A 513,595-nucleotide genomic window follows, 5' to 3' on the forward strand; every position below is an offset into this window, starting at 1 on the left:
CAATCGGATCAGAGTTGCTTGTAAGCTGCTGCTTTGTGACTGCAGGTAGTCCTCATTTAGTGACTGTTTGGAACCATTTGTTTAGCGACCGTTTGAGGTTGCAATGGCACTGAAAAAAAAGACCAGGGATGGGCTGATGGGGTTCGCAGGAGTTCGGGAGAACCCCTAGCTAAGATTCTGTGCAGTTCAGACAACCCCCAAATCCCACTCCTGGCTGGCCCCGCCCACCCCGCCCCTCCCAGGAGTCCCCAGGCGGCCCGTTTTGGATGCAGGTAAGTGCAGGGCACGTGCGGAGGTTAGGGAAGGGCGAAAAATGGGCCTATCGGAAGTTTGGGAAGGCTGGAAGCGGGCCCATTTCTGGCTTCCAGAGGGCCTCTGGAGCCTGGGGAGGCTATTTTTGCCCTCCCGGAGGCTCAAAGAAAGCCTCCGGAGCCCAGGCAGGTCAAAAATGCTTCCCACCCACCGTGGAAATTTTGAGTAGTTCGGAGAACTGGTAAATACCACCTCTGACTGGCCCCACCCCCATCTATTCTCTGCCTCCCGGTTCCCAGCTGATCGGGAGGAAATGGAGATTTTGCAGTATCCTTCCCCTGGAGTGGGGAGGGAATGGAGATTTTACAGCATCCTTCCCCTGCCACACCCACCAAGCCATGCCCACAGAACCGGTAGTAAAAAATTTTTGAATCCCACCATTGGGATGCGTGCATGCGCGGGGGAGCTGAACCGGAGCGACGGCTCACGTGTCCTCAGAAACGGCTCTGCGTGCCATCTGTGGCACACGTACTATAAGTTCGCCATCATGGGTCTAAGTGCTATTGCTATCATGCTGTATCCTTAACCCAACCCAACCCAAAGTCCCACCAGTCTCTCTCTCCCCCCACACACACATCCTGTGGGCCGAAGCGTGAATATCCAGTGACAGGAAGTGGTTGCAATGCCCAGAGGGAACAGGACTGCTCCCATGGAAAGCCAAGGGAGGCACCTCTGTTCTGCAGGCTGTCGGGCATTCATTATGTCTACAAGTAATGGTGGGGGGGGGAGAGATTTGTGCCAGCACAGCAGAGGGCCTCAGCCAAGGTCTCATGAAAACCCATCTCCTGACTTAGTTGTTGCCTGAAAGCCTGCTTTGTTTTTGCTATAGGAAACTTGCGAGTCAAACTTTTCATATTCCCATTCAACTTTGTTCCCCCCACCCTGGCCACCTCCAAATTAGATCACACGAGTGAAAAGACTTGAGTCAGTATATTTGGTCCCTTCCTTCTTTTTTTAAATCCGGGCAAATCTTATTTGGAAACACCTCAGTTTTATGGAGGAAATCTTTCGGGGCAACCCCAATTTGCAGACATATTTTCCATCACTTCTTGGATTTGGAGTTTTATGAAGACTAGAAGCTGGAATCAAGGGGACCGAATAGAAATCATAAGCTGTTTCAGAGAACCAGCAAGACTGAGTTTTCACTAAGAATAGAGTGGAGTGGAGTAGAGTAGAGTAGACTAGAGTAGAGTAGAGTAGAGTAGAGTAGAGTAGAGTAGAGTAGAGTAGAGTAGAATAGAATAGAATAGAATAGAATAGAATAGAATAGAATAGAATAGAATAGAATAGAATAGAATAGAATAGAATTCTTTATTGGCCAAGTGTGATTGGAGACACAAGGAATTTGTCTTAGGTGTATACACTCTGGTTTAGAGTGTCATGTGAACCCGGTCATGGGGCCACATATAGCCCCCCTCAATCTTCAATACAACTTCCAATTGCTACCAAAATATATATTTTGAGCAATTCTATTACAGGTAGTTCTTGACTTACAACTATGACTTGGATGACTGAGAATCTCCATAGACATTTAACTTCTAGTGTAGGAACTTGATAGATGGATGCTTAGATGTCTCAAGTGATGTTCAAGTTTCAGTAGCAATCCTGAGGAGCTAAGTATCTCCAAGAGCATATAAATATAAGTCAAATTTCTTTTGAGTTCTTGTGCAACGAAATTCGCAACAGAACACAAAATGGCTTGAATTGCTCCACCCACTGGCCTTGGCTTCTTGCTGCTAAGTTTAGGTTTCATAACTTTTTCAGATGTTGTTTAACTGAAAGCAAGGATGAAGTAAAGGTGAGATAATTATGTGGCAATAGTTTCTGTCCAGTGCACAGGTCAATGATGAAATAGCCTTGGTTGTCTTCTCCTAAATGCAACCCTTTTGCTGGCATTCTTCAAGCAGCCTTGCCATTTGTCTTCTTGTTAGGTTCAAGAGAAGCAACAAAGGTGCTTTTAAAAGAAGTCCATAGTAAGTGGAAGAAGTAGGGCTAAACCCACTTTCCATTTCTGTCTTTGCTTCCTAGAACTAGCTCATCTGTTGTTGTCACTTTTATGATGTATTAAAAAGGATTACTTGAATTTATTTTTCCTACCTCCCTGATTCCTTTTTTCCCTCTTGGTGATGATCCTGTTCACAAAATCATGACCAAGTCATGACTTGTTCATATATGATTCACCAAATCGGCTGGCATTAGCAAGTTTTGATTAAAACCCTTTGCAAAAAAGGTTTGCAAACAGCAGTGACAGAATTCTTACAGAGGGCTGCTTGGTGTTCTCTGAGCTTTGTTGTTTTCTTGCAGACATTTTGTTACCCAACTAAGTAACATCAACAGTGCTAGAAGGGAATGAGATTTGCTCACTGTTTATATACAGTTGACTTGCCCTTTCATGTTCCTTGCTGGGAATGTTCCTTGATCGGATTGTTGGTTACAGTTTGATTATGTTGGTAATTCCTTGACTGAGTAGTTCACTGCTTGATTGTTGGTCTAATATTAATCTTGGTGTTAATCTTTGCTTACGTGGGTGTTGATTGCTGGTGAGGAGGTGTTTTGGTTTTTTTGTTTCATTTTTACCTTTTTGAATGGTATGTGGATGGTATTTATCTTGATATATCTGTTGATGGCTGATTTTTCTCAGTTCATACAGGATGTTAAATCAAATCCAAACCATGTCTTGTGTCTTTGTATGACGTGCGAACCTAGACCCACAGCTCAGTTCAGATAATATAGTACAGTTTGAAGCCAAGCAGGGGTGGTATTGACTTACTTTCCCTACTGGTTCGCAAATGTGTGCGTGGCCTTCCATGCATGTGCTTTACTAGCGTGCGTACCTTCCGTGCATGTGCCCGGCTTCAAAAACGTGCTAAATAGGATGGTACAGAGCCAGGACGAGGGGTGGGCCCACCCGCGATTTCCGCTACCAATTTGGGTGAATCGGTCCGAACTGACTGAAGCCAAGGGATGGGTTTGCAAAACAGAGTAAGACACAAAAACCTAACTGATGTGAAAATGAATCAAGCTTAGAAAATGCAGCCACAAAATCTATAAATGATCTGGATCAGTGGTCACGAACTGGTGGTCCGTGGACCACTGGTGGTCTGCGAGAAAATTTTGGTGGCCAGCAGAAAAATTATTTGCATTTTTTATATTGCAGTAAATTAGGGGTCCTCAAACTACGGCCCCTGGGCGGCATATGTGCAATGAACAGTTGTGTTCCTGCAGAGTGTCCCCCTTTGGGGACTTTTTGTGTGGGTTGGAGGAGGGCAGAAATTCTGACTTGGGGTCTGCTTCAGCCTCCTGGTGGGGGGCTTTGGGTGAAGGCTGGAGGGAAGCGCTGCTAGTGGCGAAGAGCCGGAGGGCCTTGTTCCAGTGGGACTGCATCATGGCCTGGAACTGGCTGACCATCTCAGCCCACTGAGCCTCCAGGCGCCGGTACCTGGCCGCAGGACTTCCCTCTATTTGGAGAGCATATGTTCCTAGTCCTCAGTGAGGTGCTTCTGCTGAGCCTCCTTCTCAGTTCGACCCAATTTGAACTGAGCTATTTTCTTTTTATAAAAAAGTTTTATTTTTACATTCATATCAAATAATTCATCCAATGTACAATTATATACAATTAGTCGGGCTTGCCCAGTCACCACCCCCCTTTTTAACTCTCTTCCCTCTTCTACCTTCTTCTGCCTTCTTTCCAAACCTTCCTCTCCTTCTCTTATCTACATCCTCTCCTCCCTCCACCCTATACCTTCCTTCTCCCTCTTCTACCCCTCTTCCTTCCTCTTCTCCTCTTTCCTACCTCCTACTCTCTCTTTTCTCCCTCCTCACCGTTCTAAAATGGTAACTGGGCAGACCCGACCCTACATTAATTATATTTATACATCTTCAATAATCCCTGTACATTCACCATCACTCCATCTCTAGCCTCAACCCCAATTCCCTCCCCATACCCCCGCTCCCCACCCCGACTTCCCAGAACAAAATGCAGGGTATCAAAACTAACAATCATAATCTAAAATAATTCCTAAATTATAACCTCTAGTCTCTCCACACTTAATCACACTCTCAATTCCCCTCTCCTTCAAAATATATCTAATACAAAATATTTCCTAAATTTACTCATATGCTATTCGATATTTTTTTATCTGATACTTATTCTGAATATAATCAATCCACATTTTCCATTCTAAAATATATTTTTCTTGTGTATAGTCTTTCAAATAAGCAGAGATTTTTGCCATTTCTGCCAGATTTGATACTTTAAGTGTCCATTCTTCAATTGTAGGTAATTCTTCTTTCTTCCAATATTGAGCAATCAAAAGTCTTGCGGCTGTTATTAAGTTCAAAATCAATTTAGTCTCTATAACTGTACAGTCCATAATTATTCCTAGAACTGCGGAGTAAACTTAATCTTCTTTTTCAAAATATTCTGCATGATCCACCATACTTTAATCCAAAATGCTTTAACTTTTTTACAAGTCCACCATATATGGTAATAAGTGGCATCTTCACAATCGCATCTCCAACATTTAGCCTGTACATTAGAATACATACATGACAACTTTTTGGGGTCTAAATGCCATCTATAAAACATCTTATAAAATTTTCTCTCATATTTTGCGCTTGTGTAAATTTCACATTCCTCACCCAAATTCTTTCCCAAGTTTCCAACATTATCGGTTGCTGAAAATTTTGTGCCCACTTAATCATACAATCCTTAACCAGTTCAGTCTCTGAGTCTATTTCTACTAATACACTATACAACCTCTTAATATGCTGTTGGCCTTGATCTCTCATTTGTTTTAACAAATTATCCTCAGTTTGCTTAACACCTATTTTTTGATCTAGTTTCCATCTAGCTTGTAATTGAACTGAGCTATTTTGCCAACTCGTTCTCATGGTGGCCGCTTAGCTCCAACAACTGCTTCCTGTTGGTGCCCTAAGCAGCCCAGGTGGGGAGACAAGTTGGCCATGCCCACCCAGTCATATGCCCATTTAGCCACGGCCACCCAGCCGGTCATTAGGCAGATCATATTAGTGGTTCGCAGGATTTAAAATTATGAACTTAGTGGTCCCTGAGGTCCGAAAGGTTGGGGACCCCTGATCTGGATAAACAAGTGGTTCTAACATAGACACATTGTCTTTAGATATAGTTGCCTTACATCAATTTAAGCATAGAGCCACGTAACTCAGTCCTGCCTGCATGACAAAAAATATTATTCAGTTCTTATTGTAAATTATTCATGGAAAGCCCGTGCAATAATTACCCTCCTCATCTAAGAGAGCCAGATACGATCCAAAATTTCCCCCTCTTCCCATTTGAGTATGTGTGAATATATTACACACAGAGTTTGGCTCTTTTTAAACGATGAAACACAGACACAATCGCTAATTCTAACTTGTTTCCAAGATCAACTGGAGAATTTCGGAAAGAAGAATAGCTCACCTTCTAGTAGCTTTAATACCGCTATTTCCTCTTCTCTGACTATGTGTTGATTTCAAAAGGTTGTTGTGGTCAGCAGCATCACTACTCTGTAGAAAAGCTGACTAAATTCTTCAGACCTTGCGTAAAGAGCTCATAGTTCTGTCCTATCTGTGCTCTGAGAGCAGCCAGTCTGGTATATATGGTGGTTAAGGCATCAGGCTAGAAACTGGGAAACTGTGAGTTCTATTCCCGCCTTAGGTACAAAGCCAGCTGGGTGACCTAGGGCCGGTCACTTTTCTCGGTTTTAGAAATGAGGAAATAGAAAACCACTTCCGAAAAACCTTTCCAAGAAAATTGTAGGGATTTGTCCAGGCAGTCTTTCTGAGAAGCACATTGAACAAAATGAATATATACACGCATAAACACGCATATGTTTACATAGATAGATGATAGATAGATAGATAGATAGATAGATAGATAGATAGATAGATAGAAAGATAGAGATAGATGGATAGATACAGATGATAGATGATAGATAGAAAGATAGAGCTAGATAGATAGATATAGATGATAGATAGAGATCGATCGATCGGATAGATAGATAGATAACAGATAGATATAGGTAGATCAGATAGATAGATAGATAAATAGATAGATGTGGGTGAGTGGATAGATGGATGGAGAGGGAGAGGGAGAGGCAGGGAGAGAGACATAGAGAGAGATATCTTTCGCGCACGATCTCTCTCTCTCTCTCTCTCTCACACACACACACACACACACATACACTCCCCATAAGTCTGTATTCAATATAGGTAGTCCTCAACTTACGACCACAACTGAGCCCAAAATTTCTGTTGCTAAGTCAGAAATTTATTAAGTGAGCTTTGCCCCATTTTACGACTTTCCTTGGCACATTTACTAAGTGAACCACTGCAGTTTTTAAATTAGTAACACAGTTGTTAAGTGAACCTGGTTTCCCCATTGACTTGGGTTGTCAGAAGGCCTGCAAAAGAGGATGACGTGACCCGAGGACACTGCAGCCGTCATATGAGTCAGCTGTCAAAGCATCCAAATGTAAATCGCACGACCATGGGGAATCCTGCAACGGTCGTTAAGTGTGAAAAACGGTCGTAAGTTACTTGTTTATCCATGCCGTTGGGCGTTGGTTCCAGGGCCACCCTGGAAACAGTGAAGGACCGGCCTGTGGTGCCTCTGCCAGCAAAAAGGGATCTCGGGAGGGCTGCATGCGCCACCTATCCCCTAGCACAATTTTCGCTGGCAAAGGACTGCAGGAGGCCTGTTGTGTCCCACTCCTCCTCTGACGGCCGGGTCGGGGAAGTCCGTATCAAGCGTGCCTCTGCGGCTCTGCCAAAGTCCTATCAGAGTCCTCAGGGCAGGCAGGAATCCAAGGTGTGACTTCAGCAATCCAGATTAGACTTTGCCTGACTCAAAGAATGCCAGAAAGCAGATCCTTTATATAGGCCATGGGGTGTGGCTCCATGACTCAGCACTTATCCAGGCCTGCCCCTCCCTTCCTTTTGCTGACGTCGCCTCTCCATTCTCCGGAAGCGTGGATCTATCCATTGCATCGTTTCGTCTCCAGCTGTTGGTAATCCCGGCTCGTGGCTGGCTTCAGGCGCACATGCTATCGGAGGGAGGTTTGTTTGCTCGGTTTGTCCGGGCATGGTGCCAGGGCTGGGGGGTGGAGGCATGCCAGGACATTCTTCTGTACTATCAGTCTCTGGCTGAGATAACAGGAGATGAGAGGGCCCAGCTGTGTGGGGGGGCGAGCGAGGCACAACAAGGCTGTCGCGGCTGAAAACGGAGATCAGGAGCCCATTTTCGCTGGCAGAGTGCTCGGGTACCACCACAGGCACCCCAACACAAGTGACGTCAAGCTGGCCACGCCCACCCTGGCTCCCCGAGGTCAAACACAACCCTGATGTGGCCCTCAATGAAATCAAGCTTGATACCTCTGGGCTAGAAGATTAGAGTAGCAGCTCCTGAAAACTTGTTTCTAGGTAGACATGTATTGCCACAGCTAACTTCCTTGAACAACTTCTTCCCCTCTGAGGCTGTCTCACAAGGTTTATCAGAATGAGAAACTAGACTGGGTGATTTAGCTGCTCTGTTCTTGGAAGAAAGGATCAAGTATTTATTTGTCTTTAATGCTACTAACATTCCTTCGCTAACATTTCCCTTTTTCACTACCTGTTAACACCTTGCTATCTCTACTCAGGTGGTGGCAATGCATTCCTTACTTCATGCATCAAGCCAAGTCATAATAAGGTTAGTTTAAACTTAGGGACACTGTGTAAATACAGCCATGGCGTTTTAGAAATCACCAAATAGGACTTAGCTCAGTAGCATGAATCCGATTTACTGCGGCTAAATCAATACATTTATTTTACTTTGTTATTAGATTTCTAACCTGGCTTTCTTGCTTTGTGGGGAAGTGGGGGCACGATGGCTCAGTGGTTAAAACTGCTCAACTTGTCAGCTGGAAAGATGACAGCCTGGGTTCGAGACCAGAGCAACGTGTGATGGGGTGAGCTCCCGTCCCATCCCTTGCTGCAGCTCCTGCCCACCTAGCAGTTTGAAAGCATGCAAATGCGAGTAGATAAATAGATACCATTTTGTTGGGAAAGTAACAGCGTTTCATCCACCTCGGTGTATATCCATGCTGGCTACATGTCCACATAAATGTCTTTGGACAATGCTGGCTCCCACGGCTAAGAAATGGACATGAGCATTGCCCCCCTAGAGTTGTTTCCCTGACTGGACAAGGGAAACCTGTATCTTTATCTTTCATTAGTTTATAAGTAACTGAGGGCAGTGAAAATACCTAATGCTGCTTCTTTCCTCTGTGAGATGGAGTGGACTGACAGAAAGTGACACGTTACCATCACATAGCTCCCAAAATTCAAATGATAGCTTATTATGTCTTGCCCACGGGGAAAAAGCATCTACCAGATGATGATGATTTAAGATTTTACAGTATAGTACACTTGTCTTCTGTCACAGAGAATTGGAACGGCAATTTGAACTATCTGTAACTAACATAACATAACATAATAACAGAGTTGGAAGGGACTTTGGAGGTCTTCTAGTCCAACCCCCTGCCCAGGCAAGAAACTCTACACCATTTCAGACAAATGGCTATCCAACATTTTCTTAAAAAATTCCAGTGTTCCACAACTTCTGCAGGCAAGTTGTTCCATTTATTAATTGTTCTAACTGTCAGGAAATTTCTCCTTAGTTCTAAGTTGCTTCTCTCCTTGATTAGTTTCCACCCATTGCTTCTTGTTCTACCCTCAGGTGTTTTGGAGAATAGTTTGACTCCCTCTTCTTTGTGCAACCCCTGAGATATTAGAACACTGCTATCATGTCTCCCCTAGTCCTTCTTTTCATTAAACTAGACATATCCAGTTCCTGCCACCATTCTTCATGTTTTAGCCTCTAGTCCCCTAATCATCTTTATTGCTCTTCTTTGCACTCTTTCTAGAGTCTCAACATGTTTTTTACATCGTGGCGACCAAAATTGAATGCAATATTCCAAGTGTGGCCTTACCAAGCCATTATAAAGTGGCACTAACACTTCACGTGATCTTGATTCTATCCCTCTGTTTATGCAGCCCAGAACCGTGTTAGCTTTTTTGGCAGCTGCTGCACACTGCTGGCTCATATCTAAATGGTTGTCCGCTAGGACTTTGACAATTACAAATACAGGACAATTCTCCTTGCCAAATGAAGGGGCTAAAGATGGCTTCTATAGTTTTATTTCCAAAATGCAGGAGCTGAATACAGTTGTTGTTTTTTTTTAAAAAATCTACATAAAGGTAAACAAAGCAAGGCATTTTACACTTGGCAGCTTCCAAGAAAATGCTTTTAGCAACAGGTCAGACCTTCAACTTTGCCTGCTATTGAAATACTTGTGGTAACAATCTCTTACACAACCAGCTGAAAAATAAAAAACCTAGGCTCAGATGAACTCGTCTACTGCCCCGTGTTCTTTGTTGTAACAACCGCTGGGGCCCGGGGCTCTCTCTACTGTGTTCACTGGCTCTGTTTATTCCAAACGTCAATCATCCTTTTGAGGACTTCATCGAGTACCAGGTCTCCTTTCCTGACTTCCTTGTTGTTGCAGCCAACTTGGGGGCATCTGTAAAGAAGGGGAAACGGTCTGAGTTAAAATCACATCCAAATTAGCAGAACAGAACAGAATAGAATAGAATTTTTTATTGGCCAAGTGTAATTGGACACACAAGGAATTTGTATTGGCCAAGTGTGATTGGACACACACGGAATTTGGGAGGAATTCACAAAAGTGAGGAAGCTCTCCTTAAATACAATGGGGCGGTTCCGATTAGCTCCTTCAGTGGGAAAACCACCTTCAGAAGAAGTGTTATTTTATCCATCTTTCAAACCTAGAAACAATGGACATTCGATGGAAATTCTCAGTCATCCAGGCCACGGTTGTCTCAAAGGTGCTTTTTTCAAGAGGCAACCGGACTTGTTGCTTCTTGAAAAAGCACCTTTGGGACTAGAAACAAGACCTTGGCTTCCACATTAGCTCTGTTTCAGTTGATGTCTGCCTGTCAGTGGAAATGCCTGACACTAGCAATGGTCACCAGGCTAATACAAAGGGCTGCTTTCATTCATCTTACCCACATGCTGAGATCTGGTCTGGATATTGTAGCGGTTTATTAATTGAGCAGGGAGCACCCAATAATTGGTGGCTTCTCAGTCTGGAAGAGCCTTTTAATGGAGTTGCATCTTTCCTCCATTATTTATTTGACTCTTCAAAACCTCTCTTTGAAGCTTGCCTTGGATTTGACTGCAAAGGACTCATAAGCAAGGGTGGGATTCAGCCAGATCGGACCAGTTCGGGCGAACCGGATGTTCATTTTAATCTGGTTCGCCGAACCGGTTGTTCCAAGGACTGGATAACCCTGCCTGCCCCTCCCCTCCCCGGAGTCTCCATGCAAGCCGTTTTGGATGCCAGGTAAGTGCAGGTTGTGCACGGAGGTTCTGGGAGGGCGAAAACGGGCCTACTGGAAGTACCAGAAGTCCAGAAACGGGCCCATTTCCGGCCTCTGGAGGGCCTCCAGTGCCTGGGGGAGGCCGTTCTCTCCCTCCTGGAGGCACCAGGAGCCTGGAGAAGGTGAAAAGCCCCCCCCCGCCCCCCCGCCGTGGTGCAGGAGGCTGAGTAGGCCACCCCCCCACCCCACCCTGCAACTGGGCAGCGAACCGGTTGTTCAAGGACTGGATAACCCTGCCTGCCCCTCCCTCCCGGAGTCTCCATGCAAGCCGTTTTGGATGCCAGGTAAGTGCAGGTTGTGCACGGAGGTTCTGGGAGGCGGCAGGCCTACTGGAAGTACCAGAAGTCCAGAAACGGGCCCATTTCCGGCCTCTGGAGGGCCTCCAGTGCCTGGGGGAGGCCGTTCTCTCCCTCCTGGAGGCACCAGGAGCCTGGAGAAGGTGAAAAGCCCCCCCCCGCCCCCCCGCCGTGGTGCAGGAGGCTGAGTAGCCACCCCCCCACCCCACCCTGCAACTGGGCAGCGAACCGGTTGCTGAAATTTTTCAATCCCACCCCTGCTCATACTCTCCCCCAGACGTTTGAACTGTGACTGCCCATTAATCCCATGCTTCATGGTCAAATGTCTGCCCTGCCCAGGGATTAATGGGAGTTGTAGTCTGGCAAATTATTACAACATTATTAGACTGTGGAAAGTTGACCTGTATGTCGTGTCTCTTCCTTCCTTGCTACATTGCCTAAGTTAATCTCAGGTGAGCAGAAAGCAAGAATTTCTGATTTCCAGTTGTCTAAAAATCGTAACAGCTAAAAAAATACCACCCTCTAGTTAATGGTACTAATGAAAAAACAAGCTGGAAGGTGGATGGATCTTGGATGGAACCCATATCTCTGAGAATCTGTGAGGAGTCGGAAGTCAGGGTCTTTTCTTTCTTTTTCCCCGTTTTCCTTTAATTTTCCCTTACTCTTTCCCCTTCCCTATTTTTCCTATTATTTGGTAATAAAATTTCCTATTATTTAGTAAAAGTTCCCCTCGCACATAGGGTGCTCATCTCCGTTTCAAAGCCGAAGAGCCAGAGCTGTCAGAAGATGTCTCCGTGGGCATGTGGCTGGCATGACTAAATGCCAAAGGCACATGGAACACTGTTATCTTCCCACCAAAGGTGTTCCCTATTTTTCTACTTGCATTTTTTACGTGCTTTCGAACTGCTAGGCTGGCAGGAGCTGGGACAAGTAACAGGAGCTCATCCTGTTACACGGCACTAGGGATTCGAACCGCTGAACTGCTAACCTTTCGATCGGCAAGCTCAGCGTCTTAGCCACTGAGCCACCAAGTCCCTCTCCTATTATTTACTTTTGTATTTTCTTTGTATGCTACATTATAAACTAATAAAAACATATATAAACCAATTCCCCTAGCCTAGAATCGGAGTGCCTCTATTTGTATACTGTTGCTTGGTATCCTATTTTCAGGAAAGTTACGTTTGTAAAAGTAGTTTATAAATATAGGCAACTAGGTAATGAATCATCCAGTCTGCAGCAGAATGCACATTGGTCATAGTGCTTTGAAATTACAGTGAGAATAATCTGAATTTTGTAAAATTCAAGAGTTCTAGAAGGCAAAACTGAATCTGCCTGCAGGTTATGATTTGAGATCTGTGCTCAGAATTGGTGCATTCTTTGGGCACATATTATATATAGAATTTTTTTTATTGGCCAAGTGTGATTGGACACACAAGGAATTTGTCTTGGTGCATATGCTCTCAGTGTACATAAAAGAAAAGATACCTTCATCAAGGTACAACATTTACAACACAATTGATGATCAATATATCAATGTAAATCATAAGGATTGCCAGCAACAAGTTATAGTCATACAGTCATAAGTGGAAAGAGATGGGTGATGGGAACTATGAAACGATTAATAGTAGTGCAGATTCAGTAAATAGTCTGACAGTGTTGCTGGGGAGAATTGCTGCTATTAAAATGAATGTTTTACCTAGATTTTTATTCCTCTTTCAAATGATACCAATAATTAAGAAAGATAAGAATCTTGAGGAATGGCAGAAGGGAATTAATAAATTTATATGGGAAGGTAAAAAAGCTAGGGTTAAAATGAAAATAATTCAAGATTCTTGGGAAAGGGGAGGTTTAAAAATGCCCAATTTTAAATTATACTATGAAGCAGCTGCTCTCTCTGCAATAAGTGATTGGTTTAATTTAACAGAGGAAAGAATTTTGAATATAGAAGGTTATGATTTGTTATATGGATGGCATGCATATCTAATTTATGACAAAAAAGTGGATAAGGCCTTTAAAAATCATGTGCTAAGAACTGCTCTTCTGCGTGTTTGGAAAAAATACTCTTATAAACTAAATTATAAGGTTCCTATATGGGCAAGTCCTAGACATACAATAGAGAATATAAATATAGAACAGAATCAGGAAATGATTACATATAAAGATCTTTTGTATACTGAAAGAGGTAATTTGCAATTAAAATCTCTGCACGTATTAAAGAGGAAGGAAAAATTATACTTGGTTTCAATATGAGCAACTACGTGCTAGATGGAAGGAAGATCTGAAAATTGGTTTAGAGCCGAACGAGGGAAATTTGGTAAAGCAAATTAGAAATCAGTCTCAGGAGCATACTTGAAATAGATTCTGAAAGGGACTTGGTAAAGGACTGTATGATAAAGTGGGCACAAAAGTTTCAGGAGCCAATATTATTGGAAACTTGGGGAAAAAATTGGGTTAGAAATGTTAAATTTATGCAGGCACAGAATTTGAGGGAAAATTTTTATAAAATGTTTTATAGATGGCATTTAGATCCTAAAAAATTATCGTGTATGTATCCAGATATGCAAGCAAAATGTTGGAGATGTAATTGTGATGACGCTACATATTTTCACATTTGGTGGACTTGTAAGGACATAAAGGCCTTTTGGATAAAAATTTGGTGGATTTTACAAAATGTTTTGAAAAAGAAGATAAAGTTCCTGCCGCAATTTTTTTTGTTGGGAATTATTATGGATTGTACAGTAATTGAGACTAAATTGATTTTAAACCTAATAACAGCAGCAAGATTACTAATAGGACAATACTGGAAGAAAAAAGAAGTACCTACAATAGAAGAATGGATATTGAAGGTTGCCAATTTGGCTGAGATGGCGAAGATATCAGCCTTTTTGAAAGACAATACGCAAGAAAGATACTTAAAGGAATGGAAAAAATGGATTGACTATATTCAACGTAGATATCAGACTAAGAGTTATCAGACTGTTTTTGAATGATTATGATGTATTATTCTTGATTGTTTTTGGGGGAAGTTAGGAATTGATGATTGTAGGGGTATAATTAGGTTGGGATGAAAATTTTTTAGCATATGTTTGTTTTATTTTTAACTATACCTTGTGCCCGTTCCGGGAAGTCGGGGGGGGAGGGGGGTTGTGAAGGGAGGGGAGAGGAGGGGGGAAAGGGGAAAAAAAATTTTGTAAAACTTTTTGAATAAAAAAAAAAATAGTCTGACAGTGTTGAGGGAATTATTTGTTTAGCAGAGTGATGGCCTTCGGGAAAAAACTGTTCTTGTGTCTAGTTGTTCTGGTGTGCAGTGCTCTATAGCGTCGTTTTGAGGGTAGGAGTTGAAACAGTTTATGTCCAGGATGCGAGGGATCTGCAAATATTTTCACGGCCCTCTTCTTGATTCGTGCAGTATACAGGTCCTCAATGGAAGGCAAGTTGGTAGCAATTATTTTTTCTGCAGTTCTAATTATCCTCTGAAGTCTGTGTTTTTCTTGTTGGGTTGCAGAACCGAACCAGACAGTTATAGAGGTGCAAATGACAGACTCAATAATTCCTCTGTAGAATTGGATCAGCAGCTCCTTGGGCAGTTTGAGCTTACTGAGTTGGCGCAGAAAGAACATTCTTTGTTGTCCTGTTTTAATGATGTTTGTGATGTTAGCTGTCCATTTGAGATCTTGCGATATGATAGAACCCAGAAATTTGAAGGTTTCTACTGTTGATACTGTGTTGTCAAGTATTGTGAGAGGTGGAAGTATGGAAGGGTTTTTCCTAAAGTCTACCACCATTTCTACGGTTTTGAGTGTGTTCAGTTCCAGATTGTTTTGGTTGCACCACAAGGCTAATCGTTCGACCTCTCGTCTATATGCGGATTCGTCATTGTCTCGAATGAGACCAATCACTGTTGTGTCATCTGCGAACTTCAGTAGCTTAACAGATGGATCATTGGAGATGCAGTCATTGGTATACAGAGAGAAGAGAAGTGGGGAGAGCACACAGCCTTGGGGGGGCCCTGTGCTAATTGTACAGATATTTGATGTGATCTTGCTTAGCTTCACCTGCTGCTTCCTGTTTGTTATATACAACAAACCCACACAAATTAAGATTATTTGTCGGCTGACATCCTTCCCTATTTTATCCAAATGTAGTTCAGTTTGAAGAGGCATTTAAAAAAAAAGCCAGGAACAATGAATAAATGCAAAGAAAATAACAGGCCATATGTTGGATTTTGGAGAGATTTTCTGAGATTTAATGCTAACTTTCCTTTTGCTAGGTAGATCAGCTTTGTTAGGGGAGATAGACTGCAGAAGGTAATTATATAAACAGGTGAGAATGGATAGCCTTGGGAGGAATGAGTTGGTGAGATTTAAGAACATTGCTCCTTGTAGATCAATCTGAAGCGAGACACAATTTGCCTGTGGTGGTAGTAATAATGAGTAATAGCATTAGAGACTGTAGAGTCTGCATATCGTTTGATACCTTCAAAGAACTGTGCGGATGAGAACTTCTAGATTCTCAGAGGATACTCCGAGAGGTTTGAAGAGACAGGGGAGAAGACAGCTTCCTTGGCTGACACGGAAACACTACAGAAGACCAAATAGCATGAAAAATAGAAGAAGGTTCCACGCCGATTTGCATTATTCAGGTGACACTGACGGCACAGATAAACCTCCAAGGGGCCCCAATGACCAGATGACTGCAAGGAATATAAATCTTTCCATCCTCCACCATTCAGTCAGAACCGAAGAAGCTTTTTGGATGAGAAGGTACATGATTTCATAGAAAAACAAAGTCTAGTTGCCATGACCTGGATGACTGGGAATCTCCAGATACATAAAAAATAGAGGGTTGCTTCCTCCAAAATAATAATAATAATAATAATAATAATAATAATAATAATAATAATAATAATAATAATAATAATAATAATAATAATAATGGCAGCACTTGGTACCATGTCCAAGAATTTTATAAGATACGTCAACAAATTGCAGCTTCCTGCAATAACACCAGCAGAACTGCAAAAAACTGCGCTACTTGGAACAGGGGCCGGGATAGCTCAGGCAATAGAGAAGCCTGTTATTAAAAACACAGAGCCTGCAATTACTGCAGGTTCGAGCCCGGCCCAAGGTTGACTCAGCCTTCCACCCTTTATAAGGTAGGTAAAATGAGGACCCAGATTGTTGGGGGGGCAATAAGTTGACTTTGTAAAAAATGTACAAATAGAATGAGACTATTGCCTTATACATTGTAAGCCGCCCTGAGTCTTCGGAGAAGGGCGGGGTATAAATGTAAACAAAAACAAACAAAAAAAAAAACATCGTACATCTTAAGAAGGTCCTTGGTTGATACCTAGGACGCTGGCAGCAACCCGTAACAACCATCAGCACCAGTTAATGGTATTTGTGATGCCTTTTTGAATGTTCAGGTGACTGAGTTTCATGTTTAATGAATAAAGATAAATAATAATAATAATAAAGAATATACCCACTCTGATCACTGAATACAGATAAGCCCAAACAACCATTTCCTCCCCAGTTTTGTAACCATCTCTGGTCTGCTATAATGCAACAAATTGCAACATGTGGCATTGGAAAGCTTAAATTGGTTTTTAAAAGATGAAGTAATGCTTCCAGCTCTTAAGATAATACCTGGGATAGCAAAAAGAGTGTTATGGTAAGTTTTCCTAGCTTGATTCCGATAGCCATGGCTGACTCTTCCTTCTCATTCCTAAAATGTTCCCAAACCTCTCAGCTTCATGATTCTTAGCCTCCGTTATCCTGCTCCTGCCTTTAAAAAGTTTGAAAGATATACCCAAATAACCACAGTATATTGCAGTTGTATGCTCTAGGCCAGAGGCCTAAAAACTTGGCAGCTTTAAGACTTGTGGACTTCAACTCCCAGAATTCTCCAGCCAGAACTTCAATTCTGGGAGTTGAAGTCCACAAGTCTTAAAGCTGCCAAGTTTGAAGACTTCTCTCTAGGCCAAAGTTTCTCAACTTTGGCAACTTTAAGGTGTGTGGATGTCAAATATGGCTGGCTGGGAAATTCTGGGACTTGACGTCCACACCTCTTAGAGCTGCCAGGGTTGAAAAACGCTGTTTCTAGTCTGAGGAACATGGTGCTTTTAACCTCCTGACTTCCATTCGAAACTCAATGTATGCAGTAGACTCTCTGAAGGGAAGAAGTCCTAGTTTTGGCCAGACTGATTTTTTTCCACACATTTTTCCTCATTCTGGAAATAAAAATCTGTATCTGTACAACGCATGCATATTATTCACCGAGGTTAGATTTAAAGACAACAACTCCAATGTGCAAGCTATTGAGTTGGCATGCTGACTTCTTTTCAGCCACGTCATAACAAAGATTGGCTGACCCGTTTTGTAGGCACCCAAAACAATGGCCGCCATTTTGCATGTGCACTGACAAGGCAACCTTTCGGTTTAACATTCCTTGTAGAACGTGGAATCATAGCTTGTGTATTTTTAGGCCCACCTATGGATGGCTTCTATCTTGTCGCCAGTGAAGCAAATTGTCTTCCCATATCACGTATGTAAGCTTCAGCTATAAAGAACTTTGGTGTTTTTGGGTACTCTCTGAGCTTGGTTTGCTTTCTTGAAGACCCAAAGGTGCTTTTTCCAAAAGGCAACTAGATGTTCTTGCTGTTTTCTTTGAAAATGTTTCGCTTCTCATGCAAGAAGTTTCTTCGTTTTTGAAGAACTGAAGAACTTCAGTGTTGAGAAGCAAAATGTTTTCAAAGACAAAAAAACCTAAGAAAGTCCAGTTGTCTTTTGGAAAAAGCATCTTTGGGACAACCATGATCTGGATGAGCGGTCACCAACCGATGGTCCGTGGACCACTGGTGGTCCGCAAGAAAATTTTGGTGGTCCGCAGAAAAATTATTTGCATTTTTAATATTGCCGGATATGTGCAATGAACATTTGTGTTGCTTCAGAGTCTCCCCCTTCAGGATCTTTTTGTGCGGGTCGGAGGGTGGCAGAAATTCTGACTTGGGGTCTGCTTCAGCCACCTGGTGCAGGGCTTTGGGCAAAGGCTGGGGAGAAGTGCTGCTGGTGGCGATGAGCCAGAGAGCCTCATTCCAGTGGGACTGCCTCATAGTCTGGAACTGGCTGACTAGCTCAGCCTGCTGGGCCTCCAGGCACCAGTATCTGGCCTTGCACTCCCGCAGGTCTTCCCTCTGCTTGGAAAGCCTATGCTCATAGTCCTCAGTGAGGTGCTTCTACTGAGCGTCCTTCTCAGTCAGATCCAATTTGTTTTGCCAACTCTTTCTCATGGTGGCTGCTTAGCTCCATCAACTACTTCCTGTTGGGGCTCTAAGGAGCCCAGGCGGGCAGGCAAGGAGTTGCTGGGAGGGGAGGGGCGAGTAGAGGCTGGAGAGGCACCCCTCAACGTGAGTGAGAGTAAGTTGGCCACAGCCACCCAGTCACATGGCCACCTAGACACACCCACCCAGCTGGTCATTAGGCAGATCGTATTTGTGGTCCGTGGGATTTAAAATTATGAATTTAGTGGTCCCTGAGGTCCGAAAGGTTTGGGACCTCTGATCTGGATGATTGAGAATTCTCCAGAGACTTTCTTGTGGATATTTCATCCTGACTAGGTGACACCATCAGCACGTCTTTGCCACATCACCTGAGCACATTCCACCTTGTCAGGCTTGGAGGGTGTGCTGGGGACCAAGTCAGATAAAGAATTTCAACTGTTGGGATCCAGGAAGGGAGCTTCCCCTGACGCCCTTTGGAACGTTCTGCCTACGGAGGTTGAGGTGGGCCTCCACTCTTCTGTCCTTTTCCAAATGCTTGAAGAGCTGGCTCCACTGACCGGCTTGGAGCCCACGGAGGAGCACAGAGTCAGCCATGGGATTGGTTAGCTCTTTGAAAGCCTCTCTCCCGTCTTTTTAACTTTCAACTGCATTGCCTCCTCACATAAGCTGCATAGCTAGATGATAGATTGACAGATTGATAGATGATGGATGGATGGATGGATAGATAGATGACAGACTGACAGATAGATAGATGATGAATAAATAGGTAGATAGATAGATAGATGATAGACAGATTGATGATGAATAGATGATAGATGGATAGATAGAGGACAGACTGAAAGATAGATAGATGATGAATAAATAGGTAGACAGATAGATAGATGATAGATTGATGATGAATAGATGATAGATGGATAGATAGATGACAGACTGACAGATAGATAGATGATGAATAAATAGGTAGATAGATAGATAGATGATAGACAGATTGATGATGAATAGATAGAAGATAGATAGACAGAGATAGATAGATAGATAGATAGATAGATAGATAGATAGATAGATAGATAGATAGATAGATGATAGGAAGGTAGAAGATGGATGGATGGATGGATGGATGGATGGATAGATAGATAGATAGATAGATAGATAGATAGATAGATAGATGGATGACAGGTAGGTAAGTAGGTAGGTAGGTAGACAGAGACAGATAGATAGACAGACAGATAAATGATAGATAGATAGATAGATAGATAGATAGATAGATAGATAGATAGATAGATAGATAGATAGATTGATTATAAGTAGGTAGGTAGGTAGATAGACAGAGACAGATAGATAGACAGATAAATGATAGATAGATAGATAGATAGATAGATAGATAGATAGATAGATAGATAGATAGATAGATAGATAGATAGATAGATAGATAAGAGAGAAAAAAGAAAAAGAAAGAAAAAGAAGGAGGGAGGGAGGGAGAAAGGAAGGAAGATGTTATAGATCAGTGTTGGGGAACCTTTTCGGCACTGAGTGCTGAAACGTGAACACGTGCACACACGCGGGGAGCACTGAAAACTGGAAGAGCAGTTCCCCAGTGCGCATGCGTAGATAGATAGATAGATCAGACACAGAGCATGATGTCACATGATTGCATCACTTACCAATGGCAATCTTGGTTGCCAACATGATTTCAGAACTGCACAGGCTGTTAAATGGGAAAAGGTAAGAGTCCCAGGTAAGGTGAGAGAGCTGAGGGCAGACAGCAGGTGGGCAGAAGGGTACTGTGAGCAGGCATACACTAGAGCAGGGGTCTCCAACCTTGACAACTTTAAGACTTGTGGACTTCAACCCCCAGACTTCAAGAGTTTTGAAGCAAAGCTGGCTGAGGAACTCTGGGAGTTGAAGTCCACAAGTCTTAAAAGTTGCCAAGGTTGGAGACCCCTGCACTAGAGCGCAGACAGGCAAGTGGAAGAGGTACTACGAAGTACAAAATCCCTGGGGTCTGGTAGTCCGTGGGGCTCCTAAGGAGAGCAAGAGGAGTATCTTACAAGAGCAACGTGTGAATTTCCTTTCCAGCTTTCCCCATTGACTCTGCTTGTGAAAAGCTGGCATGGAAGCTTGCAAATGGCGATCACATGACTGTAGCTTGCTGCAATCACAAGCTGGGTGCTTAGATCACAATCACATGACTGGGAGGATGCTGCGATGGCTGCCACTTTGTGTACCATTTGAATGGTTACTGAACAAGTGGTGGTAACTCAAGGATTACCTGTATTTTGCTTTCTCCCCATTTCTCAACGAAGGGGCAGAACAGTGATGGGCTGGAAGTTGCATTTCAAATAAGATCTGTCTTGAAATGGTGGAAGGACATGTCCAAGGGAAGGGGGAAGAAATGATGATGACAATCATAACGATTTATTAAACTTGTATATAGCCTGCTCAAGCAGCTCACACTTGGAATACTGAATACAGCTTTGATCGCCACGATATTAAAAAAAAAGGTATTAAGACTCTAGAAAGAGTGCAAGGAAGAGCAACAAAGATGATTAGGGGACTGGAGGCTAAAACATATGAAGAACGGTTGCAGGAACTGGGTATGTCTAGTTTAATGAAAAGAAGGACTAGAGGTGACGTGATAGCATTCTTCCAATATTTGAGGGGCTGCCACAAAGAAGAGGGGGGTCAACCTAATCTCCAAAGCACCTGAAGGCAGGACAAGAAAGAATGGATGGAAACTAACCAAGGAGAAAACCAACCTAGAACTACGGAGAAACTTCTTAACAGTGAGAACAATTAATCCAGTAGAATGACTTGCCACCAGAAATTGTGTATGCTCTATCACTGGGGTTTTTTAAGAAGAGACTGGAGTGGACAACCATTTGTCTGAAACGGTGTAGCATTTCCCGCTTAAGCAGGGGGTTGGACTAGAAGACCTCCAAGGTCCCTTCCAACCGCATTATTCTGTTAAATCAATTGCTGAGGCTCTTCCTCGCCTTCCCCATAAAATGTGGATAGTAATGCTCTCTGCCACATGTTCCCGGCCCATTTTCAAACTGCTTGCGCTGCAGATATGACTACCGCAAGGCCTTTTGATAAAACCTGTTCTCCGGCCCCGATTCGCAGCCTCTGCAGCACAGGGGCCCAGGAGCGGAGAGACGGACTCCGCCGCAGCCACTCCGAGGCCCTTCACTCCGCAGGCAGCCCCAGATCCCGTCTGGGAAGGCGTTTGCCCCAGACCGACAAAGGCAGTTCTCTGGTGCTGTGTCTCCAGCGTGGTGCATTTGCCTTCGGCAAACCACAAAGTCTCACAGTTTGGGGTTTGTTTCTCCCAATCTACAAAGAGGTGAAGATAATTATTATTTATCTGGCACATGTTTTTACCCAGATTAATTAATTCTGTTAAATTGCCTAGAAAGCCTCCAGTCAAAAAGGAGCTGTATGACACAGGCAAGGCTGGTACTTTTGCTGCTCAGCAATTATTCCCGGCTCCTGAAACAGCAACGGGTAGGTGGGTGGGGTGTCTTATTTTTTTTATTTTATTTATCACATTTTTATAGCACCCATCATGCACATAGTGAGCCTGGGCAGCAGACAACAATTTGGACCTGAAAGAGGATCTGAAAGGAACCCCTGGTTTAAACACAAGGATTTAACCATAGAAAATGTATTACTGCCAACATTTAATACTGAATATGTCCATGAGCATGTGTTTAAACTTTGCTGAGAGTTACCTCGGAAACCAGCTTCATAATGTTTGAAGGACGCTTGGCCGATTCTTTATCTCGAGCAGTGTTTCACAAATTTGGCAACTTTTAAGATCTGTGGACTTCAATTCCCAGAATTCTCCAGGCAGCAGGGCTGGCTGGGGAATTCTGGGAATTGAAGTCCACTCTTCTTAAGGTTCAGAAGTCTATGGTAAGAAAGAAATTCGGAAGATTCTCCATTCCAGAGTGTAGTCTGCTTAGTGAGCTGTCTAAAACTGGAATCCGTTTATCCCAAACACAGAATAGCGCCAAGTGTTGAGGTGACACTGCTTTAAGACTTTAATTCCAGTCTAAATCCACAATCCAAGTTGAAATCCACACATCATAAAGTTACCAAGTTTGAGAAACACTGAGAGCGTGCAGGTTGCCCAAGGCTGGTGCAGCAGAACATCCATAATCATGGATTCACCTGCATTAAAACATTATTTTCTATGTTGCTGGAAATCTGGAAAAAAAAAACCTATTTCCTTCCTGATACACCACCAGTAGATCTCAAACAGCAAAATGATACAATATATTTGCAAGATATTAAAAAGTACTGGCCACTCTTGATTGGGCGAAGATCAGGGGTGAAATGCTCCCGGTTTGGACCGGATCACTTGATCTGGTAGCGATGGCGGCGGGTGGTTCGGAGAACCGGTAGCCAAAATCCCTGCTCCCCCAATGCCCAGCTGAGCCACGCGATCATCAGAGGTTTTTTTTTTTTTACTTTTAAAAGCATTTTTTCTTTGGCCGAAAAAATGCTTTTAAAAGTAAAAAAAAAGGCTCTGACGATCACGCAGCTCAGCTGGGATCATCAGAGCCTTTTAAAAGCATTTTTTCTACAACCTCTTCGGCCAAAGAGGTTGTAAAAAATGCTCTGATGATCCCAGCTGAGTTGCCTGATCGTCAAGAGGCTTTTTTTTTCTTTTAAAGGCAAAAAAAATGCTTTTAAAAGAAAAGAAAAGCCTCTGATGATCAGGCAATTCAGTTGGGATTGTCAGAGCCTTTTAAAAGCATTTTTTTACAACCTCTTCAGCCAAAGAGGTTGTAGAAAAAATGCTTTTAAAAGTAAAAAAAAAAAGTTGGCCATGCCCGCCCAGTCACATTACATCCCACCACCACCAAGCCATGCCCACAGAACCAGTAGTAACAAATTTTACATTTCACCACTGGCTGAGATGACATGTTGCATTAGATCAGGGCTGTCAAACTCCTGGCCCGCGGGCCGGATGTGTCACATGCCGGCCATGCCCATGCCTGGTTTAGCAAAGGGGGGGGGGCGGCGGAGAAAAGCCCCGATAGGTCACGTGACACCACCGTGATAAGGTAAGTTTCATACCCCTGCATTAGAACATCATCTAGCTTTGATTGATCATCTGAGGTGAATCTTGCTGTGTATTTTGTAGACTCTGGTTATGACACCAAGCAATGTATGAACCCAACCGACTACGGACTTAAGCAACCAGACAATGTCATCTGAGAATTCAGACAAGAGCTCAAATGCTTTTGAAATTAAGAACTGAGAAAGGAATCATTGGAAGGAGATAAAGGATGTTCCTGTACAGTGTGGGATAAAGTCTGCAGTCTGTTGAGAAGAAATTAAAAACAAGGTCAGAGCTTAGATGATAAGTTTTCCAGCTGCCCACAGATCTAAATATTTAGCTTGGATATGGTTAAATGGTATTTTTCTTCCTCGAAATTTAGATACAAGCAGAAGCCAGCACAGCAAGAACTGTTCCTTCTGATATTTCAGCTTTTTATTGCCATTTACTAGACTGGCCATTAATTCAAATAACGTAAAAAAAAAAAGGGACAATACAAATTCATAGACAATCAAAATGATGGCTGTTTGCTACTTTTGGAACATGGGGCGGCGTAGCTTAGAAACCAATTGCTGGGGGAACCACAAGGGGGGAAGGGTCTCACTTCATATCTTCTCGGAAGCTTCTGGTTAACCTGTAAGCTGACATCAGAAAGCTGGACAAGGCAGGCCCATGATTTGATCCCGGAGAGTTCCTTTCATGCGCTTAAGTTGCCAAAGGCAATCCAGCAAACCAGTCGGAACAGAGCCTGTTATAAGTCTCCAGTGTAGCTATTTCATCTGGATCCTTGCTTGACTCATCTTAATATTGTACTTGGTGTTAATTATACCTTGAGAGAGAAATTACAGGCTGCAGCACCTGCCACGGACAGGCAGGTGGGTGAAGGCATGAATGAATGAATGGTGACAATCAGAAGCTTCCCAGGTACCAAATAAAGTTGCCAACTTGCCTTCGCTGCTGTTTAAGATGACAGCATGCCATACTTTGGGATGGAGAGCAAAATTAGGGGAAAGGGTGGCATGCTTCTGTATTAAATCCCTTGTTCCCTGTACCAAATTGCTTTGTTTTATGGCTAACGCTATATCCTCAGGACTAACACTTCAAAGAGCTGTTTCTTTCTTCAACTGACATACAGTAATTAGCATCTGATTATTTATACTACTGTTATCAGACATCCAGGACTGGTAAGCGCAGAAAAAAAAGCTGCTTTCCCCATTTTAGTTCCTCTAGATGTGTCAGATAACAGTTCCTATTAGCAACTCTGATAGCTGGGGATAATTAAAAGACGCAATCCAGAGTTCTCGTTGAAGGCCCAAACAGCCAAGCTCAAATTAGGCTATTTAGATACGATATATTAAGACAGCTTTCTGGAAAAGAAGAAAGAGAAGAGGACAAATCTATACACTGTAAACGACACACTATAAAAAAGATGTGGAGGCTCTAGAAAGAGTGCAGAGAAGAGCAACCAAGATGATTAGGGGACTGGAGGCTAAAGCATACAGTGAACGGATAAAGAAACTGGGCATGGCTAGTCTAGTGAAGAGAAGGACCAGGGGAGACATGATAGCCATGTTCCAATATTTGAGGGGCTGCCACACAGAGGAAGGGGTCAAGCTATTTTCCAAAGCACCTAAGGGCCAGACAAGAAATAATGGATGGAAACTGAACAAGGAGCGATTCAACCTGGAAATAAGGAGAAATTTTCTGACAGTGAGAACAATCAACCAATAGAACAGAAGTTGCCTTCAGAAATTTTGGGAGCTTCATCACTGGAAGCTTTCAAGAAGAGAGTGGACTGCCATCTGTCAGAAATGGTGTAGGGTCTCTTGCTTGGGAGGGGGGTTGGACTAGATGACCTACAAGGTCCCTTCCAACTTCGTTAATCTGTTATCTGTTATAAAATAGCAGGAGGCAGGATGAATTCAATTACAGTAGTGATGGGCACAGCGTTGGAAGACTTGAAAGCTAAGATGGAGACAGATTACCCTGAAGAAGTCTAATCTGTGTGGTTGCTAGGAGGCAATGTGATGGCACCTTATTATCAATCCAACACATCTGACAGGGCTGGAGTAGGGCCTATTAAAAGAACTAGGAGACACAGGAACTCTCGATAGGTAGTCCTCGACTTACAAGCATAATGAGACCAAAATTAAGAGCCGTGGTGGCGCAGTGGTTAGAATGCAGTATTGCAGGCTGACTTTGCTCACAATGGTCGTAAATGTGAAAAACAGTCATACATCCCTTTTTTCAGAGCCGTTGTAACTTTGGACCATCACTAAACAAACTTTTGTAAGTTGAGGACTATCTGTACTCCAATTTCCGTAACAGTAGCCTACATGTTACGGATGGGTTATCAAATTGCGTCCTTCAATTGTCACTCTGCACAATATTTTTGATGAGAAAATGTAACGGTGAAAACTACCCATATCTTCTTATGAGATAGTAAGATACACATCTGGTCTTGGGTTTGCTTCCAGGCCAGAATTTTGTAAACTCACACAATCTCCATTTTATTTCTGCAAGTTGAATAAGGCTGTCCCTCTCTCTCTCCCTCTCTCTCTGCCTGTTTCTCTCTCTCTTTCCCTCCCCCCCTCCTCTCTTTCTCTCTCTTTCTCTGCCTGTTTCTCTCTCTCTTTCCTTCCACTCTTTCTCTCCTCTCTCTCTGCCTGTTTCTCTCTCTTTCCTCCCCCTCCTCTCTCTCTCCTCTTTCTTTCTCTCTCTTCTCTCTCTGCCTGTTTCTCTCTCTCTCTCTCCTCTCTCTCTCTTTGCCTATTTCTCTCTCTCTCTTTCCCTCCACACTCTCCTCCCTCTCTCTCCCTCTCTCTCTTTCCCCCCCACCCTCCACTTTCCATCAACACTCAGGACTGCTTACTTGACTTTCTTCTTTTGTTGTTGTCGGCGCCGGATGTGTTCCAAGATGGCTTCTTCCTCATAGGTGTGGCCGCAGATTTTATTCCTAACTGGTTTCTTCATTTCTTCCTGCAATAAAGTTATTGGGCCGCATAACCGATTGTTCAAATCAACAACTCAGTAGTGTCTGCCAGTGGCTTCTGTATTATTCTTGCAACTCCACAAATTAAAACCCATTAAATGACAACTACGACTACTGTTGTTTATGATTATTACTGTGATGTAAGGCTGCCAGCGAATGAAGTAATTTGGAATAGATTTTCTAGCATACATAGAGATATAGGCAGGTATTTGCTCAAAGGGAGGGTAGGACAAATAAAAGGATTGCTGAATCAAAGGTTAAAAGAAGAGAAGGAAGAGAGGGGAAAATAAAAAGTAAATACTTAAAAAAGAATAGGATTCCTGCAAGGGTGGTAGAACCTGAGTCCCAATTAACAAGGCATCTTTTTCACATTCTTAAAAAATAGCATATGTTCAAGTTTGCATAAGACAAGAAGGCTCACTTTTGTCTTGCAAAATATTAGTGGGCCACCAGAAATATATTTATTAGATAAATAAGGTAGAAAGCAAGCAAAGAGAGTGGACCACAACAGACTACCATCTTCTCTGTTCAAGTGTCCATTAGGCATTGTATCCCTTTATTTTCAACCACCTCCGTTTTTGTGTCCAAATTATATTGCACAAACTGGTGGGACTTTTGCAGAAGAAAATCAGCCTGCAGCCATTTCACAGGTTTTCAGCACAGAAAAAGTAACACTCCTCTTTAACAATTTCATTGCAGGCTTGAGCCAAAAACTATGGGTAAACTTCAAATAAAGCAAGAGACGCACTATATATGCATGTAACCTCCAGCATATGATTTCATATTGCGGAATGTCAGCAGAATGCAATTGTGAACCTACTATGTCTTCTCTAGCTATCACTGTGGGGGTCCTTGGTGCTTGGTTTGTTTTCTTGTAGATATTTCGGTACCCAATTAGGTACGACGATCAAAGCTAGAAGAGAGTGAGGTTTAGCCTCCCCGTTCTCTTCTAGCACTGATGATGTTACCTAGTTGGGTGATGAAACATCTGTAGGAAAACCACCAAGCTCAAAGAGCAGCAACGACCCCGCAATTCAACCCCGAGCTACAAATATTCTCTTCTGTTGGTAGCTATCATTCTTCCCTCTCTGCTACCTAGATGCAGGACCTACCTGTGTGATGGGGCAAATAAATTTCCTCTGACTTTGAGTCACTGCAATATCGTCATCAACTTGCTCAAGGACTGGTCCTTCTTCTGTATCCGACTGGATCCCAACTGCAGCATGAGAGAAGGGAGAGATGACATTTAGTCCCGCTTGTTTGCTTTCTGGATGGATCTGTTTTGGTCACGATTTATTTATTTGATTTCTATAGCCGTCCATCTCGACAAGTGACGCTTGGGCGGCGTGCATGGGAACGACGCATTTAATTGGGGATGCAAATCTCCCTCTTTGAGGGAGATGTGCAGTTCAGAAATGTGAATACATACATAAATAAGAAATAAATAGGGTTGGTTTTTTTAAAAAAAATTATCATTGCTGGGATGTAGGACAAGGTTAGGTCTGATTAGTAGTACTTGGACTGGAGACTACAAGGAGTTCTCAAATCAATAGGCTGAATCAGGGGTCTCAAATTCATGGCTCGGGGACTGGATCCGGCTCGTGGGGCTGCCCTGGAAACAGAGAAGGACCAGCCCGGGTGCCTCTACCAGTGAAAATGGAGCTTGGGAGGGCTGAGGGTGGCCCTCCCGAGTTCTGGTTTCATTGGCTGAGGGTTGCAGGAGGCCGTCGCAGCTGAAAACGGAGCTTGGGAGCCATTTTCACTGGCAGAGCGCTTGGGCCACCACAAACACCCCTGACACGAGTGATGTCGAGCTGGCCACACACCCCGCCCAAACTTCCCTCCCCCCCACTGTCAAACAGAACCCTGATGTGGCCTTCAATGAAATTGAGTTTCACACCCCTGGGCTAGATCATCTCCCTGCCCTCTCCAATCACCTTAAAGAAGAGTTTAAAGTACAGTATTGTAGGGTAACTCTGTCCACTGCCAGGAGTTCGATCCTGACTGCCTCAAGGTTGATTCAACCTTCCATCCTTTCGGAGGTTGGTAAAATGGGGGCCCATATTGTTGGGGATGATATGCTGACTCTGTAAACTGCTTTGTTGCTGTTGTTAGTTGTGAAATTGTGTCTGACCCATTACGACTCCATGGACAACGTTCCTCCAGGCCTTCCTGTCCTCTACTCTAAACTGCTTAGAGAGTGTTATACAAGCACCATGACATGGTGTGTAAGTCTAAGTCAGTGGCAGTCAACCTGGTCCCTACCGCCCATTAGTGGGTGTTCCAGCTTTCATGGTGGGCGGTAGGGGTTTTCTCCAATGCTGAAGCACTTTCCTTTTTTTAAATTTAATTGACTTTAAAAAAAAAAATCATAGCATTATTTAAAAACATTTTCATTAGGTTTTCATAAAATTCCTTGTGACAATTTAAATTTCTGAAAATACACTATTTGTATCACCCGTGCATAAGTTTAGTTCATGTTACGTGAACTAAATGGCGCTATAGTGCGACCATGAAGAGCCTCATCCCAGAATAGCTCACGCATCTCCCTCACACACCACCCAGCTGTAACAGACAAGCAGAGCTGGTAGCTGGCACCTCCCCCAAACCCAATCCACAATGTGCGAAAGGCATGCGCAGACGACGATACACATCGCATTACCGTGGAACCGGTGGGCGGTTAGAAAAATTTACTACTAACAGAGATACAAAAGTGGGCGGTAGGTATAAAAAGGTTGACTACCCCTGGCCTAAGTTCTATTGATAATTATTTGTAGCTCCTCTTGCCTATAGACACCAAACTTGGGACAATGCAACTGGTCTTCTATTTTCATATTTGTCTTGTTAAAGCTGGACCACATGTTTCGAAAAAGAGCAGAGATCGTCCAGAGCCACTTCTCAAGCTTTCTTACTCAGCAACGTCAACTTCCAGTTTGCAAGAACATTAAAATAGATTTACACATTCATCTGCACAAATACGATGGCTTATTAAATTCAAAAGCTTGTCTGCATTAGTTGGGCAATCAATTAGCAAGCATTGTTTTCAATTTCAGTTGCGAAGGCATTCCCCCTTAAAACTCTCTTGAACAAGTGATTCTATCCCACTGGTATTCAGAAGTGCTAATTTGCAGATTGTTGGAGGCAATATGCTGACTGTGTAAACTGCTTAGAAAATGCAGTAAAGCCCTATGAAGCAGTTTATAAGTCTAAGTGCTATTGCTATTGGTTAAAGCCCTCCAGTACTGTTGCTGTGAATATTAGGTGGGCTTATCCATAACCTCTACGAATTCAACTAGACTTAAACATGACTTTAAGTTCCATTCTTGGCAGCAATAGACAAATAGAAGAGTCTTCTTCTGCACTGTCTATGTGTAACTATCAAGGCTGCATATCTCAAGTTATATCTCAAATACGTAGCCCTTGAATTACAACCATTTGTTTAGTGACCGTTCAAAGTTACAAAGGCACTGAAAATATTGATTTATGACTGTTTTTCAAGCTTACAGCCATCACAGCCATCCCCATGATCATGTGATCAAAATTTGGATGCTTGGCAACTGAGATATATATATTTATGGCAGATGCATTGCCCAGGATCATGTGATCACCATTTGAAACCTCTGACAAGCAAAATCGGGGGGGGGGGAGCCAGTTTGAAGAGAGAGAGAGGAGAGGGAGGGAGGGAGGGAGAGAGAGAGGGGGAGGGAGGGAGGGAGAGAAAGAGAGACACTGAGGGAGAGTGGGAGAATGTCCATTAGCTGGCTGGTATTATCATGTTATTTTTCTGGCCTGCCTTTCAAAAGTACAACATATTCCTATCCAACTTTATTGCCGCTGCTAATAAGGGTAGGTGGACAAATATCCCACATGTATATCATGGCTGTGGAATGTCAACAGAGCGTTTCCCATATAAGCTGATGTTTCATGCACCTTGCCCTGAAGTTTCAGCTTATTAATACACCGTTAACAATACGGTATATATGATCTTTGTTTCTATTTGTATTTCACACTATAGCAAAGTTCAATTAAAAAAACCTGTATTGAGCGTAGGCTAGTGATCTAGAATATATTACATATCTCTATGTACAGCAATCCAGTAGAAATGTTTTTGTGAAGAGGGAGAGAGAGAGGAGAGAGAGGAGAGTGAGAGAGTGAGAGGAGAGCGAGAGGGGAGAGAGTGGAGAGTGAGAGAGAGGAGAGAGAGAGTGAGAGAGAGAGGAGAGGGAGAGAGCGAGAGAGAGAGTGAGAGTGAGAGAGAGGAGAGAGAGAGTGAAAGTGAGAGAGAGGAGAGAGAGAGAGAGAGGAGAGAGAGCAGAGTGAGAGAGTGAGAGGAGAGCGAGAGAGAGAGAGAGAGCAGAGTGAGAGAGAGAGAGGAGGAGGGAGAGAAAGAGAGACACTGAGGGAGAGTGGGAGAATGTCCATTAGCTGGCTGGTATTATCATGTTATTTTTCTGGCCTGCCTTTCAAAAGTACAACATATTCCTATCCAACTTTATTGCCGCTGCTAATAAGGGTAGGTGGACAAATATCCCACATGTATATCATGGCTGTGGAATGTCAACAGAGCGTTTCCCATATAAGCTGATGTTTCATGCACCTTGCCCTGAAGTTTCAGCTTATTAATACACCGTTAATAATACGGTATATATGATCTTTGTTTCTATTTGTATTTCACACTATAACAAAGTTCAATTAAAAAAACCTGTATTGAGCGTAGGCTAGTGATCTAGAATATATTACATATCTCTATGTACAGCAATCCAGTAGAAATGTTTTTGTGAAGAGGGAGGGAGAGAGAGGGGAGAGAGAGGAGAGTAAGAGAGTGAGAGGAGAGCGAGAGGGGAGAGGGAGAGAGCGGAGAGTGAGAGAGAGGAGAGAGAGAGTGAAAGAGAGAGAGAGGGGAGAGAGCGAGAGAGAGAGTGAGAGTGAGAGAGAGGAGAGGGAGAGAGAGAGGAGAGAGAGCAGAGTGAGAGAGTGAGAGGAGAGCGAGAGGAGAGTGAGAGAGAGAGAGAGAGAGAGAGAGAGAGAGAGAGAGCAGAGTGAGAGAGAGAGAGGAGGGAGGGAGAGAAAGAGAGACACTGAGGGAGAGTGGGAGAATGTCCATTAGCTGGCTGGTATTATCATGTTATTTTTCTGGCCTGCCTTTCAAAAGTACAACATATTCCTATCCAACTTTATTGCCGCTGCTAATAAGGGTAGGTGGACAAATATCCCACATGTATATCATGGCTGTGGAATGTCAACAGAGCGTTTCCCATATAAGCTGATGTTTCATGCACCTTGCCCTGAAGTTTCAGCTTATTAATACACCGTTAATAATACGGTATATATGATCTTTGTTTCTATTTGTATTTCACACTATAACAAAGTTCAATTAAAAAAACCTGTATTGAGCGTAGGCTAGTGATCTAGAATATATTACATATCTCTATGTACAGCAATCCAGTAGAAATGTTTTTGTGAAGAGGGAGAGAGAGAGGAGAGAGAGCAGAGTGAGAGAGTGAGAGGAGAGCGAGAGGAGAGAGTGAGAGAGCGGAGACTGAGAGGAGAGAGAGAGTGAGAGAGAGAGAGGAGAGCGAGAGAGAGAGAGTGAGAGAGAGTGAGAGAAGAGAGAGAGAGAGAGAGAGAGGAGAGAGTGAGAGAGAGGAGAGAGAGAGAGAGAGAGAGAGAGGGAGAGAGAGGGGAGAGAGCAAGAGAGAGCGAGAGAGGAGGAGGGAGGGAGGGAGGGAGGGAGAGAGAGAGAGAGAGAGAGAGAGAGAGAGAGACTTTTTACATCCTTAATGTATCCCCAAAACTCAGGATAAACGTACTTGAAAAATGGGGACTTGTAAGAAAAATGGTAAATGTCCCTCTGTGAGTGTAGTTTCTTCTGTGTATTCAGTTGCAAGGCTGGACAATGCCAGAGGGAGGGTGTATATGTGAGACAGCTTTGAATGACGGCTGGCAAAACCCAACTCCAGTGTTTACCTCCGTGGCTACCAAGATTGTAGTTTCACTGCCAGCCTTTCCCGATTGATTTTTGTTTTATAATGGGGGTTGAAAACTCGGGATGATTCATGCCGCGGATGAATCAAGCTATTTCTACGTAGTGCCATGCTTTGTTGTGGCAGCTTAACTCCTTCCATCTGTCAAGGCAGAAAAACAAACAAAAATTGGATCTGCAGAACACAACTTTGTTTCTTTGCGGGGAGTGGTGGGATGCATGTATGTGGGAAGACGGATGTAGCTGGTGGAATAGAATGGAAGAGCATCCTGGCTCTTGCGTAATACCGTTCATCCTTGGGTACCAAATGACATCTGTTTCTCTCCTTTTTTTTTTTAAGCCACCAGACCAAAATATTTCAAAAACAGACAGCTGAAGGCTGGCTAAGCGACCTAAGTTTGCACAAAGATTGCGTTCAAACAGCCAATACATGGTCGTCCTTGACTTACGACCATAATTGAGGTCACAATTGAGACAGTTGTTAAGGGCATTTTGCCCCATTTTAAGACCTTTTTTGGGGGGGGGCACCATTTTTAAGTGAATCCCTGCAGTTATTAAGTTAGTAACATGGTTGTTATGCGAACCCGGTTTCCACACTGACTTCGCTCGTCAGAAGGTCGCAAAAAGGGGATCATATTAACTCCGGAACAATCGCAACCATCATAAATATGAACCAGTTGCCAAGCATCTGAGTTTTGATCATGTGATCATGGGGACTCTGTAAAGGTCATAAGTGTGCAAATAAGTCACTTTTTTTCAGTGCCGTTGCAACTTCGAATGGTCACTAAACAAACTGTTGTAAAGTCGAGGACAAACCTGTAATGCTGAAAGAGAATGCAAGATCCGCTCAGGGTGCCAACATCTGCGGGATTCTACTTCTTCTCAAATGAACACAAAAAGGAGGAGAATTTGAGTTCACGTGTCCTGAACCTTCTTCACAGATCGTGTTGGACTATCGTATGCGTTATTTGGTTTCGGCTTAGTCTGTCATGTGAATCCATCTGGGCATGACGATTGAAAAGTGGTGGTTTATGACTAAGCTCAATAATGGGAAGATAGCCAACTGTGGCTTAATCAACAGAAGCTTAGCTCTAGAGCAGTGATGGCTAACCTTTTTGCCATTGTGTGCCAAAAGTAGGGGGAGCGCAGGGAGGTCACACACGTGTGTGCCCACACCCATAATTCAATGCCCCTCCACAGCTTCCCCCACCAGTGCGACCCTCCTGCGCTCCCCCCCACACTTGGCATGTGACGGCAAAAAGGTTATCTGTAGGCCTGTTTTTTGCCCTTTCCAGGCTCCAGAGACTTTCTTGGAGCCTAGGGAGGGCAAAACCAGCTTCCCCCACCCCCGAGGCCCTCCGGAGGCCAGAAACGGCCTGTTTCCCGACTTCCAGTGGCCTTGGAAGGCCCGAAAATCAGATAACCAGCGCATGCATGTGCGATGGAGCTGAGCTAGGGCAACGCTCGCATGCCTACAGATATGGCTCCGCGTGCCACCTGTGGCATGCGTGCCATAGATTCGCCATCTTTCCAGAGTCTCGACATCTTTTTTATATCGTGGTGACCAAAACTGGATGCCATATTCTAAGTGTCATCTTACCAAGGCATTATAAAATGATACTAACACTACACGTGATCTTGATTGTATCCCTCTGTTACATATCATTTAGCAATTATAATTCAGTTTGTATGGACAATGGACATCTCTTCTGCTGATGTCCATTGTTTCTCCTCCTCCTCCACTTTGGAGTAGCAAAGGCTGTCCAACTTCTCAGTCATACCTGGTAGTTTCTGAAAAGCTAAAGCCATTGTTTCTGTGTTTCAGAATCCAATAGGATTATTTTTGTCATGGCTGTTGGAGTGCAACCTCATTTACTGAAAAATTTGATGTCCATTCTGATTCCACTACTCATAAAACACTGCTTAATTGTGAGGAAAGTGGCACCCTCCACTCTAAATGGCCCTGACTCATGATGTGCCATCAAGTTCAGTTTCAAGATAGTCAGACCTTCTCCAGATGATTTGTTCCTAATCTGACCCTTGAGATCTCCCCACAAAGCCCCACTGTTTCTGAAATTAAGTCCATCTACCTTGCTGTTTAATAGTCCTCTTCTCTTCCATTACATTATGTATTTAGGGAGCTGGATTATCACACAATGTGTCCAAAATATGAAAATTTGAGCCTGGCCACTGGTGCTTTGAGTAAAAGCCTAGACTGGATTGTTATAGGATCCATTTGTGTTCTTGGCTGTCCACTGCATTCTCAAGATTCCTCTTCAGCCGAAAAGTTCAAAAGCTTCCGTCTTGCTTCTTCAAAGCCCAATTTTTGCTTCCATAGAGGGTCACAGAGAAAGCTGATGCCAGCACTGTTCTTATTTGTGCAAGTTTATCTTTTCCAAAGTCTTCACTGCTAACCTACTAAACATTAGCATGTTTCTTGACTGCACTTTTGACAATCAATTCTAAAAGGCAAAAGCTGCCCATCACTTCAGTATCTTCGTTTTGAGGCTGATTGTACCCGTTGTCATTACTCTTTTTATATTTTATCATAGTTCCATTTTTCTCTATAATTTCATTATCAGAGTTTCCCAGATCCTTTTCCATTTTTACTTATCAGAACCGTGACATCAGCCCCATCATAAATGTTCATTTTTCAATCTAGCCTCCCTCAATATATAATCAGTACATATAAATGGCTCTAGCTACTTTAAAATATCATATTGGTTATGTAAGAGAAATAAGCATCCTCACTTATATTTATAGTATCTTCTAATGAGTAAAAGAATCTTTAATTTTTTTAATTCTTTTTTTGCTTAGGAGCTTATTCTTTATTGCCATTGCTTTCTGATTTTCTGCTTACGTAAATAAGCCTACAAAGTGTAGGACAGATATAAACATAAAAAAGCTACAGGTTAAAACAGTTCTCTTCACATTCACTGCAGTTGGCTTAGACTAGATAAAACAACAATTCACTTATAGAGCACACAGAGAGGATAAAATCTAAGTCAGTGTCACCCCAAAGAATGTGTCATATGACCAATTGTTAGAGTTGCTGGAAACTCTATTGTTTATTCCTGTATTCAAGAGACCTTTTTTTTAATTTGTAGCTTCTATGGAAGTATATGTACTGTATTACAGCCTCGTGCTATTTCCTATATTTCTATATCTCTTCTCAAATTAATTATGGTGCTTGAACAATGCCGTTCACCTGGGTCAAACTGACTTGGAGATTGCACAGAAATGATTTACAGCACAGATCCTCCCTTGTGATGCATTGATGCACACACCACACTAAGCTTCTAATCTCTAGGATTGTGAACAGCCAAATTCCTGCTTGCCTGAATGATTAAGGATCACCTAAAAGCGATAAAGTATATTCGCTTTCTTGCCCCATGGACAACTAACTCTGGTATTGTTAAGGAACAGGTGAATTTACTTATTTGTTTGGGTGAGCGTATAACTTTGGTAAATTTGCTAGACTTCACTTTAAGAAGCCAATTTACAGAAGCAGATCCTTCAATTGGAACGTTAATTTTTGACTGCACTGTCAGAAAACACGGCAACAGCCAATAACTTAGATATTCTTAATATAGTATCGTGTTCATAGCATAGGGGATGTCATCTATAAGTGGTGGTCTGTCAAAGCATCTAAAACCAACTTTGCTGGCTGGGGAATTCTGGCATTTGAAGTTTGCCAGGCTTAAAATTGCCAAGGTTGGAGACCCCTGATCTAAACTGACCTTCTATATTTAGTGGTATTTATATGTGTGGAATTTTAACAAGAGGCAGTGAGTGGGGCTGGGAAAACAAACAGGTAGGCAGGTGTGCTTGCTTGATATTAAAAGGTATCATCGCAGGATTCTTTCTTTTATTACTATTATTAAATGTGCAAGATAAGCAGATAATACATTTTTGTTGTTAGTTGCGAAGTCGTGTCCGACCCATCGTGACCCCATAGACAACATTCTTCCAGGCCTTCCTGTCCTCTACCATCCTCTGGAGTCCATTTAAGCTCATGCCGACTGTTTCAGTGATTCCATCCAGCCACCTCATTCTCTGTCGTCCCATTCTTCTTTTGCTCTCAATCTTTCCTAGCATTAGGCTCTTCTCCACGGAGTCCTTCCTTCTCATTAGGTGGCCAAAGGATTTGAGTTTCATCTTCAGGATCTGGCCTTCTAAAGAGCAGTCAGGGTTGATCTCCTCTAGGACTGACCGGTTGGATCGCCTTGCAGTCCAAGGGACTTGCAGGAGTCTTTTCCAACACCATAGTCCAGCATCTTAGTTTTTTTAATGTTGAGTTTCAAGCCAACTTTTGCACTCTCTTTCTTCACCCGCATCAAGAGGCTCTTTAGTTCCTCTTCACTTTCTGCCATTAGAGTGGTATCATCCGCATATCTGAGTTTGTTGATATTTCTCCCGGTAATCTTAATTCCAACTTTGATTCATCTAGCCCCGCCTTTCTCATGATGTGCTCTGCATATAAATTAAATAGGCAGGACGATAGTATACAGCCTTGCTGGACTCCTTTCTCAATTTTGAACCAATCAGTGGTTCTGTGTCCAGTTCTCAGTGTTGCTTCTTGACCCGCATATAGGTTTCTCATGAGACAAATAAGATGGTCTGGTACTCCCATCTCTTTAAGAACTTGCCACAATTTGTTGTGGTCCACACAATCCAAGGCTTTAGCATAGTCAGATAATACATACATAGGTACAAGCCACCAGCCCTACATTCTCTGATGCAACTAGCATATCCTCCCCATTTTTTATTTTTATGGTGTCAAGGCATCTGGCACATGGAACACATAAGCTGATAGGAATCAAGCTTTTTGAAGCTGTTTTTCTGTGGGCATTTGGTATGCAAAACCTTGTACCTGCTTGTGTTTTTTTCTTCTTCTCTAATGTTCTTCTGAAAAAAAAACAGGGGCCACCACCCACTGGCATTCAATGAAAGGGGCCAGATTGTACTTCCTTTCATCTAGAAAGAACACACCGTGTCTACTTCATTCGGCTTGAACTGCCTCTGCACAAACTTTTCAAAACTCATCTCTAATAATGATGAGTCTTATATTTAGCTTAATTTCTATTTTGGGCTTTCCAAAGGACGTGTGAAGTTCAAATAGTACCAGTACTGTTACTTTGGGGGCGGCTGTGTGTGTGTGTGTGTGTGTAGAAGTTATATATGTGCATTTACACAGAGGCATTTTTGTTTGTTCCAAGGTTGAACTTGAAACAGGACCAGTGAGTTCTATTTCTCAGCTAATTGCCTTTCCAAAAGGAACAATTTTTCTCAGGCTGCAAGGAGCAGACAGAAGGAATTTTATGACACTGTGTCCCCCCCCCTTCCGTCAACAGCCAGGGGCATTGCAAAAGAGACTGAACTTCCATTATAATATCGGGCTCACAATCTTGTAGATTTAAATCCCACTACTTTCTTTCTATTTACAGACCCTCCTGTTAACAGCATAAACAATTGAGACCATTGGGCAGTTGTCTATGGCAGGGGTCTCCAACCTTAGCAACTTTAAGACTTGTGGATTTCAAAGCTGGCTGAGGAATTCTGGGAGTTGAAGTCCACAAGTCTTAAAGTTGCCAAGGTTGGAGACCCCTGGTCTATGGTGATTCTCAGTCTCCAAGAGAAAAAAAACCCCACAGAAAAGTACGGTTGCCTTTTCAAAAAGCAGTTTTGGGACTTTCATTGGGCAGAAAATACATCTTGTGAAGGATACTCTCATCTGCAAAAGCTTGTGTCATAATAAATCTGTTTATCCGTATAATGATTTGGGCCGGAATCTGATCATTCTTCAACATGGCTTCTTGAATAACTTAAATCATACAACACATAGTAAGCCATGAATCATGGTCTATCACCCACAACATGATCAACTAGACTCACTCAACCTTCCTTATGCTGGTCTTGGACCAGAATAAAGATTTGATCTGATAAACCAGAGAAGACCAAACAAAAAAAAAATCGAACACATACAAATGTAATAAGTGAAACAACCCATTAATTGTTTATATATATAAGACTGAGGAAAGCTGTACAATGCAATATTACCACTCCCCCCTCTTTTCTTAGATACAGGGGTGAGCAAAGCACCCCTGTTTAAAATTTTGAGTACTAGATATCTTCTTTGCCAAGCAGTGGTGGGATTCCAATTTTTTTTACTACTGGTTCTGTGGACGTGGCTTGATGGGCATGGCAGGGGAAGGATATTGTAAAATCTCCATTCCCACCCCACTCCAAGGGAAGGATACTGTAAAAGCTCCATTCCCTCCCCACTCCAAGGGAAGGATACTGCAAAAGCTCCATTCCCACCCACTCCAGGGGAAGGATACTGCAAAATCCCCATTCCCTCCCCACTCCAAGAGAAGGATACTGTAAAATCTCCATTCCCACCCCATTCTAAGGGAAGGATATTGTAAAATCTCCATTCCCTCCCCACTCCAGGGGAAGGTTACTGCAAAATCACCATTTCCTCCTGATCTGCTGGGACTCAGGAGGCAGAGAATGGATGGGGGCGGGGCCAGTCAGAGGTGGTATTTACCGGTTCTCCGAAATACTCAAAATGTCCGCTACTGGTTCTCTAGAACTGGTCAGAACCTCTGTTGCCAAGGTTTACTGAGGGAGATGGAGAGACTGTTGTTCTTAAATCCATCTGAAGAGAACAGAAGCTATTTGGAGCAGTGCCCCAATATTTGGGCTTGCAGAAGTGAGTCACTTATCTGGACGACACGCCGATAAAAGAGTGAAACCCGAGCATATACAGAGGCCACACCCCTCCACGAAGGAAGGTTTCACAAGGCAGGCGAACTCTAAGGAAAGATGGATTTATCAGCACCCCTCCCAAAGTAGTAAGCTGCTCGTCAGAGCGAATGGCCTCAGAGGTGATTATTCAGAGTAGTTCAGTCAGAGGTCAGTGTCCCAAGGATGGAAGAGATTCGGCTCTTTCAACATCTGCGTTCAAGCAGTGGCAGCTGGGTGTAAGCAATTTGACTGAAGCAAATGGCCTTCGCAAGACTGTGGGTTTGGAAAGCTACACAGCACTAGAGTTATTGGGAAACTGGATGCCAGGTCTTTCCTATGATCGATGCTCAAGTCCAGCCTTGGCAGGATTTTTTATTTATTTATTTATTTTGTCAATCATATATAAGATAACAGGTAAAAGTATAAGCATAATTTGGATACATGAAAAGAATAAGTTAAAAAAAGGAATATTAGGACGCAGGTGCTCTTATGCACGCTCCTTACAGACCTCTTAGGTATGGGGTGAGGTCAACAGTAGACAGTTTAAGCTTAAAGTTTTGGGGGTTTGGGGAAGAAACTACAGAGTCAGGTAGTGCATTCCAGGCACTGACCATTCTGTTGCTGAAGTCATATTTTCTGCAATCGAGATTGGAGCGGTTTACCTTGAGTTTGTATCTATTATTTGCTCGTGTATTGTTGCGGCTAAAGCTGAATAGTCATTGACTGGTAGGACATTGTGGTAGATAATATTATGTACTATGCTTAAGTCAGATTGAAGTCGGCGTAATTCTAAATTGTCTAAGCCCAAAATTTGAAATCTGGTGGCATAAGGTATTTTATTGCGAGCAGAGGAGTGGAGGGCTCTGCTTGTGAAATATCTCTGGACACTCTCAATTGTATTTATGTCTGATGTGCAGTGCGGGTTCCAGACAGATGAGCTGTATTCAAGAATTGGTCTAGCAAATGTTTCGTATGCTCTAGTTAGTAGTACAATATTACCAGAGAAGAAGCTACGCAAGATTAAGTTAACAACTCTTAGTGCCTTTTTGGCAATGTTGTTACAGTGGGCTCTGGCACTTAGATCATTAGAGATGAGTACTCCAAGGTCCTTGATAGAGTGAGGATCAGCTATAAGGTCATGTCCATCTAATTTGTATTTTATGTTTTGATTTTTTTTGCCAATGTGCAAGACAGAGCATTTGTTGGCTGAGATTTGAAGTTGCCACTTGTTCAAGGGATCTTCTGAACTGAAATCAATTTTCCAAGTGGTTGCTAGACACATGGCATTCTAGGTGTTCCCCTTGTATTTCTTAACACATGAAGGGCTTTGATTTGGACCTAAGGCTAGATGATACAGTAGTCCTCAACTTACAGCAGTCCTTTTATACTGACTGTTCAAAGTTACAACAGCACTGTGACTTATGATCTTTTCACACTTTTTCACACTTATGACCACTGCAACATCCCAAGGTCACAGGATCCAAATTTCAGACACTTGGGAACTGACTCATATTTATGGCGGTTGCAGTTTCCTGATGTCATGTGATCGCCTTTTGCAACCTTCTGACAAACTAAGTCAATAGGGAAGTTAGATTCACTTAACAACTGTGTTACTAATTTAATAACTGCAGCAATTCACTTAACTGTGGCGAGAAAGGTAGAAAAATGGGGCAAAATAAATGCCTCACTTTAGCAACAGAAATGTTGGGCTCAATTGTGTTCATAAATCAAGGACTACCTGCAGTTCAGAACAGAAATTGGAAATATGGCCCCCTGTATATCTAGGGTGTCTTTTTCCTTTGGCCATGCTTGAAAATCTCAAAACTGATTTTCTAAACAATAAATGGCCCCAATATTTGAGATTCTATGCAAAATCTCCTGTGTGGGACAAAATCTTAACAGATTTCATGCATGCTCAAACTTTTAGGAGGTATTTTATTTATTAGCAACCGGATCATAGCACACAATCACACAATGGGACGTGGGACCTAAAAAGCTTACCAGGTTCTATCATGGATTTTTCTTCTACCAGCATGGCTACAAAAGGTCTATAGATGTTTTGTTCAAATTAACTGTGTTTATTTTTCAATCCAAACTCCTCAAACCTATGTATGATTGTTCCATGAAACTAAGTAGACCAGGATAAACTTGATTTATTTTTCCTACATAATTGTTCAGATTACCATAGATCAGGGGTGAGCAATTTATTTTCCCAAGAGGCCACATGAGAAACTGTGGCTGCTGTGAAGGGCTGAACCAATAGGTGCACATGTACATAATGTATGTACATTGAAAAAATAGTCACCTTCAAAATAAAGCAACACAATTGTATTGTAGATATGGCACACTTACTTACATTTGATTTCTAATTTCTGATTGACCTCACGTGGGCCAGACAGAGACAGCCAAAGGGCTGGATATCTCCTGGGGGCTGTAAAATGCCCAGCTCTCTCTGCAGCTCACTGCCCCCAACCCTCAGAATGTACATCTCAATCCCCATGCCTTCTCCTAATCTAATAATTTCTCCATAAATTCTATAGCAATATTTATCTCCTTCAATCTGCGTAGATTGCACCATTCAGACATAAAGATGGTCCTTGAATAGATGTTCTAATATTTTTATGACTGTCCTAAAGGGATGGCTGACCTCATCATTAAGCACTGCAAAGTGAAATGGAACTCCAACAGCCTTTAAGATTAAATTTAGGTGTGTACCTGTTCATGTGTGAACTAGCGCTTCGCAATATCCTTCACCGTTCAGTTTGCAGCTTCTTAGCCTTACCATTCCAATAAGCATCTTGAATTACTTTTTTTAAAAAATAATATGTAATAACAGGCATTCATTCAAATTCATATCTCAGGTGCAAGAAACCAGGGTTGCTCAAATGTGTACATGTTTATACCATGTTCGCCCTCTACAAGAATCTGAACTACGAATAGTCAAGGCAAATTGGTGGTAGATAAGAATCAACAGAATTTAAAGAGGGCTAGACATAGATCCATATGGGTGTGACTCTAAACTGATAATGCACTTGACCCCTTCCTCAGGCTCAACCTAGTCATCTCCTACATCATCCTTGCTCATAAATTAACCAAGAGCTGGGGTATGGAGAGACCACATATACCTTTTGAATTTGTCCCACCAAGGTCTGTAGGAGACCCATGAGCTATGGCAGTAACAAAAACAGCTTTCGTCACATATGAAATAGGTTCATCTTTGCTTCATACATTGCAGTACAAAGAGGCAAAATAAGACATGTGTCATGCATACTTCTCTTTTTTCAGTGTACAGATTCTTGCTTAAGGACATCATTTACAACCAAATCAGATTCCAAAAACAGAGAGAGATGTTCTCTGATACGGACTCTGGAATCATCTTTCATTAGAGATTCACCACAAAGAATCTCCAATTATAGATCTTCCAGAAATGGAAGGAGCTATTTTTATTCTAACTAGCAGATGTTAGATGTGGGTTGCAAAAATCTGGAGAACCACCAGATGACGACCAAGAGATACAGGAAACTCTCTGCTACTTTTAATGAGTGCTTGGAATTCTGCAGCCTACATCTGGGAGTCCTCGAAATAGCGTATTTAGTATTTAGGATAAAGTTATTTTCCCTGTGTCTTGGACTGAGGAAGGTTATAAACCGAACAAATACAATGAGAATGAAAACCAGACTTTCTGCATTACATTTAAATAGATGCATTTGTGGTTTTTTTTTCAATGCCTGTAGCAATTTTCCTTCCCAAGCCTTAATTTTCAGACAAACTGATTAGAATAAACTGGTGGAACACACACTTTTCAGTAAATATTGCCAGAACAGATGTTCTGGGATAAAAATGGAAATAGATAGCAATAAAAGAATATTCAAGCAGTTGAAAGGCGTGTTGCATAACGCAACCTGAAACAACATCTTTGGAACTGAGTTATTTTAGTATAATTACAAGATACACAACAGTGCCAAAACTAAACCAAAGCTACTATTCTATTCATTTTTAAGTGAGATGGGTGAGTGTTGTTATTTCCTAGACAGAAAACAATTGTTGGGGAGGGAGGGAGGGAGTTTACTTCTGGATGGGATAAGGAGTAATTTATCTTATTTCTAATATAAACTTTATATTTATATTATTTATATTTATTATGGTTTGTTGCACAGTCATCCAGGTGTTCAGACTGGATTTGGTATTTTTATCTGCCTATGTAGTCCTTCCCAAAGACCTGGGATAGGCAGATGTGTATATTTGATGTCTGTCTGTCTGTCTGTCTATCATCTATCTATCTATCTATCTATCTATCTATCTATCTATCTATCTATCTATCTATCTATCTATCTATCTATCTATCTATCATCTATCTATCTATCTCATACACATAACTGATATATCAATCTAAAAAAACCCACAGATGTACCTAACATTGTGGTCTTGATATTTGATGTCAAATTGCTGAAAATTAGCAAACTCATTTTCTAGTGGAAAATTGGGGTGGGGGAAGGAATCCATACTCTCTTCAAAAACAAAATCGGAAGCTTCCCAAAGCTCCCTGCAAAATCTAGAAAAAGTAACAATATCCATTTGCTACTTCAGGAGCATCCTTAATATTACTGTGTTTTCCTGCAATCGCTGTGCAAAACCAGAGAATACTAAGTAGTAGTGTTGACATGGGCCACTTAAAACTGCCAAGCATACTGCTGTTCTCTCAGGAGGAGTCTAAAACTAACACCTGGCTGCTAAAAAAAGAAAAGCAGGGAAAAAGGAAAAACTCTCTATTCTCCCTTTCCTTCTGGGTGGATATAAATGGAAGCAAATCTTTTTGTTTTGAATTTTAAACCCGTCTTATTTTCCTGTTAAATTTAAATGAAGGGAAAGGAGCCTTGTTCAAACCGTGGGGCATTTATAGCAAATAAAAGGAGTGCAGATCTCCACGCAGGTAGGACATCTCCCCAGGCTTTCTTCCACTGTGAGGTGAGGATATACATAGTGGCGGGATTCAGCCGGTTCGGGTCGGGCGAACCAGTTGTTAAATTGCTGGCTGGCTCCTCCCCTCTCCTTCCAGGAGTCCCCATGCACCTCGTTTTGGCTCCCAGGTAAGTGCAGGGAGGCCTACTAGGCCCAAAACAGGGTGCAGGGGCATGGCACCCCCCCGCAGCCTGTTTTTGCTCCCAGGGGGGTACAGGAGGCCAAGTGCTGCCTGTCACACCCCCTGGCCACGCCCACCCAGCCGGTCATTAGGGCAGAGAACCGGTTGTTAAATTATTTGAATCCCACCACTGGATATACTCCTTCATGGATAGTGTCTACTCAGCAAGCATCCATCCTGTCAGCAACAGAGAAACCCAATGGACAAATAGCAACTCCATCTCATTGTGGTTCAGTTTCAGCCTGTTGCCTCCTATCCAAACCCTTACAGCCTCCAAGTATTGGGAAAGACATCAACAGCATCTCCCTTACAGCCTGAAGAAGTGACAAACAACTGAATATCATCACTCTTACTGATGACGCTGTACCCTAAACTACACAGCAGCTTCATATAGATGTGAAAAAGCAGAAGAGGGAAGCTGACCCCTCCGGCATCTTGAATATCAGGGGGCCCCAGGCTAATCTTGCCTAACTCCACTGTCACAGGTTGAAATCACCCTGTCAACCCTGAAGCGAGCCTGGCTGAGGCCATCTTTGGGCTTCATGGTTGCCACAAAGCGAAGGGGCAGAAAGGGAAGGGGGAATTTTACATAACTCGGCATGGCCGTCAAAATAAAAAGTTTTCCTGTAGGAACCAAGATCATTCCCACAGGTGGCTGAGGAGGAGTGGAGTAACCAGGCAACCTGCCAGCACCACTATTGGACAATGTGACCGATGACCTGGGGGGGAAGGGGGAACGTTTACTTTTTAATTAGGTGAAAATCGCAGGAAACTTCAGAGTTGGTTTTCATCAGTTGTGCCAATATGATCCAATAAATTTGAGGAATATGCTTGCCTTGGAGTTCTGCTTTCAATGGGTGCAATACTTGAAGCGCTGACACACCCACTGAAGAAGGAATGGAACCACTTCAGCCTTTGTATCCATCAGGTAATATGGGGCAGATGAACGAAAGAGGTTCCTCTACCCAGCAGAGGCATGGATGGATGACTACCAAGGCAAAACTGGATCAGAAGACAATCTGAACCTGAACAAAGGAGCATGAAAATCCTTGCCATCTCCAGTTCTCCCAACATCTGCTCAGAGACAAACACAAGATCTAAAGCAGGGCTCTCCAACCATGGCAACTGTAAGACTTGTAGACTTTAACACCCAGAATTCTCCAGCCAGCCATGGATTTGAACATTTGTGGACTTCTGGGAGTTGAAGTCCACAAGTCTTAAAGTTGCCAAGGCTGGAGTCCCCTGATCTGTATGTATGTGTCAGGCCTGACATTACTTAGGACAGCTGTGTCAAACGGCGTTTTGACGAATCGCGACTTTCCCCCCCTTTGCTAAACCGGGCGTGGGTGTAGCTAGTGCATGATGCATCCGGCCTAAGGGACGCAAGTTTGACACCCCTGTTCCAGTGGTGAAATGTAAAATTTGTTACTACCGGTTCTGTGGGTGGGGAGGTAATGTGACTGGGTGGGCGTGGCCAACTTTTTTTTTACTTTTAAAAGCATTTTTTCTACAATTTCTTTGGCTGAAGAGATTGTAAAAACTGCTTTTAAAAGGTTCTGACGATCCCAGCTGAGCCGCGCGATCATCAGAGGCTTTTTTTTTTTACTTTTAAAAGCATTTTTTCGGCTGAAGAAAAAAATGCTTTTAGAAGTAAAAAAAAAATACTCTGATGATTGCGCAGCTCAGCTGGGCATGGGAGGGAGAAGGGATTTTTGCTACCGGTTCTCCGAACAACCTGCTATCACTACCAGATCAGGCAATCCGGTCTGAAACGGGAACATTTCACCCCTGCCCTGATCTAAGATAAGCAGATGGATGCTCTGAAGGTCATGAACTCCCAAGCTTTATTGAAGACAATCTCATGACAAATTAAAGTTCCACCACATCAAATCTACTATACTGATTGCAAACTGAAAACTATTGGGATGCAAAACTTTACAAACCAATCATTTGTCAAATATTTGACTATGTCTTTGATTCTAATGTTTTAGTCAGCTACAGTTAAATTCATTTCAGATATTTCCCAACTCATGTAAAGGCACTGGGAAGGTTATGTTTATGACTGTGGCCAGTTTGGGGAAAAAACCAAAGAGAGGTTAAACAAACTTAGAAGCATGTAGGGATTCCTTCCTGAATTTAAAAGGCATTGTTACATTATTTGATTTTGACATTTATGTTATAGGTCAAGGTTTTACTTCAAAAACAAATATTTAACTTCAGCAGAAATGGGATATTGCAGCATTTTAGCATCATCTCTTGCAAGGTGGTTTATTACTATATTGGCCTATTTCACAAGACCTTATCTTAGACAACAAATGGGCAAATTCGTGGAAAAGTGGCTACTTTTTATGGTGTTTTCGAACAGCATTCCTTCTGATCTTTTCAGCGAGACCCTCTTATATTCTAAGATACGTCATTACAACAACAAAAAAAAATGTCTTCATAACCAAATAATTTTTTTTTCTGCTTTTCTCTCACTCACTCATATGCACAACACTGTTTTTACAAATTTTTAGAGCTATAAAAGGTGGGAATCCTTAAAATGTTTTTAACCGTACCTCACCAGCTTTGATATACTGTTATGGAGGCTGGTATTGCTGAGAATAAACTACAGCAGAGTAACCCAACCTTTTTGGCTTTGCTGACCGGTGGTGGGAAGCAGAGGGGATGGTTCCATGTGTGCATCAGGCAAGCGCGCACACGCAGCTCCATTTGCGCAAGTAACGGGCATGTGTGCCCGCTACTCGTGCAGATGGAGCATGCAAACAAGAGCTCGCCCACTGCTTGCGCGAGAGAGGATGCGTGCACATGCATGCTCACCTACCATTTCCGTGGACTGGTTTCGAAAGGTTCAACACCCGATAGGCGGTTGCGGCCTGGGGATTGGAGACCCCTGAACTATAGTAATAGGGTGCTTGTGAGTGACAACATTGATGCTAATATTAGGCATATAATTGTTGGGCATTCTAAAATAGTATTTCTCAACCATGCTAATTAAGACATGTGGACTTCAACTCACAGAATGGCTGGCTGGGGAATGCCGGCCCTTGAAGTCCGTACATCTTAAAGTTGCCAAGATTGAGAATCACGCTACTAGTCAAAACCCTAAGAGGATCATGGGAAGTTAGTCAAGCCTACAAAGACCCCTAAGTCAGGGGTGAAATGCTCCTGGTTCGGACCAGATCACCTGATCTGGTAGCGATGGCGGCGGGTGGTTCGGAGAACCGGTAGCAAAAATCTCTTCCCCCCTCCCATGCCCAGCTGAACCGCGCGATCATGGGAGGTTTTTTTATTTTACTTTTAAAAGTATTTTTTCTACAACCTCCTCGGCCGAAGAGGTTGTAGAAAAAATGCTTTTAAAAGTAAAAAGTTGGCCACGCCCACCCAGTCACATTACCCCCACCACCAAGCCACGCCCACAGAACCGAGAGTAACAAATTTTACATTTCACCACTGAACTGGAGGTAGATAAGAGTCAATGGAATTCAAGGAGAGCCGGACTTAGGTCTCTTGTGGGGGCAAAGGGACTCAAGAACAATGACACACTTGATTCCTTCTGCATCCTCAGCCTGGTCATCTCCTACATTCGATACATTCTTTTTTGGTTTGGCTATCAGGGACGCCAGCTGGGAGGAAAAATGGTGTGTGTACGGGGGGGGGTTGTTTTTGAGAGAGAGAGAGAGAGAGAGAAAGGAGGCAGGGAAGGAAGGAAGGAAGGAAGGAAGGAAGGAAGGAAGGAAGGAAGGAAGGAAGGAAGGAAGGAAGGAAGGAGTACAAACCTGGCACTAGAGGCAGCTTCAGAGGATAATCCTGGGCTGGAAGGGACCTGGAAGTCATCTAGTCCAACCCTGCCCCAGCAGGACATTGTTAGTGAGTTTCTGTCTTTTGATCCCGTCACATAGCCACGCCCACCCAGTCACATGACCCCTGCCACCAAGCCACACCCATCAAGCCACGCCCACAAAACCGGTAGCAAAAAAAATTAATTTTACCCCTGCCCTAAGGTATGGTATAAAGACAATCATGCTCAATTTTATCCATGATACGTATTCTTCAGTGTATTCCTTTCTTGAACATGGAAAGTCGACTTAAGAGTTGTGTAAGGAATTTCAACAGGCACTTTTCTTATCCCTTTCAGCTACGTGTATCATATTTCCATCTAAAAAGTGCTCTTGATAACTTGTTATCTGATGGAGGAACTGAACACACTCAAAACCGTAGAAATGGTGGTAGACTTTAGGAAAAACCCTTCCATACTTCCACCTCTCACAATACTTGACAACACAGTATCAACAGTAGAAACCTTCAAATTTCTGGGTTCTATCATATCGCAAGATCTCAAATGGACAGCTAACATCAAAAACATCATTAAAAAAGGACAACAAAGAATGTTCTTTCTGCGCCAACTCAGTAAGCTCAAACTGCCCAAGGAGCTGCTGATCCAATTCTACAGAGGAATTATTGAGTCTGTCATTTGCACCTCTATAACTGTCTGGTTCGGTTCTGCAACCCAACAAGAAAAACACAGACTTCAGAGGATAATTAGAACTGCAGAAAAATAATTGCTACCAACTTGCCTTCCATTGAGGACCTGTATACTGCACGAATCAAGAAGAGGGCCGTGAAAATATTTACAGACCCTCGCATCCTGGACATAAACTGTTTCAACTCCTACCCTCAAAAGCGCTATAGAGCACTGCACACCAGAACAACTAGACACAAGAACAGTTTTTCCCAAGGCCATCACTCTGCTAAACAAATAATTCCCTCAACACTGTCAGACTATTTACTGAATCTGCACTACTATTAATCGTTTCATAGTTCCCATCACCAATCTCTTTCCACTTATGACTGTATGACTATAGCTTGTTGCTGGCAATCCTTATGATTTATATTGATATATTGATCATCAATTGTGTTGTAAATGTTGTACCTTGATGAAGGTATCTTTTCTTTTATGTACACTGAGAGCATATGCACCAAGACAAATTCCTTGTGTGTCCAATCACACTTGGCCAATAAAAAAAAAAAAATTCTATTCTATTCTATAAAAGATACCATCATAAGAGCCAGAATACTATCATGCAAACCAGCTGCAATTGATTCAGAAACCTGCTTTACACATAATGCAAAACGCAATACAGGTAATCCTTGACTTACAACCATTTATTTAGAGACTGTCTGAAGTTACAGTGGAAAAAGGGAACACTAAAAAAAAGTTATTTGCAACCATTCCTCGCACTTATGACCACTGCAGCATCCCACAGGGTCATGAGGCCAAAATTCAAGTGGTCGACAATCAGCGTGTATTTATTAATGACTGCAGGGTCCCATGATCACGTGATCGCCATTGGGGATCCTCCCACAAGCAAAAGCAATGGGGAAGTCAGGTTCACTTAACAACTGTGTGATTTGTTTAGCAATTGCCGTGATTCACTTAACAACTGTAGCAACAACAAAAAAAAGGATGTAAAATTGGACACAACTTACTTGAAAACCCATTTTTGGTCGTAAGTCAAGGACTACATTATGATTTGCTGATTTTGGCTTAGTGTTATATGTGAAGCTACCCATTTCTACTGAGCATTATGTGTGGATCAGGTGATAGTGACCACAGCACCCCATAGCTGAGCAACAAATACATTTTCCATCCTACAAATACATTCTGTGTTCTAAGCCGCCCTGAGTCTTCGGAGAAGGACGGGATATATAAATGCAAATAAAATAAATAAATAACTGGTCTGTAAACTAGGTTTCTCTGTCATGTGAACCTGCCATGAAGACTACTCCTGGTTGGAAAAAAAATAGATAAAGATTCCCTACTTTCTCATAGGTTTGTTTATGGATTTTCTCTTCCTGGGTTTTTCCAGATGGGCAGACAATAGACATAATAATCTAAGTGGCTTCGCTTGAAATGACCCCTACAGCATAATGGATGGCCGTCTGGCCATTCAAGAGAGAAGCAATTTTTGCTAGAAAATCATGGAAAGGTAAATCCATAGATAAACAAGTCTACGCTGCAATAAATTTGGACAGGCAAATTTGTATCCCGAGAGCTCCACAGGTAGATAATGCTTCTCCGTAGAGCAGTAGTATCTAGCATAACAGTTGGTTGCATTTGACAATTATGACAGAACTCTGCTCTGCCAATTTCTTGGTCCATCGCACCAGTCAACACAAACCAGCTGCATCTTTTCTACATCTTAGCTAAATTGTTCACAAATGCAACCATATTGTAAAGCCAAAACAGGAGCTAACTGCACGGAACGGTATAAATGTATCCCCCTGTGCCTTCAAATAGCTTTGCCTTTCAGCTGCTGAGCCTGGAATTGGGAGAAATGATGCAAATTAAATGGGCCCAAGGTGCTAGAGGTGTTTGCCATGCGGTATATTTTTTTTAAAATAAATAAATAAAAAGATCTCGCCAGTTGGCTTTTTGCTGAATTAATGGCTTGGAAAAGACACTTTCATCTACCGAGATCTACCACTCCACCGTGCAGAAAAGGAGGTTGAGGACCTGGTGAAAGATTCTCGGAGCAAAACTGCACAGTTTTGAGAAAGAAGAGAAATCTTTTTTTTTTGTTTTGTTTTTTGAAAAAAAGAAAAGATGGAAAGGGTGGACCTGCTTTGATGCTTTGTGGAAGCTTTGAGTCATGATGACACGACTTTGTAAACACACAGGCCTTTTTTTTTTCAGTGAAAAACTTCCTCCTGGCAAGGTGCTGTGTTACCCACATGTGTGCTCACTCTTTCCCATTCCTCCACACCCATCAGGTGAAGAAACAGAAATCAGAGTCATCTGCAAGTCAGTGGCATTCCCTTGAGAGGTGTTATTAGCTGGGATTACGCATTCCTGGATTACCAAATTCGGGCCATGGTTTATGTAGTGCAGACAGTTTTTAAAATAAGAGAAGCTGGCTTGCCCACATTGATCAGGGATGAAGGCAAAAGGCTTTGCTTGCTCCAAGGAGACCACTTTTCCCCGCCCTCCTCTGTTTCAACATCAGCAAAAGCGGGTGGAGGAAACATCTGGAGAAGTGCTCAAGAGTTATGACACGGAAATGCAGCCATCAGTTCATGCTATTCGGGTACAAGGAGGAGGATTTCGATGCTGGCCGGCTCAAGGTTGACTCAGACTTCCATCCTTCCAAGGTCGGTAAAATGAGGAGCCAGATTATTGGGGGCAATAGGCTGACTCTGTAAACTGCTTAGAGAGGACTGTAAAAGCACTGTGAAATGAAATGTGAATATATGAATATATGAAATGCTATTGCTATAGTCAGTGGTGAGATTCAAGTAATTTAACAACCTGTCTCTCCCTAATGATTTCTTCCAACAACCAGTTCACCAAACTGCTCAGAAAGTTAACAACCGGTTCTCCCGAAGTGGTGCGAACTGGCTGACTCCCACCACTGGCTATAGTACACATCCTTCTTTCAAAGACTGGCCTTCACAGAAAACACACCAGTTGTGGCTTTCTATGCCAACTCTCCAATCTACCGTGCAGCGCTGTTATACTGAGCAATATAAACAGAATGAGAAAAGCTGGGTGTTGCTCAGAATCATCTCTATCCTTAAATCAGGAATGTCCAAACTTGGCAACTTTAAGACTTGTGGACTTCAACTCCCAGAATTCCTCAGCCAGCAAAGCTTTGCTGGCTGAGGAATTCTGGAAGTTGAAGTCCACAAGTCTTAAAGTTGCCAAGTTTGGACACCCTGCCTTAAATGAAACAGAAACCTTGATAGGTAGAAAACAGAGCTAGATGGAAACTATTTCCAGCTTTTAAAAATGGCACTAAGAAATCAGTGTGTTTCTCTTGGATTTCATAGTTTCAGAAATGTATTACAATTGGATTATCTATTTTTCAAAATTGTAGAATCAACTACTTTTTTGGGATGTGTGTGTGTTCTTGTTGTTGTTTTTAAAAAGAAAAGATGGAAAGGGTGGATCTGCAGTAAAAGCTTTGAGTCATGATGACACGACTTTGTAAACACACAGGCCTTTTTTTTTTTTTTTCAGCGAAAAACTTCCTCCTGGCAAGGTGCTGTGTTACCCACATGTGTGCTCACTCTTTCCCATTCCTCCACACCCATCAGGTGAAGAAACAGAAATCGGAGTCATCTGCAAGTCAGTGGCATTCCCTTGAGAGGTGTTATTAGCTGGGATTACGCATTCCTGGATTACCAAATTTGGGCCATGGTTTATGTAGTGCAAACAGTTTTTAAAATAAGAGAAGCTGGCTTGCCCACATTGATCAGGGATGAAGGCAAAAGGCTTTGCTTGCTCCAAGGAGACCACTTTTCCCCGCCCTCCTCTGTTTCAACATCAGCAAAAGCGGGTGGAGGAAACATCTGGAGAAGTGCTCAAGAGTTATGACACGGAAATGCAGCCATCAGTTCATGCTATTCGGGTACAAGGAGGAGGATTTCGATGCTGGCCGGCTCAAGGTTGACTCAGACTTCCATCCTTCCAAGGTCGGTAAAATGAGGAGCCAGATTATTGGGGGCAATAGGCTGACTCTGTAAACTGCTTAGAGAGGACTGTAAAAGCACTGTGAAGCGGTATATATGAAATGCTATTGCTATAGTCAGTGGTGAGATTCAAGTAATTTAACAACCTGTCTCTCCCTAATGATTTCTTCCAACAACCAGTTCACCAAACTGCTCAGAAAGTTAACAACCGGTTCTCCCGAAGTGGTGCGAACTGGCTGACTCCCACCACTGGCTATAGTACACATCCCTCTTTCAAAGACTGGCCTTCACAGAAAACACACCAGTTGTGGCTTTCTATGCCAACTCTCCAATCTACCATGCAGCGCTGTTATACTGAGCAATATAAACAGAATGAGAAAAGCTGGGTGTTGCTCAGAATCATCTCTATCCTTAAATCAGGGATGTCCAAACTTGGCAACTTTAAGACTTGTGGACTTCAACTCCCAGAATTCTTCAGCCAGCAAAGCTTTGCTGGCTGAGGAATTCTGGGAGTTGAAGTCCACAAGTCTTAAAGTTGCCAAGTTTGGACACCCCTGCCTTAAATGAAACAGAAACCTTGATAGGTAGAAAACAGAGCTAGATGGAAACTATTTCCAGCTTTTAAAAATGGCACTAAGAAATCAGTGTGTTTCTCTTGGATTTCATAGTTTCAGAAATGTATTACAATTGGATTATCTATTTTTCAAAAATTGTAGAATCAACTACTTTTTTTGGGATGTGTGTGTGTTCTTGTTGTTGTTTTTCCATCCAAGCTGCTCTTCTGAGGATTCTCGGCCCCACGCGAAGCCATCACAGCCCTTGTTATGATCTGATTTAAAATGCCTGATGTTTTTGCCTATATACCTGTTTAAGACTACATGTATATGCAGAACCACATTGTCCATCAATAATTGTTTTTTTCTCTCTCCAAATTTTGGTCTGTTTATCCTCCTGTCTGATGAAAAGCTCTGAAAAAAAAGGAAAGCTTGTCTAATGCTTCGTGATCTTGAACCAATTTATGAAAGTTCTACCATTAGGTAAAGGTAAAGGTTCCCCTCGCACATATGTGCTAGTCGTTCCCAACTCTAGTCATTCATAATGGTAATCGTTCTACCATTATGTGGATTTAAAAACAGTTATTTAATTTAATTGTGCGTTACTGAATATATTACAATTGGCTGAGTTTGTATTACGTTGAAAACCATAGATGAACAAATTGCAGTAACCCCCCAAAAAGAACATAATGAATTCAATATCAGTCTGGACAATGTGCTCACAGCACACTTATATAGCCATAACCATAATAATAGAGTTGGAAGGGACCTTGGAGGTCTTCTGCTCAACCAGGAGACCTACACCATTTCAGACAAATGGCTGTCCAATCTTTTCTAGAAACCCTCAAGCGATGGAGCACCCACAACGTCTGCAGGCAAACTGTTCCACTGATTAATTGTTCTGTCAGGAAATTTCTCCTTGGTTCTAGGTTGAGTCTCTCCTTGATTAGTTTCCACCCATTGCTTCTTGCCCGCCTTCAGGTGCTTTGAAGAATAGGTTGACCATTCTTTTTTGTGACAGCCCCTCAAATATAGGAAGACTGCTATCCTGTCACCCTTAGTCCTCTAGTTTTTCTTGAATGCCTTTTGATTTAAAAGACAGTGTCAGCCTAGAGTGGAAAGTTCAGTCTGAGGAATGAAGTTCTTCACTGCCTATGTAAATATTCTGATTGATTGCAATTATACGCACCACATGAGGCAGTCATGCAAAGATTCCACCTGAAGTCTTATCAGCTTTCAACATCCTGTCAACCAGAACTTTGCACAATTAATTATTTTATTGTGTTATATAAATAGACAGTGTATTGATACTCTGACCAGGCCTTGATCACGTTGGATTGATAGCATTCCAGCTTTACAAAAGAGGCGGGCGGAATTCCCAACAGTAGCTAGAAAGCCAAACAAATAAGTGCAGCCTGCTAAATATTGCCCCTTCCAGGATAACTGTTGGGTAGCTCATCACACAAGGAACCAGGATGTAAACAGAAAGATTTCTAGATGACTCTTGTAAAAGATATATAAAACAAAGGTGGGATACAAACAAATAAATGGGCAAAGGGGCTGATTTTTTAAAAAAATTACTACTGTACTTACTCTTAGCTAGATGGAGCAACGTTACATTGGTGGAAGATTGGACAATGGATTCCAAGTAGGTGATGAAACTCACAGAGTCGAGGACTATCTTAAACATGAAAAGGTCCTACATTTTTTCCCCATCTGTGCTGAGGAATAAAAATTGGAGTCTCAGCCAATTTTAGACTTGCGCTACATGTTTCATGTTTCACATCTGAAAATAATGAGAATAATGAGTTGCTGTATTCAAAGAGGGTTCCACAGAACTCATTTGCCCATTCTAGTATGAGATAATGCTTCTTACAGCTGCAAGTTGCCTGACTAAGCAATGCAGGGGCATTATGTAAGAAGCAACTCATAGTAAATAATTGGAAGGAGGAAGTGGGTTGTTTGTCACTTATAATATCCATACCGCATTGGATAGGACGGAAAGAAGTCTCATAAGGCCCCTTGTTTGTCAGCCTAGCACCACTTAATGTGTCAGATGTGCCTCTTTCCAAATTCTTAGCCAGCCTGGGTCTTGACAGTCCCAACACCTCAAGAGCATCATGTTAAGGAGCTAAGTTGAAATGATGCTAGCGATCAAAGTAGCATCTGTGGAAGAGAGAAGGACGACTGAAAAGGCAGTACTATAACAGCTAACGCAAGGGATGCGGTGGCTCAGTGTCTTGTTTCTCTATCGGTAGTCTCTACCCCCTCTTTTTTCTTTTATCACATTGGTCCTACAATCTGGTTGTGTTCTTAGTTATCTTAGTCCTTTAGGGCAAAGAGTTGCTCCAGTTCTACTTCAAGGTGTTAGGGACACATTTTTTTAGGACACAATATAAATCATACATAAATTTACATTTTGAATAAATGGGGAAAGTCTCCACACTCCCTCCAGTGAGCAACATTCTTCATCAATCAATAAATAAGCATATAAATAGCTAGCTGAAACAAGAGTATTTTAAAAAGAGTGCTTAACACTTGGAGTGGTGATGAAAAGATGGATTCAGAATGGGTAAGCAAAAAATTGCCGTGATAAGGAAATTAGTGCAAAACTGTGCCTCTGCCTAAAATCTTATCAAAGAAATCATCAACAATAAAGGAAGGAACCTTAGGCCAAGATCTCACTAAATCACATTTCTTCTGAGAACCTTTGCAATCAGCAGCCTTCTTCCGTCTTGAAAGATGGTCACAAAAGTCACTGAGTTCACATGCCTCCTGTTTGATCTGCTATTCCCAGGATGAAGGCTCCTGAGAATTCCCAGATAGCATGGCCATGGTGCCTTCCAGATGTGAGGTGCCTTTCAGAGAATTGTGGGACCTGCTGACAATCTTGAGAGTCATCTAATACACCTGGAAAGTTCAAGGTGGGAAAAGCTAATGTATTGAATGTTAGGTGACCAGGCTGAGGATGCAGAAGGAGTCAAGTGTGTCATTGGTCTTGAATCCCTTTGCTCCCACAAGAGACCTAAGTCCGGTTCCCCTTGAATTCCATTGAGTCTTATCTACCTCCAATTTGCTTCGTCCATTCAGATTCTTGTACGGAGCTAGCATGGAATAAATTTGCACTCATTTGAACAGCCTTGGTTCTTGATTTCGTTCACCTGACACAGAAAGTGCTTTGAACTCTGAAATACAGTACGGTGCAATTTACAATCGGTTGTAACGACTGTTCACAGTTACAATGGATCCTCCAAAAGGTACGTACAACCTGCTTCCAAAGTTCTGATGGCTACCCCTCTGCAGTCACATAACCGCATTTTGAGCACATAGCAATTGGCCCATATTTATGGCTGTTTGTAGCATCCCACAATCATGTAACCACAAATTCCAGCATATTTTGACCCCAAAAAAATCAATGTTTACTTCCAGTTTTTGACAAATTTGTTTAATAACTGTTGCAAAAAAAGGTTATAAAATTGGATCCGGTCGCATGAAGACCTGCTTTACAATTGTGACGACTTATGACCAGAATGAGCAGACTGCATTGTGGTTATAAATTCAGGACTCCCTGTATATATTCTCAAGAACTGCAGTCACATCCGCTCTCAAAGCGTGCGTTATCTTTAATTCTAAAACACCACTTTGCTCCTTAATTTTATGAGCATGGCTGAAGCATCACATAGAATCTGGAACTTGGAATTCTACTAAAAATGTATATAGTTATAGAATCTCTAATCTTTAAATTACTCCCCCACCCCCCAAAATCTGCAGAGAAATACTGACAAAGGAGGGGAGGGGGGTTGCAGATCTTCCTGCCCCCTTTTACCCTGGGAAAGAAAGTACGGTTTGAGTAAGCAAGAAAATGCCGCCACACCCATCCCTTGTCCCTTCTGATAATTAACACCGATGGGGCCATCTCTAATCTATATGACGCAACCCTTCCACTTCCCTGGGAATCTTCCTACAAAGGCATTGTAAGACGTTGCTGTCTCTCCCAGTCCTTGGCTCATTTTCCACTTCGGTCGGAGGCCGAGAGGGAGAGTGAAGGGAGGGGGGAGAGAGAGAGAGAGAGAGAGAGAAGGATGCTATGTTGAGATTAAAACTGGCAATTCCGCAATTGGGCTTAGCGCTGAATCAAGATGAACGGCAGGAACCTTTTTGGTTGTAAGGATAAGGTTGCAACTTCCAACCAGGCAGGCCTGTAGGGTGCTATTATACCCAAATCTCTCCAGAGAGACAATTCGCCAAGAATTGCGGCACCTTAAAAATGAATTTCTGATGGCTTTTGTGGCTGGCTGTCCATTTTGTCCGATGCACCACCGTTTTAAGTCACCACACAAATTCCAAAGGTGCTTCTTCAAAAGGCAACTGGACTTTTGTTTTTTTCTTTGGAGACATTTTGCTTCTAATCCCAGAAGGTTCTTCGGTTCACTTCAAGAAAAAACAAAGTCCAGTTGCCTTCGGTGGGGCGGCGGGGAAACCTTTGGGACAACCATGACCTGCAAGAACTGAGAATCTTCATAGACATTTGCCACCAGCTTCAATGTATTCATTTTTCTGCTCTTATTGCCTCTGCAGATTTCTACCTGGTAACCTGTTTAGGATGATCCTGTCTTCTCTTAAGAAAAGAGGGTTGGGGGAAAAAAAATTAGGGCTGCCATGAAGATTATTCCAGGCCTATGACTGATAAAAATATTCAGATCTGCTCTGTGTTGGGACTGCAGCTTTGCATGGCCTATTGAGGGTAACTAAAGCATTGGTCTGGCTTGGTCATCATCTGGGAGAAGTTTGAGCCTATCTCAAGAAACTGGCCTCTCTCCTTGAAGGTATCAGATCATTCCATCAGATAGGATGAAGTGGGACCTAGGACACATGCCATTTCCATAGCAGCCCCTGCCCTGTAAAACACCTTTCCCCATGAAATCTGGCAGGCCCCTTCCCCTTCCAGAAGGCCATAAAGAGCTGGCACTTCCTAGATCGGGTTCTGAAGATGATCTTGCCAGCGTCAAGAGAATGGCTAAGTGCCAGGTTTTTCCTAAAAGCTCTTCAGAGCAGGGGTCTCCAACCTTGGCAACTTTAAGACTTGTGGACTTCAACTCCCAGAATTCCTCAGCCAGCAAAGCTTTGCTGGCTGAGGAACTCTGGGAGTTGAAGTCCACAAGTCTTAAAAGTTGCCAAGGTTGGAGACCCTTGCTTCAGAGGACTTTCTAACTAAGATTCTGATTGGTATGAGCACCATAAGTAGCACAGGATATCCTCGACTCAAACCATTGGTTAGTGACAGTTCAAAGTTACATCAACACTGAAAAAAGTGACTCAGGACCGTTTTTCACACTTACGACCATCGCAGCATCGCCATGGCCACGTGATCAAAATTTAGATGCTTGGCGACGGACTCATATTTATGACAGCTGCAGTGTCCTGGAGTCCTGTGATCTTGTCGTGTCCCACTCCTCCGCTGATGGCGGGTCAGGGAAATCCGAATCAGGTGTGCCTCTGCAGCTCTGCCAAAGTCCTAGCAAAGTCCTCAGGGCAGGCAGGAGACCAGAAAGTGACTTCAGCAAGATATGTTTAGACTTTGCCTGACTCAGAGAATGCCAGAAAGCAGGTCCTTTATATAGGCCATGGGGTGTGGCTCCATGACTCAGCACTTATCCAGGCCTGCCCCTCCCTTCCTTCTGTTGCCTCCGTCTATCAAGTCTTCTGACGCGAGGGTCACTCCAGTCTGCAGCTGTTGGCAATTGACCTCCCTCAGGCTCACATGCTGTGGAGGAGGGGGAGGGGTCTAGTTGCTCTGTTTGCCTGGGCATGGAGCCAGAGCTGGGGGCTGGAGATACTTCCTCCTCTTCAGCCTGTCTGGGCATGGAGCCAGGGCTGGGGCCGGGAGGCATACTAGGACATTCCTCCGTGTTCGGAAGCAGATAAGAAGGCCCCGGCTGTGGTGAGATCGGACGAGACACAACAGATCTCCTTTTGCGACCGTTCGACTAAGCAAAGTCAATGGGGAGGAGAGATTCACTTAACAACCCATATTACTAACTTAGCAACTTGCAGCGGTTCCCTTAACCACAGTAGCAAGAAAAGTTACAAAATGGGGCATGACTCATTTAACACCTGTCTTGCTTTGCAACAGAAGTTTTGGGCTCAATTGTGGTTGTAAGTCATGGACTACCACCCCTATTGCACTGAACTTTTATTTCTCTGTCCAATATATTATTGATTAACAGACACTGACTGCCTGGAATCGGTGCATCGCCATCATTCTTTGATTTTATGAAGCAGAATATACACTAAAGCCATGTAAAAATAAACTGTAAGTACAACGGAAACTTCCTAGTGAATGAATCACGCGGGACCGTAATTGGTATGCACAGACCTAGACAAATAGCTCAAAAAGACAGTAGAATCCTGAAGGGAATGTTATACCAACCACAACGTCTTTTAAAATAAACTCTACTGATAAAAGTATGCTGTAGAAATCCCTGGCTAGCCTTGCTAGCAAGGTTCTTTGCTGGGAAGAAGAAAGTAGAAAACATTCAGCTATCCTTGACGCTATAAGTCAATAAGGAACGTTTAACTGATAAAATTGAAGAAGCCAGAATGTTGGAGGAAATTGAGTAGCGGTATTTATAGTGGAAGTTCTAGACCACTGATGGCCAAACTTTTTGCCATCACGTGCCAAAAGCAAGGGGAGCACCCATAATTCTAGGCGCCCCGCCCCCCATGCAGGTGTGCATGACTCCTCTTGCTCCCTCCGCTTTTGGCACGTGATGGCCCGGTGGGCCCCGTAGGCCCTTTTTTTGCTCTCCCTAGGCTCCAGAGCCTCTCTAGGAGCCTGGGGAGGACAAAAACAGCCTCCCCCCCACAGAGGCCCTTTGGAGGCCAGAAATGCCGTTTTCACCCTCCCCGGGCTCCTAGAAAGACTCTGGGGCCTGGGAAGAGTGAAAAACAGCCCTTCCCCACCCCACCCCCTGGCCCTCCAGAGGAAGGAAACAGCCTGCTTACCTCCTTCCGGTGGGCCCAGAAGGCCTGAAAATCAGCTGGCTGGCGAGCGCATGCTCACGTGCCCACTGATATGGCTCCTCGTGCCACCTGTGGCACGCGTGCCATAGGTTCGCCATTATGGTTCTAGACAGTACTTAAGTTCCCCTTCTTTGGATATTTTTCAGGACAGATGGAAGCTGTCAGACAATATTATTCATTATTCAATATTGATATATTGACCATCATTTGTGTTGTAAATGTTGTACCTTGATGAACGTATCTTTTCTTTTATGTACACTGAGAGCATATCCACCAAGACAAATTCCTTGTGTGTCCAATCACACTTGGCCAATAAAAAAATTCTATTCTATTCTATTCTATTCTATTCTATTCTATTCTATTCTATTCTATTCTATTTTGCATGTTTACCCTAAAGAGTTGGATCTGAAAATCCCTTGACACTAAGCCACTCAACTGTTTTGCCGGGGAGCTCTGACAAAGTGAATGCTATGGAGGCAGCACTCAAAGGAGCAACAGGTTGGGAGGAGGTCTAAATCAAGACAAGGGCATTGCTAGTCAGAAACATTATGTTTCCTTCAAATCTTGTGGGTGCTCCATCACTGGAAGTTTATAAGAAGAGATTGGACAGTCATTTGTCTGGAGTGGCATAGATTTCCCGCTTGGAATGGTATAAGAGTTCCTGCTTGATCTCCAGGGTCCCTTCCCAACTCTGTTATTCTGCATTCTGTAGTCAGATCTGGGCTACTCTGGATGACCACTAGTTGGTAGCAAAAAGATTTTCAAAACCCCATTGCTGTTTGCTGCCATCTAATGGTTGTCTCTATTTTTGCAGTCCAAATCTGGTAGCCTGGAATAGTACCTGCAATTTTCTTGGCAAAATTTTCCGAAGTGGTTTACTATTGCCTTCTTCCTAGGAGTGAGAGGGAAAGGATGGTCCAAAGTCACCCAACTAGCTTCTCTCCTAAGGCAGAACTAGAACTCAATTGTCACCTGATCTCTAATCTGGTACTTTAGTCACTATGCCAAACTAGTTCTCAACCAATTCTATTGCCTATAAAAATGAGGTCTAATTCAGATCACCTCTGACGACATGCTCCAAACTTTTCCAACTTGGTTTGTCCTTAGCTTCTCTGACCACTGCAGAGATTAATCCATGGGGCTAACTGGAATTACAGTGCTGCCCATCTGGAGGGCCCCAATCAAGAGCGGACTGATATCAACTGGTTCACCGAAGACTCAAAGAACTCAGACCCACTTCTGAGAAAAAAACAACAACAGAAAAAAAGAGCCTAACGATTCATCAATAGTCAATTGCTAAAGCAGGCCAACTTTAAAGTTTTACAGAAATTAGTTTGATTTATCTGCAGCCAAGAAGAGACAGAGTTGCGCAACAAGAGGGGAATTTCACAAGAAGATTGGGGAAAATTGCTGAGAGTCATTAGTACTTTGGAAATTGCCTTTCAGGTGGGCGAAACCTTATAATCAAAACATTATTTTACAACTTGGATTGAAAAGTTACAAGTGGCCCATGTTCAGACAGGCGTCAGGAGTTTCCCCTTTCTTAGAAATTGTAAAGTGGGGTGGGGGACGACACTATAAAGACGACAAAATCTCTGTGCCGGAATGAGCGGGTAGGTTGCCTTGAGAGATGAATCAGACTTTTCATTCAGTTTTATAAGTTGCCTTCCTTTGAGCAGGGCCTATAATTATTCTCCTGTTGCAAATCGGATGTGCAGTAATTATAGAGCGGTTAGAATCCAATACAATTTATGGAACTCACCTAATGATGTGGTGATTGTGTTAGCCTTCTCTTCTGTTTATCCAGGTCAAAATCTAGAATTCCTTCTCCCTTGCTTTGTTAGTGCATATTCATTTTTATTTTATTTTTTATTTTTAGATTTTATTTGCAAAGTTAAAATACAAAGCAAAAGGGGAAAAAAGAGAAAATAAACCGGGGTGAAATCTAGCAGTTTCTAACAGGTTCTAGAGAACTGGTAGCAGAAATTTTGAGTAGTTCAGAGAACCGGCAAATACCATCTCTGTGAATTCAAGAATTTTCTTAATTACTATTTTGTCGGATGGTACATTGTTTTGTTTCCAATTTTTTGCAAATGTGATTCTCGCTGCGGTGAGCATGTGTAGTATAATGTATTGGAGGTTTTGGTTCATTTTCGGGTCCAGTACTGCTAATAAAACAGTTCAAGTTTCAAATCTATTTTTTGCTTTGTAATTTCTTCCAACCATTTTTGAATTTTACACAAATACTTTCTTGTGCTGGGGCATGTCCACCACATATGATAGAATGTTCTGGATTTATGGTTGCATCTCCAACAATTGGGTGATAAATTTGGGTGCATCTTGGTTAATCTCGCTGGTGGCAAATGCCGTCTATAAAACAAGTGTAATGAATTTTAAATCACACAAAGTCCAGCCAACATGGTCAAAAGCCATGCTTGGTGTGAACTGAGGGTATTACTGTAGATCTTTGGAGGATAACTAGCTTAGATGAACCCTAAAAATAGGGTGGTAAGAGTCACTTACCACCGCAGTTGGGACTGGAATTGCATTCACAAATCAACGCACCCATGGAGACTGGACCTGATTTTACAACTGTTTTATGGCAGTCATTAAATGAATCATGCAGTTGTAAGTGCAAACCCGTTCTCCCAAGTGGGCATTTTTTGTCAGCAAAAAACATTGCAAATGACGGTCATATGGCCACAGGACACTACAACCAGTCATAAATGTAAGTCAGTTGCCAAGCAGCTGAAGTGGGGTCACATGACTTTGGGGTGGGAGGAGGAACTATCGGAAGTGCTCTATGGCCCATAAAAGCACCCTTTCCCAGTCCATTATAACTCCACATCAGTGTTCAACGACTGTCGGTCAGTCAAGGACTATCTGTACCAGCTGTGCACAAATCTCCACAGGAGCTTTAAAAAATTCCCTAGAATTTTTAAAAATGCTCTTTTCTTCACATCAATCCATCCAAAATAGTGTTTAAAAAATAGACATAGAAAACATAATTGGAATCTTTAATTAATATACTATACCAGAACCCCAATTAAAAAAGAAATCCAAAGAAGCAGGTATTATATCAATCACATTTGTCTGTCTCTACCTCACAAATTAAGGGATGCGGTGGCTCAGTGGCTAAGATGCTAAGCTTGTCGATCGAAAGGTCAGCAGTTCAGCTGTTCGAATCCCTAGTGCCATGTAATGGGGTGAGCTCCCGTTACTTGTCCCAGCTTCTGCCAACCTAGCAGTTCGAAAGCACGTTAAAAAAAATGCAAGTAGAAAAACAGGGACCACCTTTGTTGGGAAGGTAACAACGTTCTGTGCACCTTTGGCGTTTAGTCATGCAGGACATATGACCACGGAGACGTCTTTGGACAGTTCTGGCTCTTCGGCTTTGAAACAGAAATGAGCACCGCCCCGCTAGAGTTGGGAACGACTAGCTAGCACATATGTGTGAAGGGAACCTTTACTTTTACCTTTTACCTCACAAATTATCCCAGCTCCAGAGAGAAGATTAATCATTTATGAAGCACGACAGGGAAAGGACTTTTTTTTTTTAAAGCAGACGTAAGTATGAGGCACTTCACAGATTACAGACTTTTTTTCTAATACAGGAATCAGTATCTCTGTTCTGACTGGCCCACCCCTTGCAATTGTCTCAAAAGGCAGTGCAGCTATCTTTTTCCTGCATCACTAAGACGATTCTGCTTTTGGCTTCCTGACCCATGTACTCATGAATAAAGGAACACCTAGTTCACTTTTAAGAATAATGCAAAGTATTTACATTGACAATGACTTCCTTGACAATGAAATCATCTGAGTAATGAAAAGTGGGAACTAATATTATTCTCAAATAACTAAGCAATCAGAATATGATGAAAAATAGGAGGGGGTGGTTTTCAAGATCCAATGGTGGCAAGTTGGAAGTTGTCTCAGAGTAATTTATGCCCAATCGTTCTGCCAATTTAAGGTACGCTTTGAAGCATCTGCAATTGGCAGCAACCAGTCTTTGTTTGAAAACATAAAAGCAAGGAAAATACATCGTCTTTCATGCCTATCTTTCCATGGTCAGAATTTATCATTCCTATGGACTCGTTCCACCATACTAGCTCCCTCTTATAAATGGGTATTAATTGAACCCATACCAATAGGGAATTCTGGAAGATGTAGTCCCAAGATGCTCACATTTTAGAATAACAGAATAACAGAGTTGGAAGGGACCTTGGAGGTCTTCTAGTCCAACTCCTTGCTCAAGCAGGAGAGACCCTCTATCATTCTAGACAAATGGCTGTCCAGTCTCTCCTTAAAAGCCTCCAATGATGGAGCACCCACAATTTCTGAAGGCAAGCCACTCCACTGTTTAATTGTTGTCACTGTTAGGAAATGTCTCCTTAGTTCTAAGTTGCTTCTTTCCTTGATTAGTTTCCATCCATTGTTCATTGTCTTGCTCTGGTGCTTTGGAAAATAGGTTGACCCCCTCATTTTTGAAGAAGCCCCTCAAATATTCGAAAGCTGCTACCGTATCTAATCCTGGTCCTTCTTTTCACTAGACCAGACCGGACATACCCATTTCCTACAACCATTCTTCATGCTTTAGCCTCCATCTTTATGGCTCTTTTCTGCACTCTTGCCAGAGTCTCAACATCTTTTTTATAATATAGTGACCCAAACTGGATGCAGGATTCTAAGTGTGGTCTCACTAAGGCTTTATAAAGCAGTATTCCTACTTCACAAGATCTTGATTCTATCCCTCTGTTAATGCAACCTGGACGCCTGGAGAAGAAGTTGAGAAAGGCTGCAGAAAAGCTTTTAGACACCATTAACTATCCTAAAAAATTCAGGCCACTTTTTAATCAACAGCAGTAGATACATAGTGGGTGACTGGTGTGGGATGAGGGAGAGGAATTAAGTATTTGCAATTATTGTATTTACTTGGAAACTCCAATTCCCTATAACAGAGCAATTTTCCTTTTTCTTAAAAGACGTATTATAGCTTGTGTCTGTGCTGGGTATGTGGGAGGGTGGGTGAGGGGTAGGTGGGGGCAGCAATTTCATTACTTGTGTTCTTTCAGCAATTTTGAAAGAGTGCCTGTCTGGCATAACCAGTGATTCATATTCTGACATTAGCAAGAAGCAAGACCTTAGAAAATGATCTGGATCTGCTTACAATTTTGACAAAATTTGGATAATCATGGACTCTGGATTATTTCCAGTCCTAAAAGATTAGATTCAGCTTGGAGGGGGCTGTTCAATTTATTTCCCAATTTACTTTTTATTTGTCTCCTCTCATTTCTTTCTCCCTTGAAGATCACCACACCCAAGACTCCCAGTCTTGGGTAACTTATCTTCTCTCTTTTCAAATTCAGAATGCTGAGCTCTGCCTCTTCGGTCTCAACTTCAGCTCAAGAACAGGATCTCATGCCCTTGTCACCTTGCACTAGGATTGTGGCAACTCATTCTATGTGGTGTTGCCCTTGAAGGCAAGTCCAAAATTCTAACTCTTCAGGATGCAGTCACCATATTGTGCTGTCTAGTCAATACTGGTACAGTAAAGTATCCTTAATCCCAGCAGAGCTGCATTGAGTACCAGTAGACTTCCAGGTTTAAGTCAAGATCAATCAAGGGGCCTTGCAGGTCTTCTAGTCCACGGTTGTCAAACTTGAGATGCCATGTTGTCATCAAGTGACATATCACTACTTTTTTCCCCTTCGCTAAACTGGGGGTAGGCATGGCCAATGCTTGACGCATCCAGCCCATACGCCGTGAGTTTGACACCCCTGTGCTAGCTCAACCCTCTGCTAAAGCAGGAGACTGTATACAATTTGAGACAAGTGGCTGTTTAGACTCTTCTTAAAAGCCTCCAGTAATGCAGCACCCACAACTTCTGAAGGCAACCTGTTCCACTGGTTAATTGTTCTCATTGGAGAAGTTTCTCCTTAATCCAGGTTGCGTCTCTCCTTGATTAGTTTTCATCCATTGTTTCTTGTCCTGCCCTCTGGTGCTTTGAAAAATAAGTTGACCCCCTATTCTCTCTTACAAAATATTTTATGTCTCAGATCCTCATGACTTTTGGAGCCACTTGGCCCTGGTAGAATCCATCCACTCAATTCACACAGGCTGAAAACTGTAAGAGGTCATAATGGGAGGCAGGAAATGGGATATCCTAATAGCCCCCCACCCCAACTTCCATCCCTTTGAATCAGCATCCACCCAAGGGGAAATGCTTCGTTTGTTGTTCTCCTTTCAACATGCTTTTCAAATGAAGTAGAAGATATAACTGAGTTTGAAGTAGCCAACTCAGGAAGGAAGTTGAGGTAGTCCTCGACTTACAACCGGTCACTTAGAGATCATTTGAAGTTACGACTTACTTTGGGACTTAGGAACCTGATCCAAAGTTCCAATATTATGCATTTAGAGGCCACATAATGGGTTCTACTTCGTTGACTTTAAACATTTAATATATTGTTTTAATGGTTGTGTATATATTTTTAATCCTCTGAGCTTCCTACAGTTTTGAAAAATGCTCTGGGCCAACTGCAGACTCCAGTTGTGTTCCTCCAAATGACAAAAGCAGGGTTGCACTATCAGACCCCAGGCTCCACTTCTTTCGGGTGTGCATGTGTTGTCTTGGGCATGGCTCGTGGCTTGTTGGCACAGTGCTCCTTTTGTCATTCTGCCTCCCATACACACTGCTGGGACATAAAATTGTCCCAGAAGCAGCCAAGTAAATAAATAAGATGTCTCATACAATTTGGCATACTGATGTGACAATTTACAATACAACAATCAAGAAGATAATCTGAGTCAAGTCTATATTGAGTAGAACTGAAAATCAGTCATCAAAATATCAGCCTTAACAAATTCTCTAAAACTAGGGATATTAATTGCTCAAAATTTCTGCTACCAGTTCTCCAGAACCTGCTGAAAGCCACCTCTGATCTGTACAGATAAAGACCATTATTTAAACATTCCTTCAAAACCATATTTTTTTCGAGTCCAAGATTTCCTGCAGAGGAAAAAATCCATACCAAATTAAATCAGTTTTATAAGTAGCTTTTTAAAGTTAGGAAACAGATCAGAATGTGAAAATAAATCTGTACTTCCTAAAGTCACTACCTTGTTTTAAAGGGTTATTTTTAAATAACCCTTTTTAAATATGGCATTTTAAATATTAAATATTTTTAAATATGGCATTTAACAAAGCTATCAGTATCATCATTATACCGATAGCTTTGTTAAATACCATATTTTAAAATATTTCCTTTCTGAATAGCTGCGAACACTCTGTTGCTTCCTGCTTCTTTCATCCTTGTTGAGTAAAACTTCAACCGATTTTCAACAGCCTGTTTCAGACAATGATTTCTACCAGAAGGTCTTCATTTTCTGGGCGAAATAACAAAGCTTTGTATTTATAGTATCTGCTATATAACTTCCAGAAAACATGGGTGTGGGGGATGGGAATCCTGAACGTTTCTGTTCAACACTCAGAGGTTGCCTGTAAATGTTCTGATTTGCAGGAATAAAAATGGGAAACCCCACTGTAGAAGTATTGCATCACTCCCTTATATAGCACAGATCTGAGCAAGCAAGCACAATATGAGATTTTCAGAAATTTCAGCTGGGGTTTTCCATCATGCCGATAAGGAGTTTGATCGACAAAATGTGGGCAATCGCAAATGCTTTTATAGGATTAAAAACGCTGCATTTTCAGCATGTACAAATACTCCTCGAATTATGACCACAAAGGAGCCCAAAATTTATGTTGCTAATTGAGACAGTTGTTAAGTGTCCCATTTTACAACCTTTCTGGCCACAGTTGTTAAGTGAATCGCTGCAGTTGCTGAGCTAGTAACATGGTTGTTAAGAGAATCTGGCTTCCCCATTGACAACACAGTTCTGGGCTGCATAAACAGAGGGATAGAATCAAGATCATGTGAAGTGTTAGTGCCACTTTATAATGCCTTGGTAAGGCCACACTTGGAATATTGCATCCAGTTTTGGTCGCCACGATGTAAAAAAGATGTTGAGACTCTAGAAAGAGTGCAGAGAAGAGCAACAAAGATGATTAGGGGACTGGAGGCTAAAACATATGAAGAACGGTTGCAGGAACTGGGTATATCTAGTTTAACAAAAAGAAGGACTAGGGGAGACATGATAGCTGTGTTCCAATATCTTAGGGGCTGCTACAAAGAAGAGGGAGTCAGGCTGTTCACCAAAGCACCTGAGGGTAGAACAAGAAGCAATGGGTGGAAACTGGTCAAAGAAAGAAGCAACTTAGAACTAAGGAGAAATTTCCTGACAGTTAGAACAATTAATAAGTGGAACAACTTGCCTTCAGAAGTTGTGAATGCTCCAACACTGGAAATTTTTAAGAAAATGTTGGATAACCATCTGACTGAGATGGTGTAGGGTTTCCTGCCTGGGCAGGGGGTTGGACTAGAAGGCCTCCAAGGTCCCTTCCAACTCTGATGTTATGTTATGTTATGTAAGGTTGCAAACGAGGATCACGTGACTCTGGGACACTGTAACCATCATAAATATGAGTCAGTTGCCAAGTGTCTGAATTTTTTTTTTTAATTTGAATTTATATCCCGCCCTTCTCCGAAGACTCAGGGCGGCTTACACTATGTCAAGCAATAGTCTTCATCCATTTGTATATTATATACAAAGTCAACTTTTATTGCCCCCAACAATCTGGGTCCTCATTTTACCTACCTTATAAAGGCTGGAAGGCTGAGTCAACCTTGGATTTTGATCACATGATCATGGGGATGCTGCAACAGTTGTAAGTGTGAAAAACGGTCATAAGATACTTTTTCCAGTGCCGTTGTAATTTTGAACGGTCACTAAAATTCACTGTTGTTAAGTCAAGGACTATCTGTACCAGTGGTGGGTTTCAAATTTTTTTACTACCAGTTCTGTGGGTGTGGCCTGGTGGGCTTGGCATGGTTTGGTGGGCGTGGCTTGGTGGGCGTGGCAGGGGAAGGATACTGTAAAATCTCCATTCCTACCCCACTCCCAGGGAAGGTTACTGCAAAATCCCCATTTCCTCCCGGTCAGCTGGGACTTAGGAGGCAGAGAATAGATGGGGGCGGGGCCAGTCAGAATTTTAACTACCGGTTCTCCGACCTACTCAAAATTTCTGCTACCGGTTCTCCAGAACCTGCTGAAAGCCACCTCTGATCCGTACAGATTAAGACCATTATTTAAAACATTCCTTCAAAACCATAAACATTTATAATACAGGTAGTCTTCGACTTACAACAGTTCATTTAGTGGCTGTTTGAAGTTACCATGGGACGGAAAAAAGTGACATTTTTGGTCATTTTTCACACTTGTGACCACTGCAGCATCCCCATGCTCATATGATTTACATTCAGATGCTTGATAACTGGTGGCTCAGGCCTCTGGTGGCTCAGACTGCTAAGACAGTCTGTTATTAACACAGCTGCTTGCAATTACTGCAAGTTCAAGTCCCACCAGGCCCAAGGTTGACTCAGCCTTCCATCCTTTATAAGGTAGGTAAAATGAGGACCCAGATTGTTGGGGGCAATAAGTTGACTTTGTATATAATATACAAATGGATGAAGACTATTGCTTAACACAATGTAAGGCGCCCTGAGTCTTCGGAGAAGGGCGGGATATAAATGCAAATTAAAAAACAAAAAACAAAAAACTGACTAGTGTTTATGACAGTTGCAGTGTCCCGGGGTTACGCGATCCCCTTTTGCAGACTTCTGACAAGCAAAGTCCATGGGGAAGCCAGATTCACTTAACAACCATGTAACTAATTTAACAGCTGCAGGGATTCCCTTAACAAACGGGGCAAGCAAAGTCGTAAAGTGGGATAAAACCCACTTAACAAATTTCTCACTTAGCAACATAAATGCTGGCTTCAATTGTGGTTGTAAGTCGAGGACTACCTGTAATAGATCCCAGTCCTACTTAAAATGTTTCAATAAACCCTCAAAGGGGCCGGGATAGCTCAGGCAGTAGAGAAGCCTGTTATTAGAACACAGCAGCCTGCAATTACTGCAGGTTCGAGCCCGGCCCAAGGTTGACTCAGCCTTCCATCCTTTATAAGGTAGGTAAAATGAGGACCCAGATTGTTGGGGGGGCAATAAGTTGACTTTGTAAAAAAATATACAAATAGAATGAGACTATTGCCTTATACATTGTAAGCCGCCCTGAGTCTTCGGAGAAGGGCGGGGTATAAATGTAAACAACAACAAAAAAAAAACGACGCTACAGAGCACTGCTCACCAGAACAACTAGACACAAGAACAGTTTTTTCCCGAAGGCCATCACTCTGCTAAACAAATAATTCCCTCAACACTGTCAGACTATTTACTGAATCTGCACTACTATTAATCGTTTCATAGTTCCCATCACCAATCTCTTTCCACTTATGACTGTATGACTGTAACTTGTTGCTGGCAATCCTTATGATTTATATTGATATATTGACCATCAATTGTGTTGTAAATGTTGTACCTTGATGAACGTATCTTTTCTTTTATGTACACTGAGAGCATATGCACCAAGACAAATTCCTTGTGTGTCCAATCACACTTGGCCAATAAATTCTATTCTATTCTATCCTAAATAAATATGGATCAGGGTTTGTTTTCAACAGGTGATTGATTCACAGTATATAGGCATTCCTCGACATACAACCACCCATACAGTGACTGTTTGAAGTCACAATGGACCGCCTCCAGGTCAAAGTTATGACAGTTGTCCCCCTCTGCCCAGGGTGACTGCACTTCAGCCACTTGGCAACCAGGCCACATTTAGGCCTGTTTGTAGCAAACATGGTTATGTAATCGCATTTTACAATGGCTTTGCCAAAACGCAGCATTTTCTGGTTTGGAGCAAAACCAGCCCATTAGAATAGAACAGAATAACAGAGTTGGAAGGGACCTTGGAAGTCTTCTAATCCAACCCCCTGCTTAGGCAGGAAACCCTACACCACGTCAGACAAATGGTTATCCAACATCCAACATCTCCTTAAAAATTTCCAGTGTTGGAGCATTCACAACTTCTGGAGGCAAATTGTTCCACTTATTAATTGTTCTGTCAGGAAATTTCTCCTTAGTTCTAAGTTGCTTCTCTCATTGATTTGTTTCTACCCATTGCGTCCTGTTCTGCCTTCAGACTCCCTCTTCTTTGTAGCAGCCCCTGAGATATTAGAACACAACTAACTCCTAGTCCTTCTTTTCATTAAACTACACACACCCAATTCTTGCAACCGTTCTTTGTATGTTTTAGCTTCTAGTCCCCCAATCATCTTTGTTGCTCTTCTCTGCACTCTGCCCTCTTTCTAGTGTCTCAACATCTTTTTTAAATCATGGCGACCAAAACTGGATGCAGGACCTTACCAAGTCATTATAAATTGGTATTAACACTTCATGTGATTTTGATTCAATCCCTTCTGTTAATGAACCAATTGTTCGCTTAACAGCTGCAGCATTCACTTAATGAACACTGTAAAAAAAAGGCTATAAAATCAGGCCAGTCACCTGGATGGCTGAATTCATGCCCGTCATGAGTGACGGCCATGATGAGCAGACTCCATTAGAGTCATAACCAGAGGTGGTATTTAGCCAGTTCATACCAGCTTGAGTGAACCAGCAATGGCGACTGCGGGTGGACCCTGCCCTGCCCTGCCGTGCCCACCCACCCGGAGTAATACCATCCTATTTAAGCACATTTTCAAGACTGGGCGCATGCGCGGAAGATGTGCGTGTGAGCAAAGCACATGTGCAGAAGGCTGGGCGCTTGTGCGGAAGGTGCGCATAAACTGATAGTGAGCATATGTGGAACCCACCAATGGTCATAACTGGAGAACTACCTGCATTGACTTTTTTATACATACAATTGGAGTTACAAGGTGAAGGGTTCAGCTTTGACTTAGCTGAGCCAGTCTTTCAGATGACTTTTCCCTGCTGCATTGATATTCACTAGTGGCACTCATGAATAAAACTGTAAACCTTTCCATTTTTAAAAGACATGCAATATGTATGATATCCTGATACCCTGGTTTTCAATTAAAGTTCACCTCCATTCCCCAATACATCCATCATGGTATTTACATCCTTTAACTGCAGCTGTCCCTGAAGATGCATTACAGTGCAACCTCTACTCATGGTAACCACTAACTGACTGGCCAAGGATTATGTACTTCAAATCCAACCCGTCCGAAGGGCACCAAGTTTTGGAAAGTTATTTTACTGCAATTGAGAATAATAGTCACATTTTTTTTAGTAAGTCATTTTTCTACAGGAAAAACAAGTAATCTGTAAGTTCTTTCTACAGGAAGAACAAGTAATCTCTATATTGAAAGAACCTTTTATATTAACTCACATGAAGTGCTAGTACCACTTTATAATGCCTTGGTAAGGCCACACTTGGAATATTGCATCCAGTTTTGGTCGCCACGATGTAAAAAAGATGTTGAGACTCTAGAAAGAGTGCAGAGAAGAGCAACAAAGATGATTAGGGGACTGGAGGATAAAACATATGAAGAACGGTTGCAGGAACTGGGTATGTCTAGTTTAACAAAAAGAAGGACCAGGGGAGACATGATAGCAGTGTTCCAATATCTCAGGGGCTGCCACAGAGAAGTGGGAGTCGGGCTGTTCTCCAGAGCACCTGAGGGTAGAACAAGAAGCAATGGGTGGAAACTGATCAAGGAAAGAAGCAACTTAGAACTAAGGAGAAATTTCCTGACAGTTAGAACAATTAATAAGTGGAACAACTTGCCTTCAGAAGTTGTGAATGCTCCAACACTGGAAATTTTTAAGAAAATGTTGGATAACCATCTGACTGAGATGGTGTAGGGTTTCCTGCCTGGGCAGGGGGTTGGACTAGAAGGCCTCCAAGGTCCCTTCCAACTCTGATGTTATGTTATGTTATGTTATGTTATGTTATGTTATGTTAACTTGCTGCCTACTCAAAAGCTTATTTTTGTTACCAATACAGGGAACTGAATAAGCAGGTGCTCACGGCCCAAGTAGACCGTAACCTGTGTGTCCATAAATCTTTACTCTTTCATACTAATATAAGATGAGGAGAAAACAAAATAAGCCTTTTTCTGAATTCAGTCATCTGAATCCAGTGTCCTCTTTACAAAAAACACTGCAATATTGTGAAACCCATCGTAAATGAGTCAAATCCCTTAACCAGAGTGTTGCAAATTCCCATTGCAAATTCTTGTGAGCAGATGTTCGAAGTGTTTTCCACTGAACCTGGAATGAGGATCGGCTTCCAAGAATTAGTAAAAAATGGTCTGCTTACCTCAAGTGAAACCGAACAAGTAACACGTGGCACAAGGCCCGAGATGAAAAAAGTAGTTGCCGTTTTTGTAAGCTCTTTAGATCACAACACAGCCTTCAATTTGGACTGAGCCTTGTGGCAAAGAAATTCACAAGAGTAAACAGATGGGAAAAGCAGAATTGACACTTCAACGTCAATAACCTGTCACTACCACTTTACCCACCTGTCCGGTTCTGTCCATAGTACAGTACCTCTTCCAGCACAGGTAATGTTAACTGGGATTAGGAAACAGTCCTATGGGAACAGACCTGTCCTCTTTTACTTATCCTCTCTTTTCTGTTACAGAGCAACTGGTACCACATAACTTGAAAGTTTAAAACTTACATAGCATCTCTGATTTAAAGATAAATTCTCACAGAGTCATAGATTCAAAGGTTGAACGGAGCTTTGAACAGCCTTGTTGAATGAGGGGAGGCGATGCTGCCTAGGAAGCAATCAAACAAGTGAGGCAGGAGCCCCTTAACTGTTTAATTTATTTATTTATTTATTTATTTTATTAAATTTTTATACCGCCCTTCTCCCGAAGGACTCAGGGCGGTGTACAGCCGAAATAAAATACAGAGTATATACAATTAAAAGAAATTAAAATAAACTATTACTAAATGGCCGATAATTAAAAGATTTAAAAATTTAAAATATTATTAAAACCCCAATTTAAAAACCACTATTTATGCCAGTCCTGCTTGAATGAATAAATATGTTTTTAGCTCACGACGAAAGGTCCGAAGATCAGGCACTTGACGTAAGCCAGGGGGGAGTTCGTTCCAGAGCGTCGGTGCTCCCACAGAGAAGGCCCTACTCCTGGGGGCCGCCAGCCGACATTGTTTGGCGGACGGCACCCTGAGAAGGCCCTCTCTGTGGGAGCGTACGGGTCGATGGGAGGCATAAGGTAACAGCAGGCGGTCTCGTAAGTACCCGGGTCCTAAGCCATGGAGTGCTTTAAAGGTGGTAACCAGGATCTTGAAGCGCACCCGAAAGACTACAGGAAGCCAGCGCTAACAGATAACAGTAACAGAGTTGGAAGGGACCTTGTAGGTCATCTAGTCCAACCCCCTGCTCACGCAGGAGACCTGTACTAGGGATTCGAACCGCAGAATTGCCAACCTTAATTGATTGACAAGCTCCGTGTCTTAGCCACTCAGCCACCTAGAGACAGAAACTTAGGAAGGACCCATCCTATTGGAGCAAGTATTTAAAAGTAAAGATGGGAAGTTTGCACCTTCAGACTTGCAAGATTCTGTTAAAGTGGCCTTATAACAAAGTAGAATTGGTTCATCTTGTCATGTCTCCTGTCTGGTTTACCTGGGAGGGTGGACAGGTGGCCATCCAGCTTCTCTTTGGGTATTTCCAGCAAAGAAGGGCCCACCAGCTTCTGCAGAACACTGTTCCCTGGCTGAAGAGCTTTTACGGTTTAAACTCATCCTTGATACTTACTTGCCTGCCCATTCCATCTAATCACAATCTTATGAGTTTGATTTGGGGTTGTTATTTTTTAAAGAAATCAATGGGAACCCGACACATTATGAATGTGAATGGGGTAACTCCATTGTTTACAAAAGTGCCCTCGTGGTGGGAGGGGGTATCTGAGAGCTATCATCCTTCAAACTCTAACCCACTTGCTAGGACTGTTTCTATTCCAGCTTTGTTTCTACTAATTCAATAGTAATTAGTAAATTAGTAAATAAACCTACTAATGTCTACTTAGTATGTACTATCTACTATCTACCTAGTAGGGGAGATAGTAGATAGATAGTAGATAGAAGCTAGTAGATAGTAGATAGTAGGGGAGACATGATAGCAGGGTTCCAATATTTGAGGGGCTGCCACAAAGAAGAGGGGGTCAACTTATTTTCCAAAGCACCAGAGGGCAGGACAAGAAGCAATGGGTGGAAACTAATCAAGGAGAGAAGCAACTAAGGAGAAATTTCCAGATAGTTAGAACAATTAATCAGTGGAACAACTTGCATGCAGAAGTTGTGAATGCTCCAACCTGGAAATTTTTTTAAAAAGTTTTATTTTAATATTCTTATCCAATAACATATCCAATAACATATTTAATGTACCATCATATACAATTAATCGGATCTGCCCGGTCACCACCCCCTTCCTTTTACTCTCCTTCTCTACCTTCTTCTACTTTCCACAACCATCCTCCCCCTCTCTTATCTACGTCCTCTCCTCCTTCCTCCCTACTCCTTTCTTCTCCCTCTTCTATCCCTCTTCCTTCCTTTCCTCTTCCTCCTCTTCTCTTTCCTACCTCCTTCTCTCTTCTACTTCCTTCTTTCCCATCATTCTGAAGTGGTAGCCGGGCAGCTCCGATCTTGCATTAATTATACATCTTCAATCATCTTTGTACATTAACTATCAATCCCTTTTCTACCCCCTCCCCCTTTCTTCCCCTTCCTCCCCCCACCCCCCGGGACTTCCGAAAACCGAATACAGGGTATAAAACTAACAACAAAAATTAAAATATAATACAAATCATAATCCATAATCATAATCAACCTGGAAATTTTTAAGATGTTGGATAACCATTTGTCTGAAGTGGTGTAGAGTTTCCTGCCTAAGCAGGGGGTTGGACTAGAAGACCTCTAAGGTCCCTTCCAACTCTGTTATTCTATTCTATTCTATTCTATTCTATTCTATTCTATTCTATTCTATTCTATTCTATTCTATTCCAAATACCTACCAAAACATGAACATCGTAACTGTAGGTTCCAGAACAGAACATAATGCAAGGAGCTCCTATCTGCACTATACAGGTAGTCCTCGACTTACTATCACAATGGAGCCCAACGTTTCTGTGGCTAAGCGAGACTGTTGTTGAGTTTTGCCCCATTTTACCACCTTTCTTGCCACAGTTTTAAGTGACTCACTGCAGTTGTTAAATTAGTAATGTGGTTATTGAGTGAATCTGACTTTCCTATCCACGTTACTTGTCACTGCAATGGTCATAAATACGAACCGGATGCCAAACGCCTGAATTTTGATCACCTGACCATGGGGATGCTACAACAGGAGTAAGTGTGAAAAATGGACACAAGTCACCATTGTAACTTCGAACAGTCACTAAGCAAATGGTTGCAAGTCAAGGACTAGCTTTAACATATTCCATTATTCTCATCACCATCCTGGAGCAGCAGCTAAAGTTCACTCGTTTTGCTAGACCCCCTAACCTGTATCCTATTACTGGAAGCTGTTAACTGCAGGCAACTCAGCATGTAGGTGATTATCATAAAGCCACCGTCGACAAATCCAACACTATCAGTATTAAATGGCTGTTCTATTTCATGGCAAGCAGCATACATAATTTGCAGACTCTAGCATCAGCTGTTACCGTATGCCTCCCATCGACCCGTACGCTCTCACAGAGAGGGCCTTCTCAGGGTGCCGTCCGCCAAACAATGTCGGCTGGCGGCTCCCAGGGGTAGGGCCTTCTCTGTGGGAGCACCGACGCTCTGGAACGAACTCCCCCCTGGCTTACGTCAAGTGCCTGATCTTCGGACCTTTCGTCGTGAGCTAAAAACATACTTATTCACTCAAGCAGGACTGGCATAAATAGTTGATTTTAAATTGGGGTTTTAGAGATTTTAAATATTTGTAAATTTTTAAATTATCGGCCATTTATTAATAGTTTCTTTTAATTTCTTTTAATTGTATATACTCTGTATTTTATTTTGGCTGTACACCGCCCTGAGTCCTTCGGGAGAAGGGCGGTATAAAAATCTAATAAAATAAATAAATAAATAAATCTACAAGGTTGAGTTTTCTTCCTTTCAAACCGCAGATTGGCCTGGCTCATATGACATAATGGCTGATTCTGAGAAGAGTCCACAAATGCCAGCTAAAAGCTCCTTTGATTTCATGCTCACTTCCAAAACCAGCAAGAACCACGCGTGTAGTTTGATCTGACATTCATTTAAAGATTTCATTCCTTTATTTAAAAGGCCTTCTTATGGATTATATATATTTTTTAAAATGCCATTATTCCTGCTGACTCCCGGTAGTTTGCATCAAGGGAATGTTTAAAGGAAAAGTAATAACAATTATAAAAATTAATCAAAGTATGAATAAAATATATATACCGTATATACTCGAGTATAAGCCGAGTTTTTCAGCACATTTTTTGTGCTGAAAAACGTCCCCTCGGCTTATACTCGAGTATATACGGCTTATACTCGAGTTTTTTTTTTTCTTCTTTTTTTCACATTATACCGGATGGAGCAAACTTGGCGGGCTTTTGCATTAGCGCGGGGAAGCCCTGCCGGTGCAGTGAGAGGGCGGGGCGGGGGAGCCGCCAGCCTTCTCGGCTGAGGGAGGGGGGCTTTCCCTGACCGGTAGCTGCCTCATTTCCCTCCCTCGGCTTATACTCGAGTCCCCAGTTTACCCCAGTTTTTTGGGGTAAAATTGGGGACCTCGGCTTATACTCGGATCGGCTTATATTCGAGTATATACGGTACATTAGATAAGCAAAAGAACCCATTCTCCTTAGCATCCATTCTTTATTTTCTTTGAGTGCCTTTGAAAAGTTTTCAAACGTTACCAAAATCCTTAAGGAATGTTGTCTTATTTATGGAGAGGCAATTTATGGAGAGAAGTCACATCAAATAATGGGCACTACGATGTCTCTGATACTTTTTCTGTTAAATGCAATCATGCTAGATCAGATTAAAGGGCTGTCTGGTTCTACAGAAAACAACCTTCAGAAAACCAACAAAAATAGATGAAAGGCCATGGCTACACTTGAACTTTGCTAATTAAAATTGAAAGTTATGTTGTTCCAGAACACTTTGACATCTGTGTAACTAGTTATATCTGGACCAAACTAATTCTCTTCCATGAAAGATTGCCTAACCTTTCTAAAAAGTTCATCCAACCCACTGGCTATCACCATATTCTTTAGCAGTGATTAAACACTCTCACCTATTATTTCTTTAGACAGTTTTATTATCTTCTTCTTCACTCAATTTCTGTACACAAACAGTACCTTTTGTTCCAGAACATTGTGTTCCTCACACACACACACACACACATACACACACACACACACACACAGAGTCCTTGCTATAAACTAAATTTGTTCATCTTCCATTCTTACAATCACTGTCCAGATGGGCACAGATTATGAGATGTGAACTCCAATGCATCACATCTGGAGGAAAGGAATAGGATATTAGAATTGTAGAATTTAAAGGGTATTTACAGCTGCTAAAGTAACCAGATTGACTTTACACTATAAGGCTCACAGAATTAGAATGCAATCATTGCTAATCACGCTATTGTTTTTCTTCACTAAAATCAGATTGTCATATTGGAGATATGACAAATTTTTCACAGGCTTTCAAATGGAATCCCCCAGATTTAGCAGTGGCCTCTGAGTTATACAAAAAGTTGTCAGCAAGTACACACAGATACACAAACGAACACACAAATACACATGGCATACATAAATATAAATACATGAAGTCAGGTTCAATAGACAATCAGGCATTATACCCAATTTATTTATATATATTACATTAAATTTCCAATTGGTTAATATTTTCTTCTAAACACTTCCTTGTATGTTTGAAGCATGAGCTTTCAACGTTACTTAGTGCAGTAACATTTTCACTGGAAAAATAATAATAAATGTGATCTAATCATTAATGATTAGCATTTGTGGTCTGACTTTTGGTACACAGTGTGTTTCTATGTGTGTGTATATATAAAATACACATACATACAGAGACAGACATATTTTAATAATGTTTTTACATTGCTTTATGATGTTTGCAGTGTTACATTCTATTGTATATTGTTCAGGGATATTTTACCTTAGAAAATGGCCCTTAAACCCTTCTAAGAAACATAAACTATGGAAATTTTATTTATTGGAAGTTCTTCTGGTTTTCTTCACAACACGCCTAATAGCTATGTACAGATTTTGTGGAAGGCTTTTAGATTTTTTAGGCCACTTCCTTAACCATTTAATCTACCTCAAATCTCATCTGCATGTATTACTGGAGAATCCTTGAGTTTACACAAAGATTCTTGGTTATAAAGCAAGAGGACATCTGGCTAATACTATGAATGTATGACGTTTTTTTTTTGAAAAACACCAGCTGTTTTGTATTGCTCTGAAACAAAGCAAGCTTGGCGTCTCAAGCTTATTTTATATATCTTTATCTGGCAAACCCTACAATAATTCTTCCAGCTACTATTTAGAACCCCTTAACCTGAGCGTGACTCATTATCTGGTAAAGCAACAGTGAGCATAATGTCACTTATAAAGCTGAAAAGAAGAAGCCCTTTAAGAAAATCTGCTTGGTGTTTCCATTAACTGAATAATTCTTAAATCCCTTAAAGCTGAGAAACATTGATCTAAATGTAATAACGTGTTTGTGACCATGCAATACTCTGGATCTGAAAGCAAAACAGTTCACACCTCTGTACCATCTGGAGCGGTACAGAGGTGTGAACATAACAACTACCTGCAACCTCTTAAACCAAGCCTGATTTGTTTAGGAAAAAGGCAACAGACAGGAATTCCTGTGGGATTACCCTGAAACATTTCTAACTTCTCATCCAAAACATTGCGTATGCCAGAACTTTACCTAAACTTCCATGCAAGTGGCTTTTTGGAATACCTTGAATATAAGAAGTCCAAATATTATGGTTTACATGTCTACTAAACCTAAAGTTGGGTTTAAAAAGAGTAGACAAGAAGGGGAGAAAGGGAAAAAAACCCAATTATTAACCAGTTAATAACAATAACAGAGTTGGAAGGGACCTTAGAGGTCTTCTAGTCCAACCCCCCCTTCTCAAACAGGAGACTATATACAATTTTGGACAAATGGCTGTCCAATCTCTTCTTTAAAAAACTTCAGGGACGGGATGGAACATCCACAACTTCTGAAGGCAAGCCATTCCACAGATGAATTGTTCTAACTGTCAGGAAATTTCTCCTTAGTTCTAGATTGCTTCTCTCCTTGATTCGTTTCCATCCTTTGCTTCTTGTCCTGCCTTCAGGTGCTTTGGAAAATAGCCCCCTTTTCTTTGTGGCAGCCCCTGAAATATTGGAGCACTGCTATCATGTCAGCCCTAGTCCTTCTTTTCATTAAAATCTCTTGCTCCAGATGTGAAGCTTCTTCTCTGCTCTTTATAGACCATTGTTGCCAACTAGCGTTATGAAACAGCTTCCAAAGAGTCACCAGAGATGTCTGCTTTGGTGTCCCTAAACAAGGCAAGAGTTTGCCAAGTTGTGTGTTTAGTTCCCTCTGTAATGGAGACATTGGTAGGGCATTAAAACGAAGGCTTGCTAAGGAACTCTTACTGCTGCCATTACTACTGGAATAACTTGTCTGAAGGTGTTCTGCTAAGAGGCACTTTAAAATTGGGACAAGCCTACATTTCCTGGTAGCAAAATGCCATCAGACTATTTAGAATAGTTGGTTAATTATCCCTTTTTATAGGGATATTCTCATTTCCCTCACATCTCAACACTAATGAAAGGAACAACCACATTAGAAAATCACTGCTTTCTTTTGCTTGGGACTCGTTCCAGAGTAGTAGCAACAGACAACTTACAACTAATTAATTGGAGTAAGACACTACCCACACAATATGAAATTCAGGGCTCATTCCATTTTTATCTTAAGCATCAGCTCCACACCACAATGCTGACACATGCTAGCGTTTCCTTCATTTCCAAGAATCTTATAGCAAGCAGCGTGCTACTTTTACAACAAGAAATCCTCACAGAGTTATATTGGCAAGTGAAATTAAGCAATATATCTGCAAAGGGCCCAAATAAATCAATAAAAGATCCAGACTTGTGTTTCTGCGGTACGGAATGGGAAGAAGGGTTGCAGAGCAATCCACTTAAGTCTGTTGCAATGACTAAGCCTTGCATTTCGCTACACTCACAGGTAGGTAATGAAGCAACTGGAAAGCCTGAAATACATGTATATTGCATTAAGTCAGGGACTGACTTTATGTATTGTGCATTAGCGCAAGTCCAGTCCAAAGGTTGATGTGACTTTTTAAATAGATGCCTCCCAAGGGATTCATTCAGATATCTCACTGACTTTGCAGATGGCTAATAATACATTCATTCTGTGGTATTTAGCTGACATCACCCTTGCAAGGGTCTAACATGAGGCAATACTATGAATGAAATTTATGAGAGCATATGCATGACTTGGGTGGAGGGATTAGATAATGTTCTGCATATATGTCTGCGTATGAGAAGCCTTCTACAGGAAATGATCTTGAGCAACTCACAAGCGTGGGACAAAGGTAACAACTGTTCTCACTCTTTGTCCCCAACATCTACTATGCAAAATAAAGGATCCCTAAAATGAAGACATTTAGTGGCTATTACCCAGGAATCTGTCTAATATAATGAAAAGAATAGGGTTTCCTGCTTGAGCAGGGGGTTGGATAGAAGACCTCCAATGTCCCTTCTGTTAGCCTGTTAATTGCTTTTAAAATAATTTATGGTGCTAGCCATCCCCACATTTTGTTCAGTATCTGTTCAGTTTCAGAAAGTGTCCCAATTTCCAGCTTTATTATATAATTAATACCAAGGTGAACACTGCATGTTATAATCAAAATTTTATATTGGATAAACATTTCTATCTTTGCATATGTTGAACATTTTGCTGAAGAACCAAGATGAGAATCCAATAAAGAATATTTGTAGCTCATTGAAATGAGGGGTCCTTGATGCTTGTAGGTATCATCAGTGCATGAAAACAACCAAGCTCAGAGAGCACCAAGGATCCCCCCAAGATGAAAATAATGGATATGAAATTTGCTCAAATCAGCACCCAGCTGGATTGCTAAAATCCAAGACATTTAAGAGGAAGGAAAACTAGAAACAGTAGATGAAGAAAATTAAACTAATTAAGCTTTGCAATCCTGAGAGGTGCCTCACTGAGACAAACTTCACACCAAAGAGACTGCACAAACCTAATAACTGAAATGTTTCATAACACGCTAAATGCACGAAGTTTTCCGATGGGAATGGCATGGTTGAAAGATGCCTAAGTCTTAATTCTATTGCATTGCACCTCTGTACAAACACTTTGAAACAGAGAGACGAAGTTGCAAGCCAACTGCTTCATCTCACCTCAAGAGCATACTCAATTGAAGCACCTCAACTTTCTCATGGTTGGGAACAAGTCATCAATGTTACCTTATTGGCAATGCCCTCTGCGCATTTCTTCACATCAGTTAATGAATTTGCAGATTCTAATTGGGAAAGAATCATAAGATGCCTATCACCAGCATGTTAATGGGGCTTCCATTCTGTATATAGGATTAATCTTAACCAAGAAGTGGCAAACACGTTGAGCAATAAATAGGATAGGATATGGCCTCAAGGGCTGCTGCATTTCAAAATCCTTGTTGTCTACATGTGCAATTACTCTTTATCGCCACTAGAGAGTTTTCTTCGAGGTATTGACAAATCCATTAGAAGAAGAACTCAATAATAATAATAATAATAATTATTATCCGAAGCCAAACCCTCTTGAAGATGTTCGGATTGATAAAATTTGTTGGCAGATCTTTATCACTGGCAGTTGTTTTTGGCACCTGAGAGTAAATCCTCCAACCATTCCTACTGTTCTCATACTCAGGCTGCAACAGCTTCAAGGAAAAAAACCCAATCCCTGCCATCTTATAATCAGGATGGCCCGTTGCAGGAGAGTGATCCACAATTGCCAGCCTGCAAGATTTTGCTTTGGAAATCAGTCACAAGGCTACTCTAGTTGAATAATTTACTCACGGTTCCAACACCAGTTAACCCAACAGCTGAATATAAAAGAGGGGATTTCTTTTTCAACAGCATTCCAGGGCCCCTGATGCTGGCTAGCTATCACTTTCCTTGTTTTTCCCAGAAGGGGGGGGGAGGGGGAGAAACAAGGCCAAAGCAAATAAGTCGACAGAAGTAAAGCCTCTATTTCAGATATTTACTTTTCCAGATACAAGGAATGGGAGGGGGGGAAAACAAGAGGAAAAAATAGGGCACACTCATTTAGCACCCCCTTGGCTCCCATCTGCGTCTGAATATGGAAGGGAAAGAAATTTTCTTTTACAAGTACTGACCCAACCTATCAACATCTGTTATCTAGGATAGCTCATTGCCCCTACATATTGAGCTATCCTAGATAACAGGTGTTGATAGGTTGGGTCAGTACTTGTAAAAGAAAATTTCTTTCCCTTCCATATTCAGACGCAGATGGGAGCCAAGGGGTGATATATATATATATATATATGTATGTATGTATGTATGTATGTATGTATGTATGTATATGTATATGTATGTATGTATGTATGTATGTATGTATATGTGTGTGTGTGTTTATCTATCTATCTATCTATCTATCTATCTCAATATATCACAAGACCAGACATGGGAGATAAATAAGTAAGCCCTTTCCAAATCATGTGCCTTCCAGGTGTATTAGAACCACAATTTCCAGATTTTCCAGTCACCTTGCCAAATGTTGCTGCAACTGGATAGGAGATCCATGCTTGGGAGCTCAATATCTTGGGGTAGGAATAAGAAATAAGCAAGCCCTGGAAAACGGCATAACAACAGGGAATTGCCCCATCATGCCTAAAGCCACATCCAATCTGACTAACTGTAGCAATGCACAACTTCAGCTGGAGGGTTTTTCCCAGATGGGCTGCCTGAGAGCCTGTCAAGGGAAGATACCAGAGGCGGAATGAACAACCTTGTGCAGACAAAGCAAAAGGTTATTTTACCACACTACAATCTCACCTCGGTTTAAGGAGGGTATGCCTACACAAAGAATCCGGTCCCTCTTCCATGTGATTTCCTTTCTGTTTAGCTTTTTCTACTGCGGGCAGAGAGCAAGAGAGATAAATTTGTAAATCCCTCATTTTTGATGCTTCATGGGGCTCTAATTTGCCAGCTGCTCTAAGCAAGTGAGAAAACGCTTCAAGCTGTGTGAATATTTTACAATTCTCACTCCTGAGAAACACACTGTTAAGTCAAGAAAGGGCTTGTCCTCAGGGTAAAGAGATTCCAAGGATAGATTTGGCATCCAGAATTTGTTACCTGTTGAAGGAATCTCAAAAGAATTGCACCACTTCAAGAAAGTTTCCGATTTGGTCAGAACCTGGATCACAAGATTTGGAGAAATACTGTTAAGTGCTTCTTTGAATTAGAGAACACAACCAAGAAAGACACAGAGGACCCTTCATCAAATAAGATGGGGAAAACGTGAATACTGGCACCCTGCTACGCTATCTTGAGTTGGCTCATAAAGATATATGGTTAGATGCAGCAGATCCTGGTAATTAGCTGTTTGTCTTTCTTGGTTGTGTTGGCTGAAGAAAAAATGCTTTTAAAAGTAAAAAAAAAATCTTATGATCACATGTCTCAGCTGGGGATGAAGGGGGGGTGCGATTTTTGCTACTGGTTCTTTGAACCACCCGCTGCCATCATTACCGGATCGGGTGATCCAGTCCGAACTGGGAGCACTTCATTCCTGCCCTATACCATTCTGAACAAATGGCTGTCCATTTTTTTAAAAACCTCCTGGAGGTAAATAAATATGATTTATCATATTTAAGAACTACCGATCAAGGGACTCTGGGCGGTGTACAATAAAATCAACCTTGGGCACCAACAAACTTTCAGAATTTCTCCACCATATTTCTGGGTGGGCAAAAAAAATGGTTGTCAGTTTCTCTGATATTCATTCATTCACCCACTTTCTAAGGTTCTCTCCCTACCAAGTAACTCTAGGCATTTTACAGTAACCTCAAAAAGAGCAAAAAACACAGCAATAAAAAAAATACCGCACTGAAGACAGACAGACTCCGTCCAGGTCTATATGATTAATGAGTTTGCACCACATCCTGGCCTAATTCTGCAGGGAAGGAAGATGTGAGTAGGATGATGTGAAGATGTGGCTCTTCTACTTTTAAGCTATTTTCTCAGAGCTGCAGTCATGTCTCATGAACAATTAACATATAGGTAGGAGAGTTTCTAGAACAGTGTTTCTTGAATTTGGCCACTTTAAAGAAGCATGAGCTTTAACTCCCAGAATTCCTTGGCCAACCATGCTTAAAGTGGCCAAGTTTAAGAAACACTGTTCTAAAATAAGACACATACAAATGTATGAAAATAAGTAAATAAATATACCGCAATGCCATGATGAACCTCTTCCAAAAGTCACTGAAAGTTAATTTAACATAGCCTACCAAGACTCATTCAAACACCCCATTATCAAAGCAGGACAGAAGCATCTATCTATCTATCCAGCCAGCCAGCCAGCCAGCCAGCCAGCCAGCCAGCCAGCCAGCCAGCTAAACTCAGCCTTCCATCTTTCCGAGGTCAGTAAAATGAGGACCCAGATTGTTGGGGGTTAGAGTTAGGATATATTAGTAGTATATGTCTAAGTGCTATTGCTATTGCTATTGCTATTGCTATTGCTATCTATCTATCTATCTATCTATCTATCTATCTATCTATCTATCTATCTATCCATCCATCCATCCATCCATCCATCCAGCTATCTAGCTAAAAAGTGGGCTGTGAAAATATTTACAGACCCCTCGCATCCTGGACATAAACTGTTTCAACTCCTACCCTCAAAACGACGCTATAGAGCACTGCACACCAGAAAAACTACACACGAGAACAGTTTTTTCCTGAACACCATCACTCTGTTAAACAAATAATTTCTTCAACACTGTCAAACTATTTACTAAATCTGCACTACTATTAATCTTCTCATCGTTCCCATCACCCATCTCCTTCCACTTATGACTGTAACTTTGCTGTTTTTAGCCTTACGATTTATACTGATATTGTTTCCTGATTGCTTATTTGTAGCCTATGACTATCATTAAGTGTTGCATCATTAAGTGTTAAATTTGTACCCTATGACTATCATTAAGTGTTGTAAGTGTTGTACCTTGATGAACATAACTTTTCTTTTATGTACACTGAAAGCATATGCACCAAGACAAATTCCTTGTGTGTCCAATCGCACTTGGCCAATAAAAATTCTATTCTATTCTAGCTAGCTAGACTCAGTCTTTCATCTTTCCGAGGTCAGTAAAATGAGGACCCAGATTGTTGGGGGGTTAGGGTATGTAAGCAGTATATGTCTAAGTGCTATTGCTATCTAACTATCTGTCTGTCATCTATTCATATCTATCTCCTTTATTTTACTCAGTAAGTTACAGTTCATACAGTATCATAAGAATGTCTTCCCAGCTGCTCAGATGGAAGGCATTTAGTTTTTTACTCATCTGTTTATGCTGTAGCTATTTGATTAACAAATACAAGCTACAAGGATTAAACAGATATATTGAACAATCTATTTACCTTGACAAGAGCCAGATTTCAGACAATAGATCGGTTTCTTCCTTCTTTATTCCTCACTCATAGAAGCAAAACCATTTCACATAGGAATGTTTATGAGTTTAAACATTTTCCAAGAATAATTCAATGCATGGCGCAGGTAAACTTGTTAAATGATCTATACACAGGGATGGGGAAACCACGGTACACAGTTGCACAATGCAATAAAAAGGCACCATGATTGGGTTCACGCCTTATGCTATACACACAATTATGGTTTAATATGTGTTTCCTTTATGTAACATTCTAAGACAGTGACCATGTCACGAGCTGTGACATCCTGTTCTAGTTTTCTCTAGCACACTTTGCAAATCTATGGGAAACTTGCCTATCATCCCCGTGATTCAGCCTTTAACCACATAGCCACATAGAAGCTATTCAAAAGGTATTTAACTTCCTTGTGGCCAGGTCGCCAGGATAATATATAAAGGATCCCTTGGAAAAGTGAGAAAATGCTAATAACACTTCCAGTTGCTTTCTTCTGTGTTGCTTTGTTGGTAATATGTATATTTGGATTGGATCTGGGCACCCCTCAGAACTTTTGGGAGATTTTATACAAAACTATATTATAGGACAAGAGTATTTTTTTGGCAATTTTAAGACTTGTGGACTTCAACTCCTAAAATTCCCCAGGCGGCATGGCTGGCTGAGGAATTCTGGGAGTTGAAGTCCACAAGTCTTAAAGTCGGCAAGTTGGAAACCCTGTCACAGGATCTTATGCAGATCATGCAGAATATGAAATTTAAAAAATCTTCAATCCTTCTTTAAAGGAAATGTAGCTGAATTGACGGCATGTAAAGCACAGCTGGGACTCCAAAGCAATCTACATGCGACCCAGCACAGGGGTGGGCTGCTCGGGGTTTGCAGGGGTCCAGGAGAACCTCTAGCTAGGATTCTGTAGAGTTTGAAGAACCCCCAGATCCCACTCCTGGCTGTCCTGCCCACCCCTCCCAGGAGTCCCCATGCAGGGGCCATTTTGTATGCAGGTAAGTGCAGGGTCACACAGAGGCTCAGGGAGGGCGAAAAACGGGTCTACCGGAAATTTGGGAAGGCCAGAAACGAGCCGTTTCCGGCCTCCAGAGCCTGGGGAGGTCATTTTTGCCCTCCTGGAAACTCGAGGAAAGCCTCTAGAGCCTGGGGAGGGCAAAAATGCCCCCCCACCATGGTGCAGGAGGCCCACTAGGCCACACCCACCATGGGCACACCCACCCAGCAACCGGGCTGAGAACCCCTTGCTAAAAATTTTGAAGCCCATCCCTGACCCAGCATATGTAATTTAAAATTTACCATATACAGTAAGTATAGTTAAGAGAATGCCTGTAAGAATTTACAATATGTGCCCCTGTGAAAAAAAAGTGTCTTTAGTTCCTTCTAATAAAGAATAATTGAGGGTGAGACTTTTTTTTTTAGAGCTACTTCCCTAGTTCATCATCACTGACAGCAGGAAAATAATGCAGACAATGGAGCTTTAGCCTGGCTTGAATATGCTTCTTGAAAGCATCTGCCACTAAACTTACTTGCAGGCATTTTAAGGGGCAAATTTGATTTCTGATCCATGCACCCGAGAAGATCAGAGGCAGGCATTAGAAATGGATCAGTTGCAGGCATTGACTATGCCTAGTTTAATGAACAAGAAGTATGTCTAATTTAATGAAAAGAAGGACTAGGAATGACATGATAGCAGTGTTCCAATATTTGAGGGGCTGCCACGAAGAAGAGGGAGTCGAGCTGTTCTCCAAAGCACCAGAGGACAGGACAAGAAGCAATGGGTGGAAACTAAGGAGAGAAGCAACCTAGCACTAAGGAGAAATTTCCGGACAATTAGAACAATTTATCACTGGAACGACTTGCCTCCAGAATTGCTCCAACACTGGAGGTTTTTAAGAAGAGACTGGACTGAAATGGTATGGGGGGGTTTCCTGCTTGAGCAGAGGGTTGGACTGGAAGATCTCCAAGCTCCCTTCCAATTCTGTTATTTTGTAATCCACTCTTCTGTTGCTGGCACAGTCTGTCCCAACAGACTGAAAGCATATATCATCCCTAGTCATGGGCACCTGCTACTTTGAATAGCAAATATTGAATACTGCAGCGCTCTAAAAACCTTAGCCAAGGAAATGTCGTTCTGTATACCGAATGGATATTTGGATATCCAGTTTGCAAGGTCAAAGGCGAATGACAACAATGCGTGTGGAGTGTTTGCATACAGGGAAGGAGCCAGTAAACTGGAGCTTCTCTTTCTATTGAAAAGTTCTCTTTAAAGCATGCTTAAGACTTGTCCACTCTGTGTACTTTTCATGGGTCGTAGGATGAAATGTGAAGAAACATCAAGTTTGTACCAAGTAGTCCTTGGTGTACAATCAGTTGCTTAGTGACCAATTGACGTTCCAACAGACTTTCCAAATTACCACCTGGTTCTGGAATTCCAATGTCTCCCCCCCACCATTTCCATGGTCACATGACCATATTTTGGGTGCAACCATCCTTCATTTATGGCAGGGGGTCTCCAAACTTGGCAACTTTAAGCCTGGTGGACTTCAACTCCCAGAATTCCCCAGCCAGCTTTGCTGGCTGGGGGATTCTGGGAGTTGAAGTCCACCAGGCTTAAAGTTACCAAGGTTGGAAACCCCTGATTTATGGTGTCTCAAAGGTGCTATTCAAAAGGCCACTGGACTTTCTTGTTTTTTTTTTTTTCCTTGAAAAATGTTTTGCCTCTCATCCAAGAGGCTTCTTCAGTTCTGGCTGAATGGTGTGGAACGGAAGGATTTACAGGCAGTCCTCGACTTGCAACAGTTCATTTAGTGACCGTTCAAAGTTACAACGGCGCTGAAAAAAGTGACTCGGAAGCGACTTCCGCTGGCAACGCAAGTATTTTAATTTATGATTGTTAATTTTATACCCTGTACTTTGTTCTGGGAAGTCTCGGGGTGGGAGGGAGGGGAGGGAAGGGGAGGGGGAGAGGAAGGATTAATGTAAAGGAATGATTGAAGATATGTAATTAAGAAATAGAAATAATTTGAAATGAAAGCGGGGCTGCTCAGCTGCCATTTCAGAAGGGAATGGAAAGGGAGAGGAGTGAGTGAAGGAAGAAAGTAGGCAGGAAAGAGAGAGGTAGAAAAGGGGGAAAGGAGAGGAAGAAGAAAGGGGAAAGAGAGAGGGTTAGAAAGGGTGGAAGAGAAGAGTAGGGAAGGAGGAGAGGATGTAGAAAAGCGAAGGAGAGGAAGGATGAAGAAAGTAGAAGAAAGTAGAGAAGGGAGGAGGAAAGGTTTGTTAAGGAAGGAAGTGGTAGCTGGGCAGGTCCGAATAAGTAACAAATGAAAGTTAATGTTGAATAAGAGACTGTATATTGAATAGGTTGTTGGAAAATGGAAATAAAACTTTTTACACACACACAAAAAAAAAGTGACTCGGAAAAAGGTTTCACAGTCGCAACCTTTGCAGCATCCCCAGGATCGTGGGATCAAAATTCAGATGCTTGGCAACTGACTCGTACTTATGACCGTTGCAATGTCGTGTGATCCCCTTTTTGTGACCTTCTGACAACCAAAGTCAACGGGGAAGTCAGATTTGCTTGACAACCAGGTTACTTCACTTACCGACCGCAGTAATTCCCTTAACAACTGCGGGAAGAAATGTTGTAAAACGGGACAAAACACTGAACAAATCCTTCTCTTAACATAAATGTGGGGCTCTATTGTGGTCGTTAAGTCGAGGACTGCGTGTATAGTCTTTGCAGTCATGTGGTCTTTAGCTGTGTGACAGTCACTGAGACCACTTGGGGGTTTATCTGTACTCTCAGTGTCATCAGAATCAGTGTGCAAATGGGTGTGGAACTGCCTTGGGCCTGCTAAAAAGGACTGTGTTGTGACCTGTATTTACGGGACCGCCTACTGCTACCAAATACCTCTCACCGACCCGTGCGCTCTCACAGGGAGGGACTCCTCAGGGTGCCGTCAGCTAGGCAGTGCCGTCTGGCGACCCCCAGGGGAAGGGCCTTCTCTGTGGGGGCTCCCACCCTCTGGAACGAACTCCCTCCAGGACTTCGCCAACTTCCGGACCTCCGAACCTTTCATCGCGAGCTTAAAACACACTTATTTATCTGCGCGGGACTGGATTAGATTTTAAAGTTATGGGTTTTAAGGGGTTTTTATTATTTATACTATTTTAAATTTCGGGCAATAGAATAAGTTTTTTAATTGTTTTTTAATCTGTATTTATATGTATTTTAACTGCCTGTGAACCGCCCTGAGTCCTTAGGGAGATAGGGCGGTATATAAATTTGAAAAATAAATAAAATAAATAAATAAACAGGATCTATCCACCTATCTCCTGTCTACAACACCTGTACACCATCTATCTCCTGTCTACAACGTAGTCATTTCAGCAGGCCCAAGAAGACTCCACACCAGGGGTGAAATCTACTTACCTTCCTTGCCAGTTTAGAAGTGCACACGCCACTCGCACGCACGTCACTTGCGCGCGCAGACCTTTGTAAAAAAACAGGTTAAAACCAGGAAGTAATGACACCTGGGCAGGTGGGCGGAGCTTTGCTCCACCATTGCTAGCGGATCGCCGAACCACCATCCACGATCGCTACCAGATCGCCAGATCCGGTCAGAACTGGGAGCATTTCACTCCTTCTCCACACCCATTTGCACACTGATTCTGATGACACTGAGAGTACAGATAAACCCCCAAGTGGTCTCAGTGACTCTCAGAGAGCTAAAGACCACATGGCTGCAAAGACTATACACGCAGTCCGTGACTTACGACCACACTAGAGCCCCACATTTATGTTAAGTTTATTTGTTGATTCAGGTACAGATAAACCCCCCAAGTGGTCTCAACGATTCAGAGAGCTAACAACCAGATGACTGATAAGAATATAAATCCTTCCATTCCCCACCATTCAACCAGAACTGAAGAAGCTTCTTGGATGAGAAGTGAAATGTTTTCAAGGAAAAAAAAAAACCAAGAAAGTCCTTCCGGACAGCCCTTTTGGGACAACCATGACTTGGGTGGTCGCGAATTTCCATAGATATTCATTTACAGTGCTTTGCAATGTCCTACAGCAGTGTTGGTGAACCTTTATGGCACCGAGTGCCGAAACGAGAGCAGGCACGTGCGCACGGGAAAGCACCAGAAACTGGAAAACCAGTTCCCAGGCGTGCATGCACGCGCCACAAAGCTGGGCTTCCGGTTTCCAGCGTGCGCATGTGTGCCAGTCATCTGGTCTTCCGGTTTCTGGCACGCATGTGCATGCAAAGACCAGCTGGCCGGTGCACATGTGTGCGCCAGAACCCGGAAGAACAACGGGAGACGGCTGGCGTGCCTGAAGAGATGGCTCTGCGTGTCACTTCTGGCACACATGCCATAGGTTCGCCATCACTGTCCTACAGAGTCAGATTGATGACCCGTTTTGCAAAAAGAAAAAAGCCATTTACTTCCAGGTTTCGGGAAATCACCCCATAGTGAACCATGGGTATACTTAACCATCACGGTTTTGACTTAACAACTGCTACAAGAAAAGGTGGTAAAATCAGGTTGGTCACATGATGACGCACTTTGGGACTATTATGACTATAACTATTATGACTATTATGGATGCCGGCATCCCGGTACAGTCAGCTGAGTCCACGGCTGACTGTTGGGGGCGAGTCATTGGCCCCGATGGAGAGGGTGCGCAACTTGGGCGTCCTCCTGGATGAACGGCTGTCTTTTGAAGATCATTTGACGGCCGTCTCCAGGAGAGCTTTTTACCAGGTTTGCCTGGTTCGCCAGTTGTGCCCCTTTCTAGACCGGGATGCCCTATGCACGGTCACTCACGCCCTCGTGACGTCTCATCTGGATTACTGCAATGCTCTCTACATGGGGCTCCCCTTGAGGGGCATCCGGAGGCTTCAGTTAGTTCAGAATGCGGCTGCGCGGGTGATAGAGGGAGCCCCTCGTGGCTCCCATGTGACACCTCTCCTGCGCAGACTGCACTGGCTACCTGTGGCCTTCCGGGTGCGCTTCAAGGTCTTGGTGACGATCTTTAAAGCGCTCCATGGCATAGGGCCGGGCTATTTACGGGACCGCCTGCTGCTACCGAATACCTCTCACCGACCCGTGCGCTCTCACAGAGAGGGACTCCTCAGGGTGCCGTCAGCTAGGCAGTGCCGTCTGGCGACACCCAGGGAAAGGGCCTTCTCTGTGGGGGCTCCTACTCTCTGGAACGAACTCCCCCCAGGACTTCGTCAACTTCCGGACCTCCGAACCTTCCATCGCAAGCTTAAAACACATCTATTCATCTGCGCAGGACTGGATTAGATTTTAAATTTATATTGGTTTTAATGGGTTTTATTATTTATATTGTTCTTTTAAAAATTCGGCCATGTAGAATAAGTTTTTTAACTGTTATTTATTCTGTATTTATATGTACTCTTTACTTGCCTGTGAACCGCCCTGAGTCCCTAGGGAGATAGGGCAGTATACAAATGTGATAAATAAATAAATAAATAAATAAATAACTGGCAGACTCCATTATGGACGTAAGTCGATTATGCCATTTTTTTTTTAAAGCCAGCCCTGCCTTTGCCTCCAAGTGCCACAAGAACACAGCCTGCGATAGGTGGGGAACACCACAGAGACAAATGTTTTTCATAAAAAAACAGAGAGGGTTTGGAGAGGTTGCAGCTTCCTTTTTCACTGTATTAAAACGACCTTTAAAAGCCAGAAGTAAAAGGAGAGTGGGATCGGTGATTCTGCAAATGGCAAGAGAGATTTTCCTCTCTCCATCCCAAAGCGAAAACTTATCATGTCAATAAATCAGCAACTTCTTAACACAGGCTTGGCAGAGAGACGACTTGGGAGCTGCGAAAATTAAAGATGAAAAGATGGGGTCTGCCAAGGGTCCAGAGATTTAAGTTACTCTGATTTTAAAGAGTAGAGCTGAAGGGCATCTCCAATTTTCAAGGTGGTAGACGTAAAAATACAAAGAAGCTGGCAAGGCACTCCGCTCCCCTTAGGAGTTATTTGGTGAACAGACCAAAGCAAACAGCAGGTAACTGAGCCTCTTTCAGGGCTTCCAAATGGATCTTTTCTTCCACAACGAAGTCCAGCAGTTTTAGAGGGGAAAATGTATTCCTGGCAAGCTAAAGCCGTGGCAGAAAAAAGTGATGATGATCCCAAAAGATACTATTTCCTGGTGGTTTCACAAAAGACATTTGTGGTTGTCTGTTGGAAAGCTCAGCCCTCTTATAGACATACCATTTACTGCTCTGCCACCCGAGAGGAGAAAAGAGGCTAACGGAGAATAGAAGTTAGATTCTGAAGAACATCCAAGGTTCAAAAGCTGGAAAAATGATGACCAGAGCAACCCAAGAAGGCAGGAAAACAAAAGTGTGGGGTTTCCCCCCCCCACTACAATTACCATTGGTTTCTCTTGCACCCTTTGAAAAGATACCAATAGTTCCTCTTCCTTCCCTAGTTTTTCCTCCCCGAGAATCATAAATATATAGTCAGCCCCACTCTCATTCGATGGTGTTTACTTGAGCCTCAATAACAGTAAAAGGACATGCATGCCATAACAACATCATGTCATCAGATGTTGGAAGTTAGCCCTTGCATCACCATGCCTGATCCACTTGCGTCATACCTGGTCTATACACGCATGTCATGACCTCTTGCCCTTTGCCCTTTGCCCTTTGCCCCCTTCTTGGCTCCCTGCTGAAACCCATGCCCCTCATTTTATTTTCTTTTTTAAAATAGTTTTTATTAAACAGATTTTTTAAAAGAAGAAAGAAATATTAACATTTTCTTCTTTTCAACAGTTTCACGTCAGTGATCAATACATTTTCTCTCTCTTATCCTAATGTGTCTTTTATACATATATTTCTAATATATCAATATATATATATCACTATAGTACATTATATTATTCTAATTATATTTACATATATACTTTGATATACATGTGTACCCAATTTCCTTTCCACAATTTTTATTTCTTCTTCTATTTCTGCTCCTAATTTATCCGTTATTTAATCTTTCCTTGTCCTTGTTCTTTTATTTTTTCCCACTTTTCCTCCAACCATTTATACCATCTCTCCCATACTAGATAATATTCTGTTTCCTCTTTCTCCTGTAGCTCCTTTATAAGCTTATCCATTTCCACACATTCCATGATTTTTCTAATTACATTGTCTTCAGATGGTATATTGTTATTTTTCCAGTTCTGTGCGTAGACTATTCGTGCTGCTGTAACTATGTGGATCATTAAATACCGTATTCCTTTTTCATATGACCCTGGAATTATTCCCAGTAAAAATATTTCTGGCCTCATTTCTATATGTTGATTTATAATTTCTTCTATTTGTAATTTAATTTTTTGCCAATATTGTTTCGCTTTATGACAGGACCACCACATATGATAATAGGTTCCTTTTTGTTGTTTACATTTCCAACATAGTGGTGAAGTATTGGGGAACATCTTTGCCAATCTAGCTGGTGGCAGGTGACCATGCTCTCATTTTCATTCCAATGCAGCCCAGGTCATGTTCCTATTTTCTGTTCATTAAAGTGGGTATGAGAAACCCCCGACAGATAAATAATCTTCTACAGAAACTGACTCGTTCTTCTAGCTTGAATGAATAGCATTAATCCATCTGATCATCTAAATACAGGTAATCCTTTAGCAGTTTGTTTAGTGACCGTTTGAAGTTAACAATGGCACTGAAAGATCTGACTTATGGCCGTTTTTCATACCACGGTCACGAGATAAAAAATTTGGATCCTTGGCAACCGGCTCAATAATTATGACGGTTGCCATGTTCATGTGATTGACTTTCTGACAAGCAAAGTCAATGGGCAAATCAGATCTTCTTAACAACCAGGTTACTAATCGAACAACTGCTGTGATTCACTTAACAACTGTGGCAAGAAAGGTCGTTAAAATGAGGGAAAACTCAACCAACAACTGTCTTGCTTAGCAACAGGAATGTTGGGCTCAATTGTGGTTGTAAGTCAAAGACTATCTGTATTGAATCGTATTTTGAACTGAGCCGTCTCCATAACTGTGCTCAGGGCCTCTACTGTACCCTGTTTCTCATGCAAAGAGTCAGTGTCCTATAGTGGCTAAGTGTCGTGTCCCACTCCTCCACTGACGGCCGGGTCAGGGAAATCCAAATCAGGCTTGCCTCTGCAGCTCTGCCCAAAGTCCTAGCAAAGTCCTCAGAGCAGGCAGGAGACCAGAAACTGACTTCAGCAAGATAAGTTCGACTTTGCCTGACTCAGAGACTGCCAGAAAGCAGATCCTTTATATAGGCCATGGGGTGTGGCTCCATGACTCAGCACTCATTAAGGCCTGCCCCTCCCTTCCTTCTGTTGCCTACGCCTATCCAGTCTTCTGATGCGAGGGTCACTCCAATCAGCAGCTGTTGGAAATAAACTTTCCTCAGGCTCACATGCTGTGGAGGAGGGGGAGGGGTCTAGCTGCTCCGTTTGCCTGGGCATGGAGCCAGGGCTGGGGCCGGGGGGTGCTCCCTCCTCTGCAGCCTGCTTGGGCATGGAGCCAGGGCTGGGACCGGGAGGTGCCCCCTCCTCTTCAGCTTGTCTGGGCATGGAGCCAGGACTGGGGCCGGGAGGCATACATTCGACCGTGTTCGGGAGCAGATAAGAAGGCCCCGGCTGCTGTGAGAGCGGGCAAGACACAACACTAAGGCCCTAGACCAGGACTGTGATGGTTTAAGACAGGGGTGTCAAACTCAATTTCATGGAGGGCTGCATTGGTTGTGTTTGACCTTCTGAGGGTGGGGATGGCCAGCTCAACGTCACTCATATTGTGGCCACCTGTGGTGGCCAAGCGCTCTGCCAGTGAAAATGGAGCTCGGGAGGGAGCTCCCTTGTCACTGGGAGAGGGTTGCAGGATGCTGTCGCAGCCGAAAACAGAGCGCAGGAGGGCCATGTGTGGCCCTTCCGAGTTCCGTTTTTGCTGACAGAGGCACCGCGGGCCAGTCCTTTGCTGTTTCCACATTGGACCCGTGAGCCGGATCTAAGCACCCTCCAGGCTGGATCTAGCCCGCGGGCCTTGCATTTGACAGCCCTGATAAGAGACAAACCCATCCTCACACATCGTATCCCAACAGATGACTTTAGGTTGTGAATTCTCTCTCAGCACAACCAAAATGGTTGCTGTGATGGAACTTCCAACAGAATGCTTTGCATGCTACCCTTAACTCCTAAAGGGAAAGTGGGATATTAAGAGCAATAACAATGATAATGTTTTCACACACTCTTCTAATTTGGCATCTACTTTAAACATTTGGACGGTATAGCTGTTTCCACTCATATGTGATTCAGTGATAAACATTGGGGGTTGGGTGATGTTGGCTAAAAGCTAACTCAGTTGGAGGCTGCTTTGGATAATAAGATGTCCACTATTTTCCATATTGATCTGCCACTAAACTCCATGTTTTCTGATACTAATATACATGTGGACATAAACTATTAATATACAAAAAAGTCCATGCAACCAACACTAAATGAAGCCCAAAACCCAGCCAGCCAACACATTTCTTTTGGGCACCTGTTTTTCCGGAATCCCTTGAAAAAGTGATTTATAGTTGCTTTCACTTGCTCTCGATATCAGCACGATACCATCGGACAGACCCAATAAGTATCTGCAGCTTTATCTCCTGAGATTTATGAGTCGAGGGTTGGATTTGGGCGTCAATATCACTGGCTCTTGCCAAGATCCCTGCCCTGAAACAGTCTCTGGTGTCAGCTATTGCTATCTTCTGACCCTGCTCTTCCTGTGGGATGTCTGGCACATTGCTCCACTCCAGCCAATGAGAGAGGGAGAGAAGGAGAGAGAGAGAGAGAGAAGAAGGAAAGGAGGGAGAGAGAGGGGACAGAAGGAGGGAAGGAGGGGGGGAGAGAGGGAGGGAGGGAGAGAAGGAGGGAAGGAGAGGGGGGGAAGAAAGGAAGGAGAGAGGGAAGGAGGAAGAGAGAGAAGGAAAGAGAGAATAAGGGAGGGTGGGAGAGGGAGGGAGGCGACAGGAGGGAGGGAGAGAGGGAGAGAGGGAGAAGAAGGGAGGGAGGAGAGGGTTGGAGAGGGAGGGGAGAGAAGGAGGGAGGGAGAGGGGAGAGAGAGGGAGGGAAGGGGATGAGACAGGCAGAAAAAGGAAGGAGAGAGAGAAGGAGGAAGAGAGAGACAGGAGAGAGAGACCAGAGAGAGAAGAAAGGATGGTGGGAGAGGGAGGGAGAGAGAGAGGGAGGGAGGGAGAGACAGAGACAGAGACAGAGAAGAAAACAATGGCATTGTGTGTTCCAGGCCACACCTATATTTAATGGCAGCATTGGCCCAATCAACAAAGACAAGCCAAAAGTAGCCATAGAGGGGAAATACCGTTGCCATCTTGCCTATGAGAATCCCATCTCTTTCACCCGAGGCATTTCACCACATACCAACGAGTCAAACAGATTGTCTTCTTCGCAAAAGTTTGGTAGGGCTACAAAGGCCATTTCAGCTGAATTTCTGAGAAGTGCTTAGTGAAAGGACTGTTGAAAAGTAAGGAAACGCTGTGGTCAATTTGGGCAAAATAACTGTTATTTAATTGCCTCGATTATGAGATCCCTTTCACTGCATGGGCTGTTCTCTCTTTACATCAATGTCACGGTGAAGACAATGTGCTCCCTTGTCCGGAGCCGAGATATTCATGCCACCCTCCTCCCACAAAAGCTGCACAACACCTACTAAGATATCAGATAGGCATCCCAATTTGGGATTTGAAGTTGCAACTGAATGCTTCCATTGTTGCTAATCGTACACAAAAGTTTCAAGTGAAAGAAAATGTATTTCTCAGGGTCCTTCTGCAGAATAAGAGGAAATTATGAGCTTTTCCCAGAATTAGAATAATCCAAGCTTGTAGTTCATTTCGAGAAAGAGGAAGGAGAGAGGGAATTTTATATATAAATATTAGCACATATTTTAGTTGTTACAGCACCCAACTATGAGTTGGGATGGTGGGTCTTCGCTACATAAAAATGTGAACAGATACGTGTGTATCAGTTTCCCACCCGCTTCTTCTTACCACTTGGAAAAGGACAAAAAGATGCTTTCAGCACTCTTAATATAGTCTCAATTTTATTTTTATTTTTGTCATTCCTGTTGCAAGATCCATAGTTTGACATATCTGGAAGGTATCGGGTTATGGAAAATTAGATGTTGACTTCCTTTTTCTTTTCTGTCTCCTCTTCAAAGCGCTAGCAGTGATTTAATACATTCTTTGAATGGTTTAGAACAGGGGTCTCCAACCTTGGCAACTTTTAAGACTTGTGGACTTCAACTCCCAGAGTTGAAGGACTTGTGGACTTCAACTCTGGGAGTTGAAGTCCACAAGTCTTAAAGTTTAGAACCATATGAAAAAAATTGCTTTTATGTCCAGAGATGGCTTCATAAAATCCACCTCTGGGAGTCCTTTTGTGTGTCCCACCACTCCCTGTTACAGCATTTATGTAAAAGGAAGACAGCCCTCAATTTAAGATAAGTCTCCTAAAAGAAGATAAGAGAACCTCCAGATATGTCTTTCTGAACTTACTCGGCTTTTCTGTCTTGTCAACTAGGATTGTTGACTATAGGCAATCCTGGAAAAATTTTCAAATGTGTATACACAGACGGAGGGAGGGAGGGAGAAAGAGAGAGATAATGCAATGCCAGAAATTATATTTTGAAACAATGGAAAAATGCAGGACAAAGAGAAAAACTGACTGGAACTCATGACTAATTATTAGAATTCACCACATAAAAAAATTAGCTGCTTAGTTCAACCTTATTCCCTACGCTGAGATGGAAATTATAGATGAGATCTTGGGGGTATTTAACTGCTTTTTCGGTTCTGCCTGCAAAAATAAAAGATAATCCTTATTTACATAGAAAGCCTCCATGGTTAATTGAGGCTCACCGATGCAAAACTCACCCTGGACACATGAACAGTAGTAAGAGGTGAGCAAAGCTTCTATACTGGTCTTCATCCCTCTTGAAGCTACAACTTCTCTTTCTACTACTTAAAGCTTCTCTTTCTACTACCTCCCTTTCAACTGTTTGCTTTCATTACCCTATTTGTGGCTCCTTGCCAGCTTTAAACACTATGTTCCTAGAACTAAGGAGAAACTTCCTGACAGTGAGAACAATTAATCAGTAGAACAGATTGCATTCATAAGTTGCGGCTACTCCATCACTGGAGGTTTTAAGAAGAGACTGGACAGCCGTTTCTTTGAAATGGAATCAGGACTCCTGCATGAGCAGGGGGTTAGAATAGAACAGGGGTCTCCAACCTTGGTCACTTTAAGACTTGTGGACTTTGCTGGCTTTGCTGGCTAAGGAACTATGGGAGTTGAAGTCCACAAGTCTTAAAGTGACCAAGGTTGGAGACCCCTGGAATAGAAGTTCTGCAAAATCCCTTTCAATGCTGTAATTCTGTTTGTTGTTCTGTTATTCTTTCTATGATCACATGTATCCATCCCATCAAGCCCAAAGAAAGTCCGGAATGGTATAGGATCTCCAGGTATGGGCAGGGGGTTGGACTAGAAGACCTGCAAAGTCCATTCCCACCCTATTATTCCATGTTCTGTATTCTAATTATTTATATTCTTTGTGAATGATTGGACTGTGTTGTTTCTACTGGAAGCTAAGGAGAAATTCTCTTGTTCAACTTCCCTTGGCTCTGCAACTCACTTTCAGGAGAGCATCCCAACAACTGACCTCCTGAAGACCTTATGTTTTAAGGAAAACTTTTAAGATACAAATTTCTCTAGTTCTCTGTTTATCTTTTTATACCTGCTGCATTGTGTGGATTTGGTATTTTATGCTAAGCTCTAAACGGTTCCGGACGGAGCTTGGGCCGTTCCCTGAGGATCTTGCCCACGGCACGACTGAAGAACTCGTTGCGGCCTGGGAGCGGGCCGCGACGGGGGCTTTGGACTGTGTCGTGCCTTTGCGGCCTCTGACCCGGCGCAGATCTCACTTGGCTCCTTGGTTCTCTGAGGAGCTGAGGGAGATGAAACGCCGGAGAAGACGCCTAGAGAGTACCTGGAGGTCTAGCCGTTCCTAGGCTGATCGGACACTAGTGAGATCTTTTACTAAGACCTACCTAGTGGCAATGAGGGAGGCGGCGTTCCTCGTTTCCACCCTCATTGCATCGACGAATAACCGCCCGGCCGCCCTGTTCCGGGTGACTCGCTCCCTCCTTCATCAGGAGGCGGGATGACCCCTACAGGGGCGTGCTGAGGAGTTTAACGGTTATCTATACGATAAAATCGTTCAGCTTCGGGATAGTCTAGACCAAAATTGCGATGATCCAAATGGGATGGCAGGGGCACGTCTTGTTGAGGTTATTTGGGATGAGTTTGAGACTGTGGCTCTCGAGGGCGTGGACAGGTTACTGGGAGGCTACATGCGACCACATGTTTACTGGACCCGTGTCCTTCCTGGCTGGTGCTGGCTACTCAGGAAGTGACACGAGGCTGGCTCGGGAATTATAAATGCTTCATTGATGGAAGGGTTTTCCCGCTGTCTCTTTACATCAATGTCACGGTGAAGACAATGTGCTCCTTGTCCGGAGCCGAGATATTCATGCCACCCTCCTCCCACAAAAGCTGCACAACACCTACTAAGATATCAGATAGGCATCCCAATTTGGGATTTGAAGTTGCAACTGAATGCTTCCATTGTTGCTAATCGTACACAAAAGTTTCAAGTGAAAGAAAATGTATTTCTCAGGGTCCTTCTGCAGAATAAGAGGAAATTATGAGCTTTTCCCAGAATTAGAATAATCCAAGCTTGTAGTTCATTTCGAGAAAGAGGAAGGAGAGAGGGAATTTTATATATAAATATTAGCACATATTTTAGTTGTTACAGCACCCAACTATGAGTTGGGATGGTGGGTCTTCGCTACATAAAAATGTGAACAGATACGTATGTATCAGTTTCCCACCCGCTTCTTCTTACCACTTGGAAAAGGACAAAAAGATGCTTTCAGCACTCTTAATATAATCCTAGTCTCAATTTTATTTTTATTTTTGTCATTCCTGCTGCAAGATCCATAGTTTGACATATCTGGAAGGTATCGGGTTATGGAAAATTAGATGTTGACTTGCTTTTTCTTTTCTGTCTCCTCTTCAAAGCGCTAGCAGTGATTTAATACATTCTTTGAATGGTTTAGAACAGGGGTCTCCAACCTTGGCAACTTTTAAGACTTGTGGACTTCAACTCCCAGAGTTGAAGGACTTGTGGACTTGAACTCTGGGAGTTGAAGTCCACAAGTCTTAAAGTTTAGCACCATATGAAAAAAATTGCTTTTATGTCCAGAGATGGCTTCATAAAATCCACCTCTGGGAGTCCTTTTGTGTGTCCCACCACTCCCTGTTACAGCATTTATGTAAAAGGAAGACAGCCCTCAATTTAAGATAAGTCTCCTAAAGGAAGATAAGAGAACCTCCAGATATGTCTTTCTGAACTTACTCGGCTTTTCTGTCTTGTCAACTATAGGCAATCCTGGAAAAATTTTCAAATGTGTATACACAGACGGAGGGAGGGAGGGAGAAAGAGAGAGATAATGCAATGCCAGAGATTATATTTTGAAACAATGGAAAAATGCAGGACAGAGAGAAAAACTGACTGGAACTCATGACTAATTATTAGAATTCACCACATGAAAAAAAAATAGCTGCTTAGTTCAACCTTATTCCCTACGCTGAGATGGAAATTATAGATGAGATCTTGGGGGTATTTAACTGCTTTTTCAGTTTTGCCTGCAAAAATAAAAGATAATCCTTATTTACATAGAAAGCCTCCATGGTTAATTGAGGCTCACCGATGCAAAACTCGCCCTGGACACATGAACAGTAGTAAGAGGTGAGCAAAAGCTTCTATACTGGTCTTCATCCTCTTGAAGCTACAACTTCTCTTTCTACTACTTAAAGCTTCTCTTTCTACTACCTCCCTTTCAACTGTTTTCTTTCATTACCCTATTTGTGGTTCCTTGCCAGCTTTAAACACCATGTTCCTAGAACTAAGGAGAAACTTCCTGACAGTGAGAACAATTAATCAGTAGAACAGATTGCATTCATAAGTTGTGGCTACTCCATCACTGGAGGTTTTAAGAAGAGACTGGACAGCCGTTTCTCTGAAATAGAATCAGGACTCCTGCATGAGCAGGGGGTTAGAATAGAACAGGGGTCTCCAACCTTGGTCACTTTAAGACTTGTGGACTTTGCTGGCTAAGGAACTATGGGAGTTGAAGTCCACAAGTCTTAAAGTGACCAAGGTTGGAGACCCCTGGAATAGAAGTTCTGCAAAATCCCTTTCAATGCTGTAATTCTGTTTGTTGTTCTGTTATTCTTTCTATGATTACATGTATCCATCCCATCAAGCCCAAAGAAAGTCCGGAATGGTATAGGATCTCCAGGTATGGGCAGGGAGTTGGACTAGAAGACCTGCAAAGTCCATTCCCACCCTATTATTCCATGTTCTGTATTCTAATTATTAATATTCTTTGTGAATGATTGGACTGTGTTGTTTCTACTGGAAGCTAAGGAAAAATTCTCTTGTTCAACTTCCCTTGGCTCTGCAACTCACTTTCAGGAGAGCATCCCAACAACTGACCTCCTAAAGACCTTATGTTTTAAGGAAAGCTTTTAAGATACACATTTCTCTAGTTCTCTGTTTATCTTTTTATACCTGCTGCATTGTGTGGATTTGGTATTTTATGCTAAGCTCTAAACTGGGAAAATTTTTAAAGAGTTCAATTCCTGACTTGCTTGGAAACAACCATACTTCGCTAGGCTGTTGGAAGGGGAAATGGAAGAAAAAGACTACTAGATATGTCACTTTGGGTTCCTATTACAAAAGGTAAAGGTAAAGGTTCCCCTCGCACATATGTGTTAGCTAGTCGTTCCTGACTCTAGGGGCGGTGCTCATCTCCATTTCAAAGCCGAAGAGCCAGCGCTGTCCAAAGACGTCTCTGTGATCATGTGGCCAGCATGACTAAACGCCAAAGGCGCACGGAATGCTGTTACCTTCCCACCAAAGGTGGTCCCTATTTTTCTACTTGCATTTTTTTACGTGCTTTCAAACTGCTAGGTTGGCAGAAGCTGGGACAAGTAACGGGAGCTCACTCCGTTATGCAGCGCTAGGGATTCGAACCGCTGAACTGCCGACTTTTCGATCGACAAGCTCAGCGTCTTAGCCTCTGAGCCACCGCTCAAAAGGTAGGATGTATATTTAATAAACAAGCTCTTTGGAGAGAGGTAATTTAATGAAGAAGCTTAATGTTATACATGGAAAATTTAAATATCTGTGACTAAGCTCATGTGCTGGTTTTGTCATGTACTCCAGCAGAACAACTCACAGAACAACTCACAACATTGTTTGTGGAAAACTCACAACAATTTGTGGAAAATCAAAATGACTGCTTATCATTATTATAATTTTACTCAAATTTTCCAATTTTCTATGCATACTATTTTTTTTAACTCAAGGGATGTCATTGAATCATTTAGTTTCCTATCTATTCCAAAGTGGATAAGATAATAGTTCAAAAATAGTTTATCCTCTTAGCATTGTCAAACATGAGAAGATGTCATGAACCACTCTGTTACTGTTACCTGTTACCATTCTCCATCCAAAAAAAACCATGATTACAAACCTTGCTCATACAATTAACTTGGTTTCTATATGAGAATTAGAAATATAATGCCTGAGATCGTGGAGCACGTAGACCACAAATTAGCCAATGTGTTTTCATCAACTGTGTCAGCCTGTGACTTCAATATATTAGGTGAATTCAGAAAAATAAATATACCGTGATTCAGTTAATCATGTATTAAGGAAGCATTTTGAGTCAACACAGTTTTGAAAAATTCCCAATTTGTTTCAAGAACATCTACTGTTTTTACATTTCTGTTATTTTTATTAGTGTCATGAAAACTCTAAATATATATAAAAGACTGACAATATATCAGTGCTTGAAAGAAATAAATAGAAGAAAATGAAATGAGCTCTTCATAATCAAACAATGATTTTAAACAACTGGATTTTTTTAAGGCTCCTTGACCCCATCCCAAATATTAAGAGTCTAAATATTATCCATCATTAAACAAAAAAGGTAAATGTTACTATTACTGTTCTAGAATGTCATGCATTCAGTGCTGTTGTTTTACTTTTTAAAAATGCTTTACTTCTGATCTCTAACTCTTCCTTCCTCGAAGTTCCTCCCTTAAGGCTTTCCATGATCCTCTCTCATTTATGACATATAAAGCACAAAAGCACATCCTACTAATTAAACCTAGACAACATTCAGGATACAGTTACTTTATTTCTGAGGTTCTTAAAATAATTTTAGTTATAGCAACCGAAACCTGAGAAAGGATTTCTGAGGTAAATCCATGCTCCTGATGTAAAAAACAATATGGAAAAAGCAATATGATTATGTGCTGTTAAGGGATGTGATAAACAAAACCAAGATGGTAAACACGGAAAGTTGTGCAGGATTTGTCTACTTCCCACAGCAGCATTAAAACAATTGCGTGCAGGATTCTACATAAGCTCAAGGAATTTGGTGCATCCTCTCTTTCCACCTTGTGTTGGAGAAGACTTTTGAGAGTCCCTTGGACTGCAAGGAGATCAAATCAAACAATCCTAAAGGAAACAAACCTTGACTGTCCTTTGGAAGGACAGAGACTGAAGCTGAAGCTCAAATACTTTGGACATGAGAAGATAGGACTCATTGGGAAAGACCCTGATGATGGGAAAGACGGAAGGCAAATGGAGAAGGGGACAGCAATGAATGAGATTTGGACAAACAATGGGAGACAGTGGAGGACAGGGTGGGGGGTGTCTTTTGTGCTGTGGTCCTTGGGGTCATGGGCAATTGGACACGACTTAGTGACTGAACAAAAAAACAATAACCACCAACTCTTCAAGCCAAATGTGTCCAGCCTACAGTCCATGGGTTATACGCACTCCAGGAGAGCTAGTAATGTGGCCCCAGAAGATCAGAAACTTTTAATGTTATTATTTGATTGATATACATAAGCTCTATTATATACAGATAGTCCTCGACTTACAACAGTTCACTTAGTGACCGTTAGAAGTGACAACCGCACTGAAAAAAAGTGACTTAGTTTTCAGACTTTATGACCATTGCACAGTGGTGAAATCTTCCCCGTTTGCCACCGGTTCGCTGCCCGCGCATGCGCGGTGCGCGCCAAACACACGCTGTGCGCGCGCATGCAAAATGCACACCAAATATGCGTTGCAAACGCGTGCTTCACGTGGAAAAAGGAGGCTTAGGAAGATAAGTAGAACAGTGAGGGGGGAGAACAGCTGTGCTGCATGATTTACATTTTTTTTTAATCTGCATTTATATCCCACCCTTCTCCGAAGACTCAGGGCGGCTTACATTATGTCAAGCAATAGTCTTCATCCATTTGTATATTATATACAAAGTCAACTTATTGCCCCCAACAATCTGGGCCCTCATTTTACCTACCTTATAAAGGATGGAAGGCTGAGTCAACCTTGGGCCTGGTGGGACTTGAACCTGCAGTAATTGCAAGCAGCTGTGTTAATAACAGACAGACTTAGCAGTCTGAGCCATCAGAGGCCCTTTCATTCCCTAGAAAGCAGGATTTCCCGCTTTCTAGCTATTTTAAATCGCGCGGCACAGTTGATCGTCGAAAATACTGGCTCGGAGGAACCGGCAGCTTTTTTTTACTATCAGTTCGCCCAAACTGGTAGGTTTTTTTACTACCGATTCGCCTGAACCAGTAGTTTTTATCACTACCGGTTCGCCTGAACCAGTGCGAACCAGTAGCATTTCACCGCTGCCATTGCAGCATTCCCATGGTCACGTGACTTACATTCGGATGCTTGAGCAACTGACTGACATGTATGACATTGCAGTGTCCCTGGGTCATGTGATCCCCTTTTGTAACCTTCTGACTAACAAAGTCAATGGGGAAACCAGATTCACTTAACAACCGGGTTACTAATTTAACAACTACAATGATTCGCTATGGCAAGACAAGTTGTAAAATGGAGCAAAACTTGATTAATAAATTTCTCACTTAGCAACATCAATTTTGGGCTCAATTGCGGTCATAAGTTGAGGACTCTGTATTTTAAAGGCAGCCCAAGACAATCCCTCTTCCTCATTGAGACCTTGGCAAGCCACAAAGTTGGATACCCATGCTTTATACCCAGAGTATGAATGTCTGCACAAAACTAACCCAGGAATCTTCAACTATAGTGGCCAAGGAACAGATCTACTAGCTGGAGGTACTCAAAAGAAACCAAGGAAGGAATGGCTGCTTGCCCATTCACCTCTACCCTCTGCAGCAGGGGTCTCCAACCTTGGCAACTTTAAGAGTTGTGGACTTCAACTCCCAGAATTCCTCAGCCAGCAAAGCAAAGCAAAGCTGGCTGAGGAATTCTGGGAGTTGAAGTCCACAACTCTTAAAGTTGCCAAGGTTGGAGACCCCTTCTGCTCTGCAGCTTCCAGACTATTCATTATCAAATCCCAGCTTATCTTTGTCTTCTTCCTGGACAAATAAACACACTTACAAACAAAGCTGCATTTCTAATACCACCTCTGGTAGCCTACATGGAATCAAAGAATGTTCTTAAAAGGAAATTACACCGTAGGCTGGTGCTTTGTTTTATGATGTATACAGTAAAGTTCTTTTTGGTTTTAATTTTATAGAATTTAAAAAGCAGAGTAGGTTGGGAGGGAACATTCTGCACATATTGAGGGGATCTAGCAATATCCATGATTTCAGCTGCTCAAAACTGCTGGTGTTTTTTTTTGTTTTTGTTTAAACTTCTTTAAACACACCAAGAGTGAATCATGTGCCAGGCCAGGCTGGCATATTCCTTCACAGTTGATTGTGGGCAGTGTTGTATGTGAGATGTGTAAAATGTAAAAGGGAAAGGGAAAACAAGGACATTTTTGTATTAGCCGCCTCTCTCTCTGCAGAGGAGATCTGCTGAAAATATTCGGTGAAATTCTCAAGTGTTCTTACAGAAGCAAATTCAGTTTAGGCTGAATTTATGCCTGTCTGCTTCAGCAAACTCCAGGAAAATTGTGTGTGTGCATTTTGCTGTCTGAATATGACAACTAAGATACGGGCTGGGTATTGTGGTCCACCAGCAGCCTGCGGAGCTGCGTGCCAAAGAAGACAAAGGTTTATGATAAGGCCAAAGAATTAGTCTTCAGCAACGTCTATAGTCCTCTCTGGCATTCAGCTGGTTCTATACATTGAGTGATTTTGTTTCACACAATTAAATATGCAGAGCACATTACTCTTTGTTGACTGGTTGATTTTATTAGCTTTTTTTTTTTTTGGTGGAGGTCACTCTGAGTAATGCTAACACACTACGAGTAAGACAGAAAATATTTCAAATAAAAATGGGTAGGGCAATGGTCCCCAACCTTTCCGGCTTGGCGGTCTGGCCTGGCCCGGGGGGGGGAGGGGGAATGGTTTTGTGTGAGTGGCAGGCGCATGCGCAAGGGGGTACAGCTCTGTTTGCACAAACAGTGGGCACACACGCATGCCGCTCGCACAAATGGAACTGTGCTGCAAGCTGCCATGGGTTATTCTGGATTCAGTGTATAAACTTAAATAAACAAATAAAAGTTTAGTCCCCGAAGTGAGGAATGTAATAATTCCACTTTATTCTATGCTAATTAAACCCCATGCCTGTTCCTGATTCTCACCCCACACAAACTGGAACAGATTCAGAGAAGGCCAGTAGAGAAAAAGGATTGGAAACTTAAATTTTATTAGGAGAGGTTGGGAGAAGTAAACATGTTTAACATCAATGGAAAAGTCATGGAAAAGAAGTGATGGTTTCTTTTTCTATTGTTCCTGAATGCTGGATATGGAATAATAGTGACAGGAAAATCAAATTTTAAGTGATTGTTGGGGGAAAAAATTCTAACAAGAAGAAAAGTTTGGACCTAATTATTGATGGAGATATTCACCAGAAGAGAAGTTCTAGCTGAAGTTGGACAACCATCTTGAGGAATGACTTAATTAGATTCCTTAACTGGACCACCGGTTGGACTGATGGCCTAAATTGCCTCTTTCAATTCTGTGATTCTGTTACTGAGCAAAGTTAACAGGCAAATCTTTCCTTGTGGTTTTTCAGCATGCAAGGTTACAGTAAGCTCAAAGAAATAGGACTGTTTTTTTTAAAAATGGCATTCTTTGATTTATTAGACACTACTGCATATTAAAATATATTAAAGAGACAAAGGAAATGCAGTAATTTGCAGTTTCAACCTGGTATATCCACAGCTGTATATATTAAAACACATTCATAACATCCTCCACATGGAGCGGTTTGAGAAGAAACATCGGAAGTGGAAATAGAGGGTTTTTTTTTCCCCCAGCCCTTCTGAGAGGAAGCCAAGATTAGGACAACGTATGATGAAAGTTCAAGCCAAAGCTAATTTGGTTTAATGAACTAACCCGTAGAGGTATTGTGAAAGGATTGTGCAACCCATTGCTTAGCTAATTATTGTGAGATCAAATAACCGTTGCCATCGTTACTGCAGTGTGTTTTCCACAACCACCTTTATCTCCTCCATAAATCAGGATGACGCAACCCATATATGAAGCTGACTATAACATGGCTACTACATTGTGGAAGGCATTTGGCTAAAGCTGACCTGCGATTTATGATTAAGTTCTGATATTTGTTTAGAGGATCATGAAGAGTCCCAGATCTACTTGTCTTGACAATAGCGGAGTTAGGGCTTGATCTCCCAAACTGCTGATTGTTCATGAGAGATAGGTAGCTTGGGGCTTGGGAGTTTCCATACAGCCACCAGCATTAACCTTCAGCCAGGAGAAACCCCATTTGTTGTTATGCTTCTTAACCACATCCTTAAGACTGTTATGCAGCATCAGCAAACAACGTCTCCTCAATCGGCAGGGCCCTTGCTAGATCCCGGAGTGCCCCAGATGGATCTAGCAAGGCCCCAAGGCTCTCTTCTTATAGCCCCTTTGACCAACAGGCTTATTAGCAGAGGCTCTAATAGGGTTCATCTGCACTCACACACCTGCCAGTTTCAAAGATGATTCTGAATAGAGGCCAATGAGAGCATGCCATTTCCTGCCCCGCTGTTTATACTTACAGGAGAGAGGAAGGAGACTGACATGCTGTGTTTCAGTTTATGTGGAAATAAGTCATGGGTGAAGGCAATTTCTGAAGGCCCCTCAGGCCTTGTTCGGTTTGGCATCTGGTTGATTTTGTTTCCATTCCCCTGAAATGCTATTCCTTCGAGTCAACGTGTTGTGTATTATTTTTTTTTCAGAAAGGAATACAGATTCAATTACAGACAGACATTTAACACGTACAAAATAATTAAAACAATAAAAGGTAATTGCTTAAAGCATAAACACAAGTAAAATGTTCCACCGCAAGAGCTACAAAATCAGGAACGGGACAATAAACAAAGTAAATAAAAGATCAAAATGAGGAATTAATTAACATGCAGAGTGGGAAGCCAAGAAGAGAACCAGATCTACCTTCAAAACTGATCGTGACCGTAGCATCACAAAACTTAAAACAATGTTTTGTACTCAGGTCTTATTGTGTATTTTCTGAGTTGTAATGCTGATGGCTTAGAATGATAGGCACTATAAACGGAGTATGTCTAAGCAATGTAAATCTTAATTTCAGTGTATATTATTTTCTGCATAACATATTCTTCCCCTCCCACACAAAGATCATTTTCTAAATCAGGTTCAAATGTTAATTGGAGAAAAGATGTATTATTTGGATACATGAGAAGAATGAACTTGGTAGAGAAGGAACCAACTATTCTGAAACCAGAGATAACTGCTATGTCAATATAAGATCTGATGCTTGCCAAGGAATCAAAAAAATTGTCAAAAATCTGTTGACTTGGAAAGGCAGGGCGGAAAAAAGCTCAATATTTACACACAAACACACAAGCATTTCTATATACAGAACTAACTCGCTTTTTCCATATACAGAACTACTACGAGCCAATATTCTCTGAGTGTGTGACTTCATTGCAATACAGGTAGTCCTTGACTTACGCCCATTGAGCCCAACATTCCTGTTGCTATGCGAGACAGATGTTAAGTGAGTTTTGTCCCATTTTAGAGCTTTCTTGTCACAACTGTTAAGTGAATCACTGCAGTTGTTAAGTTAGTTACCGTGGTTGTTAAAAGAATCTGGCTTCCCCATTGACTTTTTCAGAAGGTCGCAAAAGAGGGATCACATGACCCCAGGACACGACAACTTCATGTCAAAAATATGGGCCAGTTTCCAAATTTTTGGAAACTGTAACGTTTGTAATTGTGAAAAACGGTTATAAGTCACTTTTTTCAACGCTGTTGTAACTTCAAACAGTCACTAAACAAATGTTCGTAAGTGAAGGACTACCTGTAAAGAGATTAGCACAGCCATATTACCTGCCTGTCAGCTATGCCATTTCCTGAATAAGGGGCTAAATGTCAGAAAGTGCCAAGATTTGTAACTGAGCCTGGTGGGATGCCCCAAAATAGGCAGATATATGTTTAGGCAGAAAAAAGAAGACAGATATTCCACAGATCATAATTTTCCTCTTCCAGATCTATTTGCAAATTTCTCTCCGGGTCTAGGACTTTTCGCCTCAAACTCTTGGCGCTGCCTGTTTCTCTACCACGGTTTTGCCTCCGTGTTATTAAGCCCTGGCACATTGGACCACGGCCCCTCCATCTCAGTCCCTTCGCCGCGGCCCATTTGTCGCAGTACAGTTCGTGTTGGGGTTTTGGCCGCACAGGACAGTTCGAAGCTCCAAACTGACAGAGCCTCCCTCTGAACTGCAGCCCCCGCTCTATTCCCAAAGCGCCTGAGCCCCTGCACCGATTGGCTGGTTTTGAACTGTCCTGTGTGCCCAAAATCCCGCTGCGAACTGTATTGGGATGAATGAGCCACGGTGTAGGGACTGCGACAGAAGGGCCGTGGCCCAAAGTGCCAAGGCGTAATAACGCATAGGCAAAACTGTGATGGAGAAACAGGCAGCGCCAAGAGTTTGAGGTGAAGAGTCCCATTCTGTTCTCTCCTTGGCCCCTACATCTGTTAATTTACATAAATCTATCACCGTGATAAATCAATGGTTATATTTTTCCTCTACTGGGATACAGTAAATGTCTAACAGTAAGCTCTTAAAACTTGCCATACTTGTACAGATCCAAATATCAGATATTGCAAATGATCTTAATGTATAAGCATTTCCTTTGCTGGGAAGTGTGGAAACCAAGCTAAAATACAGGTCTGGGTGCATGCCCTTATGTGGATAGTAGCCATATAAGAATCCTGCACAATATTTTCTTCAAATCAGCAGTTAAGAGTAAAGCTAATTATTAGTAAGGTCTTCTGGAAGGGCAGGAAACACCAGAAACACCAGAGTGAAGTTTATCAGGGACAATCTTATTTATCCTACGATTCGGAAGCATACAATGGACTCAGTGTAGGGACTGACTAATTTATGAAATTATTACATAAGAAATGAGTATACTGTATCTGATTCCTCAAACTTCCTACTAATGCCAGAGATGTTGTCCTCTTGCTTAATCTGCGGTTCAAACATCTTTGTTCAATCCAGCAGGTCTCTGAGAATCCTAAAGTTGGGAAGAAGTTTAATAGGCATTGAGGTTAAACCCCACTCAATGCAAGAATTAAAGAATTCATGGTTCTGTTTGGAGACATCTAATGAATGGAAGACCATCATATCTTTGGAATTTATTGTTGAACTGCTCCTGCTATTAAGATCTTTTTCTTAAAATGTTCTTGTTATTTACATCCATCAGTTCCTCAAGAATGAGAAGAAACAAATTTTAATCCTTTTCTATGTGACATTCTTTCAGATATTTAGATATACACTTCCTCTGTCTTCTTTTCTCAAAGCTAAACATGTTGTGATCCACTGGTGGCCTGCGGAGCTGGCAGCAGATCGGACAGTGGGGAGGTTGGGGAGGAAAATGGGCCAGTCCTGGAGACTGGGGAAGGCTTGGACAAGGGCTCTGCATCGGAGGCGGGGTGGTGGTGGTGGCAGGGCCATCTGGGAGTTATGTGTTGCCTCCAGAACCTCCAGAGTTGGACATCAGCGAGGCAGAGAAACAGGGGGAGCTTGTTCCCAGTGCGCGCATGCGCAGAGCTGCCAGAAAGCAAGAACAGTTAAAACAAAAGGGACGATTCGGGAGTACGGCTTGGAGATGATTGGCCCCTCCCATAAAACATAAAGGAGGAGCAAAGGCACATGAGCCTTTGCAGGACACAACTTTGTTCGTTCTGGTCGGTTTAAATTCTGAAGCTCAGTTTTGACTCTGTGCTCCGTGTGGCCTTGCAAAGCTAATTGCCAATTAGGTCTTTGGCAGCGTGTCAAGGGAGATAAAGGTGGGTGCTTATCAGCCTTATCCCGAAGGACTGTGGCAGACTTCTGTCGGATTCTTTACAAACTATTTGGGCAAACATTATGGGCTGTGAATGAACATAATTCACAGCCATTGAAATAAAAAGAGGGGTTCCTATTGAGTATCCTTTCAGAGAAAATCAGTAAAGAATATATATATTTGATTATACATGTAATAAATGCAGCAAAGATAGTATTTGCGCAAAGATGGAAAGCAGAGAAAATCCCTTCGGAAGGGGAAGTAATTAAAAAAATTCTAGATTGTGCAGAAATGAATAGATTAACTTTGATAATTAAAGAGAGGATTCAGAACATTTTAAGATATGGGGACAATTTTATCATTGGTTAGAAAAGAGATATAGAGAAATAAATTAATAGTTAAATAAGAGAATGCTATAATAAAAGTATTGTATTGTGGGAGTGATGTTGTAATAGATTAAGAAAAAATGACGATAGGAGGAGTAACAAGAAGAAGTCACTGAAGAAACACCAAGATGACACACAAAATGACTGATGTATTATGTGTTTGTGTATAAAATAAAATAAAAATTTTACAAAAAAAAAAGAAAAAGAAAGAAAAAGAGGGGTTTGGGGACTAATTGTGTGCTTTTTACTGTCTCAGGAAGCCTAGGTCAGGACAAAACATTCCCAGCACTTCAAAACTTTTTCTTGGCATTTAAGTTTTCTCATCATCTCCAAGTGTTCTTCTTGACACCTTTTTCAATTTATCTGTAGGACACAAGCAGGCTAAGTCCAAGGGGGGGTCAAACACATCATTAGTCTAGAGACACTGCATCCCTGAAAGAGACCCAAGTCCAGGCCTCCTTGAAGTCCACTGACTCTTACCTGGAATCAATTTGCATTGACCATTAGCAGATCAGATTCTTGTGTATAGGTAGCATGGAATAACCTTATAGTGCTTTTGAACTCTGTCTTGGCTCCTGGATTCTTGTTCCTGCCATATGTATTTTATTTATTGAATACCTTTATGTAGCTGCCCATCTCACAAAAAAAGTGACCCTGGGAGATTTACCAGCATAATAACAATTAAAACCCTATCACAAAATAAAAAACTTCAAATGTAAACAAAAACAATTTTTTTAAAAAAAGCAATGAAATAACCCCCAAAATAGCAGGTGTCAGGTGCAAGCAACCAGAACCACTCCTGAATAATCTCAAGCAGAAGGTTTATTATTAGTCATCAATGTTACAAGAATCTTGCCAGACTGACTACATTCCCTCGGGAAAGGTCAGATAAGGCTTCAGGGATGCTGGGGTTGGTTGGGCCTGTGCCATTTTCTGCAGTGCAAGGACTCTAAGCTTGGTCCCCTCTTAACACCTCCCTCCATCTAGCTGGAGATTCTGCCACACAGAGAAACCAAGTGTTCAAACCAGGTCTTTGAATCCTGCTTTTTAAGTACGGTGCTCTAAACTGGACATACGTTCTTGAAGTCAGCTTTGAGGTGTGACTGAAGTCCCACAGTTGCTTTCTGTGATTTTAACTATAAGGGAAGATGCTGTGGATTGGAGGAAAGGAGGATCTCAAAACCCATCTGTGGAGCAGTCAAACCTTTTAGCTGGTCCTCCAGAGATCTGGAGCCCAGCTGCGGCGCTGCTGCAGGAAACCTCATCTACTTGCCAGGGTCTAATGACTGCTTGGAGCGTGTCTGGAAGGAAGGAAAGAAGCCCTCTCATGAGCCAGCAATTTTTGGCTGCCAGAACTGCTTCAGGGAATGTTTCCACTGGCAGCTGCCTGCCTGGTGGTGAAGAAACTTGGCCAAGATTCTTCAAAACTCTGCTGGAAACTAGAGACAACAGAGGGAGAAGTTGGATAATAGGCTTGACTCCCTTCTCCCTTGAAACTTTGAGCCTTCCTCCATGGTATCAGAATTTTACTAATTCTTACAGAGAAGGAGATTTAAGAGCATCAGTATGAGATAACAGGAGTGCAGGCATCAGTTAGAACTGGACAGATAATGGTGGGTAGGCATCACAGAAATTCAATACAGGCAACCCAAGCAATCTTAACATAAAACTGGAAAAGGATCTATAGATAGTTACGACCATAATTGAGCCCAACACTTCCACTGCCAAAGAAGACAGTTATTAAGTGAGTTTTGCACCATGAGCCGCAGTGACGTAGTGGTTAGAGTGCAGTACTGCAGGCTACTTCTGCTGACTGCCGGCTGCCTGCAATTTGGCAGTTCAGATCTCACCAGGCTTAGTTGACTCGGCCTTCCATTCTTCCGAGGTGGGTAAAATGAGGACCCAACAGGCAATATGCTGACTCTATAAACCGCTTAGAGAGGGCAGTAAAGCACTGTAAAGCGATATATAAGTCTAAGTGTTGTTGCTATTTTATGAGCTTTCCTACCATAGTTGTTAAGTGCATCACTGCAGTTGTTCAGTCAATCACAGGGTTGTTAAGTGAATCTGTCTTCCCCATTGACTTTGCTTGTCAGGTTGCAAATGATGGTCACATGATCCCAGGACATTGCAACTGTCATAAATACGAGTCAGTTGCCAACTGCCTGAATTTTGATCATGTGACCATGGGGATGCTACAATGGTTGTAACTGTGAAAAACGGTCATAAGTCACTTTTTTCAGTGCCATTGTAACTTTGAATGGTCACTAAATGAATGATTGTAAATCAAGGACTATCTGTATTTCTCAACAGGTTCAAAATGAAAAATATATATCAGCAAAATAGAATAGAATAGAATAGAATTTTTATTGGCCAAGTGTGATTGGACACACAAGGAATTTTTCTTGGTGCATATGCTCTCAGTGTACATAAAAGAAAAGATACGTTCATCAAGGTACATTTACAACACAAATGATGGCCAATATATCAATATAAATCATAAGGATTGCCAGTAACAAGTTATAGTCATACAGTCATAAGTGGAAAGAGATTGGTGATGGGAACTATGAAACGATTAATAGTAGTGCAGATTCAGTAAATAGTTTGACAGTGTTGATGGAATTATTTGTTTAGCAGAGTGATGGCCTTCAGGAAAAAACTGTTCTTGTGTCTAGTTGTTCTGGTGTGCAGTGCTCTATAGCGTCGTTTTGAGGGTAGGAGTTGAAACAGTTTATGTCCAGGATGCGAGGGGTCTGCAAATATTTTCACGGCCCTCTTCTTGATTCGTGCAGTATACAGGTCCTCAATGGAAGGCAGGTTGGTAGCAATTATTTTTTCTGCAGTTCTAATTATCCTCTGAAGTCTGTGTTTTTCTTGTTGGGTTGCAGAACCGAACCAGACAGTTATAAATGATGGGGAAACAATCTACCCGTGGTCAAGTTGCTTGTTTGTTCAGAAACTATGTATAGGTAGTCCTCGACTTATGATCACAATTAAGCCCAACACTTCCATCGCTAAACAAGACAGTTATAGAATAGAATAGAATAGAATAGAATAGAAGAGAATTTTATTGGCCAAGTGTGATTGGACACACAAGGAATTTGTCTTGGTGCATATGCTCTCAGTGTACATAAAAGAAAAGATACGTTCATCAAGGTACAACATTTACAACACAATTGATGATCAATATATCAATATATCAATATAAATCATAAGGATTGCCAGCAACAAGTTATAGTCATACAGTCATAAGTGGAAAGAGATTGGTGATGGGAACTATGAAACGATTAATAGTAGTGCAGATTCAGTAAATAGTCTGACAGTGTTGAGGGAATTATTTGTTTAGCAGAGTGATGGCCTTCGGGAAAAAACTGTTCTTGTGTCTAGTTGTTCTGGTGTGCAGTGCTCTATAGTGTCGTTTTGAGGGTAGTAGTTGAAACAGTTTATGTCCAGGATGCGAGGGGTCTGCAAATATTTTCACGGCCCTCTTCTTGATTCGTGCAGTATACAGGTCCTCAATGGAAGGCAGGTTGGTAGCAATTATTTTTTCTGCAGTTCTAATTATCCTCTGAAGTCTGTGTTTTTCTTGTTGGGTTGCAGAACCGAACCAGACAGTTATAAATGATGGGGAAACAATCTACCCGTGGTCAAGTTGCTTGTTTGTTCAGAAACTATGTATAGGTAGTCCTCGACTTATGATCACAATTAAGCCCAACACTTCCATCGCTAAACAAGACAGTTATAGAATAGAATAGAATAGAATAGAATAGAATAGAATTTTATTGGCCAAGTGTGATTGGACACACAAGGAATTTGTCTTGGTGCATATGCTCTCAGTGTACATAAAAGAAAAGATACGTTCATCAAGGTACAACATTTACAACACAATTGATGATCAATATAGCAATATAAATCATAAGGATTGCCAGCAACAAGTTATAGTCATACAGTCATAAGTGGAAAGAGATTGGTGATGGGAACTATGAAACGATTAATAGTAGTGCAGATTCAGTAAATAGTCTGACAGTGTTGAGGGAATTATTTGTTTAGCAGAGTGATGGCCTTCGGGAAAAAACTGTTCTTGTGTCTAGTTGTTCTGGTGTGCAGTGCTCTATAGCGTCGTTTGAGGGTAGGAGTTGAAACAGTTTATGTCCAGGATGCGAGGGATCTGCAAATATTTTCACGGCCCTCTTCTTGATTCGTGCAGTATACAGGTCCTCAATGGAAGGCAGGTTGGTAGCAATTATTTTTTCTGCAGTTCTAATTATCCTCTGAAGTCTGTGTTTTTCTTGTTGGATTGCAGAACTGAACCAGACAGTTATAGAGGTGCAAATGACAGACTCAATAATTCCTCTGTAGAATTGGATCAGCAGCTCCTTGGGCAGTTTGAGCTTACTGAGTTGGCGCAGAAAGAACATTCTTTGTTGTCCTTTTTAATGATGTTTTGATGTTAGCTGTCCATTTGAGATCTTGCGATATGATAGAACCCAGAAATTTGAAGGTTTCTACTGTTGATACTGTGTTGTCAAGTATTGTGAGAGGTGGAAGTATGGAAGGGTTTTTCCTAAAGTCTACCACCATTTCTACGGTTTTGAGTGTGTTCAGTTCCAGATTGTTTTGGTTGCACCACAAGGCTAGTCGTTCGACCTCTCGTCTATATGCGGATTCGTCATTGTCTCGAATGAGACCAATCACTGTTGTGTCATCTGCGAACTTCAGTAGCTTAACAAATGGATCATTGGAGATGCAGTCATTGGTATACAGCAGGGGTGTCCAAACTACGGCCCGCGGGCCAACTGCGGCCCGTGGGTCAGTTTTTATTGGCCCGCAGCAAATTCTCGGTGGACAGTGGGGTGCGGCCCCTGTCCTGGCCCCCAAGGAAGCCGCCGCTCGCCCGGTTGCAGATGCGGGGAGGCTCCGCTGAGGCGGGCCGGCCATTCCGCCACTGGGCTGTAGGGGGCGCCCGGGATGCCCACGGCTCCAGCCCGGCCCACCAGACAGAGGAGGAGGCGGGCGGGCGGCAGAGCTTCCGGCGCTGCTCCGGGCGCCCTCGGCTCGCGCCGCCGCGCAGGTAGTCTCTCCGGGCAGGTTGCCAGAGCAGGGCTGGACAGGCGGGGGAGCGGAGCGGAGGAGGATGGGAGGGTTGAGCTGCTGAGTGGGCCCCGCTGCCGGGGCTGCCGAGGTCAGCGGGAGCAGGGCGCTTCTGCTCCCGGAGAACCTCTGGGTGGGGCGGCGGGTTGTCCCTCTCCAGCCACCGCCTCCCCCCCCTCCCCCGGCGATGCAGCTCAGTTGGTGGGAATGCCTGGTAAGGGGGGGCGCAGCTGAGTTGGGGGCTTGTCCGGGAAGCTGAGTGACCAAGGAGGCTCTGGGAGAGAGCCGAAGAGACCCACCCCACCCCACCCCACCCCTCGCGGTGTTGCCACAGCTGGGGAAGATGGCAACGCCGCCGCTCGCCCGGTTGCAGATGCGGGGAGGCTCCGCTGAGGCGACCCCCGCCCACCCGGGGCTGCGGGCCGGCCATTCCGCCACTGGGCTGTAGGGGGCGCCCGGGACGCCCACGGCTCCAGCCCGGCCCACCAGACAGAGGAGGCGGGCGGGCGGCAGAGCTTCCAGCGCTACTCCGGGCGCCCTCGGCTCACGGCGCCGCGCAGGTAGGCTCTCCGGGTGGGTCGGCAGAGCAGGGCTGGACGGGCGGGGGAGCGGAGCGGAGGAGGATGGGAGGGTTGAGCTGCTGAGTGGGCCCCGCTGCCGGGGCTGCCGAGGTCAGCGGGAGCAGGGCCTTCTGCTCCCGGAGAACCTCTGGGTGGGGGCGGCGGCGGGTTGTCCTCTCCAGCCACCGCCTCCCCTCCCAGCGATGCAGCTCAGTTGGTGGGAATCCTCGGCGCCTGGTGAGGCGCAGCTGAGTTGGGGCCTTGTCCGGGAAGCTGAGTGACCAAGGAGGCTCTGGGAGAGAGCCGAAGAGACCCACCCACCCACCCCGCAGTGTTGCCACAGCTGGGGAAGATGGCAACATCCTGGGATGCGGGATGCCCAAGGGGATGAAGCCCTTCCTCGCAAAGAGTCTTTTGGGCCCAAGGCAGCTTGGCGGCTGGTGGCCCTGTGCCCCATGGGGCATTGCCAGGGTCGTTCCTCCAAGGGGCCAAAGCCTCCTGGCTGACCCACAAGGCCCTCGGAGGGGAGAACAGCCGGCCTTCCTAGCACAGCGCTGCCTCTTCCCAAAGGAAGTTTTTGTTTGTTTGCCTTTGAAGGTGTCTCTCACCGCTTGGCTTGTTTCTGTTTCATTTGTCTGCCTCTGAGAAGGACTGGCTGGCTGCAAAACTCTTGTGGCTTGAGGCTATTTGTGCACTCTGTACATGGGCCCCAGCTGCCTCGGAGCAGCTTCAAAGCCCTTTGGGGCTCTGCTCCCAAACCTGTGCCCAAACCGAGGGACCCTTGGGGCTTCTTTGCATGCTGCAGGATCTCCCAGCGTGACAGTTTTGCACCCTGCAGACTGATAGAAAGCAGCTGGGACTCCTGGCGGAAAAGAAGAAGACCGGCATCGAGAAACAGGTGAGGCGGCGAGGGCCGAACAGCGTTGGTGGGGAAGTGTGCAGAATGTCTCCAGACAAAACTATATCGCACTTTTGACCAGTCCTCACACTTATGACCGGTCATCATTTATGCCTGTTGCAGCATTTTGTGCATAGGGACTACTCAGAGGGCTGAAAAAGTTATTTTTGACCTGTCCTCACACTTTTGACTGGTCCTCACACCTACAACTATCTTTACATTTTGCACCCTATCTTGTAACCGTGGTGAAGAGAAGCAGTTGTGAAATGAGTGATATGGTTGTTAAAAATGCTGCAATGGGCATAAATGTGAGGATGGTCATAAGTGTGAGGACTGATCAAGTGCACAACCCTCTGAGTAGTTTCTATGCCCATAGCCACATCCACTCAGTCACATGAGGAGTTAGCCACGCCCACCAGTCACATGACCACCAAGCCACACCCCAAAATAAGCCACGCCCACAGAACTGGTACAAAAAATTTAGCCCCCCCCCCTCCCCCCCGTGGCCCGGGCCTTTGCTTATTTTTCTGTATTTGGCCCTCACTCAAAAAACTTTGGACACCCCTGGTATACAGAGAGAAGAGAAGTGGGGAGAGCACACAGCCTTGGGGGGCCCCTGTGCTAATTGTACAGGTATTTGATGTGATCTTGCTTAGCTTCACCTGCTGCTTCCTGTTTGTTAGGAAGCTTGTGATCCACTTACAAGTCTGTTCCGGTACCTGTAGCTGGTTTAGCTTAGTTAGAAGAATGTCTATTATTAAGTGTTTTGCCCCATTTTATGACCTTTCAAGCCATCGTTGTTAAGTGAATCACTGTAGTTGTTAAATTAGTATCTCAGTTAAGTGAAACCGGCTTCTCCGCTGACTTTGCTTGGATCACAAAAGGTGATCACATGATCCCGGGAGGGAAACAGCAAAGGTCATAAAGATGAACCAATTGCCAAACATCTGAATTTTTGTCACATGATCATAGAGACACTGCAAAGGCTGTTAACTGTGAAAATTGATCATAAGTCACTTTTTCCACTACTACTGTACTTTTGAGAGGTCATTAAATGAACTGTTGCAAGTCAAGGACTACTTGACTGTGTGCCACTAGTGAGTTATATGACTTTCTAGTATCACCTAGCCATCACAGAGGCAATATAAAACCTATCCTCACTGCATTTGCATCAGCATAATAATGGTTAGAGGATTCTAGAAAATGCTATGAATCACTAGGAGTGAAATGGCCCTTGTGATTAAGCCACTGGAATTTATCCTGTCTACCATGTACAGTTTTCTCAGATTATTTTGGAAGCGGTTAATGTTTGGATCAAAGACAATATGAAGAAAAATCTTTAAGGTTTTTAAACTGTTGATCAGATGATCTTTTGTTGGGAACCAAAGTACTATCTGAATTCCTAACCCTACAGGAATGTTTGTGTGCCACTGTCCAATAAGAGCTAATACAGTTGTGTGATTCCTGATCAAACAGGATAAATGATCTGATATTCTTTCCACTGCTCTTCTCCTGGGGTTTGTTCAGAAACGATTAAGAAGCACATTCTCTTCCCCCCTCCCTTTTTTTCTTTTGCAGTTTTGCCTACTTGGGTCAACCCTTGGTATATAGTAAAAGCAATAAGAAAGACAGAACTTGCAAATTTTAAAAAAAGCAGTGCAGGCAAATGTATCATGATACAGTTAAGACAGCTTGTCTTTAGGGATTTGTAAGGGTAAACAGCTCTTCTAACCAAGTACTAACAACTGAAATTGGTAGTAAATTAACAAATAAGGAGAGGATGATGGAGAAGAGAAGGAAAAAGATTTGCAACTAAGTTCTTTCAAAAGAACTATCAAATTTATTTAGAACTTGCTTGGATGTATGCTCCGTACGCGCTCACATTCCTTCCGTTTGAAAAAGCAACTTCCACGTAGCATACAAGGACTGCTATTTGAGAAATACCAGACGATAAACCCTTTCTTCAAACTGGAGTGTGAAGGAAGCTATCCACTTAATTCCAGATACAGGGAAGTCCAGATCAGCCACAAGAAAACAGATTCGTAAGACATATTCATAGTCTCTTCTATTGATATTCGCAAGGGCTCCATTGGACCATGGCAATGGCCCAACCTACTTCAACTCTTCACTTCAAATTCTTTCGCAAAATTAAATTTAAATAGGGCAGCATGCATCTCTCACTACCTCTCCTGAGCATCATCAGCTCCTGTAGCTAGATCCCGTCATTTCGTTTGCTTTCAAGTACTTTCATTAAAAGGGCAGTTGCTCATTTGATATTTAAAATAATTACAGAAGTTTTGGGGCTGCTGCAGATGACAGCAATGCTTGCCTGTTTCCCTCTGCTCTCACACAATTATGGTACAAAAACCACCCCAGGCTGTTCTCATTGCCACACATGATATAAAATGGAAAGTATTCTTCCATGTGCTACATGAAAATTCACGCTGAAAGGACTGGTGTTGTTTGGCTTCACCTGATTAGCTTTTAACCAGATCCAGATATTTTGGCAAAATGTATTCTGCAAAGCTACCCAACCACCTAATCCGTAAATCCCTCAGTTATGTAACTTCTCAAAGGATAAAAGTTTTGTCGTGAGGAAGTCTGAAATTCTTTCATAAACATAAATGAAGTTCAATCGTTTAAATCAGATTCATTGATTAAATTACATTCATAGAGAAGTCTGGCTCATGTCACTTCTACAGAAGCTCATTCAGATGTGTGTGACCCTCAAAATCCTTGCCCTATGGTCTCTGCTGCAGTGCAGCTGGCACCTAGGGCTTTAAAATTGCCATAGAAGTACTACTGTGAAACATTTAGAGATTCTGATATGGCTGAACAACTTTTTAATATCAGATTTCATAGAAATGAATGGGTGTTGTTGGGTTTTGTGTTTTTTTTTTGGATGTACTAAACTATAAGGGGGGAGAACACAGAAGAAGCAGCAGCAAAATGCAAATTGTGGATTTTATACACACATCATCGATAAGAAAAAATTAAAGAAAATGCAACAAAATGTATGGAAATTTGTGATATAGGGAGACGAATGCAAGGTTACTTGATCCAATTGACTGAAACCTTACATGGGCTGCAAAATTCTAGATGACCATGAGATGGCAGCAACGAACAGCCTTTTTCTATATCTCTTTGCTACCATCTAGAGGTCATCCAGATTTCGTAGCATATTAAAACAGGGCAGATGTGGAATTAATCTTCCAATGTGCTACAACTATATGTTGTAAAAATGAATATTAAATCTCAGGAGCAGAAAAAAATTATGGACAAGCATTTTTTTTAAAATACATCCTAAGGTACAATTACTATTTATTGCCAGTTAGCCCTTAAAAACCACATCCAACAGGCCCATGCTAACTAGGCATTATGCAGCTGAAATCCAGCACATCATCTGTAAAGTATGAGTTGTAGAAGAAGAGGCCTTGGAGATCTATTTCGCTGGGCAAACTGACTTCTGAACAACTGCAAATGGAGAAGCACCATCTAGCAGTTGCATTCATTATTTTAGAATACGTGCCCTCAGATTTAGCCAGGACATTACTCCCAAACTGCAAAAAGGAGCTTTATTCCTCATCATGAAATGTTTTTTCTTAGCAGTACTGAGGAAAGGCAAGCTCACATGAAAACCAAATTTCACATTAAACTGAGGGTAGAAAGAAACGCCTCTGTTCAGCACCGGTTGCAAATAATGATTGGATTTGCTACCTTTTTAAATGACATTCAGAGATTGTATCAGCCTAGGATGCTGCTAGCTAGTCAGCCTCTCCTACCTCTCTTTCTCCACTTTTCATTGGTTTCTGGTAGGATCATAGAAAGGAATTTGCCTTTAATTTTCCCCCTGTGATAACCAGTAGTTCCTGCTTAATTTTAAAGCCACCACTGCTCTATAATGCAACAAAATGAGGATGACTCGATTGCTTTGAAGCTTGAAGAACTTTTATCTTGGCCTTATATATGAAACTGTACATACGCATTTTATCACATCTTCATTTGCTGACAAGAAAACTGCTGCAGGGGCCTGATTCAGACACCAAGTTGACTATCCCTGATGAAGATTACAGAGGTGGAATAGGGCAAATTAAACTAGGCCAGGATGAAGCAGGAAAACTCTGAGTAAGAAAGTAGCCAGAATCGCTTTTTTTTTCTCCCAGTCATTAGGGCATTTGTATCAGAACCCAGCATCTGCCTAGGACTGCAATTTCTTCTATAAGGGAAACAGCAGTGAACAGGAAGGTTTATGATGAGAAGAAAATATATGGAGGAAAGGTTTCAGATGGGTGTAGTTGTACCACTGTACCAGAGATGGGTTTCAGCAGGTTCTGACCAGTTCTGGAGAACCGGTAGTGGAAATTTTGAGTAGTTCGGAGAACCGGTAGTAAAAATTGTGACTGGCCCCGCCTCCAACTTTGCTCTGCCTCCCAATTCCCAGCTGAATGGGAGGAAATGGGGATTTTGCAGTATCCTTCCCCTGGAGTGGGGAGGGTATGGAGATTTTACAGTATTCTTTCCTGCCACGCCCAAGCCACGCCCATCAAGCCATGCCACACCCATCAAGCCACACCCACAGAACTGATAATAAAAAAAATTTGAAACCCACCACTGCATTGTACCACTTTTAGGAAAAGTTAGGACAGGCTCAGAGTGGATTATTTTTAAACCTGGGACCACTCAATGAAGTAATTTGAGGGCCGTGGCTTAGAAAAAGGAAATTTAAGATTACAATAATGCACACAAAGTATGAATATCCTGTGTTTGCCCAATATCCTTAGTTGGATCTCTGGGCTTAGCAGGCCATTCACACGCCACGCCACAATTAGTTTTGGCAGCTTGGGAGCTTGCTCGCAAACTTAAAATATTTGGTGAAAAGGATTAATTTAATGACCAGATTGAGAATAGTTTCACAGTTGCATTAGAGGTTGAGATAAAGCACTTGGAAAGGCTAATGGCAGCCCTTTCAGTCAAAGAGCATAAAGCAGCCAAAATCAAGCAGGTCCACCGATTACGGTGAAGAAAGAATTAGGCAGAGGTTTCTGCTTAAACCACAAGATTCGAATTGGACAACGGTTTGGCTGAGTGACTTTTTTGCCAAAGATATATATTTGCCTTTTAAAAGAATGGAACGCAGCAATTTAAAGAGCATTTTTCATAGGCAGTCTGGGTACTTCTAACAAATGAGAAGCCATATTAAGCTTAAAAAAATGTGTATATGAATGCCTTTATATTCTTCTTCCCCCTGTACATTCAGAATTGTTCTTTATTTGATATGTAGAGGGCACAGAATAACAGAGTTGGAAGGGACCTTGGAGGTCATCTAGTCCAGGGGTCAGCAACCTGCGGCTCTGGAGCCACAAGCGACTCTTTGGGTCCTCTGCCGCGGCTCCCTGTCCCATCACTGGTTTGCCCTGCCCCTCTTATTTCTTTTTCGGACTCCAAGTCTTAAAGTTGCCAAGGTTGGAGACCCCTGAACTAAAGTGTTCCAAAATATTTTAAATGAACCAAGAGACCCAGTAGTCGAAGAAGAAAAAACAGGAGTCATGTACAATATGCTGTGTAAGGACTATAACAACGATTTTGTAGGACAGACAGATAGAAGACTACCAGAACACAGCCATAAACACACAAACGTTTTCCCCCTAATTACTTGCATAGGGATTATTCTTTATACTATTTATGTTGTTTGTCTTTTTTGTCATGGATTGCACCAGTGAGGCTAAAACCAATTTCATTCTATACCTGATGTACAATGACAATAAAGGCAATAAAGGTTAATGACAATAAACACCGACTAGTAGCCAAAAAACACAGTGAAAACTCCCTAATCTCACACCACATGGATAAAGCTAATCATAAATTCAACTGGAAAACTGTAAGCATCCTAGACTAAGCTAAATTTAAAAATGTTAGGCAATCTTGGCATTCAGACATATAAATATAAACCATATTTACACAACATGAAAGAGACAATAAAAAAGCTAAAAAGGAAATAAAAAGACATCCTCCCAGCAGCAAACACCCGGATAAAAAAGGGATTAACACCAGGCAAATAATCAAGCATAAAACAATATCTTAATAAAAGAACTACCAAGGAGAAAACCATACCCCACCAAAATTGGCAGGACAAGCTACTGTATATAAACAGGGAGAAAACCCCACTCTCTTGTATAGATAATATTACCTAGTTGGGTAATGAAATGTCTGTAAGCAAGCAATGAAATTTAGAGAACATCGAGGATTTTAATTGATTGACTTTATCCAAATAACTGGTCTATTTCAAAGTCAATCTCTGTTTTCAAAATATTGTAATGATTTTTTCCCCCAATTCCAAACCTGAGAGAAGAAAGAAATGGGCTTCAGCGTGTTAGAAACCTAATGGACCTCTTACCCATGTTATGGATTACTACAAGAACTCTATAGTTTCAGTTTAGACCTTGTGCCCAAGTAAATTCAGAGCAGATGGATACTGAATGCTACTGAATTGTTATGTACTGAGACGACGGGAGTTGAAATTCAGTATGTCCACATGGCTCTAGCTTAGGAAAAACTGAGAGAAACATAGCAATCCCAGTCATAATCTCTGACGGCTTTCACCCTAATTCCCTTCGCGATGGTGATGCAGCAGGTGTAGAAGAATCTACAGTATTTGATGGTGCTGGTATCCTATTCACAGATTGCTCAATTATGGAACTTTTTTCCACTGTTTTTAATTATTTTATTTGTCTTACATTTGCTCTGCTTATGAGAAACCCAGAGGAATTCCTTTTGAAAAACAAACTTCAGCTTTTTAGCAAAACATTTTGCCTGCATTCATCACTTATTAAAGCCTAGTTCGTGCACATATCCCTCTTCCCTTGAGCCACAAATCAAATGGGCACAAACTTTGCCAATTCTTGACGCATCCCTACTCACAAGCGAGTCAGTTCAAATATTCAACTGTAAGCCATCAAAGGAGTAAACAAGTGAGAAATATGCCCAACAAATGGACCCAAGATGCACTGCTTCTTCACAACCACAGTAAAATTTAAGTCTCAAAGTCTAAAAAACAGAATACCAATGCAAATGTTTAGGGTCCATCACATTATTTCTAACCAATAACATTCTGAACAGGCAACATTCACAGTGACCCTCCAACTAATTTTAAATAAGGTGAAGATGGATGCCATGTAACATCCACTCAAAATGTTAAAATTACATCAGAAAAAAATGAATAGGAATCAACACTGAACACATTCACAAATATATTTATATGATTCATATGTTTGCACATGCATGTTTGTGGCACTCGCAATTCACATTTTTAGAGACCACTTCTATTTTTAGGTGTTGTATAAATAAGCCACTAACATCTCTTTTCTGGGTAGGAAAAAAATCAGTCCAGTTTAACAAATGGACGATGTGTAGTTTTTAAGGTATCACAAAACTGTTGTTTTTGTCACAACAAAGCAGAGAAACAGTTCCTGCTGCTGTGAACAAATTCATCAGCATTTTGGTGCTGAAGGCTTCAGAGATAAAATGTCCCTTTGGTTCACCTCTAATGTCACTTCAATTACTGCCATAATTGTGGAAGGAAATGTGTTCACTCCCTTAGAAGGACAAAGGAAAAAACACCAATGACTAACATTATCACGAAAGTGTAACTTCCTTCTTCAGTTAAATTGGTGCACTTTTATTGGCAGGGCAGAAAGTCACATTTTCACTTTCTGTTTCCTTGTTCAGTTCTAAATCCACAAAAAGCTTCTGAGAAGGAAGTTACCTTCCCTGTCAGAAATCACAGTTATTCCAAGCCTTGTACACAACATGAGGCAATCTTTGTATTCCAACAACTTGGTAGGAAATGCATAGACTTAGTTGAGAATGGCAGAGGTGGAAAATTGAAAATGTAGTTCAAGGCCCCAAAACCATCATTCCGGGCCAGGTTAAAAGATGGCCAGAAGTGGTGCTCAAGAATGGAAGCTCTTGTTCTGAAATCATCACATTCAGGATTTAAAAGGTGATCATTCACAGCATTCTCTGTAGGATGGGGAAGTTAAAATAGGTACGGTGGTGCAAATAACACTGTGATGCAAGATGACCCCAACTGCACAGTCACGGTGAAAACTTCATACAAGTTCTACATATTTCAAAACACCTTTCAAAGGATTTCTGTAAAAAAAAATAACAATCTGTATAGTTTCTTTTCAAAAGCGTGAGATGTTTTGGTTAAATTTTAGCGTGCACTCTTTTTGGTCTACTTTTTGGCCTACTAATCAAATACAGGTAGTCCTCAGTTTACGACAGGTCATTTAGTGACCGTTCAAAGTTACGACGGCACTGGAAAAAGTGACTTATGACCATTTTTCAGAGTTACAACCTTTGCAGCATCCCCATGATCACGTGATCAAAATTCAGATGCTTGGTTCATATGTATGACCGTTACTCAGTTCCAAGGTCACGTGATCACCTTTTATGACCTTCTGACAAGCAAAGTCAATGGAGAAGCCAGATTCACTTAACAACGGGGTTACCAACCTATCAACTCCAGTGATTTGCTTAACAACAGTGGCAAAAAAAGGTCGCAAAATGGGGCAAAACTCACTTAACAAATGTCTCACTTAACAACAGAAATTTTGGGCTCCATTGTGGTTGTAAGTTGAGGACTACCTGCAATCCTCTTTGCATGATTGCGCTAGTCCATCAATAGTAGAAAACATAATCAAGAAGGTTTTGAAATACATGTAGTCCTCTACTTATGACTGGTTGCTTACGACCATTCAAAGCTACAGCAGGTCTCCCCAGGGGTACTCAGTTCCAAAGTTCTGATGGCTGCCCCCACTCCAGTCATGTGAATGCATTTTGGGCGTCAAGCAACCGGCCCACGTTTATGGTCATTTGCAGCATCCTACAGTCATGTGATCGTGTTTTATGATGTTTTTGCAAAAAAAACAATTTCCATTCCCACCCACCCCAAACTAGCCCATAGAGAACATTTGGTTCGCTTAAGGACCACAGCATTAGCTTAACAACTCTAGTGGTCATTCAGGGGCATGGCATTTACTTGATACCTGCTTGGAAAAAAGGTAGTAAAATTGGCTCTGTCACTCTTTACGACTCTCACAATTTACAACCGTAGTAGTCAGGCTCCATTTCGATCATAAGTCAAGGACTACCTGTATTACAAAATAAAATGGCAATTATAACTCAGCAAAGGCAGAGTGGTTGCCTAGCCATCTATTTTCAGATGAATGTTCGCGTGTAAGCTATGGTCCTCTTGTAAACTACCATTGTCAGAGCAGTGTTGTAGCCATCATTGTTCTGCAATCAGAAGACTGTACAAGATTCTGACTGGATTCCCAAACTGTGTTTAAAACTACTGTGATCTGGCCTGGCTTCATTTGTTTTATAGACTCACCAATAGTGGTTTATTCAAAGCCATGGTTAAACCATCTTAGCTTACTGCAATCCAGAGAGAGATAAAATCCCAGCCTGCCTTGGCATTTCTACATCGGATGGCGTTATGCTGGAAATTAGCAACTCTTTAAAATTAAACATTTGTTGGAAAACCCCCAACCTGGAGTCCATGCAAATTGTTAAACAAGGAAGCAATAAATAGCCAGTTCCTTGAATTGTCTGTTCATTGTCAGCTTTTTAAAAGAAAGGGGGGAGAGGGACTTTTCAATGGAAGCAGGTGGAACTATTGAAGCAAAGGAGCTTTTAAGCAACCAACTCCTGACCGTTGTGTGGATCTAGCGCCAACCTGGCTTCATTGCTTCTGCCTGGCTCATCTGCATTTTTTCCACTTCTTTACATGCTCAAGAGGCTACTGTGATGTCAAACGATGTTTGGGGAGTTTACACTTGACCACATCAGTCTAAGTCTCTTCCAGTTCCATGCCTGGACTTGCCCGGTCTCTATGGAAGCACATTCAGTTCTCTGCTGCTCCATAACTATAAACTTTCCTTTTTGGTAACAGAGAGGAAAGCCTTCAAGTGAGGGCAGATGATAAATCTGGCTTTACATTTCAAATGCAAAATGGGTGAATCAACCTGAGGGTTCAAAACTGAACACAGGTAGTCCTCGACTTATAACCAGTCATTAGTGACTGTTCAAAGTTAGAGCGGCACTGAAAAAAAATTGATTTATGACACTTATTGCAGCATCCCCATGGTCACATGATCCAAATTTTAGAAGCTTGGCAACTGGCATGAATTTATGACAGTTGCAGTGTCCCGGGGTCATGTGATCACCTTCTGACAAGCAAAGTCGATGGGGAAGCCAGATTTACTTAGCAATCGTGTTAGAATAGAATAGAATAGAATAGAATAGAATAGAATAGAATAGAATAGAATAGAATAGAATTTTTTATTGGCTAAGTGTGATTGGACACACAAGGAATTTGTCCTAGTGTATATGCTCTCAGTGTACATAAAAGAAAAGATACCTTTGTCAAGAATCATAAGGTACAACACTTAATGATAGTCATAGGGTACAAATAAGCAATCAGGAAACAATCAATATCAATATAAATTGTAAGGATACAAGCAACAAAGTTACAGTCATACAGTCATAGGTGGGAGGAGATGGGTGATAGGAACGATGAGAAGATTAATAGAAATACAGACTTAGTGAATAGTTTGACAGTGTTGAGGGAATTATTTGTTTGGCAGAGTGATGGCGTTCGGGAAAAAATTGTTCTTGTGTCTAGTTGTTTTGCTTTGCAGTGATCTATAGTCGTTTCAAGGGTAGGAGTTGAAACAATTTTATGTCCAGGATATTTTCTTAATTTTTTTCCCCCTTAAGTTTTAAGAAATTCAAGAAAATTTAGTAACTTAATAACTTAAATTTTCTTAAGTTACTAACTTAACCTCAGTGATTCACTTAACAACAGTAGCAAGAAAGGTCATAAAATGGGCAAAACTCACTTCACAATTGTCTTGCTTAGCAATCGAAATCAATAATGGTCTTAAGCTGAGGACTACCTCCAAACTGAAAGCCAGTCTTTCTTCCAACATACCATTCCAATCATCATAGAACCTAAGTTTCATTATATTATCTCTAGAACATGGGTCTCCAACTTTGGCAACTTTAAGCCTGGCAGACCTCAACTCCCAGTTGAAGTCAGCCGAGGCTTAAAGTTGCCAAGGTTGGAGACTCCTGCTCTAGAAGATAGTCTAAACACCACTTTCAAACAAACTGATGAAAGCCACTGCTATTCCCCAAAAATAAGACCTCCCTGGATAATAAGCCCAATCGGGCTATTGAGCACATGTGCTAAAATAAGCCCTCCCCCGAAAATAAGCCCTCCCCGAAAATATTTAACCACATGCACAGCTGGTCCCCACCATTTCCTCTGGTTAGGATTAGGGAGATAGAGCTGGAAATCAGGTAAGACAAAGAGGAGCTCCGTCTTGCTCTACGCATCCCAAAATAATAAGACCTCCCCGAAAATAAGACCAAGCGCCTATTTCGGGGTCCAAAAAAATATAAGATTGGGTCTTATTTTTGGGAAAACATGGTATTAAATCAGCGTCATACAGAGCAGAAAATATAGGCCAGGAAATGTTTGGTTCATGTATTCCTTTGGGGGATCTGTGTGTGCATGTTATGTTAAATGACAAGCAGAGTCCAAGCAATTTCACAGAAGAGAAATAAAACAGAAAAAAAGTTATATAGACCAGCACCACATCTGTTGTGTCTTGCCCGCTCTCAGAGCAGCCGGGGCCTTCTTACCTGCTCCCGAACACTGAGGAATGTATGCCTCCCGGCCCAAGTCCTGGCTCCATGCCCAAACAAACTGCAGAAGAAGGAGAATCTCCCGGCCCCAGCCCTGACTCCATGTGCAGGCAAACGGAGCAGCTAGACCCCTCCCCCTCCTCCACAGCATGTGAGCCTGAGGAGGGTTTATTCCCAACAGCTGCTGATTGGTGTGACCCTCGCATCAGAAGATTGGATAGGTGGAGGCAACAGAAGGAAGGGAGGGGCAGGCCTTAATGAGTGCTGAGTCATGGAGCCGCACCCCATGGCCTATATAAAGGATCTGCTTTCTGGCAGTCTCTGAGTCAGGCAAAAGTCGAACTTATCTTGCTGAAGTCACTTACTGGTCTCCTGCCTGCTCTGAGGACTTTGCTAGGACTTTGGGCAGAGCTGCAGAGGCAAGCCTGATTCGGATTTCCCTGACCCGGCCGTCAGCGGAGGAGTGGGACACGACATCGCTTATATATACTGTGTGACAAAATAAATAAAATAAAAAAATAAATAAATGTCTGCAGTGGGATCAAGTGGTCCCAGCCCCAGCATACTTGCAGCACCCCTGACAGGTGGCCGCCCAACCTCCGATGAACGAGAACCGAGCATCTCCTTGGAAAGCTTGTAATCTTAGGAAATTCTTCCTGATCGCCTGCTCAAATGTGGTTCTTGTAGTTTCAGCCCATTGCTTCTGCCCCCTTGAATGACCCTACCCCATCTTCTGTGGCAGCCCCACAGTCACTGCAGTGCTCTCTTCCCCAGGTTAAATATCTCCAACCCTTCCTCATCGCCTTTCCTTCCAGGCCCCTTGTCACTTATCTGACCCCCTTTTCTAAAATTCAGTCCCTGGCGGAGTTCGCATTCAACAACTCCCAACACACCTCCACCCAGACCACCCCGTTCCTGGCCAACTTGGGGTACCATCCGCGGCTCTTCCCTCTGGTGCCCCCGGACTCCCCGGTTCCCGAGACACAGTCCTTTCTCTCCGAGTTGCACGCGGTCCAGCAGATGGTGCGTCGGCAGCTGAATCGGGCGAAGGAGGACTACAAGCGGGTCGCCGATCGTTCCCGACGGGCAACACCCCCGCTGGTGGTCGGAGACCGCGTGTGGCTCTCCACAAAGCATCTCCCGTCCGACCGGCCGGCGAAGAAACGGGACCACCGGTTCATCGGTCCGTTCCCCGTCGAGGCGGTCATCAATCCGGTGGCCTACCGATTGACCGTGCCGCGTTCCATGCGGATCCATCCCGTCTTCCATCGGTCCTTGCTGGTCCCTGAGGCCCCGCCGTCTCCCTCCGGCGCCCGGCGCCACCCGTCGCTGTCGGCGGGGCGGGGTGGAGGAGTACGAGGTGCACAGCATCGCGACTCCGCTGGCTGAAGGCGCTTCCAATACCTGGTTGCGTGGCAAGTGCGGGACCGAGTTCACCTGGGTCAACGCCTCCGGCGTCACGCCCGGACCTGGTGCGGGCCTTCCACGAGCAGAACCCGGCCCGACCGCATCCCGATCGTCAGCCCGGGGAAGGGCCCTGCGGTGAGGATAGTGTTGTGTCTTGCCGCCCTCAGAGCAGCCGGGCCTTCTTACCTGCTCCGAACACTGAGGAATGTATGCCTCCGGCCCAAGTCCTGGCTCCATGCCCACAAACTGCAGAAGAAGGAGAATCTCCGGCCCCAGCCCTGGCTCCATGCCCAGGCAAATGGAGCAGCTAGACCCCTCCCCCTCCTCCACAGCATGTGAGCCTGAGGAGGGTTTATTCCCAACAGCTGCTGATTGGTGTGACCCTCGCATCAGAAGATTGGATAGGTGGAGGCAACAGAAGGAAGGAGGGCAGGCCTTAATGAGTGCTGAGTCATGGAGCCACACCCCATGGCCTATATAAAGGATCTGCTTTCTGGCAGTCTCTGAGTCAGGCAAAGTCGAACTTATCTTGCCGAAGTCACTTACTGGTCTCCTGCCTGCTCTGAGGACTTTGCTAGGACTTTGGGCAGAGCTGCAGAGGCAAGCCTGATTCGGTTCCTGACCCGGCCGTCAGCGGAGGAGTGGGACACGACATCGCTTATATATACTGTGTGACAAAATAAATAAAATAAAAAATAAATAAATGTCTGCAGTGGGATCAAGTGGTCCCAGCCCCAGCATACTTGCAGCACCCCTGACAGGTGGCCGCCCAACCTCCGATGAGCGAGCATCTCCTTGGAAAGCTTGTAATCTTAGGAAATTCTTCCTGATCGCCTGCTCAAATGTGGTTCTTGTAGTTTCAGCCCATTGCTTCTGCCCCCTTGAATGACCCTACCCCATCTTCTGTGGCAGCCCCACAGTCACTGCAGTGCTCTCTTCCCCAGGTTAAATATCTCCAACCCTTCCTCATCGCCTTTCCTTCCAGGCCCCTTGTCACTTATCTGACCCCCTTTTCTAAAATTCAGTCCCTGGCGGAGTTCGCATTCAACAACTCCCAACACACCTCCACCCAGACCACCCCGTTCCTGGCCAACTTGGGGTACCATCTGCGGCTGTTCCCTCTGGCGCCCCCGGACTCCCCGGTTCCCGAGACACAGTCCTTTCTCTCCGAGTTGCATGCGGTCCAGCAGATGGTGCGTCGGCAGCTGAATCGGGCAAAGGAGGACTACAAGCGGGTCGCCGATCGTTCCCGACGGGCAACACCCCCGCTGGTGGTCGGAGACCGCGTGTGGCTCTCCACAAAGCATCTCCCGTCCGACCGGCCGGCGAAGAAACGGGACCACCGGTTCATCGGTCCGTTCCCCGTCGGCGGTCATCAATCCGGTGGCCTACCGACTGACCCTGCCACGTTCCATGCGGATCCATCCCGTCTTCCATCGGTCCTTGCTGGTCCCTGTGGCCCCGCCGTCTCCCCTCCGGCACCCGGCGCCACCCGTCGCTGTCGGCGAGGGCGGGGTGGGGGGGTACGAGGTGCACAGCATCGCGACTCCGCTGGCTGAAGGCGCTTCCAATACCTGGTTGCGTGGCAAGTGCGGGACCGAGTTCACCTGGGTCAACGCCTCCGGCGTCACGCCCGGACCTGGTGCGGGCCTTCCACGAGCAGAACCCGGCCCGACCGCATCCCGATCGTCAGCCCGGGGAAGGGCCCTGCGGTGAGGATAGTGTTGTGTCTTGCCGCCCTCAGAGCAGCGGGGCCTTCTTACCTGCTCCGAACACTGAGGAATGTATGCCTCCGGCCCAGTCCTGGCTCCATGCCCACACAAACTGCAGAAGAAGGAGAATCTCCGGCCCCAGCCCTGACTCCATGCCCAGGCAAGCGGGCAGCTAGACCCCTCCCCTCCTCCACAGCAGGTGAGCCTGAGGAGGTTTATTCTAACAGCTGCTGATTGGTGTGACCCTCGCATCAGAAGATTGGATAGGCGGAGGCAACAGAGGAAGGAGGGCAGGCCTTAATGAGTGCTGAGTCATGGAGCCACACCCCATGGCCTATATAAAGGATCTGCTTTCTGGCAGTCTCTGAGTCAGGCAAAAGTCGAACTTATCTTGCTGAAGTCACTTACTGGTCTCCTGCCTGCTCTGAGGACTTTGCTAGGACTTTGGGCAGAGCTGCAGAGGCAAGCCTGATTCGGATTTCCCTGACCCGGCCGTCAGCGGAGGAGTGGGACATGACAACATCCTTGAAGAAAAAGTAGGATAGAAATAGAGGAATATATTTTGATTTGGTGGAGGGCTATGAAAATATTTACAGACCCCTCACATCCTGGACATAAACGGTTTCAACTCCTACCCTCAAAACGACGCTATAGAGCACTGCACACCAGAACAACTAGACACAAGAACAGTTTTTTCCCGAAGGCCATCACTCTGCTAAACAAATAATTCCCTCAACACTGTCAGACTATTTACTGAATCTGCACTACTATTAATCGTTTCATAGTTCCCATCACCAATCTCTTTCCACTTATGACTGTATGACTATAACTTGTTGCTGGCAATCCTTATGATTTATATTGCTATATTGATCATCAATTGTGTTGTAAATGTTGTACCTTGATGAACGTATCTTTTCTTTTATGTACACTGAGAGCATATGCACCAAGACAAATTCCTTGTGTGTCCAATCACACTTGGCCAATAAAATTCTATTCTATTCTATTCTATTCTATTCTATTCTATTCTATTCTATTCTATTCTATTCTATTCTATTCTATGCATCTGTAGATATTTGTAATTGTGCATGTCTTATGACTGAACACAAATTTAAGTTAAAAGCTTTGGCAACAACATCAGGTCTGTTTCTCATATCCCACTAATTTTCAATTAGTTACAGACATACCCCTAATCAAACAGATTTAGTCAAAAGAAAGAAGAAACTTCCTTATATATGTCTATCTCAATCATCCAAATCATGCTTGCCCCAAAGGTATTTTTCCAAGAGGCAACTGGACTTTCTTGTTTTTTCTTTGAAAACATTTCATTTCTCATCCAAGAAGCTTCTTTAGTTCCTTATATATGTTTATCAGTGTGCACAGGGCTGATAATCAGATTTCCTCTTCTTTTACAAGCAGAATGAAGTGTTTCTTTTAAAAAGACAGTTCTACTACAAAGTGCTTGCATAAAAAGGAAGCCTAGAAGAAGGTTTTGGCTCCAAGATGGGGAAGAGATGAAATCATAATCTGTTTATTCACCATTTGCTAACACTGTTAACACTCCTCTGGCTTCTCACTTCCTCTGTCTTTTGAGGTCTATTTCCTGAGTCCCTCATCTACCTGATGAGTAAGTCAAAAGTTGACTATATTCCTTCAGGCCAAGACATGAGTAGGATATTGTTTTTTTAGATATCAATTGAAGTTCAAGCAATTTGCTGAGTAGAAATCTTAACGTTGCTTTAGAAGAAGAATAGAATTTTATTGGCCAAGTGTGATTGGACACACAAGGAATTTGTCTTGGTGCATATGCTCTCAGTGTACATAAAAGAAAAGATACCTTCATCAAGGTACAACATTTACAACACAAATGATGGTCAATATATCAATATAAATCATAAGGATTACCAGCAACAAAGTTACAGTCATACAGTCATAAGTGGAAAGAGATTGATGATGGGAACGATGAGAAGATTAATAGTAGTACAGATTTAGTAAATAGTTTGACAGTGTTGAGGGAATCATTTGTTTAGCAGAGTGATGGCTTTCCAGAAAAAACTGTTCTTGTGTCTAGTTGTTCTGGTGTGCAGTGCTCTGTAGCGTCGTTCTGAGAGTAGGAGTTGAAACAGTTTATGTCCAGGATGTGAGGGGTCTGTAAATATTTTCACAGCCCTCTTTTTGACTTGTGCAGTATACAGGTCCTCAATGGAAGGCAGATTGGTAGCAATTATTTTTTCTGCAGTTCTAATTATCCTCTGAAGTCTGTGTCTGCTTCCTCTCCCATGCTCAACCAAAAGATCTGGTCCAGCACTCCAAATACCCTGAGCAAAGCACTGCCATTCTTATTTCCTACAGTGCCTTAAGGTGACACAAAATCAGAGGGAAATGAGAGGGAAACCAACATGGCAGCTAGAGATAAGGATGCAGGTGCAGCCCTGCTGGATTGAACCAAAGCCACCTTAACCCAACACTTGGTCAACCAGATGCCTCTCTGGAGTTCTTGCTTGCCAGAAATGGAAACCTATCCCTCAAATATGGTTGCTTCCTGGCAACTGGTCTTTGACGCAACTTGTAAAGAAACACCCCCACCCCCAATAGCTCTTGATAGACTTGCCTTCTACAAACCTATCCAATTCCCTTTTCAAGCCATCCAAATAGGGGCCTCTGCCATGCCCTGTAATAAGAAATTCCATAATGTTCTATAATATTATATTATGTCAGATGAAGAAGTACTTTCTCTTGTCTGTTTTAAGACTCTTTTCAGTCAGCTCTGGTTGAAGGAAAGGGAAGGGAAGGGAATTGAAAGGAAGGAAAGGGAAAGGGAAATATAGGGAAGGAGGGGAAGGGAATGAAAGGAAAGTATGGAGAAGGAAGGAAGGAAAAGAAAGAAAAAGGAAGGGAAGGAAAAGGAAGGGAAGGGAAGGGAAGGGAAAGGAAAGGAAAGGAAAGGAAAGGAAAGGAAAGGAAAGGAAAGGAAAGGAAAGGAAAGGAAAGGAAAGGAAAGGAAAGGAAAGGGAGAGAGATAGGAATATTTTTCCCTGTTTAATTTCCCATGCCATGCAATCTTGTCTCTTCTTGGTTGTATCCCCCGCCCCCAAATTTCTAGCTATTTCTCATATGGAAGCTGTTTAAGCTTCTGAAACGTTTGAAATGACTGCCTGTTTGGCCATTTTTTTCTAGCTTAGCTCGATCCTTTTTGAAGCGTCAGTGAGAAATGTACACTGTATTCCAGGTAGAGACAAAGCACAGATTGATATAAGGGCATTACAGCGTCAGCATTTTCATTTTGAATACCTTTCCTAATGACTCCTAGCAAGGAATTGGCTTATTTTACAGCTGCTGCACATTAAGTCAACATCTCCATTCTGCTGCCCATTCTAGGACTCAAAGATCTTTTGCTTGGTTAGTTACAGTTCAGACCACATGAATGTGGTCTTTTGACCCGAGCATGCAATAACAGGTACTTAAACTGAATTGCATTTGTCATGTGGTTGACAAAGAGTTTAAGAGACCTTTCTGAGGTTTTTACAGGCACATTGGCTTTTTTTCATCCTAAATAATTTAATCTTGTCTGTTAATTTGGGCAGCAAACTTCTTACCAGCAAGTCAGTTTATGAAAAAGTTAAAAAAAAAAACCACTTATCCCAAGTGTTCCTGAGTGTTCATTCCCTACTTTCCAATAATGAGAAAATTGTCTATTTATTCTTAGTAACAGAATAACGGAGTTGGAAAGACCTTGGAGGTTTTCTAGTCCAACCTCTGCTTAAACAGGAGATCCTATACTAATCTTGAGATCAAGATTCTCAACCTTTTCTTCACCCTGGAGCCCCTTTAAATACCTTCTGTGGCCATGGACCCCCAAGATTTAACTCAAGATTTAAATAATAACATTTCTTCAAGTCATCATGGACACATTCTCCCCGAGACATTGCAGCCCCCCCCCCCGTGGTCCTGAGACCACAGGTTGACAATCACTGCCCGATACCATTTCAGACAAGTGGTTATCCTTCTTAAAAGCCTCCAGTGATGGAGCACCCACAACATCTGGAGGCAAGCCGTTCCACATATTAATTGTTCTGCCAGGAAATTTCTCTTTGTTTCTAGTTTATTCTTTACTTACTGTTTTTTCACCAATCAGCAATTCATAAAAGGCAAGTATCTTTTATCCTATAGCCACTAATATTACTCAAGAGACTTCTATGAAGAGGAATGTTTTGAAAATGCAAGCACACCATGTTAACAGGATCACCTCCATCCATGCTTCTCAAACTACTCTAACATTGGGGAAACAAAACAACCACTTATAAACGCATGGCACAATATAGGAGAACAAACCCATCAGGAGTAGTTTCAGCAGTCCATCTGCACTCTTTTGAAGATAGCAAAGTCCAAATTTTGTACAAAGAGGATGTCTGGTTTGAAAGAGAGGTCAAAGAAGCTATCTATTGAACAGCCCTCTCTCAACAGAGGAGGAAGGATACAACATCAGTATCTCGGGGGTCTCCAACCTTAGCAACTTTAAGACTTGTGTCCACGGTTGGAGAGCCCTGATCTTTCTCCAATCTACATCACATCCAGGTGGCCTTAACTGCTCGCTAAAAGAATGCAAATGACCAGCTGTCTGCAAGGAGTATAAATCCTTCCATTCCCCACCATCCAGTCAGAGCTGAAGAAGCTTCTTGGATGAGACGTGAAATATCTTCAAAGAAAAACAAGGAAGTCCAGTTACCTCTTTAAAAAACCACCTTTGGGACAACCCTGAATGACTGAAAATCTCCATAGATAAACACCTCTAAAGATACAGCAATATAACACTATTTTAAATACTATTGCTAAATATTAGTTTGGGTGCAAAATGCATAATGATACAAACCCACCAGCAAATACCTTGCTTAGGACCTCCATCTGGCACTATCTCTGCCTCAAAGTTCTGGACACTCATAGTGGTGTCACCATGTTTCTTTCATAGGTATTTCCATCTACACAGGTAGCCCTCGACTTACAACAGTTCATTTAGTGACCGTTCAAAGTTACAATGGCAGTGAAATAAGTGACTTATGATCATTTTCACACTTACAACCTTTGTGGCATCCCCATGATCATGTGATCAAAATTCAGATGCTCAGCAACTGATTCATACTTACGATGGTTGTTGTGTCCCCAGGTCATGGCATCCCCTTCTGCATACTTTCTGACAAGCAAAGTCAATGGGGGAAAGTGATTCACTTAACAACCATGTTACTAACATCAACTGCAGTGATTCACCTAATAGCTGTGGCAAGAAAAGTCATAAAATGGGGAAAAAATTCACTTAACAAGTCTCTCACTTAACAACAGAAATGTTGGGCTCAATGTGTGGTTGTAAGTCGAGGACTACCTGTATTTGGTATTTCTTCTTCAATTCCCACCCCTGTCATGGATCCTCTTTTCAAATCTAGATCCTCCGTAGAACTAGTTAGCTCTTCAACTCCCACAGTGTATGCATGTCACACAGTGTTGCTTCCTGAAGAATGAATCAAAATCCATACAATTAAGTGAATTAATGTCATCTTTCATTAGGTGTCAAACATAACACAACCATATGCAAAATGCCAGGACTTGTTTTCCTTTATCACATTGGTAGCTCTTGTTTTCCAAGTGTTTCATAATTTGAGTTGATGGTCAACTCTTGAAAAAAACTGGCAGTTAAGAACAAAGTGGGTGTTTGAATAGTTTTAAGAGGAAATTACATACTCGGGCTCGGCATCTAAAATAACAGCTTCACTGAACCGTACCTTATACCGGTATATGGAAAGCATATAGTGAACTGGTTGGACTCAACGTCAATTGATTTTTTTAATTTTTTTTTTTTTTTTTTTGAGAATGGTAGACGTTAGAAGAGAGAAGGAATGAGCAAATAATTTCATCAGCTATGGCAGACAGACTTCTGCAATTCCCATTGCACAACTCTGGGAGAAGCTAAGAATCTGTGCTTACCTTGTATTAGATTTACCCTGGAATAATTGAGGAGATAAGGACAAAAAAAAAATATATCACAACCTGTAAACTGAAAAGGGCAGACAAGATCAAAGGATGTTTCACATCCTTGCCAATCGGTGCTCTTGAGTTCTTAAAAAAATGTGTCTATGGAGATTCTCAGTCATCCAGGTCATGATTGTCTCAAAGGTGCTTTTTTTTCAAGAGGCAACTGGACTTGGAACCATTCCCCACCGTTCAGTCAGAGCTGAAGAAGCTTCTTTTTTAAAAAAAATTTTTTTTATTTGGATTTATATCCCGCCCTTCTCCGAAGACTCAGGGCAGCTTACAATGTGTTAAGCAATAGTCTTCATCCATTTGTATATTATATTATATACAAAGTCAACTTTTTATTGCCCCCAACAATCTGGGTCCTCATTTTACCTACCTTATAAAGGATGGAAGGTTGAGTCAACCTTGGGCCTGGTGGGACTTGAACTTGCAGTAATTGCAAGCAACTGTGTTAATAACAGACAGACTTAGTCTGCTGAGCCACCAGAGGCCCTTCTTGGATGAGAAGCGAAACGTCTTCAAAGAAAAACAAGGAAGTCCAGTTGCCTCTTGAAAAAGCAACTTTGGGATAAAGACCAAAGTGGTCTCAGTAGTGGTAGGAGCACTCACGGTTATGACTCCTAAGCTGGGAGAGTGACTCCAACTGATGCCTGGAATAAATCAAGAGTGCTCTCTCCAGAAGACTGCAGTGCTGGGAACAGCTAAGATACTGCACAGAATTCTCAAATTCCCAGGCCAAAAAGACCCGAGATTGAGGAAGGCACATATCATCCACAGGGGTGAGAAGCGATTTTTTAAAAAATAAATAAATATTTCACACACAATGGTAGCGAACTGTCTTTTTACAATTATGAATATTTGTTCGGCAGCAGGTTCTAAATATTATAAAGTCCTGCTTGGAGCATGTGAAAAGACACATAATGGCTCCTTGGAACTTGTTCCTGGTAATCCTCCTCTGACACCTCTGCTTCCTCTTCAACATTAAGTGGAAAATTTGGGTATTTAGCCACTATTTGTAGAACCAATGGCTCTGACATCCAATTGCCTTTCCAACAGCTTTATTAATAAATGGACTTTTAAAAAGTTTCAGTACTGTTAATTCTTTTTTAGACTATTGGTATTATTGCTGATGATTTTATTTAAGGGCCTCTGGTGGCTCAACAGACTAATGCAGTCTGTTATTAACACAGCTGCTTGCAATTACTGCAAGTTCAAGTCCCACCAGGCCCAAGGTTGACTCAGCCTTCATCCTTTATAAGGTAGGTAAAATGAGGACCCAGATTGTTGGGGGCAATAAAAGTTGATTTTGTATATAATATACAAATGGATGAAGACTATTGCTTAACACAATGTAAGCCGCCCTGAATCTTCGGAGAAGGGCAAGATATAAATTCAAATAAAATTAAAAAAAAAACAATTTTTATCAATTAGTTCTCTGACCATATCAAAAACATTTTAAGATTTCTTTTGTGAGCTTTCTCGTAGAGTAAGAGCAGTACATAAACAAGATCAATAAATGAATGTATTCAATGAATGTATTTTTTTAACACATATGAGTAAATGGCAGCTCAACTCTCCCTAATTGGGGAGAAATTAGAAAGCACACCCCATTATAAGTCAAAATCTACAGTGCCAAGGAACACTGGAAAAGAAAACAGAAACCAGGAACCTAATGGCAATTGTGATTATTACCTATTTTTGACCTCCTGTAAAATTATTAGCCATTGAAAAATGGTAGTGAGAAGAAACATAAGTGATTTTTTTTTTTTGGAATGAATTGGACCCCAGTTTTCACAATTCCATCCAGAAAACAACAGAGATTATGCTAGACAAAATCTTGCAATATCTTGCCTTTTTGCATAGCTGCTTTGAGATCTTCTTCTTTGATGGAGCCCTAAAATCTCCTTCTGTGTCTATTGTTAAGCTCTTCAAGCCCTAATCAAACCATCTTTTCCCTCAAGTCTGGGTGCAGTAGAAACCACATTTCATCATGTCATCCTACCTAACGTTCTCACCCCCAGAAAAGTGAGAAATCAGCACTAAAAATGCAGCTTGGCCCAATGTTTAAAACTTGCTTTGAGAGAGATCCTGTACTGTATATTACACGGTGAATTGAGAGATCCTGGAGTGAATATCCAGCATTTCTCATAGAAATTGATTTTATCTATCAGGATGGTCAAACAATTGGCAACTCCAAATCTCAACCAACAAATGCTCTGTCTTACACATTGACAAAACAAAATCAAAACACAAAATACAAACTGGGTGGATTCGACCTAGCAGACAACCCTTACTCTGTCAAGGACGTTGGAATACTCATCTCAAACCATCTAAGTGCCAGAGCTCACTGTAACAATATTGCCAAAGTTGTTAACCTAATCTTGCATAGCTTCTTTTCCAGTAATATTGAACTAGGACAGTGGTAGTCAACCTGGTCCCTACCGCCCACTAGTGGGTGTTCCAGCTTTCATGGTGGGTAGTAGGGGTTTTGTCCGATACTGAAGCACTTTCCTTTTTTTAAATTTAATTGACTTTTTAAAAAAAAATTCATAGCATTATTTAAAAACATTTTCATTAGATTTTCATAAAATTCCCCGTGACAATTTAAATTTCTGAAAATATACTATTTGTATCACCCGCGCATAGGTTTAGTTCACGTTACGTAAGTGAAACTAAATGGTGCTACAGTGCGACCGCAAACAAAAGAACCTCGTCCCTAATTAGCTCGTGCATCTCCCCCCACACCACCCAGCTGTAACAGATGAGCAGAGCTGGTAGCCGGTGCCCCTCCCCAAACCCAATCCACGATGCACGAGAGGCATGCGCAGACGACGATACACGGCGCATTACTGTGGAACTGGTGGGCGATTAGAAAATTTTGCTACTAACAGAGATACAAAAGTGGGCGGTAGGTATGAAAAGGTTGACTACCCCTGAACTAGGGCATACAAATTTTTTGCTAGACCAATTCTTGAATACAGCTCACCTGCCTGGACCTCGCACTACTTATCGGACATTAATACAATCAAACGAGTCCAGAGATATTTCACGAGAATAGTCCTCCACTCCTCTGCTCGTAACAAAATATCTTATGCCACCAGACTTGAAATTTTGGGCTTAGACAACTTAGAACTTCGCCGTCTTCGGTCCAATCTAAGTGTAGTACATAAAATTATCTGCTACAATGTCCTACCTATCAATGAATATTTCAGCTTCAACCACAACAATACACAATCACATAATATATACAAACTATGGTAAACCGCTCCAAACTCGATTGCAGAAAATATGACTTCAGTAACAGAGTGGTCAATGCCTGGAATGCACTGCCTGACTCTGGTTTTTTCCCCAAACCCCCCCAACGTTACCCTTAGACTGTCTACTGTTGACCTCACCCCATTCCTAAGAGGTCTGTAAGGGGCGTGTATAAGCGCACCAGCGTGCCTACCATCCCTGTCCTAATGTTCCCTTTTATTCGTATCCATTTTATGTATTCATAGTTATGTTTATACTTGTATATCTGTTATCTAATACATGCTTGACAAAAATAAATGTATTCATAGTTATGTTTATACTTGTATATCTGTTATCTAATACATGCTTGACAAAAATAAATAAATAAATAAATAAAATAAATGTCTACATATGATCACCATCCACTCTAAACTGATGTTTATCCTATGTATAGAGATATATTTCCATTGCTCTTTTGAGGACATTCAGTGACTATGAAGCATTACACTCACCGGATCAAGGTTGACTCAGCCTTCCGTCCTTCAGAGGTTGGTAAAATGAGGATCCAGATTGTTGGGGGTATTATGCTATGTAAACCGCTTAGAGAGGGCTATAAATACTGAAGTGAACCTGGCTGAGGCCATCTTGGAGGCTTCAGGGTTGCCACAAAGCAGAAGAAAGGGCAGGGAGAGGAAAAATTGCTGGATGGGGTTGTGTAGCCAAAAAAAGAGTTTTCCTGTGGGAACCAAGGACACACCGACAGGTGGCTGGCCAGGGGAGGAGTGAAGTAACCAAGCAACTGGACAGCACCTTGACTGGACAGTGTGACCAGTGACTTGGGGGAAAGGGGAAACTTTTACTTTTTAATTAGGTAAAAGCCGGGGGGAACTTTCAGAGTCGGCTTTCACCAATTGTGCCAATATGATGTATCCAATAAATTATTCTTTGAGGAACTTGCCTGCCTCAGAGTTCTGCTTTCTACAGATACATTACTTGGAACGCTGACACTGTGAAGCGGTATATAAGTCTAAGTGCTATTGCTATTATGTCAAGCAGAGAAGAGTTTATATTGAGAAGATAATTGACATGATATACAACGAATTGAGCAGGGCTATTTTCCCCTCAATTCTGCTGCTGGATACTAGCAATATTAGTAATTCATGAGTTTCTGGAAGGATTATTAAAAACAACAGGGAACAACACTCTGAGGGCCATAGAGCTATTAATTAAACTGTCAAGATAATTGATCAGAGTTCTGACACAATGGGGCATTTGGCCCTAAACATTAAGACTAAATAAAGGGGAGCTTCAGCACTGAACTTGTGTCATGTCCCACTCCTCCGCTGATGGCCGGGTCAGGGAAATCCGAATCAGGTGTGCCTCTGCAGCTCTGCCAAAGTCCTAGCAAATTCCTCAGGGCAGGCAGGAGACCAGAAAGTGACTTCAGCAAGATATGTTTAGACTTTCCCTGACTCAGAGAATGCCAGAAAGCAGGTCCTTTATATAGGCCATGGGGTGTGGCTCCATGACTCAGCACTTATCCAGGCCTGCCCCTCCCTTCCTTCTGTTGCCTCCGTCTATCAAGTCTTCTGACGTGAGGGTCACTCCAGTCTGCAGCTGTTGGCAATTGACCTCCCTCAGGCTCACATGCTGTGGAGGAGGGGGAGGGGTCTAGTTGCTCCATTTGCCTGGGCATGGAGCCAGAGCTGGGGGCTGGAGATACTTCCTCCTCTTCAGCCTGTCTGGGCATGGAGCCAGGGCTGGGGCCGGGAGGCATACTAGGACATTCCTCCGTGTTCGGAAGCAGATAAGAAGGCCCCGGCTGTGGTGAGATCGGACGAGACACAACAACTTGCATATTGATCTATTCATTCCTGGAGTGGAAAAATCTGCCTTATAAGCATATGAAAGCAATGCAAGTAACACTGACTTGGATTTGAAACATAAATCAACTTTTATCAAGACTTTTCCATAAAACAGAAATTTGTTTTTAATAATCCTCCCCCCCAGAGACTTATGGATTGCTAACATTGCTAGTATCCATTACAACGTCCGATATAGCACATTGATTTATAAATACACGAATACGAAAATTTCACACAAGTCAGCCAATCCCTGAGTTCAGCTGATTAAAAACAGGGGGATGTCAGTATTTAGCCTACACAGCTGAAGTCAAACAGAGTTTTTAGGAGAAGGAGAACAGCGTCCCTTCCCTTAGCAAGGTCATTGTACTACGATGTGACACAGTAAGCAATTGTGCAATTAAGTCCTCCAAAACCTGATTGCAACTTTGGAATATGACTGTTCTTGTGCAATGGAGTTTGTCACCATCATATGAGAAAAAAAAGTTATTGGGAAATAAATCACTTGTTTACCTGCTAATTGATTATGATAACCAACTGATTCCCCTACTGTGTTAAGATTTATATTATTATAAACTGAAAGAATGAGGCTCAAATTGCTGACAATCCACGAGGCTCCCCTCAAAATAATGCTATCGAAGAGTTCTGGATTACTCCTGTGAGTCCAACTTTTTGCACTGGGATGTCATCAAAGAGGTGGAAGTATGCCATGATCCAGTTGAAACTAGATGGGTATCCAATTAGATACAGTAGATCCTATCTTGCTGGAATAAGATCTCAGTAAAAATTTCTCTCCCTCCTTCAATCTCTAGGGCACCTGTGATATCATTTCAAGAGAGCGAAAAATTATAGCAGATAAGGGTGGAAGAATTTTTAGAATATCCCCAAGACTTAGATTCCCAAGACCTGATTAAGGCAAAGTTTTTTTATTTATTGTGCTATCCGTATTTATTTATTATGTTATTTGCACAATTAAGAATACCATCAGGATAGGCTAGACCAGTGGTTCTTAAATTTGGAACTGGGTAGGTCTAGTTTAAGGACTAGGGGTGATATGATAGCAGTGTTCCAATATCTCAGGGGCTGCCACAAAGAAGAGTCAAGCTATTCTCCAAAGCAGCTGAAGGCAGGACAAGAAATGATGGATGGAAACTAATCAAGGAGAGAAGCTAGAACTAAAGAGAAATTTCTTGACAGTTAGAAGAATTAATCAGTGGAACAACTTGCCTGCAGAAGTTGTGAATACTCCAACACTGGAAATTTTTAAGAAGATGTTGGATAAACATTTGTCTGAAGTGGTGTAGGGTTTCCTGCCTAAGCAGCAGATTGGACTAGAAGACCTCCAAGGTCTCTTCCAACTCTGTTATTCTGTTCTGTTCTGTTCTGTTCTGCTCTGCTCTATTCTATTTTTTTCTACTCTACTCTACTCTACTCTACTCTACTCTACTCTACTCTACTCTACTCTACCCTACCCTACACATGGAGAGTCTGATAAAAATTAGGGTCTCCTCAGAAAAACATAAATGCGAAAAGGCAAATTCACAAATATAGCTTAAATTACAATGGAAACCAATTATCCTCAACTAGCAAAATATTACAAAATTTAAAAATGCAATATACTAATACAGTATATGTTCTGAGTTAATGATTAACATTTAAATTTGTATCTTATCTTATAACCTAATAATTTAAAAAAAAAATATTAAAAAAACAGGGGCATGAAATACTTTGTTGCTTACGTGAATTATTGAATTAAAAAATGAAATAAAGTAAAAGAAGATAAAGTTCTATATTTTTTCTCATCCAAGTTCATGGAGCCCAAGTTAAAGAACCCAATTCCTGCAACCATTCTTCATATGTTTTAGTCTCCAGTATGTCTCGAAACTCCTGTAATGGAGGACCCACAACTTCTGAAGGCAAGCCATTCCATTCATTATTTGATGTGTCAGGAAATTTCTCCTTAGTTTTAGGTTGGTTCTCTCTTTGACTAGTTTCCATCCATTGTTTCTTGTCTTGCCTTCTGGTGCTTTGGAAAATACGTTGACCCCTTAGTCTTTGTGTCAGCCCTTTAAATCATGCCCCCCCCATGTCCTTCTTTTCTCTAGACTAGCCATATCCAAATACTGCAACCGTTCTTCATATGTTTTACTCTCCAGGCCCTTAATCATCTTAATTGGTCTTCTCTGTACTTTTTCCATAGTCCTTGACTTATGACCACAATTGGAACCAGATGTTCCATTGGTAAGTAAGGTGGTTGTTAAGTGAATCATGGCTGATTTTACGACCTTTTTGCCATAGTTGTTAAGTGAATCACTCCAACTGTTAACCCTTCTTGTTTGTGGCAGCCTCTTAGATATTAGAACAATGCTGTCCTGTCACCCCTAGTCCTTCTTTTCACTAGACTAGACGCACACAATTCCTGCAACTGTTCTTCATATGTTTTACCTTCCAGTCCCCTATGTACAAAACCCAACTGTGCCCAACAGACCAACCATGAAAGCCTATATTGTACCTGTATATTATTTCAGCAAAAACCGAACAGACTCAGGAATCATGGGATAAAATAGGTATCTATGCAGATGCCAGTTTTCATTGACATTCAGAATAAATGAAAGTATTGTAACAAGAGTTTTTTTTCCCCTCTGATCACATGATCACATGGAGCAGGGGTCTCCAACCTTGGTCCCTTTAAGACTTGTGGACTTCAACTCCCAAAGTCCCTCAGCCAGCAAAGCAAATTAGAATATGTTTTGATTTAACTGAGTAAGATGGTGCTATTGAAGAATGTACCCTAACGTTAAACAGGAATTAGCTACTTCCAGTAAGCCAATCTTTTGCCTTAATCTCATACATATTTTCTGTGACTATAACAAGCAGATAACTAATAGCACTTTCTGGTCTTTGATGCTTCACCGAGCTTGGTTATTTTCTTACATAAGTTTCATTACCCAACTAGGTAACATCATCAGTGCTAGAAGGAAGTGGAGTTCTAGCACTGATGTTGTTATTAGTTGAATAATGAAAACGTCTGCAAAAAAAAAACCAGCCAAGCTCAGAGAACATTAAGGATCTCACAGTTCAACCCTGATCTACAAATATTGTCTTGGAACAATATTGTCTATTGGAAACATCACTTCTATTGGAAACATCTTGTTTTTCTGGCTATTTTATTGATTCTTCTGAATACTACTGCTCACTCTGTCATCTTTATTCCTATATCCAATTATCTTGCTACTCAGGGTTAGAATGGGTAACCCTTCAAGGAAATGATGGTGAAATAAAAACTGGCATTTAAAGGAGAAGGGAGTTTGTTCTTTTTCTGCAACAAGCAAGGAAGAGTCTTCAGGCCTAAAACCAAATAGAGAAATGGAAGATTTTTTAAACGAAGAGATCTTAAACCATGGATTTCTGCCTAGTTTGCAAAATGCTGTGTGATTCAATGATTAAGTAATAACTATAAAGTGATCCATTTGCAGGTTAAAAAAAATATTGACATGGAGAGTGATAGGATCTGACCTAGAATTAATAACCAGGAAAGGTTATTGTGGATGATCTGATTCACCCTATACAGTATGCAGCCTGCTGAGAAAAAAAAAACCCTACCTGTATGTAATGCCCTATATGAATTGATGATGTGTCTGTATTTGTAATTAGGGTACAGTTCCGATTGCCACATCCCAAAATGGTTACTGTACCATAAAATATACCACTTGCATGTTGAGTGGAATGGAGCAACTCCTGAGTGGAAAAAAAACACAATTGCACTTGGGGGGGGGAGTAATAAAGGAGGGTGGCATTTATGATGCAGATTTATTATATGATTATATGTAGAATGGGCGATGTGGTGGCTCAGCGGTTAAGATGCTAGGCTTGTCGACTGGAAAGCTGGTAGTCCAGGTTCAAGACCTGAGCACCATGTGATGGGATGAGCTCCCGTCCTCACCCCAGCTCCCGCCAACCTAGTAGTTCTAAAGCATGCAAATATGAATAGATAAATAGGTATCACTTTGGTGGGAAGGTAAAAGTGCTCCGTGACATCATGCTGGCCACACGACTGTGGAAATGCCTTCGGACAACGCTGGTACAATGGCCTTAGAATGGAGATGATAACTGCCCCCTAGAATCAACAATGACTAGTGGATTATAAACCGCAGGGACTCCTTTTACCTTTGTACGTGGAATACAGGATATGAACAGGCCTTTTATTTCTCCTTCTCATAAAATAAGACCCCAGGATCCTAAAATGAAACTGTGGTGGGAAAACCCTAGCAGGTTAAATGGTGTACTTCTTTGCAAATTGCATAATTAAATTATGGAAATTTCTTGTTGTGCTATATAGAGACAGTTAGGAGAATATCTGTGGTGACCAGTTGCAAAAGAAGATGAGAATAATTCAAAGAAATTAGGGTTATTAATCAGGGAGGTGCATCTCATTTTCCCGGATTCTGGAGCATGCACATTCAGAACGGGATTTTCATGTTTCATGTCAGAGTGGATTAACTCTGTGGGATTCAAAAAACCAGTCAAGTTTAGGTCCCCTCTTTTTTTCTCTGTAACTTCAAGGCAGGGGTAAAATGCTTCCGGTTCAGACCGGATCTCCCGATCTGGTAGCGATGGCGGCGGGTGGTTCAGAGAACCGGTAGAAAAAATCCCTGCCCCCCCCATGCCCAGCTGAGCTGCGCGATCATCAGAGGTTGTTTTTTTATTTTTAAAAGCATTTTTTCTTTGGCCAAAAAAATGCTTTTAAAAGTTTTTTTAAAAAGCCTCTGATGATCGCGCGACTCAGCTGGGATTGTCAGAGCCTTTTAAAAGCATTTTTTCTACAACCTCTTCAGCCAAAGAAGTTGTAGAAAAAATGCTTTTAAAAGGCTCTGACGATTCCAGCTGAGTTGCCTGATCATCAAAGGCTTTTTTTTTCTTTTAAAGGCAAAAAAAAATGGTTTTAAAAGAAAACAAAAGCCTCTGACGATCAGGCAACTCAGCTGGGATCGCCAGACCCTTTTAAAAGCCTTTTTTTACAACCTCTTCGGCCGAAGAGGTTGTAGAAAAAATGCTTTTAAAAGTTAAAAAAAAAGTTGGCCACTCCCACCCAGTCACATTACCCCCACCACCAAGCCACGCCCACAGAACCAGTAGTAACAAATTTTACATTTCACCGCTGCTTCAAGGTACTATAAAGAACAGCGTTAAATCTGTGAACTTTCATTATTTGTGTAAAATGTCAAGGTGAGGAAGAAGTATATTGGATTTCAGGAAGAAATCACCATCACTCACAGACACACATGGGGATCACCATTTGCTTCATATATGACTTCATTTTTCACCTAAGGCAGGCGTGTGTCATTGATTAATTAATCAATTATCCTATCTACGCTGGGTTCTGACTAATTCTGAAATTCTTGCCTTCTCTAGGCACAGTGGTGTAGCCAACGCTTGTTGACAAAGGCTTTTTTTGCCCCAGCTTTTGATTCATGTGACAGGAAATTTAAATGTCATAGCAGAAACTAGTAAGAAACAGCCATGTAATTACTGGGAGTCTGGAAATTGCAAATTAGACTTTCATGCATTCTATCTAAAATGATGAATGCTTTGGATCAGGTGGCACCAGATAACATCAACCTGAATTAACAAGCCTCAAGTTTCTAATTGGTGCTCGACTTCTGTCACCAAAGCCTTCTTTGCAACCACAAAACAGGTTTTGGCAATTCATTCTTCTCAACTAAGAAACCATTATTTGGCTCTAATACTTTATAGGCATTTACAGAAAGAAATGTAAACTGTACCCAATATTTTCTAATAGAATGATGGAACATTCCTTAACGGCCCATCTTCCGAGTCTAATTGATGTTGGACTGAAATTACATCTTCTCCAATCAATAGTATTAATAAATAGTTCAGACCTTCATAGGCAATTAAAAAACAGGTCTGACAGGGTAATGTTTTCAGTGGGTTTATTCTAACCCAGTCTGGATCCCAAGGTTTGTCACTATAACACATACAATGGAATAGCATTTGGAGGAAAAAGTGGCTGCTGAATCTCACCTGTGTCTCCTGATTGTAGCTACTCTATTCATGAGATGTCTTGGTTTCAATTCTGGAATTATTGAGGACTATTATGAGTTAGTTCTTTCTTTTTTTTTACTTTGATAATTATGGCAGAGTCTTCACTCTTGGTTGGGACACTAATCTTACACTGTTGAGAAAGAACTCCCACTAATTAGATAAATATACCATCAGCAAGAAACATTCTAGGCCACAGCCTCTCATGCATAAAGACCGCCAGCGTGAAGCGGATGGGTTGGCCATTTTTGGTGTGACTTAATGTTGGTCAAAAGTCACTTCGGTTGTCTCCCTTGCCACAGTGGCAGGAAGCTACTTCACCTCCTACACAGGGTGGTGTCTATGAAACCACAATATATCTTCCATATATGAATAAACACACGCTAGCATTCAGAATATCTAATCTGAAAGAGTGGATGACTTAATAAGGTTGTACAATAAATTTAGAAAAGATTGCTAAAGACATGCATTATGGAATAACTGCCTAACAAACATTTTTAAGAAATAATGATGCTTGACCTAACATTGGCCAGTCACAGAAACTACTTTAATTAGCACTGCTACCAAGGTGAAATTTCACAATACAATATGGAGATTCTCCGTGATGAAATATCCTAGGAATTGGACGAAGGGGAAGATGCATTTTGATGGGGCAAATGAAACATTTCCAAGAATGAATGTAAGTAAACTCAGGATTTGAGTTGAAGCAAAACCTCAAAGGCAAATTCAGAAGTTTTGGTTTGGGGAAAATATCTAAGGAAATGAAACAATACCAAGACAATAGGAATAACAGTTCAGGAATGCTCTGTATTATAATCCAAACTCTATCAACAGTGAATAAAGCTGTCTTATTTTTAAAGTCCAAGGAAATCACATTCTCCTTTAGTAAAGGCACAACACAGATTTTGCTCTGACTTACTGGATAGACCAGGGGTCTGCAACCTTAAACACTCAAAGAGCCATTTGGACCCGTTTCCCACAGAAAAGAAAACATGGGGAGCCACAAAACCCTTCCCATGCCTATTTCCTGAGCAGCCACAAAACTAGCATATGTAGTTGAATTAAACGTTCTGTTTTCTTCTGAAACTTTTCTTTTCTTGGATTTATCCATGTTCGGCCTACCGGGAATCAAAAAACTCAATAAATCGCGTGCCAGTGAGTGTCGCACATTGGCAGTAGTGATGCATATTTTGAGTGACAGGGAACCGCAGTAGAGGGGTGAAAGAGCCACATGGGGCTCCAGAGCTGCAGGTTGCTGACCCCTGGGGTAGACTGATGGAAAATAATGTATGGTATTTTAAGCAGCTTCAATTTAAAGGACCTAATGTGATTGTGATAAAATCATTGTTCCTAATAAAATAAGCTGGGGGTTTGTTTCTCCCACCCCACTTTTAAAAAAAAAAAATTAAAAAGGCAAAATGGAAGTTATGCTTCTCAGTAGGAAGAAATACGCTCCTATTAGAAAAATGGATTCAACAATGTTCAAAACAACAAGAAGCTTTTTTTGATGATGCAGATTATAGCATTCAATACATTTTATTCCAGTTATTTTCCATATTACATTTGGGTTTTAAAAAAAATCTGTCTGAACTGTCATCCTCTTATTAGGTGTTAGGGTCATTATGAAAATATAAATACTTCAGATTTTTAAAAAATATCTTCATCGCACTTGCTTCCCAAGTGCAGTCATTTGCTAATGATTTTCAAGGAATTCCTACTCTGTTTCATGCCTTGCAAAATGGCATTTAATCACAATCTAGAGCTAAGGCTCCTCTGGTGACAATTATTTTCCATTCCTCCAATACTAGGCTCCAACACTACTCAATATTAGTTGCTATTTAGAAAAGAAAAAGGTTTTAAAAGAGACAATGTTATAGCCTAGGAAGGAAACAAAAAGATTAGAAGGTGTCGCTTCTAGCAGCCAAAACTCAGATAAACAGGGATCAACACCGGATAATCAGGCAGAAAACAATACTCTTAATCACAAAACCACCAAGAAGGAAACCACACCTCTATCAAAACTAGAAGAGCAAGCTACTGTATATAAACAGGCAGTAATTCCACAAACACCCATACTGATGATGTTACCTAGTTGGGTAAGGTAATGTCTGCAAGCAAGCAACCAAGCTCAGAGAGCACCAAGGTCTTCACAGTTCAACAATGAGTTCCGGACGTTCTCTTCTATTCCAACCTTCAAGACATGGCTCTTCTCTCAGGACATAGACTGAGATGAGAGTCCCTTGTTGAATGCAAGAGCAGCCTAAAAAAATGGGGGACAGGTTGTGCCCTCTATTAAGTGAAGGATTTTCCACTTCAGCATGAATGGATTCCTTCACTCCTCTCTCAAGCCATCTATGAGTAGGCAGAGTCTCGTTAAGGTTGTTGCTTCTAAATCCATCCCTGTCCAAAATGTGAACATTGTGGTCCTCAAAAGTGTGTCTTTTTTCTTTTAAGTGGAGGGACACTGCTGATTCTGGTAGTATCGCTTCTCCTGTGCTGGGCCATCCTCTTGTGTAAAGGCTGCTTGAGTTCTCCAATGTAGAGCTCTGAACATTCCTCACTGCACGGGACTGCAACGCTACATTACTCCTCTTACGTTTTGGTGTACCTCAGTAGAGGTGGGGGACTCAGACACAACCTGTCCCTTATTTTTAATGCTGCTCTTGCATCAGTTCCCCAGGAAGATCAAGACCACTTCACAGGTTCAACAGGGAGGTCACACTTAATGACACACCTAAGAGAAGGATTTAGAAGCAGCGACCCTTAACAACTCTCTGCCTACTCTCCTAACAAACCTATTCACATTAGGTGAGAAATGAAACCACCATAAGGGGTCCCCCTAACCAACTTGCTCAAACTAAGCCGCAAAACTTTTCAAACTAAAAAGAAGTCCATTTGCCATGACCCACTTCTAGACTATTCAAAGTTATGATTGACCACTCAAAAGATACAACTTGGTTCTAAATTTCTAATGGTCAAATCCTACAGTCACAAAACCACATTTTGAGCACTTGGTAACCCCACTTTTATGGCTGTTTGCAGTGTCCCATGGTCACATGACCATGATTACATTTTTGCTGAAAACCAGTGGATACTTTTGGTTTTCTGCAAAAATAACCCATCGTGAACAAAGGTTTAATAGCCATTGCAAAAAGGTCATAAAATCAGGCCCAGTCACATGATAGCTTGCTTTATGACCATCATGACTTACAACTATAATGGGCAGGCTCCACTATGGCCATAAGACAAGGATTTCCTATATGCTCTTCAAAGCATCCTATTAAATAAATGACCTTTGCGATCATATTATAAGCAACTGCTTTCTCTTCACCGATGATGTAAAAGTATTTAACACCACAGACAATGCTCCTACCCTTCAAAAAGACCTTGGCTTTATGTCGGAATGGTCAAACAATTGGCAACTCCAAATCTCAACCAACAAATGCTCTGTCTTACACATTGGCAAAAAGAACCAGAACACAAAATACAAGCTGAGTGGACACGACCTTGTAGATGATCCTCACTCTGTCAAGGACCTTGGAGTACTCATATCTAATGATCTAAGTTCCAAAGCCTACTGTAACAGCATCACCAAAAAGGCATTAAGAGTTGTAAACCTAATCTTGGGTAGCTTCTTCTCCAGTAATATCACACTACTAAAAACAGCATACAAAACATTTGCTTAACCAATTCTTGAATACAGCTCATCTGTCTGGAACTCGCACTACATATTGGACATTAATACAATTGAATATGTCCAGAAATATTTCACAAGAAGAGTCCTCCACTCCTCTGCTCGCAACAAAATACCTTATGCCACCAGACTTGAAATTCTGGGCTTAGAAAACTTAGAACTATGCCGCTTTCGGTATGACCTAAGCTTAGCTCATAAAATTATCTGCTACAATGTCCTACCTGTCAATGACTACTTCAGCTTCAACCACAACAATACACGAGCACACAATAGATACAAACTTAAAGTGAACCACTCCAAACTCGATTGCAGAAAATATGACTTCAGCAACAGAGTGGTCAATGCCTGGAATGCACTACCTGATTCTGTAGTTTCAAGACCCCCAAACCCCCAAAATTTTAACCTAAGACTTTCTACTGTTGACCTCACCCTATTCCTAAGAGGTCTGTAAGAGGTGTGCATAAGAGCAGCAGCGTGCCTACCATCCCTGACCTAACGTTTCCTCTATTTGTATCTATTTTATGTATCCAATCTATGCTTATACTTATTACCTAATACGTTCTTGACAAATAAAATTTAAAAAAATAAAAAATCTTAAGTGTGTATTTGCTCAGGTTGCTTATTTCAGATGCTCCAAATTTGGTCATGAAATTATCTAGGAGCAGATCAATAGCGGATCTTCCATCATTAGCTATAGAGCATCACTATGTAGCTTGCTTCTCAACCACCTGCTATTCTTCAAAGCCAAAAGCAACACTGGATTTCAGAACTGATCACCTATACAAAAATATCAGCTTGCAAGCGTCAGAATTTTGCAGATTTCTGTGTTAAGTGTTTCAGAGCTGCAGAAAGGAACCATAGATAATCAAATCCAGTCCTACTGTAGGAGAAGGAGAGGAAGAACCTGGTGGGGGAGTTAAAAGAGGGATCGGTCTAGCATCCCTCCATAGCCACAAGCAAGCAAGCAATAAATCAGTTTAATTAGACCCTCACATGTTGATGTAGTCTTTCACGCCTGACACGAACAGACACACATAATCAGCAATATGGACAGCAAAAACGGATATCCTTCATGTGTGGCATGTGTTGGATGAATTTCTTCCTCTTTCTCTATGAATTCCAAAAAGCCTCTTTATTGCTTTTTCCCTTTTTTGGCCTGCTTAAGAGACAATTGAACTCTCCCCCTCCCAAGTCATAGGAAGGTTCAAAGTTCAACAAGAAAATAAAGCTTTTCTTGAAAAACACCTTCCAAGCGATTTGAACATTTCTAAAAGCAACGGGTTACATAATAGGGAGAAAGGGTCATAAAGTTTAATATTGGAATGCTGTTTCTTGATGGCTGAAGCCAAAAGCTAAATTCAGAGAAGCTGCATTTTCTAGAACTGTGGAAATATTTTTTTTTTTAAAAAGTAGAAAAATTTCTTATGGGTACGTCTTTCACCATCCTCTGATTCATCTGACTTGGAAAGCAAAACAAACACATTGCTGCATTCAAAGTATTGCACAAGATAATTCGCAAGAATGAGCTGTGTCCACAGTTCCTAGAAAAGGAGAGAGAGAGAGAAAAAAAAAATCCGCAGCAATGCAGGCAGCCAGCTCGTTCAGTGTCAACTCTAGGCACCGTCCCAGGCCTAGCAGTAAAATGAGTCACTGTGAGTCACACCAAAGCTATTTTTGCTTTGAAAGTATTGCCAGGCACTGTGTTAATATTCAACCCGTGGTAAATTTAGCAATGGCAGGAAAAACAAGAGTTTCCATGGTTGCTCCCCAACAACATTTATGATGTTTGTGTGCAACTAATAAACTTGGAAGGTTAAGCCAAATTCATTAGAGACAAAAAAAAACACCCCTCTTTTATTTTTAATTAGCAAACCCAAAGCTTGGGACCTTGGTTTATGACTCACGCCATTGCTACTTTTTATGGCAAATAAATTGAAATAAAAAGCAATCATTCATTCGCAATCCATCAAGGGCTAAATGTTAAACCCGTGTTAGGAACATGTTTCTCCTTGTTCTTTGGGATTCTGCCTCTTCCTTTTGGCTTTCCGCTCTCTCATTATTGAAGGAAAGAGGTTATCCATTAATTACTCAGCCAGAGTTGGAATTAGAAGCAATTAAGAGAACTACGTTTATCCACCGATCATTTTGGCTATCAGATATCAACTGGCTACCATAAAACTGCTGTTACAGATGTGTGGTTGCGATGTAAACTTTTAGTATTATGTGAAGATAGTGTCTGTGAATGAAAACTTATCGCTTCTCTCATGTGAATTCAGTGCCAGCCATTCCGTAAATGAGGCCAGCAACAGGAGAAAGAGGATTCTGAATGCCAGAAGGTTAGATTTTATAAACAGAAGCGGTGGAAACGAGACACAGAGATGGAGGAATTCCAGCGAGCAAAAAACGGAAGCAGCAACACATAAGTGAGCCTGCAAGCTCTAATCGCCATTCTATTTAGATCAGCTATGCTGAGTAAGAATTTTGGGAGCTGAAGCCACAATACATCAGAAGGGACTAGATTGGAGAAAGCTAATCCACAGGCAGTAGATCAACTGACAAGTTAAGAGGAGGAGAGACATCAGGAGAATGATCCAGCAGCTGGATATGCAATGTTGTAGGATAATGGGTTCCATTCTACTGAAGACTGAAAGATAGACAGTGAAATTGCCATGGCTTTAGAACCGAATTTTGAATCGATGGTAATAGAATAGAATCAAATTTATTGGCCAAGTGTGATTGGACACACAAGGAATTTGTTTTGGTGCATATGCTCTCAGTGCGCTCTCATAGAGAGGGTCTCCTCAGGGTGCCGTCAGCGAGGCAATGTCGTCTGGCGACGCCCAGGGGAAGGGCCTTCTCTGTGGGGGCTCCCACCCTCTGGAACGAACTACCCCCCGGACTTCGTCAGCTTCCGGACCTTCGGACCTTCCGCCGCGGGCTTAAAACATACTTATTTAATTGTGCAGGACTGAGCTAGATTTTAAATTTATGGGTTTTAATTGGCTTTTATTCTTATATTTTAATTAACGGGCTTATAGAATAAGTTTTTTAATTGTTTTATATTGTATTTATGTGTTTTGTGTTTTTTAAGTGCCTGTGAACCGCCCTGAGTCCTTCGGGAGATAGGGCGGTATATAAATACGATTAAATAAATAAATAAATAAATAAATAAATAAGTGTACATAAAAGAAAAGATATGTTCATCAAAGGTACAACATTTACAACACAAATGATGGTCATAGGTTGCAATTTAACCCTTAATGATAGCAACAAAAAGTTACAGCCATATAGTCATAAGTGGAAAGAGCTTGGTGATGAAAATGATGAGAAGATTAATAGTAGTGTAGATTTAGTAAATAGTTTGACAGTGTTGAGGGAATTGTTTGTTTAGCAGAGTGATGGCCTTCGGGGAAAAAACTGTTCTTGTGTCATTCATACATACATACATACATACATATATAGTCATAGATAGATAGATAGATAGATAGATAGATAGATAGATAGATAGATAGATAGATAGATAGATAGATAGATAGATAGATAGATAGATACACATACACACACACACACATATATAATAACCCTGCCTATTGCAATTACTTGGATGAGTAATCCCTGAAGTGGAGAGGGGAGACAGTAAACCCTTCAAAGGCTGCACCTCACCTCTTCCCATCTGAGCATCATGGTAATGCAGTTTTGGGTACCACAATATATATTTTAGTCTGCCTGAATTGGAAGCTCTTTCTCAAGCACGATAATTGATTGCATTTGTGCAACATGCTTCACCAGGTTGCTGAATTAACCTACCTTCTGGGATTGCATAACACACTGAAATATGAACTAATAAAATAGGCTGGGCAGATAAGCCAGTTCAAATCAGAATAGAGCTGGAAGGGACCTTGGGGGTCTTCTAGTTCAACCCCCTGCTCAAGCAGAAGACACTATACCATTTCAGACAAGCGGCTGTCCAGTTTCTTTAAAACCTCCAGTGATGGAACACCCAGAACTTCTGAAGGCAAGCCGTTCCACTGGTTAATTGTTCTCACTGTTAGGAAATTTCTCCTTAGTTCTAGGTTGCTTCTCTTCTTGATTAGTTTCCATCCATTGCTTCTTGTCCTACCTTCTGGTGCTTTGGAGAATAATTTGACCCCTTATTCTTTGTGGCAGCCCCTCAAATACTGGAATGCTGCTATCATGTCCCTCCATGTCCTTCTTTTCTCTAGACTAGCCATATCCAAATACTGCAACCGTTCTTCATATGTTTTAGTCTCCAGGCCCTTAATCATCTTAGTTGCTCTTCTCTGTACTTTTTCCATAGTCCTCAATTTATGATCACAATTGGGACCAGAAGTTCTGTTGGTAAGTAAGGTGGTTGTTAAGTGAATCATGGTTGATTTTATGACCTTTTTGCCATAGTTAAGTGAATCTCTGCAACTGTTAATCCTGTAGTCATTAAGCAAACCCAGCTTCTCCAATTGACTTTGGTTGTTGGAAGCCAGCTGGGAAGATCACAAATGGTAATCGCATAACTCTGGGATGCCGCAACCATCATAAATATTGCCGATTGTCAATCACCCACATTTTGAATGTGGGGATGCTGCAATGGTGGTGAGGATTGTTGTAAGATACTTTTTTCAGTGCCACTGTAATTTTGAACCATCACTAAATGAATGGCTATAAGTCGAAGACGACCAGTACAATAAAGTAAAACACATATACTCACAATATGCACACATCTGATTAAATCTAACCAATCTTAGCATCTTATACAAAGGCACTTGTTGGGCTTTTATTTAACACAAATAAGTAAGTTTATTTTTATAACACTGCTATATGGACACACTTGCAGTTCTGGGTTTGGATATGAAGTTCCTTTTCAGCTTTATTTGTTTTTAGCCACTTGATGAAAAGAAGACTAAAGGCTGGCTCAGATAGTATCCATATTTGCTGGTAGGCAGATCATAAGAAAACTCTGCAATGTTTGTGATCAACCCAGATTTCTTCAGAAAGATAGTTCAAGATCAGATCTGGAAATGCTGCAATTCCAGCACAGTTTGGCCTTGATTTTTTATGTGGGAAATTATTTTTTCACATTCCCAGTTCTACAAAATCAGACATCCTGGCCAGCTGTTCAGATTGGAATGCAAATATCATTGGGATTTCACATTCCTTCATATTTTGCAATGTAGCTTTTGGCTTTTAAAAAGGTACACTTTTTGGATAAAATATATTGAGAAATAAATATTATTTTGTGGAAAATACAATGAAGAATACATATTTACCAGTAGTTCTGCAGATTTTTTTTAAAAAAACTTTCAGAATTAGGCAACAAATTGGGTTTATAAAACTGATCTTCTCCAAACTGGTGTTCTTCAATGCCATCATTGGCTAAGATTTCTGAAACTCAAAATTCAACGTATCTGAACGGCATTCAGTTTGCATAAAACAATATAGACTCATCTACACATAAGATCCATCCTGTAGAAAATCTTAGTGTAGCCTTCAGTTCCCATAGCCTTCTTTTGCATTAATACTTGCATTAAAATAAATACGTTTTTCCTAGGGCTTTAATCCCCTCCCCTACATCACCCTCACTTTCTTTTCTTGTCTCTTGTAAGTTCTTCAAACAAGAGATTTCTACTTCTAAGCTGTACTGAGTGGGGCAGCATGGTGGCTTAGTGGTTAAGACGCTGGACTTGTCGGTTAGAAAGCCAGCAGCCCAGGTTTGAGACCCGAGCACCAGTGATGGGGTGAGCTCCTGTCCTTGCCTAGGCTCCTGCTCACCTAGCAGTTCGAAAACTGACTACCTGTATAGAAGCAAACAACATTCTCTCAGCCATCTGCTACTTTCACAATGGCCAACAGAACAACATGTCTGAGCTGCTCCAAATTCAAAGGGGCTCTCTGCCAATAAGATATAGGATTCAGTCCCAAAAGCACCTAGCTAATTTGGGTGGATTGCTCAAGAAATGAGAGTCAATACTTCTTCATGTTTGCCTATCCATGTTTTGAAACACACTGTGCTTGGCAGCTGCCAAAAACTAATGGTGCATTACCGATGTAGGTCTGAGGATCTTGAAACATAGATGGGAACAAGCTACCAGAGTCCCTTGATTTCTGCTTGTTCAAAGGAAACATTTCAAATAAGTTTGCTTCAGTAATATCCCACAGGTATAGGGGTGGATATTAGAGAAAGAAAGAAAGAAAAAAAAAACCCGAAAGGTAATTATGTAGATAGATTACCAGAGCCACATTAGATTGCCAAACAATTACACATGATTATGACTGCCTGTTAAAGAAATGCTTTCTTCCTTTGCATTTTAATGCACGGCTTTTATTCATCAGACTTAAGTTGCTGTAATTATTATTTGCAGCCTAGAGTGAGATAAAGTAATCAAGCTGCTATTACTTACTGCTCTTCTGACTGTGGGAAGAGGATTCCTACACAACCTCTGTTTACGAGTCCAGACACAACTTGTAAAAAGTCAAAGACCGTTTTTCTCTCCCATGGCTTTTCATCACCATGCAGATTTAAGGTAAATGACGGTGCTCATTCCCAGGAGATTCAGCTAAGGTTGACCGTCCTCATTTCTGTCCCCAGCGGACAAAAATACTTAATTAGGAGTTTCTTTGTTTGTTTTTTTCTTTTGAAAGCCTGTGGTTAAATGAGCAACAGTCCCCTCTCCAAGGACAAGAGAAAAGGGAAAGTCACTGGCTGAATTCACACAGCACAGTAGACGAAGTTAAAATCAAGTTTGGCGGTTCCTAGTTAAAATGTTTTGGAATGCAATCTTTGTGGTAAGATGTTAGATGGATCACACACACATATTAAAATTATTCCATAATTTATTCGCTTGGACATCAGCATTGAAATTTTGAAATGTTTCGAAAAATCATAAGGTGGCCTCATTCTCTCTTTCCCTCTAACGGGAATTGTCCTTTCTCTGGTAAAACCTGTCTCTAAAATATTTTTAACATTTATTTCCTGGCACTTTAAAAAGTCTCAATATTTAGGCCCTTCTTTAGACTTTATCTCTCTTAAGCTTCCAAGAGAAAGAACTACTAACTATTTTATATATTTCCTCTCTGGCATGGGTAGAAGTGTAACCCTGCCCTGATTAAAGTAGTGTACATCTATTTCCCCCAAACGCAGCAAAGTACACAGAATAATAGAGTTGGAAGGGACCTTGGAGGTCTTCTAAGTCCAGCCCCTGGCTCAAGCAGGAGACCCTATACCATTTCAGACAAGTGGCTGTCCAGTCTCTTCTAAAAACCCTCCAGTGATGGAGCACCCACAACTTCTGGAAATAACTTATTAATTGTTCTGTTAGGAAATTTCTCTTTAATTCTAGGTTGGTTCCTTGATTAGTGCCCATTCATTGTTTCTTGTCCTGCTTTCAGGAGTTTTAGAGAATAGATCTCCTCTTCTTTGTGGCAATCTCTTAATACTGGAAGACTGCTTCATGTTACCCCTAGTCCTTCTTTTCATTCTAGACATAGACACACCCAATTCCTGCAACCATTTTTCATATGTTTTCGTCTCCAGGCCTTTAATCATCTTAGTTGTTCTTCTCTGCACTCTTTCCAAAGTCTCAACATCTTTTTTATGATGAGGTGACCAAAACTGCATGCAATATTCCAGATGTGGTCTTATTAAGTTTTTATAAAGCGGTACTAATACTTCCCATGATTGCGACTCTATCTCTCTGTTTATGCAACCAAGGATTGCATTGGCTTTTTTTGGGCTGCCACCACATAGTATTTAAGTGATTGCCCACTAGGACTCCAAGGTCCCCCCTCACAGTGACTGCTTTTTAGCCAGGTTTCTCCTAATCTGTATTTGCACATTACAGCATCTTGTAGACATACTGAGATTCCAGCTCCCATCAAACTTACTCAGCCCTTGGTTGTCTAATAGGCATGTAGAAAGGAGATTACTTAAGGAGGGTTGCTTTATAACCCAAGTTGCATTTTATAATTGACTGTAATATTATTAACAATCACATACAATGCAGTGGATCTTGGCTATGCATAGCAGTGTTAAGAATATCATGCAACCTGTTAATACTTAAAACATAAACTGCTGCCACAAATAGAAATCTATAACTCTTAACAACAACTGAAGCCTTATCATCAGTCAAATCCGAGAGAAATGATTCTTAAAAGGAGCATGGAGTGTATAAACAATCTCCTCATATGCACATTACTAATCCAAAAGATGGACAAAATTTCTGATGAGTGCAAGCAAGCCTTGGTCACAAGATGCAATGATTTTGTAATACAACTCAATTGCATAAATGAATTACTTATACAATCAAGAATTATGAGAACAGAATGCTCTGATGAAGAGGGGAAAAATGTTGCTGAACATCACCAAAATCAGCTACAGTTGCTTAATTGCTAAGCCCAGGCAACTGAAAGCTGAAAGGATGGAAAAATTTTCTTCTCTGCAAAGATAATAATGTCACTAATTCGCAACACTGCTAGGCAGAGGGTTGGCACCCCTGCCCCCCACAAGTAGTAAGTTCTAACTTCGGGGGTAGGGGCAGGGGGAAGAGAAAAAATATTGTTGGGTTTACTGTCTGGGGAAGAGTGAGAGCAGTGAAGCAAGCCTGAATATTAGTCAGTTGACCGGTCAAGGCAATTTTGTATTGCAAAACATTCCCTGAAGTGCTGAATAAATTCTTAGGTGAGAAAGAGCTCTGAGAAGTGCACAGCAGAATTTATAAAAAGTAATAGAATAACAGAGTTGGAGGGACCTTGGGGGACTTCTAGTCCAACCTTCTGCTCGGGCAGGGAGCCCTGTACCATTTCAGACAAATGGCTGTCCAATCTCTTCTTAGAAACTTCCAGCGTTGGAGCATTCACAACTTCTGGAGGCAGGTTGTTCCACTGATTAATTGTTCTCACTGTCAGGAAATTTCTCCTTAGTTCTAGGTTGCTTCTCTCCTTGATTAGTTTCCATCCTTTGCTTCTTTTGTCTTGCCTTCTGGTGCTTTGGAGCATAGCTTGACTCCGTCTTCTTTGTGGCAGCCCCTGAGATACCAGAATACGGCTATCATGTCACCTCTAGTTCTTCTTTTCATTGAACTAGAGATTCCCAATCCCTGCAATCGTTCTTTATATGTTTTAGCCTCCAGTGCCAAATGTGTGTTGTCTACTTATGTTTCCTTGCTGTAAGGAGGGGCAGGATGAGATAGACAGATAATCACCTCCGATGCTCTGAATACTGGCTGGCTGTTTTGCCCCATTTCTGACATGCTATCTGCTATTTCTGGTAAGATGGTATCTGGCCTGGTACAAGGATTTGCAGGAGTATCTTTCCACAGCCACTTCCTGCAAATGATTAGCAGTATCTCCACTCAAATCAAATCTATCTTCAACACAGCCAGAGATCAGCATAAACACGAGCGCAGGTAGTCCTCGACTTACAACGGTGCATTTGGTAACCGTACAAAGTTACAAGGGCACTGGAAAAAATGTGATTTATGACAGTTTTCACACTTACGGCCGTGACGGCATCCCCGTGATCACGTGATCAAAATTCAGACGCTTGACAAGTGGCTCATATTGATGATGGTCACGATGTCCTGGGGTCATGTGATCCCGTTTTGCCACCTTCTGGCAATCAAAGTCCATGGGAAAGCCAGTTTCATTTAACAACCGTGTTACTAATGTAACAACTCCAACGATTTGTTTAACAACTGTGGCGGGAAAGGTCTTAAAATGGGGCAAAACTCACTTAAATGTCTCACTTAGCAACAAAAGGGTTGGGCTCAATTGGGGTCCTAGGTCGAGGACTACCTGTAGTCCTTAATTTATTACCATAATTGATCCCGGAATAACTGTACAGGTGGCTCTGGGGCTGCATTGAATCTTGGAGATTCAGAGAGAATCAACGAAGTTTTCTAATGATGAGAAAGTAACATTTAACATAATGGGGCTGAGTTCTACCTCTCTTGTCATCTGGCGAATGGTGTGGGGGCCTCAAAGCCCTTGGTAGAGGATAAATAGAAATAGAATCAAGGAAGCCATAAATTTTGTCTCATCAGGGGTTGCCAGAAAGAAGAGGGAGTCAGGCTATTCTCCAAAGCACCTGAGGGTAGAACAAGAAGCAATGGGTGGAAACTGATCAAGGAAAGAAACAACTTAGAACTAAGGAGAAATTTCCTGACAGTTAGAACAATTAATAAGTGGAACGACTTACCTGCAGAAGTTGTAAATGCTCCAACATTGGAAATTTTTAAGAAAATGTTGGATAACCATCTGTCTGAGATGGTGTAGGGTTTCCTGCCTGGGCAGGGGGTTGGACTAGAAGGCCTCCAAGGTCCCTTCCAACTCTGTTGTTATATTATATATTATAAAAGTGGTCCACTGGTCCCAAATGCCAATCTTAATGTATTTATTTTAATTTTTTTTAAAAAAAATATTTAGTAAAATTTAAAAAGAACAATAAACTATAAAGGAGAGGAGAAATTTGGTCCTTAGTGCTCTCTGAATTTGATTGTTTTCACCTGGGAAATTGTGACCATCCTAGACCAAACAACACTAGAGAATTCCTGGAAGCCTGGCACTCTCATGAGTTAGCCATCAACAGACACATAGACATAAACAATATCTACATACTGTGCAAGAGAGGCAATCAACAAGACAAAAAGGAAACAAAAAGACCAAAACACCTCCCCACCAGCAATCAACACCCAGATGAGTAGAGATATATATTTTTTTTTTTTTTACATTTATATCCCGCCCTTCTCCGAAGACTCAGGGCGGCTTACAGTGTATAAGGCAATAGTCTCATTCTATTTGTATATTTTTACAAAGTCAACTTATTGCCCCCCCAACAATCTGGGTCCTCATTTTACCTACCTTATAAAGGATGGAAGGCTGAGTCAACCTTGGGCCGGGCTTGAACCTGCAGTAATTGCAGGCTTTGTGTTCTTAATAACAGGCTTTACCAGCCTGAGCTATCATGTACATTAACATGAAGATTAACATTAAACCAGCAATCAAAAATTAAACAATACCCCAATCAAGGAACTGCCAAAAGAGCTAACAGTCAACAACTATACAGGTAGTTCTTGGTTTACAACAGTTCACTTAGTGACCGTAAAGTTACAACGGCACTGACAAAAGTGACATGATCATTTTTTACTGACTCACACTTATGACCATTGCAGCATCCCTATGGTCATTTGATTTACATTCGGATGCTTGACAACTGACTCACATTTATGACGATTGCAGTGTCCCAGGGTCCTTTTACAACTTCCTGATAGGCAAAGTCAATGGGGAAGCCAGATTCACTTAACAACTGTGTTACTAACTTAACAACTGCAGTGATTCGCTTAACAAATGTGGCAAGAAAAGTCGTAAGATGGGGAAAAACTCACTTAACAAATTTCTCACTTTGCAAAATAAATTTTGGGCTCAGTTGTGGTCATAGGTTGAGGACTACCTACCTGTACCAAGAAACCATCAAGAGCATCCCCACCAACACAGATGGAGCAACTAGAATATAAACTATGAGCAAACCCCATTCCTTACTAGCACTGATGGTATTACCTAGTTTGGTAATGAAACATAGGCAAGAAAACAGCCAAACTCAGAGAGCTCCAAGGACCATTCACAAACTATCATAAAAGGAAAAAACCAGAAAGAAGTAAAATGCTAAAGTTAAAAAGTGACAAAAAGGTACATAAAACAAATTATTAAAAAAAGATGACCTTTGACTTTTTCCAGTCCAGAAACAATAGTAAAATACAACAACCTCTTGGTTTAAACGAATAATAGCAATTACATTAATAACCTTTAGAGTGCTAATTATTGTATATTATTTAATATTAAAAACAATTCATATACAGTATTCTTAATTTAAGTTTAATCTCCTATAATAACCTACTAACCATAAACAATTCATAATCATATATTTAACAATGAACAGTATTTCTCTAATGAAATCAAGTGTAATCCTCAGATCCCAAAGTCAAAGATATGTGCATTTTATAAGACTTTGGCTGGCTGACAAGCACAGGTGCTTTCTAAAAACATTGTGTGGGCTTCTCCCTTCGAATCTATTGTTTTAGTTATTTGCAGATCGATGCAGGTGCAATCAATCAGTTAATAATTAAAAGATTAAGCTCTGTTTGATTTATAGATTAAGGCTTCTTAAAATGAATGACAATTTTATTTGTTATCATCATGATCACCAGTCTCGCTGGCCTATTTAGATGACTCAATAGCAAATTTAAATACTCTTTTCTAATACCCATCTCAGCAGCTGACAGCAGCAAATTGATCTGTTCTGGGTGATGGAGGGAGCTAAGCAAAGTCATGCCTTGGACAGGAGATCACTAAGAAATATGGAGGCTCTATACTAGAATGGGAAGTTTTTAAAAAGTCCTTAAAGTAGGTGGTGCCTAGCCATTTTTGCATGGCTTTCAAGAGCTCTTCAACAATAGGTCCATGAAGTCATCAAAGTCCACTTGAAGAAAACTCTCACTTTCCGATTTTCCCACCCTACCTCTTCCTCCATGAGAATTTAACAGCAGCTGTTGCCATAAGTTGGATCTTTTGAGCAAATATTTGACAGTTTTAAGAGTTAGACGTGTATGTATGTGTGTGTGTTAATTACCTATATGCATGTTGGTATGTGTTCCCCCTGAAGCTAAGGCAGAAACATTCCATAACAATTGCATGGTTATCGTTTTGCATACCTTAGCAGCATAACCTTTGTGGCTGTGAGAAAATGAAGACTGCCAAACCAATATAGTATCAGTAAATGATCTATTTCTTAGCCAACACCAACTTCTTTTTCAAAAGATAAACTTGGTTTAGGCTTAGAATTCCCATTTTACTATAGATTAAGTTCATTACATCAGAACTGTTGCAGAAGGCTGCAGTAAACAAGAATGAAATTATTCCTAAACTATCTTACATTCCCAATATTGCACCAGGATTAATGTCTAAAAGGAGACATTAAAAAAAAATCAAACTGCCTAGGTAGAATTTGAATTTCAGGGCCCTGAGTTTCAGGGCAGCCTACACAGTGGTGGGATTCAGCCAGTTCACACCTATTCGGGAGAACGGGTTGTTAACTTTCTTAGCAGTTTGGAGAACCGGTTGTTGGAAGAAATCTTATTTTGTTTTTTCCCCACTTTTACAGGACTAATCCTGTAAGGAAGGCAGGAAGGAATCTTTATTGCCCTGCTTACAGAAACTGCCTCTCTGGTTAATCCTTGTTACATTATAACAAGAGAAGCACCCATCGATGTGAATGACGTTGAGTTGGCCACGCCCACATGGTCACATGACCACCAAGCCACACCTACCCAGCTGGTCATTAGGGCAGAGAACCGGTTGTTAAATTATCTGAATCTCACCACTGAGCCTACATAACTCCTAAAATACTCACCAGGGTTATTTATGCATTTCACTGAAGTTCAAGTTCAAATTATTCCTCAATAAGGGATTGATGGAGGTCTTGCAATGGAGGTCTAGTTAAGGACCAAGGTTGTGTAGAAACCCCAAATTAATTGAGAACTTAACTTGAAAATAGTGCTAGGAGTTCTGTGGCCCTCCCCATCAAAGAACTACATTTCCCAGGATTCTCTAGGAATGCTTTTTACAGATCGGGGCACTGAAATTTCAAATGTTCTGCCCACCTCTTCATTGCAAAGCAAATATTATGTCCCTCAACCAGTCTTCTCTAACTCACAGTGGCTCACTCTCGGATGTTATGCATGTCGCAATATCCTAATTGTTATGTATCTTTAAATATTTAGGCGGGAAACAAGCACGTTGCTGATTGGTTGAAGCCGCCGGTTAAACAGTATATAAAGGGTTGTTTTTCCCCAGCCAGGTTGCTGGGTTCACCATATATTAAAGAGCTGTTGTCACTACCCTGGTCTCCAGCCTCGTTACTTCCCGAACTTAACACTGGCGACGAAGGTGGGATTTCGAGGCTAAGGAGCACCAGAACCGAGCTGAAGCACGAAAGAACCGAACCCAGCAAACACAGGGCAGAAAAGCGGAGATGGCCAGTTACACTCCGCCCGCACCGTTTGACCCGGCTAAAGAGAAATGGGGAACGTATATGACCCGTTTCGAAAGCTTTCTAGAAGCCAACGAACTGCAAGGAGTTCCAGACAACCGCAAAGGGCATACTTCTTGAGCCACTGCGGTCCGAGGTCATCGACATCGCGGAAGCCCTGGCAGAGCCAACGCCGATACAATCGGTATCGTGGCAAACTCTGCAAACCCTGCTAAAAACCATTTCGCGCCAACGCCGTCCAAATCGTGCGGCGTTTTGAATTTGGAGGCGCCGACAGCTGAAGGCGAATCCATCGGCGACTACATGGCCGCCCTGCGGAAAGCCTCCAAAGACTGTGGGTACCGAGACCTGGGCGAGGTGCTGCTGGAGCAACTCATCAGGGGTCCGAGACATGCGTTTGCGGGCGGCTGCTATCAAAAGCAATCTGACGCTGGCAAACGCCTGGACGAAGCCAGAGCGCATGAAATGTCCACCCAAGCGGCGGAGACACTGCAAAAGCCTCTCACACCAAAGGCGAGCACAAAGTCAACCCCGTGCACCAAGAAGAGATCCAGACCGAATCCGACGGTGAGGATGAGGAAGGGTCTGCCGAACCGAGAAACGCGGCAAAGAGGACCGGGACGAATGCGGAAGTTGCGGAGGTCAACACCAGCGCCAACGCTGCAAGTTTAAAGACGCAACATGTCGGTGCGAGAAGAAAGGGCACCTAGCTCAAGTCTGTCGAGCTCCCCAACCTTCCGCCGAAAATTCAAATCGGCCAATCAGGCGCGGGATCGGCAAGGCGACCCGCGATTGGCTCAAACAAAAAGGCGCGGATTCAACCAAACGACTGTGGTCATAGGCGCGCCTCAACCAGAGTGGAGAAGAAGATCTTCACCAAACCCAAAATAGAAGGAGTACGGTGCCGACTCGAAGTGGACACGGGTCAGCGATCACCATCATGTCCTGGGACACTTTGGCGAAGTCACTGCCGTCAGTCGCGAAGCGCCACCTGCAAACACAACGGCTACGAGTCCACGACTACCAAGGGAATCGCATCCCTGTTCGAGGGACCACCTCCGTCCGAGTCGAGTACGGACCACACAAGAAGACCCTGCCCATCACGATCGTCGAAGGGACCCTGCCCAGTCTGTTGGGACTAGACTGGTTTCGTGCCCTGGGCATGGGAGTGACTGGCATCTACAGAAGTGACTGTAACCTGAAAGACATGCTCATGAAAGAGTTCGAAGATGTCTTCAAGGACTGCCTGGGCAAGTACAAGGGGACCCCTATTTCCTTCAACTTAGACCCCCAGGTAGCTCCCATTAGGTTAAAGGCAAGGAGAGTCCCTTTTGCCCTAAAACCTAAAATTGACAAGGAGCTAGATAAGCTCATAAATCAGGGGATTTTGGTGCCAGTCGACCACGCAAAGTGGGAGACGCCAATCGTCACCCCAGTAAAACCAGATGGGTCAATTAGAATCTGCGCTGACTACAAGGCGACGCTAAACAAAGCCTTACAGAAAAGCGCTTACCCAGTTCCCGTGGTGCAACACTTGCTGCACTCTTTGGGGCAAGGGCAAGTCTTTGCAAAGTTAGACTTGGCTCAAGCCTACCAACAACTGCCCGTAGACGCCAACACAGCGAAGCCCAAACGATTGTAACTCACAGGGGGCCTTCAAGTGTACCCGATTACAATTTGGGGTGAGTGTGGCACCAGGGCTGTTCCAAAATTTGATGGAACGACTTCTGCAAGGGCTCCCAGGGTAGTTCCTACTGATGATGTATTGATATCAGCGAAAACGAGAGGAATTGGGGAGCGTTTGAGAAAAGTTCTGGGCATTTTCCGTCAGCCGGACTAAAGGTTAAAGTGAACAAATGCCAGATAGGGGTAGAATCCGTCGAATTCTTGGGCTACCGAATAGACAAGAAAGGAATTCACCCCACTGAGAGCAAGGTCAAGGCAATCAGAAAGGCTCCAGCGCCCAAAAACAAAACAGAGCTACAGGCATTCCTGGGGCTAGTGAATTTTACGCGGTCTTTTAAAAACAAAGCGACCGTTGCTGAACCGCTGCATAAGCTTCTAGGAAAAATACTGCTTGGTCTTGGGGAAGTCGGAAAGTAGGGCTTTGAAGCAGTAAAAACCTGCTCTCGGCGACAGCCTGCTCATCCAGTATCATAGCTCATTGCCACTAGTGCTGGTTTGCGATGCCTCCCTTACGGGGTGGGGCTGTACTCAGCCACAGACTTCCAAACGGCACAGAAGCCCCTATAGCCTTCTACTCCAGAACGATGTCCTCCCAGAGAGGAACTATAGCCAGTTAGATAAGGAAGCGCTAGCAATTGTGTCAGGGTGAAAAATTTCACGAATATGTTTTTGGGCGAGACTTTGAAATTGTGACTGACCACAGGCCGCTGTTAGGAATACTGGCTGGCGACCGCCCAACGCCTGTGGCACTTTCGCCACGTTTGACTCGATGGACTATTTTCTTAGCCGCTTATTCTTACAAGCTGCAGCATCGACCAGGAAAAGAAGTGGGGCATGCGGACGCGTTAAGCAGATGCCCACTACCAGGGGCGATCGAAGACCCCACTCCGGGGATGCCCATCCTGCTTATTGACTCTTTGGACTCTGGCCCAGTCACATCAAAGGAAGTGGCTCGGGCATCATACCGGGACATTGTGTTAAGGACTGTACTCGGTTGGGTACAAAGAGGGTGGCCCGCTGCGCCGGGCGAACGGTTTAAGGAATTTGTAAAAAAACGTGATGAGCTCTCGGCTCAAGGGGGGTGCCTGTTATGGGGTGATCGTGTGGTAATCCCGGATAAATTAAGGGGGAAGGTATTGGATCTCCTCCACGAGGGTCACCCAGGGATCGTAAGGATGAAGGGGCTAGCAAGAAGCTATGTGTGGTGGCCACTCATGGACTCAGAGATTGCTGAGAGGGTAGGGAAATGCCAGGCTTGCCAAGAGTCCAGACCTCTACCCCCAACGGCCCCAGTCAGGGAATGGGAAAAACCCCAAGGGCCCTGGTCAAGAATCCACATTGATTTTGCTGGCCCTTTCCACGGCCAAACCTTCCTAGTGGTTGTCGACGCATTCTCTAAATGGTTGGAGATCATACTCATGAAATCCACTACGGCCGAGGCAGTAATCGCAGCCCTGCGCCACCTATTCGCAACCCACGGGTTGCCTGACACTCTGGTGTCCGACAACGGCCCGCAATTCACGGCAGCCCAGTTTGAGGAATACTTGGCAGAGGAGGGCATCCGACATGCCCTCTCTGCGCCTTTCCACCCTGCGTCGAATGGCCTTGCAGGCGTTCCGTCCGGGCGCTAAGGAGGCATTGTCCAGGCTCAAGCCAGGTGACTGGCAAACAAAGATAGATTTCTTTCTGGCCGTACAGCACAGAACCCCAAGCACTGCTACAGGCAGAAGCCCAGCCGAGTTATTGATGGGACGGAAACTCCGGTGCCCACTTGACCGTTTGAATCCCCATTACACACCAGAGGGTTACAAGGGGGAACTAGAAAAAACAAGGGAAATGGGCATAGGCGACCGAGTGTGGGCCCGCAACTATGGGGACGGTCCAAGTTGGCTCGCAGGGCAAATCATAAAAGCAACCGGTCCAAAGTCATACTTAGTTGAGTTACAAGACAACCGAGTATGGAGGCGCCACATAGATCAGATAAGGAAACGAATAACTGAACAACCCGAGTTCAATGAGACAGATTATGACCACTCCTTATTTGACCCCACAGCTGACCATAACCCGGGGGAGGCGCAAGACTTAGCTGGGGTCCCGGAGGTCCAGCGACGCCATCAGGTTCCCGATGGAAACAGCAGGGAAAACTCCAAAAGTAATCCAAGGCCGGAGGGCCATGAAAAAGAGACTGCCAGTAATCCAGGGCCCGATGGCCTAGAGAAAGAGCTGGGAGGAGAAAAAAGCCCCTCCGACCAGCTCAAAACACCACCCAGGACTGAACCGCGCAGGTCCGAAAGAATTAGGAGACGCCCAGGTTATTTGCGTGACTACGTCGAAAAATAACATGTAAATAATATGTAAATAGTGGCAAAGTGTTTTCTGGGAGGGGAGGAGTGTTATGTATCTTTAAATATTTAGGCGGGAAACAAGCACGTTGCTGATTGGTTGAAGCCGCCGGTTAAACAGTATATAAAGGGTTGTTTTTCCCCAGCCAGGTTGCTGGGTTCACCATATATTAAAGAGCTGTTGTCACTACCCTGGTCTCCAGCCTCGTTACTTCCCGAACTTAACACTAATAATATATTCTTCAGGGGAAAAAAGTTTTGAGAGCAGGTGAGTTCTCCTTTGCTGAAGGTACATTAGGGCAGCAGTCCCAACTTTTCCAGATTGGCGGTCTGATGGAGGAGGAAAGGGGATGATTCTGTGTGAGTGGCAGGCACATGCACAGCTCCATTTGCACAATGAAGCTTCATGGGCAAGCGTGCGCACCCGTGGAAATGGAGCTTCACGCCCAAGCACATATGCCCACTGCTCGTGCAAGGGGATCTGAGCGCTCGCCTGCCCCTTGAGCAGCCCAGTTTTAAATGGGCCATGGCCCGATAGTGGGCCATGGGCTGTGGATTGAGGACCTCTGCATTATCACATTATATCAGCATTCTTACCTGCAGACTTTGCACAGGCTTCTCTTGCTAAGGAAGTATATTGTTAAGAGCTCTTTCTTTTCTTTGCCGAGAACAGAAATCTAGTCTGTAATTCATAATTGCTCATTTCCTCTCCCAACAAAGTATTTTAATACAATTATTATACCAAGCTGGAGGCAGCTGTGTCTTGGCTGATCTCAGAATGCTAAGCAGGATCAGGCATTAATGTTGAGAAGGGGGCAACTAGTAAATAGACAGAGAATAGAATAGAATAGAATAGAATAGAATAGAATAGAATAGAATAGAATAGAATAGAATAGAATAACAGAGTTGGAAGGGATCTTGGAGGTCTTCTAGTCCAACCCCCAGCTTAGACAGGAAACCCTACACAACTTCAGACAAATGGTTTTCAACATCTTAAAACTTCTAGTATTGGAGCATTTACAACTTCTAGAGCCAAGTTGTTCCACTGATTAATTGTTCTAACTGTCAGGAAATTTCTCCTTAGTTCTAAGTTGCTTCTCCCCTTGATTAGTTTCCACCCATTGCTTCTTGTCCTACCCTCAGGTGCTTTGGAGAATAGCTTGACTTGATCTTTGTGGCAGCCCCTGAGATAAAAGGGGCTTTTGTACTGAGAATCTCAACATTTGAAAATCAGCAATAGTAAACACTTCCGTATTCTTAGCAAGATAATCCAATGTATTTGTCTATGTCATCAAAAGGATTTGACTCAAGAGAAACTTTTCCTTTGATTTCCTTTGAAATCCACAGTATCCCAGTGCCTGAAGAACTTAGATGCCTTACTCCAAAATTTTTCAAAAGGGTTTCTGTATCAGCCTACCTAAGGTTACCAATGGACAGCTAACATCAAAAACATCATTAAAAAAGGACAACAAAGAATGTTCTTTCTGCGCCAACTCAGTAAACTCAAACTGCCCAAGGAGCTGCTGATCCAATTCTACAGAGGAATTATTGAGTCTGTCATTTGCACCTCTATAACTGTCTGGTTCGGTTCTGCAACCCAACAAGAAAAACACAGACTTCAGAGGATAATTAGAACTGCAGAAAAAATAATTGCTACCAACTTGCCTTCCATTGAGGACCTGTATACTGCACGAATCAAGAAGAGGGCCGTAAAAATATTTGCAGATCCCTCGCATCCTGGACATAAACTGTTTCAACTCCTACCCCAGCTTAGACAGGAAACCCTACACAACTTCAGACAAATGGTTTTCAACATCTTAAAACTTCTAATATTGGAGCATTTACAACTTCTAGAGCCAAGTTGTTCCACTGATTAATTGTTCTAACTGTCAGGAAATTTCTCCTTAGTTCTAAGTTGCTTCTCCCTTGATTAGTTTCACCCATTGCTTCTTGTCCTACCCTCAGGTGCTTTGGAGAATAGCTTGACTTGATCTTTGTGGCAGCCCCTGAGATAAAAGGGGCTTTTGTACTGAGAATCTCAACATTTGAAAATCAGCAATAGTAAACACTTCCGTATTCTTAGCAAGATAATCCAATGTATTTGTCTATGTCATCAAAAGGATTTGACTCAAGAGAAACTTGTCCTTTGATTTCCTTTGAAATCCACAGTATCCCAGTGCCTGAAGAACTTAGATGCCTTACTCCAAAATTTTTCAAAAGGGTTTCTGTATCAGCCTACCTAAGGTTACCAATGGACAGCTAACATCAAAAACATCATTAAAAAAGGACAACAAAGAATGTTCTTTCTGCGCCAACTCAGTAAACTCAAACTGCCCAAGGAGCTGCTGATCCAATTCTACAGAGGAATTATTGAGTCTGTCATTTGCACCTCTATAACTGTCTGGTTCGGTTCTGCAACCCAACAAGAAAAACACAGACTTCAGAGGATAATTAGAACTGCAGAAAAAATAATTGCTACCAACTTGCCTTCCATTGAGGACCTGTATACTGCACGAATCAAGAAGAGGGCCGTAAAAATATTTGCAGATCCCTCGCATCCTGGACATAAACTGTTTCAACTCCTACCCTCAAAACGACGCTATAGAGCACTGCACATCAGAACAACTAGACACAAGAACAGTTTTTTCCCGAAGGCCATCACTCTGCTAAACAAATAATTCCCTCAACACTGTCAGACTATTTACTGAATCTGCACTACTATTAATCGTTTCATAGTTCCCATCACCAATCTCTTTCCACTTATGACTGTATGACTATAACTTGTTGCTGGCAATCCTTATGATTTATATTGATATATTGACCATCAATTGTGTTGTAAATGTTGTACCTTGATGAACGTATCTTTTCTTTTATGTACACTGAGAGCATATGCACCAAGACAAATTCCTTGTGTGTCCAATCACACTTGGCCAATAAAATTCTATTCTATTCTATTCTATTCAATCCACAATTATCTATCTACTTGATGAAAACATGCTCTAGAGAAGCAGTTTCCAGACACTTCCTTCATGCAAACTATTGCCTCATCATCTCAAGCTTTGGTAGGTCACAATAAGCCTTAAGAGTCTGAAAGAATGTGACTCCCACACATTTATAAAGTGCTTGTGGAACACCAAAATTAAATGCATATTATTTTGTTCAAAATCAATTGGCTATGAACTAGTTCCATAGATAGGCCCTCTAGTTTCTTCCTCGCATTCTGCAAACTGGAAATGCAACCTGTGTTATTCCCAATAGCACTGTGGCTGCGGATGCCTGGAAGAAATTTGGAAAACAAGCTGTCCCACGGGAGCCCCAAAATGACTGAATTGGGCCATAGGGATTTTAATATGCTGCGGTGTTGCAGGGCTTATATACACAAGCTGTAAACCTGGGAACAGACACCGTAAGCATTTTCTAACAATACAGTTCCATGATTATAGCAAAGGTCTCTTTTGAGTTGCAACATAGCCGGGATTGTGAAATTGGAGCAATTTTGTTAAGAGTGACAAAACAAAAACAGCTTACCTAATCAGTTTAGAAAGATCATATCAAAAAGAGAATGTAACATACGTATTTTTTTTAAAAAAAAACTCACCTTCAAATATTAAAAAAGGTTATGAAGCAAGATTTTCTTTACATACCAGTAATTATACAAATAAAACCAGCACCAAGAGCCTAAAGAAAAATCATTTTTTTACTACTGGGACACCTTCCTTGGAGCCTAATAAAAGGAATGAAAACCATGACTTCATCGTCCCGTTGTCCTCTTTTGTGTTTTAAAAACAATTTGCTAGTAAATTAAAAGGAAAAGGTTGAATCTGTTTTAAATGTACATATTAATTAAAAACAGAGTATAACAGGAATCATTCTGGCTTCCATTCAGTTTGACAATACAGAATTTGCTCTCAAAATTCTTTCCAAAGAGAAGAGAATGTTGGTGAAAATCTCATGAAGTGTTATGTGCTCACACTCATTTACTAACGAGAAGGCTTTGTGTGTCTTTGGGCATGAAGTCCTTTTGGATGCTATACAAAGCTTTTTGCAAATTCCCGGAGCTTTAAATTTAATTTAATGCTTCAATTCAATCCCAAAGAGAGATTAACTCAATCCCATTCAATGCATCAGGAGGAAACTCCTTCCGAGGGGTTCTTTTTGAGTTGGTCACTGATATGGAGGAATCCTGTCCTTGAGAAATTATTAGATTTTTTTTCCCCCTTCCCAAGAAAGAATCCAGAGAAATCATCCCTTGCGCATTTGATGGAGAAATTCAAAAAGGCCGGTTGTTAAAATGGATGGGAACAGAAAGACCACACACACAAAAAAAGACTCTATGCACTTTTTCATCACAACATTCTAGCTAGGCCTACTGTTTTGCCTTTCTTCTTCTTCGAAAAGCCAAGAGGTAATTTGGGGTGCGAGGGCTGAGCGAAGATTTATGTGCTACTTGTTTTAGATGCAGAGCAGGGATTTCTCTCCCTCTTGATTACTGCAAAGTAATCATGGACTGCCCTTTGAAAAGTACCCAGAAACTTTAATTAGCTCAAAATGTGATGCCCTGCATGGTTTTGTGCAAGTCTAGATTTGCACATTTGTCACTTCTCTTGCAGATTTGCATCCGGCTCAAATTTGTGGTGCTGGTTTCATTTTTTTAAAAAAACCTTATCTGACTTGGGACCAGGTTATTTTAAGGGCCATCTTTTTTTCTCATTTACATCTACCCAACCCACCAGAGCAGGGAGGCAGGGCCTCCTCTCTTATGGGGGTTCATCTAGTGCAAAACAAGAAGAAAGACCTTCTCCATGGTGGCTCTCTCCCTGTGGAACATCAACCCTGTGGGAATCAGATTGGTCCTCACTTTGATACTTTCAAAAGACCCTTAAGACATGGTTCTGTTAGTGCACCTAGGGACCAGAGGTGGGTTTCAGCAGGTTCTGACTATTTCTGGAGAACCGGTAGCGGAAATTTTGAGTAGTTTGGAGAACCAGTAGTAAAAATTCTGACTGGTCCCGCCCCCATCTATTCTCTACCTCCCGAGTCCCAGCTGATGGAGAGGAAATGGGGATTTTGGAGCAACCTTCCCCTGGATTGAAGAGGGAATGGAGATTTCTTTCCCCTGCTACGCCCACCAAGCTATGCCATGCCCACCAAGCCACATCCACAGAACCTGTAGTAAAAAAAATTGAAACCCACCACTGCTAGGGACCCAAGGGTGATACAAAGCCCATCAAGTGGCTTGTCTGATTGTTGTTGCTAGGGAGTTGCTAGGTTTTGTATTTGGGGTCTTATTTCTCGCAAGCTACCTGGAGTCACTTTAAAGTTGGGCGGCTGTATAAATTTTCTTAATACATGAATAAATATCACAGGTTTGTAGTAAGAGACAAAGGTAACAGAGGCACTGAGACCATATACAACATGATGAACTTAGAGATAAAGCCACACTTACACTGAGCCTTCATTCGCTTTATCTGCTCCTTAAATAGGACAACTTTCTCATTTCTTTGTAAATCAGCATTACAGTTCTTGCTTTCCAGGTTTCTGAATCTCTCCATGACTAGATGTTTTAAATCTGGGACAATTTCTGGTTTATCTTGTTTTATCTGGGAAAGAAAAACACATAAAATAAAAGAAGACATAGATTTAACCCAGTTGTTCCCAAGCAAATATCAGTTCTCTCAGTTCATCAGGAAAAAAAAGCAGTGATTGTCTAAAATTCCCAGATTATTTACTTTGCTCCAATGACATTAAATTCCGGAACTGCAAGAATATGGAAATTATTACACCAACTTTACAGTCCACGCCACAATTCTCATTAAAATTGGATTAATGCACTTAATTAATGACTTGCTTTGAGTCAAATGGGGAATTTTGAAATGAACGTGCTAAAAAAAATCCGCCACAAAATACTATCATAACATTGCACCTTGTACACATTTTTAAAGCTTCCAGAGCAGTAGAAGAGAATGGAAGAAATGCCATCAGAAATGAAGCATTCTCAGAAATTGTGATATTGAAATTAGATATGCTAATTCAATAGAAGGGTTGAATATTTTTTTTAAAAGATTAAACAAATGCTGAATTCACTGTGTGGCAGCATGGAAGCTTCCAGCCTAATATGGCTTCCAAAGAAAAGGGAGAGACAAAGCAACATTGATTTATATTTACCATTTTTTCCCACCAATTCATTGATAGAGACTTAATGGAGGAGGGAATGCAACCATGTCTAGTAGCAAGCATCCTCTATCTCTGTAAAGCCTCAACCAAATGCATCAACATCTCCTTAGGATTTGCCAGCTCACTACTTCACTCTGTTCTTAGATGTTATGAAATTTTGAATTCTGCACAAAATTAAAATTTGTCCAGCCTGCTTTTAGGTAAAGGTAAAGGTTCTGTCGTGTCCCACTCCTCCGCTGACGGCCGGGTCAGGGAAATCCGAATCAGGCGTGCCTCTGCAGCTCTGCCAAAGTCCTAGCAAAGTTCTCAAGGCAGGCAGGAGACCAGAAAGTGACTTCAGCAAGATATGTTAGACTTTGCCTGACTCAGAGAATGCCAGAAAGCAGATCCTTTATATAGCCGTGGAGTGTGGCTCCATGACTCAGCACTTATCCCGGCCTGCCCCTCCCTTCCTTCTGTTGCCGCCACTTATCTAATCTCCTGAAGCGAGGGTCACTCCAGTCTGCAGCTGTTGGTAATTGACCTTCCTCAGGCTCACATGCTGTGGGGGAGGGGGAGGGGTCTAGTTGCTCTGTTTGCCTGGGCATGGAGCCAGGGCTAGGGGCTGGAGGTGCTTCTTCTTCCTCAGCCTGTCTGGGCATGGAGCCAGGGCTGGGGCCGGGAGGCATGCTAGGACATTCCTCAGTGTTCGGAAGCAGATAAGAAGGCCCCAGCTGCGGGGAAAGTGGGCGAGGCACAACAGGTTCCCCCGCACATGCATGCTAGTCGTTTCCAGCTCTAGGAGGCAGTGCTCATCTCCATTTCTAAGCCGAAGAGTCAGCGCTGTCCGAAGACATCTCTGTGGTCATGTAACCAGCATGATTAAACGCCGAAGGCCCATTGAGCGCTGTTACCTTCCCACCAAAGTGGTCCCTATTTTTCTACTTGCATTTTTACGTGCTTTCGAACTGCTAGGTTGGCAGAAGCCGGGACAAGTAACGGGAGCTCACGCCGCTACACGGTGCTAGAGATTCGGACCGCTGAACTGCCGACCTTCTGATTGACAAGCTCAGCGTCTTAGCCACTGAGCCACCGCGTCCCCATAAAAGTCTTCTTTTAAAGCTGCCTAAAATAATAGCCGTAGCCAAGACTGAAGACAACCAATTCCTCAGCCCTCAAGTTACAACAGTTCATTTAGTAACTGTTCAAAGTTACAACAGCACTGAAAAAAGTGGCTTGTGACCATTTTTCACACTTACGATCATTACAGCATCCCCATGGTCACATGATTTATATTCGGATGCTTGATAACTTGATTCACATTTATGGTGGTTGCAGTGTCCCAGGGTCATGTGATGGCCTTTTGCGAACTTTTGACAAGCAAAGTCAATGGGGAAACCAGATTCACCTAACAACTGTGTTACTAATTTAACAACTGCAGGGATTCAGTTAACAAACGTGGCATATTTGATTATTCACATAACAGCGGCAAGAATTGTATTTGCACAAAAGTGGAAGACAGAAAAAATCCCATCAGAACAAGAGGTAATAAAGATTTTAGAATGTGCAGAAATGAATAGGTTAACACTGAGAATAAAAGACAAAGAGGAATCAATGTATTTCAAGACATGGGGACGATTTTATGTATGGTTAGGAAAAAAATATGAATAAAAGATTACAGAGAAATAAATTAGATAAGGTATGAGTAAAAGAGAGAGAAGGTAAAATAGAAATAGAAACCCAGAAGACACCTGTGTAAATGGAAAAGAGGAAGGGGGAGGAAGAAAGAAAATTATATAAATATATATTTATGATGATAAATGTGAATTTAGTAAAATTAAAAAGTAATTGAAAAGTTAGTAAAAATCGGGATTACTCAAATATCACTTTGGAAAATACTAAACTGAAAATGAATACAACAATAGAGAGAGAATGGAGAGGGAGAGAGGAGAGGAGAGAGGAAGGAGAGAGTGGGAAAGAAGAAAGGGAAAAGGAGAGGAAGAAAGAAAAGGGAAACAAGAGTAGGAGAGAAGGGAAGAAGGGAAGAAAAAGGGAGGTGTGAGGGAAAGGCAGGGGAAGGAGAGAAGACGAATGAGAGGAGGAAAGAAGAAAGTAGAAGAATAGATGGAAGAAGGGAGGGAAAGGAAAGAGAGGAGAGGAAGAAGGAGGATTGTTGTAAAACAAGGGAGATGAAATGATAGAAGAGCAACCCCGAATATACTTAAAGTTTTTAGGATGAAGATTGTATTAATATGAAAGCTAAAAGAAAATATGTATGTTAGATAAGAAACTGTACAGTTATGTCTATGAGAAAAAATAAAAAATAAAAAACTTAAAAAAAAACAAATGTGGCAAGACAAGTCGTAAAATGGGGCAAAACCCACTTAACAAATTTTTCACTTAGCAACATAAATTTTGGGCTCAGTTGTGGTCATAAGTCGAGGACTACCTGTATAACTGGACCAGTAGTTCCCAGTCCTACTTTTTGAATTTAGACTCCCAGGATTCTCATTAATAGATAGAATAGCTAAGCAATTTTGGGAATTGACCTATACACTATATACAGGATAGTGTTTCTCAGCCATGGCTGTTTGAAGATGTGAGAACTTCAGCTCCCAACTCCTATGTTCACTGCAGAATTCTGGGAGTTGAAGTCTACACCTTTCAAGTAGACAAAACTGAGAAACAATGTTTTAAGAAGATACCTAGCTTGAGGGACACTTAACTATACTTTCTTCTTTTGACCAGTTCTGAATCTCCCTTGTAGTTCCAAGGGATGAACTGAGTTCTAATACCAAATATTGATATGAAAAAAAATTTCACCATCCACCTTCAGTTTTTATATGCTTCTAGTCTATTATATTTCCTCTTACTTGCTTTCGTTCCACAATCGCTACAGTCTTTTCTTCTCAGTTCCAGCCTACTCATTATTATAATTGCCCACACTTTTTTTTCAGTTCAACAATATCTCCTTTGAGGTTTGATGAGCAATCTATGGACTGAAACCAGTAGTTCTCATACTAGAGACAAGCATTTTGTCAGTAAAACCTGATGTCTTTCAAGTCATTAAAGGAACAACCATAGGAAAAATTATGGACTAAATCTATAAAACATATGCCAAGTTGTAACTTAAAGGAAAATTGGTACAAAATGTTCTACAGTTGGTACACAATGCCATCAGTAATAGAATAACAGAGTTGGAAGGGACCTTTGAGGTCTTCTAGTCCAACCCCCTGCTTAGGCAGGAAATCCTACACCACTTCAGTCAAATGGTTATCCAACATCTTCTTAAAAATTTCGAGTGTTGGAGCATTCACAACTTCTGAAGGCAAGTTGTTCCACTGATTAATTGTTCTAACTGTCAGGAAATTCCTCCTTAGTTCTAAGTTGTTTCTCTCCTTGATTAGTTTCCGCCCATTGCTTCTTCTTCTACCCTCAGGTGCTTTGGAGAATAGTTTGACTCCCTCTTCTTTATGGCAACCGCTGAGATATTGGAACACTGCTATCATGTCTCCCCTAGTCCTTCTTGTCATTAAACTAGACATACCCAGTTCCTGTATGTTCCTGTAATATTACATACCCAGTAATATTTACCACAGACAAATCATATAATAATAAACGTTGGAAATGTCGTGAATAAGAAAAAACGTTTTATCACATATGGTGGACATGTAAAAAATCAATTTAAATTTGAAATGAAACTACAAATCTTTTTAACAGGCATAATAATCTCAGAAAAAAATTATCAGAAGCATCATAATTTAATGAGATATACGTTTACAACAGAAGAATAAATTTTGCTGAACATTGGAAGAAAGATACAATTCCAATAATATCTTATTGGGAACTTAAACTTGGGAATTATGTAGCAATGGCAAAACTAATATATATCTAATAGAAGTTTAATCAAATTTAAGCAAGAATGGGCTCCATACATATAATATGACAAATGAACAGATGTACAAAAAGGGAAACATCAGAAGCCATAATCCTTTATTCTTCAAAATTATTGTTGGGTATTTTAATTCTTTTTTTTTTATTAAAAATTTTTATAGACAATTTCCACAAATGCCTCCCCTCTCCCTCCCCACCCCTTCCCCTCCCCTCCACCCAATCCCCCACCCCACCCCGGACTTCCCAGAGCAAAATACAGGGTATAACATCTAACAATCACAAACTAGAATATGTTAACTATCCATAAACTCCCATCCCTCCCCTAGAGCCTTAACTCCCCGGGTATTTTAATTCTTGTTAAATTAATTCCGCTTATATTTTTTTCCCTTTTATCAGGCGTATATATCAACTTCAATACCAAGTAGCTATGGTAGCTCCAGACCAAATTCTTTATTGTACAACAAATACTTTGATATAATCTTATGTTACCTTATGCCTCCCACCGACCCGTACGCTCACACAGAGAGGGTCTTCTCAGGGTGCTGTCCGCCAAACAATGTTGGCTGGCGGCCCCCAGGGGCAGGGCCTTCTCGGTTGGAGCTCCTACGCTCTGGAACGAGCTTCCCCCTGGCCTACGCCAAGTGCCTGATCTTCGGACCTTTCGCCGTGAGCTAAAAACATACTTATTTATTCAAGCGGGACTGGCTTAATAGTTTTTATTAATTTTAATTGGGGTTTTATTGTGTCAGGGTTTTTAAATTTTTAAATTTTTAAAATTTTTAAATTTTTAAATTTTTAAAATTTTTAAATTTTTAATGTCGGCCTTTTTTTCTAATATGCTTTGATTTAAATTTTTGTTTGAATTGTATATATACTAAGTTTTTTTTTTTTGGCTGTACACCGCCCTGAGTCCTTTGGGAGAAGGGCGGTATAAAAATTTAATAAATAATAATAATAATAATAACAATCTACATCTACTCAATTTCAAAAACTAAAATTATTTAATTTTATGCTTGTGATAAATTGATATCATAAATTGTTTTAAATATTTAATACCAACTATGTACAAACAAGTAGTCCTTGAGGTAGTCCTTGAGATATGGCCGCAATACAGCCTAGCCATACCAGAAGAGGCTACCATACCATCATTATAAATGATGGAGGAAAATTCTTCTTACGGTTTCTAGGGGTTTGACAATTTTATTTATTATATTTTTATCCTGCCTTTATTACTTTATAATAGTTAATTCAAAACAGTAAACATATATAATATAGCCGCCTAGAGTAGCCCTACAGTGAAATAGGCAGCAAATTAATTGAACCAAAAAAATTATGCTTCTTCCTCTCCTATTTTCCATACAACTGTGGGGTGGGGTGGGTTGAGTGAGAACGAATGCCCAAAAGATACCCACCCAGCTTTCATGCCTAAATTATACTAGAACTCACGATCTCCTGGTGATTGGCCCAAAGTCATCCAGCTGGCTTTCATGCTTAAGGTGGGACTAGAATCACAGTCTCTTGATGATTGGCCAAAGGTCACCCAGCCAGCGTTCATGCCTAGGGAGGAACTAGAACTCACAGTCTCCTGGTTTCCCAGTTTTCAATAGTAAAGACCAGCACCTTTAATAATAGGCCAAAATGGCTCTCAATATAGAACAATATATAATATAGCTAGAATAATATAGCTAGAACTCCAAGTGCATTTTAACCATAGATTTATATAAGGGATATATGCTATATATATATATATATATATATATGCTATATTCAGGAGTGAAAACTGCTTACTTTCCTTACTGACTCTGAAGTGCACGCGCCACGCGTGTGTGTGTTACATGTGTGCGCAGACCCTCTGCGCATGCACAAAACCAGGAAGTAAAAGAAACATTACTTCCTAGTTAAAACCAGGAAGTAATGACACCTGGACGAGTGGGCAGAGCTTTGCTCCAGCATCACTACCGGATCGCCGAACTACCGGCCACAATTGCTACCGGATCATGCGAGCCGGCCTGATCCGGGAACCTTTCACCCCGGCTATATTATTTTACTTTCTCTTTCCCCTTCATGATTACAAGACTGGAATTTATTTTTTTCTTTTCCAGGGTTACATATTGGATCAAAATTTTCACGAAGCTATCCAGCACAGCTTCAAAATAGTTTTCCTAATCAGTCCTGGCTAGTTCAGATCCTATTACTGGTAATTAACAGGGTTATCCTGCAACCTGAAAAAATGTTATTATTTGGGGAACTATTTAAAAATGTGCAAATATCTGTGAAGGCTAATATATGTTCCATGGAGATTGTATGGGAGAGAGTACTGCCCAATTTTCACCCAGAGCATCGTTTTTCAAACTTGGTAACTTTATGATGGGTGGACTTTAACTCCCAGAATTCCCCAGCCAGCATTGAGCTAGAAAGATCAGGGAACATAATCTAAAATGATTTTGGATGTACCCTGCAAAATTAAAATGAGCAGCAATATACATATTTTTTCTGCAATACGTGTCCTTCTTTAGCCCTAAACTCTCCAAACTGGTTGTGACTGTTACTCCCCCAATTTCCCAGTCAACATGTAGGATGAGTAGTTTGGGAGTTGCAACAACAGGTCCCAACATACAGTAAACCAAAAGGGAGACTAGGTGCTCATTCACTATTACTAAGCTCCTGAATCAGACATATTAAATCCTAGAGTATTGTTCATAAACCAGAAAATATGATTTCATCATAGGGGTTACCCAGAGACTCAAGAGATTCTCTGCATCTCTGTCCCCCTACTCTGTCCCATTTCTATGAGTTATTATTCTTATTCATATTATCCACATTTGAATGAAGGCAGGATGGAAACTAATCAAGGAGAAAAGCAACCTAGAACTAAGAAGAAATTTCCTGATGGTGAGAACAATTAATCAGTGGAACGGGTGCCTCCAGAAGTTGCAGGTGCTCCAACACTGGAAGTTTTTAAGAAGAATTTAGATGGCCATTTGTCTGAAATGGTATAAGGCCGTGATGGCGGACCTATTGCACACGTGCCACAGGTGGCACACGAGCATTGCCCTAGCTCAGCTCCAGCACGCATGCACACACTGGCCAACTGATTCTTGGGCCTTCCAGGCCCACTGGAAGTTGGGAAATGGGCTGTTTTCGGTCTCCGGAGGGCCTCAGCAGGGATGGGGGAAGCCCTTTTCGCCCTCCCCAGGCTCCAAGAAAGTCTCTGGCGCCTGGGGAGGGCTAAAATAGACCTTCCGGGCCCACCAGAAGTTGGGAAATGGGCCTTTTCCAGCCTTGGAAGGGTCTCGGGGGGTGGGGGAGACAGTTTTCAACCTACCCAGGCTCCAAGAAAGCCTCTGGAGCCTGGGGAGGGCGAAAACCGGCCTTTTTGCCATCACATGCCAAAAGCAGGGGGGAGTGCAAGGGGGTCACATGTGCATGTGTGTGGGGGGAGGGTGCATGGGGTCATTGAATTATGGGTGTGGGCACGTACGCATGATCCTCTCGCTCTGCCCCCACTTTTGGCACACAACGGCAAAAAGGTTAGCCATCAGTGGTATAGGGTTTCCTGCCTGAGTTGGGATGTAGGACTAGAAGACCTCCAACATCCCTTCCAACTCTGTCATTCTATTCTAGATACACGTTCCCTCCAATTAGTCAGTTGAGATTTCTTTAACCAAGCAATCACTCTTAACTAACATCAACAGGATGTCATTTCTTACAATTTAATCCAGGAGAAATTGGGAAAGTTCACCTGCCCATACCTGAATGCTTTCACTTCACAGTGCCAATTTGAGATAGACATAGTTTTAGGTATGACTATGTACACACACACTCTTGCACACACCCCTTAAATAATATCCTGGTAGCAGCCAATAATTCCTGAACTAATGACAAACACTTTCGCTAAATCTCTTATATGACAAGGAATGTTCCCAAGCAGTCGTCTCAAACATTGCTCCAATCCTACTTCATTTGAAATATGAAGGGGATGTTGGTGCTTTTGAATTTCCACACGTCACAGCAACATATTCTTTGGAGTATATAAGACACCAAAATCAAATATAGTTACTTTCAAACAAACATTCTCCTGTCTGCTTGCACAAGCACGCTTTCAACTGGAGCCAAAGACGAGCACAGAGATACAAAGTTTGGGAGCAAGGCTGGCAAAATTACAGATATCTAAACTTCTTTCACAAGCTGAGCTGCAAATGTGTTAATAGTTGTGTAGAAATACAACACAGCAATGAAATTCTGAGGAACGGAAGCAATGATAATCTTACTGTGTCTCAGTAGGTGGTGGACAAATGTTTCATCTTTGAATTTTATTTATACCAGTCATTTTGAGAATTGACCCCCCCCTCTCCACCCTCGTCCTTAAAAAAAGAATTACTTTCAAGCTGAACTCACATTGTGGTGAATTTGTGGACCCATTTATATCGCCAGGGTTCTTAACCTTAGCAACTTTAAGAGGTGTGGACTTCTGACTCACAGAATTCCCTAGCCAGCCATGGGAATTCTGGGAGTTGAAATCCATACATTAAAGTTGCTAAGACTGAAAAACACTCCATGTTCCTTAGACGCGAAAGAAGAAGTTCTTTTGCAGTGTTCAAATTTCACTTCTGGATATTCTTCTATGCTATTTTGTCAAGGGTGTGCATGGCTTTGGATGGATGGATGGATGGATGGATGGATGGATGGATGGATGGATGGATGGATGGATGGATGGATAGATAGATAGATAGATAGATAGACAGACAGACAGACAGACAGACAGACAGACAGACAGACAGACAGACAGACAGATAGCTTTCTTTAATGCTCAAAGTTCTGCTATATCAACCTCTCCAATATTAAACTTTGATAGTCGAGTGGATAAGTGCTTTGTGGTAGACACATTCCTTACTTTCTGTCACAAGCCAAGAGTGCCTAGCTTATATAGATGTAAGGCAAGCAAATCCATTCCTTCTTTCCAAATTGCAAGATTTACGCCTTTTGCTTTCCAAATTGCAAGATTTATAAACAGCATTCAAAATAAATATGCTTGCAAATTTCCTAGAATACATAGGATTGCTTTGGAAATGTTTTTAATTATGGTAGTCTTATTAAAAATACTTTTTCAATTAGTAATTGAATTGAAAAGTATTTTTTTTATTGAGAACAAATTTCCAATAAGGCTAACCTGCAAAAATTGCTACAGGGTATTCTCAGCTCCGTTCTGACTTCTGCTTTTTGAAATATGCCCTTTCAAAGTGCCTCCAGCAAGGCAGGATCGTCCGCCCCTCACATAGATAGGTTTCTGGTTGCTTTTCCAACAACAGTTTACATTCCATAATTCCTAAAGAGACTCAGTCCTGGGTTACCGAGATGATGATTTTCTCCACTACTTATGAGTTTAGTGCGGAAATAGAAATAGAAATAGAATAACAGAGTTGGAAGGGACTTTGGAGGTCTTCTAGTCCAACCCCCTGCTTAGGCAGGAAACCCTACATCACTTCAGTCAAATGGTTATCCAATATCTTCTTAAAAACTTCCAGTGTTGGAGCATCCACAACTTCTGGAGGCAAGTTGTTCCACTGATTAATTGTTCTCACTGTCAGGAAATTTCTCCTTAGTATCTAGGCTGCTTCTCTTCTTGGTTAGTTTCCACCCATTGCTTCTTGTTCTGCCCTCAGGTGCTTTGGTGTTCTCTTATTATACTGATATTTCTCCAATGTTTTTGAGAAGGTCTGCTTGTTCGGTATAATCCACATAGAACTGCAGAAAAAATAATTGCTACCAACTTGCCTTCCATTGAGGACCTGTATACTGCACGAATCAAGAAGAGGGCCGTGAAAATATTTGCAGACCCCTCGCATCCTGGACATAAACTGTTTCAACTCCTACCCTCAAAACGACGCTATAGAGCACTGCACACCAGAACAACTAGACACAAGAACAGTTTTTTCCCGAAGGCCATCACTCTGCTAAACAAATAATTCCCTCAACACTGTCAGACTATTTACTGAATCTGCACTACTATTAATCGTTTCATAGTTCCCATCACCAATCTCTTTCCACTTATGACTGTATGACTATAACTTGTTGCTGGCAATCCTTATGATTTATATTGATATATTGATCATCAATTGTGTTGTAAATGTTGTACCTTGATGAACGTATCTTTTCTTTTATGTACACTGAGAGCATATGCACCAAGACAAATTCCTTGTGTGTCCAATCACACTTGGCCAATAAAATTCTATTCTATTCTATTCTATTCTATTCTATTCTATTCTAGACATATAGTCCTCAACTTACAACCATTCATTTAGTGTCTGTTGCAAAAATAAAAGTGACTGTTACTTTTAGTGTACAGCACTGAAAAAAAGTGACTCATGGCCACTTTTCACACTTACATCATTGTAGCATCCCTGTGGTCACGTGACCAGAATTTGGATGCTTGGCAACCAGCTCGTATTCATGATGGTTGCTGGTGTCCTGGGGTCATGTGATCCCTCTTTCGAAACCTTCTGAAAAAGTCAATGGGGAAGCCAGATTCGTTTAATAACCATGTTGCTAACTTAACAACTGCAGTGATTCACTTAACAGTTGTGACAAGAAAGCTCAAAAAGGGGACAAAACTCACTTAAGAGCTGTCTTGCTTAGCAACAGGAATGTTGGGCTCAATGGTCATAAGTCAAGGACTACCAGTATCGCAATGAAGTCACACGCTCAGCGAATATTGGGTCATTGTAGTTCTGTATATGGAGTTAGTTCTGTATACAGAAATGCTTGTGTGTTTGTGTGTAAATATTGGGCTTTTTTCCTCCTTGCCTTTCCAAGTCAACAGATTTTTGACTATTCTTTTGATTCCTTTGCAAGCATCAGATCTTATATTGACATAGCAGTTATCTCTGGTTTGAGAACAGTTGGTTCCTCCTCTATCAAGTTCATTCTTCACCTGTATCCAAATAATACATCTTTTCTCCAATTAATATTTGAACCTGATTTAGAAAATGATCTTTGTGTGGGAGGGGAGGAATATGTTATGTAGAAAATTATATACACTGAAATTAAGATTCAGGTTGCTTAGTCGGACTCCATTCATAGTGCCTATCATTCTAAGCCATCAGCATTACGACTCGGAAAACAGACACTAAGACATGAGCAGAAAACATGGTTTAAGTTTTGTGGTGCTACAGTCACCATCAGTTTTGAAGGCTAACTCTAACTTAACAATTGCAGTAATTCACTTACGTGGCAAGGAAAGTTTCAAAAAGAGGCAAGATTCACTTAACAACTGTCTCGCTGAGCAATAGAAATTCTGGGCTCAATTGTGAGTAGCAAGGATTGCCTGTACCAAGAATCTGAGTTGGCTAATACAGGGGAAAAAACACTGTCATAACTGAAATATAAAGGACTCGTGTGAAGAACTAAGATGCCTCTGCCTTGCCCACCAACATGTGGTCTTTGAATATATTAAATTAGGAAGGTGTCCCTGGTATAAACAAAGACTCAGCTATAGCTGGACTCTCTTCTAAAGAGCTACCGTAATTTAGAGTCTAAATAAATTAACAGGTTTCATTCCAACAAAGCTGAGAAGCGTTGTGGGGAGATCCATAATTAACATTTCATGTTTTTCCCCCCCTCTTCTCAGTAGTACTATGGAAAGGATTCCCCCAACTTCAAAAAAAAAAAAAAAACCAGCCAAACCGGTACCATACCTAAGCTAATCTGTTGAATCTTTTAGTGACGGTGCCTATTGCACCGAATTGTGATGAAAAGAAAACTGACAAGTACCATCAAAGCAGGAATGAAAGCTTTGAAAGTCTGAAGTGGGGAAGGGGTGGGGAGGGGGTGGAATCTGCGGCTGCATCTTAAGAAGAATGTTTGAAAGACAAAAATCTAGAGAGGAATGAATGAAGTATTGTACTGCAATATCTTTATCGATATTAAGAGATTGAAGCCAGGGAGTTAAAAAGACTGACAGATGCAGGTAATCCTTGATTTACAACCAAAAATTCTGTGCCTGATTTGATGACCTCTTTTGCCACGGTTGCTCAGGAGATCGGTGCAGTTGTTAAGTGAATCACACAGTCGTTATGTGTGATTCCACCTAAGATGGCGCCGACGAAGGCTGCCTCGGTGAAATGCTCTCTAATTGTTTCTTTATTTCTAATTGTTCTCTGTGACTCACTACGGATTTCCTACTCACGAGACCATCTGCTAAAAATTAAGGAACATTTCTTTAAGGAGCAGCTTTCTTTAATCTCACCCCCGCCTGTCTTTACAAACACAGAGGAGATTCTAACACAGGAGGAGGCAATTCCCACGGAGCCATGGATTACTAAAAAAAACAAACGACGGAAACGAAGGAAACGAGGTAAAAGATCTGGGATCTTAATCAAGCTAAGAACTCGCACTAAAACTCCTCTGCCTTCAATTTTCCTAACAAATATACGCTCACTTGCAAATAAGATGGATGAAATACTCCTCTTAAACAAATACTATTCTGATTTTCGCAATTCAGCAGTCCTATGCTTCTCTGAAACCTGGTTAAATGAATCCATTGAAAATAGCAGCCTGAACATTCCAGGATTTCAAATTGAACGATCAGACAGGGTTCCAGAAACATCTGGTAAAAAGAAAGGAGGAGGCTTATGCCTATATATTAATTCAACCTGGTGTCAAGATTTTAACATAATTTACAAATTCTGTGACAACAATTTAGAGACTCTAATTATCAATTGCAAACCTTACTATTAAGCCTCGTGAATTTTCCTCATTTCTTCTAATTGCTGTTTATGTCCCACCACAAGCCTGTGTAAGCGAGGCATTACGAACTCTAGCTGACCAAATCATGGAGGCTGAAGCCAAACACCCTGATTCACTGGCCATTGTTTTGGGAGATCTAAACAAGGCAAACTTAAGGAAAGAACTACCAAAATACTTTCAGCATGTCAATTGTCCCACCAGAGGCAAGAATACTCTAGACCACTGCTACACAACACTAAAAGATGCCTATCGGTCTTTACCACGTGCAGCTGTAGGACACTCTGATCATTGCATGATTCACCTTGTACCTGCTTACAGGCAAAGACTTAAAGCCATAAAACCAATAATTAAATCAGTGAAAACCTGGACGGAGGAATCAGAATTAAAGCTACAGGCATGTTTTGACTGCACTGATTGGAATATTTTAAAGATACCTCTGCAGACCTGGATGAACTCACAGATACTGTAACATCATATGTCAGCTTCTGTGAAGACCTATGTGTACCTACAAGGAACTTGCGAATACACAGTAATAACAAACCTTGGTTTACACCTAAACTTAAGCAGCTCGACATTCCAAAGAGGAAGCCTACAGAAAAGGTGATAAAATGCTGTACAATCAGGCCAGAAATGCACTAACAAGGGAGATCAGAGCAGCAAAAAGAAGCTACTCTGAAAAGCTAAAGAATCAATTTTCAGCAAATGAACCAGCAAACATGTGGAAAACTCTTAAAAATATCACCGGCTATGGCAAACCTCCTTCCCAGGCTGAAGGTAATCAACAACTGGCAGATGACCTGAATGAGTTTTACTGCAGGTTTGAAAGGAAACTACAGCCACCTATCTCCACAACCCCCATCTCAGACACAGCAACAACAGCCAAGCCTCCTACAACTGACCCCATTTCATTGGGTTCACAACCCCTAGTGATCACAGAAAAGGAAGTGCAGGACCTATTTCACAGACAAAAGCCAGGAAAAGCTCCAGGCCCAGACAAGATAACTCCTTCCTGCTTAAAAGTCTGTGCTGACCAATTGGCCCCCATCTTCACCCATATTTTCAATAAATCACTAGAGATGTGCTATGTTCCTTCTTGCTTCAAACGCTCTACCATCATCCCAGTGCTGAAGAAGCCCACCATCAAGGAACTGAATGACTACAGACCAGTTGCTCTAACATCTGTAGTCATGAAAACCTTTGAAAGGCTAGTGCTTTCCTACCTGAAAACCATCACGAATCCGCTTTTAGACCCCTTGCAATTTGCATACCGAGCAAATAGATCAACAGATGATGCTGTTAATATGGCTCTGCACTACATCCTACAACATCTTGAGTCTCCAAAGACCTATGCAAGGGTCCTTTTGTAGACTTTAGTTCAGCATTCAATACCATCATTCCAGACATTCTTCTAACTAAGCTAAACCAGCTACAGGTACCGGAACAGACTTGTAAGTGGATCACAAGCTTCCTAACAAACAGGAAGCAGCAGGTGAAGCTAAGCAAGATCACATCAAATACCTGTACAATTAGCACAGGCCCCCCAAGGCTGTGTGCTCTCCCCACTTCCCTTCTCTCTGTATACCAATGACTGCATCTCCAATGATCCATTTGTTAAGCTACTGAAGTTCGCAGATGACACAACAGTGATTGGTCTCATTCGAGACAATGACGAATCCGCATATAGACGAGAGGTCGAGCGACTAGCCTTGTGGTGCAACCAAAACAATCTGGAACTGAACACACTCAAAACCGTAGAAATGGTGGTAGACTTTAGGAAAAACCCTTCCATACTTCCACCTCTCACAATACTTGACAACACAGTATCAACAGTAGAAACCTTCAAATTTCTGGGTTCTATCATATCGCAAGATCTCAAATGGACAGCTAACATCAAAACATCATTAAAAAGGACAACAAAGAATGTTCTTTCTGCGCCAACTCAGTAAGCTCAAACTGCCCAAGGAGCTGCTGATCCAATTCTACAGAGGAATTATTGAGTCTGTCATTTGCACCTCTATAACTGTCTGGTTCGGTTCTGCAACCCAACAAGAAAAACACAGACTTCAGAGGATAATTAGAACTGCAGAAAAAATAATTGCTATCAACTTGCCTTCCATTGAGGACCTGTATACTGCACGAATCAAGAAGAGGGCCGTGAAAATATTTGCAGATCCCTCGCATCCTGGACATAAACTGTTTCAACTCCTACCCTCAAAGCAGCTATAGAGCACTGCACACCAGAACAACTAGACACAAGAACAGTTTTTCCCGAAGGCCATCACTCTGCTAAACAAATAATTCCCTCAACACTGTCAGACTATTTACTGAATCTGCACTACTATTAATCGTTTCATAGTTCCCATCACCAATCTCTTTCCACTTATGACTGTATGACTATAACTTGTTGCTGGCAATCCTTATGATTTATATTGATATATTGATCATCAATTGTGTTGTAAATGTTGTACCTTGATGAACGTATCTTTTCTTTTATGTACACTGAGAGCATATGCACCAAGACAAATTCCTTGTGTGTCCAATCACACTTGGCCAATAAAATTCTATTCTATTCTATTCTATTAAGTGAGCCCAGCTTCCCATTGATTTTGCTCATTGGAAACCAGTTGGGAAGGTCACACATGGTGATCACATGAACCTTGGATACTGCAACTAACAAAAATGCAGGGCAGGCGCCTGGCGCCCGGCACCCAAATTCTGATCACAGGAACACAGGGGTAATGCGATAGTCGTAAGTTTGAGGATCAACTGTAAGTCATTTTGTTTTTCAGTGCTATTGTAATGTTGAGTGGTTGCTAAACAAATGGTTATAAGTCAAGGATTACCTATAGACAAGGAGTTCAGTAAATAAAGAAAATTGCTTTAACTTTCAAGGAGATCAGTTGTCTTCTGTTCAGGAGTATCACACAATCCCTATTATTTATTTATAGTTCTGCTCTTTCAAAAAAGAGATGGCAGAAATCGTATGAGTGACAGTCTCCGAACAGAGATAATCCTCGACTTACGGGCACAGTTGATCCCAAAATTTCTGTTGTTAAGTCAGACATTCGTTAAGGGAATTTTGCCCCATTTTATAACTTTTCTTTCCTCAGTTGCTAAGTGAATCACTGCAGTTGACAAGTTAGTAACCCGGTTGTAAAATGGATCTGGCTTCCTCATTAACTGGTTGTCAGAAGGTCGCAAATGGAGATCACAGGACCTTAGGACACTGCAACTGTCATAAATATGAACTAGTTGCCAAGCATCTGAATTTTGATCACATGATCCTGGGGATGCTGGAAAGGTCGTAACTATGAAAAATGATCATAAGTCACATTTTTTTAGTGTTGTGATAACGTTGAATGGTCACTAAATAAACTGTTGTAAGTTGAGGACTACCTGTAGTTCAAAAATGTTATTCTTTAGATGTTATCAAGGAGAAGGCTCCAAATCAAGGTTGCTTCCTAAAGAGTTGATCATGGAGTGACTGTGTTTATGCGGAGGGCTGACGGGGCCATCTTCATTCCGTTCACTGTTAATCAGATAATCTCAACTCATCAATCCCGCAACCTCTCCTAGTGAACATGGAGCACCATCTTTGGTGGGCTGCTGTTTTCCAGATGTCAGATTGAAGGAAATACTTGAAGCCAACCAAACACCCTGATAGCAAATACTGGCGTGTTGCTTCAAATGTACTAGCGTGAGGTAAAGGACAATGTTCATGGCACTTCTGTCAATAAAGAAACAATCATACGCTTCAATCAACAGTTCCCTGGGATTGGCCAATGTACTGAAAATTCACATGCTGTTTTGTCATGGGGGTGGAGGAACAGAGAGTATCTAAAATATTTGGCCAGTGACACAACCAGTGCAAGCAGGGAGTGGCCATAGCACATAAGTATTAATGGGCTAATCCCCTCAAAATTGTTTATAGCAATTGCAGCAATGATAACAACAGCAGCCTTTCTCTAATACCTATTGGAAAAACATATCTGTAGCAATCCGGTTTATCAATACTCTCTATCACTGACTCAGAGCTTTCAAATGCATTAACATACTTTCTAATGTTTAGCTTCTGTGATCTATCAGCTCACTATAATTTCCACTCCTGAAATGTTCTCTCTCCGCAAACAGGAACTGTTTTCCACCCATGAGTTTCTCTGATGTAAAGTCCTCCACTTCTGACTACTCCAAACAGCAAACTGAAGACAGACTAAACAAAGCTGGCAAGAAGGCAATTGCCAGTTCTTTCTTTATTGTATTTAATGCAAATGTGGAAATACGTCATCTACCATATGGTTTATAAGGTATCATTCATTTGTTCTTTCGTTTAACCATTCATTCATTCATTCCAATTTGTGATAGTCTCTCATCTTCAGTGGACTCTGAGCGGTATACAAAATCAAAACATCCAAGAAGCTTCATTCAGTTCACTGAACATTGAACTTCAGTTCAGTGAACTGAATGACGCTCCTTGGATGAGAAGCGAAACATTTTCAAAGAAAAACCAGAAAGTCCAGTTGCTTCTTGAAAAAAAGCCCTTTGGGACAACCATGTCCTGGATGACTGAGAATCTCCATAAATATTAAGCTTATCTGCCACATGTAGTCATTCCAATTTAATGATTTTTCCAATTTAATGATTTTGGAGAACAGCAATTTGCTGTTCTCCAAAGCACCTGAGGGTAGAACAAGAAGCAATGGGTGGAAACTGATCAAGGAAAGAAGCAACTTAGAACTGAGGAGAAATTTCCTGACAGCTAGAACAATTAATAAGTGGAACGACTTGCCTGCAGAAGTTGTGAATGCTCCAACACTGGAAATTTTTAAAAAAATGTTGGATAACCATCTGACTGAGATGGTGTAGGGTTTCCTGCCTGGGCAGGGGGTTGGACTAGAAGGCCTCCAAGGTCCCTTCCAACTCTGTTGTTATATTATTATATTATATATTAAGAATCTCTTGTAAGGGACAAGGTAATATGGCCTCCGATGAATCCATAGCTGAGAAGTCATTTGCACAGGATGACTTTCTAACATCAGCCTATCATGAGCAATAGCTATCCACACTAGTCATTCCAGGGTTTACTAGCATAACTTGTTCCGCCCAAGCTCTCCAAAATTAAAAAGAAGAAAAAAAATCAAAGGGAGAACAAGGTGAAAAAAGGCATTCTAAATCTTGAGGATACCCTTAAGGAAATTCCTCTTCATAGTCTACTTTTCATCAGGTGTTTTTTTTTTCCCCTTCTTGGTGGATAAAATATTTCAGACAAGCCAGCCAGCTCTTCTACAAGATGGAAAAGGGTAGGAAGCCACCTTGCCAGCTGACACGCACAAGTGATAAATGAGCAGCAACATGAAGCTGCAATATGGAAAACACCCTGTGGGAACAGAGGGGAAAACGTACAACCACACTCTGGCTTTTTAGAAAGTTTCTGCAAGACTTTCAAAGAAGAAGCTGCATTTCAAAACAGAAATGGCCCTGTCCTCCGGGACACCTAAAAGAGAACATTTGCTATGTCCAACCTTCCTGGTACAATGATATTATTTCTGTTTGCACTAAGAAAAACGGAGTAGCACTGTTTTCAAATACTGAATTGTAAGCTGTAATTAAATATTTCTTTATTATCAGGCACATGCATGCAGACCCACACACCCCTAATCCTCTAAACATTTTCTTCAGTTTAAAAAATGGTAAAGGGGGGGGCATGTATTAAAAATGACAGATATTAAAAACGCTCAGTTTCCCTCCTCTTTTTAAATGAAGGTTGGGGAGGAGGAGCTAATAGCTTATGTTGCTAAAACAACATTTAACCATTGCACAAATGCAAAATTTTGCAAAAATCCCTGCGTGTTGAGCATCTGTGTGACTCTCTGTGCCTTCTTTGAATTGGGAACAAATCAAGGTAGCACTTCAAACAGAAATGTATTATTATTATTATTATTATTATTTATTATATTTGTATACTGCCCATCTCCCGAAGGACTCAGGGCGGTTCACAGCCAATAAAACAACAGAAAACATATAATACATATAAAACAGCAAAAAGAATAGACAATTAAATTAAGTTGATGCCTTAAAACTTTTAAATACAAATTTAAAACCCCATTTAAACCCCTGATTTAAAAACCCCAATTTAAAACTACGTTCAAGCTAGTCCTGCTCTTCGAAACAGCAACGTCTTCAGCTCGCGGCGGAAGGACCTGAGATCGGGGAGTTGACGAAGCCCCAGAGGAAGCTCGTTCCAGAGGGTAGGGGCCCCACAGAAGGCCCTCCCCTGGAGGGCGCCACCCGACATTGTTTAGCTGACGGTATCCGGAGGAGGCCCTCTCTGTGAGAGCGCACTGTTCGGTGAGAGGCTAATGGTGGCAGTAGGCAGTCCCGTAAATATCCCGGCCCTAGACCATGGAGCGTTTTAAAGGTGATAACAAGTACCTTGAAGTGAACCCGGAAGACCACCGGGAGCCAGTGCAGATTACGCAGGAGGGGTGTTACACGGGAGCCACAAGGTGCTCCCTCTATCACCCGCGCAGCCGCATTCTGGACCAGTTGGAGTCTCTGGGTACCCTTCAAGGGGAGCCCCATGTAGAGAGCATTACAGTAGTCCAGGCGGGATGTAACAAGGGCATGAGCGACCATGCATAAGGAAGCCCGATCCAGAAAGGGGCGTAACTTATAAAACAGAGTCTGCTAAAATTGCATAATTTTGTTTTTGTGCTCAATATTCTAAATGCAGGTGGTCCTCGACTTACGACCACAACTGAGATCAGAATTTCCATTCTAGGCAAGGTGGTTAAGTAACTCACACCTGATTTTCTGGTCTTTTTTGCCATGATTGTTAAGTGAATCATTGAAATCATTAAATGAATCACATGGTCATTAAGCAAAGGTATCTTGGTTTGTCAGAAGCTAGCTGGGAATGTGGCAAATAGGGATCACATGAGCCTGGGACACTGCAACTACTGTACATGCCGATTGTTACGTGTTAACCCTGAAGCCATTTTGGAACGTAATTAGAACTGCAGAAAAAACAATTACTATCAACCTGCCTTCCATTGAGGACCTGTATACTGCACGAGTCAAAAAGAGGGCTATGAAAATATTTACAGACCCATCACATCCTGGACATAAATTGTTTCAACTCCTACCTTCAAAATGACATTACAGAGAACTGCACACCAGAACAACTAGACACAAGAACAGTTTTTTCCCGAAGGCCATCACTCTGCTAAACAATTAATTCCCTCAATACTGTCAAACTATTTACTAAATCTTCTCATTGTTCCCATCACCCATCTCCTTCCACATATGACTGTAACTTTGTTGCTTGCATCCTTACGATTTATTTTGATATTGATCGTTTCCTGATTGCTTATTTGTACCCTATGACTATCATTAAGTGTTGTACCTTATGATTTTTGATGAACGTATCTTTTCTTTTATGTATGTGAGAGTACACGCACCAAGACAAATACCTTGTGTGTCCAATCACACTTGGCCAATAAAGAATTCTATTCTATTCTATTCTAGTCATGGCTGCCACAACAAGACTGGTTGAAGCTGTGGGAATGGGAGGGGGGCAGTAAAGATAGCTGAGGACTTGTAGACAAAATAAAATTCTTTCTCCTGGGAATCAAGGACATTCCTACCAGGTGCTGGGGAGGAGTGGACTGAAACCAGCTGAGGTAGGGACTGTGGCCTGGAGGACCATGTGATGGACATGTGGACTGGGGGAAGGAACTTTGAATTTAATTTGGGTGGGGAAAACCTCAGGACCTTCAGAGTCGGGTTTTCACCAGATGTGCCGATATGACATGCCTAATAAATTTGGATTTTGAGGAGCCCCTTGGCCTCTGAGTTTTGATTGTGTTGGGTCTGTTACTTGGAACTTTGACACCCAAATTTTGATCATGTGATCCTCTTGATGCGGCAATGGTATTAAGTGTGAGGATCAGTTGTAAGTAATTTTTTTCAATTCCATCATAGCTTCAGATAGCAGTTAAATATATGATTGTAAATCGAGGACTACCTGTATCAATTTTTACAGGTATAAATATGCAGTTGGCCTCAAACTGAAAGCAAAGAACAAAGAGGGCCTCTGGTGGCTCAGCAGACTAAGTCTGTCTGTTATTAACACAGCTGCTTGCAATTACTGCAAGTTCAAGTCCCACCAGGCCCAAGGTTGACTCAGCCTTCCATTCTTTATAAGGTAAGTAAAATGAGGACCCAGATTGTTGGGGGCAATAAAGTTGACTTTGTATATAATATACAAATGGATGAAGACTATTGCTTAACACAGTGTAAGCCGCCCTGAGTCTTCAGAGAAGGGCGGGATATAAATTCAAAAAAAAAAAAAAAGAATGTCTCAGCTTTTCACAATCCAGAAAACGTGTCTGCTTTCCGTGGACATATGAGCTTTTAAACAATTTAAAACGTTTAATCTATATAAATGTTAGCATGCACTGCAATAGAACCATCATGAGTACAACGAAAGGGGAAAGGAGAAACTGTGGTATCCAGAAAGCTGAATCATTAGTACAATTCTCAGAATATATTTGATGCTGTTGCCACATGTCTGAAACTTCAGTTTAATGTCTTTGAATCTGCTGCTAATTTGGGCACTGGGAAACACCAACAATCTTTTAGATCAAACAGGAGACCAAAAAGTTTCCAGGTGAATGTGGTAAACTCTCTGTTGAGTGTGCGCATGTGTGCTGCTTTATGAAGATGTGCAAAAATTTGGGAGCCAAAATGTTGACTGTATCTAAGAAACCTTCTGTTGCAAGGTATGCGTGCAGAATTGTGACAGTTTGCCATTTCAATAATTCCCACACAACTGCAAGAATTGCAACACAACTGGAAGGCAGAAGGCTGGGGAAGAAGGGGACTAAGTGATGAAAAATTAAGCAGGAAAAAAAGCAGTTGTGATCTGTCACATTTTATAAGGCTAAAAACGAAGGCAAGCAGGAAGGATGTTTCTGGTGGCTAAGGTAGGTTAGTATATATATGACTGATTCACATTTTACAGACATATCTACAATCGGAGTTAAGATTTGTGATCAAACTTCAGTACTGCACCTACTGCTAAATTGCTGCTTACTGCTTTAAATGCAATGATTCATCACTTGGTTACACATAACAATTTACAACTTCATTACGGGGTGGAAATATAAGCTGTCTCTGCTATCCTGAATTATTCTTTGAACAAAGCACAACCACTGTTCTCTTTCTCTTTTTGAAAAAAAAACAACCCCCGCCTCAGAATCACTTTCTCAGAAAGACCCCATTTACAGAGGCCTATATTGGCACTGGATTTATACATACTTTTTTCAAAATGGAACTCTTGTAGCATAGTAGCAACTATTTCTAGAATTAGCTACATCTGGAGTAAACAACGAGTGTAAAAATTAAAAATGACAGATATTAGAAAAAGACAAGGATATACAGCTAAAATTAATTTTCACTGTTTATTTTACTATTCCATATCTTTCTCTTCTTGACAATCATCTTTCTTTCCACTATGTCCATATACATATTTATCTATCATTTGATAAATGTATATAGCTGCCCATTAGAATATGTGACTCTTGGCAGTGAACAAAGTTTAAAACAGGACAGTAAAATAAATAAATCAAAAAGCATAAGAACAACAACAAAAAAACATTAAAAGCAGTAAAACTAATAAAACCATGAAACATAATTTGTTTCTGTAAGTACAGATAATTAATCCTTGAGATGCATCAATTAATTTAACTGTTTGAAATTATGACCGCCCTTTAAAATGTGATTTTTGACTGTTGCAGTGTCGGGAGAGGGAGGGGGCTCACGTGATCCCCATTCGTGCCCTTCTCAGGGGCTTCCAACAAGCAAAGTCTGGATGGTCATGTACAAGTTGCTTAACAATCATGTGATTCACTGTGCCAAAAAAGGTCATAAAACCAGATGAGACTCCCTTGCTCTATTGCTTAGAGAGAGAAATTTCAGTCCCAATTGTGGCGTTAAGTCGAGGACTACATATATGTAATCAGCTTATAGGTTTCATGCCAACATCATCTCCAGATTAGATGGTACCTTTCGTTTTTTAAACAAACAAAAAAATACTTCTTTTTGAGGAACTCATCAACTTCAACCATTATCTTTTCATTCTTCTTAATCTCATTTCTCCTCCATCTTATACTTGCTTTGCAACCCTTGTACAAACAATCATGGTTGTATTCTGACCACATTCATTTAACCACCATATATTCTTGATTTCATCTCTTCTTGTTTCACCACAGAAACTTCTTAGGTACTCCACTCCCATTTGCAATTAATTTTTAAAAAAAAAAAAATCTTCTGACATAATCAAATCTCACTTCCATATAACAAGGGAAGCAAAAACCATAAATTTATGGCTGAAATAGGCATTTCTTACATATTTATGCATAAGTACACTAAACAATCAAGTGGACAACTCAAATTATTTCCTTAATCCGAGATAAATCATTTGTTAAGCATTCTATGTCTTCTTCTTCTTCTCATTCTTCCTTGGAAGTTGAGGAATTCTATTTATTCACACTCATTAATTTTCACTTATTGTCATGTACTACATTCTATTATATATTGATGGCTTTTTTAGGTAGTCCTTGATTTACAACAGGATTTGTAACAGTTACAACAGCCTTGGAAAGGAAACTTTATGGTCCATAAAATACTTTTGGTCATCATAAACTACTGCCCCCCTGCGATTGCATGTCTGCATTTCAAGTGTTTGGCAACTGGGTCACATTTGTGACTGGCTGCAGTGTCCTCAGTCATACGACTGTTCGTTTGCAATGTTTTTTGTGGGTTTCTGGAAAAATTGCCGTTATGGAAGAATGGATTTGGACATATAATGGCATGATTTGTTTAGCAACTGTTTGATTCAGACTTATGACCATGTGATTTACTTAACAACTGCTGTAAAATTGAGTTTGGTTACGAAACTCTTTCAATTTACAACCATTATAAGATACAATTAAAAGTTTATCTCAGTTGCAGTCGTAAGTCAAAGACTACCTTCCAACAACTAACCTTCCACTATAAAAGATAACAAAATAAGAGTTGGAAGTACCTTGGAAGTCTTCTTGTCCAACCCCTGCACAAGCAGGAGATCCTATACTCCAATTTCTTCTTATAAACCTCCACTGATGGATCACCTACAACTTCTACAGGCAAGTTGTTCCCCTGATTAATTGTTCTCACTGTCAGGAAATTTCTTCTTAGTGCTAGGTTGGTTCTCTCCAAGGGTGAAATCCAGCAGGTTCTGGAGAACCAGTAGTGGAAATTTTGAATTTGGAGAAACGTCAAATGCCACCTCTGGCTGGCCCCAGAGTGGGGTGGGAATGGAGATCTTGCAATATCCTTCCCCCAGGAGTGGTGAGGAAATGGGGATTTTGCAGTATCCTTCCCCTGCCACACCCACCAAGCCACACCACGCCCACTAACCACGCCCACAGAACCAGTAGTAAAAAAAATTGAATTTCACCACTGGTTCTCTCCTTCATTAGCTTCCATCCATTGCTTCTTGTCCTGCCTTCTGATGCTTTGGAAAATAGTTTGATCCCCTCTTCTTTGTGGCAGCCCCTCAAATATTGGAAAACTGCTATCATGTCAAAGCTAATCCTTCTTTTTACTAAACTAGACATACTGTCAGGTACCCCCAACTCCATGTTTGTAGAGAAAGGTACTTTTATTGAGTATGAACTGAATGCAACGAAAGAAAAGCAAAGTCTGAGGCAATAGGCGTGAAAATTGCATATCGAAAGCATCCTCAAATCCCTCCCCCCAAGGACCCAAGTTGAGTGTCCAATCCACATCTCTCCAAGGTGTCGTGAGATGCTTCTTCAGACGGTACCATCTATCTGGTATGCCGGAATAGTTGACCTTGACAGTTATTAGCTCTAACTGCAGCTGCTATGAAGACAGTGAGAAGTTTCCTCCCTTTTTCAAGACATCTTCACCAGCTCACTTCCCCACCTCCCAAATACCTACAATACCTCCCCCCGCCCGTTACAATGGCAGCCGAAAGCATGCAAGCATCAGAGAGGCTGACACATATCCAATTCCTGCAAACATTCCTCATAAATTTTAGCCTCCAACCCCCTAATCATCTTTGTTCCTCTTCGCTGCACTTTTTCTTTCTAGAGTCTAGGTTCTTTATATTGTGGCGAGCAAAGCTGGATGCAGCATTCTAGGTGTGGTCTTACCACAGCATTATAAAGCGCTACTAACACTTCACATGATCTTGACTGTTTCTCTGTTAATGTAGCCTAGGATTGCATTGGCTTTTTTTGATGGCGGCCAGGACACCGCTAGCTTATATTTAAGTGGTTGTCTATTAGGACTCCTAGATCCCTTTTGCTGTTGTTGTTATTGGGCCAGGTTCCACCAATTCTGTACTTGTATATTTGTTTTTTTCTTGCCTAAGTGTAAAAACCTTACTTTTCTCACTGTTGAATTTCATTTTGTTAGAGAGAGCCCAGTGTTCAAGTCTTTCAAGATCCTTCTGGATCTTGAGCCTATCTTCTAGGCTAGGGTGTTGGCTATTCCTGGCAGCTTGGTGTCATCTGCAAATTTAATGAGTTCTGCTTCTATTCCCTCATCTAAAACATTTATGAAGATATTGAAGAGTACTGGGCCTAAGAAGAAGCTTCTTGGATGAGAAGTGAAATGTTTTCAAGAAAAAAACCAAGAAAGTCCAGCCTTTTGAAAAGCACCTTTGAGACAACCATGACCTGGATGACTGAGAATCTCCATAGACAACATCCTGGTCCTCTTACTTTTCCTATAAAAGATCAGCCAAATTCAAATACGCTATTGCCTAAGAATAGAATAGAAAACTTCAATTTCTCTCAAGGTCAGGATATTAGCTGCTTTTTCAAGATTTTGCAGAAGGGCAATTTGACTGGTGTTAACTTTCTGTTCTTTATGTCCAGCTTCTGGAGCTGGCTCTTGAAAAAATAAACTCATTGTTTGCAGAATCCTCATTCAAGAGCAAAGTTTTTCAAATTCAAGATGCTTGAGAAACTCAGTTTGTAAATTCTATTGAGAACCAAACTGATCTTGAATTTCTAAGCAAATGTCAAGATCGAGAGCTCTGCAATGGATTTTGCGGCAGCCAGAGCACCACAAAGCAGTTTCTTTTCCCTGTGGGTATGTGCAAATGTGTAGAACATACACAATTTTAAGTCATGTTTTGACATTAAATGGTAGGTTTTGAGATAAATGTGTACTTAAGCATGAATTCACGCTGACATTTTGAAAATAATTTTTTAATTAACGTGGATACAGGACAAAACAGCTTTATACATTGGCTCATACAAAAGGCCTTTTAGATTTTTTTTAGATTTTTTTTTGCTTAGTGAAAACATGTGCCATTTATCATATCTTATTGCCGCTATGCAGAAAGTGTTTTAATTGCGTTCATTGTTTCTCTCATTACATTTTGCTATTTTTAGGTTGCCATGCTTAGCCACCTCCACCCCCTCTAAGAAAATTTGTTTTCAAGAGTGCTGTAGTGTTTTAAACATAAGTTAAAGCGGCGAGGGCAAGAAAGAGACCAATCCAAGCATTCTCTGCCTCTACTGATTCTTCTGGGTGGCTTTTTCATCCCAGCTTTGTGGCTTCAGCCAAGAAGTGCAGCGGTGCCCTCAACCCCCTATGATATTTCCATGAATGAATTCCTTCATTTTTCCTGTTTTTGCGGGGTTGCAAGAGAGTCGTTTTGGCCTTCAGTAGGCAGATTCCTTTCAGAAAGGCAGCCCACATTCGATACATACCAAAAGCAGTTTTCTCAAACAAAGTTTACCGTTGACTCTCAAACAGATGGTTTGCTGTACTGTTAACGGTGACCACCTCCCATGATACAATTCCTATGATTCACATGTTTTCCTTCGTAATGTGGAAAATGACGGCACACAGCAGTACTATTTCTTACCTTAAGAGGCTGCAACTGAAATCTGGCAGCTTCCCTCGAAAGCTACTTGCTCCCTTGTGATTATCCCAACTTCTAAGCTATTTCTCAGGTCATAGTGTTCCCATGCAACTCTCTTTTTGTATGATGCCTATATTGTAGGGTAAGAGCCCCCTTGTTGTGTCCCAGGCCCAAGTAGGTAGTAGCAAACTCAGTCAGTGTAAAAACAAACAACTTTATTTGAACAGCGGAGAATTACTTCATTCCCAGCATAGTCCAAACTTTAATTCCTCCCAACATAAATTCCTCAGTCCTATCACCAACCTTGGTCCAATTAGGCAAACTGCCAAAGGCCTTTCTTGGCAAAAGGTCAGAAGACACCAATACAAAATTAAATGCAACAAGACGAAGCTATCAACGTTGTTTTCCAGCAAAGAGCCCAAACGCCGTTGCTGGTTTTTTAAGCCTTATGGGAGGGGCTAATCATCTCTTGGCCCTACTCCTAAGTCGTCCTCTTTGCTTGAGCTGCTCTTGCCTTCTGGCAGCTCTTCTCATGTGTGCCTTAGGAACAGGCTCCTCCTGTTCCCTTGGCTCACTACTGTCAGTCTCTGGAGGCTCTGGAGTCCACACCTCACTCCCCGATGGCGCTGGCCCCACCTCAGCCTCCGATGCAGAGCCCTCATGCAGGTCTTCCCCAGTCTCCAGGACTGGCCCACGCTCTTCCTTAGCCTGCCAGCTCCTCAGGCTGCTGGCGGACCACAACACCCCTGTAGTACCCAGCAAGCTAAACAACTGGAGAGTAGGTACCTAAGTGAACTATTCAGGCAGAGCAGATACCCACAAGCATTTATTACAAGATGTCTGTGCAACATGGTGGGGAGAAAAAGGAAAAAACAAGGTACAAAACCAACTACAAGACACACCCTGCCATACCTCAATGACATTTCGGAAGCAGTAGAACGCAGCTTTCAAGATCTGCAATTCAGCATCACACACTAGCCAGAGGCTTGCATGCGAGGGCAAATTATGCATTGTAAAGATCTCTCGGAGGTGGGAGATACTTGCAATGTAATCTACTAGCTCCCCTGCATGGATTGCCCCTGGGACTATGTAGGACAGACGGGAAGAAAGCTAACCATCAGATGGCAAGAACACATGCAAGTGGTCAGATGAGAAGACCTGAACAAGGACATACATTCAATTTTGCAGCTATTAAGATTGTTGGACGAGCAGGTACAAAAACAGCCAGGGAAGTGATTGAGGCCTGGGAAATGGACCCCTTGTCAGTCAACAAGAATGTTGATTTATCACCAGTTTACTTAGGAGGTGAGGGCTTGGGAGCACAAGGAAACAACAGTCAACAAATTATTAACTGGGGTCATCAGCACTCCCAATCAACAACTAAAAAGCCACACACAATCAGGCACCACATAAATACCACACAGAGAATAGCCCAAAGCACACACTCCGCTAGAGAGAAGTTCCCTGAGGATGGGCTCCAGCATGAATCTGAAAGCTTGGAAGACTAAACCTCTGGTCCCGGTGACCAACCCAGATTCGATCCTACAAAATTTGTTCCACATCTGGACATAGCATAGCCCTAGAGGCAGACAACATGACTGAAACTGTTGGTATTGTGACTAATTTGTGGTCTTCAATAGCTTAAAAGTAGTTAATAATCAAATTCCAAAAGTATTAGCAAGTGAGATTAGCAAATTAAGTGTGTTTTAAAAAATGACTTTGGTTGCAGAGAAGATGGCAATTCCCATCGTCTCCCAGGACTTACACCTGCAGGAGCCCACTGTCTTGTAGTTTCCTCATGAGGTGCAGTCGTTCAGTTGATCTCCTGATCTCTCCTTATCTAAAAAAGTTCCAAGAAACCAGTCTACTCACTCACTCAAGGAACTATGGTGGTGCAGGGATTAGAATGCAATATTGCAGGCTAACTCTACACATAGCCAGGAGTTCTGACTGACTCAAGGTTGACTCAGTCTTCCATCCTGCCGAGGTCAGTAAAATGAAAACCCAGATTGTTGGGGGCAATATGCTGACTCTGAAAACTGCTTAAAGTGTGCTATAAAGCATTGTGAAGCAGTATATAAGTCTAAGTGCTATTGTTATTGGTTCCTTGGTCTTTGCCAGGATCATCAATTCCACTTTCAGAGAGATTTCTTCAACCCACCAGTCCTCCTTCGAAAGCCAGAAATAACAAGGTGTTTGCATAACAAATAAAAGAGGTATTAATATACCAAATATTATTAGTAATGCATTTAGGTATCTGGGATCCTGGTAACAAAAGAGCAAACTTTTCTTTGCCCCTTCATTTGAAGAGTGAATGAATATTCAACTTTTGCACAGTTCAAAAGTACATAAACAATTACGCATTCATATATTTCTAGAGAAACGTGGGATGAGCATTTATCTGGAACAATGCTGACTCTCTTTCGTGGACCACTTCTGTAATTCACCTCAACTCCTGCTGTGTTTTAATACTTCAGTTATTTCCAAATAGTAAAGGAAGTGAGCTTAGACTCAGGAGTGTCCACAGGATCTGATTCTCTCTTCATTTTGGCAAAGGCAACATTGCATCGAGAGGCAAGCTCCTTCCCTTTCTTGTAGTCTCGTGGTATCAGAGCACACAACCGAAAGGGGCAGAGTAGACAGTACATTGCGATGCTGCTTCCATCCTTTGACACACAAACACACACATGTGCACACTTTTGTGCAGTCCTCAAAATGTCCTTCTTTCCATTATCCAGAGGCCCAAGATATATTGGTCTCATTATGACCTCATCCCCAACCTATAAAGAAGGTGCCGGTCTGACAAGACTACTCAAGAACAAAAAGAGCACTATCCAAGATTAAGCTGACATAGGGGTAGTCCTATTTGTTTAGTGACCATTCAAAGTTACAACAGCACTGGGGGAAAAAACTGACTTATGACCATTTTTCATGCTTGCTACCATTGCAGCATCTCCATGGTGATCAAAATTCAGACACTTGGCAACTGGCACATACATATGACGGTTGCAGTATCCTGGTGTCATGGGATCACCTTTTGCAACCTTCTGACAAGCAAAGTCAATGGGGAAGCCAGATTCGCTTAACAACCATGTTATTTAACAACCGTAGTGATTCACTTAACAACTGTGGCAAGAAAGGTCATAAAATGGGGCAAAACTCACATAACTGTCTTACTTACCAACAAAAACGTTGAGCTCAATTGTGGTCATAAGGTGAGAGCTAACTGCATTCAAATTAATGTAGAGCTGGGCACTCTAACATCCACCCCAAAACAGGAAAAATGGATGTGATGCCCCATCAATTGAAATAATGTTCTTGGACGACGCACTGACACATAGGGGGAAAATAAGGTGGGCTTTGACCTAATCCCTTCACACTGCCAGGATTTGAATAAAATGTGGAAGATCAAGCAAATGACTCAGTATGATGGTTTATGAAAAATGAAGGAAAGTGAGAAGTTATCCCATGAAAGAGAACATATCAGTGCATTACATGCGTAACCTTGTGCAATCAGCTCAGTAATTAGAAGACTGTTGCCTTTTTCCAAAAGGTAGAAATAGTTGGTCGTATAGTTTGCAAATGACCCTATAGATTCTCTACAGGACAAAGACAATTATAATATTAATAGTAAAGAACACTATTTGCTTTTAAATAAGTACCATAATCCCTTTTCTTTAGATCAGCAAATAATTTGCTATTCCATCAATCCTCTCTGATTTTCACATGCTATTAAGTGGCTTGATCTCTTTAGAAAGGATGTCCATCAAACTGTAGTCCTGAGGTAAAAACGTGGCTGGTGGGCAATTCTGGGAGTTTGAAGTCCACACATCTTCAAGTCGTCAAGGTTGAGAAAAACTGGACTATAGGAAAAGGAAGTCTGCACCCGAATTGAATTATTTATTCAGATTATGGCATCTAATACACCCAGCTCTTGGGACTGTATGATGCTTTTAAATCAGAAGGTTGCAAAACAACAGAGGGTATTAGAATACAACAACAAAATGAAATAGGTTTGTGTTGCTGTTGGACTGGGAAGTAGATGATGTTCTTCTCTTGGCCTTCTATTTCTCCAGCATGCCTTGAGAAAAATTATGAATGCATTTGCTTTCATGCCCGAGGCAAAATAAAAAATTTTCTCCCTCCATCATTAATTTATTTATATTTGGACAACTATTATTCACTGGGAGGGGAGAAAGAAATCATGAGAGCAGAGCAAATTTGCAAGTTGAGTCACATGTGGCCTTTCTGAATCATCTGAGAAGCAAATCTTTGAAGTGACTCATTTTCTATTAACTGAAAGCAGGCTGAAAGGTTTCTGCTTTCTCCACTGCCACCACCCCCAATTAAAAAAAAAAAGGAAAAATAAAGAAATGACCCACCACTAATATATTTATTTATTTATTTTATACGCCTTCTCCTTTTCTCAAGCATAGGATTACAATGCTAAATCTTGCCTTCAAAAAGAAGAAGACACTCATATCTTCTGCTGATAGAATTAAAAGTTGGCTTCTCCGTGTACCAAATTAAATAAGGGATTAGACCATGTGAAATGTAAAACGGTAATAAATCAGTAAAAGGATTGGGCTTCCAACTACAAAGAAGTCCCAATTTTCCAAAAGCTTCAGATCATGACTTAAGGGACGGTTAAGTAACAGATTCCCAGACAACTGGAAAATGCCAAATAACACCAACACTGACAAGACAAGCCTCTCAGTGTTTGTGTCGTTTGAGAACAATGAGAGCAAACTACACTCCCTTACTAGCACTGATGATATTATCTAGTTTGGTAGAATAGAATAGAATAGAATAGAATAGAATAGAATAGAATAGAATAGAATAGAATAGAATAGAATAGAATAGAATAGAATTTTTTATTGGCCAAGTGTGATTGGACACACAAGGTATTTGTCTTGGTGCATATGCTCTCAGTGTACATAAAAGAAAAGATATGTTCATCAAGAATCATAAGGTACAACACTTAATGATAGTCATTATTATTATTATTATTATTATTTATTATATTTGTATACCGCCCTTCTCCCGAAGGACTCAGGGCGGTTCACAGACAAAAAACAACAACAACAGAAAACATATAATAGATTAAAAACAGCTAAAGAATAGATAGTTGAATTCAATTGATGCTCTGACTTTTGAATACAAATTTAAAACCTCATTTAAACCCCTTTTTTAAAAATCCCAATTTAAAACTACATTCAGGCTAGTCCTGCTCTTGAAACAACAACGTCTTCAGCTCATGGCGGAAGGACTTGAGATCGGGAGTTGACGAAGCCCCAGAGGAGCTCGTTCCAGAGGGTAGGGGCCCCACAGAAGGCCCTCCCCTAGAGGTCGCCAGCCGACATTGTTTAGCTGGCGGTATCCGGAGGAGTCCCTCTCTGTGAGGCGCACTGGTCGGTGAGAGGCTAATGGTGGCAGTAGGCGGTCCCGTAAATATCCGGCCCTAGGCCATGGGCGTTTAAAGGTGATGACAAGTACCTTAAAGTGAACCCGGAAGACCACTGGGAGCCAGTGCAGGTTACGCAGGAGGGTGTTACATGGGAGCCAAAGGTGCTCCTCTATCACCAGCGCAGCCGCATTCTGGACCAGTTGGAGTCTCGGGCACACTTCAAGGGAGCCCCATGTAGAGAGCATTACAGTAGTCCAGGCGGGATGTAACAAGGGCATGGCGACCGTGCATAAGGAAGCCCGATCCAGAAAGGCGTAACTGGCGTATCAGGCGAACCTGATGAAAGGCTCCCTGGTGACGGCTATCATATGATCTTCTAAAGACAGCCGTGCATCCAGGAGGGCGCCCAGATTACGAGCCCTTTCCGTGGGGGCCAATAGTTCGCCCCCAATGGTCAGTGATGGAATTAGCTGACTGTACCGGGCCGCCGGCATCCACAGCCACTCGGTCTTGGTGGGATTGAGTCTGAGTCTGTTCCTCCCCATCCAGACCCGTACGGCCTCCAGGCACTGGGACATCACTTCAACAGCCTCGTTGGGGTGGTTAGGGGTGGAAATATAGAGCTGAGTATCATCAGCGTATAGATGACAACTCACCCCAAGACCACGGATGATCTCACCCAGCGGCTTCATATAGATGTTGAACAGAAGGCGAGAGAACCGACCCTTGCGGCACCCCACATAAGAGGCGCCTTGGGGTCGATCTCTGTCCCCCCGTCAACACCGTCTGCGACCGGTCGGAGAGGTAGGAGGAGAACCACCGATGAACAGTGCCACTCACTCCAAGTCCCTCGAGTCGGCGCAGCAGGATACCATGATCGATGGTATCAAAAGCCGCTGAGAGATCTAATAGGACCAAGACAGAGGAACAACCTCTGTCCCGAGCCCTCAAGAGATCATCAACCAGCGCGACCAAGGCTGTTTCCGTGCTGTGACCAGGCCGGAAACCGGACTGGAATGGATCAAGATAGACAGTTTCATCCAGGTACTGGGGCAACTGTCGTGCAACCACTCTCGACAACCTTTGCCAAAAGCGAAGGTTGGAGACGAACGATAATTTGCTAAACTAGCTGGGTCAAGGGAAGGCTCCTTGAGGAGGGGCCTCACCACCGCCTCTTTCAAGGCGGCAGGGAAAACACCCTCCATCAAAGAAGCGTTCACGATTTTCTGGAGCCAGCCTCGTGTCACCTCCCGGGTGGCCAATACCAACCAGGAGGGACACGGGTCCAATAAACATGTGGTCGCATTCAATCTCCCCATTAACCTGTCCATGTCCTCAGGGATCACAGGATCAAACTCATCCCAGATAATAACATCAAGACCTGCCTCCCTCACCCCGTCCGGATCCACCCAGTCTGTGTCCAACCCTTCCCGAATCTGAGCAATTTTATCAAACAGATATTGTCCAAATTCCTCAGCTCGACCCTTTAAGGGATCTTCTACCGCTCCCTGATGGAGGAGCGAGCGGGTCACCCTAAACAGGGCGGCTGGGCGATTATCTGCTGATGCAATGAGGTTGGAAAAATACTCCCGTTTTGCCAGCCTCATCGCCACAAGATAGGTCTGAATTTGAGACCTAACTAGTGTCCGGTCAGATTCGGATCGGCTGGCCCTCCAGATACTCTCTAGGCGTCTTTTCCGGCGCTTCATCATACGGTACAAATAAGCAAACAGGAAACAATCAATATCAATATAAATCTCAAGGATACAAGCAACAAAGTTACAGTCATACAGTCATAAGTGGAAGGAGATGGGTGATGGGAACGATGAGAAGATTAATAATAGTGCAGATTTAGTAAATAGTTTGAGGGTGTTGAGGGAATTATTTGTTTAGCAGAGTGATGGCCTTCGGGGAAAAACTGTTCCTGTGCCTAGTTGTTCTGGTGTGCAGTGCTCTATAGCGTCGCTTTGAGGGTAGGAGTTGAAACAGTTTATGTCCAGAATGTGAGGGGTCTGTAAATATTTTCACGGCCCCCTTCTTGATTCATGCAGAATACAGGTCCTCAATGGAAGGCAGGTTTGTAGCCATTGTTTTTTCTGCAGTTCTAATTATCCTCTGAAATCTGTGTCTGTCTTGTTGGGGTGCAGAATTAAACCAGACAGTTATAGAGGTGCAGATGACAGACTCAATGGTAATGAAATGTCTCCCCAAAAACTAAGCAAGCTCAGTGAGCATTAAGGACCCACAATGCCAAATGAGGCATATTTGAGAGAGTTGACCCACACGTATGGTACATGGCTTGTGCAAACTAAGCCTGCATTATTGGAGGGGTGGGGAGAGGGTCTTCAAGATGGCAGAAAGCTTGCAGGGTTTCCATCAGAAAATCCATAAATAAATATAGCCTTGATGGCTAAGTAAGCAAGATTTGGTTGACAGAATGCATTCATTCATTCATTCATTCATTCATTCATTCATTCATAGTCAGGCAGGCAGGCAGTTAGCTTATATGCCGCCCATCCCAATATCCAAAGTGACTCTACAGTTGCAGAGTATATAATATATAATTCAATTTATATTTACTTCTTGCACTTCTGCACTCAGAAAACTATTATCAGATAAAACCAATTTGGGATGGATGGAATCTCTCAAGGAAACTAGGATGACTCCAAAGAGGTCAGGAGCACTACAACAAGGTGTATGGCATTCCTTAAAGGGGCAAATGTTGGTTTTTTTAAAAAAAGCCTTAATGCCTCCAAAACTGAAATGAAAATGGAATTTGTGTCAGTAGATCAACATCTAGTTATCAAAGGCTGAAACTGAATCAGAAGTTCAGTTTTTGTTTTTCTTTTGTATTTATGCTTTCTCTGAAAAATACTTAGTTTGATGTACTGTATTTTTAAATAAATGCAAATAATTCAATATATTGCAGCATTTCCACCAATTTTTTTTTTCATTAAAGGCGAGCTGAAAACTAAAATACAAATCTGGAGAATTATCTTCTCCAGATATGGTTTTCATCCTATTAAATTTCAAATTCTTAAAGGTAGGTTTTAGGAGAACAGCAAAACCGAAAAGAAACAAATATCAGCATGGCTTGAAAGTTTGTTTGGTTTGGCAATCCTGTTGCAGCTCAGCTTACATCTGAATCTGCTCAGAAGTTCGCTGGATTGAGTTGGACATGAACCAACAGTTCTCAATGTCTTTCTAATGGCTCTCGAGGACGTGGACAGATTACTGGGGAGGTTACATGCAACTACATGTTTATTGGACCCGTGTCCCTCCTGGTTGGTGCTGGCTACACAGGAAGTGACACAAGGCTGGCTCCAGGGAATTATAAATGCTTCATTGTTGGAAGGGGTTTTCCCCGCCGCCTTGAAAGAGGCGGTGGTGAGACCCCTCCTCAAGAAGCCTTCCCTGGATCCAGCTATTTTGGGAAAATATCGTCCAGTCTCCAACCTTCGCTTTGTGGCGAAGGTTGTAGAGAGTGTGGTTGCATGGCAGCTTCCCCAGTACCTGGATGAAGCTGTCTATCTAGACCCGTTCCAGTCGGGCTTCCGGCCCGGACATAGTACAGAGACAGCTTTGGTCGCGTTGGTGGATGACCTCTGGAGGGCCAGGGATAGGGGTTGTTCCTCTGCCCTGGCCCTATTAGATCTCTCAGCGGCTTTTGATACCATCAACCATGGTATCTTGCTGCACCGGTTGGAGGGATTGGGAGTGGGAGGGACCGTTTATCGGTGGTTCTCCTCCTATCTCTCTGACCGGTCGCAGACGGTGTTGACAGGGGGGCAGAGATTGACCGCGAGGCGCATTACTTGTGGGGTGCCTCAGGGGTCGATTCTCTCGCCTCTCCTGTTCAACATCTATATGAAGCCGCTGGGCGAGGTCATCAGTGGCTTTGGGGTGAGTTACAATCTGTACACTGATGATACTCAGCTGTACTTTTCCACCCCGGACCACCCCAACTAAGCGGTCGAAGTGCTTTCCCGGTGCCTGGAAGCCGTACGGGTCTGGATGGGGAGAAACAGACTCAAGCTCAATCCCTCCAAGACGGAGTGGCTGTGGATGCCGGCACCCCGGTACAGTCAGCTGCAACCGCAGCTGACTGTTGGGGGCGAGTAATTGGCCCCAATGGAAAGGGTGCGCAACCTGGGTGTCCTCCTGGATGGACAGCTGTCGTTTGAAGATCATTTGGCGGCCGTCTCCAGGAGGGCTTTTTACCAAGTATGCTTGGTCCGCCAGTTGCGTCCCTTCCTTGACCGGGATGCCTTATGCATGGTCACTCACGCTCTTGTCACTTCTCGTTTGGATTATTGCAATGCTCTCTACATGGGGCTGCCCTTGAAGTGCACTCGGAGGCTTCAGCTAGTTCAGAATGCAGCTGCGCAGGTAATAGAGGGAGCCACACATTGCTCCCACCACTCCTGCGCAGTCTGCACTGGCTTCCTGTGGTCTTTCGGGTGCGCTTTAAGATTTTGGTTACCACCTTTAAAGCGCTCCATGGCTTAGGGCACAGGTACTTACGGGACCGCCTGCTGTTACCTTACGCCTCCCACCGACCCGTACGCTCAGACAGAGAGGGGCTTCTCAGGGTGCCATCCGCCAAACAATGTCGTCTGGCGGCCCCCAGGGGTAGGGCCTTCTCTGTTGGAGCTCCTACTCTTTGGAACGAACTTCCCCCTGGTTTACGCCAATTGCCTGATCTTCGGACCTTTCGCCGTGAGCTGAAAACGCATTTATTTATTCAAGCGGGACTGGCTTAAAAGTTTTATTAAATTTTAATTGGGGTTATTTATGAATTTTAGGGTTTTAAATTGATTGTTTTAATTTTTGGCCACTTATGTAATATGCTTGGTTTTAAGTTTCTGTTTTAATGTGTATATTGTGTGGTTTTATTATTTGGCTGTACAGCACCCTGAGTCCTTCGGGAGAAGGGCAGTATAAAAATCTAATAAAATAAATAAATAAATAATGGATTCAAGCTCCTGCTAATGCCAACCTGTCATTTACTAATTAGTGGGCACACTACTTCTGGGTCTGCCATGGCAATGCCATGCAAGTTTGGGGCTATGTAGTAGACTTAAGATCTATATTCAACAATGCTGCCTAATGAATTAGCCCTTTAGGGTGTGTATATATTAGCATAGAGTTGGCATAATTACAAGATGGTGCTAAATAATGGCGGTGTTACTAAGTTAATGGCAAATGTCCACAGAAACGCCATTTGGCAGCACTGTTGGGCTGCCCCCACCCAGCTTTCTCCCTCTCTGTTGGCACCCAAACTCATATTCATTGAAAGCACCAAGAATTATGCCCGGCCTTGCTGGCATTGCCATCTTAACCACACCAATCCTGGGGTGTAATTAACCTGACAACACCAGCAAGTCCTGGCAGGCTAAGTAGGTTTAGAATTTCACTTACTGCCATTGATGGATAAACTGGGATATGAACTCCAGAATTGACCGCAATCCTAGCAATGGGTTTTCTAGAAAGGAACTCTGGAAAGCTTTAATTTAATTGGCAAAGGAGCGAATTAATGTGTTGAGAGAAATCTAGGATCAGTCGTACAGTAACACTAGTTTAACTCACTGAGAACCCTGTGTCATCCTTCCTCCGACCGCCCTACACACTTTCAAAGGCCTTCCTAATCAAAACAATATAACTAATAAATTTATTTTCTACTTATATTCCTTATATTTGTGCCAGACTTCATGTAACTTGAGTGTCACTTACATCTGGTACCAAACATCACTGTAAACATCCCTTTTCCAAGGAAGGTGCTTGTTTGTTTTGGCTTGATTATTTCACCTGAAAAGTACAATCTAAATCAGTGATGCTATCGTATTATAGACAGAAGGAGCTAAGATCAAAAATAAAGGAAGGAAGACAGACAGTCTTTCAAGTCTACAGGTGGTCACTGACATGCAACCATTCATTAAATGATCATTTGAAATTACAACAGCACTAAAAAAAGTGACTTATGACCTGTCCTCACATGTATGACCAACTGCAACATCATCACATGATCAAAATGTATGTGACAACCAACAGGTATTTATGCCATTTGCAGCATCTTGGAGTCATGAAACTCCCATCTGTGACCTTCCCAGCCAGCTCCTGACAAGCAAAGTCAATGGGGAAGCCAGTTTTTCTCGGTTCATCAGTTACAGGGATAGAAACTGAAAAATGGGTTGCTTTACCTAGAGCCAGCCATGGAGTCCATGATATAGACTTAAAATTTAAATTGAGAAACTTTAGCTCACAAATGTTTTAAAGCTCAAAACTCTACAAAATCAATATGGCAGAGAAACAAAAATCTATCCCAAATTCAGTAGGGAAGTTCTGCTGTTGGTTGGAAATATTACGTAAGTTACATAATATGGTAAGTATTTCTATGAGTATGCAAACTTCCATGTCTCTCTCAAGCAAAAGAGAAAAGGGAAGCAAAGGAAAAGATAAGGAAACAGACTTAAGGTAAATTCACACAATAAACATGAATCCTCACCAATGCACATCTGCTAAAAACTGCATTCTGCAATTGAAGTGAGTCCCACTGAAAACTCAAGCATAGACAGGTTTTCACTAAGGGTAGGGTATGGGATTAGATCCTGCTATAAGCTTCCTACACTAATAAATGTATTTGCAAGAGATTTGTTTAGTTGAAGCAATCAAATTAAAGTTGAATTTGGTAGCTATTTTAGGAATAAGCCATTGCAAACAGGGCATTCAGCAGGAAAGTGATATGCAAGGAAAAATTCAGCTCCACACTGAAGCATCTCACATTGTTGTGCTCGGCTGTTCAGTTCTTCTATCTGGCAGCCTCCAGCAACTTCTCCTCCACACTTAAACTGACTTTTTTTAAAAAATCCCTTTTTGCACATCAACATCAACTTTTGATAGATTAGACTGTGGTTAACATCACCTCTCCACTGGTAGAGTCAATAAATTAATTAATCACTTTCCTTTCAACATGAAGGTCTTAAAAGGTCTAGATCAGGGGTCGGCAACCTTAAACACTCAGCTACAAAGCTACTAACCAGAAGCCCCCGTTCAATTCTGGAGCCGACCGGAAGTCCGGTTCCCCCATCATTGTCTCCTCCTCGCGCAGAGTCCGGTTCCCCCACATAGAGTCTCCTCCTTTTTCCTCTACTTGTCCTAATCAAAAGCCCTATCAATTGTGGAGCCGACCAGCAACAGCAGAGGGATGAAAGAGCCACATGCGGCTCTGGAGCCACAGGTTGCTGACCCCTGGTCTCGATCTTTGGGGAGGATGGGGCGTGGGATATGCTATTTACAAAGTTAAAGCATCAAAACACATACATTTGCACAGATTGTGACCAGCCTTAATAATCTTCATTTTCGCAAGTTTGTATTCCTAAATTCTACAGCCATAATTGCTGTAGTAATGTTCCAGAATTTTAGTGATCACGTTTGCCTCAGATGTCAAAAGGAGACAGAAAAAATGCATTTTTAAATTATCATTTCTGTTTACCTGAAATACTTTTCTGCAGGTTTTTTTTAAAGTATTTTACCAGTGGATCATTTTCTCATTCTTGTCTTGAAGTAAAAGAAGAAACTGGCAAACTCTTGCCAATTTCACCCTGATCCTCAATTTATAAGGTCTGAAAATGACTTTTGTTTATTTCTCACAGGGGCCAAATTAAAAAGAAAAAAAAGTTCAAGCACTTCAACAGTTTATTGATGGATTATTATTTTTTTAAAGGATGTCTATGAAGATTCTCCTCTGGTTCTTTTGAAAAAAAAAAAGAATCAGAGGAAAGTGAATGGTTGTTCATTTTCAAGCAAGATTTTGCTTATCCTTGAATTCTGGTATGAAAACAATTATTTTGTTTCAGAAGCTGCAGAAATATATTGATCAGAAAACGTATTGATCAACTTTTTAATTTTTAAATTATCGGCCATTTATTAATAGTTTCTTTTAATTTCTTTTAATGGTGCCTGGAAGCCATGCGGGGCTGGATGGGGAGAAACAGACTCAGGCCCAATCCCTCCAAGAGGGAGTGGCTGTGGATGCTGGCACCCCGGTACAGTCAGCTGCAACCGCAGCTGACTGTTGGGGGCGAGTTATTGGCCCCAATGGAAAGGGTGCGCAACCTGGGTGTCCTCCTGGATGGACAGCTGTCGTTTGAAGATCATTTGGCGGCCGTCTCCAGGAGGGCTTTTTACCAAGTATGGTTGGTCCGCCAGTTGCGCCCTTCCTTGACCGGGATGCCTTATGCACGGTCACTCACGCTCTGGTTACGTCTCGGCTGGATTATTGCAATGCTCTCTACATGGGGCTGCCCTTGAAGTGCACTCGGAGGCTTCAGCTAGTTCAGAATGCAGCTGCGCAGGTAATAGAGGGAGCCACACATTGCTCCCAAGTAACACCACTCCTGCGCAGTCTGCACTGGCTTCCTGTGGTCTTTCGGGTGCGCTTTAAGATTTTGGTTACCACCTTTAAAGCGCTCCATGGCTTAGGGCCCGGGTACTTACGGGACCGCCTGCTGTTACCTTACGCCTCCCACCGACCCGTACGCTCAGACAGAGAGGGTCTTCTCAGGGTGCCGTCCGCCAAACAATGTCGGCTGGCGGCCTCCAGGGGTAGGGCCTTCTCTGTTGGAGCTCCTACTCTTTGGAACGAACTTCCCCCTGGTTTACGCCAATTGCCTGATCTTCGGACCTTTCGCCGTGAGCTGAAAACGCATTTATTTATTCAAGCGGGACTGGCTTAAAAGTTTTATTAAATTTTAATTGGGGTTATTTATGAATTTTAGGGTTTTAAATTGATTGTTTTAATTTTCGGCCACTTATGTAATATGCTTGGTTTTAAGTTTCTGTTTTAATGTGTATATTGTGTGGTTTTATTATTTGGCTGTACAGCACCCTGAGTCCTTCGGGAGAAGGGCGGTATAAAAATCTAATAAAATAAATAAATAAATAAATAAATAATGGATTCAAGCTCCTGCTAATGCCAACCTGTCATTTACTAATTAGTGGGCACACTACTTCTGGGTCTGCCATGGCAATGCCATGCAAGTTTGGGGCTATGTAGTAGACTTAAGAGCTATATTCAACAATGCTGCCTAATGAATTAGCCCTTTAGGGTGTGTATATATTAGCATAGAGTTGGCATAATTACAAGATGGTGCTAAATAATGGTGGTGTTACTAAGTTAATGGCAAATGTCCACAGAAACGCCATTTGGCAGCACTGTTGGGCTGCCCCCACCCAGCTTTCTCCCTCTCTGTTGGCACCCAAACTCATATTCATTGAAAGCACCAAGAATTATGCCCGGCCTTGCTGGCATTGCCATCTTAACCACACCAATCCTGGGGTGTAATTAACCTGACAACACCAGCAAGTCCTGGCAGGCTAAGTAGGTTTAGAATTTCACTTACTGCCATTGATGGATAAACTGGGATATGAACTCCAGAATTGACCGCAACCCTAGCAATGGGTTTTCTAGAAAGGAACTCTGGAAAGCTTTAATTTAATTGGCAAAGGAGTGAATTAATGTGTTGAGAGAAATCTAGGATCAGTCGTACAGTAACACTAGTTTAACTCACTGAGAACCCTGTGTCATCCTTCCTCCGACCGCCCTACACACTTTCAAAGGCCTTCCTAATCAAAACAATATAACTAATAAATTTATTTTCTACTTATATTCCTTATATTTGTGCCAGACTTCATGTAACTTGAGTGTCACTTACATCTGGTACCAAACATCACTGTAAACATCCCTTTTCCAAGGAAGGTGCTTGTTTGTTTTGGCTTGATTATTTCACCTGAAAAGTACAATCTAAATCAGTGATGCTATCGTATTATAGACAGAAGGAGCTAAGATCAAAAATAAAGGAAGGAAGACAGACAGTCTTTCAAGTCTACAGGTGGTCACTGACATGCAACCATTCATTAAATGATCATTTGAAATTACAACAGCACTAAAAAAAGTGACTTATGACCTGTCCTCACATGTATGACCAACTGCAACATCATCACATGATCAAAATGTGAGTATGTGACAACCAACAGGTATTTATGCCATTTGCAGCATCTTGGAGTCATGAAACTCCCATCTGTGACCTTCCCAGCCAGCTCCTGACAAGCAAAGTCAATGGGGAAGCCAGTTTTTCTCGGTTCATCAGTTACAGGGATAGAAACTGAAAAATGGGTTGCTTTACCTAGAGCCAGCCATGGAGTCCATGATATAGACTTAAAATTTAAATTGAGAAGCTTTAGCTCACAAATGTTTTAAAGCTCAAAACTCTACAAAATCAATATGGCAGAGAAACAAAAATCTGTCCCAAATTCAGTAGGGAAGTTCTGCTGTTGGTTGGAAATATTACGTAAGTTACATAATATGGTAAGTATTTCTATGAGTATGCAAACTTCCATGTCTCTCTCAAGCAAAAGAGAAAAGGGAAGCAAAGGAAAAGATAAGGAAACAGACTTAAGGTAAATTCACACAATAAACATGAATCCTCACCAATGCACATCTGCTAAAAACTGCATTCTGCAATTGAAGTGAGTCCCACTGAAAACTCAAGCATAGACAGGTTTTCACTAAGGGTAGAGTATGGGATTAGATCCTGCTATAAGCTTCCTACACTAATAAATGTATTTGCAAGAGATTTGTTTAGTTGAAGCAATCAAATTAAAGTTGAATTTGGTAGCTATTTTAGGAATAAGCCATTGCAAACAGGGCATTCAGCAGGAAAGTGATATGCAAGGAAAAATTCAGCTCCACACTGAAGCATCTCACATTGTTGTGCTCGGCTGTTCAGTTCTTCTATCTGGCAGCCTTCAGCAACTTCTCCTCCACACTTAAACTGACTTTTTTTTAAAAATCCCTTTTTGCACATCAACATCAACTTTTGATAGATTAGACTGTGGTTAACATCACCTCTCCACTGGTAGAGTCAATAAATTAATTAATCACTTTCCTTTCAACATGAAGGTTTTAAAAGGTCTAGATCAGGGGTCGGCAACCTTAAACACTCAGCTAGAAAGCTACTAACCAGAAGCCCCTGTTCAATTCTGGAGCCGACCGGAAGTCCGGTTCCCCCATCATTGTCTCCTCCTCGCGCAGAGTCCGGTTCCCCCACATAGAGTTTCCTCCTTTTTCCTCTACTTGTCCTAATCAAAAGCCCTATCAATTGTGGAGCCGACCAGCAACAGCAGAGGGATGAAAGAGCCACATGCGGCTCTGGAGCCACAGGTTGCTGACCCCTGGTCTCGATCTTTGGGGAGGATGGGGCGTGGGATATGCTATTTACAAAGTTAAAGCATCAAAACACATACATTTGCACAGATTGTGACCAGCCTTAATAATCTTCATTTTCGCAAGTTTGTATTCCTAAATTCTACAGCCATAATTGCTGTAGTAATGTTCCAGAATTTTAGTGATCACGTTTGCCTCAGATGTCAAAAGGAGACAGAAAAAATGCATTTTTAAATTATCATTTCTGTTTACCTGAAATACTTTTCTGCAGTTTTTTTTTAAAGTATTTTACCAGTGGATCATTTTCTCATTCTTGTCTTGAAGTAAAAGAAGAAACTGGCAAACTCTTGCCAATTTCACCCTGATCCTCAATTTATAAGGTCTGAAAATGACTTTTGTTTATTTCTCACAGGGGCCACATTAAAAAGAAAAAAAAGTTCAAGCACTTCAACAGTTTATTGATGGATTATTATTTTTTTAAAGGATGTCTATGAAGATTCTCCTCTGGTTCTTTTGAAAAAAAAAAAGAATCAGAGGAAAGTGAATGGTTGTTCATTTTCAAGCAAGATTTTGCTTATCCTTGAATTCTGGTATGAAAACAATTATTTTGTTTCATAAGCTGCAGAAATATATTGATCAGAAAACCTATTGATCAACTTTTTTAATGTTTCTAAGTGACATAATAGTAGTGAATGAAAAATTACAAAAGGTTTTTTTTAATGTAACTGTTAAGTTTGGGCAATAACGAGGCAGGAGACCAGGGTAGTGACAACAGCTCTTTAATATACATGAACCCAGCAACCAGTACTGGGGCAAACCTCTCTTTATATACAGTTCGGCCGGTGGCCTCAACCAATCAGCAACGTGCTAATTCCCGCCAAAACTTTTAAAGATACATTACACTCCTTCCCTCCCAGAAAACACTTTACTCATATTTGCATACATTTAGCATATTATTTTCTCGTATCACATGCGCTGGGCGTTTCTAACTCTCCGGACCTCGCAGTTCATTTTCTGGGAGTGAGTCGAGCTGACGGGAGGGACTGTTCTCTCAGCTCCTCCTCCAGGCCATCCGGCCTTGGATTACTGCGAGTCGTGCCTGCTGTCCTCAGGAAGGACCGGATGGTGTCGCTGGACCTCGTCTGAGCCAGATAAGTCCCCGTTTTTCTCGGCTTGAGTCAGCTGTGGGTTCAATCAATGAGTAGTCAGGGCCGTCCATCTATCTCTGGTCTAGTGTTAATTCTATTTCTTAGCTGATCTATGTCGTCTCCACACCGGCCGTCCTCTATCTCACAGTGACTTGGGGCCCGTGGTGTCTATGATTGTTCCTTTAGCCAGTTTGGGCCATCACCGTAATTGTGTGCCCATACATAGCTTCCTATGGCCAGTTCTCTTGTTTTGCCTGGTGTTGTTTTGTACCCGTCTGGCGTGTAATTCGGGTTTAACGGTCTAATGGGCATCTTAGTTTTCGTCCCATCAGTAGTTCTGCTGGGCTGCGCCAGTGGCCACAAGGGTTCTGTGTTGTACCGTTAGGAATGCATCAATTTGTGATTGCCAATCGCCTGGGCCACTTCTGGACAATGCCTCTTTCGCTCCGGACGAAACGTTCAGCAAGGCCGTTCAAGGGTGGAAAGGCGCCGAGAGGGCATGTCGGATGCCCTCTTCTGCCAAGTACCCTCAAAAGTGTCGCGGTGAACTGTGGCCCATTGTCTGACACTAGAGTGTCCGGCAACCCGTGCGTTGAAAAGGTGCCTTAGTGCTGAAATGACAGCTTCAGCGGTTGTGGATTTCATTAGGATGATCTCCAACCATTTGGAGAATGCATCCACCACTATTAGAAAGGTTTGGCCGTGGAAGGGCGGCAAGTCTATATGTATACGGGACCATGGGCCTTGGGGTTTCTCCCACTCCCGGATTGGGGCCGTTGGTGGTAGTGGTCTGGACTCCTGGCACACTTGGCATCTGCCAACCTTGTCGCTAATCTCTTGTCCATTAGGGGCCACCACACATAGCTCCTAGCTAAACCCTTCATTCTCACGATCCCAGGGTGACCTTCGTGCAGAAGTTCCAGAACTTTTCCTCAATTTCTCTGGAACAACCACCCTATCCCCCAGAGCAGGCACCCCTTGCACTGATAATTCCCCACTTTTCTTTACAAATTCTTTGAAAGCAGCTTGGCGCACCACCCTCTGAACCCAATTACAGTTCTCAAAGTAATGTCCTGCATGAAGCCCGAGCCACCTCCTTAGGCGTGACTGGGCCAGAGTCCAGAGAGTCAATTAACAGTATGGGTGTCCCGGAGTGGGGTCCTCGATCGCCCCTGGCAGTGGGCATCTGCTTAATCGTCCGCATGCCCCAACTCCTTTCCTGGCCGATGCCGCAGTTTATAGGAGTAGGCAGCTAGAAAGATAGTCCATCGGGTCAATCGGGCGAGTGCCACAGGCGTTGGCGGTCGCCAGCCAGTAACCCTAACAGTGGTCTATGGTCTGTAACAATTTCAAAGTCTCTACCAAAAGCGTATTCAGAAATTTTTCACTCCTGAAACTATAGCTAGAGCTTCCTATCCAACTGACTATAGTTCCTCTCTGCGAGGACATCGTTCTGGAGTAGAAGGCTATTGGGGCTTCTGTGCCATTTGGAAGTCTGTGGCTGAGCACAGCCCCACCCCATAGGGGATGCATCGCAAACTAATACCAATGGCATTGTGCTATGATACTGGATCAGTAAACTATCGCTCGATAGTAGGTTTTTACTGCCTTGAATGCTCTAGCTTCTGCCTTTCCCCAAGACCAAACAGCATTCTTTCCCAGTAACTTATGTAGCGGCTCGGCAACAGTTGCCTTATTTTTAAAAAGACGCGTAAAAGTTCACTAGACCCAGGAATGCCTGTAGCTCTGTTTTGTTTCTGGGGCTGGGGCCTTTTTATTGCCTTGACCTTGCTCTCTGTGGGGTGAATTCCTTCCTTGTCTATTCGGTAGCCCAAGAAATCTACGGATTCTACCCCTATTTGGCATTTGTTCACTTTAACTTTTAGACCGGCTGACGGAAAATGCCCAAAACTTTCTCAACGCTCCCCAATTCTTCTAAATTCTCGGCTGATACCAATACATCATCAAAATATGGTACCACCCCGGGAGCCCTTGCAGAAGTCGCTCCATTAAATTTTGAAATAGACCAGGTGCCACACTCACCCCAAACTGTAATCTGGTACATTTAAAGCACCTCTGTGTGTTACAATTGTCTGGGCTTCGGCTGTGTTGGCATCTCACGGGCAGTTGTTGATAGGCTTGGGCCAAATCTAATTTGGCAACTGCCTTGCCCCAGCGAGTGCAGCAAGTGTTGCACCACTGGAACCGGGTAGCGCTTTTTGCAAGGCTTTGTTTAAGGTGCCTTGTAGTCAGCGCAATTCTAACTGACCCATCTGGTTTCACTGGGGTGACGATTGGCGTCTCCCATTTGCATGATCGACTGGCACTAGTATCCCTGACTGACTAGTTTGTCTATTTCCGGTCAATCTTGGGTTTAAGGGCAAAAGGACCCTCCTTGCTTTTAACCGTATGGGGCTACCTGAGGATCTAAGTTGAAAGAAATAGGGGTCCCTTGTACTTGCCCAGGCAGTCTTTGAAAACATCTTGAATTCTTCCATGAGTGTGTCCTTTAGGTTAAAGTCGTTTCTGTAGATGCCAGTCACTCCCATGCCCAATGCTCGAAACCAGTCTAGTCCCAACAAGCTTGGCAGGGTCCCTCGACTATCGTGATGGGCAGGGTTTTCTTGTGTGGTCCGTGACTCGGCGGACGGATGTTGTCCCTCGAACAGGGATGCGATTCCCTTGGTAGTCTTGAACTTTAGCCGCTGTGTTTGCAGTTTGCGCTTGGCGATGTTCGGCAAAGCTTTGCAAAAGTGTCCCAGGACATGATTGTGATCGCTGACCCTGTGTCCACCTCCAGTCGGCACGGCACTCCTTGATTTTCGGTTTTGTGAAGATTTTCTTCTCTACGGGTCGCTGCACGACCCACTATCACGGTCGTTCGATTTGACTTCGCGCCTTTTGTTTTGACCAATCACGGGTCGCCTTGCCGATCCAGCGCTCTGATTGGTTGGTTTGAATTTTCGGCGGGAAGGTTGGGGTGCTCGACAGACTTGAGCCAGGTGCCCTTCTTCGCTTTGCCGACGTAGCGTCCTTGAACTTGCATTGTTGGCGCTGGTGTTGCCCTCCGCAACTTCCGCATTCATCGGTCTTCTTTTCTCGGTCTCGGTGTGGAAAACTCCTTCCTCATCCTCGCCGTCTGATTCGGTCTGGATTTCTTCGTTGTGGACGGAGTTGATTCGCGCTCGCCATTGGTGTGAGCGGCTTTTAGGGTTTCCGCTGCTTGGGTGGACATCTCATGAGCTCTGGCTTCGTCCAGGCGTTTGCCAGCGATAGGTTGCTCTTGGATAGCAGCCGCCTCCATAACGAATGTCCCTGACCCCACGGATGAGTTGCTCCAACAGTTCCTCATCCAAATCTCGGTACCCACAATATTTAGAGGCTTTCCTTAGGGCGGCCATGTATTCGCTGATGGACTCGCCCTCTTGCTGTCTCGCTCTCCAAATTCAAAGCGTTGCACGTATTTGGACGGTGTTGGCGAAATGGTTCTTCAATAGGTTCTGCAGAGTTTGCCACGATACCGATTGTACGGCGTTGGCTCTGCCAGAGCTTCTGCGATGTCGATGACCTCGGGACCGCAGTGGCTCAGGAAATATGCCCTTTTTCTGTTGTCTGGAACTCCTTGCAGTTCGTTCGCCTCGAGGAAGCTCTCGAAGCAGGTCATGTCGTTCCCATTTCTCCTTGGATGGGTCAAACGGCGCGGGCGGTGTGTAGCTGGCCATCGCTGCGTTTCCGCCCTGAATTTGCTGAGTTCGGTCCTTGTCGTGCGTTCAGCTCTTTCCTGGTGCTTTTAGCCTCGGTATCCCACCTTCGTCGCCAGTGTTAAGTTTGGGCAATAACGAGGCAGGAGACCAGGGTAGTGACAACAGCTCTTTAATATACAGTGAACCCAGCAACCAGTACTGGGGCAAACCTCTCTTTATATACAGTTCGGCCGGTGGCCTCAACCAATTAGCAACGTGCTAATTCCCGCCAAAACTTTTAAAGATACATTACAGTAACACTTTTGAAGTTTGAACATAGCTGTTTTATCTAGCTGTACCAATTTTTACAAGTATTCTAGATAGAGCATAAGGGAAGAATCTGACACTTCAATAATTATAAATATTCTAGATGAGAACATACTGATAACAACATAATAATTGTAAATAATCATATTGCCCAATGATGGGAGCAAAAGATACTTTTTATAAGCTTTAACGTACCTAAAAAAGTCATGTGATTGTGAGTTCCAACTTCCCGCTGGCTTCCCCGTTGATTTTCACAATCATATGACTGGGATGCTGAGATTGGCAGAATTCAGAGGATTGGTCGTAAGTGTTAGTTGTTCAGTACCATCAAATTTTGAATGGTTGCTGAGTAATTGTAACCCAAGGACTACCTGTATAATTTATTTGGGACATATAAAAAGGATACAAAATAAGTAGCTACGGCACTATGTACTTTGTTAAATCCTTTGAACCCACAATTTCTGTAAATGAGATTTGCTTTATCATTTTCTTTCTTATTAAAACAATACTGTCAACTCCCCAGCTGGGAAGGAGCCAATGACTGGATTCACATGAAATAAAATGAGCTTGAGGGATCTCACCATATTGAAGGAACCTATAATCTTGAGCTGCTGTGCAAATCTGGCCCTTAATATTAAGCTTAGGTGTATCTTATGAGAATAAAGCAACTGTAATTTGTAATCTGGGCTTTGACTTTATTGCTGTTGTGTTAGTGTGTGAAAGGAAGTAATGAAGAGTTGCAACTTGAGTATTAGCAGGACTTCCTGCCTGGCATGGCAATAAAGCACACACTCTTTCCTCTCCCTAATTTCTACATTCCCAAGCAGAAGTAATTGTGTTGCTCTTTTGCGGAGAATTAGGACACCATTCATACAAAGAAATGTGCCACAGGAAAATGCAAGAAACCCACTTCCACTTTCTTGGCTTTAAATGTTAAGTTACCAGCAGGGGTGGGCTCCTGGGGGTTCAGCAGGATTCAGGCAATCTTCTAGCCAAGGATCGCCGGGGTTGGGTGAACCCCCAAATGCCACCCCTGGCTGGCCATGCCCCCCCCCGCTCCCAGGAATCTCCATGCAGCCCATTCATCATTCCAGGTAAGTGCAGGGGCCATGCGGAGGGTCTGGGAGGGCAAAAAATGGGCCTACTGGAGGTTCTGGAATTCCAGAAATGGGCCTGTTTCCAGCCTCCGAAGGGCCTCTGGGGGAAGCAGTTTTCGCCCTCCCGGAGGCTCAAGGAAAGGCTCTGGAGCCTGGGGAGGGTGAAAAGTGCACCTCCCCCCCACCGTGGTGGAGGCGGCCAACTAGGCCACACCCACCATGGCCACACCCACCCAGCAACGGGGCAGTGAACCCATTGCTAAAGGATCTGAAGCCCACCCCTGGTTATCGGTATTTTGTCCTCTCCTTCTGAGCCAATGGGCTTCGGGCTATTCTTTTCCAAGCCTTAAAGCCCCTTGTCACCAGTCCCCTACTTACCAAACACCTATCTCTGACATGGGAATGAGTACTCCTTGAGAACAGGTAGTTCTTGATTTAGGATAACAACTGAGTCAAAAAATTTATTGCCAAGCAAGAGAGTTGTTAAGGGCCCCATTTTACGATCTTCCTTGCCACAGTTGTTAAGCGTGTTAATAACACAGCCATTAAGTGAATCTGGCTTCCCCAATGACTTTGCTTGCAGACGGTCACACAAGGTGATCACATGATCCATGCCAGTTGCCAAGTGTCTGAATTTTGATCACATGATCATGGGAATGTCGAAATGATCCTAAGTGTGAAATGCTAAGGAGGGGAAAACAGGGAAGGGCCTATGGCATATGTGGGAAAGAAAGAATCAGTTAAGAGGTGATCTTGAATGAAGGATGAGAAAATATTCTCTAGGGAATTTGGAGTGAGAATGACTGGAAAATTTCTGTTTTGCAAACTCATTTCTGCTTTTCCTCTTCTACATTTTTGCTTGCTGGTTTATACATTGGGTGGCTTTGGGCTAGTCACTCTCTCTCAGCCCAACCAACCTCACAGGGTTGTTGTGTGGTAAATAGGAGGAAGGAATATTATGAATGTTCACTACCTTAAGTTCCTTATAAAAGTGGAATAGGAAGGAAGGAAGGAAGGAAGGAAGGAAGGAAGGAAGGAAGGAAGGAAGGAAGGAAGGAAGGAAGGAAGGAAGGATAAAAAAGATGTCTGTCTCCTATGCCACACACCTCAATCATGAAGAAATGTCCTCTTTCAGCATTTGGCTACACACACACACACACACACACACACACACACACGCAAATACCCAGCAACGTCCAATAAAAAAATATCTTTTTTTCATCTGTAAGACAATACCAAAGTGAAGACTTCCTCCCATCATACTTCCCTTTGCTGGCTTCATTATTATTTCATTCACCCACTGAGATTCTTGTTCTCAGACAGCTTTTTTTTTCTCTCCATGCTTTGCAAACTGGCTGGATGACTCATATCGTCCTCTCTTGTTCAGGCTAAATGTAATCTTCAGAGCAAACAGCATAGGAAGTTACAAAGTGGGTAGTAGCAGTTCAGCGTACGCTCTGTCAGAAGTGGCATTCATTCAAAGAGACACCGCCTTGAATAGTTCTTCTCAAAACCTGCAGAATGTTCAGAGCTATGATAGATTCTATGTAGTATGCTTTTGTTGTTAATTGCGAAGTCGTGTCCAAGCCATCACGACCCCATGGACAATGTTACTCCAGGCCTTCCTGTCCTCTACCATCCTCTGGAGTCCATTTAAGCTCACACCTACTGCTTCAGTGACTCCATCCAGCCACTTCATTCTCTGCCGTCCCCTTCTTCTTTTGCCCTCAATCTTTCCCAGCATTAGGCTCTTCTCCAGTGAGTCCTTCCTTCCCATTAGGTGGCCAAAGGATTTGAGTTTCATCTTCAGGATCTGGCCTTCTAAAAAGCAGTCAGGGTTGATCTCCTCTAGGACTGACCCGTTTGATCGCCTTACAGTCCAAGGGACTCACAGGAGTCTTCTCCAGCACCAGAGTTCAAAGGCCTCAATTCTTTGGCGCTCAGCCTTTCTTATGGTCCAACTTTCACAGCCATACATAGCCTTGATTATTCACACTTTTGTTGGCAGGCTGATGTCTCTGCTTTTTAGGATGCTGTCTAGATTTGCCATAGCTTTCCTCCCCAGGAGCAAACATCTTTTAATTTCTTGGCTGCAGTCCCCATCTGTGGTGATCTTGGAGCCCAGGAAAATAAAATCTGTCATTACCTCCATTTCTTCCCCACCTATCTGCAATAAATCCAAAAGTCTTTATAAAACTATAGGAAGGATTACCCAGAGAGTAAGAAGGCTGATCAGCTGAACCAGCCTACTAGCACTGATGATGTTATCTGATTGGGTAATAAAATGTCTGCCAGAGAACAACCAAGCTCAGAGGGCACCAAGGACCCCTCACTTCAACCCTGAGCTATAAATATTCTCCTTTACGTTTTTGAGAAAAACCACCCAACTAGGACATGATGGCAAAGGGATTCCTCTGGTCACATTTTACAACTGGAATTCAGAAAAGTGCGGCTTCTGTTCTTGTACAGCCATATTGATTAGGGCAGGTTGTATTTCAGTTTCAGTCTGGAAGAGGTTCTTCAAAACACATGGACCGCAAACACAGCATTGAGCTGCAATTCATTAAACAGCAACCCAATTTCTCAGGTTCGCAAACTGCAAAACGAAGGCTCCTGCCAGGGACCCACATTCCTAGAAACAGATTTTAATGAGTCCCCAACAGGCGCACTGTGTCCCACACATTTTCGTGCATCTTTTTTTTTTTTGTTGTTTACATTTATACCCCGCCCTTCTCCGAAGACTCAGGGCGGCTTACAATGTATATGCATCTATTTTCAGTCGAAGTTAAAGCCTTAGTTAACAACCACAGACCATCTTCATACCTTTCCACACTCCAAAGAATCTTGATCACCATCTCCTCTTCCATATTTTCTATCTAACCAATACAGCCACATCTAACCAGAAGCAGACTAAGGTGATGATATCATTGGAACATTCTGAAATTTCTGAATGGCTGGACTGGCAATGGGAAGTTTCTCAAGAAAATCACGCTTGGGGCTTCTTGCCAGTTTCCTTGTTTTCATAAAGCAGATGTCAATATTTATGGTTAGACCATAAATATGATGTCTGTTTGGTGGTACTTGCCTCACGGAGTCCTGATTAACAAGAGCTACATATTTTTTTCTTGCATAGATTTTATTTGGCATTCTAGCAAGGAAGCGCTTCTTAGAAGCACAGATGAAAGTCAGGATGTACATTGCTGTTTTATGGAAACCATAAATGAAGAAATTCAGCTATGAATCTAAGAGTCTTCACCCTGTAATAGATCCAAGTGCAGAAGAAACTAATTTTGTATTATATTTCTGACCTGGAGTTATAATTATGCAAGCAGTAAGAAATAGGAGCAAAACTGATGTCTCTATTACCTACAGATAAGCTTAGCAAATTCAATGCTACATTATCTGATTCTTGACCCAGGAAAAGATTTATGCAAGTTTAAAGTTAATTGGGGGGAAAACTGCTTTTCAATTAAACATAATTAAATAATTGCTCTAAAATTTACTGGAGTTTTTTTAAAAAACAAAATAAAACTTCCTTTTATCCCTCAAGGGGAGGCGTAGTGTTTTACTATTAGCTTATTAACTCTCAAGGAGGATAAAATGACAAACCAAGTTTAACTTTATGCTGTAAAAAGATTGTGTCAAAACTAAGTATTTTACACACCCCAAAATAAGAGCTACTATGGTGGTATTCTAAAAAGCAGAAACCTTATACTTCATTAAAAAATTAACCTAATATCAGAGATGTCATAGCCCTTAACAATAAACCACACATTACAGATAGACCACAACAAATGACCGTCATGGAGTTTGCCGATTATAATGTAGGAAGTTAGCAACCACCCCCCTCCTAGAAGAATGAAATATTTTAGAAAATATTTTAAAAGGCAGACTATATTTCCCTGGATGAGAAATGGAGTAATATGTTTTAAAGACAAAGCAGCTTCCTGACTCCCCCCCACCTTTGTCAATGGGTCAGGGGTAGAAACTCATTCTTCCCACCTTTGTCAATGGGCAATTAAGGCTTCAGCCAAGCTCACTCAATCCCCCCACCTTTGTCAATGGACCATCATTTGCAACACAATAGGACTCATCTAGCAACAGAAACTCACCACATGGCAAGGCTCAAGCAAGCTTGAGAGAAAACCTACAACGTTAGCTAAGACCCCTAGACCACCTGGGAGTTTGACAACCAATCAGGATACTCTTCCTGTGCCCCAGAAAGTCCAAAGCTCAGAAAAAGCATAAAGCCAGGGAGTACACAGGATCTCATCCCTTTTCTGTTCAGGAACTCAAGCCATGTGATCCTGACCACCATTAAACCATCTTTCCAAGCCGTCTCCATGTTTCCAGTGTCTTTGTCCCCACTTGGAACTGAACCCAGATGGATATTTCTTCCAACAATAGTCATAAGTTGTAAGATGCCAGTTACCAAAATAATAATAATAATAATAATAATAATCTTTTTTGTGGTGGTCACTAAAAGAATGCCAGTCATAAAGCAGACACCACGGACATTAAGCAAACGAGGCAATCGTTAAACGAATTGATGGTTCACTATGGACACGGTTTTGCTGAAAACTGGAAATGCCAATTTTTGGCAAAACTGAAAGCGACATGACTACGGGATGCTGCCACAGCCATAAATGCAGCCCAAAGTTCAGTCACATAAGCATGGATGGGACCCGACCATCAGAATTTCAAATCCAGGTTGTAAGTAGCTCCAAGGTAGGTCTGTCATAACTTGAACCAGTTGCTAAGAGACAATCGTAAGTCCCCACATCTATCTGCACAGAACAGGACTCCCTGATTCCTTCCAGTTGGGTTGGATTATAAATTCTATCATACAACACACCCACCCCAATCAGGCTAGCCACTGAAACGTACACACTAGTTGGAAGAGAAACACAATTGCTTTGCCCAAGGTACTTTTGCTTGCGTATTATGCTTACAATGGGAATCTTTAAGAGCTTTTCTCTCTAGTTATCTTAATTACTTTGCTACTATTTCCAGCAATTATCTGATGAGATTCAACAAAGGCTGCAACAAGAGAAACCACCATAAGGAACATATGCGTGTTATTATGCCAAGGCAGTCTTAAAGATCTAATGATAACTCCTTATTACAAGTTGCTACTGTTAAGAGTGTCTTAAGATATGAGCAGGCATATTTTCTCCATGAAAAATTTCTTCTTGGAGTAGCCAAGTCTCTTCACGCGTCTAAATGGCATATTACTTTCCAGAAATCTCGCTTGCCATTCTCAAAACCGACCTTTAATGGGCAATTAAAAAATTCACAAATTGCAGATGGAATAGGAACAGATGTGCTAATTATAATTAAATTTGGTCCAGCTCAGGAGAGTTTGAAAATCTAAGTTGGAGGGGGAAAAATGGCTTACATAAGTAAGCAGAGCTAAACAACCCCATCTTTTCAATATATGTAGGTAATGAGTTTTGATTTTTTTCCAGAATTATTTTTTCAACTTTCCAGTGGTGCCAGACTAGAATTCCCAAGTTCTTTCTCCACCCAAGCTAAACAGGGTGCATTCTACTTATTGCAGCTTGCAAGCCCAGACAAGGCTGGCCATGTAACCTAAATAGGATAATGTAGTCTTAATTTACAGAAAAGCAGATACTAATAGAATATTTGGCAAAACTAATCTACCGTATTTTTCGGTGTATAAGACGCACTGGAGTATAAGATGCACCTTAATTTGGGGGGAGGAAAACAAGAAAAAAAGAATTTGACCTCTGCCCATTGGCCCGATGCAATTCGCAGAGCCGCGTTTCAGGCGGTGGCCAGTTTCCCTCCAATATGCTTTGGTGAACCAGTGAGGAAAGTATTTTCAGGTGGCAGCGCCAGCCGCACTTTTTGTATTCAGGGAGGAAAGCGCTTTGCATAGCGTAGCAGGGAATGGGGGTGGGGGGGTTGATCGGTCGTTTGCAGGAGAGGGGGAAGATGCATGCTCTTAACTGCACGCGCTTTGGTCGGTGTTGGAGGAGGAGAGGTGGAGGAGCTGGGGGTGCTGATGCTTTGGCCCTCTGCCCCCCCTCTCAGGCTGCCCCGGATAAAATCTCCCCCATCAAGCTGTTTTGAGGAGGTTGCAGACAGCTTTATAGTACTTGCTAAGCTGGCTCTTCAGCCACAGCATCCAGCACCTCTCCACCATGCAGTCCTTGCAGAGGGCTTTCACTGAGGAAAGAGTCAAAGCCAGCATCGGGGCTTTGAATTGGGGTTCAATCGGGGTTTTAAATTGGGGTTTTAAATGGGGTTTTTAATTGGGGTTTTAAATGGGGTTTTTAATTGTATTTAAAATTTTTAGGCCATTTATCGAATTAGTTTTTTATACTGTTTTTAACCTGTATTATATGTATTTTGGTTTTTATTAGCTGTGAACCGCCCTGAGTCCTTCGGGAGAAGGGCGGTATACAAATATAATTAATTAATTAATTAATTAATTAATCATCCAGGAAGGTGCCCCCCCACCTTTCAGCCTAGGTCCTCCCCTGTTTCTCTTGTAGAAGTAGCCAGCCACGCCCTCCGAGACCCGCTTGATGGTGGAAATTTTATCCAGGTGCAGCTTCCCCCTCCCCTTCAAATGACCGATCAACCCCTCACCCCCATTCCCTGCTACGCTATGCAAAACGCTTTCCTCCCTGAATACAAAAAATGCGGCTGGGGCTGCCACCTGAAAATGCGTTCCTCCCTGGTTCACCAAAGCATATTGGAGGGAAACTGGCCGCTGCCTGAAACGCGGCTCTGAGAATTGCATTGGGCCAAGAGACAGCAGTGCTGGAAAGGAGGGACGTTTTGCTTTAGGGGCTCCCAGGTGCGGAGAGGGCTTAGGCGGTGGCAGCGGCGGCTCCTCATATTGCTGGGGAGTGAAGTCATTGGGGCCACTGTCTGCCCTGAGCTGCCCACTGGGTGGCCAGAGGGGAAACCAGCTACGAACCCTGAGGCCCGCTTTGTTCGCCGATGCCGCCAGGCAGATTCCTCTGCCCCCAGACCATCCCGAAGAGGCTCATTTCTCAGGCTGTGCCCCGACCCAGATCCCCTCCGCCTGGAACCGCCCAAAAATGCAATACGCAGAGGTCGAAAATGTCCAAAGGGTGGGGGCTGGTGAGTGGGCGGGGCTACATTCAGTTATAAGATGCACCCAGATTTTCACCCTCTTTTTGGGGGTAAAAAGGTGCGTCTTATATATGGTATTTTCTATGTTTGCACAATACAGGTAGTCCTTGATGTATGATAATTGAGCCCAAAATTTATGTTGCTAAGCAAGACCGCTGTTAAGTGATTTTTGCCCCATCTTATGACCTTTCTTGACAATGTCGTCAAGTGAATTACTGTAGTTTTTAAATTAATAACATGGCTATTAAGCGAATCCAGCTTCCCCATTGATTTTGCTTACCAGAAGGTTGCAAAAGGGGAACACATGATGCCCGGGACACTGCAACCGTCATAAATATGAGTCAATTGCCAAGCATCTGAATTTCAATCATGTGACCATGGGGATGCTGCAATGGTTCTAACTGTGAAAAACAGAGTCACTTTTTTCAGTGCTGTTATAAGTTTTAATGGTCACTAAATGAACTGCTGTAAATCGAGGATTACCTGTACCATGAACAATAAGTTTGGTTTGCAAGAAACTGCTAAGCTTCCATAAATTTTTATTTATTTATTTATAATTACATTTCTATACCGCACCATCTCCCGAAGGACTCAGGGCGGTTTACAGCCAATATTAAAATACACACACCAATACAATATAAATATAATAAATAACAATATTTAAAAACAATTAAAAGCAAATGTTTACTGGCCAAATCACTAAAACGGTCAAAGACCGATTAAAACCCATTAAAATTTCGCTAAAATATGCCTTAGGCTAGTCCCGCTCGGTGAAATAATAAGGACTTCAGTTCACGTTTGAAGGCCCGGAGGTCGGTGAGTTGGCGTAACCCCGGAGGTAGCTGGTTCCATAGGGCTGGTGCCGCCACAGAGAAGACCCTCCTCCTGGGGGCCGCCAACCTACATTATTTGGTCGACGGCACCCTGAGGAGGCCCACTCTGTGGGAGTGCACAGGTCGTTGGGAGGCAATCGGTGGCAGAAGGCAGTCTCGCAAATACCCCGGTCCTAAGCCATGGAGCACTTTAAAGGTGGTAACCAGCACCTTGAATTGCACCCGGAAGGCTACCGGCAGCCAGTGCAGGCCGCGCAGGATGGGTGTTATATGGGAGCAACGCGGTGCCCCCTCTATCACCCCGCGGCCGCATTCTGGACTAGCTGGAGCCTCCTGGTGCTCTTCAAGGGGAGCCCCATGTAGAGAGCATTGCAATAAATCAACAAATCAATAAATAGCCATCACAGTCATCTGTTTCAATGCAGCCATTAGCCCTTTGAACAGCCTAGGCTTCTATGCAGCTTGGCTTTTCACAGTCAGTGTTCAGGTAATCCTTGACTTATGATCACAATTGACTCAAAGTTTATGTCCTAAGTGAGATATTTGTTAAGTGAATTTTGCACCATTTTACGACCTTTCTTTCCACTGTTGTTAAGTGAACCCCTGCAGTTGTTAAGTTAGCAACACGGTTGTTAAGTGAATCTGGCTTCCCAATTAACTTTGCTTGTCAGAAGGTCGCAAAGAGTGATCACATAACCCTGCGACCAGAGGTGAAATGCTCGATTCGGTAGTGATGGCGGCGGGTGGCTCGGAGAACCGGTAGCAAAAATCCCTGCCCCTCCCCCATGCCAGCTGAGCTGCGCAATCATCAGAGGGATTTTTTTTTTTACTTTTAAAAGCATTTTTTCTTCGGCCAAAAAAATGCTTTTAAAAGTAAAAAAAAAAAGCTTCTGATGAATGTGCGAAGAGGTTGTAGAAAAAATGCTTTTAAAAAGCTCCTCAGATGATCCCAGCTGAGTTGCCTGATCATCAGAGGCTTTTTTTTTAAGGCAAAAAAACCTGCTTTTAAAAGAAAAGAAAATTTTAAAAATAAAAAAATAAAAAAAAGTTGGCTAGGCCTACCCAGTCACATTACCGCCCCACCACCACAGAACCGGTAGTAACAAATTTTACATTTCACCCCTGCCTGTGACATTTCAAACCTCATAAATATGAGTCAATTGCCAAGCATCATGTGACCGCAGGCATGCTGCAACTGTCATAAGTGTGAAAAACGGTCATTAGACACTTTTTTCAGTGCTGTTTTAACTTTTAATGGTCACTAAATGAACTGTTGTAATTGAGGACTAACTGTATATATCTTAGATTTTGTGGGGCATCTCCCCATTCTTTCCCCCTCTTTTACAGCCCCTCTTCTTAGATGGAAAGCAACAAATACTAGAGTTCTTTTTTCACAAAATATCCAACTCAGGCTTTACTTTGTTGGTAGAGAGAAGAGGCAGGTTGATTACAAAAAGACTTAGCTTCTCCAGCTTGATGTTTACCAAGTGCACTTCATTCCAACACCTGCAAAACGAATCCGGAATGGGTTTAGGGATTTTTCAGAAAACTCAAAATTCAAACTCAGGGATTCTTCAGAAAACATCTGTTTTTAACAAGGCAGGGTTATTTTTCACCTCTTTGATCTCTGCTTTCAAACAGGCATTCTCATATCTGACTAGCAGCTTATGGAGAGGTTGCCACAACTTCCAATTCACAATTTATCGGTAGAATGAGTTGCCTCCAGAAGTTGTGGGTGTTCTAACACTGGAGGAGTTTAAGAAGAAGCTTGTCTGAAGTGGTATATAGGGTCCCCTGCTTGAACTAGAACAGCGGTTCTCAACCTGAGGGTCGGGATCCCATTGGGGGTCGAATGACAATTTGCCAGGGGTCACCTAAGACCATCGGAAATATGGGAAGTATACTTGCGAGTCGAAGAATCGCGCTCCAATGGTTGACTCCACAAGCCAGCTGCAGGCTCTTCAAATCACTAGCCGAATTCGGCTTCAGGCGCGATGAATTAAAAAGGAGAGAAATCTTTGCTCTGATGTCTCCCTCTCAAGCCAGCTGCAATCACTCCCAATCGCTAGCCTAATCTGGCTTCAGGTGCGATAAGCTTAATTGGGGAGGAGTTTCCGCTTTAATGCTTCCGTCCTCAAGGCAATCGCAAGCAGTTCAGATCGCTAGCCAATACGGCTTCAGGCGCGATAAATTCAAAACTAAAATAATTTTATGGTTGGGGTCGCCACATTGTGGGGAATTGTATTAAAGGGGTCGCCACATCGTGGGGAATTGTATTAAAATTATAAAGGCAGCACTATAAAGGTTGAGAACCACTGAACTAGAAGATCTCCAAGGTCCCTCCCAACCGTTTTATTCTGTCTTGTTCTGTTAAGTTGATAAGCATCCTTATATCTAATTATGAAAGTAGCAATATTTGCAGAGGCAGTTAAGAACAAATGGGTTTAGCAATACAACAGGTTGACATTTTTAGTTCAAAGGTGGGTTTTTTTTGTTTCTTTAAAGAAGACACCTGATCCCCTATTTGCAAGTCTGTCTCCTTTCTCATCCCACACAAAAAAATTGACTCATCTCACCCTGATCCTATACCTCAAGGTAGCACCGTGCAGATCAACCTGATTTTCCAAGAGATTTCTTTACTTCAGTATCTCCTCTTCCTCCTCGCCTTGATATATGTAATAGGCCTTTCTTATCTTTTCTTCAAAAGAAAAGAAGGCTAGCACTGCACTTTGCAACTCATTCACTTGCTGCGTAGTCAGAACACACAGGCACACACTACCCACATGGGCATTTTCTGTGCTGTTGCAGGCTAACCATAATTCCAGGTTTTAGTATACTTGAGACCAACAATCAGCTTTATGTGAAAGCTGTATACCTGTACAATAAATGGAAAGACGACTCCCTAAGCCTTTGTAAAGTTGACCTCTTCCAGATATACCGACCCATTTCACCCTCAGGCAGGAATTATGGGACATGTACTCCTGCATTAGAGGGAGGCCTCAACTTACAACAGTTCACGCAGTGACTGTTCAAAGTTACAGATTTGCTCCAGACTTAATTATGTTTAGTATCCTAGAAAGATCAATAAAAAGTAATGCAGGTAGTCCTTGACTGACAACAGTTCATTTAGTCACCATTCGAAGTTGTAACGCCACTGAAAAAAATGACTTATGACCGTTTTTCACACTTACGACTCTTGCAGCGTCCCTGCGGTCATGTAATAAAAATTTAGATGCTTTGCAACTGATTCATATTTATGATGGTTGCAGTGTCCCGGAGTCATGAGATCCCCTTTTGTGACCCTTCTGACAAGCAAAGTCAATGGGGAAGCCAGATTCACTTAACAACTGTATTATTCACTTAACACTTGCAGTGATTCGCTTAACAAATGCGGCAAGAAAGTGGTGAAATCCAAAAATTATTACTGGTTCTGTGGGTGTGGCTTTGGTGGGTGTGGTGTGGCTTGGGGGGCATGGCAGGGGAAGGATACTGCAAAATCCCCATTCCCTCCCCACTCCTGGGGGAAGGATATTGTAAAATCTCCACTCCCACCCCACTCTGGGGCCAGCCAGAGGTGGTATTTGCCGGTTCTCCAAACTACTCAAAATTTCCACTACTGAATCTCCAGAACCTGTCAGAACCTGCTGGATTTCACCCCTGCTCCCTCATCTGTGAGGCACCCCACACTTCTAACAGGGATTCTGTTCCACTTAGCAACACATGAAATCACTTAACAACCACAACCAGGAGTGCCATGATTGTGGTCATTGAGCAAAGCAATCACATGACATCTTGCTTAATGACTGTTTCTTTCCACAATTGAAGTTACAGTCCCAATCGTAGTTGTAAATCGAGGGAACTCATAGATCATAGATGAGTCTTCTTCTGCATTCCCAAGCCCTTCAAGTAGATCAGATCATGGAACATATACAGGCAAGCGTTAATGGAACTCCTATTGTTCTAGGGTTTTACAAACCTGACAAGTTTAAGATACGTGGGCTTCAACTCCCAGAATCCCCCAGCCAGAAGTCTAGGAGATGAAGTCCACATTTCTTAAACTTGCCAAGTTTGAAAAACAATGTTCTAAAATAATCGAGGCAAAATTATTTTGACTCTCTTTTTTCCACAGGGCTGATTATAGCCACTCAGTAAAATTAGCTCATGAAGTCTTAAAAATCATAAGTATCGGGGTTAGAAAAGTAATCTGAAATCAGAAAAACTTAAAGAAATGATGGAAAAACTTAAAGAAATGATGGAGTATGTGAAATGTCCCTCTATCATAAAGGTTCTTCTACTTATCTCTGGATATACAGACAAAGACAAAGAGATCTAGAAAATGATATATAGGTATATATAACGATATACATGTCTCCTCTGCATTGCCGCATGTTTAACTTAACCCAACAAATTCCCATGAAATAATCGCAGGTAATATATAGGGTTGTCCAGGCAATATTCTACCATCTACTGGGCTGCAGCAAAAACTGCAACAAGATGCAAGGAGCAAAACAGCAGGAGGAATTGCAATCTCACAGTTTGTGATAATAGCAAACCCAAACAAAATAAGACACTCAAATATACATAGTGCTGTCCTTCCCCATATTGATACTTTCTAGAGCAGGGCTGGGCAACTGTGGCAACTTTGCAACCTGTAGAAAGGACATGGCTGGCTTAGGAATTATGGAAATTAAAAGTCCACAGGTCATAAAATTGCCATAGTTGACCATCTGTGTTCCAGAGCATATGAGACACGAGTCCTACCAAGGATGAAGAACCAGTATCAGGTACGGTAGGGAAGCAACACTTCTCAATGGAGTTCTGCATGAGAAGACCAGAATTTTATCTATTATTTCATTTTATACGGCCAATCAAATCAAGTTCATGAATATGGATGACTAACAATAATTTAATAAAAACCCAGAATAAAATTCTAACAAGAAACAACCCCACAGATGTCATCTCTATCCAGGCTGAAAAACTCATCAGTGCAAAGTCAACCCAACTATTGTATCACTCACACTTCCTGATCTGAGAGAATCATGGTCAGGACTGGTCTCATCTCTGTTATGTTGTGATGTTGCGAGAGTGGATACAATTGAATTTGCAGATTCCTTTTTCCGCCGTTTGGAGGTGTAGGATTATATGTCTACTTTCTAATAACGTCTTTTGATTATATATTTCCTAGACTTTTAGCCTGATTTTCTTCCAGAGCAGCATCAAAACATTATCAACAAGCTGGGATGTTAGAACTGTGGTGGCGCAGTGGTTAGAATGCAGTATTACAGGCTAATTCTGCCGATTGCCAGAAGTTCGATTCTGATCAGCCCAAAGTTGATTCAGCTTTCCATCCTTCTGAGGTTGGTAAAATGAGGATCCAGATTGTTGGGGGAAAGATGCTGACTCAATAAACTGTTTAGGGCTATTAACTACTGTGGAGCTAGTCTAAGTGCTATTGCTATGTAGAGGTTGAGCTGCAAGAGAATGATTGGCCCAAAGTCACTCAAGGCCTTGGCATGGGCTCACATGACTTTAATAGGATTGCTTTTCTCCAATTAGTTTTGCTTAACCCACTAGATCTGACACCTATTAAGCAGGGCCATTTGGCAGAATCCAGGAAATGGGTCTTTTCTGTCAATATCCCCTGATTTGCTTGGCTTGACCCTGCTGGCATTTTCTAAGTCCTTGTCATGATCTGGGTGTCGGCCCAGATATGGGGCCAGATTGCAATATGCCATCTTTTTTAACTTGCCTCCAAAAATTGATCACAACCCCCTACCTACAGGTAGTCCTCACTTAACAAGTAGTCGTTTTACTACCATCCAAAGCTATGATGGCCATGGAACAGGTGCTTTACAGTTCATAAAGCACCTCTGATGGTCATAAAATGGTTGTTACCCCTCGCAGGTCACATGACATGTAAGATGGGTCAACTTTATGACCTGTTGCAGCATTCCATGGTAACATGACTTCAATTCATGATGTTTTTATACTTCCAGTCACAGGGATGCCTTGACTTATGACCGTAAGGACTTATGACTGTAACTTCAGGCTTAATTACAGTCATAAGTCAAGGACTACCTGTAATGCCAGCTCAGTTCAGCTGCATTGGACTTATGTTCTTTTATGTATACTGAGAGCGTATGCACCAAGACAAATTCCTTGTGTGTCCAAACACACTTGGCCAATGAAGAATTCTGTTCTGTTCTGTTCTGTTCTGTTCTGTTCTGTTCTATTCTATTCTATTCTATTCTATTCTATTCTATTCTATTCTATTCTATGGACTCAATAAAGCTTACCTCCATTTGTGTTTTTCTACGGGATATATTGCTGCAGGTGCAGAAAATTTTAAAGAGTTGGTTCTGTATCACTCTATTGAGCTTGACTGATACTCCTTTTTCTTTCCTTTTTATTCATTATATCTTCAATAATTCTGTTCTTTTTGTCACTTGAACTCTTTACTTGCATCTGTCTGACTATATCACTATATCGCACCCTTCACCCTACCTGCCAGTATAATTTAAGGTGGGGGAAAGGAAACATCACATTGTCCTACAACAGGGAATGATAAATTTTTGCTGATCTACCATGAATCACTCAAAGAGCTACTAGTAGATCCTAATCGCATTTTCCTGTTTTAATTAATTTGTCTCTTAATTCCTGCTGGTACACAAAAACGGGAAGGGAATGAACAGAATCAAATGGAGATAAGAAAAAGTGTATAGCTTTCAATTCTGCTTGCTGATTGGCATCAACAAACGATTTAATGACTCTTCTATAATTATCTACAAGTCAGATATGCAGAGGGTGAGTAGTAACACTGCTTGGTATGAAACTGGAGTCATGTATATGTGTTGATATGTACTTTTGAATTAGCACCAGATAGCCAGGAGCTTTTTAAAATGCAAGTGCCATTACTCAATTACTGCAGATATCCCTCCCATAAAACCTATATACATATATGAGATTATGTTAAATTACTGTAATTCAAGATTTCCATCTTTTCAACTCAGAGGTTCCGTGAGATTTTGACATTTCTCATCTTCAAGATTCTTACCCAAACCCTGGAGGAAGATGTTCAAACAAGACAAACTTCAAGATTAAAAAAGCCAAAACTAATTACAGATGTAGCTTCTTGCCAAAAGGCAAAATATATACTCTGGTTTGGGAATATCGGCATTTACATACAGTATTACTAAAAGACTATAAGATTTAAGACTGGCATCTGGACCCCTAAATTTCTGTGGGTTCTCACTGCCTTTTCCGACCCCAGCTGGAGAAAAATATAACACAAGATCTTAACTAGACTTTTAAAAAAAGAAAATGAAGAGAGGGAAATGAAATTCCGCCCCAAGGAAAATCTGAACATTCAATATATATATGCATGAGATTATTCTGGTCAATTTTCACTGTGGTTCTCCATGCACCCCCTCAGCTCCCAACCAGGAAAGATAGCTCCATATTATAAAAAACCTATTACTGTATATAATCCATCCATCCATCCTTCCTTCTTTCCTTCCCTCCCTCCCTCCCTTCTGTGCATATCTGTTTCTTCATATTTACATGTTTTTTCCCATTAAAATGTATCAGTCTATAAATGTATTCCACTGTTTTCTTTCCGTGCTATAATATTGTACTGTAATATTGTATATTTTCAAGTGGAGAAGAAAAAGAAGAAAAAACTAAATTAAAAGTGCCAGCTGGAGAGATGAGAAGAAGAAAATTTAAAAGCTCCAGGACTTGTAACTTTCTTGCAAATGTCAAAAAGTCAATAAATAGCAACTGAGAATTATTGGCTTAAGTGGTTTAAAGCGATTAAGTCAAGTACAAGGCACCGTAACAACATGCACTTCCTATTCTTGGAGGCAGAGAAATACTCTATAGACCTGTAATTCCCGACTGACACAATGAACTCACAGGGGCACTGGAGGGTCATAATACGGACTAGTGGAAAAAAATTACTGAGACTCTAAAGGTTCTGTGAACCCAAAACACTTTGGGATCATCTGTTATAGTTAGTAGCTACCTTTATGCTGTTTGCACAAATTGTAGAAACATCTGGTTCCCAGAAATATCCACGATGGATCCAGAAAACAGGATGCTGAGCTAGAAAAGTCTTTGACTTGACTTATTAATGCTCTTTTCGTATCTATTTCCTTACATTTCATTGCAATCACCTATCTCTTTGTGGTTCAGGTGTATTTATATTCCAATAATACAAATTTTTGGGCTGTTTGTGTTCAATCAATACAAAAATGCACATGCATTTTGAGAAACCACAATCACACCCAAACAAACACTCAAACACACATATGCGGGAGACCCCAAGTCAATAGAAGAGAATAACTGTTGCTATGGGTTGAACTGTGGAAACATTTGCTTGCAGATGTTTCATTACCAAGTAACGTCATCAGTATATGTCCTGGAATTGATCTGACAACCAGGTAACAATATCTGGCACTGATGTTATCTAGCTGAGTTATAAAATCTTCGCAAGCAAGTTCAGGGAGCATCAAGGATTCCATAGAAGTCAAGACTATTCATTCTTTTCCTGCATTCTGCTGTGTTGAGCAAGTGTCTCTTAGTTTCTCCAGCTTTTCCTTTCCTTTCCTTTCCTTTCCTTTCCTTCTTTCCCTTCTTTTTGTTTCGTCAATTGCTTTATTATTATTCATCCTCTTATTTATCTTCTCCAGAAAATATTTTCTCCACATAAATATAATCCCTGCTACACTTTAAGCAATGAATTCTTGCAAAACAGTTGAAATCTATGATGGCTCCAGATAGCATTATATCAGTCTTTCCTGAATTTCTCAATGTATGTGGTAAATCTAGCATTGTGAAAATCCAGATTAAAAAATTATTCCCAGGGAATAAGGGAAAAGAAAGGAAAAATGAGCAAAAGCCAAAAATATTGGCCCCAAACATATCCATTTAGAGAGCATCTTCAATTTCTTCAGTGTGGTTTATTAGTTTCTATAATTTTTGGATGTGCAATATTTGTCTACATAGATGTAGGATAGGACTACATGTGTCTTCTTCTAAATAATAATAATAATAATAATAATAATAATAATAATAATAATAATAATAATAATAATAATAATAATAATAATAATAATATGTTAATTTGTATACTGCCCTTCTCCCGAAGGACTCAGGGCGGTGAACAACCAAGTAAAATACAACCACAGTCAAATACAATATTAAAAATAGCCCTTAAAAAACTTATTCAATTTGTCGAAAAATTTAAAATACAAATTACACCCATAAAATTACAAAAATTTAAAACCCAATTAAATAAATTTAAAATTTAAAATCAAGCCAGTCCAGCCATACGAAATAAATAGGTTTTAAGTTCGCGGCGAAAGGTCCTAAGGTCAGGCAATTGTCGGAGTACAGGGGGAAGCTCGTTCCATAGGGTAGGAGCCCCCACAGAGAAGGCCCTCCCCCTGGGGGCTGCCAGTCGACATTGTTTGGCTGACGGCACCCTAAGGAGTCCCTCTCTATGGGAACGCACTGGGCACTGGACATGACACCAAAATTTCTTAAAAAATTTCGAACAAAATGTACTTTTTAGGATGGCATAAAGAGAAAATCATTAAATCCACATGGAATAATCATGTGTTTAATCAGATGAGTGCAGACCTGTTTGACAATGAGATGAGTAAGCATATAAATTCAATACATAAATTAAAAATAAACTTATTTTAATATTAAATTTCAATCTTAAAATTCAGTTCAATTAGTATTTGTTGAATGTGAGCACTCTTTGCAGAAGGCTCTTGAATCCTCAAGGCCTTCAAAATACTTTATACATAGTCCTGGTAGTCTTCAACTTACAATCGGTCAGTTAGAGACCGTTCAAAGTTATGACAGACCTCTCCAGGGGTACTTACAAACTGGTTCAGCACTTCCAATAGCCACTCTCATCTATGGTCACGTGACCGCATTTAAGTGCTCAGCAACCAGCCCACACTTACAGCCATTTGCACCATCCTGCAATCAGGTGACTATATTTTACAACCGTTGGTTTTTTAAAAAGGCATTTATTTCTGTGTTTTGGCAAAAGCATTCCATAGTGAACAGTTTGTTCACTTAATGACTGTGTCAGGGTACTAAGTGAATTGCTCAAAGGCAAGACAACCATGACCCATGCAGGTCAAACCTTAAGGAAAACAATATCAAGGTTAAATATCAGGCCCAAGTATTTTTTTTGTTTAAAAATATAGTACTTACAGTTTTCTATATCATACCAAGACAATGGGAAAAATAACATGGGAATGTCTCTAATCTATTACTACCCATCATGACACCAGAATGATATAAAATGTGCACTGAAATGTCATGATATACATCTACCATTTTGTACTCGGGCCATGGTGTTTGCACGCAATTAACTTAAGATTTTGCACTGCAGTGTCCTTGTCCCCCGGCCCTCTGCCTCAAGAATGACTATGACTATAGATAAGGCTGAATTTGGTCTACAAGGGCAATAGGGACCTAGCATAAAGTTCAATGGGTAAGTAATAATTACTTAATTGACCATGTCTGCGTGCGCACATATGCCTTCAAATCAGTGTTGACTATTGGCAACTCTCTGGACTTGCAGTTGTTTTGGCAAGATTTTCAGAAGTGGTTTGCCCTTGCCTTCTTCCTAGGGTTGAGAGAGGGAGTGAGAGAGGGAGATTGGCCCCAAATCACCCAGTTTGCTACAGCAGGACTAGAACTCAAGTCTCCCAGTTTCTAGACTGATGCCTTAACCACTACAACCAAACTGACTCTCTGGCTCAACTGACTACATCATCAAATTCTCTCTCTAGCTCACAGCCAACTAGATGGTAGATCTAACCAACTCAGTCTGATCTCAAAAGGCTAAGCATGCTCTCATCTGGTTAATTTTTAGATTGAAGGCCTTCAGAAAATTTCAAACACATCCACTTCTCAGCCATTTCTAACAAAACTGCATGGATGTGACTATGAAATTTTATTCAGATTATACCTCTAACATACCTCACAACCAATGTTACAATGTATAATTCCAAGGGACAACATTTGGCTATAGAAAATGAATGAATGAATGAAGCACTTTTGAAAAAGAACTAAATTAACTAATATTTAACTGGATTAAAAATTTAAAAAATTATAAGAGTTTACCCCATTCCTCATTATTGTTTTGAATTACCAAATACATTTCAATGGACAACTTGCTTTTTATCATGAAACACAACACATTTGACATATTACATATTTACCCAACTTTGTCCTGGATAGGAATTTTTTTTTTAAATGGAACCCAGAGACTTGCTTGCTATGTTTTTAAAGACTTTGAATGGTATTTTTAAGAGGCTGTTTTCCTAATATAGCCAGAGAAAAGCAGACCACCTGTTGATTGAGAAAAGCTATGCTTCTAAGACGCAAAGTCAATTTGTAAGTGTGCTAAATGTGCTATGTGTTTTCTGGATCCTAGTTTGAAACTTAATTATCAGAAACAGGCTATATTCCAGGGCGAGTGCTAACGAAAAAACAAATATGTCTTCCACAATGGTTAAGCCATATGGTTTGGCTCATCTTTTTCTATTAAAAAATAGAAGTAAACTTACAAAAATGTTCTATTGTGTGTTTTTTTTTCACCAGCTAAAATGCTTGTCCCACAACAGAAGAATTGTTGACACAGAACCACTATGTCAAAATACATCCCTGGAACAAAAGGTTAAAGTCCTCTACAATATTTCATTTCTATAGGGATTTCAGGCACAATAAAACAAAGTGGTGACTCAGAACTGAACACAAATCCACTAATAAGCTTTAGTCATTCAACAAAACAACCCGCTAAAGGTTTACAGAAAATATGTTTGAAGAGGGAAAGGAAAATAAAAGACAGTAGCCTAGCCCATGAGCTGTACAGAAGATAATGTAAGATTCTATCCTTGCAACTTATCAGAACTGTCCCCTTTTTATCAAACTTTTATAAATATATAAAATACTCCTAGACCCGTGTTGGCGAACCTATGGAATACATGCCAGAAGCAGCACACAGAACCATCTTGCATGATACACATGGCCTTGCTGGCTACTCTTCCACGTTCCAGTACACACATGTGCGCTGGTCAGCTGGCCTTTGTGCGTGCAGGAGCACCGAAACCTGGAAGAGCAGCGTTCCATCGTGCATGCCGGCACCCGAATTTCCGGGTTTCCATGTCGGATGCGCCTCCACGCCTCCAACCTTAAGCTTGGGTGCCAGCTGCTCTTCCGGGTTTCAGCGCTCTTGCGTGTGTGAAGGCCAGTGAGGCGCGCGGTCCAGGCAGGATGGTTTTGCGTGTCATTTGCAACGCACAGGTCGGCACGTAGTGACGTTAAAGGTTAGCCTTCACTGTCCTAGACCAATACCTCAAACAGTGCTGAGAAGCTTGTCAAGGGTAGTCAGTTTTGGCAAGCCTACCTAACTGAAAGAAAGCTGGCTCCACTCATCTGTCAAATATATACAGATAGTACTTGACTTATAACCACAACTGAGCCCAAAATTTCTGTGGCTAAGCAAGACAGTAGTTAAATAGGCTTTGACCCATTTTACGATCTTTTTTGCCCAAGTTGTTAAGTGAATCACTGCAGTTGTTAAGTTAGTAACATAGATATTAAATGAATTTGCTCGTCAGAAGATCGTAAAAGGTGATCACCTGTCATAAATATGAATCAGTTTCCAAGCATCCAAATTTTGATCACATGACCACAGGGATGCTGTCTGAAAAACAGGCACAAGACACTTTTTTTCAATGCCATTGTAACTTCAAATGGTCACAAAACAAATGGTTGTAAGTCAAGGACTAACTGTAATCTACTGGGACATTCTTGTTGCTTTCTTAATCATTTTTCTTTTGCTGATGAGGGAGTTGGGATTTTGGGGCACCCGATAAGGAGCTTCGGAGAGCTGTTGCTAACTCTAAGAGCATCCCTATGGATTTCCTAAGAATATCTCTGCAATTACACAGGGTAGATGTCTATGGAGATCCTCAATCATCCAGGTCATGGTTGTCCCAAAGGTGCTTTTTCAAAAGGCAACTGGACTTTTTGGTTTTCCTTGGAAGATGTTTCACTTCTCATCCAAGTGAGCTCAGAGCTCAACAAGCTTCTTGGATGAGAAGCCAAAAGTCTTCCAAGAAAAATCAGAAAGTCGAGTTGCCTCTTGAAAAAGCCCCTTTGGGATACATAGGGTAGGTTATTCAGTTGCCACCTCTTCTTTAATATCAGCTGGATTTTCTCAGAAGGGCTTCTCCTGGCATTAAACCATTTCTAGTTCCATTTTCAAAAATGAGAGTAAAGATGCAAAGCAAAATTATTACTAAATGTTAAAGCAGAAAAAATTCTGGGGGGAAATGCATTTTAAAATAAAGTCATCCCTAAGTCTTTACAACATTACTAAGGATTGGGAAAGCTGGTGTACATGGGCTACTACAACACATTAAACCAACTGTAAAAATATCAGATCAAAATTTGAGATAGTTACATCTCAGGAAAGTATTCAAAATCTTCTGCATCACCTTTCCACTTACTGCAACTATTTAATTTAATGGAAAATCTGAGCTCTCCAACATTGTATCGGTGATATTTATGTATTTGTTTGTTTTTACATTTCTAAACCCCCTGTGCTCATAAAAGTTTCTCTTTATGTCTCTGTCTATCCCTTCCCATTCTTTTTAAGGTTGATTAATTTTCAACCAAAATTTAAATGCCAAGCAAAACAAGAGTTTCTGATACAATTTTCCTTCCAAAGATTACCGCTGGATTTTCACAGAAGGGCTTCTCCTGGCATTAAACCATTTCTAGTTCCATTTTCAAAATGAAGATGGCAAATGCTAAAACATTCAGAACGCAAGACTCCATTTGCATAACTTCCTCATCAACATCCACATCAAAATAAATTAATAAGTAAGATCAGCTACTCATAGACTGCAAAGGAACAGAAGGGATTTTACCTCTTTCAGAGCTTTAGCAATTCAGAAATGTAAGCAAACTGGATTTGGAAAACGAAGCTTGCAGGGGCTTTAAGTTTACTAAAGGATTCAAACTGTTTTGAAAGCAGCTTAATGCCTCAGAGCTGGAAGGATTTTTTAGCACGGCACAATTACTGAAATTGAAGGCTTTCTTTTAAAAGCTGTAATGCTGCCTGACATAAAAAGGAAAACAATAATAGAAAGTAATATCCCTCTCCATTTTCAAAATGAAGATGGCAAATGCTAAAACATTCAGAATGCAAGACTCCATTTGCATAACTTCCTCATCAACATCCACATCAAAATAAATTAATAAGTAAGATCAGCTACTCGATCCCCCATAGCAGGCACCCCTTGAGCCGAGAGTTCCCCACGTTTTTTACAAACTCTTTAAACGCCGCCCGCAGCTGGCCAACCTCTTTGTACCCAACCAATTACAGTTCTTATTGTAATGTCCTTATACGAAGCCCGAGCCACCTCTTGGATGTGACTGGGCCAGAGTCCAAAGAGTCAATTAGCAGAACTGGTATCCCGGAGTGGGGTCTTGATAGTCTCTGGTAACGGGCATCTGCTCAGGCGTCTGCATGCCTAATTCCTTTCCTGGCCGGTGTAGTAATTTGTAAGAATACGCTGCCAGGAAGATAGTCCATCGGGTCAGTCTTGGCGAAAGTGCCACGGGCGTTGGGCGGTCGCCTGCCAGCAGACCTAGCAAAGGTCTATGGTCCGTGATGATTTCAAAATCACGACCAAATACATACTCATGGAATTTCTTTACTCCTGAGACTATAGCCAAGGCTTCCTTATCAAGCTGGCTATAATTCCTTTCAGTTGATGACATGGTTCGGGAGTAGTATGCAATAGGGGCTTCTGTGCCATTTGGTAACCTGTGGCTGAGCACAGCCCCCACCCATAGGGAGATGCATCGCAGCTTAACACTAATGGCAGCGTGCCATTGTATTGGATAAGGAGGCTATCACTCGTTAGGAGATTCTTTACCCCTTCGAATGCCCTAGCTTCCGCCTTTCCCCAAGACCATGCAGCCGTCTTTGCTAATAATTTATGCAGCGGCTCGGCTACTGTTGCCTTATTCCTTAAGAATACTGCGTAGAAGTTGACCAGACCTAAGAATGCCTGTAACTCCGTTTTGTTCTTTGGAACCGGGGCCTTCCTGATGGCCCGTACCTTGCTCTCCTTGGGGTGAATCCCTTCTCTGTCTATTCGGTAGCCCAGGAATTCCACAGACTCAACCCTGATCTGGCATTTGCTTAGTTTAACCATGAGACCGGCAGATTGGAAAATGCCCAAAACTTTTCGCAGCCTCCCTCCTAAGTCCTCTAGGTTTTCAGCGGATACCAGTACATCGTCAAAATATGGTACCACCCCTGGTAGGCCCTGCAATAGCCGCTCCATCAGGTTCTGAAATAGCCCTGGAGCCACGCTAACCCCAAACTGTAATCGGGTACACTTAAAAGCCCCTCTGTGAGTCACAATTGTCTGTGCTTCGGCTGTGCTGCTATCTACGGGTAGCTGTTGATAGGCTTGGGCCAAATCTAGCTTGGCAAAAACTTGCCCTTGCCCCATTGAGTGCAGTAAGTGCTGTACCACTGGGACGGGGTAAGCACTCTTTTGCAATGCTTTGTTAAGCGTTGCCTTGTAGTCAGCGCAAATCCGGACCGACACGTCCGGTTTGACTGGGGTGACTATAGGGGTCTCCCACTTAGCATAGTCAACTGGCACTAGAATTCCTTGGTTTACGTCAAGTGCCTGATCTTGGACTTTTCGCCGTGAGCTGAAAACGCACCTATTTATTCAAGCGGGACTGGCCTAAAATTTTATTGGGGTTATTTATTTTAAAACTGTTTTAAATTTGGCCACTTATAATATGTTTGTTTTTACATTTCTAAACCCCCTGTGCTCATAAAAGTTTCTCTTTATGTCTCTGTCTATCCCTTCCCATTCTTTTTAAGGTTGATTAATTTTCAACCAAAATTTAAATGCCAAGCAAAACAAGAGTTTCTGATACAATTTTCCTTCCAAAGATTACCGCTGGATTTTCCTTGTATTCCAAAGAAGCAACAAAACTTGATGAAGTATATCCCACGTGCCTTTTGATAAACCAGTGTTTTTCAAACTTGGCAACTGGAAAATGTGTGGACTTCAACTCCCAGAATTTCCCCAGTCACCATTCAGTTGGGAAATTCGAGGCGTTGAAGTCCACGCACCTTTCAGTAGCCAAGCTTGAAAATCACGTGGATAAAGCAAGGTTTAGAGATGCAAGCAATCATTTCTTTAATGTGGAAGACCATCCACAAACCAAAATACGAGTCCAGATCCGTACGGGTCTGGATGGGGAGAAACAGACTCAAGCTCAATCCCTCCAAGACGGAGTGGCTGTGGATGCCGGCATCCCGGTACAGTCAGCTACAGCCGCAGCTGGCTGTGGGGGGCGACGGATAGGGTGCGCAACTTGGGTGTCCTCTTGGATGGGCGGCTGTCGTTTGACGATCATTTGGAGGCCGTCTCCAAGAGGGCCTTCCACCAAGTATGCTTGGTGCGCCAGTTGCGCCCCTTCCTTTCGCATCGCCGACAAGTTGCCTCTTTAAATCTGCATTGTTGTCGTTGGTGTTGCCCTCCGCAACTCGCGCGCCCGGTCGTCTTTCTCCGGCCTCCCGGTGTGGAAGACTCCTTCCTCCTCCTCACCGTCCGATTCGGCCTGGACCTCTTCATTGTGGACGGGGTTGATTTCGCACCAGCCGTTGGTGCGACCTGCTTTTGTAGGGTTTCCGCCGCTTGGGTAGACATCTCGTGAGCCCTGGCTTCGTCCAGGCGTTTGCCAGCGTTAGGTTGCTTTTAGACAGCAGCCGCCTCGCAAACGGATGTCCCTGACCCCGCGGATGAGTTGCTCCAGCACCATCGCCCAAGTCTCGGTACTGCAATGTTTTGAGGCTTTCCTCAGGGCGCCATGTATGCGCTGATGGACTCGCCTTCTTGCTGTCTCTGCGCTCCCCGAATTCGAACCGTTGCACATACTTGGATGGCATTGGTGCAAAATGGGCTTTTAGTAAAGTCTGCAGAGTTTGCCACGGTACCGACTGTACCGGCGTTGGCTCAGCCAGGGATTCTGCGGTGTCGAAAACTTCTGGACCGCAGTGGCTCAGGAAATAGGCTCGTTTCCTGTTGTCTGAGACTCCTTGAAGTTCGCTCACGAGGAAACACTCGAAGCGAGCCATGTATGACCCCCATTTTTCCTTAGCTGGGTCGAATGGCGCTGGCGGTGTGTAGCCGGACATCGCTGCTTTCCGCCCTTGTTTTGCTGGGTTCGCGTCTTCCTGGTGAGTTCAGCTCTTTTCCTGGCGCTCTTAGCCTCGAGATCCCACCTTCGTCGCCAGTGTTAGATTCGGGCAATAACGAGGCAGGAGACCAGGATAGTGACAACAGCTCTTTACTATATGGTGAACCCAGCAACCAGTGCCCGGGAAAACCTCTCCTTATATACAGTTTAGCCGGTGGCTTCAACCAATCAGCAACGTGCTTTTTTCCCGCCAAAACTTTTAAAGATACATTACACTATACATCTACCATTTTGTACTCGGGCCATGGTGTTTGCACGCAATTAACTTAAGATTTTGCACTGCAGTGTCCTTGTCCCCCGGCCCTCTGCCTCAAGAATGACTATGACTATAGATAAGGCTGAATTTGGTCTACAAGGGCAATAGGGACCTAGCATAAAGTTCAATGGGTAAGTAATAATTACTTAATTGACCATGTCTGCGTGCACACATATGCCTTCAAATCAGTGTTGACTATTGGCAACTCTCTGGACTTGCAGTTGTTTTGGCAAGATTTTCAGAAGTGGTTCGCCCTTGCCTTCTTCCTAGGGTTGAGAGAGGGAGTGAGAGAGGGAGATTGGCCCCAAATCACCCAGTTTGCTACAGCAGGACTAGAACTCAAGTCTCCCAGTTTCTAGACTGATGCCTTAACCACTACAACCAAACTGACTCTCTGGCTCAACTGACTACATCATCAAATTGTCTCTCTAGCTCACAGCCAACTAGATGGTAGATCTAATCAACTCAGTCTGATCTCAAAAGGCTAAGCATGCTCTCATCTGGTTAATTTTTAGATTGAAGGCCTTCAGAAAATTTCAAACACATCCACTTCTCAGCCATTTCTAACAAAACTGCATGGATGTGACTATGAAATTTTATTCAGATTATACCTCTAACATACCTCACAACCAATGTTACAATGTATAATTCCAAGGGACAACATTTGGCTATAGAAAATGAATGAATGAATGAAGCACTTTTGAAAAAGAACTAAATTAACTAATATTTAACTGGATTAAAAATTTAAAAAATTATAAGAGTTTACCCCATTCCTCATTATTGTTTTGAATTACCAAATACATTTCAATGGACAACTTGCTTTTTATCATGAAACACAACACATTTGACATATTACATATTTACCCAACTTTGTCCTGGATAGGAATTTTTTTTTTAAATGGAACCCAGAGACTTGCTTGCTATGTTTTTAAAGACTTTGAATGGTATTTTTAAGAGGCTGTTTTCCTAATATAGCCAGAGAAAAGCAGACCACCTGTTGATTGAGAAAAGCTATGCTTATAAGACGCAAAGTCAATTTGTAAGTGTGCTAAATGTGCTATGTGTTTTCTGGATCCTAGTTTGAAACTTAATTATCAGAAACAGGCTATATTCCAGGGCGAGTGCTAACGAAAAAACAAATATGTCTTCCACAATGGTTAAGCCATATGGTTTGGCTCATCTTTTTCTATTAAAAAATAGAAGTAAACTTACAAAAATGTTCTATTGTGTGTTTTTTTTCACCAGCTAAAATGCTTATCCCACAACAGAAGAATTGTTGACACAGAACCACTATGTCAAAATACATCCCTGGAACAAAAGGTTAAAGTCCTCTACAATATTTCATTTCTATAGGGATTTCAGGCACAATAAAACAAAGTGGTGACTCAGAACTGAACACAAATCCACTAATAAGCTTTAGTCATTCAACAAAACAACCCGCTAAAGGTTTACAGAAAATATGTTTGAAGAGGGAAAGGAAAATAAAAGACAGTAGCCTAGCCCATGAGCTGTACAGAAGATAATGTAAGATTCTATCCTTGCAACTTATCAGAACTGTCCCCTTTTTATCAAACTTTTATAAATATATAAAATACTCCTAGACCCGTGTTGGCGAACCTATGGAATACATGCCAGAAGCAGCACACAGAACCATCTTGCATGATACACATGGCCTTGCTGGCTACTCTTCGACGTTCCAGTACACACATGTGCGCTGGTCAGCTGGCCTTTGTGCGTGCAGGAGCACCGAAACCTGGAAGAGCAGCGTTCCATCGTGCATGCCGGCACCCGAATTTCTGGGTTTCCATGTCGGATGCGCCTCCACGCCTCCAACCTTAAGCTTGGGTGCCGGCTGCTCTTCCGGGTTTCAGCGCTCTTGCGTGTGTGAAGGCCAGTGAGGCGCACGGTCCAGGCAGGATGGTTTTGCGTGTCATTTGCAACGCACAGGTCGGCACGTGGTGACATTAAAGGTTAGCCTTCACTGTCCTAGACCAATACCTCAAACAGTGCTGAGAAGCTTGTCAAGGGTAGTCAGTTTTGGCAAGCCTACCTAACTGAAAGAAAGCTGGCTCCACTCATCTGTCAAATATATACAGATAGTACTTGACTTATAACCACAACTGAGCCCAAAATTTCTGTGGCTAAGCAAGACAGTAGTTAAATAGGCTTTGACCCATTTTACGATCTTTTTTGCCCAAGTTGTTAAGTGAATCACTGCAGTTGTTAAGTTAGTAACATAGATATTAAATGAATTTGCTCGTCAGAAGATCGTAAAAGGTGATCACCTGTCATAAATATGAATCAGTTTCCAAGCATCCAAATTTTGATCACATGACCACAGGGATGCTGTCTGAAAAACAGGCACAAGACACTTTTTTTCAATGCCATTGTAACTTCAAATGGTCACAAAACAAATGGTTGTAAGTCAAGGACTATCTGTAATCTACTGGGACATTCTTGTTGCTTTCTTAATCATTTTTCTTTTGCTGATGAGGTAGTTGGGATTTTGGGGCACCAGATAAAGAGCTTCGGAGCTGTTGCTGACTCTAAGAGCATCCCTATGGATTTCCTAAGAATATCTCTGCAATTACACAGGGTAGATGTCTATGGAGATCCTCAATCATCCAGGTCACAGTTGTCCCAAAGGTGCTTTTTCAAGAGGCAACTGGACTTTTTGGTTTTTCTTGGAAGATGTTTCACTTCTCATCCAAGTGAGCTCAGAGCTCAAGAAGCTTCTTGGATGAGAAGCCAAATGTCTTCCAAGAAAAATCAGAAAGTCAAGTTGCCTCTTGAAAAAGTAGGTTATTCAGTTGCCACCTCTTCTTTAATATCAGCTGGATTTTCTCAGGAGGGCTTCTCCTGGCATTAAACCATTTCTAGTTCCATTTTCAAAATGAAGGTGGCAAATGCTAAAACATTCAGAATGCAAGACTCCATTTGCGTAACTTCCTCATCAACATCCACGTCAAAATAAATTAATAAGTAAGATCAGCTACTCATAGACTGCAAAGGGACAGAAGGGATTTTACCTCTTTCAGAGCTTTAGCAATTCAGAAATGTAAGCAAACTGGATTTGGAAAACGAAGCTTGCAGGGGCTTTAAGTTTACTAAAGGATTCAAACTGTTTTGAAAGCAGCTTAATGCCTCAGAGCTGGAAGGATTTTTTAGCACGTCACAATTACTGAAATTGAAGGATTTTAAAAGCTGTAATGCTGCCTGACATAAAAAGGAAAACAATAATAGAAAGTAATATCCCTCTCCATTTTCAGAAATGAGAATAAGGATGCAAAGCAAAATTACTACTAAATGTTAAAGCAGAAAAAATTCTGGGGGGAAATGCATTTTAAAATAAAGTCATCCCTAAGTCTTTACAACATTACTAAGGATTGGGAAAGCTGGTGTACATGGGCTACTACAACACATTAAACCAACTGTAAAAACATCAGATCAAAATTTGAGATAGTTACATCTCAGGAAAGTATTCAAAATCTTCTGCATCACCTTTCCACTTACTGCAACTATTTAATTTAATGGAAAATCTGAGCTCTCCAACATTGTATCAGTGGTATTTATGTATTTGTTTGTTTTCACATTTCTAAACCCCCTGTGCTCATGAAAGTCTCTCTTTATGTCTCTGTCTATCCCTTCCCATTCTTTTTAAGGTTGATTAATTTTCAACCAAAATTTAAATGCCAAGCAAAACAAGAGTTTCTGATACAATTTTCCTTCCAAAGATTACCGCTGGATTTTCCTTGTATTCCAAAGAAGCAACAAAACTTGATGAAGTATATCCCACGTGCCTTTTGATAAACCAGTGTTTTTCAAACTTGGCAACTGGAAAATGTGTGGACTTCAACTCCCAGAATTTCCCCAGTCACCATTCAGTTGGGAAATTCGAGGCGTTGAAGTCCACGCACCTTTCAGTAGCCAAGCTTGAAAATCACGTGGATAAAGCAAGGTATAGAGATGCAAGCAATCATTTCTTTAATGTGGAAGACCATCCACAAACCAAAATACGGGTCCAGATCCGTACAGGTCTGGATGGGGAGAAACAGACTCAAGCTCAATCCCTCCAAGACGGAGTGGCTGTGGATGCCGGCATCCCGGTACAGTCAGCTACAGCCGCAGCTGGCTGTGGGGGGCGACGGATAGGGTGCGCAACTTGGGTGTCCTCTTGGATGGGCGGCTGTCGTTTGACGATCATTTGGAGGCCGTCTCCAAGAGGGCCTTCCACCAAGTACGCTTGGTGCGCCAGTTGCGCCCCTTCCTTGACCGGGATGCCTTATGCACGGTCACTCATGCCCTTGTCACTTCCCGCTTGGATTATTGCAATGCTCTCTACATGGGGCTGCCCTTGAAGTGCACCCGGAGGCTGCAGCTAGTCCAGAACGCAGCTGCGCGGGTAGTAGTGGGAGCAACCCGTTGCTCCCATGTAACACCATTCCTGCGCAGTTTGCACTGGCTCCCTGTGGTCTTTCGGGTGCGCTTTAAGATTCTGGTTACCACCTTTAAAGCGCTCCATGGCTTAGGACCCGGGTACTTACGAGACCGCCTGCTGTTACCTTTTGCCTCCCACCGACCCGTACGCTCTCACAGAGAGGGCCTTCTCAGGGTGCCGTCCGCCAAACAATGTCAGCTGGCGGCCCCCAGGGTCAGGGCCTTCTCTGTTGGAGCTCCTACGCTCTGGAACGAGCTTCCCCCTGGTTTACGTCAAGTGCCTGATCTTCGGACTTTTCGCCGTGAGCTGAAAACGCACCTATTTATTCAAGCGGGACTGGCCTAAAATTTTATTGGGGTTATTTATTTTTAAAACTGTTTTAAATTTGGCCACTTATAATATGTTTGTTTTAATTTCTTTTAATGTTTATACTGTGATTTTTACTTGGCTGTACACCGCCCTGAGTCCTTCGGGAGAAGGGCGGTATAAAAATTCAATAAAATAAATAAAATAAATAAATAAAATCAGCCCTGCCCACTGACCCAAAAGGGTTGCAATCATTATACATGTGTATTTATGGAGGCATTTAAATCAGAAGGTTTAGGGAACCATTTCAGGAGTTTCTTTACTGGGTTAGGGTTTAAAAAAAACAAAAACCCAAGCGGGCTACATCTCTTTTATACAGTTTACATCTATTTTTACTGCACAATAGGAATAAATTGTACTGTCAATTATCAGCAACCACAGTTAGGAGCACAGAAAATGCATTAGGGATTCCAGATGAGCAGAATAAACACAGCGTTTTTTCAACAATACATCCTAGAATCCTTGTCTCTATTTTTCATGGCAAAACACAGTTCAGGTAGTCCTCAACTTACGATCAATAACTGAGCCCAAAATTTCTGTTGCTAAGTAAAACATGTGTTAAGTGAGTTTTGCCCCATTTTATGACCTTTCTTGCCTCAGTTGTTAAGTGAATCACTGCAGCTGTTAACTTAATAACAGGGTTGTCAAGTGAATCTGACTTCCCCATTGACTTTGCTTGTCAGAAGGTCGCAAAAGGTGATCGCATGACCCTGAGACACTGCAACCGTCATAAATATGAGTCAGTTGCCATGAATTGCATGACCGTGGGGATGCTGCAAAGATTGTTAAGTGTGAAAACCAGTTACAAGTCACTTGTTTCAGTGCTGTTAAGTTCAGTCACTAAATGAACTAATGTAAGTCGAGGACTGCCTATATGTATTCATATATATGTATGATGGCTCAGCGGTTAAGACGAGCTTGATCAAAATGTCGGCAGTTCAACGGTTTGAATCCCTAGTGCCGTGTAAAAGGGTCAACTCCCGTTCCTTGTCCCAGCTTCTGCCAACCTAGCAGTTTGAAAACACGTAAAAATGCAAATAGAAAAATAGGGACCACCTTTGGTGGGAAGGTAACAGCGTTCCGTGCACCTTTGGCGTTCAGTCATGCTGGCCATATGACCACAGAGACGTCTTTGGACAGCGCTGGCTCTTTGGCTTTGAGCACCGCCTCCTAGAGTCGGGAACGACTAGCATATATTTTTATTTATTTATTTATTTGTCACAACAGTAAATGCAAACATTGATATAAAACAACACATGTGCAAGGGGAACCTTTACCTTTATACATACATACATACATACATACATGTGTGTGTGTGTGTGTATTTTTGCATTTAAAACTCCCAAAGTCTATAAAAATTATGGTAGAAGAATTTGGTTTCAATAGTCTTCCTTGGTAATCTCCACTCTCATATCGGTCAAGATGAGTTCCTCTATATCACTCCCTCACTTCCCTTTCTGTCTCCTCCCACCTCGTGCAACAATGACTCCTATCTGGATTTGTTTTGCAGAACTTCCAGGTTCCAAGTGTTCTACAACAAAGTCTGCTGAGGAAGTGTCAGCAAATTTCCCACCAGAAGTTTGCATGAAGAACCAGAGCACCACCCAAGCTATTGCCCATTCAGCAGCCAGCCAATGTCTTGCATCACACCATCAACCCCATCATTTGATGGCTCATACTTTTACACATTCACAGGGTGGCAAATTGTGCAGCTAGCATCAAAAATGCATCAGCACTTCTTAACAAGATGCTTTTCTTGTCCCTTCCGTGTCCCAGATATGGAATATTGTCTTCTCCCATTATATCAAAAACATCATCAAAAAAGGACAACAAAGAATGTTCTTTCTGCGCCAACTCAGTAAGCTCAAACTGCCCAAGGAGCTGCTGATTCAGTTCTACAGAGGAATTATTGAGTCTGTCATTTGCACCTCTATAACTGTGTGGTTCGGTTCTGCAACCCAACAAGACAGACACAGACTTCAGAGGATAATTAGAACTGCAGAAAAAACAATGGCTACCAACCTGCCTTCCATTGAGGACCTGTATACTGCACGAATCAAGAAGAGGGCCGTGAAAATATTTACAGATCCTTCACATCCAGGACATAAACTGTTTCAACTCCTACCCTCAAAACGACGCTATAGAGCACTGCATACCAGAACAACTAGACACAAGAACAGTTTTTCCCCGAAGGCCATCACTCTGCTAAACAAATAATTCCCTCAACACTGTCAAACTTCTTACTAAATCTGCACTACTATTAATCTTCTCATCGTTCCCATCACCAATCTCTTTCCACTTATGACTGTATGACTGTAACTTTGTTGCTGGCAATCCTTATGATTTATATTGATATATTGACCATCATTTGTGTTGTAAATGTTGTACCTTGATGAACATATCTTTTCTTTTATGTACCCTGAGAGCATATGCACCAAGACAAATTCCTTGTGTGTCCAATCACACTTGGCCAATAAAAAATTCTATTCTATTCTATTCTATTCTATTCTATTCTATTCTATTCTATTCTATTCTATTCTATTCTATTCTATTCTATATGATCGGAAATTCATTCCAGTAACACACTTTGTAATTAACCGGTCAATAATGAGAGAGATAAGATCAACTGTTGCATCTTTTAATAAGCTGTCTTCTAACTTCCTGAAAACATGCAACATGTCCAGTTTTAAGACACTAAAACTCCGGTATTGTATTTGGACTGAAATTCCCAATGTGTAAAGAGGGAAAGTTGGTTGAAAGATTATAGGTAGGTCCTGATTAGTGCGATTAATGAATCCTACAAAATGGCTGCATTGTTCAAATTGTTCCATTTGAAGTGATATGGAAAATATGGCAATCGATTCCAGCTCAATGGAAGAAGGCAATGAAAATTTTTAAGTATAATTTTTTTGTATGTACATTAATAAAATATTACAGCAAAGAAAAAAAAGAATGTATCTATGATTTAAATTTATGGTTAACAAAATCAGAGTAGTTATACAAAGCAAAGCAAATAAACAAAAATCTGCCACGCATACAGGTATTTCAATATCTTGTCCTTTTAGTGTTGCTACGATCACATTCATTTCATTCAATTACATTATAGTTTTGCTCGAATGTAAATGTCAAGCCTCTTTTTAAAATGTATACTGTGTATAAATATAGTGTGTATATTCTTTATAAAATGAAAATTTTTTTTAAAAAAAATATATATTTTAACAGAACCTTCCATGTCTCCATTTTGCACATACAAAAATTGTCAAAAACCACAACTATGTATATGTTAGCCTCACTTTAACACAATTTTGGGTCGCGCTAGTTTGAATATCATATCTGAATATTCAAACTTGCAATATTTCAACTTATTTCAACTTACCAAGTTGAACCTTTTTTTTTTTACTTTTTTACTGGCCAATCTTTTTTTTTTACTTTTAAAAGCATTTTTTCTACAACCTGCTTTTAAAAGGCTCTGACAAAAATTTGTCGACTGAAGAAAATTTGCTTTTAAAAGTTAAAAAAAAAAACTTGCTGATGATCCCGCAGCTCAACTGGTCATAGGGGGTGGGCAGGAACTTTTGCTACCGGTTCTCTGAACCACCCGCCACCATCGCTACCGGATCAGGCGATCCGGTCCGAACCGGGAGCATTTCACCGCTGCTCTTACCTGTAGAATAATATATTTAAATTCTCTTTGTGCCCCATCCATTATATTACAAAATTATTGCCAGCTCCTTTTAGTTTAGAAACTTTACAATTTTAGGATGCTTTCGTACAAGTTGTTGTAAGGAAACAGAATTCATTTCAAGAGTGGTAAAAAATAAATAACAAAAGCCTGGAATTTAGTCCTCGTAGGAGGAGAAAGCCATACTTCAGATAGTTATGCTTTAAAGCAGGGGTCCCCAACCCCCTCCCTGCCATTTGTGGCCTGATGCTGGGCTTCAGCCAGTTCAGAACCGGGCCACAGAAGGGGTGGGCAAGTGCATGGCATTTGTGCAACCATCCCCTCTCTCCCCACCCGCCACCCCTGCCTCTGCCAGAATGATTGTGGACCGCTGTTTTAAAGCTAGGCCAAATCACTATGCTATATCTATTGGTTGATATCATGAAAGCTGAAAGGAACAGTATTATTAAAATATATCTCCAAATACAGGTATCCTCGACTTACAAGAGTTTATTTAGTGACCATTCGAAGTTTCAATGGCACAAATGTGTCTTACAACCATTTTTCACCCTTATGAACATCACAGCATCCCCCTAATCAGGTAATCAAAATTTGGATGCTTGGCAACCGATTCATATTGATGATGGTTGCAGTGACCCAAGATTATGTAATCGGCTTTTGTGACCTTCTGACACGCAATGGGAAGTCAATGGGAAAGCCGGATTCACTAATCAAACTGTGTTGCTAACTTAACAACTGCAGTGGATCACTGACCTGTGGCAAGAAAGGTCGTAAAATGGAGCAAAATCCAGGTAAAAACTGCATTCATCAGCAACAGAAATTTTTGGCTCAATCGTATTCGTAAATCGAGGACTACCCATACATGATATATTTTCCTTAACAAAATCTTAGTTTGAAAAAATGCTATCACCAGATAGCATTTTTTTTCAATATTTGATTTTTAAGGCAGATCTCAGCCATCTATGATTGATTAATGGCTGCATAAACATTTCATGTTTGACAGGTACTCCTTGACATACGACCTATCATAAAACAACTGTTTGGAGTTATGACAGCTTTGGAAAGTTTGCTTTATGGTCCGTAAAGTACTTCCAGCCTTCGTAAAATGTTTTGGCGCCTTCCCCGCCACTGTGTTCACATGACTGTGATTTTGGGCACTTGGCACGTCACATTTACAATTGGTTGTGGCATCCTGTGGTCACATGACCACATTTTATGACATTTTTTGTTGATCTGCAGCATCTTTCTGGCAAAAATATCCATCCGAGAAATGGGTTCACATTTACAATGTGAGTCACCTAATGATTGCTGTAAAAACAGTCATAAAATCTAGTCCAGTCACATGCGTGCCTCAATTTATGGCTATTATGACTTACAACCGAAATGCTGGTCCCAATTGCAGGCATAAACTGAGGACTCCCTGTCCTCTATCCTCTGTCCGGAGCTTATTCCTTCCCTTTATGCCGCCCCATGACAAAGAAAACAATGAAAATAATTTTTGCTACTGGGTGTCCAACTGGTGGCCTGTGAGCCGGATGCATCATGCACAGGCCACACCCACCCAGCTCCGCAAAGGCAAAAAAGTCACAAAATGTCACATGACACAACCGAGTTTGACACCCGTGTTTTAAATAAATATAAACTTTTCCTCCTTTTAAAAAATTAAATAAAAATAACCTTAAGCCGGGGTGTCAAACTCACGTTGTCAAGGCAGCATCACGTGACGTATTGGGACTTTTTTTCCCCCTTCACTAAACAAGGTGTGGGTGTGGCCAGCGCGTGACGCATCCAGCCTGCAGGCCAGGAACTTGACAGCCCTGCCTTAAGCCCATCGCTTAAATTTGTTAATTTAATATTGATCAATCTGAAGAAAAAAAAAAAGGGAAGGGGGAGAAATAAAAAAATAACCTAAGCCTACAAAAAAAGAGAAGTAATAGAAGGTGGGTTACCTGCCAAGTAAGCTAAAAGGAGCACAGAAGGGAGTTTCCATTTCTGCTCAAACAAAGGGTTTCCCATAGCCAATTGTTAGAAATATTGCAGCAACTCAATTGCTTGTTTCTTATTCAGTGAGTGCTGAGTCAATCAAAATGAGGATGTTGGTGTGGCTCACCTGCCCTTTTGCTCTTACAACAGCTTAAGTCAACAAAAACTTGGCTTTCTCAGGTACGCACCTATGCGTTTTGCTACCAATCTTTCATTTTCGACAGACCCTTTTATTGTTTTATAAGTAGCAGGGGTGAAGGATTATTTGAGGTAGAGGGAAGGGAAAAAAAGAAAAGAAATGCACAGCTCTGGGAACCAGCAAGTGATCTCATGATTACTTACTCAACATCCACCAATCTGCCAAAAACAGCTACTGCGGCTGCTCATAATGAATGCCGCTAACTGTGATTCCTGTAAAGCAATCATGCTGACAGGGTCATCCGAGGTCAGCTCTTCATCAAAACAGCCTGGGTAACACCATCCATGTAAAATACATCAAACTGAAGTGGTTCTGCCTCTGATTCTTATTAACAAGAAGAGAGAAAGGCCATTTTCTGCCAACACCTTTGCTGAAAGCTATGAAAGAGCACGAATGCCAGTTCTGGTTTTCTGCAAGCCCAGGGGCCTTTGCCCTTTGCCTTCCCCCCTTACGTTGGAGGGCAAAGGCCTTGCACCCAAAATTTGACAGAACAGCCAATCTGGGGCAACCAGATATCAATAACCAGAATTTAATCGTCCTTCCTCTCAAGTCAATGTGATGGAACAGAGGCTAAGCGTCCTATTCATGAGGGGCCGTTGATGCTCTCTGAGCTTGGTTGTTTTCTTGCAAAAGTTTCATTACCCAAATTAGGTAACATCATCAATGCAGCTCACTGATGATGTTACCTAGTTGGGTAATGAAACTTCTGCAAGAAAACAATCAAGTTCAGAGAGTATCAAGGACCTCTCATTTCAAGCCTGAGCTACAAATATGCTCCTTTATCTATTCATCTCTTAGAGCACGGGTGTCAAACTCACGGCGTCACGTTGCCGTTACGTGATGCTTCCTGATGTTTTTTTCCCTTCATGGAGCTGTGGGGCCGCCAGCTTGACACCCCTGTCTTAAAGTCTTTAAGACATTTAAGGGATGTGGCTATCAACATTGTTTTCCAGCAAAGCCCAAACACCGTTGCTGGTCTGTTTTAAGCCTTATGGGAGGGGCCAATCATCTTTTGGCCCTTTTTGCTTTAGTTGCTCCTTCTGGCAGCTCTTCTCATGCGTGCATTAGGAACAGGCTCCTCCTGTTCCTCTGCCTCACTACTATCAGTCTCTGGAGGCTCTGGAGTCCGCACCTCACTCCCCAATGGCCCTGGCCTCACCTCAGCCTCATCGCTGTCCGATTCCTTTGCCAGCTCCGCAGGCTGCTGGCAGACCACAACATAATCCAGCTTGCCAGTGAAGCTTTGAAGAAGAATGTCTGAAGACAGAGTTCTGGCGTGTTTCACGCTACAACTCTTTTCACCATGTCAAATCCACCTCCATGCCATTCACCGCTTTCTGATCTGTCCAACCCAACTCTCTGATCTCGGGCTTCATTCAGTCCTACAGTTTTTGCAATACCACTTGGTTACTCAATTTTCTTGGCCAAACCCGAACCTCTAAAACAGGGTTGTTAAACTCACGGCAAGTGGGCCAGATGTGTGATGTGCCCATGGCCGGTTTAGCAAAGGGGGAAAAAAGTCACGATAAGTCATGTGATGACACCATGACAACATGGGTTTGACACCCCTACCCTAAGAAATTTGGTGCTATAAATCATCAAAAAAACTCTCTGAATTGTTAATATTCCTCCACCTAACTCTATAACCTTCATGTCTACATATTATAATTGCATCTCATTAAATAGTTCAGACATCCCCAGCCTGGGTCTCTGTAGTTGTGTTGTGACTACAGCTCCCAGAATTCCTTAGGTCCCTGGCTGTGAGTTGTAGTCCCAGAATAGCAGCATGGTCCTGGTTTGGGAATGGATGGAGTTGGTGGGTTGTCTCAAACTTTCATAGCACAGTCACTAAGCTTTCCCTTTATTCTACCACATATTTTTTTCTTTCTCTTTAGATTCTCATCTTCCATATATAGCTATATGGCTCCCCTAACCTCTCCTTCCCCCCATCCCCAAAGATTTTTTTTTTGCATAATTGCAAAAACTTTGCAAGTACTTCATAATTCCATTGAAAAATTTGAAACAGTTCCAGAATTTTATAGAAGCTTGAAAAAGTATGTCCCTAATTAAAATCTAGGGATTGGTACAGAACTAATGCTGAGCTCATATAACGTATTGAATAAGTGAAATGACATTTTCCAAATTGTGTTCCACTGACCCCTACAATCAAGATTAGAGAACTTGACGGGATTGTATGAGAGATCAGGAGCAAACCCACCCAGCCCACCAACCTTCCTTCAAAATCAACCAATTTTCCATCACTACAGCTTTAGCTCTTGATCTGGAATTCAAGGACTTTAAAAAAAACAAAAACTAATGGGTTCTATGACTTTAAAATTTTTGAAAACCCCTTACTTAAAGTGCTTCAGATACACTTCTAAGGGAGGTCACTTTTATTCCAAGTTACAGGGAAGGGAAAATAAAAGAATTTCCACATCTTCCTTAGCCACTATCAAAGATCAGCTTTAAAATTAAAGAGGGCACAAGTAAACAAATGGTTTTCACATGGGCAGGGCAGATACTGGCCACTATTCTAAGACACAAAAAGTATATATAAATACAGTACCGGCTTCTGTGACTCAGTTCCTAATTCGCTATCTGTCACATGTCGAGAGAAGAAAAGTGATCTCATACAATTCGTTAATCATTAGAGTGTTTCAAACTCTGGGTTTGCTTTCATGACATGGGAAAGCTATAAAAGTCGGACTAAAGAACAGCCACATTTACCTGTTTTACTGTATCTTCAACAGCTTTCATATAATGACTCAGTTCTCTGTTCATTACAGCATATTCCAACATCACTTCTTCCACTGTGTTAATTTCTTCCAGGTCATCTGCAAAATAAAAGTTTACTTAATTAAAAAAAAAGAATTCACTCTTTCAGACAACTAGAATCTGAAGATGTTTAGAGAGAACCAAATTAGAACAAAACATAGTAAATGTATGCAAGAAAAAAACAGGGCAACATAGTTTAATTTAAACATGTAAAAACTATTTCTCTAAATGCTGCATGGATAGAAAACTGGACTGAGTGGCTTCTTTTCAAAATCAGTTCTAACCATCATTGATGGAGATCACAAACAGGCTCTTTCAGTGATGGTTTGAGGGAAATGATCATGTTTTCTCCCTCATGAATCTAAAATACAGGTAGTCCTTGACTTATGATCACCATTGAATCCAAAATTTATGTTGCTCGATGAGAAATTTGTTAAGTGAGTTTTGCCCCATTTTGTGACTTTTCTTGCCACAGTTGTTAAGTGAATTTTTCCAGTTAACGTGATTGTTAAAGTCAGTGGTGGGTTGCTATTGGTTCACCCCGGATCGGGTAAACTGGTAGCAGTGGCGGGAAGTTCCGCCCACCTCCCCAGACGTCTCTGCACATGCGCAGAAATATTGCATGAGCGCGTAAGTGCATCCACGTGCGAATCGGTAGCGACGGGATTTGAAACCCATTACTGGTTAAAGTGAATCTGTCTTCCCCATTGACTTTGCTTAACAGAAGGTCACAAAAGGTCCCCAGGACATTGCAATCATCAGAAATATGAATCAGTTGTCAAGCATCCGAATGTAAATCACATGACCATGGGGATGTAGCAATGGTCATAAGTGTGAAAAATGATCATAACTCACTTTTTTTTTCAGTGCTGCTGTAACTTTGAATGATCACTAAATGAACTGTTAAAAGTCAAGGATTTCCTGCACATTTTGATGGATTGTTTCAAAAGCCATTTGCCTATCTTACTTCACCAAATTATTCCATTAAATATCTGTTTACAATTTAAAATATGTTTTAAATTGTATATATAGTTATTTAATATTCTAAGACATCAAGTAAAGGCTTGGTGCATTAAGATTAAAGTAAGTAACCTTAAATAAATAAATTAAATCAAAATAATGCTGTGCCAGAATCACAGCTGCAATTCATGGTCTATTATGGTTAAACATTTCATGGAAATCAACTGTCTTTTTCAAGGTACATGTAAATACAGCAATTCAACTTTCCATACCATTAACATCGGCACTCATAAGTGCTACCATAATTGCTTCTCTAAAGACGGCACTAAAGACGGCACAGTGCAACTGTGGAACTCATCGCTACAAGATCCAATGAATATCACCAAACATCTTGTTGGGGCTTGGAAATTAAGGAGAGTCAGACCTTTTAAATACTAGGATGAGAGACCACTAGAGAAAAAAGTTATGAGCTAGATAGTAAAATTTGAAAGTTGTATCCCATAAGATGGCAACAACCACCACTTCCATATTGCTATCAAGTACAGGTAGTCCTTGACTTATAACCACAATTGGGACCAAAGTTTCTGTAACTTCAAAGGCTTACTGAACAAATGGTTGTAATTTATGGACTGCCTGCAAATTGGGATATTTTCTTGTAATCTCCAGGAGTTGAGCCTTCCCATGAAGTACTTTAGGAAGAGGATTAGATTGGTTTTCCCTGTGGTAACAAAATATGCGACAAAAAAAGCCCCCTTTTAAATTCTTATACCGCAATAGATTTGCCTGTGGTAGGTCTGGGGAAACTTAGAAACAGTGTTTCCAACTAATGGGAAATGCCCAACTGCACCAAGATATACAGCTCCCAACTCGGTTGGTTAATCAGAGAAGGACAAAATGTGTCCCTATGGAAATTATCTTCAACCTGCTCTCCAGGAAATAGGAGTTAATGAGCCTGCAACTCACAAATGAGTATAGATTTAAAATCTTTCTCTTCCTCTCTCTGAACCATCAAATCTCTAACAGCAGAGTACAGCCCTGAAAGATTTACAATGAGTTTCTCTAGCTCAGTTTATTGTCAAGACGCTAAGGAGTTAATATAGAGAATCTTGGAAACTGAGTAAGCCAAAACTCTTAAAGCTAATTATTATTAAATCAATTAAAGCAGGACCTCTCAAAGCTGTTTGAACCTTTTTTTTACTAGAATGCAGGACAGATGGGCCAGCTAATCATTATTTTCCTAGCTATGATTGACTCTGAATTATCCATCTGCTCATCATTAATTATGGCTTGATAAATTCCTATTTCTGTTTTAGCTGCAGAGTTCTCTCTTATATCAAACTAAGATTGATAGTAGCACCATTACAGGAGCCCCCTTTTTTTCTCTCGATCTGATTGGAAAAAGAAAAAACGGAATTTCTTTCCAATTTGTTTGCAAAATTAGATTTCTTAATTTTAAAGTAGCAACGTGTGAATATGAGCCAAGGGTAGGGCAGCATTCAATCAATATCGCTATTACTTTCATATATATTTTTTTACGTGAGCATGTAAACTTCTTGGTTACTTGAACTATTTTTTTTTTCAAGTAAGAAATAAATAATTTTTAGTCACATTTTTGCATTTGAACTGTAGAGGTATGTAAAGTGCTGAGATGACCATAAGATCTGTTTCCTAAGAAGTTACATTATTCCAAGCCATTACTTGGAAGAAAACCATTTATATTTTTGAAAACCATTCCCACTTTATCTTCATAAACCCCACAAGAGAGTATGGGTTAAAAACCCATAAAGATCTGAAGGGAAGCAAACAAACTTAATTTTGTCCACTGTACTTCACCAACTATCCACCAGCTGGCTATTTTTAACTCTTATTATCAGCACCCATTATACTGTTCACCACTATCAAAAAAATTGTCCTTTTTTTTTTTTACTATTTTTGCCTATGTAATTACAGAAGTAACATTTCTGTCATAGGCATAACAGACATTTTCCAGACTGCATTTTTACATGTTGTGCAACCAAAGGCCATTTTACAATTCTTGGGCAACCCCAGCTAATGTATTACTCAGAACAACATTTCCTTAGTTTTATGCAAGAAGGATTTTGAGAGAGAAAGAATGGTGTGAGTGCGTGTGATTTCAGTTACCAACACCTAATCATTAGGCAATCAGGGTATTTAGTGCAGAAGTTGTATTTAATGAGTCATCATATTGCTCCAGAAATATTTAACAGAAATATGAATGCCCTCTCCTGCGGAACTATGGTTGAAACTATAATTAGCCCCCATTCTTTTAAATGTCATCCCTTATAAAATCAAATCTGAGTCAGCATTTTCTAACCCAGCAAAAAAAATAAAGGTTTATCCAAATTGAAATAGCATCAACCAGAAGCTGTGCTTTGCCCACAAAACTGAAGCAAATCATAAGATTTTCTTTCCACAAGAAAGGAGAACCTATTATTTTAAAAAAATCCAAACACATGTCTTTTAAGCTGACTTCTCACCTTTCCTCCAAATAAATCCCTTCTCCATTGCAACATATAATTTGGTATTGTTTTTCATGGAAAAGGCATGTAAACGGTACAAAAGTCCAAAGTAAGCTTCCTTTCCCATTGAGCAATTCCTTTTCTCGGTAGAGTCCATGAACAGCATCACACAAACAAGACATTTCCTAGCCAGGATGCTAAAGGTCTCTTCAGTGCTTTCTTAGCTAGCTATAGCATCTCAACAAAAACCTAGATTCAGTGCCTCATATATTAATTATAGCAATGTTTCTTGGCCAGTTTCAGTTGTATGAACTTCAACACCCAGAATTCCCTAGCCTGCACTCTGGGAGTTAAAGTCCACACATCTCAAAGGCAAGGTTGAGAAACACTGTAATATAGCAATCTATCTTACTGCCTTGCTCACCTAATGTTCCTCCTGGAAGGTCAAATCCTCAGATGAGTTATCTTAAACAAGGCTGGTTTCAGTTATCAAACAGGATTGCAGCAATTCTTTCTAACTGGGGCTAACTTTAGAAACAACTTGGAAGCATGCAAATCAAGAAAATGTAGCACAAATATTCAGCTTGTGCAAACCGCTTTTATTGCTTTTAAAATTTAAACTGTTTGCACATCCATTTCTGAGCTCAGTTTAAAGTGATAGGTTAGATCAGGGTTGTCAAACTCCCGGCTCGCAGGCCACACCCACACCTGATTTAGCAAAGGGGGGAAAAAGTCCCAATATATCACGTGATTCTGCCATGATGTGAGTTTGACACCCCTGGGCTAGATTCTCACAAGCTGCTGAGCCACAAAGATTCCAGTCACTTTTTAATGAAGGATGTGGCAATTCAATCCATACAGTTTGTTTACAGTTCAGCCTGTTGGGCAAAGGAAATGGGTTAACGGACAAATCAAGGGACAAACTAATGGAAGAAAAACATATCTTGTGAATTACGGTCATGACAAACAACTGAAGATTTTTTTGATGTCTAAGCATGTTACTTAGCGGAAAGTTGCAGGATCCAATCTGGGTCGGTCATTGGGACCAGAAGTTTTGTCTTCTGAGCTTTCGGACTTATGCTGGAGACAAATTTCAGCGAACTTCATTCTAGCAGAGTATGTGTTGGTCTCTCAACTAGAGAGACGTTCCCTGAGGATGATCTCTAGCACAAGTCCAAAAGCTCAGAAAACAAAACCTCTGGTCCCAGTGATCAACCCAGATTGGATTCTGCAACATTATCTGAGGACATGTATATTTGCCTTCATTTGTTGATGAAAAGTGTACTCTTGAGCTTCAAGTTCATCTACTGCTATAGATAAAGAGTCTTCTCCAAAGTAGCTTCACAATTGCATAACCATCTCTCTGGGAAAATTCCTCAGTCTCTTTTCTCTTCTTAAATGGACTGTGAAACTTACTTGATTGAGACAAGTAGAGTGAAAGATATCAACTTTGTCAATCTCTGTATGTAAGATGGAGAAGGGACAGCTTCTTATCTTTTGTTTCAGGCATCAAAATATCTTGAGCAAACCGGCTATGACAGTATTGTATAAACATAAATCCCATAATTATGTGTTGAGTGAAGAATTTTCTTTTGTCAAACCTACTTGGTCAATTGTATTGTTTTGTATTTATATAGATATTGTCAATTTGGGGCAAGAAGGCTGCATGCTTTACAGCAACAGATTTTTCCAGAATCTGTTCATTGGAGCTCATTACAGAAAATTGGCCCTTGTGGTTTGTAAACCGTATTTTATGGATTAATGGGACATGCAAACCCAGAAACTGTGCTTATGCAACCTAACGCTTGACGCAAACTATGATTAGCCTAATGTGTACACACAGCCAAAAGCACAAGAATGTAATAAGTGAAAGGCCAGAAGCCTCTTTTTCCAAAGCATATCCAATTCTCAGACTTTGAAAAAGTGGCACCCACAGACATCCAGGTGAAGTTGTAGACATCAGTCTCCAGAACAAACTCCTGTCTCCTCCTGTCCTCACCTTCCTTTCATGCAGTTGCTTTCCTATGATCCTTTGGGAAGCAATTTCACACCAGCCAGGTGGCCAATGAGCTTCTCTCCTTCAGAACTGACATGGATCACATTTCATGAATCATAAGTTTGGCGAATACATGTCATCCTCCTCTCTCAATGAATCATACTTCCAACCAATACTAACCTTCACTGAGCTATACATCAGAACATTGATAATGCAAGGAATTGCAACAATAGCATTCTCATTAGAGAAAGTGATTGAGATAACAAGTAGCTGAAAACCCTCAAACTTACTGAGAATGGCTTAATTGCTATGAATCTTAGACTTAAAAAAAAAAAGCAGCTAACAAACAGGTGGAGCCCAACTGACACAAGACGGATATTAACTAATTATCTCTTACACTTTATTCTTCCGGGCTCAACAATCCACCCACAGTGCCTCTGTTCCTAATTTAATGATGCTCAACAGAAACTAAATAGGCCTCTAATTTTTAGCATGTGTAGGTACCGTTTGTGCACACCATTTTCAATAGTACAGAGGAATTATTGAGTCTGTCATTTGCACCTCTATAACTGTCTGGTTCGGTTCTGCAACCCAACAAGAAAAACACAGACTTCAGAGGATAATTAGAACTGCAGAAAAAATAATTGCTACCAACCTGCCTTCCATTGAGGACCTGTATACTGCACGAATCAAGAAGAGGGCCATGAAAATATTTGCAGATCCCTCACATCCTGGACATAAACTGTTTCAACTCCTAACCTCAAAACGACGCTATAGAGCACTGCACACCAGAACAACTAGACACAAGAACAGTTTTTCCCCGAAGGCCATCACTCTGCTAAACAAATAATTCCCTCAACACTGTCAGACTATTTACTGAATCTGCACTACTATTAATCGTTTCATAGTTCCCATCACCAATCTCTTTCCACTTATGACTGTATGACTATAACTTGTTGCTGGCAATCCTTATGATTTATATTGATATATTGATCATCAATTGTGTTGTAAATGTTGTACCTTGATGAACGTATCTTTTCTTTTATGTACACTGAGAGCATTTGCACCAAGACAAATTCCTTGTGTGTCCAATCACACTTGGCCAATAAAATTCTAATTCTAATAATTCTACAGCATTATTTCTCAACCTGATGATCTCCAAATCTGCTTGGATTACAACTCCTATTATCCTTACCTATCACCGCTTGGATGCTTGCAAAAGAGAACTTTACGCTGAAGCAGAATATAAATATTTTGGCTGTCCTGTTCTATATGCCAAGGAAAAGGGGGAAAAAAGAACACAGTTGTTTGTGCTTTGCTATCTCTTCTCGGTATCATTTGTTTTAACATTTCACTAATTCTCAGATGATAGGCCCCAAGCAGGAGTGACCTTTTATAAATTTTTATAATTTATAATTATAACACGAAGCATAATCGTTATGCTGTTCAATGTTTGACTAAAGTCTCCTGAAATGCAAAGCATATATAGTACCTTATCACTATGATTTTTCCCACTGCATTCAGGGCCCACTGCATTGTAGTTCTATGAAGTCCCATCAAGCCAAACCATCCATCCTCCTTATGCAGGCAGAATAAGTAGAGTATCTGCTAGGTTTATGCAAAGGTTCTTGTAGCTTCCTGGATGAGTTGACCCACATCTCGCACTTGTCCCAAACAACACAGCCAATACTGAAAAATGTTGAAAGTTACGGTTTATCAACTTCTAGAAGAGGCCAGAGATTTCTTACGCCTGCTCAAGGGGTATTTACGAGACCGCCTTCTGCCACCGATTGCCTCCCAATGACCTGTGCGCTCCCACAGAGCGGGCCTCCTCAGGGTGCCGTCGGCCAAACAATGTAGGTTGGCGGCCCCCAGGGGCAGGGCCTTCTCTGTGGCAGCACCGGCCCTATGGAACGAGCTACCTCCGGGGTTACGCCAACTCCCCGACCTCCGGGCCTTCAAACGTGAACTAAAGACCTTATTATTTCACCGAGCAGGACTAACCTAAGAAATATTTTAGCGAAATTTTAAACGGGTTTTAAATCGGTCCCTGACCGTTTTAGTGATTCGGCCATTAAATATTTGATTTTAATTGTTTTTACATATTGTTACCGTATATACTCGAGTATAAGCCGAGTTTTTCAGCACGTTTTTTGTGCTGAAAAACGTCCCCTCGGCTTATACTCGAGTCTACGTCTCCGGGAACCCCGCACAGGAGGGGGTACCGAACGGACTCCCATGGGAGGGACGGGGAGCGGGCCCGCCGAGGTCTCGCGGGATTTGTCGCCCCCAGGCCGGCCCCCATTCCCGTGTCTGGTGGGCGGACGGCGCAAACTTGGCGGGCTGTGCATTGGCGCGGGGAAGCCCTGGTGGTGCAGTGTTCCCGTTCGCCCTGGCCTCCGTCCTCCGATCTCCTGCGCTGGGAGGCGGCGGCGAGCCAGCGGCAACCGGGCACCGCGGACTTTGGCAAGGAGGAAGGTGGGAGGCGGAGCTGCCGGCTGTGGGGGTTGAGGCGTGCAAGAGGAGTGGCGTGGAAAGGCCTTTTGTGTGTGTGTGCGTGTGTGCGCGCCTGTGTGCCCTAGGGAGGAAGCGGAGCTGCCGGCTGTGTGGGGGTTGAGGCGTGCAGAGCGCGCCTCCTCTTCCTCCACGCCGCTCCTCTTGCACGCCTCAACCCCACCATCCCCCACCCTCTCCAGCGTGAAGGTCACCTCCTCCTCTTCCAGGCGGCGGCGGCGGCGGCGGCGGCTCGGCTCAGCGGGCGCCACAGCCGGCAGCTCCGCTTCCTCCCACGGTCCCAGTCCAGCGAGCGGTGAAAGCGACATGCCGGCGCCGCCCGCTTTCACCGTTCGGCTGGATTGGGACCGCTTGGTCCGCGCGGCGGGCGGGGAGCCGCCAGCCTTCTCGGCTGAGGAGGAGGTTTCAACGGTGAAAGCGTCGGCCGAGAAGGCTGGCGGCTCCCCGCCCGCCGCGGACCCAAGCCAAGCGGTCCCAATCCAGCCGAACGGTGAAAGCGAGCGGCGCCGGCATGTCGCCACCGCTCGCTGGACTGGGACCGTGGGAGGAAGCGGGGCTGCGGGCTGTGGCGCTCCGCTCGGAGCCGGAGCCGCCGCCGCCGCCTGGAAGAGGGAGGAGGTGACCTTCACGCGCGGAGAGGGTGGGGGATGGTGGGGTTGAGGCGTGCAAGAAGAGCGAGCGTGGAGGAAGAGGAGGAGGCGCGCCTCTTGCACGCCTCAACCCCCACACAGCCGGCAGCTCCGCTTCCTCCCTAGGCACACAGGCGCGCACACACACGCACACACACACAAAAGGCCTTTCCACGCCACTCCTCTTGCACGCCTCAACCCCCACAGCCGGCAGCTCCGCTTCCTCCCACCTTCCTCCTTGCCAAAGTCCGCGGTGCCCGGGTTGCTCGCTGGCTCGCCGCCGCCTCCCAGCGCAGGAGATCGGAGGACGGAGGCCAGGGCGAACGGGAACAGCCCACGCTCCGAAGAGGGAAAGGGAGCGAGTGGGTGGGTGGCTGGGACGAGACCCCACCACAAACACACACACGCCCGTGAGACGCCTTGCTTGCATGTCACACACGCACCGCTCGCTGGGAAAAAAAAAAGGATGGATGGATGGATGGAAGTAAGGAAGGAAGGATGGATTGATGGATGGAGGCGACCGCTTTGAAGCGCAACCCTTCTCCCGCAACTAAGGGGGGGGTCAATGTTTTCCCCAATCCTAGGGTGTGGGGAAACAGTCATTCTTTCTTCCCCCCTAGTCTCTCCCGAGATCGCACTGCAGCGCCCATCATCCCCAGCCGGCAATCTGAGCTCGTGCCATCGATGTGGTCCTTGAACTTCCCCCTCCTAGGATGGCCGGCGTGGAGGGTGTGGTGGTGGTAAAACGGCCAGGAGAAAGCTTTCGCTCTTTTCGAGAGGTCCTCTTGGAAGGCTGCCTTGGAAAGGGAAAGTGGGGAGGGGGCAGAGATTTCTCCCTCAAAGGTCCCCTTGGAAGGCTGGGTTGGAAAGGGAAAGTGGGGAGGGGGCAGAGATTTCTTCCTCGGGTCCTTCTAGAGTCCTTGAGAAACTGATATCATACAAGGTTAATAAATTATACTCCTCCTCCTCATTGATGAGTTTTTCATCCTGAAATTGATTGAAACATTGTACCATCATATGCTGCCATAGTATAGTGTTAACAACATCTGTAAAGATGATATATGAGCATGACACTAAGTTTTTTCTATATTTCCCCCTTTATTGAAAAACTTCCATCATGCTTCTTTCTGAAAACAAAGGTCATTATAATATACCTCATTATATATTTGATTTGATGATATTTCAGTTAATAAATACCATTTAAGGTGTTAAGCTTCTTTTCTTTTTCAGCAGCAAAGTGAATTACAACTTTAAAGAACTTTATTACTTTATATTCATTTTATTTTAAGTATAGATTTTAGATTTTTAAACAAATATGTTTAGAGCTTTTATATCTTTCAAGTTATTCAAATTATCCTCAGCAGGTATATAATGGCATCCAATTCCAATATCATGTTGGGGCTTTTGAGCAAGGGAGGAGGAACGTGAGCACCACCTTTCGCTGGCATTCCGGGATTTCCTTTGTTTAGAGCTGGGAATCCTCCTTCCCCTTTGCACTCCCTCCTCCCTCTCTCTCTCTCTCACACACACACACACACACACACACACACAGACTTCTAAAGTCGATTGGCACAATGAAAGGCAAAGACCACAATTGTTTTAAGAAAGAAGCTTTAGCAGGAGGGGATGGGAGGGTGTTTTAAGTTTTGGCAAACAGCCAGGCCAACTGTATTGGAGAAGGTCACACAACTGGCCTTAACATTTTAGCTGCTGTCTTTTCCTCACACTTGGGTTTAATGATATTAGAGACCCTTATTGCCCTGCCAAAAAAAAAAAAGAGCCACCCCAACGCCTATGAAAATTAACCTTCTCTGCCAAGAGACACTGTGCAGGGTATTTTCACTATTGGTGTGCATACAGGCTTAGATTTGTGCTGGGTTCTTAGTGCTTAGAGCACTGACCTTCAGAGGCACCCTGGTCCCTTGGAAGCTAAAGGAGGACTCATTTTCATGCTTGCAGTTGTATTGTCAATTTCTGTGAGACAATGTTGTTGAAGTAACTCACTCACTCATTCATTCATTCATTCATTCCTTGTGTGTCCAATCACACTTAGCCAATAAAAATTCTATTCTATTCTATTCTATTCATTCATTCATTCATTTTATTTTGTCAAATACATATTAAATAATTATATAAATATAAGCATGAATTGAATACATAAAAGGAATACAACTAAAGGGAACATTAGGACAGGGACGGTAGGCACGCTGGTGCTCTTATGCACGCCTTACAGACCTCTTAGGAATGGGGTGAGGTCAATACTAGATAGTCTTTGGTTAAGGCTTTGGGGATTTTGGGAAGAGACCACAGAGTCAGGTAGCACATTCCAGGCATTAACAACTCTGTTACTGAAGTCACATTTTCTGCAATCTAGATTGGAGAGGTTCACTTTTAAGTTTGAATCTATTGTGTTCTCGTGTATTGTTGTGGTTGAAGCTGAAGTAGTCATTGATAGGAAGTACATTGTAGCAGATAATTTTATGAGCTATGCTCAGGTCATACCAAAGGCGGCGTAGTTCTAAATTTTCTAAAGCTGGGAATCCTCCTTCCCCCTTTTGCACTTTTATTGTTTTTCGTTCAAATAAATATTCATGTTATTTTACTTGGCTCTATCTTTATTTTTTACATTGACCAGTAGCTGCCTCATTTCCCACCCTCGGCTTATACTCGAGTCAATAGTTTTTCCCAGTTTTTGTGGTAAAATTAGGTGCCTCGGCTTATATTCGGATCGGCTTATACTCGAGTATATACGGTATTTATTATATTTATATTTGTATTGGTGTGTGTATTTTAATATGGCTGTAAACCGCCCTGAGTCCTTCGGGAGATGGTGCAGTATAGAAATGTAATTATAAATAAATAAATAAATTATAAAAGGCTCTACTGATAGGGCTAGACTGCCTCAAGTTGAGGGCCATCGGTGAACTTCACCAACTAATGGAGACATATGAGACTTGACCAAATCCCTGAAGGCCAGATTCCTCACTGCTGCTCAAAGCCCCATTAACTGGTCTAGATTGTCTTGAGGACCATCAGTTTGACAACCAAAGTCACTTGTTTGTAAGATTGGTAGCCATATAAATCAGTGAATTTCACCAACAAGTGAAGACATAACCAGATCTGAACAGATCTTCTGGCTTCAGCTTCTCTTCCCGATCTGGCTTGACCATGTATCTGCCATCTTGCCTGCCTTATAGGATATTTGACAGCTGGCCCATCCATCACTCAAGTTTCCACCCTGTGACCTATTTGACTGTCTGTGCCACAAATTGTCCACAGCTGCAACCTGTTGCAAAGCTAAACTCCTAGCCTAGAAACCTCTTCCCTTAAATGTCTTCCATCTGAAAAGAATGCTGCTTCCCCAATTATAACATTAACTTCTCAAGTCTCCAGATAATGTGGGAGACTGTGGTCACCTTTAGCAAAGCATGCCAGGCATGTGGACTTTGAAACTGTTCTAAAAAATTGCAAACCAGTTTCCTTACCACTGTTTGCCTTGAGATGAAAAGGCCTTTTCATTTCCAAGGGCTTTTAAAGTATAATCAGCAGCCTAAAATTTAAATTTTTGCACATTCCGCCTGCTACCTTCGGAACAAATGGATTATTGGTGTCTTTTAGCAACTGATTCGTGACAACATTTATATTTCTTGCTGGGTTTTTCATTCTTACTGCTAACCTCCGTCCCCAGCCCAGAAAATTCATTCAAAGTGGGAAGTTCAGAAGCAAATGGTTTCAGTAAACTAATCAGGAAAATTGTGTCTACAGTTTAGTCTGTCAGAAGCAGAAGTTAATATTCAAAAGACAGCAAGCAGGGGAAATCTGTATTCAAGTTGACTTACAAATTAAGGAGACAAAAGGAAATTTGGAAAACAAAAGCTGCCTGCTGATATCAAAGGAAAGTTTCCCTTAATTCAAGCTCAATTCTCTCTTCCCTATTACCCAATTTAGCTACATCTCTAGGATTTCCTAGTCAGTTTTCTACTAGCCAGAAACGACAAATCAAGACCAACCTCGCTGGGTTTTTTTCAAGAGTAGCCAAGGTCAGTTAGGTGCTGCCACCTACTGAGATATAGTGAACGGGTACAACAAAACCAACATGTTGAAGGAGATTCAGTTAACCCAGCTGATCACAGGATAACAGAGTTGAGATCTTGAAGGTCTTCTTGTCCTAACCCTCAGCTGAAGCAGGAGACCCTGCCGTTTCAAACAAGTGGTTGTCCATTCTCCTCTTAAAAGCCTCCAGTGATGGAGCCCCAATAATTTCTGAAGACAAACTGTTACACTAATTATTTTCACTGTCAGAAAATTTCTCCTTTCTCTTATTAGTTCTAGGTTGATCCTCTCCTTGATTAGTTTCCATCTATTGCTTCTTGTCTTGCCTTCAGTTGCTTTGGAGAATAGACTGACCCCCTCTTCTTTGTCCCTTTATCTACAAGTCCTTAAGTTAAAGCGTGCTTCTCATTCTCGGCAACCTGATGATGTGTAAACTGCAATTCCTAGAATTTCCCAGCCATCATGAAGTCACACATTTTCAAGCTTCTCAGAATGAGAAACACTTAGGTTAAAAGAAAGATATAACAGTAGTCATTTTGAAGGTGATACTAGTACATACCAAAGAAAATATTATATTATATTAAAATATGTTGGAAGCCAGACCTTTAAATAAGGATACAAACATTTCTATTTTCCTGCGTCGGCAATGTGTTCTTCTCAACTTTATTACTTTTCCCACTCCACTATTTATCTAATAAGCTATTCATTGTTACTTATAAACATAACCCTCTCTAGCATAAAGCTTCAAAATGTGAACTTCTATCATCAGCGTTAATGCACCATACAAAACACATTCAGCTATGACCTTTCTTGTTCCTCTCATACCTTGATGCTATCTGGGTCATTTTTTCATTTTTTCCACCCTTCCTCAACTAAAACTATTCCTCTCTCATTCTAGTTCACTTAAGTTCACTTTACTGAACCATTTGATTTGTTTATCCCACTCAACTGTGGTATAACTAATGCGGAAAAAACCTCACTGGGACCAACATGAAGTAATGCAGAGAGATTAATTGAGGAGCTAGTCACATTCAAAGGTATTTCTGAACACTGGATATTTTGTGTTGCTTCCATCTGAGAATCAACAGTCTCATAAACATCATTTAGCCCTGCCAATTCCCCTGGTGGAAGATGATTGTTCATTCTGATAAATTAAGGGTACTAATAGGAGAAAGAGAGAGAGAGAGAGAGAGAGAGAGAGAGAGAGAAAGAAAGAAAGAAAGAAAGAAAGAAAGAAAGAAAGAAAGAAAGAAAGAAAGAAAGAAGAATCCTTGACTTACAACCAAAAGTAGAACCAGAATTTTGGTTGCTAGGTGGTGTAGTCCTTAAGTGAGACATCATATGAGCAAACCCAATTTGCCTACCATTCTATCATGATTGTTAAACAAATCACACAATCATTTAGCAAATCTGGCTTTCCCATTTGATTTTGGAAGCCAACTGGTAAGGTCACAAATCGCAATCTCATGACTGCAAGACATTGAAACCATCATAAATGTGAGCCAGTTGTCAAGGACCCGAATTGCAATCAGGTAACTGTGGGGATTGTGTAACTTCAAGGACAGGTCCAAAATAACTTTTTCCAAGGCTGTCTTAAACCTTGAGCCATTGTTAAATGAACGGTCACATGTCAAGGACTCCCTGTACAGCTAAGGGCAAGGTGGGAATTCAGCCTGTGCCCAAAATGAGTGCAGGGTGGGAGTGAAAAGGAACTTTTCTTTCTGGATCCTCTAGAACAGTGTTTTTTCAAACTTGGCAATTTTAAGATGTGTGGACTTCAACTTAAGAGAATCTCATAGCCAGCCCTCTAGATTGCTCTAGAGGTGCAATCTAGGGATGACACCAGGGGGGTCAAACTCGCGGCCCACAGGCTGGATGCGTCACACACTGGCCATGCCCATGCCCGGTTTAGCAAAGGGGGGGAGAAGTCACAATACATCACGTGACGACACCATGATGATGCCAGTGTGACACCCCTGCTCTTGACCAAGGTAGCACCAAAGCTGCTTCTCTTCCCCTTCACTAAAGTCTCCCAAGGTGCTTTGAAACTTAATGAGACTAGATAAAGTTTTAATACATTACTCAACTCCCACAGACTGTCACAGACAGACAGTTTCAGAATTAACAAGGTCAAATTTGTACCCATGAGAAGCCTCGGAACTAATGGGAGTGAAGTCGGTCCTTTATTATTCCACTCCACACCCCCGCATTATTGGAGGAGGCAGAGCATTCAGAGTTGAAAAAGAAGGGCACTTTTACCATGAGGTTAGGACTAAGTGCCTGGGTACTCTGCTGACTTCATCAGCTTCGTTCTTTCATTCATTTCCGGCTGCATAAACCTCTCAGACTCAAGTCGCCACTAAGGTGGACGACTCCAGCAGATTCAACATGGGTTACTTTAGAGATGGCTCAAAAGTTGTAGCCGGGCTACAGCACAGCAACCAGCGTGCCAGCAGAACAACCAGGAATCTCTTCTGGTGAGATTGGCAGCTACATAAATTTGATAAATAAAGAAACAAACTTTGCCATTACAGAGGGATACCTGTTCTTAGTGGGTTCAGGCAGAGAATCGGTTCCAAAGGAGGGCTTTTTAGGGCTTAGCCACAAATTTCCTCAGGCACCACCTTCCTGTCCATCTAAGACTGTGATGGCAAACTATTTGGGGTTGGCATGTCAACAATTCTTTATAACAAATAGCACAAACTCATTTTCAAAGGGTCCAGAGACTGCAAAAGCATACTCCATTCTCAGACAGCCTCTGAAAATACCGCAAAAACAGGGCATGCTATTGGAAATAGTTGTTACTGAATGTCGGTATGTCACCCAAACATGCCACCTTTGACACACGTGTCCAGATTCACCATCACAAGGAGACTGCATGTTGAGAATTCCCCACCACAAGAAGTTACATGGGGGGCTAGGTGGCAGACCTTCACTATCATGCTCCCCCTTCGGAAGACACTTTCTCCAGAGCAGAGGTGGGCAATTAATTTTCCCAAGGAGCCGCATTATTATTATTAGCACAAGGCATTGTTACATTAGCCAGGGGATTACAATGCTAATGCATTGTAGTAGTTTGGCTGCCAATTTACTAGCTCTGTTGTTATACTATACAAGCTCATGCACTTCCCAAGGTGCGCCAAAGGAAGGCGAGTAGCTTTGCTCCGGAAATATGAATGGCTCTTCCTGCAGCAGCATCCAAATCCCCCTCCCTCCACCAGGGCCATCTTCCAAACGGGCATCGCAACTGGGAAGGTTCAGAGCCAGCAGGAACCTGACGACTTGCATGAAGCATCAGCTCGTCTCTCTACCAAAGTGGTGCCTATTTATCTACTCGCATACAAGCAAATGCTTTTGAACTGTGAGGTGGACAGAAGCTGAGGCAAGTGTTGGGAGCTCAGCCCACCATGTGGTGCTACGACTCAAACCACTGGAGCAAAGACTCTCCAGTGTCATTAAGCTACTGAGCCACATACAGTAAGAAATTGGGACTGTTGTGGAGGGCCGCTGATACCCTGCTCCCCACACTGTCAAACCCCACCTCTGCCAATACTTTGCCCCTGATGATGTCCAGCCACTGCTGTCAATGCCACCCCCACTCCCATCACTATCACAGGCCAGACAGGGCAGCTCGTGGGCCAGATGTGGTTCTAGGCCATAAAATGCCCAGGTCTGCTCCAGATGTATATTTGGCTCCTCTCCTCAATGCAGTTCACAATGCAGTTACACCATATTACTCCAGCATGCCTCTGGCTCAGATTGACCGATTCTTCTCCATAAATAGACATTGTTGTCTATTCTGAGAATTATTGTATCATTCCATTGTGTTGCTTGCTGACCAGAGCTACAATTGTTTAGAGTATCTTGCAATTATTGCAAATCAATCAATGAATGATGGATCACTGAAAACAGAATCCTCAGATTCAAATGAATTCAGGGAAACGTATCCACCATCTTCACTAGAAAAGGAGATAATGGCAGCTAAAACCTGCATAAATACAACCTCACATCCAAGAAAACCAACCATTTTGACATTCTCTTGCAGCTCAGGAAGAAAGCCACAGAGAATCACCTCCAGGATTTCGGGCCTAGCAAGGAGATAGAACCAGTGGTAAACCTATTAATATGAATGTCTATGGAGATTCTCAGACATGCAGGTCATGGTTGTCCCAAAAGTGCTCAAGGAAATATCCTCAAGGAAAAACCAAATTCAGCTGCCTTTTGAAAAAAGCACTTTTGGGATATTAATGAGAATCATCATACAAAAGAACTTTTTAATTCATCACAAGATCTGCTGTTTCGGGAGTTTTTAGGATGTGTCTTATGTTGATTTATTACTTCTTTATTTATTGGTGCTTTCTTCTTCTTGGTTGGAATTGCTAAAGCAATCTTCAAAGCATCTGCCGAATTGCTCTGGAGACACTTCCTTAGAAAGCAATGTGGTAAATTTAACTGACCTTGATTGAGCTGAAAAACCTTAAAAAGGTCAGACTTGATCAGTTCTCGGATGAGAAGCCACTAGGAAAAGCTGAAAAGGAAACCGACGTGCTGAAAAACCATCCCAAAAGTTGCAATGATAAAGCATTTCTATATTGGTACCAAGAATGAGTGTCCCTATTAGGTTACCAAGAGTCAAATTTGATATGAAGGAGATGTTATTTAAATATAGAGATGCCACATATGAACTTACAACCTTCTGCAGACCAACTGTTTGTTCTAGCATTGAGTTATGAGCCTTCTCTGATCTACATCCCTACTCCCAAATGAATTGGTGACCTCTGAAGCCTTTTGAACATTGTACTTCTATGATTCTGCCTATCTAAAGTTGCGTTCTGGAATTTGAGTCTGCGCTCAGCATCAAATTTAATTCACCTATTGGTTCTCTATTAGTACAAACAGAAACACCCCACTAGTAAGGAATAAGCCTTCACTGATGGCAGCTACAAGTGAGTCATAAACAGTCATATTCCATCATAAGCAGAGGGATAGAATCAAGATCATGTGATGTGTTAATACCACTTTATAATGCCTTGGTAAGGCCACACTTGGAATATTGCATTCAGTTTTGGTCGCCACGATGTAAAAAAGATGCTGAGACTCTAGAAACAGTGCAGAGAAGAGCAACAAAGATGATTAGGGGACTGGAGGTTAAAATATATAAAGAACAATTGCAGGAACTGGGTATGTCTAGTTTAATGAAAAGAAGGACTAGGGGAAACCTGATAGCAGTGTTCCAATATCTCAAAGGCTGCCACAAAGAAGAGGAAGTCAAGCTATTCTCCAAAGCACCTAATGGCAAGACAAGAAGCAATGAGTGGAAACTAATCAAGGAGAGAGGCAGCTTAGAACTAAGGAGAAATTTCCTGACAATTAGAACAATTAATATGTGAAACAATAAGTGGAAGTTTTTAAGAAGATGTTGGATAACCATTTGTCTGAAATGGTATAGGGTTTTCTGCCTGGGCAGGGGGTTGGACTAGAAGACCTCCAAGGTCCCTTCCAACTCTGTTATTATTATTATTAAGTAGGCATGCCTTGCTTTGGATCCAGGAAGATAGAAATTGTGCCATCCAGTAGTAAAAAATAAGGCAGAGGCAAGAAAAATCAGGAGTCAACCTGTACTGAATTTGGGAAGCTGACTAAAGCCAAGCTGTGTTGGTATAAAAATAATATTAAAGGGTAACACAGCCTGCTCTCTTCCATCAACTGCCAAGCACAATAAATCCAAAGAAAGAGAAGTGTGAGAAAATTTATTCCCACAAAGATCAATCAGTCTTTTCTATGTAGATACTCTCTAGATGCGCTGCAGCTCAATTTCTTCAATCTCCTGCCCTTTGCGGATTATGGAAAGAGATCCAACACAGGGCAAAGTTATGCTTCAGGATGCTATTGATAAGATTGCCAAGTGTCCAAAGTGTGATCATGTGACCACAGACAAGGGGCAGGGGCAGGTTTCAAAACCCGTCGCTACCGGTTCGCTCGTGGGGGCACGCACAATGATTCTGCGCATGCACGTGCACAACACTTCTGCACATGTGCAGAAGCATCCGCGCAGGTGGGCGGAGCCTCCTGTCACCACCACTGCTATCGGTTTGCCTGAACCGGGGCAAACCAGTAGCAACCCACCACTGACAAGGGCGTGGCCTTTGGAAGTTCAAATCCAAATCAGAAGTACCTTTTGAGGGGTCTGTTGTAACTTTGAATGGTTGCTAAGTGACAAGTCATAAGTCAAGAACTACCTGTGCTCATAAAAAGCTCAAGCAAACATCACCCTGACTTGCAAGATTCTATTCCTACAGGCTATCTCACCAGTAAAACAGAGCTAGAGGCTTCCCAAAGTGTGGGTTTTCCAATCTCATCTATCTTGTAGGGCTGACAACTTTTAGAAAGGTAGAATAATAGAATTTTGGAAGTCTCTTCAAGTGTTCCCCTGTCCTACCTTATACCAAACAAAATCACAGACCTGCTTCTCCCTTTCACAAGACTGTATAATCTTTACAATAAGTGCCCCCTCCCTTCATGCCTCATTCATTTTTTCCCTATGCCTCAGATCAGCTCTAAATTCCTTTCCTACCATTTTGAGTCCTTAAACTATACTGGAATACAGAAGTACAGTAAACTCGAAAATAGCTGCCACATCATTTTTTTAAAACTAGGAAACCACCTGCAGAAACCCACTAAAAAAAATAGGAAATTTTAAGTCCCCCTCCCACATATGTGACAGGATCTGCTGCCTCTTCATCATCAGCCAGCAGCCTACAGCCTTGGCCAAAGATTGCTCAACCAATATGCTTGGTCTCTTAAGTGCCAAAATGAGAAGAATGCTTGTGGGCTTCTATCTCTATCAAACTATCCCCATAAAAAACCCACTGATGTTCTATATTTAAAGGTTGCTTGTTCGTTTTAAAAAACGAAGCCCAATTTTGAACTTACAAGCTTTTTTCTCTGCAAGAAAAGATCTTGCAAGGAATTTAAAATGAAATATTGCAGAATGTCACATCAGCAAACTGCATTTATGGAAGTTCCTCTGAGCTGAACTTGACTCTGTTGACTTCATAGGTCACAGTAAGCCATTAGTGTCCCAATGCATTCTTCTGGGATGTATTTTCATAGTTTATGGCTCTGGTATTCATCCATGGTTTTTCCATCGTAATGTTCTGATCAGGTCTGACCCTGTTAATATTATGAGACCAGCCAAGATAAGCTACAAGCTACCCTAAACTGGAAGATAAACCAGAAATCCCCTGTTGTATAACTATTGTCTTTTCATTGGGTTTTTTTTAAACACAGTTTTACTGTATCTTCCTGGAGTTATTTTTTTACATATTTCTTAATGCCCACAGCTTCTAGCAACACCCCTTTAAAAGGACACTGACACCTGTATTGTAATAACTATTTGGTTATGCTTTCTATGGACGTAAACTATTCCGGTTCTTCCAAGTTCAGAAGAGTGTGAATGATGCAAATAAAGGAAAATCATAAACACTTGCAGGCTTTGACAAATCAAAGGATATGCTTATTAACCAGGGAGAAAAGGTTACCCATTGTATTTACGCTGTGAATAAGTAAGCACTGATTGCTATGGCTCTCCTCAATTCTTAGTTATGATCTCAACAAAATTGTTGTGGGAATTAACAGCTGCTGCCAGTTCTTTTCAAAACAGACTAAATCAACCTTTCTACAGTCTAAACTATAAATTGTCCAACTGGAATTGAAGAACAAGCAAGGTCTTCATAACTCATTTCAAGCACTATGTCCAATTCTTCAATTATCACACTTTAAGAACACTTCTGAGAAATTGCAATAGGGTCACAGGAGACAAGGATGCTCAGAAGACAAGAAGCTAAGCCTTACCAGAAAAATCAAAGAAAATGGCCATATTTAGCTTTTAGAAGAGGAGAATCTCGGGAGGTATCATAAAACAGGCCCTTTCTTCGTCATTCCAGAATGCATAGTTTAGAATGGCAGCTTTTTGTGTTCAAGTTAAATAATTAAAACAGTTAGAAATGCTTTAATTTGGACTTTTGCCTTGAATCTGATGGCCTGAATAGCCGCTTCCAAGTTCTGATTTTACAATTCCATGTTACTATGAGTCTCCATTTTACACACACACATACACACACACACGTATTTATGTATGTGTGTATGTATGTATGTATGAGACTATGATCCTAAACACACCACAGCACCTGAGTGCTCAGACTACACTTAAGGTTTGTGTAGCTATAGTTTGTTAAATAAGCTAGAATTGGCTTGGCTTACATCATTCAGTAAGTCATTTACCATATTATTTATTGAGCGTATGGCATATCATATATGGCCTAGGAATAACCATATTTAATAAGGTATAGTGGCTGAGTTTCTAAACAATGTTATTCCTTAACATGATATAGGGATCCAACCACTGGTTATGTTCAACTATCATACTACCAAATTTGCTCTAGCCGTGGTTGGCTGTATATGCCAAATTAACTTAATTTACACACAACAATCCATACAGTATTGTTCACAGTCCATTTATTGGATAAAGATATCACACTAAGGCAAATTTAAACAAGCAGTAGTATGGCTTAATATGATATGCCAATCCAACTACATTATGCTTAGCCAATAGTTGTTCAATAGGTTATCATTCTACCATCATATGCCTTAATTTGATGATTGGACGCAGCCAGCAGCAGGATTCATGCATTATGCTAAGTCATGGTTTGTTTAAGAAACCATGTATTATATTAAGCCAAAACCAAGTAAATCATATTACACATTAAGATAATGTGTAACTTCAACCTTATTAGTCAATATGTCCCCTTGGATACAGTGGGGCTAATGTAATGTAATATTTTTTACCACCCTGATTTAGAAAAAAATGTTTTTCCCAAACCTAATCAAAACAGTGTTTTGAATTTATGTACTACAGGTAGTCCTCAACTTACAACAATTCGTTTAGTGACTGTTTAAAGTTAAAATGGTACAAAAAAATGGATTTATTACCATTTTTTACACTTACAACCACTGCAGCATCCCCACACAGTCATGTGATCAAAATTTGGATGCTTGGCAACTGACTCATATTTATGACAGTTGCAGTACCCTGGGGTCACGTGATCACCTTTTGTGACTTTCTTACAAGCAAATACCATGGGGAATTTTAACAACCATGGTTTAACAACCATGTTAACAACTGGAAAGATTCACTTCACAACTGTGGTAAGAAAGGTCATAAAATGGAGCAAAACTCACCTAACAACTACCTTGCTTAGCAACAGAAAAGTTGGGCTCAATTCTGGTCATAAGTCAAGGACTATCTGTACTAAATCTCTGGTCCCCATCACCCTTAACCGGGCAAAACAGTGCAAAATGTTTTGAGCCAAGGTACCTCAAATGCCCTAACTTACACAATGTGTCCAAAATTCAGGAGGCATCATTCCCATGGAACTGAAATCTGGCAAATTTCATAAAACATTTTATGGCATAATTATAATTAAAAAGCTTATGACATAATACAAAACATCACAAAACATTTCCAGTGCTGATATTTGACTGTGCCATACAGTTCAACATGGGCTACTTTCAAGGCAAATACATCTCTGAATGTATCTCAACTTTTCCAGTGAAGGCAGCACATTAGAACTTCTGTCATTATTGAAGGCACTGAAGGATCTGGTAAGGAAATATCTCAGCAAGGGTGACCCACAGGGTCATGGGTTGTCTAGTTTTCCCCTAAAATTGCCTGTGTTCAATAAAATCAACTGAACTCCTTCACCTTCCTCAATCTAAACATTGGATGGAAAATCCCAAATTTTAATAGGAAATGGCCATTTTATTCCATTCAGGTGGCTTTCGAGGAGCGGCACTGGAGGCAAATTCATATTCTAAAAGAGATAATTATGGGTTATGGGTCCCCAGGTGATGGTTGGAAAAAAAACCAACCAAGTGTTAGTTGGAAAACTGATTTTTTTAAAAAAAATTACAAGTCAAATGAAGTAACTTCCAACATTGTGAGAAAGAAACCCCCTCTTTCTTTAACCTTTGCAAGAGACATTTCCAAACAAGGAAATTGATAGAAGGGGGAAACCCCAATATGTAAAACCTGCCCAGTTGCTCCAGACAATGTCAGGTTAACAACATAACGAAAGCTTTCTGAGGAATAATGACAAGGCAAGCAGAGAATAAAGATGTTACTGCAATACTGGACTTGTAAACTGTGCCCCCACCCCCGCAAAAATAGTATGTGTAGGGAGAACTTTCCAGTATTTTCTGTATTTTTAACTCCTTCCTTAGGTCAGCCTGATTCAGCTGAGTCATGGTTTGTAGACATCACTTAATGATCAGCTCCACAAATCTCTGCTCTAGCAATTATTTTTTTTAAAATGTTGCTTTTCTTAAAAAACAAAAATCACTTTTTTAAAAGGAGCTATGTGGGCCACTGGGACAAATGTTTAAAATCCCTAACAGGCATAATTTTGGATTTTCAAGTAGCCAATAGAATAGAGTTCCATGACCCTCGGATACCTACCAGAGTTTGAAAAAGCAAGATTTCAAAACATTTAGACGGAATAACAAAGGAATGGACCCAGTAGAGATTTTGGATTATCTTTCCGTTAAAGTGAGATGGCAAATGCATTGTGACCAAAGAATAACAGAATAACGTGAGTTGGAAGGGACCTTGGAGGTCTTCTAGTCAAACCCCTTTCTCATTCAGGAAACCCTATAACATTTCAGAGAAATGGTTCTCCAACCTCTTCTTAAAAACCTCCAATGTAGGAGCACCCACAACTTTTGGAGGCAAGCCATTCCACTGATTAATTGTTCTCACTGACAAGAAATTTTTCCTTAGTTCTAGGTTGATTCTCTCCTTCGTTAGTTTCCATCTATTTCTTCTTGTCCTGCCTTCAGATGTTTTGGAAAATAGGTTGACTTCTTCTTTGTGGCAGCCTTTTAGACATTGGAAGACTGTTATCATGTCACCCCTAGTCCTTCTTTTCCTTAAGCTAGACATACACAATTCTTGCAATAGTTTTTTGTATGTTTTAGCCTCCAACTCCCTAATCATTTTGTTGTTTCTAGAATCTTAACATTGGGATAAACACTATTTTAACCACTTTGCTTTCTATAGTTAAACAGTAGATTTAAAAAAAAAATACAAGGAGGGAGGATTTTAGAGAATTTTTCTGCGTCTTCTCATTCCTGGTCCAATCCCTTAACCACACCGTTGGCTCTCACCACACTCCTACATATCTTTCTGTATTAGCTGGTTGCCCTTGCATATTTATGTTTGAGATTGGTGTCCTTGAAGCACAAGATCATTCCTAGCCAAAATACTTTCAAAATCAGCCCTCATATCATTGTTTGGTTCTTATCTCCCTTCCTCTAAGAAAAAATAAATCCGGTCTCCAGACAGAGGCTTCTGTAAGCAGAACTCTGGTAGATCTATATTATAAAGCTTGATGATGTCCAGTGTTTCTATACTTGTCACAATGATGCCATATTGATAACCAAAATATCAAACTATTAACTGCTTTTGATACAAACAGCCTTCTCATTTTGTTAACAACTGGACAGCTTTTTCTCACTCAGCCTCTTCAGATCTACTGAGCTATATTTCTCATATTTCCTAACCAGGTGCATAAGTTGGGAATCTCAAAACCTCTTAAGGGCATCAGGTGGAAAAAGGTGACCTTGGTGATTCGAATTAGTTAAAAAAGGATTCCTTAACCAAATACAGATGTTTGTGTGAAAGTGACAGGTTTTTCATATTCTTAGGGACTAGTTATTGGTAAAATTACTTGGTTGGTGTAGATTTCAACTCTGTATCACAAAAGGCCTATTTATATAAAGGAATTTAGAGTTAATTTGAGAAAGACAGAGGAGAGCTGTTAAAGAATTTGTACAATCCAGAAGCATGAAAAAGAAAAAATAACCCCACATTAATCTTGTTCAGTATAAAATGGAACACAGAGAAATTTGGATAGGCTTTGTAGAATCTATTATTATGTCTTACATGCCTCTGCTAAATGTCCTGCAGTTCCCTGGTATTGATATGCAAAAGGACAGTTCCCAAAATATCTGCGGGATCAGTTTTGTGACTTGGCCAACCTTCTAGGGCTAACAATTTATTATTATTTTATTTAATCCCCTAAACTGTTTTTATGAGCGACTTTGAGCAAAACTGTAATAATTCAGCGCGTAATTTGCCAGGCAAACCTGCAAAAAAAATTAAAATGTCATTATGCATTTTTATACCTTGAAAGCAGCTTCAGCTATACTGAACAGCCCTACCAAGAAGGACTTAATAGCACAAGGAAAATGAGGGGAAACTGTGGTTCTGCAATTCCCATTATCATGACTATACTGGCTGACTGGAAATTGAGTCCAATAACTTTTAGAACAGTGTCTCCCAATTTCAGCAACTTTTAAAATGTGTGTATTTCAATTTCCAGAATTCCCTAGCCAGCTGGGAAATTCTGGGAATTGAAATCCATACCTCTAAAAGTCGTTAATCCAGAGAATCACTGTTTCCCCATCATTGGCATGCCATCACTGGCACACAGATTGAGAATCCCAGTAGGCAATGCCAAGCAAGAAGATGTAACATTCCCAGTACAGAAAAGCATGCTAAAATCTTGATTTAAATTTATTTTAAAAGACCAGTTTGAACTGTTAACTCTTACAATAGAGTTCTTTGTTCATGTCTTCTTTAAGACATGGTCCTAAATCCTTTTGCCTTTCAATACTAGGGACCTATAAAACATTTACCAGAAGTATTACTGCAAATAACTTCATGAGTTATCCAATACGAAGTCTCTGCTGCCATCTCATGGTATGCTCTTTCCATAGTTGTTCAAAGGACAATATTTCATCCACGATATTAAACTACAAATTTCAACACTAACTAAGTCAGGGGTCTGCAAACTTGGCTCTTTCAAGACTTGTGGACTTCAACTCCCAGAGTTCCTCAGCCAGCAAAAATGGCGTAGGGCCTGGGTACTTACGGGACCGCCTACTGTTACCATATGCCTCCCACCGACCCGTACGCTCTCACAGAGAGGGACTTCTCAGGGTGCCGTCCGCCAAGCAATGTCGGCTGGCGGCCCCCAGGGGAAGGTCCTTCTCTGTGGGGGCTCCCACACTCTGGAACGAACTTCCCCCGGGTTTACGCCAAATACCTGACCTTCGGACCTTTCGCCGCGAACTGAAGACGCATCTTTTTATTCGCGCGGGGCTGGCTTAAATTTTATGGATTGTATAGTTTTATTATTAATTTTAAACGGGGTTTTAATTTCTATATATTTTAAAATTTTAGGCAAATTATAATAAGTTTTTTAATTTTGCATTTTATAGATTATTGTCTTGTCTGTTTTTATTTGCCTGTACACCGCCCTGAGTCCTTCGGGAGAAGGGCGGTATAAAAATCAAATAAATGAAATGAAATGAATGAAATGAAGTCCACAAGTCTTAAAAGAGCCAAGTTTGCAGACCCCTGACCTAGGGTAGTGATGGCTAACCTTTTTGCCATTGCATGCCAGGAAGGGGGGGATGCGGGGAACGGTCGGGCAGGTGCATGGCCACACCCATAATTCTATGCGGCCCACCCCCGCGCATGCGTGTGCAACCCCCACTCCCCCCACCCCCGCTCCTGGCACGCAATGGCCCAGTAGGCCCGTTTTTCTTTCTCACCAGGCTCCACGGCCTCTCTAAGAGTCTGGGGAGAGTAAAAATGGCCTTCCCCACCCCCACCCCGGAGATCCTCCGGGGGGCCAAAAATGGCCTGTTTGACAACTTCCGGTCCCACCAGAAGTTGTCAAATGGGCCGTTTCTGGCATTTGGAGGACCTCCAGGGGGGTGGGGAAGGCCATTTTTGCCATCCCCAGACTCCTAGAGAGGCCCTGGAACCAGGTGAGAAAGAAAAATGGGCCTTCCCCACCCCGCCTCCAGGCCCTCTGGAGGCAGAAAAAGCCTGTTTCCCTACTTCTGGTGGGCTCAGAAGACCCAAAAATCGGAGCTGAGCTCGCATGCCCACTGATATGGCTACGCATGCCTCCTGTGGCACACATACCATGGGTTTACCATCACGGACCTAGGGAATAAAAGATTTGTGAACTATCTGGGAGATGTAGAGAGAATGCTTTGAGAGGCAGTAGAGTGCATTGGTTAGGGACATGGATCTCGACTCTTGTTCAGCTTCCTACTTCACCATAAAAATTCCAGAATGACTTTGGGCCAATCATTCTCTTATCAGCCCAACCAATTTTTCAGAGCTGTGGTGCAAGATATAAGCAGGACACAAATGTAATAAATGAATATACAACTACAGAATTAGAAGGGACTTCAAGCCACCTAATTCAACTCCCAAATCTGTGCAGATTTGCCAACTGAACCCAACTGAAGCCTCTTTTTGATCCAGTGAATATTTATGGTTGAACTTATGGTTACGATATTATCTCAAGTATTATAAAAATAAATAATCTTAAATCTTGGCATTAGATCAGTTAAATTTTGGTGTGTTTAGCCAATAGAAGAGACAACTGGGGAGATCTGAAAATAGTCTTAAAAAATCCGAAGTGTAGTTGCATAAAAAAGGGTGTGGGCATTGCCGGAGAGAAGAGGACTAGAACCAATAGATAAAAATTAAGAGGAATTTCCAGAATTTGGAACAAGATGTTGATCATCTGAGCTGAATCACAAACCGTATTTTTATCCTCCTTCAGGTCAAATATAATTCTGTCTATCTGGCCTAAACCTCAAGAGGAAGTCTACTAGAATCCTGTTTCCGTGTGATCTAAGTGGGGTACGATTTGAAAGACAGGTATTTTGATAGCAGCCCCAAAACATGCTTCCCACTACCAAACCCAGTGTTGTGTCTTCTGCTCCCGAGCCTGGCCTCTTGGCAGAGAGTGACTCAGAGAGTGAGGGGGAAGAGCCGACAGGGCTTCCCTCTGCAGGACCTTCCTCTCTGGCTGCACTCCAGGTTCCAGAGGCAGGCCAGGTAGAGGAGATGACGAGGCCTCTTTCTCCCGCACCTTCCCCCTCCCAGGAAACGCCTCAAGACTCAGCTGCTGACAATCAGTCCTGGTTAAATCCTAGGCATCGCAGAAAGGAGAGGCGGGAACAACAAAAGAAGGGGTGGGGCAGGCCTAGAGAGTGCTGAGTCATGGAGCCACACCCCACAGGGTATAAAAGCAGGAGGAGCTGCTCTATAGCTTCTTATGACGGACAAAAACTGACTCTTGGAAACTTTGGCTGCAATATTTCGAGACTAAGAATTTGGCTTCTGGATTTCTGTTTATTTCTGTACTCTTGGTTGCTCCAGCAACGAACTGCAGTTACGCTGGCTTCTGAGGAGATAAGAGAACTTGGCAGGCAATCACAAGTTTGTTGCCAGAACTGATATCTGTCGTAGGAATAAATTGCTGGCAGATATAGTCAGCTCGCGTGTCTTCTTGGTTGTGGTTGGGGGCGGGCAGAACACCCAGGGCTGCAACTTTCTTTTCTTAAAACCATTTTATTTCAGTGATCATGTGGACTACACACATCCCTCAGAATGTAGTAGGGCTGGTAATTTTATTGCCCCATTTAAACGCTATTAATTAATATCTTCTTCTCTTTTTAGTACTATTGTCTTTTGGATTAAGGTGCTTTATACTACAAAGGCAAGCAACTGCACTCAGTGTTGAATTACAGCCATCGCCTGGAACTACACAAATATTTTTGCCTCTGGTACAGTCAGAAAAGGAGATCATCAATGGTCTTAGTTTCCCCCACCCTTCAAGCTTTCTGAACTTTCATCGGGTGACGTGTACCCCACTAGCTCCCAAAGTTGGCATTTGCCCTTCACCTAAATACCATTGAACACTCTGGAGACGGTATTGCATAATTTGTAGCTCACTGCTTTCCTCCAATAGTTGTAACCACACCTATATAAAAAGCAGTTTAGCACCTGGAAAGTACGTATTGATCCTCTGAGGCCAGATGCTGGAAAGAAATTAAAAAAACCAAGGATCTTAATGAAGGTCTTAGAATTTAGGCTGCAAGAGAGAGCAGCCCATCCTCAAAACTCCTATTGCAAATCAGAAATTTTGTCCGTTATGCTGCATGGTAGCCAAACTCAAGCTGACAGAAAATAAGCTGAAGTAGCTAAATGGATGTCCATATTGGATCACACAATGGAAGAATGGGTCTGAAGCAGTAATGGGCTTCAAATCCTGGTGTTAACAGTTCGCTATCTGTAGCACATGGGTGTGTGCAGGGTGCTTCTGCGCATGCGCAGAGCATTTTTGATGATGTCTGGACGGAGCCTCCCACCGCTGCCACTACCGGTTCTCCCGAACTGGGGCGAACCGGGAACAACCCACCACTGGGCCGAAGCCTATATGGCAGGATCCCAAGACACCTTGAAAGTTTTGAAAAACAAGCAAGAATAGATCCCAAAACTTGAACTCACTGTGATATTCCACAAGATCAAGGGCCACGTTTGTGGTTACATCCATGCCAGTGTTTATGTAGGTCTTGCAGGTTTTCAGAGAAGTCAGACATGAGTCCACACCACTAAGGGAAATCAATGGACGTCCAGACATTCTGATCAAGTTCCCTAAAAAAAAAAACCAATGGTTATTATTATTATTATTTGCATTTATATCCCGCCTTTCTCCGAAGACTCAGGGCGGCTTACACTATGTCAAGCAATAGTCTTCATCCATTTGTATATTATATACAAAGTCAACTTATTGCCCCCAACAATCTGGGTCCTCATTTTACCTACCTTATAAAGGATGGAAGGCTGAGTCAACCTTGGGCCTGGTGGGACTTGAACCTGCAGTAATTGCAAGCAGCTACTGTTAATAACAGACTGTCTTAACAGTCTGAACCACCAGAGGCCCTTATCATTTATCACTACAGAGGCCCCTTATCACTACAATGTTTATTATTCTATGACCCATCTGGTTTTTTTAATGCAGTTTAAACAGAAATGGTATCAGCCAATAAATAAAACAATACAATGTTCCTAGCCTTTTTAAAAAATGAACTGGCTTGTCCATCTCAATCTATTTTTGAAGGAATAAGAACCTGCAATCAGTGTCCCTCTTAAGGACAAGCCTTTTCTTAGATCAATTTCAAAAATCACAAAAACAAACAAACATTCAACATCCTCCTACCGAATTTACATGTTCATCTAGCAAATAGAGAGGTAACATGCACATATGACATTAATTTGTTTTTTTATTGAATTTATACAGCTGCCCACCTCACTGAAAGCAACTATGTGCTGTGTACCATAATCCGTATAAATATATAAAAGCAATCGTATAAATATATAAAAAAATCAGTGTCATAAAATTAAATATTATTATTAAAGTATATTATTTATATTATATTACATTATATTATTAATATTTAAATTTTAAATATTATTACTGTGTTTCCACGAAAATAAGACCTTGTCTTATATTTTTCTGAACCCTGAAACTTGGCCTTATTCCCATGCACTCAAAAGCCCGATTGGGTTTATTATTAGGGGATATCTTATTGTGGGGGAAACGGTAAAATAATGTCCAAATTCCAAGCAGGGAGAAAGTGAGTATATTCATCTCAGTAATAGAGCCATCTCTCAGGGTCTCCGTGAGGCCCAGGCCTGGTGATATAACCTCAATTATTATATCACAACAGATGAAATTTCTCCACATAAGGTTGGATCATGCGCAATATATACACTTTATTGAACATGTAGTCACTTAATATATTAGCTGGGTATAGCATGTGTGGTATAGCAGGCGTATAGAGTAATCACATTGGCGTTCACATATTCTTTCAACACCTTTCAACTTCTGCTATTATTTCATTTTGATTGGGAGATTTGTTTCATTTTAAGAAGTGGTGTAATGACTTTTAATAAATATGGGATTATTTTTCTCCTCTTAAACCACAGATGCTGTGAAAACCTTTCAACTGACTAGCAAAATAATAAAATATACATAAGAAAATAAATAAAAACAGTGAACACAGCGTTTTGCAAATAACGGAAGATGAGGATTTAAATCCTCTAAAGTACATTTGGTAAGCAGTTTCAAACATAAAAAATGTAAACTGAATGTTAAATTAGGCTTTCTCTCAAAGAAAATGTATGCATAGTTTTACCTTAAACAGGATAAAGAGAGAGAAAATTAATTCTTGGCTATACACAGAAATCAAATTTGCATATTAATCCAAATATCGCAAATAACGAAATAAATTATATACAAGGAGTTCTAAAAATCATAGTGTTCTTTTAAGCTTTTAAAGCTTAAAGACTTTTAGTTCTTTTTGTACAATAGCTGAAGAATCCTTCAATTCAGACTCAACTACTACAACCAAAGAGATACATTCGTATAATTTTCTTAGCAATAATATGGAAATAGTTTCTTTCTTTTCCCAGCAAGTTTTTAACTTCCTGGTTTTCTTTCTGTCCCAGGATTTCTTGCATGTTCTCCCATTCAAAACCTGGATGAAAAACAGGCCAGAAATAAACCCATCCTGCTATTTCATTGTATTTTATGTACTACATCTTACAAATACGTACTATATGAATATAAATGTTCATGTAGAATATTGTAAACAATATTCAAAAGTCGCAACAACTGTTTGGCCAAGTAGCAATTGAGCAGAAATGGCCCGTTTTGCCTCAAGTCTTCAAATTTTAATTCCACCAAGGAGGACCTGTAAGCTCTAGTACTAAAGTTAAAGAGCAAAGTGTAAAAAAAAAAAAATGGGCCAAAATTGAATATAAAGAAGACCAAACTTTAGAACCAGCCTTAGACAGGGGCCATAGCAGAAAAGGCCCACCTCTTCAGGCCCACCAGGTGTAGTTGCCTGAGAGAGATGGCCCTTGTCTTTCTTGCCGGATCTGAGAGGATGAAAAGATCAAACCAGGACAAGGCAGTCCCCCAAATAACGTAGTTACCATGCCAAAAAGGGCTTTAGGGGTCAAAATCTTAAATTAGACCCAGACTGGCAACCCATGCAGCTCTGGGAGCAGAGGTGTTAACATGTGCCGTTTGGAAGCACTTATAATTGCCAAGACCACTGCATTTTGCACAAGCTGAAGCTAGGGGATACTCTTCAAGGGCAGCCCCACGTAGACCGCACTGCAGTAATCCAATCAGAGGGTGACTAAAGCATGAGTATCAGGCCTCACTGGCACATAACGCAAAGCTGTGTAAAAGCTCTCCTAGCACACAACTGAATGTTTCCATACACACTTGATTTAGTTTAGATGCTTTTACTGAGGTAAATAACGTCTGAAAACTTTGTAGCGGTCAAAACCTTAGCATCTCTATTTAGCAAGGTTGAGAAGAGTCGCTTTGAAACGAGATAGGTGGCAAATACAGGTAGTCCTCAACTTACGATCACAATTGAGCCCCAAATTTATGTTGCTAAGCAGTGGTGGGATTCAAGTCGTTTAACAACCGGTCTCTGCCCTATTGATTTCTTCCAACAACCAGTTTACCAAAGTGCTCAGAAAGTTAACAACCGGTTCTCTCGAAGTGGTGCGAACTGGCTGAATCCCACCACTGTTGCTAAGCGAGAAATGTGTTAAATAAGTTTTGCCCCATTTTACGACTTTTCTTGCCACACTGGTTAAGTGAATCACTGCAGTTGTTAAATTAGAAACATGGTTGTTAAGTGAATCTGGTTTCCCCATTGACTTGGCTTGCCAGAAGGTGGTAAAAGGTGATCACGTGACCCCAGGACCAGGGGTGAAACCCAGCAGGTTCTGACAGGTTCTGGAAAACCCATAGCGGAAATTTTGAGTAGTTCGGAGAACTGGCAAATACTACCTCTGGCTGGCCCCAGAGCAGGATGGGAATGGAGATTTTGCAATATCCTTCCCCCGGGGTGGGGAGGGAATGGGAATTTTGCAGTATGCTTTCCCTGCCACGCCCACCAAGCCACACCCACCAAGCCACACCCACAGAACCAGTAGTAAAAAAAATTGGATTTAACCACTGCCCAGGACACTGCAACCGTCATAAATGTGAGTCAGTTGTCAAGCATCCAAATGTAAATCACATGACCATGGGATTGCTGCAACAGTCATAAGTGTGAAAAATGGTTATAAGTCACTTTTTTCAGTGTCGTCGTAACTTTGAACTGTCGCTAAGCAAACTGTTGTAAGTCAAGGACTCCCTGTACATTTAATAATAAAAACATCCAACCCTAACTTGGGCAATTCTAGATTTAGGATTTTATAGGAGTACAAGTGCCATTTTTACTGTCGCTGTAAGCATACCATGATGTTATTGCTCTCATATAATTTTAACTGCGGCTAATTTTTTACTTGTTCATTCTGATTGTTTCATCATTGGTTAGTTTATGGAATATATTGACATATCAGATACCACACTAAGCTATGTTTGTGAAGGGTCAGGGCTTAGTTTCTATAGCAACAATGAGTCGAACAGATGTCACTGCAATTTAGCAGGACCTGTATAGCTAAGCAATGATACCCTAAGCCCTGATCCAACTTTTGCTTATTGAATAAGTCTCACAAGGTGGCAGCATTCGATTAATCTTGCACACTATGCATGATATGGCCAGATAATGTCAGCTTTACCAGGTAGACCATACGGGGAATATGGCTAGATAAGGTAATTCAATTATTGTAAGACTTACGTAAAGACAATCATGCAAGTCTGAAAGTACAAATCTCCCACCATCTATTTTATATCCTGAAGTACTAGGAAGAGTTTCTTCTTGCTCCACCCACGATATAACGGTGGGCGATGCTCTCTCTTATCTTTAATAAAAAGAAGGACTAGGAGTGACATGATAGCAGCATTCCAATATCTCAGGGGTTGCCACAAAGAAGAGGGAGTCAAGCTATTCTCCAAATCTCTCACAGAGATCCGCTCTCACAGAGAGGGACTCCTTAGGGTGCCGTCAGCCAAGCAATGTTGGCTGGCGGCCCCCAGGGGAAGGGCCTTCTCTGTGGGGGCTCCTACCCTATGGAACGAGCTTCCCTCTGGACTTCGCCAACTTCTGGACCTTCGGACCTTTCGCCGCGAGCTTAAGACCTATTTATTTACCCGTGCGGGACTGGCATAGAACTTTTTAGTTGTTTTTAGGGTTTTAAATTTTAAATTAGGTTTTTGGATTTTAAAGGTATTTAAATTCGGGCTAAATTTAATAAGTTTTTTAACTGATATTTTTACTGTATGTATTTGATTGCTGTTTTTATTCTGCCTGTTCACCGCCCTGAGTCCTTCGGGAGAAGGGCGGTATACAAATTAAAATATTATTATTATTATTATTAAATCATCTGGCGCAAGGCAACTATGGATGGAAGCTAATCAAGAAGAGAAGCAACCTAGAAAAGGAAACATTTCCTGACAGTTAGAACAATTAATCACTGGAACAACTTGCCTCCAGAAGTTGTGAATGCTCCAACAGTGGAAGTTTTTAAGAAGAGATTGGACAACCATTTGTCTGAAATTATATAAGGTTTCCTGCCTAAGCAGGGGGTTGGACTTGAAGACCTCCAAGGTCCCTTCCAACTCTGTTATCCTATCCTATCCTATCCTATCCTATCCTATCCTATCCTATCCTATCCTATCCTATCCTATCCTATCCTATCCTATCCTAAGGTCTCTTCCAACTCTATTATTCTATTCTATTCTATTCTATTCTATTCTATTCTACTCTACTCTATTCTATTCTATTCTATTTAATTCTATTCTATTCTCCTTTTTGAAATTAATTTTTGAAATTATTCCTATTATCTGACCATTCCTCAGACAGCATCAGTCTCCCAAGGTCATGCTCACATAGGGTTAGACCACTAAGAAATTCCTTTCTAACCCCTAGGCTAGACTCAGATGATGGCAAGTACCAGCGACTTCGCACTGTTCTTGAGAAGCTACACAAGAGTGTACGCAAGATCTCTTAAAATTGAGACTTTTTCTTTCCCACCTGTTGAGTGAAGCACAATAATGTACTTGGGATTCACATCCTGCTAAACCAAAGATTTGATTGGCAATCATGCCAAACCAAAACCAAATACCATATGTATTAGCACCAGAAGTGAACCTAGCCATTGGGTACACTTTTATAATACCTGGATATAGACCTGAGATTGTGCCTTCTCATAATGTCTATTTCATTCGTCTTTAACCCAGAATGCTGGCTTGATCCCATACAGCTCTTGAATGATTATGAATTATTCTTACTGGGACATAGCATGTTTTCTTTGCTTGGCCAACAACAAAACAAGTACTTGACTGTGTGGTTAAAGAAAAAGAAAGAAAAAACACTTGCCAACAAAGTAAAAAAAATAATTTGGAAAGCAGAGGTGAGCTAGAACTCAACCAAACTGCCATTGAACACATCAGGAAACCTGTTGAAAAGCGAGATATATAAATCAATATTTTTTTTCAAACTAGGCAACTTTCAGTTGTGTGGACTTCAACTCCCAGAATTCCACATAGCGGCATCTTTTCAGAAACGAAACCTCTCTCCCCACTTTCTTTCCAGACAAAAAAAAAACTTGGCTCCGTTGGCACAACACGCCCAAAATCATGCCTGCTTCCACACAGTCAGTAAAGCTCTCCAAGCTTGCACGGAAGCCGAGTACTGAGCAAAGTCAGCCCCTTTTGCTTAGCTGGGGATGGAAAGCATTCGTGTGAATGCAAGAAACGGGTTCAGCCGGGACGCGGATCAAGCGCGGGGCTCGGATGCGATTATTTCACCAGCATTTACTCTAAGGATCCCTTCCCACCACCACCTTACCTGTTTCCTTGGGGAGGGGGAGAAAAAAAAACCCTCTTTATTTTCTCTTTTCCCCTTATTTTGAATCTTCGCTCAGATGCTTTGCAAGAGAAGGCGGGACGACTGGGAAGGGCGGCGAGGCTTCTCATACGCCGGCGCCCGTTCACATGATCGCGCAAACCCTCATGTGACACAAGATGAAAGGAAGCTGGCCAGGCCTTGCTTAGTCTTTGATGGCCGTCTGCAGCCTCGTATCGGTTTCCGGCCCGGTTTTCTTCTCTTTGCTGGCTGTTTTTCGCCTTGCACTCAACTTTGCACCCATTCTGACGAGCTGCGTGCACCCCGAGGGTCCTGAATTGGACTCGCGGGTTTCCCTGCGGGTCTGATACAAGGGGAGCCAAAGAGAAAGGAGCCTCCGTCCATCTCTTCTCTTCCTCTCTGCAAGGAAGAGGGGAGGAGAAAGTAAGTCCGGTAGGGAAAATGCTCTCGTGCAATTGTTCATTCATGATCAAATGTTGTACGTTATTTTCGGTAATGCCATAATACCGAAGCGCAGTTCGATGCCTCTTGGGGGGGGGGGAATGTATTTATTTATTAAATTTATATAGCTGCCCGTCTCGCCTATGGGAGTCTGGGCAGCTCACAGGGTTTAGCTAAGAAAAACCAAGCAATCGATACAATTAAGAAGCAGAAGCGTTAAATCAATCCCTTTTTTTTATTACGATTACAAGCCAGAATTAAAAATGAAAACATTAAAATAAAATGCAACAGAACAGAACAAGACATAATAGTGCATTACGGTTTAGTGGGGAAGTCGTCCGTGGGCCGTCGAAGTCTGCCTAATTTAATAATGTAACAGAATTTAGCTACATTCAAAGCATTAAAATGCAATTAAAAGCTATAAAAAGAACTATACTTTAAGTGTGAGTGCTTATAATTCTGCATGGCCTTTAATAAAGGGTCTAATCAATAATGTTAATTAAATTAAATTAGTTAATTAAATGTGGAAGGCAAAGTCATTTTGGGACCCAGTGGTAGATTCCTCAGCTCAGTTGTCATTGTCAGTCTGGCCTCTGGCCTACCTTACAAGTGTGCTGTGATCAGCAAGAGTGAAAATGTGGGACATAAATATCACTGTACAAAATAAGTTTTAAAATGATAGTAAGGAAGCTGAATCTCCTAACTGATGTCCACTTGTGCAAAAGGAATCCCTGAGTTCGTAGACAACGTTTTGATTCATTTTAAAAACGTTTATACTGAAAATGGGAATTTGTTTTCCTCCCCTGTTGAAAACAGTTGCAATTCACCCTGACCATCCAATTATTTTTTAATCAGAATGGTTTTCAAAGTAGAAATTATGTGGTTACCCTTAATTCTTAAAAAACTCGGCATATTGCCAAAATGTTTCTAGCTTCCTGCTCTGATTCATTTTCATGAAAGCTGCATGTTTTTGTGTAAATAAGTCACATGAGAGAGTAATGGATCTTTTTTAAAAAAATTATGTAGCACTTCGTTTCTCCAAGATATATTAGCCTGGCACCTGAAGGTTCTATTTGGCTTCATCAATAATCTCATTTTAATAATTCTATTCATTATTAATGATTGTGTTAAGCAGACATTTTGCCCAACTGTGTTATACCATCACTCAACATTGGAATGGAGCCATTTTGTAACCAGAAAATCTGGATAAATTTTTAAATCCTTGTCACAAACTGCGGTATCCTGAGGTCTACATTTACTTACAAGCGGAACTTTTAAATTATCTTCCGCAATAAAAATGTTGCAAAATTCAACCTTTAGTTTGAAATAATAATAATAATAAAACTGTAGCATGAAAAAAACAACATTAAAATCTTTTTTCTGCGGTTAATGATTTTTCAGGAATGTAATGGAGCAATTGCAAAGGATTCTTCTTCAGATAATTTTGATGACTGTATAAACCTGCACTGAAAAAATACTACCCTTCTTCCTCATCGCCATGTTGGACTTCTTAGCGGAAAATAATCTTTGTGGACAAGCCATTCTTCGGATTGTGTCTTGTGGAAATGCTATCATTGCTGAATTGCTAAGACTGTCCGAGTTTGTCCCACCTGTATTCCGCCTCAAAGACAAAGCCGATCAACAAAAATATGGAGATATCATATTTGATTTCAGCTACTTCAAAGTAAGTATTGTGCTGTACTGAAGCATGCCTTAAAGTTAATTTCAGTTTTGCCAGATGCTAATGAAGTATTAAATGATTAGTGTTCTATCCCAAACATACTAATTCTGTTCCTGATTTTCCCCCCAATTTAGGGCCCTGAATTGTGTGAAGGGAAGCTAGACGCCAAACCTGAACTGCAAGATTTAGATGATGAATTTCGTGAAAACAACATAGAAATTTTGACCAGATTTTATTTGGCTTTCCAAAGTGTTCATAAATATATTGTTGATTTAAACAGGTAAGCAGTTGGACATGCAACTGAAATAGCAGCAATTGATTTGGAACAAAATATGTATTACAGCCAAGGAAATAGCTTGTGATTATGTGAAATATCATTAAGTCATTATTGCTTAGATTTCAGATTTTTTCAGACCACAACAGAAACACAGCAGAATTCCACACACATACAACATTCAGAATTTGTAAATATGAATTCACTCATATAATCGGAGCAAAATGTTTGACATAGAATATTTTAAAAACTGAGAAAGAAGATGGCATGATCTCAGATTATTTGTCCAGGATTACCAGCCATGATATATTTGTCAGATTTGAAACATGAATTAAGTAAATAATTAAATTAGGGGAAAAAAGGTATAAGAGAATGTATATAGATGCCATTTCAGAGTTTTCCTCGATGTTTCTATTATATGATAGATCTAATAAGATACTGATGTAAAAATGTGACTTTAAATTTTGACATTAGTTAGTCTTTTTAAACTTGTAATATACTTTAGTACAGGTAATCTTCAATTTACAACTGTAATGGAGTCTGGAATTTCTATTGTAAGTCAGGGTGGTCATAAGTTGAGGCACCCACATGACCGGACTTGATTTTATGACTTTTTTTAGGGCAGTCTTTAATTAAATACCACAGTCATGAAAACAAATCAATGTGTTCCAATGGATATTTTTGGTTGAAAGTAAATCAAAAAGGCCAGAAAAAAACATAAATTGTTATGTTACTGTGCAACACTGCAATTAACCATAAAGGTGAACTGGTTGCCAAGCATTCAAAATGCAGTTATGTGACCAAGGGGATGTGTGCAGCCATCAGAACTCCAGAACTGGGTCATGTATAGCTTTTGAGGGTGTCTGTTGTAACTTCAAATGGTTACTAAGCGACTGGTCATTAAATGAGGATTACCTGTAAAGAGAAAGACACTGATTTAAATACTGTGTGATTAAGAGACACTTCTCCCAAGATAGTTTGATAGTGATCAACAATTCTTAACATGCCACATAACTATTTATTTATTTTATTTATTTATTTATTCAAATTTGTATACCGCCCTATCTCCCGAAGGACTCAGGGCGGTTCACAGGCACATAAAACATTTATATACAATTAAAATAACTATTAAAAAACTTATTCTAATGCCAAATATTAAAAATATAAATATAAATCTTAAAACCAAATTGAAACCCCTGTAAATTTAAAAATCTATAAATTTAAAATCTAAATTTAAAATCTAAAATCTAAGCCAGTCCTGCACAGATGAATAAATGCGTCTTAAGCTCGCGACGGAAGGTTCGGAGGTCCGGAAGTTGACGGAGTCCTGGGGGGAGTTCGTTCCAGAGGGTGGGAGCCCCCACAGAGAAGGCCCTTCCCCTGGGCGTCGCCAGACGACACTGTCTAACTGACGGCACCCTGAGGAGTCCCTCTCTGTGAGAGCGCACAGGTCGGTGAGAGGTATTCGGTAGCAGTAGGCGGTCCCGTAGATAACCCAGCCCTATGCCATGGAGCGCTTTAAAGGTGGTTACCAACACCTTGAAGCGCACCCGGAAGGCCACAGGTAGCCAGTGCAGTCTGCGCAGGATAGGTGTCATACGGGAGCCACGAGGGGCTCCCTCTATAACCCGCGCAGCCGCATTCTGAACTAACTGCAGCCTCCGGATGCCCTTCAAGGGGAGCCCCATGTAGAGAGCATTGCAGTAATCCAGGCGAGACGTCACGAGGGCGTGAGTGACCGTGCATAGGGCTAAATAAAAACTAAATAAAATTCATTGAGATCCTTTGCCGTATAAAGCCGTAAATGACATCCAAATAATTATTTATTTATTTATTTATTATTTAAATTTGTATACCGCCCTTCTCCCGAAGGACTCAGGGCGGTTCACAGCCAGGTAAAAATACAATACAATAAATACAAATTAAAATACAATTAAAAAACTTATTAAAATTGGCCAGGATTAAAATTTAGAGCTAAAAACCCATTAAAACCCATTAAAACACTAACCCAGTCCAGCGCAGATGAATAAGTAGGTTTTAAGCTCGCGGCGAAAGGTTCGGAGGTCCGGAAGTTGACGAAGTCCTGGGGGGAGTTCGTTCCAGAGGGCGGGAGCCCCCACAGAGAAGGCCCTTCCCCTGGGCGTCGCCAGACGACACTGTCGCGCCGACGGCACCCTGAGGAGCCCCTCTCTGTGAGAGCGCACGGGTCGGTGAGAGGTATTCGGTAGCAGCAGGCGGTCCCGTAAGTATCCCGGCCCTATGCCATGGAGCGCTTTAAAGACATTCACCAACACCTTGAAGCGCACCCGGAAGGCCACAGGTAGCCAGTGCAGCCAGTGCAGTGCATAATGAGTTTTATAGCTACTGGCTCTTCCTTCTCTTTGGCTGCATCAGCTTTTTATTCTTTTGGATGCAAAGGAACTTTGGAAAGAATGTATGTGAAAGGGTTTGGAATTATAGAAGGGAATAAATCTGTATATAAACAGGAGGTTTTGCTAACATTCACCTCTGCAGAAGACTAATTTATATTTCATTCTTATTGTTTCTAGATACCTGGATGATCTCAATGAAGGGATTTACATTCAGCAAACTCTGGAAACAGTGCTGCTGAATGAGGATGGAAAACAGCTATTGGTAAACTTACTCTAACCATGCAGCAATATTTATTTACCGTATTTTGTTTTTTAGATATTTTAATCTTTTCACCTCCTGGTTTCTAACCTGCTGCCTTTCACCACTACATCAAACTGCTTTCACCGAAGAATTAGAAAATTGTAATTAAACACATCACAAAATGTCTATGATGGAGAAGGCTGTAATAAATGAGTTAATGTAACAGGAAATCACACACTTTACTTAATATCCTTGCAGTTTTAACTATGAATCTCTCTGTCTGTCTGTCTGTCTTGTTTGCTGCAGTGTGAATCCCTTTATTTGTATGGTGTCATGCTCCTTGTCATTGATCAGAAAATTGAAGGCGAAGTCCGGGAGAGAATGCTTGTTTCCTATTATCGATACAGGTATAACATCTCTGATTCAGGATATGATCAATTGGCTATTTTGTGGTTTAATTATTTCATGCAAACTCAACCACCATATTGATTGCATCAATACACTCATTTTAAGAATCATTTGCAATGCCGTTAAAGAAAAGTCTCTGATGTTTCTCAGCTTTCAAAGATTTAAAACTCTGAACTTCATCTCCCAGAATTCCCCAGTTAGCATGGGGAAATTCTGGCGTTGAAGTTCACTCATCTTAAAAGTTTCCAAAGTGGAGAAACACTTTCTCATTGATGCCGAACTACATTGCAAAATCGAGCCAGTCTTTCCGGCTTTGGAAAATAAGTAAAGTCTGGTCTGGCTAGTACTTCTATGAATGACCAGGGCTCAAAGCTAAACTGAGAATTTGAAAAAAAATATCATGGAACGAGGGAGAAAAACAGTTTACATATCAAATCAAAGGAATTGCAAGTTTATCCTTTGACGGTCAGAAAATGGGTCCCCATGTGACTGAATCTGATTTTTATTATCTTTTTTGTAGTGGCCATTAAGCAAATGCTGTAGTCATTAATCAACAATTGTTCAACATGGGGCAATTTTTGCTGGAAACTGGAAGCAAACGCTGGTTTTTTTCAAAAATATTTTAAATTGTGGGCACAGCAATGTAAATGTAAAATGGTTGCCAAGCACCTAAAATACAATCACGTGACTGCAGGGTGGGAGTGGATGTCGGAATTCTAAATCCGGGTCATAAGTAGTTTTTTCAGGATCCATCGTAATTTTGAACAGTCATTAAATGACCGGTCATAAGTCAAGGACTACTTGTACTTTGACAAGATCCTTCGTTGGTGACGTGTGCGTGTCATGCCCCATCCAGTGCTGCTCGCTCTGCTGACTCCAATATGGATGATATATGTAAGCTGCTTCGGAGCACAGGGTATTCGAGTCAACCTGGAGCGAAAAGGCCCGCAAACTATCCCGAGAGTTACTTCAGCAGGGTGCCCATCAACAAAATATTCATCAGCATGGTGATTGGCCGCTTGAGGTCAGATGATATCTACAACCAGGTAAGTCGGGCTGGAAAAAGTCCCAGGGTGGGGGAAGAAGTAGGAAAATGTCCAGCAGGCTCATAAGGTGCCCTTTCACTCTGTTCCCTTTTCAGGTTTCTGCATATCCACTGCCAGAACATCGCAGCACAGCTCTGGCGACGCAGGCGGCCATGTTGTACGTGACGCTTTACTTCGACCCCTCCATCCTTCACACCCAACAAGCAAAGATGAGAGAAATAGTAGATAAATATTTTCCAGACAACTGGGTAAATATATTGTTAGTGCTGCTATTAATGATTGAGTTGCCTCAGCATCTCACATCCTGGACATAAATCGTTTCAACTCCTCCCCTCGGGACGCCGCTGTAGGGCATGGCATTCCAAAACAAGTAGACACAGGGACAGATTTTTTCCTTCCTGTCAACATTCTGCTGAACACCTAATCCTCACAGTATTGTCTAATAAGTATTTTTATTTACCCATGTAGTATGGCTGTATTATTATTATCTTATTCTCTTCTTTACTACTACTATTGATACAAATGATGATGATGCTGTTGCTTTGTATATACACTGCAAGCTTCTGCACCAGAGACAAATTCCTTATATCTAATCACACTTGGCCAAATAAAGCAATTCTGTTCTAGTCTATTCCATTCCATTCCATTCTATTATTATATATTCTATTCTATTCCATTTCATTTCATTCCATTCCATTATTATATATTCTATTCTACTCTACTCTACCCTACCCTACCCTACAATTAAATTATATTATATTATATTATATTATATTATATTATATTATATTATATTATATTATATTACATTGTACTGTACTGTACTGTACTATACTATACTATACTAATATTATATTATATTATATTATATTAATATTATATTATATTATATTAATATTATATTATATTATATTATATTATATTATATTATATTATATTATATTATATTATATTATATTATATTATATTATATTATATTATATTATATTATATTATATTATATTATTGCAAATTTCAGGGATGCTCAAATTATGACATATAAGGTCATCCCGCCAATGCTGCCGTTGCATCCCTGAGTCTTGATGTCTGGTCTAAATGTATGACAATGCTGTTTGCGTGATAATGTTTGTGTGGTAATTTTTCCTCATTTGCCGACCCACTCCCAAGGCTGCCCATAGGTTTTTGCCTCATCGTCATTTCAGACCCTTGGTGTGAATACAAGAGAGCCAGGCAAAGCCAATGAGGACAATTCCATTCTCCCTTTTACCCATTCAGAATCCAGCTCTAGAGATCTGAGAGTTCACTGGGCCTTTTACATTTAATTAATTTTGGGATTGTTGTTGTTTTGAATCAGTTAAGTTCTCCCACTAGAGTTAGACCGAGCAGCATTGCTCTTTATTAATCTTAAAATTTTGCCTGCCAGAGAGCCACTAAGCTGTTTCCACAGCCATGGCTAACTGGCCACATAATCACAAATAACTGTCTTTACAATCCTGGCTAGCCATATCCATAACTAAACCTGCAACTGTGTCCAGCATTGATTTTTCCACTAGTTTTAAAATGATGTCTGCTAGAGAGCCACTAAACTGCCTCCACAACCATGGCTAACCACATCCGCAACCATGGCTAATCAAATCAACAGCAAATGATCAGTCCTGCACATAGGCAGTAGAAATAAGAACTTCAAATATTTGCTGCCTGGTAATGATCTAAAAGTTGACCCACACTCTGTCAAGAACCTAGGAGTACTCATTTCTAAAGATCTAAGACCCAGAGCTCACTGTAACATCATTGCAAAACAGGCTTTAAGAGTTGTAAACTTTATTTTATGAAGTTTTCTCTCTGGTAATACTGTACTCCAAACTAGGGCATATAAAACCTTTGCCAAACCTATACTTTTTTTTTTTTTATTCAAAACGTTTTACAAAAAAAAATCCCCCCCTTTCCCCCCCAACCCCCCCTCCCTTCACTAAACCCTCCCCCTTCCCCCCTGACTTCCCGGATGAAGCACAAGGTATAGTTAAAAATAAAACAAACATATGCTAAGAAAATTTTCCCCCAAAACTATTATACCAATTTTCCCTTTCTAACTCTGACTTCCTCCTAACACAACCAAACTCCTTCAAGAAGAAAAATTATATACAAAAAATAAGAAAATTAAGAATTAAGAATAACAAAATATATAAATCAATAAAACAAATTAATCCTAAAATATTTAAAATCAACTAAAACATAAAAATCCAATCCAATTCATAAAATATCTCCCTTATAGCTTCTATAACCATATAATTCCCCCCCCCAGGTCTTCCTTACATAAACTCTTTCAAAAATATTCTATTCAAGATACAATACAACACATTATAAAATTTCAATACCAAGAGTTACAGTAGCTATTCAAATTTAATCCATCCTCGTCAAAATCCAGTATAAATCCAAATACCTAGTCTTTTATACTAGATATAAAACATATAATCAACCCATTTCTTCCAGGTCTTCGTCATTGTCTTTCAGGGACAATAATATTTTTGTCTATTAATAATTCAAAGAATAGTACTTTTGTCTCTTGCCATTTTTTTTGATGCATTAATCTCTGTCTTTCCTTCATTTCTCCTTTTGAAAAGTCAGTCACAATATTGCCTAGTAAATCCTTACGTTCAAAAATCCACAAAATACTACCATATATTCCATCAGTCCAAAGAGGGAATTCTTGATAAACATTAAGCCTATAAGTTTTTTCAGTTTGGGAGACAGCCTCCTGTAGCACTAATTCTGACATTTCATCCAAACTATTTAAAGGAAACTTCTTTACATCAACTTGTTTATTCACGATCATATCTTCATCCATTGCATTTAAGTCCTGTTTCAGTTCGTATTTTTGAGTAATTAAATACATTCTTTCTGTGTAATCCTGTATAAAGTCACGAATCCATTCTTCTGAAAGAACCTTCATAACAAAGTTCTTGCAGAAAATCCCCTTATGAAATACTTAAACAACGTAATATGATCCAACAAACCAGAATCCAACACAATAAGATGATGTCTCCATTCAGTTTCGATTTCGCAGCAAGCTATTTGCAGTTGGTCTAAAACGCCATTTTAAGAGAAGGAAAAAAAAAGAATAATTTTTCTCTCTTTAAAAAGAGGAGGAAGTCAGAAAATCAACAATACTTGCAAACCAATAATTATTCACTCATGCTTCTTCCGCCTGCTTATAAATCCACAAAAAGAAATCAATTGTTAGCAGAACTTGGACACCTTCCTCTTTTCCTGCTGTTGCAAGAGACACGCTGGATAATGGAGGTAGGAGGGATTCGAAGGGATTCACCTTCCAGGACTTTGCATAACAAAAACAAAGCCCCTAAGGGAATCTACCTTTCTCCCCCCTGCTCATTCCCCTGCTCTCTCAACCAGAGAGGGAAAATTAAGTTGGGAACAGCTGTTCGAAAGCTATTTACACCGGCTTTTACAGTTATCTAGCGCGGAGTGCCATAAATTAGCACCCAGCGAGAAAGGTGGAGCCAAGCTGAAGTCGCCAAACCTATACTTGATTACTCTTCACCTGCCTGGAACCCTCACTGTATTTCAGACATCATTACGTTAGAGAAGGTCCAGAGATATTTTATTAGGAGAGTTCTCAAATCTTCTGCTCGAAATAAAATTCCCTATACCACCAGGCTTGAAATCTTAGGTCTAGAAAGCCTCGAGCTACGTTGTTGTCTATGTTTCCAACCTATGCTTAGATCATAAGATTATTTACCAAAATGTTCTACCTTTATTTTTATTTTATTTCGTATTTTTATTTTACCTGTAAATGAATTTATTTTAATTAATTTATTTTACCTGTAAATGAATACTTTAATTTCAACCATAATAATACAAGGGCCATCAATAGATTTAAACTCAATGTAAATCGCTCTAATCTTAATTGGAGGAAATAGGAATTTTGCAATAGAATAGTAAATGTCTGGAACAATCTACCTGATCCTGTTGTTAGTCTCTCTAATCCCCATACCTTTTACCTTAAACTTTCTACTGTGGACCTTTCCTGTTTCTTAAGAAGTCCCTAAGGGGGCGTGCATAAGCGCACCAGCATGCCTACCGTCCCTGTTCTACTTTTCCTAATTATATGTAATCATTCTATGTATTTATGGCTATATTTTGCCAATCTATATCCTTCTTTTTGTGCCAAAATTTTTTCATGTCTGTGTCTACTCTGTTACTTGTTTTCTTGTATTTGTTGACAAATTAAATAAATAAATCCACAACCATAGCTAGCCACATCCACAACCATGGCTAACCACATGCATAACCATGGTTAACCATCTCTAAAGCCATGTATAGCCATCATAGCTAATACTGCAACCATGGTTAGCCATCTCCACAGCCAACTAAACATAAATCTGTTTCGTGACGTGTGGATGGTTTTCTTTCCTCGTAAATGTCTGGACAACTGGAGTTTTCAGGGACTTTATTTTGGCTTCTGTTTGCAGGTTATTAGCATTTACATGGGAATATCAGTCAATCTGGGAGAGGCCTGGGAGCCATACAAGGCTGCCAAAACAGCTCTGAACTACACACTGGATCTTTCCAATGTTAAGGAGCAGGTAAGGAAATGTGAGAAATGAGATAAGTGAAGTTCTGTTGGAATCTGATTTTTTTTCATTAAACTTATCAACCTCTGTTGAGGTTGGGTTCTCTGTGGCTCAGACTGCTAAGACAGTCTGTTATTAACACAGCTGCCTGCAATTACTGCAGGTTCAAGTCCCAGCAGGCCCAAGGTTGACTCAGCCTTCCATCCTTTATAAGGTAGGTAAAATGAGGACCCAGATTGTTGGGGGCAATAAGTTGACTTTGTATATAAATATACAAATAGGATGAAGACTATTGCTTAACATAGTGTAAGCCACCCTGAGTCTTTGGAGAAGGGCGGGATATAAATGTAAATTTAAAAAAAAAAAACCTGTGATCTTCTTAGCAAATGTAAAGCTTTCTAAGGGCCCAGACTGTGATCACATGACAACAGAGGTGCAGCAATAGCAGAGGTGAAATGCTCCCTGTTCGGACCGGTTCGCCCGATCTGATAGCGATGGTGGCGGGTGGTTCAGAGAACCAATAGCAAAAATCCCCGCCCCCCCCCAAGCCCAGCTGAGCCGTGCAATCATCAGGTTTTATTTTAATTTTAAAAGCATTTTTTCTCCTTCGAAAAAATGCTTTTAAAAGTAAAAAAACAGCTTCGGATGATCGTGCGGCTCAGCTGGGATCGTCAGAGCCTTTTAAAAGTATTTTTTCTACAACCTCTTTGGCTGAAGAGGTTGTAGAAAAAATGCTTTTAAAAGGCTCCTCGGACGATCCCAGCTGGGTTGCCTGATCGTCAAAGGCTTGTTTTCTTTTAAAAGCATTTTTTTTTGCTTTTAAAAGAAAAAAAAGCCTCTGATGGATTAGGCAACTCAGCTGGGATCGTCAGAGCCTTTTAAAAGCATTTTAACAACTTCTTCAGCTGAAGAGGTTGTATAAAAATGCTTTTAAAAGTATAAAAAAAAAGTTGACCACGCCCACCCAGTCACATTACCCCCCCACCAAGCCACGCCCACAGAACCGGTAGTAACAAATTTTACATTTCACCACTGCCTTAAGGCCTTACTGTCTTGTTACCCTTGGCACCCTGAATTTGCACATACAAGTGAGGAAAGGAAGGAACACGCACTAATGCTGAGCTTCGTCAAGAAGGAGAGCATAGCAGATTTAAATGGGGGCATCTTCCCATGACTGTAGAACTACCTCAGAAAGACTTTAAAATGGGAGGGAAGGAAGGAAGGTCTCAGCCAGCCTTTGAGAAAGAATAGTAGATGCCTAGGTCCATAGTGTGATTAACTGTGGCTGAAATTTAATAAAAGAATCTGGACGAGATGTCTCAAGCCACTTTTGCACCCTTCGCGGGCTTATAAAACTCCTGAGGGACCATCTGTGCCCTTGTGGTAGATTCATTAGCAAGCTTCAGTCAAATGTACTTTTTTTTTATTTGCATTTATATCCTGCCCTTCTCCAAAGACTCAGGGTGGCTTACACTATGTCAAGCAATAGTCTTCATCCATTTGTATATTATATACAAAGTCAACTTATTGTCCCCAACAATCTGGGTCCTCATTTTACCTACCTTATAAAGGTTGGAAGGCTGAGTCAACCTTGGGCCTGGTGGGACTTGAACCTGCAGTAATTGCAAGCAACTGTGTTAATAACAGACTGTCTTAGCAGTCTGAGCCACCAGAGGCGGCTCACAACTCACAACTACTCTCTCCTCTTGAGTCCATTTCAAGGACTGATGACTTCATGGAAAATCTGTTGCTTGGCTTAGCAGCAGGATAAAAGTGATTGGATACTTACTTCTCCTAGGATACGTTTCAGCTCTCCAGGCAAATAAATATTAAATCTGAATGATGCTAATCTCACTGAAGAATCCCTTCAGTGGCATTATGTGGCAGAGCAGAAATAAAAGCGGAGAAATTAATTAAAATAAATCCTCCTGTCCTGTAGACATAATCCCTTACAGTCACCTACAGCTGAGACTGCCTAGTACTAATATATCCCATTTAAGCACTAACCGGATCTTACCCTGTTTCACTTTTTGAGACGAACCACAAACGGATTGCTGATTAGAAAAGAAACTCGCAAAGCAATTTTACCCGAACTAACATTGAACAAGAGAAAGAACGATTTGCTTCCGAATCCTGACAGGGAAATTTGGCAAAGATAAGATTTCTTCATAACTTGGAAAGTAACTTATTCCATTAGAATATGTTGAACATTTGCATTTTTTTTTTTTTTTACGTTTTGTAAATTAAGGGTTATCGTTTTTGTTCTTTAGGAGCAGCAGTAACATGTTTAAAAACTTAAGAATTTTAATAGTTTTGTTTAGGACCATTTATATCAGGAGTATGCACTTGTTACTCTCTGGGTATTGAAAACTACAATTCCCCAGGTGTGTGAGACAATTTAACCAAGCATGAAGGATGCTGGGAGATGTAGTTTTAGCCTTTGCCCACGAGGTTCTGAAATGTCCGTTTCATCCCTAGGGCTTTGCTGTTCCTCTGTTAATGCTAATGCTTTGATTTCTGCCTTTGAAGGCCAGCCGAGCTGCTGCCGTCACTGAGCGTGTTCACACCCAAGTGCAACAATTTCTTAAAGAAGGTTGTTTAAGAGAAGAGATGGTGCTTGACAACATCCCGAAACTGCTGAACTGCTTAAGGGACTGCAACGTGGCCATCCGTTGGCTGATGCTTCATACTGCAGACTTGGGTAAGAGGTGATGATGGTTTGTTGTACAACAAGTACGGAGAATCCATTTAGAAAAGGGAAGTTTGCAAGTCACCTTTTATTTTCATGCCCTAGTTAGAGACAGTCCCTTCTCAAATTCCCCTCGGTTCTGGGTCCAATCGTGGTCATAAGTGGAGGACCTGTAATTCATATGCAGTCTCCATATTCAGGATCTGTGCATGTTAGAAAACCCAACAAGGGAAGCCATGGTCTTCTGACCCCAGTTGGAATTTTTCAAAGGAATAGAAACTATTGCTCCTGATGAAAAATGTGATGCTGGTTTCACGTTGTCAGGGAATTGGGCAGGTGGTGTTCAAATGGAACAGGTCAAACTTGTGGTTTTATATAAATAAATATATTTAACATCTATATTTAGAGCATAAGGGACAAGGTGGCTCAGTGGCTAAAACGCTGAGCTTGTCGATCAGAAGGTCGGCAGTTCAGAGGTTCAAATCCCTAGTGCCGTGTAACGGGGTGAGCTCCAGTTACTTGTCCCAGCTTCTGCCAACCTAGCAGTTCGAAAGCACGTAAAGAATGCAAGTAGAAAAATAGGGGCCACCTTTGGTGGGAAGGTAACAGCACTCGTTGCGCCTTTGGCGTTAAGTCATGCCGGCCACATGACCACCCAGACATCTTCGGACAATGCTGACTCTTCGGTTTTGAAACGGAGATGAGCCCTAGAGTCGGGAATGACCTTGACCTATATTTAAAACAAGCAAGATAGGCACACCACTACATCATGAGGTGATTCATCAGGTAAATCACAGAACAGCATACAGAACACACAGAAGAAACAGGTGGGAAAAAGGGGGAAACTCTGGCATGAGACAGTGTAAATCCAGCATCCAATCATAACGTAGATTGTCTCGTGCCAGAGCCCATACTCTCCAACCAATCAACTCCAACTGTGTGTTCTGGCCCGTTACAGCCTTTACTGTTCCAGCTATTAAATACCTTAACACAAGTTCACTTCTATGTCTATGGCAGGGGTCTCCAACCTTGGCAACTTTAAGACTTGTGGACTTCAACGCCCAGAATTCTGGGAGTTGAAGTCCACAAGTCTTAAAGTTGTCAAGGTTGGAGACCCCTGGTCTATGGAGATTCTTAGTCATCCAGGTTTGTCCCAAAGGTGCTTTTTTTCAAGAGGCAACTGGACTTTCTGGTTTTTCTTTGAAGACATTTCACTTGTCATCCAAGAAGCTGTTTCATTTCCCATCATCCAGTCCGAGCTGAAGAAGTTTCTTGGATGAGAAGCGAAACATCTTCCCAAAAAAAAAAATCCCAGAAAGTCCAGTTGCTTCTTGAAAAAAAGCACCTTTGGGACAAGTTCACTTATAATAATTATTTTAAATAATTTGCTACCTCTCTTAAAAAAAAAAAAAAGCATGCCATCTTTTTCCTTCCCTCCCCAGCTTATGATCCAAATAACAAGCGTCTCCGCCAGATAAAAGACCAAGTTCTCACTGACTCCAGATTCAATCCCAGGATTCTTTTCCAGCTCCTCCTGGATACAGCCCAGTTTGAATTCATTTTGAAAGAGGTAAAATATACATATATCTGGGGGCTCATTTCTGAGGAGGGAGCGAGTGTGGCACAGTTCATTAGAAGCTATGGGTTGTTCCAAAGTGATAACATTTGAAAATTCAGATTTTATGCGATTTGGCTATTTATTTAGAGCATCGGAGAAATTGTTCTCTTGGGTCATAGATGTATCACTGCAAGAACCCAGTGAAAAAGCCTCATGAGTTCTTTTGTTTTCCTCAAAATCCTTGAAGGAGAATTTCATAAAATAAATGTTGTTGTTTTTTAAAGAGAGCCTGATCCTTTCATATTTTCTTGGAGAATTTTTGAAAAAATGTTTATCTTTAGGTATTTATTTATCAAATTTCTGTACCACCTATTATATTTGCATGACACTGGGCATTTTACAAATAAAACAATAAATCTATGCAGAGCAGGGGTGAAATCCTACCAGTTCGGACAAACTGTTAGGGATTATGGGCATCAGTTCGCCGAACCGGTAGTAATTTCCCCTCCTCGGCCCCCCCAAGCCTGGCTGGTTGCTGCTCACCTCTTCAGGCAGCTTGATATTCCACAGAATTCAATGTTAAATGCAGCATAAGAATATGCTAACTTTTCTCCCTCCATTCACAACAGAGCTGCTGCAGCCTGTCTCTTTAAGGTAGTCCCCAGGAGGGAGGGGGACGGGGGAGGGGAGCAGCTGGAATGGAGCCATTTTTGTGAAAGGCAGGAAAATGGGGAAGGGGATTTTCCTGCCTGTCATCCATTCCTCAATCTAAGCACAGAGTGAGGGAAGGATGGTAGGCAGGAATATTACCCTCCCCATTTTCCTGCCATTCGCGACAAGGAGTGGCTGGGCAGGAGGGCCGGTGAGGAGCCCCTCAATGTGAGTGAGGTCAAGTTGACCACGCCCACCCAGTCACATGACCTCCTCCCCAACAAGCCACGCCCACAGAACCGGTAGGGGAAATTTTTTAATTTCACCCCGATGCAGAGGTAGTCCCTACACTGCAACCATCCATTTAGCAACTTTCAAAGTTACTACAGTACTGAATAAAGTGATTTATGACCGGTTCTTGCACCAACAACCGTTGTATCGTCCCCATGGTCATGTGACCAGAATTTGGGTGCTTAGCAACCAGCATATGTTACGATTGTTTCAGCATCCTGGGATCATGTGATCTCCTTTTGTGACTCTTCCAGTTGGTGTCCCACAAGCAAAGTGAATGGGGGAAGCTGGAGTCACTTAATTATCATATGATTCACTTAACAACCAGGGTAATTCACCTAACAGGTGTGGCAAAATAAGGTTGCAAAATCAGTCATGACTCACTTAACAACCCCCTCACTTAGCAACCGACGTTCCGGTGTTAGATGTGGTCTACCTGTAAAAGCATAGTTAAAAAACAAAGTTAACAAAATATATGTATTTATCTAGAAGAGATTGAGATTTAAGCTAGGAGAAAATTTGACCTTGTTTTCATTTTATTTTTCTTGGTTATAGGTCTTTGATTAGTATTAGAGGGGCAATAAACGGGACAAAAAGTATGGTAATTAGATTTGATTAAACATTTTCCAGGATAAAGGGATGGAATAGGTTTTAAAAGAAAAGGGCTACTACAAAATTTGAAAAGGGGAAAATATTGGATAAATGGTATAATGAGAGGATGAAATTTGAAATATGTTTGAGTATGTACCCGACTGATACTTTTTTCAACAAAGATTTGTATGTTTTTTGTTTTTTTTTTTAAAACTTGTTTTAATATATATATATGTATGTATGTATGTATGTATGTATGTATGTATGTATCAAATTTATTTATTTTATTTTTTTATTTTATTTTAATTTGAATTTATATCCCGCCCTTCTCCGAAGACTCAGGGCGGCTTACACTATGTTAAGCAATAGTCTTCATCCATTTGTATATTATATACAATGTCAACTTATTGCCCCCAACAATTTGGGTCCTCATTTTACCTACCTTATAAAGGATGGAAGGCTGAGTCAACCTTGGGCCTGGTGGGACTTGAACCTGCAGTAATTGCAAGCAGCTGTGTTAATAACAGACTGTCTTAGTCTGCTGAGCCACCAGAGGCCCATTTTAACGTACGGTGAATCAAATAGAGTGCTTTTAAGTTTATTTGATCAACATTCTGACATATACCTCTTCTCCCTAATCCAATATTTTGAGTCATAGACCCAGCTCAGCAGGCTGACTTTTTGTGTCAGTGATTTCAATAGGACTTTCAGCGATTCACTGACATCCTTAAGTGCATCATTAGCAGCTTTGTGTTTTGGCCACTTGTCTTTTAATCTAAGCTTCCCAGAGGAGCTTTGGATAGTAAGATGGGTGGCATATACATTTAATAAACAAATCTGAGAAAACGTCTGTCTTTCCACTAGATGTTCAAACAAATGTTGTCAGAAAAGCAAACGAAGTGGGAGAGCTATAAAACGGAAGGATCCGAAAGAATGGCTGAACTGGCGGATGTCTTTTCAGGAGTGAAACCATTAACCAGAGTGGAGAAAAACGGTAGGCTGAAACAGAAATTCACTGCATTTATTTATTCGGGCATCCTGATTTTATTTTGCGTGTGTGGTTGCTTTTAGTTTTTAGCAGACGTGGCTATTGTCTTCATGCTGTTGGCTCTTCTTAAGAGGAGAAAAATGGAGGGCTAAATTTCTTCAGTGAATTAATAAAAGAGCAATGACGAATTGTGTTCAGTATTTATTTGATAGATGTGACGCTTGCTATTAAGACTTATGTCCTCTAGCAACATCTCCTGAAATATCGCAAGTTGAATCCTTTTTGTGGCAAGTGCATATTTAATAAATTAAGCATTTCTGGCAGTAAGATGGAAACATATTTCCATGCTTTTATGGAATAAGCAAAAATACATCTTCTTTCTCGAAGCTAAAAAAAAAAAGGGCAAGGATCTTGCCTCTGTATTTTCCCCCCACAAATCAGGCTTCTAAGTCTTGCATTGCTGTGGCACATAAAGATTAGTATGTTTGCAAATGAAAGAAAGCAATCCTCTAATTCCCATTTTTGCTTTTTTTTGTCAATATTTGGGAATGCAACGTTTGTAGACTGAGAGTTTAGGGGAGTTTCAGGGCCATTGACAGTCAGCCTGCCACCACAAGGTAGAATAGAACAGAATAGAATAAAATTTTATTGGCCAAGTGTGATTGGACACACAAGGAATTTGTCTTGGTGCATATACTCTCAGTGTACATAAAAGAAAAGATACGTTCATCAAGGTACAACACTTACAACACTTAATGATAGTCATAGGATACAAATTTAACACTTAATGATACAACACTTAATGATAGTCATAGACTACAAGTAAGCAACCAGGAAACAATATCAGTATAAATCGTAAGGATACAAGCAACAAAGTTACAGTCATAAGTGGAAGGAGATGGGTAATAGGAACGATGAGAAGATTAATAGTAGTGCAATATTTAGTAAATAGTTTGACGGTGTTGAGGGAATTATTTGTTTAGCTGAGTGATGGCGTTCGGGAAAAAACTGTTCTTGTGTCTAGCTGTGCTCTATAGCATCGTTTTGAGGGTCGGAGTTGAAACAGTTTAGGTGATTGTGTTATTCCTGTTCCTGCCTGAACAGAAAATCTGCAAGCTTGGTTTCGAGAGATCTCCAAGCAGATCATGTCTCTGAATTATAACGACTCCACTGCAGCAGGCAGGAAAACAGTGCAGTTGATTCAAGCTTTGGAAGAGGTAAGGAGGGAGTTCCTCGTCTATAAATATTTTCCTGGTGGAATAATACGATTGAAAACCTCCCCAGGGAATGAGTTCCATTCAAATACTTCATGCAGGTCCAGGAATTTCACCAGCTGGAGTCCAACCTTCACGTTTGCCAGTTTCTCGCAGACTCTCGTAAGTTTCTCCATCAAATGATCCGAACCATCAACATTAAAGAAGAGGTTTTAATCACCATGCAGATCGTAGGGGACCTTTCCTACGCTTGGCAGCTCATCGACAGGTACGGCAATACAGAGGCATTCGGAATTCTTCTTATCGATGCTGATTACAGCTAGTCCTCGACGTACCACCACAGTTGTGCCCAAAATTTATGTTGCGAAGGGAGACATTTGTGAAGTGAGTTATGTCCAGTTTTACTATCTTCCTTGCCACCATTGTTAAGTGAATCCTTGCAGCAATTAAGTTATTAACACGATTGTTAAGTGAATCTGGTTTCCCCATCCACTTTGCTTGTCAGAAGGTCGCAAAAAGTGATCCCGGGACTCCGGGACACTGCAACCGTCATAAATATGAAACCAGGTGCCATTTAAATCTTAAGCATGTTATGTCTGTTTTAGTCCTTACACTAATTTTTGTGTGCATCTTCCTATGCATTGCAGAAAACCACACCACTCATTTTTGGCAATTGTCAGAGGGCCACAAAACTATTTTCCCACGCTTGTGTCCTGGAATATTGGTTTCACTGATCATGACTTTATTTCTCCTCCCCTGCCTTCCCTTTCCAGTTTCACCTCTATCATGCAGGAAAGTATAAGAGTCAGCCCATCTATGGTAACCAAACTCCGGGCCACCTTTTTAAAGGTGAGGTTTGTTAGTATAACAGTATAACAATTTCAGCTTTTGGGAAGTCAAGTTGGGAAGACTTTATGGCATTTGGAGGGAGGAGGACTTATTTTTCTCCCTCTTCAAATCCTTTGTCTCAAGTTTACAATTGGATGTCCAAGACCATAAAGAATAGAATAGAATAGAATAGAATAGAATAGAATAGAATAGAATAGAATAGAATAGAGGGCCTCTGGTGGCTCAACAGGCTAATGCAGTCTGTTATTAACACAGCTGCTTGCAATTACTGCAAGTTCAAGTCCCACCAGGCCCAGGGTTGACTCAGCCTTCCATCCTTTATAAGGTAGGTAAAATGAGGACCCAGATTGTTGGGGACAATAAGTTGACTTTGTATATAATATACAAATGGATGAGACTATTGCTTAACACAATGTAAGCCGCCCTGAGTCTTCGGAGAAGGGCGGGATATAAATTCAAATTAAAAAAAAAAGAATAGAATAGAATAGAATTCAATTCTTTATTGGCCAAGTGTGATTGGACACACAAGGAATTTGTCTTTGGTGCATATGGTGCATATGCTCTCTGTGTACCTAAAAGAAAAGATACATTCATCAAGAATCATAAAGTACAACACTTAATGATAGTCATAAGCAATCAAATCATGCTAGGAAACAATAGAATAGAATAGAATAGAATAGAATAGAATAGAATAGAATAGAATAGAATAGAATAGAATAGAATAGAATAGAATAGAATAGAATAGAATAGAATTTTTTTTATTGGCCAAATGTGATTGGACACACAAGGAATTTGTCTTGGTGCATATGCTCTCGGTGTACATAAAAGAAAAGATACGTTCATTAATAATCAGAAGGTACAACACTTAATGATAGTCATAGGGAAACAGTCAATATAAACCTTAAGGATACCAGCAACAGGTTTACAGTAATACAGTCATAAGTGGGAGGAGATGGGTGATAGGAACGATGAGAAGATTAATAGTAATGCACAGTTAGTTACTAGTTTGACAGTATTGAGGGAATTATTTGTTTAGCAGAGTGATGACGTTTTGGGAAAAACTGTTCTTGTGTCTAGTTATTCTGGTGTGTAAAATGGAACATCCATTTTATTTGCGCATATTTCCAGAATGGAATTAGGCTTTGAAAAATAACTAAGGGTCTACCTGATCCAAGATACTTTCCACTTAAAAGTCCAAAGATGATTCCGTGGTCATGTGGCCAGCATGACTAAATGCCAAAGGTGCACGGAACGCTGTTACCTTCCCACCAAAGCTGGTCCCTATTTTTCTACTTGCATTTTTTACGTGCTTTCGAACTGCTAGGTTGGCAGAAGCTGAGACAAGTAACTGGAGCTCACCCCGTTAGGCAGCACTAGGGATTCGAACCACTGAACTGCTGATCTTTCGATCGAGAAGCTCAGCGTCTTAGCCACTGAGCCACCGCATCCACTTTCCACTTACATAATCATTATTTTCACTCTCATGCGCGGAAGTGTGAGGCTCAGTTTACACACCAAAGACAAAGCTTCCTTAGCCACATTTTGTTAAATAAGCTTCAAATGGCTGAGTTCATATAGTTAGTAGACTAAGCCACAAATCATGGTTTATAAGGCACAGTGCCTAGATTCATTCATTGCACTAAGCCACTAGCAAGAAAAAAACATATTGTAAGGTAAAGTATATGTGGGAACCTTCCTGACATCTCTGTCTCACTTACTTCCAGCTGGCTTCAGCTCTTGACATGCCCCTTCTTCGCATCAATCAAGCAAACAGTCCTGATCTTCTCAGCGTATCACAGTACTATTCTGGAGAACTGGTGTCCTATGTGAGAAAGGTGAGCAGGATCACTTTGGGGGAATATTTTTTCCCCTGTTACAAACTGGGAAAGTGTTGTGGCCCGCCAGCAGAGCTGGCAGCAGAGTTGAACAGTGAGGAGGCTGGGGAGGAACATGGCCCAGTCCTGGAGTCTGGGGACGGCTCGGATGAGGGCTCTGCATCGAAGGCAGAGAGGTGGCCATGGCCATCTGGTAGTTCTTTGCTGCCCCCCCGGAGTCTGACATCAGCGAGGAAGAAGAACAGCGTGAGCCCGTTCCCAGTGTGTGCATGTGCAGAGCTGCCAGACGGCAGGAACAATTAAGAAACAGGGTCAAATTGGGATTAAGGCTTGGAGATGATTGTCCCCTCCCATAAGACATAAGGGGAAGAGCGAACGGGACGTGAGCCTTTTAGAAAACAATTAGTTCATCTGGCCGATTCAAGATTTGCAAATTCTGTTTGTGAATCTGTGCCAAGTTTGGTCTTTCCCTGCGTCTGGAAATTAGCTCTTTGGCAGCATTCCACGTGAGATAGGTGGGTGTTGATAACCTTCCTCTGAAAGACTGTTATCAAGCCTTGCTGACTGTAAATGAATTAAAGAGGTTTGCTGGGACTAAGTTTGTGCTGTTTAATTTCTAAGGAAGTCTAGGTCAGAACAGAAAGACATTTTTCAAGCGTTCCCTCTGAAAGAACTTTACAGTAGACCATTGTTTCTCAGCCAGAATACAGAATAACAGAGTTGGAAGGGACCTTGGAGGTCTTCTAGTCCAACCCCCTGCTCCTTTACAATTCTGGATAAATGGCTGTCCAGTCTCTTCTTAAACACCTCCAGTGATGGACACATGGAGTTCCACTGGTTACTTGTTCTTACTGTCAGGAAATTTTTCCCTAGTTATAGGTTGGATCTGTAGACTTTCAGAGTTTCCCATTCTGATTGGGGAATTCTGGAAATGGAAATCCACACAGCTTAAAAATGGCTGAAGTAGAGAAATGCTTGTAGCAGGCTATCACAATTCAAGCTGAACCTCCGGGCCATTGTAGCCAGGAACTTTCTAGAACAGTGTGAACCTATGGCACGTGTGCTGGAAGTGGCATGTGAAATCATCCCGCGAAGAATGCGCGGCCTCGCTGGCTCTTATTCCATGTTCCTGTGATCGCACATGTGCCGGTCAGCTGGCCGTCATGCGTGCGGGAGCAGCGGAACCCGGAAGAGTGGCGTTCCATCATACATGCGCAGGCTGGCACCCAGCCTTCTGGGTTGACGTTGCACACATGCACGATGGCCAGCTGTTCGTAGGACGCACTTCCATGCCGGTATCCAGGTATTCGGGTGCCGGCTCATGCATGTGCGATGGACTGCCGCTCTTCTGGGTATCAGCGCGCACGCGAAAGCCAAAGGGGCCGCGCATATATTGCGGGATGGTTTTGCGTGCCACTTCCAGCACGCAGGTCAGCACACGGGCATGTCAAAGATTTGCCATCATGGTTCTAGACCTTTGAACCAAGGATAGTCTTCTTTATCGCAGCCCTAGAAGCCAGAAACAAAGTTGATTTGGATCTTCCTGCCCAAATCCAGCAATAAAAAACTGGAACAACAACTTAAGAATGTAAAGAGTAGTTGTGTAATCACTCAGCATTCAACCTGGGAACTTTTATAATGAGAATGTTCTCTATTTAAATCAATAAAGGTACATCTCTAGATAAAAATAAATAACTTTACTGGAGAAGGGAAATATAAAAAAGAAAAGGAAGGCAGTAAACACATATACCAAATTCTAAATAATATTGAGTTAAACAGTTTATTATATCCTGATGGGCAGAGGTGGGTTTCAGCAGGTTCTGATCAGTTCTGGAGAACCGGTAGTGGAAATTTTGAGTAGTTTGGAAAACCGGTAATAAAAATTCTTACTGGCCCCACCCCCATCTATTCTCTGCCTCCCAAGTCCCAGCTGATCAAGAGGAAATGGGGATTTTGCAGTATCCTTCCCCCAGAATGGGGTGGGAATGGAGATTTTACAGTATCTTTCCTCTGCCACACCCACTAAGCCATGCCACGGCCACCAAGCCACACCCACAGAACCGGTAGTAAAAAATTTTGAAACCCACCACTGCTGTTGGAATAAATCATACTTATCTATGTGGCTGCTGGAAAGCCAGTTTGGTGTATAAGTAGTCCTCGCTTAATGACCATTTGTTCAGTAACTGTCTTAAATTACAATGGCACTGAACAATTTATGACTCCCCCCCCCAATAAAAGATGAAAAAGGCTGTACAGGTGGGCGACAAAAGATAACTTTTGCTAATTCAGATCTCTCTTCATGCGATGCTTCCATGAGATGCTTCACTGTCATGCTAAAAACTAGAGGGGTGTCGCACCCCTGAGAGGAACTATTGTTTCACTAATCAACATTTTTGCATTTGTTTTATGTTTGTTTTTGGAGAAAAGGTTTTACAGATCATTCCGGAAAGCATGTTCACTTCCCTCTTGAAGATTATAAAACTGCAGACTCACGACATCATTGAGGTGCCAACTCGCTTGGACAAGGACAAGCTGCGAGATTATGCTCAACTTGGACCACGCTACGAGGTGCATCAAAGTTCACAGGGTTAGAGAGATTAGGGGAACTTCTGGAATTTGTATGAATTTTACAGACTCATGCTCAGGTTTGTTTGTCACCAAAGCCAGCCAGATGTCTTCAAGTGGTAGGATTTGATGGACATGGCCAATTCCCATTGTTTTTCCTAAGATCTCATTAAACCACCCAGACCATGAGGGATCCTTGGTACTCTCTCAACTCTAGTTGTTTTCTTGTAGAAAGGTCAGAGAACACCAAGGACCCCTCAATTCAGCCCTGAGCTACGAATAGAATAGAATACAATAGAAAAGAATACAATAGAATAGAATAGAATAGAATAGAATAGAATAGAATAGAATAGAATAGAATAGAATAGAATAGAATAGAATTCTTTATTGACCAAATGTCACACAAGGAATTTGGTGCCTCTGCTCTCAGTGTACATAAAAAGACAAGATACATTCATCAAGAATCATAAGGTACAATGCATAATGATAGTCATAGGGTACAAATAAGCAATCAAATCATACTAGGAAACAATATAAATCATAAGGATACAAGCAAAAAAGTTAAGAGTCATGCAGTCAGTCATAAGTGGGAGGAGATGGGTGATAGGAACGATGAGAATGCAGATTTAGTGAATAGTTTGACAGTGTTGAGGGAATTGGTTCCCTCAAGTTTATTGAGATGATGATGATGGTGATGATGATTATTAAATTAAATAATTGAGTTTATTGGTCCAGACCAGATGGCATTTTATAGATGCAAATGAAAGTTTTTCTGCAGATCAAAGAATGAGAGAATGAGGAGTGCCGCTTTTATGAGAGCTATATGCATGAATAAGCTCTCACATTCAGAATCAGGTCATTGATGTATCTCAGTTTTGTATCTAATAACCAGCTTTTAGAGGCAGGGAACCTTTCCAGGAAAGGTGGAAATCTGGGACTTCCTCCTTTCAAAGTCTCTAGATTAAGCTGAAGCGGTAAAATAAATGTATTTGACCCCCCACCATCCAATATACAGCTTCACCCACATATCCTTCTATATTCCAAATAAAATGAAGAAGCTGATCTGGTTTGTTAATTGTAAATGCTGGTAGAACAGTGTTAGGTAGTAAATCATCATCTATAGAGATTCTCAATCATCCAGATCATGGATGCTTTTTCCAAAAAGCAACTGGATTTTCTTGATGTCTTTCTTGATTTTTTTTTCTTTGAAAATGAACTGAAGAAGCTTCTTGGATGAGAAGCAAAATGTTTTCTAAGAAATAAACAAGTTCAGCTGTCTTTTGGGGGGAAAAAGCACCTTTGGGACAACCATGAGCTGGATGACCTGTAATAAAGAATGAATATTTATCAGGAAAACTGAAAGCTTGTTTCTGTCCCTCTTGTCATAAGGAAGTGACAGATGTTATTTAAAACAGAAAACTAAGGAGAAAAAATGTCTACGGAGATTCCTAGTCATCTGGGTCATAGTTGTCCCAAAAGTGCTTTTTCAAAAGGCAGCTGGATTTTCTTTCTTTTCTTTTTTTCCTTTGAAGACGTTCCGCTTCTCATCCAAGATGCTTCTTCAGCTCTGAAGAAGAGCTGAAGAAGCTTCTTAGATGAGAAGCGAAACGTCTTCAAAGAAAAACCAGGAAGTCCAGTTGCCTCTTTAAAAAAGCGCTTTTGGGATAAGGAGAAAAAAGTCCATGTGGTAAAAGAAAGAAAGCAGCTTCCTTATCAATGATGTTCTTTTCACCTGCCCAATGCTCTGGAGCAGGGGCCTCCAACCTTGGCAACTTTAAGACTTGCGGACTTCAACTCCCAGAGTTCCTCAGCCAGCTTCACTGGCTGAGGAACTCTGGGAGTTGAAGTCCGCAAGTCTTAAAGTTGCCAAGGTTGGAGACCCCTGCTATGGAGGTTCCTTCTAATGACCAACCTCTCCTCTCTTTCTCAAAGGTTGCTAAGCTTACACACGCCATCTCCATTTTCACAGAAGGCATCCTGATGATGAAGACGACATTGGTTGGCATCATCAAGGTAACGTTTTCCATGGCGGTGGACAAGAAAAACTGGAAACCCTGTCAGTTGCTCAAGTTAAATTTCATGAATTTGGGGATGGGTGTGGGCCCTGAGAAAACGACACAGTAGCATCGCCTGAAGGAATGGCAGTTTGAAGGCCGTTTTTCAACATATTTCAAGGGATATTTGTGCGCATGTCTGTTTCTTCAAATCAGTATTGACTCCCGGCGATTGCCTGGATTACCGTATTTTTCAGAGTATAAGACGCTCTGGACTATAAGACGCACCTACCCTTTTTGGTGAGGAAAACAAGAAAAAGAAATCTGCCTCCCAGCAATTTTGCCTCCTTGCAGCAAACAGCCTGCTTTACTTTCATTTTCGTTTTCAGCATAGATTGAGTAGCACAAGAAGAAAAAAATCTGCTCCCAGCAATTTACCTCCTTGCAGCAAGCAGCAGAGGCCCCCGCAAAACAGCTGAGAGTCGGGAGGCCAATCCAATGGACAATCAACTTGTGCTAATTAGGCTGTGCTGAAGCTGAAATGGGCTGCTGCTTCTTGCTACAAGGAAGTAAATTGCTGGGAGGAAGCAGCCAAAGGGTGGGGGCCAGTGGGTGGGCAGGGCTACATTCGGTATATAAGACGCACCTAATTTTTCACCTCCTTTTTTGGGGGGGGGGAAGGTGTGTCTTATACTCTGAAAAATACAGTAGTCCCTGCAGTTATAGCTACCACATAATCTTCAAAGGGGCCTTCATAAGTCCTCCATGATCAACAGAATAGGATGAAAAACAACCTCAAGAGGCATCTACTACCAAAATATTGAGGACGTAGCTGTTCTGCAAAGGTTTCGTCCCTTGGAGATGATCTTCTCTTCCTCAAGATAAAAGTGTTAGTTCAGCCATAACATAATTCTCAGGGTTGTCACAGAGAAGAGGGAGTCAAGCTATTCTCCAAAGCACCCAAGGGCAGGACAAGGAGCAATGGGTGGAAACTAATCAAGGAGATGCAACTTAGAACAAAGGAGAAATTTCCTGACAGTTAGAACAATGAATCAGTGGAACAACTTGCCTCCAGAAGTTGTGAATGTTCCACACTGGAATTTTTAAGAAGATGTTGGATAACCATTTGTCTGAAGTGGTGTAGGGTTTCCTACCTAAGCAGGGGGTTGGACTAGAAGACCTCCAAGGTACCTTCCAACTCTGTTATTCTGTTATTCTATTCTATAATAAGGAGTAGCAAAGACTTATCCAACAAATGGAAAGGCACATGAATTGGTGCATTATGATTTCTCTCTTCTATGGGTTTTCTAGGTTGACCCAAAGCAGTTGCTTGAAGATGGAATTAGGAAGGAGCTGGTCAAACGTGTGGCTTTTGCCCTACACCGAGGGCTCACCTTCAATCCTAGAGCAAAGGTACAAGGTGATCTAATTCCAATTTAGCTTAGCTCTTTGTTAGCATACCAACAGTTACAGTAAAATTCTCATCCTTCCTGGTTCCCCTTTTAGAAAGTAAATGCTTCAAGTCATCTGCCTACAGTTTCATTGGAATTCTTTATTGGCCAAGTGTGATTGGTCACACGCAAGGAATGTGTGAAAGAGAATTTCACACACACACAACCTCAAATTCTATTTTGGATTTGTGGGCAATTCTTGAAAAAGGTGATGGGGCAGGGATTTTATTTATTTATTTATTTATTTATTTATTTATTTAGTCAATCATATATAAGATAAAAGGTAAAAGTATAAACATAATTTGGATACATGAAAAGAGTAAGTAAAAAAGGAATAATAGGACAGGGACGGTAGGCACGCGGGTGCTCTTATGCACGCCCCTTACAGACCTCTTAGGAATGGGGTGAGGTCAACAGTAGACAGTTTAAGCTTAAAGTTTTGGGGGTTTGGGGAAGAAACTACAGAGTCAGGTAGTGCATTCCAGGCATTGACCACTCTGTTGCTGAAGTCATATTTTCTGCAATCGAGTTTGGAGCGGTTTACCTTTTGTTTGTATCTATTATTTGCTCATGTATTGTTATGGTTGAAGCTGAAGTAGTCATTGAAAGGTAGGACATTGTGGTAGATAATTTTAGGTACTATGCTTAGGTCAGACAGAAGTCTGCGTAGTTCTAAGTTGTCTAAGCCCAAAATTTGGAGTCTGGTGGCATAAGATATTTTATTACGAGCAGAGGAGTGGAGGACTCTTCTTGTGAAATATCTCTGGACTCTTGATTGTATTTATGTCCGATATGCAGTGCGGGTTCCAGACAACTTGCGAATACAATTTAAAAATACTTGGAACCAGAGCAGCCTTTCGTTATCTCCACCTTGTCATGGTGAAATAGTTTCTCCTTGGAAGGGAAGGAGAAGGTTTCAGGAAAGAGAGCTGGAGGAGGAAACTCTGGAATAGCAGCGTCTACAGGTAGTCCTCAACGTATGACCATGGTTGGGACTGAATTTCCATTCCTAGGCATGGAGGTTGTTAAGTAAGTCATGCTTAATTTTATAACCTACTTTGCCATGATTGTTGAGTAGATCACTGCCATTGTTAAGTGAATCGTGTAATCATTAAGCGAATTTGGCTTCTAGTATTGACTTTGTTTGCCGGAAGCCAGCTTGGAAGGTTGCAAATGGCAATCACATGACCATGGCACATTGAAACCATGGTTAAATAAATACCAGTTGCCAAGTGCCCGAATTCTGATCACAAGATTTTGGGGATGCTGCAACAGTCATAAGTGTGATGATCTGTTGTAAGTCACTTTCTCCAATTCCATTGTAACTTCGAACAATTCGCTAAATGAATGGCTGTAAGTTGAGGACTAACTGTACTGGGATGTGCGCAAAGGGGTTAAAGTAATCAAAATGGGAGCTGCAACTGTGCAGTCCAAATCCACAGTCCTTCCTTAGCATCTGCCATCATGAGTTTCCTAAACCTACCATTCTGTAGATATCCCTGGATGGAGAAATAACAAATCTAAGAAAGCAAAGATGGTGAATATCCTTCGGATGGCTCTGTTGATCTTCCCTATTTCCACAGCCCAGCGAGCTCATGCCCAGACTGAAAGATATGGCAGCCACAATGGATGGGTTCCACCGTTCCTTTGAGTACATCCAGGACTATGTCAACATCTGTGGATTAAAAATCTGGCAGGAGGAAGTATCCCGAATTATTAATTACAACGTAGAGCAGGAATGCAACAACTTCTTAAGGACAAAGGTATTAAACCTCCTTAATTAAAAAGCTGTAGACTGTATGGAGGCCAATAGAAAAAGATATATATTTGTAGCTCAGGGCTGCACTACAGTGTCCTTGATGCTCTCTGAGCCTGATTGTTGCCTAAATGCTGGTTTCTGGGAAGTGCGTCAAAAACAGCAGCCATGTGTGTCAGAATATTCATGAACTGGAATAGGGCTTAGTAACAAGGTCAGCTAACGTATAGGCATAGCAACTAAGTCAGCCAATGGGAGCTGATTGGTGACTGAAACAGTTTTGCAGCCTTGGCGTGGCTTAGCTCTGTGCTCAGCTCTGAAACTGAAACTAGTCTGTCTGCAGAATTGAAACTGAAACTGTTCTCTCCTCTGCCTGTGTTTGCTTGTAACTACTACCACGTTGGAGAATCTGCCATTGGTATTGTATATTTATTTCATGTGTTCTATTATATATGCAAAGAGAAGTTAATGAATCCTGCTGAATCAGCTACCTGTGTGCACTTTCTGGATTTGATTGCTGCAACAAATTCTGACAATATGGCCAAGGGGGTAGAGCAGAACTTCGGAACTAGGTTGTAAGTGCCTTGGGGAACGGGGAATGTCTGTCAAAAATTGAAACAGTCACTGGGTGACCAGCCATAAGTCAGCTACCTGTAGATGATGTGGACAGTCTGAGAGCAGCCATCAAGAGCTCTGAAACCAACATCACCGCTAGACAACACGAGGATACGTTGGTCTTGAAAAACAGCCTGATTGGTTTGGAAACACACAATTTCGCGTATCATCAGAATATAGCTGAGCATGATTTCACTGTGCGTGTCTTTCAGATTCAAGACTGGCAAAGCATCTACCAATCCACCCATATTCCAATACCCAAATTTGCACCTACAGATGAATCTGTTACTTTTATCGGTCGCCTCTGCAGAGAAATTCTGAGAATCACTGACCCAAAGTAAGAAGGCTGCATAATTTGCATATTGCATATAGAAAATGGGCTTTTTCCTGACATCTTCAGCAGGGTTGGGTTAAACTGGACAAAAGTTTCATAAAGCTCCTACGCCTTCATCTCTTACAGAGTCTTCCTCTCCTTCTCCCTCTCTTTCTTCCCCCCTCCTTCTTTCCTTTTCCTTCCCTTCCCTCTCCTTCCTCCTCCTCCTCCTTCTTCCCTTTCCCCTCTCCCTGCTCTTCTTGCCCCTCCTTTTCTCCTCCTCCCCCTTCCATTCTTTTTTCTCCTTTTTCTTTCCCTCCCCCTTCCTCTTCCTACTTCCTCCTCCTCCCTCTCCCCTCCCTTTCCCCTTTCTTCCTGAACTAGTCAAAAACTCAAAACTATTATCTCATTCCAATCCTGCACAAGTTTTAGCCCAGAACTGACAAGACTGATCCTAGGTATGAAAAATTGCATAATTTAATGAGTCTACGTTGTATTATTGCAGATCTTCCTATTTCTTGTCTGGCCAACTTTATTCAATATCTGATTGCTTAAACATTGTTCACCCTTGCCAACTTGGTCGCAGATAAAATCCTTCAGTGGCGACTGCTTACCTTTTTACCTGTTTCCCATCAGATCCGCCTGCTATATTGACCAACTTAACACTTGGTATGATATGAAAACTCACCAGGAAGTCTCCAACAGTCGCTTGTTGGCCGAGATCCAGAACACTTTGGGTACCTTTGGTCTGAATGGGTTAGACCGTCTTCTCTGCTTCATGATTGTCAAAGAGTTGCAGGTAACCAGGCCCTAGCCCTGCTCCAGTTCACAAAACAAGTCTTTCTCAATCTTGACAACTTTAAGACGTTTGGACTTCAACTCCCAGAATTCCCCAGCCAGCTGGAGAGTTGAAGTCCACACGTCTTAAAGCTGCACAAGTTGAGAAACACAAGCCAAGGCTAAGAAATATGTACTGTTTTAGCTCCATTAGCCTCCTATAATCGGCAGTGAAAATATATGTGGTCTTCAGTTAATCACTTCTTCAGCATCCATTCACATTTACAATGACATTGACCGGTGCTCGTATTTACGACTATTGCTCAGTGGTGAAATGTAACATTTGTTACTACCAGTTCTGTGGGCGTGGCTTGGGAGGGTAATGTGACAGTGGGCGAGGCCAACTTTTTTTTTTTTACTTTTAAAAGCATTTTTTCCTACAACCTCTTCAGCCAAAGAGGTTGTTAAAAAAATGCTTTTAAAAGGCTCAGACGATCCCAGCTGAGCTGCGCGATCATCAGAGGATTTTTTTTTTACTTTTAAAAGCATTTTTTCGGCCAAAGAAAAAATGCTTTTAAAAATTAAAAAAAAAAACACCTCTGATGATCATGCGGCTCAGCTGGGCATGGCGGAGGGGCAGGGATTTTTGCTACCAGTTCTCCAAACTATCTGCCACCATCGCTACCAGATCGGGCGATCCGGTCCGAACCGGGAGAATTTCACCCCTGCTTGGAGGTCTTCTAGTCCAACCCACTGCTCAGGCAGAAAACCCTATTCCATTTCAGACAAATGGTTGTCCGATATCTTCTTAAAAACCTCCAATGCTGGAGCACCCACAACTTCTGGAGGCAAGCCATTCTCAATTTTCAACATTCTCATTTTTCTTTCTCCAAAGCTGGCAACTTTAGACCTGTTCACAGAAGACACTAAAAACCAGGATTTTTTTTTTTTCAGCCTTGGCAGTGTTAAGATCTGTGGATTTCAACTCTCAGAATTCCCCAGCCAGCATTTCTTTTGAAGGTCCATACATTTTAATGTTGCCGAAGTTGGAAAAAAAAACAGCTGCCAGCAAGATCATGGGTTCCATTCTAGATTATTCATGCCATACGAAACGCAGTGCGTGCAACCACAGTGGTACTTTTCTGCAGAATATCCCAACGTGCTTCTTTCTTTTCTCCAGAATTTCCTCGTCATGTTTCAGAAAATAGTGCTGCGCGATAAAGGGGTCCATGAAGCGCTGAAGTCTCTCATGAGGAGCATCAGCCCCCTGAAAGGACTTGTGGGTAAGTTCCTTCAAGCAGGGTCCTGGGCTTGGAAATGGCCAGGATTTAAATGGCTTTTAGGAACCCTGTTGGAGTAAGCCAGTTTTGGTCACAAGATAAATTTTGGAAAATGAAAATCCTGGAAATAATCTACTGCCTTGCCAGCTATCACCACCTCTCTCTCTCTCTCTCTATTGTGGTCTGCCAGCAGCCTGCGGAGCTGGCAACAGAGTCAGACAGCGATGAGGCTGAGATGAGGCCAGGGCCATCGGGGAGTGAGGTGCGGCCTCCAGAGACTGATAGTAGTGAGGCAGAGGAACAGGAGGAGCCTGTTCCTAATGCATGCATGAGAAGAGCTGCCAGAAGGCAAAACAGCTCAAGCAGAGAGGACAACTCAGGAGTAGGGCTAAGAGATGATTGGCCCCTCCCATAAGTCTTAAAACAGACCAGCAACGGCATTTGGGCTTTGCTGGAAAACAACATTGGTATTGCATTTGTTTTTGTATCCGTGACTTCTGAACGTTTGCCAAGAAAGGCCTTTGGCAGTTTGCCTAATTGGACCAAGGTTTGCAATAGGACTGAGGAATTTGTGTTGGGAGGAATTTGTTTTAATTTAGTCGAACTACGCTGGGAATGAAGTAATTCTCAGCTGTTTGAATAAAGTTTGTGTTTTTCACTGACTGAGTTTCCTACTACCTACTTGGGCCTGGGTCACAACACTCTCTTTCTGTCCCTACGTAATATAAGTAGTCCTTGACATATGGCCACAGTTGGAATCAGAATTTTGGTTGCTATGGTAAGCAATGCGGTCATAAAAGGAGGCATCACAGGACTGAACCTGATGGCTTGGGAAGGTGGCAAATGGTGACCGCAAGACACTGCAATCGTTGTAAAAGCCAGCCAGTTGCCAAGTGCCTAAATTGCAATCGTGACTACAGGGTTGGTGAGATCATCATAACATTGAAGACAGATCGTAATTCACTTTTTCCAAGGCCGTTGTAACTGTCATTACATGAAAGGTCATAAGTTAAGGACTACTTTGTTAGTGACCAGTAGAAGAGCCATATTATGGGTCTGTGAAAGAGTGTCATCCGGTGAGACCCTAAAAGGGAGCCTTTTCTGTTGTGGCACCTACAGATTAGCAGAGTTGGAAGGGACCTTGTGGGTCATCTAGTCCATCCCCCTGCCCAAGCAGGAGACCATACACCATTTTTGACAAGTGGCAGTCCAGTCTCTTCTTGAAACCTTCCAGTGATGAAGCTTCCACAGCTTCCGAAGGCAACTTCTGTTCCATTGATTGATTATTCTCACTGTCAGAAAATTCCTCCTTATTTCCAGGTTGATCAGTTTCCATCCATTATTCCTTGTCTGGTCCTCAGGTGCTTTGGAAAATAGCTTCACCCCTTCCTCTCTGTGGCAGGCCCTCAAATATTGAAATACTGCTATCTTGTCTCTCCTGCTCCTACTTTGTGGAACATCATTTCCCCCAAACTCCTGAAACCTAAATTGGTCCTCGCCAGTAGTGAAATCCAAATTTTTTTACTACCAGTTCTGTGGGTGTGGCTTGGTGGGCATGGCAGGGGAAAAATACTGCAAAACCTCCATTCCCACCCCACTCCAGGGGAAGAATACTGCAAAACCTCCATTCCCACCTGACTAGGGCCAGCCAGAGGTGGTATTTGCCAATTCTCCAAACTACTCAAAATTTCCGCTACTGGTTCTCCAGAACCTGTCAGAACCTGCTAGATTTCACTCCTGGTCCTCATCCTCCCAGCCTTTAGGAAGGCCTCGGAGACATGGTCCTGCACTCTGCCTGGGGATCCGGCAATGGCTGTATGGGAATACTGGCTGGGGAATTCTGGAAGTTGAAGTCCACACACATCTGAAAAGTTTCCAAGCTTGAGAAATACCGGTAGTCCTCGACTTAACAACTGCAATTGAGCCCAACATTTATGTTATTAAGTGAGACATTTGTTGAGTGCATTTTTGCCCCATTTTACGCCCTTTCTTGCCACCAGTCGTTAAGTGAAACATTGATGTTGATAAGTTAGTAACACGGTGGTGAAGTGAATCTAGCTTCCCCATTGACTTTGCCTGTCAGAAAGTCACAAAAGGGGATCACATGACCTTGGGACACAGCAATGGTCATAAGTATGAACCAGTTGCCAAGCGTCTGAATTTCGATCACGTGATTATGGGGGTCCTGCAAAGGTCGTAACTTTGAAAAAAACGGTCATAAGTTGCCTTTTTCAGTGCCTTTGTAACTTTGAACAGTCATTAAAGGAATTGTTATAAATCAAGGACAACCGTACTTCCCTCAGAGTATTTTTTATGAGGTGGTGGATACAGAGTAATAATCCTAAAGAGAAGGATGGGGCGACATTTTTGAAACTTATTTTTCTCTCAATGTTCCCTTGCAGCCAATTGTAATAGAGTCTACTCTACAGCAATTACCAAAACACAGAAGATCTGGGCTGCCTACCTGGACACAATTATGAAGGTACTTTGGCTATATCCGTCATGAGGGAGGAACATCTGGCTCCAGCTGAGAGAAGTTTGAGAGCTGCAATTTACCAGCAGAATCCACCTGGATCTAAAATCTCTGAATGCTTGGATGTCCTCACAATCACAGTGTCAGAGTTCCAAGTAGAACCCCCAACGAAACAAAACTCTGACGATTGGCGTCTCCCACTTTGCGTGATCGACTGGCACCAAGACCCCCTGATTTATGAGCTTGTCCAGCTCCTTATCAATTTTTGGTTTTAGGGCAAAAGGGACTCTCCTCGCCTTAAGCCTAATGGGGGCTACCTGGGGGTCTAAGTTGAAGGAAATAGGGGTCCCCTTGTACTTGCCCAGGCAGTCCTTGAAGACATCTTCGAACTCGTTAAAGAGAATGTCTTTCAAATTGCAGTCACTTCTGTAGATGCCAGTCACTCCCATGCCCAGGGCACGAAACCAGTCTAGTCCCAACAGACTGGGCAGAGTTCCTTCGACGATCGTGATGGGCAGGGTCTTTTATGAGGGCCGTACTCGACTCGGACGGAGGTGGTCCTCGAACAGGGATGCGATTCCCTGGTAGTCGTGCACTCGTAGCCGCTGTGCTTGCAGATGGCGCTTGACGGACGGCAGCGACTTCGCCAGGGTGTCCCAGGACATGATGGTGATCGCTGATCCGTGTCCACTTCAAGCCTGCACCGTACTCCCTCGATCTTGGGCTTTGTGAAAATCTTCTTTTCCACTTTGGTTGGTAGCGGCCTATAATGACAGTCGTTTGGTTAGACTTGGCGCCTTTCTTGTTTGAACCAATCGCGGGCCGCCTTTCGGTTCAGCGTTTTGATTGGCCGATTTGAATTTTCGGCGGGAAGGTTGGGCGCTCTGCAAACCTGAGCTAAGTGTCCTTTCTTCCCACACGCCCGGCATGTTGCGTCTTTAAACCTGCAGCGTTGGCGCTGATGCTGCCCTCCGCAGCTTCCGCACTCGTCACGGTCCTCAGTGTCGCGTTTCTCGGTCCGGCAGACCCTTCCTCATCCTCGCCCTCACCTTGATTCGGACTGAATCTCCTCCTGGTGTACTGGCGTTGGCCTTGCGCTTCGTCTTGGATTGAAGAGGCTTTTGCAGAGTCTCTGCTGCTTTAGTAGACATTTCGTGTGCTCTGGCCTCGTCCAGGCGGTGGCTAGTGTCAGGTTGCTCCTGGCTAGCAGTCGTCGCCGTGGCGGATGTCCTTGACCCCTCGGATGAGTTGCTCGAGTAGCACTTCGTCTAAGTCTCGGTATCCGCGGTCCTTGGGCGCTCTTCTTAAAGCGGCCATGTAGTCACCGATGGACTCGCCCTCCATCTGTCTCGTTCTCCAATTCAAACCGCTGCACGTATTTGGACGGCGTCGGTGCGAAATGGTTCTTCAGCAACGTCTGCAGAGTCGGCCACGATACCGATTGTATCGGCGTTGGCTCTGCCAGGGCTTCCGCAATCTCGATTACCTCCGGCCCGCAATGGCTTAGGAAGTAAGCCCCCTTGCGGTTATCAGGATCCTGTAGTTCGTTGGCTTCTAGAAAGCTTTGAAGCGGGTCATATATGTTCCCCATTTCTCCTTGCCCGGGTTGTACGGTGCGGGTGGCGTGTTTGCCATTTCCGCGTTTCTGCCCTGAGTTTGCTGGGTTCGGAACTAGCGTGCTTCAGCTCGGTTCTGGTTCTCCTTTAGCCTCGATATCCCACCCTCGTCGCCAATGTTAGGTTCGGGAAGTAACGAGGCTGGAGACCAGGGTAGTGACAACAGCTCTTTAATATAGGGTGAACCCAGCAACAGGCTGGGGCTAAAACCTCTCCTTTTATACAGTTCTGCTGGAGGCTTCGTCCAATCAGCAACGTGCTGATTTCCCGCTCAAATATTTAAAGGCACAACTGTTAATACATAACAATTACACTTTATTAGAGATATCATATTGGCACATCTGGGAAAACCCAAATCTGAAAGTTTTCAGGTTTTCCCCACCCAAAGGAAAGTTCAAGTCCCTGCCCAATACTCACAAGTCCATCACATGGCCCAACCAAACATCCTTCCAACTGGAGAACTGCCTCCCGGTTCCAGCCTTCCAGGTGCAGAGCAAGTTGTCCTTGACTTCATGAGAAAGGAATGTTATTATGACTATATAAAAACCTGTTCTTGTGTCTAGTTGTTCTGGTGTGCAGTGCTCTATAGCGTCAGTTTGAGGGTAGGAGTTAAAACAGTTTATGTCCAGGATGTGAGGGATCTGTAAATATTTTCACAGCCCTCATTTTGACTCGTGCAGTATACAGGTCCTCAATGAAAGGCAGGTTGGTAGCCATTGTTTTTTCTGTGGTTCTAATTCTACTCTGAACTGTCTGTCTGTGACTGTCTTGTTGGGTTGAAGAACCAAACCAGACAGTTATAGAGGTGCAGTTGATAGACTCAGTAATTCCTCTATAGAACTGGATCAGCAGCTCCCTGGGCAGTTTGAGCTTTCTGAGTTGGCGCAGAAAAAACATTCTTTGTTGTGCTTTTTTGATGAAGTTTTTGATGTTAGCTGTCCATTTTAGATCTTGTGATATGGTAGAACCTAGAAATGTGAAGGTTTCTACTGTTGATACTGTGTTGTCTAGTATTGTGAGAGGTGGAAGTATGGAAGGGTTTCTCCTAAAGTCTACCACCATTTCTACGGTTTTGAGTGTCTTCAGTTCCAGATTGTTCCGGTTGCACCACAAGGCTAGTTGTTCAACCTCCCGTCTGTATGTGGATTCATTATTGTCTCGAATGAGACCTCTGATATTGAAAAAGCTAAACAGAGTTGGACCTGGTTAATTTTGGGATGGGAGGCTATCAGAAAATCCCAGGCTTTTGTCTGGACCAGGAAATTGGAAAGCTAGGGATATGTACGTAAATAAAATGCAACAGCCATGTTGTTCTTTAACAGGAGGGTAAAACCTGAAGTTTTGATTGCTATAAGAAACAGCTAAGTTAGCTGAGGCTCCATTAATGTCAGAATCACACACTCTCCTTAAAGAGACAAAGTGCCTATTTTCTTGGGAGCAATTCTCTTAGAAGTCAGTTGAGTTGTCTGAATCGTAATGTAGAGAATTAGGGTGCTCTTTCCTACATTACCCTTTCTTGGATGAATGGGGATTTTGGAAGTTTGTCAGAGTGCGCACAGCTTTACTACGTGAGACAACCCAGGAGCAACAACAGCAAACAAGTTTGTCATCTAATGGTGGTTCTATCTACAAAAGAATATATACTATATATACACATACTATAGGCAGAAGTCAAACAATCAGCAATTACAGCAGGAAAAAACACGGTGAAAGAGAGACGCCCTTACAGGGCTGCCTCTTATTAGACAGACTCTTAAAGGGATAACAGCCAAAAACCTTGCTGACTCATTCCCATCGTTGCAGCAGCTGGTCAGCTCTTAAATCACTTCCCTGACAAAGTTGTAGGATCAATACATGTGGGATGTCTTGGGAAAACCTTCATGAAGGCTATAATGGTAACTTTTCATTGGTAATCCTCACTGTCCATTTAAAAAAAACAGAATGTTTTAGGCAATAAAATTGTACTTGCTGCTATACATTCGTTTTCATTTTGGGGGTCTTTTAATTCTCATTGTCTCTTCCCTAGGTTGGCCAGATGCAAATTTTAAGACGCCAAATAGGCAACGAACTTAATTATTCCTGCAGATTCGACTCCAAGCATTTAGCAGCTGCCCTGGACAACCTTAACAAGTAAGACTGCAAGCTTCCTGGGGACCAGCTTGTGTCACTGGGATGGCAACGGTAACAATAATAACTTCTCGTATCCTGGGATGGTAACATAAATCATAATAACTTTTCAAATCCACGTGCGTCAAAAGGGAACATCTACAATTTGGGATGTTCCTCTCAACCTAGAATGCTAACCAAATTTGGGTAGAGCCATGGGTTCAAAAAAAAAAATAGGTTGCATCACAAAGATCGTGAAATTAGTCTCTAGTCATTTATGGATTGTGGTAGTAGGAAGCAATTATCCATCCAAATTTTTGGAATCCTCCTGAAATCTGGTCCAGGTTTATGTTCACCCAAGCTAAGTGGTCCCAATTCTTTATTTGGCCCTTAATTGTAACCATGACCATCAGTTCGGTTTTAAAAGAAATCTAGGCCCATTTTGGGAGGATCAAGTGTGAATGGCTATTAATCTCATTGACCCTTTCCAAGCTCCAGAATCATAAGCTTCCAAATCTTTAAATAGGAGCTGTTTGGGGAAAATAGAAAAGGGGATTTATTTGTTTGTTTGTTAGTTTTGCATTGGCATCCTTCAGTCTCAAAAGACTATGATATCGTGCTCTAGAAAGAGATCCTAAAACAGCATCTAGTGTGGCTAAAAAGCCAATTCAAGAGTGGCAGTCCCTTCCACACTGAGGGCAGATACACTCTGTCTCCTGCCCAGCCCCCACTGGTTCCCGGACTGCCTCTTTGCCTCAGCCTGCCGAACAAATGTCTCTTTGAATTGGAGAAGGCCATGCTGTGTCTTTAGCCTCTAAGCTGAATGATCAGAGGTCAAGGTTTCCCAGTTGTTAATGTCCATTCTCAGGGCCTTTAGGTCCCTCCTGCAGATATCCTTATATCGCAGCTGTGGTTTGTTAGTTAAATTTAAGGTAAAGGTAAAGGTTCCCCTTGCACATATGTGTTAGTCATTCCTGACTCTAGGGGGCAGTGCTCATTTCTGTTTCAAAGCTAAAGAGCCAGCACTGTCCGAAGACGTCTCCGTGGTCATGTGACTGGCATGACTAAATGCCAAAAGCGCATGGAACGCTGTTACCTTCCCACCAAAAGTGGTCCCTATTTTTATACTTGCATTTTTTACGTGCTTTCGAACTGCTAGGCTGGCAGAAGCTGGGACAAGTAACGGGAGTTCACCCAGTTACGCGACACTAGGGATTTGAACCGCTGAACTGCCGACCTTTCGATCAACAAGCTCAGCATCTTAGTCACTGAGCAACTGTGTCCCTCAATTTAGTTGCAGTCTATCTCGCCGTGGGGGTGCTGTAGATAGCTTATAATAGTAAAAAGGAAGAGAAATGAAAAAACTTGTAAACAGAACATAAGTAAAATAATAGGACAATAAAATAAACAATTTGAGGGGATTTGAGGTGGAGTCTGCCATCAATGTAGCAGCCACTTCCAGCATGAAATTCCCTATCTGGTTCACAGGCCTACTGGCAGAGCCAGGTCAGAATAACAGAGTTGGAAGGGACCTTACAGGTCTTCTAATCCAACCCCCTGCTCAAGCAGGAGTTCCTATCCCATTTCAGACAAATGGTTTTCCAGTTTCTTCTTGAAAATCTCCAGTGTTGGGTGTACCCACAACTTCAGGCTCTTGTGGGAGGGTGGGAGGAATTGGGTGGTGGGATTGGTCTCCTCTCAAATATTTAGGCTTCTCAAATTCATTCTAATTAACTGTGGGACGTAATATACAGAAATAGATTGGCCTTTGGCCTGATTCTGTAGAATAGAATAGAATAGAATAGAATAGAATAGAATAGAATAGAATAGAATAGAATAGAATAGAATAGAATAGAATAGAATAGAATTTTTATTGGCCAAGTGTGATTGGACACACAAGGAATTTGTCTTGGTGCATATGCTCTCAGTGTACATAAAAGAATATAATGGAATGGAATGGAATGGAATGGAATGGAATGGAATGGAATGGAATGGAATGGAATGGAATAGAATAGAATAGAATAGAATAGAATAGAATAGAATAGAATAGAATAGAATAGAATAGAATAGAATAGAATAGAATTTTTTATTGGCCAAGTGTGATTGGAATTTGTCTTGGTGCATATGCTTTCAGTGTACATAAAAGAAAAGATACGTTCATCAAGGTACAACATTTACAATACAAATGATGGTCATAGGGTACAATTTAACACTTAATGATACAACACTTAATGATAAGCAAAGGATTCAAATAAGCAATCAGGAACAATCAATATCAATATAAATCATAAGGATTACCAGCAACAAAGTTACAGTCATAAAGTCATAAGTGGAAAGAGATTGGTGATGGGAACGATGAGAAGATTAATAGTAGTGCAGTTTTAGTAAATAGTTTGACAGTGTTGAGGGAATTATTTGTTTAGCAGAGTGATGGCCTTCGGGGAAAAACTGTTCTTGTGTCTAGTTGTTCTGGTGTGCAGTGCTCTATAGCGTCGTTTTGAGGGTAGGAGTTGAAACAGTTTATGTCCAGGATGTGAGGAATCTGTAAATATTTTCACGGCCCTCTTCTTGATTCGTGCAGTATACAGGTCCTCAATGGAAGGCAGGTTGGTAGCAATTATTTTTTCTGCAGTTCTAATTATCCTCTGAAGTCTGTGTCTTTCTTGTTGGGTTGCAGAACCGAACCAGACAGTTATAGAGGTGCAAATGACAGACTCAATAATTCCTCTGTAGAACTGAATCAGCAGCTCCTTGGGCAGTTTGAGCTTACTGAGTTGGCACAGAAAGAACATTCTTTGTTGTCCTTTTTTGATGATGTTTTTGATGTTAGCTGTCCATTTTAGATCTTGCGATATGGTAGAACCTAGAAATTTAAAGGTTTCTACTGTTGATACTGTGTTGTTTAGTATGGTGAGAGGTGGAAGTATGGAAGGGTTTCTCCTAAAGAACATTCTTGGTTGTCCTTTTTTGATGATGTTTTTAAAAGTAAAGTAAAGGTGCTCAGGTGTTTTTCCCCTCTCGTAGAGCAATCCTGGCTGATATAGAGGCCCACTATCAAGACCCTTCTTTGCCCTGTCCCAAAGAAGATAACACTCTGCTGTATGAAATTACTGCTTACCTGGAGGCTGCTGGCATCCATAATCCACTGAATAAGGTGAGGCCATTTTTCTTATTAAGCTGCCTCGGCCCTTGGTGCCATCCCAATGTGTTGCACCAATCACTTGCATGTTTAGTCAGCATGGCTTTCTAACCTATGAGACATCCCCTTCTTTACTAAGGGGACTCCATTCTTTTTTTAACTGTGAAATAATTGTGTGAAGCCAGCAGGAAAAGTATTTATTTCTTGGAGGGGAGGGGAAAGGCAGCAGAGCTTAGATTGGAGGGGTGGGATGCAGAAGTCGTATTCATCCGGTTTAGACCGGTTAAGGTTAAATACCACCTGTGTTTGGCCCCGCGCACGCCTGCTCAGTCACCCGCTTGCCCCACCCACTCGCCGCTCACCCCAGTTCTATATATGTAGTCTTCGCCATGCAGCCTAGCTAATTGCCTCGTCAGTTGTCTCACCCACTCAGCTCAACAAAGGTAAGCATGCCACCTATTCGCCCTTCAGCTTGGGTTGGGGACCGGTGCCCAGGGACGCGCCATTCCCCAAGGCTCGCGCCATTCCCCGAGGCTCGCGCTGAAAAAGAGGCAGCTGCAGGCTTCTTGCGCTGAAAACTACGAGCCGAAAAAGAGGCCTGAAGTCCCATCGCCGCCACCCTGTTCTTCGTGCCAGCTGCGCAAGTGCACCCCATTGCCTGCCAGTGCACGTGTGTGGTGGCATTCCCATTGCCAGACTGGCCAGGAGAATGGCCTGCTGCGCCGAAGGGATGGCATTGTAGCAGAGCTGCTCGGAAGGCAGCCCGACCGCGGTACTTCGACGCAGGGGGTAAGAGAGAACCATAAAGGGACAGGCTGCAGGAAGCTGCTGGTTCTGTGGGCATGGCTTGGTGGGGTCATGTGACTGAGTGGGCGTGGTCAACTCGATGTCACTCACAGCAAGGTACCATCCCTACATGACCCCTCCTCCATCAAGCCACGCCCACAGAACTGGTGGTAGAAAAATTTGACTCCCACCACTGGTGGAATGGGGGGGAGAGAGAAATGGGGGGAAATCGTTTGTTTGTTTATTTATTTAAATTTATCACCCAACCGTGCAACAACTCTGGACAGTGTTGAAACAATGGGCCAGCAATGCAAACAGAAATAGATAATGTCATCACTTCAAGCTTTATTTCAAAAGCCCCATCAAACATTCAGAAGTTGTGAATAAAAGGGCTTCTTTAGTGAAGGTGCCTTAATTAAACAGCATCTTCAGAAAAACATATCTGATCCTTAACTTGATGGTCTATTTTCTCAACTGTAGAACTATACCTTTATTTTCCCTCTCTCTGTTCTTTTCATCGATTTAGCATAGCATAATCTCTTTTTCTTCAGTTCTTTTAAGTGGTTTTTTTAAAAAAGCTATATGAATTTCATTGTTTTGCTGTCTAAAACGGGATTGTAAAATAATCTGGATTTTTTAAAAAATTAATACATTCTTTTCTTCAAAATGTTCTTTCCCAGATCTACATTACAACAAAACGATTGCCGTATTTCCCCATTGTGAATTTTCTGTTTCTGATTTCTCAGTTGCCAAAACTTCAGTACAGTAAAAACTCAGGTATGGTATAATTCTTCTGTATCCTTTAACATTAAGCGTAGGTGATTAGGAAAGTATTTTCAGTCTAGCAAAATTATCTGCACTTAAATTTCCTTGCAGATAGAATTGCACAGAGTTTAATTGCTCTAGATTTGTCCTTTGTTCTTATGAATTCTGGTGAGATGACCAGTGATCCAAGATAGTTGGAATTTTAGGGCAAAATGACTAGATTTGACTTTATAATTTGAATGATTATGAAGATTTATCTTTCCCTGGGGTATGCATTGCATTTCAATTGTGTCTGTGTGTGTGTATGTATCAAATTATCTATCTATCTATCTATCTATCTATCTATCTATCTATCTATCTATCATCTATCTCAGGGGTGTCAAACTCAAGGCATAAGGTGCTTTAATGTGGCCCGTAGGGCCAGCCTGGAAATAATAAAGGACTGGCTCGCGGTGGCTCTGGACAAAATGGGCTGCGCACAGCTGCACGCAGGCTGTTTTCGGCCCCCATAGCCTCTTACAGCAGTCTGGTGGCTGAAAACGGGCTGCAGGGCAGCAGTTTTCAGCCCGTTTTCAGCCCCCACAGCCTCCTGCAGCAGTCTGGTGGCCGAAAACAGGCGGGGGGGGGAGGGTGAAAATGGATTAAAACCAGCCTGTTTTCAGCCCCCATGGCCTCCTACAGCAGCCAGGCCAAAAACAAGTCACAGGAGAGGGGGCATTTTTGGCCCGTTTTCAGCCCCCACGGCCTCCTACAGAAGTCTGGCAGCAAAAACGGGCTGTTGGGGTGGGGGGCATTTTATGTTTCTTTCTCAGCCCCATGCATTCTATCGACCTTCCTGTGGGCTGCTTTACACATGATTCCTGGTTTCATCCGGTTTAAAAATATGGAACATGCATATTTTCTGAATCTTTCTAGACATTTAGCAATATATTGTGATGATTTTGTTGTGTTGTACAGTGTTCCTGTTTACAATGGATATCTGGAATAAAATGTTAACGTTTTCAAAGAACTCTGTTAAAAATGAAAAATGGGAGGGTCAGCTAAAGTATTCTACGTAGAGTTAGTTATTATTTCAAAGGACGGATTCCACAGGAAAAAAGGGAAACCTGAGTTGATATTGTTAAGAATATTGTTATCTCTGTTAAGAAATGGAGATGAACATCTTCCCCTAGAGTTGGATACAACTGGACAAGGGAAACCTTTCATATACAAATTCTGTTTAAATTCCTTTTTGGGAATGTTATCCTCCAGCAATGAACTGTTCCTTGGATGTAGTTTGCAGATATTAATCTGCAATAACCTGTACACTGGACTATAATCCAGGATGAATACTACAGAAAGAATCAATTTCTCTGCCTTTTCTCCACCATGTAACACAAATTTTCCATAGTATTTTGAATTGATGCCACCAGCTATGTCTTCTTATGCAACAACCCACCCACTCCCAACTATGAGGAAATTTATTGGGTTAGGTTTTGTTTTCCTTCAGGGATGGTATGTCGAAAGCCAGCTGATCCTATTGACTGGCCACCTCTGGTGCTGGGACTCCTGACCTTGCTGAAGCAGTTTCACTCACGCTACACCGAACAATTTCTAGGTCTCATTGGTCAGTTTGTTCGCTCCACAATGGAACAGTGCACCAGGTACCAACTTCTCCTTCACAAAGCCCCCACGCTGCCTTCCCTTAAGCAACACAGCAGCTGAATCAAATACATTAGGAGGATTAGATTCCCCTTTAAATGGCAGCTGGATAGCCATTATCCAAGAAGTTTTAATTTGAATTTGAGTTGAGTGTTACACTCCATGATTAAGAAGACATGAGCTGCTCAGAAGAGGATAGAGAACGTCTGGCCTTTGGATGTTGTTAACCAAATTCCCAGATACTTTATCTTTTTAACAATTTGAATCCCCAGTTTCTCTTCCAATTCCTCATCTTGCCTTTTGGTACAATTCTTGGTTAATATCTTAGTTTTTTCCTTATTTATTTTAAATCCAGCCACTTTACCAAATTCTTCCACTTTATGAATCAAGATGGTTCCCGCCTCCAAAGGATCTTCTATGATAAAAACCAGATCATCTGCGACAGCTTGAAATTTATATTCCTCCTGTTTAATTTTCAACTTTTATCATTTGATTTTGTCTAATTTGTATTAATAATATTTCCAATGATAGTATAAATAAGAGGGGTGACAAGGGATATCCTGTCTTACCCTCTTAGTTATACTAATCCTCTCTGTTGTTTCCCCATTTATTATTATTTTAGCCGATTGTTTCGAATAGATTGCTCTGATCATGTCTGTAAATTTCTCCCCAAAATTCATAATTTCCACTTAGTTAATAAGAAAGTTCCAGTTTAGATTGTCAAATGCTTTTTGAGCATCTACAAACATTAATGCCAACTGCTTATCTGGGTAGGCCTCATAATTATCGTTGCGAATATTTTGTAGTCCACATTAGGTAGTGAGATTGTCCTCTAGTTCTTATTTTGCTGTGTATTTGTGGGATCTTTTGAGATAAGTGATATCAGCGCCTCCATCCATGTCTTTGGTAGTTTAGATTGCCCTAAAGCTGGGGTAGTTTTTTATACCTACTGCCCACTTTTGTATCTCTGTTAGTAGTAAAATTTTCTAACTGCTCATCGGTTCGGGGGGAGATGTGCGAGCTATTCTGGTACAAGGCTCTTTTGTTTGCGGTCGCCATTTAGTTTCACTTACGTAACGTGAACTAAACTTATGTGTGGGCAATACAAATAGTATATTTTCAGAAATTTAAATTGTCATGGGGAATTTTATGAAAACCTAATGAAAATGTTTTTAAATAATGCTATGAATTTTTTTTAAAAAAGTCAAATTAAAAAAAAGGAAAGTGCTTTAGTATCGGACAAAACCCCTACCGCCCACCATGAAAGCTGGAACGCCCACTAGTGGGCGGTAGGGACCAGGTTGACTACCACTGCCCTAAAGCTTCATTATATATATATTCAACAGTAACATTTCTACAGGTCCCTGTATCTCTTTATAGAACTCAGAGGGGATACCATCCTGGAGTTCTGTTATTTTTTTGTTTTTGAATAGCCACCTTCATCTCCATCATTGTAATTTTGTTATTTAACATCTCATTCATTTCGTCTGTTATTATAAGGAGATTTCTATCCTTCAAGTAGTTCTTTATTACTTCCTCTTCTATTTTCTCCTGACTATAAAGTTTTCCGAAATAATTTTGGGCTATTCTCTTTTTTTCGTCCATTCGATAATGGATAGTCCCCTCAGAAAAGGCTTCTTAATCCTCCTTTTTCAGCGCTGTGCTGTAGCGCAAAGTGGCTGCACACGAAGCGCACGTTTGGTGTGCACCGTACATGCGCATGCGAAGCGAACTGGTAGCAGACTTCAGAGCATTTCACCCGAATGATGTGTTTTGTAGCTGGCCCATCAAAGATGTACCAAAAGTAAAAGCATTTTGTGTTGTGGTTTTGTGCCTATTCACAGCCAGAAGGTCCCAGAAATGCCAGCAGATGTTGTGGGCGCCCTGCTTTTTTTAGAAGATTATGTTCGTTACACAAAATTACCAAGAAGGGTGAGTATAACAAGGTTTTTCGAGAATGAGTCCAATGTACAGAATGGACAAAAGCACCCAGAATTTTGCCTGTATTTCTCAGATCATCCTTAGATATGCTATTGAGCGGTGTTTCCCAAACTTGGCACCTTTTAAGATATGTGGCCCTCAACTCCCAGAATTCTCCAGCCAGTATGATCATTTCCTCTAGGAAGGTCATTTCTGATCATTCTGGTTTTAAAAGGCAGCCACAGCTGAGATTCCTATAAAAGAATAATTTTGCTTTGCAGTTTGCTGTGCAAGGCTGGCTTGCTTGGAATTCGGACGTCACGCTCTGAATAACGTACTTCACCGTTAATTTGGAACAATGCTCATCTTTTCTGAAAATAAAATTTGATCTGCAAATGGCGAGTTTAACCAAAATCTAAATGAATTAAGTGTAGATTTAACAAAAATGGCAATGGCTACCTCTTAAAAGATTCTTGTACAGTGGCAGTTTCCCACTTCATGCCTAAGTGCTTTTCATCAGAAAGCCAATGTCTCAAATATAGAAATAGTTTGAAATGTTTGGAAATGTAAAGCAAAAGATTGAAGCTGGGACTTTTTTAATATTTTACTGCACTGAAAAAAACTTGAAAATCAGTATTTTTTCTCTTCCCTTTTTGCTTCTTTCTGCACTTCTCTTTCTTTCTCAGTTTTTTGTTTTATTTATATTTTACCCTACAATTAACTTTAATAAGAACATTTGAAAAGTAAAGAAAGAAATATGTAACAAGAATAATGAGCCTTTTCTTTCCTTAGGTGGTCGAGGCCCATGTGCCTAATTTCATTTTTGATGAATTTCGGACAGTTCTATGAAATATCAACTGCCGATTCTGAATGGAAACAAGAAGCAAACCTCAAAAAATGACAAGGAGAGAAAAAAGCATCAAGAAATGTATGTGTTAATCACTGAATATTAATATTCTTCATAAAAATAACTGGAATCATGGCATCGTAGCCAACTGATTATTAAATTCCAGCAGTGTGTATTTTGTACTTAATCTAGGACGTACACAATTCCTTTACAAAAATCATTTCTGTTCCTAGAGAACAGCATGTGAATATGGAACAATATTTTTTGTGATGCAGCTAAAAAAAAAATAACAGTGAAATGAATGGATTATAAATGTTTACCGTTTTCACCAGTGCATTATTTACATATTACCATTATGTATGTTAATCAGAATCAGAATAACAAGAGTTGGAGGGACTTCTAGTTCAACCTTCTGTTCAAGCAGGAGGCCCTATCCCATTTTAAACAAATGGCTATCTAGTCTCTTCTTAAAACTTAAAATGGAGTTCCCACTACTGAAGGCAAGCTGTTCCCACTGATTAATTGTCCCATCAGGAAATTTCATCTTTGTTCTAGATTGCTTCTCTTCTTGATTAGTTTTATCCATTGCTTCTTGTCCTATCTTCAGGTGTTTTGGAAAATAGCTTGACTCCCTCTTCTTTGATGGGAGTCCCTTAGACATTGGAACACTGCTGTCATGTCATCCCTAGTCCTTCCTTTCATAAAACTAGACATCCCCAATTCCAGCAACCGTTCTTTATATGTTTTAGCCTCCAGTCTCCTAATCATCTTTGAGTGCTCTTCTCTGCACTCTTTCTAAAGTCTCAACATCTTTTTTATATTGTGATGACCAAAACTGGAAGCAACATTCCAAGTGTGGTCTTAACCAAGGCATTATAAATTGGTATTAACACTTCATGTGATCTTGATTCAATCCTGTTAATAATATATACAATGTTAATATACAACTGTATACAATATACAGTTCATGAAGTTTGCAAAATGTCTGATCCAAGGTTTGCTGACTTCCTGACTTGATATTAGACTATGATGCTATTTTTCTCCTGGTCAAATACCAGAAGTCACAGAAATCTTGTCATAATTCTGCTAGTCTCAGCAAGCTTCCATTGTCCCCTTAGCCAAATAAACTATTGGGGTGGAATACCATCTGTACGCTGATGACACTCAGCTGTACATTTCCACCCCTAACCACCCCAATGAAGCCGTCGACGTGATGTCCCGGTGTCTGGAAGCCGTGCGGGTCTGGATGGGGAAGAACAAGCTTCAGCTCAACCCATCCAAGACAGAGTGGCTGTGGATGCCGGCATCCCGGTACAGCCAGCTTACTCCATCGCTGACTGTTGGGGGCGAATCACGGGTTCGCAACTTAGGCGTTCTCCTGGATGATCGGCTGTCCTTAGAAGAACATATGACGGCCGTCGCCAGGGGAGCTTTTTATCAGGTGCGCCTGATTCGCCAGTTGCGTCCCTTTCTTGACCGGGATTCCCTACGCACGGTCACTCATGCCCTTGTCACTTCCCGCCTGGACTACTGCAATGCTCTCTACATGGGGCTCCCCTTGAAGAGCACCAGGAGGCTCCAACTGGTCCAGAATGCGGCTGCGCGGGTAATAGAAGGGGCACCGCGATGCTCCCATATAACACCTCTCCTGCGCAGCCTGCACTGGTTGCCGGTGGTCTTCCGGGTGCAATTCAAGGTGTTGGTTATCACCTTTAAAGCGCTCCATGGCACAGGACCGGGTTACTTACGGGACCACCGACTGCCACCTATAGCCTCCCATTGGCCTGTGCGCTCCCATAGGGAGGGCCTCCTTAGGGTGCCATGAGTCAAACAATGTTGACTGGCGGCTCCCAAGGGGAGGGCCTTCTCTGTGGGGGCTCCAGCCCTATGGAATGAGTTGCCTCCGGGGTTGCGTCAACTCCCCGACCTCCGGTCTTTTAAACGCGAGCTCAAGACTTTCCTATTCCACCGTGCGGGGCTAGCTTGATGAAATTTTAATGTGGGGTTTTAGGATTGTTTTACCTTAGTTTTAATTTTAATTGGCCATTTTATAATCAGTTTTTTAATACGCTTTTTAATTTTTGTCTATGTTTATGTTGTTTTTACTTGGCTGTGCACCGCCCTGAGTCCTTCGGGAGAAGGGCGGTATAAAAATCTAATTAATTAATTAATTAATTAATTAATTAATTAATTAACAAACAAACAAACAAACAAACCAGCCATGCTTGTAACGGACACATACTATTCAAAAAATGTCTTGGCAGTAAGGTTGGACCACAAGATAGGATTATATTTATTCAATAAATTTTTACTTGCTAATTCTCCTGTTTGATCTTACCTAGTTACTTAAATTTCTAATTTAGCTAATGCACCATATTCCAGTTCGTTAGGTCTCTCTCATCCACAATTTGAAATAGCCCTTTCCATATAATTAAGCTGCTTCAATACTTGGACAACATAGAAGGTCAAAATAACTCCTCAATTTTGTTTGGCATAAGATGAGAAACTTGGATAATGATTATCTTATTTAACAGTGTAAGATACAATAACAAATTCTTGAAAACCTGTCCAACTTTTCTCTCTTTCCCATCTTACATTATACAAGATCAAGGTGGGGTTAAGAGTTTCTGCCTCCCATTTCCGGGCATCCAATCTGCAACTAGCACAGAAATCCCAACTTTAATAGAATGTGAGAACATAAATTAAGAGTTGCCCAAAAAATGATAAGAAAAGCAGGGATTTATTGCAAGTTCTGGGCTATAACAATAACGAGAATATAGATGTTTACCCCTCTCCCCAAAGGTCCTGCTAAAAGTTGCACACTTTAATGCAGGGGTCTCCAACCTTGGCAACTTTAAGCCTGGCGGACTTCAACTCCCAGAATTCCCCATTCTGGGAGTCGAAGTCCTCCAGGCTTAAAGTTACCAAGGTTGGAGACCCCTGCTTTAATGCAACAACAGAAATATATATATTAAAAACTTGGGATGACAACCTGCAGTGCTACTGGTTTGTTTTTATTCTAATTGAATCCATTTTTTGTCTTGGCACTGCCTACTCCTGGCACCCATTTAAAAACAAGACCCTTAGCGTCCCGTCCCCCATCTCAAAAAAAAATGTTTTTGGACCTGCCAGAAGACTCTTCCCCTTCCTTCTATAATGGAATGGAAAAGAAAATGGAGAAGATCCCTAGAATATGTACCAGAACTTGAAACAAAAACACAGCATATTCATGGAATATATGTTTCCGTGTTACTTGACAGAAAAGCTCAACGCCAGAAAATATCAGTGAAAAAATATACATGTAAGAGCCATGGATGCTTTTTAAAAAAATCGATTGAGCGGACCTCCTTAAATTCATTTATTTTATTAACGTAACAAGGCAGTGCCGTTTATATTGCCATTTCAGCTATTTCTGTTACAGTTGCTGAAAAGGGTTGCTGCAAGTATCTCTTTTATAAACTTTATTTGTACAAGGTAACAAAGACAAATGCGTGTGTGTGTTTTTATGTATGTGAACACAGGCACAAAACCCTGTTTATCTCAGTTTACCCAATAGCTAAATCTTTCGGTCCATCATGGTACTTGACTCTCTTCCCAGAAATCCAACAGAATGGAGACAGTGTCAAACATAAACATCACTGTGCACTAATTCCTCCTCTGCCACCTACCTTCCCTTGAGATGTTGTGGTTCCAAGTTCCATCAGCCCCAGCCCTCACTTATTTATTACGAAAGCTCTAGTACAACGTCTTGAGGACCATAGGTTCCCTAGTTCTAATCTAACCTCTCAGAAACGAGACAGTTCTAATGAAGCCGGCAGTAAGAAGGCAACTAGAATTCCTTGCAGTCGTCACATAAATCTCAGCATTGGCTTAGTTCTTCCTGAGGTGGTAAGCCCTTGGCTGTGTCATTTCAGGCTATAGTGGAAGGTCAGCAAGCATTCCTCCGTAAATAAATAAAATCCTATATTTTTTGTAAAAAAAAAAAAAAACACCAAACAGATCAGGGAGAATACTTTTCCAGGTTTCTCTCTGCAAAGTGAATTTGGAAGGTCATTTAAATAAGCCAGTTTTTACCTGTGGTCTAAGAACAGGTTTACTGTGCCAACATAAGCAAAATCATCCATTTTTTATTTGTCCCCTCCTGGCAGGATAACTATAATTCCCATTGTTGGTAAGTCCTATTAAGGGGATGAACAAACTCCCATTTCTCCCCCCCCACACACACACACACACAAAAAGAAGGAAATAGAAGAAGAGCAGCTGGTCAGGAAGAAAGGAAATAAAGCCAATTGTGTAGGACTAGAAAAAAAAGCATGAACAGAGTCTGGGGAGTTTCTAAGCTGTGATCTCTGAGCATACACTCATAGTTCAGACCAATAGCTCTAGAAACGTCATTATTTTTTTTTTTTATAAATCCTGGCCTCAAATGTCAGAGAGGGCAAGGAAAGGGAAGAACTTGGCAGTCTGGCAACACCCCCTCCTCTAGTATGCTAGACACTTACTCTCAGAAGTAACTGTTATGACCCCCATCCCCCTCTCGCTCCCTTGGATTAGAATGGTGGGTTTGGTTTTGGTTTTTTTTTTTTACATGCCCTTGTTTGACAAGATTACCCATGTGCTTATAAACCTCAAAACGCCAATGCGAGATCTCAGGCCGAGAGTTTTGTTGCTTCTGTTGCCTTTTCGACTTAAAAGAGACAGGACATGTCCGGAAGACACGAAGAAATCCAAGCGGTTCTTCTTCCCCGTTTCTTTGCCCTTCTGTATTCAGTAGATGAGGTATTTCATTTCAGAATATATAAGTGGGAATATGACACAGCAAGCTCGGTACATCACCGCGAGGCTGCTGATAATGGCCCGAGGTTTGGTGATCCAAGGTTCAGATTTGAAACAATAGTAAGTGGCGTAGAAGGCAACGGCGAAGAAGTGGCCGATGAGGACGATGGGCTTCGGAGACAAACTGTAAAGAAAGATTTGTTAGCAGAAATAAATTATGAGGAATATATATATTTGTGAATAGAATACTAGAAATTATGAAAAGGCCATCCATTAATATGGCAGGATAATAGAATAAAGAATATAGCTTTTTTCCCCCCCTCCCTTGAAACTTTTCCATAGAAAGCTGAGAACCCAAATCACTTTTTACAATATATTAGTTCTCTCTGCTTTTCCATAAAAACTTTCTTTACAATACAGGATAATTCAACAGAGGGGTTGTATAACAAGTTATTAGTTTCGGAGGCTTGCTTCCGTCACTCCCATTTCTTCAATTTTCTGAAATCCTACTTGTTCCTACTTGTTCCTTGTTTATTAGGCTTGCTTCAGTCACTCCCATTTCTTCAATTTTCTGAAATCCTACTTGTTCCTGCTCAACTTCTCTTTCTCTTCTTTGTTTGTTTTCTTTTATTCAATATTTGTTACCATCATTAGCAGGCAAGCCGAAGTTTTAGTGCTAATTCTTAACATTTTACATTTTCAGGAACCGTAGGGTCATACTGAGAGAGCACACCCAGTTATAAGTATTTTAGGCGTGGAAGGTCTTGGATTTAACTACTATTATAATAAAAGGCTGAAGAAGTCAATAATTGGAAAGACTTCACTCAACCTTCATACAAGTAGTCCTCAACTTACAATCATTTGTTTAATGACAGTGCAAAGTTACAGTGGTGTTGGAAAATGTTACCTTATGATCAGTTCTTGCACTTACAACTATAGCAATGGCCCTGTAGTCATGTGACCAAAAATTTTGGCATTTGGCAACTGGTATGTATTTATGACAGTGGCAATGTCCAAGGGTCATGTGATCTCCATTTACAGATGTTCCCAAGGGGCTTCTCACAAGCAAAATCAATGGGGGGAAGCCAGGTTCGCAGCAAAAAAAAAAAAAAAGATTATAAAATTCAAGCATGATTCACTAAACAACTGCATGGCTTAGCGACAGAAGTTTCAGTTCCAATTGGGGGCATAATTTGAGAACTATTTGTATTCTGACATAGCCAATTCAGCTATTTACACCCTAAATAATTATTAAATAAAATACGGTATACAGCTTGATTTAATTGTCGATCCAGAAAACTTTTGATCATTATTACCTTTCGTGTGTCTCTTTCTAAAGCAGAGATCTTCAAACTTGGCAGCTTTAAGGCTTGTGGACTTCAACTCCCAGAATTCTCCAGCCTGCTATGTCCACAAGCGTTAAAGCTGCCAAGTTTGAAGACCTCTGTTCTAAAGGCTCTTAAGGCAAGTCATGGTTATGCTACCTACAACTTGCCAATAACAAGTTGAACAAGAATTGGGGGCGGGGGGAAAATACCCCAACTTACATGGAAAGTAAACCAACTGGACCGGAAACACATTTGCCCCCAAGCTTGAAATAGAGAAAGCAGGCTCTCCTTAACTTCTGCAGAGAATCTGTCAAACAGATGAAACATGACGTCACCTTAGCAGAAAGGCCAGGCAAAATTAGAAAAATGAAAACGTACAGCACGATAGGACAGTATTTGCCTAAATAAACATTCCCTTTAACATCTTACACATAGGTGAACAAAACCTTTACCAGATGGACTTGACATCACGTGTTCTTCTGCTAGTTAACATAGATTGTTATGTCATTGTGAGTTATATAGTTTGGCTCAGATCAGGAGCCACAACTGAGCAAGAGAGAACGGAGGTAGTTGGCCCATTTTTAGCAGCAAGATGTGAGAACTTGTAATATCATCCGTCACAAAAGATTCAGGTACCAGAAGGAAAACCTATGAGGAGGTTTCCAGCATGTCCTTCAACTTCTAGAATATTAGATCCCAGCTATTTTTATTGCTAAAGTTCACCTCTTTCAGGTAGTCTTCGACTTATGACGGGTCACTTAGCGACCATTTGACGTTTCGAATGACCTCCCCAAAGGATACTTATGACCTGGATTCAAAGTTCTGACAAGTCACCCGCCCACCCCACAAGTCATGTGATCACATTTTTGGGCCCTTGGCAACTAGACCACATTTACAGCCGTTTGCAGTGTCTTGCACTCATATAACCACAATTGACAATGTTTGTCTGCCGGAAACCTGTGTTTACCTACAGTTTCCAGCAAAAAACCGCCATTGGAGACAATGGGTTTACTTAATAACCGCATCATTTCTTTTATGACCACTAAAAAATGTCATAAAAGTGAGTCAAGTCTTGTGCATGCCTTAACCTATGACATACAACAGAAATCCCAGGCTCCATTATGGTCGTAAATTGAGGAATGCCTGTATTTCTTCTTTTACTTTTGCTCCACGGGAGTATTTCTCAACCCCTGCAGGATTAAGATGTGTGGACTTCAACTCCCAGAATTCCCCAGTCAGCATGCTGTTTCCAGAAGTTAAAGTTCATGTATCTTAAACTTGCAGAGGTAAAGAAACGGTAATCTATAACTTTTTTGAAATTAAAGGAGATGCTCGGTTTCATTTCTACGTGTCAAACAAACCTTAAAAAAATAAAATCTGGTAAGAGCTGTGTTGGATTCAAAGGGGGGTGTCCATGTTCTGAGCCCCAGGCCTGGTGCCTAGTATTCTGTGGCCAGAAACGGGGCAAGAAAAATAATCAACCAACAAATAAGATTCATCAAATTTATATCTACAGGTAGTCCTTGATTTACAGCAGTTCATCCAGTGATCGTTCAAAGTTACAACAGCACTGAAAAAAGTATCTCATGACTGTTATTCACAGTGATGACCTCTGCAGCATCCCCAGGGTCATGTGATCAAAATTCAGATGCTTGGCAACTGGTTCGTATTTATGACCATTGCTGTGTCCCAAGGTCATGTCATCCCCTTTTGCATCCTTCTGACCAGCAAAATCAATCGGGAAACCAGATTCACTTAACAACTGGGTTACTAACTCAACAATTGCAGTGATTCACTTAATGACTGGCGAGAAATGTCATAAAATGGGGCAAAACTTACTTAACAATTGTCTCTGTTAGCAACATAATTTTTGGGCCACACACACACACACACACACACACACACACACCACTTATGACTGTAACTTTGTTGCTTGTATCCTTACGATTTATACTAGTATTGTTTCCTGATTGCTTATTTGTAGCCTATGACTATCATTAAGTGTTGTATCATTAAGTGTTAAATTTGTCCCTATGACTATCATTAAGTGTTGTAAGTGTTGTACCATGATGAAGGTATCTTTTCTTTTATGTACAATGAGAGCATATGCACCAAGACAAATTCCTTGTGTGTCCAATCACACTTGGCCAATAAAAATTCTGTTCTATTCTATTCTATACATACCCAGAGAGCAGGGGTGAAATGTAATTTTTTTTGCTACCAGTTCTGTGGGTGTGGCTTGCTGCGGCGTGGCTTGGTGGGGGTTCATGTGACTGGGTGGGTGTGGCTATGTGATTGGGGGATCAAACAACAGAAACTCACAAGCAATGTCCTGCTGGAGCAGGGTTGGACTAGATGACCTCCAGGTCCCTTCCAGCCCTGGTTTATCCTCTGAAGCTGCCTCTAGTGCCAAGTTTGTACTCCTTCCTTCCTCTCTTCCTTCCTTCCTCGCCTCCTTTCTTTCTCTCAAAAACGAACCCCCCCACACCCCGTTTTCCCTTCCAGCAAGCTTGCTAGGCATGCCAAAAAACTGAGTGGGGGGGTGGGAAGTCAGTTTCCTCTTCCAGCAGGCTTGCTGGACAAGCCAAAAAATGGGGTGGGGAATGGGAAGTCTGTTTCCTCTTCCAGCAGGCTTGCTAGGGAGAGTCTGTTTTTCCTCCCAGCAGGCTTCAGGGAAACTTCAGGGAAGCCTGCTGGGAGGAATAATGGAAACCCCCCCCCCTGTTTTTTTGGCTAGCACACAGCTGAGCTGCGCGATCATCAAAGGTTTTTTGTTTTTGTTTTTACTTTTAAAGTATTTTTTTCTTCGGCTGAAAAAATGCTTTTTTAAAAAAAAAAAAACCTCTGATGATCGTGCGGCTGAGCTGGGCATAGGCAGGGGAGGCGCAGGGATTATCGCTACCGGTTCTCCGAACCACCCGCCGCCATCTCTACCGGATCGCGCAATCCGGTCTGATCCGGGAGCATTTCACCCCTGCCAGAGAGAGATTTCTTACAACATAAAAATGAGTAAGGGTACAGGAAGATACATAATTCTTTGATTAACTGTAAAGAGGACTGGGTATGGAGGAAGGAGCCTGAGAGAAAAATGCCAATATGTCAAAAAGGTCATCCACCAGATGGGAATTAGACAGGACCAGCCTGATGTACAGGAAGTCAGTTAACTTAAACTATTAAGACCAGTATTTCTCAACCTTGGCAACTTGAAGACAGTCAAGAATGAATGACAGCAGGAAGAGAAGCAAGGATGCAGCACAAATCATTAGGCTAAAACAGGGTTGTCCAAACTTGGCAACTTTAAGACTTGTGGACTTCAACTCTCAGAATTCCTCAGCCTGTAAAGCTGAGTTGAAGTCCACAAGTCTTAAAGTTGCCAAGTTTGGACATCCCTGGACTAAAGAGAAGAAGAAGAACCAAAGTTGAACAAAAATGCATTTCCAAACAAGCACATACCATCTGTTGCAGCGAATAATTCATAGAGCGCCTGAGCAAGAACATTCACAACAAAGGAATGAGACTTCTTTCTTGTCCAGTAGAAGGTCTTTTTGGCCTGCAAAAGATAAATTTCCAACAGATTGGTCCACTTGGTATTCAGTCAGATGGGGGGGGGAAAGAAAAAAGATTTCAAATATAAAATTAAGAGTGCCTACTTGAAGTTGTATAAAAGAAACATGGAGACCATCAATTCTTTGTGAAAGAAAAATATATGTATCTTACTTGCAATAGAGCAGAGTCTTCATACAAGTCCGGAATGGTCTGTAGCAAACATCTCCAGATCTTGATGTCATTGAGAGCAACGCTCATCCCTCCACCTGTCAGAGGATGCCTCATATTGTAAGCGTCTCCTAGGAGGACGACTCCTAAGAGGGAAAGAGTCGTAAGATCAAAACTTGCACAGATGCACTTTTTGGGATGTGATTCAAAAGTTTGAAAGGCTTCTTAAAATAAATTGTTAAGTGACTGGCTGGTAAAACTGCAAGGAAGCCTCAATATTATCTGCCAATGGATATCTGTTACCTCCAAATGTGTATAAAACTGCAATGTCATTCATGACAAAGTACAGTAGTGGCCAAAATTGTGGAAACCTTTTGGGAAAAGTGTATTTTTGAGGTTTGATGGCTAATAACACCATTTATTTTTTTTGGGAGGTTCAAGATAATCATATTCCACTGCTGGAATGGCCTGGGAATAGCCCAGACCTTAACCCAGTTGAAAATCTATGGAACCGACTAAAGAAACTTGTTAGTCAGAAGCGACCCAGCAATAAAACCCAGTTAATAGAAGCAATCATTCAATCTTGGTTTCACTTTATAACATCTGCAAACTAAAAGACTTGGTTCACTCCTGTCGTGTCTCACTCCTCCGCTGACGGCCGGGTCAGGGAAATCCGAATCAGGCATGCTTCTGCAGCTCTGCCAAAGTCCTAGCAAAGTTCTCAAGGCAGGCAGGAGACCAGGAAGTGACTTCAGCAATATAAGTAGACTTTGCCTGACTCAGAGAATGCCAGAAAGCAGATCCTTTATATAGGCCATGGGGTGTGGCTCCATGACTCAGCACTTATCCAGGCCTGCCCCTCCCTTCCTTCTGTTGACGCCGCCTATCAATTCTGAAGCGAGGGTCACTCCAGGCTCCAGCTGTTGGTAATTGATCTTCCTCAGGCTCACATGCTGTGGGGGATGGGGAGGGGTCTAGTTGCTCCGTTTGCCTGGGCATGGAGCCAGGGCTGGGAGCTGGAGGCACTTCTTCTTCCTCGGCCTGTCTGGGCATGGTGCCAGGGCTGGGGCCTGGAGGCATGCCAGGACATTCCTCAGCGTTCGGAAGGAGATAAGACGGGCACGGCTGTGGGGAAAGCGAACGAGACACAACTCCATGGGAAGACATCGTAAGGCTGCAATTCATGCTTAAGGTTACCCAACTAAGGATTAACTCACGTGATAATTTTTGTATATCTCATTTTTTCTATGTGTTTCACTTTTCTTCTTTATACGGTAACTGCTATTCTAATAGCAAATCCTACATAAAAGTTATATTCTTGATTAAATTATCTTTCCGTTGATATGTGGTTAAATGATCTGGAATTAGGAGATTTAGTAACAGAACCTGTGTCATGGTCAGATCATTTTCTCCTTTGCCTGGACTTTCGGACCGCCGCCCACCACCGCAGGGAGACGGAACCAATACGTTGGTTCCGTCCCAGGCGCCTGATGGACCCTGAGAGGTTCCTGACGGAGCTTGGGCCGTTCCCTGAGGATCTGGCCCACGGCATGGCTGAAGAACTAGTTGCGGCCTGGGAACAGGCCGGGGCTTTGGACCGTGTCGTGCCTTTGCGGCCTCTGACCCAGCGTAGATCCCTTGGTTCTCTGAGGGACTGAGAGAGATGAAACGCCGGAGAAGACGCCTAGAGAGTACCTGGAGGTCCAGCCGTTCCGAAGCTGACCGGACACTAGTTAGGTCTTATTCTAAAACCTACCTAGTGGCATTGAGGGAGGCGAAACGTTAATAAATAAATAAATAAATGAAATTTTATGGTACTACTACCAAAAAAAGTGGTGCTATTAGCTAGCTTTTGAAAATACACTTTTCCCAAAAGGTTTCCACAATTTTGGCCACTACTGTACATCATTGCTTAGCACTGTCAAATACTTCAAATCATCTCATTCATGGTAGTTTGCATCAAAGTCATGTAAATGGCTGTGAATCTGAAGGAGAAGCATGATGGCTCAGCAATTAAGACATTGGGCTTGTTGGCTGGAAAGCAGGCAGCCCTGGTTCAAGACCCCAGCTGCACGCTACAGGGCGAGTTCCTGTCCTAGTCCCCGCTCCTGCCAACCTAGCAGTTCGAAAGCAGGCAAATGTGAATAGGTAAACAGGTACCACTTGGGTGGGAAGGTTGCTGGCCACGACCGTGGAAACGTCTTCCTCAATGGCCCTGAAACCCCCTATAGTTGGCAATGACTAGCGGAGTAAAATCCGCAGGGACTCCTTTACCTTTACCACGTGTAAAGATGTCATTATGCAAATGAGATGAATTGGTGCAAATGATGTACTATTAAATTACAGTTGAACTAAGCGTAACTGCCCTCCTGCAGAGCTGGCTTTCTCCTGAGTCTCTCTGATGTGAAGTCAATTGTGAGTCAATTAATATTCCCGCTCCAGGAATCCATATTAAAACATCTTTAATCAACCAAAGCCAACTTGTGTTTTACTAATAAATGTATTCTGCCGTTTACTGTGATACATCCAGAGAGGATGCCAACTTAATTCTAAAGAGAATTACTCTAAAGGCTAAGGGTTATCAACAATGGTCAAAAAGATTGGGTGAAGTGCAAAAAAATATGCAAGTAATTCTGTATGCTCGTGTCAGACCTTGTGATTAAAAATATATGGTCACTTATTTTAGAATGTCATTATGAGCCCCCTAGCTGAAAGGGCACCAGAAAGGAGTATTTTGATCTGCTCAGAGAGAGAGAAAAATCCCATCCATGCTCCCAAGCCTTTTGTTAGATCTGGGCTGTCCAATCTTAGCAACTTTAAGGACTTGTAGGCTTCCAGAATTCCCAGCATGGCTGGCTGGGGAATTCTGGAAGTTGCAAGTCCCCAAGTCTTCAAGTTGCCAAGGTTGGACAGCTCTGTGTTAGATTGTGATGTTTTCTGCATTCTCTGCTTTGCTCACGGACCTGTTTTATTGACGGGACAAGGCGGTAGAAAGCTCGCAGGCATGACTCTCAAACGTTCGTTCTGTACGGTTATTAGGAAAGGCTCTTGAATGTGTTCTGTTAAAAAAAAAAACACAAGCAAATGCGGTTTGTGAGTTTTATAACATTTGTCCTCGGGCCGAGATTCAGAAGAGAATACACTTAACAGAAATAAGACCTCTGATAAGCTGATCATCCAAGGTCAACTTCAGTTCTTCAACTTTAAGACAGTGTTTCTCCACCTTGACAGTTTTAAGACATGCACACATCTTCAACTTTGTAGTTTAAGGCAGGGGTCCCCAACCCCTGGGCCGTGGCCTATTTGGAATTGGCCTGCGCGAGGGGTTGGCTGGAGGGTGCGCACGCAACTCGAGTTGTGGAGCAGCGGGCCAGCAGGCACTCACGGGTATGCCAGCCTGCCACTCACACAGCCCAGTTCTCCTCCCCCCCCCCCCACAGCAGGGCCACCAAACAACAAAGGCAGTGATGAAATGCAAATTTTTTTGCTACCGGCTCTGTTGGACTGGCTTGGGGTGTGTGGCTTGGGGGGGGTGTCATGTAACTGGGTGGGCGTGGCCAACTTTTTTTTTTGTTTACTTTTTAAGCATTTTTACTACATATTCGCCCAAACCCGAAGTTAAAAAAAAAATGCTTTAAAAAAGTAAAAAAAAAAAAAAAAGGTTCCAATGTGCCGCGCGATCATTGGAACCTTTTTTTTACTTTTTTAAAGCATTTTTTTACTACCAATTCACCCGAACTGGAACAAACCAGTAGCATTTCACCCCTGCACAAAGGTTAGGAACTGCACTTATGACCATTCATTTAACGAACATTCAACAGTGATTCTATATTACAATGGCAATGGATAAAGTGACTTACTACATGACTGTAGTAGTGTTTCTATGGTCATGTGATCACCATTTGCAACCTTCCCAGGGGGTTTCCAACATGCAAATCAATGGGAAGAACTGGATCCACTTAACAACTATGTAATTCACTTAATGACCACAGTGATCTTCTTAACAAGCAGAGCAAAAAAGTTTGTAATATCAGATGCAGCTCACTCATCAATTGTGCTGAGTGACAACGAACGTTCCTGTCTACACTGCGGTCATAAGCCGGTTTAGCTCAGGCTGGTAAGGCCTGTTATTAAGAACACAAAGCCTGCAATTACTGCAGGTTCGAGCCCGGCCCAAGGTTGACTCAGCCTTCCATCCTTTATAAGGTAGGTAAAATGAGGACCCAGATTGTTGGGGGGGCAATAAGTTGACTTTGTAAAAATATACAAATAGAATGAGACTATTGCCTTATACACTGTAAGCCGCCCTGAGTCTTCGGAGAAGGGCGGGGTATAAATGTAAACAAACAAAAAAAAAAAGGACTACCTCTAAAGATATTAAGTCTCTGTGCAAAGGTTCTTACCTGGTAGCTGTGGATAAATCTTTTCAACCATGTATTCCTTAAGATTTTTTGGCATTTCACCTCGAATGTCAACAAGAACTCGAGTTTCATTGGAAGAAATCTGGTAGATAAGCACTGGGCAAGGATTTGCTAAAATCAACTCTGCGTAATTGGCTTTATATTCAGGAGAATTCTTTATAGACAAAGCAAGAAAGAAAAACATTATTAAAGAAAAAGAATTTCCCAGAACCTTTCAGCTCTTCCATGATTGCAATGAGTAATTTTCGGCTGACCAATAACCCAAGGCTCATAGACTTTCAACAAGACTGAAAGTTCAAATAGCAACAGGCTCTACCACAACCCATCATCAGGCTGAAACTATTTCACTAAGCGGGGGGGTTTCTCCCCACTGTAATTTCTTTCCTCCAACTCATACCAGTTTGAGAGAATCTGGGGCTGAAGAACTGGATTCAGGGGTCGGCAACCTTAAACCCTCGAAGAGCCACAAAGGTCCTAACCAGAAGCCCCCCATTCAATTCTGGAGCTGACCGGAAGTTCAGTTCCCCGACCATAGAGTCTCCTCCTAGTGCGGTGTCCTTTTTCCTCTACTTGTCCTAACCAAAAGTCCTATCAATTGTGGAGCCGACCAGAAAACCTGCCCCTTGCCATAGAGTCTTCTGGGATACCATGCTTCCCACCCCCCCTTAACTGGAAGCTCCTCTCCAAATTGTGGCGCCGACCAGCAACAGGGAGCCACAGCAGAGGGATGAAAGAGCCACCTGCGGCTCCAGAGTTGCTGACCCCTGACTGGATTAAACTGCTTTAAAGCAGGGGTGTCAAACTCGATTTCATTGAGGGCCGCATCAGGGTTGTGTTTGACCTCAGGGAGCGGGGCCTGGCCAGGGGTCGTGACCAGTTTGACATCACTCGTGTTGGGGGTACCTGTGGTGGCCCAAGCACTCTGCCAGCGAAAATGGAGCTTGGGAGGGCCGCACTCCTTTTTTGCTGGCAGAGAGTTGCAAGAGGACATCGCAACCGAAAACAGAGCTCCATTTTTGCTGGCAGAGGCACTGCAGTCCAGTTCTTTCCTGTTTCCAGGGTGGCCCTGCGGGCCAGGTCTAAGCACTCTGCAGGCCTTGTGTTTGACACCCCTGCTTTAAGGAAGATGCATAAGCAAAGGGGCAACAACAGAAATTATTTGTGTGGTGGGTGGAGATAAAAACACATGAAATGCTATTCTATGGTATAGGTAATCCTCGGTTTACAGCAATTCATTTAGTGACCGTTCCAAGTTAAAACAGCGCTGAAAAATGTGACTTATGACCATTTTTCACAGTTATGACCTTTGCCGCATCCCCATGATCATGTGATCAAAATTGCTTGGCAGCTGGTTTATATTTATGACGGTTGCTGTGTCCCAAGGTCAGAAGCCAATGGGGAAGCCAGATTCACTAAACAGTTGGGTTCCTAACTTACCAACTGCCGTGATTCACTCATCAACTGTGTCAAGAAAGGTTGTAAAATGGGGCAAAACTCACTTCACAGATATTTCACTCAACAACAGAAACGTTGGATTCAGTTATGGTTGTAAGTCGAGGACTGTAATGATAACCACAAGCATCCAAATTTGATGATAATATTGCTTCATGTTTTATGGAACCACTTACCTTCAAAATGCATCCTACAAAATGAGAGGGGACTTTCACTTTGCTGGAGATGAGATTTTTTCGAAACTTGGAAAACAGACCATCAGCAACCACCGTTAAGGGTGCGTGGAGTTCCTGCAATACAAAACAAATCAACTAAATAGGGACTAAATGATCATGATCATCACGATCAGTGGTAGAATGTAGATCAGTGCTGGTTCTCCGAACTACTCAAAATTTCCGCTACTAGCTCTCCAGAACCTGTCAGAATCTGCTGAATAGCATCCCTGATCACGATGCACAACCTGTCACAGGTAGTCCCCAACTTTAATTGTAGCTGAGCCCAGAACTAGTCATAGGTCATGCTAGGTGTTAAGCGGGTCATCACGTCACCATACTTTATTTTATGACATTTTTTTTGCAATGGTCATTAAGTGAATCTGCAGTCATTAAGCAAATCCATTGTCCGCAATGGGTGCTTTTTGCCAAAAAATATCATAAATCACAGTCCTTTGACTGAGGATGCTGCAAACAGCCATAAATGTGGGCCAGTTGCTGAATGCCCAAAATGCAATCACATGACCACAAGGAGGACAGCTGTCAGAATTTCGAATCTGAAAAATAATTAGCCTGGGGAAATTCATTGTTACATTGAATGGTTGCTAAGCAACTGGTCATAAGTTGAAGACTAATTGTACCTTACTGGTTTTAACAGGCCAACCTGAAATGGATAATAGTATGTGAGCCAGGAATGAGTTACTAATTTTTGAAGGTTTCATTCTGCACTGAATTCTTCTCACCCGCGATTTTCTCACAAATCTTTATATTCCTCAACCTACACTTTGCACACATCCTGACATCCACATTAAGTGCTTTAAAAATAATGATTCCATTGGAAGGTATATACCACATAGCCTAATTCAAAATATGGTTTGTATTCCTATTATTTTACTAAGCCAATAATGGCGAATGTTTTGGGCTCAACGTGTCAAAAATTCAGAAAATGCTTAATTTGACTTTGTTGGCATGTCTCGTACAAACACGTGAACAAAACAGAAACAATTATTTATCTTCTCCACAAGTAGGCCGCCATGAATAGCGGTACTCGATGACAGCGCCAAGGCTGGGCCTGAAGCAGAGTCCGAGGCCTCAACCAGCTCTAGTACCATGGCTGCCATTCAAAATAGCCTCCTTCTGCTATACTGCAATGTGCTTGGAATCACACAAGGCTTGCGTTCTTGAAGTGGCTTCAGAGAATGCTCTTTTCCAGTCTCTGCAGGATCCAAAGACTGCAAAAATTTTCAGAGGGTCTGAAAGCTCCTTGAAAGCACAGCCCTCTCACACGACTTCCGCACAGTCCAGAAGCTGCACAAGACCATATTATACCCCATTCTCACATGGCCTCCACAGCTTTTAAAAATCATGCTCAAATGGGATCTGCCTTCAAGAATTGTTACTGTCGGCTGCTGGCGTCACCCAAAAGGTTGTGGCGTGTCACCTTTGACATGCGTGTCATAGGTGCACCATCGCTGTAATAAGCTATCTGATTAAGAATTGCAACTTGTTTAAAACCGATATAGTGTCCTAGAACACTGGAATAACCAGAATTGCTGGAAAATCTCACCTTTGTATCACCAGTTTCTTTATCTTTGTATACGATTCCAGCTACACATTCCTCTTCTTCAAGCAATTGTACCACTGTCCCCTCAATAAATTTTGCACTGGAAAAAAAGCAGATTTTTTTAAAAATGCATACATGGTATACATTTTATTGTGTTGGAACTGAAATGCGTGCCTTTGCTTAGAAATGTTGCAAGTTGGAAAGTATTTCTTCTCTCTTTTCTTTTTAGTCTACACCAGGGGTGTCAAACTCAAGGCCCGGGGGGCCAGATCTGGCCCATGGGATGCTTAGATCTGGCCCACGTGGTCGCCCTCAAAATAGTGAAGGACCAACCCGTGATGCTTCTGCCAATCTAAATGGAACTCGGGCTCCCAGGCTCCATTTTTGCTGGCAGACGGCCGCAGGAGGATACCCCCTGGCCCACCCAGGCCACCACAGGTGCCCCCGACACATATGATGTCACACTGGCCATGCCCACCCAGCCACCAGAGGTCAAACACCACTCTGATGCAGTCCTCGATGCAACTGAGTTTGACATCCCTGGTCTACACTAAAGACTAAAACTAGGGAGGGTCCCTTCTTGAAACAGACAAAATAATCTAGTCTGGCTGCCAGGTTGGTATAATGGTTAAGTTGCTAGACTAGGAACAGAGAAACCTAGTTCACTGTGAACCGCAAAAAATCATTCATTTTCTCTCTGTACCCCTCTTTTTCTACATGTGTGATTTTTATGTTCATATAAAGTACTTCATAATTAATAAACCATGCAATTATATTCAATCTTAGACAAAACAGCTGTTATATGGAAAACTGGACTTCTGAAGTTGAAAAGAAAAGGAAGAGGATGTTAAAATGTCAACGGTGAAAGAAAATAGTTTAAAAAAAATCTGAGGAAAGGGAGAGTAACTATGTGCTGTCAGGTTAGTATGTTCTAGGAGCCATTCTTAGACCAGAGGGGGGGGGAATTAATTTTCCCAAGAGGCCAATGAGAAACTGGAAAAGTTGTCGAGGGCTGCGTCTACCCCGCCCCATTGCTGCTGATGCCCCGCCCACTGCACTCCCCCCCACCCGATGCTGCACCAATTCCTGCTACCAATGCTGTCCTGGTGCCCCGACCCCAGCAACACCCCACCTCCACGGCTGCTGCTACTGCCGGCCACGCTCGGACTGCTCACAGGTCAGATGTGGCCTGTGGGCCATAAAATGCCCATGTCTGATCTACACAGACCTTCTTCGATATCATGTGTCCCAAGCCTGGACTTTCAGGTCTTCCAATAGTGCACAAAGCATGCCATTCTTCTATACCGCGTTTCTAAATCTTGGCAATTTTAAGATGTGTGGACTTCCGTTCCCAGAATTGCCTACCAAGCTCGCTGGGGAATTTGGGAATTGAAATCCACACATCTTAAAATTCCCAACCTTGAGAACTACTGCACTAATTTGACAGCCTAGGCCAACCTCTGTCCCCTTAAGATGTTTCTAGAAATCACTTTTTCTTCCCACCATATTTAACTCTAGATATTACAGTTGCTACTGACAGGGAGAACTTTGATTCAGTGTGCCTGGAATATTCACATAACACTTGTAAAAACACGTTACATCTTTTCCAGGAATGCACTGCTGTTGCAAGGGCAACACCCAGGAAAAGACACAACTGCTTTAAGGGGGCTTCTGCAATGCACAAATTCAAGTGTATTCCCAATCTTATCCCTCTCTTCAAATCCAATCCATTTTCTGGACTGATAGCTTACGTACGTCAAACAAGATATGAGTTTATTTTACTTTCAATTTAGACAATTTATTCTTTATTTTCAGGTTGTCTGTATGCCAAAAATGACAAATTAGGCTTCAACAGGAGCAACCTGTTTTGTAACACTGGTGACTCAAACAGCAAAACAAAAAAGGTTTATGCATTAACTTCTAGGAGTTTCACTGACAGAACATATAAAAACCAATCCAACTGATATTGAAAATGCTTCTTCTGGTTAACTCCAAACTATTCTCAAATGCAGTGAATAAAAGAAAAGCACATTTAAAAGGAAAAAATAGATGGATGCATCTTAAGAAGTCCCTCTTAGGCATGTGGCCTACCCTACTTGTGCTATGATTTTAGATCATTATATTTACTTGGGTTCTGACATGGCTGCCCTTCGGAGACCCATGATGAAGCGTCCATGATGAAACGCTTTCCCGTGCTGCACTTGCCCGGCTGCTGTGCAAGGGTAAGGGATCTCAACCTGTGCTTTGTTTTCAAGGTTATGAACGATGTAGCCATTTATTATATGAGCATCTATATCTTCCACAGCATCTGCAAAATAAAGGAATGGAGAAAGGAGGAAGATTTAGGAGGAGCCAGATATCTTAAAAACACGTATCTGCAGTGTACTTTTCAAATAGACAGCTATTTAAAGTTACAAATGCCAAAACATCTTAGGGAGATATTTACGAGAGCGAGATTTGAATAGCTTGACACAATAATGGTCAGATACGGGAGATTCCATTCTATACCCTACAATCGAGTCTCTGCATTTGCGCAATGGCAGAGGTAGATGACCTGGCTCACTTCCTATTTGATTGTTATCTGTATAAGAGGGTGACAGACAGGTACCTGGGTCTATATACTAAACGAATGATCCATTGGGATGCCCATATCAAAACCACCTACCTTATGTGCAGCCAGAATCTGAAAATAACATTTAATACAGCACAGTATTTAAGCAAAATAGTTCGGTTGAGTTCAGCATATTGGGACTGATTGGGGCAGGTTGTAGGGGTGACACCAAAATATAATTTTATCATATTTTATTTATATTATTTATATTTATTTATATTAAATTATTGTATTTCATTCCAATTTCATTTTAAATTTTATTTTATTCCAATTCCATTTTAAATTGTTTTTATCAGATTTTAGTAATAATTTGTGTCTGGAACTCTGCAGTTGGCCCAAGGGCTAATCAATAAAGTAAACTAACATATCCACAGTGACTGGTGGTATGTATAGCCCAGGGGTGGGCAACTATGGCAACTTTATGATCTGTGGACTTCAATGCGCAGAATTCCTGAGCCAGCATGGCTACCTTGGGAATTCTGGGAGTTGAAATCCACAGGTTGTAAAGTTGTCATAGTTCCCCATCCTGGGATATACAATCAGGATTCATAATACAGCAGCCTCTCAGCCAGTCTGAATGAAGTCAAGGGCTGGGTTTGAATCCAATTTAGATTCAGGTCTGAATGAAGTTCCAAGTTCGGATGCTTTTTTTTCCCCACGTAGGCTTAACTCCTGTAATCCAGACATTTTCTCTGTTTTTTCCTGGACAGGAAAAAAAAAGCATTATTCTTTTAAAAGGGAAATAGGGAATTTCCAGGGAAATAGAAAAAGAACTTACTGTCCCCAGGTTTGGGTATACAATGTCCACAACAGCTGTGGCAAATAGCAGGAATTATCTCCAGGAGCAACCCAAAGGAAAGAACAGGGAACTTCGTTTCTGCATTTTGTTGTTGTGGTTGTTGTTCTGATGCTGTCATGTCCGACTCTTTGCGACCCCATAGACCACAGGACAAAATCTTCCCCTGTCCTCCACTGACTCCCAGAGTTTGCCCAAATTCATGTTCATTGCAACCATGACACTATCTAACCATCTCATCCTCTGTTGTCCCCTTTTCTTCTTTCACCTTTGGTCTTTCCCAACATCAGGGTCTTTTCCAAGGAGTCCTCTCTTCTCATTTGGTGGCTAAAGGACTTGAGTTTCAGCTTCAATCTCTGTCCTCCAAAGGAGAGTCAGTTTTGATGTCCTTTAGGATTGACTGGTTTGAACTCTTTGCAATTTCAAGAGTCTTCATTTAGGTTACTATATACTTAATCGTGTTTTATTTTAATTACTTTTCTCTGCATTTGTTTGAGTGAAATTTTCCTTACATAAAAGTTCAGCAAATGTGTAGAATTTAGACTTTTATGCACACAAAGATAGTCTTTTTTTTTTATTTGCATTTATACCCCGCCCTTCTCCGAAGACTCAGGAAGGCTTACATTATGTTAAGCAATAGTCTTCATCCATTTGTATATTATATACAAAGTCAACTTATTGCCCCCAACAATCTGGGTCCTCAACTTACAACCATAATTGAGCCTGGAACTATGATCTTAACTCATGCTGGTCATTAAGTGTGTCATCACAATCACAGCCCAATTTTATGACCTTTTTTTGTGGTCGTTGTCAATCAAAATGAAGCAGTTATTAAGTGAACATCATGGCTATTAAGCAAACTTACTATTTGCAATGGGAGTTTTTTTCTTTTTAACAAGAAATCAATGTCAGTTTTTGGTTCAAAAAAAAAGTCATAATGTGCAGTCACATGACGGGACATTGCAAATAGCCATAAATGTGGATCATAACCTTGAATGGTCATTATGCAACCAGTTGTAAGTCTACCTATACCTGGTTGAGTATGAGGGTACATCTTTATTGTCTCTCTACTGCCTCTATTTCAAATCATTGTCATTATCATCACTTTCCTTCAGGGTAATAGGTGAAAAAGTCAAATCTGAGGTTCCTCTTGAATAGTTTTGGAAAATTCCTCTAACACTTGTATAGCTAAAGATCATTTAAACTGTATCATTGGTAACCTCGGAATAAGATAATATCTTGGGGAAATAGCATAGAAAAGATGTCAGGGAATGTTTATCTAAATATTTATAGGTTCAGATAGTCCTCGACTTATGGCTACAATTGAACCCAAATTTTCTGTTAAGTAAGATGTGTTAAGTGAGTTTTGCCCCATTTTACGACCTTTCTTGCCACAGTTGTTAAGTGAATCACTGCAGTTGATAAGTTAGTAACGCGGTTGTTAAGTGAATCTGGCTTCCCCGTTGACTCTGCTTGTGAGGTCGCAAAAGGGGGATCACATGATCTTGGGACACCGCAACTGTCATGAATAGGAACCAGTTGCCAAGCATCTCAAATCTGATCACATGATGATGGAAGGGCTGCAACGTTGCAATTGTGAACAATGGTCAAAAGTCACTTTGGAGACGACTTCCGGTGTCCAGCGGCAACGGACGTCTGGAAGGCTTCTCCTGCCTCCAGCGCCCGAATCCGGCCGCCGCCGAGGCCCCCAGGGGCCAGGTGTTCCGAAAAGGACACCTGCCGCACGGACGGCTCGCCAGGGGTCTCCCAGCCGACATACAGGACTGTGGGGACCGATGCTGGCGCGTCCTAGGCTTGGCGGGGTTTGGAGGCCACAGGCCGCGGCCATTATTTTGGTCGTCGCCTGGGCGCTGTGCCAGTGACACCGGGCATTGGATTTATAACTGCAGCAGCCTGGTGGTGAACAGGAACGGAGAAGAATTGAGGAGGAGAAGGAAGGGAATATCGGTGGCGTGGTGGAGTGCTCCGGTGCGGGGGTTTTCTCCCCTGCGGTTGGAAGGAGCACGAGTTATTCTGGAGAGAGGAGAACTTAAAATAAGAAGATTACCGGTTTTGTGGAGCTCTGGAGAGAAGAGGTGATGGAGAAATTTAGGAGGGAAGGTTTGAGGCCCCTCCTTCTGGGGAACAGTGGTGGCGTCCAGCTTCCGCCTTCACTATGAGAATTTTGATGACATCACTTCCCTTGACTTCCTGGTTGACTAACTGTACTCTGGACTCGTTGCTCCTGTGAGTGCCCCTGGTGGATCCGGAGGAAATTACAAGGATACTGTGCCTGCCTGAGGATTTTGTATTTTTTTTTTCCTTAATGGCAAAGGTCAGAGACCAACTGCTGGAGAGATGGAGAGAATTTTGGAAAAGTTATCTAATATGGACAAGAAATTGATGAAATAAGAGCAGAAATTGTGACTATCCAAAAGGATTTAAAGGATACTCAACAAGTTTCAGCAGAAAACAAGCAGAAAGTGGAAGGTTTGAGGGTGAGATGCGGGCAGTGCAGAAAAGAGAGGAGACGACAGGCAATGCTGTGCTTGGACTACAGATGGATAAAATGTCTTATTTCCTTAGGTTTCAAAATTTGGAAGAAGTGGACCAAGAAGACTTGAGAGATGTTGTGACTAAATTGTTGGGAGAATTTCTTGGGAGAGGTGTTGATTTCATGAATTGGGATGTGGATCGAGTTTATAGAGTTAATTCGCAATATGCACGCACGCATGCAGTTCCCAGAGAGGTTCATGTCAAATTTGTGAGAAGAGAGACGAGAGATGAAATTCTTAGAAAACATAGGAGTGGGGCACTGATTTACAGGGGCAGGGAGATAGCCATTCTGAGGCAGATTCCCAGACAGGTACGTGAAAAAAGAAGGAAATATTATTTTTTGTCAAGCAAATTGTACCAGAAGGCAGTGGCCTTCAGATGGCTGATGCCAGAGGGATTGATGATTTTCCGGGAGGGCATTACGAAAAAAATCAGTACAATTGCGGAGGCTCCGGCCTAGGTGGAGGAACACAAAGCCCCCCTGGAATCAGATGACCCAGGAATTGAAGAAGGGGAGGTTATAGATCATGGGGCGGAAGCGGCTGCCGCTGTTGCGGCCCTGGAGTTGGGTCAGGCTGAACCCAGAGTTCTGAGATCTAAAACTAGGAAGTGATAAAGATATTTGGGATTGTGTTGGTTTTCCTTATTCTCTTTAGTACGATATTCTGTTTATTCTTGACCCTTCTTTATTACGTATTTAAAATTTGTAAACTTAGCTACTTCGTGTTACCTGCTTGCCATATGGCTGTTGTATGTGTTAAAAAATTTGAGTAAAATTCTTATTTTAGATAAGAAAAATGAAAATTTACCATACCTGATATGTATTTGTATAAACCTTTTTTTTGACTAATAAAAACTTTTTGAATATAAAAAAAAAAAAGTCACTTTTTTCAGTGCCGTTTTAACTTTGAACGGTCACTAAGTGAACTGTTGTAAGTTGAGGACTATCTGTAAATGGCACGAAAGAGGGAGGAAAAACATGAATAAACTGATGGTGGGATGAAGACATTCTCTCTTTAGATACTAAGCTGAATAAATGTACTGGTAAAGCAGCAACCACATTCTCCAGGCTTACAAAGAGATTATGCTTAATAAGAAGTTGACGGACCATACAAAGATCCAGGTCTATAGAGACTGCGTCCTGAGCACAGTCTTGTACTGCAGTGAGTCTTGGACACTTTACGCATGGCAGGAGAGAAAGTTGAACATCTTTCATACGAGCTATCTCCGACATATTTTTGGCATTACCTGGCAGGACAAAGTTCCAAATAGCGCAGTCTTAGAACGTGCTTGAATTTCTAGCATGTATACACTACTGAAACAGCGACGTCTACGCTGGCTTGGGCATGTCGTGAGAATGGCTGATGGTCGGATTCCAAAAGATCTCCTGTATGGAGAATTAGTGCAGAGAAAGAGCCTCACAGGGAGACCACAGCTGCAATATAAGGATATCTGCAAGAAGGAACCTAAAGGCCCTGTGTTGTCTTGTCCGCTCTCACCGCAGCCGGGGTCTGCTTATCTGCTCCCGAACACGGAGGAATGTATGCCTCCCGGCCCCAGTCCTGGCTCCATGCCCAGACAAGCTGCAGAGGAGGGAGCATCCCCCGGCCCCAGCCCTGGCTCCATGCCCAGGCAAACGGAGCAGCTAGACCCCTCCCCCTCCTCCACAGCATGTGAGGCTGAGGAAAGTTTACTTCCAACAGCTGATTGGAGTGACCCTCGCCTCAGAAGATTGGATAGGCGGAGGCAAGAGAAGGAAGGGAGGGGCAGGCCTTAATGAGTGCTGAGTCATGGAGCCACACCCCATGGCCTATATAAAGGATCTGCTTTCTGGCAGTCTCTGAGTCAGGCAAAGTCGAACTTATCTTGCTGAAGTCACTTACTGGTCTCCTGCCTGCTCTGAGGACTTTGCTAGGACTTTGGGCAGAGCTGCAGAGGCAAGCCTGATTCGGATTTCCCTGACCCGGCCGTCAGCGGAGGAGTGGGACACGACACCCTGGGAATAGAGATTAACAACTAGGAAACCCTGACCTCTGATCGTTCAGCTTGGAGGCTAAAGACGTAGCATGGCCTTCTCCAATTCGAAGAGACATTTGTTCAGCAGGCTGAGGCAAAGCAAAATGTGCGATTTTGAACCTAAACAGAGTGATGTTTTTTCTTTTCTAGCTATAAAATCTTTCCTCCATCAAACAGGCTTCTTTCTCTATCTTGGTTTTCCATCTTTTGGGTTTTCTCTTTTTCCAGTGTTAATCCTGAGCCATGAATTTAAGGCAAGTTAGGCTGTACGATTGGAGGAGTTTTATTAGTATTCTTTGTTTTCTGGTTTTTGTAATGCAGGTAGTTCTCGACTTACAATAGTTCATTTAATGACTGTGAAGTGACAACACACTGGAAAAGGGGCTTATGACCGTTTTTCACACTTAATGACCATTCAAAATTACAACGGCACTGAAAAAAGTGACCTATGACAGTTTTTCACACTTAATGACCATTCAAAATTACAACGGCACTGAAAAAAGTGACCTATGACAGTTTTTCACACTTAGGACTGTTGTAGCATCCCCATCATCACATCATTGAAATTCAGACATTTGGCAACTGACTCACATTTATGATGGTTGCAATGTCCTGGGGTCATGTGATCACCGTTTTGTCATTGTCTGACAAGCAAACTCAATGGGGAAACTGTGTTACTAACTTAACGGCAGTGGTTCACTTAACAACTGTGGCAAGAAAAGTTGTAAAATGGGGCAAAACTCACTTAATAACTATGGCAACTTTATGATCTGTGGACTTCAATGCGCAGAATTCCTGAGCCAGCATGGCTACCTTGGGAATTCTGGGAGTTGAAGTCCACAGGTTCATCCTGGGATATACAATCAGGATTCATAATACAGCAGCCTCTCAGCCAGTCTGAATGAAGTCAAGGGCTGGGTTTGAATCCAATTTAGATTCAGGTCTGAATGAAGTCAAGGGCTGGGTTTGAATCCAATTTAGATTCAGGTCTGAATGAAGTCAAGGGCTGGGTTTGAATCCAATTTAGATTCAGGTCTGAATGAAGTCAAGGGCTGGGTTTGAATCCAATTTAGATTCAGGTCTGAATGAAGTCAAGGGCTGGGTTTGAATCCAATTTAGATTCAGGTCTGAATGAAGTCAAGGGCTGGGTTTGAATCCAATTTAGATTCAGGTCTGAATGAAGTCAAGGGCTGGGTTTGAATCCAATTTAGATTCAGGTCTGAATGAAGTCAAGGGCTGGGTTTGAATCCAATTTAGATTCAGGTCTGAATGAAGTCAAGGGCTGGGTTTGAATCCAATTTAGATTCAGGTCTGAATGAAGTCAAGGGCTGGGTTTGAATCCAATTTAGATTCAGGTCTGAATGAAGTCAAGGGCTGGGTTTGAATCCAATTTAGATTCAGGTCTGAATGAAGTCAAGGGCTGGGTTTGAATCCAATTTAGATTCAGGTCTGAATGAAGTCAAGGGCTGGGTTTGAATCCAATTTAGATTCAGGTCTGAATGAAGTCAAGGGCTGGGTTTGAATCCAATTTAGATTCAGGTCTGAATGAAGTCAAGGGCTGGGTTTGAATCCAATTTAGATTCAGGTCTGAATGAAGTCAAGGGCTGGGTTTGAATCCAATTTAGATTCAGGTCTGAATGAAGTCAAGGGCTGGGTTTGAATCCAATTTAGATTCAGGTCTGAATGAAGTCAAGGGCTGGGTTTGAATCCAATTTAGATTCAGGTCTGAATGAAGTCAAGGGCTGGGTTTGAATCCAATTTAGATTCAGGTCTGAATGAAGTCAAGGGCTGGGTTTGAATCCAATTTAGATTCAGGTCTGAATGAAGTCAAGGGCTGGGTTTGAATCCAATTTAGATTCAGGTCTGAATGAAGTCAAGGGCTGGGTTTGAATCCAATTTAGATTCAGGTCTGAATGAAGTCAAGGGCTGGGTTTGAATCCAATTTAGATTCAGGTCTGAATGAAGTCAAGGGCTGGGTTTGAATCCAATTTAGATTCAGGTCTGAATGAAGTCAAGGGCTGGGTTTGAATCCAATTTAGATTCAGGTCTGAATGAAGTCAAGGGCTGGGTTTGAATCCAATTTAGATTCAGGTCTGAATGAAGTCAAGGGCTGGGTTTGAATCCAATTTAGATTCAGGTCTGAATGAAGTCAAGGGCTGGGTTTGAATCCAATTTAGATTCAGGTCTGAATGAAGTCAAGGGCTGGGTTTGAATCCAATTTAGATTCAGGTCTGAATGAAGTCAAGGGCTGGGTTTGAATCCAATTTAGATTCAGGTCTGAATGAAGTCAAGGGCTGGGTTTGAATCCAATTTAGATTCAGGTCTGAATGAAGTCAAGGGCTGGGTTTGAATCCAATTTAGATTCAGGTCTGAATGAAGTCAAGGGCTGGGTTTGAATCCAATTTAGATTCAGGTCTGAATGAAGTCAAGGGCTGGGTTTGAATCCAATTTAGATTCAGGTCTGAATGAAGTCAAGGGCTGGGTTTGAATCCAATTTAGATTCAGGTCTGAATGAAGTCAAGGGCTGGGTTTGAATCCAATTTAGATTCAGGTCTGAATGAAGTCAAGGGCTGGGTTTGAATCCAATTTAGATTCAGGTCTGAATGAAGTCAAGGGCTGGGTTTGAATCCAATTTAGATTCAGGTCTGAATGAAGTCAAGGGCTGGGTTTGAATCCAATTTAGATTCAGGTCTGAATGAAGTCAAGGGCTGGGTTTGAATCCAATTTAGATTCAGGTCTGAATGAAGTCAAGGGCTGGGTTTGAATCCAATTTAGATTCAGGTCTGAATGAAGTCAAGGGCTGGGTTTGAATCCAGTTCTTTTAGAGTGTTATAACCTCCTGGCTGTAAGAGTTCTCCAACAATCCTATCAGGTTCCTTCAAATCCCGCTCAATGACCGTCACTTTCCTCCCATCCCGGGCCAGCACCGTGGCCAGAGCAGAGCCAAGTACACCTGCCCCCACAATGATCACTTCTGGATCAGGTTGAGCAGCGGCTGTCGAAGCTGAATCGGTTTCTGTTCTACTGTCAGGTGAAGGGATGACTCCTCTTGTACCCTAAGTCAGAAAGAAGACAAATCACAAGGCATTTAGCCTGGTACAATGGCCATACAATATGCAGCAGATTTAATGACACTCAGTGGGAGCCCAGTGGCTCAAATGATTAGGACGCTGGGCTGACGATTGGCAGGCTCGCGTTCGAGACCCGGTTGCTGCCATGGGATGGGGTGACATCCCGTCTCAAGGTGCAGCTCCTGACAACCCAGCAGTTTGAAAGTGGGTAGCTGTGAGTAGATAGATGGGTACCACTTTGCCGGACAAATATGGGCCTCTGGTGGCTCAGACTGCTAAGACAGTCTGTTATTAACACAGCTGCTTGCAATTACTGCAGGTTCAAGTCCCAACAGGCCCAAGGTTGACTCAGCCTTCCATCCTTTATAAGGTAGGTAAAATGAGGACCCAGATTGTTGGGGGCAATAAGCTGACTTTCTATACAAATGGATGAAGACTATTGCTTAACATAGTGTAAGCCGCCCTGAGTCTTCGGAGAAGGGCGGGATATAAATACAAATTTAAAAAAAACTTAATGAGGTTGTGAAAAGAGCTCTCAACTGGGCATCCTCCAGGCACCCATTCAATCCTTTCACAATCCAAAAACCCTTTGGTACTCCCAATACAATTGTAGTAGTGCAACAATTCTTTTAATGACCATTCAAAATTACAACGGCACTGAAAAAAGTGACCTATGACAGTTTTTCACACTTAGGACCGTTGTAGCATCCCCATCATCACATCATTGAAATTCAGACACTTGGCAACTGACTCATATTTATGATGGTTGCAATGTCCTGGGGTCATGTGATCACCGTTTTTGTCATTGTCTGACAAGCAAAGTCGACGAGGAAACCAGGCTCACTTATCAACCGTGTTATTAATTTAACAACTGCAGTGGTTCACTTAACAACTGTGGCAAGAAAAGTTGTAAAAGGGGGCAAAACTCACTTAATAAACGTCTCACTTAGCAACAGAAATTTTGGGCTCAATTGTGGTCATAAGGCGAGGACTACCTGTAATTACAAGAATACAAAGTAGAGATAGAACAGCTGCCAGGCTGTGAGTGAGTTTCAAAAACTTGCAGTTGAACCGTGAATTCCCAGATCTGTGAATGAAAGACAGAAGTGTTTTAACCAACAGTTAATGTACCTTGAAGGCCCAGTTCTTTTAGAGTGTTATAACCTCCTGGCTGTAAGAGTTCTCCAACAATCCTATCAGGTTCCTTCAAATCCCGCTCAATGACCGTCACTTTCCTCCCATCCCGGGCCAGCACCGTGGCCAGAGCAGAGCCAAGTACACCTGCCCCCACAATGATCACTTCTGGATCAGGTTGAGCAGCGGCTGTCGAAGCTGAATCGATTTCTGTTCTACTGTCAGGTGAAGGGATGACTCCTCTTGTACCCTAAGTCAGAAAGAAGACAAATCACAAGGCATTTAGGCTGGTACAATGGCCATACAATATGCAGCAGATTTAATGACACTCAGTGGGAGCCCAGTGGCTCAAATGATTAGGACGCTGGGCTGACGATTGGCAGGCTCGCGTTCGAGACCCGGTTGCTGCCATGGGACGGGGTGACATCCCGTCTCAAGGTGCAGCTCCTGACAACCCAGCAGTTTGAAAGTGGGTAGCTGTGAGTAGATAGATGGGTACCACTTTGCCGGACAAATATGGGCCTCTGGTGGCTCAGACTGCTAAGACAGTCTGTTATTAACACAGCTGCTTGCAATTACTGCAGGTTCAAGTCCCACCAGGCCCAAGGTTGATTCAGCCTTCCATCCTTTATAAGGTAGGTAAAATGAGGACCCAGATTGTTGGGGGCAATAAGCTGACTTTCTATACAAATGGATGAAGACTATTGCTTAACATAGTGTAAGCCGCCCTGAGTCTTCGGAGAAGGGCGGGATATAAATACAAATTTAAAAAAAACTTAATGAGGTTGTGAAAAGAGCTCTCAACTGGGCATCCTCCAGGCACCCGTTCAATCCTTTCACAATCCAAAAACCCTTTGGTACTCCCAATACAATTGTAGTAGTGCAACAATTCTTTTAATGACCATTCAAAATTACAACGGCACTGAAAAAAAGTGACCTATGACAGTTTTTCACACTTAGGACTGTTGTAGCATCCCCATCATCACATCATTGAAATTCAGACGCTTGGCAACTGACTCATATTTATGATGGTTGCAATGTCCTGGGGTCATGTGATCACCGTTTTTGTCATTGTCTGACAAGCAAAGTCGACGAGGAAACCAGGCTCACTTATCAACCGTGTTATTAATTTAACAACCGCAGTGATTCGCTTAACAACTATGGCAAGAAAGGTAATAAATCGGAGCAAAATTCATTTAACAAATGTGCTCACTTAGCAACAGAAATTGTAGTTGTAAGTTGAGGACTACCTGTACTCAGACTCAGTTTAAAGCAGTCTAAATTCTGTGTCACACTTAACAGCTGTATCTGAGGGGGTATTCTGGCCATAACAAATTTGGATAACCACAACATCTACCCCACAACTTAAGGGCTTGTGCACCTGCATCAGGTAAAAAGAAGCAAGTATCTAAATGCAGCATATGCGGGACCACATCACTGCACATGTAAAGGCCATTTTTGGCATTTGGGTGCCAAGAAATGGAATGAGATACGAGAAACCAAGAAATAGTCTCTGATTTTGAACACTCAAGGGTCAGGAATTAAGATTTTTCAGAGCATCTGTACAACCGCATAGTAAAATTCTTGGCAATTTCCCCTCTTTTTTCTGGCGGCTCTTCAGGTTTAGAATTTCTACCCTCAGGTCAGTAGATAGTTTCAGATAATTCCAAATACCATTTTGTCAGATATATCTGTTTCAAAGTCTATTCTAGGTAAACTGGTTACATCAGAGTTCTAACATATTACCGGGCTTATCTTCCAGATATTTCTTCCTACTAGACTCTTATTTCCTCAAATAATTGCATAGTTACATAAATAGTCCTTGGGGCTATTTCATGCAAATAAGCAATGTTAGGCAGAGTGAAGGAAAGGAATAAGCAACAGTAAGTCGAAGAAAGTAAAGGCTTAAGATAATAAAAGGAGCTACAGCTGAAACTGGTTTATATCGCCATTTACTAAACCTCTACTTTTAATCTTGCAAACCACTTTTCCTTCCATCAAAGCCATAAGCAACATCGTACGCTGCCTCTTGTTTTTTTTTTCTAAACCTCACCTCTCTCACGGATCTTCGTTTTGCTCTGTTGTTCACCATCTGTGTACACCTTGCAATCTCACTCCATTTTTGTCGTCAAGTGCAAGTATCTTTCCATTAATTTTCAAATCTGCACTTCTCATGCAACACTCAGCCTATCTCAGATGAGCTGTAAATGGTTCAGGTTCTCAGTCAACAACGTGGCTTCATTTGCATAGCAAAGTTCATGCATATTCATCTTTCCAATCAACACAGTTCTAACACCATAAGGATTCCTTAAACTTCAACTGATAAATATATTAAATGGGAACATCATACATCCTTCTTTTCTTGCCTGCTTGGGATCAAACCATTTGCTAAGTGTTTCCTTCACTTTCAAATACCCTTCACTTCCGTCATATAAACACTTACCACACCCAGCAATCAAATTCAAGCTTCTTTGCTTTAACCTACTTTTTCTAAATCAGTATTTCTTAAACATTTTGCTCTCAGGACTTCCCACTTTTAAAAATTATAGAGGACTCTTAAAAGAGCTTTTATCAACATTTACTGTATTAAAAATGAAAATTGAAGCATTCACTGAGTATTTTTCTTTATTGAATCTTGTAAAAATAACAATATTAAATCCATTAGGTATTATCACAAATATTTTTCGTGAAAAAAACCCTGGTGGCAGCAGGTATGCAAGCCAGTGGTGAAATCCAAATTTTTTTTCCTACTGGTTCTGTGGGCGTGGCTTTGTGGGCATGGTGTGGCTTGGGGGCGTGGCAGGGGAAGGATACTGCAAAATCCCCATTCCCTCCCTACTCCTGAGGGAAGGATATTGCAAAATCTCCATTTCCACCCCACTCTGGGGCCAGCCAGAGGTGGTATTTGCTGGGTCTCCGAACTACTCAAAATTTCCGCTACTGGTTCTCCAAACTGCTCAAAATTTCCACTACTGGTTCTCCAAACTACTCAAAATTTGCGCTACCGGTTCCCTGAATTACTCAAAATTTCCACTACTGGTTCTCCAAACTGCTCAAAATTTCCACTACTGGTTCTCCGAACTACTCAAAATTTGCACTACCGGTTCCCTGAATTGCTCAAAATTTCCGCTACTGGTTCTCCGAACTGCTCAAAATTTCCACTATCGGTTCTCTAGAACCTGTCAGAACTTGTTGGATTTCACCCCGATGCAGGCCATCGAAAGGACACAGAGATAGGCAGGTGAGGAAATTCAAGAGCAGATATTTTTTCTTTCTTTCCTTGTCTTCATTAATTCATGCTCAATATTATAAACATTATTCTATACATTCCAAGTTACAATCTTTCTCCCGTACGGTCATCCACAAATGTGCCCATTTTAACTTCCATGGTTCACCCTGTCTTAGTCAAAGGCTTCCAAACAAGTGCTCCTTGACTTACGATGGCAATTCCATCATAAAGAGCAACTACTTCCCTTAGCTCCAGGCCCAGACAAGATAACTCCTTCTTGCTTAAAAGTCTGTGCTGACCAATTGGCCCCCATCTTCACCCCTACTTTCAATAAATCACTAGAGATGTGCTATGTTCCTTCTTGCTTCAAACGCTCTACAATCATCCCAGTGCCGAAAAAGCCCACCATCAAGGAACTGAATGACTACAGACCAGTTGCTTTAACATCTGTAGTCATGAAAAGCTTTGAAAGGCTAGTGTTTTCCTACTTGAAAACCATCACGGATCCGCTGTTAGACCCCTTGCAATTTGCATACCGAGCAAATAGATCAACAGATGATGCTGTTAATATGGCTCTGCACTACATCCTACAACATCTTGAGTCTCCAAAGACCTATGCAAGGGTCCTTTTTGTAGACTTTAGTTCAGCATTCAATACCATCATTCCAGACATTCTTCTAACTAAGCTAAACCAGCTACAGGTACCGGAACAGACTTGTAAGTGGATCACAAGCTTCCTAACAAACAGGAAGCAGCAGGTGAAGCTAAGCAAGATCACATCAAATACCTGTACAATTAGCACAGGGGCCCCCCAAGGCTGTGTGCTCTCCCCACTTCTCTTCTCTCTGTATACCAATGACTGCATCTCCAATGATCCATCTGTTAAGCTACTAAAGTTCGCAGATGACACAACAGTGATTGGTCTCATTCGAGACAATGACGAATCCGCATATAGACGAAAGGTCGAACAACTAGCCTTGTGGTGCAACCAAAACAATCTGGAACTGAACACACTCAAAACCATAGAAATGGTGGTAGACTTTAGGAGAAACCCTTCCATACTTCCACCTCTCACAATACTAGACAACAGTATCAACAGTAGAAACCTTCAAATTTCTAGGTTCTATCATATCGCAAGATCTAAAATGGACAGCTAACATCAAAAACATCATTAAAAAAGGACAGCAAGGAATGTTCTTTCTGCACCAACTCAGTAAGCTCAAACTGCCCAAGGAATTGCTGATTCAGTTCTACAGAGGAATTATTGAGTCTGTCATTTGCATCTCTATAATTGTCTGGTTCAGTTCTGCAACCCAACAAGAAAACACAGACTTCAGAGGATAATTAGAACTGCAGAAAAATAATTGCTACCAACCTGCCTTCCATTGAGGACCTGTATACTGCACGAATCAAGAAGAGGGCCGTGAAAATATTTACAGATCCCTCACATCCTGGACATAAACTGTTTCAACTCCTACCCTCAAAACAATGCTATAGAGCACTGCACACCAGAACAACTAGACCCAAGAACAGTTTTTCCCGAAGGCCATCACTCTGCTAAACAAATAATTCCCTCAACACTGTCAAACTATTTACTGAATCTGCACTACTATTAATCTTCCTCATCGTTCCCATCACCAATCTCTTTCCATTTATGACTGTATGACTATAACTTTTTGCTGGCAATCCTTATGATTTATATTGATATATTGACCATCAATTGTGTTGTAAATGTTGTACCTTGATGAACGTATCTTTTCTTTTATGTACACTGAGAGCATATGCACCAAGACAAATTCCTTGTGTGTCCAATCACACTTGGCCAATAAAAAATTCTATTCTATTCTATTCTATTCTATTCTATTCTATTCTATTCTATTCTATTCTATTCAATGGCAATCCTTGCAGTTCGAGTTGCCACATTAACCAAACCCCAGTCCTTAGATGAGGCAGTTTCCTGCCAGTTTCCCCACATCCAAAGTCAGTGGGGAAACTGTAAATCCCAAGCATGCAGGCAAGTAAATGGCTGCTGCTGAGTTGGGGGAGACCAGTGTGAGGGGAAAGGTTGTGGAGGGCACAAGGGGGTGCGCATGAGAACACACACTGGGGAGGGTGCACAGAAGTGCGAGGAAGGAATGGGAAGGGTGTGTGGAAATATGCAAGTGGCTGGGGTGGTCCAAACACAGAGGGACTGGGGGATGATGCATGGGTGGGAAAGATTTACCCAAACTTTGCTGCCAGCTTCCCCACTGACTTTCTGGGGAAGCCAGCAGGAAGGTTGCAAATGTTGATCACCTGATCATGGGGCAGTGCAACCAACTTTAAGGGTGAATCTGTTGACAAGCACAAGATGGCAATCATATGACCACGGGGATACTGGGACAGCCAAAACTCCAAGTACCAGTTGTAATGCCCAGTTGTTCAGTGCCATCGTAACTTTGAACAGTTGCTGAATGAATGGTTGTAGGTCAAGGACTACTTGTATAACATTTTAGTCAGATAGATAAAGAGCAGACTAGATTACAAGGTTTAAATCTATCAACGCACCATTCCCTGCTAACGGTAAGAGCACAGCCCTGATCAGTTTGACACATCTGGTTAGTGTACCACCTATGTCATTTACTCTAAAATACTCACACTACTCTATGTAAGCTAGAATCTCTAACCAAAGACAAATTGAACTTTTTTTTTTCCCCACTCAACAATTAGAAGGTACAAACAATTATCCTGGCAGATTCAAAATACAAGTGGCTGCACCTGGGACAACCAGTGGTAGACTAAATACATTGCATGTAAAAATACAATCTTTCCATAAATTCAAAAGCAACGAAAAATGTCTTCCTGCCCGTAGTGGGTTGCACATGCACGAGCGAACCGGTGGCAAACTAAATTGAAACCCACAACTGCTTCCTGCCCTAATTAATTTTCAGCACCTCAGATAAAAGTTATTTTGTTACTAACGTGTTTTGCAGACGGATGTGTTGTGTCTCGTCCAATCTCACCACAGCCGGGGCCTTCTTATCTGCTTCCGAACACGGAGGAATGTCCTAGTATGCCTCCCGGCCCCAGCCCTAGCTCCATGCCCAGACAGGCTGAAGAGGAGGAAATACCTCCAGCCCCCAGCTCTGGCTCCATGCCCAGGCAAACGGAACAACTAGACCCCTCCCCCTCCTCCACAGCATGTGAGCCTGAGGGAGGTCAATTGCCAACAGCTGCCCACCGGAGTGACCCTCACGTCAGAAGACTTGATAGGCGGAGGCAACAGAAGGAAGGGAGGGGCAGGCCTGGATAAGTGCTGAGTCATGGAGCCACACCCCATGGCCTATATAAAGGATCTGCTTTCTGGCATTCTCTGAGTCAGGCAAAGTCTAAACATATCTTGCTGAAGTCACTTTCTGGTCTCCTGCCTGCCCTGAGGACTTTGCTAGGACTTTGGCAGAGCTGCAGAGGCACGCCTGATTCAGATTTCCCTGACCCAGCCGTCAGCGGAGGAGTGGGACACGACAGGATGCGTGTTTGGTGTATCATACTGAAAAGCAGACTTCACTAATTATAAATTTACTGACTGATTTTTTACTTTAAAATGTGCTTGTTACAAATGGACTTAGAAAGTGCTTAATCATGAGAAACACATTTTTTATTTTTGCTTCCTTAGAAGTAGCAGATAAAACAAAACATTTGTAGGGATTGTCGAAGACCCTATTTTTTTTGGTTCTTATCCCAAGGCCTACAGGCTCTAAGAATTCATAAACGCTTCCTTTCTAGGTTCCCCACTTCACTAAGGCTGACCGAATGGAAAAAATCGTGGCTTTTGAGTTGGAAAATCTGTCTCAGATTTCATTCAAGTTTTAATTGTTCCATGGCCTTTGCACCCAATATAAAATATATTCAGTATTTCAAATTTTGTAACTATAGTCTAGTCCACAGATTCAGTGGCACGGTAGCCTAGAGGTGAAGACGCTCACCTCCCACTCGGGAGGTGGAGTATTCAATCCTAGGCAGCAGCAGATGTTTCTCTATCAGGGCGCAAAGAGAAAATATCTGCTGAGAACTCCGGGTAGGCATCAGGAAGGGCATCTGGCTAGTAAATGCTCAGCTCCGTTCAGTCACTCTGACTCCACCCTGATAAAAGGGATTACAAGGTCATTAAAAGAAAAAAAAAGTCTAGTCCAGCGGTTCTTAAAATTTTGATCCCGGGACCCCTTTACATTCTCAAAAATAAGTGAGGACTCCAAAGAGCTTTGGTTTATATGGGTTGTAGTTATCAATATTTACTACATGAACTGGAAAAGAGGTGATGTAGTTTCCCATCTTCAAAAAAGGGAAAAAAATTGATCCGGGAAACTACAGACCTATCAGCCTGATCTCAATACCAGGGAAGATTTTGGAAAAGATAATTAAGCAATGAATCAGTGAATGCTTAGAAGCTAATTCTATTACTTAGAAGCTTATTCTAAGTAATAACCAAAAACAAAACAAAGGTTTGTCAATAACAGATCATGCCAGATTTTTTTTTTTTTTTTGCATTTATATCCCGCCTTTCTCCGAAGACTCAGGGTGGCTTACACTATGTCAGTTTAATCTTACTGCATTCTTTGACAAAGTGACAAAATTAATGGACAAGAGGAATGCTGTCGATATAATTTTCTTGGACTTCAGTAAGGCATTTGATAAAGTAAACCATAACCTACTACTAGATAAAGTAAAACAGGTACATGAACCTCTGCTGCCCAAGAATTCTTCACTTAGAGGTATTGTGACAGTACAGGTAGTTACAGTCATAAGTGGGACCAGAATTTCTCTTGCTAAGCAAGATGGTTATTAAGTAAGCCATGCCCAATTTTATAACTTTTGCACAGTTGCTAAGCAAATCACTGCAGTTGTTACATAAATTTAGCAGTTGTTAAGTGAATCTAGTTTCCCCCATTAACTTTGTCAGAAAAGAAGCCAGCTGAAAAGGTCACAAATGGCGATCATATGACCCCAGGACACTGCAACCGTCGTAAATACATGCCAGTTGCCAAGTGCCCAAACTTTGGTCATGTGACCATGGATCTGCTGCAACACTCATAAAGTTGTTGTAATTATGAACAGTCATTAAACAAGTGGTTATAAGTCAAGGGGTACCTGTACATGGGACTTTCTGTTTCTCTAGCATTAACCAATTGGGCCAGCTTGCAATTCCCATCATCCATAACTAACAAACACAATGTATAATGAAAATTAGAAACCAAGAGATTGAGGGAAGGTTTATGTTAAATTAAGCGTGGAAATCACATTGTCTCTTCCATCCTTCTGCCTTCAAATATGTTGGGACAGCTTCTAGAGTTCCCAGCAACAATATTTTTTCCAAGAATTGTCATCCTAGGACTTAGGTGAGAAAATCACATTGGCTAGATTTAGATCAGGGGTGTCAAACTCGCGGCGTCACGGCACCGTCACATGACGTATCAGGACTTTTTTCCCCTTCGTTAAACTGGGCGGGCGGGGCCAGCACGTGATGCATCTGGCCCACGGGCCGCGAGTTTAACACACACCCCCAATTTAGATCCAAACACTGGTGGTGTTCAAGCACAAACATACACGGTTCATGTATGAACCCGCCTTGTTTCGGGTAACCCGTTCCCTCCTTCATCAAGTGGGACGGGATGACCCCTTACAGGGACGAGCTGAGGAGTTTAACGGTTATCTATACGATAAAATCGTTCAGCTTCGGGATAGTTTGGACCAAGATTGCGATGATCCAGCCGAGATGACAGAGACACGTCTTGTTGAGGTTATTTGGGATGAGTTTGATTCTGTGGCTCTCGAGGACGTGGACAGGTTGCTGGGGAGGTTACATGCAACTACATGTTTACTGGACCCGTGTCCTTCCTGGTTAGTGCTGACTGCTCAGGAAGTGACACGAGGCTGGATCCAGGGGATTATAAATGCTTCTTTGATGTAAGGGGTTTTCCCCGCCGCCTTGAAGGAGGCGGTGGTGAGACCTCTCCTCAAGAAGCCTTCCCTGGACCCAGCTATTTTGGGAAATTATCGTCCAGTCTCCAACCTTCGCTTTGTGGCGAAAGTTGTAGAGAGTGTGGTTGCATGGCAGCTTCCCCGGCACCTGGAGGAAGCTGTCTATCTAGACCCGTTCCAGTCCGGCTTCCGACCCGGTTATAGCATGGAGACGGCTTTGGTCGCGTTGGTGGATGACCTCTGGAGGGCCAGGGACAGGGGTTGTTCCTCTGCCTTGGTCCTATTAGATCTCTCAGCGGCTTTCGATACCATCGACCATGGTATCCTGCTGCGCCGGTTGGAGGGATTAGGAGTGGGGGGCACCGTTTATCGGTGGTTTTTCTCCTTATCTCTCTGACCGGTTGCAGACAGTGTTGACAGGGGGGCAGAGGTCGTCCTCGAGGCGCCTCACTTGTGGGGAGCCTCAGGGGTCGATTCTCTCGCCTACCCTGTTCAACATCTATATGAAACCGCTGGGTGAGGTCATCAGTGGGTTCGGGGTGAGTTATCATCTGTATGCTGATGATACTCAGCTGTACTTTTCCACCCCGGACCACCCCAACGAAGCGGTCGAAGTGCTGTCCCGGTGCCTGGAAGCTGTACGGGTCTGGATGGGGAGAAACAGACTCAAGCTCAATCCCTCCAAGACGGAGTGGCTGTGGATGCCGGCATCCCGGTACAGTCAGCTGCATCCGCAGCTGACTGTTGGGGGCGAGTTAGTGGCCCCAAAGGAGGTGGTTCGCCACTTGGGCGGGCTCCTGCGTGGGCGGCTGTCTTTTGATGAACAAAATAGGAGGGCTTTACCAAGTTCGCTTGGTTCGCCAGTTGCATCCCTTCCTTGACCGGGATGCCTTATGCATGGTCACTCACGCTCTGGTTACATCTAGGCTGGATTATTGCAATGCTCTCTACATGGGGCTGCCCTTGAGGTGCACCCAGAGGCTGCAGTTAGTCCAGAATGCGGCCGCGCTGAGTAGTAACGGAGCCGCCTGTGGCTCCCATGTGACATTGCTGCTCCGTAGCCTGCACTGGCTTCCTGTGGTCTTCGGTGCGCACTTCAAGATTTTGGTTAACATCTTTAAAGCGCTCCATGGCTTAGGACCGAGACCGCCTGCTGTTACCTTTTGCCTCCCACCGACCCGATGCCTCACAGAGAGGGTCTCCTCAGGGTGCCGTCCGCCAAACAGTGTCGGCTGGCAGCCCCCAGGAATAGGGCCTTCTCTGTGGGGGCAGTGATGCTCTGGAATGAACTTCCCCCTGGCCTGCGTCAAGTGCCTGATCTTCGGACCTTCCGTCGTGAGCTCAAAACATATTTATTCATTAAAGCGGGACTGGCATAATTAGCGATGAATTTTAATTGGGTTTTCTTAATATTTTAAAATTTTAAATCTAAATTTTTAATTATCAGCCTTTATAATTTGCTTTTTTTAAATGTTGTTTTAACTGTATATATTTCGTTTTATTTTGGCTGTACACCGCCCTGAGTCCTTCGGGAGAAGGGCGGTATAAAAATTTAATAAATAAATAAATAAATAAATAAATAAATAAATAAATAAATATAACCATAATTTACTGAATTGATACAATACATGATATTGAATGATAATTGAAAACACAACTAAGTTAAAATGTGATTACTTTGTGGCAAATTCAGCCAAGGGGATTTACTTGTAAGTAAATTTAAATAGGTAGTCTAGTACAGTAGCTGCTTTGTGTGCATAACTGAAATTTCAAAAGAATATGCCTGTTATTCCATAGTTGTAGCCCTCGTCCTAGCAAGCTGAAATAATTGGCTGGGATCTGAAATCCTAGAATTATATAACTGAGACACATTCTGTAAATTCAAGATAAAATTTCAAAGCTGAGTTTTTTATGTAATTTAACACTTCTGTAGCAGCAAAATCATCTAAAATCTGATGAGGTTTCTTCAATTTTAATTTTGCAGTAAAATTCATGAGAAGCCATCTGGAACACAGAAATCTGTAATAGTATTTTCACAGCCATCCTATGTATTTTATCCATCCCCAAATAAAAATAAATATAAAATAGAGCATACCTTCCTGGTCTTTGGCTGCAGTTTCTCCATGGAATCAGTGCGGGATTTAGTCCAGAAAAAGCCAACAAATGGCAAGGCAGCAAGGAAATTGGAAAACATTCCACAATGAGGTTGCTGCTTATTCTGCTGCTGGGGTCCCCACGATCGGTACCAATAAGAGAGCATCAAGCCAAGAGAAAAAAACACCATCGTGGAAATAAGCACCTCCTTGTTGGCATAACTCAGCAAATCTCCACATTTTTTGTAGACATAGATAAAGGAAGCAATGCCCAGAAAAGTCCACATTGTGAGTGCTCTGTTTTTATATGTCCAAAAATGTACAAAATTGCTTAAAAGATTTTATAAAGATCAACCAAAAAAAAAAAAGGCACGTATATGAAAAGTCAAAGCAGTCAGGAAACTTCAAGGCGTTTGCAGGAGCGCTGTCTTTCATGAAGAACCATTTTGTGACACAAAACTGTCCTACTCCACCCGGGATGCTAACCACAGTCTAACAAAACTACAGTATGCCATTTAGGGCACAGGTTTCCAACACTTGTTTTAGCAGAGGCTATGAAGAATACTGTCAAATACAGTTTTTCATCTTGCTTAAGAATAAAGAAGATTCTTGTTACATTTCCTAAATCAAAGGATAGTGTGAGGAAACCTAGCTTTCAAGGATCCCTAGTTTGGTCAAATAAGAACACAAAAGGTGTTTTTGACCCAGCATAAATAGAAAGCTAGAAACTTCTTCCACCACACATTCACTCAAAATGCCTTTGCGTATGTCCATAAACTGCAATTATGTATAAGACTCATTCACCCTATCCTACTGGTATTTATGTACCACACATTTGATTCAAAATTCCTTTTTGGTCACAAAACTCCCACACCAATATCTGAATGCAGATACTCTTGTCAAAATAATGGATGTACCTCGAGAAACAGTACCACTTATTTCTTATTCTTGAATAATTTATATATAAGTTTTACGGTGCCTGACCCTTCATCAAGAGTGGCAGCTAAAATAACCGGCCTGCCCCGTGCTTGTTTAAAAAACTAAACATCCAGTCAAGCCAGTATGAGAAAAGTGCTGCAGTCCATCCTGATGGGTTTTCCCCTTCTTCTTTCTAAATACTTGAAAAGATCCTGAAAGAAAAAAAGAGAATAGATTTAAAAACAAAAAAAAACAAAAGTAGAACGGCTGTCATTCAAACCAGGTGCGGGGGGGGGGGGGCGCAGCCCTTTGGCCACGATGGAAAGCATCAGGTTGGATTCCATAGATTCCCACCACTACCACCATTCCGGCTGGTCCCATCCAGGTTCCTGACCGTATGGGCTGGGGATGATGGAAAAGTAGTCCAAAGCTGGGGAGGGAGGGGAAAACAACCCCGCATTTATAGGGATGGAGAGGAAGCAAGCCCGCATAACGACCCAGACTTGTAGAGGGTTTTACATACCTACATCTACAGAAGGCTGAATGAGAGGACGAGGTGGGGGGGTTTCTCCAGCCTCCCCCGCCCTCACGTCTCCGATGCGCCCCCAAAAGCGCAAAAGGCGATTTGCGTCTTCTGTCCGTTGCTCCAGGATGAGGTTGCGCCCCCTTTTTTCTCCCCCCGCTCCAACCACCCCAAAACGGGAGAAGAAGAAGAAGGTGATTCTGGGTCCCTGGTCAAGGCTCGTCGTCTTCCTCCGTAAAGCTCGCCCCGGCTCCCAACCGGCTCCCCGCAACGATGGTGCGCCGGGCGGCCGAGGATGCTCCAAGGAGAAGCCGGCGAAGGATCGCGCTGCAGCGACCGCGGGAAGGAGGGGCAGCGCGGAGGCCATATGAGAAGAGGGGCGGGGTTTATGCTAATCACCCGCGCCTTTCCAAACTCCTCTGGCGCGCCGCGCTCTCCGGGGCTCAGCCCCGCCTGGCCAATCGGTGGCGCTATGCCGAGATGGCCTTATGAAGCTCCGGCCAATCGGAAGGGGAAGGAGGCGGGGTTAGCCGTTCCTCAGGAGCCTAGTGCGATGTGACGTTGTGAGCGCGCGAGCGGAGGGCTCTTTGGTTGCCGTGGGGACGGAGACTTCGCGCTGGGCATCCCCCCCCACCTCGAAACCCCTCAAAAGGGGCTTGAGCTTCACGGAGGGTGGGGATGCGCTCCTCCCGAGAATCGCCTCAGGGTATTTCGGGATTTCCTAAAAGATGTTCTTCCCCCAATATTCTTTAGAGGGGGGGTCTCCAACCTTGGCCACTTTTAAGCCTGGTGGAGTTCAACTCCCAGAATTCCCCAGCCAGCTTTGCTGGCTGGGGGATTCTGGGAGTTGAAGTCCACCAGGCTTAAAGTGGCCAAGGTTGGAGACCCCTGCTTTAGAGGAACGGGGAGGGGAGGCTGTTTACTGAAGCCATTCTCGAAAACGGCTCCTCCATAGTTGAGGAAAACCTTCCCCCTCACACACACAACGTTATTCCAGAGAAAGGGGCAAAGGTAGCCCTCGTTGCCTCAAACAGGAAGGCTTTGACTTCCTTCACGAGCAGCTACGCTCCGGCGAATTAAACGGGGGGTGGGGAGGGAGGAGAAAAAACGGTTTAAGCTCCACCAATCAACTCCGCCGAATGGTTCCAAATCCCACCAAAGACGAGCGCGGAGGGCGGTGACGTCACTGTCAGCGGGTCTCGCGCTTCGGCTGGACCAGGTCGGGCCGCCGTTGCCATGGCGACCGCGGCCCGCTTGGAGCTGGGGCGCTTGGCCCAGGAAGCCGCGGCCCTGGCGGGGGTCGTCCGCGGGTCTCTCGGCCCTCAAGGAGGACAGGTTCTGCTCACCCGCCCCACGGGGGAGGTCCTGCTTTCCCGAGACGGACGGCGGGTGCTGGAGGCCCTGAATGTGGACTCGCCAACCGCCAGGTACCCGCTTTCGGGTCGAACTTTTTTTTTTTCAGTAACAGAGTTGGAAGGGACCTTGGAGGGCATCTAGTCCAGGGGTCACCAACCTTTCGGACGTCAAGGACCACTAAATTCATAATTTTAAATCCCGCGGACCACTAATAAGATCTGCCTAATGACTGGCTGGGTGGCCGTGGCCAACTCAAATGTCACTCATATCGAGGGGTGCCTTGTTAGCCTCTATTTGCCCCTCTTCTTCCCACCTGGGCTCCTTAGGGCCCCAGCAGGAAGCAGGAATCGGAGCTAAGAGAAAGAGTTGGCAAAACAGCTCAGTTCAACTTGGATCTGACCGAGAAGGAAGCTCAGTAGAAGCACCTCATTGAGGACTAGGAGCATAGGCTTTCCAAGCTGAGGGAAAACCTGTGGGAGTGCAAAGCCAGGTACAGGCGCCTGGAGGCTCAGTGGGCTGAGATGATCAGCCAGTTCCAGGCCATGGTGCAGTTCCACTGGAACAAGGTCCTCCGGTTCTTCGCCACCAGTGGCACTTCCCTTCAGCCTTCACCCAAAGCCCTGCACCAGGAGGCTGAAGCAGACCCCAAGTTGGAATTTCTGCCCCCCTCTGACCCACACAAAAAGACCCCAAAGGGGGAGACTCTCTGCAGCAACACAAACATTCATTGCACACATCTGTCCCAGGGGCCGTAGTTTCAGGACCCCTGATTTAGTGCAATATAAAAAACGCCAAAAAAATTTCTGTGGACCACCAAAATTTTCTCGCGGACCACCAGTGGGCCACGGACCACCAGTTGTGACTGCTAATCTAGTTCAACCCCCTGCTCACGCAGGAGACCTATACTAGGGATTGGAACCGCCAAACTGCCAACCTTTCTGGTCGACAAGCTCAGCATCTTAGCCACCTAGTAAAGTTCTCTTTGCAGCCCATGGCGGAGCAGAGAGCTGCCTGGCCTGGGGCTTGGCTGAGCATAGTACAAGAACAGGAGACGGCGAGGCTTATTTATTATTGACAAATTCCTTGTGTGTCCAATCACACTTGGCCAATAAAAAAATTCTATTCTATTCTATTCTATTCTTGTATCAGTGATAGATCGTCCAGTTCTGAAGCTAACAGTCTCCTCCTAAAATAGAATGTGGTATTATAACTCCCCACAAATAAAATACAGGTAATCCTCAATTTACAATAGTTCATTTAGTGACTGTTACAGTGGCTCTGAAAAAAAGGACGACAGTTTTTCACACGGTCATTGAAGCTTCCCCATGGTCACAGGATCAAAATTCAGATGCTTGGCAGCTGGTTCATATTTATGACGGTTGCAGTGTCCCAGGAGTCATGTGATTCCTTTTTGTGACTTTCTAACAAGTCAAGTCAATGGGGAAGCCAGATTCACTTAACAACCATGTTACTAATTTAGCACGTGCAGGGATTCCCTTAAAAACTGTCAGGAAAGGTTGTAAAATGAAGCAAAACTCACTTAACAGTTTCACTTAGCAACAAAAAATTTGGGCTCAATTGTGGTCATAAGTTGAGGACTATCTGTAAAACCCAAACGGTCGTAAAAATATCAAAATAAACAAGTACAAAACAAGTACAAAAGCCATGCAGTGGTGAACTCCACCTTCAGGCATAGTGTGCCCCCCTCCAGAAAAGTTTTGTCAGATTTCCCGAAGTTCAGGAAGGTTAGAAAGATCTGATCTTTTCAGGATTTCAACTTCCTAGTTGGAAAGTGTGGGGAGGAAAGATACAGAAAAAGTTCCATCAGAAGGCAGTTGAGTAAGGATGGAGCCAAGAGTGAGTTGATCCAGAGAATACCCATAGCAGGTTAAATGATCAGATCAAAGTCATGTAGGGCCACCAAAGTGAAACTTGTTATCTTGAATCTTGCCAGAAGCCATTGGATAGTGCCAAGTATCTCCCATCTCTGCCTGGGATAGTATTTCCAAATGTTTTTTATGGACAACTCTATAGAACTCACTACTGTAAACCAATTGGGAGATGATTAGGGTGTGAGAGATTGTGAGCAAGGCTTCCCGATCCAAGAATGGCCACTGTTGACATACTAGGTTTAACTTTGCAAAAGCCCTTCTTGTGAGAGTTGCCTTCTGATCAAGCAAGACCTGAATTTGGAAGTGGAGAGTCCCTCTTTTGGCTGTAACTGCACCTTCAAGGCGGAGAAGAGCATCTGTAAGAAAATATCCCCCATTCCAGTCCACCCACGATGGTCTAGAATATGGGTGACAAATTCACTGCATCACGTTGCTGTCACGTGACGTTTCACGGTGATTTTCCCAATCACGGAGCTAGGGTGGGCATGGCCTGCGTATGACAGCCCTGATCTAGGAAGATACTATGCCCAGTGGCATTGAAAGTTGTTGAGAGTTCAAATAGGACCAGGGAAATTGCTCTTCCCTCATCCTGTTTTGAAATGTGTAGCACCTGAAGGTCAGCGGATGCTGAGCCTTCCTTTCTCCTACGCTTTGTATCACAAACTATGATTTAAAAATGATTCTAGTTAAGCCAAAACCAGGCAAATCATTTTTGCAGCATTGTTGTTATTTTAGTTTCAGCTGAGTTCTGAACCAGAATTGGCTAACCACATTTTATCCTCTCCTGTGATGCAAACCTGGGACTAGATTAATGATATGTCTCATGGCATGCAAATGAAATGTTTGCCTATTAATTGAATTTGCTTCACTCGTCCTTCTCAGTCACATAGGAATCATTTTTAGTATGCAACCCAAGTATATATTAAAGTACACTATATTCTCTATAAAACTTATTTTTATGTGTTTGAACATGGTTATGCCATGCAACCTAGAAAGTTTAGCTGAGTAAATTGATTAACTGAATCACAATAAATATGCTGTGTGAACTAGGAGTTCACACACATTTAGTGTCTTGTTTGAGCATCATTTTACACTGTTCCTGTGCTGCTCCAATCATACATACAAAGCCATAAACTCATACAATCGCAATAGAAAAATAGGATTAATAAACCCAGGTAGTAATATATTTTATTTATTTATATTCCATATTTCTTAACCGCCCTTTGCCTTGGAGGCAGACCTTTGGGAAGATTGCTTCACACCAATGAGAAAAGAATATTTTCAATAAACAAAGGCTTTTTGTTTTTATATTCTTTATTAATAGAAATATATATATATAACTCAAAACTGAATCATCAGCAGTAATGTTATCTAGTTAGGTAATAAAAGTCTGTGAATAAAAAATAAGCTCAGAGCGCCAAGGACTTCACAATTCTTCATTAATTTTTATTTTTACCACTCTCATGGAGATATATAGATCTAAAATACATTATTCTGCCTCCAAAGATGGAAAGAAAGATGAGATTTATCACTACATGATGAAAAAGCCATTGAGCAATATAACATGTACTCACACAAACTAATCCTTCCTGCTCAAAAGCAGGAATGGACAATGTTGTCACACAAGATCCAGCTCTAGAGACTGAGCTGACCTAAAAGTAATTTCACCATCTCTACTTACAAGGTACAGGTTAACCTCTTCCTTTCTCATGGAGAAAGCTTAATACTAGGTTTAGCTATTACCTATAATTTAATGCTTGCCGGAGGCAAAAATTGTAAGAGCTTGCTATTTTTTCTTAGTCATCTTTTTTAACTAAAGCAAAAGACTCCAAATGTATGTGTGTATCAATTTATTTATTTATTTATTAAATTTATATGCTTTCTATCAAGCGACTCTGGGCTAATATAGAAAATATTTTCTTAAAACAGTGTCGAACTATATAGTATTGTTTATTTATTTCCTTAATATAATTTATAGCTGCTTAATTCCATAGGACTTTAGATAGCATTCAAATATGAATAATAAAAATTAATGTATTATAGTAAAAAAAAAAACTAGTTTACCACACTAGCCGCTTTGAAGCTATTTAAAGACCTGGAAATGCCTGCAACTGGAACACAAAGTCCCTCCTGTACATTATATATTTGATTGAGGACTTTGCAGTATTGTCATTGCTGCTATTGTTTCTACCTACCAGAACAGCCTTTGGGCTGCATACAGTATGTCACAGATGTGAGTACACCCCCTCACATTTTGTAAATATTTAACTATATTTTTTTCATGTGGCAACACTGAAGAAATGACACTTGGCTACAATGTAAAGTAGTGAGTATACAGTTTGTATAACAGTGTAAATGTGCTGTCCCCTCAAAATAATGCAACACGCAGCCATTAATGTCTAAACTGCTGGCAACAAAAGTGAGTACACCCCTAAGTGATAATGTCCAAATGAGGCCCAAAGTGTCAATATTTTGTGTGGCCACCGTTATTTTCCAGCATTGCCTTAACCCTCTTGGGCATAGAGTTCACCGGAGCTTCACAGGTTGCCACTGGACTCTTCTTTCACTCCTCCATGATGACGTCACGGAACTGGTGGATGTTAGAGACCTTGCACACCTTCCGTTTCAGGATGCCCCACAGATGCTCAATAGGGTTTAGGTCTGGACATATGCTTGGCCAGTCCATCACCTTTACCTTCAGTTTCTTTAGCAAGGCAGTGATCGTTTTGGAGTTATGTTTGGAGTCGTTATGTTGGAATACTGCCCTGCAGCCCAGTCTCCGAAGGGAGGGGATCATGCTCTGCTTCAGTAGGTCACAGTACATGTTGGCATTCATGGTTCCCTCAATGAACTGTAGCTCCCCAGTGCTGCCAACACTCGTGCAGCCCCAGACCATGACATTCCTACCACCATGCTTCACTTGTCTTTGTACTCCTCACCTGGTTGCCGCCACACACGTTTGACACCAAATGAACCAAATAAGTTTATCTTGGTCTCAACGGACCACAGGACATGATTCTAGGAATCCATGTCCTAGGTTTGCTTATCTGCAGCAAACCGTTTGCGGGCTTTCTTGTGCATCATCTTTAGAAGAGGCTTTTTTTTTTATTTGCATTTATATCCCGCCCTTCTCCGAAGACTCAGGGTGGCTTACACTATGTCAAGCAATAGTCTTCATCCATTTGTATATTATATACAAAGTCAACTTATTGCCCCCAACAATCTGGGTCCTCATTTTACCTACCTTATAAAGGATGGAAAGCTGAATCAACCTTGGGCCTGGTGGGACTTGTACCTGCAGTAATTGCAAGCAGCTGCTGTTAATAACAGACTGTCTTAGCAGTCTGAACCACACAGACCCGCTTCCTTCTGGGCCAACAGCGTTGCAGACCAATTTGATGCAGTGTGCGGCATATGGTCTGAGCACTGACAGGCTGACCCCCCCACCCCTTCAACCTCTGCAGCAATGCTGACAGCACTCATACATCTATTTCCCAAAGCCAACCTCTGGATATGACTCTGAGCACAGGCACTCAACTTCTTTGGTCGACCATGGTGAGGCCTGTTCTGAGTGGAACCTGTCCTGTTAAACCGCTGTATGGTTTTGTCCACCATGCTGCAGCTCAGTTTCAGGGTCTTGGCAATCTTATAGCCTAGGCCCTAGACCATCTTTATATAGAGCAACAATTCATTTTTTCAGATCCTCAGAGAGTTCATTGCCATGTTGAACTTCCAGGGACCAATATGAGAGAGTGAGAGCGATAACACCAAATTTAACACACCTGCTCCCCCTTCACATCTGAGACTTTGTAACACTAATACATCACATAACACCAGGGAGGGAAAACAGGTATTTGGAAAGTTGGGCCCTATTTGGACATTATCACCTAGGGGTGTACTTTTGTTGCCAGGAGTGTAAACATTAATGGCTGCGTGTTGCATTATTTTGAGGGGACAGCACATTTACACTGTTATACAAGTTATACTTATATATATTTATACTCACTACTTTACATTGTAGTCAAGTGTCATTTCTTCAGTGTTGTCACATGAAATATACTTAAATATTTACAAAATGTGAGGGGGTGTATTCACTTCTGTGACATACTGTGTCACAGTATACTACACCAAAGCAGTCTAGGAAATAATGCTTCCCAGGATGCTAATAATTGTTGCCAAATATTTGATTCCCTGCTTTCCCAATCCCTCTCTTCTGTTTTGAATGAAATCTTATATTTAAATTCTTATTTAATTATTCAACAACTCCTCAAGATCTGTTTTTCTGCATAGTCTCTGGTAGTTCCAAACAAAACAGTCTTTTCAAAGTGTCTTGGCGATGTTTCGACGAATTCTCATTCGTCATCTTCAGGCTTCAGCTTCGTGCTTCTGGGAGCAATGTGTGACTGCAGCTGTTGAGCCATTGGGTTTCCTGTAGACTATTTTTCATAGGTCCTGGTCAGATGGTGGATTTCCTCCCCGTAGAGGTGCAATATTTGTTTTCTGAGGTACAACAATGTTAACAACCAACTTCCCTTCCTGGATGTCTTAGTCTACAGGAAACCCAATGGCTCCCTAGGACACACCATCTACCAGAAGAAAACACACACAAACTGCTATCTGCACGCACTCTCACACCACCACCCAGCACAGATCAACTCCGTAGCCAAGACACTCATCTCCAGAACAAAATGCTTAGCTGACGAACAACACCTAAAAACCGAACTACACAATCTCACTAACGTACTAACATCCAATGGATTCCAAAGAAATAAGATTACCAAGCTAATCCAAAAAGAACCCCCCAGTAAAATCCAAGACAGAGAACACGAAAACGGCACAGCCCTCCTCCCATATGTAAAAGGCACCACAGACAGAATCAGCAAGATCCTCCACAAACACAACATCAAGACAGCATTCTGCACAAGCCGAAAAATATCCACCATCCTAAGAAACCCCAAAGACAAAATTGAGTTAGAAAATCAAGGAGTATATGAAATCCCATGCACCGCCTGCCCCACCACATACATCGGACAAACCAACAGAAGAATAAGTGCACGCATTGAAGAACACAAGAACTCAGTCAAAAAAGAGGAACCAACTTCTTCCCTGGTCCAACACCTTAAAGTCACAGGACATGATACTGACTTTAAAAAGACCAGAACTATCGCCAAAACTGAACACTTTAACAACAGAATAATCAGAGAAGCCATTGAGATAGAAAAACACCCCCACAGCATGAACAAACGAGATGATACCTCCCACCTACTAGCCATTTGGAAACCCGCCCTTATTGACAAACGAGTCCCTAACACGAAGAATGACACCAGACCCACACTCACGAGGTCCACACAGGATGTCACCACCGCACATCCACCCAGAAAGCAGACCCAAACCCACACTGATCATGAAGCACGACCAAGGACCAGAAGACCACAGCTGCAACATTAGCCATTTCAAACCCCTCCAATCCATACATCCAGCAGACTGACACCCACTATGAAGATGTAGCATGACCACGAAGTCAAACAACAGCAATGCAGCTCACCAGCTCAAATCCCCCTGCAAGACAGAGTAAACTGAGCACAACCAAGCCCCCACCCAAACATACCCCCAGCCAATCAGAGCACAACCCCCCCCCCCGTCCAATCAGAGCACAGCCAGGCTCCCACCCAATCAGTTCAATCCCCCACTAGCAGTTAAAAGGAAGAAACAGCTGCGATCACACATGGCTCCCAGAAGCACGAAGCTGAAGCCTGAAGATGACGAATGAGACTTCGTCGAAACGTTGCCAAGACACTTCCAATTTTACACGGGAGAAAACCCGAACAACCAAAGACCTACATACAAACACCCGTGAAAACCTCAGAAAACATATATATGACACTTCCAATTTTACGAGGGAGAAAACCCGAACAACCAAAGACCTACATACAAACACCCGTGAAAACCTCAGAAAACATATATATGACACTTCCAATTTTACGCGGGAGAAAACCCGAATAACCAAAGACCTACATATATATATATATATATATATATATGTATATATATATGTATATATGTATATATGTATATATATAATATTATTATATTGATGAACGTATACCTTGATGAACGTATCTTTTCTTTTATGTACACTGAGAGCATATGCACCAAGACAAATTCCTTGTGTGTCCAATCACACTTGGCCAATAAAATTCTATATGTAGGTCTTTGGTTATTCGGGTTTTCTCCTGCGTAAAATTGGAAGTGTCATATATATATGTTTTCTGAGGTTTTCACGGGTGTTTGTATGTAGGTCTTTGGTTGTTCGGGTTTTCTCCCGTGTAAAATTGGAAGTGTCTTGGCGACGTTTCGACGAAGTCTCATTCGTCATCTTCAGGCTTCAGCTTCGTGCTTCTGGGAGCAATGTGTGATCGCAGCTGTTTCTTCCTTTTAACTGCTAGTGGGGTTTGAACTGATTGGGTGGGAGCTTGGCTGTGCTCTGATTGGATGGGGGTTTTTCTGTGCTCTGATTGGCTGGGGGTGTGTCCTGTGTTGGTGGGGGCTTGGTTGTGCTCAGTCTAGTCTGTGCTGCAGGGGGATTTGAGCTGGTGAGCTGCATAGCTGTTGTTTGGCTTTGTGGTCGTGCTACATCTTCATAGTTGGAAGTCAGTCTGCTGCATGAATGGATTGGAGGGGTTTGAAATGGCTAATGTTGCAGCTGCGGTCTGGCTTCTGGTCCTTGGTCGTGCTTCATGATCAGTGTGGGTTTGGGTCTGCTTTCTGGGTGGATGTGCGGTGGTGACATCCTGTGTGGACCTTGTGAGTGTGGGTCTGGTGTCATTCCTCATGTTAGGGACTCGTTTGTCAATAAGGGCAGGTTTCCAAATGGCTGGTAGGCGGGAGGTGTCATCTCGTTTGTTCATGCTGTGTGGGCGTTTTTCTATCTCAATGGCTTCTCTGATTATTCTGTTGTTAAAGTGTTCAGTTTTGGCGATAGTTCTGGTCTTTTTAAAGTCAATATCATGTCCTGTGACTTTAAAGTGTTGGACCAGGGAAGAAGTTGGTTCCTCTTTTTTGAATGAGTTCTTGTGTTCTTCAATGCGTGCACTTATTCTTCTGTTGGTTTGTCCAATGTATGTGGTGGGGCAGGCGGTGCATGGGATTTCATATACTCCTTGATTTTCTAACTCAATTTTGTCTTTGGGGTTTCTTAGCATGGTGGATATTTTTCTGTTTGTGCAGAATGCTGTCTTGATGTTGTGTTTGTGGAGGATCTTGCTGATTCTGTCTGTGGTGCCTTTTATATATGGGAGGAGGGCTGTGCCGTTTTCTTGTTCTCTGTCTTGGATTTTAGTGGGGGGTTCTTTTTGGATTAGCTTGGTAATCTTATTTGTTTGGAATCCATTGGATGTGGATTCCAAAATAAAAGCCTCCCCCATCAGCGAAGAAATCCAACAAAGAATCATTCCCAGAGAGAAATCATCCAGATGCCCTAAGCTCTATGGCCTCCCCAAGATACACAAAGAAGGAACCCCACTCAGACCCATAGTCAGCTCCATAGGCTCACCTCTACAAAACCTAGCCAAATTTCTAGGGACCAGAAGACCGCAGCTGCCAGAAGACCGCAGGACCAGAAGACCGCAGCTGCAGGACCAGAAGACCGCAGCTGCAACATTAGCCATTTCAAACCCCTCCAATCCATACATCCAGCAGACTGACACCCACTATGAAGATGTAGCACGATCACGAAGTCAAACAACAGCTATGCAGCTCACCAGCTCAAATCCCCCTGCAGCACAGACTAGACTGAGCACAACCAAGCCCCCACCAACACAGGACACACCCCCATCCAATCAGAGCACAGAAAAACCCCCATCCAATCAGAGCACAGCCAAGCTCCCACCCAATCAGTTCAAACCCCCACTAGCAGTTAAAAGGAAGAAACAGCTGCGATCACACATTGCTCCCAGAAGCACGAAGCTGAAGCCTGAAGATGACGAATGAGACTTCGTCGAAACGTCGCCAAGACACTTCCAATTTTACACGGGAGAAAACCCGAACAACCAAAGACCTTTATACAAACACCCGTGAAAACCTCAGAAAACAAATATATAAATATATATATATGGGCCTGTCTTTTGGACAGAAATTGGAGAGTTTTAGATACTTTAGATGTTTGAAATAAACAGTTTTTTAAGTTTACAATTGTTTTTTTTCTTTGGTTTTGACAGAATTATGATAGGATGCATTTCTACACACTGCAATTTGTTTGGAGATGGCGCTAAAACCTTTATCATTCTACTCTCTGATTTACTACGACAGTTTGAAAAATTTAATAGAAGAGATCAAGAGAAATATTGCAGTTTGAAACACATTTCCCAGTTTCTTGTGAAGATCCAAACAAACATCCTTGACCATATAATGACACAGGACCTTAAGAAACATTTTTGGTCAATCTTTTCTGCTTCTGAATCAGATACAAGACGGAATATGGAGTTAGTGCTAGAACCTTATTTTTGTGGGAAAGTAGGAAGTAATAGACAAACATTTCTAACTCATTTGACATGCGATTTCTACTTCAAAGTCACAGCAGGTAAAAACCAGAAAGAGGCATTATACTTGGTGAATGAATGTTTTGCAGAACTGCATACCACTGTGACAGGCCTTCCTTTTTCAGATTCCAGGATCCTAGATGGCTTACTACTTCACCGAGACTTTGCCATCTACTGTCCTGCAGATGGTGATAAAAGAATTATAATAATAACAGAACCTATTCACTCCTCTCTATCTGAGTTGGGTATAGAAGTTGTCGTAACTGCTGAGGGTCAATTCAAGGCATCAGAAACCTGGATTACAAAAAGAACTAAAACCCTTCTACAGCATATGCAAGATAATGACATCAAAGTAATACTATCAGGTGTAAAACAGCATGATATTGTTCATCGCTACGGCAAAAATAATGGCATATCTATTGTAGATTGCTTGTTAACAGAGGAAATCTCTCTTATTTGCAAGATTACCGGAATTTCACCTTTCAAACCGTCTTTGGATAATATTAGCCATGAAATCACTCAAACGGCTGTAGCCAAATTTTGCCAGCCCTTCCACCTTGGAACCAAAAGGTTTGTTCACATTGGCTTTGCGAAAACCTCTACCATCCAGCTTTATTGTGTAATTCTCTGTGGACCAGTGCATGGAGTTACGGAGCAACATGCTTCTGCTTTTCGTGAAGCATTCAAAATGCTACAGCAAATGTTTACAGCAATTCATCTTCCTCCGAATTGTGACTCAGAATTGGAAAATCACAATCTTCTGAATAGCCTGAATAAAACTCAGCAACATTCACCTCCCCATCAGCCATTATTTCAGGAACACGATGATTGGAGAAAACTTGAAACCAACACCAAGCATCTTACACCTTGTGGGCTTAAAATGGAGAAACACTCTGCATCTTTTTCTGTAGTAGATAAAAAGTTACTGCATTCATCCAGTTATAATTCTTCAGCCATAGTCATGCCTTCTTTTGATTTGATGCATGGCATTAAGAGCTCATTATTCCAGAAAAGGGACGATGACTTAGTTGGCTGTCAAATAGCTTCTTTAAAACCCAAATTTCAAAAAGAAAGGTTGCAAATGACTGAGCATGAACTTCTTGAAGATAAACAGCCTGCTTTTAATTTTAATACAGTCAATAAAAATGTACAGCTGCAAGTTAGTACTGCCAGTTGTGCCAGGCTGCTTAAAGATGAGGAGAACGATCAAAGGGGTAATCAGAATTACTCTGACTCTTGCATAGAAGTGGGATCAGTTCTGCCAGTAGGAGGGCTCTTTGAAATCCTATTACATTACTATCTATCTAACCATGCAAAACAATGCCAGTCGTCCAATATATCCATCATTTGTTCTATTCTTGCTGATGTATTGCTAAGTATTCCAAAAACACTCTGCATGACACAAAAAAGGAATGCCTTTCCTCAGCTCTGTCTCCAAGTTACCCGTGCCCTCAAAAGCAATAAGGAGCTTTTGCCAAATCAAAAGCTTCTAGAATCAATTTCTTGTAAATATCACTTAGTAGCTTCAGTGCTTCAGTGTGCAGCTCAGTTGCTTAGTGTTGACTTAATCATTAGCATTAAAAGGCTACCACAGAAAGCTGAAGAGAGTGATTCAGAGGTTGATGGGTAAAAAGTCTGATTACTTTTTTTCTTTTCTCCCCTAATTCTTAACAAAAGGACCTCAAAGGAGAAGAAAGAGAAATAATACCATATAACCATATTATTCTTCCTTCTTCAGCTTTCTGATTTCTAGCAAGGACTTCAAAATAATCAGCTTTTGTGAGAAGTATATCAAGGCTTATTTACACTGCCTCAAATTCCATGCAGTGTGTATGCAACTGTGCATATGTATATCAAGAACAAATCTGAACTGTGGGGCATTAGATACTCAACACAAGTATCAATGACAGAGAAAAGATGTCTTTACCTACACACTTGAGAGAATGCATTGACAAAAAGAGAGAGGCCATAATGATTACGTTTTCCCTGAAGGACCAGTAGGAACTAGTGGTTTCTTATAAATGCAGCCTTTATTACTTTGCAGGTGGGTGTTAAACATATCAACTCTGTATTTGTTCAGTTTATTTACACATTAAATCTGTAATCATGGTTTCTTCTAGGTGCTGGAAATAGTGTCCATATCTCCCTACTTTTTTCAAACAAGAAATTTTGTGAGGTAGGTTTGACTGAGAGAATGTGACTGGCCACAAGTCACACAAGGATTGGTCACATCTACTACAGTTTTATTCAATTATAAGCTCTTCTAAATAAGAAGCGCCCGGTTAAATAACCTGGCTAGATGGCTCAGTGGCTAAGACGCTGAGCTTGTGGATCAGAAAGGTCGGCAGTTCAGTGATTCGAATCACTAGTATAGGTCTTCTGCGTGAGCAGAGGTGTTGTGACCCAGGTTCCTGGACCCGGACTCCTGGACTCGGATGATTCAGAAAGTGAGGGAGAAGACCTGGCCAGCCCTGCTTCTCTTGAGCCCTTTCCCTCCCTGGCACCCACTCAAAGGGATGGGGAGGGGCCGGCACAGCCTGATTCCATGGAGCCTCCTTCTGATTTGGCAACGCCCCAAGAACAGTTTTGGAGCGATGCAAGGTCACGTAGACGTAATCGCCGTGCGCAGCAGCGGAAGAGTTGGGACAAAGCCAAGTCATAATTGTCATGCAGTGACATCTGCAGAGACTATAAATAGGAGGCGGGACTTCCTGGTTTTTTGTCTTGGACAAAGTAATGAGTTGGCGCGAGCTAATGAATTGGCGCGAGCTAACTATTTCAATGGAGGAAAGAATATATTCGTGAGTAATTCTGGCCTTATCTATAATTTCCTCGTTATCTCCAGAAACTTGGCAGGCCCGTGGGTAGACGTGGCCAGGACATGTATCTATGTAAATAAAAGGGAAAAAAAAGGAAGGCCTCTGACGGACTCTTTGCTGGGAGTATTGGGGGAAGGGAAACAGAACAAGAGGGTTGGACTAGATGACCTCCAAAGTCCCTTCCAACTCCGTTACTGCTATTATTACTAAATATATTTGATTGTTTCTTGGCTGTGAAGAAATCAAAGTTCCCCATTCCCATAGCATTGAATCTTCCAAGTTATTCCGAATCTGTTTTGGCTGGGAAAGCATTCAGTGTGGGTAGTGCAGGAGTGACATTGCTGGGAAAATGTTGATTAGTCTGAATGCGATAACCCTAAGCAAGATTTCTCTGGTTCTCTGACCTTGAGGAAGCTTAAAACAGGGAAAGCTAGATTTTCTTTTTCATAATTTCTGAAAATTTAGTATTGCAAAATGTTACTTCTTTATAAGGAACCACTTCTAGAAATATTTGTCCTTCAGGGAAAATATAATCATTACTGCCTCCCCCACCCCCACCCCCAATGAATTCTCTCAGTGTGCAAAGGTAGGGACATCTTTTACCTGCCACTGACTCTCATCTGGTTGGGTTGATTTTGTGTTTTTCTGCAAAAGTAGGAGATCATGAGAAATTGAACTATGAAATGGCAGCAAATACTTATGAAAACCAGACTGCATCTAATACCAGAATTATAGAGAAAGGGTTGGTGGCATGGATTAATCACTGTGAGTAACCTTTTTTAGCATAAACCTGTTCATAGAGCATATTAAAGCATGAGTAACTGAACCGTGATTCACCTGGTTGCATGGATTTAAATACATACTGAGTTATAAACTGATTCACCATTTACAGATAGATGACATTCTCCCCTGGACATTTGTATATAATTATGAAATATTTGATATACCCTGAATTGAAATGCATTTGGAATAATAAAAGACTCTTCGTTTTCTATCATGTTCTGATGGAATGCTTTTATTCTCATCTAGGTTTCATATGCAAGTAAATGCCTTTTTCCATGAAGATCAACTCAAATTTTAATACTGGTTTAGCATTTCAGCTAGTTATCCAAAGCAGCAAACTGGTGTGTGAACATTTTATCTATTTATACTGAAGTCCTGACCACCAAACATATTTAAATCCACGGAGCGCAGTTGCCCTTATACTTATTGGATGGATGCTGACGCCCCCTGTTGGATGCAAGTTGACATATCACAATTTACAGTTTTTTTGTTTTTTTATTCTGCCTTTATTATTTTTATAAATAATTCAAGGCAGTGAGTATATGTAACATTCTTTCCTCCTATTTTGCCCATTTTTAAGTGTTTTGTTTTGAAAATTTTCATAACAGTAATAATCACCAGGGCAGGGAACATACGTTGTAAAATTCTAAAGAGAAGTTCAGATAGGCAGCAGATTCAAATACGGGCACAAATTATGCCTGTATAGGCCTTACCAGCCACCTGTGGACACATTGTGGAGAGCTCACAACCTGTTAGATGTCACGGTCCTCTTCGAACACAATGGAGAACATCATCGGATTCAAATCCAGGTGACCAAATAGATAAATTGGCTTGTTTCCCATAGTAACATAGTTTGTTAAAGGCTATTTTACTACTTTTTTTAATCCTGTCTGTCTACATTTCTTTCCCTTTTTTCCCATAATTCAATCCAAACACAATATAAATTGTATACCGATTCAAACACTGAGGCTGTCATAAAGGAGGACTTGACTGACTCTGCAATAACTTCTTGTTCTCGTGGGGTAGTTCAGGAAGTATTTAAACTGAACACTTGTCAGGGAGAGAACGCAAGGGAGGCTACGTGAGGACCAAATAGGTTGTAACACAAATGGACTTTCTTCCCATTTATAATGGTTAACCCTAGAGGTTAATGTGTCTGAAAATCCAGGGTGGGAGATTATTGATGGATTGTGGGTGGATTATGGTGTCAGTCTTTACTGACAGGACATTTTTGAGGTCTCTTAGATAGAGTTTCTTCTAAGCATTCCCATCTGTACACATGATACATCAAAAAAATAAAAGTAGTGTTTGGCCTACAAAGCATGAGAATGACGATACAAGGTGTTCGACAGATAAAATAATTTATATTCATACTGTAGTATCAGACTCCATGATTTTAACAGTTTTAGGCCCCTAATCCAAATTCTGTCTGACTTTTACAAGGCACTAGTAAACAGAAATTAAATTGCAATTGCTCCAATTCGAAAGATGGCTATGGGAGAACCATTAGTTCTTAAAGCTAGAAAACAACAGCAAGGTATACTATAATGTTAATATTGGTATAAATAGGTCACAAATGGCTCTAGCATTACATATTCTCCCTTCATCTCAATTATATTTCCAGTTTACTCCTGATTCACCCAACCAACATAATCTTGTAGTAATTTTGTCATTAGAAGGCACAAAACTGCTGTGATATGTGTAAAATTTCTTTAGCAGATTTCAGAAACTTCAGTTAACATTCTATACAGATATTTACATTGTCAATAGGCAAACAAATTGCCAAGTGAGACTGGCTATAGTCATTGTATGATTCACATTAAACAGCTACTTTCCATCCGACATTTTCTGGCCCAGTTCTACATGTTGCTTCTCTTTATTATGAACTGCATGAAACCTAGTTTGTGAAAGAGCACAATCTCCTACACAAGCCTAGTCTGCGTGTTGGTAATAATCACATAATGCTAAGCCAGTAATTTAATCGTAGTTTATATTGTCAATACAGTTATATTAATCTAGTCCGTGCATAAAACCAAGCCATCACGGATGCAGGGTCAAATCATCATTGTATATAGGATGAAGAAATACGAACTAAGTCTTTGTCTTCACTATTGGACACTCTTCTAAAGCTGACAATCCATATCTGAAATATCATTTTGAGGTAAGCCTGCCTAACCCCAAATTTGCTGACTTTACAGCTCCAGGCAAATTTAGCTGATCGATTTAGTGGTGAAGGCCTGTCCATTATCTGATTTTAATCTGGTAATTGATCTGCATCTTTTGCTGGTTTTTGGTTCTGCTTATTCAATTCTGTGATCGATCGACAACGCATTTATTTTTCATTTCAGTCTCTTAATTCCATCTGCTGCTCTGCAGTCTTCGCTGAAAAGCAGCATGGAACATATTTAACGAATAGGTCAGTATCAATTCATTACTTAGACTTTTGCTGTGTTCTTTGGAAATCCTTTTATAAATGTAACAAAATATATTTTGGAGGCTATTTTAGGTCACTAATATTGTAAGCCTTATTGAAACATTGGGTAGCCATCAGTCTAATTAAATTAGACTGACATCTCTGACTGAGAAAAGGCAGATTGTCAGGCTCATCAAAAGAGGAAAATGAGAATCTGTAATCTCTGTTTCCAAAAACTGCTGATTAATCCATCCTGATGATTCAGCACCTGGCTTGTTACCCACATTCAATCAATATACTGTAGTGGGAGCAGAATATTTTCTTACCCTCCATTACAAACTAGGGCTGCATAAATGTCACTTTGTAATTTGTCGCTGGGGAATGCCACTAAACATGAGCCAGAAACCACTCCAATTTGTTTCAGTGTAAAGGTTTCATCAAGACCTCTTCAGCACTATGCCAAGAGAAATGACTTTCAATCAGGATATCTGACAGATAGTCCTCGACTTACAACCATTCATTTAGTGACCATTCAAAGTTACAGTCGCACTGAAAAAAGTGACTTGTGGCCTTTTTCACACTTAATGACCACTGTAGCATCCCCATAGTCATGTAATTTGGGCTCTTGGCAACTGACATATTTATGAACAGTTGCACTTTCCCATGTCTATGTGATCACCATTTATAACCCACCCACCCAGCTTCTTCAAGCAAAGTCAATGGGAGAAGCCACGTTTACTTAATGACTGGATGATTCAGTTAACTAAGGGCGGTGATTCACTTTACAGCTGTGGCAAAAGAGGTCATAAAGTGGAGCAAACTTCACCTTGCTTAGCATAAAGAATTAGATGCTCAATTGTGATCGTATGTCAGAGGATACCTATATGATGAATTGGGTTAAATACCTGCATGCGAGTAGAACTTAAAATATATTAAAGTGTCATGATGGGTTTGTAGATGGATAAGTCATGGAATGTCTGGTAGAGGTAGAATGACCACTCACTCAGTCCTTATTTTCAAACTTGTCAACTTTAAGATGTGTTATCGATAGAGGAGAATATTTGTAGCTCAGTGTTAAAATGAGAGGTCCTTGATGCTCTCTGAACTTGATTGTTCCCTTGCAGATGGTTCATTAGCAAACTGATGACGTTACCTACTTTGGTAATGAAATGTCTAAAAGAAAACAACCAAGCTCAGAGAACACCAAGGACCTTTCATTTAAGATGTGTGGATTTTGACTCGCAGGAATCCATGGAATTCACAGATACTGAAGTTGTCAAGTCTGAAAAAAAACTGCCTTAAGAAGAGTTAAATCATCCAAGCCCACAGAGTCCGAAGATTTTGTCAGGTGAAACAGGTGCTATGATGCAAGCCGTATACATACATATGATGGCACAATCAGACAGATCCAAGAAGACAACCTTGCATTGTGATATCATCATTTACCACTTGGTACCGTCTTACCCTGAATCCAGGCGCATCACTGAGCGGCTGCAATTACATGGCTGTAAATGCTTTGTGTTATTTTGCATGTCTAGCTCTTCTGATCTCTTCTAGCTTTGATTTCCCTTTTTATGTTCATAATAATCTGTATTCCTTTTTTTTTTTCGTGACTGGCATAAAAACTGGTTTTTATCAACTAAGTGGCATTTCAAAAGTATATCTCGTGAGATCAAAATAGCATCTGTGGCCTCAATACACTGTATGGCATTGCTACTACACTGTAATTCCTAATGTCCCTCAATTATCAGTTGTATATTCTTCATTATTATTATTCATCAGGTGAGTCACAGGTTCCTCAATCTTGATCTAAGTGTTGCCAAATTTTATTTATTTTATTTATTTATTTTGTCAAGTATATATTAGATTATCTATATAAGTATAAGCATGAGTTGAATACATAAAATGAATACAATTAAAGGGAACACTTTATGCACACCCCTTAAAGACCCCTTAGGAATGGGGTGAGGTCAACAGTAGACAGTCTTAGGTTAAAGTTTTGGGGGTTTTGGGATGAGACCACAGTGTCTGGTAGTGGATTCCTGGCATTAACAACTCTGTTACTGAAGTCATATTTTCTGCAATTGAGTTTGAAGCGGTTCACTTTACATTTGTATCTATTGTGTGCTCGTGTACTGTTGTGGTTGAAGCTGAAGTAGTCATTGATAGGTAGGACATTGTAGCAGATGATTTTATGAGCTATACTCAGGTCATACCGAAGGCGGCATAGTTCTAAATTTTCTAAACCCAGAATTTCAAGTCTGGTGGCATAAGGTATTTTGTTGTGAGCAGAGGAGTGGAGGACTCTTCTTGTGAAATATTTCTGGACACACTCAATTGTATTAAGGTATTGTATTAATAAATGAAAGGACTGTTGATTGACTCTAGAGAAAAGTTAGAATAGAATAGAATTCTTTATTGGCCAAGTGTGATTGGACACACAAGGAAATTGTCTTGGTGCATATGCTCTCAGTATACATAAAAGAAAAGATACCTTCATCAAGGTACAACACTTACAACACTTAATGATAGTCATAGGGTACAAATTTAACACTTAATGATACAACACTTAATGACAGTCATAGGCTACAAATAAGCAATCAGGAAACAATATCAGTATAAATCGTAAGGATACAAGCAACAAAGTTAGAGTCATAAGTGGAGAAAAGTTACATTCTCATGTCTCCAAACAACTTCATCTGACTTATGCCGTCTTTCTTCAACTAAGCAGATTATTATAGATGTTTATATACATGTTTAAAAGTACAATTGATCAGGATTCAGATGTGACATTGGACTGAGGAAATACAATGCTTATTCGATGGCCTACAGAATCCCAGCAGACCAGTAGATGGCGCAAAATGGACATTTTAGGAATGTCCTTTTCATAGTCCTCCCTTCCTGACTAAGGGATTTTTGTGTAAATTGAGAGGTATTTAACTGAAATTCATGCAGCTCAAACGATACCCAAGTCTCATTCATCTGGAAATCTAAAGATAAAGTAGAGCAATTAATGTATTAATTCATTGCCACACCAATTTAAAAGGCAGCACTTTAATTAGATTTAGAGTCAGAACTGTAAATTGGAATGTAAATGTATGGGATTCAAATTGCATTGGAACTATTTCCATATGTCATCTCAATAACTTACAACTGCCCTGTGAGACAGTCAACAGTACAGGTGGTACTTAACTTATGGCTGTAATTGAGCTCAGAATTATGGTTGTATATTATGCCACTTAAGTGGGTCATCACATGACCAACCCCAATTTTGTGACTTTTTTTGCCGCTGTTGTTAAACAAATCACCTTGGTTGTTAACAAACCCATTGTCTGCAATGGAATTGTTTTGCTGGAGATAAAAGCAATTCCCCATAATGGAGAATATTTGTAGTTCAGGGATGAAAGGGTTAGGGTCTTTGGTGCTGGCTTTCATTACCCAAACTAGATAACATCATCAGTACTAGCAATGAAATTTCTTTTAAGTGTCTAAATGTCTAGTAATGAAACTATAACAGAAATGAACTGCAAAAAAACAACCAAGCTCAGAGAAGTTAATAATAATAATAATAAGTAATCTTTATTGTCAATGCACAACATATGTACAATGAGATTGGTTGCACTCCCTCAGTGCACCCCCCCCAACACCATACACCACAGTCATCCCTATCTTCAAAAAAGGAGACCCCAGCTTAGTCGAAAACTACAGACCGATCTCCCTTTGCTGCGTCACCTGCAAAGTCATGGAATCTATCATCAACCAATCCATTACCTCACACTTAGTAACCAACAACCTACTCTCCAACAAACAATTTGGTTTCAGGAAAAAATTATCATGTAATTTACAACTTCACCACTGCAAAAACATATGGACTTCAAATCTTGATCAAGGCAAATCAATAGATGCAATCTACATAGACGTCTGCAAAGCTTTTGACTCAGTAGTACACGATAAACTTCTCCTAAAACTAATATCCTATGGCATCTCAGGACCCCTCCACAAATGGATATCTGCTTTTCTGTCTAACAGACAACAAGTGGTCAAAATTGGCAATGCTTTATCAAATCCTGTTCCTGTCAAGAGTGGCGTTCCTCAAGGCAGCGTCCTTGGACCAACACTCTTTATACTATACATTAATGATCTTTGTGACCATATCTCAAGTAATTGTGTTCTCTTTGCTGATGATGTCAAACTATTTAACACCACAGACAATACTTCTATCATTCAAAACGACCTTGATCATCTAACCGCTTGGTCTAAAAATTGGCAGCTCCAAATTTCAACCAGCAAATGCTCAGTCTTACATATAGGAAAAAAGAACCCAAAAACTAAGTACATACTAGATGGACATTACCTTACAGACGACCCCCATCCCGTTAAAGACCTTGGAGTTTTCATGTCAAATGATCTAAGTGCCAAAGCCCACTGCAACTACATAGCAAAAAAAGCTCTAAGAGTTGTAAACCTAATTTTGCGTAGCTTCTTTTCCAAAAACATCACACTACTAACCAGAGCATATAAAACATTTGCTAGACCAATTCTAGAATACAGCTTGCCTGTTTGGAACCCTCACCACATCTCTGACATCAATACAATTGAACGTGTCCAGAAATATTTTACAAGAAGAGTTCTCCATTCCTCTGAAAACAATAAAATACCCTATCCCACCAGACTTGAAATCCTAGGCTTAGAAAACTTGGAACTCCATCGCCTTCGACAAGACCTAAGCTTAACTCACAGAATCATCTATTGTAATGTCCTTCCTGTTAAAGACTACTTCAGCTTTAATTGCAATAATACTAGAGCAACTAATAGATTTAAACTTAACGTCAACCGCTTTAATCTAGATTGCAGAAAATATGACTTCTGTAACAGAATCATCAGTGCTTGGAATACTTTACCTGACTCTGTGGTCTCTTCCCATAATCCTAAAAGTTTTATCCAAAAACTTTCTACTATTGACCTCACCCCATTCCTAAGAGGACCATAAGGGGCGTGCATAAGCGCACAAACGTGCCTACCGTTCCTGTCCTATTGTTTTTCTTTTCTTCTTCCTATATATATGCTTATACCTCCTTATATTTACTCATATATGTGTTTATATACTATATAATCTTTTTGTATGATACCTACATATATTGTTGTGACAAAATAAATAAATAAAATAAATAAATAAACTCACAGTGAAGACAGAAAATCCCTAACCTAATAAATCATATTAACGAAACACCCAGTCCTATTGCACCAGTGTGAACATGTTACACATTGCACCGGCCCTGCAGTTCATCATACTACATAGTTATGTTATTTCTCATTCAGGAGTCTGACAACTCACAGATAAAAACTGTTCTTCAGCCCGTTTGTGTGGCTGGCTATACTTCTATATCTCTATATACTTCTATATACTTCTATATCTCCTTCCCGATGGTTACTTAGTTTGGGTAATGAAACGTTTGCAAGAAAACAACCAAGCTCAGCACCAAAGGCCTCAAAGTTGAAAATTGCAGTCATGTGACCGGGACATCGCAAACAACCATAAACTTGGGCCAGTTGCTGAATGCCCCAAATGTACTTAAATGACTACAGGGGCCCCCAGCTGTCGGAACTTCAAAACTGGGTCATAAATGCCATTTTTTGATGCATCGCAACTTTGAATAGTTGCTAAGTGATTGGTTGTTGGTCAAGGACTATCTTTATTACCTGAGGGTAATTGTAGCCCATCATCCTATACTGAATTATGGGAGTTGCTGTCCAATTATTGAAGGGCAAAGAATCAGGCTATGAAAAGTTATGCAAGGTTGGCAGCCTATTTTTTGCAGTGAGGGGCAAGATTTGGTTAAAAGTAAGGATTGTCAAACACCAGGGAATTCCGGAGATCCCGGCGGGTCACATAGGTGTAAAGATTTATTGCAAGCTTAAGCTCTCTACAAGAATCTGAACTACTAATAGTCAAAGGACATAAGCGGGAGTTAAGAAGGTATTCAAGGTAGGCTGCACTTTGATTCTTGTGGGCGCAAAGGAACTCATGACTGATGACGCATTTGACCCTTCATCAGGCTCAGCCTGGTCATCTCCTACAGGCAACTGTGACTTCAATTCATCCCTCAGCCCCCATCAGCATCTCTCAAACTCCCTAACTTTAAGTCCTGTGAACTTCATTTCATGCTGACTAGGGAATTCTTTCCTGGAGAAAGTATCCATGTTTGGAAGAGTTAGTGGTGAAAGGAAACATGTTAAAGAACACGGTGGCTGGACGCCATCAAACATGACACTAGTCAGAGCATAGAATAACTCAAAGAAGTAGTGCAAGTTCAGAAGATGTGGGAGACATCTGGCCCATAGAATCACTAAGAGTCAGACATCTGAATGGATAACATCAACATCATCAGGGAATTCTGGGAGTCTGAAATCCGCCTACTTGAGAAACACTGAATAGACTCATGGAGGCTGTCAGTGTTCAAAGTAATGTACCCATAGAAAGGAGAACTCTGAGGCAGGCAAGTTCCTCAAAGAACAATTTATTGGATACATCATATTTGCAAAACTGATGAAAGCAGACTCTACAATTCCTCCGGCTTTCACCTAACTAAAAGTAAAAGTTTCTCTTTCCCCCCAAGTCACTGGTCACACTGTCCAATCCAGTTGCTGGCCAGTTGCTTGGTTACTTTGCTCCTCCTCTGGCCAGCCACCTGTGAGAATGCCCTTGGTTCCCACAGGAAAACTTTGTTTTGGCTATCAAACCCGTCTAACTATTTCCCCCCTCCCTCTGTTGTGTGGCAACCCTGAAGCCTCCAAGATGGCCTCAGCCAGGTTCACTTCAGGGTTGACAGAGGCATCTAATAAATTAAAAAAGGACTTGCAAAGTTGTGCTGTCCCACCAGGGGTGGGTTCTACTTACCTTTACTATCAGTTCACAACAGGATTGTGCGCGTGTGATCGCTTTGCTTGTGCACACACCGAGCTTCTGCACATGCGCAGATCATCTATGAAGACATCCGGGTGGGTGGGCAGAGCCTCCACCCAGTTTTACTACCGGTTCGCAAGAACCAGACAGAACCGGGAGCAACCCACCACTGTGTCCCCCCCTCCTTTTTCCCGTAAAACTGATGAGCGAGATGCAGAAGTCTACAAGGGAAGTGGGCTGTGACTCTTAAAGTGAGGCCAATTTTACAGTGAGAGCCAGCAGAGAGCCAGCCAACTGAGCCAGCAGATACGTTACAGGTAGTCCTCAACTTACGACCGCAATTGAGCCCAACATTTCGGTTGCTAAGTGAGACATTTTGTTAAGGGAGTTTTGCCCCAATTTACAACCTTTCTTGCCACAGTTGGTAGGTGAATCATTGCAGTTGTTACGTTAGTAACATGGTTGTTAAGTGAATTTGGCTTCCCTATTGATTTTGCTTGTCAGAAGGTGTCAAAAGAGGATCACATGATGTCAGGACACTGCAACTATCATAAATAGGAGCCAGTTGCTAAGCATCTGAATTCTGACCATGGGGTTGCTGCAAGAGTTGTAAGTGTGAAAAACGGTCAAAAGTTATTTTTTTCAGTGCCGTAGTAACTGGTGGGTAGGTAGGAAAGAAGGGAGGAGAAGAAAGGATAGGAGGAGAAGAAGAAGGAGAAGATAGAGGGTTAGAAAGGATGGTAGTGAGAAGTGGGAAAGAGGTGGGGAAGTAGGAAAGCGAGGAGAAGGATGGTGGGGAAAGTTGAAGAAGGATGAGAAGGGAAGAAAGGATTAAGGGAGGGAGTGGCAGTCGAGCAGCCCTGATTGAGTATAATTTGAGTATAGGATTGATTGTTGGATAAGTGATTGTATTGTACACTGGTCAAATTGTGGGAATTATTATGGAAAATAAAAAAAAATTGCCTTGTAACTTCGAACAGTTTCTAAATGAAGTGTTGCAATTTGAGGATTACCTGCACTGTATCTGCTGCATGATGCTGGCTCTCAGTCTATGAAGGAATCCATAAAGGTATACAACAGACCAGTGGTGAAATGTAAAATTTGTTACTACCAGTTCTGTGGGTGTGGCTTGGTAGTGGTGGTGTAATGTGACTGGGTGGGCGTGGCCAACTTTTTTTTTTTTACTTTTAAAAGAATTTTTTCGACAACCTCTTTGGCTGAAGAGGTTGTAGAAAAAAATGCTTTTAAAAGGCTCTGATGATCCCAGCTGAGCCACGTGCTCATCAGAGGCTTTTTTTTTTACTTTTAAAAGCATTTTTTCAGCCAAAGAAAAAATGCTTTTAAAAGTTAAAAAAAAAACACCTCTGATGATCGCACGGCTCAGCTGGGCATGAGCGGGGGGTGGGGCAGGGATATTTGCTATCAGTTCTCTGAACCACCTGCCGCCATCGCTACCGGATTGGGCAATCTGGTCCGAACCGGGAGCATTTCATCCCTGCAACAGACCCTCTAGAATAACCCCTGATCCCCACATCCAAGTAAAAGTTCTGCAAAACACACCAGCAGGTAGAACTGTCAGAAGTATCCTGCTTCAGAAAGCCTTAAAAACCAGCAGTAATAAGGCTTACCCAGGAGGGAAGCTGTCTGTGACATTAAACTTTAAATATGATTAATAAATAACCAGGTTTTTCAAGCAGAGATGAGCTGCTCTGACCCTTGCATGAACTTTCTTGCATTCTTGGCTTGTAGCAGTTTATTTAAAGGTGCAGCATCCCCCACTGAAGGTATTAAATAGCAAGGAAAGCGTTCTTTCCTGCGAAGACATCAAAATGGGCTTCGTGGAGGGAGACGTAAAAAAGGACCAATTAGCGCATATAATTCAGTCTCCCTAGTACAAATATTAATTTGAACTGAAGCTGGTATTTTTGGGGTCTGTAATAGGCCCAAGTCGCCACGAAGAATCAAGTTCGTTCAAGTTCGTTCAAGCAAACTTCAGTCACATTTTTATTTAGGAATAAATTCCATTGGATTTTGCAAGGCACCGTCTGGAAGAAGGTTTTTCAAACTGCGTTCCAGGGATTCTAGGGTTCCCCTAACATCTTGATGAGAGATTAAGTGTTTAAAAAAAAGTTACAGGTTCACAGCCAATTTTCTATCATTAGAGCTTTATTTCTTGATTGCGGATTATAGCAATTTATTTTTAACTGACAGATTCTGTGGGCTGAGAAAGTGAGAAAACCCCTGCTCAAACGGGTAGAGGGTTTATTGTTATTTATTATTTGTTATATTGCTTTTTTATTTTTATAAGCTGCCTAGAGTCACTAGAGTCTAGGCAGCTTACCTAGTGACTCTGGTTGGCGGCCATACAAATGTTCATAAATAAATAAATATATGAAACGTTACCTAAATGCGGGTCCCAGAGATAGAAACGAAGCTTGCGAGTTGTTTGTTTATTTATTTTTTGGGGAAGGGGTCCTCAACTTATGTCTACCATTGGGACCGGAATTTCCATTGCTAATAAGGTGGTTGTTAATAGAATCACGGCAGCTGTTATGAACTTTTCTGCCACGGCTGTAAACCGCGATTGCCTGGTGGAGTCCTGTACAGGTATTCCTCAACTTACAACAGTTCATTTAGTGCAAGGGTATCAAACTCGATTTCATTGAGGGCTGCATCAGGGTTGTGTTTGATCTTGGGGAGGGGGCTGTGGGGGCGTGGCCAGCTCAACATCACTCCTGTCAGGGGTACCTGTGACAACTCGAGCGCTGTGCCAGCAAAAACAGGCTCGTGAGTTCCATTTTCAGCTGCAACAGCCTCCCCCGACCTTCCCAAACTCCGTTTTCGCTGGCAGAGGCACCGCGGGCCAGTCCTTCATTGTTTCCAGGGTGGTCCTGTAGGCCAGATCTAAACACCCCGTGGGTCAGATCCGGCCCGCGGGCCTTGAGTTTGACACCTCTGAGTTAGTGACTTGAAATTCACAACAGATATGGTTACAGGAGGTTCACACCAAAAAGGATTACAGAAAATTGCTAGAAAACGTAAAATTAGGGAAGTGGCTAGAGACTAGAAGTATTAGATGATGGAAAAAGGCAAAAAGCTTATATATCCATGTTTACGAAAGAAAATGAATAGTCAGAAGGATAGATAGGATAGAAAATAAGAAGAAATAAGAATAAAATAAAATAAAATAAAATAAATAAAAATAAATAAATAAGATTTATAAATAAATAAAATAAAATAAAATAAATAAAAATAAGATAAAAAGAAATAAGAGAGAATAATTAAAGACTATTTCAGCTTCAATCGCAATAATACAAGAGGAAACAATAGATTCAAACTTAATGTTAACCGCTTCAATCTTGATTGCAGAAAATATGACTTTTGTAACAGAGTTGTTAACGCTTGGAACACACTACCTGACTCTGTGGTCTCTTCCCCAAATCCCCAAAGCTTCAACCAAAAACTGTCTACCATTGACCTCACTCCATTCCTAAAAGGATTATAAGGGGCATGCATAAGAGCACAAAAGTGCCTACCGTTCCTGTCCTATTGTTTCCTTTCATTATATATACGCTTATATGGTATATAGTTATTTCATGCTTATGCTTATATATACTGTTGTGACAAAATAAAATTAAAAAAAGAGTTTAATTAAATGAAATGAAAGAGGGAACAAGGATGTAAACATGAGAGGAATAAAGAAACAAAGCTGATGTAAAGAAGGAACATAGTTTTTATGTTAATGTATGTTATGTCAATGTATGTTATGTATTGTTCTTTTTTTGTTAAAAAATAAAAAAATATATAAAAAATTTTAAAAAAAGAAATTCACAACAGCACTAAAAAAAAGCAATGTATGACTGTTTTTCCCATTTACGACTGCCGCAGCAGCTCCATGGTCACGTAATCAAAATTCAGATGCTTTCGCAACCTGACTCACTTATGATGGTTGCAGTGTCCCGGGGTCACATGATCACACTTGGCGACCTGACGAGCAAAGCCAATGGGGAGGCCAGATTCAATTAACCATAGTGTTACCAATGTAACAATGGCAGGGATTCACTTAATAGCTGTAACAATGGGGCTAAGCTCGCTTATCTGTTTCACTTAGCAGCCGTAACTTTGGGCTCGATTGCTGTCGTACTTCGAGGACTACCTATACAGTACAGACTTGTTTTTCTTTTAGGGGGAAAAAAAAAAAGAACAATTATTATTTCCTCCATTTTAAAATGAGCTTTCTTTTTCTCTTTCTCAGATTCCCTTAGGATCTGGATCTCTCCGAACTATACCATCATATGCTCTTAACTAAACTCCTGAGAATTAGAGAAAGGGGGGGGGGACGGAAAGATTTGAGGCTGCCAGCAAAGGAAGTTGGCTAAGATTATTGCAAACCAATTTCAGAGGAGAAGGGGAGTAAGATAAGGAATAATGTGCAATTTGTAGCACCAGCAGAAAAAAAAAAAAATAACGCTGCATGCCCTGGATCAAGCTTAGGAAATCAAAAGTAGTCTTTACCAGCCGAGGGGTGCTTTCATTCTACCAATTTCAGGATGTACAGTAGAATTAGGATCAGTGGGAAGATGTGTGCCTGCTCGCTGGGCATATCTCAGGAGCCACAAAAATAGGTGAGGACCGATTTAGCTGAGAAAGGTTCTTCCCTATTAGGAACGAAGCACATTTCAACTTAAGTACATTTTAAAAATTTCATCCTGTCAGTTGAAAAGCTTTGATTCCCTAAGCATAAATAATTCCATCTCTCTCTCTCTCCCTCTCTCTCCCTCTCTCTCTCTCTCTCTCTCTCTCGGATGGTACATAGGATTCAGTGGTGAAATCCAAATTTTTTACTACCGGTTCTGTGGGCGTGGCTTGGTGGGCATAGCTTGGTGGGAGGGGCAGGGGAAGGATACTGCAAAATCTCCATTCCCTCCTCACTCTAGGGGAAGGATACTGCAAAATCTCCATTCCCTCCCCACTTCTGGGGGAAGGATATTGCAACATCTCCATTCCCACCCCACTCTGGGGCCAGCCGGTTCTCCGAACTGCTCAAAATTTCTGCTGCCAGTTCTCCAGAACCTGTAAGAACCTGCTGGATTTCACTCCTGGTAGGGTTGACCATAGGAACCAGGTTCTATAAAGCATAGGGGGGTTGTTTTAGCAACAGCGGAAGGTTCTGGAGATAAGGAAAGGATCTCCATTTCAGAAATATGTTTGAGGCCTTTTCATCAATCGGGGGTGGAAAGAATTTTTTTATAAATTACCTCCTGAAGTGGCTGAGCAGTTGGCTGATTTTGCAATCCCCTTTGAAGATCCAAGTGGGTAGCACACAGCAACACAACATGCATTCTAAAAACAATGGTAGCATGTGATCCAATTAAGGTGTGTAACCCAAACAAATTGTATCTGGCGGAAGGATTGCACAGAGGGAGTCCTCAACTTACGACCATAACTAAACCCAAAATTTCTGCTGCTAAGTTGTTAAGTGAGACTTTTGCCCCATCTTACAACCTTTCTTGACGCATTTGTTAAGTGAATCACTGCAATTGTTAAATCAGCAACACGGTTGTTCGATTAATCTGGCTTCCCCATTGACTTTGTTTGTCAGAAGGTCGCAAAAGCTGATCACGTGACTCCAGGGCACTGCAACCATCATAAACATGAGTCAGTTGCCAAGCGTCTCAGTTTTGAGCATCTGACCGTGGGGGCTTTGCGGAGATGCTGCAATGGTCGTTAAGTGTGAGAAATTTTCATAAGTCACTTTTTTCAGGGCCGTCATAACTTCAAACTGTCACTAAAGGATCTGTTGTAAATCGAGGATGATCTGTATTTGGAAATATAAAACCGGCAATTTATAACAATAGAATAGAATAGAATAGAATAGAATTTTATTGGCCAAGTGTGATTGGACACACAAGGAATTTGTCTTGGTGCATATGCTCTCAGTGTACATAAAAGAAAAAGAAAAAAAAAGAAAAAGAATACCTTCATCAAGGTACAACATTTACAACACAATTGATGGTCAATATATCAATATAAATCATAAGGATTGCCAGCAACAAGTTATAGTCATACAGTCATAAGTGGAAAGAGATTGGTGATGGGAACTATGAAACGATTAATAGTAGTGCAGATTTAGCAAATAGTTTGATAGTGTTGAGGGAATTATTTGTTTAGCAGAGTGATGGCCTTTGGGGAAAAAACTGTTCTTGTGTCTAGTTGTTCCGGTGTGCAGTGCTCTATAGCCTCGTTTTGAGGGTAGGAATTGAAAAGGATCTGTAAATATTTTCACGGCCCTCTTCTTGATTCATGAACCTTCTTCACAAACCTGCAAAGTGAAGACCTTGCTCAATCAAAGCCAGCATCTCCCCTAAATAAGCTCCTTGCTTTGTTGCACTAATTAGTTAGACCTTGCAGCTTGAGCTAGGTAGTGTTTGTGTCAACCGTTTAAACAGCCCACTCGTACTGTACGTACAGGCTTCACTCTAGCCAGTGGCACTGATTTCATAGGCAGATTAGCTTTTGTGCAAGCGGTGTTTCCCCAGCCTCTCTTTCCTACACCTCAGGCTCACGATAAAATATTAAAATAACATGCAATTCCTCGATTCACGGAGCTGCATTAATGAGCCACGAGGCCTGACACAGTGAAGCTTAATTTTCTGTATCCATCCCGAGCTCTGTTTTATTTGTCTTCAATTGCTGTCTCAGCAGGTCAGTCTCAGCCCAGGCTTGTCAAGCATTATTAATCCTTCAGTCCAAACAAGTTTTGATATCAACTACGTAGATTATTTCACAGTTGTTAAGCATTGAAAGATGGCACAAGCGTTCTGGAGGTTCTCTGCTGAATCAGAGTAAAGTCCACTAATTGGCCTTGATTCATTTAATTTTTCATTACCGCTCTGAGAACCAGCAGCCCAAAGTATAATATAGGCTTGGTAGGCAGATAAAAGGAGGACATGGATTATAAATAGAGACCTCTTTCATATAAAGGAGCAGAGAAGTCCAAGCATTTTTATATCAAAATCCATTCCATGTTTTCTACTGTCCGAAGCTCTCTTGGTTCCAACAGTCTAAAGAAGATGAGTTTTTTCTTTCTTTAATTGATCTTGCTAATTACTTAACAGTTTTTGATTCTTGTACATCTTGAGGTCTACTTACTGATGCAGATCTAACATTCATCTGTTTCTATCCAAGTACATTCTTCCTTTGCAGATAAATAGGGGTAAATCTTGTTAGGATCTTGTGGCCAAATGTTTCAGGAGATAAAAGCGTGTGCATCTTTCCTCTTTTGTATCCAGAATGGGGAACGTAGAAGTTGACTTGTTTTATTATTGTCCTATTTGGGGTTTGGTTCATATGACTGGATCGATCATTGAGTTTTGCATACATTCTTGGTGGCTCTGTCTCCAGTATTCAGAATTTATCAAAACTTCAAGAATGTCGGATTTGGGGCTATGTAGGCTGGTTATGGGAAAGATTGAGGGCAAAAGAAGACGGGGACAACAGAGAACAAGGTGGCTGGATGGAGCTCCGTCGCCTTCGACAAGACCTAAGCTTAACTCACAGAATCATCTATTGTAATGTCCTTCCGGTAAAAGACTACTTCAGCTTTAATTGCAATAATACTAGAGCAACTAATAGATTTAAACTTAATGTCAACCGCTTTAATCTAGATTGCAGAAAATATGACTTCTGTAACAGAATCATCAGTGCTTGGAATACTTTACCTGACTCTGTGGTCTCTTCTCATAATCCTAAAAGCTTTATCCAAAAACTTTCTACTATTGACCTCACCCCATTCCTAAGAGGACCATAAGGGGCATGCATAAGCGCACAAACGTGCCTACTGTTCCTGTCCTATTGTTTTTCTTTTCTTCTTTCTATATATATGCTTATACCTCCTTATATTTACCCATATATGTTTATATACTATATAATCTTTTGTATGATTCCTACATATATTGTTGTGACAAAATAAATAAATAAATAAAATAAATAAATAAAGTTACTAAAGCAGTCGGTGTGAGCTTAAATGGACTCCAGAGGATGGTAGAGGACAGGAAGGCCTGGAGGAACGTTGTCCATGGGGTCGCGATGGGTTGGACATGACTTTGCAACTAACAACTGTGGAGTCAGTGTGCATTGCGAGGTACAAAATCTGAACAGTAATTCAGCCCTGTAAAATCCTTGGTCAGACAACTGAGTCAACTGTCAACAGTTATAACCTAATTAAGAGGAAGACTTAACCTAATCAAGAGGAAAGACTTAACCTAATCAAGAGGAAGACCTAACCTAATCAAGAGAAAGACGTGACCTAATATGGCAGTTGGGGAAACAGATACTTAGGATAACAATTCATGCTACGTGATAATTGTATAATCATGCCTTACCTGTTTACTACTCAATAAAAGGTGTGCGCTCAGAGCAATCTGGGCTCACCCCATCCAGAGAGAACAATGGTGTCTGAGTCTTTATTGGGAAGGTAGCCCGTGTTCTTAACACGCACCCTTGCGAGGGCCAGAGTCATCTGCAAACAGCATCCCTGCGGGGACCCTACGAGTCAGCGAAGAAGACCCACCCTAGATGACAACGATGCAACAATTGGGAGCTCGTCCGTGGATTCTTCTTGACTCCAAGGTGTGATCTCTGTCTAGAGATACACTTCCTTCACTCCTATTACTTCGGACCTGGAATAGGCTACATACACGTAAGTAATGGGCTCCTCACTTTCCAAAGTTTCGTCAGTTCATAGGGACGAACTTTATCCTTTAGTGAAGAAGACTAACTGTTTGCAAAAAATTAATGGCGCCACTGTATATCCTCTTTCTAAAAAATCTCTTAATCAATTTCTTCTCTATGTGACTCTTCATTGTCCTGCCTATCCCCAGGAGGGTACCTTGCGTTGTTCCTCTTGGGAGCGATTAGGCAAATATCTTTATGAACACCCCAGGGCACCAACTGAAATCTTAACCACATGGAGGGTGGTCATGGCTGCTCTTACTATCCTTTATCCTTCCACTTCTACATTACCTGAGTCCAATACAAAAGTATTGGCACCTCTCGAACCTCTGTCTGATCCCCCTCCTTACGATTCTGTTTCTCCTTCCGCTCCTAATTCTTCTGAAATTTCCTCTTTACAAACTGTTTGTGCCCCTCCAACTCCTTCCTTTCCCTCATCCTCCCTTTCCCCCCTCTCTGAACCTTCAAAGCATATTGAGCTAGAAATTAAATCTGTGCTTGCTGTCCCTTCAGCCCCTTGCTTTCAACTCTCAAAGCATATTGAACCAGAAGTTAAACCTATACCTGCTTCTTCCATCTCTGCTTTGAAAACTGCCTCCTTTCCCCTTCCTGCCTCCCTTCCCCCAGAGCACCCCTCCCTTTCCCCCATGGGTGCTCAGCAACTGATTTGGTTCAATTACTTCTCTATATTTGAAAACAATCTGGAAAAGAATTTGCTCAGTGACTATATGGAAAAATTGGGAACTTATTTCCATGAAAGTCCAAGAGCCCCTGTAAAAATTCTGTCCAAGTGGCTCATGGACCTTGAATGCCTTATTTTACACGAAGTCACTTAAACAGTTTGTCAAGACCTCTGCCTTATCAAAAATGACTCAAAAGGATCCACAATCACATTCATGAATTAAACTGCTGAGTTTTCTCAGACAACGTTCCCTAGGTCTGTAAATGTTGTTTGATGATGTGTGTGCTTGTGTATGTATGTATGTGATCATTTTCAGACCTGCATAAGAATTGTAGAGATAATTGTGATGCTTTGTAGGAATTTAGCACCCACCCCCCTCCTAGAAGAATGAAATATTCTAGGAAATATTTTAAAAAGCAGAATATTATACCTTCCTGGATGAGAAATGGAGAAACATATTTTAAAGACAAAGGAGCTCCCTGCAACTTCCTGACTCCCCCCCACCTTTGTCAATGGGCCATTAAAAGCCTCAGCTAAGCTCACTCATTCTCCCCACCTTTGTCAATGGGCAATTAAGGCTTCAACCAAGCTCACTCAATCCCCCCATGATTTGCAACACAATACAACTGAAACTCACCACATGGCAAGGCTCAAGCAAGCTTGAGAGACAGCCAGCAAGGCTAGCTAAGACCCCCACCCCCTGGGAGTCTGACAACCAATCAGGATACTCTTCCTGTGCCCCAGAAAGGTCAAAGCTCAGAAAAAGCATAAAACCAGGGAGCACACAGGATCTCAGCCCCTTTCTGTTCAGGAACTCAAGCCATGTGATCCTGACCACCATTAAACCATCTTTCCAAGCAGCCTCCATGTTTCCAGTGTCTTTGTCCCCACTTGGAACTGAACCCAGATGGATATTTCTTCCAACAATTGGCGACTCCGCCGGGACTCCAAGCTAACCTAACCAATGGACCTGGCCCAGGTAAGCCTCCCTTGCTAGCAGCAGACCCATTGAGTCTGTGGGTAAGTTTTCCTGGACCTTGGCCATTTGGAACTAGGTTTTAAAGGGGTTTTGAGTTTGAGCTCAAAGACTGCTTGGAAAGAAGGTGAGTACCTCTAAATTTTAATTTTAAGCATGGAAAAGCATGGGAAATATGTGTATGCCTGCATGTGTGTGAATGAGAGAGCCCTGCACCCAATCACAGCTGGATTTTGCATCCTCTGTGCATTTCCTAACCGCAGAAAGACCAAAAGTCTGGAGAGCATGGGGTTTTGCCAGAGCACAGGACCTTCTGTTAGGGAAGGAAGAAGTGTGTGTGGGATTCCACCTGAGGAAACAGTCTGATTCCACCTCTTTGAGCAACCTCTAGCCGCACCTCTGCCTACTGCTAGCTCCACCGAGCCGTGACCGTAGGATAGAGAAAGCAAGGGGAAGCCAAACGTGGAACTTTGTGTTTATTAGGAACGGAAGCCGAGCGAGAGGAAAGTAAGTGTGAATGAAGCAATTAAGAGAGTAAAAAGAAAAAGGAGAAAAAAGGAAGCAGGAGATCTGCTTGGGGCCCTGGATGCCCGGAGGCTGCCAGTACTGCCTGGTATGCTAAAAAGGAAGCAGGAAGCAGTGTTGAAGAGGTGCTCGTACCTACTGGCAGGGCAGTAGGTCCTCTGGGGTCACCTTTTTTGATCCAAAACGGAAGCTCCCTTAACAGGAAGGTGCTCATACTTGACAGAAGGAGTCAAGTCCTTCCCAGAACCTTTTTTCTGAAAACTGTAGGAGGATCCACCGGCTAGGCCAAAGTGAAAATAAAACCTCACATCGGAGAGGGAAACATGGGAAGCAGTAGCTCAAGGGTGGAGGGAAATCCCCTGGAAAACCTGCTGGGGGCCTGGAGTGCCCGGAGGCTGCCAGTTTTACCTGGTATGCGGAAAAAGAAATTGAGGAAATTGTGTAATAAAGATGAGAATAGGAAACAAATTTGGCTAAATAAAGGTACTTAAAAGAAAAGGGAAATATATAAATAGGAATGTTTGGTTTTTGTTTTGTTTGTTTGTTTGTTTGTCTCTTTCTCTGTCTTCTATGGAACCACGTGGTCTGTCTGTTAAGATTTGTGCCTTCCCTAATTTAACTTGAGATTTATGGCGGGAATGATCAGTGTGTGTGTAAATCTCAGAGTTTTGTTTTCCTCTCTGTCCTCCTTGTTTTTATGTGTGTATGTCTGTCTTTGTGGGCCCTTGAAGTAATTGTAACTGTAAAATGTATCTGATCTCTAGAGACAAGAATTTTAAATTGTTAGGGGAAAACAAAAACAAAAGGTTGAAGCAATAAAATAGAGAAAAGAGAGAGAGAGAGAAAAGAAAGAAAGCCTTTGCCCTATTTTCGTGTGGCCACCGGGAATAGGGTACAGAACTTTTCATTTCTGCTTTTTTTCTCCTTCTCTTTATCTTAAAGTAACAACTCAAGTTTATGAGGAAATGTTTTAAGTTCACTTACAAGAGAAAAAAATTCAGTCTTGCATTTACTGTGTGTTTAAATGATTTTACCTCTTCTTGAAGCATGTGAATCCAGTTTTTTTCTTTCATCAGTTGTGTCTCCATTTTGTTTAAACTGCATTACCTTTTAGTAACTGCAATATTGATGTGTTGTTTCTTTTCAAACTCTGCCTGCAAGATATCTACCCCCCCCCTTTAATCCTGTTACAATGCCTTTCCTGAGAAGATTACCCACAAAAGTGGGGAGGAGATCCTGTTCTAATGTCTTTCAGCCCTGAAAAGATGACTCTGCAACTGTGGAAGCAGAGCACATGGTTCCAGATGCTGCCTCCAGAGGAGACCTTCCATTTGTTGGAGCCAGGAATTGAGTTTGAATCCAGCCCCCACTGAAAGTCATCACAGCAACCAGATTGGAGCAGACCTTTCCAAACCTGACTGACCAACAAGCATGCCACCCAAAAGATATGAAAGAAAGGACCCTGAGATGTACAAGTAAAGACTAAAAGACTCTTTTCAATTCCCAGAAGACAACTGGAAAGACTATGGGGAGGGTGGAAATTCATTGTAAGGTTTTCTTTCTTGTCTCATTTACATTGTAATCAGTCTAAAGTACCCATGTAAGGATTGTATTTGAGTGGCTGCCACAGTTAGTTCTCAACACCTGAGATTTCTGTCTAATGGTAGGGAAATTTGTCCAGCATGTTTGTATTGCCTGTATTGTAAAAGTAGCTGCATACACAGACACACACAGAGAGAAACACCATTCAGAATTAGTCTATTCCCTTCACTTACCTCCACACAAGACTTTTAAGTTGATTTTTGCTCTGTGGCACTAAAAGCCCAAGGAGTCAGATCTCCCTGCTAATTCCATGGGGGAGGGGCATTCCCCTCAGGCAATTCCTCTCTTGAAGAGATAGCAGAAAAAGTGATATCCAAAACCCAAGCCCTGACTATGACTCACAAATGATGCTGCCCAGTTGCCCAGTAAAGCAAGATATGTTGCACTGGTGGTCTCATGAGTAGAAGTCCCAGGGCTCATTGTGTGTAATTTTTTTTTAAAAAGAAGAAAGGAAAAAGCCTGGATTGCACACTGATTAACCTCAATTTGGACTGGAAAAAAAATCTTGGATAAAGTAAGAGCTAGGGCAGGTTTAGTAACCAACCCTTGGAAATGGGCAGCCTGTAATTTAAAGGAAAACCATGGCTGTGAAACTTTTGGGATGTGTGCTTGCTTGACCTGACTGGAAGCTCTCAGAAAGTGATATCTAACAGCTGAAATTAATTGGCATAGAAAATTGGATACTGTAAAATTCTTACCAGAACTTTTCCCCTGGCTGCTAGACCTTCATGGTTGAAAGCTTTTGGGAGCCACTGAAGGAATCTTTTTTTCTGTTGTCTCTATCAATGGCTTCCTTTGCATCAGGAAAATTAAAAGCACCCACTGATTTGATCAATTTTAATTTTTGCCAAGAGCATGTTTCAAAACTCACGTTTTGAAAAAAAAAAAAAAAGTAGGGATTGTAGGAATTTAGCACCCACCCCCCTCCTAGAAGAATGAAATATTCTAGGAAATATTTTAAAAAGCAGAATATTATACCTTCCTGGATGAGAAATGGAGAAACATATTTTAAAGACAAAGGAGCTCCTGCAACTTCCTGACTCCCCCACCTTTGTCAATGGGCCATTAAAAGCCTCAGCTAAGCTCACTCATTCTCCCCACCTTTGTCAATGGGCAATTAAGGCTTCAACCAAGCTCACTCAATCCCCCCATGATTTGCAACACAATACAACTGAAACTCACCACATGGCATGGCTCAAGCAAGCTTGAGAGACAGCCAGCAAGGCTAGCTAAGACTCCCACCCCCTGGGAGTCTGACAACCAATCAGGATACTCTTCCTGTGCCCCAGAAAGGTCAAAGCTCAGAAAAGCATAAAAGCCAGGAGCACACAGGATCTCAGCCCTTTTCTGTTCAGGAACTCAAGCCATGTGATCCTGACCACCATTAAACCATCTTTCCAAGCAGCCTCCATGTTTCCAGTGTCTTTGTCCCCACTTGGAACTGAACCCAGATGGATATTTCTTCCAACAGCTTGATTTGCATGTAATGTGTGTATGTGCAAAACTCATTGAGAAGATGTGAGATTTCTGTGTTGTCTTTTGGATTTGCAAGAAATGTGTGCATGTGTGAGAAATTGTCTCTGCATGTGTGTATGTGTGTGTGTGTGTGTGTATCTGTCTGCATAAATTCCGTATGCAAGCAGCCAGGTACTTTTGGAAAAAAAATAATAAAACACAATTTTTTTTCCTTTTGCAAGCAAGTGAGTTACTTTTGGACATTTTTTTCTCTTCAAATGCATGAGAGTGTCTTTCCAGTGAGTTACTTTTAACTTTTTTTCTCTGCCCTCGCTGGCTTATCTTAACTACCCCCACCTTCATTCCTTGTAGTGCCAGGAAGAGGGTGGTGAAGGGGAGAACCATTCACCCCTCCATTTTTTCTCTCTGCTGAGCCTGTCTGAGAAGGAGGGACAAATAGGCTCTTGGAGCTTTGCTTTTCACTAATTTGAATTTCTTCATCTGCATAAAAGCCCTGCAGATATATTTTCCTTTCAACCCTGAAAACAATTTTGATTTTAAATTTCAATCCTGAAAACACTTTTGATTTTAATTTTTAACCCTGCATACAATTTTGATTTTGATTTTAATTTTTAATTTTTCTTTTTTCTGGAACTTTTTGAGGTTTAAACTACCTGATTAAACCTATACCTTTATAAATGTTTTCAAAGCACTGAGCTGACTCAAAATGTTTCATTTAGTTTTGTATTTTTGAAGCTGTTAACATACATAATAAGAGTTGGAAGGGACCCTTGGAGGTCTTCTAGTCCAACCCCCTGCCCAGGCAGGAAACCCTACAGCATTTCAGACAAATGGCTATCTTCTTATGTATGGATGCAATTTTTTTTTAAGCAGAAATCTTTTTTTGGGAAATGCACTCAGGTTTTCCACATAAACAGACTCACCCTAAAGCTTCCGCCATGTTTTTCTTTTTTTGAATCAGACTCAAGGTGCCTCTTATTTGCTGTTTGTATTGTGTATCTTTATTTTTTAGCAGCACAGTTTTAGGAAGCAGTTCCTTAGCAGCAGTTCCTGTTTTAGGAACTATTTCAGAGATAAATTAGAAAGTTACAGGATGTGAAGAGAGATTTAGAAGGATGAGCAGATACTAGTGCTGTGAAAGATTTAATTTGTTAATGAAGCTGAAATAAAAGTTTAATGTTAGGAGTTAGGAGTTAGAAAAGTTTGTTTTTGGAAGTTTTGATAGTATGGATTTGTTAGTGAACAACTTCCACACATGAATAAAAAGGGTGGGAGTTGGGTTTTTATTGATTTTTTCTCTGTCTTCCACATAGTACCTTTGTTAAAAAACAAAACTGAGATTTGTGTGTAAACCCCCTCCCCAAGTTGTGTCATCTCTTCTTTGTCCCTGCTTTTGTGTGGGCATGAATTTTAAAAGTGCTGGAAAGAAGAAAAATGACTTTTCCTCCAGGATGGACTGGCTACTTAGACAGGGTGAAGAACAGAGTTCAACTTTCTTTCTTCTCTGTATTTTTGTTTAAATGATTTCACCTGTTCATTTCCTTCCTGAATCCAGCTACCTTTTCTCATATGGAAATATATTGTATTAGTTTAACTGTTCAATGCTGATGTTTGCTGTTTCTTTTTCAGTTCTACCTGCAAGCTATCTATTCCCCCTTGGCCCCCTCCCTAATCCTCCAACAATGCCTTTTCTCACCCAGAAAAAGAGGAGGAGGGGACCCTTTCTCATGTCTTTTAAACATGTAACGATCAAAAGACTTTTTAAGACAGTTGATTCTTTCTTGTTTTATGTATTCATGTAAGGATTTGTATTTTGAGATTTCTATCAGCAGCGAACATCCAAATCAACGGTGAGACTTTGTGGGTCCCTGGCCGACATATCCGTCCCTACCATCAAAAAACAAAAACAGGGGACCTTCCCCCATCTGACACCATTGACACTTCTCTGCTGCAGAGTCATACCGGCAATTGACTCTCTTCCTACAAGAGACATCTACCGCTCCTTTGACCTTCTCTTCCTCCAAGAAGGTGGATTGTGTGTGGTTTTAAAGGAAGACTGCTGCTTCTATGCTGACCATCTGGCATTGTACAGGACTCAAAGAAAAAACTAAGAGACTTAACTTTGATATGGTTTACAAGCTATTATAGTTGTAGTTGGTATGATTGCATTAGGATGTATAATTTTACCTTGTATTCTACCTATTTTTGTTAGAACAATTTCTAAAAGTTTATCTTTACTGGCTATTGAGGAACTCGAAGATGATTACACCCAAACTGCACCTAACAATTTCTGCCTGGCTGACGAATAAGAAATAGACAAGGATAGTATGGCTAATATTTGTGTTTACACCAACATGAAACCGACTGATTTGTCTGGTCCTAAAAAAATAAAAACAGAGGAGATGTCCCTCTCAATTATTCAACTTACTGTATTAATGCCACTACAGATTTATATCATCAATGTACTATGTATGTGCCTAAATCAAGAATGTCCTCCAGTTTGCAGTCTCAATCTTTCCATGGAGGGTTTATTCTCCAACATGGTATCAAGATCTTTTTAACGTTTCCCCATGGTTAACCACTTTATTATCTGCTTTAATAGGACCTATTGTGTTGTTATTGCTTGCTTGTATTGTAGGACCATGCATCATAGGATGTATGATACAATTTTTAAAATCTCGCATTCAAGCACTTGACTCGGAGGTTTCTGAAACCAAGGCAAAATTGAATTTGGTAGCTGCTCAGGTTTACGACCCATGCAAACAACCACTGTTAGCATTTACCTCCGATTCTGATATAGAGGATGACAATTACCTTTCACAAAAAACCTTGCTCACTGACATGGAAGGTGTCGACCTTAAAGGGCCTGCTCCGGCCATGCAGGCTTATGCAATGGAATCTATCAAATATGATTGTCTCGAGCAATTTTAAAATAAAATAAAAAAGGAGGAAATGTGGAGTCAGTGTGCATTGCGAGGTACAAAATCTGAACAGTAATTCGGCCCTGTAAAATCCTTGGTCAGACAACTGAGTCAACTGTCAACAGTTTTCAATACACATACAAAGCAAGAGGAAGACTTAACCTAATCAAGAGAAAGACTTAAACTAATCAAGAGGAAGACATGACCTAATATGGCAATTGGGGAAAGGGATAACCTAATATGGCAATTGGGGAAAGAGATCACCTAATATGGCAATTGGGAAAAGAGATAACCTAATATGGCAATTGGGGAAAGAGATAACCTAATATGGCAATTGGGGAAACAGATACTTAAGATAACAATACCTGCTACGTGACAATTGTATAATCATGCTTTACCCCCTGTTTGCTACTCAATAAAAGGTGTGCACTCAGAGCAATCTGGGCTCACCCCATCCAGAGAGAACTATGGTGTCTGAGTCTTTATTGGGAAGGTAGCCCGTGTTCCTAACACGCACCCTTGTGAGGGCCTCATCCATCTGCAAACAGCATCCCTGCGGGGACCCTACGAGTCAGCGAAGAAGACCCACCCTAGATGACAACGACGCAACAAACAACAACAAGGCTGGTTAAATGAATTATCATGTTACATTGGAAGGAGAAAAAAATAGTGCATCCAGCAACTAACCTTCCATAATATTAACAGATAACTGAAGAGACCTTGGAGATCTTCTAGTCAAATACAGCAATGGGTTGTTGAGAAATATGGTTGGTCAAATTGAATTTAAAAAAGAAAAAGACAATGAAGGCAAGAATACTTTTGATCTTTCTTGTGATGATTACACCTATCAATGTTGAAACAGTTTAATGTAGTTTTAAAAATGTAAATAAAAGTCACAGAACGTTGCAGTAAAACGTCTTAGCTAAAATCAAAAGAAAATAATGCAGAAAATAGATTTCAATACAATACATTTATTTGAAGAGAATATATACAACATGTGTGTCAATTTGAATGGCCTTTTTTGCCTCACGCAGCAAATTATCTTGAAATAGTCCTGTGCAGCTCATACATGACAATAAAATCAATCAAAGCTGAAGATAAATTAACAACAGGAACAGCAGACTAATTCAGCAGAACACTGTAATAGGCATAAATCTATCGTGTAATCTTATGGCTATTTAAAAAAAGTAAAAATGACTTTAAATCAGCCTGGTATCTTCCTGCACGCAACCATGCTGTTTGCTTATTTATCATTTCCTTCTTTTTCCAGGATGTTTATTTCAACTTCCCAATCTTGCCTAGAGCTCTGGCATTCTTCGAAGACCTCTCGTATAACTATCAGAAAAAGGGCGGGAAATCAACTCACTGCATTCCATAGGGCCAGTTCCCTAGGGCAGTGTTTTTCAAGCATAGCCATCTGAAGATGTGTGGACTCCAGTGCCCAGTGCCTTGTTGGCTGGAGAATTCTGGGGGATGAAGTCCACGCATCATCAAATGGCTGAGCCTGAGAAACGTTGCTCTGGTAAATATGTTTAGAATTCCATCACTTAAAAAAAAACATCCAAAATGACATTTCTAGAGGGACAGAAGACATTGCCTGCTGAATATTAATGGAGAGGAAGTTTCAAGGGTCAGGGGTTACTACAGAAAATTCCCTGCGTGTCAGCAATAATTCTTTCTCTGAAACTTAGGCTTCTCACTGGACACTAGATTGCAAACACCAGCAACCTTATTTAATATAAAGAGTGTTCTGGTGGATTAAGAATCTGGTTATCCGTGTGTGCACAGACCACAAGGTTTATTGAACAATCATTCAAATTCCCATTGTTTTAACAGAATAACAGAGTTGGAAGGGACCTTTGAAGTCTTCTAATCCAATCCCCTCCTTAAGCAGGAGACCTTATACCATTTCAGACAAAAAGCTGTCCAATCATTCTGAGGATTCATGATTTCCCATAGGACCAACTCCAACGGCTAAAGCCACAGATATAATTGATGCATGTAAAAAGTAGCATCGGTGATGCATCAATGATTGACAGACAGACATCTGCAAGCGGCATTTGCTGAAAAAAATCACAGTTGCTCTGTCCTGCATTAGCTCAACTCACTCACCCATTTGCTAACCCAGGTTGGCTTTGCAGGAGTTCGCAAACTGTGGATATATCCAGGAGTGAAATGTAAAATTTGTTACTACGGGTTCTGTGGGCATGGCTTGGTGGGGGGGGGGTAATGTGACTGGGTGGGCGTGGTCAACTGCTTTTTGTTTTTTTTTACTTTTAAAAGCATTTTTTCTACACCTCTTCGGCCGAAGAGGTTGTAAAAAATGCTTTTAAAAGCCTGTGATGATCAGGCAACTCAGCTGGGATCGCCAGAAGAAAAAAAGCTTTTAAAGGGTTCTGACGATCCCAGCTGAGTTGCCTGATCGCCAGAACCTTTTAAAAGCATTTTTTTTACAACCTCTTCAACCAAAGAGCTTATAGAAAACATGCTTTTAAAAGATTCTGGCGATCAGGCAACTCAGCTGGGATTGCCAGAGGATCCTTTTAAAAGCTTTTTTTTTTTTTTACCATCCTGTTCGGCCAAAGAGGTTTTAGAAAAAAATGCTTTTAAAAGTAAAAAAAAAAAACCTCTGATGATCACGTGGCTGAGCTGGGGCGGGGGGCAGGCAGGGATTTTTGCTACCGGTTCTCCAAGTTACCTGCCGCCATCGCTACCAGATCGGGTGATCTGGTCCGAACCGGGAGCATTTCACCCCTGGATATATCCCAGGAGGTTGCAGGAAATGTTAGGAGTTTCGAATATTTTGGGGCATGCCCAGGTAAAACTGAAGGCCTTGTTCTTGCTCTACCTTGCAAAGGCTGATGATAACAATCTGATAGTGTCAGGCGCAAAGGATCAGAAGATTCATTCAAGCCTATACACAGGAATCTAATCAACTAACAGCACTAAATTGCTGCTAAATAAGAGTCCAGAGATTCAAGGGCAGTTGGACTTGAATTGTTTGTAGCAACATAAGGACTCTATGTTTATGATATGTTTAACTCCAGCCCCCAGCTCCACCTGCCTTCTCCTACAGGTTAACTGCTTTAGCAAGCTGGCTGAGGAATTCTGGGAGTTGAAGTCGGTCTTGAGAAACACTACTTTAAGTGTCATGTTATCAGTCACATACCAACCAGAGGTAGTATTTAGCTGATTCGGACTAGTTCGCCCGAACCGGTAGCGGAAATTGCAGTTGGGTCCACCCACCCACCCGGCTCTAAGCCATCCTATTTAGGCAAATTTTGAGGCCGGATGCATGCACAGAAGGCACGCATGCACAAACCCTGCGTGCACATGGCAAACCAATAGTAACATAATATGAAACCCACCACTGATACCAACCATGCAGAGTTGCAACAGACCTACTCCTCAAAAGATACAATCCTTTCTGAAGTTCCAATGGCCATCCTCTCCTGTGGTCATATGACCACATTTTGGTCACTTGGCGCTTTGGCCACATTTAAAGCCTTTTGCAGTGTCCCACAGTCATGTGACTGCAATTTACAACATTTATGCAGAAAACTGGCATTTACTTCTGGGCTGTTTTTGGGTTTTTTTTGCAAAAACATCCCATAGTGAACAATGGAGTCACTTAAAAACCATGGTATTTGTTTAACAATTGCTTAAAGACCATCCCAAAAAAAAAGGTTATAAAATTGGATTGGTCCTGTAACCTGCTTTATGATCACCGTGAATTATGACTGTAAAAGGCAAGTTTTATTAGGGACATAAGTTGAGGACTTTCTGTATATTCACTGTCCACAAGACTAGGAGTGGTGATCACTGGTAGTTCATGTCCCTTAGTTGTTGCTCTAGTAGTGTGGGGGAGAAAATAAAATAAAATAAGGAGAAAATAAAAGAGAAGAAAATAAGGCATTAGACAGGGAGGAGGGCAAGCAAATTCAGCAAAAAAAAACCACAAAACTCCCTCAGAAGTGCACGTAAAAAACCCACCTTGGACAGAAATTTCTCCAGTGACAATTGAAATGATTGCCAAGAGCTTAGAACAGGCAGCTGGCTTGTCCAAGCAGATCATGGACCAAATCTTGGCCGAGCTTCAGCTTTGTGCATGGAGGCCTGATGATGACTTCTACACACAGGCTGGAATGCAGAATTAACTGGAGCAGAAAATTCCACACAACTGGAAGAAGTTAAATTTTTTTCAGCAACTCTTCACCATCCACATCATCAACAGCAGCCTTACGAATTCGTGACAGGTAGTCCTCAAGTTACGGCCAAGGGCGCAATCCTTGAAGTTATGACAGTTCTGAATGAAGGGACTTATGGTTGGTTCTCAAAGTTCCCGGCTGTCAGAGCATCACCTCGGTCATGTGCACAAAAGTCAAGCGCTTGGCAACCAGCTCACACTTACACCCGTTGCAGCATCTTAGGGTTGCCATTTGTGAGCTTCCCTGCCGATTTCCCACAAGCAAAGTCATTGGGGAAGCCAGCAGGAAAGGTCATATATTCCTCCTATACCTCTTCCTCCATCGACAGCCTTTTTTCACTCATATGCACCATGATTTTCTTTCCCCACTTTATTTGCACTGACCTACACTCATTTTCCTGCCTTCCTGCACTTGCACACATGGATGATATGCTCTATAATGCTGATTTAGAGTTAGAGTTGACTGCAACTGTCTGTAACCATTGGTGCATACCTACACGTCAGCGGTGGGATTCAAATTTTTTTTACTACCGGTTCTGTGGGTGTGGCTTAGTGGGTGTGGCATGGCTTGATGGCCGTGGCTTCCAGGGGAAGGATACTATAAAATCCCCATTCCCTCCCCACTCCAGGGGAAGGTTACTGCAAAATCCCCATTTCCTCTCAATCAGCTGGGACTCAGGAGGCAGAGAATAGATGGGGATGGAGCCAGTCAGAGGTGGTATTTTCCAGGGTTTTTTTTGTTGTTTACATTTATACCCCGCCCTTCTCCGAAGACTCAGGGCGGCTTACAATGTATAAGACAATAGTCTCATTCTATTTGTATATTTTTTTACAAAGTCAACTTATTGCCCCCCCAACAATCTGGGTCCTCATTTTACCTACCTTATAAAGGGTGGAAGGCTGAGTCAACCTTGGGCCGGGCTCGAACCTGCAGTAATTGCAGGCTCTGTGTTCTAATAACAGGCTTCTCTACTGCCTGAGCTATCCCGGCCCCAGTTCTCTGAACTACTAAAAATTTCCACTACCGGTTCTCCAGAACTGGTCAGAACCTGCTGAATACCACCTCTGCCTACCCTGTAAAGAGGCTGATGAGTAAGTGTAGGTTGCAGATGGCTGCAGATGGGCTGATGTGCACATCCCAACTGCACAGTGTGCGGAGGTGTGCATCCTGCATGCTGGTTGGTTGATCCAACTTCCTGTTCTCTGATTTACTGTTTGACATTTTTTCAAACAGTAAACCTCGGCCGAAGAGATTGTAGAAAAAAATGGTTTTAAAAGGTTCTGATGATCAGGCAACTCAGCTGGGATCGCCAGAGGAGCCTTTTAAAAGCATTTTTTCTACAACATCTTCAGGTTAAAAATGCTTTTAAAAGTAAAAAAAAAATAAGTTGGCCATGCCCACCAAGTCACATTACCCCCCCACACACACACACACCAAGAACCGGTAGAAACAAATTTTACATTTCACCACTGGCCTGGCCCCCTGCACTCACACACACACACACACACACACACACACACACACACACACACAGACAGACAGACACCTGTTCTGTCTCCTTCCTCACTTTGGATTAATGAGCTGGCCTTCAGCCAGTGGATTCACGGCTCTTATCAGTCCTGGCAGAGAAATCGCAGCTGCCTGCCAAAGTTCAAACAAATGACTCACGTAGCAAAACTTTCAGCTCTTTTTGAAACGGTTCAGCTAAACTTTTGCTTCCCGTGAAGTAAGAGCAGTCCCAAAGCTCCTTATATATCCTGTGTGGTGGGGCTCCTGCCCCACCCTTCCCTTTGATGACGCCGCCTCTCTAATCTTCTGAAGCGCGGATCAGTCCAAGCTTGATTGTTATTATTATCAGCTGGGTCTGAAGGCGTAGCCTGGGGAAGGGAGGAATCAGGGGATGACAGCCTCATTACGTCCTCTGACTGGCCTGGTTCTGGCTCCTGGAGCCGGACCAAAGGAATCGGTGCTCCAGAGGTAAGCCTTACCGGCCCTTCCCCCTCACTCTTGGAGTCATTTTCAGGCATGGGGCCAGGTTCGGGGGCTGGAGTCACAACAGACACTCTACATTCTTTTTCTCTGGCCTTCTGGATCTCGCACCCACATCCTAACCCTAACCCTAATTTCCCCACCCCTTTATGGCATTCTCACACTCTTTACCTAGAATCCTTCCATGTCCCATGCAACAACCCACACATCTGGAGTTACGACAACAACCAGGACTGACTAGATTTCCATTGCTATTCAATGCAGCCACATGAAGTTATGCTTGTTAACTGCATCACTTGGTGACGGCAATCCCAATTCCAACTGCAGTCATAACGTGAGGACTACCTACATTTTTTAAGATGTCACAGCATCAAGAGTTTGAGGAACGCATGTGCTAGGCCGGGGGTCTGCAAACTTGGCTCTTTTAAGACTTGTGGACTTCAACTCCCAGAGTTCCTCAGCCAGCAAAGCTGGCTGAGGAACTCTGGGAGTTGAAGTCCAGAAGTCTTAAAAGAGCCAAGTTTGCAGACCCCTGCGCTAGGCTAAAATATGGATGACTAGTTCTATGTTATGGCATACTTTTGTGAGCATCATCTTTTTTCTGATGAAGGGGATATCTCTGTAGGTTATAGCTTAATCATGGGATTTTGGAAAGTATTTGCAAAAATTGCATTATTGCTGGCTCTTAATTCTACATTAAGCCGAGCATTCACATCAAGCAGAACATACATCTCATGCATCTTATAAATAAATGTAGAGGCGCTAGAATATCCCGCACAAGATGAAGGGAAAATGGTGGGCCGTGGGGTTGCAGGCGGAGATTTTACAGTTTGGTGTGTGTACGCAGAAGGGAAGGCATTTTCTGCTGACCCAAATCTCAAGGCAAAGGGCTTTACATAAGGAACCCGTGGAGCCAAAGGAGCTATTGCTTTGAATTTGTAAAAAAATACATCCCATTAAAAAGAAATTCCCCTTGGGTCAGAATTTAATTGCATTCTGAAAAATGGTTATGTTATATGGAATTGCCCTACAGGCTATTCCTAAGATGCTATTCTTCAGGGGGGGAAAATGAAGGGACTTTAGTGTCTATCTTGAATGTCTATTTCTGAAGAGGGGTGTGTGTGTGTGTGTGTGTGTAAGAGAGAGAGAGAGAGAGGAGAGAGAGAGAGAGTCTTCACATGTACTTAACCTGCCCTCTAAATGTGGCTACTTTTGAACAATTCAGTATCCGAACACTTATCAAAAATACAACAATGCGATTTTGCTACAGGTAGTCCTCAACCTACAACATTTAGTGACCATTCAAAGTTACAAAGTTACAGGTAGTTCAGAATACGGCTGCGCGGGTGATAGAGGGAGCCCCTCGTGGCTCCCACGTAACACCTCTCCTGCGCAGACTGCACTGGCTGCCTGTGGCCTTCCGGGTGCGCTTCAAGGTTTTGGTAATGATCTTTAAAGCGCTCCATGGCATAGGGCCGGGCTATTTACGGGACCGTCTGCTGCCACCGAATGCCTCTCACCGACCCGTGCGCTCTCACAGAGAGGGACTCCTCCGGGTGCCGTCGGCTAGGCAGTGCCATCTGGCGACACCCAGGGGAAGGGCCTTTTCTGTGGGGGCTCCCACCCTCTGGAACGAGCTTCCCTCAGGACTTCGCCAACTTCCTGACCTTCGAACCTTCCGCCACGAGCTTAAGACACATCTATTTATCTGCGCAGACTGGACTAGAATTTTAAATTTTTAAATGTTTAAATTTTAATTTGGTTTTAAATGGGTTTTATTATTTATATCTCTATTTTAAATATGCAGCCTATGTAATAAGTTTTTTAAATTAATGTTTTATCCTGTATATATATATATATGTTTTTATATATGGCTGTAAACCGCCCTGAGTCCCTAGGGAGATTGGGCGGTATAAAAGTGTGAATAATATAAATAAAATAATAAATAAACAATGGCACTGAAAAAAGTGACTTATGACCATTTTTCACACTTATGACCTTTGCAGCATCCCCATGGTCACATGATTTACATTCGGATGCTTGACAACTGACTCATATTTATGACAGTTGCAGTGTCCTCTGTGTGTGTGTGTTTTGTGTGTGTGTGTGTGTCATGTGATCATCACCTTTTGTGAGCTTCTGACAAGCAAAGTCAATGGAAAAGCCAGATGCGCTTAATAATCGTGTTACTAATTTAACAGCTGCAGTGCTTCACTTAACGAATGTGGCAAGAAAAGTCGTAAAATGGGGCAAAACTCACTTAACAAATGTCTCACTTAGCCACATAAATTCTGGGCTCCGTTGTGGTCGTAAGTCGAGGACTACCTGTAGTTGGAATAGGTCTACTGAAGCCCACAAAATGAGATATTCTTATCGCAACGAATGTTACATGTTTGTTCCAGGTTGAATTCAATGAGGCAGAGATTGGTGGGGTTTAGCGGAAAAATACCGATATGGTTTTAACCCTATTCAGCTAAATTACTAAGATTAACCAGTAGTGGAAATTTTGAGGAGTTCGGAGAACCAGCAAATGCCACCTCACCTTCTCTGGTTTGGTGTCTCTGTTTTCCATGATAGGCGCTTGGGGAAGGGCGATAACGCCATGGCTCTGTACATGCCATAAGCCTAGGTTGAATTCTCCCTGATAAGGTTGCAAGAAATCATTGGGGAGAATGCTGCTACGGAGCACCAATGAAATTTTGAGTAAATGGGCTCACACTCTGACTTCATAGAAGGCAGAAGTGAATGGGAAGACCTTATGCTACCACTCCACTGATTGTGTCTGCAGAGATTGTGTCACTAAAGGCAATAAGGAAATGAAACCGAAGAGCAATGAGGGCTTTTTCTATAAGTGAGCCAACTTATTTTTGGGAGAGGAGGAGGAGGAGGAGGAGGAGGAGGAAGAGATTTTTCTAAGTAGAGAAAATTTATATTTTAGCCCTATTTTTCTAATACCAAATTCTTAAACGCCCTAGAAATACTTCAATTATATATCATGGATATATATTTGATAAAATTAGACCCAGTTTGGTATCAAGCTACAGTAGAAATCAGGAGATCTACCGTATTTTTCGGAGTATAAGATACACTTTTTTCCCTCCTAAAAGAGGTTGAAAATTTGGGGGTGTCTTATACTCTGAATGTAGCTTTGTTGAAGCTTTTTTTCAGCCCTAACTAGGAGCTAGTGAGTGAAGCGATCTTCATGCTAAGCTTTTTTTCAGTGAAGCACCTTCCGTGCTTTGCCTGCTTCCTCCGACTCTCAGCTGTGAAGCTTTTTTTCAGCCCTAAGAAGATACTAGCAAGTAAGGCGCTTTGCCTGCTCCCTCTGACTCTCAGCTGTGAAATTTTTTTCCAGCCCTAAAGAGGCGCTAGCGAGTGACACGATGTCCATGGTTTGCCTGCTTTTCTCATTGCTTCTCTCTCCAAAGATCAGTTGTGCTTTAGAAGCTGTTTTTTATCCCGAAGCAGGGGGTAAAAGACAGCAAACTAATGTGCTGAAGCTGACTAGACTAAGGGCGCTAGCCAGCTGAATACGTGGTAGGCAGATTTTTTTCCCCTATTTTCCTCCCCAAAAACTAAGTTGCGTCTTATACTCAGGTACGTCTTATACTCTGAAAAATACGGTAATCCTGCCTTAGCATGAATTCTGACTGATGACTTTGGGCCAATCATCAGAAGATTGTAAGTTCTAGTCCTGCCTTAGGCACAAAACCCAGCTGGGTGACTTTAGGCCAGCCACTCTCTCTCAGCCCAACCTACCTCACAGGATTGTTCTGGGGAAAATAGGAAGATGAATGAGTATTAGGTCTGGTCGCCGCCTTGAGTTATGTAGAAAAATAATAAAGACGGGATCATAAATAAATAAAACTACATTTTTTATTCATTAACAGCTTTGAATACCTCTCCTTTAGGCCCAAGCAGTTCAGACATTTTTTGGCATTAACTCCTTCTGGAATGTTTCAAACGACGCTTATTTTCCTAAAATATTTGAGATATTAATCCTGTGAACCATTAATCAGAGAGTTGACTGGCTACAAATTAAAACTGGATTCTAATTCACAGCTGCTTCTGTTGGGCCTTTTGCTAACAGTGATCCTGGTCTAAATCAGGATGGGGCATCATGACCCTTTTATGACTTGTAGACTTCAATTCCCAGAATTCCTGAACCAGTATGGCTGATAGGAATTCTGGGACTCGAAGTCCATAAGTCATAAAAGGACCATGGTTTCCCCACCCCAGTCTAAACAAAGCTCAATGAGAGAAGAATGAGCTATTTGGCCCTGATTTATTGACCCTTCAAAATATCTCACCCACCCACCCTCCGGTTTCTAATTTTGGCCTGGCATTCTAGAATAGATAATAGACATTCCAGAATGGGATCCATTCCAACTTCTTGTGGGGCAGGATACTTGGACCGGCTCCGGTATGAGAAGAATGGTCTGGGAATGATAAAAATATTGCCTAATTTATCTTAGCTGGCAATTCCCTACCATCTGTTTTGGGCCCTGATGAAATAAGGGGCTTGGGGAGTTCATGCTGCTCATTTAGTCTCCCCAAGTCCAAAGATTATAGATTTCATATGTAGCTCTTGGAAAGCAGATCCTCAATTTGGATTCAAGTGTCAGGCTCTATAGCCATCTGTTTGAGCTGCTCAAATACCACTTCTAAAAATAGCTGTAAAAGCTGGATGTGGAAAAAGGCAAGAAACTTGATGCAGAAATAAAAGAAGAATGTCATGGCCGTAGGGAATAAGTACGAAAGAGGAAAGGGAAGGCGTGGATGGTTATAGAAGAATTATTTTCAAAGAACTACTGATGGCGCGTCCATTATTTTCAAAGTACTTATCTTTTTATGTATTTATTTATTTGTCAATCATATATAAGATAACAGGTAAAAGTATAAACATAATTTGGATACATGAAAAGAGTAAATTAAAAAAGGAATATTAGGACAAGGATAGTAGGCACGCAGGTGCTCTTATGCACGCCCCTTACAGACCGCTTAGGAATGGGGTGAGGTCAACAGTAGACAGTTTAAGCTTAAAGTTTTGGGGGTTTGGGGAAGAAACTACAGAGTCAGGTAGTGCATTCCAGGCATTGACCACTCTGTTGCTGAAGTCATATTTTCTGCAATCAAGTTTGGAGCGGTTTACTTTGAGTTTGTATCTATTATTTGCTCGTGTATTGTTGTGGTTGAAGCTGAAGTAGTCGTTGACAGGTAGGACATTGTGGTAGATAATTTTATGTACTATGCTTAGGTCAGATTGAAGCCTGCGTAGTTCTAAATTGTCTAAGCCCAAAATCTGGAATCTGGTGGCATAAGGTATTTTGTTGCGAGCAGAGGAGTGGAGGACTCTTCTTGTGAAATATCTCTGGACTCCCTCGATTGTATTTATGTCCAATATGCAGTGCAGGTTCTCTGCAGGTCCTTGTGATAAAACAATTAAGAAGATCTTGATGTCAAACATCTGTCTACATATTTAACTTACTGCCACATTGGGGGGAAAAACTAGACCACCATAGACTCTCCTCTAGTGTGTCATCCTTTTCTTCCTCTGCCAACCAGAAGTCCAGTTCCCCCTCCATAGAGTCTCTTCCTAGCCCGGCGTCCTTTTTCCTCTGCCGAACAGAAGTCCAGTTCCACCCCCACATCATAGAATCTCCTCCTACCATGGCATTCTTTTTCCTCTACCTGTCCTAACTGAAAGCCCTATCAATTGTGGAGTTGACCAGCAACAGGGAACCACAACAGAAGGATGAAAGAACCACATGTGGCTCCAGAGCTGTGGGTTGCTGACCTCTGCCCTATACCATTCCAGACAAGTGCTTCAGGGCGGTGGTATTCACTTACCTTCCCTACCAGTTCGCAAATGTGTACACGCGCATGCACAGAGCCTCAAAACGTGGGAAAATAGGATATCATGACATCCACGCGGGTGGATAGGGCATTGCATGATCGCCTCTACTGGTTCACCCGAACCGGATAGAACCGGCTGAATACCACCACTGAAGTGAATTGGGCCAGATACATCGAAACAACCCAACATTCAGTTTGAAGATCTGGTTGCTCCATAATAATAGATTCATCCTAACAGGCAAAGTACAGAGCAAATACAGGGAATCCTCAACTTACAACCATCTGTTTAGTGACTGACTGAAGTTAGAGCACACTGGAAAATGTGTCTTACAAGTAGTCCTTGCACTTACGACTGTTGCGTTGCAATAACCCTATAAATCGTGAGATCAAAATTTGGGCAGTTGGGAACTGGCATTTATTTACAACAGTTGTAGTGCCCTGGGCCATGTGAATAGTATTTGCTATCTTCCCAGCTGGCTACCGACAAACAAAGTTAATAGGGGAAGCTCGATTTGCTTAATAACCAGGATTCACTTAACAAAGGCAGTGATTTGCTTAACAACCATGGCAAAAAGATTTTAAAAATTGGGCACGATACACTTATACAATGGAAATTCTGATTCTAATTGGGAAGACTACTATAGGTTAATTCAGGCAAACTTTCTAGGATAAATAATTACTATACTATATGAGTTCCAAAGTTTTGAGTTTAAGAAGAAAGACAGACTGATAGAATCATTGACAGAAAACTTTCTTTCTCTCTGTCCCTCTGCCAAAAGTTCAGAGTAGGAAAATCATAGAGGGTCTGTTATTTTCAGAATTGAGTCTATATATAGGTCAGTATTTCTCGACCTCAGTGACTTTAAGATGCGTGAACTTCTAGATTGCTAGATCTTTATAGAAATGGCTTATTCATATTATTATGAATAATGTTAATTTATTTGAATCCCACCACTGCTTTTAACCCAATAAAAATGTTAAACAAATGCGTGGACTTCAACAAATGATGGCTGGCGAATTCTGGGAGTTGAAATCCAATACTTCTTAAAGTCAGCTGAGGTTGAGGTTCTCCAATAAAGGAGAATATTTGTAGCTCGGGGTTGACATGAGGAGTCCACGGTGTTTTGGTTGTTTTCTTGCATTAGGGAACAACATCAGTGCTAGTCTGTTGATCTATATTACAAAAACAGGGGTTTGATTAGGGGCAGAGCTGAGTTTGCAGCCAGCCTTCATGAAAATCTGGAATCAAAAAGAAAGTGCCTTTCAGAAGTGCCTGTTGTGTCTTGCCCGCCCTCAGAGCAGCCGGGGCCTTCTTACCTGCTCCCGCACACTGAGGAATGTATGCCTCCCGGTCCCAGTCCTGGCTCCATGCCCACACAAACTGCAGAAGGAGAATCTCCGTGCCTCAGCCTGACTCCATGCCCAGGCAAACGGAGCAGCTAGACCTCCCCTCCTCCACAGCAGGTGAGCCTGAGGAGGGTTTATTACCAACAGCTGATTGGTGTGACCTCGCATCAGAAGATTGGAGAGGCGGAGGCTACAGAGGAAGGAGGCAGGCCTTAATGAGTGCTGAGTCATGGAGCCACACCCCATGGCCTATATAAAGGATCTACTTTCTGGCAGTCTCTGAGTCAGGCAAAAGTCAAACTTATCTTGCTGAAGTCACTTACTGGTCTCCTGCCTGCTCTGAGGACTTTGCTAGGACTTTGGGCAGAGCTGCAGAGGCACGCCTGATTCGGATTTCCCGGACCCAGCCGTCAGCGGAGGAGTGGGACACGACAGTGCCTTTTGGAAGAACAGGTAGGTCCTGAACAGCGGTAGGTTTCAAATTTTTTTACTACCGGTTCTGTGGGTGTGGTTTGGTGGGCGTGGCTTGGTGGGCGTGGCAGGGGAAGGATACTGTAAAATCTCCATTCCTTCCTCACTCCAGGGGAAGATTACTGCAAAATCCCCATTTCCTCCCGATCAGCTGGGACTCGGGAGGGAGAGAATAGATGGGGGTGGTTCTCCGAACTACTCAACATTTCCGCTACCAGTTCTCCAGAACTGGTCAGAACCTGCTGAAACCCACCTCTGGTCCTGAAGTTAAATATCTTTTCCGAAGACTCAAAATCCTACCCTCTTTTTCCTTCTCAAACACCTTTATTTTAGGAAGTTTATTCATGTCTTGTAATGCTGTGTTCTGTCACTAGGTGTCACTCTTCTATTTCATTGCTTGACCTGGGATCAAGCACCATGCTTTTTGGATACTTTTTGTTTTTTAATTTCATTTTGTCACAACAGTATACACAAACATCGACATAAAACAACAACACATCATAAAAGAAAAATATATATATAAGCAAAAGTATGCAACAACTATGTTAATTTGATATAATGAAGGGAACAATAGGACAGGAATGGTAGGCACTTTTGTGCTCTTATGCACACCCCTTATAGTCCTCTTAGGAATGGGGTGAGGTCAATAGTAGACAGTTTTTAAGGTATTAAAATAATACCAATGTTTAAATATTTAAAAATATTTAATAATATTTAAAACTACTTAAAATACAATTTAAGGTACTGCGCTGGTTTGATAAAGAGATTTACATTTGTTCCTTAATAAACCTACATATTCACCATAAACTCAAATTCAGCCTCCATACATTGACCAAGGCAAGAGCACTTTAAATCAGTTGTATTGCTGTTCATCTAAACTACTTTAAGCTCCTCAGCCAATCCAGCTCACCTGATCTGCAGTTGTCAACCCAAAGTGGGGATGGTGGACAAACAAATAGAAATGCAGGAAAGGTGACTTTTATACCAGTAAGATTTACCAAAAGTCAGAGCCCCACTTCTAAACAATCAGAGCTTGAACTTTTCATCCCGATTTAAAATTCACTTTTATTACTAATTTTCTACTCTACAATGCATCATCTAGATCAGGGGTGTCAAACTCACGTCGTATGTCAAACTCATGTGATGTATCGGGACTTGTTCTCCACTTCGTTAACCGGGCGTGGGCGTGGCCAGCACGTGACGCATCCAGCCCGCAGGCCGGAAGTTTGACAGCCCTGATCTAGATGCATTAAGTCTGCCTAATAATTAGCCTGCTTTGACATTCGGTGTATCTTAATCAGGGGTGGGTTCTACTTATCTTTATTACCGGTTCGTAACAGGATCATACAGCATGCGCAGATCGCCTATGATGACACCCGGGGCAGTGGGCGGAGCCTCCCGCCGGTTTTACTACAGGTTCTATAGAACTGGTCCGAACCGGAGGGCAACCCACCACTGACCTTGATCCTTCTGCATGCCGTTACAAGTTTAGGCTTACTGGTGGATTATTCATATTGTGCTTCACTGTCACTGATCTAACAAATTGCATCTGCTGCTAATTACCTAATCTGATGTCTAGACTATTGTTTGCATCTTTTTGTTGAGGCAATCGGTTTCACACTTCTTTTATTATGTGATTTTGTTGTTGTAAACTGTGAGGATCTGTCTGAATATGCCTTGGACAGAAGATGTTGCGGCAACCACAAATGAACATAATGTGCAATGATGGAAGGTAATTTTTTGCCAGTAAGTCTTGTTCCAGTTCTGCTTCTCGCCATACCTTGATGGATCTTCATGGCCTCGGGATTTTCTTGGGTGAAAAGAGGTGTCAACTGCTTTTCATAGTCATCTTGCCACCATCAAAGGCACAGAAAATATATCCAAAGTTTCACGTTTATGGATTGCATTAAACTACGGTTTGCTTTTTGGCAAGTAAATTCTATTATTTACTTTTTTTTTTATTCTATTATTATTATTATTGTTCTATTATTGACCTCACCCCATTCCTAAGGGGCGTGCATAAGCGCACAAACGTGCCTACCGTTCCTCTCCTATTGTTTTTCTTTTCTTCTTTCTATATAAGAAAAACACAGACTTCAGAGGATAATTAGAACTGCAGAAAAAATAATTGCTATCAACCTGCCTTCCATTGAGGACCTGTATACTGCACGAATCAAGAAGAGAGCCGTGAAAATATTTGCAGATCCCTCGCATCCTGGACATAAACTGTTTCAACTCCTACCCTCAAAACGACGCTATAGAGCACTGCACACCAGAACAACTAGACACAAGAACAGTTTTTTCCCGAAGGCCATCACTCTGCTAAACAAATAATTCCCTCAACACTGTCAGACTATTTACTGAATCTGCACTACTATTAATCGTTTCATAGTTCCCATCACCAATCTCTTTCCACTTATGACTGTATGACTATAACTTGTTGCTGGCAATCCTTATGATTGATATTGATATATTGATCATCAATTGTGTTGTAAATGTTGTACCTTGATGAACGTATCTTTTCTTTTATGTACACTGAGAGCGTATGCACCAAGACAAATTCCTTGTGTGTCCAATCACACTTGGCCAATAAAATAAAAAAAAATAAAAAAAAAATAAAAAAAAATTCTATTCTATATTGTTGTGACAAATAAATAAATAAATAAATAAGTACCTCAATAAATCATAGTGACTAACTTCACTCTTAGGCCAAAACCAAAGTAACTGGCTGGTCTTAACTTAAGTTAGATTCTGAGAAAGAAGCCTTAGCATTTTGTGTGAACCCAAACCATTTACAGCTAGTCTTCAATTTATAACACTTCATTTAGTGACTGTTCAAAGTTACAAAAGTGACACGACTGCTTTTTTACACCAATGGTTCATCTCCACGATCATGTGATCAAATTTCAGATGCTTGGCAACTAATTCATATTTATGTTGGTTGCAGTGTCCCGAGATCATGGGATCCTCTTTTGTGACCTTCTGACAAGCAAAGTCAATGGGGAAGCCAGATTCACTTAACAACCATGTTACTAATTTAACAACTACTACAGTGATTCATTTCACAAGCGTGGCAAGAAAGGTTTCAAAATGGAGCAAAATTCACTTAACAAAGGTCTCACTTAACAAAAGAAATGCAAGGCTCAATTGTGGTTGTAAACTGAGGTTACCTGTAGTTAGTTTATGATTCAATGTTCTGTGTGAATCCCCCCAAAAGGTTAATGATCAGGTTCAATAGGTTGTGTGAATGCAGGTTGAGTGATGTTTGACCAAAGTTTATGTGTCTTAGCAATCTTTTTTTAGAATGCATTTTGTGCAAAAACAAAAAACAAAAACGGTAAGACAATCCATCAAGAAACTTGATTGATTTTAAACTCAACTCCTTAAACCAATTAAACGATCAGTCTAGGTTAGTATATTTAACTTGGCTATTAAATAACTCATTTTCCAGGTTTGCACTAGACACTGAGTCATAAATTAAATTTGCACAGTCAGAAGTTATACAAATACCATTCTGTAATTGAATCTTTTCTTAGCAAACTAGATTAGCTATCTTCATGGAAACTTTGAATGGATTGGACCAAGACCACAAGTCCTGATCTGTCAAATCTTAGACACACTGGCTAGAAAATTGTTTCAAGCTACAAGGAGCACACAGCTTGGGGAAGGCAAATTTAAATTTCTAGATTATCAGCCTTTCCCAGCTTGGTGCCTTCCTGATGTGTTAGGAATAGAAATGCAAGGTATTTGGAGGACATCAAGCTGGGGAAAACCAATTTGTATCATTGAGTGTCTAACATTTTCTGCCACTAAGTTCATCAAAGTGAAGCCATTTATTCCTCAGACTAATTCTTCTCTTACCTCCAATTCCTCAAATGACCCAGAAACTACTGTGCTAAGGTGAACTATCTGGAGTGAAAGCAGCAACAGAGCCAAGAGGAACATAATGTGGTCAGGTCTCCCTAAGAGACCGGACCACTTCAAAATATAAATGAGGATGTCATCAGTAACGGCTCTCATGTGAAAAATTTCCTACGTAGAAGCTACTCATCATACTTGAAGCAATCGCTTATGAGTCATCTTAACAGGAAGAAAACACCACATTCACTTTTAAAGATGAGTTGTGTCATGCTTTAAACACAACTCTTTTCTTAAGAGTTTAGAGACATGGCAAACCACACAACCTCTGTTTGTTTACACTTGGTTTTCAGTATCTTAGCAGCCAAAGCAACATGGTGCGCCAGTCTTGTGTCAAAAGGAAAATTTGAGGAAATGACTTGTTGTTTTTTGAATTTAGTTACTAACAGGCACAATTCAATGGCTATAAATTCACTCTATATGGAGTGTTCAAAATGGCAGCCACAGTGGTGCACTTGAAGGTCTGCCTGGTGCTCATCAAAATGGATGGAGATTTAATTGCTACCATTTTGACTTTTTTGACGAAGGCAACAAAGGTGTTTCAGGGATTATACACAGAAACTTTTCCTGCTCTGTGTGGAGGGGCCTAGAGTTGAAATTATATAATTATTACATTATTCGTGAGGTTTGCTGGAATGGGCTTAAGTTTATGGAAAACCTTGTTCATGTTGCAACCAGGGACAACAATTTTTGTCTCAAGTGATGAGACAAAACGAAGTGGAGTATCAAGGAAAGAACTGCAGACCACAGCATGGTTGTATCTACAGGGGAAAAGACTAGGTATGGGCTACCAGAGCTGTATCTTGATCCTCTGTAGGAGATAAGAGGTGGGAGACCTGAAAGCGGGTGAGATCACATAATGTTATCTGGAGACGTTAATCGCTTGTTTCTCTTAAGCAACTTATGTTCCAAGAAAAAGAACAGAATGTCTACATTTTTTTCCAGACCACCAAGTAGATTTCTTCACTGCTCCTCAGCAACTATGGCTGGAGACTATGTCTTGTTTACGAAGTGGCAGCATACCTATTATCTCTATCTATCATCCATCCATCGATCTATCTATCTATCTATCTATCTATCTATCTATCTATCTATCTATCTATCTATCTATCTATCTATCTATCTATCATATTTGCAAGGCCACCCATCTCACAAGCATGTGACTCTGGGCAGCAGACAACAATTAATCAAAAAACAAAACCAAACCAAGAAGTATATAAAAACATTAAAACCTATTACATTTTTTTATAAAAGAGCACATGAGCCAGAGAGGATAATGTTAGTGTAGTAAGATAGCCATAGCAAGATCTCCCTGGGACAACAGGTCTGATAGCATGACTTGCAGAATGTTAAAAGGGGTGGAATAGAATAGAATAACAGAGTTGGAAGGGCCTTGGAGGTCTTCTAGTCCATCCCCCTACCTAGGCAGGAAACCCTACACCACTTCAGACAAACGGTTATCCAACATCTTCTTAAAAACTTCCAGTGTTGGAGCATTCACAATTACTGGAGGCAAGTTGTTCCACTGGTTAATTGTTCTAACTGTCAGGAAATTTCTCCTTAGTTCTGAGTTGCTTCTCTCTTTGATTAGTTTCCACCCATTGCTTCTTGTCCTGCCATCAGGTGCTTTGGAGAATAGCCTGACTCCCTCTTCTTTGTGGCAACTCCTGAGATATTGGAACACTGCTATCATGTCTCCCCTAGTCCTTCTTTTCATTAAACTAGCCATACCCAGTTCCTGCAACCATTCTTCATATGTTTTAGCCTCCAGTCCCCTAATCATCTTTGTTGCTCTTCTCTGCACTCTTTCTAGAGTCTCAGCATCTTTTTTACATCGTGGCGACCAAAACTGAATGCAGTATTCCAAGGATGGAGATGACCTCACTTCCTGGATGTGAAGATTCCACAAGGTGGTCACCATGGCAGAGAAGGCCTGCCTCCTGGGATCCACCAGATATAATTCCCTAATGGATGGAATCCATAGCACGCCCTCTCTGGATCAGTGTGTGTGTGTATGTGTGTGTGTGTCACACGGATGTAATCCAAAAGAGGAGGTCCCTCAAGTAACCCAGTCCCATACAATGTAGTTCTTCAAAGTTCAAAACCAGCACCTTGAACTAGACCTGAAAGCAAATTGGTCACTGATATAGCTCTCAAAGCAGAAGTGCTACGTATACTGTTCTACAGGGACACATAATGGCCTGTATCGTTGCATTTTGAAACAGCTGAAGATTCCAGATGCTTATCACTATTTGTTTGTTTGTTTATTAAATTTACATGGCACCTATTTCACTGTTGCAGCGACACTGGACAGCTTACAAAATGATAAAAAGACAAAACAATAATACGAAGTGATTTAAATATAGGAAGATTAAAGAGATTAATGAAGACTACAAGCCAAGAGGACAAGTGACATGGTGGTGGAGATGTCTCCATCCGGTCAGCCACCCCTGGCATAATAGCAATAGCACTTAGACGTCTATACCGCTTCACAGTGCTTTTACAACCTTCTCTAAGCGGTTTACAGAGTCAGAATATTGCCCCCAGCAATCTGGGTCCTCATTTTACCCACTTAGGAAGGATGGAAGGCTGAGTCAACCTTGAGCCTGGTGAGATTTGAACTGCCAAATTGCAGTCAGCAGAAGTAGCCTGCAGTACTGCACTCTAACTAGAGGTGGGTTTCAGCAGGTTCTGACCAGTTCTGGAGAACCGGTAGTGGAAATTTTGAGTAGTTCGGAGAACCGGTAGTAAAAATTCTGACTGGCCCCTCCCCCATCTATTCTCTGCCTCCCAAGTCCCAGCTGATCAGGAGGAAATGGGGATTTTGCAGTAACCTTCCAGTGCCATGCCCACCAAGCCATGCCACGCCCACCAAACCACACCCACAGAATCAGTAGTAAAAAAATTTGAAACCCACCACTGACTCTAACCACTGCGCCACTGAGGCTCATAATATCATCCCGCAGAGATAAGATTGGCCCCAGCCTGACTAATGTTTCCTCAGGGCCTTCAAGGCACGGTTGGGCCATTGGGCTTGTGGGTCTGGATATCTGGTGGGGCCTCCTGTACGGTGGCAATGATGATTGCTGTTGGGGATTTCTAATACTGCTGCTGCTGTTTGTTTTGTAGGGCTGTAACCCAAATGTTTTTTTCTTTAATGTTGCTCTTTTCTCTTTTGTAAAATTTGTAACGGTTGTGATCCACCCAGAGTCATTTCTTTGAGGCAGGCCGCCATATAAACGGAAATACTAAATTAATAAAATTGAATCAAATTTGATAGTACGGTAGACCTTCCAGCCATTTTATCAACGGCTGTGTGCCGGCTTGTCAGCCTGCTTCAGTTCATCTGCTTTTTTCATTAAAAATAAGTGCGGGGTGGGGGAAGTAATTGTCTTTTGGCTTGGATCTCCTCTGAGTTTAAAAGTCCCTTTATTATACTATTTCTAGCCATGGCGTTAACAGGGATGTGGTGGCTTAGTGGCTAAAGATGCTGAGCTTGTCGATCGAAAGGTCGGCAGTTCAGCGGTTCGAATCCCTAGTGCCGCGTAACGGGATGAGCTCCCGTTACTCGTCCCAGCTTCTGCCAACCTAGCAGTTCGAAAGCATGTAAAAAATGCAAGTAGAAAAATAGGGACCACCTTTGGTGGGAAAGTAACAGTGTTCCATGCGCCTGTAGCGTTGAGTCATGCCAGCCACATGACCACGGAGACATCTTCTGATGGCGCTGGCTCTTCGGCGATGAAATGGAGATGAGCACCGGCCCCTAGAGTTGGGAACAACTAGCACATATCCAGGGTCTCTCTTCAGCTTTGGAAGCTACTCTGGACTAAGTATACGTGCAGATAAACTCACAGCCTCACCTTCTGCTTTAATCCCTGGAGGGGAAAAATGCAGCGCTTTAATGATTTGACAAGAGATAACTTCCTTCATGCTCCACTGCCTTGCAAAGCACCTTTTTCCCAAGGACTTTCACCGCTCCGCATCGTACATGCCATTCTGAAAAGCATCTGGCCGAAAAATTCTTAAATCAAGTAATACCCAGGATAGTTTTCTAAGACTGAAAAGGTTTCCCCAGGTCTTTCCCACTGGAATCACCACATCCTTTGATGAGGTATGACACAGGGTGAACCTTGGCCTGAATATATGTTTTCTTTACGGATGTATACTTCCTCTCCTGGCCCCTATTTGCCTTGCCGGTTGAAAAAGCTGCTCTGAGGTAAAACATCCTCTAAAATGAAATCCTTATCTTGTATACATTCCCAGAGGCCTTCGGATAAATAATCAACTCTTAGCCTGGGAACTGGGCTACCTTAAAAGAAAGCATCCAGTCGGTTAGCAATGGCATCTATAATTGCAGAACGTCTGTGAGCTTCCAAAAATGAGACAAGCCTCTAAATTAAATTTGGATTATTAAAGAAAAGAGAAAGGATTGCCTGTTGTAATAAATTTGTAAAGGAGGTTTAGTCTCAGCTGGTAGAAAAGTTTTTCAGTTCCGCTAGAATTTGGGTTAATTGATGAGTTATCTCAGTCACCCCTACAGGTTGATGTTTGCAGGGTATTTTTCCAAATCAGGGACTGGTATATAGATAGTCCTCGACTTACAACCACACTGCTCATCATTCCTATCACTCATCTGCTCCCACTTATGACTGCATGACTGTAATATTGTTGCTTGCATCCTTATGATTTCTATTGTTGGTTCCAGAGGTGGGTTTCAGCAGGTTCTGACCAGCTCTGGAGAACCGGTAGCGGAAATTTTGAGTAGTTTGGAGAACTGATAAATACCACCTCTGACTGGCCCCGCCCTCATCTATTCTCTGCCTCCCGAGTCCCAGCTGATCGGGAGGAAATGGGGATTTTGCAATAACCTTCCCCTGGAGTAGGGCGGGAATTGAGATTTTACAGTATCCTTCCCTTGCCACGCCCACCAAGCCACGCCCACTAAGCCATGCCACACCCACCAAGCCACACCCACAGAACCAGTAGTAAAAAAATTTGAAACCCACCACTAGTTTGTTCCCTGGTATGATTTGATTGCTTGTTTGTATCCTACGACTATCATTAAATGTTGTACCGTATGATTCTTGATGAACGTATCTTGTCTTTTTATGTACACTGAGAGCGTATGCACCAAAGACAAATTCCTTGTGTGTCCAATCACACTGGGCCAATAAAGAATTCTATTCTATTTCAGGCCAAAATTTCGGATGCTAAGTAAGACAATTAAGTGAGTTTTCCCCTATTTTACGACCTTTCTTGCCACAGTCATTAAGTGAAGCACTGCCATTGTTAAGTTAGTAACAGAATTGTTAAGTGAATCTGGTTTCCCCATTGAATTTGCTTGTCAGAAGGTCGCTAGACGGGATCACGTGACCCTGGGATGCAACCGTCATAAATATGCTGGCAAGCATCTGAATTTTGATCATGTGACCATAGGTGCTGCAGTGGCCATAAGTGTGAAAAACAGCCAGAAGTCACTTTTATCAGTGCCATTGTAACTTAGAATGGTCACTAAATGAACGGTTGTAAGTCGAGGACTACCTGTAATAAGTCCATATGGAAATGTTTCGTCTGCATGGTTACACAGGTATTGAATGCCAGCTTGGAAGAACACAAATGTGTGGGTTTAGTTTTGAGACAATGTTTGTTGTTTGTTTGTTTTGTTGTTTGTTTGTTTACATTTATATCCCGCCCTTCTCCGAAGACTCAGGGCGGCTTACAGTGTATAAGGCAATAGTCTCATTCTATTTGTATATTTACAAAGTCAACTTATTGCCCCCCCAACAATCTGGGTCCTCATTTTACCTACCTTATCAAGAATTATTAGCATTGTCTAGACCAGGGGTCTCCAACCTTGGCAACTTTAAGACTCGTGGACTTCAACTCCCAGAGTTCCTCAGCCAGCTTTGCTGGCTGAGGAACTCTGGGAGTTGAAGTCCATAAGTCTTAAAGTTGCCAAGGTTGAAGAGCCCTGGTCTAGACCAGAGGTAGGGAAATATGTTCACTTTATGACTTTAGGATTTAAACTCCCAGAATTCCTGAGCCAGTAAGGACCATAGTTCTCCACCCCTGGTCTGGACAAAATGGGAGAAGTCTGAGGCTTCAGCACAGCCCCTATCCTGTTGCTGTTATTTTCTCAGAAGGAAAGTGTAGTAGCTTTTAAGGAATTCGCAACCTCCTGTGACTGCAAAATAAGGAAAGCAAAATTTTGGTTACATAAAAATGTTCAGTGCAAAACTGTTTCTCTTGGATGAATAAACATTTCTGAAGTTATATAAAGGGGACTGTAATAATTACCAGCTGTCATTCTTGTTAGGAATTAACATGGTGGGTTATTGTTGTTGTTTTTTCAGCCTTGGCAACTTTAAGATTTATTTTATTATATATTTGTTTGTTTGTTTGTTTGTCACAACAATATATATAAGCATAAGCATGAAATAACTATATGATATATAGGCATATATATAAGCATAAGCATGAAATAACTATACGAATTGGATACAATCAAAGGAAACAATAGGACAGGAACGGTAGGCACGCTGATGCTCTTATGCACGCCCCTTACAGACCTCTTAGGAATGGGGTGAGGTAGATAGTTTTTGGTTAAAGCTTTGGGGATTTTGGGAAGAGACCACAGAGTCTGGTAGTGCATTCCAGGCATTAACAACTCTGTTACTGAAGTCATATTTTTTGCAATCAAGATTGGAACGGTTCACATTAAGCTTAAATCTATCGTGTGCTCGTGTATTGTTGCAATTGAAGCAGAAGTAGTCTTCAACAGGAAGGACATTGTAACAGATGATTCTGTGAGTTAAACTCATAGTTAAAGATGTGTGGACTTCAACTCCCAAACTTCTCCAGCCAGCTTGGTGGTTGGGCAATTCTGGGAGTTGAAGTCCACACATCTTAAAGTTACCAAGGTTGAGAAATCCTGGTTTAGAGAATCGACTAAATGAAAACTACTACCAACTATACACTGTATGGCCCTTTGAATGCAGTCACCTGATATGTCCACAGAAGTAGGAAGTCGGTTTTTTGACTAGAGATTTATAATGTCACCCAGCTGTCTGTAGTGATATAAAGCCTGCCCGCCTTAAGGATTAATCACCAAGGAAATGGTTAGTTGATAAATGACTAGTCTGGCAGACCTCACAATCTGGTTGCATAATCTGTTCTAGATGATGGTGTTGGAAAAGGTTGTGATGGACAGTTCATTATTCCTCTATCAATTATTTAGGCTCTTGTGTGTTGACAAACACCTAACAAAGGCTGCAGATCTTTTGTGTAAAATTTTTGACAAGTAATCTGGAATGTCACTGTGCATTGTCTTCCTAATGGCTGGCCCATCCCCTCTTTTCTTTTCAGTATTAGATTTGCATGACAAATACACCTTTTCTTCTTTTCCTTCCAAAGGAATGAAAATCTGGCAGCGTTTACCATTTAATTCCATGATTCACCCTTCCCAGCCAAGAAAAGAGAGAGAGAGAGAGAGAGACTGATAGTTTGGGCTTAGTGAGCAGTGTTATGATGACCCTTCCACTGTTTTGCAAATAAACTTTAAAGCTATCTAATCGGAGCCAAATGAAACTCCTATTTGGAGGCTCAGCCTTCTGAATCAAATCAGTTTATGCTGCATAGGACAAAGTTGAGCATTCTAATTTTAGAGCAGCCCATAGGAGGATACATTTCAAAGGTGGGAATCTGAAACATGCTTCTTTTTAAAGTTTGCTTTTAAACTCTGGAAAAAAATCATCGTTCTACCCAGCAGGGTGAATTTAGATACATTCTTTTGGCACAATTGGTCTCCAACTCATGTGGGTGTGAAGAGCTAATGGTCTTCTTATTCTCCTTGCTATTTCTTTTGCCTGCCCAGCAGGCTGGAGATGTCAGGATATGCTGACTTAATGATGATTGAACACTATGGCTGACATTATAATTCTTACTGTTCAGATGTTGTGGGAGCAGTGGGGAACAGGCTGATTGCCTCCCTTGTTGATGTGCATGGTGATGTTGCACGCACACCCCATGAAGATACAAGTCGTACAACATACCTTGCGACGTGGTCACATTGGCTTTTCTTACAATATTCTGAAAAAACACAAAGATCCTATGAATCCCTCGATTAGATTCCTTCTATCATTGTCCTTCATTTAAAAATTGCACCTGGAGTTTGAATTGAGGGAAGGTTTTTGTTAATGCCACACCATTTCCTTAATTTAACTCATGCGTACGTAACTGTGGCTGCTGGGTTTGTGTATCCCATAGACCAGAAGCAGTTAAAAGTCCCAGTAACTCTGTTCACACAACCTAAGGCTCAAATTTCCCTCCCTTAGTTTTGCCTGCAGTGTCATAAACAAACAGAGTCCATTTGGTTCCTTAATGGTTCAGTGCATTGCAGGAATTCAGAAACCAAGTTAAGTATCTAATGTAAATGCAGTTACTCTTGGGCATGGGGAGGGAAAGAAATCTCTATAAAATCTCCCTTTTCAGCTTTCTCTTTTCCAGTGCCTTTCAGAAGCATTAGACCAACTCTCAACCAAGTCTAATATCTGGGGATTACTGGAGCTGATGCCCTACTTACATGGAAGGCATCCGCTCATAGTTGATATTTGATTTGTTTTCCTTTCATAGCTGAAGATAACTGGTGCAGAATCAAGCCACATTTTTCAACCGCCTCATAGCCTCGGACCTATATTTGTGTTGAAGTGTGCAAATGCCTTTTTTTAAAGCCCGCAAATTAAGCGTGAATTACATTTAATTTGCTTTTTATCCCGGGGTTTAAAGAAGACACGTGCAAAAAGCATTAGAAAAGTGGAGATATATATATATCCAAACTGCAAAAGGTTTTAACATATTAAGGATAGGTGAAAAGTTGATTTATCCAACTTTTGTGGTGCTTCCATTGCCAGTGCTTATGGAGCTCTTCCGGCATCCCTTAGCTGTCATTTGTGTTAACCCATGAACATTTTTCTGTAATATTCGTAATGTCTAGGGATTAAATTATTTTTCTATCTGAAAAGAAGGACTAGGATCTTTAATTTAATTAATTTTATTAATTTATTAATTAATTAATTTAATTTAATTTAATTTAATTAATTTAATTAATTAATTTAATTAATTTAATTAATTTAATTAATTTAATTAATTTAATTTAATTAATTTAATTAATCAGCTTTAATTGCAATAATACTAGAGCAACTAATAGATTTAAACTTAATGTCAACCGCTTTAATCTAGATTGCAGAAAATATGACTTCTGTAACAGAATCATCAGTGCTTGGAATACTTTACCTGACTCTGTGGTCTCTTCCCATAATCCTAAAAGCTTTAACCAAAAACTTTCTACTATTGACCTCACCCCATTCCTAAGAGGACCATAAGGGGCGTGCATAAGCGCACAAACGTGCCTACCGTTCCTGTCCTATTGTTTTTCTTTTCTTCTTCCTATATATATATATATATATATATATGCTTATACCTCCTATATTTACTCATATGTGTGTTTATATACTATATAATCTTTTTGTATGATACCTACATATATTGTTGTGACAAAATAAATAAATAAAAATAAATAAAAAATAATAGGATGACATGATAGCAGAATTCCAATAGTTGAGGGGCTGCCATAAAGAAGAGGGAGTCAACCTATTTTCCAAAGCACCAGAAGACAAGACAAAAAAACAATGGATGGAAACTAATGAAGGAGAGAACCAACCTAGAACGTAGGAGAAATTTCTTAACAGTGACAACAATCAACCAATGGAATGGCTTGCTGTCAGAAATTGTGGGTGCTCCATCACTGGAGACTTTTAAGAAGAGTCTGGACAGACACTTGTCTGGAATGGTATAGGGCAGTGATGGCTAACCTTTTCCAGACCAAGTGCCCAAAGCGTGCACGCACATGTGTGAATACCCACGCATGCACCCAAACCCGCAAAATGCAATGTGTGTGTGGCCCTCCCGCATGTGCCCCGCCTCCTGCACATGTGCGTGCTCCCACACACATACCTGCATGCACGGCAGAGACCCAAAGACCAGCTGGCCAGCGGGAAGCATGCATGCATGCGCAGCAGAGCTGGACTGGGGTGTCGGCTCACGTGCCATTAGAGAGGCCACTGTGTGCCACCTCTGGTACGCGTGCCATAGGTTCACCATCATGGGTATAGGATCTCTCCTGCTTGAGCAGGGGGTTGGATGAGAAGACCTCCAAGGCAGGGGTGAAATTCAGCAGATTCTGACAGGTTCTGGAGAACCGGTAGTGGAAATTTTGAGTAGTTTGGAGAATCGGCAAATACCACCTCTGGTTGGCCCCAGAGTGGGGTGGGAGTAGTGATTTTGCAATATATAATAATATAATATAATATAACAACAGAGTTGGAAGGGACCTTGGAGGCCTTCTAGTCCAACCCCCTGCCCAGGCAGGAAACCCTACACCATCTCAGTCAGATGGTTATCCAACATCTTCTTAAAAATTTCCAGTGTTGGAGCATCCACAACTTCTGCAGGCAAGTCGTTCCACTTATTAATTGTTCTAACTGTAAGGAAATTTCTCCTTAGTTCTAAGTTGCTTCTTTCCTTGATCAGTTTCCACCCATTGTTCTACCCTCAGGTGCTTTGGAGAACAGCCCGACTCCCTCTTCTTTGTGGCAACCCCTGAGATATTGGAACACTACTATCATGTCTCCCCTAGTCCTTCTTTTTATTAAACTAGACATACCCAGTTCCTGCAACCGTTCTTCATATGTTTTAGCCTCCAGTCCCCTAATCATCTTTGTTGCTCTTCTCTGCACTCTTTCCAGAGTCTCAACATCTTTTTTACATCGCGGCGACCAAAACTGAATGCAGTATTCCAAGTGTGGCCTTACCAAGGCATTATAAAGTGGTACTAACACTTCACGTGATCTTGATTCTATCCCTCTGTTTATGCAATCCAGAACTGTGTTGGCTTTTTTAGCAGCTGCTGGACACTGCTGGCTCATATCTAAATGGTTATTCACTAGGACTCCACTAGAATATCCTTCCCAAGGATATTACCTTACTACCGATCCGCAACGGGAGTGTGTGCACTTCTGCGCATGGCGCAGATCATCCATTATGAAATCCAGGCAGGTGGGCGGAGCCTCCTGTCACTTTTACTACCGGTTCGCAAGAACCGGACAGATCCGGGAGCAACCCACCACTGATCCTTCCCCCAGGAGTGGGGAGGGAATGGGGATTTTGCAGTATCCTTCCCCTGCCACGTCCACCAAGCCACACCACGCCCACCAAGCCACGCCCACAGAACCAGTAGTCAAAAAAATTGAATTCCACCACTGCTCCAAGGTGCCTTCCATCTCTGTCTTCTGTTCTGTTCTGAACAGGGACACAGGCAGTAAAGGGATGCCTTTGGAGTTGAAGACACTCCGAGTAATTGAAAACAAATTTTGCAAGAGGGCAAGACCCACCAAGGTTTCCAGCTAAACTCTGAAATGTTCGGAATGCTGTTAAGAAGAACAAGTACACAGCGTGCAAGGCCGTTTAGAGAATGCGTCTTAAGGATTTTATTTTTTTAAAAAAATGCTAATATTTTTTATTTATTTTTTGCTTCCCTAGCAGAGAAGGATTTATTTGGGAGAGGCTGAAGAAAACAAGCATCTCTGTTTTTCCAAAGCAGGCTTTCTTAACTTCAGCAACTTTATGATAATTGTGTGGACTTCAAATCCCAGAATTCCCTAGCCACCATGTAAATAAACAAAGCACTGACCTGCTGCTGTTTTTCTGAAAATACCATAAGGCCAAAACTGGAGAGAGAGAAAAAACCTAGCAAAATAGAGTTCTATTGCATGGAGATTTTTGCCATTTCTTCAATCAATGTGCCTCTATAGCTCTTATGGTGCAGTAGTGTAAATTTCTACCCTGCAATGGTCCCGTTTTACTTCTAGGTTTTGTTTTTTTTTACTCAAGGAAAATCAAGATTTTGAGGAGATGCTCTTGGGTTTTTTGGGCTGGGGGTGGGGGTGGGGGCTCCAGAACAGTGGTCTCCAACCTTGGTCCCTTTAAGACTTGTGGACTTCAACTCCCAGCAAAGCTGGCTGAGGGACTCTGGGAGTTGAAGTCTACAAGTCTTAAAGGGACCAAGGTTGGAGACCTCTGCTCCAGAGCTCCAGAAATAATGAGATGGGCAATAAAAGAGAAAGATAGCATTGTACAAGACCCTCCCTTCTTGTTTTGTTGCAAAGCCTGCTAATTTTTCTTGCTTTGGAATCTCAGATTGTAAACCTAAAATCTAGGTAAAGACAGTGTAGATTAAGAGGCGATAACTGTATCCATGTGACGTCTTACAACCAAGATAAGTTAATAAATAGTATAACTGAATATGGCCTTCGGCCGCCTCCCGGTGCTTGCCCGGTGGTTTGCTGCGACAATGATCATGGGACAATCAGCAAAGGTAACAGAAGGTCAATCTCCCAAAAAACAATGTTTATGGAACTGAAACTGCTCTTATCATCATTACCATCATCGCCTTCCTCGGGCTGCCTGGTGAGGCTCCTCGCGCCTCCACCCCTTGGGCAGGGAATAACGAAGGGAGGGGCGGAGGAGGCGGCGAGCGAAAGAGGCTGCTGGCTGTGCCCGACCCCAGGAGTTCTATCCTCGCCTTCCTCGGGCTGCCTGGTGAGGCTCCTCGCCTCCACCCCTTGGGCAGGGAATAACGAAGGGAGGGGCGGAGGAGGAGGAGGAGGAGGAGGAGGAGGAGGAGGAGGAGGCGGCGGCGGCGAGAAAGAGGCTGCTGGCTGTGCCCGACCCCAGGAGTTCTATCCTCGCCTTCCTCGGGCCGCCTGGCGAGGCTCCTCGCGCCTCCACCCCTTGGGCAGGGAATAACGAAGGGAGGGGCGGAGGAGGCGGCGGCGGAAAGAGGCTGCTGGCTGTGCCCGACCCCAGCAATTCTACCTCGCCTTCCTCGGGCCGCCTGGCGAGGCTCCTCGCCTCCACCCCTTGGGCAGGGAATAACGAAGGGAGGGGCGGAGGAGGCGGCGGCGAGAAAGAGGCTGCTGGCTGTGCCCGACCCCAGCAGTTCTACCTCGCCTTCCTCGGGCCGCCTGGCGAGGCTCCTCGCCTCCACCCCTTGGGCAGGGAATAACGAAGGGAGGGGCGGAGGAGGCGGCGAGCGAAAGAGGCTGCTGGCCGTGCCCGACCCCAGCAGTTCTACCCTCGCCTTCCTCGGGCTGCCTGGTGAGGCTCCTCGCACCTCCACCCCTTGGGCAGGGAATAACGAAGGGAGGGGCGGAGGAGGAGGAGGAGGCGGCGAGCGAAAGAGGCTGCTGGCGTGCCTGACCCCAGGAGTTCTATCCTCGCCTTCCTCGGGCCGCCTGGCGAGGCTCCTCGCACCTCCACCCCTTGGGCAGGGAATAACGAAGGGAGGGGCGGAGGAGGCGGCGGCGAGAAAGAGGCTGCTGGCCGTGCCTGACCCCAGGAGTTCTATCCTCGCCTTCCTCGGGCCGCCTGGCGAGGCTCCTCGCCTCCACCCCTTGGGCAGGGAATAACGAAGGGAGGGGCGGAGGAGGCGGCGAGCGAAAGAGGCTGCTGGCCGTGCCTGACCCCAGGAGTTCTATCCTCGCCTTCCTCGGGCTGCCTGGTGAGGCTCCTCGCACCTCCACCCCTTGGGCAGGGAATAACGAAGGGAGGGGCGGAGGAGGCGGCGAGCGAAAGAGGCTGCTGGCTGTGCCCGACCCCAGCAGTTCTACCTCGCCTTCCTCGGGCCGCCTGGCGAGGCTCCTCGCCTCCACCCCTTGGGCAGGGAATAACGAAGGGAGGGGCGGAGGAGGCGGCGGCGGCGAGAAAGAGGCTGCTGGCCGTGCCTGACCCCAGGAGTTCTATCCTCGCCTTCCTCGGGCTGCCTGGCGAGGCTCCTCGCCTCCACCCCTTGGGCAGGGAATAACGAAGGGAGGGGCGGAGGAGGCGGCGGCGAGAAAGAGGCTGCTGGCTGTGCCCGACCCCAGGAGTTCTATCCTCGCCTTCCTCGGGCTGCCTGGTGAGGCTCCTCGCACCTCCACCCCTTGGGCAGGGAATAACGAAGGGAGGGGCGGAGGAGGCGGCGGCGAGAAAGAGGCTGCTGGCCGTGCCTGACCCCAGGAGTTCTATCCTCGCCTTCCTCGGGCTGCCTGGTGAGGCTCCTCGCACCTCCACCCCTTGGGCAGGGAATAACGAAGGGAGGGGCGGAGGAGGCGGCGGCGAGAAAGAGGCTGCTGGCCGTGCCTGACCCCAGGAGTTCTATCCTCGCCTTCCTCGGGCTGCCTGGTGAGGCTCCTCGCACCTCCACCCCTTGGGCAGGGAATAACGAAGGGAGGGGCGGAGGAGGCGGCGGCGGAAAGAGGCTGCTGGCCGTGCCTGACCCCAGGAGTTCTATCCTCGCCTTCCTCGGGCTGCCTGGCGAGGCTCCTCGCCTCCACCCCTTGGGCAGGGAATAACGAAGGGAGGGGCGGAGGAGGCGGCGGCGGAAAGAGGCTGCTGGCTGTGCCCGACCCCAGGAGTTCTATCCTCGCCTTCCTCGGGCTGCCTGGTGAGGCTCCTCGCCTCCACCCCTTGGGCAGGGAATAACGAAGGGAGGGGCGGAGGAGGCGGCGGCGGAAAGAGGCTGCTGGCTGTGCCCGACCCCAGGAGTTCTATCCTCGCCTTCCTCGGGCTGCCTGGTGAGGCTCCTCGCACCTCCACCCCTTGGGCAGGGAATAACGAAGGAGGCGGAGGAGGCGGCGAGCGAAAGAGGCTGCTGGCTGTGCCCGACCCCAGCAGTTCTACCTCGCCTTCCTCGGGCTGCCTGGTGAGGCTCCTCGCCTCCACCCCTTGGGCAGGGAATAACGAAGGGAGGGGCGGAGGAGGCGGCGAGCGAAAGAGGCTGCTGGCCGTGCCTGACCCCAGGAGTTCTATCCTCGCCTTCCTCGGGCTGCCTGGTGAGGCTCCTCGCACCTCCACCCCTTGGGCAGGGAATAACGAAGGGAGGGGCGGAGGAGGCGGCGGCGAGAAAGAGGCTGCTGGCTGTGCCCGACCCCAGCAGTTCTACCTCGCCTTCCCCGGGCTGCCTGGCGAGGCCCCCCGCGCCTCCACCCCTTGGGCAGGGAATAACGAAGGGAGGGAGCGGAGGAGGCGGCGGCGAGCGAGAAAGAGGCTGCTGGCCGTGCCTGACCCCAGGAGTTCTATCCTCGCCTTCCTCGGGCTGCCTGGCGAGGCTCCTCGCACCTCCACCCCTTGGGCAGGGAATAACGAAGGAGGCGGAGGAGGAGGAGGAGGAGGAGGAGGAGGAGGAGGAGGAGGAGGAGGAGGCGGCGAGCGAAAGAGGCTGCTGGCTGTGCCCGACCCCAGGAGTTCTATCCTCGCCTTCCTCGGGCTGCCTGGTGAGGCTCCTCGCACCTCCACCCCTTGGGCAGGGAATAACGAAGGGAGGGGCGGAGGAGGCGGCGGCGGCGAGAAAGAGGCTGCTGGCTGTGCCCGACCCCAGCAGTTCTACCTCGCCTTCCTCGGGCTGCCTGGTGAGGCTCCTCGCCTCCACCCCTTGGGCAGGGAATAACGAAGGAGGCGGAGGAGGCGGCGAGCGAAAGAGGCTGCTGGCCGTGCCTGACCCCAGGAGTTCTATCCTCGCCTTCCTCGGGCTGCCTGGTGAGGCTCCTCGCACCTCCACCCCTTGGGCAGGGAATAACGAAGGGAGGGGCGGAGGAGGCGGCGGCGGAAAGAGGCTGCTGGCTGTGCCCGACCCCAGCAGTTCTACCTCGCCTTCCTCGGGCTGCCTGGTGAGGCTCCTCGCCTCCACCCCTTGGGCAGGGAATAACGAAGGAGTTTCAAGTTCATACCAAATACAAAACAAAGCCAAGATCAGGGGTGTCCAAACTTGGTCTCTTTAAGACTTGTGGACTTCAAATCCCAGAATTCCCCAGCCACCATGTAAATAAACAAAGCACTGACCTGCTGCTGCTTTTCTGAAAATACCATAAGGCCAAAACTGAGAGAGAGAAAACCTAGCAAAATAGAGTTCTATTGCATGGAGATTTTGCCATTTCTTCAATCAATGTGCCTCTATGGCTCTTATGGTGCAGTAGTGTAAATTTCTACCCTGCAATGGTCCCGTTTACTTCTAGGTTTGTTTTTTTTACTCAAGGAAAATCAAGATTTTGAGGAGATGCTCTTGGGTTTTTGGGCTGGGGTGGGGGTGGGGCTCCAGAACAGTGGTCTCAACCTTGGTCCCTTTAAGACTTGTGGACTTCAAATCCCAGAATTCCCCAGCCACCATGTAAATAAACAAAGCACTGACCTGCTGCTGTTTTTCTGAAAATACCATAAGGCCAAAACTGAGAGAGAGAAAACCTAGCAAAATAGAGTTCTATTGCATGGAGATTTTGCCATTTCTTCAATCAATGTGCCTCTATGGCTCTTATGGTGCAGTAGTGTAAATTTCTACCCTGCAATGGTCCCGTTTACTTCTAGGTTTGTTTTTTTTACTCAAGGAAAATCAAGATTTTGAGGAGATGCTCTTGGGTTTTTGGGCTGGGGTGGGGGTGGGGCTCCAGAACAGTGGTCTCAACCTTGGTCCCTTTAAGACTTGTGGACTTCAAATCCCAGAATTCCCCAGCCACCATGTAAATAAACAAAGCACTGACCTGCTGCTGTTTTTCTGAAAATACCATAAGGCCAAAACTGAGAGAGAGAAAACCTAGCAAAATAGAGTTCTATTGCATGGAGATTTTGCCATTTCTTCAATCAATGTGCCTCTATGGCTCTTATGGTGCAGTAGTGTAAATTTCTACCCTGCAATGGTCCCGTTTACTTCTAGGTTTGTTTTTTTTACTCAAGGAAAATCAAGATTTTGAGGAGATGCTCTTGGGTTTTTGGGCTGGGGTGGGGGTGGGGCTCCAGAACAGTGGTCTCAACCTTGGTCCCTTTAAGACTTGTGGACTTCAACTCCCAGCAAAGCTGGCTGAGGACTCTGTCTGCCAGAAAGAGGCTGCTGGCTGTGCCCGACCCCAGCAATTCTACCTCGCCTTCCTCGGGCCGCCTGGCGAGGCTCTCGCGCCTCCACCCCTTGGGCAGGAATAACGAAGGAGGCGGAGGAGGCGGCGAGAAAGAGGCTGCTGGCGTGCCCGACCCCAGCAGTTCTACCTCGCCTTCCTCGGGCTGCCTGGCGAGGCTCTCGCGCCTCCACCCCTTGGGCAGGGAATAACGAAGGGAGGGAGCGGAGGAGGCGGCGGCGGCGAGAAAGAGGCTGCTGGCGTGCCCGACCCCAGGAGTTCTATCCTCGCCTTCCTCGGGCCGCCTGGCGAGGCTCTCGCGCCTCCACCCCTTGGGCAGGGAATAACGAAGGAGGAGGAGGAGGCGGCGAGCGAGAAAGAGGCTGCTGGCCGTGCCCGACCCCAGCAATTCTACCTCGCCTTCCTCGGGCTGCCTGGCGAGGCTCTCGCGCCTCCACCCCTTGGGCAGGGAATAACGAAGGAGGCGGAGGAGGCGGAGGAGGCGGCGGCGGCGAAAGAGGCTGCTGGCCGTGCCCGACCCCAGGAGTTCTATCCTCGCCTTCCTCGGGCCGCCTGGCGAGGCTCCTCGCCTCCACCCCTTGGGCAGGGAATAACGGGGAGGGGCGGAGGAGGCGGCGGCGAGCGGAAAGAGGCTGCTGGCGTGCCCGACCCCAGCAATTCTACCTCGCCTTCCTCGGGCCGCCTGGTGAGGCTCCTCGCCTCCACCCCTTGGGCAGGGAATAACGAAGGAGGGGCGGAGGAGGAGGCGGCGGCGAGAAAGAGGCTGCTGGCTGTGCCCGACCCCAGCAATTCTACCTCGCCTTCCTCGGGCCGCCTGGCGAGGCTCTCGCCTCCACCCCTTGGGCAGGAATAACGAAGGAGGCGGAGGAGGCGGCGAGAAAGAGGCTGCTGGCGTGCCCGACCCCAGCAGTTCTACCTCGCCTTCCTCGGGCTGCCTGGCGAGGCTCCTCGCGCCTCCACCCCTTGGGCAGGGAATAACGAAGGGAGGGAGCGGAGGAGGCGGCGGCGAGCGAGAAAGAGGCTGCTGGCCGTGCCTGACCCCAGGAGTTCTATCCTCGCCTTCCTCGGGCCGCCTGGCGAGGCTCCTCGCGCCTCCACCCCTTGGGCAGGGAATAACGAAGGAGGCGGAGGCGGCGGCGAGCGAGAAAGAGGCTGCTGGCTGTGCCCGACCCCAGCAATTCTACCCTCGCCTTCCTCGGGCCGCCTGGCGAGGCTCCTCGCACCTCCACCCCTTGGGCAGGGAATAACGAAGGGAGGGGGCGGAGGAGGCGGCGGCGAGCGAGAAAGAGGCTGCTGGCTGTGCCCGACCCCAGCAATTCTACCCTCGCCTTCCTCGGGCCGCCTGGCGAGGCTCCTCGCACCTCCACCCCTTGGGCAGGGAATAACGAAGGGAGGGGGCGGAGGAGGTGGCGGCGAGCGAGAAAGAGGCTGCTGGCCGTGCCCGACCCCAGCAGTTCTACCCTCGCCTTCCTCGGGCTGCCTGGCGAGGCTCCTCGCGCCTCCACCCCTTGGGCAGGGAATAACGAAGGGAGGGAGCGGAGGAGGCGGCGGCGAGCGAGAAAGAGGCTGCTGGCCGTGCCTGACCCCAGGAGTTCTATCCTCGCCTTCCTCGGGCCGCCTGGCGAGGCTCCTCGCGCCTCCACCCCTTGGGCAGGGAATAACGAAGGGAGGGGGCGGAGGAGGCGGCGGCGAGCGAGAAAGAGGCTGCTGGCTGTGCCCGACCCCAGCAATTCTACCCTCGCCTTCCTCGGGCCGCCTGGCGAGGCTCCTCGCACCTCCACCCCTTGGGCAGGGAATAACGAAGGGAGGGGGCGGAGGAGGTGGCGGCGAGCGAGAAAGAGGCTGCTGGCCGTGCCCGACCCCAGCAGTTCTACCCTCGCCTTCCTCGGGCCGCCTAGCGAGGCTCCTCGCGCCTCCACCCCTTGGGCAGGAATAACGAAGGAGGCGGAGGAGGCGGCGAGCGAGAAAGAGGCTGCTGGCTGTGCCCGACCCCAGCAGTTCTACCTCGCCTTCCTCGGGCCGCCTGGTGAGGCCCCTCGCGCCTCCACCCCTTGGGCAGGGAATAACGAAGGGAGTTTCATGTTCATACCAAATACAAAACAATAGCCAAGATCAGGGGTGTCCAAACTTGGTCTCTTTAAGACTTGTGGACTTCAATTCCCAGAGTTCCTCAGCCAGCTTTGCTGGCTGAGGGACTCTGGGAGTTGAAGTCCACAAGTCTTAAAGACCAAGTTTGACACCCTGGCCAAGATGAATGAATATGAAACATTTTCCCCCCTTAAATGAAGATGATATCCACATATTGTTGCTTTTTAGTAGACTGACTGTATCCATCTGTATTGTAATGTCCCAGGTTTTCAGGCCTCTGATATAGTCCTAAATATTTACCACGAGTCACCAGAAATGGCAGCACCAAGAAACGCAAGATAGCAAGTGAGTGTAGAAGATTTCAAACACGGTGGGAAAATGAATATTTCTTTAAAGAAATCAACGGAAAGTGTGTCTGTTTGATTTGCAATGAAGATGTTGCCGTGATGAAAGAGTATAATGTCCATCGGCACTATGAGACCAAGCATCAGATCTACGCATCGTACACAGGTGCCAAACGAGCACAGAAATTCAAGCAAATGGCAGCTAGCCTGCAAGCTCAACAACAGTTTTTATTTCGTGCTAACAAAATACAGGAAAACGCCACAGCAGGAAGCTATGAAGTCGCAAAACTTATTGCCCAGCATGGCAAACCGTTCTCAGACGGTGATTTCATAAAGCAGTGCCTCATCAAAGTCACAGAAGTAATGTGCCCGGAAAAAGTGCAGGATTTCAACAACGTGACCTTATCCAGAAATACAGTGGTGCGGAGAATCGAGGACTTGTCAGCTAACCTGAAACTTCAGCTGAGAGAGAAAGCTTGTGCTTTTGATTTTTACTCGATAGCATGCGATGAGAGCACAGACGCCACAGACACCGCACAGCTTTTAATTTTTTTGCGAGTCGATGATAATTTTGCTGTACGGAGGAGCTGCTTGATATGATGAGCCTAAAAGGCACAACGACGGGTGGAAATATTTTGACGCTGTGTCAGAGGCAGTTGAAAAGATGGGGCTTAAATGGGACAAGCTCTGTGGAGTAACAACGGATGGAGCTCCGGCCATGACGGGTGAGCGAAAAGGAATGGCATCCATGGTGTGCGTCAAGGTAAAGAGAGCGGAGGTGAGGCTGTTAGGATGCACTGTATAATCCACCAAGAAGCACTGTGTGCCAAGACTGTGCAGCTGGGCGATGTGATGAACACTGTTGTAAAACTGTCAACATAATTCGAGCTAGAGGACTGTACCACAGGAATTTCAAGCTTTCTTATCTGACGTGGATGCTGAATACGGGGATGTACTTTACCACTCTGATGTGCGCTGGCTCAGCCGTGGCTCTGTGCTGCAGCGGTTTTATTCGCTGAGATCAGAAATCGACAATTTTTTGAAAGAGAAGGACCGACCTCTTCATGAACTGAGTGACCCTCTGTGGCTGGCAGACCTGGCATTTTAGTTGATCTTACTCATCATCTGAACACACTGAACAAGAACCTACAAGGCAAAGAACAGCTGGTGTCACACCTGTATGCGCACATGAAAGCCTTCTGTGTAAAGCTCCGCCTGTTTGAGACACAACTACGAAGCTTTAATGCTGCACACTTCCCTCGCTGTCTGAAATCAAGTCTGCTTTTCCAAAGGCAGACCTTTCTGCTAAAAGGAGAAATATGTTTCTGTAATTACATCTCTCGTGACAGAATTCAACCAGCGTTTTCAAGATTTTTCTGTCATTGAAAAACAAATCAAGCTGTTCTCGACCCCTTCCTGGTGGATGCAGAAGAAGTGGAGGAGAGTCTGCAGTTAGAACTGATTGAAATGCAATGTGATGATTCTCTGAAGAGTCAACATCAGCTTCTCTCCTCCTGACTTCTATCAGAGTTTGGATCATGCCAAGTTTCCTCTGATGAGACGCCACGCAAAAGAATGATGAGCCTGTTCGGCTCAACATACATATGTGAACAAACATTTTCTCTGTTAAATCAGAACAAAAGCAGACTGAGATCCATAAATAATATCAGAAATAGGTTTTAGAATTCCGAGTGCGAGCAGGAAAAACCACATTATCCACGTATCAAAAGGCCAAGTGAAAATTTGGAGACTACAATAAGTGGTGTATAAAGAGAAAGGCAAAATACAAATGTAATAAATAAATACCGGTAATTTCCTAAGCGTTTTCTCCACTGTTTTTACTTCCAGTCCCTCATTTGACATACTGGTCCTTTGCTTTTGACATACCAGTAAATGTTTTCTGTTTTTTGTTTTTTAGCAGACTTTCTGTCTGCCAGTTAGAGATGGGCTAGAATTAAACTATTTTCTATTAAGAAAACTGTACCTGAGGGAACACCTTTGTGAAACAAAGAGATTTCTTGTGTCGTATTTTTTTAAAAATTATTATTATTACTCATCCGCTTTGTTTATCTGCTCTTTGGGTCGAAGAACAAAACTGTCTGAAGAGTTCTTAATCACGACATTGCTACTTCAGCTTTATTACTCATTCTGCGGATATGCATGTTAAAACTAGATGGATTAGGGGTAGGTTTACTGTTCTAACGTGTAGTTAAGGACTACTCAGTGATTAAAGGTCAACAGTAAGTTGATTAAAAAGACAAACATCCTGTTCCAAATTAACGTCCTCCAGATGCATTAGCCTATATTTCCTATCATTCTTAAAGCAGCTGTATTGAAACAAAGGGAGCTGAAATACAAGATAGCCTAAAAGGTAAAGGTAAAGGTTCCCCTCGCACATATGTGCTAGTCGTTCCTGACTCTAGGGGGCGGTGCTCATCTCTGTTTCAAAGCCGAAGAGCCAACGCTGTCCGAAGACTTCTGTGGTTATATGGCTGACATGATTAAACTCCAAAGGCACACGGAATGCTGTTACCTTCCCACCAAAGGTGGTCCCTATTTTTCTACTTGCATTTTTTACATGCTTTCGAACTGCTAGGTTGGCAGAAGCTGGGACAAGTAACGGGAGCTCACCCCACTAGGGATTCGAACCGCTGAACTGCCAACCTTTCGATCGACAAGCTCAGCATCTTAGCCGCTGAGCCGCCGTGTCTCTTTTACAAGATAGCATAGACTAGTTGAAAGAAACTGAATGTGATCCTTGAGAATACCATGGACAGCCCAGAAAACAAACTAATGGATCATTGAAGAAATCAGCCCAGAGTTCTCACTCAAGGCTCAAATCACCAAGCTCAACTCATCCTTCTTTGGACACCTTATACGAAGATCCAGCAATTTGGAGAAGGCTCTGATGCTGGGAAAAGTGGCAGGGAAAAGAAGAAGAGGACAACCAGCAAAAAATGGATGGAGTCAGTCACGGGACAATGGATCCACCATTGGATGTTTTGAAGGACCAGGATGGAGACAGATTATCATGGAGAGAATTCTATCAGCGTAGTCAGTAGGCATCAACAATCACTTGATGGACCTAATTAGTCAATCAAATGCATTTATTTAGTTGTATGTATCTGCCTCTGAATGTGTGACCGTTGCATGGAAAGGTTTATTTATCGTTCTTCAGCAGAGCTTCCAAGTTGCTCTGCAAAAACAAGCGACAGAGGAGAAACATGATAAATAAAGAAGTACAGGTAGTTCTCACTTAATGTCCACTCGTTCAGTAAATGTTTGAGGTTACCATGGTGCTGAACAAGGGGCACTTACCATGGGTTATCGTGGTTGGAGTTATCGCAGCATGGTCAGATGATTGCAATGTGGGCTACTTGGCTTCTGGTGCTCAATTGCAATGTTGTAGTGTCTCCCGTCACATGATTATCCTTGTGACCTTCCCCGTCAGCTTCCAATAAGAAAATCCAGTGGTGAAATCCAATTATTTTTACTGCCTGTGGGTGTGGCTTGGTGGGCGTGGCAGGGGAAGGATACTACAAACTCTCCATTCCCACCCCACTCCAGGGGAAGAATACTGCAAAATCCCCATTCCCTCCCCACTCCAGGGGAAGGATACTGCAACTCTCCATTCCCACCTCACTCCAGGGGAAGGATACTGCAAAATCTCCAATCCCACCCCACTCTGGGCCCAGCCAGAGGTGGTATTTACCGGTTCTCTGAACTGCTCAAAATTTCCTGCTACCGGTTCTCCAGAACCTGTCAGAACCTGCTGGATTTCACCCCTGGCAAAATCAGTGGGGAAGCTAGCAAGAGGTTGCAAATGGTGATCAGGTGACTTACACAATGCGGCAATTATTTATTTATTTGATACATGGCGGTGTTACATTAGCCAGGAGACCACAGTGCTAATACAGAGTAGTACTTTGGCTACCCTGCTTGGTTCAAGCTCTCATGCTTTCCAAAGTGCGCCACAGGAGGCAGACTAACTCCATACCAGAAAGAAAGATGAATAGCATCCTGCAGTGTCATCCGGGATCCTCTCCCTCTCCATCAAACAAACGGGCATCACAACTGGGAAGATTCGGCAGGATTCTGACTGCCCACACGAAGCGCCATCTCGCTTTCCCACTGAAGTGGTGCCTATTTATCTACTCTCATGCAGTATGCTTTTGAACTGCTAGGTGGGCAGAAGCTGAGGCAAGTGACGGGAGCTCATCGCGCCATGCAATGCTAGGACTTGAACCGCTGGAGCGCCAGCATCATTGAGCCACTGCAGTGCACCTGTTGCAAGATTCGCTTAACTCAGTGCTTCTCAAATAGTGGGGCGGGCCCCCCAGGGGGGGCGCAAGGCTCCGTAAAGGGGGGCGCGTTTGACCTCGGCAAACACTGTCATAACAAGCTACGCCCTGTGTTTACAGTTGCGCGGGGGGGCGCGAAAAATGTTTTCTTCTTCCTAGGGGGGCATGACAGAAAATAATTGAGAAGCACTGGCTTAACTACAGCAACTAGGTGTCATAGCTGCCATTGTAAATTGGTACAGTCATGTCGCTTAATGGCAGTCTTCCCAGACCCAATTACTGTTAGTAAACAGGGACTACCTGTATTATTTTATGAACTAAAATACCCAGAAAAATAAAACAGCTTAGGCTAGCATCACAAGGCACAACTGACTTCAGTTTGGGAAAATTTACAGAAACATTTCCATAATTTTATTTTATGTTTTTAAAAAAAATCATCTTAAATTAACTGCTTTAGTGTCACATCAGGAAAATAATAGGATAATTTTGAAACTTTGCAACTGGCAATTCTATCATATATGTGGATGGAGTCCTGTGAGTAATAAATTGATGTTCCAGGTGCCTACATAAATCTTCCTGGGGGAGAACAGGATGCTCTGCCTATTATTATTATTTTTATTGCTGTTTATCACACAGTCAGCTAGCTGTTTACACTGGATTTGGCGTTTTTATCCACCTACTGAGTCCTTTCTAAGAACCTGGGATAGGTAGATGTTGATGTTTGATGGTTTTATAGATATCTATGAAGGAATACATCTTTCTTCCCTTGTCCTTACCACCTTCCATAGAGGGACGATCGGGAACATCCTGTTGTATTGCATTATTGTCTGGACAGCAAGGCGGTGCAGAGAGTGGTGAGGAGGGCAGAAAAGATTATTGGTAGTTCACTTCCTTCTGGCCGCAGGATTGTCTGGGACACTACACATCCTCTTCACGACCTGTTTTCCTTGTTACCTTCTGGGAGGTACCAGAAGCAGAACATATAGATTCAATCACAATTTTGCTCCATATAGCATCAACCTTGTGAACTCTCAAGTTTCCTCTTTCTGCTATGTGTTAAAAATGGACAGTGATTAACGTGTGTGTCTGTGTGTATGTATATAGCATGTGTATATGTGTGTTATGCATGTGTATGAGTAGGTACAGACTTTCTTTTGAGAGCAGGCAACAGAATTTCCTTTTTAAGTGTGCTCCAGTGCAAGGGTCTCCAACCTTGGCAACTTTAAGCCTGGTGGACTTCAACTCCCAGAATCCCCCAGCCAGAAAAGTTTTTGGGAGTTGAAGTTCACCAGCCTTAAAGTTACCAAGGTTGGAGACCCCTCCTCCAGTGTGCTCACAATAAAAAATGATAATCAAGGTTGTCTTATTTTATATACTGCACGAATCAAGAAGAGGGCCGTGAAAATATTTGCAGATCCCTCGCATCCTGGACATAAACTGTTTCAACTCCTACCCTCAAAACGATGCTATAGAGCACTGCACACCAGAACAACTAGACACAAGAACAGTTTTTTCCCGAAGGCCATCACTCTGCTAAACAAATAATTCCCTCAACACTGTCAGACTATTTACTGAATCTGCACTACTATTAATCGTTTCATAGTTCCCATCACCAATCTCTTTCCACTTATGACTGTATGACTATAACTTGTTGCTGGCAATCCTTATGATTTATATTGATATATTGATCATCAATTGTGTTGTAAATGTTGTACCTTGATGAAGGTATCTTTTCTTTTATGTACACTGAGAGCATATGCACCAAGACAAATTCCTTGTGTGTCCAATCACACTTGGCCAATAAAATTCTATTCTATTCTTATTTTATGTAAGCTGTTCCAAGTAAAGCTGCCTTTTGCAATTGACTGAGGGTGAATCTGTCAATCCCGATGGTGTTCAAGTGATGCCACCCCCCGCCCAGGTGCTTATTGACACCACTGCTGTTTTTTTGCCTTAGTCTTTCTATTTGCAGGTCTTCGTGGTTTTTTTTAATCTTCTCCAATTTTATTATTATTATTTTTGTTGTACTTGTTATTTCGTATTCCAGTGTTTTGAAGACTCCAATTAAGAAAAAAAATCTCATAAAACGTATGAGTTTTTTTTCAAACCACCAGTACTAATGAAGCTCAAAAATAGATCAAGTAAATGAGTATTAAAATAAGCCCATGTATTGTTCTTAATATGCAAACGTTCTTTATGTAGACCCAGCTTATTGCAATATTGAATGATTAAACAGTTGCATCCATTTTGGATGAACTTCTCCCTGGCGCGGCAATTATAAAAGAGCATCCGTGTCAGGGACCTATAATTTGAGAGATGCCATCTGTGACCAAACTATGTTCCAGTTTAATAAAGACAGCCTAGGTTTCTTGCAGGATTCTCTTCTACCTCTTTGAAGCCTCCAAAGCGGAAAGTCCAAGGGATACATTAAAGATAAAGTCAAGATAGCTGAGATGGTGCCATCAAGGGTCTGACAAATGTTATGCGTGTTTGTTCAATAACAGGTGGAGCTTTGATTGCATCATCACAGCTACTGTTCCGACTGTTTTTACTATGTGGGTGTACATTCCTGCTCCAAAGCACTTTCTTATGAACTAGCAGCATTTAAATCAGCAGAAGAAACACCTGGTAACTCCCAATTTCCACAAGACATTGGTTGGTTCTCCATCTATGCTTTGCTGTATAGATGCAGCACCATGTAAACAATATGCTAAATCTTATTTATTTATTTATTTATTTTGTCACAACAATATATGTAGGTATCATACAAAAGATTATATAGTATATAAACACATATATGAGTAAATATAAGGAGGTATAAGCATATATATAGGAAGAAGAAAAGAAAAACAATAGGACAGGAACGGTAGGCACACTTATGCACGCCCCTTATGGTCCTCTTAGGAATGGGGTGAGGTCAACAGTAGAAAGTTTTTGGATAAAACTTTTAGGATTATGGGAAGAGACCACAAAGTCAGGTCTGGGCTTTTGAAAAAACAACAATAGCAATAGCACTTAGACTTATATTCCGCTTCGCAGTGCTTTACAATCCTCTCTAAGTGGTTTACAGAGTCAGCCTATGGCCCCCCACAACAATCTGGGTCCTCATTTTACCAACCTCAGAATGATGGAAGGTTGAGACAACCTTCAGCCTGTCAGGATTGAACACCTGGCAGTGGGCAGAGTCAGCCTGCAATACTGCAATCTAACCACTGTGCCACCAGAGCTCATAAAATACTGTACAGTAAAAATTCGGTAAAGAGATCTGTATCCAGGGTATCTGAATTAATTATTGTACAGGTAATCCTTGAGTCATGACCATACTTGGGACTGGAGCTTCCATTACAAAGCGAGATGGTTGTTAGGTGAGTTATACTCAATTTTTAAGATCTTTTTTGTCACAGATGTTAAGTGAATCATCATGGTTACTAAGTGAATCACATGGTTGTTAAATGAATCTGGTTCCCCCCCCCATCGTTTTTGCCTGGGAAGGTTGCAAAGATGTGATTTCTGGACACTGCAACCATCATAAATACATGCAGGTGCTAGGCGCCCAAATTTTGATCACATGACCATGAGGACCTCTTGACAGTTATAAGTGTAAGGGCCGTCGTAACTTTGAATGGTCATTAAATGAGTGGTTCTAAGTTGAGACTAGCTGTATAAAATTCTTTAGATTTTACCATTTAATTTTTTTTTTTTACTGTGGGGGTGTTTTATTTTTATGTTTAATTATATAAACCACCAAGAGGCCTGGGACTGCAGTAGATAATCAATCTTATAAATAATTTGCCTAAAATAGCTACCTCACAAAAATGAATTTTATTTTTTTTTACATAAAATCAGAAGTGGTATTCAGCCAGTTCGGACCAGTTCAGGCGAAGCGGTAGTGGCGACTTGCAGGTGGGCCTGCCCACCTGCCCCGGCGCTATGTCGTCCTATTTAGCCATATTTTCTAAGCCCCGCGCATGTGTGCAAGCTGCGTGCGCGAGAAAAGTGTATGCATGGAAGACTGCACGCATGCCTTCCGCACATGCACATTTTGGTGTGTGGCGAACCGGTGGTAAAATTATGCATAAAATGTTAACAAAATCCCAGGTTTATGTGACAGTTCTGGGATGAACTGTTTGGGTAAATTAGTATCCTGTCAATACAGTTCAGAAAACAGAAAGACATTTACATTTTCCTTGTTTTTTTTAAAAAAGTAATTAAAAGCACAGTTCCTTCACGTCCTCAGGCATCATTTCTGCCTGAAAATATCATAATAAGGGCACGTGAAGTTTGGTGTCACATAAACAAAACTTCTTCTACAAGATGTGAGGCGGTAAAAATATTGGCTTTGATATTCTCTGTCAAACATTTCCTCTTATCTGTTCCAACTAAAATGCTCTAGTATTTCTAAAATGCAGGAACAGAACTGCATAATTGCTTCTGAAAATGGAAAGGAAGAGAGAACAAGGGAACGTAAACACACCTTTGCAAATCCCAGACTCTACTGCATCTTTGGCCAGACACACATGTGATAGTCTTCAGCTGTAGAGGTTCAGCCATGAGAAAGACGTGAGTGAAGAAGGAGAAGAATGATGCTAGCTGGCTGTCAGACAAAAGTTACGGAGCCAAAAACTGAAGGTTTTTCAGCTGATAAAACATTATCCAGACATATCACGTCTGACCTTGCTGGAACACCACAATTAAGGCCAGCTAAAAACTGTGCCTGGCGGGATCGCCTACACACATCGCTCAGTCCAGCCAGCAAAAAAAATATAGCTCAATGTTTAGATATTAAACAATGGCAAACTTCAAAAACAGTTAACTGGCCAAAAAAAAAAAATGGGATTAAAAACAGGCAGAGAAGAAAAGAGTCACGAGTAATAGACAAGAGGTAAAAGGGCAGAACCTTTAATGTCAACAATCTTGATTATTTATATATAACTAGATATCTTTATAACTAAGGCATGGGATTTTCTGGGGCCATTAGAAACACTATTATTGGTAATTAGCATAGATCAGGGGTCTCCAACCTTGGTCCCTTTAAGACTTGTGGACTTCAACTCCCAGAGTACCTCAGCCAGCTTTGCTGGCTGAGGGACTCTGGAAGTTGAAGTCCACAAGTCTTAAAGGGACCAAGGTTGGAGACCCCTGGCATAGATGGTTCCAAAGGCCATGGCCTCTCCTTATTCCAGATTTAATGCTTTCATGTGCATAATGGCAGCAGAACAGAAATGGAAAGTAGGACACAAGGTGATCCCTCCTTGATTGGCAACAGTGAAAGAAACAATTTGGCAGAACAGATATGATATAGCTAACAGATTTAAAAATCTAAGAAGAGTTCTGAAGGGATCAAACTACAGGATCATCAGAACGGATAAAAAAAATCTGAAGATCTGACTGATGGTTTTGCATATTTTGATACTTCTTGTAGACACTTCTGATAGTGTCATAGCAGGGGCGAATAACCTTGGGAGACATGAAGAAGAGCTGCATGACGGACAACCATCATGTAAAAGATACCTCAGCCCACAGGAGGAAGGAAGGTGCGGAGAAACACTTCAGAAGGGACCCTTCCTATTTTTCCAGAAGTAAAAAGAAAGGAGGAGAGAAATACTTTTGGTCTGGCAAAATTCTGTTAAGGTAACCTTACAATAAAGATAGACTAAACACTCCTGGTCTTGTGTCTCATCTGGACCACTTCGAAGGCTGCAACCAGTTTAACAACCGGTTCGGTGAGTATCTGCTTTGCGCACACACGTGCCTAACGCACTTGGATGCAGCGTTCAAAATACAGCAATTTGAAGCTCAGTTGCTTACCTTCTAAGGCAGCCCTGGTAAGTAGAACAGTGGAGGTATGGAAATCAGCTGAGCCAGAAAGAAGGAAATATAGGACAGGATAAGGCAGGGGCAATTGGGTGGGGCCAGTTGGTAGTCAGAACTACCAGTTCGTCCGAACTGGCAGCAGCCCACCACTGCTCAAAGGGCTAACAGACATGCAAGATGATGTTATAAGACAGTGATAGCAAACCTGTTTGCCATTGTGTGCCAAAAGTGGGGGAAGCGGGGGGAGTCTTGCGCATGCATGCCTACACCCATAATTCAATGTGCCCCACCAACCACACATGCACACATGACCCCCCTGCGCAACTCCCGCTTTTGGCACGCGATGGCACAGTGGGTCTGGTAGGCCCATTTTTCCCCCTCCCCAGACTTCAGAGGCTTTCTTGGAGCCTGGGGAGGGCGAAAATGGCCTTCTCCCCTGGAGGCCCTTGAAAGGCCGGAAATGGCCTGTTTGCTGACTTCCGGGCCCACCGGAAGCCGGCAAATGGGCCGTTTCTGGGCTCCAGAGGGCCTCCGGGGTGGAAGGTCGTTTTCAGCCTCCTCAGGCTCCTAGAAAGGCTCTGGAGCCTGGGGAAAGTGAAAAACGAGCCTTCCGGTCCCACCAGAAGTTGAGAAATGGGCTGTTTCCAGCCTCCAGAGGGCCTCCAGGGGGATGTGGAAGGCTGTTTTCGCCCTCCCCAGGCTCCTAGAAAGGCTCTGGAGCTTGGGGAGAGCAAAAAATGGGCCTTCCCTTCCTCCCCAGAGGTCGGAAACAGCCTGCTTCCCAACTTCCGGTGGGCCCAGAAAGCCCGAAAATCAGCTGGCTGGGGCACGCATGTGCGCCAGAACTGAACTAGGGCAACGCTTGCGTGCCGACCAATATGGCTTGCGTGCCACCTGTGGCACGCGTGCCATAGGTACATCGTCACTGTTATAAGAGCTGTAGTGGCACAGTGGTTAGAGTGCAGTACTGCAGGCAGATTCTGCCGACTGCCAGGAGTTCAATCCTGACCGGTTCAAGATTGACTCAGCCCTCCATCTTTCCGAGGTAGGTAAAATGAGAACTCAGATTGCTCGGAGCAATATGCTGTTTCTGTAAATCACTTAGAGAGGGCTATAAAACACTGAAGCGGTGTCTAAGTGCTATTGCTATTATGGAAAAGGTAAGGGATGAATACCTGATTATGGCATCTGCCCCTGCCAATATTTCCATTTTATCTTTCAGTTCCTGGCAGGTTCTGTGCTCTGCCTTGACAGTGGAAGGCTTAAATTGGAAATAATCTTTGGACTGAGCACTAAATAAACCTCTGGGCCAGGCTTAGGATTCATTGGCTTTGATCTCAGCTTAGTCAGAGAATCGTTAAAAAAAACCCCAATTATGTTTGATCAGCCGTTGCAGCTTTCCCCCTCATTTTGGCAAACCTTTCTCTGGTATTTCCTGTAGTTCAGCGTTCATTCACTTTTTTTCTTTTTTTTTTCTTTGCCTGTGTCAGATCATCAGCTAAGCCTTATAATGGCACACCTGGGCCCTTTCCAATCTATTTCTGATTTTGTGCGATTTCTTATGCTGACCAAGCAAATTCCAGGAAAGCCAGTGATAACAGCAGGAAATGACGTGATAAGTTGTGCTTCTCTCATTTTGAGTCAGAAATGATTTGAAGAACCAGGTGACAAGGGAGACATCATAAATTAGCATAATTATGCAGTCATTTCTTCTTTGATTTTCTAGAGGTTTCCTTTTTACAAGTTCCTATATTCCAGGGGTTACATGCAAAATTTGTTACTACCAGTTCTGTAGGCAGGCTTGGTGGAGGGTGGAGATAATGTGACTGGGTGGGCGTGGCCAACTTTTTAATTTTTTTTTACTTTTAAAAGCATTTTTTTACAACCTCTTTGGCTGAAGAGGTTGTAGAAAAAATGCTTTTAAAAGGCTCCTCTGACGATCCCAGCTGAGCCATGCGATCATCAGAGGCTTTTTTTTTACTTTTAAAAGCATTTTTTTCAGCCGAAGAAAAAATGCTTTTAAAAGTAAAAAAAACCCAACCTCTGATGATCGTGAGGTTCAGCTGGGCATGGGGGAGGGGCAGGGATTTTTGCTACCAGTTCTTCGAACCACCTGCAGCCATCACTACCGGATCGAGTGATCCGGACCAAACTGGGAACATTTCACCCCTGCTATGTTCCCAGACTGTGTTAAATTGTAGATTTTGTCCCTGGGCCCAGCTTTAGAAAATGCTTTGTTAACAGTGCAGGTGAGTCCTCGACTTACAACGGTTCATTTAGTAACCATTCAAAGTTACAACGGTCCTGACAAAAGTGACTTGTGACCATTTTTCACATATACAACCTTTGTAGCATCCCTATGATCATGTGATCAGAATTCAGAAGCTTGGCAACTGGTTCATATTTATGACCGTTGCTGTGTCCCTGGATCATGTGATCCCCTTTTGTGACCTTCTCGCAAGCAAAATCAATGGGGAAGCCAGATTCACTTAGCATCCTTGTGACTAACCCATCAACTGTGGTGATTCACTTAACAACTGTGGCAAGAAAGGTCGTAAAATGGGGGCAAAATTCACTTAACAACAACAGAAATTTTGGGCTCAATTATGGTCATAAGTCGACGACTACCTGTACAACAATGTATTACATTTGTTTAAGCTGAATTGGAGAAGGGTCTATAAAGGAGCAAGACTCTAGACTGCTATTTCTCAAATCTTCATGATTTTAAGGTGTATGGACTTCAACTCCCAGAATGCTCCAGCCGGCATGACTGGCTGGGGAATTCTGGGAGTTTTTATCAATTTATTGGTTTATGAAATTTATAGGCCACCTATTGTCAGGCCTGGAAACCATACTAGACTTACTAGGGGGGTTGAGGTGTATGGTAACATTCTTCAAGCGGTCAAGGTTGGATGGTGTTCACATCTGCAGGAAGAGTGGTGAGAAGATATTCGAATGAACTGGGAGAACGTGGGACCATGTGACCAGCAAAGGGGTCAGGGGGGTGGGACTTTTGGGGTTTGTATAACTGGGAAAAGAATCCGGAAGTTCAGTTTTGGAATTTCACTCATCGTGTGCCAGTTTCCTCATGCTAGTAAAGAACTCTGAAAGACAATGGCTTCTGAGTTTTTTTTATGCAGAAGAGGTTTTTCTGGAACCTTGACATTTATCTTCTCAAGAAGATTATATTACCTGAGACTTCTCAGGAAACAACAACTGAATGAAAAACTGCTGGTGACCTTCTACTGGTGCACCATAGAGAATATTTTAACTTACTGCACCTGTGTATGGTTTGCTAATTGCATAGTGGCAGATAGAACAGCACTCCAGAGGGTCAACGTCATTGCCCAGAGGATCACTGGTTGCCCTCTCCCCTCTTTGGAAGAGCTTTAAAGCCACTGCTGCCTTAAGAAAGTTCAAAACATTCTTAAAGATCCATCTCATCCTGGGTACCATTTTTTTTTTTGGAACCATTACCATCTGGCATGATGGTACAGGATAATAAAAACAAGGGCAAATAGGCTGAAAAACAGCTTCTATCCCAGGGCAGTAAGTCCAGCGACGATGTTCCAAAGTCAGAAGCGGCCCAAAGATCCTTTTGGAGAACTAGGAAATAAATATCCAAAGAGAACGAACCAGGCCAACAGCCAGGTTCGAGACTGTTCCACGAGCGGCTAATGGAGAGACACAGAACCCAACCTCTCCGCCCGAAGCCGCCAAGACAACTGAACTGCGCAGGTGAAGTCCAGTGGTGAAATCCAATTTTTTTTTCCTACCGGTTCTGGGGGTGTGGCTTGGTGGGTGTGCTGTGGCTTGGTGGGTGTGGCTTAGTGGGTGTGACAGGAGAAGGATACTGCAAAATCTCCATTCCCACCAACTCCAGGGGAAGGATACTGCAAAATCTCCATTCCCACCCACTCCAGGGGAAGGATATTGCAAAATCTCCATTCCCACCCCACTCCGAGACCAGCCAGAAGTGGTATTTGCCGGTTCTCTGAACTACTCAAAATTTCCTCTACCAGTTCTCCAAACTGCTCAAAATTTCCGCTACCGATTCTCTGAACTATTCAAAATTTCTGCTATCGGTTCTCCGAACTGCTCAAAATTTCCGCTACCAGTTCTCCAGAACCTGTCAGAATCTTCTGGATTTCACCCCTGATCAAGTCGCACCCAGAAGAGCTCGGCCTATTTATGGGACTACGTCGTCTAAATGAAAGCGGACTGGACAGTATCAGCCTAGAGGGGAGGGATGCTAGATATCGAATAGACTGACGCGGGAACCAATCAGGAGCTTGGAACTTAAGCGGGAAAAATAAGCACGCGTCAATGGCTGAAGCCACGGATAGCTCCGGTTTAAAAAGGGCTGCCGCGGCTCAGGTTTGGCCATGCTGTAGCTGTAGCTGAATAAACATGTTGCAAGCTGCAAGTGTTTTGTGTCCTGTGCTTTTGTCCATGACTTAACAATAACTATATTGAATTCTACTGTATAGTGCAATATTAATGCAATATCAGGGCTTTTCAATTCAATTGAATAGCATGTGAAGGATGTGTGTTTGTGTGTTATTTTTATAGTTATAATGTACACTGAAGATGGCATTTAACTTCATTGTACGAGGTGCAATGACAATAAACTAAACTAAGCTAAACTAAAAGGCGACTCTGGGCAGCTTACAAAGAATAACAATATAAAACCAATTTATAAATATAAAACCAACGAATATTTGAAAAATTATATAAAAACTAGAACTAAGGAGACAGATGGCACAGAGATGAGATCTTCTTATCCTGTCAATCATCTCGAGCAGTGAGCAAATTCCAGGAAAGCTGGCAGGAAATGATCTAGCGAGCTCTGCACTGAAATCCACACATCTTAAAGATGCCAGCGTTGAGAAACACCGCTTTAGAAATATGATTGTGAGCTTCTGGGTAAGTGGGTGCCACATTTCTTCCAAGAAAAGAGACACGGAGTTTAAGATCCCTCCCCCGCCCAAGAAATTCTTAGAAGAAGAAAAAAACTGTGTCCCTGTCAGCTGCATAAAGTAAGTTGTACACTGATTTTTTGTTTTTGTACACAACTAGTCTTCAACTTACGACTGGAATTGAGCCTGGCAATTAAGGGTGTAAGTTGTGATAGTTGTAAAGCCAGTCATCACATGCCCAACCTGATTTTATGACCTTTTTTGGTACCAGTCATTAAGTAAACATGGCCGCAGTTAAGAAAATACTGCAATCGTTAAGTGAATGTCATGGTCATTGAATGAACCTATTGTTCACAACAGGCCAGGTTTTGCCCCAAACCACAGAAGTAAAGGACGGTTTCCAGCAAAACATAAATTGCAGTCATGTGACTGCAGGACATTGCAAACAGGTGTGAATGCAGGCTCATTACAGAGTGCCCAAAATATGGTCCATAGATATAGACACAGGCAGGCAGGCAAACATAGATGACAGATAGATGATGGATGGATGGATGGATGGATAGATAGATAGATAGATAGATAGATAGATAGATAGATAGATAGATACATACATACATACATACATACATACATACATACATACATACATATAGATGATAGATAGATAGATAGATAGATAGATAGATAGATAGATAGATACATACATACATACATACATACATACATATAGATGATAGATAGATAGATAGATAGATAGATAGATAGATAGATAGATAGATAGATAGATAGATAGATACATACATACATACATACATACATATAGATGATAGATAGATAGATAGATAGATAGATAGATAGATAGATAGATAGATAGATAGATAGATAGATAGATACATACATACATACATACATACATATAGATGATAGATAGATGATAGATAGATAGATAGATAGATGATAGATAGATAGATAGATGATAGATACATACATACATACATACATAGATGATAGATAGATGATAGATAGATAGATAGATAGATAGATAGATAGATAGATAGATACACACATACATACATACATACATACATATAGATGATAGATAGATAGATAGATAGATAGATAGATAGATAGATAGATAGATAGATAGATACATACATACATACATACATACATACATACATAGATAGATAGATAGATAGATAGATAGATAGATAGATAGATAGATAGATAGATAGATAGATAGATACATACATACATACATACATACATACATACATACATATAGATGATAGATAGATAGATAGATAGATAGATAGATAGATAGATAGATACATACATACATACATACATACATACATACATACATACATATAGATGATAGATAGATAGATAGATAGATAGATAGATAGATAGATAGATAGATAGATAGATACATACATACATACATACATACATACATACATACATATAGATGATAGATAGATAGATAGATAGATAGATAGATAGATAGATAGATAGATAGATAGATAGATAGATACAGACAGACAGACAGACAGACAGACAGACAGACAGACAGACAGACAGACAGTCAATTCTGAAGCTGGCCTGACTGAGGCCATCTTGGAGGCTTCAATGTTGCCACTATGGTGCTGAGGGATAGGAAGGCGGGAATAGAGATAGTTGGGGTTGGGTAGCCAAAACAAAATAGTTTCCCCTGAGAACCAAGGACATTACCACAGGTGGCTGAAGAGAGGAGGAGTGAAGTTTCCAAGCAACCGGACAGCACCTTGATTGTACCATGAGACCAATTGTTTGGAAAAGGGGGGAAACTTTCACTTTTAATTAGGTGAAAACCACAGGAACCTTTAGAGTCAGTTTTCACCAGTCTGTGCCAATATGATATATCCAGTAAACCTGTTCTTTGAGGAACCTACTTGCCTCTGAGTTCTGTTTGCTATGGGTGTATTACTTGGAACCCTGGAATAGATAGATTAGACAGACAATAGAAATAGATAAACAGTAGATAGATAGATAGATAGATAGATAGATAGATAGATAGATAGATAGATAGATAGATAGATAGATAGATAGATAGATAGATAATGGATAGATAGATATAATACCAATAGAAGAGAAGACAAAAATAAACATGTAGCCTTCCAAACAATAATAAAAGTTATGCATACATTTCAAGAGATGTTTAGTGGCCATATTGGAGGAGTAGAGGTCAGAACCAAATTTTAAAATCTGCTCCCCTTTATAACTTCCTAGACCCCTGATGAATAAATACTCTCTTTGGTGGCTGTAACAGATGTCTCTTTTAAGCAGTTAGATCTTCCTTGTCAGCACAGAAGTTTTTTTTTTTCTTTTTTTGTTAATCTACCCTAATAAAATATAAAGACAATTGATCTTTCTTCCTTGTTTAAACTGTCTCTCATGTAGAAATCAAAAGCTGAAAAGAGACGCTTTCATATTATCCTGTTGGGCTTATCAAGGAAATGTTGTATTCTATTAATTACCCTGGCCGGAGGCAAAAGGCGGAGAACTCTGGGAGGCTATAATTATACCCCATTTTACAACATCTTGTAATATTGGAGGCGCTTTTAAAAAAATTCCTCCACCAAGCTTTACAAAAGCACAGGATCCAGCATCATGGTTGTGTGCCCCCCCCCCACTGCCTCTCAACAACAACAAAGCAAATGCATTTATAGCTGACCTACTATGCGTCTACGTGCTTAACGGGGACTACAGTATACATCACCCCCTAGGCGGTGGGCTGATTTCTTAAGAAGGCATAGTTGAATAAGAAAGACTTCAATGGCTCTATTTGCTGCTAGGGCTACTAATGCATAGTTCATGCAGATGACCACTGCAGCCATTCAGGCCATCAAAAAAAAAGTATGCACATTATTTCCTCTCTTTCCTATCCTCTTTCCCACAAGCCTCAGGTCAGGGGGAGGAAGAGATGGAAAAACCAGAGCAGGAACAGCAGAATTGGATACCATTCTAAGGGCACAACCAGACAGACGTCAGCCAGCCTGAGGGCTAGCATAAAGCCAACAAAAGAAATGAGTGCTTTCTAATTAATGGGTCTCTGTCTTGTTGATAGTTCACTGAGTGCAGAGTAAGTTAAGGGGCAGGGATTGGTGGGTTTTCCCTAATGTCATCTAAAATGGAAACCTAACATCAAAAACGTCATCAAAAAAGCACAACAAAGAATGCTCTTTCTGCGACAACTCAGAAAACTCAAACTGCCCAAGGAGCTGCTGATCCAGTTCTACAGAGGAATTATTGAGTCTGTCATCTGCACCTCTATAACTGTCTGGTTTGGTTCTGCAACCCAACAAGAAAGACACAGACTTCAGAGGATAATTAGAACTGCAGAAAAAACAATGGCTACCAACCTGCCTTCCACTGAGGACCTGTATTCTGCACGAATCAAGAAGAGGGTCGTGAAAATATCTACAGATCCCTCACATCCTGGACATAAACTGTTTCAACTCCTAACATCAAAACGATGCTACAGAGCACTGCCCACCAGAACAACTAGACACAAAAACAGTTTCTTCCCGAACGCCATCTTTCTGCTAAACAATTTCCTCAACACTGTCAAACTATTTACTAAATCTGCACTACTATTAATCTTCTCATCATTCCCATCACCCATCTCCTTCCACTAATGACTGTATGTCTGTAACTTTGTTGCTTGTATCCTTACTATTTATATTTATATTGATTGTTTCCTGATTGCTTATTTGTACCCTATGACTATCATTAAGTGTTGTACCTTATGATTCTTGATGAACGTATCTTTTCTTTTTATGTACACTGAGAGCATATGCACCAAGACAACTTCCTTGTGTGTCCAATCACACTTGGCCAATAAAAATTCTATTCCATTCCATTCCATTCCATTCCATTCCATTCCATTCCATTCCATTCCATTCTATTCTAGTCGAGTCTATCTATCCTATCCTAGCCTATTCTGGGCAGAAGCAACAGAAGGAGGCGAGTTTCAACAGATAGTTCGAGCAATAGGTTTAGTCGCCTGTCAAAACTTGATCCATGAAATGAATGGGGAGGTGGAGGGGGGGGTTGTTTTCCTGCTTTGTCTGGGAGCTTCTATGCACCCATGGGTTGCCAATCCACATAGCTTCTATCTGTCTATTATCATACCCCCATGGTTCAGGAATTTACAGCCAGTTTGATCTAGTGCAGAGGTGTCAAACTGAAGGCCCGGGGGCTGGATCCAGCCCATAAGGTGCTTAGATCTGGCCCCACAGAGCTGCCCTGGAAACAGCAAAGGACCAGTCTGTAGGGCCTTTGCCAGCAAAAACGGAGCTCAGGAGGGCCGTGGGAATCCCTCTCGAGCTCTGTTTTTGTTGGCAGAGGATTGCAGGAGGGATGCAGGGTTGCAGCTGGCAAAGGACTCGGGCCATCCCAGGCGCCCCCGACATGAATGACGTCGAACTGGCCATGCCGACCCTCCTCCCATGTGGCCAAACACAACCCTGGTGAAGCCCTCAATTAAATCAAGTTTGACACCACTGATCTAGTAGTTAAGACATCCGGATAGAAAATAGGAGATTTGAGTTTAATGTTAAATTGGCATCAGATAAAGGTCAATGGAATTCAAGTGGGATTGGACTTGGACCGTTTATAGGAACGTAACAACTCTAAGCTAATGATGTGCTTAACTCCACCCACCAGTTCTGCTTGTTCTTCTACAGTCACCCATACAATAGCATCACCTTTCTTCTTCCTACATAACTTTTATCACCCGTCCAGAGTCCCTTCTGTTTCTGCTCCCCTCCTTACGTCTCTTTCAACTCTTGCTGGCATTGTTTAAATGGAGCACACAATCTATTTTATAATAAACTACTTGAATTCGAAGGTCTGGCTTATTGCATACTCTTTCTCTCTGCAGCTGGATACTCAAACTGATGCAATTGGTATATTGACTTTTGATTACAAAACTCCAATCCATATACGTGTGAATTACCCACCCACTATGGATGCCCTACTTCTTCTTTCTCAAGCAAATCTTATTTCTGATGGTGAAGTCATGATCATTAAGCTGGGAATGAACCAACCAGGATCATCATGAGGCATTTTCTAAAAATACCTTGGTTGAGCGTTTGCTATTAATCACAAAATAATTCCTCCTTGTGTAAAAGGATGAGTGATATTGAATTTCCAACATGCTGCACATCAAATATTCCATAATCTGTTGAGTCTGAGTAATTCGTAAGTGGGGGAGGGCAGGAAGCAGCAAGATAGAGGAACATTCTAAAATAGAAAGATAAATTTTCAAAAATGGTTTTAGTGCAATTGAGTATATTTTCCCTCTTCAGAGGGGGCAGAGTATGATTGAACTGAAATCAGAACTATCCCCATGACAGCGTAGATCTTGCATAAGATTTTCCAATTAAAACCTTTCGAAGATTTCCTTGAAGTTGCACAGTGAACAGCTTCCCATTGTCAGGAACCCCTGCCTTGGTCTCTCTCCCACCTCCTAGGAATTCGTCTTCATTTTCTTCATCTATTTTGCAAAGCAAGGGACTGTGGCAGGCAGGGGTGTCAAACTCAAGGCCCGGGGCCCAGATCCAGCCCGTGAGTGCTTAGATCTGGCCTGCGGGGTCATCCTGGAAACAGCAAAAGACTGGTCCGCGGTGCCTCTGCCAGTGAAAATGGACCTCCGAAGGGCCACGTGTGGTCCTCCCGAGCTCCGTTTTTGCTAGTAGAGGGTTGCAGGAGGCCATCCCAGCCAAAAACGGAGTTTGGGAGCCAGTTTTCACTGGCAGAGCGTTCAGGCCACCATACGCGTCCCTGACACAAGGGATGTCAATGTGGCCACACCCACCCTGGCCACGCCTCCAGGCCCTTCCAAAGTCAAACACAACCCTGATGCGGCCCTCAATGAAATCGAGTTTGACCCCTCTCTGGACTGTGGTCTAGAACAGGGGTCTCCAACCTTGTGTTGGAAGAAATATCCATCTGGGTTCAGTTCCAAGTGGGGACAAAGACACTGGAAACATGGAGGCTGCTTGGAAAGATGGTTTAGTGGTGGTCAGGATCACATGGCTTGAGTTCCTGAACAGAAAAGGGATGAGATCCTGTGCGCTCCCTGGCTTTATGCTTTCTCTGAGCTTTGAATTTCCTGGGGCACAAGAAGAGTACCCTGATTGGCTGTCAGACTCCCAGGGGGTGGGGGTCTTAGCTAGCCTTGCTGGCTGATGTAATCTTCCCAGGTGTCATGTGGTGAGTTTCTGTTGCTAGATGGGTCCTATTGTGTTGCAGATGATGATGGCCCATTGACAAAGGTGGAGAGAATGAGTTTCTACTTCTGACCCATTGACAAAGGTGGGGGGAAATGAGTGAGCTTGGCTGAGGCTTTAATGGCCCATTGACAAAGGTGGGGGGAGTCAGGAAGTTGCTTTGTCTTTAAAACATGTTTCTCCATTTATCATCCAGAGAAATATATTCTGCCTTTTAAATATTTTCTAAAATATTTCATTCTTCTAGGAGGGGGGTGGCTGCTAAATTCCTACACTTGGCAACTTTAAGCCTGGAGGACTGAAGTCCTCCAGGCTTAAAGTTGCCAAGGTTGGAGACCCCTGGTGTAGAACATAGAATAACAGGGTTGGAAGAGACCTTGGAGGCCTTCTAGTCCAAAATCGCCTGGTCGAGCAGGCGACTGAGTGGGTTGGACTAGAAGACTTCCAAGGTCCCTTCCATTATTCAGTTATTTTTGGCAAAATCTCTACAAAGGTTAAATGGGCAATGTGAAAATGCCTTAGATTTTGCACTATTCTATTGGCAAATGGAATTATACATGACATATTCACTTTTATTCCTCGGTCATTGCTTATCCACAGTCGCCATTTTAATTATGATTGTTCTTCTGCTGAAAGTGCTCATATTCCAAACCTTTGTGTCACTCAGTTCAGTTCAAATCACTGACCTGAATACTTTTGACCTGCAATAAGAAGTAAAATCCTGGAGGAAGCTAGGAGTGAATTTTTTCATCGTGAAACCCTACTTGCACTAAAGAATTTTAGTGATATTTGCATCAACTCTTCCAAATATAACTAAATCATCAACAGGTTGATAGATGTGCGACATAATATAATCACAGCCTGTAGTAGTGGGTTTGATGCAATAATTAAAAATGGATGGGACTTTACTTGGAGGAAGAAATGAAACCCAATACTGCCGTCGGGTTAGGTGCATTTAAGTTATGAAACAACAGCCTATTGTCAAGCACAGGAAATCCAGACAGTTGAAATGAATATAAAGGCTTTATGCAAGCTTAAGCAAGAATCCGAACTACTAACAATCAAAGCAAATTGGCGATAGATAAGGACCAATGGAATTTAAGCTGGACTGATTGAGCTCTGAGGGTAAAGGTTCCTTCTCCGAGTCTGTGGGTTGATTTCCGAACATTTCGTCACCAGGCTAGGTAACAACTTCAGTGGAGCTTAGGGGATGTCAGTGTCAGTGTTCTGTTTATAAAGGTGTGGGTGTGTCCATGGGTGGGCTTCAAAAATTTAACAAGGGGTTCTCTGCCCGGTTGCTGGGTGAGCATGGCCATGGTGAGCGTGGCCTAGTCGGCCTCCTGCACCATGGCGAAGTGGGGGCTGTTGCCCTCCCTGGGTTCCGGAGGCTTTCCTCAAGCCTCTGGGAGGGCGAAAAAGGCCTCCCCAGGCTCTGGAGGCCCTCTGGAGGCTGGAAAACGGCTGAACTTCCGGTAGGCCCATTTTTTGCCCTCCCCAAGCCTCCGTGCGTGCCCTGCCCTTACCTGCATCCAAAACAGACTGTGTGGTGACTCCTGGAAGGGGCAGGGTGGGATGGGTGGGGCCAGACAGTTGTGGGTCCTCCGTACTGCACAGAATCTTAGCTAGAGGTTCTCCCGAACCCCCAGCAGCCCACCCCTGGGTGTGTCTTGTGACAGGTCTTATGTTGAATCAGCTGTGAGTCTTGTGATTACTTCAGGTCAGGGTCATTGGAAGGTAAACTGCTAGTGTGTGTGTGTGTGTGTGTGTGTGAGAGAGAGAGAGAGAGAGAGAGAGAGAATTGCATGACTTAGTTGTGAGTTAGTGCTGTCTCTGGTTGACTGTGGTTGATTTGGATTCAGAGGGGTTCGTAGGCTGGTTGTAGGTCAATGTGTCTGTTGATGGAATCGCTTGTGGAGTGCCAGGCTTCGATGAACTCACAACAGGAGTGGGTTCTACTTACCTTTACTACTGGTTCGCATCGTGCCCGCACACGGAAGCTTCCGCACATGCGCAGAAGAGTTTTGGTGGTGTTTGGGTCAGTGGGCGGAGCCTCCCGCCGGTTTTACTACCGGTTCTATAGAACCAGTCCGAACTGGGGGCAACCCACTTCTGACTCACCAGCGTGGCAGGTGGTAGCGTGGCCCATGGTTTTTGTGTTGCTCCAATTGAACTGCTGCTGTTTGGTGTCGGTATGGGTAGATGACTTAGCTCTCTTGTGGGTGTGAAGGGATTTGAGACTGATGATGCATTTGATCCCTCCTTCAGGCTTAGCCTAGTCATTTCCTATAGCTTTCCTTGTAACTTCTCTATCTCTCTATTATGCAGGTATGGCTAGTCCTTGACTTATGACCACAATAGAGCCCAAAATTTATGTTGCAAAGCAAGAGAGTAAACTGAGTTTTGCCTGATTTTATGACCTTTCTTGACACCATTGTAAAGTGAATCACCGCAGCTGTTAAGTTAGTAACACTGGTGTTAAGTGAATCTGGCTTCCCCATTGACTTTGCTTGTCAGGAGGTCGCAAAATGTGATCACTTGATCCCAGGACACCATCATAAATATGAGTCAGTTGCCAAGCGTCTGAATTTTGGTCACATGACTATGGGGATGCTGCAGCGATCGTAAGTGTGAAAAATGGTCATAAGTCACTTTTTTCAGTGCCACTGTAACTTTGCATGGTTACTAAATAAACCCGTTAAGTCAAGGTCAATAAATAAACTTTTTAACTACAGGTAATCCTTGCCTTATGACCGGTCACTTAATGAACATTCAAAGTTATAACAGACATCCCCAAACCTACTTATGACCTGGATTTGAATGTTCAACATCTGTCGTGTCCCACTCCTCCGCTGACGGCCGGGTCAGGGAAATCCGAATCAGGCGTGCCTCTGCAGCTCTGCCAAAGTCCTAGCAAAGTCCTCAAGGCAGGCAGGAGACCAGAAAGCGACTTCAGCAAGATATGTTTAGACTTTGCCTGACTCAGAGAATGCCAGAAAACAGATCCTTTATATAGGCCATGGGATGTGGCTCCATGACTCAGCACTTATCCAGGCCTGCCCCTCCCTTCCTTCTATTGCCACCGCCTATCAATTCTTCTGAAGCGAGGGTCACTCCAGTCGGCAGCTGTTGGTAATTGACCTCCCTCAGGCTCACATGCTGTGGGGGAGGGGGAGGGGTCTAGTTGCTCCGTTTGCCTGGGCATGGAGCCAGAGCTGGGGGCTGGAGGTGCTTCCTCCTCCTCAGCCTGTCTGGGCATGGAGCCAGGGCTGGGGCCGGGAGGCATACTAGGACATTCCTCAGCGTTCGGAAGCAGATAAGAAGGCCCCGGCTGCAGTGGAAGCGGGCAAGACACAACAACATCTACCCTGCTCGCTGTGGTCAGGTGATCGCATTTTGCATGCCTCATGGTGTGACCAAAGCTCCACCTCACTTGTGTGCCGAGGCGGAGCTTTGATCACATCTTCGTGAATCTATCTTGTTTTTGTTCTTTTTAACCATACCTTTTAGAGACCTCTGCCCTGGGCTCCTAATTTTCACATAAAAAATTACAATCTGTATTATGAAAGAGGAAAGCTGCAAAACAAAATACCAGCTAGCTCAGCCTTTAGAGTAATCTTCTTTGAAGAATGCCTTGGGCCCAGGGAGCTTTATATTCTGCATCCCTGCTATTAAAAACAAAATAAAACATACACTGCAAAGTTGCATTTATAAGTTACTGACTTAGCCCATTTTTAATGGGTCAGTGTATTGAGCGAACAGGCTGAGCTCTTACAGTCACAAAAATCTCATAAATAATGATGCTTAACATATTGCATGGAAGCAGCTTTTTAATTTACAAGGTTACGGATGAATATTATTATTAAAACAAAAAGAATGCTTGTCATAATGAAAACAGTATTTCCCCCAGCTAATATCTAGATTTGCCAGAGAAATAATAAGAGACATTTCTGCGTGTACGTTGCCAAGACTCCGGTTCACATTTTCCAAACCAGAAGCATTAATTTCTCATCATCCTGTTGACTTCTATGTTGGCAATCACATTGGGGGCAGCGGGGAGGGGAAAGAGTCGGGGGACAGGATTACCAGATCGTTTCCAAATCTATTCAAGAGCTATGGCGACAGAGAGAGAGAAAATACCTGAAACAGAAAATACGGAGATTCCCCATGGAAGATCTGTTTTCTTTGCTAGCGGGCTTTTGTAGAAATCTGTTTATTCATTTAACATACATTGCAAAACAGTGAGTACGAGAGCAGCGTGGGTGTTAATGTCTAGATGTACTTTTTACTCACGAATGAAGACAAATATACAAGTCCTAGGATAATGTTGTAGGATCAGTCATGGAGTTCAGAGTTTTAGCCTTCCAAGCCTTCGGACTCCTGCTGGAGCTCACCCCTCTACCGCAGGGGTGTCAAACTCATATCGTCATTGTGTCGTCACGTGACCTATTGGGACTTTCCCCCCCTTCATTATTATTATTATTATTTATTATTTATTCAATTTCTATACCGCCCTTCTCCCGAAGGACTCAGGGCGGTGTACAGCCAAAATAAAAACAAACAATACAATATACAATTAAAACAAGAATTAAAAAACTTATTACACAATTGGCCTAAGACTTTAAAACATTTAAAATTCTAAAAACCCATTAAAATTCATAATATAAAGTTAAAACCCACAAAAATTTAAGCCAGCCCCGCGCGAATAAATAAATGTGTTTTCAATTCGCGGCGGAAGGTCCGAAGGTCAGGTATTTGGCGTAAACCAGGGGGAAGTTCGTTCCAGAGGGTAGGAGCCCCCACAGAGAAGGATCTTCCCCTGGGGGCCGCCAGCCGACATTGTTTGGCGGACAGCACCCTGAGAAGACCCTCTCTGTGTGAGCGTACGGTGGGAGGCATGAGGTAACAGTAGGCGGTCCCATAAGTACCCAGGCCCTAAGCCATGGAGCGCTTTAAAGGTAGTAACCAGAACCTTGAAGTGCACCCGAAAGACCACAGGCAGCCAGTGCAGTCTGCGCAGGAGTGGTGTTACATGGGAGCTACGTGGAGCTCCCTCTATCACCTGCACAGCTGCATTCTGGACTAACTAATTAAACTATGCAGGGGCGGGGCCAGCATGTGATGTGGCATCTGGACTGCGGGCTGCGACTTTGACACCCCTGCTCTACTGGAATGTATGCTTTGGGCTATTAAACGTATCATATTTATGTGGTGCCTGGTTGGGCATACTTTTTACTGCTGTTGTTTTAGACCAGGGGTGTCAAACTCGATTTCACTGAGGGCCACATCAGGGTTGTGTTTGACCTCGGGGGCCGTGGTGGGAGTGGGTGTGGTGGGCCCCCAAGGCTTGATCTCATTCATGTCAGGGGCATCTATGGTGGCCTGATTACTCTGCCAACGAAAACGGGCTCCTGAATTCTGTTTTCAGCCATGACAGCCTCCTGCCGCCCTCTATCAGTGAAAACGGAGGCCGTCGTGGTTGAAAACAGAGCCTGGAAGGATCGCATATGACCTTCCTGAGCTCAGTTTCCAGGCCCTGGCCCTTGATTTTGACACCCCTGTTTTAGACTGTGCTTTTAAATGTACAGAGATTGTGGGGTCCCTGTTACTCTCTGAGCTTGGTTGCTTGCTTGCATAAGTTTCATTACCCTACTAGGTAACATCATCAGTGCTTAGCATCTAGAACTGATTGGGTTACCTAGTTGGATATTGAAATGTCTGCAAGAAAGCAACCGAACTCAGAGAACATGACCCCGGGACACTGCAACCGTCATAAATACATGCCAGTTGCCAAGCTTTCAAATTTGATCACATGACCATGGGAATGCTGCAATGGTTTTAAGTGTGAAAACAGTCATAAGTCACTTTTTTCAGTGCTGTCGTAACTTTGAAATATGTCTAAACAAATGGTGGTAAGTCAAGGACTACCAGTATGACTAACTAGCTCATAAACCTCCATGGATCATTCATGGCCCACAGACCATCTTTGAATATCACTGCCAGAAATTTGTTGTGACCCAGGCCCAAGTAGGGTAGTAGGAAACTCAGTCAGTAAAAAAACAAACTTTATTCAAACAGCTGAGAATTACTTCATTCCCAGTGTAGTTCAACTAAATTAAAACAAATTCGTCCCAACACAAATTCCTCAGTCCTATCACAAACCTTGGTCCAATTAGGCAAACTGCCAAAGGCCTTTCTTGGCAAACGTTCAGAAGACACGGATACAAAAATAAATGCAAGAAGACGAAGCTACCAATGTTGGGCAAAGAACCCAAATGCCATTGCTGGTCTGTTTTAAGCCTTATGGGAGAGGCCAATCATCTCTTGGCCCTACTCCCAAGTCATCCTCTTTGCATGAGCTGCTCTTGCCTTCTGGCAGCTCTTCTCATGTGTGCATTAGGAACAGGCTCCTCCTGTTCCTCTGCCTCACTATTATCAGTCTCTGAAGACTCTCACTCCCTGATGGCCCTGGTCCTATCTCAGCCTCTGACACAGAGCCCTCTTCCGGGCCTTCCCCAGCCTCATTGCTGTCCAACTCCGTTGCCAGCTCTGCAGGCCGCTGGCGGACCACAACAAAACTATGGTTTGCAAATCCCTGTGGATTTGATCCAGAAATGTTCTGAATTTGGCAGAGAAAACGACTGCAGGAATATATTTCCTAGGACTTAAAGGCTCAGATAAGTATATTTATTGTAAAAACACACAAAAAACCCCATGAAGTTCTTATGAAGGAGCCTCATAACATCTAATAATGATCATAACATAATGATCTAGGAAGGAACGTCAGCAACACTGAGCTCCACTATACGATCAAACTGCTGATTTCTTTTTCTTCTGCTGGTTCTATTGAAGGGCCAGAAGTCATCCTTCCTTTCCTTATTTTGGTACTGATCTCACATCAGGATGTTTATTTTCGATTGTGTGAGAACTAACTTCCATAGAAATAAAAATCAAAATAAAACACATTAAGATCCAGTACAATATGTGTGTCCCAGCATTACGGAGATATTTCATTGAAGGATGAATTCCATCGAAACTCCAAAACAAATCAGCTTTCCAAGTCATCAAATCTGAAAGATTAATTGAAATGACAAATAAAATTGTTTCAGTTTGAAACAAGGAGAATTTTTGCCATGTTTGCGCACCAATTTTTTTTAAAAAAAACAACAACTATTTGATTTGACAATTTGGAACGGTATTTTAAGTTAAAACGTTCTGACATTTCAAAACGTGAGGATTCAAATTGAAATAATGAATGCTTCAAATCAAAATTTATTTATTTATTTATTTTGTCACAACAATATACATAAGCATCACACAAAAAGATTATATAGTATATAAACATATATATGAAAAAATATAAGGAGGTATAAGCATATATATATATATATATATATATATATATATATATATATATATATATATATATATATATATATATATATATATATATATATATATATATATATATATATATATATATATATATGAAGAAAAAAGAAAAACAATAGGACAGGAACGGTAGGCATGTTTGTGCGCTTATGCACGCCCCTTATGGTCCTCTTAGGAATGGGGTGAGGTCAATAGTAGAAATTTTTTGGTTAAAGCTTTTGGGATTATGGGAAGAGACCACAGAGTCAGGTAAAGTGTTCCAAGCACTGATGAGTCTGTTACAGAAGTCATATTTTCTGCAATCTAGATTAAAGCGGTTAACATTAAGTTTAAATCTATTAGTTGCTCTTGTATTATTGCAATTAAAGCTGAAGTAGTCTTTAATAGGAAGGACATTACAATAGATGATTCTGTGAGTTAAACTTAGATCTTGTCGAAGGCAACGAGACCTAATGCTTCGTAAAATAGGAACAGAGCCAATCAATGCATCCTGGGTGCAAACCAACCTTTGGGTGAGGAAAATATGATTGTCACATGGAGACAAAAGGTCCCATTTCTTTCAAAAATACAACTCTCCCATTTAGTTACCCCAATTTTCAGTCAACGGCATGCTGTTTGTTAACTGTTAGAGACTAGAGAAATTGTGGGTGTTCCAACACTAGATGTTTTTAAGAAGCGATTGGACAAGAAGTTGTCTGAAATGGTATAAGGTTTCCTGCTTGAGCAGGGGGCTAGACTAGAAGACCTCCAAGATCCCTGCAATCTCTTATTCTGTTACTCTGTTATTGTTAGATCTAACCTGCAAAACTCTAAATGGCCATTAGATGGAAACAAAGTGCTTGAGTATCTCTTCATTGCCATCTAGTGGCTGTGTGTAGACTTGCAGTTTAAAATCTGGCAGCTTTGCCTTAGAATTTGAACTTCACACACAGCTAGTCTTCAACCTACAACCATTGGTTTCGCCACCATTCAAAGTTGCAATGGCACAGGATAAACAGTGACAACGAGTCCTTGTTTTCACAACCATCCCCGTGGCCCTGTGATTGAAAGTGAGCTCCTGGCAACCAGCATGTATTTATGAGGTGTCACCATTGTTGTGACCTAGGCCCAAGTACTGTAGGTAGTTGGAAACTCAGTCAAACAAACTTTATTCGAACAGCTGAGAATTACTTCATTCCCAGCGTAGCTAAATTCAGCTAAATTAAAACAAATTCCTCCCAACACAAATTCCTCAGTCCTATCGCAAACCTTGGTCCAATTAGGCAAACTGCCAAAGGCCTTTCTTGGCAAATATTCAGAAGTCACAAAAAATAAATGCAAGACGTAGACAAAGCAGAAGACGAAGCTACCAATGTTGTTTTCCGGCAAAGAGCCCAAACGCCGTTGCTGGTCTGTTTTAAGCCTTATGGGAGGGGCCAATCATCTCTTGGCCTTTTTGCTTGAGCTGCTCTTGCCTTCTGGCAGCTCTTCTCATGCGTGCATTAGGAACAGGCTCCTCCTGTTCATCTGCCTCACTACTATCAGGCTCTGGAGGCTCTGGAGTCCGCACCTCACTCCCCGATGGCCCTGGCCTCACATCAGCCTCATCGCTGTCCGACTCTTGCCAGCTCCACAAGCTGCTGGCGGACCACAACAGCCATTTACGTTCTTCCCATCTGGCTTCTGACAAGGAAACTCAACGGGGAAAGTCGGATCCGCTTAAGAACTGAGTGATTCACTTAACAATGAGAAAGAAGCGTAAAATCAGAAGCGGCTCACTTAACAACCATCTTGCTTAGCAACAGAAATCCTGATCTCAATCGCGGGTGTGAGTCGAGGACTGCCAAAGGCTATCACATCCATTCCAGAACCCGAGGACTGAAGTTATCCGCCAAACTGCAGTAACTACTCCCATTTGCAGCTGGGCTACAACTCAACTTCGTTCTTCACGTCTAAAATTAAAAGACCAGCTTTTCCTTTCCCGTTTATTTGTGGAATGTGGTAAATTAGTACATTGGCTTCTACAGGGAAAAAAAAAGAGAGAAAAACTAATTAAAGGAGTACATAATAGCATCCAGTCACTGCTATATTTGTCTCCGGCTGCAGCTTGACCTCATGCCCATACAGTTTGGTTCAAAGCCCAGATTCCATTCTATGCAGAGCTGTCTACATCACTGTCTATGCTACAAAAGGAAAGGAGGGGGTGTTGCATTTGCTGCTTGTCAGTCTCTGCATTACAACAGGCACTTCATTTTATTCTAGCTATAAAAGCTTTTTTTTCCCCCTACCGCATATTCTAATGCTGGCAAGTTGGATATTTATTTTCACAAAGTCCCGTTTTGCATTCTTATTTTCCTTCTCCAGCGAAGGACGTATACAGGTCGTCCTGGACTTAAAATCACAATTGGGCCCAATGGTCTGTAGAGATTCTCAGTCATCCAGGTCATAGTTGTCCCAAAGGTGCTTTTTCAGGAGGCGACTGGACTTGTTTTTTTCTTTTCTTTTCTTTTGAAGACATTTCGCTTCTCATCTAAGAAGAAGACATTTCGCTTCTCATCTTCTTCAACTCTGACAGGATATAGTGGGGAATGGAAGGATTTATATTCCTTGCAGACAGCTGGTCATTTGGTAATTGGGGCCCTATATTTCTGTTGGTAAGTGAGACAGTTGTTAATGGGTTTTGTCCCATTTTAGGACCTCCCTTGCACAGCTGTTAAGTGAATCACTCCAGTTCAGTGGTGGGATTCAAGTAATTTAACAACCGGGTCTCTGCCTTAATGCTTTCTTCCAACAACCAGTTTGCCAAACTGCTCAGAAAGTTAATAACCGGTTCTCCCGAAGTGGTGCGAACTGGTTGAATCCCACCACTGCTCCAGTTGTGAAGTTAATAACATGGATGCAAGGTGAATCAAATCAAATCAAATCAAATGTGTGCATAAGCGCACCAGCGTGCCTACCGTCCCTGTCCTAATGTTCCCTTTAGTTGTATTCATTTTATGTATTCAATTCATGCTTGTACTTATATATATATATATTATTTAATATGTATTTGAAAAAATACATAAATAAATCTGGCTTCCCCATTGATTTTGCTTGTCAGAAGGTTGTGAAAGGGGATCACATGACCTCAGGGGGACACTGCAATTGTCATAAAATATGAATTTTGTCTGAATTTTGATCGTGTGGCCCAGAGATGGGTTTCAAATTTTTTTACTACCGGATCTGTGGGTGTGGCTTGGTGGGCGTGGCAGGGGAAAGATACTGTAAAATCTCCATTCCCTCCCCACTGCAGGGGAAGGTTAATGCAAATTCCCCATTTCCTCCCGATCAGCTGGGATTTAGGAGGCAGAGAATAGATGGGGACGGGGACAGTCAGAATTTTTATTACCAGTTCTATGAACTACTCAAAATTTCCGCTACCGGTTCTCCAGAACTGGTCAGAACCTGCTGAAACCCACCTGTGGTGTGGCCATTTGGATGCTGCAATAGTGGTTAGTGTGAAAAAAATGGTCATAAGTCACTTTTTTTCAGTGCCATTCACTAAACCAGGGGTAGTCAACCTTTTTATACATACCGCCCACTTTTGTATCTCTGTTAGTAGTAAAATTTTCTAACTGCCCATCGGTTTCACAGTAATGCACTGTGTATCGTCGTCTGCGCATGCCTTTCCTGTATCGTGGATTGGGTTCAGGGGTGGGGGGGAAGCGCCGGATACCAGCTCTGCTTGTCTGTTACAGCTGGGTGTTGTGGGGGGAGATATGCGAGCTATTCTGGGACGGGGCTCTTTTGTTTGCGGTCGCACTATAGCGCCATTTAGTTTCACTTACGTAACGTGAACTAAACTTATGCGCGGGCAGATAGTATATTTTCAGAAATTTAAATTGTCATGAGGAATTTTATGAAAACCTAATGAAAATGTTTTTAAATAATGCTATGAAATTTTTTTAAAAAGTCAATTAAATTAAAAAAAAGGAAAGCGCTTCAGTATCAGACAAAACTCCTACCACCCACCATGAAAGCTGGAACGCCCACTAGTGGCCAGTAGGGACCAGATTGACTACCACTGCACTAAACAAATGGTTGTCAATTGAGGATTGCCTGTATCTCCTGGGTTAACAGAATATGCCATGCCCAATTAAAAGAGATCATGAACTAATGTGATGACCTGGGTTTCTACATCATGCCTAATCATATATTTACATTTGTGTTCTTAGCATATCGTGTGATCTGCACCTGTATGAATATTCAATCCTTCCTTCCCTCTTCCTAGCTATATATATTGCTCCCTGTGTTAGGCAGTATACAGGTAGTCCTCAACTTACGACCGTAATTGAGCCCCACATTTTTGTAATTAAGTGAAACACTGGTTAAATGGTTTTTTTTTTCTTGCCAGAGTTGTTAAGGGAATCACTGCCGTTGGTAAATTAATAACCCGGTTGTTGAGTGAATCTGGCTTCCCGTACTGACGTTGCTTGTCGGAAGGTCGCAAAAGGGGATGGCATGACTCAGAGACACTGCAACTGTCATAAATATGAGTCAGTTGCCAAGCGCCTGATTTTTGATCATGTGACCGTGGGAATGCTGCAACGGTTGTAAGTGTGAAAAATGGTCATGCGTCACTTTTTTCAGTGCCATTGTAGCTTCGAACGGTCACTAAATGAACTGCTGTAAGTCTTCAGTAAGTCTTCAGTTAACAATGGGAATTGATTAACTTCATGGTACATAATCAAGCAATTGTGGCATTATTGCTGGGGACAAAAGTGTACGTGAGATAATGATAGTGATGTGAAATCCACTGTTCTAAAATAATTGATGATCCATCCAGACCGCTCTTTAAATTACATTTCATCTCTATAAGTAAGCATCTCCCTTGCACAGATTCACAATGGATGATTCTCTAGTGTGTATCGGTAGCAGGGGGAGGAGGAGGAGGAGGAAGAGGAAGAGGAGGAGAAGAGGAGGAGGAGGAGGAGGAGAAGAAGAAGCAGAAGAAGTAGAAGTAGAAGCAGAAGCAGAAGCAGAAGCAAAAGCAGAAGAAGAAGAAGAAGAAGAAGAAGAAGAAGAAGAAGAAGAAGAAGAAGAAGAAGAAGAAGAAGAAGAAGAAGAAGAAGAAGAAGAAGAAGAAGAAGACTGAACAGTAAATAAACAGCTGCTGGTTGGCAATCTTCATTTCAGATTGCTATCCTTGCTTTGCTTCTCTGAAACAAATAAGGATCACTCTTCATCTACTTCTCCCAGACTTTCTCAAGCCTAGCCAGTTCTAAGTCAGCCCTACAATTATGCTTCCTCCCAAGTACATTTCGTTTTCTAAAATAAGACATGAGAACTTCCTAGCTATCCTAAACGGTGCCTCCATGGGGACTGTAATTCTCCTACGAAGGGAGTTCCCATCAGTTCCAATTGTCTTGACCCACTAAAGATTGGGTCAGCTTCTCATGCATGTCCTTTTTTCCCCCCTCTCATTTTTCTCCCCAACTCTGTAGATTTGTCAAGCTCGGGTGGTCAGTTCTTATTTCCTTGAAATGTGTGTGGGTTTTCACATAACATTTCCTCAAACAATTCTCGCATGGCTATATATAGATGCATAATTTTTCCCCGAGGTAAAACTTATACATTCTTGTATATTATTTTCGGTGAACGTATTTATTTGATCTGTTTTTATCTGCAAGGTTTATAACCTGTTTTTCCTTCAGGTGAAATCAAGACAGCATATATCTTTATCTCTACAATTTATCTCTAGAACAACCCTGTGAGACAGGTTGGGGAAAGGAAAAGAGAAAGAGAGAGATTAGAGTCATATCACCTGGGGAACATTTATGGCATGGGGATGTATTTGTCCCTAATTCAACACTATGTCCCACTGGCTTTCAACATATGTACAGGTGGTTCTCGACTTCACAATCACAATTGAGCCCACAATTTCTGTTGCTAAGCAAGACAGTTGTTAAGTGCATTTATTTATTTATTTATTCGCATTTTTATACCGCCCTATCTCCCAAGGGACTCAGGGCGGTTTACAGCCTGATAAAAAACATACATATAGATACAGAATAAAACATCAATTAAAAAACTTATTAAATAAGGCCGAATATTTAAAATAGCAATAAAAGTAATAAAAACCCCAATTAAAACCAAATTTAAAATTCTAGTCCAGTCCTGCGCAAATAAACAGATGTGTCTTAAGCTCGCGGCGAAAGGTTCGAAGGTCAGGAAGTTGGCGAAGTCCTGGGGGAAGTTCGTTCCAGAGGGTGGGAGCCCCCACAGAAAAGGCCCTTCCCCTGGGTGTCACCAGTCGGCACTGCCTGGCCGACGGCACCCTGAGGAGTCCTTCCCTGTGAGAGCGCACGGGTCGGTGAGAGGCAATCGGTGGCAGCAGATGGTCCCGTAAGTAACCCGGCCCTATGCCATGGAGCGCTTTGAAGATAGTTACCAAAACCTTGAAGCGCACCAAACAACCGGTTCACCCCAGCACCAAAAATGTGAGAGCGCACACCTTCTGGACATGCACTTTGCTCACGCACGCGTTGTCATGCATGCATGTGGCTTAAAAAACCCAGCTAAATAGGATGGCATAGCACCAGGGTGGGTGGGCGGGCCCACCTGCAGGTCACAATGACCAGTTCTCCCGAACCGGTCTGAACCGATTGAATCCCACCCCTGGTTAAGTGAGTTTTGCCCCATTTTACACCTTTTCTTGCCACAGTTGTTAAATGAATCACTGCAGTTATTAAGTAAGTAACATGGTTGTTAAGTGAATCTGGTTTCTCCATTGACTTTGCTTGTCAGAAAATCGCAAAAGGTGATCATATAATCTCAGGACATGCAACGGTCATAAATATGAGCCAGCTGCCAAGCATCCAAATTTTGATCACGTGACCATGGGGATGCTGCAATAGTCGTAGGTGTGAAAAAGCGGTCACTTTGGTCACTAAATGAAGCGCTATAAGTTGAGGACTACTTGTAAATGGTTTGGGTTCACACAAAATGCTATGGCTTCCTTCTATGAATCGAACCCAAGTTAAGACCAGCCAAGCTTAATACATTGTTCAAATGTGACAAGATTTTTAACTAATCTGATTAAATTGGTTAAGTTAATAGAGCTAAAATCATCCTTCAGTTACTCTGGTTTTGGCCTGAGAGTGAAGTTAATCACTATGATTTATTTTTTATTTTTTATTTTTTTATTTATTTACATTTATATCCCGCCCTTCTCCGAAGACTCAGGGCAGCTTACAGTGTGTAAGGCAATAGTCTCATTCTATTTGTATATTTACAAAGTCAACTTATTGCCCCCCCAACAATCTGGGTCCTCATTTTACCTACCTTATAAAGGATGGAAGGCTGAGTCAACCTTGGGCTGGGCTTGAACCTGCAGTAATTGCAGGCTGCTGTGTTCTAATAACAGGCTTCTTACCAGACTGAGCTACCACGGCCCCTGATTTATTGAGGTACTTGCCAAAAAGCAAACGTAGTTTAATGCAACCCATAAATGTGAACCTTTGGATATATTTTCTACACCTCTGATGATGGTTAAGTGCTTGTCAGAAGGTCACAAAAGGTGATTACATGTCCACAGGAGACTGTAACCGTCATAAATCTGAGTCAGGTGGCAAGCATTTAAATTTTGTTCATGTGACCACGGGGATTCTGCAATGGTCATTAAGTATGAAAAATGGTAATCAGTCACTTTGTTCAATGCTGTTGTAGCTTCAAACGGTAACTAAAGAAGAGGTTGTAAGTCAAGAACTACCTGTAATTTCGTACTTTTTCTTACTATATTTCTTAAAAAATTGCTGTACAATTGAAAAATTCCCTAAAGATTGAATCTTGAATCATTGTTAAGTCACGATTTGTCCAAAATGAAATTAGTCCAAAACTTGCTGAATATATTTGCTACCTTCGTATCCCACTCTTCTTAATGACCTGGAATAGCATACAATACTCTGAAAAATAGAAGCACAAGTTGTCACTGCACAAAAAACACTAGAAGTTGCACATGCGGCTCCCAACCTTGAGAAATACTTTCTGTTCGCATGACTGAAGTCACTCAGGGCATTATCTGAAAAAATTCACTCATGGACGAAAGGAAGAATCAAAATCATTTGAAGTATTACCCTGCTTCCCCTAAAATAAGACATCCCCTCATAATAAGCCCAATTGGGCTTTTGAGCGCATGCACTAAAATAAGCCCCCCTCTGAAAATAAGCCCTCCCCGAAAAATATTTAAATGCATGCGCAGCTGGTCCCTGCCATTTCCTCTGGTTTCCTCCATGTGCCAGTTCAGACCAGTTTGAATGAACTGGTAGTGGCGATCTGCGGGTGAGCCAGCCCACCCATGGGGGCACAGTCCCGTCCTATATCACTGTGTTTTTGACGGCGTGTGTGAGCCAATTGCCATGTTGTTTGACGTCACATGCATGTGTGGACAGCATGGGTGAGCGCTCACATTTTTAGTGCTGGGTGAACTGTTCTACAGTATGTGAATCCCCCCACTGGAATGGTTGCTAGTAATTGGATATGTCTAACAAGTAACAACTAAGTAACAACAACAGAGTTGGAAGGGACCTTGGAGGCCTTCTAGTCCAACCCCCTGCCCAGGCAGGAAACCCTACATCATCTCAGAGAGATGGTTATCCAACATTTTCTTTAAAATTTCCAGTGTTGGAGCATTCACAACTTAACATAAACAACTGTCTAGTCTAGTGAAAAGAAGGACCAGGAGTGACCTGACCTGATAGGAATGTTCCAATATTTGAGAGGCAGCCACAAAGAAGATGCATCAACCTATTTTCCAAAGGACCAGAAGGCAAAACAAGAAACATTGGATGGAAACTAATCAAGGAGAGAACCAACGTTTCTAAGGAGAAATTCATTAACAGTGAGACCAATTAAGCCTTCAGAAGTTGTGGGTGCTCTCATCGCAGGAGGTTCTTAAGAAAATATTGGACAACCATTTATCTAAAAGGTATAGGACGGTGGTGGGATTCAAATAATTTAATGACCGGTTCTCTGCCCTAATGACTGGCTGGCTGGGCGTGGTCATGGTGGGCGTGACCAAGGGGTGTGACAGGCAGCACTCATCCTCCTGCATCCCCGGGAGCAAAAATGGGCCGTGGGGGGATGCACCACCACCCGCCCCCTGTTTGGGGCCTAGTAGGCCTCTCTGCAGCTTCCGGGGAGCAAAAATGAGCCGTGAGGGGGTGCCACACACCCCCACATCCCATTTTGGACCTAGTAGGTCTCCCTGCACTTACCTGGAAGCCAAAATGAGACACATGGAGACTCCTGGAAAGGGTGGGGTGGGGAAGGGTAGGGTCACCCAGCAATTTAATGAACTGGCTGAATCCCACCACTGTCTTTTTTTTTAAAGACACCACTGTCTTCAAAAAAGGAGACTCCAGCCTATTTGAAAATTACAGACCAATCTCTCTATGCTGCGTCATCTGCAAAGTAATGGAATCTATCATCAACCAATCCATTACCCTCCACCTAGAAACAAACAACCTACTCTCTAATAAACAATTTGGTTTCAGAAAAAAATTAACATGTAACTTACAGCTTCTTCACTGCAAAAACATATGGATTACAAATCTTGATCAGGGCAAAGTAATAGATGAGATCTACATAGACTTCTGTAAAGCTTTTGACTCAGTGGTACATGATAAACGTCTCCTAAAACTAAAATCCTACGGCATTTCAGAACCCTTTCACAATTGGATAACAGCTTTCCTGTCAAACAGACAACAAGTGGTCAAAATTGGCAATGCTCTATCAAATCCTGTTCCTGTCAAAAGTGGCGTTCCCAAAGGCAGCGTTCTTGGACCAACATTCTTTATATTATACTTTAATGATCTCTGTGACCATATTACAAGTAATTGTGTTCTTTTTGCTGATGATGTCAAACTATTTAACACCACCAACAATACAACTACCCTTCAAAAAGACCTTGATTTTGTATCTGAATGGTCTAAAACTTGGCAACTCCAAATCTCAACCAGCAAATGCTCAGTCTTACATATTGGAAAAAAGAACCTAAACACTAAATACAAGCTTGATGGACATTACCTTACAGATGACCCCCAACCTGTTAAAGACTTGGGGTTTTCATATCAAATGATCTAAGTGCCAAAGCCCACTGCAACTACATCGCAAAAAAGGCTTTAAGAGTTGTAAACCTAATCTTGCGTAGCTTCTTCTCCAAAAACACTACACTACTAACCAGAGCATATAAAACATTTGCTAGACCAATTCTTGAATACAGCTCGACTGTCTGGAACCCATACCACATTTCTGACATCAATACAATTGAACGTGTCCAGAAATATTTTATAAGAAGAGTTCTCCACTCCTCTGAATACAACAAAATACCTTATGCCACCAGACTTGAAATCCTGGGCTTAGAAAATTTAGAACTGTGCCGCCTTCGACATGACCTGAATTTAACTCATAAAATCATCTATTACAATGTCCTTCCTGTCGAAGACTACTTCAGCTTCAATTGCAACAATACACGAGCACACAATAGATTTAAGCTTAATGTTAACCATTCCAATCTTGATTGCAGAAAATATGACTTCAGTAACAGAGTTGTTAATGCTTGGAATAAACTACCTGACTCTGTGGTCTCTTCCCATAATCCCCAAAGCTTCAACCAAAAACTCTCTACTATTGACCTCTCCCCATTCCTAAGAGGTCTGTAAGGGGCGTGCATAAGAGCACAAGCGTGCCTACCGTTTCTGTCCTATTGTTTCCTTTTGTTATATCCAATTAATATAGTTATTACATACTCATACATATATATATTCTTATATATTGTATAGTTATTACATGCTTATGCTTATATATACTGTGTGACAAAATAAATAAATAAATAAAAATAAGTATAGGGTTTCTTTCTATACAAGGGGATTGGACTAAAAGACCTCAAAGGTCCCTTCCAACTCTGTTATTCTGATTTCTATTTGGCGTGATTTTTAAAAGTGGGAATGAAGACCTTTCAGAGTCCTCCTGTTCCTGCCTCCACCCAGGAACCCCACCCCAAAATCAAATGAAAGCAAAACAAAACCTGTTGAAATACGTGAGCCCCGCCTGTTCCAGTAATGTGAAGCTATCTCAAGACGGTCTTCTGCAGCCTTCCAAAAGATCAGGAGACTGGAGGATGGCCCCTGACCTATCTAGGACTGTTAGTTCTGTTTTGGAGGTTTTGTTTATTGAAGAACAGATAGCACTGGAGACTTACTTTGTTCCTTTAACATTGTTTATTTACAGACATAGAAGTAGCAAAAGTCAGAGGAGCTGCTGATTAATGATAAAGCAGCCTTCGGCTTCCTAATCGTCCAGACATACTCTAAATCTTACAGCTTGCTTGATGCTTTCTAAGAAGTCAGATTCCAGGAGATTTCCTTTGCTTTCAGTGGCAGCATTGGGAAGCGTTGGGTCGAAGCAACAAACAAACAAACACAAAAGACTAAAGTCATCAATGCACAAAAGACTAAAGTCATCAATGCGGAGGGGGAGTAGTTTGTTTATTGCAATTTCACAGTTTAATTTGACTTTCCTCTCGGGAGGGTTTTATTTTATCACAAAAGGAGGAATGTAAATATTATGAACTTCAAAAAGTTCCCACAAGAGCAAGGGAATCTTTCCCAGTTGCAATGTTTAAGGGTTTGTAGTT

The 513,595-nt window shown here is 42.2% G+C and overlaps 4 protein-coding genes and 1 long non-coding RNA gene across 12 annotated transcripts; 3 read left to right on the forward strand and 2 right to left on the reverse strand.

Annotated features, from left to right (window-relative positions):
• Positions 1–9,494: 9,494 nt before the first annotated feature.
• NSMCE2 (NSE2 (MMS21) homolog, SMC5-SMC6 complex SUMO ligase) lies at positions 9,495–304,387 on the reverse strand. The gene is made up of 7 exons (XM_058179139.1): positions 304,253–304,387; positions 297,936–298,082; positions 268,815–268,921; positions 179,683–179,836; positions 27,524–27,627; positions 26,292–26,398; positions 9,495–9,893 (listed from the first exon to the last, which is right to left on the reverse strand). The coding sequence occupies exons 2-7, from the start codon at positions 298,066–298,068 to the stop codon at positions 9,788–9,790; spliced, it is 711 nt and encodes a 236-aa protein (XP_058035122.1). The 5' UTR covers positions 298,069–298,082; positions 304,253–304,387; the 3' UTR covers positions 9,495–9,787.
• Positions 52,419–62,628, forward strand: LOC131196378 (uncharacterized). The gene is made up of 4 exons (XR_009154706.1): positions 52,419–52,759; positions 56,401–56,567; positions 59,538–59,623; positions 61,441–62,628. It is a non-coding gene; the product is annotated as an uncharacterized LOC131196378 (long non-coding RNA).
• A 52-nt stretch (positions 304,388–304,439) lies between the features above and the next one.
• Positions 304,440–352,116, forward strand: WASHC5 (WASH complex subunit 5). 2 transcript variants are annotated; one of them, XM_058179134.1, is made up of 29 exons: positions 304,440–304,702; positions 306,113–306,395; positions 306,527–306,672; positions 309,216–309,300; positions 309,586–309,686; positions 310,544–310,733; positions 310,829–310,981; positions 315,224–315,337; positions 317,855–318,026; positions 319,457–319,584; positions 321,970–322,099; positions 323,198–323,310; positions 323,409–323,575; positions 324,081–324,156; positions 325,881–325,991; positions 328,419–328,559; positions 330,489–330,569; positions 331,862–331,963; positions 333,585–333,764; positions 334,585–334,709; positions 335,322–335,484; positions 336,643–336,745; positions 339,145–339,224; positions 342,858–342,961; positions 345,962–346,091; positions 347,543–347,639; positions 349,117–349,270; positions 351,113–351,200; positions 351,981–352,116. In XM_058179134.1, the coding sequence occupies exons 2-29, from the start codon at positions 306,210–306,212 to the stop codon at positions 352,035–352,037; spliced, it is 3,477 nt and encodes a 1,158-aa protein (XP_058035117.1). In that variant the 5' UTR covers positions 304,440–304,702; positions 306,113–306,209; the 3' UTR covers positions 352,038–352,116. The 2 variants fall into 2 exon arrangements, with proteins under 2 accessions (XP_058035117.1, XP_058035118.1); XM_058179135.1 differs by having other exon boundaries at positions 304,440–304,693.
• A 3,896-nt stretch (positions 352,117–356,012) lies between these two features.
• SQLE (squalene epoxidase) lies at positions 356,013–394,732 on the reverse strand. Of its 3 annotated transcripts, none has more exons than XM_058179137.1 (12): positions 394,412–394,732; positions 392,969–394,096; positions 381,684–381,936; positions 371,630–371,810; positions 369,506–369,602; positions 367,903–368,016; positions 366,257–366,428; positions 364,817–364,912; positions 361,857–361,999; positions 361,593–361,689; positions 358,359–358,446; positions 356,013–356,995 (listed from the first exon to the last, which is right to left on the reverse strand). In XM_058179137.1, the coding sequence occupies exons 2-12, from the start codon at positions 393,251–393,253 to the stop codon at positions 356,803–356,805; spliced, it is 1,719 nt and encodes a 572-aa protein (XP_058035120.1). In that variant the 5' UTR covers positions 393,254–394,096; positions 394,412–394,732; the 3' UTR covers positions 356,013–356,802. The 3 variants fall into 3 exon arrangements, with proteins under 3 accessions (XP_058035120.1, XP_058035119.1, XP_058035121.1); XM_058179136.1 differs by having other exon boundaries at positions 394,408–394,732; XM_058179138.1 differs by lacking the exons at positions 392,969–394,096; positions 394,412–394,732 and adding an exon at positions 383,740–385,615.
• An 856-nt stretch (positions 394,733–395,588) lies between these two features.
• On the forward strand, positions 395,589–483,179 carry BBS10 (Bardet-Biedl syndrome 10). Of its 5 annotated transcripts, none has more exons than XM_058176776.1 (7): positions 395,589–395,834; positions 405,872–408,585; positions 409,164–409,776; positions 410,041–410,603; positions 412,143–412,210; positions 455,629–455,725; positions 478,932–479,283. In XM_058176776.1, exons 1-2 carry the CDS (start codon positions 395,644–395,646, stop codon positions 407,820–407,822), a joined length of 2,142 nt encoding a protein of 713 aa, XP_058032759.1. In that variant the 5' UTR covers positions 395,589–395,643; the 3' UTR covers positions 407,823–408,585; positions 409,164–409,776; positions 410,041–410,603; positions 412,143–412,210; positions 455,629–455,725; positions 478,932–479,283. The 5 variants fall into 5 exon arrangements, with proteins under 5 accessions (XP_058032759.1, XP_058032760.1, XP_058032757.1 ...); XM_058176778.1 differs by lacking the exons at positions 455,629–455,725; positions 478,932–479,283 and adding exons at positions 396,913–396,994; positions 413,332–414,132 and having other exon boundaries at positions 395,695–395,834; XM_058176777.1 differs by lacking the exons at positions 455,629–455,725; positions 478,932–479,283 and adding an exon at positions 482,965–483,179.
• The last annotated feature ends 30,416 nt before the right edge of the window (positions 483,180–513,595 follow it).

The sequence above is a fragment of the Ahaetulla prasina genome, chromosome 3, assembly GCF_028640845.1.
Source record: "Ahaetulla prasina isolate Xishuangbanna chromosome 3, ASM2864084v1, whole genome shotgun sequence".
In the NCBI taxonomy this organism is placed as follows: Eukaryota; Metazoa; Chordata; class Lepidosauria; order Squamata; family Colubridae; genus Ahaetulla; species Ahaetulla prasina.

Excerpts from the sequence above, each read along its gene's own strand:
- WASHC5 (XM_058179134.1), top strand. The coding sequence starts at position 306,210 with ATGTTGGACTTCTTAGCGGAAAATAATCTTTGTGGACAAGCCATTCTT. Across the intron at positions 309,687-310,543 it reads GTTTCCTATTATCGATACAG|TGCTGCTCGCTCTGCTGACT; the intron begins GTATAACATCTC and ends TGCCCCATCCAG. Across the intron at positions 324,157-325,880 it reads TCCGGGCCACCTTTTTAAAG|CTGGCTTCAGCTCTTGACAT; the intron begins GTGAGGTTTGTT and ends ACTTACTTCCAG.
- BBS10 (XM_058176777.1), top strand. The coding sequence starts at position 395,644 with ATGGCGACCGCGGCCCGCTTGGAGCTGGGGCGCTTGGCCCAGGAAGCC. Across the intron at positions 395,835-405,871 it reads GTGGACTCGCCAACCGCCAG|AATTATGATAGGATGCATTT; the intron begins GTACCCGCTTTC and ends TGGTTTTGACAG.
- NSMCE2 (XM_058179139.1), bottom strand. The coding sequence starts at position 298,068 with ATGTCTGGACGTCCATTGATTTCCCTTAGTGGTGTGGACTCATGTCTG. Across the intron at positions 179,837-268,814 it reads TTGAAGATACAGTAAAACAG|ATAAAACAAGATAAACCAGA; the intron begins GTAAATGTGGCT and ends TTTCTTTCCCAG. Across the intron at positions 27,628-179,682 it reads AAAGCGAATGAAGGCTCAGT|TTGGGATCCAGTCGGATACA; the intron begins GTAAGTGTGGCT and ends CTCATGCTGCAG.
- SQLE (XM_058179137.1), bottom strand. The coding sequence starts at position 393,253 with ATGTGGACTTTTCTGGGCATTGCTTCCTTTATCTATGTCTACAAAAAA. Across the intron at positions 368,017-369,505 it reads AAGAAACTGGTGATACAAAG|GAACTCCACGCACCCTTAAC; the intron begins GTGAGATTTTCC and ends TTTGTATTGCAG. Across the intron at positions 366,429-367,902 it reads TTGTAGGATGCATTTTGAAG|AATTCTCCTGAATATAAAGC; the intron begins GTAAGTGGTTCC and ends TTGTCTATAAAG.